At 42.7% G+C, this 563,753-nt stretch overlaps 41 protein-coding genes, 2 long non-coding RNA genes and 1 pseudogene across 93 annotated transcripts in view; 31 read left to right on the forward strand and 13 right to left on the reverse strand.

The window, feature by feature from the left end:
• Positions 1-799, reverse strand: part of LOC124057193 (potassium channel subfamily K member 15-like) — a 2,283-nt gene extending 1,484 nt beyond the window's left edge. The window contains exon 1 of the mRNA XM_046385328.1: positions 349-799. Coding sequence (XP_046241284.1) covers positions 349-724 — 376 coding nt within the window. The 5' untranslated portion in view covers positions 725-799. The remainder of the gene's footprint in view (positions 1-348) is intronic.
• A 4,738-nt stretch (positions 800-5,537) lies between these two features.
• Positions 5,538-8,903, forward strand: LOC124056808 (opioid growth factor receptor-like). Of its 2 annotated transcripts, none has more exons than XM_046384637.1 (8): positions 5,538-6,203; positions 7,055-7,120; positions 7,247-7,273; positions 7,376-7,430; positions 7,631-7,709; positions 7,793-7,859; positions 7,942-8,090; positions 8,186-8,903. In XM_046384637.1, exons 1-8 carry the CDS (start codon positions 5,724-5,726, stop codon positions 8,469-8,471), a joined length of 1,209 nt encoding a protein of 402 aa, XP_046240593.1. In that variant the 5' UTR covers positions 5,538-5,723; the 3' UTR covers positions 8,472-8,903. The 2 variants fall into 2 exon arrangements, with proteins under 2 accessions (XP_046240593.1, XP_046240592.1); XM_046384636.1 differs by having other exon boundaries at positions 5,540-6,203; positions 7,373-7,430.
• Positions 8,904-9,292: 389 nt separating this feature from the next.
• On the reverse strand, positions 9,293-28,728 carry dido1 (death inducer-obliterator 1). 6 transcript variants are annotated; one of them, XM_046384618.1, is made up of 17 exons: positions 28,572-28,728; positions 26,969-27,061; positions 25,754-25,872; positions 24,395-25,478; positions 23,721-24,144; positions 22,841-23,203; positions 20,569-20,788; positions 17,226-17,787; positions 16,953-17,112; positions 16,664-16,780; positions 16,400-16,555; positions 15,942-16,089; positions 15,320-15,836; positions 14,893-15,040; positions 14,691-14,780; positions 14,399-14,594; positions 9,293-13,408 (listed from the first exon to the last, which is right to left on the reverse strand). In XM_046384618.1, exons 3-17 carry the CDS (start codon positions 25,833-25,835, stop codon positions 9,873-9,875), a joined length of 7,803 nt encoding a protein of 2,600 aa, XP_046240574.1. In that variant the 5' UTR covers positions 25,836-25,872; positions 26,969-27,061; positions 28,572-28,728; the 3' UTR covers positions 9,293-9,872. The 6 variants fall into 6 exon arrangements, with proteins under 6 accessions (XP_046240574.1, XP_046240575.1, XP_046240572.1 ...); XM_046384619.1 differs by having other exon boundaries at positions 16,448-16,555; positions 22,841-23,206; XM_046384616.1 differs by having other exon boundaries at positions 22,841-23,206.
• Positions 28,729-29,314: 586 nt separating this feature from the next.
• On the reverse strand, positions 29,315-46,617 carry zmynd8 (zinc finger, MYND-type containing 8). 13 transcript variants are annotated; one of them, XM_046384624.1, is made up of 22 exons: positions 46,469-46,587; positions 43,875-43,989; positions 39,561-39,628; positions 39,183-39,328; positions 36,196-36,417; positions 35,898-36,011; positions 35,403-35,468; positions 35,104-35,196; positions 34,913-35,000; positions 34,548-34,603; positions 34,361-34,438; positions 34,125-34,240; positions 33,552-34,042; positions 33,330-33,464; positions 33,040-33,195; positions 32,251-32,784; positions 31,599-32,099; positions 31,154-31,350; positions 30,760-30,840; positions 30,572-30,650; positions 30,224-30,463; positions 29,315-30,058 (listed from the first exon to the last, which is right to left on the reverse strand). In XM_046384624.1, exons 3-22 carry the CDS (start codon positions 39,583-39,585, stop codon positions 29,883-29,885), a joined length of 3,594 nt encoding a protein of 1,197 aa, XP_046240580.1. In that variant the 5' UTR covers positions 39,586-39,628; positions 43,875-43,989; positions 46,469-46,587; the 3' UTR covers positions 29,315-29,882. The 13 variants fall into 13 exon arrangements, with proteins under 13 accessions (XP_046240580.1, XP_046240587.1, XP_046240588.1 ...); XM_046384631.1 differs by lacking the exon at positions 43,875-43,989 and adding an exon at positions 39,444-39,476 and having other exon boundaries at positions 46,469-46,549; XM_046384632.1 differs by lacking the exons at positions 43,875-43,989; positions 46,469-46,587 and adding exons at positions 39,444-39,476; positions 44,846-44,861.
• Positions 46,618-48,689: 2,072 nt separating this feature from the next.
• On the forward strand, positions 48,690-79,643 carry LOC124056810 (nuclear receptor coactivator 3-like). Its single transcript, XM_046384638.1, has 23 exons — positions 48,690-48,838; positions 65,299-65,365; positions 67,402-67,506; positions 67,702-67,862; positions 68,996-69,096; positions 69,299-69,473; positions 69,612-69,803; positions 70,037-70,123; positions 70,514-70,657; positions 71,486-71,633; positions 71,756-72,381; positions 72,525-73,516; positions 73,613-73,736; positions 73,855-74,088; positions 74,313-74,525; positions 74,667-74,784; positions 74,886-75,057; positions 75,630-75,992; positions 76,176-76,286; positions 76,688-76,919; positions 77,013-77,205; positions 77,376-77,586; positions 77,711-79,643. The coding sequence occupies exons 3-23, from the start codon at positions 67,421-67,423 to the stop codon at positions 77,720-77,722; spliced, it is 4,695 nt and encodes a 1,564-aa protein (XP_046240594.1). The 5' UTR covers positions 48,690-48,838; positions 65,299-65,365; positions 67,402-67,420; the 3' UTR covers positions 77,723-79,643.
• Positions 79,644-82,220: 2,577 nt separating this feature from the next.
• On the reverse strand, positions 82,221-83,491 carry id1 (inhibitor of DNA binding 1, HLH protein). Its single transcript, XM_046384639.1, has 2 exons — positions 82,995-83,491; positions 82,221-82,783 (listed from the first exon to the last, which is right to left on the reverse strand). Exons 1-2 carry the CDS (start codon positions 83,355-83,357, stop codon positions 82,748-82,750), a joined length of 399 nt encoding a protein of 132 aa, XP_046240595.1. The 5' UTR covers positions 83,358-83,491; the 3' UTR covers positions 82,221-82,747.
• Positions 83,492-83,678: 187 nt separating this feature from the next.
• On the forward strand, positions 83,679-84,954 carry LOC124056812. The gene is made up of 2 exons (XR_006843017.1): positions 83,679-83,790; positions 84,414-84,954. It is a non-coding gene; the product is annotated as an uncharacterized LOC124056812 (long non-coding RNA).
• A 25,941-nt stretch (positions 84,955-110,895) lies between these two features.
• On the forward strand, positions 110,896-154,161 carry sulf2a (sulfatase 2a). Of its 8 annotated transcripts, none has more exons than XM_046384657.1 (25): positions 111,079-111,182; positions 111,356-111,399; positions 111,774-111,878; positions 121,400-121,532; positions 128,649-128,717; positions 142,306-142,599; positions 143,404-143,643; positions 143,756-143,907; positions 144,471-144,640; positions 146,214-146,364; positions 146,634-146,809; positions 146,956-147,084; positions 147,395-147,451; positions 147,588-147,717; positions 149,388-149,595; positions 149,999-150,281; positions 150,398-150,494; positions 150,616-150,710; positions 150,790-150,849; positions 150,935-151,101; positions 151,270-151,412; positions 151,590-151,698; positions 151,790-151,823; positions 152,343-152,396; positions 152,802-154,161. In XM_046384657.1, exons 6-25 carry the CDS (start codon positions 142,404-142,406, stop codon positions 152,830-152,832), a joined length of 2,682 nt encoding a protein of 893 aa, XP_046240613.1. In that variant the 5' UTR covers positions 111,079-111,182; positions 111,356-111,399; positions 111,774-111,878; positions 121,400-121,532; positions 128,649-128,717; positions 142,306-142,403; the 3' UTR covers positions 152,833-154,161. The 8 variants fall into 8 exon arrangements, with proteins under 8 accessions (XP_046240610.1, XP_046240613.1, XP_046240611.1 ...); XM_046384655.1 differs by having other exon boundaries at positions 142,331-142,599; XM_046384654.1 differs by lacking the exons at positions 111,079-111,182; positions 121,400-121,532 and adding an exon at positions 110,896-111,003 and having other exon boundaries at positions 142,331-142,599.
• A 710-nt stretch (positions 154,162-154,871) lies between these two features.
• On the forward strand, positions 154,872-185,559 carry arhgap46a (Rho GTPase activating protein 46a). Of its 3 annotated transcripts, none has more exons than XM_046384644.1 (10): positions 154,874-155,107; positions 165,936-166,442; positions 174,681-176,103; positions 178,374-179,040; positions 179,306-179,398; positions 181,637-181,710; positions 181,963-182,162; positions 182,839-182,930; positions 183,013-183,182; positions 183,522-185,559. In XM_046384644.1, exons 1-10 carry the CDS (start codon positions 155,094-155,096, stop codon positions 183,714-183,716), a joined length of 3,435 nt encoding a protein of 1,144 aa, XP_046240600.1. In that variant the 5' UTR covers positions 154,874-155,093; the 3' UTR covers positions 183,717-185,559. The 3 variants fall into 3 exon arrangements, with proteins under 3 accessions (XP_046240602.1, XP_046240600.1, XP_046240601.1); XM_046384645.1 differs by having other exon boundaries at positions 178,374-179,016; XM_046384646.1 differs by lacking the exon at positions 165,936-166,442 and having other exon boundaries at positions 154,872-155,107.
• A 1,038-nt stretch (positions 185,560-186,597) lies between these two features.
• On the forward strand, positions 186,598-197,854 carry phf20a (PHD finger protein 20, a). Of its 4 annotated transcripts, none has more exons than XM_046384647.1 (17): positions 186,847-187,405; positions 188,802-188,908; positions 190,130-190,301; positions 190,605-190,689; positions 190,994-191,070; positions 191,180-191,777; positions 191,937-191,987; positions 192,089-192,358; positions 192,846-193,040; positions 193,202-193,297; positions 193,911-194,066; positions 194,431-194,612; positions 194,718-194,817; positions 195,239-195,434; positions 195,603-196,047; positions 196,330-196,510; positions 196,615-197,854. In XM_046384647.1, the coding sequence occupies exons 1-17, from the start codon at positions 187,229-187,231 to the stop codon at positions 196,755-196,757; spliced, it is 3,231 nt and encodes a 1,076-aa protein (XP_046240603.1). In that variant the 5' UTR covers positions 186,847-187,228; the 3' UTR covers positions 196,758-197,854. The 4 variants fall into 4 exon arrangements, with proteins under 4 accessions (XP_046240606.1, XP_046240603.1, XP_046240604.1 ...); XM_046384649.1 differs by lacking the exon at positions 186,847-187,405 and adding an exon at positions 187,597-187,845; XM_046384650.1 differs by lacking the exons at positions 186,847-187,405; positions 188,802-188,908 and adding an exon at positions 186,598-186,770.
• An 898-nt stretch (positions 197,855-198,752) lies between these two features.
• Positions 198,753-235,769, forward strand: ndrg3a (ndrg family member 3a). Of its 3 annotated transcripts, XM_046384661.1 has the most exons (17): positions 198,753-198,912; positions 211,643-211,730; positions 213,681-213,713; positions 222,253-222,358; positions 222,811-222,931; positions 223,147-223,209; positions 223,344-223,404; positions 230,259-230,345; positions 231,373-231,429; positions 231,866-231,969; positions 232,211-232,276; positions 232,366-232,417; positions 232,508-232,555; positions 232,656-232,691; positions 232,771-232,822; positions 234,040-234,078; positions 234,616-235,769. In XM_046384661.1, the coding sequence occupies exons 2-17, from the start codon at positions 211,674-211,676 to the stop codon at positions 234,786-234,788; spliced, it is 1,155 nt and encodes a 384-aa protein (XP_046240617.1). In that variant the 5' UTR covers positions 198,753-198,912; positions 211,643-211,673; the 3' UTR covers positions 234,789-235,769. The 3 variants fall into 3 exon arrangements, with proteins under 3 accessions (XP_046240617.1, XP_046240618.1, XP_046240619.1); XM_046384662.1 differs by lacking the exon at positions 234,040-234,078; XM_046384663.1 differs by lacking the exons at positions 198,753-198,912; positions 211,643-211,730; positions 213,681-213,713 and adding an exon at positions 218,289-218,606.
• Positions 235,770-237,267: 1,498 nt separating this feature from the next.
• sla2a (Src like adaptor 2a) lies at positions 237,268-240,758 on the forward strand. Its single transcript, XM_046384664.1, has 8 exons — positions 237,268-237,545; positions 238,117-238,228; positions 238,322-238,421; positions 238,505-238,591; positions 238,946-239,049; positions 239,371-239,523; positions 239,617-239,746; positions 240,194-240,758. Exons 2-8 carry the CDS (start codon positions 238,156-238,158, stop codon positions 240,315-240,317), a joined length of 771 nt encoding a protein of 256 aa, XP_046240620.1. The 5' UTR covers positions 237,268-237,545; positions 238,117-238,155; the 3' UTR covers positions 240,318-240,758.
• Positions 240,759-240,908: 150 nt separating this feature from the next.
• trpc4apa (transient receptor potential cation channel, subfamily C, member 4 associated protein a) lies at positions 240,909-251,891 on the forward strand. The gene is made up of 18 exons (XM_046384660.1): positions 240,909-241,081; positions 243,157-243,285; positions 243,415-243,531; positions 243,646-243,703; positions 243,795-243,850; positions 244,054-244,182; positions 245,437-245,638; positions 245,735-245,920; positions 246,046-246,188; positions 246,300-246,431; positions 246,531-246,589; positions 246,676-246,861; positions 247,045-247,135; positions 247,239-247,379; positions 247,516-247,627; positions 248,070-248,182; positions 248,350-248,556; positions 249,830-251,891. Exons 1-18 carry the CDS (start codon positions 240,956-240,958, stop codon positions 249,965-249,967), a joined length of 2,325 nt encoding a protein of 774 aa, XP_046240616.1. The 5' UTR covers positions 240,909-240,955; the 3' UTR covers positions 249,968-251,891.
• A 1,678-nt stretch (positions 251,892-253,569) lies between these two features.
• myh7ba (myosin, heavy chain 7B, cardiac muscle, beta a) lies at positions 253,570-269,139 on the reverse strand. 2 transcript variants are annotated; one of them, XM_046384643.1, is made up of 43 exons: positions 269,013-269,139; positions 268,554-268,715; positions 267,936-268,039; positions 267,666-267,809; positions 267,323-267,479; positions 267,209-267,236; positions 266,819-266,915; positions 266,251-266,274; positions 266,068-266,160; positions 265,891-265,954; positions 265,713-265,811; positions 265,534-265,637; positions 265,304-265,442; positions 265,097-265,215; positions 264,608-264,757; positions 264,209-264,379; positions 263,951-264,130; positions 263,719-263,851; positions 263,559-263,635; positions 263,130-263,217; positions 262,930-263,047; positions 262,715-262,838; positions 262,454-262,590; positions 259,490-259,745; positions 259,160-259,402; positions 258,819-258,995; positions 258,586-258,731; positions 258,414-258,504; positions 257,942-258,331; positions 257,717-257,843; positions 257,512-257,630; positions 257,186-257,382; positions 256,921-257,104; positions 256,560-256,725; positions 256,324-256,448; positions 256,099-256,214; positions 255,795-255,987; positions 255,464-255,667; positions 255,035-255,160; positions 254,638-254,808; positions 254,429-254,533; positions 254,235-254,330; positions 253,921-254,076 (listed from the first exon to the last, which is right to left on the reverse strand). In XM_046384643.1, the coding sequence occupies exons 2-43, from the start codon at positions 268,648-268,650 to the stop codon at positions 253,921-253,923; spliced, it is 5,835 nt and encodes a 1,944-aa protein (XP_046240599.1). In that variant the 5' UTR covers positions 268,651-268,715; positions 269,013-269,139. The 2 variants fall into 2 exon arrangements, with proteins under 2 accessions (XP_046240596.1, XP_046240599.1); XM_046384640.1 differs by lacking the exons at positions 266,819-266,915; positions 267,666-267,809; positions 267,936-268,039; positions 268,554-268,715; positions 269,013-269,139 and adding an exon at positions 253,570-253,691 and having other exon boundaries at positions 253,942-254,076; positions 267,323-267,411.
• A 16,126-nt stretch (positions 269,140-285,265) lies between these two features.
• Positions 285,266-289,088, reverse strand: snai1a (snail family zinc finger 1a). Its single transcript, XM_046384666.1, has 3 exons — positions 288,477-289,088; positions 287,459-287,977; positions 285,266-286,763 (listed from the first exon to the last, which is right to left on the reverse strand). The coding sequence occupies exons 1-3, from the start codon at positions 288,550-288,552 to the stop codon at positions 286,579-286,581; spliced, it is 780 nt and encodes a 259-aa protein (XP_046240622.1). The 5' UTR covers positions 288,553-289,088; the 3' UTR covers positions 285,266-286,578.
• A 1,338-nt stretch (positions 289,089-290,426) lies between these two features.
• On the forward strand, positions 290,427-293,002 carry tp53inp2 (tumor protein p53 inducible nuclear protein 2). Its single transcript, XM_046384667.1, has 4 exons — positions 290,427-290,612; positions 291,414-291,621; positions 292,122-292,224; positions 292,404-293,002. The coding sequence occupies exons 2-4, from the start codon at positions 291,513-291,515 to the stop codon at positions 292,648-292,650; spliced, it is 459 nt and encodes a 152-aa protein (XP_046240623.1). The 5' UTR covers positions 290,427-290,612; positions 291,414-291,512; the 3' UTR covers positions 292,651-293,002.
• A 108-nt stretch (positions 293,003-293,110) lies between these two features.
• On the forward strand, positions 293,111-296,931 carry LOC124056822 (annotated as a pseudogene).
• Positions 296,932-297,941: 1,010 nt separating this feature from the next.
• cyldb (cylindromatosis (turban tumor syndrome), b) lies at positions 297,942-304,503 on the forward strand. Its single transcript, XM_046384668.1, has 14 exons — positions 297,942-298,097; positions 298,506-299,006; positions 299,330-299,459; positions 299,774-299,994; positions 300,086-300,254; positions 301,447-301,579; positions 302,004-302,108; positions 302,391-302,470; positions 302,604-302,670; positions 302,752-302,884; positions 302,965-303,073; positions 303,188-303,306; positions 303,394-303,598; positions 303,900-304,503. Exons 2-14 carry the CDS (start codon positions 298,572-298,574, stop codon positions 304,103-304,105), a joined length of 2,112 nt encoding a protein of 703 aa, XP_046240624.1. The 5' UTR covers positions 297,942-298,097; positions 298,506-298,571; the 3' UTR covers positions 304,106-304,503.
• Positions 304,504-306,230: 1,727 nt separating this feature from the next.
• On the forward strand, positions 306,231-316,026 carry top1a (DNA topoisomerase Ia). Of its 2 annotated transcripts, none has more exons than XM_046384671.1 (21): positions 306,231-306,393; positions 306,867-306,891; positions 308,909-309,005; positions 309,159-309,273; positions 309,880-309,932; positions 310,038-310,130; positions 310,233-310,302; positions 310,464-310,555; positions 310,721-310,836; positions 310,933-311,054; positions 311,166-311,288; positions 311,970-312,157; positions 312,257-312,401; positions 312,685-312,828; positions 313,025-313,210; positions 313,290-313,358; positions 313,468-313,582; positions 313,710-313,837; positions 314,186-314,280; positions 314,369-314,518; positions 314,663-316,026. In XM_046384671.1, the coding sequence occupies exons 1-21, from the start codon at positions 306,361-306,363 to the stop codon at positions 314,763-314,765; spliced, it is 2,262 nt and encodes a 753-aa protein (XP_046240627.1). In that variant the 5' UTR covers positions 306,231-306,360; the 3' UTR covers positions 314,766-316,026. The 2 variants fall into 2 exon arrangements, with proteins under 2 accessions (XP_046240627.1, XP_046240628.1); XM_046384672.1 differs by having other exon boundaries at positions 306,277-306,299.
• An 841-nt stretch (positions 316,027-316,867) lies between these two features.
• On the reverse strand, positions 316,868-330,174 carry zhx3a (zinc fingers and homeoboxes 3a). 2 transcript variants are annotated; one of them, XM_046384670.1, is made up of 3 exons: positions 329,813-330,174; positions 318,923-321,827; positions 316,868-318,392 (listed from the first exon to the last, which is right to left on the reverse strand). In XM_046384670.1, exons 2-3 carry the CDS (start codon positions 321,628-321,630, stop codon positions 318,359-318,361), a joined length of 2,742 nt encoding a protein of 913 aa, XP_046240626.1. In that variant the 5' UTR covers positions 321,631-321,827; positions 329,813-330,174; the 3' UTR covers positions 316,868-318,358. The 2 variants fall into 2 exon arrangements, with proteins under 2 accessions (XP_046240626.1, XP_046240625.1); XM_046384669.1 differs by having other exon boundaries at positions 329,207-330,174.
• Positions 330,175-332,432: 2,258 nt separating this feature from the next.
• Positions 332,433-336,740, forward strand: fam83d (family with sequence similarity 83 member D). Its single transcript, XM_046384673.1, has 4 exons — positions 332,433-333,239; positions 334,766-334,933; positions 335,106-335,230; positions 335,388-336,740. The coding sequence occupies exons 1-4, from the start codon at positions 332,769-332,771 to the stop codon at positions 336,280-336,282; spliced, it is 1,659 nt and encodes a 552-aa protein (XP_046240629.1). The 5' UTR covers positions 332,433-332,768; the 3' UTR covers positions 336,283-336,740.
• An 18,645-nt stretch (positions 336,741-355,385) lies between these two features.
• Positions 355,386-357,305, reverse strand: mafbb (v-maf avian musculoaponeurotic fibrosarcoma oncogene homolog Bb). Its single transcript, XM_046384674.1, has one exon. The coding sequence runs from the start codon at positions 357,055-357,057 to the stop codon at positions 356,071-356,073; it is 987 nt and encodes a 328-aa protein (XP_046240630.1). The 5' UTR covers positions 357,058-357,305; the 3' UTR covers positions 355,386-356,070.
• A 2,226-nt stretch (positions 357,306-359,531) lies between these two features.
• si:dkeyp-97e7.9 (DEP domain-containing mTOR-interacting protein) lies at positions 359,532-362,388 on the forward strand. Its single transcript, XM_046384681.1, has 9 exons — positions 359,532-359,660; positions 359,787-359,965; positions 360,110-360,233; positions 360,471-360,649; positions 360,851-361,063; positions 361,204-361,341; positions 361,478-361,548; positions 361,808-361,912; positions 362,022-362,388. The coding sequence occupies exons 1-9, from the start codon at positions 359,578-359,580 to the stop codon at positions 362,145-362,147; spliced, it is 1,218 nt and encodes a 405-aa protein (XP_046240637.1). The 5' UTR covers positions 359,532-359,577; the 3' UTR covers positions 362,148-362,388.
• LOC124056834 lies at positions 360,622-362,555 on the reverse strand. 2 transcript variants are annotated; one of them, XR_006843018.1, is made up of 6 exons: positions 362,418-362,555; positions 362,003-362,138; positions 361,792-361,901; positions 361,417-361,442; positions 361,221-361,332; positions 360,622-361,060 (listed from the first exon to the last, which is right to left on the reverse strand). It is a non-coding gene; the product is annotated as an uncharacterized LOC124056834 (long non-coding RNA). The 2 variants fall into 2 exon arrangements; XR_006843019.1 differs by lacking the exon at positions 361,792-361,901.
• On the forward strand, positions 362,486-366,792 carry adnpa (activity-dependent neuroprotector homeobox a). Its single transcript, XM_046384675.1, has 4 exons — positions 362,486-362,854; positions 363,380-363,491; positions 363,820-363,912; positions 364,035-366,792. The coding sequence occupies exons 2-4, from the start codon at positions 363,384-363,386 to the stop codon at positions 366,360-366,362; spliced, it is 2,529 nt and encodes an 842-aa protein (XP_046240631.1). The 5' UTR covers positions 362,486-362,854; positions 363,380-363,383; the 3' UTR covers positions 366,363-366,792.
• Positions 366,793-367,178: 386 nt separating this feature from the next.
• On the forward strand, positions 367,179-370,902 carry LOC124056833 (bcl-2-like protein 1). The gene is made up of 3 exons (XM_046384682.1): positions 367,179-367,599; positions 368,301-368,957; positions 369,830-370,902. The coding sequence occupies exons 2-3, from the start codon at positions 368,433-368,435 to the stop codon at positions 369,968-369,970; spliced, it is 666 nt and encodes a 221-aa protein (XP_046240638.1). The 5' UTR covers positions 367,179-367,599; positions 368,301-368,432; the 3' UTR covers positions 369,971-370,902.
• A 4,519-nt stretch (positions 370,903-375,421) lies between these two features.
• On the reverse strand, positions 375,422-379,692 carry gata1a (GATA binding protein 1a). Of its 4 annotated transcripts, none has more exons than XM_046384677.1 (6): positions 379,540-379,692; positions 377,763-377,977; positions 377,169-377,669; positions 376,544-376,689; positions 376,309-376,434; positions 375,422-376,095 (listed from the first exon to the last, which is right to left on the reverse strand). In XM_046384677.1, the coding sequence occupies exons 2-6, from the start codon at positions 377,974-377,976 to the stop codon at positions 375,808-375,810; spliced, it is 1,275 nt and encodes a 424-aa protein (XP_046240633.1). In that variant the 5' UTR covers position 377,977; positions 379,540-379,692; the 3' UTR covers positions 375,422-375,807. The 4 variants fall into 4 exon arrangements, with proteins under 4 accessions (XP_046240633.1, XP_046240634.1, XP_046240635.1 ...); XM_046384678.1 differs by having other exon boundaries at positions 377,763-378,005; positions 379,540-379,684; XM_046384679.1 differs by having other exon boundaries at positions 377,763-378,005; positions 379,536-379,665.
• Positions 379,693-386,486: 6,794 nt separating this feature from the next.
• On the reverse strand, positions 386,487-400,331 carry hcfc1a (host cell factor C1a). Of its 3 annotated transcripts, none has more exons than XM_046384686.1 (28): positions 400,149-400,330; positions 398,790-398,990; positions 397,375-397,523; positions 396,359-396,519; positions 396,037-396,245; positions 395,701-395,785; positions 395,461-395,567; positions 395,192-395,371; positions 394,844-395,086; positions 394,573-394,721; positions 394,284-394,466; positions 393,973-394,194; positions 393,471-393,575; positions 393,142-393,358; positions 392,693-392,829; positions 392,460-392,607; positions 392,103-392,323; positions 390,868-391,780; positions 390,525-390,670; positions 390,252-390,395; positions 389,932-390,139; positions 389,488-389,763; positions 389,292-389,398; positions 389,067-389,201; positions 388,781-388,966; positions 388,331-388,628; positions 388,169-388,232; positions 386,487-388,059 (listed from the first exon to the last, which is right to left on the reverse strand). In XM_046384686.1, the coding sequence occupies exons 2-28, from the start codon at positions 398,983-398,985 to the stop codon at positions 388,020-388,022; spliced, it is 5,229 nt and encodes a 1,742-aa protein (XP_046240642.1). In that variant the 5' UTR covers positions 398,986-398,990; positions 400,149-400,330; the 3' UTR covers positions 386,487-388,019. The 3 variants fall into 3 exon arrangements, with proteins under 3 accessions (XP_046240642.1, XP_046240639.1, XP_046240641.1); XM_046384683.1 differs by having other exon boundaries at positions 390,525-390,673; positions 400,149-400,329; XM_046384685.1 differs by lacking the exon at positions 393,471-393,575 and having other exon boundaries at positions 390,525-390,673; positions 400,149-400,331.
• Positions 400,332-406,292: 5,961 nt separating this feature from the next.
• Positions 406,293-408,062, forward strand: LOC124056836 (blue-sensitive opsin-like). The gene is made up of 5 exons (XM_046384687.1): positions 406,293-406,721; positions 406,813-406,981; positions 407,085-407,250; positions 407,332-407,571; positions 407,961-408,062. Exons 1-5 carry the CDS (start codon positions 406,343-406,345, stop codon positions 408,060-408,062), a joined length of 1,056 nt encoding a protein of 351 aa, XP_046240643.1. The 5' UTR covers positions 406,293-406,342.
• Positions 408,063-409,834: 1,772 nt separating this feature from the next.
• Positions 409,835-411,762, forward strand: LOC124056840 (blue-sensitive opsin-like). The gene is made up of 5 exons (XM_046384691.1): positions 409,835-410,221; positions 410,315-410,483; positions 410,581-410,746; positions 410,958-411,197; positions 411,573-411,762. Exons 1-5 carry the CDS (start codon positions 409,843-409,845, stop codon positions 411,672-411,674), a joined length of 1,056 nt encoding a protein of 351 aa, XP_046240647.1. The 5' UTR covers positions 409,835-409,842; the 3' UTR covers positions 411,675-411,762.
• A 1,469-nt stretch (positions 411,763-413,231) lies between these two features.
• Positions 413,232-415,646, forward strand: LOC124056839 (blue-sensitive opsin). The gene is made up of 5 exons (XM_046384690.1): positions 413,232-413,610; positions 414,067-414,235; positions 414,527-414,692; positions 414,852-415,091; positions 415,381-415,646. The coding sequence occupies exons 1-5, from the start codon at positions 413,232-413,234 to the stop codon at positions 415,483-415,485; spliced, it is 1,059 nt and encodes a 352-aa protein (XP_046240646.1). The 3' UTR covers positions 415,486-415,646.
• Positions 415,647-422,245: 6,599 nt separating this feature from the next.
• LOC124056838 (red-sensitive opsin-like) lies at positions 422,246-424,875 on the forward strand. The gene is made up of 6 exons (XM_046384689.1): positions 422,246-422,785; positions 423,518-423,814; positions 423,927-424,095; positions 424,171-424,336; positions 424,433-424,672; positions 424,777-424,875. The coding sequence occupies exons 1-6, from the start codon at positions 422,683-422,685 to the stop codon at positions 424,873-424,875; spliced, it is 1,074 nt and encodes a 357-aa protein (XP_046240645.1). The 5' UTR covers positions 422,246-422,682.
• A 1,614-nt stretch (positions 424,876-426,489) lies between these two features.
• Positions 426,490-431,267, forward strand: gnl3l (guanine nucleotide binding protein-like 3 (nucleolar)-like). The gene is made up of 15 exons (XM_046384688.1): positions 426,490-426,601; positions 426,695-426,738; positions 427,316-427,426; positions 427,532-427,648; positions 427,730-427,813; positions 428,508-428,643; positions 428,733-428,836; positions 428,952-429,096; positions 429,184-429,271; positions 429,350-429,527; positions 429,623-429,765; positions 429,854-429,990; positions 430,263-430,426; positions 430,531-430,705; positions 431,166-431,267. The coding sequence occupies exons 1-15, from the start codon at positions 426,589-426,591 to the stop codon at positions 431,231-431,233; spliced, it is 1,707 nt and encodes a 568-aa protein (XP_046240644.1). The 5' UTR covers positions 426,490-426,588; the 3' UTR covers positions 431,234-431,267.
• Positions 431,268-432,154: 887 nt separating this feature from the next.
• tfe3b (transcription factor binding to IGHM enhancer 3b) lies at positions 432,155-440,043 on the forward strand. The gene is made up of 9 exons (XM_046384700.1): positions 432,155-432,339; positions 434,444-434,669; positions 434,779-435,003; positions 435,552-435,647; positions 436,446-436,557; positions 436,664-436,720; positions 436,964-437,039; positions 437,227-437,374; positions 437,786-440,043. Exons 2-9 carry the CDS (start codon positions 434,478-434,480, stop codon positions 438,248-438,250), a joined length of 1,371 nt encoding a protein of 456 aa, XP_046240656.1. The 5' UTR covers positions 432,155-432,339; positions 434,444-434,477; the 3' UTR covers positions 438,251-440,043.
• Positions 439,692-442,078, reverse strand: si:dkey-245f22.3 (uncharacterized protein LOC492819 homolog). Its single transcript, XM_046384701.1, has 5 exons — positions 441,986-442,078; positions 440,962-441,146; positions 440,784-440,888; positions 440,457-440,687; positions 439,692-440,368 (listed from the first exon to the last, which is right to left on the reverse strand). Exons 2-5 carry the CDS (start codon positions 441,083-441,085, stop codon positions 440,082-440,084), a joined length of 747 nt encoding a protein of 248 aa, XP_046240657.1. The 5' UTR covers positions 441,086-441,146; positions 441,986-442,078; the 3' UTR covers positions 439,692-440,081.
• Positions 442,079-442,485: 407 nt separating this feature from the next.
• cxxc1b (CXXC finger protein 1b) lies at positions 442,486-448,262 on the forward strand. Its single transcript, XM_046384699.1, has 14 exons — positions 442,486-442,638; positions 443,859-443,974; positions 444,076-444,176; positions 444,301-444,437; positions 444,700-444,855; positions 445,013-445,159; positions 445,279-445,386; positions 445,518-445,693; positions 446,199-446,406; positions 446,561-446,671; positions 446,762-446,811; positions 446,902-446,998; positions 447,431-447,583; positions 447,842-448,262. Exons 1-14 carry the CDS (start codon positions 442,636-442,638, stop codon positions 447,986-447,988), a joined length of 1,710 nt encoding a protein of 569 aa, XP_046240655.1. The 5' UTR covers positions 442,486-442,635; the 3' UTR covers positions 447,989-448,262.
• A 1,470-nt stretch (positions 448,263-449,732) lies between these two features.
• Positions 449,733-460,949, forward strand: mbd1b (methyl-CpG binding domain protein 1b). 5 transcript variants are annotated; one of them, XM_046384693.1, is made up of 17 exons: positions 449,734-450,216; positions 450,318-450,402; positions 450,870-451,424; positions 452,427-452,567; positions 453,032-453,173; positions 453,677-453,966; positions 454,077-454,159; positions 454,310-454,353; positions 454,908-455,048; positions 455,147-455,227; positions 455,417-455,437; positions 455,547-455,639; positions 456,223-456,384; positions 456,474-456,650; positions 456,983-457,060; positions 458,078-458,185; positions 458,268-460,949. In XM_046384693.1, the coding sequence occupies exons 3-17, from the start codon at positions 451,045-451,047 to the stop codon at positions 458,739-458,741; spliced, it is 2,415 nt and encodes an 804-aa protein (XP_046240649.1). In that variant the 5' UTR covers positions 449,734-450,216; positions 450,318-450,402; positions 450,870-451,044; the 3' UTR covers positions 458,742-460,949. The 5 variants fall into 5 exon arrangements, with proteins under 5 accessions (XP_046240652.1, XP_046240649.1, XP_046240648.1 ...); XM_046384696.1 differs by having other exon boundaries at positions 449,733-450,402; positions 454,313-454,353; XM_046384692.1 differs by having other exon boundaries at positions 449,734-450,402.
• A 241-nt stretch (positions 460,950-461,190) lies between these two features.
• ccdc120b (coiled-coil domain containing 120b) lies at positions 461,191-475,240 on the forward strand. The gene is made up of 10 exons (XM_046384698.1): positions 461,191-461,656; positions 467,820-467,919; positions 468,713-468,843; positions 469,437-469,538; positions 469,633-469,753; positions 469,936-469,995; positions 470,348-470,501; positions 471,268-471,369; positions 471,687-472,724; positions 473,374-475,240. The coding sequence occupies exons 2-10, from the start codon at positions 467,871-467,873 to the stop codon at positions 473,468-473,470; spliced, it is 1,854 nt and encodes a 617-aa protein (XP_046240654.1). The 5' UTR covers positions 461,191-461,656; positions 467,820-467,870; the 3' UTR covers positions 473,471-475,240.
• Positions 475,241-477,416: 2,176 nt separating this feature from the next.
• On the forward strand, positions 477,417-484,227 carry LOC124056847 (SRSF protein kinase 2-like). The gene is made up of 15 exons (XM_046384702.1): positions 477,417-477,536; positions 478,638-478,942; positions 479,020-479,128; positions 479,242-479,329; positions 479,653-479,740; positions 479,969-480,075; positions 480,225-480,390; positions 480,550-480,575; positions 480,675-480,731; positions 481,103-481,469; positions 481,670-481,767; positions 483,013-483,120; positions 483,249-483,318; positions 483,401-483,493; positions 483,641-484,227. The coding sequence occupies exons 2-15, from the start codon at positions 478,711-478,713 to the stop codon at positions 483,823-483,825; spliced, it is 1,794 nt and encodes a 597-aa protein (XP_046240658.1). The 5' UTR covers positions 477,417-477,536; positions 478,638-478,710; the 3' UTR covers positions 483,826-484,227.
• Positions 484,228-486,346: 2,119 nt separating this feature from the next.
• On the forward strand, positions 486,347-490,800 carry comtb (catechol-O-methyltransferase b). The gene is made up of 6 exons (XM_046384710.1): positions 486,347-486,503; positions 487,663-487,834; positions 489,775-489,892; positions 489,978-490,171; positions 490,259-490,390; positions 490,465-490,800. Coding segments are annotated over exons 1-6 (798 nt in total). The 5' UTR covers positions 486,347-486,501; the 3' UTR covers positions 490,645-490,800.
• Positions 490,801-491,268: 468 nt separating this feature from the next.
• grm6b (glutamate receptor, metabotropic 6b) lies at positions 491,269-506,646 on the forward strand. 3 transcript variants are annotated; one of them, XM_046384703.1, is made up of 11 exons: positions 491,269-491,826; positions 492,868-493,460; positions 496,711-496,927; positions 499,731-499,866; positions 500,040-500,194; positions 500,560-500,700; positions 500,818-501,018; positions 501,776-501,915; positions 502,739-503,362; positions 503,441-503,752; positions 505,799-506,646. In XM_046384703.1, the coding sequence occupies exons 2-11, from the start codon at positions 492,924-492,926 to the stop codon at positions 506,036-506,038; spliced, it is 2,703 nt and encodes a 900-aa protein (XP_046240659.1). In that variant the 5' UTR covers positions 491,269-491,826; positions 492,868-492,923; the 3' UTR covers positions 506,039-506,646. The 3 variants fall into 3 exon arrangements, with proteins under 3 accessions (XP_046240659.1, XP_046240662.1, XP_046240660.1); XM_046384706.1 differs by lacking the exons at positions 491,269-491,826; positions 492,868-493,460; positions 496,711-496,927 and adding an exon at positions 498,358-498,362; XM_046384704.1 differs by lacking the exons at positions 491,269-491,826; positions 492,868-493,460; positions 496,711-496,927 and adding an exon at positions 499,268-499,367.
• A 148-nt stretch (positions 506,647-506,794) lies between these two features.
• On the reverse strand, positions 506,795-511,835 carry LOC124056850 (TRAF-interacting protein). The gene is made up of 16 exons (XM_046384709.1): positions 511,656-511,835; positions 511,323-511,446; positions 511,175-511,232; positions 510,984-511,067; positions 510,819-510,858; positions 510,600-510,727; positions 510,400-510,494; positions 509,825-509,938; positions 509,600-509,687; positions 509,418-509,507; positions 509,247-509,335; positions 508,982-509,137; positions 508,818-508,860; positions 508,634-508,738; positions 508,488-508,538; positions 506,795-508,126 (listed from the first exon to the last, which is right to left on the reverse strand). Exons 2-16 carry the CDS (start codon positions 511,418-511,420, stop codon positions 508,019-508,021), a joined length of 1,347 nt encoding a protein of 448 aa, XP_046240665.1. The 5' UTR covers positions 511,421-511,446; positions 511,656-511,835; the 3' UTR covers positions 506,795-508,018.
• Positions 511,836-512,148: 313 nt separating this feature from the next.
• mon1a (MON1 secretory trafficking family member A) lies at positions 512,149-517,699 on the forward strand. Of its 2 annotated transcripts, none has more exons than XM_046384707.1 (6): positions 512,149-512,415; positions 512,894-513,045; positions 514,311-514,694; positions 514,790-515,555; positions 515,719-515,866; positions 516,585-517,699. In XM_046384707.1, exons 2-6 carry the CDS (start codon positions 512,922-512,924, stop codon positions 516,723-516,725), a joined length of 1,563 nt encoding a protein of 520 aa, XP_046240663.1. In that variant the 5' UTR covers positions 512,149-512,415; positions 512,894-512,921; the 3' UTR covers positions 516,726-517,699. The 2 variants fall into 2 exon arrangements, with proteins under 2 accessions (XP_046240663.1, XP_046240664.1); XM_046384708.1 differs by lacking the exon at positions 512,149-512,415 and adding an exon at positions 512,449-512,583.
• A 586-nt stretch (positions 517,700-518,285) lies between these two features.
• On the forward strand, positions 518,286-534,636 carry mst1rb (macrophage stimulating 1 receptor b). Of its 3 annotated transcripts, none has more exons than XM_046384711.1 (21): positions 518,286-518,489; positions 520,845-522,152; positions 525,166-525,342; positions 525,434-525,556; positions 526,816-526,986; positions 527,102-527,262; positions 527,682-527,817; positions 527,957-528,093; positions 528,469-528,648; positions 528,781-528,880; positions 529,027-529,245; positions 529,348-529,494; positions 529,922-530,075; positions 530,262-530,351; positions 530,465-530,680; positions 530,816-530,896; positions 531,128-531,309; positions 531,445-531,554; positions 531,727-531,892; positions 532,248-532,384; positions 533,632-534,636. In XM_046384711.1, exons 2-21 carry the CDS (start codon positions 520,947-520,949, stop codon positions 533,861-533,863), a joined length of 4,125 nt encoding a protein of 1,374 aa, XP_046240667.1. In that variant the 5' UTR covers positions 518,286-518,489; positions 520,845-520,946; the 3' UTR covers positions 533,864-534,636. The 3 variants fall into 3 exon arrangements, with proteins under 3 accessions (XP_046240667.1, XP_046240669.1, XP_046240668.1); XM_046384713.1 differs by having other exon boundaries at positions 530,468-530,680; XM_046384712.1 differs by having other exon boundaries at positions 520,888-522,152.
• Positions 534,637-563,753: the final 29,117 nt, after the last annotated feature.

Raw genomic sequence — 563,753 nt, forward strand, 5'->3', positions numbered from 1 at the left:
CAGATGAGCTGCGTGCACCAATCAGTGTCACCAGCAAGTCTGGAGCTTTAACTTTAATGCAAGTCATTAAGTTGTGCTTATCGTTTACAAAGTGCTAATCGGTGGGAAAATCACTGAATGGAAATATAAAATAACACACATTAAACGTGGTTGCGATGCCTGCACTGCATCGCAGCCCTGACCACTTTCACCTGTTGCCATCCCGAGCAGCCCCCCCAGACGGGGCTGTGGGGGGGCTATGAGCCTCCAACTTAAACACACGCACGTCGACGCACATGCAGTAACGCAAAGTTGCTGTTTTTCCTATGTTTTTCAGATAAGACGCAAATGTGAGGAAATCTCACTCACCAATTGTGGTGATAACAGTGATGGCAAAATAAAAAGAACCGGCGAACTTCCACTGCCGCCCTGCGCGGTGCGGCGCCGACTGAAGGACCACTCTCTCCATCTCCCGGTAGTCGTCCTCGCTGAAGCCGTACTTTTTCTTCAGCTCGTTCAGCTTCTGCTCCAGCGCCTTTTTCTTTGAACTCTCGCTCTCCGACTCCAGTGCGTCGAAGACTGCGGCTCCTATAAGCAAATAGAAAACGATGGACAGGATGAGACAGATGGTCCTGATGTTCTGCGTCTTCATCCTCAACCTCAAGTGCTCGGAGGAGCGCAGGGAGGGAGGGTGAGGTGGATGCTGCTGCTCAGGGGGACAGACGCACTGAGGACACATTAGCATCCTTCACAAACTCCATTCATCTTGATCTGTTGAGGCCCCTTCGCCCTGCTATCGGATTACAACGTACGACCGCAGGTTGCGTGTTGAAATTGTAACCTGTTCTTTCAGCGTGTCATCAGCTGAAATGGCACCAAAGCAGAGTGTGTGTGTTTGTGTGCGTGTGTGTGTGTGTGTGTGTGTGTGTAAGTTACCTGAGCTCAGCAGCAGGCCCCTGGCAGAGTTTCCACAGGATGTTATTCTTACTTAAATGTGCTCACATAACCTCATTTAAATGGATAGCATCGCGTGTGTATGTAACCATGTTGGGGTTTTTTTTTCCCCCCACAGGTGAACTCGCTCACACCTGCACTCACCGTCCACAGGTGTCCGTTTACACCTACTCCACTCAAAATCTGCTTTGTTGCTTCTTTTTAATTCTTGATCTTCACTGTGCAGAATGGTATTCGGGCAGAGGTTGAGACCAGGAGGCTGTTTTAAAATGGATCTGCTGAAGGATGTAAAGTTTCTCTTTCTTTTATTTTTAATAGGTCAGTCCTCTGTGAGCTGTCTTCAAAGTCAGACTAAGTTAACTTGAGTGTGATTCACTTCAGGAGACAGAATAACCGATCTGAAATGCATTACTTTTATGCAAGCTGTAATACCTGAATAATTAACACTTGAATGAACACAGTACATTCGTGTAAAAGTTTTTCTTATCTTTATATGCAGGCTAATAGCTGAATAAACACTTGATGTATAAATTTGCATTAATTGTGACCCTTCAAACTCATTTGGGCAGCCGTGGCCTAGAGGTTGGAGAAGCGGCTTGTGACTGGAAGGCCACCACTTCAATTTCCTCCGGACTGGCAGGAAAAATACGGCTGTGATGGAGTGATTAATAATTTTGGAAACTACATATCAGACACAATATTATTTAAATCAGAGAGTATGTTTTACATTGTCACACACGTCATATTGACTGAATTATGCTAAAACAAAAATTGAAAATTTGAATTTAAACAGCTACATAAATAAGTATAATGAGCATTTCCTGCTCTTGTGCAATTCATATGTGCTTGTGTATGTGCATCTAAAAAGGACCTTGTTAATCTTGATATGATATTGTTGGTATCCACTACACAAGGATTGTCAGCATTTCTCAATTTATGGAGATTTTTGTAAGATTAAATGAGGCAGAAAAATGTAGCCAAAATGAGGAATTTCAGTAAGCAAAAACAAATCAATTCCGGCTGGATAGCAGAGCTTAAAGATTTACCCGCCACTTTACTCCAAATTGGATTTTTATTTCTTTTCTGTAACTTTTCAAGACATCCTCATCCTCCAAACATCTTAATTCTCAGTTATCATCACTGCCTCCCTCTTTGTGTAGTATTTATGCTGGGACTTTCTTAGACTGACTCTCCCAGCTGTTAATCACTGACCCAGTGTTTGGAAAGGTCTAGGATACACAAGTGTCAGTGTGTGTGTGTGTGTGTTGTGAGTGTGGCTGCTCTAGAGAGGAACAGCAGAAACAGCTGGCCTTTCCAGACTCTACTCTCTTGATTATTTTGCCCCGTGAAGCGTTCATGTGCAGAGTATTCACAATACGCTCAGCTAAGGTATTACTCTGAGCGATGAAGCATTAGCTGGCGGCGGCGCTGACCTTTATCGAGCACACTTAGTCACTGAGTGATCCAGTGAGCTTTCATCATTAACTAAGTCCAACACGCAGGCTGAGTGAGGGAAAGAGACATGATTTGTGTGTCAGTGCACAGCACGGGCCTGGCTTGAAGAGTCTGATTGAGGTTTTTCAGTGGCATCTGCTGGGTTTTTGCTCAGTATCTCTAATTGGGTTTGCAGCACAGCATCCAAACCATAGGCTGCCTGCTGTTGCTGCATGCTGCAAGTTATTTTAGTTTCATATTCTGCATGAAGTTTCTATCTATTTCAGAAGGGCATTCCAATTTGGGAGGCCTATTCATGCACTAAACCAGGCCATAAAGAGCCTGAGATCTGTCATTAAAAACCATATTTATTGCCTCCGCTCCATATAGAACATATGGCTATCTCCTCTCTGTGTTTTTATCTTCCAGAGACAGCACACAGGACTTTATCCCGCTTTAGTAAGCACAAATGAATCTATTGCTGAAAAGATGTTAACAGAGCAGCACGGAGACACGTCTTGATTTTCTGCACTGACAGTGAGAGCAATTATCTCCTTAAGAAAGGAGTTCCTGAGAAATAATAGCCTTGCCAGAGTCCACTCAGTGAGAGCATACTGTGCTTACATCAGTATTATTCAGCATCAGTTCCTTATGTAAATGTATCATTGTATGTAGGGAACAAACATCCCAAAGATGAAGTTTATAAAGTCACAAATAGACATGTCAGTTCAGCAGTATATTTCGCAGTCACTGCAAAGTACAAGCGAATTTTTTAATAAGATTCTTTGGTTTAACAACTCTCCAGCCATGAAGTAATGATGCTTGCATTATCTGATGTACTAATCTCATATCTCTGTGCTCTACAGGGCAGTGTATGCATCCTTTTATCTACCACAGGAAGACATTAAGAGCAGGATGTCCACTCAGTGAAGTCGAGACACTTATCTGTCCAAGTGCCAACCCCCATAGAGAATGAGGAGGGGGAAATATATGGTAAACATGATGCTATCTTTACACTGATAAGAGCTGGTGGAGATAAAGACAGACGTGGTGATCATATACTACAGAGCCATAGTGTATATTTTTCATGTGATAATGACAAATCTTTTTAAGTCCTTGTTAACTGGAAATGCTTTATGAACTTGCAGGCTAATGTCTCTTTGGTGACAAGTCATCAGTGTCACAGAGAGAAACAGGCTTGAACTTTGCAGCTAATGTCAACAGTCCTTTGAGCCTTATTAGCCAAAAGGGCAGGGACGTTGTTTTTAATTCCTCTGCAACATCACCTTCAGGGTGATGTGCCTCATTCCCTGTTGAGGTATCAGGTACAAGGATGAGGATGAGTGTTACAACAGATGAAAAAGCATTTTTTTATTATTATATGGATCGCTGTTTCCTCAAATGACAGTAAATTGCAGCCTCTGTGTTTTGAGGTTATAGCCACAGTGTCATTTTCTACACAAGATCAGACTTAATATAAAAATCTATTGATGTTTTGGCACCTGGGTAATTTCTTCCTGTGAATGTCCTTTTGAATATACTGTGCTGACTTTGATGTCCATGTTTTAAAGTACCAGATAGGTAAGTTGGATAGGAAAAAATGCAAATAATAAACCTAATAATTCACTCTAAAAGACAGAATCTTGTTATGGCAAACAGAGTTATTATTTTGATATTGTTGATGATCTTGAAGCGACGAGTTTCTCCTGACCTGGGATCTTTGTTCAGTTTAGGATGTGTTTGAATGGCCTCACAGCCAAATATTGCTTCAAATGAACAAGCTGTTATAATCTACAGATTTCTTGTAGTTTCACGCTCATGTCAGGAAGCTCATAAGCATGGCTTCATCAGAACTGGGAGTGTGTATTTCTGTGAACATTAATGTTAATTTTGAATGTTCTGCATCAATTTCTCCTCTGGGATAAATAAAGGAATTCTGATTTGATTTTCTGATTACTGATTTCTCCAAAAGATCACACACACACACACACACACAATCCGGGTTCAAACAGTGAAGCTGTTAGGAGTAAAACAGCTGTCCTCCTGATAAATCCCAAGCACCATCACAGCTGTCTAAAATATTTATTTCAGGATCTAAAAATTTAATTCTGTTTCCTTTGCCATGTCAAGTTTATAACTGCAGCTTTTTTGCTTTGCTGCTTAAATGTCTCTGATAACTTATTTATTGTTTAAAATGACTGAAACTGAAAACAGCCTCTCTACATCAACACAACACACAATTATGAAATCTCCTGGAAAGCTTGTGCTGCTCAGCGTAATTCAAAAGGCAGTACAGCCTGCAGAGATCAGTAGAGGTGGGGTGAAATGTAAGTGTAGGTCCTCAAGTCAGAGAAAATAATCTGTTCGGCTGGGTGGATGGTGGATGTTTTATTTACATGCAGATTTGGATCAGGGCCCAGTCTGTGCATCACTTCAGCAAGGCATGTCTGGGGACAAAGTAAAGCAACAAGACTAAGCAGTTCCATCATTTGTCCCAATAATAAATAACTCCTAAAAGGAGTAAGGATTCAGCAGTCAAAGGCAGTATGAAACAGAGTAGCCTGTAAAATAGGTTTTTAAATCACTGCAACCATGAGAGGCCCTTCAGCAAGCAGTGATAAATGTGGACAAAAAATATGGCTAACTGGTCCTGTTGTAGGAATGTGCAATGAGCTGCGGACAGATGAACTACAGACTGGACCCACACAGACCTGACCTCAACCCCGCTGAACACCTTTGGGATGAACTGGAACAGAGATTGTGAGCCAGGCCTTTTCGTCCAGCATCAATGTCTGACCTCACAAATACTCTGCTACATGAACGGGAAAAAACTACTACAGAAACACTCCAAAATCATGTGGAAAGCCTTCCCAGAAGAGTGGAAGCTTCCTATATATTTACAATGCAATGTCATTAAAGTCCCTGTTGGTGTAATGGTCTGCTGTCCCAATACTTTTGTGTATATAGTGCGCGTGGCGGTGATTGGATTTGAGGAGTCCTCGCGATTTCCTTGTATTTTGTTTTTGTATTTTTGATGTGTTCGAAACGATTCTGAAGAGTGATAGTCAGGCCCACATCAAATCTGAGTTTTGTGCAATCAAAAGAAATCATCATCTTATTTCGTTTAATCACTTCAAGTGGTGACTTGATCGTTAGTTTGTAGCGAGAAACAGGAAGCTGTGATACACCCTTCATTCAATCATGACGTTACTTGCTGTGTTCACGGCATGTTAAGTTTCTGTTTTCTGTCAAGACTGCAATGTCAATTTGAGAGAAAATGAAAGTGAAACAGACTTCATGTCTAACATGTGAAAACCAGGTGATACTTTTAGCAGTGTCGTCTCGGTAGACAAGCTATGTTTTTGATGGCCTGGTTCGGCTACAGCCGCCTGTATTCGGTGTTTGAATGGTTATGTCGCAGATTGTATGCCTTGTGGCGCTGTACTGCAGCAGTGGTTCGTCCTATAGTACGCTATGCATTTTTAGCGATAAAGAATCCCAGAAGATGCCAGGATGAACCTGAACCCGGCCATGAAGACGAACTCCGAGAGGGGGGCAGCGAAGGTCAGCCGCGTGCCGCAGGCAGCAAGCTGCCAGTTCGTGAGGACCGCGACCAGTCTGATAACGACAGGTACCCGGTCGAGCAAAGGTACGAAGAGGGAAATGATGATGATGATGGTGATGATGACATTGACAGCGACAGCGACGAGTATCGAGTTCAGACCACAGATGAGTTGTACTGCGGCTATGATTCAACCTGGGAGACCGAGGAGGACCAGGAGACCACAGTGAGGAGAACCAGGCAGAGAGCGTGGGGAAACCCATCCGCTGGACACGTGAGTAAAGCGGAGGCCTTAAACTATCCTCTACAGCTGGTTTCCCGTCATGAGCACATTGGAATAATGCCGTATTTTCAGATTTTATGTATGTCTTCTGGCAATCTTTCAGTAAGCCTTATTATGTGGGGAATTACTTTACTTCAATTTGAAGACGGTTGGTACATTTTCAACATTTCTTTGGCCAGAATTTACTGCAATGTTTGTTGTTAGGCCAGGTACAAATACCATTGGTGGAAGCAGTATTCACATCCTGGATATGACCCTGAAAATATTCCACTCTAAGTCCCACTTCATGGTATTATGTGTCAAGTATTAGCAGCAAAATTTACATACAGTATTAAAGTAGAAGTACTCAGTATGCAGTAAAATGTTGCATCAGTATTTTAGTATTATATCAGATGTTGTGGGATTGATGTGTGTATGTTGCACTTTACTGCGGTAGATGTTTAAGGTTAAGTTAATTTTATCTACTTTATATTCAGTTGGATAGTTTAATTTATACAGCAATGCATCCCTTTCTGTAATATTATCATGTTTATAGTATCATTGTCAGTATTTCATCAGCTCAGAAAAACAGCACTGTTGCCAGCTTTGTGGTTATAACCTTTCTGAGTAATTCAAGAAGGTTTTAAATTAATTAATTAGCTAGTAAGATAATCTTTTCAACACGTGAAGGGGCACCAAATCACCAAATATGAAGATACATGGGCACTAGTCGTGAAGGTTATGAAAAGTCTGAAGAGTAATTTTTAACTAAAGCTGACAAATATAGTGGGGTAAAGACACAATTAAAAAAAAACTACTAAATGTCCTGAGTTTAAACTAACCTGCATTCATTTTCTGTCCAGCATTACAAGTTCCGCAGATTTGAAAATGCTTCAAGAGACATGCAGAACTACAGGCATCACTACCCTGTATGTTACACACACGCAGTCACACACACATTCACACATGCACACACACAGATGTGTAGCCTACAGAATACACTGTCCCATGTTTAAGTATAAGCCAAGCACAAATTGTTCTTTTATATTTCTCAGAACAGGCCCCAGCAATGGATAATGCCAGTAAGTACCCATGATGACTTTGTATTAGGACTTATTAAATGATTTTGTTATTATTCACTAAAAAAAATAAAAGTCTAAGTGCAGTGTTCTTCTGTTCAGCAGGATGACATGCCTAACTTGAACTTCTACCTTGGACAAACACCCTCTTTACCTGATGGTAGGCCTCCAGTTAAAAGCATGCTGTTGAAATCCATTAATATAAATTAAACAAGCTCTATTCTGTGATGTGTCAAATCAGTGTAACTTAAATTTAAATTGACATTAGAAAGTAGTTGAGCCATCTAGCCGCCATCTATGCAACTATTTATCAGCTATTTACAAATGAACTGACTTCTGGTGACTTGTGTTTGTTATCAGGTGTCTACATCCACAGTTTCCACGATGAATGGGCTGAAAACTATGAAGTACTGGAGCGTGTACACACCTATATTCAGTGGTAAATTACTCTATAATCACAGACGTAATGTAAAATGTTCACACCCCGTTTCTACAATTTGTTATAAAACTTTCCTTTCAAAGGTTGTTCCCACTGCAAGAACCAGGTGTGAACTATGAGGCCACACCACTGACAAAGGAAGAAATTAAGGTAGACTACTAAAAGCTACAAAGTTAACAGTTCAAAAGAAAGTGCTTTGCATATTCTGACTGAAGTGCTACCTTTGCTTTAGTGTTTCCTGGAGAACAGCACTGCAAAGAAAAATCTGCTAAAGTCCTACGACATCATGTTGGACTTTTACGGTATTAAGTTGTGCAACAAGGAAACTGGGGAAGTCAAGAGAGCGTCAAACTGGATCGAGAGATTTCACAACCTGAACACGTAAGCTCTGAATTTTAGTAAGACAATCTGCTCATTAAAAACAGAGGCCACTAAACCTATTTATTTGCCTTTTTTAACGGTTTGTTTTCCGACAGTCACACTCATAACAACTTGCGTATCACACGCATCCTGAAGTGCCTGGGAACTCTGGGGTATGCACACTACCAAGCCCCCCTGGTCCGCTTCTTCCTGGAGGAGACTCTAGTCAACGGTGAACTCCCAAATGTCAAAGACAGTGTTCTCAACTACTTCATGTTTGCTGTCCTTGACAAGAGACAACGCAGGGATCTCATCAAGTTTGCCTATTTGAAGTATGACCGTAAATCTGAGTTTGTATGGTGCCCAAAGAAAATTCAGATGATCTGGTCTAATTCATATTGATACTATGTACTAATTGTCATTTAGTACAGGAACATGATGCAACATGTGTGACGTTGGTTGTCAGTCACACTGCAGCTTTGGAAAATGTTTTCTGAACATTTGATTCTATGTTTTGCTTTCCAAGACTTTTTATGTTATGGAGTGGGTAAGTGGGACAGATGAAGAACTGTCAGAACTAGAAGCTCAAATGACTCTTCACAATTCTAATGATGAAAAATGTTCATTCTGTTTTCTTGTTTTTATATTGTTTAATACCTAAATGCCTTAAATGATTAGTCCTCTCACTCCTGTATTTATTTTTGCAGGTTCTGAACAGATATTGTTTCATTTAAAATTTGATTAACATTTGTACATTATACTACTGACATCTTTCGGACATGTTGTGTTTATCATGCAAAGCTTTAAAAGAACAAAGTGATTTGGTTCTTCAAATATTCTTCCTTATGTTGTTTCCTTACCTTTTTGACTTTTCTGTGACTTTCTGTAGTGTCTATCAGATGTAAGGGTGTGTACATCTTTTGACATTTATAGACTGTGTTCACAATATTTAAGAACAAAGATTTGCATTGTGTTGAGATCTGTGCTTTGTTAAATGATGATATAAACTGCAATTTCAGGATGAGCCACAAAGTCAAAAGCAGCTTGTTTCGGAGGTATCACAACAGCACCATCTGCACTGCATTAAATAGCCGTGGTGCCTCCTAACTTCCCAGAATCACTCTCGTATTACTCAATCACAACGTGAAAACAAGGCAACCTATTAAGAGACTTAAATCATATTTTACACCAAAAAATGTGAAAATACAACAGAGAGAAAAATATGTCATCAAACGGGTTTAATTGGTTGAACTGAAACAAAATCAGGACATCTCACTGACGACCATTGATGCAGTGTATACTGTAGATAGTTGGAGCCTTAAAGTTCAAACCTGCTGGACATATAAACACACGTACGTGTGTAAATAGTTTTGCCTTAACATTCACAATATCCATTTCAGATATATGGCTTTTAATTTCTCTACTTAGAAAAGTATGATTAAAAACATCAGTATATACACAAATACATTCATATTTACATATTGCAAATGGTGTGTTAATCAGTTACATTATTGTTTTCTTAAAAAAAATGTTTTGAAGGGACAAAGGTACATGTAACAGGACTCAGTAGCCTACTTAATACATCTTGTACACAAGCAATGAAATGGCCTTTTTCAAATGTGATAAAACTAATTAGAAAGCTTTTAAGTGACAATAAGAATACAAATATTGTCAAACGTTATTTCTAGTAGAAACACAACTGTGGAAATTTAACTAAATACTATTAATCTACATTTACACTGATAACTTCAACTGAGATCAAATGTCTCTCAAAACTGTAATGTTGTGTCCACAGAATAGAGACTAGGATATGCTCTTGTCGTTTTCTGCAGTTTTATCACTCTCCTTGGGTGTATCATGTTTACTGTCCTTTTTCTCCTCTCTCTTTTCTCTGCTTCTGCTCCTGTCCCGACGGTCTCTGTCTTTGTCCCGGTCTCTCTCTCTCTCCCTGTCTCTGTCCCTGCCTCGGTCTTTACCACGGTCTCTGTCCCTGTCACGTTCCCTGCTTCGGGATCTATCCCGTCTTCTGTCCCTGTCCCTATCTCGCTCTCGATCTCGGTCACGGTCACGGTCTCGGTCTCGGTCTCGGTCACGGTCACGGTCACGGTCTCGGTCTCGGTTTCTCCCTCTGTCACGTTCGTAGTCCCTCCTGTCAGTATCCCTAGGTCTGTCTCTTTCCCTGTCTCTCTCCCGGTCTCTCCTCTTGTCTGTGTCTTGATCCCTGTGTCGTTCTCCCTCCGACTCCCTGTGCCTCTCGCCCTCCTTCGCTTTGCTGCGGTCTCTTTCTCGGCTACGCTCACGATCACGGTCCCTTTCTCTGCCTCTATCCCAATCTCGCTCTCTGCTCCATCTCTTGACCTGGCCCCTGTCCCATGACGGCCTGCCAGGGTGAAGGACTTCCCGTTCTCTTTCCCTCCGACGGTCCTCGGACAGCTCCCTTGGTCTCTCTTCAGAGGGCTGTGAGGGACCAGGAGGAGGTTCTCTGTGGCCTCCTTCGAAACGACTGAAGCGATCTCCACCGTGGGGCTCCGAGTCCTCTCGGGTGGAGCTGCTCCTCCTTCTGATCTCAGGAGAGTGCCGTCGCCAGTGGTCATCCCTGTGCAGGTCAGGACTGTGGGCTCCCATGCGACTTGAAAGACCTAAGGGAGCCTCTGGAGGAGTTGGCAGTAGCGGCCCACTGTGGCGAACAGGTCTAGCCTCATCAGAGTGTCTATCAAAGCGGTACCGCTCTGATCCTCCAAAATGCTGAGAAGGGTGGGGTCTAGTCTCATGAGATGGAGGACCTCTGAGCTCATCAAAAGATCCTCGATGAGGTGGTGAAGAGTGTGGTCTGGAGCTCCCATATTGGTGATGTGGACTGAAGTGTTGTCCACTCATCTCACCACTGGAAGGTGGGCCTCTTCTGTCCTCATACTGGTTAGGTGGAGGTCCCCGGTATGCTGGACCTGGTGAAAGACCCTGATTATCTTTAAAAACATGGCCAGAGTTTGGATTCTGGTCCACATTTAGCTTAAAAGAGTTAGAATTTTCTTTATTATATTGTTCTGCTGGGCCTCGAGGTTGGTCTATCACTGAGGGATGAGCCCCATGCTCACCATACTGAGATGGTGGGGGACCCCTAGGCCCTGGAAAGTGGGACGGAGGAGGGACTCTGTTATCAAAGTGAGGTGGAGGTGGCCCTGTGAAAGGTGGAGGAGGACCTCTGTTTGCAGGGAAATTGTATGGTGGTGGTGGACCAGCGAATCTTGGTGGAGGCAAACTGTTCTGTCCATCAAAAGCAGGAGGTGGGGGGAGGCCTGGAGGGGGGCCTTGTTGTCCAATGTGCTGAGGGGGAACGGAGGGATCAAACATTTGAGGAGCAGGGCCTCTTTGGGCCATGGGAGAGAATGGTGGTGGTCCTCTGGGTGGCATGATATTCTGAGGAGGAGGTCCAGGAGGAGGCTGCTGCTGCGGTGGAGGTTGGGTGCCTGTCCACTGATTTTGGTAGGGAGGGTATGCAGCTGGAGGTGGGCCATACTGCTGGCTGCTGTCACCCTGCATGGGGGGAGGACCACGTAGAGGGGGAGGAACATGAATGGGTGGGGGGTGTCCCTGCATAGGAGGGGGGCCTGACATTGGAGGAAGAGCCTGCATGGGTGGTGGCACAGACATCGGCGGAGGCCTCATAATCATGGTTTGTCCCTGCATCAGATGGGGTGGGGGGAAGTTGGACGGTGGGGGAATGTCACCTGGAGGTCTGTACTTGCTGTCAAAGCCTGACGCTGACATGTGATGCGGCATATGATGGGACTGAGTGTCACCCAATGTTGTGCTCTGAGTGAGTACTGGGATTGTTGAAGTTACTGTGGATGTGCTTGCCAGCTCATTGTAATAACTTGTGGTTGGTGTATCTTGGCTATTCTCCTCATACTCTGAGTCCTCACCAGTTTTTAAAATACTGGCAGCGTTTGGCCAAATACTGTACTTGTCCATCTCTGTTTCTGCTTTGACTGGCTCAGCTTCCTCATTTTTCACTTCTTTCTCATCCAAGTAGTTGACCTCCATGTCAGGTTCCACCTCCTCTCCCAATAATGGAATTGACACCTCGGCCTTATCCAACTCCGGGAAAGGTAGCATCTCGCTTTTCACTTCCTCCTGAGGCAGTGATGTTTCTGGGACTGGTGGGGAGTCTGGGACCTCAGCTACATTAGATGGCTGATTTTCTTGTATCACAGGCTGTGAAAGAGTAGAATCAGGCAACTCAGCAGATGTCTCATCTTTCTCCTCAGGTTCATCAGTCAGTTTTTTGCTAGTTGCAGCTTGGCGAGGATCCCTGCTCTGTCGGGGATCTCTTTTCTGGTTGATCAAGGGAGCTGCTGATGAAGACTTAACTAGTTCTTCAACTTTTTTCCCAAGCTGCAGTAGCTGAGTATTGGCCAACAAGGATTTGGCAGGTTGAGTTAGGAGTGTGTCTGGAAGAGTCGATGTCGCACCAGGAGTACCTGTGGATGACATTTGCTGTTCTCCTTGTTTCTGGAATGTTTGATCCCCAAACTGTTTAAGGCTTTCCAAGATCTTTTGTGGATCAGTTATAGATTCAGCCTTAGTTTGGATGGGTACTAAAGTTTTGACGTCATCAAAAATGGAGTCATCCTCTGGGTCGTAAGCCACATCATCACTTTCATTTGCAACCACCTCTGGCTGCTTAGTGATTTCAAGTTTACATGTTACATCAACAGGCTTCTTGGGCACATTGTAACCCCTACTTGGGTCATACTCTTCTTCTGGGTCATATGGTCGGTCATCTTCATCATCTTCAACCTGTTTCTCTTTAGAAATCTGTGCATACTGCTGTACAATGGGGTCTAGCATTGTAGCAGGCGGGACGGAGAGTTCTCCACCCTGATCAGATGGAGAGTTGGAAGCTTCAGAGTCGAGCTTTTTCTTGCCAAAAAGAGTGTTGAGGATGGTCTGAAGAGGAGTGGCAGCTGCTGCAGAGGAAGCGACAGAGCTGGATGAAGATGGGGAGTCCTTGCCAGTCGTAGTGGATGTGGCTGGTGCTTTGACAGAGGACAAGAAGGAAAGGACTGAGGAGGCGTTCACAGCGCTGCTTATGGTCTCAGAGGAATTGGATGGAGGTGACCCTGGAGGAGTCGTGCTGAAAGGGATTTCAAGACTCTGCCGTGTACTTCTTTCTGCTCTGACTGAAGGAGATGGCTTTGGAAGACCAGTGTCATCAGGATCTTTGGTTTGAGTCTTGGACCGCTTTTCCTCACTTTCCAATGGAGCACCAGCTCGCTTTCTGTCTTTCTGGCAGATCAGCAGCCCCAAGAGGAGGTTAGGACGAGCTGGTTCAAGCCCTGCAAGAAGGACAAAACCAGAATCTTAGAAAACACACATGTTCATAATGGTTATTCAGCAAATGACAAAGCTATCAATATAACTTTGTCATTAAACATACTGATAACAAAAACAAAAGTAAAGAGTGCCAGGTGCAGAGAAAGGTTTATCACCAGGATTGTGTTGGTGAGTGAAATGATTTGTGAATGTACAACCACACAAACTGAAAGTTCCTACTAAAATTTCATCACTACAAGCCTGGACATAGAAACATCAGACAAATTCAAGATGTATAATATTATTTTTCTGAGGTTACTCAATAAAAGTAAAAACCTCATGTATCCAGTATTCTCTTTTTAAGGCACAATATGCAGTATTACACCTACTGATGTTTGAGGCCTTCCGAGATGGACAACCTTTGTTTACTTTGTACTTACCACAGCAGCAATAGCCATGTGGGCACTGTTAACAGTGTTCAACGATCAATGGTTGAGTGATTTATATATAAAAATATATTTCTATATATACATATTTATATAAGTTTAGATCAAGTGCTGATTCCTGACTTGGGAAAACATGTTAAAACAACATTTTTGGTTTACTTCAGTGGTGTAGCATGTTACCATATTAACACCAGTATGCTATAAAATGACTGACACATATCGCATATGTATGAGCCAAAACAACAGGCTGAAACTGGACTCAAATGGCACCAACCTGAGATGCAAACTTGCTTTATTAGAAATGTGTGATACAAAGTCAGACACACAGCAGAGAACAAAGCAGCTCTTATATTGACAGACGGGGTCCCCTACAGTATAAACCCATGAATCAGAACAAGCCCTCATTTCAACCGGAGTCCAAAAACAAGGGTGACACTAAAAATACTCACCACATGTACAAAGACAAAAAAAACAACAACCCACAATCTAATAGCAAAAACATTAAGGTAAATACAATTACATTGCATGTCCCCACAAAGTTATTTGTGTACACCTTTAAATGCTTACCTGGCCCATCAAACGGTAACAGTTTGGAGGGTAATGGGTCCTTTGAGCCCAGCGGGATGAGATAGAGGTCCTTGATGCGGCGATTGTTATTTGCAACCACACCAAATCGTTTCCTGCTGCTAAAGTAAGAGAAGAGAGAGACATATGCCACCTCTTCTTCCTCTGTGGCTGGGTGAAAACGAATGAGACAAAGTTCCTGCAAACACAGACAGCAAAAACCAGCGTGTAAGTGAAACAAGGCCTTTAAATAAAGATGTTAAGGATGATGAGGATAATTTTTCTCCAAACATACCTTGGAGAGTGAGGTCTTCAGTTTCCCGACATAGTCCCACACAGTGTTTGGAGATATGCGTCCTCCAATATGAATGGTGTCTGGCAAATCCTGTACAACAGTGACAACACTAAGTCTGATGCTTTTGCTCAGATGTATGTCCAAACGTTTAGCTTTAAAGTTAAAAGTGAAATTGGGCCTAATAGCCAGGTAAATTACTAACCTCCTTCAGATGTTCAAAAGATCCTGATACCAGGTAAGCCTTGGTCACAAACTTAGCCACAGACTGCATGTTGATAAGTCCTTTCCAAATTTTCTCTTGACCATGGAGGAAGATTGCCGTCTCACCCTCAGGAGAAGCTTCAGATGTACTGTAAAACCAAAACCATTTTCCTTTTAGAAAATAAAGCCAAAACTTAAGGCTCAAGCCTATACACAATTTATCATGTACAGATCATTATCATGAAAACAATTACATTGCCCATCAAATGCTAAAGAAGCACCACAAACTGTTTAAAAATGTTATTTTTTGTACATACACAGCATATTCTCATGCCATTTTAGTACAAGATAAACAGCCAACAAATGATGATACAAACTAAGCAATGCATTCAAGAGTTGATCTATAAAACTGTGATGAGATTAAGCACCTTATTTTCGGTAGTTTGGACATAGCTACTGAAGGTGGAGGAGCTGGGGGCTTCGGAAGTGGTGGCTTGGGTCCGACATCCACTGGAACACTAAGAGGAGCTGGGAGTGGTTCTGCTGAGTTGTTGATGGTTTTTTCTGGGGCGGTGTAGGTGACAGTCACACCAGAGCTGTGCCTGGCCATGCGGGGGTCTCTGCGGGTGATGCTGACAGAAGACACAGTAGGGGCAATCGGTGCAGAAACCGGAGCTGGAGGTACCAACATATTAAGGTCCTCCTGATAAAACTGCGGATGTGATTCTGGTACTGCTGTCTCCATGTTAGACTGGTAGGATGAAGGGACAGGGTGTTGGTGGGCTAAAGGGTCTTGGTGCTGGTAGGTTGTGGGGACCTGTGGTTGGCTGGCAGGATGGACATCCACCGATCTGGATGAATGCAGCTCTTGTCTGGGTGGCTTAGTTTCAGGCTTCTTAGTCAGTTTGGCTTTCTTAGCTGCAGGCTCATCTTCCATCTTCTGACCTAGAGGGCAAGATTTAAAAAAAATATAATCAAGTTGTCTGCTGTATAACATATAATCCACTGGATGAATATAACCCTGACACTTCATGTCATCATTTCATTTACCTGTGCATATTTTACAGTTGAGGTCAAAAAGATGAGTCCTGTGTTCAGAGGTGGTGTCTTTCAGCATGGCACTGAAAATGTCTGGCATGCTGCTGCCACTGTTTCCCTCAACAGCAGAGAGCTGTGCTGAAGTTGACTCATCTTGGTCCTGTCGACACAGAAAAGAGGATCTGCGTCAAATTTAATGCTAACATAACAGCTAGAATTCTGAATTATTATCATGCACTACATTTTGGGCATGGTAGATTCGAGTATGTTTAATGACCAACAATGATGAAGAAAGACATAGCTTGTAAAAGAAAGAAATTGCATTGAAGAGGACAGCTGGCAAGATAACTTGCAGTATCTTCACTACAGTCTTTACTTTGCCAGATCCAACAGTTTGTGCGCCACAAACAATGTTTAAAGGTCAAAAGAAAAGCACGAAAAGTTAAGAAACAGAGCATGCCACCACTTACTGCAGCAGAGGCCATGCGAGAAGATGAAGAGGTGGTAGAGATACATACATCTCCATCAGATGTTGGTGGAGCATCATCCATATCCATGCTATGTGAGTCATGTCTGTTGCCCAGTTTGGACTGACCAGAATGGGCCCTTGAACTGGGAGACTGTACCTGCAGGACACAACAATATACGCTGTAGCAATTAAATGCAAGTCAGTTTAATTACAAACCACACGTTTGCCTATGCTTGGTGTTTAGTCAAAGAGAAGTAGTATTTACCTCGGGAGCATCTGGCTTCCTCCACTCGGATATCTCTTTGGAAAGCAGCTCTTCGGCACTTAGTCTCACCAGTCTGAAGGGGCTAACCTCACCACCCACCACCCTGTAGAACAAGCCCTGAGACAAACATACAGGAACACACAATATTTTAACATCACAGCACGAGGAACATCAAGTAAAATCAGAAAACAAAAGCTTATCAGAGGTAGACATCACTTTTTACACACAAACTCTGTAAACCAAAATGTGAATTTGACTAAAAATGTGACTTGTATGTTTGTTGACTCACTTTGTTTTTAGGATCTTTCAGGTTGAACATGAGGGACCTGTACTTGTTCTTGTATTTGCTGTCAGTGTTAAGGCAGAGGTTGAACATTTCTTTTTCAATGGCAACTGCCAGCCTTCCCACCTCACTCTCAGTCATTTTCAGATCATCACTGTCGCTCACCCTGGCGATAATAAACACAACAAATATTTGAGCTTTTTTGTTTAACCAAAAATTCACTGCAAGTATTTTAGAAACAACCCAAGTACTCTGGGCTAGGCTTTGTGAGACTCTCACCTCTTATAGAGAATATCTGTCAGAGAGCGGCGGATGTTTTGCCTCATCTGGTTGTTGGGTGGAGGCGGCAGTGCAGGCGACACAGTGTGTGCTGAAGCAGCTGCATGTGCAGTTCTGGAGGAGGAGTGGCTGGAGGGAGCAGAAGAAACTGGAGATGATGGGACTCTGGAGGAGGAGTGACTATCAGATGTAGTATCCCTCTGTTGTGGCTGCTTCTTGGGGATAGTAAAGTTGGACTTGGTGACTCTCAGTGCCCCTGTGACGTGGATCGGTCCTGGAGGGAAGGAAGGTGGGGGGTGGACGGCCGAAGGGCTTGGCTTCTTGGACTTTGCTGCAGTTTTACTCTGGGGCTTCACAGGTTTTTTTGACGCCTTTGAGCTGGTATTCCGAAGAGAATGCTTCTTGTCCTTTGGGGAGACCTTGGCTGCTTTAGTGGTCGGAGCCTTCTTGTTTGCTTTGAGTGGTGTCACAGACGCTGGGGAAGGCTTCTCAGGAGCTTTCTCTGGCTCAGGTTCCTTCTCTTTCTGCTCCTTCTCACTCTTCTTCTCTTCTTTTGGGGGTGCTGGAAACCAAGAACAAGATCAAACATTTTAAAATAGGTGGTCATTTACAGCATCAACAGATGTGTAGCACTGTAACACTGTATACAATCATGACTTTGGGTCTGTAAATTAGAGACTACAATGCTATGACTGAAGAGGCACAACACTGGTTAAGATGACAGCTGGAAACAAAAATTTATCAGAAAAAGTGAAACTGAACACTTTTAGTAAAGCCCTCCCACTCTGTCAATCCAAAAATATTATTCAAAAATTAATTCACACAATAATCTGCATATACAGGCTGAACACAGTAAACAATCTGAAATAAACACAAAAGTTGACAGCTGGGCAGTTAAAAAGCCCCTCTTTATTTGTGGCAGCGAATGGCAGATACATTGTGCTCCTAATCCAGGTCCATTTGAGAAAGGATGTTTCCCAAACATTATTTGGTGCAATTATCTTTGAGAAGAGCATAAAGTACTACACAGGAGAAAGGGAACTGATGCACTTGACTCATGAAAATTTTGTTAATTCACATTCAGCAATTGCTGGAAAGACTACAACTACCAGGGTTCCTCATTTGAATGTGAGAGAGCAGCAGGATCAACTAGTTATTCAATGGCTAAAATGTTCAGCCCACTTGTTTCACTGCCTACTAAAACAAATGCTCCATAGTACTGCATGCATGGAATATATGGATCTTAATAAAAGGAAATGACTGAGGTTAATGAAGTACATAAATTACTCATTCCATAACTGTAAATTTCAACAAACATTCATACCAGCTCAGCAACAAACATGATCACCAGCTGAGCTCTGACCTCAGAAGTACCTTGACCCAAGTCTCATTAATGGTTCTATCAGTTAAATAAATTATGCATTTACACGTCAATAAATTTCCTAAAGACTATTCCCTTAAAAATATATCATCAGCCAGTTTGCCCTAAGATTTATATGGCATATATACACATTTGTCAAATCTCTCTTCAAACTCTCATCTGCAGATGTGAGCAAATCATCTACTGTCAAATTTGCATGTTAAAGCTAGAAGCATCAACCCCATCTGAACACACAAACTGTACAACCCCTAAAAATGTCTAAACCACAATATTGTGCAGAGCAACAGTAGAGACCAAAAGCAACCAAACTCAACAATCTTCTGATAAGAGTGTCACACCAATCACGATATCACCGCAAACTAACGTGCCATAATATCCTCCTCCTGTTCATCACAGAACATTCATCATAATGATCTACTGAAAGGAGAAGCTGCATTTACTTAGGATTAACACAATTTCATCATTCTGGTGCCTCCAATGACCTCTTATAAAGAATAAACTGAAATGTCCACATTTCATTGCGACAATCATCCCCCTCTATATATTTATATATCATCAGGTGTGTGTGTGAAAAACTGTTGAATGAGATCTCCAGCTTTCATCTTCAGTCACAGCCATTCAGAACTTCACTGCTGTATCTCCAGGTGATCCGGTCTCGAGCAGAGCCGCTTCCTTCTCCGGCTGTTCACCATCTGTGGTCTCATGACTGTCGTGTCTCCAGTGTGTGCAGATTTATCAGATGTATATGCTTGTTTAAGTTGAACTGGGCAGGATATCCTACAGCAAGCCAACACTGCTCACATAATCAATCAAGGCATCCTAAAATCTGTTATATCACCTTTTATTTTCAAGCCAGTTTCTCACTCAGTAGTGAGACATCATATTCAATATGAATCAAAACTTTGATAGAAGTCAACCTGTTACGCACAAAAGTAATGGCAGGCAAAGCAAACACAAGGTTAAGCTTAACAGCTGATATAATAAACTCAATATGAGCATTAGCTTAATCAGTCCTCATTTACACGAGGGAATTCTGAGACACCTACCTGCTGGAGAAAGGGAGGGACAGGGAGGAGGCACCTTTTTTTTTTCTTTTTTTTTTTTAATGGGTCCACCAAGCTGAAGTGATAAACCCACAAGCGGAGACTTGAGCAGATTGAAATCACACATACACACACGCACACAAATTCATTCATCACATCCATGCAACTTCGTAAAGCATCATGATATTGGAGAGAGCTCTGGATTTAGATTGTTGTCCCCTCTTATCTTTACCACATTCCTTTATAAGTTTTCATCTGCCCTGTATCAAACCTGTGAGGGATTCAAAAGGGGTACTCCGGTAGTTTAGTATTGCACTTCCAAAATGTTGAGGGACTGAGGTGTTCTAACTTACAGTCCACAGCACAGACTCCCACCTCTCCCGCCTACGTTGGCCATAAAAAAATATAATTTGTTACACATTCCCTGTCAGGTCAAGTGTACACCTTTCAAACTCATGCTTTCAGTGTGTAACACACGCTCTCTGTTAAGAATTTAAAGTCCCTGGTGGCATTATCAGAGTTTGCAAAGCTCTTCCAGAGACACAGGAGAAATTATACGACAGTGTTCACAGCTCCCCGACTCAACTGTCACTTTACTAATAAAGTCATCTTGAGTGCAATTTTAGGAGTGCCCCTTTCAAAATACATATGTTCTGCATTACTGAATACTTACCCCAAAGCACTTACCTTCTCCACAGCTGCCAACATTTCATTGAGTAACAAAACCTTACATTATCAAATATCAAATCACTTTGCAGATCATTTAGAATCCGAGTTCATCTCCAGAGCACTCGTGTCCTTCACCAAACGTACGGAACATTTCTAAATTACCGTATGTTAGCATGACAGGAGACACACTTATAAGAAAAGTGACAACGTGGTTTCAACGACAACCAGAGACCTTCAAAGAGATACATACACTTTTTGTTTAACACTGTTGGTGATATGGGTGTAGTCTTTTCTGGTGTTACTGCAATGTAATTATGGTCGCTGGACCAGGACGCAGTGGCCGGTGGGGGTGGGTGTTCCACAGCGTGCTCATCTTCGTCGTCCTCATCTGGATCAGGACTGTGATCTTCCTCGCTGTCCGACTCCTCCTGGGTATTCTTTTGCGCCTTCTTCCCACCGCCGATGCTCCTCTGGGTGGACAGGAACAAACACACATTCAAGAGTTTTAGTGACAGCACTTGGCGAACACTGTTTAACATTCCAGTCAAAGTAAAGAAGTGTCTGACTTTAGTTCTGTTGCTTTTTATAGCCAGATTCCATTCTTCAAAAGCCTCAAAATATCTGCTCTTGGTTAAAATTTTTAACTCTTACAAGTGGTCTGCCTGCTGATCGTTCCTGACCTCTGTACACAGTGTAGTCGGGACAATTCAGAAAAAATGAACAGCATTTCTGCATACACAAGGCTCCTATCTGACAGTATTTGACAGTTCTCTACATGTAGCATCCAAGCCTGTGCAAACCTTGATGTATTTCTGTGAAAATGTACACACTGTATTGAATATTTTTAGCCAGGTATATTTCAATGGTCTAGTCTAGTGAGAAATAAAGCTAACATTGCCAGGCTTTCTTCAAGCAACACTTCCTCAAGTTTAAACCCTGTGACAATCATTTCGAACATGACTTGAAATGATGGAAGATCAGAAAGCACATAGGGTAAGATATACTGCCTTAGTTTACCCACTCCGTCAGCCTGTGAATGTTCAGTCTCACACACATCCATTTGAGTAATGAGACCACAGGATTTCTTTTCATCCATCAATGAATGCTCATGAAATATCCAGGGTTTGCAAATCATATTAAATCACACTTTTAATGGCAACATATGAGAAGCGGAGTATTTAACTAACGAGTAAGACCGCTGACTCCTGTGAGGAATTTCCACTGCTGAAGAAGCAAAATTAGGGTAATATTAGGCTAATAAGAGAAACGGTACATAAACATATTAAAACAGACCAAACGAGACCAGAAAGGGTAATAAAAGTAAAACCAATAATACTGCCCAGGCTGTTTTTCTACTCTGTACAGTCACTAATAAAAAAAACACTTGACATAAATATTAATGATAGCAGATATTAGAAATGGAGATACTGTGACTGCATGAAAAGGGCTAAACCATATAATGATTGTGAACAAAATGCTGTGTAGGTTAAGTATTAAGTGCCATATTCATTCATAGATATTAAATAAAAAAAGGCTTATCACCTAACAATGCACTGGGGAAATGATTCACTTATACAACCCATCCCTTCTAGAAAATAATTTTCACTCATTATGGATTGATGATTCCATTGTTCTTAACTGGTCAGCAGACAGGCCACTTGCTCATTGTGATCAGATCCATTGAATGTGGTCTGCTCCACTGGTTACAAAGCACATTATCAACATCATCTGACCTGTTAAATGAGAGTCAGTTTCATATTACGAAATGGCTTACGTTGATAATCAACTAAACTTGCGAAAGGCACTTAAACGTCTTGACATGTTGACATCAGGAAGTAGGAGCTGCCAGTTACCTTTTGTTATGCAAGTGCACTTCCAATTAGTATTATAGAGCAACAGAAAAGCCTTTTATACCATTACCAGTCAGGCCAAGATTTGACTTTCTTGGAATATTATTAGTGCAGAGACATTGCCAAGAAGAAACTCAAAATGGCAAATATGTTTTTTGAAATCTTAAATATGACTGTAACAACACTTGAATGTATTAATATAAAGTACTGACTCTTGTATACAGATGAATCTGGATTTTATGTGGTGCTTATCAATGGTGAAAATTTTTTTTTTTATCCAGGTCACACTAATGCAGCTATTTATGCATGTAAATTTAAAAAAAAAACAAAAAAACAACAACAGTCTTTCAGACAGAGTAGAAAAGCATTTGTCTGCAAATGTCAACATCAGACTTAAGGGGTCAATGGCCAACAATGCAAACAATCAGCCAAACATTCAGGAAACAATTCAAGGAAATAGGCAACAGTTTCTCAATTGTTACAAAGACACATCTCATCTCTTCAATACTGTAACACAGACCGGCACCTCGAAGGAGGGGCTTTCCACTGATATTACTAATATTGTAACTTCCGAGAACATTAAGTTACTATTATCTATATTAAGATCATCTACATGCACAGACATTTTTAAAAGGACAGGAAAAGGGCATCATTTCAAGTGGTCCAAGTTACCTTTGGTGTAGACTTGGTTTTCTGAGCCTTGGCCTTGTCCTTCTGCTTGGGCTCTTTGACGTCAGTGATGGATTTCATGGCCGCAGCGGCGTGTCTCAGGATACAGTCATTGCCACAGTACACTGAGTCTGGCTGGGCGTTATTCTCACAGCCAGGCCCGATACACTTGGGAAGAGAAGACTCCCCCTCGGTGGCGTTCTCCTCTTGCACCTCCGCTGCTGGCGTCGTCTTCACCTCCACGTTTGACGCCACCTTCTGTTCCGTGTCTGGTTGAGCTTTCTGCTCTGCCACGAGTGCTGCCTTCTTTTCTGTGAGTGGTGCTGGTTTCTGGCCTGCTTTGGGTTCAGGTGGCTGCTGTACAGCCTGCTACAAGTCAGTACACAATAAAATTAGTAGCTAATGACAAGCAATGCCATCTTGCTTAGTGTTCTTATAATATCAGCTTCCTTAATGTACACCTGATTGATAGCAACTGTGTTTTGTAGAATGGTTTTCAATTTCAATTTCTTTGCTTGTCCACATTGAGATTTCTGATCTTGAGGTAGTGTCCTCTACTTTTTATTCCTAATTGACATTTTCTAAAAGCAGGAACACCACCCATGTAGGTCCAAAAGACAGTAAGTTAGGAGTCATGAAACACAGCAATCTAATCACAGATATGGAAATTAATTGTCAGCTACATTTCACCCACACATTTGAGGCCTTTAATGGTAAAAACTGTTCATAGCACTAATTAGTTAACCAAGCCATAAGAGTAACTTTAAAACATTACATTAACAGCCCAAAGAAGTACTGGATGACAGAGCGATGACTCAGACAATGATTTAATACGTGGACTATTAAACAACAAGCCATAAAGTTTAGATAATTTGTAACCTACCGGCTGAAAGATCTTTATCTTCTTTTTCCCAGTTGGATTAGTAGCTTTCTCTATCCTGCCTTTGATACCCAGGTCCTCTGTTCCTTTCTCTTCAGTTCCACCACATGTGGTGGATAGAGGTGGTGCTCCAGGGTGAACAGCTGCCTGAGTGGGGTCAATTCCACTAACGTAAGTTTTCTCAGCAGTAGCAGCAGAAACAGCGAGAGCAGAACTAGGAGGAGCACCGTCAACTTTGGGCTTCCCAGTTTCTGTGGTTGCAGAGAGGACAGACGTGGCAGGTCTGACCACCTGGTTCTTCTTAGCGGTGCAGTTGGGGCAGATGTAGTCTTCCCCATTTCTCTCCATCAAGCGCCCACGGGCCTCAGTGATACCCACACAGTCTCCATGGAACCACTCCTCACAGCGGTCACAGCAGATCATGAACCTAGTGAGCACAAAACACTTACAGTGCCTTCCTTCTTTGAGGTAATGCTGAACAAGAACTAATACAATGAGTACAACATGAAATCAGGTAGCTGCTGGCCTGACAAGAAGGGGAAGACAAATGGTAATATGTTCATTATAATGTACTTTTTTTTTCATTTTTAAAACACTAAGTGCATTAACCAGACATTGCAGTCAAATGTGATCATGGTAATACCAATAATGGGCAAAACCAATAGACAACAATATACCTTTTGTTGTGTTTCTGACGACAGATGCAGTAAAGTGCATTGGGGTCATAACCTCCATCGTCTGACTCAACGGATGATGAAGACGAAGACATTGAAGAGTCATTCTCATCATCCTCATCCTCATCTTCATCATTCTCGTCATCATTGTCCTCTTGTGTCTGGGCCTTGCGTGTCTTTCCAGAAGCCTGGGTAGCTTTGGGCTTGGCATCCCTCTTGCCAGTAAAGGTACACTTGTTGGCAGGAGCTTTGACAGGGGTAGTGTTCTTACTAGCTGCCTTCTTTTTATTGACGTAAGTTCTTATTGGTCCACGTTTTACCAACATTGCCACAGACTTGTCTGCGCTGTCCTTGTCAGTCTCTCTGTCACTCTCCTCCATTTCCACACTGTCGATCTTATCGCCATGTTCGTTCTGCTGCTCAACAACCTCGATCTTCTCAGAGCCCGGCTCCGGCTGAGGTTGTACTGTTTTAGTGTTCTCTACATCGTCAGGATTGGGATAACTCATTTCATCTTTTTTTTCTGGTAACTGGTCCTTACTGGCAGTACTACCATCCTCATTGTCAGAGCTTCCCTCATCTTTGACTGTAACTCTACCACCTCCTCTGCTCTGTCTTCCACCTTGAGTTTTCCGTTGTGTCTGCTTCCTTGTGCCGCTTCTTGTCTTCCTCTCTGGAGACTCTGCCTTGTCCTCTACAGCCTTGGGGTCAGCGTTACCGTCAAAGCTGGCCTCTGAGGCAGTCTCTGCATCAGTCGGGGTTTGAGAAGGAGGGTCTCCACTTTCCAGACTGGCAGGGGCGCTCTTTCTTGACCCCCTTTTGGCGGTCAAGAGAAATTCCTCTAGTTTGTCAGTACGCTTAGACTGTCTGCCACTACGACGTACAGGACAGCGGTTTTCAGAGCTCTCAGTTGCTGCCTCCACTGGCATCTCTCTCTTTGCAACTGTGGACTTTCGGAAACCCCAAGTCTTCTTTACTTCACTGTTGGCCTTGGAAGGGTTATCCGTCTCCTCTAGTGTCTCTTTGACCACATTCTCGCTTTCAATTTGAAACTGTTCCTTCTGCTCGCTATCCCCTTCACCAAGGCCTGTGAACAGACAAACAGCTGTGGGCATGGAATTATGGCACGTAATCAGCGCAACATACAACACAGCCACGAAACTAGTAACTGTTTTGTGATCAAGTGTACGTATGAATCAAATGAATTTGAAAATGATTGTCCGGCTCAGACATGACCCTTACTTACCCTTTTCACCCATATTTAAAATCATTCAAAGATCACTGAATCTGATACCATCATTGTTATTACTGCAATGTCCCCCACCCCTTTATTATAAGGGAAAAGAAGCTCATCCAAGGTACCTTGAGAGCAGTTATCCATACGGTCCTGGCTCTGCTCTGGCTCAGGAGCAAGAGAGAGCTCAGGGCTCGCATCCTTCTCCATAGATGATGGAGATGATCACTACTTTGAAACTGAATGTCTACAGAAGAACACAAGAGACCAGCTATAAGTCATTCTTTTCAGGTATAATATAACAAATACTTGGGGGTATCTGTTTTTTTATATTAATGTAATAAGTCTTAAACTATTATATTATTGTTCCAAAATCCTGTAACAAATAAATACTTACATTTATTTGTATCATATAGTACTAATTCAAGAAACCACTTTTAAATAAAGCTCCATTGAGAGTGTGTAATGACATCACCTTCTCACATGATACAAAACCATCAACAAGGAGCTAATCAACTTCATTGTGGCTGCTACAAAAGCTGAGAGATGCAACACTGAGAGGAACACAAACACATGCTTGAACACATCAGAGGCCATCAGTATCAGCACTGAAGTGTATGATGTCCTGATCAGTCAAATGCTCCGTCTAAGCCTCAAGGCAACAACAAGCCTTGCCTCACTTCGCCCAGCTTCACTTTTTGAAATCACAATAGTCTGTAATATTTCTGTATATCAGGTTTGTATGTCAGTCAGGTTTGAAATAAATATTTAGATGCTTAGCTTTAATCAGTCTATTTGAATTGTGTCCCCGAAATTTTTGAATCTGTGCATTCGATTGAGGTTTTTAGGATTTAAAGCAGTACTTTCCATGAGAAAACAGCAAATCCTGAATTTAGTATTTCTGCTGCTCATGGATACTGCCTGCATCAAGTCCAGTGTTTACTTGCATCATCACATGCATACCCTCTACAACTTAATGCTGCATAATACTAAAAATCACAATATTTGCAGAACTTCACCATTTAAATCTTTCATTAAACGTACGTACATTTTTCATGCATTAATGTTTACTTTTTGAATAATTTGGAATAAAATTTGAGTGAAGCAAACGGGATGAAAATCAGAAAACTGTGATTAACCAGTCAATTTCAGGCATTCCAAAACTAAATTTACTGTAGCCCAACACCATATTGAAATTATACAGGTTGATTGTGATTGGCAAATTCTTTCTGTTATGTTTTTATGCAAATAAAATGAAGGAAACTATACTTCATTTAAGACTATTCAGGACCAAACTTGACATTTGTTAAGAGTACATAAATGAAAAAAGCCAGTGTCTGTACCTGCAGTTCAGTAGTGATGGATAACAGAGTACTTCTTTAACAAAACAAAGACTTTACAGCAGTAGTCATCGGTCTTGTACAAAGATAAAGGATCTGCCAGAGAGGGGAAAACACAAGTTAGGGTCAAAGTACTCTGCACTTCACATAAAGGCTAACAAGCAACAACTGTGAGGATTTATTTAGATAAGAAAACAACAACATTGCACGTTATGTCATCAACACAAAATAACATAAAATTGTTACTTAATGCTTTAAGTATGCCCCTCTGATGACTTTGCAATGTTATTCAACGTAACCGCAAATAGACAAAAAACAAAACAACAACTTTGAGGGGGCAACTGCTTGCTGTGAAAAACACATGAGAAAACAGTAAGAAACCATTCGGGAATAAATTAAATAATTTCATGGCCAAACACATATGGACAAAACGACGTCATAAATGAATCCACGACAATTAGATGCGCTTTTAAATGGAGGCATTGGTGAGCCTTGTTCCTGCACCGCCAACACTGGACAAAATCCGACTGAAGACTGCAAGTTAAACGGGATTTCTCCAACGGTGTGCCTGTGGTCACGACATCGTGCCACGTGAACGAGGGGGGAAACCGTTGCCATGACAGGTGGGAGAGGCCCGGGACAAAGACCAAATTTAACCCTTTTGGCGTACAATTAAGTGACACATTCAGACACGGCGATGGATTCAACTTTGACATTTAACAGTTAAGCGATTTGAGACGTTAATAGTGACACTAAGTCTGCAGTAAACGTACTGAGCTCCAGTGGTTGCTGTTCGATATTGAAAGAGGGGAAACTGCACGGGGCCTTTGTGCCGCGATACTATTCGTAAATCACAATCACAACCATGCATCGCTATCACATGTATATTGGCAAACGTGGTCCATACATAACGTTATATATATTAAAAAAGTTGGGTTTAACCGAGAAATTAAGACAACAAATACACTCTAACGTTAGCGTCACCTTCTGCACAACCGACAGCAGTAATGGCCGCAACGCCAACATTCTCCCAAACCGCTAACGTTATGCTAATCAACTACCAAACGTTACCGTTAGCTAATGTAAACCTCGGCGCTACAAATAGTGTCGAGTTATTGGGAAGAGCACACTTGGCAAATCACTGTAACGTTACTCGCGTATCTGAATGTGTCTTATTTTTCAGTTTCGTTATAGTCTCGTTTTACGACGAGAACCGAACGCTGCGCAACGTGCACTTGCAGTTAGCAAGACTGGCTAGCCCTATTAGCCACCACGAGCACGGGCAACTCAGCTTTTGACGCTAGCTGTTAGTTAAGCATTTAAGTAATCCAACACCTAACCACATAACCACCAGGAAACGTACCATAAGAGAAAATCACCGTGTAGCAATATCCACATCAAAGTTACGTTAATAAATGTGAATGGAATGATCCGAATAAAATGTAATAGAGTCGTTTGTCTGTACAGATTAGCGTTACAGCTAACGTTGGGCGCATCATATTCAATATTACCGCGAAAACCTGGAGTGAGAGAAAACTGAGCGTGCCACAAAATGTTAACACTACACTAACGTTACTAAGGTATTGAACTGTTACATTCCACCCACCTACACACTAGAAATACCGATGAAATGCCCTTGCTCTTCAATCCTCCATTTTCCATTCCCGCTGGAGCTAAGTGACTGCGGCAGATGGCTGACGCTTGACAGAATACCAATGTATTTACAGCGCCCCTATTGGCCGGGAGGAAAAGTGAACTGGCACTGGCAACAATGCTGAGATTACAGACCGACTAGGGTCAGTTATTAAGTTTATAAAAGCCTTCCAGCCTTTTTTTCGTTTAATGTCAAACTATGAGCATACTTTATACATTCCAAAATAGTAAATATAAAAATCTACAAACTGAAAACACCTTTGAACTAAATGGGAATTTGCCTGCCATTCACAGATAAAATACTGAATATTTGTTGCAATTGACTCACTTTTCTCTTTTATTTATATACTATTGTACGGTGGTTCATTGTTGACATTTGATACAAAACTGCAGGCTTCTGACCTCTCGTAAGTCTGTATTTAATGCCATAATAAATGTCTTCTTCGTAGTGCCTAGCTGAGAAAACGTAATCTTATTAAATGTATACAGCAAAACAAATCCAACACATAATCAAGTTTCTCAGAAACAACTATGAAATATAAAATGGTACCACTACTTGTGACCAACAATTTTTCACGACTGTATTCAGAGTTTGAAATTCATATATTAAATTTTCTGTTTAAACTTATGTATTTACACTACCTGTAGCTGAAACTATACTAATTGACTGCAGACTCAATTTAACAATAAAACAACTTGTTTAAAATGCTTGTATTTGTTATTTTCTTTGCAGTATACAGCAGGCAACATTAGAATAACAAATAAATTAACACAGAATACAAAATAAGTAATTTACAGACATTTCTGTCAACAGTCCTCTAACCTAATGCTGAGGTGGTCCATGAACATGGTTTACATTTTAGCAGTCTTAAACTGTTTTAATTGTTGTCCTTTACACTATGTGTATGTTTTGTGACACTCAGGCATGCTCTTAAAGTCTTTATACTGACAGCTCTCTATAGACTGTGTAAGAGTGCATGAATATGCAGTATATATATATTTTTTAAACTGCCCCCTCTAGTGGTTACTATCTGCTGTCAGTGTTGTTTCCACATTTAAAATGCTTCAAAGACCACTGTGCACTGGGGGGGGGGGGGGGGGGGGGGGGGGGGGGGCAGTATCTAAGCCCTGAAAGGCAAACAAAAATATATAAATAAAAAAGTATCTAGATTGCTCCCTTAACAGCTGAACAATTTACATGAACATATCCAAGTAGTGAAAAAAAACATCTATACATTTAAATTTTCAAGTACGGTCAGCTCCATTAGGACAAAGTGACGGCAACGTTATCAGTGCTCTTCTCCATTTCACAGTCTTTGTCTGATGGCGCAGAGACAGGTGTGTCTCTGAGAGAGTTAGGGCCACTGGTGGTTTGCCCTAAACTTTTGTTTGGGAGGTCCGCTGTCGACTCAGCTTCAGGCTCTGGCTGCGGGGCTGTGGCTACAAATAGACCAAAAGTGAAAAAATACATTACATCTCTGAAAATGTCAATATTAACATGGATAGTTGATTTTGAAGATCTGACTTACAGACAGGGTAAAGAGCTGCCATTAGCAAAAACATTATGTGAATCAACAGCAGGTTGGTACTGACACATCCTAATACCTGACTGAGTGCAGGACTTCATGTGCTCTGGCCAGTGGGCTTGCTGACAGGGGTAATCACAGTAGCTGGTGTTCCAGCAGCAATAGAAGATGGCCTCTTTCCTGCAGTTTGCACACCATTGTTTCTTCTTTGTCTCATCCACTGCTTGCTGCTTTTCCAGCTCCATCTGCTTCTTCACCTCGGACACCAACCTCTCTCTTTCCTGTTCCAGACTTTGCCTCATCTCTGCCATTGTAAGCTCTACATTGAAATACACAAAACAAGATCAAAAACGAGGAAAACTCATTACTCAGTTTTGGGGAAAGAAGACTACATGCATTGTATTTTGCTGATCGATTAAGTTCTCACCAAGATTGTGCTTCATTTCTGACAACTCTTGTTGATGCAGCCACTGTAATTTTTCTATTTCAATTCTCAGCCGTCTGATCTGAATTAGAAACCCACGGCCACGTTTGGGTAAGTAAGGGGTCACACGCAAAACCAGTGTTATGATCTGAATAGTACTCATTGTCTAAAGGGCCAGAGCAAATACTCACCTCTGCTATTGTATTTCCTGATGTACTCTTAGAAAGATCATTGTAGATTTCAGTCATTGTACCTTTGATTGCATCCATTATCTAACAAAAAAAAAGAGCAGACCATAGATGGATTGATCAGAGTGACATATGAACCGCAAACACCAAACTATTTTTTTTGCCATCTTCAACTCTCATGTAATAGTAAATATTTGGAAACCTATCAGGAATTGATCTCTTCTGTGTGGCAGTATTAGACACCAAACATTTGTACATTTCCTCTCACAAATAAAACAAATTTGTTCTCAGGGTTTGTTTTCATCTAGGTCATTTAACCTGTGACTGATCTGTCAGTACTGAGGTCTAGCGATCCTCGCACCATAAACAGCAAATGTGAACGAAACATTACACTAACTTTATTTGTGTACTTGGCAATGTCTGCAGCCACATCTGCTGAGGCAGTGGGAATATACAGGTCAGTTTCCACCGGTGAAGATGAAGCAGCTGTGCCCAAGCTTGACGCTGCCATCATGGCAACCGAAGCTGGACTACTGGATACCAGGGTGACCGCTGACGTGGATGTGGTGAGTGTGGTGTCTTTTTGTTGAACAGCTAGAATAAAAAAAACACTAATAAGACACATCACCATGGACAAGCTGATTATGAAATGTTTAGCAAGCATGTGTGTTGTTGTAAAGGGGAAACTGTAATATTCCAACTGATGATTTCTTTAGCATATACAGTATATATGTCAAACATTTTTATGATACATTTTTAATCACATTTACATGGAGGAATGTTGATATATACTGGCCTACACACTGTGTAAAGTCATACTTGAATACTGTCATGTTTTCTACCTTTAACAGCCTGTCTGGTCTGATAGCGTGTACTTTGTGAAGCCTGCTGTGCTGACGAGGAGGATACCGCTGTCAAGCCATTCCCAGCAGTCTGTGTCTGGGTCAACACTTGAGCTTGGCCTTGCCTGGGAGACGACGCCTGCATCTGTGTGGTTGCGCCAGGTTGCTGGTTCTTCTGCACGTGCCACTTCTGAGAGGAGGCCTGAAATTTGGCAGTGGGATTGTATACCACAGCTCTCTGCACCACTGGTACCGTCTCTCTGGGCAGCAGGGGCCGCTGTTTCTTCAACGCTGGTGTGGCAGCCGCTGAGGGGGAGGAGGAAGAGGGGGGTGTTGTGGTCGCACTGGACACGGTTGTAAGGCTTATGGTTGCAGGAGAAGGAGTAGTGAATGAGATCATGGTGACAGGAATGGCCATAGGGGACTGTGTGGAAACACTGGAGGGTGTGGAAGGAGCTGTACTGTTTTGAGACGGAAGTGTCGGTGGGGTCAGGGCTTTACCTGCAAGGGTAAGAACTTATGTTGTTTACCAGTTCCACTTTTGCAAAACTGCCTATTTTTCGACATGGCTTTAATGTTAAAAATGGACACTGAATTCAGTGTATGTTTGATTACTTCTCGTGGGACCAGCAGAACAAAGTACAACTCTCACCTTCAGGTTTACCAGCAGATGACTCTTTAACAGTGGTGTTGTCTTTCCTGCTCCTCTTCCTGTCCTTGCCTCCCTGTTCCTCTCCAAGGTCAATAACCAGCTCTCTCTCTGAGTCAGAATCCTCCACTGGAATAGACTGCTTTGCGTCCTCTTTCACCTGAGACTTCTCTCTGGGACCAGGTGATGCTGGAGGTGCTTTGGACTTCTCTTGGCTCTCTTTTTCTGAATCTGTGCTTGTTTTCTCTTTAGTTGGAACCTCTGATGCCGTTGCAGCGGCGTCACCTGTTGTAGACTTGGATCCCATGAGCGTATCAGCTTTACTCTCCTTATCTTGGCACGGGGAAGGTTGGTCTTTCACTTTACTTTTGGTAGGCTCCTTCAGGGCTTCATCACTGGTTGCTGCATCCTGACTGTCCCTGGTCTTTTGCTCGTCATCACTGCCATACTCACTGTCACTGGTGTCAGATTTATCAGAGTCTTCTGAGTCACTGCGTTCCTCACCTTTATAAACATCAATAGAAATCTCATCGATACCTGCAAAACAGAGGAATAGGAAGAGTAAGACAACCCTATTCAGTATGTTACAAGCTTCGGCTACAGTGGAGCAAGCACAAGCAAACTCCTGAATCAAAATTATTACCGCACCGCAACACCACATCATATTCAAAGTCACATCTCCAAAATGTGTTGTGCAAAACAACTTTTCTATTCAGGAAATGATTCTGCAGACTATCAACAACAGAAATACTTAGGAAACATTTAGTTCTGTTCTGCGTGAACTCTACTAACCCAGCTGTGCCTTGCAGCTCTCAATGGTTTTGTCCAAGTTCAGCTGGAAACGGCTTTTGATCTGTCTTTTTGGAGAGGTGAGAACCGGTGTGGCTCCTTGTTTCTGCTGAACAGTTTCACTGAGCTCCTTTAGGTCCATTTCTGCTTTACTCCGATCTGGAAGAATACAAACAAACAGAATTCAAAACAACAATATCTTCAATGTCCAAAAGTGACCGGTACTTGCTGACAAAGAAGGGACATCATTTAACACTTCCATGCACATTACATAATTGGTATTAAAAATTCACCAAGATTGAGATTCAGAATGCTTCCAGTAGGTGGTGTCTTCTCCTGCTTGGGGATGCTAGGAGCTTGAGAATGGAATGGTTTAGGGCTGTCCAAGGAACCGCCTGCTGGACCAGGTCGAGGATGGGCAGGTGATGCTGTTCAGAGATATTTACTGTTACAACATGCGTGCTCGATAGATAAAACATACTTGTTGATATACTAAAATGCACCTGGTGAAATACCTGTGCAGTCCATGGACTCTTCTCCCGCACTGTACTGGTTGTTTGATGCTTTTGTCTGGGACTTGTCAGCCGTCTCCTGTTCCCCATCCGAACCTGTATGGGCAGAGGAGTTGGTGCTCATGGGGGAGCGAGGCATGTCACTGAGGGGGAGCCGCCGGCCTGTTGTGCTCCCAGCAGCAGACAATATGGTCCTGGCCAAAGGGATCTTGGGTGATGCCGTCATATCAAAGCTCAGCTTGATCTTCTCCTGTTTCTCAGGTTTGATGGGGGTGGATGAGGGATTTGAGGGATCCAGCAGCATCTGGAAATTGTTGTCAGGAGTATAGGGTGTCCTGAAGGGAGCATAGTTAAAGACTCCAAACTTCTTCCTCATGTTCTCCACGTAGACCTCCATCTCTTGCATGGCACTGTTGAAGATGCTTTTGGTCTTCTTCACAGAGAATGGAATCTCTTTGGACATAAGGTAGCAATTGTTTAAAGGAACCCAAGCCCTGAAGGATAAAGATTCACATCATAAACAAACCCAGACATGTGCCTCATATTCTAAGGAAGTGAAGCACAAAGGGCTGATACCTGTCATGCTGACCAAAAAAGCGAGCATCCACCTGTCCATCTTTGTCCCGCAGAGCTTTAGCAGGCCAGAATGGAAATCCTTTCAGTTTGGCCCACACCAGAGGGTGCGGGTTACTCTGCAGACATACAGTAAAACACTGGAACTAAGTGGTGGTATTCCAGTGATCTATATTTGACTGAGTAAACAATCTGGTGGAATCATCATCAGAAACTTCCAAGTTACTCAACTAGCTTACACAAGGCTCACAGAACCAGTTGTCTCTCTTTTGGCAAGCAGACAGATAACACTCAGGACAAACTTCAATCTCGTTCATCTGAAATTAAAGAATCAAAGGACATATGAGTTTCTGATGTCAACAAATCAAATGCAGCTCAACTCCCAAAAAAAACAACAAAAAAAAACTTCTGAGCCAAACCACATACCTCGTGCTCACAGATTTTTACTATCACTTTAGCAGTTGCTGTGAGTTTGTGATTGCCTGAAAGAAGAACATCTGTGTTCATTTAAATACACACCAGACAGGATGATTCAGTATTGTCATTGATCACCTTTCCGTAGCATTGTATTGTTATGACTTTTTTACAAACTTTGGTTATCCAAAATATTCTGAGCAAAAAGTAATTAAAAACTAACTGAGCTACTGACAACTGACATATATCAATAGTGAAACACAGCTGATTTCCACTGAACATAAATCAGTTTTTATAATGACATATTGAATACATTCAGATGAAAAGAATGATAATGATTTAACCTGTGTTACCTAACTCATCTTAACAAAACATACCTCCATTGTATATAATACAGTTGTGCAAAATCCATTTTGCATCTGCCAAAAATGCCTCTGTGCAGCCATATGTTTTCTTTTTAATATTCTGTGGTGCAAAGAGGAAATATGGTGTGAGACCGACAAACTTTGTTAACATTTCATGTTCATGAGTCATGTTATTAGGGAAAATACAACAGCTTGTAGTTCACCTTTTCTAGTGTGCAAAGATCCATGGGGTGAAAAATGTACTCTGCGTAATCCGGATGCTGTTCAAGAGAGACGGGTTTCTGGAAGGGTTCAGTCTATAAAATTGAGAAGACAGAGAAGAAAAGTGAAGGTAGACAAACTCTCAGGCCGAACCTACTGCACAACCTTCCCCTCTACGGCACATGAACATGCTACCACCATGCTACTACTAAATGCTCTAGAAGTCGCTTTAAAACAAAAGGAGGAAAACCAGTGGAGGAAGAAATCATGACGGGGTCTTGTTAGTGGTGTAATTGATTACCCAATTAAAAGTCTTTCTCTGCGTGGAAGCTGCATGGGGGGAGCGAGATGACAAGCGGGGATGATCCTGAAAGAGAGTGAGAGGGGCAGCTGTATCCTTACCACCAGCTAGTATGTTTACCTTCATGGTTTCCAGCCATGACAGGCCCATTATAGTACAATGACTATGATTGTTAGTTCTGCTATTAGAAATCATTTGCACATGCAAATCAATAATATATCATGCTGGACTGAGATGCGGACAGGTAGAACTTCGGGGTGCAGATCTTAACATCTGACACAGCTGTTGGGAATATGATGACCAGAAAAAAGCGTGTCTTCTGGTTGCATAAGCAAGATAAAAATTAAGATAAGACAGAAAAAAATACATGCCAATATCCAAGTGAAATAAAAATGACAGAGTACCTCATCTGTAATTAGGCTGTTTGCCTCAACTCAATATAATGAGTTCGGTAGCATGAAATCCCTAAAAAGACAAAGGGACCTGAATACTTACACCTGGCTGTTTCATCTTCTGAAGGGCAAACTTTAGTAGGTAAGACAGCTGGTCTATAGTTAGCATCATCATGGCTTTGCTCTGAGTCTCTATACACTCAGCAACTGTTATTTTCTGGAAGACATCAAGAGAAATATAGTTGCACAGAATGAATATAGGCTCAATAAGTTGTAATCACTCCTGCCCAAATTCATTCAGAGATGTCCTCCGTAATTAAATTAATTCTACAGGTTTTAACCACAGCCTTTGAAATACGGTTTACAACACCCATGCACTATGCACATTCCTGGGTGAGTACCTCACACTCCGGACAGAACCAGTCGCCCTCTGGCTCGGCTGGTAGTTTGAGGCACTTGGCGTGGTACACCCTGGGGCAGAGCTCACAGCAGAGCACCTGGCCCTCGCGGTGGCACAGCCAGCAGTAGAAGTCATTCCTGCCGTCCTGCGGTACAACATCAACAGGGTCTGTGGTGAGTGCTGGCTGCTTCACATAGTAAAAGGGACCATGTCTTAGTTCTGACTGGAATGCAGGCAGAAAAAACACAAAGTTGGGGAAGGTCAAAATCAGGCCAGAGATTAGAGAAGCCAAGCAGACATGCACACCATCAACAAAAGACACACTAAAGTCCAAAACACAGCCTTCTGTGAGCCCTGATAAGCACGAGTTTTACATAGTAACAGTGCTTGATGAAATGAGAGATTTAAAAGTCAAGATAACTTTTCATTGTGATGGCAATGGCCTCAACATGGATATACATCATTTGAAGTCAGGTGCTCAGTTCTCTGTTTCAAGTCTGTATTTTAGAATACAAAAATCACTACAGTGCAAAAGGGTAAACAGTGTGAACGGTCTCAATTAAATCAGCAAAAGTTTGAATACTTACAGTGGCTACAAATGATTTACAAAGGTCAACCAAATGTGCCAAGTGTAAGACACTAGCAATCATTTACCCACTCAACTGGTGCATTTGTGAACTGTTCTAAACACAAAGGCAATAAAACTTGCACACAAAAAAAGTTAAGTAGCTACAAATAATCATATTACTTTTTCAGATTACCGAGAATTTACCAAAACAGTGGCAACTCAAACAACAGTTGTTAAAATTAGAGCATTTAATAAGAACTCCATATTGGAACAGAGTATAAAGCAATGGAAGCCCTAATGCTAAGATCTGAGCTGTTGTTAAAATTGCTGACATTAATAGTATCCAAAGAGAATGAATTTCAATTAATGAAAGTCACCAATATTTATTCATATTAAAAGCAGAACAATTAACCAGTTTGGCTGGTTAATCAAGGCCAACAGGAAGTTTTACAAACATCAGGGCAGAAGTCAAAGACTGACTTCAATTCTGATGGAGTTGATTTTTTTTTTTTTTTGCAGGGGCTGAGGGGTTATACCAGTCGCTATATCATACACTATAAAGACAAAAGTACTCAGACACACCTCTTTATGGGGCTGTTTTTGTGGCAACAGTTTGGGGAAGGCCCTTTTTTATTCCAGCATGACTGTGCCCCAGTGCACAAAGCAAAGTCCATAAAGACATGGTTAAATATGTTTTGGTGTAGAACAACTTGACTGGCCCAGACAGAGCCCTGACCTCAACCCCATCCAACACCTTTGGGATGAAGTCGAACAGAGATTGTAAGACAGGCCTGTTCATCCAACATCAGTGTCTGACCTCACAAATACTCTACTGCATGAATGGGCAAAAATTCCCACAGAAACACTCCAAATTTTGTGGAAAGCCTTCCCAGAAGAGTGGAAGCTGTTACAGGTGCAAAGTTGCCTGTGTGTTTAGAACGCAATGTCAAAGTCTCTGTTGGTGTAATGTTTGGGTGTCCCAATACTTTTGTCTATATATTGAATTTACAGCTCAGTTTATTTTTTTTCCTCCATTTGATGTTTGTCATATCACATTTGTCCTTTCATTTATTTGGGTAGCGGGCCTTAGAAATTTCAGAAATTGCATTCAACCAATCAAGTGTAGACATGCAGAGTAGCAGGGTAACTCAAGATATACTGTAATAATATTTGGCTCATGATCAACATTGACTCAAACCTATAACCGATGGCTGCAATTAAAGAGTATGTATCACAATGCAAAGAGTTTGAGGTACCTGAAAACATGGGTCATTATTGAAACATCAATCTCACAGAGGTCTGAATCACCAAACAGCAGAACAGATCAGAGCTTAACTGTCTATAAAAATGAAAGCAATACCTCCACCTCAGTGTCACTGATGCTAGTTTGGTAATAATAAGAAGCAGGACACAACATCACTCTGTCACAACTCTAGTGCAAATTCTAGAGTACTGGTCAAGACTAAGGGCAAAAGAGTCTAATTAAAGAATATAAAAGTTTGTTCTGTAAAAGTCAGCATCTGACTTTTTAAACTAATTAAAATAATTAATATTTGAATTAAAAGAAACTTCACCCCTCCCAACTTTAGCGGAGCTGCTAATTGACCAACAGTTCATGTTGTGGTTATGTACTGGGCAGCTTCCAGGTATGGATGACTGTTACTGTTTGTACTATGTGTTGACTGGAGCAGGGCGTTTCCTGCAAAAGAGTAAAGTGAACCTACCCTGAATAAATACAGGCCTTAAAATATTGACAGAATATGATGCACTGATCACGACCAACCACTTCTTCCCACAGCAAAAAACACTGTTTAATCAAAAGTATCTTGTGATCATTTTTAATTTTGTTGCTGAATATGGTAGTTATATGGATAATAATATACAATAAAATCAGAGTGGTTTAAAGTGATTCTAAAAGTATCCTCATGCCTCCAAGATATCCTTGTTTCGGACAAGACAACGTTCACTGTGGTATACAACAAACTACGTCCTTATCTGCTCAGAACACAAGCAGCATGACACAACGTAGACAAAACAAGAAATAACAGTTAAATAATTCATGGTAATTAATGTGAACTCAGTTGTAACTGATTCGATCCAATTCGCTGAAAAGGTTTGAAAGAACAATATGAATATCTAATTTAAGTTAATTAATTTTGGATTTTTTCAGTAAAGTTCCTTGTTTGAGGATGACAGCAGATGTTTCGGACCTTCAGCAAGTAAAACCATAACTATAAGGAGCCAGTTCTGTTTTGAATAACGTGGGTGAACTAACGCTTGAAGGCAATTGTATAAACTATAAATTTTAGGTTTATTCAAATCTTTCACTAAAGATGATTAAATTTCTCAGAAGCTGTTGTCTCGAGTGGATCAGTTTGGGGGTTACGACTGTTTAAATCCAAGTTTTGGATGACTGTTACCTGGTCCTTGCTGCTGCTAAGAGCACCTGGTTTCTTCTTCTTTTTCATTGGACAGGGGGAGGTTTCAGCAGATGAGTGACCATTTGATGAGTGAGAAGGACTTGGCATCTTTCGTTTTTGGGTCATCCGCTCTGCTGACCCCGTGTCTGAAATTGCACACGAAAGATCAAAGATTACACAAACCATGAAGGGTACATTGATGGCTTCCTTTAAGCAGGAAAAAGTACCAGAAATGACACACCAGAGTTTTTCTGAACTCACACAGTCAGCTGAAGGCAGTTTACACCTCACTGCCTAAAGTACAGAAATAGACATAGAAATAGAGCTTTGCAGGTTTATTTTAAAACAAACTTCAACTTCAATGCAGTATGTTCTTACCTTTGGACCGTGTTGAGATCTCCATTCCTTCTGCTGTATTCTCAGTTTTTCCCTCGACCTCTGCCACGCTGATATAGAAAACAGCATCATCAGAGGTTTGTCAGACAAACATAACCTACAGCTGAAGATTCCTCATATCTATTATTTATGCTATTATCATTAAGTTTAAAAAGTTATTTGAAATTATGCCTGAGAACAGCATCTTCTTTAGAGGTTCATAATAGCCGGAGCATCCTTGCGGCCAAGGGGTTTAACGTGTTGGGTCCTGATTTCCTGTCAGTTCTTTACTGTACTCCATCCTTCCATCCATTCACTCATGCATCCACCCATCAATTTTCTTCTGCATATCCTAAGTCAGGTCACAGTGGCAGCAGACTAAGCACGGTATTCCAGACTTATCTCTCCCTTGCAACATTTTCCAGCACCTCCTGGGGGGATACCAAGGTGCTCCCAGGCCAGATGGGATATGTAATCCCTCCTGCAAGTTCACCACAAGGTCTCCTCCCAGTTGGTCGCGCCCAGAAAACCTACAGAGGGAAGCCCCTTGGAGGCACCCTAATCAGATGCCTGAACCACCTCAACTGGTGGTTCTCCTTTCGGTGAAAAGGAGCAGAGACTCTACTCAGAGATCCCTTCAGGTGTCCAAGCTCCTCAAGCTATCTCTAAGGCTGAGTCCAGTCACAGTTACCATTTCTGAGAAAACTCATGTCAACCTGTGGGCAGTCGTGGATCAGCGGTTAGGGTGTCGGACACGTAACCGGTGGATCGCTGGTTCGATTCCCCGTACCGGTGTCCATGTCTGAGGTACCCTTGAGCAAGGTACCTAACCCCCACTGCTCCCCGGGCGCTGCACGCGGTCGCCCACTGCCCCGGGTTTGCTGTGTGTGTATGCACGTCACTTGGGTGGGTTAAATGCAGAGAACAAATTTCGTTGGAGTGAGTTCCCTCCAATGACAAAATATGTCACTTTCAACCTGTGCATCAACAGCCTCATTCTGTTGGTCACTACCAGAGCTCATGACCATAGGTGAGAGTTAAAACATCAACTGGTAAATCTGGAGCTTTGCCTTCTGGCTCCTCACCACAACGGCCTGGTGCAGCACCCGCGTTACCGCTGATGTCACACCAAACCATCTGTCCATCTTTACACAAAAATAAGCCCCAACACACCATTACCACCCGGCCTTTGACTTTATGGATATAAAATGCCATCAATTTCTCATTTTATTTGACATCTATGTGAAATCTTGTCATATTGAGTATATGAATTATCAATTTATGGCCAAAAATGTTTTGTGAGGTTACAGTGACCTTTGACCACCAAATCCTAATCAGTTCAGAAATTCCCTCAAGACAATTCTAAGATATTGCTTTCACTAGAATGCAACTAATAGTCAGATGGACAAACAACTTGAAAACATATGCCCTCCTGCCACTGCACACTATGATGTTTATAGAAAACGGTGTCCTTAGGGCATGCAGTATAATCATTATTCTAGTTTATTAGCCTAGCAAGCTAAACTGCCCTTGAAGGCCAACTGAAAGAAACAAGGACATGATTCTGGGATTCCACCATGACCGTGTGCAGTTGACAAAACATCTGTTTTCTACCTTATGCTGAAGGTTACATAATTTCAATAAATCTTCTAAACAATTAAATAAACTGCCGCATGAAAACAAACAGACCTCTGGAAACGGTCTCATGTATGGTATAGAATAATTAACAAAATTTAATTGCTACTATCATGACTGAAAATAGTCATATAGCAATTAAATCATACAACGCATCAACAGCGGAAAGACACATGCAAAAAATCACATTAAGATCTAAGGCAGAATTAGACCACAACAAAAATTAACCAATACTGAAGGCAAGGTAGCTGTACAGGGCCAGTCTAGAATTATAAATAGCAGGCACCTTTTCCATTGACCACAGCTCTATAAATAGTAAATATGAAAACACAGAACAGCAGAATCTGGAACTCCTGACATCCAACATGTGAAAAGCAGGTAATCAGACTTCCCTGCTGTTTGAAACAATCGCATAATATCCATTAATCAAGTGACCTAATAACAGAAAGCATGTCAGAATAGATTGCATAATCACAGTTCAGCAGGGGAAAAAAATTCTTTGAAATGCAAACCACGACTAGCTGTCAACCTCCTTCTATTCAAAATCTGCTCAACAGGTTTTATTTTCAGGTTTTACCAGGTTGTAAGTATCAGTTCAACATGATTCACCTTGGTGTGCAGGCGCCCTGCTGTCGATCCTATTATTGTTGCCATTTTCTGTGATACCACAGCAGATGCATCGGCCTCACCGTTCAGATGGTTTCCATTTTGCCAATTTTTACTTTACTCACTCCTGAGGAAAACACCATTTGAACGTTTTGTGAGAAAAATAAACAGGCATTCACTAAAAAAAGATATACTGCTTCCATGTCAAAAATCTGGTTCAAAATCTAACACCTCATCCCCCCTCCTCCATCTCTAAAGAAGAATGAAATGATAGAGAGGAAGACAGCACATCTGCAGAGACAGGCAGGAGTGCCGTGAAATGGCTTAATTGGCCTCCTCAACTAACCTGTCTGGACAGCCTCAGACAGTCTAACCCATCCACATCACGTCCTGTCCAGGACAGGAAATAGAGACAAAGAGAAAGACATGGACAGGCACAAGAAGGAAAATCAATGCTGCCCACCCTGACCAAAACATTTTTAAATCAAAGACCAGAGATCACACGAAACAGCCCATTGTAAACCAATGATACAACCCTTTCCACACCCACCACTGCCATAACATCCATGCTTCAATGTAGGAAATCAACAGCATACCTTTCTCCTTTCTCACACACAGATTCTTCAGCCTATTCTTTAATCTTTTTCAATTATTGAGGCCGTTGGGGGATGAGGGAAAAGATGGGTCCAGGTTTCCCAGAAGGCCTTCTCTCCCTTCTGCTCTCTCCTGCAATTGTCAATCTTTAACCTCGGCTGCAGGCTGCCGATTGGCTTGAGCACGACACGGAGGTGCCTGATTGGGTGCTCAGCTCGGTGTGCCACACAGGCTCCCTTCTCCCCGCTCTCCTCAGCCACAGTGCTGCAATGCAGAGAGGACTTCTCCTCAGTGTGGCTAAAAAACCTCTTGAAAACAAAGCCTCTCACTTCCTTTAAACCCCATGCAGACACATACTGGCAGTGTGCCTTTTATCAGACATGTACGATGCAACTCTGCAAGCTTGACAGCGAGAGGATCAGATTCCCTCCCTCGCTGTTCTCTCAGCCAGTGTATGTGTATGGCATCCATTTTGAACACACATCCACTCCCCCCTCCTCTCCTTCTCTCTCTCTCTCTCTCTCTGACCACTGTGCGTACCACACACACAGCACGTACACACGGCACCAGTCAGATCTGCTGTAAAGGACCACATGCAGTTTATTATGTGTCCCAGCATGTTGATATGCAGCACAGGCCCTAATACTGGACACAAAGACAGAACTGAAAATGTCACAGGCCTCTCACACAGCACAGAAGGCATAACCCCCTCCCTCTATCTCCCATGCTTCTTCAACATAATGTCAGTATCTGCTTGGAGAGTCGAGTGTGAGCAACAGCATGCTGGAAAAAAAAACAATGAATAAACAACATTTTTTCCATCTTTGGGTGGAATTTATTTCCAAATATGTGGATTTCATTTAATCTAATATAGAACTTCGAACCATGGAAATACACACAATTAAAAACACACTGGTATATATACAATTCTCCACCATCCTTCAAAAAAAGGAGAAACACATGCTGGATAATGTCAAGGCCAACTACAACATCTACACAAGTCCAAAAAGGTCAACTGGTGGATATTTTAAAGTCAGACTCCAAAGTGAATAGGCCGTGAATGTTGGTTTAATGCAGGTTTAAGTGCGCACACACCAATCCTCGAAACATAGTGGAATGAAGGGATTAGACGAATTACCAAGCATCATTCACAAAACACTGGGAGGGGGATTTGCTGTTTCAATCAATACAGACTGCTCCAGAATCCTGGTCAAGCAACAATTATGTGTGCCATTATGTGTAGGCCATAGTTCCTCTGGTTATATCTGAAACAGAGCCTCGGTCAGAATTCATCCACTAAAAACACAAATCACATATTCCACCTGAAATGTTCAAATTGATGTTCAAAAATAAAATAAAAAATATTGATAAACTGACAGAAATAGATGCAATCACTGACTAAACTTAACATTTTTTCATCTGATTCATGCATACAGAAAGGCAACACCAACAACATCATATGTTAACAGAATTCAGCCTAACCTGGTCGACTTCAAAAGCAGGATTTCAAGCCTGTCTGGATGAGATGAGGTTTCTATCCAGAGCCTTTTCAGAGGAAGTCCTTCCCTTCTCCTTTCCTCCTCTCTAACTCAGTGTGCTTGGAGCAGAGGGACAGAAAGGGGAAGCTCTCTAAAATGGCTGACACTCGGCAGCAGAGAACAACACAGGGAGGCAGTGCACACTATTAGGCTCAGGCAATTCCTCCAACCCTGTGATAAATAAGCCGCTACGGCATATTTAGTCAGTAGATATTTGCCATTTTAGAAAACTGTTGAGAAGCTTACAGGATTAGGCCAGTTATAAGCATGTTTTTTATTCACCAAGTAAAAGGGGCATAATGGTGAGGTGAACTGTTTTTTGGGTGAAGTGTAAAACAGATTAGGCAACAAGACAATTTACAGTCTGCCTGTCGTTGCCATGTTAATCTTGCAAACAATTAACAACAGTGCCCTGCTGCCTTACTCTCATGCCAGTTTGAGGCCTAAATTAAACTTGCTGTGCTGTCAGTTTACCATCTGTTAATTCCTCTAGGGACTCCCCTCTGCACTCCTCCCTGTCTCTCCCATTGTGCCAGGATCACTCACCAGGCCTGCCATCTTGAAAGCATAGGCCAGGAGCAGCCACAAAAACTCAATCCTCGTTTGATCTTAACAAAAGAAAGCAGGTTTTCTCAGCCAGTATACTATGAATATACAATGGCCTTACGTTTGACCTGTGCCCCCCCTACTGTACGCCTCCAGACATCCACCCTGTTAGCAGAGGCAGACTGTTGTACTGTACCATGCTATGCTCTCCTTCCAAGCTGTACTCCAATGCTGTGGGGTGACAAATACTCTTCCCCCTCCCCCAGTCTGTCAGATAAACCTGTATTATTACTTAGGCACGGATCACACACAGTGGCTGGTGCCTTATCAACAGAGTAGTATATGTGAAAGAATGAAAATAGGGCTTACCTCTGTGGATGCATGGCTAAAAACTCTGTATTATATGTCAATGCTTATTAAAACATGGAGGACAGCCCTGTCAGCCCTCACCCTGCTCAGAGCACAGCCACGGCTCTCCAAGCTGTCCGACTCACTGCTACGATATAAGACACATCCAGACTGGCCACACACGCTGGCAAAATGTAAGGCAGCTGCTGATTGGCTAGTGCATTTCCTGGCTGCTTGTCTTTTGTTTTGCACAGGCAGGCTGAAACGGACTACTTAGAGCAAGAGGAGCTAGGCCCAGATCAAAATAACCAGCCACTGCTCAAATATCAGCTCAAATGAAGGCTGCATACAGCTGTTGTTTTTCATAAACTAACTATAAAGTAGGCCATTGGTATAGCTGTGAAGGGTAGTCAGCAGATGTGTGAATAAAACACGGGCTTGTGGCAGAGGAATTTGTCTCACTAGTCTCCACCCTCAAGATAAACCAACCATCACGGAAAAGATCAAAACTATGCTATAAATAAAAGCAACAGGTAAACAAGCACTAAGCGAAATGCACTGTTTTGTTGGCCTATAAACGTTTAACAACAATGTTAAATATGGAGGCTAAATTACTGTGCTGTGTCATTTGTCTGACACTGGCCTTTGAACCGACGTGATTACAATGTTAACAATGTGAGTCCAGATAGGCCTGTTATGCTGTTGAAGAAACAATGGCTTTCACTTTCTGTGTGTCTTTCAGTCTTGGTTTCTATCATCCTACATTGGAACATGAGTCAACAAGACATTCTCGGGTCATTTTAATGACTTGAATATAACAAAATGCATGGTACCTCACAGGACATTATGAGCACAGTTCTCCCACATCTTTTAACAGCTATGTGTAAAGTATGAATTATTATCCAAATAAACAAATTCCCATTTAGCTACAAACTCCTGGACACAGTTAGATTAACCCGCATTGGGGGATACCTCCCTGTGGTCATATGTGCCGTGTCAACTAGTTAGCTAAACTGACAGCTGATTGATTAGACATAAATTTATTAAGAAATTTTACCCCATGTAAGATCCCCCTACAAAACAGGGCTTTAAAATTAGACAAAGATATGGTCACAAGGCCACTTCCTGTCTTTGCTTATCCAGGTTTGCTTACACCTCACTGCTCGGGTTAACCAATAGGCCTTAAAGTTTCAAGGGAGTCCACATTGAAATTTAATAGCTCAGTACAAATGGTGCATTTAACGTTAACGTTAACTTTATTAAGCAGGCAAAAAGGTACACTAAAGTTTCGACATTTTGAATTGGTGGGAAACAGTAATGGAAAAGAGTAAGTAAGTAAAGGTTGTGTTAGCAAAGTACCCAAGTTTGTTGTTCCCACCGGACATGAGCCCCATGCCTACAGAGGGAAATATAAAATCCTAAGCTGGTTTTACTTTGTTTGGCCGCTAAATGACACAAAACAGACTGGGAATAAAATAATAAAATAACTGCTAACGACAAGCTTATTTTACAGGACTGGTTAGCTTTTCACACGAGTCGACTTTCATATCTTTCGCCAGGTAACTTTTGCATATCTAACTTGTAGTTGACGTTAATTTGGTAGTACACATGTTGAAGTTATATACATAATATATATTCTATCACCTTTGGTCACCGTCCCAACTGTACCGTTTGGAGTCCACGCCACAAAACACGACCAGTCTGTTTCACCAGGGCCCAAATGGTAACGAGGCCTGTCGTCCACAAGATGGCGCCCTAGCTAGACTTTCACTGTCCGGACCAATCCTTGAACAGCAGTCATGTCCCGCATTGACTTCAAGTACTTGAATATAATGCACCTAAGTGTGATTTAGGGGAATATCTTTTTCATCTGTTTTAAACAAATCTTTATTCAAGTCCATACTTCAAGACGTAAATATTCCTGGTCAACTGTCTGTGCTGTATTCTGATTAACTTGTGTCATTTATTTGAACTGCCACTGAAAAAGTTATAAAGTTAAGAGGCAGAAAGTTATGCGAAGCACTACTACAACCCATTGCTTAAGACGACTGTGATCAATTACAGGAGACTAATGAAACTTCCTTTTAATAATTTGACATGGGCCTACCATAAATATTATCAATCAAATATAAATTACACCAGCAACTGATGAGACAAATCATGTGTTTTATTGAATTTTAAGCTTGCAAAAGGAAAAAAATAATATCAAGAATGTACACAGTGCCATTGATTACACATCTATTGGATTTTATAAATGGAGATGCTTTTTGTGCTTCATTGCATCCGTGTTAAGAATTTGGGGGATGGGAATGGGCTTGGGGCAAAGAAAGGCATGTTGTTAGCTGTTTGCAGGTAAACCAATCTGAATACATTAATGATTATGGGGCTATCTCCTGTCCTTTCAAACTGTTATCTCCTGTCCTTTCAAAGTACAGAGGCCGTGGAGGGGGGGGGGTAGAGTGTCTCACACACAGTGAGGGGGGAGGTCAGTTGGCTATGTTTTGTGGGGGAAGGGGAACAAACAGAGGGCCAGTGGGCCCCTTTTTGGGTCTCCATGGAATGTAATGGAGGCTCTGTTACTCAGGCAGACATACAAACACACTAAAAACACACAAGTTCAGTTTTTTGTGATTGAATCATATCATAAACCATTAAAAATAAGTAAAAATTCTGCATAGATCTGAACTGATCCTATAAATATAATCATGTTTTGCATCAATATTGACTCATTTATTATATATGTACTAGTTGTTTAGCACTTCAAGGAGTGTTCTATTTCTTGCAAAAAAAAAGCTATGTTTGATTTTTTATTTTTCTTTTTTTGAGTTGGTATCTTAACATAAAATGCTCAGACTGTGATAATGAAATCCAACGCTTTCTCAGCAGCATAAACTGTATGGGTATTTCTGTCCTGTGTACATGTACACCCTTTAATTTTTCCACCTCAAAGTTTCCATGCTGATTGCGCAGAGAATTATGGTCAGACAGGAAAGAACAAGTAGGGAGCTAATTACCTAGATTTCAACCCACCTCTTCTCCTCCTCGCTCTCTCCTCACCCCCTGTTCTGCTGCTCTTTCTCAATCTTTGGCCCTCACTCCCTCCTCAGTAGTAAAAAATCAAAACTAGTGTGCCTGAGAAATCACCATGGAGACACTTTCTTCCATCCTCTGTGGAAACTCAGGGGCCATGTTACCTCCACACTCACTCCATCTGACTGACACCATACCCAGAATCTGTGAGGCATCCGGCTGCACATGTTTACATGAACTTGAGTCACTTTATAGCTGACAGAACTGCAAGGTACTAAAATGCTAGAAAATGTGATTCTGTGGTTGAAGTGTCCTATTCAATAATATTCAGATAATAAATCATTACTGCAAATTAATATTCAGCATTTATATTTATTCGCGCTTACTAGAGGCTGCATAAGTGATCCTAGTCAATCCTGTAAAATTGTCTGGGCGTTTGTAAAGTCCCATAGAAACAATATTGGAAAAACGCCCAGCCTTTTACATCGTTCTTCACATTTAAACAATGTGTACGTTTTCCTTTGATAAATTCCAAATGCACACGTGTGCTTAATATTTATAAATATTTAAAAAATCTTGAATTCTTTACATTTTGCGAAAAACACGTTTGTAATTTTGTGTATATTGACTAACACAACAATGTATCACTCTTTGGGTACGATAAGTCATTTGCATAAAGCTGCTTTTCTGCCAGCCTATAAATACATTTTTAAATCTCTTCCCTAATAATATCGGTGACTGCTGCTCATATCACCTATGGGGTATTGGTGTACGTGTAGTTCCTTAGCGGAACGTGTCAAACAGTTTGATGGAGCTTGAAAAGTAAAGTAACTACATTACCCAGAATTCCTGTCGCTCTCCTGCAAGCTGGCTCCCTCCGCTCTGGGAGTGTTTCGCATTTAAACAAACACGGTCCTGCCGAAGATGGCGGAGAGTTTGTAAGGCGTAAAGAAACTGCTCTGTTCAATGAAAGCGTCGAAGCCGGTGAGTTTACTGCAATTGGTTTGAGGTTCGCTGGAGCACAAGTTGTTGAACTAACGCCATTGTGTGTTTAAACGCGCAAAAATTTGTCACCGAGTCAGTCGGTGTCGCTCCGCTTCCGAGCAGGCTGTGGTTTTTAAGCTGCCGTGATACAATGAACCACATTTACACTGCCTGTTTGTCATGGAATGTTTGTTGTTGTGATATTGTCTCAGAAACTATAAATTAGATGATAATGTACGTTAAACTTGGCTTGATAACGTGCCAATCTTATCGGTTACGGTGTTTGTTGGTGTTTCCCTTATCCGCTAGCTGCAAAGTTTACGAGATACAGGCTCCCTGGTTCGCTGGGGTGCATAGCCTAGCTGTTAGTACTCCACACTGTCCATGAGTAAACTCGTTTGTGTTTCAAGACGTTAATGTTAACTTTGCAACACCACTAGGCTGTGTTCGTTGTCCACAGCACTGCTGACTAGCTTTAGGCACTGTATTTTGTTTTCTTTCTTTTCTTTTTGTTGCACCAGGCTGGTTTCGGTTACGAATGGGGCTGCAGAAATTGTCACGGCCAATGTTAGTTAACACCACAACAAAATGACAAATAAGATTGTGCACTTCTCGTTTGTTTCGGTTGTTCAGCTTCCGCCGTGCAGGTAAACACTGTGCAGTGTACCTGCGATTTGCTTGTTGAATAGTTTAATCGTCTTTACTTTTACACACAATATGCAAGACAAATAGCAACAAACGAATTTGGCTGATTTTAAGTCACGGGTAATAAGAAAAACACTGACTGCCATTGGCTTTATTTACTATGTGGTTGTTAAATATATGATGTTAACCAGCTGCAGGCCACGATTAACCAACTTGTGTTTACTAGCGTCCCAACTGCTGACAACCAAACTTGAACTGACTCAGTGTGGCTGCCCTGGAGGATGTCCAGCATCTGTTATTTATTTGCATAGCTGTAGTGAGATTACGTACTGGTGATAATAATGGTTGGTAGCCTATAATGGCCCATCACATGATGATGAATGTTGGCTTTCACCCCTGATAAATCATATTTAGCTGCCTGTGTGTATGAAAGAAACAGACAGACAGACTGGCAGAGGGAGATGGATGAGTTTCAGTGCAGGGGAGGATGAACACTCCCAGGGTTCAGGTAGAGTCCAGTTTTACTCTCTCTCCCTGCTCGACAAGGTGTTTTCTCAGTTTCTGAGGTGGTAGAGTACATTCTTGGAGAGCATGGTCATGTGTAGGCAGACAATGAGGAGGTAAGTTAGTCATTCCACTTAAACGGTTGAGATCTAGGTGTGCTGTCGCTCTCTTTGCCTGAGGCCGTCCCTGCCAATACTTGCATGCTTTATGGCTCAGTGCTTATTTCCATGTGAGAGATTCTGAAATCATCTTAGTATTTTTGTCATATTGCTACATGGCCTAGCTACTAGGTTGTTGCAGAAACCTTTCCTGCATGTCGGCCACTAATTAAACAGTTATGAATGAAATATATCTGAATAATGTGAGCATTTAAATGGCGGGTAGCCGGGAATGAGCAAGTGAGGACGGTGCTGCTGACATTCTTCAGCCGTCAGATGAGCTAACTTGTCTTTATTTTGAGTCTGATGGAATGCCATTACTCAAGCCTACGTATGTGGTATTTTTGGTAGAATGACCGCTGTGGGAACCTGTCCAATGAACTGCTTCTGCTCATATTCTTGGCAAATGGAGCCCCCTGTCCCCCATTCTCTGTCCCTTTATCTACCACTTTCTTTCTCCCTCACACAGGGTGTCAGGCTGCGTTAACAATGAATCAATCTTTGGGGGGATTCTTTGACTGCAGATGGGGTGAAGAAGTGACTGGGATGCATGGCTTTCGTTCTTTGTGTGCCGGCCCCTGTGCTTTCAATAATTCATTAACTTATCACTTTTTTCTCATGGGACCAGGAAAAGTCTGTGTGTGATGGCCGATTCTGCGGTTATTTTAGCTAGCCTGATTGATAATCAAATAAACATGTATGCTGATTTTGAGTTAAATCTTACAGTGGTTACTTTAGATGTTGTATATTTTAGCATCCTGTTGACAGTACCATGAAATTATAAAATATATTTTCTGTAAGATAGATACTGGAGAGGCTATTAAATCTGTGGAGCAGGCATAGCAGATAATAAATCTGTTCAAAGACGGATTCGATTTGACTGTTCAGATTTATTTGGCGACATCTGTGGGTTATAAGTAAGTTTGGGCATTTTTGTGTATTGAATCCAGTTCTGCTTTGGAGCACTATCCCCAGCCCACTGTATATTAAACACAGTATGAGTTATTGGAAATGTATGGAAGCTCAGACGTTGTATTAAAAATCACATTTCTCAATTAACTTTTTATACATTCTGTTCTGTATTCAAAATGTTTAAAATGATTAAACTTAAACATTTTGCACCACTGTCATTTTGCTCCATGGTCTCCCTATTATTTGGGAAATATTTCTGCTACTGACTTTTAAGGTCTGGCTTCTGTCAGAGAAACAGGGGGAAAACTGAGTGGAAAGCATTTGTGTGGTACAGCCACCTTTTGATAACCGTCTCTTATCAGCCTTTGTCAAGCTGCATTTTTGCATCACTGATGTCTGAATAGATGGCATTCTTTCGGTGCTTTGTCAGCTGGTGTGATTTAAGAGAGACTGAGAGACAGTTTCGTTTCAAGTAACTGCCAATCAGTCATGTGGTATGTGTTCAAGATTAATAGTTGTGTGGGTGAGCAGTGGCTCTCAAAGGACTCTTGGTGACACGCAGAGCTGAAAGGAAAGCCCAATTGTTTCCCTTAATTGAAATATGACTCCTTGGTCTTTGTACCTTTTTGAAGCAGTACAGGTAGCGTGGAGTTAGTCAAGGACAACTCCAGGATTGTTGTCTCTGACTGACAGTTACCAAGTTTTTCAATGCTATTACAGACCTTGTCCAAGTCAAGATCGGGTATTCAGCAGTCATGCAGGAGTCTTTGAAGCTTTTCTGTGTACCATTTGGACTTGAATCTGACTTGTCATTGCAGGCTGTTTTTTACAATCAAGGTTTAAGAGCACAAAAGTTTCCTGTGTTTGGCTCAAGCTGTGTAAAACATCCTGTTCAGACCCCACCTCTCAAGGTCACTCATGCAGTGACAGCGATCCCTATTTTGTTTACTAAAGTGCACATACCACACACACACACGCACCGGTGTGTGTGCTGGTGTGGCGGTACTCAACAGGTAGGTTTGCTTTTTCTGCTTACCTCTGTCAAGCTAAATATAGAAAACTCTGCTCAACAAGACAGTCGTGTTTCCACTGCTTAAATATTTACAGCTACTTCGCCCAAAGAAGTGAGAGTGAGAATATGATATGAGAGCTGCTGAAACCAGATTTTTATTCACCGTTCAGAGGAAGCCAGACGGCTGAGTCCCAAGTCAAGCGGTGCAGTTTACACTCTGACTCTATTTGAAGTCACATCTCATTCGTCCCCTCGGTCCCCTCTTCCTCAACTCTGAGGTAATACTCAAGTGTTAGGCTAACTGCACCATATGGGAGCCATGCACACTTCTACAAGCCAAACGGGCAGCCTGAAGCAATCATTGCACCCAATTCCAGTTTATAACCAGCAAGGATTTGGAACAGTTCACTCTCTGTAGTCCTTGCTGATTGGACGAAGGCAAGAGTTTATTAGGGAAGGGGGTGCCAAGAGCTTTGTCCCCCCCTCCCCTCCTTGCCCTTCCTCTTTAACTTCAACTCCCCCTCTAACTTTCGCTCCCCCAGCTGAAGAATGCTTGTAAAATGGGTTCACCTGAACAAGCCAGTGGGAGGGTAGCTCCCTGGCCTAGTTTTGTTGCCATTGTAAAATGTTAGCAAGACCTTGTTTGTGTTTTGTTTAGGGCCCCCTTTTATAAAAAATGCTTTGAGGGAGAGACAGCAAGGGTGAAAAAAAAGTTTGGTTTGTGAGATAACTGCTACCAGATGCTCCCTCTGTCTGTTAAAGAGAAGGAGAAAGAGAGGCTGGTGAAGAAGGGAAGGGAAAAGACACATTTCTGGATGAACTACTCAACTGCTACATGGACGCTCTCCATCCCCTCCCTCATCTCCAGTTTTCTTGTCCCGTGTATACTCTGCCTTCCTCAAATGCACAACAGTTGAAAAAGGTGTGTTTGCACAAGCAAACTAGCTTGCAACCAGAATGACTCTACTCTGTCCAAAATTTTCACAAAGCTTACTTTTTTTAGCCCTCAACACGTCATCCTTTGTAATTCAACAGTGTCAAATGATGATGTTTATTTCCCTTGTTTACATTGTGTTCCTCCTTCTCCCTGTACCTCTCCAAGATGAAACAGTTTGATGTCAGATTTATGTGGCAGTGAGGTGGGGTTCGTGAGTCTGTCTGGATTGAGAAGCAGCTGTGGCAGGCCTGGCGCTACAGTTGCAAGTTGTAAGAGGATATGTGCGCGTATGTGGCCATGGAAGCAGGGACTCTAAGGTCACTGAGTGTCTCCCATTTTATGGTTCACCTGCAGTTTAAAAGAAATCGCCACAAGTTGCAGTGAGAATGCAGACATTTGCTCATAGCACTGCGCTTGACAGCGTTTTGATTTTCCACACGTTCTACTTTATTGCAGCCTCAAGTTCAAAGAGAAGTCAAGTTGTGAATGACAGACTTCCATGCCATCATTAAAGGCTGCAGACTTACTACAGCATGTCAACACTGGCAAAGGCATGTGTCGGATAATTTATTGTTATCCCCCCTTTTCAACAAGACTCATTTCTTAATTGGAAGGATTTTTCTCCCCCTTTCTGGATAAAATGGAAAATGTTCCTTTTCACCATTTTCTACTCTTTACTCCGTGGGGTGACGTCATCCCTGTGTATGTGGCTTGTCGTTAAGGCAGCACTCCATTCAAAGGGTTCCTACGCTGGAGCTTACTGTTGTCCCCAGAATAGCCGAGCCAACACTTGCCGGCCGACATTGCCACATCACATCAGGTTTCATGCAGTAGTTATATACCAAACAACAATCACAGAAGTTGGCCTTAAGTCTGACATAGTATTTTATATTGTAATAGCTCTACTGTTGGAAAGTGATCACCATTTTCCATTCATCTTGTTACTTGTGTTGCTCATAAATGCTCATCTGATCTCTACAGGAGCAAATATTACTTGTTGGTTGCAGCTTCTTTAATGTAAGAATTTGTTGTTTTTCTTCATCTTTGGATTTTGGTCCAGCTGTTGGTTGGACAAAAGAAACTGCTAGAAAATGTCCATTTTGTGACTGTTTGAGCTTCTAAGACCAGTTTAGCAAAACTCTAACCCTAGCTCTAACAACAGCAGTTGTGGCTTGGGTTGGACAGTTTGAAACATCAGATTTGATTTGCGTGTGGAGCATTGTGTGTGGGTCTGGAAGAACATTGACCCTGAACTTTCTTTCTTACGTGTCAGCGCAGTCAGCATATGTTGTGCTGTACCCGCTCCCTTACAGTGTGGGGAGCTTGATTAGCAGTACAGGCTTAATCACTCAGCAGATGGGAACAGAGTGCAGTGTCACCAAGACAAAAACAAACCCACAGTTGGATTATGGCTCAGCATGTGTGTCCAGTCAGACTGAGCAACTCTGATATGATTCCTTACAACTCCCACCCCTCAACACACACACACACACACACACCTCCCATTTGCCTTCTCTATCTGTCTTTCAGCACTTGGTCGTTTTGACCCCTGTATCCCGTCTGTCCTCATAAGTCATTTAAACACAATTTTAATAGTGTTAATCTGGAACTGAGCAGCATGTGCTGGGCAGCATGTATGGCAGGCTCTGTAAAGCATCATCAATGAAGAGAAACCAAAGAGCACAAGTATTAGGTTTATATGCTGTGTTATATGTGTTATATATAATCCATAAATCTGTGGGTTTTATTGCACTGGGATTAAAATAAAGCAGACTGAAATGATGATGAGATTTTTATATAAATGTATATAAATTGTGACATTTTGTGCTTATTTTTGACATGGTAAACAGTTCATCATCTGGGAGATAAGCAGGTATTGATAGTTTTCTAATAAAGCGCCGCGGTGAGGATTAAAAACCCGGGTTCTGTTCCCACTCTCCGTTTCCCCTCATACTTCATTTCTGGAATCTTTTTCACCTAGGCTCTGTCAACACATGAAACTGTCCAGTTGAAAGAAAGGAAAAGGCGTAGTAAGGGAGAAAATGGGAGATGGGAGGGGGTGCAGTTGTGAAACTGGCGTCAGACCATCTTTTGAGTGGAATTCTTTGCAGGGGTCAGAGTTCAGGCGCGGCAGCGTGGCTCTGTGATTGGCTGAGGAAAGGTGAAATGAAAACCACAGTAAACTTTTGACCCCGGCGCAGGAGCTCTGCAGGAACGCCCAGCCCCAGCTCTGGCGTGGTGGAACAGAGCCCGCTCTCTTCCTGTGTTTACTCCACCAATCCAACAGGGATGGTGGGGAGGGGGAAGGGAGGAAAGAGAGGGTGGAGAGAAAGACGCTCAAGAGCAAGAGGGGGGAGGAAAGGAAGAGAGAAAATCGTCAGAGCTAGGCTGCGGTCTTAAAATGAATATCTGTTTTGTTTTGTTTTGTTTTTTTTCAGTGAGTGGCACAGTTGAAACGTGTACACAAATACAGCCTCTTAAAATCAAAGTTAAAATCATGTGAATGTGAGGCCAGTTTAAAAATAAAACCAGAAGTGGTTGACATATCTTCACAGTGAATTGGCTGCATGAGATTTCTCCTCTAACTGTGTCTGCATCAGGCGCTAGTGAAGATATGTGTGCCTTATCAGACTGGGCAGCATGGCAGCCGATCGGGCCACGGCGCTCTGGCTCTCCAGATAAAAGGCTGTTTAGCCATTGATTAATGAACTCATTTCCATAATATTAGCCTTGTGTGATCACAGCCGCCCGCATTTTGTTTGGTCGCTGTGGCCTCCTCAGGACGACGTTGTGTCCTCACTCTTATCACCTCGACATAAACACAAACGCTTATAGAAGACGAAGGGGTTGTCAGGGATGCAGCGTAACTGCGGTGTTTGCGATGAGTTGGCTGTTTGAATCTGCGCCTGTGTGGGTCCTTTCCTGTTCCTTTCTGTTCTTTGTCTGTATTAATGATGGATAGTTGTAGGAGATGCATGTGTAACACACACACACACACACAGTGGAATCTGCCATCTCTTTGTTTCCACCTTCATTTATTTTCTCTGGTTTTTCTACACGTTGCAGTTTGAGAAAAAGGGGGAGATGCACACCACAGCTTGCCTGAGCTCCGTGTGTGTGTTGTGTGCGCGGGTGGGGGATGTTCTCTCTAGGAGAAAAAAAAAACGATCCTATGAAGGCAGTTTTTCTACTTGAACTACCGTTTCTCCCTCATCACGTTCATTTATGGGCAAACACATACTCCAGAAGTTTGGTGAAAAATCCTCCATGACAAATATCTGTTTTGCGTTTTTATGCTTACACTGTTTTTATGTGCCTTTGTGAATTCCTTGCATGAAAAAAATCTGTAATATAATTTGCGTCAACAGTATGTTGTTTTGCATTCGGTGTAAATGAGTCACAGATGGGCTAAGCAGCGTTTTAATTTATCAATAATTCACCCCACATTTGTTTTTGCAAAGTTTGTGTCTGACATAGATGATTAGATTTTCAAACAGTTTAAATGTGTGGAACACAGCTGACCTTTGCACATGCTCACATATTTTAGGCCTTGATTGGTCAATAAACCTTAACCTCAAAGTTTGATTCCTTTCAAAGACTGAGAGTCTGTTCAGACTTGGAATTAACATGCTAGATGATCTGATCACAACATGATGTGCCTTTCTTGACCCCTCATGATTGGATCTTGCTTCGCTACTCAATATGCAAATAAATGTACTTCACTGTGACAGACACAATTTGTTTTACACAAAGATATAACCTTTTTTTTTTTTTTTTTTAAGTCTGGAGACTTTCCCCACAGGCGACATAGAAATGCCTTACATGGCTAATGCTTACTGTACTTTTTAAAATTCAATATGTTTACCATCAATTAAATGTTGTCTTCTTTCATAAATTTAGTGTAACGGGGAAAATCTATTCCCGCTGTGTTTTCAAGGAACTGCCCAATGCTGTCAGGTAAAACACTCTTAAGACTTAAGAGTACCAAACAAGCTGGTACAATGATGCTTTGTTAAACGCATGATTTAGAATTTGCTGTAACCGGTTTGCAAAGTTAATAAGTTTCTCCTGACTCAACTACTTTTGGAATTGCTCATATTTTAGTTTGGGGATATTGCAGTAAGAAGTTCAGTGGTGAAGTCACAGTGTGTTCACAAACATCTGCTCTATACCTTGGCAGGTAAAAGAACCCAAACATGTTGTCTGCATTACAGTAAACTGAATGCTTATCAGTAATCAAGCTGAATGCTTATCAGTAATCCATGTGATCCATAATGACTGTTGTTGTGGTTTCTTGTTGTGCAGAGGACGCCAGCAGTAGGCAGTGCTTCAGTGTGCCTGAGGACACATTAGTGTACACACAGCTAAAAGAATGTGGTCATACAGTATGTGGCCCAGACCACCCCCAAATGTGGCCTGAGTGATTGGATCTCAAATGCTCACATCCTCAGTGTGAGTTGGGTGCATTCACAGCTGTACTTTGAGCTGTCCACTTGTGACCGGATCACTCAGGATGGATAATGCCATGTCCGAACAGAAGCCTGAGGCTTCTTACTGATGCTTTTCTGAAATGCTTCACAAACACCAGTAAGCCTATGTGAGGGTGTGTTTTTGTCAGCTTTCCCAACTCCACCTCCCTGTCCTCTCACATTTGCGTCACTGTCCTGCTTTTGAAAGGTGTGCTTTATTCCACTGTGAACTGCTCCCTTAATATTGAGTCTAAAATCAGCCACACTTGTTGAGGCTTTTTATTTGAAAGACTTGTCTAAGTGAGTGAATGTATTAACAGAAATTAATTTGGGTTTGTTTTTTGTTATATTTTTGTCCTTGTCGGATCACAATGCAGACACGGTTCGAATCCACCTTTGAAAGTATGCAGAGCAACACAGAGACAGAAACGTCTGGCATGACTGCCAGATGCACTAGAGACAAATGAAGGGACATAGCCTGTGTTTTCAGTCTGGTTTTTAAGCCTTGCTGGAATTTCACAGCTGCCTCGGCACCTAAATGGAGGCTTTCTCTGAACAATTTACAGCTTCACTTTTTCAAAATCTGCACTTGTGCACACATGCTTGACATATGTCTTCCTCATCCCCATCCCTGCATCTCATTGTGTGGCAGCAGTTTACATCTTGCTGTGAAACGCTCTGGCTCCAGTTTAGTCCCGTTTGCCCATATTTCATTTAAATCATGTGTAATGTTTGCAGAAAAAAAGGGCTAGTAAGCAAGATTTGCCAACAACAAGAGTGCATTTGAGACCATGAACGATGTTACCTGTTCGTTATCTTTCCTGAAAAATTAAGTGGGATTCCCCAAAATGTCAAGATGACAGATGGACACAAAACAAGGCGACATTTGGTTCAAAATTATATTAACTAAGAGCAGTAATGTTGTTTTTCATGCCATCCAGCAAGGGTACAAAATCGTTGGTTCCAGCATGCAGTCCTCATATCTTACACACTGTGTTTGTGCTATGGCAGGAATGCACCTGTGGTTTTAGACGAATTACGGCCATAGTTTACTCTCGTCAGAACTTTTTATTGTGCTTAAAAGGAACATAACGAGATGTCTTTAACTGAAGTAATGCTACCTTCACTTCACATCTCTCCATCACTTCATATGTCTATACAGTGATACACAGAAAGCTGGTGAGGTTAACCATTTAGCATAACACCTAGTGAGGCTAATTTCCAAACAGGCTGAAACAAATCTTTACTGACACTAAAGCAGGACAATAAATGCACTTGATGTCAACTTGACAATGAAGCATCAAGAAAATTATGCATTTACTCAAAAGGCAGAGCAACTTAAGTGCACTGATTATTTTAAATCTCCCAGTACACAGATAAAATGTAATGATAATTAATGAAGTATGTTGTATGTTCTTCTGCACATCCAAAAGGTCCCACTGCTCGTCCAGGATCATGCAGTGAAATAGTTTAATGCTGAACTGCACATGTCTAAAAAAATATTTATTTCAGAAGCTAAATTTTCTCTTCACTTTCTCCTCTGTCTTGTCAAATTTCTGTCTTCAGCTTGTAATTTTTTACATTTCTTTAATTGCTGCTTAAATGTCCCGTGACATTTGTTGCAGTAACATTACTGCACGCATGGAAACATTTAAAATCACTGAAAGCAGCCAGTCTTGGCCTCTCAGTGAGGATTAAGTCGATATCAGAACAGTCAGAGTGTATGTGCTTTGTAAACCCATCAATGTAGGCACATCTTACTGTCCTAATAATGCACTTGCATTTGAAATGGTACATAAATTAGTCTTTTTCTATAGGGGGAATTTAATTCTTCATCTGTATTTTAGCGTTTCCATCCAGTTTTCTTCAATCCGCTCACCTCGTTTTTCCCGTCAGTTCTCTTTTCCGCACAAACCCAAACTTACACCTCTGGTCTGTGACTGCACATGCATCAGCTTGCCCTACCCCATCTGTTTCTGTTTCTCTCCCACAGTCTGCCGGGTTGACTTTCTTCGTCATTTTTGTTTTACAAAGTCGCCCACAAAACACAACTCGCATTGCGGATTTTTGCACCCATGATTCTGTTTTCCCAACAACCGTTGACCCCATGTGTGGAGGAGGCTTGTAGTAAATGACGTATCCTACTGAAACGATTGAAACCACCGTGGTAGTGTGCTGAATGTCTTTGCACCAAACATGTGCATTGACAACCTTAATACAATATCACAAGGCAGCCTAAATTAAACGAGAGCTCACACCACCGTTTTTAGAGCATTTAGAGGATAAACGTAATAGAGGAAAAACAGGGAGTGAAATGATGATACAGTGGAGGGTCACAACAGGTAATTGCTGTAACTCGATCCCCTGTCTCCAGTGCCCAATCTCTATTGCACAGACTCCGGCTCCAAATGATATCACCAGCATAAGATGGCTGAGCTCGTGTCTGGGGTATTTCGGCACCTTGTAGTATTTTTGGCTTCTGATGAGTAATGTTTTATGCGCACATTTCTATATTCACAAGTATCAAAATCATACCAGCATTTCAATGTGTATATCTGTATAATATGTGCATGTTGGCAAGCCAATGGAGGGGGTTTAAGAGAGAGAGAGAGAGAGAGGGAGAGAGGAAGAATGAGAGCGAGAGCTGGCAGCATGTCCCAACTGTTGCATCAGACCAGTTGTAATGGTAGCTCATGCTACAGCATCAACAGAGAGCTTAAGGGCCTAATACACACTCCCAGGCAGATGCTTACATGTGTAGATAACCTATAGCTTCTCATAGGTGAAGAAAGATCAGATGTATATGGACATCAGCACAAAGCCTACGTGTAAACCCTCTGATGACAAAATTTACATCACAGAAGGCTTTAGTTATAGCTCACATTACAAGCCTGTTTAGCTTGCAGGGTCTGAGATTCCAAATTACTTTTTATTATTTTCTATCTAATCCTGTTATTTTGTCATTTTTGGTGAAATTATTTTTTTAAATGATTAATGACTGAAGTCCAAACGGGTTCAGTTTGCAAGTCTGATGGATCAACATCTGGATTTAGCAAACTGTGGCTTCAGAATTACCCAAGAATAAAGACACTGATGCTGAGATTGGTGTGAGCACCAGTTGCACTTAACCCAGTATATAGCTGGCTGTATGCTCAGCAGGTGTTGGAGAACTTCTTTGAAGACAAACAGGAAGTCATCCGTCCTTTTGTTTCCTTTTTGCTCTTGATGTCCCAAATTCAAGTAGACACCTTTTGTTGCTTTATTACCTTGTGGTGTGTGTGTGTGTGTGTGTGTGTGTGTGTGTGAGAGAGAGAGAGAGAGAGCGAGAGAGTGTCCAGTGAATCAGTGATGCTAAAAGCTTCTGCCATGGATTTGAAAAGAAAGTTTGCAGTATGTTTTCAGTGTTAGTGTTTCTTACACAATCTTAAGCCCTGAGCTGTTTTACGCTCACATCGTGGCCTAGAGGTTGGAGAAGCGGCTTGTGATCGGAGGGTCACCGGTTCGATTCCCCCACCGGACGGGCAGGAAAAATTTGGGTGTGGTGGAGTGATTAATGCGAAAAATACTCCCCCCCTCCATTAGCCGGCTGATGTGCCCTTGAGCAAGGCACTTAACCCCCCCAATATGCTCCCCGGGCGCTTGATGCTGCCCACTGCTCCTGTGTGTGTTTCACTGCATGTAATTTGCTGGGTGTTGCATGTGTGTGTTCAACTAAGGATGGGATAAATGCAGAAGACGAATTCAGTGTGTGTATGTAAAAATATATATACTGCCAATAAAAAGTTGATTCTTCTTCTTCTTCTTCTTACAATAAAGACAGTTTGGCCATGTGTGGTTTGGGTGTGTTTCTGGGGGTCTATAATTGTGTGTGTATGTGCCCCACTTTGTCTGATCTTTGTTTTGGGTAGGTTGGTGTTTATTGTTGGGCCTGCCACTCTTTGTCTCAGGGAGCTCCGATTGCAGGCTTTATTTCAGGCTGAGCAGGAATGTCCTCCTCACTATTCTGGTCTTGACTGACTCTGCTGCCATTCTGGCCTTTTGCCAACTGCCTGTGTGTGTGTGTGTGTGTGTGTTGTTTTTTTTTAAATAACAATATCTGATACAGCAAAATGCATACATAATGCAGTGTCATTCAGTGCCAAGTTTACTTATGTAATCTCAAACCCTTACATCTGTAAGGTAATATGTGTTTTTGTTTAGAGATCCACATGGATGATAGGCTCTCTTGCTTTTATCTAATATATACAGGTGAAAAAAAACACTAGAAGTCACTTATTCCCTCGTATACCTTCAGATATATTCAATTTAATGAGGAATGTCATCATTTGATAAGCAGCCTGATTGCAAAAAGATCTCTGTGTGATCCTAGCGTTCACAAACAGGACGGTCTTCAAAATCTGCTGCATGTGTCTTTTTAGTGCAACAAGTCAGCTAATTTAACCAGCTCACATTAGCTGACTTGCATGTTTGTATCTCTCCAGCTCTCACTCACAGCTGTACACTATGCAACAAAACAAATCATTTGGGATATATGATAGAATGAGTCCTGATCTTAGCAGGAATTGTATTTTTTGCATTTTCTAATGATACCCAGCACTATTTATCTCAGTGCAGTGTGTCTCCTCTCCTCTCCCTTCCCCCTCCCTGTTCCCCTTCCTCCTCCTCCCCCTCTGTATTCTACTCAGTCTGCCTTGACTCCTCCTCCTGAGGTCTATATTCGCACTTAAGTGCTTACATCTCGGGTTTGAATCACATTTCACTTCCAGACATCACTTGTGCATGTGTGCTGTGTGTTTGTACTTGTGTCAGTAAAGAAAGACAGAAAAGCAGGTATTAAGTTCAACAATAACAGTGGACATTTTATTAAACCGTGCTTGGACAGCTGACAGAAGGGGAACGCTTTTCTCTCTTTCTCTGTGTTAAATTATTCAGCTGCAGCATTAGCTCAGTAGCAGCCCAGCGTTTAGGACTGATGTGATCAGTGGTCTGTGGTGGAGGATCACACACACACACACACACACACACACACACACACACACACACACACACGTACGTGCAAACTGTGAGCAGTAGTACTGTCAGTCTTCAGGCTGCTGGGTTGAAGGTGTGTGTGAATCATCCACGTTTTACAATCAGAATCAGCTGTATTGGTCAAGCATGTGAACACATACAAGGAATTTGACTCTGCTTTTTGTTTCCATAAACAAACTCACACACTAATGGACACGCAGCAGTAGTCCACCACAAACTCACTGGTTTTGATGATATTAAACTGCAGCCGATTGTTGTTGTAACATGTGAGGAAGCTTTCCATCACTCCTCTGTACTCCTCTGTAAAACTAGTCTTTAAACTGAGACCGCATGTCTATCACTGCATTTATTCACTGGAATTATATATGTCAGTTTGTGTTAAATTCCTTCAAAGTCTTTATTACTTGGGATATAAACATCTTTGGGCAGACATGGATGTAAACTACAACTTGACTGGTGTAGGAGGCATGCAAACGCAAGGCAGAAATTCTAGTTTTCATTTGTTATAATCTGTGATTTTTTATTTAGCGTGTCCGAGAACTGTTAAAGTCACATTAAAGTATTTGTATTATGAGGAAAATGTGTTTAGAGCAGTGCGGTTATTACCCAGTTTCATGAAGGAAAGAACATCTGACAGGCTTATCTGTGACAGTAGGATGATGGTGCTAAAGGTCAGGGGTGTTGGGAGCAGTTTGTACCCAAAGAGGCCCACACAGTTTTCATGTTAAGACTCATGACAGTTCTCCCTGATATGAAAATGTGCATAGAAGTATCCTAAACAAACAAAACGTTATTATATCCCAGCTTAATATTGCAGCCGCTATTTTGAAATGGGATAGGAGTACGTGGATGTCATGACCAGCTCAAGAGAGCTTCATTTCTGTTGCTTTGATGAAAGGATATCCAATTGCTGTGATAAGAAAACACAAAACCCCAGAGGGCCTTCTTTACTGTGATTATAAATAGCATTGCAAAGCAGTGAAGGTTATGAAAGCTTTCACAGAAGGGTATTAGAACTAGGGATGTGCCTAATGACTAATTTCCCTCATGTTTAAACTTAGATTATAGTTACTGCACAGCAGTTAGTCAGGACCAGGCATTTTGTGGAGAAAGAAGAAGAAGAGGGAAGGGGAGGAAGGCCTATGAGAAATACAAGATGGTCCGGTCCGGTCAGCAGAACTGTGTGGACCAAAATCATCATCATTAAACCTTGAAGTCATGTCTCTAATTCACCCAGAGCAATGCCTGAGTAGATAAAAGATCCATCACCTGGGCAATGAATTCACAACCTTTGACACCAAAGACACACCATGATCACACGCCATGATCACATTGATCTACCCAAAGAAATGTTTAGACCTGGCAGGATTTATGACTTTGCTTCACACACAGTTATGACAGATACCCAAGGGTCTGTTTGCAGAATAGCCTGGACCATAATTACTTAAAACCTAATTAAAAATGACTGGAAATCACATCTCTAATTAATTGTTTCTCAGTCGTGGTACTGCAGACCTCTAGCCCTGCATGTTTTGGAGGTTTCACCACTCCAGCACACCTGATTCAAATGATTGAGAAGTTATCAGGCTTCTGCAGGGCTTCATGACAAGCTCATCACTCGAATAGGGTGTGTTGGAGAATGATGACACTTAAAACATGCAGGGCAGCACAATGTCTCGTTAAGTACGAGATGTTGATTTTATTTCTCAGAGGGCTCGAACTTGCAACCAAAGTCATGATCTTGTTGAGCTACCTGCCAAGTGAGAAACTGCAGCTGGCCTCACGTTATGATGATGTGACTAATCACAAGGGTTGGCTGGAAAGGTAGATTTCGAACAAGTGTCAAAAATTCAGTTATCGAGACAATAAAATCTGGAAATTTCTGTGCTTCATCTAGACGACACAGACGTCTATAATTTATTTATTTTTTTAACAAAAACTGATTGCTTCAAATGAGAGAAATTGATTCAATAATGTAACAACGCATAGTTTGCCTGGTGTAGCATATCCTCCGTCCAGCAACATCTGTCCCGACTGAACTCATATTGGAAATGACACAAAGCACAAAAGTGACACCTACTGGACCAGTTTCCTGTCCTACATACACTTAGCTCTAAAATAATAACAAAATAATGATTATTATTAGTTTAACCAAGTAGTGTTCTTGGTGTCAACTACAGAGGATACCAAAGTTTAATCAGCTGATTGATTAGCTGTGCATATTCCAAATTAGCATATCTTTAATATCTGAGAAATGTTTAAAAGTGCTATAGGCGCTGGATATTATATAAGGAGAGAAAGGCAACATACTCACTAACATCTTAAAACTCTATTTTTCAACTTTAGTGGCAACTGTTGCAGGAAAGGGCTCACTTTCATACCATACCATCTTGTTTTCTTTATTAATGCTGTATTAGGTAAGTTTTAGAGAGCCTCTGATGGCCAGCTGCAGTTATATAAGGTGTGAGGAGGAACCAGAGTGACAGGGAACCAGTCTGATAATTAGAATATGTAAATAGGGTGGATGCGTGGCCACATTTCCAGGAAAGGGAAGTGATGACGCAGTGGAACAGGCTGAGGGGAGGACGCAAACAGGATGCTATCTGCTGTGGCTTCCTGTGCAGTTTTAGAAATCAAATGTTCCCATGATTTTCTGTGAAAGCAAAACATGTAAAGAGTTCATGCTTTTTTCTTTTTTTTCCCAAAGAAAGCAGAGTAGTGCCACCATTAAGTCGTGTTGAGACAGTTCATGACCCTTTTTTTCCCCTTGTCTTTCTGTTTCTGTTCTGTAGAGATGTTGAGACATTGAAGCAGCACTAGACCCTGGATGGAGCTTGACTGGGGCTTATACTGGTCAAGGTGAGTATGTATTGTATGTAGAGAAACTCACAAACAGACACTTGCACACACAGCCCAGGTGCACAATACACAAAAGATTCAGACCATTTCATTTTTAACCATGAGATGTTGTATTTCCCACACTGACAGCTGCTGTTTGTGTACCTGGTGGTTGGTGCAACAAATCTCATCTTGCCCCTGAGCAAGTTTCACGTTGTCAGACGAAGCTGATTCAGGTCGTTGGCGTTCTGCCAGGCCTGTTGGGACTCATCTGTGGTTTTGGCGGGCTGCTGTTCACAAAGTCTCACTCTGCTCTAGAGTTGTTGTCTACTTGTTGTCTAGAAATTGCAAAATGTTAGTGTGAGTGAACTAAAGAAACATACGGTCATGAATATCAGAAAGCTCAATAGATTGTGCCATGTGACTTATAGACTCAGAAACTTTGATCAAGAGAGATGCATTTCCGTGTTGAAACCTGTTTACATTTGCTCAGTTTTTCTGCATCACTTCCTCATGATGAGAACAGAAACTGCTGCTATGCATTCCCCATTTTCAGAAAGACCCCCAGCAGCCCCCAGCTCTGCTGTTTGTTCTTTTCAGGATGTGAGGCTGACTGAGGGCTGATGTCACCTTTCTCCACTGATGTAGAGGTGAGCTTTAGGACAGAAACCAGGAAGGAAGGAGGAAAGAGAGAAGGGAGGGCAGTGAGAGTCACAGCCAGAGCAGGACAGGCGGATTTAGAGAGGGGTGGTGAAAGGTAGACAGATAAGAAGCATGCGATGCAGATTTATGGCGCTGAGTGCGTGTCTGAGACTTGGTGCTCTTATAGTAGTGGTAGTGGTGGTGGTGGGTGACTGGGCTGCATGTCCTAGCCTGCCATTGCAGAGCAGGAGTTGCATAATGGCTCCCATCCGCTCTACACTTTTCCACTCTGGAATGAGCTCACTCTGTTTTTAAGAGCGCTTGCGTGCGTACATACACACACATGTAGACTCAAAGTCCAGGATAGGGTTGTTGCAGAACAATCTGGTTGTACAGCCGCACGCTACAGTTTTGTGAGTGTGTCTCTGGGTGGGAATAGGAAAAAGCAGTGACCTTACAGGCTGGTTACAGAGGTTTCCGCCAACATGAACTCTGGGGGGAGGTCAGACACAGGGCAATGCCAGAGCAAGAAAACAAGGGCAGGGTCCCCAGCCAAGTACTTCTACACCCAAAGAGGGAGGGATAGAGAAGGGAGGAGTTGTCTTAGGATGGTATGGGGGGGAAACAGCATTTAAAATCTATTGGAAGAAAGAACGGATGTAGCCTACCATGGAGAATGCAGAGTAAAGGGAATGAGGAAGAGGAATAATTCTCACTAGTCCCTGAAATGCGCTGTGAAGCCTCAGCTGAATTGTTTGTAGGCTTCACATGCCTAAACAGTGTGCATATGTATTTATCTATTTATTTATTTATTTTGTGAACCCAAGCAGTTAGACAAAGAAGCAGGCTGGTGAATATGTGCCTTGCTGGGGCAGTAGCTGCTAGTACTCCTCTTGCCTTGCAGACTGTGCTGCGACATGCCCGTACATGTAAGTGTACTGGAAACAGTTTGTATATGCAGTGTGTGCGTGTGTTGCCACTGCTACCAGAGAATGGTCTCATTCTAGCGGGCATGCTGGCTGAACGCAGGATGACCCATTTCCCCCGAGGCTCCAGATCACTACATCATCATCAGTCGCTCCTCACAGTGGAACAGATGAGATTTCACTCCCATCAAGCATTAAGCAGGAACCAAGGCTGCTTTACTAACTGGATAGTGTACCCTCATAAATCTGTAGGAATGTACAATCTACTCTTCCTGTGGAAGTCACCTCATTAATAACCTCAGTAGCTTAGGGATTTTTCAAGGATTGCCTAAATTTGATGTAATTTCTGAATGGACCTGGCAAAAAAATCATCAGCTGAGGGCACTATTCACTCTACACATATCTTTTGATTAGATTAAACCACGCTGATCACACAGCCTGTATGTATGCATGTGTGTATACATGTATATATGATGTGTGTGCTCTCAGGTGCTGATATGCGCTGAAGATGAGTGGCGTAGGAGACAACTCGTTGGAGCCGCTGTGCTCTGACCGTAAACGTAAACTGTCCACCTGTGACACACCAGGCTTAGGGTAAGTGCTATAACTTCTGTCAAGTGCCTATCACATATCAGTCCACTTTTCCTTCCCCTGCCATCCATACATGTGTCTGCTGCTAGCAAAATATCTGAAGCATCTGAGCCCCGGCTGTATGGCCTGCATACAGACAGGGCATGGGGAAGTCAGGTTGTCATGGTAACATGTTTAATCCCTTTGGCGCCCCGGCAGGTGTGACAAGCGTCGGAGGGAACAGGAGAGCAAGTACATCGAAGAGCTGGCTGAACTCATCTCTGCCAACCTCTCCAACATCGACAGCTTTAACGTCAAGCCTGACAAATGTGCCATCCTCAAGGAGACCGTGAGACAGATCAGACAAATCAAAGAGCAAGGTATCACCACGGTGCAAATTACACACTCCTGGTCATAGACAAAACCAGACATAAGACACATAATTTATCTTTTTTCTGTATTTGTTTTGTGGAGTAAATAATTTAATCTTGTCAAGTACCCTGCTGCAGGACAGATGATGCCTGTGATGAAGTGGTGTGTTTGGTTCATGGCCAGGCTGCTTCAGGCCGACAGCCACTCACACTGTCTGTTTGTATTGCTGGGGGTAAATGAACACCAGTAATTGAGACCAATCCTTGGTGGTCATGGCTCAAGGCTGTCAGTGACAGTGTGAATCTGTTAGTGCCAAACGCAGCTCCTCTCAGGAAAACTGGTGGGAGATGCTGGTGATTCAGAGATTTATGGAGAGTTGCTTCTATCCCTCCGTCTTTTTCCGGTCATTTGGCAGATTTGACATGAATGGAGACACGAAGGAGGAGAGGGTATGCTCTTCCACCTGTTTTACTTCAGTTTAGATAAGATTTGTGAGGTTAAGTGGGTAAGGAAAAGCGGGAGAGCAATCATGTTGGAATCTACCCAGAACGTCACAGCTGGTTACTGCTGGCCCGGGTGTTAGGCAGCCATGTTGCCATAGTTACAGGATGGAAATGATGTAGGGTCTGGTTGTTTTGTTTTTTTTTTCTTTTCTCTTCTGTCTGTTGTCCATGTAACACACCTCGTCCCTCCCCTTGTTTACACATCCTGAAATCATTTTATCAGGTATCTCCTGTAGATTTATGTCAATTGCTGCTTTCTCAGCTCTGTTTTCTCATGCAGCTAGTTTGGTCAGAATTAAATCCAGCGTCATATTACTTGCCTTCTTGCTTAGTGCCACAGATAACTCTTCTATATAAAGTGGTATCTAACAAAGCCTCAGACACAAGCTGATTTTAAAAATAGAAAGGCATGCTAACCATGTGTTCATGGTTCATGCTGCCACCTGCTGGCCAAAAGAAATGGCATGTTGTATGATCAGAGACAATAATACAAACTATTAAACCATGACCAAAAACACAATGAAAATCATTTGCAATACATAAAGTATCAAATTTAACAACAATTCAAAGGCATAGATAGCCTTTATAAAATCACAGTTTTCTTCATCATTAGTGCGATGTACTTCCTCTGTCCTCAGGAAAGAGCTCTTGCAATGATGATGATGTCCAGAAGGCGGATGTGTCCTCCACTGGTCAAGGGGTCATTGACAAGGACCATCTGGGACCACTGCTCCTGCAGGTCAGCTTGGGGACAACCATTTGGGGGCAAGAGACGAACACCAATTAGCTGCTGTTTCATATGCTGAACTAGTGCTTTGCTTTTATTAAAGAGTTTTTGTTTTCATCTGAAATAGTAATCAAAAAATGTATGTTTTATGTTGTTATTTCTATTAAGTCTTCCTCCATTCAACTCTCCATTTTTGCGGCCCTGCTGTTCTCAGGCCTTGGATGGTTTTCTGTTCGTGGTTAACCGAGAGGGCAGTATTGTATTTGTGTCCGACAACGTGACGCAGTACCTACAGTACAAGCAAGAGGAGCTGATCAACACCAGTGTGTACAACATCATCCATGATGAGGACAGGGAGGAGTTTCACAAGAATCTACCCAAGTCCACTGGTGAGACATGGCTTTATATTTATATTATACATGTGTGGGTGCAAACGCATTCAAGATCACGGCATACCAAATTACTGTACGCTCAAAAGCCGTCAAATACTCACACACATGCTCATCTGTTGCCTGTATTCTTCACAGCACCAAATGGGGCGTCGTGGGGTGCAGAGGCACCCCGGCAGAAGAGCCACACCTTTAATTGTCGTATGCTGGTGAACTGTGTTCACGGTCAGAGTCATGGGGTGTCAGAGGAGAGGCCTGGGAGCCAACGCTATGAGACGATGCAGTGTTTTGCACTGACTCAACCTCGGGCCATGATGGAGGAGGGAGAAGGTAAAATTACTGTGCACAGTTATTTATTTAGTTTTTTTTAAATCAACAGTTCATCATGTGACACAATTTGACATGTACATTTGTTCATTCAGAGGATTTAATTTAACCAGCAGCTACAAAGTAATGAAAATGAATAAAATGAAAGTAGTACACACAAGTAAGCTTTTGAATGTCCAGTAATATTCTCCAGCATGGTCAAATGAGAACTTGACATTGTCCGTGTCTTTCCTCAGATTTGCAGTCATGTATGATCTGTGTGGCGCGACGCATCATTGCAGTAGAAAGGACAGAGAGGTTTAGCACTCGCCATGAACTGTCTGGTAAGTTTCCTCTCTGTTAAAATCTAATGGATGTAAACGGTGTCCCCAAGTGTATTAATTTTATATGTGGCAGGACCTTTGGAAATGTTTTTGTTTGGCTCATAAGATTACAAAGGCCTTAGTCCAAGTACCCCAGATTATAAATTGATTGTGTGTACTTGTCCTTTTTAAAATTAACATTAAAATCACAGTTCCCCAATTAAAACCCCCATTACTAGTACTGATATGAAGATGCGACCTTTCAAGCCATGCCATTGTCAATACTTAGAGGTGTACACCATAAACTGATTATATATTGTGTTAGAAATATACGCTACCTCTGTTATTGCCTGTTTACCACCAATACCTGTTATTGTTTGTGTAATCCCAACGGAGTATCTTCTGTTGCAGGTAAGCTGATTGAAATTGAACAGCAGGCCTCTCTTCACACCACAATGCGTCCAGGCTGGGAGGACCTAGTGAGGCGCTGCATGCAGATGTTCCTCCATCGAAGTGAGGGACAACCATGGTCCTACAAACGCCACTATCAAGATGGTATGTAGTTCTGCGTCTCCCTTCCACCTCTCTTGTCACCATCACTCAGTCGCTACCAAAGAATTACACTCACATGATGCATGAACGGATCACTTAGTTTGATCATAGTCTATAATAATGGACGGGAGGGCAGGTTTAAGCTCTGTCAACCAAACAGCAATCACGAAAGTATACAAGGAATGCACCAGAATGCAAGTCATCTGAATATAATGCTTGGTATGTGTGATATGGCCCTTGCTAGATAATTAAGAGGTTCAAACAATTAATGAGTAATCACCAGTACAGCTGGAAACACGACCGGCTTTGTAAGACTGAATGAATGGCACTCTTGACTTTATGAGGTGCAACAGATGCTGATCACACATGGTACCTATCATTTCCATGTTAAGCAGTGAAAGATAACTGCGGACTTATGATATAAACGGTCCTGCTTGGGATCCAGGCTAAAACATTACACTTTCTGACCTAAACTGAGCTGCATTGTTGCAATGTGTAGAAAACAGTCTGTAAAATCTCTACATTCATCTTCCAGTACTGTTGTAATGCCTGTGTAAGAGTCTGGAGTCCAGTCCCATTTTTTTACTTGTTCTCACCCATCTAACAGACAACAATCTCTGATCCTCTGATATGACCTTCTTTGCCAAACTATTACTGATGTTAATTGCTGTATTAATTCGGGCAGCTTCCCAGTAAAAGCTGCCATTCTGGTAGTTTTATTTGTTAGAAGTATGACCAGTTGCTATTTCACTAGTAATGGAGTGTGCACATGCTTTGTTGTGTTGTCAGCTACGTTTGCATAGATTTTATTCTCTTTTTTGTCTGCTCCAGCTTTTCATAATGGCCATGCGGAGACCCCACTCTACCGCTTCTCACTCTCTGATGGCACTCCAGTCACAGCCCAGACCAGGAGTGACCTCTGCAGGAATTCCAACACCAATGAGCCACACTTTTTTCTCTCCACACACTTGCTACAGAGGTGCAAACGCTGTAACAATTACAACTAGCAAGAATGATTTCTCCTATATTGGATGATTGTCTCACTGTGTTGTATTTGATTAAAGTTTTAAGTTTTTTGTTATTTACTGGATTCTCTTGTAGGGAGCAGAGTGGTTATCGTGCAAATCAGGGTGGAGGCATGAGGCCTCAAAATATGGGTGTGAACAATCCCAACCAACAGATGAACATGGGTCCAGGAGGAGGAGGCATGGGCATGAACAGGGGCTACAGTATGGCTGAACAGGCCAATATGCCACAAAGAGGAGTGCCTCCATACGCGGGGAACAACCGCATGAATCCCATGAACCAGATGAATCCTATGAATCAGATGAATCCCATGCATCAGATGAATCAAATAAATCCCATGAATCAGATGAATCCCATGCATCAGGTGAACCAAATGAGTTCCATGCATCAGATGAACAACATGGGTCAGATGAATCAGATGAATTCCATGCATCCAATGAACTCCCCCATGAACTCGATGAACCAAATGGGACCTGTGAATCAGATGGGTCAACATGGGATGCATCAACAGCAGCACCAGCATCCTCAGATGGGTCAGTTCCATGGAGGTGGAGGCGGACCTGGAGGTGGAGGGTATGGGATGGGAATGACTAGCCCACCTCAGGCCAGTTCAGGGATTAATCCCCCACCACACAACGTCATGGGTTCACCCAGAGTCCGAGGAAGCCCCAAGATGGGTGCCAGCCCCTTTTCTCCTGGAGGTATGGACTAAACTTTTCTAGAATTCTCAAGTAGATTCACCAAATTAAATTGCTAAACTTCTTACGTCACACATTTTCTGACATTTGTTATTAACAACATGGATTGATTTCATGTTTCTGGCTGTTTTTTTTTCTTTTTGTAGGTATGAACTCTCCCATGAGCTCCAGTCATCCTTGTAACCCTGGAGGAGGAGGAGGTGCAGGAGGAGGAGGAGGCACCTTCTCCAGCAGCTCCTTGAATGCCCTCCAAGCCATTAGTGAGGGTGTGGGCAATCCGATGCCCTCCCCCCTCACTTCTCCTTCCTCACACAAGCCTGACAGTTCACCGAGCATTAACTCCACCAACCAGGGACCAGGGGGACCCTGTAAACTCCCAGTCTACTCTGACTCCAAGAGCCCAGGCAGCTCACTGGTTACTGGAGGAGAGCAGCAGTCTCAGCAGCACCCACACACCCCCACCAGTGAGGGCCCTCCTGACAAGCCAGACAGCCAGGCCAGTAGAGAGGCGGGTCCAGCCGGGGGAGAATCCAACCGACGGGTCCCTGACAACAAGTGCCACAAAAAGCTTCTGCAGCTCTTGACTTCCCCGACAGATGAGTTGGTGCCACCTAATCACACACCAACCTCTGGGCCCAGCTCCACGCCTGAGGCTAAAGATGGATCAGCCAGCGTCACCAGCCCTGCATCTTCAACAGGAGTGTCCTCCTCCACGGGCGGGAATCATGGCACTGTGTCCTCCTCTGGCCCCGCCGGACATTTAACAAGTCAGTCACTTCAGGAGAAGCACAAGATCCTCCACAAGCTCCTGCAGAATGGGAACACTCCCGACGAGGTTGCTCGCATCACAGCCGAGGCCACTGGGAAGGGCACCCTGGATTCAGGAGCACCAGAGCCGGTGCCTGTAGCCACTGGAGGGGCTCGGGGATCAGAATCAAAGCAGGAGCAGCACAGTCCTAAGAAGGAGAAACCCCACGTTCTCCTTCACTACCTCCTCAATAAGGATGACTCTAAAGAAGGTGGTGATATCAAGCCAAAGCTGGAGGAGCTGGAGGGGAGAGGAGCTCAGGGTGCAGGGGTCACCAGCTCTGACCCCCACTGCATGGATGGGAAAGTCAAGTTGGAGCCATCTGATGAAGTAAGGTTTTTACCCAACGTAACAAATTTTTAGATGTGATTCAAAATGATCAGTAGAACATTGCTTCCTAATCATTATTTTGTCCCAATTTTCCAGACTGAGACCCTAGAGACCATCCTGGGCGTCCCGAGGAGCAACTCTGGCTTCTACCCTGAACCAGATTCCAGAGCAGGAAAAGAAGTGGGAAAGAAATCAGGAAATATACCTGACAGTTTACATGGTAAGTCACCCATTATCGTTGAGAGCATCACGTCCAGTCACTGTAGGTGCTCCTTTGTCTTAATATTAGCTCATAAATACTTGAAGGTCTGTAACCTAACTATGGTATTGTGTGTCAGAGGGGGAGAGAGGCCCCATGCCTCCTGCTCAGCGTGGTGCCTATCAAAGAGCCTTGTCCCTGGATGCCAAGCCCATGGGTGGTGAGGCAGCAATAGGAGGCGGGCTGGCTGGGAGAAGGAATGTCCCCTGTCCCACATTGGTCAAACAGGAGAACATGGATGCTCCGATCCGAAGTGGGCCCGTTCCCAATGGTTTTCCAGGAGGCGTGTGTACACCGCGGGGCAATCCACCAAGTAACTTGAACTGTTTTTTTTTAATTTTTTTTTTGCATGCCCATGACAGTCTGGCTGTCTATAAAGACTCAGGCACCATGGGGTAGACACCACTGGGATATTTGTTTTCTCTGTATTTGTAGTTAATCCCACCATATCAGAAAGTACAGAAGATGAGATTCCGGTGTTACTGTGTTGCTGAGGTTACTGATGAAACCCTCAATGTTCTGTCTTTTGTCTTTCAGGAGGTATGGGCAGAGGAATGGGAATGTCCCAACGCCCTCCCATGTCAGGGCCAGGGGACTGGGGGATGCCGAGATCCAGCGGCAGCCCTGTGGCCGGACCAGGACACCCTGGCATGGGCCGCGCTGGTCCAATGGCAGGACCCATGATCAACCGCTCCAACAGCGTACCTGGAAACACCAGGTCTATGCTGCAGCAGCAACTCATGGATATAGGTATTGTAGCTAGTGAGAGTTTGTTGCTTGTACTTAATAGAAATAATAAATATGGGACTGGGAATCATTTTCTGAAAATTGGCGGGTGGGTATTGCTTCCGCTCTATATTGATCATACATTACCCATTATCACCTCTGTAGGTACCAATGAAGCAAATATGGGTATGAACCGGTTTGGCGGGCATGCGCCCCCACCTCAGTCCCCCTCCTGGCCAGACTCTGCTATGGGAATGGATGGACCACAGAGGAACACAAGCAGGTAGACCTTCTGCACTGGTCCCAGCCATATCCTTCTGTTTTTTTTCCAACTTTGCAGATCCTGAAGTGACTCAACACCTCTTGTGTCATTTGTTGTGGTAGGGACCAGTTTGGGAACCCACTGGAAGAGCTGCTGGGGCCCCTGGCCAACAATGAAGGCCCAAGTGATGAACGGGCACTTCTTGACCAGCTGGATTCTCTGCTCAATACCGCTGATGTCATGGCCCTCCAGGAGATAGATCGAGCCCTTGGCATCCCTGAAATAGTAGGCCAGGTACATACACTGATTTTGTTAACAGCAAATGGGAGAACATGTCCAGTGTAGGCACCAGTGTAGCATCTCAAAGTAAAGTTATTGTTGAATAAATTGGAGAGTGCATACTTCATTCCAGTAGAAAATATCAATCTGCAGTGCAGTTCAAATTTTAATAAACACAGTTATATGATAATTGCAACGCTCCAGATATTATGATATAAAGTGGACAGGTTGTCGCTCAGTTTACGTTTTTATATGGTGTGAAAGAGCTTGAGGCAAAACAAAACTTGTTCAGAGGGTCACAGTGGTTAAAATGATTGTATAAAACGTTATCCCCTGTGCTCTCAGTATGATGTGATTTGAATGAGGGGTTTCGATGTGTTGTTCAGTGTTGTGTATGTTTTGTAGGTTCTTGTTTTGCAGGAGGTCTGTAAGCTTCATTTGCTTGTGATTCTCATGCAGTTGTTTCATGTGTCTATGCCATCACAGTAGTTAATTTTTTTAAATACCCTTCTCGAGTATTGTAGTGACAGTGCCATAACATTTGCTTTGCCCCAACTAGCATGACATGTAGTGTTTCTGTACCCCAGACCCAGGGACCAGAAGGCCACCAGCAGGGCCAGGATCAAGGCCCGGGTCAGTGCCCGCCATCAGAGCCTTTCCCAGGGCCAGACTCCTCCTTAGGCATGGACCAAAAACCCATGTATAACCAGGGCTACCCCGGGCCCCCAGGTCCACCCTCTGTGGGCATGCAGCCTGGTTATGGTGGCAACACCATTCAGGGTCAGTCTCCTGGAGGCTTCAACCCCATGATGAATCAGATGGGCCAGACAGGGGGTTTCCCTGGCATAGCGAATATGGGCAACCCCCGGGCCAACATGATGCGACCTCGCATGATGACTGCCACCAAGCCTCTCCGACTGCAGCTGCAGCAGAGACTACAAGGACAGCAGGTGATCACACAGATACACGCACACATAACAGTCAGGCTAAATGTGACCTTTCATGCTGTTATGTTTAAAGAATACAGCCAAGTCTACTTGTGTCTTAGGAGAAGCTTTTAGATGCCATGTTAATAGTAAACATAAAAAGAAAACTGGCATGATGAACAGGCTTTTCCTCGTCTCATCTGGCAGTTCATGAACCAGACCCGACAAGGCATGAAGATGGAACATCCCCCCAGAGGAAACCCTGCCATGCATCCTGGCATGCAACCTGGCATGCAGCCTGCAGGCATGGGTGGTCAGGTGTGTAGTTGGCATGTCCTCACTTCTAATGTGATGTGCATTCACGTGACACTTTCAATGGCATCAGTCAAGTCAACATTTGTAAATTTATTCTTTCTTTTTTGCAAGACGACAGACAAAACACTGACAGCAACATGAGGAAAACATGGACAATTTGTGTGTGTGTACATATGCATACTTAATAGTTGGATGAAATTAAGGAAAGTTTTAGTCCCAACAAGGAATGAGAGTAAGTTGGTTTGATCTGGGAGAGTTATGGATGAATTACTTTTTCTGTTTTATGAGGTAGTGCCCCAGTGATTATCTTGAAATCCAAGTAGTGCAGTAACTTGATGGTAATGCAGGGTTATTGTTAGGTTGAATGGGGAGTGAAATTGTGGCTTTGTTCATGTTTGCTGCAGCCTGGTTTCCTGAACGCCCAGATGATGGCTCAGCGGAACAGGGACTTCATGACCATCTCCCAGATGAAGAGGATGATGATGATGCAGCAGCAACAGCAGCAGGGACAGGGGGCAGCAGGAGGCTTCAGCCCACCTCCAAATGTCACAGCACCAGGAGGCATTGACAGCCCCATGGGCGGTCCTCCCATGAACCAGCCTGGACAGCAGGGCTTCAACTATGGTGGTAATTTTGGTGAGTTGACTGAGACAGAGCTGTGTGTCACATCCTCCTAAATCCTGAAGTTTCACATTTGTGACTGGTTTTTTATTGTTGTTGCACTTGCAGGGATGAACCAGCAGGGGGACCCATCATTCATGGCTCCAGGTAGCAGCCCACCAGGAAACATGATGCAAGGACGAATGGGAGGTCCTCCTCAGAACACCATGATGCCAGGAATGCAGGGCAATCCACAGGGAGCGCCCATGTACCCATCTGGGGACATGAAAGGCTGGCCACAGGGCGGCATGCCACACAGCAAGTATGTGGCATCCAGCTTCTCAAAGCAAATTATTTAAGAGTCCTCAGTTATTCCAGTGTAGCTCAGTCATCATCATTTTAGCATCTGACAAAGAGGCTTATCCTTGTGTGATATTTCTGTAAAAGTTTCTTGTTTTATTTTATTTTTTTATTTTTTTTGCTCTTTTCAAGCTCATACCCCCAGCAGCAGTTCCCTCAGCAGGGTAACCAGGGCCAGTTTGGACCCATGATGATGAACAACTCCATTGGTGGACCTGGGCCAGTCAGTGGGGCCAGCGTGGGTCAGATGGGCCAAATGCCAGGGCAGAGACATGGCCAGATGCAGGGCCAAATAAGCATGAACCCCATGGGAATGGGCAGAATGCCAATGGGACCTGATCAGGTGGGTATTAACTTTGACACACAGCAGTTTAGGCTGAAGTGATGTGTCAAGACACAGCTGAAAGTTAACGTGTATGTGTAAAGAACAGTCCTGACACATCTCACTGTGTTTCTCTGTCTTTCAGAAATATTGCTGAAGACTCCGTCCGTGGCTGTTGGCAGAATCTGGAGTCTTTCAGCTCTGGCAGAGCAATCAGAGCGATCAGAGCCCTGAGAAGAGCTGGACCTACACACACACACACACAAACACACACGCTCACACACAGAGTACGGGTTCTCCAGTCTGAAATGTGATGCAGGTGACCTAGCACGACACTGCTCATCCCAGAGGAAGTGCGCTAAAAGGACAAAGTTGTGCTTGGCTTAATCCCAAACTGAAGCCTCACATACTGTAACTCTGCTAAGGTGATGCACGAACACAAAATGTCTGTGTGTGTGTGTTTGTGTGCGTGTGTGTTTCCACGTTCATGTGTGTTCATGTGAATGACCTGGAGCTGTCGGGCAGTATTCAGTGTCACGGCCAGGCTGCAGAACGGGACTACGGTACAACTGGCTGTGGCAGCACTTTACCCGGATGCTTCTGTGTGGAATAAAGATTGATGCAATATTTCTTCATCATTACAGCCTTACTAGAGATTCAATGCCTTCACAACAATAGGTTTCTGAATTGTTTTTGTTTTTTTCCTTCTTCTTATCTTTTGCGCCTCATTTTTGAAGTCATTGGAAGCTATAAGCACACAGATTGCTATGTTATGCAGATTGGAGCAATAACTCTTTCTTCCTCTATGCTTTAGACTGTAACTGAGCATCATAACCCCTGTTATTAGCAAACAAATGGTACTGCAGTATTAGATGTCCCAAATGTCCTCTGTGAATATGAATTGTAAATATTTGACAAAATATATCAGACATGCTTTTTAAAGGCCCATTATTGCACAAAGTATGAGACCTGGTTGTATTTTTGTGTCCCATAGGTCAATACTGATTTGGTTGATTTGCTTTTTTTCTCTCTTTTTTTTTTTTGTTTGTTTTTTAAAATGTCTTTGCAAATATTGCTGGCATGTTAGGGTTATTCTTTTAACTTGTTTGTCATTTTCTGAATGCTGTAATTTTATAATCCCCCCCCCCTCCCCCCAAAAAAGGTAATGTTTTAGCGAGGCACTTTTACTTGTGATGAGTATCTGATGAGCTGAAGGTTTAAACTTTCGCACAGTCAGACGATTTATTGGAAGGTGACAGAACTGAGCGAACTCTGTCAGGACGGTCACTCACATGAAATGGTTTTTGCTGTGTTTCGTGTGAGGTGATCTGTATGGATTTGATCTGCAGTACAGTGAAGACAGGAAGACGCACTCCTCAGTTTACCGACAAACCTGGTCCCTGCAGTGTCCCCACCCACCACCCAGCGGCTCTGTCTGTCAAATGTATTTTTTTATTTACACCTTCTTCTTTTGACTGTTTTTCTCAACTCGCTGAATCTACCTTTTCAACATGCGCAATCCAAAGATATTTTTCCACATCTCTGTATAGTTTCTGGTGTACATTTTTTACGATGTGTTATATTAGCCTGATGGTAAATGGGTACATATCATGGCTCTGTAAAGGCATACGATGGTCGTGTACTGTAAGCATAAAGGGCACGAGGCTCAGTTGTTCTGCAATGAGAAACCATGAGAGCAGTGCAAAGAGGACTGGAAACTCACAACTCTGCAACCGAAAGTTTTTACATCGAGGAAAAAAAGAAGAAGAAGAACAGCATGTTTTGCTGTGAAAGAGAAAATACCAATAGAATGAAATCCACTTAAAGACATATCAATATCCCTTCTATTTTTTCAGGAAACATCATTTTGTGTCCAGATTTTGTTACTTCAGGAAAAGGGAACTTTGTAGAGTTTGAATGAAGGGCAAAAAGAGGCAAATGGTCATTTGGTTTGTTTTTGTTTTTCTTTCTTTGGAGGTAAGATAAGCTGTCATTTTACAGGATGTATATTGCAGATTTTTTTTTTCTGTTGATGTTGATATTGTTGTAAATACAAATTTCTATTTAAACACTCTTGACTCTGCTTCCCTGACTCTCACTATGGTATCACCACATGCCAGGCAGTATGTTGCACTGACAAAATAATCACTTTGATCCAACAAACTGATGAGGGCTGCTGCTGCCACAGGAACTAATGAAGGTTTAATCTGTTCTTAAATTTAATATGTAAGAAAAACTGTTTGGCATGGATTTTCAATATGACAATCTGCTTGGTACTGTAACACAGAAAACCTGGATGCAGTAGCTCATAAAGTCCATACAGTTTCATCTTTTTCACTTTCACTAAAAATTAATCTTATATAAAAGTACTTGAGAAGAGATGCATTCACTGCAAGTAAAAGTCCTGTATTCTTAATACTACCTCTGTAAAAATACATGTATTATAAGAAAATACATTTCAAATATTTATATTAAAATTACAAGACATTATTAGGTTGTTGTTGCTGATCTTCATCAGTAGTATTTTACTGTTGTATCTGGTCAAAGTGGAGCTGGTTTGAATAAATTCGTATATAGTTGGGTCATAAGACAAACCTGAGGGGATGTGAGATGATTAATGGAGTCTGCAAGAAGGAAAAGCAAAGTTCTGCTGCACAAATTTGTATTTTGTAACTTTTCTTTATTTTTTTCTTTGCTTTTTCTAACAAAATTTTGCATACCTAAAATTAAATGACAATTTATGATAAATGTAATGGAGTAAGAAGCACAATATGCTTATTGGAATACATTTATAAATAAATGAAGTGCAGTTTTCTTCCATATTATCGCATTTATTATTACTCATTTATTTAAGCAGAGTTAGGTCTCATTTTAACTGCTTCATGTAGCCTACTGTATTTTTTTTAGATTATCATATGTTATTAATTAGGTATGGGATAGGATTAGGATTAGGGATTAGGGTTTCTGAAATGAAATGTACAAGTACCAAATTACAGTAATGATTTTTAATTAATTTTGAATTTTAAATAATAAGCGCGTATTTGAAGTCAGCAGAAAAAAGATGTGACAGAAGTGTTAACATCATATGAACAGATTTTTTAACTAATCCACTTTTTACCGGAAGGTGGCGCTGTTTTCCACTAATATTTTCTGCTGCATCTCAACCTTTTTACCCTGCAGTTCCCTTCACGCTGCATGAGGGCGCTGTGTACGAGAGGGTGGAAAGAAGCTCTGATTTCTGTTTACATGACTGAGGGATTCAGATGATCACAATAATTAAAAATAAAACCAAATAAAAATCCAAGACACGGGCCTAATTGGATTTAATGGTAATAAAATATATCGACTTATTGCGAAAACCGCAATAGTCTGGTCCTCGTTTTCTCCACAGCTCGACCACATTACGTAAGAGGGATTTGTATTGGCCGCGCACGTTTACTAGAAACGATTAGAAATCCAGAGGGAACTTATTTTTCTGTAGGAAGGACAACGTGAAACAGTTGTAGCCTATATGTTCAGCAGTTCTGTTCCTCTACTTGTGGACACTCCTCCAACAGCTCGAGCAGTGTATGTTTCTAAAAAAAAAGAAAAAAAAAAGACGAAGAAGTGTATGTATTAATAGCAAATTTATAACATACGACTGTACTGTGGGAATCTCTCCCTCCCTCCCCTCTCTCTCTCTCTGAGTGTTGGCGTGGTTCCCGGCCCATCTGCGGCCTGGCCCGTGGATTACTGTTTGTTAATGTTTCAATCAGCTGTGTGTTGAGGAATGTGGAGCTATTTAACCTGAACTTCCCCAGGTGTGCCGAGGCGCCGCTCAGTCTGGGCCCCGCCGCCCTCCCCTGCCCTTGGCACAAAGCTATCACACAAACACAATCACACACTGGCCACGCCGGGGCTGCAGCTGTGCGCATCGCACCGCAGGGAAATGGGAAAAACATTGCACCAGGGAGACAGAATAAATCTTATAACGAATCGCCTCGCCAAAGCCAGTTTAACCCCTGCAGTGCCGGCAGAGACGAACACCGCTGATTTACACCAAAACACGCTGAAACACCATTTTTAAATGGATCCTTTTTAATGTAGAGAAACAAACTTATTAAAAAAAAAAAGTTTTCTCCACCTTACGTCACTTTATTTGTGTCAAAACCATGTTGACTCTTAAATACTCTTTTTAAAAAAATGTATCCTGCTCCAGATGATTCATTTTTGAACTTTTATTTCCAACTCTGCCCACCATTTGTCAAGATCTACAGACCTGACGATTTTAAGTGAGACTTCCTCTTGTAATGTGATACCGTAATGACCCGTAGAGAGGCAAATTACCAGTTTAACTGTCTATGAGCTATTATGTTGACCACCAGCTTTGGTTTTATGTTACATGAGTGACTTAACAGCTTCTTCTAGGTGTAGCAATTTATAGTGACAACCACTTTACACTCCCCTGTGCTCCAGTCAGCAACAAGTTGCTCACATGAAGGCTGAGCTGCTTCGCTAGTAATCACAAAGTGGAAGGCCATAACTGCCCGTATTAACCACCCAAGTGTCATTTTTTACAACTATGACTCTAGTTTTGTGTATACTAAGACTCAGAGGACACAGCACCACAGCATCATTGTTTCCCTCACACACATAAACACAAGGACAGAGAAGAGTTCGTGTTCAAAAATAATTGTCTTGTTTTAATAAAAACACCAATAAGGTACATTGTAAGAAAACAATATCTTCACATAATGTGGCATTGTAATATACAATACAGTTTGTCGCTCAGGAATCTGAGAAATGTACTTTTTTTTCTTTTACAAAATGTTGAATTCTCTATATGGTTTACACATGATACAAAGAGCGTAACAGAAACATTAGCTTTCTTTAGAAACTCTACAAGCAACAAGCGACGCTAGTTGCACTGAACTTGTCTTGGTCCCCCTGGCTAACCCAGTCTGTATCTGGACACCACCGGTCGTCTTCTCTCAGGGCCCTCTGATGAATCGAGAGCCCTGAGTGATAAGAGATCCTCACCGGCGGAAGATGTCCACACAACGTTGTTTTTCTAGCATTTGGGAGTTTGAAACGTCCCTACACAGTTCAAGGTTTTTATTGATGTTGTCGTCACATCACGTAGCCTTGTTCGTTCTTCGCGGTGCTCGCTGTGGGGTGGATGTTGGATGCTCCACGGGGCTCTTTAACGGCACATAATCCTGTCATCTGAGCATCCGTTCTGTTGAGAAAGAAAAGAAAACAGGGCTGATTAGTACATCTGCGTTACACAAGCACAGCGGTGCGCAAAATGGAACTTTTACGCACGGAGGTGGTAACTTTACGCACACATAGTGACGTTCAAAAACATATGTCACGTTGGTGCATTCAACTCTGCAGGACACGCAGCTATTCTCTGATTTATTCTGCAATACTTGTGAAGAGATATTCACCTCCACTGTGATGCTGGCGAGCTCTGCGTTCAGGGTGGTCAGCGGTGTGCGGGGCACGTTGCTGTTGGACAGCTGGCGGCTCTTCTCCGGCTCGTCCAGCTCTACCTGCAGGTCCCAGATGTAGTCAATGACGTGCTGTAGGATCTCCACTTTGCTGGCCTTCTTGTTAGTTGGCAGTGTGGGCACGAGCTCCTTCAGCTTGCTGTAGCAGCTGTTCATGTCCTGGAGGAAGACGGTCATCTGCTCGTCCAGCAGCGGGATCTTGCACTTTGAGATGGTGAGGCTCTGGTCGGACAGGCAGCGCACCATGTCCTCGCCGCCGACCTTGCTCTTCAGGGCGCAGGTAGATCCGACAACCTTCATGTTGATAAGAGCTGGAGGTGTAGTTTCCAAAGAAGAAGAAGGGATAAGATTAATTCAGCAACGAGACTTCTCTCTGATCCTCTTGGAGACGCTTGCAGGGCAATGTTGACAGTTCGCAACATGCACATGGGCAAACCTCCTCGCCTTTATAGCAGAGCAGGAGCCGAGGGCGTGTCAGAGTAGTCCTGTTTGAAGACAGTAAACCAATGAGGCGGCTACCTTTGTATTGAAGGGTCGGTCCACACCAGCACTCTCAGCCAATGAGTGCGCTTGCCTGGTTATCGGGATTTACAATCTGTTTGAGGGATGGCGTTACAAATGGAAACAAATGTGTGTCTTTTATGGGTAATATGTGGGAATCCAGCTGTCGATGGCTTGGGGACTCTGCAGGTGTAGATTGCCTGGGGACAGTCAAGGGGTGGTGAATGCCTGGGTATGTGCTGTGAGAATGTGTGTGGGATGCGAAGGGATGAATAGGATGAATGGCTAATGATAATTAGGCTGCCACAGTGCCCTAGATTTGCCTCTCACAATTATTTAATGGCCCTGCAGATGTGGATGACAATAGTATGGTAAAGTTAGACAACTGATGGTGTCTACAGAGCGGCCGAACAATTGTGGGAACAGATTCACTTTTCGATCATTAGTTCAGGATGATGAAGTTAGCGTAAACAACCCGCAAGTTTATTATGGCGGAATGCGGTCCGCTACAACAGATTGTCAGTCTGTTCGGTTTATCAGATCAGTACCATTCCAGGACTGATTGTTGGTTGTTTTAGAAAATATACTGCGCAGTCTTCCCCGCGCCACTCATGCTTGGATAAAATCTCTCTTGCCTTAAAAAAAAAACAAATCAAAGCATTCTTTATGCGCGTAAACTGCACTTTCTCGCGGCACAGACTCTCTTTTGCTGCTTCTCTCTCTCTCTCTGGCCGAGCTGAAGGGCGCCCAGTGTGAGCAGCAGCTTCACGGATTCCTTCACATGTTTCTGCAGTGTGTGCTCAGCCTTGTGTGCACACTCAGATCGCATCGCTCTGTTCTGAATCTTCCCCCCAGATTGTCCAAACAAGCCCGAGCAGACTGGCAGGCGCCAGCGCGGTGACGTCACCCATTCATCCGAGCCTTGACGCCTGTCAGCCTGGCGCCGCTCGGGCGGTCTCCATGGAGACGTCAAACAAGAGAGCTCGCACTCCTCCATTCACCTGCGTGGCGCGCGGAGTCCTGAGAACAAACCGGCTCCGGAGCTTTGTCGTCCATTTTTCACCTTAAAGCAGCGGGGCCAGATTACCGCCCCGCGCACCTGCAGAGCCGCCGCTGTCAGCCAGAGACGGAGGAGGAGGAGGAAGAGGAGGAGGAAGGCTCGGCATGATGTTGTTACCGCATTTTAACACAAAATAACCGCTGCATTCCTCCACACAGCCCACTTTGGCTACTGTATGCTCCTGTGGTTACCACGACACTTCTTTTAAAAACTCGATTTCATGCATTTTTCTTTCATTTGCAGAAATTAAATCTACCCTCTTGTCACCGATGACACTTCGTTATGTCATGTGATGAAGGCTAAATCTTTTGTTTAACTAAAACTTAAAGTAAGAGGCTTGAATTTTATTGTACTTAATTTGCTGGACTCCAGCTTTCAGAAAAATTTAAAACTATTCTAACAATCCGCTCCATTTCAAGTAGTCTTAAACTTTTGCATTCTAAAGCTTACTGAAGTAAAAGTATACTTAAGTGTTATTAGCTTAATTTAAGTGCTCATTTACACAGACAGTGGCCCCTGTCAGTGTCATATTGTTGTGTATCATGTTACTGGATCATCAATACTGATCTATTGACATGTTACATTTTCATCTGTTTAATCTCTTTTTTTTTAGTGTATAACAATGCATTAAACTATGTAAGCAGTTAATTTTTCATGTGGGAACTCAGAACTTGTAAAGTCACAACTTTAGCAGTGAAATTTAGCAGAGTAAAAAGTGCAGCATTTCTGAAATGTAACGAAGTCGAAAGGGTAAAGTAGCAGAAAATAGAAATAACACATTTAAGTACCTCCAAACTGTACTTAAATGCATGACTTAGGTAAATATGCTGTGTTGCATTTGACCACTGTGTAATAAAATATGTTGTGCTTATAAATGAAAATAAAGCTTCTATTTGACAACAATTGTTTGGAAATGTATTATTGTATAGAAATGTATATTTTGTTTTTCATCAAGCCTTAAGTTAATTCGCCCACTCTTGAGGGAATTAAAAACAGCTTTTTATCTCTTCAGATTTTACTAGAAAAGCAGTTTAAAGAGCCACTGCTTATATCTGCACAGATGTTATACCAGCCCAAAGAAAGTTAAAACAAAGTTAACTACCACCGGGACTGTTTCTTCTAGCTGTTGCAGTAGCCTGTAAAAACTTTTTTAAAAACTTTCCTTTTTTTTCCTCTCCTCTCCTTTTTTTTTTTTTTTTTTTTTTGCCCTCTGTCCCAGGTCGCAGCTGACAGGGCGGAGGGAGGGCCGGGTGGGCAGAACAATGGGAGTGCGGTGCAGGGATTGTGGGAGAGAATCTAGGCTGGAGCCACAGTGTCTGGAGCGCCCCTCCACTCCCCTCATCCAGCTTTTGTTCAGCTGCAAAAGCTATCAGCACTTCCTACTGACACCAACAATAACTCCACACAGCTGGGCCCTTTTTAGCCTGTTTACTGCACATCAAGGCGAAGGGGAGAGAGAGAGAGAGAGAGAGAGGGAAGACAGAGGGAAGAGGCAGAGGAGGGGAAAGAAAAGTGAAACATATTAGCTCCTGATTTTAACTGACAGAGTGACAGTGCCCTCTCCCAGCTCCACTTCCCCCCCTCATCGCTGACACAGAATTCATTTCCCTGTGGACTCTTTACATGTGAGCCGATTATCACTTGGTATTTTATTTCGACGACAGGCTACTGTCTGTGTCAGTGCTGTTGCAGCAATCCTGAATCAATCACACAGCAGCAGAAAGACAACACTTGTCCTCTTTTTTTTCTTTTTTTTCATTTTTTTTTTTTAACAGGACATTTTGTATCTTGGCTATATTTGTTCCAGCACACAAATCGTTTCCTAGTAGCCTTTTTTTTCCAGGATAAATTGTTCCATTTGGTGGAGGGGAAACATATTAGCTAACACGCCCTCTTTATCACTACAGCAAATAGATCAAGAAAAGCACCAACGGAAGCCACAAGGAGGAAAAGGTGGTACAGGAATTCGTTCAGAGGAAATAGGACATTCCAGCAATGCTTTCACACTTTTGCTGCTGTTATTATTGCTGTGGGAACAATAAGTAGTGCGCGTACTACTTCCTGAAACACGAAAGTGACCAAAGAATAGTTTCTTAGACAGAGGATTTTACTTCAGTATGATTATTGAGATATGCTGTTGAAAAGAAACGTTCAGGAATTTGATTATGAGAGGAGCACACCGTGTGCAAGTTTTCAACAATTTTTATTCTCACACACACGCACTCACACACACACACAGGTCATCTCCTCGCAGCTGTGGGATTAGTTTCCAATTCCCAGTCTTGCTCTTCCTGTTTGCTTGATAATGATCACACCTGTGTGCAGGTGTGTGGAGAGGCTCATATGGGACTGGGAGGGGTGAGTGTGGTGTCAGATCCTAAAAATCCTTACACACAACAGTGTCACATTTTCCAAAGCTGAGTGATGATTGACTGGTGGCACTCAGGCCTCAGTCACAGGCACATGAAGAGGAAGTTTGTGTTGAACGTGAGAGCTTGTAACTCTGTGGGACATGACGACTGTGGGCGTGTGTGTTAATGTATGTTTTTGCCTGGATTCCTGGTGTGTCTCGGCATGGCCTGGCACCTCCTTGGGCAGCCCAACCTCTGTAATGACTGAGGACCAGCGGTTGGGACTCACTTCCTGTGGGAGTCCCAGTTCAGAGATGTGTCATCAGCAGTGCAGACCGGCTGGAGCCTCGGTGCCTGTTGGGTGTTTTTCCTGTGTGCAGGCAAGCAAACTGGGTGGGTGGATGCCCTTCCCTGAGAGCCAGGGCCAGGCCACAGGAACACTATCTCCATCTGATAGCTGGTGTGTGGAGAAGCCCCACAGAGATCCTTGAAGCCCCACAGGTGTCCTCTGCTCTGTGTCCTTGGCCCAGGGTGACTCGCGGGGACAGCTTGGTCTCTCTCTCTATCTCTTTCTCTCTCTTGTGTACATGTGTATGTGTGTGCATTCACCGGACCCAAAGCTCACCCCTCCTTCACGCCCCTGTGGCCATCTCCCTCCGCCTGGTTCCCACACACACTATCAAAGCCCTTTAATGGCTTCTAATTAGCTCCCCATCTGCTGGTGACAGCGCACTGGTGGCATGCTAAAGCACCCATTGAGAGCATAGGCATTGTGCTCTGGAATACTTTCCACTCCAGTGGCAATTGCCTGGAGAGAGAGCTTTAGTTGTGGGTGTGGGGGGGTGCTGAGGTGGGGCTGGATGGGGGGGTGTGTGAGAAGGAGGTGGGGGGGATGCTGGGTAGTGTTCTCCACAATCAGGGGCTTGGGGGAGGGCAGGGGTGGAGGGATACACAATGGGAGACAGTGTTACGGCTTGTTGCAAATCTAATAACGCCAGAGTCCCTTTTCCGTCCACTGGTCATTGGCCCCCACCCAACACCACCACCACCAGCAGCAGCAGCAACTATTTTGCAATCCTGTCTCACCCCTCACACCTCCCACTATTTCTTTCACTTTAGCAACAGTTTGGTGCTGGGGACTGCTGGGTGAGTCAAATCTGACTCTGCTCTGAGGCCATGGCGAAACCAGCAACACAACCTGATGAGGTGCTCCATTGTCCCGAGGAGCCCCATGGCTATTGCTCCCCTCTTGGAACGAACAATAGATGCACCTCTATAGAAACTGTAAATGTAGCCTAATGAGGCCTCTTCATTAGCAGAACCTGTCTGTATGTGAATGTGGCCTGTTTGTCAGATCCCATGAGGCCTTCTCCTTTCCAGGACTTCCAGCAGGGCCCAGGTCCACTGGTAGCAGAAGGGAGGACCAGCTGTTCCCAGCTGGTAGCCAGAAGATGCCTATGGGGGACAGACCTGATGGCTGCTGGCCAGCTGCCTCCTGCTGTAAGAGGGAGATGGAGAACAAACAAATAAATGCTTCCGTGAAACCAGTGGATCAGCTCTCAAATCGTCCTCACACTGCGTCCACCATTTGCTTGTTTGCACGGTGGACAGCAATGTGGACTGTGCGGGAGGAACTATGGATAAAAACATATAATTTAATGAATGCATTTAGCTGAATAATAATGGGAAATCAAAAACAAATGGTGAAACGGAGAATATTAGTGTGATTTTGTCAAAACAGTAAAAGCAGAGACATGAAAAGCCACATTTCTAGGATACTTAATAAATCCCATTAGACTCTTTCCAAATAAACAAGCAATAAACTTAGAAGCAGTAATACGCATTGGAAATGTTCTGGACAGGTCAAAACTTTGGTGCATATATCATACTATTGTGACAGGTGAGAACAGGTGGGATAAATTTATTTCAACAAAAAAAATCAGACATTACATCTCCTCACATTAATACAAAACAATGTGCAAAATCACGATGCTGCTTAGCCACAGTAACTCCACACCACTGGAATATACACACACGAGTCCTGAGTCAGTCAGGTAACAACCACTGCTAGTCCATGTTATGTATGTTATTTGTTGCAACAGTTTCTTGCTAACAACAACCCAAAACAAATGGAGCAGGTAAGGACAGCGATGTTGCATTGCATTATGTTTATTTAATACCCCTGTTAGCTTATTTATTTAATCTATCCCAAAAACATGACACCACATAGCAATCTAACATGTAGCTATTATCTTTTGGTGTTATGTTGGAAGCAGACATTTTGGGGTACTGTGCTCCAATCTTTAGTTGGAAGTGAAACACCGTTTGCTATGTGTTTTGTGGTGATGGGGATATCGCCTGCACCCTTAACTGTGCACGTTTGGACTTGCATGACCCAAGAGGACTTTGGAGTTGCGTTTCACCAGTAGTTTCTTGGTGATACTGACTCAAGTGACTCAAAGGACTCAGGCAATTCAAATCTGAGTATACTGAGTGAATCAAGTCTGTACATGGAACAGAATTTGGCATGACTACGCTGGAAAGCGCCCAGTTTCTCCGTTTTTAAAAGAAGGATAGACGTTTAGGTAATCACAATGGGTTTTTGTCTGGTGTGAACGAGGTATTAGAGCGTGGCTGGGAGGGAGATCTGTTTAATTAAGGGTGGGGCTGATTCCACACCCAATCATTGGATATAAAAATTTGATGGCAACAACATGACTATAATTTGTTTTTGGACCATGTGAATGATGTTTGTGGTTTGTAGATTTCCTTGTGTTTGATTTTTTTTCCTCTTGTTCTCGATGCTCTGTGTTTTGTGTTGGTTGTTCTGCTAGATTTCAGTTTTTGTAGCTATTTTTTGTGGCTAATCTCTGTTCTCCCATCAACACACATTTTAGACATATTACATGTCATTTATGTAATTGTAATTATAAAAACTGTTCTCAGTATAAGTGTCTGAGCAAAAAGCACAGAGGATTATCTTGCCCTAAAGAAGAGACGACATGTTAACTTAAACACATTTAATTACAGGAACTCATTCTGGTGTTTTTAAGAATCCATGGCAACTGAATGCGGTGCTTTGAAATGACCCCTATGTAAGGCCACGTATGTGTGTGTGTGTGTGTGTGTCAGTGTGCATATGAGACGAATGGTCCGTCATCTAACCTCTCTCTCTCTCCATCCCACACACACATACACACACACACACACACACACACAAACCAGCACATCCCCACAGCTGCACAGAGGCGTCCAGTCAGCACGGCCAGGGGACATGGGAGCCAAAGCCCAAAGATGGAGCATGGACAGTGGCAGCTGGGGAGCTGACAAAGCCCCATTCAGAGGGCCCAGGCCTGGGGACAATGGCTGGGCCAGGCTGAGCCCTCTCCTCCACTCTTCCACCCAAAGATTAATACTTCAGATGGGCTTCCCGGTGGCAGGCAGGGCTAAAAGGAGAGCCCTCCTGTTTGTCACTGGGCATTGTGCGACTCGCCTGAGAACCAACCTCTTGGATGAGCTTGACAAATGAGAGCCGCCATTGACAGTGAACAGATTGGGCCTGCTACTATTGTTTTGATTGTGGAGCGGGTATAATCAAGTTATTTGGGCCTCGGGGAGTTTTTGTTTCTCTCTCCTGATGCTCTTGACACCACAGTCCCACCTTAACAGTCTCTGCTGGTTCAGCTGTGATCTGAGCCTGGTCATGTTTCCCCTCCTGTTTGTTGTTTCTATTTATCAAAGCTGTATAGAGGCTACAACAGCAAGAGGAAGTTAATTTACTTTGGTGTGGGAATCTCACTATCTATTCATGTGCCCTACAGAAGGCAGTGCAGGTGCAACAGGTGTAGGTGTGTGTATTCTTGCCACAGTCAATAGGGCTACAGTAGAGTTATTGTTATGTTTTCAATGCAGATGTCCCCTGTACACCTGACCTGAGTAGTGTTAAAAGAATAGCTCAGCCAGAGGACTACAGTAACCAGAGACCTTGTTAGGTAAGGGCTGGGGGTAAACACGAGCAGCTCAGGTGTACCCCTCTACCCCTCCCTAACCTTTCTCTCTGTAATGTTGTCAGGTGAGTGCAGTGCAGGTGTTTAGCCCCCAGCAAGGCAGCATTTCAGGTTAAACTGCAGGAACGCTGCCCCGCCTTTGCACTGGGAAACTAGAAGTGGCCTGAGAGTACACAGTGTCACACCTGCACACCTGTGCACCCAGTAGGTGTTTTGCTACTGTGATCACATCACACGATTAGACAACAGGAAATATTCTACTACTGAAAGTCACATGCAAATAAGCAAATAAGCCTCGTAGCACTCCGCCTTTGCCTGTTTCATAAAGCAACAAAGGAGGATTGAACATTTGTCATCATGTACTGTGGGTACAGTTATGGCTGCCTGGGCCATCTGCTCTTTCTGTCCCGGTTGTATTGCTGTGCATCGACCAGCCATTCTCACAATAAAGGAATGTGCCTTTCTTGTAAACATACATTGGCCCTCCCCTGCCTGAAGTGCCATTCCTGTTCGTTGTTCCCTCCCGTCCCGGTGTTCTCCCATCAACTGTGGTCTCCAACAGCCCCCCAGGTCCTTCTATTGCCAGTCCCCTCAGCTGCCCAGGGTGGATCCTCCCCTAGTTCCCACGTAGAGTTTACAGAGACACAGCTAAGACAAGCGCCCTGTTTTTCACCCAAGGCCCACTTCCAGGAATCTGCTTGTGTGAAACTTCGATGCAGCAGAAGGTGCCCTACTTTTAAACTTCATTCTTCTCCCTGAGATTGTTTCAGGGGTTTAACAAAAGGGGAAAGAGCCTGTGTGCGGGTCAGCAGGGGTGTGTGCGTATGTGCATCTAGGTTATATCAGGGTGCATGTGTTCGTGTGCACGTCTGTGTTTATGCAACAGTGTGTATGTGTGTGTGCACGTGAGGGGAGGGCTGGGGGATTATAAAGAGGAAGTGAATGGGAAGTACACACTCAGTGACAAAATAAGAGGGAGACATTCCTTTGCTGCCCCTCCTCTCCTCCTCCTCCTTGCTCCCTCTTTCTCTCCTCTCCCTCCGCTGTTGCAGGGCCCTGGGAAAATCAAACAGGTGGTTTGGGCCTGGCAGGAAAGCTGGCTGGGCCTGGGGTGGGCAGGCCTACAGGCTGCTGGGGGCTATCAAAAGCTCTTAGGCCCAGCTTTAGGCCAGCACTCTGAATGGCCCCGGGCTTCATTATCATGTGAATTCTGGGAACTGCCCCAGGCCCCCAGTAACACCAGTGAGTTGCCCATATGGCGTTCGCTTGGCAACTGGGGAGACTCAGCACCCGCCCCCCACCTCTCCTTTCCAGTGTTACTCCTCCATTCCAGCACTCCTGATATCAAAGGATGACAAGGAGGAGAGGGAGGTAGAGGCACAGAGTCCCCCCCACCAACTCTGTGTGTTGGACCACACAGAGTAGCACTGGGCAGTCCTTAGGGACCCCGGATAACACTGCTGCCCTACAGGTCGCTACAGCTAACCCTGCTCTGGGTGGATTTAGCCATTGAAATAGCGTTAAAGACACATTCTAAAGCTGTCAATTTAGCATCAGAGCTAACACTTTGACAGATAAAGATGTCAGCAGCCTCTCCGCTTCATGTGGGTCAGCTGCCCTCCATCATACTGTTCCTCACTGAGGATTTTTGGGGGTAAATTCTTTCTTAACACCCGGTAAAACCAGATACTAGCATAATTCATGTGTGCATTTTCGTGAAATATGTGCTTTGAGAAGTTTGGTGACATAGTGACCACTTGCAGGGATGGTTGGCCTAACCATTTTTCCTGTGCTTTACCCTTTATTCACCCCTGGCATTTTGTGAAATGAGGACTCAAGTTCACACAGTTTATTCAAAAGTTGTATTCATACTATTGATTCTTGCCCCATAGCTGTCTAAAAACCATTCCATTTTTTTTGGAGTAATTTCGACTGACTGAAGCTACAATAGGTTCCTCCATGTTTAACCTGAGTCCCATGAGTGAATCCACAAACACAATGAATTGCTTTTGCCGCAAAATTTTAAATGCTGGTGTGAGCTGTGTCAGCCAAAACTCTCACAACATCCTTTCACTATCTATGATACTAATATGCTGTAACTGCTGGCGTCAAACAGCCCATGAGAATTCCAGATACATTAGCAGTGACATAAAAATCCCAATGAGATCCATCTGAAGTAAATAACCTTGTGAGTCATCTGATTTTCCTGGATGAGGACACTCGTACGGAGGAGATGTCACTTAACAACAGAATAGGAATGCTGCTCCAGCTGCTGCAGTCAGCCACCTGCATTATAGTGTAGGGGGGTGTAGGAGGAGGTGGAGGAAGTGTGTGAGCGATGTGTGTTATATGTGCCACATGATCTCATGCTGATGAAGAGACTTTGGATGGCTCTGGCATTGTTCATTGTGATTGCTGAGGTGTACGTCTGTGTGTGTGTGTGTGTGTATGTGTGCACGTGTGTGAGACTGGGGTGTGAGCACATATAGCATATGTGGATAATCTAGTCAGCTTACTTCACTGCTTGCACCTGTGATAAAGGAGGCGAGGTATGAAAGACAGAGGAGAGAAAAACATGGAGGGAGGGAGGAGTGCGTGAGTGGGAGAGAGAGCAAGAGAAAGTATTTGATAGAGAGAGAGAGGGAGGGAGAGAGAGAGAGAGAGAGAGGGAGGTGGGAGAGCTGAAAGTGTGATCTGACTTCTGAGGAACTCTACTGGTGATTCATGCTGTTACACATGAAGAGATTCACTCCCTCTGCAGCTGTGCAGGCCACATGCACAATATGATTTCGCAACATCTTCCCCGTCCTTGGAAATTCCTCTTTTTCATGCAGCCCCCTAACCGTCTTCCCTCCTGTCAGTGCGCTGGCGTTGTTAGCCTGACAGAAAGGCAGGTGCACGACTTAGTCATTCTCCTCTTCCCCGAATGGATCTGCGCTTCACTGAGGCTTTAGTCAGCCAGAAGGGTCTGACCTAAGAGCTCTGTCAGAGTCATGTGTTTATCAAACAGTAGGCTTTGCAGTGCTGCTGGCGATGGTGTTGTTAACACTCAGCTCATCCCCTTTCCCTTCGTTGTCAACAGCCAGATGGGAGCACAACATTCCCAGAAACGCAAATGACTCAGCATTTCTAAGTTTCGGTTCCTGGTCCTTTTTTTTCCCCTTGCAGTGTGTTTATTTATCTTTGCAGTATCACACTCTCTCTCTCTCTCTTTCTCTTTCTTTCTTTTGGGGATTCAATCCACTCAACGTTCCGTTGTGACCCGTGATGACGTCTGTGTCTGTGTCTGTGTGTGTGTGTGTGTGTGTGTGTGTCTCTCCAGAGCTGCAGGAGCAACACGGCCAAATTCATAGCAGTGAGAAAACTAATGCTGCCTTCACACTTTGTAGCATATGCTAACATGATTGTTCAGGCTCGATGGGACTGTGCCAATCTAAGACTTGGCATCTGCAGGGCTTGATTTTGTCAAAGTTTTGGAATCATTCCATGGTAATCAAGGATCAAGGTAGTTTATTTCTGTTTGTGCAACACAGGGTTACATAATGAGATGAAAGTGTGTAGTCGTTTTCATGCTACACTTGTAGATCATACACACAGGTATTTAAAATTGAAATAGAATAGGATAAAAATAAATACAACACATCAATATGTACATACGCACATTTTACCACCAGGAAATATTTCTGCTTTTAAAATTGCATGGGAGTGAATAATATTTTCACATTTAAAGTGTGACATATGGGTTACATCAGTTGTGTTTGAGCACCAAGTGTCCAGCAATGTAAAGACTAAATATCATATAGCTCATAAAGCTCATAAATTAATTAAAAAAAATTCACAGAGCAAAAGAGAGAAAAAGAGAGCGTAAAGTATCAGATCAGTATCTGCAAATACCTTGAGCCGAAGCATCACAGTCAGTTAACAAGAACAAGAAGAACAAGAACATCTCCTCTGGGCGTCTCCTTCCTAAAAATCATCACATCAAATAATATTAGAAGAAGAGAAACAAAGCTGCTTTTGGTTTGAGAAACATTACTGACATGTTTAACAGAGAATTTTACAGTGTGTTTACGGTCACCATGAAAACATGAAAGTTTCAGCTGTAACACTTGACTTGAAATCTGAGAAAAAGATTAGAAAAAGATTAAAGATTAACTGGGATGGTTGATTGACACCGAACTGTGTGACTGATTTCACATGATAACATGACATGATTCTTGAATGTCCCTTGGGATCAATAAAGTATCTATCTATCTATCTATCTATCTATCTATCTATCTATCTATCTATGTAACATGGCTGTGGTGAACGCGAAGCCTTACATTGTCTGTGACCACTCTTAGTGACTGACACATGACAGAAAGGCGACAAGTGACAACAGCCTTTGACATTACTGACCTCTGATTCACAGGGAAGAGAGTTAACTTTTTTTTTTTTTTTTACTAATGTTGCAGGAAAAATAGGTTGAAACCACTACTTTAATGGAATGGAAAAGTAATAAAACAAATATCTTAACAAATCCTCATTGCTCTTAAGGAGTATTGTAAAATCACAGGCTGTATTTTTTTTGGCATCACCTGGAATAGGTTTATGTTACTGACTATCAAAAGGTTGCTTTAAATGCCAGCTTAGATTTACAATATTGTTTGATTATTCTCTGATCCGACATTTTAGTTCAATCAAAATTTTACTTCTTGTAGACTTGTAGACAATTCTGCAACTTTCAAGTCTACTTCTGTCATTTGAAAAAGGATATACATTAGTAGTGACTGATTTTCACTATGGTGAAATAGATGATACACAGTCCTACACATGTGATCACCTTCCAGGTGATTGTACAAAAAATATGTTCACTTGCTGTAGACTTTAAGTAACATCTTTTGACAATCTCAAATTCTCATTTGGTTATTTGTTGTCTTTAACATCTGATAAATGAATAGAACCTGTCTGATATAGATACCTACTATCTGTTAAGGGCTCTACTCATTGTTTCATAAAGCATTTTGGGTCCTAATCCTCCTCTTGCCCACCCACCCACACACACACACACATATATATATATATACACCTCTTATCCCTCTTCGCGCCAAAAGAACCAGCAGGAGAAGCTGAAAGAAAAGAGAATGGGCCTTCGAATGGCAAGGAATGAGAGTTGAGTTGAGGAACAAGTGAGTGAGTTAGAGAATGAGAAAATGAGAGGGAGAGACAGCATGGATTCTTTTCTTTGGGGCCTTAAAGACATGTTTCCCTCAGATGTTGGCTCTTCTTCAGATGCTAATGGCTCACTCTTATTTCCAAGATGTGCCTTAGCATAACAATGCAGTGGAAGTGAAAGAGCTAAACCTCTGCTTTCTTTAAGAAGCCAAAGCTGGGCTTTTCTTGTGGACTAATGCCCCTCTCTCTCTTTGTGCTCCCAGTGAAAGGCCTGTGGAACGCAAAGGCAAGGTGATCACAGAGTTTACTGAAAATGAGACTGAAACAACACACGAGCCCAGAGCTGAAATTGCATTGGTGAAGTCATTGCAAGCCTGGAGAAATTACCAAATATAGAGCACTGAGTTGGATGGCCCCGAGCCAGAGTACTCAATCTCTGGAGTATGATGACAGCAGTCATTTCGAATATTATCAGCTTTTGCTTTCAAAGCTGTGCTGAATTATGTCTGTTGGAAGACTCCAATCCAAATGTTATGACTCTGTGTCCCGTGCTGACTCCAAGACGCCAGAGTATCATCTGAAAAGCAGTTGTGAGCCTGAAGGGTTTTTGGATGAACTGCGGTCTGACCTTGACAGAGCCCTCATAGACACTGTGGTAAGGCCCAGATAGCCTCTGATAGCAAAAGGAGAGCACATGACTTTCTGCTTTATCCTTCATCCAGGGGGAAGGAACAGAACGAGAGGTAAACGACAAGCAGGAGGACACAAAGACACTGTACAGGTCACACTGGCTGCGTTCAGGCATGATGACTTCAACTTATCCGTGTTTGTGTGAAGTCAAACTGTTCCTTCTTATTACATGTCATCCAATTTTCTGCTTTTTTGCAAAAGCGGTTCTTGAAAGTTTGGAGAGATCTCACAGGGCACAATTTTAGATGTGGTTTCAAGGCCGGCTGGTATTTTACGACTGCATGTTTATGACATCGACGCACATGAAAATATTGTGTGCTCAAAATATATGTACAGGGCAGTGATTTCACAATTTTGATGGAGCAATTAGCATTTTTTTAAAACAATTAATACGACAATGGAAATGAGTTAATGATTAAAGATCGCATAAACTTTATTAATTCCATGCAGGAAAATGTGAGTGTCACGACAGCAGTTTAAAAACACAGCACAGATAAAGAGTAGCCACTTTAAAGACTAGAAAACCCTATGCAATGTGAAATACTTGTTAATCATCAAGCACACGAAAGATTTGCGATGAAGACAAAAAAATGCTGGAACACATATATTTCTACAGCACAGTAACTGATGTGAGTTAAAAGGCATCCCAACTTAAAGTGACGCATGAACTCGAAGATATCCAAATGAGGCTTCATCTGTTGTCCCTCGGGCCTCACGACGACAATAGCCAACTAAGTACCCCCCAATTACTAGTTTTTAACCCATTAACACCTCTGACGCTCTCCCATTTTCTGTCTGTGTCCTTGCAGCTCCACCTCCCCCATCCCCTATGCAGATGAGCAGTCTTCCCAGGTGCAACACAGAGGAAGTTCGCGCTTCCTCAGCACAACAACACACTCTATTTACATGCAAAACACTGGCTTAGTCAGAAAATGTGTGAACACAGGTGTGTGAGTGGGACCGGGTGGGGATGCTGTCATCTGAGCCACTAATCTGTATGTCCTGATGTACTCTGTGTTTGCTCAGAGTACTGTGGAACGGCAGTGTTGTGTAATTACGTTCTGGGATTCTTTGGAAAACACATTTCAGTTTTCTATTGTAGGAAATTGCAGAGAAATGATGGAAGAAGCAGAAAATATGCCTCTCGCAAACACAAACCTGCATTTACTTGTGCTGAATTGAACTTTTTGTGCTCTTTCATTTGTGTGTGTATATGTGTGTGTAGGTTTGAGAGGAAGTTAGTGGTGGCACCCAATGTCATTTGAAGCGGAGCGCCTGGCGCCACAGCATCAGGGACATCACTCCCTGGTGCCAGGCTCGTTTTTATAAGCACTCACTAAATGACACACAGCTGGCTGCATGGAGACAGCTGTCACTGCCGTCACTACGCCCTAATCTGTCTCTCTCTCTGTCTTTCCCTCTCTTTTCCTCCTCTCTCACACTCTGGTGTTCAGCTGGGCTGCCCACCCACCCCCCCTTCCTTCAGGGTCCAGACTTCATGGAGCCGAAGCTGCAAAAATTCACTTCCTGGAGCTGGTTTTCACTTCCTTTTCTTTTTGTGGGACTTCCTGTGCTGCCTCTGTGATCAGGCTGGTCAGAGCTGACTCTCTGGGAGAGACTTCCTGATGCACAGACAGCTGGGGAGATAATTCTCTCTTTCTGCTTTTGTCAGGATTTTTTTCTATCTCTCTTTCTGTGTCTCCAGAGGTCTTCTTTTACGTTTGTACTGTTTTTCCATTTACTCTGCGAAGCTGCAGGTTTATTTTGATATGAAGTAAAGCGAGCCTGATCCCCCAGAGACAGATCATCTTCTGAAAAGGCAAACTTCTGAAGGGCAGTTTCACAGGAAAATGAGCTTAAATGATATCATAATGATATCTGATATTATTATGATATCATAAAGTGCAGCTCGTACCTGCTGATCTGCAGGATCGAGCCAAGCTGCCCCATCCATTAGGGCTGATGTTCACCTCGCCCTCCTGTCTGGCTGTGAGTGGTGGAATGCAGTGTGTGGGGGTTTGTGAGCCTTGGTAGCGATCAGAGACTGGCTCTAGTTGGTACCCCAAGCCCAAGAACAGGCTCCTGTGATGGTTCAGGCCAGACTAAGCACAAACAACCTGCAACAGAGAGGCCTCAGTGGGTGATCAAGCACAGGCCTCCAGGGAGAAAGAGAGAGTCGAGGAAAGAAGCTGAAGGAGGCGCATAGGAGGTGTAAAAGAGAATGTAGTTTGGTTTTAGACGCCTTTCTGTCTGGTGTATCCCATCCTGCAACACATCACTGATAACATCCAAAAATGTTATTTTATTGCTGCAGTATTTTTAGCTCTCTTGCCCATGTTGCCAAAATAGGAACAAGTGAACTTCCTGACAAAAGCATCCAACCTTTTTTCTGCAGCATATGCTCACCTTATGCTGCTTCCTCCCTGTACGTACATCTGGCCACCTGGGTCACTGGTGACAGCGGGGTGTCAGGCCCAGGCCAGAGGAGAAAGAATGGGCCACAGTGACCAGCACTAGTCTGGGGATAGAGCTTAAGATCCTGAAGTGTAAGCCAACCTAACCTGAAGAGAGCCAGTATGCCACCTCACTGTCTCAATGCACAGAGGCCAAATTGTGTGAGAGCCTCCATTGAGGGACTTGGCTCACACAAGGGCTCCTCACAGACAGAACATGTTGTGCGTGAGCGGACTCTTTTCTCTGTGCAGCCTACAAGTGGTTTTATCTATTGCTCCTCTGTTTGCACGGCTGTTCTTGTGCTTGAGGTTCTCCGAGGGGAATGACTGGCAGGGGCAATAAATAGTTGGACTGGATGACGAGCGTGTGTTGTTTCACCTGAGCACTCAAATCTGTCAAATAAGCCCAAGGCATACCTACTGAGGTGAACAACTGCTTAAGGTTTAACATGTCAACGTCTACACAGATAGCATCAAGGTGTCTAGAATCTGAATGATACAGGCAGAGCTAAAACCAGACAAGTGATACTGAACAAGTGAGGTCAGCACTTTTCTTACACAACAAAAAGAACAGCAACCTCATTCTTAATCCATCATAATCCATCATACAGCACAGATTTTGGGACTCATCCTCAGGGATGGCCGAGAGGCAGCTCCTGCCCAGGACCAGGCCTGTGCTCTGGGCATGTTCTGACGGGATCTACGACCCCAACCTCCCCCCCCCCAGCCCCCCAGCTCTGCTGTGTCCTGGCTCTGGTCCGCCTGGCTGTTCCCTAGAGTGCTGAGTGATGGGAGAACACTACGGTCTCTCCACACGTCCTCCACTTCCTGAGCTACTGCGGGGCTCGGCAGCCTTTGGGAGCTCCGCATGGCAGAAGGCTAAGTACACACACAGGAAGAGGTGACATCTGAAACAGCAAATGTTGCAACAGATTGTTTGTTGTCTCTTTAAACTGGTGAAAGTTTTGACTGTGTGCATTTGTCCCCGGGATGTTTCATCACTCTGGGCCATCTGCCAAATAACAATATCCAAAGTTCAAATTCAACATAAATTATACATTTTATTTTATTTCACGAATGTGCAGTCAAACACTTGTGACTTCCTTTTGTCAACTGCTTTGACACCACATGAGAAAATACATTGATGTCTATAACAGATATTTTTTAAAGAATGTGAAGTAATACCAGCTGGCCTAATTACTACAAATGCTCATTTTGGTGTGATGGAGTGCGGTAGGAAAACATTTTCAGCTGGGAAAGCAAACGCATCAATGAATATGCTAATGCAACAGTACATTTAACATAAGAAGAGTTACAGTTTAATTATCTACAATGCAGGACTTTTATTTTGGGCTTCAAATCATTGAAACTTGCCTGATAATTCTGAAATCTAATAATGAATTCATACATTTCTAAGGTATTAACCAGCTTATCCCAGAATGTTTTTTTCATCTAAAAGGAGATGCTTTAGGAAAGCTCAGGGATGAATGTGTAATGAGCTCGAAATAACCTAAAGCCCCTTTTTTTTCTCTCTTTTTCTCTTCTCTGTGTCCTCCCTCCCTCCCTCCTCCCCTCCCTGTCTTTTTTTCTCCTCTTTTGGGAAACATGCCTTTCCCAGCTGCACAGCCCCCACAGCGCGAGGCCAGGCCAGGAGCACAGCTGGCCAGACTTGGTGGAGCCAGTCGACAGGCGCATGGAGCGCAGCCCGCCCAGGGCCCGCTTCCTCCGCAAACATGCCCAGGTGTGGGGCCTCCGAGCTGGGCTTCTGATCTCTACCAAACAGTACTGTGTGTGTGTGTGTGTGCAGGGAGGGACGGTGGGATGAGGGATCAAGAAGGCGGGGGGGTTGAGGGGGGTCATGGTGTGGGGGGGGGGAGGGACGACACGTCCCTGCTGAAGCTGTGTCAACATAGTGTGTCAATGTGTGTGAGCATGTGCATCTGTATCTGCATGTGTTTGTGTTTCGGGAAGTGAGGGGTCACCCCTCGGGGAGACAGTGGGCAACAACAATTACCGCAGCATTGTAGCTAAATTGTGCCTGAATTGTTCGTCCCTGCCCACAACCAGCCGCTGCCAGGAGAGAAAAGCTTGCAAGTGGCTACGTAATTACTGTGCATGGGCTCATTTGAAAGATGCAACACTGCTTATTAGCATATAATGGAAAATAAATGATCACCTGCAGGATGAGTACACACTCATGCAAAGCTCAGAGGGCTGTTTGAAGAATGCAGTTCTGTACAGATTACTGATTACCTTGCACAGAATAATTGTCTACTTTCTGTTAACTCTAGGTTTCTTTACGGTCTGTTGTACTGGTTGAGCTGTGGTCTTAATGCGCTTAAACAAAAACACACCCTTGAACATATCCAGCTCAGACCACAGAGCTCTCCTGAGTAACTTTCCCATAAATCACTTCATAAATAACTGCACAAATGTACACTTAAATGATTTCAGATTGCTTCCTAACAGTGAAATTACCTGTGGCTGATTTGATATGCAACGCAACCCCCACCCACCCTTTTTTTTTTTTTACTGTGTTACAACTGATGGTGACCTCACGTTGCCCTGGTTGACATCCAGTCCAAGCATTCAACATTATAACCAGATTCCAGCACATAGATACACACACACACACACACACACATGCACAGGAACCAATACTGCATCGCACCAGATAAAATATAGTGTAACAGGAGGCGTATGAGCTGGGATCAGATCAGATAAGGTGAGGCCAGACAGCCTCAGATAAGCCCTTTGAACGACTATCTGCAGCGTCAGGGAGACGTTCTTCCCTCCAGCCGTTTCACATGATGGCTGCTGGCTAGGCGGCTGCTGCTGGCCTGTTTGTGGCTTAGTCCTGCTACTAATTAACTGGGAGAGCCCAGGGCCCTGTGACTGACTGCCTTGTCTCCTTCTTACCCCCCCCCCCCGCCCCCCCAACACACACACACACTCAGGATCGCTCATGCATGCATGCTAACAGACACTCACGCACATACACACAAGGACACACAGACTCTTATCTGTTGTGGACCCCAGGAGAATCTTAGATGGTGTAGGTGGCCCTCTTGTGGTACAAAATGCAGGCTGTTGAGGATAGTGAATCTGTGTAATCCTCAGTTGCTGGGTCTTTCTGTCGCTCTCAAAGAGTTTCCTTAAAGTTTAGTCAATGCTAAACCGTTAAGGAAAGAACAGTTAGATTCATTATTGATTAATCTGTCAGTTCTTTATAGGATAAACAATTGATTTTGTCTAGCGGTCCCTGACCAGGTACGCCTATAGTTGTACCCCACCTAGAAGTTTTAAAAGATGGGATCCTGGGAGAACCAGAGGTCCTTGAATGGATACCACAGTGTCCCCAGCAAAAAAGCAGAATAATTTATATTTGCTAAAACAAAATCAAATGGGGATCTGTGGTCTAATTTGTGTCTGTTTAGGAGTCCTTGACATGAAAAAGTTTGGGGACCACTGCCCCAGAGTTACTTCTGCGCTTTTCAGGCTGTATGGAACGAATTTGAATTAGGTCAACTATTTTGGAAAAAACATATAAACTGTAATTTCATTTTAAAAAAAAAATCCACATATCGTGTTAGTTATTACACCGAAACATTATTGCAGCTGAAACTTAGCAAGGGAGCCGAGACTGTTAGTTAAAAGTAGTCTGAGTGGATAAATGGTTGAAAGAGACAGCCATACATAATGCATGAAACAGATTGGAAGGTACAAGTAACAGATAAACAGCTGGATCTGTTAAAAGTAACAGATGACAGATGAAACTGACAGCTAAAGTGGTTAGCTTAAAGTAATGGATGAAAATATTAGTTGGACGAAACAGTTAATGGAAAATGGTGCCGTTATAACATCCTCATCTTATCTTATCTTATCTCTGTTTATATCTGAGTTTTGGGGCCCCATCAAACAAAAAAATACCCCCAAATTTCTTCTTTTGTCTGGCGTACCTGTCCAAAACCCAAAGATTTATAAAAAGGGGAAACACAGCATCCTCACACTTTGACATTTTCACTTGATAAACTTTTTAAAATCAACTGATCGCTTCAGCACCCCTAAGAAGAGGAGGGAGTCCTCTTCTTTGTCTCTGCTTCTGCTGCGTCGTGTCAAGACATACCAACTAAACAACACAGACTACAAATCTCACAGTGCTCATACGGTCAAGTCTTGTACACTTCATTGGCGAATGTGAGCTTCTGATGACAGTCCAGCTGGAGGTCTGTGCTGTGTTTAAGCTGTGCTCCCCTCCCACAGTGCAGAGGTTAAGGCCCAGTTAACCTCATATGTCCAGGAGCATTCCAAAGGCTGTCAGCTGTTTTTTCCTGCAGTGTTTGGGCCTTGATCCTGGGAAGCCTCCCTCTGAATCCTCACAACAAGGAGCAACACAATCAGGGTGTTTGAACAACCACGAAGTGCACACACACTCACAACATATGGATGCAGGAGGAGGCTGTGTGAGCGCCGCTGCTACTGGAATCTCACCATGAGCGGGCGTAGGTATGCTTAGGAGGATCAGCTGGGATTTGTGTGTATGAGTGTGTGAGTGTGTGTGAATAGGTGTATTTGTGTGTTTCAGTTACTGTGTTTGTGTCTACTGGTTGGACTGAAAAATGCTGGCTTGCTCACCTGTTCACACACAGTGGACAGAAAGGGAAGCAGCCTCTTTTCACACGGCCACAGTCACGGCTGAGTGTACACACACACACACACACAAACAGACACACATACACAGCGGCCTCCACATTTTTTCCCTGTGCTCACCTGTTTGTTCAGAGGATGTCTGCAGCCTGATCAACACAGCTCCAAGGTTTCCACGCTACCTGTTTGAACAGCTGAGTGAAGCGTTGACTTTAGCACTTTGCACAATAGCACGCGATTGGTTTGGAAACACACACAGGCCTCCTCCTCCTCCTCCTCCTCCTCCTCCTCCTCCTGTGCTCGCGTGGACTTGGATGTGTTAAACGCTGCCCGGTGATCCACCAAAAAGAATTTTTTTCCCCTTTTAAAATAACTCACTCTGGTCTGATGGAGTACAATAAGAAATCTGGTTTTAAGTGCATGTTTGTGGTCTGCATTGCTTACTATATATGGGCCGAGCCTCCCAGTCCAACATCTAATTATGTGTTGAGCACTGATGGGAAAGGATTACACACACACACACACACACTCACATCCAGCAGGAATCTGTAATTGTGTGAATGTACTCTGTGGATGTTGGAGTGGATGTGAAGTATGGGAAGCAGTGTGCTATTGAAGGAATGCCCTGGTGCCAGTGAGACTAAGGAGCAGACAAGCTGTGGTGGCGCTAAATGAGGTGAGACGTCCGCATTTATGACAGTGAGCTGCATTCCTCTGTAATCTATAGGCAGCTGTACCCTGAAGGGCATCATCTGCACTTAGGGGAACACCTACACAAGCAAGCAAACACACATTTAAAAAGAAACAAGGCAAAAAAGGTGTATACAGAAAAAAGGGTGGTAACTTTTAAAACTTGAAGCCAATTCCATTTCATACAAGCAGTGAGGGAGCCTATTACAGGCTTAACGCGGCACAGTGGGCTCGTCGGCGTCCGTCTGTCGCTGGCCGGTCTGTTTTGGGGGTCCGGGCGGAGGGGTTTTGTGGCTGCAGAGCTGCCTGAGGCCTGGCTGGACTGATTTACAGGCGGCGCGGGGACATGTGCCTGGGATACTCCCAGAGCAGCCTGGTGGGGGCCAAAACAGCCACACTGCTGCTGCCTGCACATCTGGAGTCTAGACTGAGTGGCTCTGCCGAGCGCCTCACTCCCTCCCTTCTTCCCTCTCCACATCCATCCATCCATCCCTCTGCCTCAGCTGCTGTGTTTGCCCCCCCCGCTCCCCGCTCCCTCCCTCCACCTTCATCCACTGTTTGTGTAGCTGCTGGGGCTCAATTGAAATTTAAGATCAGCTCTCACTTTTTCCTCTCTCCCACTCACTTTCCTTCACTCTTGTCTCTTTCTTTCTCTTCTCTCTCTCTTCTTGCCCAACCTCCAGCACATCTGATGAAGGACAAAATGGTCAAGAAAAAAACCCCAACAAAATTCATAAGCGTCACGGAGCGCATGTGGAAGACATCATAGAGGGGATTGTTATTCCTCTCCCTCTGAAAGCCAGACTCTAAGTGTTCACAGGGGGACTCTCCAGTGATCTTTCAAGGAATTGAGGATCAGGCTCCTGAGCCATGGAGCGGTCATATAAACATATTGGCTCTGACATACATAATAAACAGCAGTGCGATAAACACGATACCTCACATGCTGACTCACAGTCGCACTCAGTCTTGTTTTAATGGTGGCTCGTGTTAGCTGCTGTCAGGACAAATGTTCCTTGTTCTGCTGAAGACCTTGTAAAGATGAAGATTTCTTTCCAGTTCTGACACTCCTGCTTTTACCCTCCCTTCCTTTACCCCCAAACGTACATGCATACACAAACATCTTCTCTTTGCCATTTGCTTCTCCTCTCTCTAGATCACGCAGACCAAGAGGAAAAGCCTCAAATGCTGATGTTGTTTTTCCTTTTCTTTCTCATATACACATCACACGAGGGAGCACTCATTTTCACCAGCTTTGTATGGAAGCCCACAATAAACAGAGACACATGGGTTACCTCTCATTACACCAACATGATGGATGAAGCACTTAGTTTCATAAGATAAATATGTTTTGGTGGGTCATGTGTTCTCGGGAGGCAGTTGCAAACTTCTATTTTCTAGTAGAGACATGAATTGTTATGCAAATGATCTACTGTGCCCGACAGTGGCTATTTTAACTTTTAAAACTGCTCCTTCGGTAAACATCGTGCATCAGGGTTTCCCCTTGGCACACAAACACAATCACAATAGTGTCTCCCTTTTAAACAGTGGAAAGTTATAGAAACACCCTCTGTCTGTGGATTCAGAGAGGCAGGCGTCAGTATAATTTACTGCAGACAAGCAGGGACTCTTTCTTTCCATGTATCCCGATTTCCGCTGACATGAACATGAGATTTTTTTTTTTTTTTTTTACTGCCGTGTTCACCCTATCACATCTACACTGTGTCATGTGCCATGGGATAAATGGCTGTGTTCAACTCTGTGGTGTTAAACAGGTCATAAAAGGCAGCTACATGATACTCTTCCAACAAGGCCTGAACCTGTGAGGCTGCTCGCCTGACTGTCGCCTGCCTGCTTCCCCCTCACCTCAAATGGAACAAATTATCCAGCTACTTGGGCAAAACAAGGCAATATTCATTTCTGAAAGAAGTCGAGAAAGAAAGACATGAAGACAGAAAGAAAACATCTGGGTAGCAATGATTGCTGTTTGCCTTCTCTGGAAGCAATTAGAACAAACAGCCTTTCTGGTCTATCTGAATGGTCTTCTCTCACGTTTCAGTCTGGTTGGACCTCGCACATCCTCTCACCACCTGCATCAGCTCTGGTTCCCACCCTTGTCTTTCTGTCACAGGACAGATACTGAAGAGAACAAGTAGTCTTGAGTGACTGAGGTGATCCCAGCTCTTCAGATTACAGGAGCATACTGTCGGCGTTGCTCTCACCTGTTCTCAAGCCTGAGTTTCACACATGACAAAGGCAAAGGTGAAAGGTTTTCTCCTCTGTGCTGCTCTGCGAGAGCCACACGGCTCTAAAAGTCCTCCTGAGGCGCCTGCACATGCGCCATGCTGATCCTGCCTGACATGAGAACAAGAGGTGGTTTGCATTGACCTCCCAAAATATCCCCCGTTGGTCAGTAACAACAAAACCCTTAATTCAGTGGAGACTCATAAGGACATTTTTTGACCTTTCCTAACAATACAGAAACAGTCAAAATGCTGCTGACGTAACCACTTTTTTCCCCACTGACAGATATAAATAGACCCTAATGCCAAGCAATTTACTGTAAATTACACCGAGAGGCGGCCGAATGGATTTTGTCAGCTTCTGAATCATATTGTCCTGGTGACAATAATGTGTGTGCAACCGGGAGAGAGGGAGCATTTTGTTCTCGTGAGTCTGCAGAGCTTAAGACAATTTTCGTTGTTTTGCACAATAAGTCACCGGCTGGCTGGCTGGCTGGCTAGGCATGTGCGCCGTTGGAGTGCGTTGAGACCCGCAGATTGGCACAACAATGTGTGTGAATCATCAGGCTTACTGGGCCAACACCACTGTCAACACAGGTCTGCCCAGCGTCCCACTGGGAGAAGCTCAACAGCAGCAGTGGTGCACCCTGACTAGTATTAACTGTGTTTGTGCTTGGACAGTTAGGCAAACACAGGCTTAGCGTGCTATCCAGAGGATTAGAATAAATTCGGCCTGGTGATGAAGTCAGGTATGAAGAAAAGCAATCAGGCTGCTGCGGCAGGTGTGAAGTGTTGTGTATATGATCTGACTGCTGATAAAGAGGTGACAGACTTATGAAGTGAGGTGTGAGATTCCAGAGCCAAAGTAGGTTATAACTGCTTTGTTTATCATCGGTTTGGTTTGATAAAATCAACAAATACTGGTCAATCGCAGCGTCTCCAGCTCCCCCGCGACCCTGTATAGAAAATGGATGAATACTGTCATGTGACTGACATGACTCTCTCGTGACATCTCTTACACTAATTTTTTTTTATGAATATCACAGACAAACATTCAAAGTGTTTTGTCAGGAAAGCCACACAGGATGTAAATGCATCATAACTCACCAGGAGACGTGTTTGTTGTTACTAAGGAACTGGATACAGGACTGAAAAGCCCCTCTTACTCACAAGGTGGGACTGTTTCTCCGCCTCGAGATCAACCGCCACACAACAGGGATGGTACGTGATTGTTAGTGCTGTGTTATGTCGTTGTTGTTAAGAAACTGCTGCTCTTTAATGATGCAGACGACAGGGAAAACGGGAGCCTGGTCTCATTACCAGGGTGTCAGTGAATCAGAGCTCCCTCTGGAGACACACTGGGTTTTAATGAACCTCCAATGCAGCGACATCCACATCAAAATCAAACGAGCTAAGCAACTGCAAGACTTTCACCCAGGAGACCAGAGTTTGCATCCCATGCGAAACCAAACCCACGTTACCAGTCTGTACCTAAACCTAATCATGTAGTTTTTGCGCCTGAACTTAATCAAAGTGTTGTCGCCCACTGAAATTCAGTGTGTCATTATCTTGTCTTTAGTATTTGTGACCACGGTGTTGCATCATTGATGCTTTGACCACATATTATTCTGTACCTTCATATTCCAGCACTTCTCTGAAGCTGCATCACACTTTGCTAACTGAAAACTGAAAAATCCAATTCAAGTTACAGTGACTGTGGTATTACATTAAAAAACAAACTGATGTGTGTGTGTTATCAGCCAAACCAGTCTGTCACAGCGACTGTGTAAAGTGTTTTACTGTGCATCAGCTCCACTTGTAAACTGCTCCAGTGCGTTAACCTGGGTAGTAACAAACTGCCTTAAAAGGGTTTTTTACGGCCATGTTATGACGTCCTGAAGAGTTTGCTGTCTGCAGGTGGCACTTAGCCTTTCACTCAACTCCTTCCATCTGTGTCTATCTCTTACTCTTTCTCTTCAGTTCAGTCAATTCAACGCCTGAACTGAAATCTACGTATCATCACGCAGCTGTTGATGTAATCACTGAGTGCACCTTGCTTGTGTCAGAGAACCAAACCATTGCAGGAGATACTTGTCAAGCCCACAGTAATGCCTGTAATAACAGCTCTATTGGTAATGACAACAGCAATTCTCAGAGACATATTTAAACAGATTATGGGCTCCTCTCGCTGGGTGTAGGCTGTTGTTTCATCTGCAAATAATGGCTCTACCATCCATCACCTCGAGAAAATAACAAACGCAAAGAGCGAAGCCATCATTTGGACTTCAAGGTTACAGTAGTTTTCGAGACTAAAAATAGGAATATTACGGTTGAGCTCGTAGTTTGGATGAGATGCCGTTCGTGTGTATGAGGCCTCTCCTCCAGGCGCTCAGTGCCTTTGGGAAATAATGAAAAATAAACACAGAGACTTGATGTTGACTCAGAGTGAAGTGATCCACAGGTTATTACTTCACTCCCCCCCCCCCCCGTCTTGCTCTCCTCTGCCTCTTGGATGAGTGTGTGTAATCTAAGCAGATTGCCTCCTCTTCTCACACACACACACCCTCTGACCTCCAGGGAAATAGATGTCAGATGCTGCCGTCATGTCTCATTTACACCTATTGCTTTGCAGTTGTAATGGATAGACGGAGGGTGTTTATGATACTGTAATCCTCTTGAGCTGAGATTTCTCACACGGGGCTGAAGCTAGTTCATGGATCTATCTGATCCATGCGTGTCAAACTGAGGCAGCAATTCAGAGTCCAGTGATGCGGCATGCATTCACTGTGGTTATAGACTGGCTACTTGAACATATAACAATATAACCATACATTTTCACCTCTCAAGCTGAAAAAAAAATCAACATCCCCATCTGGAAGAGAGATAATAGAGTTTTCCAATTTGTCTCAATGGTTCTCAGTCTTGTTACTTGTGTCGATATATGACGCGCCAATGGCTAGACCAGACTCCATCAGAGTTATACCTCAGGCTTTGATTTTGAATCAGGTGTTTAGCTAGTTAATTTATATTGCTTCATGTAACTGAGATGCAGCTAAGTAAATCTTTTAAATGTTCAGAAAGGGTGTGCACACAGGATGATTAAGGCATTTTTAAAGCTCCTTTACAAGAAATACATTATTCTTACCTAATACCCAAAGATGATTTCAGGTTTTTATTTCAACAAAAGAAGAAAAAAAATGTACAGATATGACATTTAAAGGCTTACAGGGGAAGAGGAGATTCTCAGTTGTGAGAGATTAGCCTACAGGCCTCAAATCTATAAATTCTCCCACCTGGTCAACTAAGCAGAACAGGGTTTCATATTATTCAAAAATGGCCTCCTATTTGCATGACGGGTGAACGGACACATTTCACTCCTCTCCACCTGAAACTGAAAACCAGTCACCTCTGCAGGCCTGCTTGGACTTGCATTACTTGTGAAAACATCAGAAAGCTAGTGGCGCCCTCTTGTGTGGCCGATAGGAAAATAAAAATAATAGAAAGAATGTCCATGTTTATTTTAGCATTCAGTGCATACGAGATATAGGCCTACTTTATAGTCCAATTTAAAACACAGATATTTTAAATGACCCTTTCGAAATTAGGGGAATCACAGCAGGATCACAACTGGAAAGATAAAACTAAAGACGCTCTAATTGTGGCTGCCGTCCATTCGGGTAACTTCACAGGCCTCGTATTTTGCAGTTGGTCATATGTCCTGATATTGTGTACGCTGGTAGACTGAAACTTATAAATGTGACGGTGTCATCAATATACTTCCACCATTTGTTTCCTTCCTTATGTAAATCTAAATGTATGGAAGAAAACCCCTACGCTGCCCGCGCTGTAAAAGCTGCACCTGTGACCGGATAACAGTTAAGATATCAATGCGCTGACTCAACCGTTAGCCCTCTGCTCGAACTAGCCTGGTTGTATTCTTTTTCTTTTTTTAAATCGAAAAATAGTACCTAAGCCTTCAAACTTACATGAATTAAAAATCTCCTCAGTAAAGTGAAACACTTAATTACTGTCGTTGCATTGCACATGAGAGAAGACTTCGTGAACAGTCGGTAGAGGGCGCTGCGAAACAACTGTAGGCCGCACAGGAGGCGAGAGCGACAGGACACACAGCGGGTTGGATGTGGCACAGGTGTGTGACTTTATCTTAATTAAATTAGATTTGCCATTCGCCAGGTGTGTTAAAGTTTAGAAATCTCCACAGTGCCAAAACTAACTAATTAAATAAAATAAAATGAAATGTAAAAGGGGTCAAAGTTTATCATTGGTCAGCTTGCTGACGAACCTTGTCAAACTTTGCCTTCAACACCTGTACGTGTATAGAATAGACCGTAATTGTACTCAATGATTATTCAGTATTTATGCAGTTTAAAAAGTCAAATGACGAGTAAATGCACCATAGGCAGAGTGTGTGATCTAAACCTTGCCTAGGCCGTTTGTTATAGCCAACAAACAAATACTAAATCCGAGTTGTTTGTTTGCAGTTGTTTCACGCAAGCAAGCAACGCTTTCATCATACTGGAAGTCTGTAAGTCTGTGAATTTGATATTAATAGACTGTGAGTGATGTTTGGCGATTCAATATACTGAATGAATTATAGATGATATGTCCTGGAAAATATTATCTAATCTCTGAACAAAACATTAGAGACCTCAAAGAGCTGTTTTAGCCTGAGCTCCTTCCAGTCTGCCTCAAGACATCCAGGCCAAGGAGAAAGAGACAGACTGGCTTCTGCCATTAAATACTCTCCTGTTTCTCTGATCCTTTCTCTCTCTCATGCAGACACATGCACACCCTCAGGTCTGTGGTACGGCCATGTGTATATGGGACATCTGTGTCTCAGTGTGGCTGTCACAGTAAGGTCATTTCACTCACTGAATCATACCGTTATTCTTTTTATAGATGTCCTGTGACAGACGCTGCAGTGAAGCAGCTCTGTCTGATGCAGATCTCAGCCACAGCCAGAGAGCAGCTGAGTCTGTGCTGCAGAGGTCATCCGTGTACAAGGTAGGGAAGTGCTCATTATTGATTACAGGAGGAATTCAGATTCTTTATCGATGTAACTATAGCAACACTACGGTGTAAAATGTTGCTTTACTTCTCCTGTGTCCGTTTTTTTGCTTGAGAAACAGTAGAGGTGTATTAGCAATAATCGGCTGAATTATGACACTTTGAGAGTGTTTAAAATCCCAGCAATAGTTTAATGTTATTGCAGATCCAGGCTCCTTTGTATGCTGTTTCTCTGAGGCAATGCTTTGCTTTATATGCAACATCTTTATCTGCAAATCAACAGTCAGATAAATTGGTTTTTAAAAAAATGGAGTAGAAGTATAAAGTTGTGCAAAACTAAAAACAGTTAAAGTACCAGTACCTCAAAGGTGTACTTACATGACATACTGTCAGCATGTGCCAGATCCACACTACATGCAAATTCTATACATGTAGGTCCTAAATACTAATCATGTGATGTTTCCATCAGTAGTTAATGTTATCACATGTGCTTTTCCTGCTTCGATAAGGCACTTTTGCTACAAAAAAGAGCTATTAAAAATGATTATTATCACAAGTTAAATTATGATGTTGTCAAAGATGCAGACACAAGAAATGTTGATATCACCTGCGAATATCTTGTTTTCAAGATGGGTATGAACTCACAGTCTGAATGTTATTTTCCTCACTGGGGGAATTCCAAAAAGCTTAAAACAGTAAAATATGATTAATCCTTCGCAGTCAACTTATCATAAGCACACCGCCTGTTGTTGCACGTAGTACAAATTATAATCAGATTACTATAATCTAATTATATGTAACACATGGCTTGTCAGCCTTTTCATGAGTTTATAAATTCACCTCTGCAGCAGATTTCCCTCACACACTGTTTTTAAACACAAGGTTGATTCTCCTCTGTTTGTGTGCCTTCGTCTCCCCCCACCAGTTCCTCCTATCCATCCATCTGTGCTCTTCATTTGCTGACTTTGTCTCTCCTCTGAGTGTGTTCCAGCCACATTGTGGTTTCAAGTGTTTCTGCTTCTAATGAGCCAATTGTTCTTGTTTTGTTCCCTTCGGGGAGCGTTGTGCAGCTAACAACATTCTGCTCACAACCATTTTAAAACATATTCACTGCAACGTATTCACCGGTAGGGATTGGGGGGCCAACAAAACAATAATGCCTCGGAGCATGTACAAAATGAAAAATGTGTTAATGACTCTCGCACTAGCGAAGTGACAGCGCATTCTTTTCCTGTCAATTAGACCTCGGTTATTCAAAAGCAATTTGCAACTCCCTGCAGAGCAAAAATGTATGCCATCTCTCAGGCCTTATAGTCTGCGACTGTGTGAGTGATGTGTTCATTCACTTCCACTGTGTGCGTCCTAGTTTGAGACGTAGAAATAATATTAAGGTTAGAGACCTGCCAAAGTACTCTGTTCACTCACTGTTCTTCCTTTGAAAACAGAGAAAGGATTAGATCTATTTTGAGCTGTGTGTGTCTCTCTGTGTTTCTTTCTGTGTGCACAAGTGCGTCCACGACCGTGTACTACTAGGAGTATTGATACAGCTGGCATTCAAGACCCTGATTAATTGCCATGGCATTTGGTTGTGCTCGGTAAATGCCATATCCCATGCTGAGTGCTTGGTTAATGGATGTCTGCCCATTGCAGGCCCAGCATCGGGCCTCCTCTCCTCTCCTCTCCTCTCCTCTCCCTCTCCTCTTCTTCTCCTCTCCTCTCCTCTCCTCTCCTCTCCTCTCCTCTCCTCTCCTCTCCTCTCCTTCTCCTCTCCTCCTCTCCTCTCCTCTCCTCTCCTCTCCTCTCCTTCCCCTCTCCTCTCCCTATCCTCTCCTTCTCCTCTCCTCTCCTTCTCCTCTCCTCTCCCTCTTCTCTCCTCTCCTCTCCTCTTCTCTCCTCTCCTCTCCTCTCCTCTCCTCTCCTCTCCTCTCCTCTCCCTCTTCTCTCCTCTCCCTCTCCTCTTCTTCTCCTCCCCTCTCCTCTCCTCTCCTCTCCCTATCCTCTCCTTCCCCTCTCCTTCTCCTCTCCTCTCCTCACCTCTTCTCTCCTCTCCTTCTCCTCTGCCTCATGAAAGGTTAGCTGTGCTTCATCAGCAGGAATAGACACACGAGTGGAATGATCTCACGCAGCTCAGATGTCTTGACAGTTTAGCTCAGAGTGGGTTTGCCATATAAAGGCTCAGCCTCCTCTCTGTTCCTGACAGCACCAGTTCAAAGGTAGCTTAAGGTTTTGTCCTCTCCCATCTTCTCTTTAATCTGCAGTAAATGTGATATGTGAAATATGATAAGAGCTGAGAAAGAGCGCTACCTTCAAGTGTGTGTACCCCCAAGACCCAATTTCAGTTTGTCTCTATATCTCTAAAAAGAAAAAAAAAGATGAAGAATTAGCTTTGGTCCTCAAGTGAATTAGTTTGCTCTATCTTAATGAGGTTTGCCATGTCAGAGGGAACAGTTCAGAGCCTGCATGCTAAACAGACTGAAATTGGAACAGAGTATTAGCTCCGTAACTGCAAAAATACCTTCTCTCCGCAGCTCTAATTTCAACACATACACGCAATTACCCTTATACACAATTTTATCTTGTCACTTCCAAATGGGAATAGAAGACCAAGCAGAGGAGAAATAATCTTGTTTTTTTTTCTTTCTTTTTGGAAAACTAATTCCAAAATCTAATTAACTCCAGAAAAACATGTCACCACTCTGGCTGGAAACATCGGACGTAGTTATGCAAATGGGCCCAAGCATTGTAGAATGTGGTTTGACAGAATCTCATTCAGGATGGTGCGAGGCCAGATAGAAAGATTACTCAGCCATATCTGAGTGGTGGCAAACAGGAAGCGATGAGCTCGGTAATTTATTGTGTTGGTATTTCTCCTGTTTGACTTCAGACAGCTCATTAAGGAGCGAGGTGTCACCCAGCCGGACAGAAAGACAGACAGGAGCGTTTCTCTAATGGGTCCTCCTCTGCTCTGCCTGCATCAGCTCTTTTCTGCCTTTTGCGTCGCTGGCTTAATCTCCGACTTTTTTTAATATGAGGTGCCAAATAAGATTTTACACAATTCATCATTTTGCTCCTCACAGGGGAGACGGAGATGCTATTTCATCCTCCCACTTGTCTTTAGTCTGCTTACAGGGCTGTTTCAGGGCAGCCGCTGAGAGATGGCCAGAGGGCTGAGATAAGGAGAGAGGCTCTGGCTCCTATTTTTTTGCAACATGCAAAAGATGATGTAGTCTGCTGTGCTGTGACAGTGTCTCTGTATAGGTGTCAGTACAGTGTGGATGGCTGAAAATCAATTAGCGTTTGCGTCACACACAGTGAGGACTTTACACTGACCATGGCCATCTCAGTTATCTGACCCAAATCTAGTCCTAATCTCAAACCACCAACCCAAAGTCTTAAACTGAACTAGCCTTCACGAGGACGTGCACACAAGCACAGCATCCTCAGTTTTGTCAGTTTTTCCAGTTTTCTTTCTGGACATTTAGTTGTCACATGTACAAAAATAAACATATTATCACATCACACATTATTAGAATCCCCCCTCTCTGCAGCAGTGACCTTTTGTTGTGATGTCAGTCCCCAAGCTGGACTCTTCAGGAGTTTTCCTCACACCCTGACAGCTCCTGGTTGCATGCCAGCGAGCTTTTGTTTGCAGCCACAGAAGGCCGTACAAAAACGAAGCAAGGTCCATCCTGGTACAAACAAGTAATTAATTATTGAGGATGCCAAACATGACTGCTTGCTAATCTACATAGCCGTTTAAAGCCCCTTGATTTATAATTCAGGCTCTTCTCTCGCTCCGATGAGTGCTGAGATTGGAAGGCTGCACTTGAGGGCACTTGAAACTTCACTGGGGAAAGGTGTGTCTTTTCAATGCGGCTCCTGTGTGACCGTGTGCACGCATACTTGTGTGCCAGACGCATAAGTGCGCACCTGCTTGTGATGATAAAATAAGCAAGAAAAGGGAGCGAGTTCACACAAATGTTCATTGAATGATGTTGTAAAATTCTCCCTTGTTTCAGAGTAATTCAGCTCCTCCGTGTAGCCGCCTTCACAACGTTTTAAAGTGATTACTAATGTGTTTGTGCTGAAAACACTGGGGTGCCTTGTTAGACAAACCCACAAGCTCTTCTGTTTAATATGTGTGGCAGATATTACACTGAGTGCTGTACATTAGAAATTCAAATAACATGGTGTCAAATGGGTTTTAGTTAATTAGCTGGAGATGGCTCTGGCCCATAGCGGCTTGTGTTTCTTGGGACCGCAGACCTCAACGGGGGGGCGGTCTTTGATCTGCGGATCCCACGGTCTGGTAACTGTTCCCCAACCTCTGCAGTGCCTGCTGCGCGTGGACAGATGGGTATGAAGTGAGTGTGTGCGCATGTATGTGTGCGTGTGTGCACCTTTGTAGATTTGACTGATCCATTCTGGTCTGTTATTGGTTTTTTTATTTTTTTTACTGTGAATTAATGAGGGAACATAGTTGGTTTTATTTCTTTCAGAAGAGGTTAAGCTCGTCTTAAAATGTCCCATTCCGCTAATGATTTGATTCAGCTGAATTTCAAAGTTGATTCCTCCAAAAGCATAATAGTGACTTATAAAGGCTATTTGAGCTGTAAACATGTAAAATGTAAACATTACAAGAAAACTCAAAGGCTGACTTTTATATGCAAGGACAAACTCTGGCCTCAGAAGACAACGGCAGCTCAGTAAATGCGGGAACATGAGGGAACAGGAACAGAAACACATCAAAGGTAGCAGACAGCTTTATTATTTCACTGACAACAATGAGATATTAATCAGATATGATCTAACTTTTCAAATCACTGCAGTTGTGTTTCCCACCTCAAAGTGGTGCATCAGGGGTTATTTTAAGACTCTGATGCACAGTGGTGTCTCAATAATCCTCCCCCTGCTGGCTGATCATCAAACAACATGGGCACCACAGTTTTGTAGTAATTACTAAGTGCTAATACAGTTTTTGGCTTACACAAAAAAAAAATCAGCGTACTGTGAGTGATACAAGCCATGCGGGATGTCAAGGATGCTGCAGCTTGGGAATCAAATTATAGAAAAAGAAAACTTTTCAGCCGGAATTTTTCCAAAGTTATTTTGACTTGTCAGACACAGACATAAGTAATAATTTCTAATTGTGTTCCTCTCGAGCCATCGTTCACGTAACTCGTAATACCTGTGCTTGTCCTGATATGACAATGAAGTGTGTGCTGTGAGACGGGGCTTTGTAGAGGTTTTCACTTTGCTCCAGCTGTCGGCGGCTCTTTCAGTTCTGTTATAGATTGAACTGTGTGGGATAAGAGTATCCAGCATCATCACACTTTTAGTGTGCGTGTTGGAATTTTTAGGTGCGCTTCAGTTTTTGCAGTCAGGTCTTTCATTTTTCCTGTGAGTACACGACATACTTAAAGTACCTACAGTATAAGATGTGGAATAACTAGGACACCATATTGGCCTTTCTTCTGTCTAAGTATCTGTGTTTGTTTGTGTTTGTCCTAGTCACTTCTACAGTTACTGTTTAAGAACGAGGAAAACTTCCACACATGGCAAACTGTCTCAGGAAGGTGCCGGAGGGAAAGTCTGCATTACAATTAAGGAGGACAAAGGCTTTCTCACTGTGGCTGTGTTGGAGATTTCATATTTTATTGCAAAGCTTTTAGTCAGAGACTTTCTTCAATCTGAAAAATGTCTATGACCAAAAGCTTAGCAATTAAATTTGAAATTTGCAATGGAGAAAACTTTGCCTCTCTTATTTTTAATTGTACCATTCAGATTTGTGGGACACTCATGAATGAATTATGACATCACCTCAGGATATGGAACCAACTGGTGGAAAACGATGGTTGCTCATAACTGACTTATTAACTATTTATATTTTCAATGGGAGCCCGTGATGTGACATTGACAGGAGGGATGAAATAAATAAGAGGAAAATACATTAGCCATGACAGGATGATGTGTGTGGCGTTCGTCATTGCCGGGATGTAATGATGTCGTTGTGTTCAGCTATTTCATGTCTGCCATTCTGACGACCCTCTGCACCACGGGAACTTGAAGAAACACGATTCAGAAGCAATGAGCACAGCTGCAGAACGTGACTCATCCGACTATTTGCACTTGTAATTAGCCAAGAAAGCTGTCCTCTGGACATGTGTTTAATCCTCTGGTGTTTGTGTGTGTGTTCCTCGTGTTGAGGCTTATTATTTTAATGCACATTTTTATAGTATGTTGGAGTCCATGAGAGCTGAGCAGGAGGATGGGGTTGTTATAATGGCTGTCAGCATCACATGCTCAGAGGTCAGAGGGCCCTTTCGCTTTTCTGCCTGCAGTGGCCATCTTGCTATTTTCAGGAGCATTGTTTCTCGGGGCCAGGACTTCTTTCATCCTCAGGTCTGTCAGTCCTGTTTCCTGGAGTCCCCACTTTGTCAGCACCTGGGCAGCTCTTCCGTATGTTCCTCTCTGTTCTTCTCTCTGTCACAGTTTCTCTTCGTAGTGTAGCCATGGTGATGTAGAGCTGCCTCAATGCATAGGATGCACTCGCACTTATACAAAGACACACACACACACACACACACACACACACATTCCAGCCAAGTAATCATAGAAAGGATGGAGGGCAGTGTGTGTGTGACGTGTGTGTGTGTGTGGTGGTAGTGGTGGTGGTGGAGGGAGGTCAGCCTTGAACCAGCTACTACAAAACCAAGAGAATAATAGGAGTAGTGCTGTCGGAGATAGAGAGAGAGCTGGCGTGGAGGGAAAGACAATGAGGGGGTCTGCCTCATTTGCACTGGAGTCCTCCCCTCTCTACACACCCGGCTGACAGAGGATATTTTTATCAGCCTAGCACACACCGTGCAGAAGAGGAACAAATTCATTTGTAAAAGCACACTCCCAGCCATGAACAAGATCTCAGCAAGATACAACAGAGCTGTTTTTCAGAATAGAAATAATTCAGTCTTATTGATGCACGTGCCTCGGCACTATCACGCAGAGGTGGTGCACAAGGCCCCGCCCACTTTGTGTCTAATGAAGCAGAAAACAAAAAACCAAAAAATGTGCTCCCTGAGGTCTCGGGGAGTCCAGATTTTTCTCTCTGTAGACATTCATGTATTATATTCTTTTCCCATACCCTCCTTTCTCGTTGTTTGTCTTTCCATGTGTGTGTGGGTGTTTTCTGCCTGACTTTTAGTGGAAATTTCCCACAAGGCAGTGGGGCTTATACCTGTAGCTTACATATGGAGAGTTGTTCATATACACTGGTTTCAGGGAGGATACATCTGTTGATCTGAAACCCAATTAGAGGTCAGTGGGATGACACAGCTTGAGTGTGCATGAGAGCATGTGAAAGAGAGGAGAGAGAGAGAGAGAGAGAGAGGGGCAGCATGAATAAACCATGTCCTAAAGTGGTGTCACTGGGCTGCTGTGTTGGCATGTCGGCACTGCTCAGGAAAAACGTGGCTGTCTCTGGGGCATTGTCTGTAATCCAGCATGTTAGAGCAGCTAGATGGCTTCTTTATGTAAGCTGTCCCAGAGTCTCAGACATCATCTGAAATGCACACAGTGGAGAAATAAATCATTTTCCAACAGTGTGTTTTGTTTAAAGATGATTATGAATAGTGTTAGAACAGGCTAATCCATTCTTACAAAGGGCTCGTGGATCCAATGCGCTTGAATGACAATGTGTTTTGTTTTTTTTTTATCAGGATTAGTATGAATGCACCTGATGTTAAAGCAGGAAATATAATTTTCTTTATCCTCAAATGCCATGCGAATCCTCCACCCTGAATAGTTTGTTTTGCATCTGCAAGAGACTGTCAAGGCCAGAAAAATACTGTTTGATTTTCACAAAGCAGCATGGTTTCATCTCTTTGCAGTGACACAAATACCGTAGTGTGCCAAGCTGACAGATAGATGATCCATTGCAGACGTTGTAATTGAAAACACTCTGAGGGGGTGGACAATTAATCTCTCTTTCTCTCCCTACTTCAAATTTCCATGGAGAAATACCTTGAAATTCAGATAATAGATAAGAGTGTTATTGATTAGATGGGGTGGGAGGAGAGGTGAGACGGTGCAGAGGTTCTCCATCACTAATCTCTCTGGCTGTGACTGCATCTAAATAACCTGCAGACAGGGATAAACAGGCGCATCCATCATGGGACGGCTGGCGAGGACAGTGATGGATGCCTCAGCCCTCCGCCACCCTCCGCCGCACCTCTCCCTCCTGGTCAGGCATAGGAAGTGACATCGGCACTCAGGAGAAATACCTGGCTTATAATAACTGGGCAGGAAAATGCCTACTTTAACTCTGCTAGATGGAGGGATTCAGGGCAGGCTTTGTGTGTGCGTGTGCGTGTGTGTGTGAGTTTGTAGCATTGTCCCCTGTCCTCCGTCCCCTTGTCACTTTGAGTTTGTAGGATTATCCATCTTGATAGATCCTGTTTGTTTTGTCAAAGAGGAAATTGGTTTTGTGGATTAGTGTGAGAGTGCGTGTGTGTGTTTGTGTGTGAGCACAGCCATATACGTACACACACACATATATATATATGCCTTTTGTGTGCTTGGGCATAAATTGATTTGGGTGTACATTTCTTCTCTATCTGCATGCCCATGCGGTGTGAGCCAAATCCCCTGCGTTGCCTGGACCAAGTGAGCAGGCGGCCCACAGCCCCAGCCCGCCTCAGAGGTGCCAGTCTGATAGATATGGTGTGTGTGCCAGGCTGTGGCTTCCCTCCCCAACCCTGCAGCATTAAGATTGATCCTCCGTTCCCTCCCATTCCTTTCTCTGTCCCTCCTCTGTGTGCCTCTGCCTTTATGAGTCTGTGAATAGGTGAAGCTCACAAGCTTCAACAGATGGCCGGAGCTGCCCTGGTTCACTGTGTGAGACAGTGAACAACACACACACACACACACAGTCTTGTTTCCATCACTTTTGGGGATGTTAGATAGACTTACATTCATTTCCTGCAGGTTTAACTACCACCTAACCATAACAGTAAACATTGCCTAATCCTAACTTCAGCCTAACCTTAAAGTACCCTAATATTTAATGATTTATGTTGTTTAGACTTGCATTTGTGTCCCCACAACCACACGAATACATGTCCACACACACACACACACACACACACACACACACACACACACACACACACACACACACCCAGTGACTCTAGAGAGATAGGGAGGAAGAGGCAGAGTTTAATGTGACAAAGAGAAAGAGAAGAATCAGGAAGGAAAACAGCAGAAGAAAGACTAAAACTAAGGGAAACAGAGAGAGACAGTGAGGAATAACACGCTGGGAGGAAGATGGAAAAAGAGAAGGAGTGATAGCAAGGATATGCTAAAAGAAAGAGAGAAAAAGAGGAGAAGGACAGAAACACTGCTGAAAACAGGGAGTGAGAACAAAATTGAATTGTAGATTGAGGGAGCCTCTCTCCTCCCTCTTTCCCTCCCTCTTTTATTTATCTCATGTGAAACCACGCCTCCCTCCTTTCACTTGTCAGTGCATCTATAACAGTGAGCTGTCTGCACCGGACTGCGTGGGGGGTGAGACGAGCTCCTCACTCCTCCTGCGCAGGGGATCGGGAATCCGAACGCACCGGACGGGACTGGATGGTACTGGGCTGCCCAGAACAGGTGTGTGGGTTTGTGTCTGTTCCTGTGTGATTATTTGTGATAGATGACAGACAGCAGCATGTGTATCCCTCTGTGTGCGATCGCTTGTTCCTCCACAGGACTTGCTTCCAGAGTAGCGTATCAAGGAGGTGCAGTGCTGGAGCTTTGCCCTAGTTTACACTTGAATGCTCTAATACGTTCTATTTGCCTCTGAGATGTATGCATGGAGTCGCTAACGTTGCTGGTCATCGGGGTAAGAGCGATAAGACGTCTCCCTCATTGGAAGCACTGGACTCTTCACAGAGTATGCGGCTTTGAGTCAGAGCAGCAGCATGGAGAGGAGCTGCTGTTTATCTGATGGAACAAGTTGGTAGTTTTTTTGGGGCTGGACGCCATCAACATATGCTGTGTCGCCATTAGCTTTTTTTTCTTCTTTTTTCACAGTGTCTGTCTTTTAAGTGACTGTGTTGTGTTTTTACACAATAGTATCCTCTGCTAGGAGTATCATTACATTATGGTTGTGTTCTGAATCTGTGGGAATCCACTTTGTTCAGCGAAACAAATCAGTGCAGCTTTCACAGCTCTTTGGTCTGTCTTGGTGTTGAAACCAATTTGTGATTAGTTCTCTTTGTCTTCCTGTTTCACTGTCTGCCGTGTGTTGAAATATGAAACATTCATTGTCTCAGCACTGCTTTGTATTTACTCAGCCGAATATAATCCTGACTGTTGCAGAATAGTGTGCAGGGGTTTAAAGATTCAGAGCAAAACAACTACTACAATAGTGAAAATATTACTCCTTTTAAAGGCAGGACTCGTCTGTTTTTCTTTCTTTCTTTTTATTTCTGATAGTTCACCTTGTGGGGACCATTTTAGAAATCGAGGAGGTATCTGCCAAGCGGCGTTCAAGAGTCGCCATTTCAACAGTTGCAGCTGCTGCCACTCCTATAGAAGCCTGCGTGGCTTTACTCTACGAGGCTGGTGCTAGTGAATGTACTCACTATCAGTGTTTTGTCAATATCTTTATGGGTCAAAAGGCTGTGTCATCACCAAGTGGTGGCAGTTAAGAGCTAAGGAGTGAAGAGAGAGAGAGAGAGTGTGTGTGTGTGTGTGTGTGTGAGAGAGAGAGTGTGTTGGGGGGGGGGGGGGGGACTGACCCAAAGGCTGAAATATTTATGACAGAGACAGCTGAACGCCCCGTGTTGTTTGTAGCGATATGGGTTCAAGGATGAACGAATGCAAGGATGGAGGGATGGATGGAAAGTAAGGAAGCTTCAGAGATCTGTTCTTTAAGCTTACATTATTTATCACAACGCACTCTGCCATGGAAGTGCTAACCCCCACATCAACTGGCCTCTTTTCTCACTGAGATGCCAGTGGACTGAAGTAAGATGCTCCTGCTTAGTCTACCTGTCAACTCGTCCCCGGGCATGTTAGGATGTTAGGACTGCAGCCACGTGCTGCACACACACACACACACACACACACACACACACACACATGCATCCACGCACACACACTCAGATGTACCCTACACTTTGTTCAGATTTATATTTACACACACTAAAGCTGTAATGGTTACACTCGCTAATTTACTAGGATGTGCCCACAAAATCAGTCACTTATTTGCTCTGCATTAACCCAAACTAGAGCCTGCTCTCTCTCCCTCTCTCTCTCTCTCTCTCTCTCTCTCTCTCTCTCTCTCTCTCTCTCTCTCTCACACACACACACTCACACACACACACTCATCACACCCTTAGCCATTTTATTCTGCTCACATATTTCTCCAATTCCTATTTTCCTCCCTCTGTTGTTCACACACTCTTTCTGAGACGCATGAAAACCACACACACAAAGACACGCACCCGATCAGTGGGAGTGACGACCTTGAGACCTGTTGATGCTGTTTGGAGTGGCCGTGCTGTGAATACTTAAGGGGCCGTGCGGGACTCCGGGCGAAAATGGGGTGCTTGACATGCCGTTTGTAAAAATGACTGGAAAATGTGCAGGAGAGCTGGCGATGCAGTTGAAGGGAGAGACCGGCATGAATATGTATTGTATGCTAATGATGCACGCCGAGGCTTTTGACTCAAGCTGTTGATGAAAGCAGAGGACATGTTCTGCTGTCGCCATTTAGGAGGCAGTGCAATCGACAAACCCATTGTCGACGCTGCTGCATCCCTGGTCAGGGGGCAGGATGGTGACAGGTGTTAGATATCAGTGACAGCAGCCAAGGTGACTCTACTCGACGGGCCTGCAGGCGGCTGGGGCACCACTGGTGTCTGCTCCGTTTACCGCCGCCTTGACCTTTCGTGGTTAGACACAGCGAGGTTATATCAGAGGGTCCTGAAGCAAATGTCTCCAATTAGCTTCGTTCAGCCCTCTCAGAGCTACAGCTTCTTCCACCTGCTCCCCTTGCTGTCCTTCTACATGTTTACTGTCTATAGTAACAAGGGCTGGTCCATCCGTTTTAAGTGTATTTTTAATTTGTCCATAAAAAAGAAGCTGAATTTTAAATAAAAAGTTTCTTTACTTGGCTGCAGGAGAAAAGTAGTTGTGATGGTGAAAAAGAGAAGATGCGTAAAAGCCAATGGAAACACAATTTTTCAATACATCTTGGAAGTCGTACCTGTTATCATACTTCTGTCTGTCTGTCTACTGTAGACGAGGCATTCATATCATCCTGCCATAACATGTTGTGTGACAGAATGATAATTAATAATAATTATGTAATTTTTTTGATAAATATTTATATCGGTTGAAATATATTAGCCAGTATTTAGTTAATGAGCACACACTAACAGACCTTGAATTCTGCAGAATCTCAGCTTAAAACTTGGAAACTTAACTCATGTTTCATGACTCCTTCACTCACGCACAGGACTGTAGAATACATTAAAAGTAGCCTGACAGTAAGTAGCACTCCTGCGTTCCCTCTCTTCATCTGCATGCATGAGATGCTGTTAACTGGTCCTGCGACGAGATGGCATCAAGAGATCAGTGCGTGAATCTCGGCGCTGCTGCTGCTCCCCTCCGTCTAATGACAGCGAGGGACTCCTTGACGACGACGCTCAGCAGTGAACAGAGAGCAAATAAGGAGAACAAGGATGTTTTTACGTATGTTCCCCTGCTGATGTGTCTGCGTTTCCTCTGTGTTTGTGCCGGCGCTTTATCGGCTCACTCTGTACAGCGCGTGTACGTGTGATTCCCAACGTTCACGTGTGGACGGTCATTTGACTGCTGTGTGCGAGTGCAATCAGATTTCAATCTCGTCCCTCTATGTGGCTGAGCTGCTGTGGTGCAGGTTCCCCGCGGGGAAATGTAATTATACCCTGCTGGCCACAGAGTACAGGCTTCACTGCCCTATCTGTCTCAGGAGAGATGGCAGCCAGAGGCCCTTTCTCACTTGCAGTATCAAACAGCATGTCACTAAAGCCCTGCTGTATCTTAGAAATTTGCAGTATCGTTCCAATCTCCTCCTCTAATCAGCTCTTAGATCCCCGGGGTTATCGGTGGCCTTTTTGCTACAGTTTTGTTACAGTTGTGAATAATTTATGACAGAATTAAATGTGGTTGCTAAGAGCAGTGATTTTATTGATTCATCTGCTGTATATTCCTCTCATCTTGTCCGTGTATCTTTGTTTTATGACCGTGTCCCCTCCGCAGTTCGCTATTGGCTGTGTTCTCACAGAGGTGTGTACCGGGATGGCGTCCATTAGGGCAAAACAAACAGACACGCCCCACTCTCCTGGATTTAGGCAAACGATCAATGAGAGCACTCACATAACAGCAGTCTAAGTGGTCCATTGATGTTACGATTAAATGAACACAGGATGCAGTGGTGATGGCAGAACACGCCAACCCAAAGAAAATAAAATACATAATTTTCTATGGTGGAATTCTGTTCATATTTTAAATGAGACCCAAAACCTTATGCCCCATTCAGGCTCTTAAAGCAAAGAAGGGATTATATCCAAAATGAAAGGAAAAAAAGAGAAGAAATAAAAAAAAGAAGAGCTGTGATAAATTTAAGACATCACTAAATAATGTAAGACAAGGGTGAAACAGGGACGAGAAATTTGCCAGCAATGAGGACAGCCACTTGACATGGAAGTTGGAAACTGCACCCTGCAAATCTTAGTGCGTCACCCATTTCATCGTGGCGTACTTTGTCATGGTAACTTACCAGAAGGGCAGCCATGTCAGAGCGCTTCATTTGTCTGATTTGCTACACTTCGACCCTACCTTTATCTCCGTTCCTGCGTTTAGCCCGGTGCCACAACTTCAGCTCCCCCTGCCCTCCTCCGCACCCTCATGCCTGTCCCTCAGGGTGTGGGAGTCATTGTTGTGCCTAATAAGGTTTATGGAATTACAGATCTCTGAAATTGGATTTTCTCACTTCACCAAAGCAGTGGGATTGCGGGTTTAAGGCCCGGTGCATCGGGGCACAGCTGACCTGTGACTGAACTGTTTTTCTCTCACTGCACCCTCAAGGTGGGCAGATCAGGGCAGTGATGTGCCGACGGCTCTGGACAAAGACAGAAAGACAGGCAGATTCCTTGTATCTGTCTCTGTACCTGGCAATTAAATTGATTCTGAGTCAGACAGCTTTTTGGCGCCTTCATCTGGATTTCTGTTTCTCTCATGTCGACCACTCTCACAAACTCCTCCTCTGTCTGTCCTCACAACTTTTGAGTGTGTTTGATCTAATTCTAATCTAACGAATCTTTTGATCTTCCTCGTCTGACACCCAAACACTTCCCAGATTTTTACGTCCAAAGTATCTCAATTCGTTCTAATCCTTAAAATATGGCCTCAGGTGAAGCAATTGATTCTCGTTGATGTGCAGAGATTTCGACTGTCTGCCCCATGCTTATGTTTAATGAACTGTGGGATTCCTTTGGTAACGTTGAACCCCACCCACCCCCACCTCCCCGAAAGAAGCTACCTCGTCACAAATCCAGATCAGTTCCACCGCTCATTGTTCAGATGTGACTGAGCATTAACTACATCTGGACTGGAGGAGTAGCAGAGACAAAGCAACAGAGACAGGCAGCATAGTGAATGCATTGAGATGTTGGCAGGAAGGTGGTATTCATTAGAAGTGGTCCACAGTGGCGGCTTAGTGAACTCTTAATTGGGGAAGAGACAGGGCTGGGGATGAGGGATCAATCGGGGCAGAGCCGGGGTTCCAGCCCACTGAAATCAATCAGCCTCCTGCCCAACAGGGAGAATACAGCCAATGGGAAAAAAAACACCCACAGCTTTAGGCTCCTGCTCTTTTACCCACTCAGTCAAACTTCGTCAGGATCAACAGATAGGCTGCTCATTCCAGCTTATCTCAATCAGAAAAGGATGGAGTCGCTTGATTGCCTTTATTTGTTGATGTGGGCATTTGATATCATTACTGGAAGGCTCTGAAATGCCATTACAGTTTTGGTGTAACTCTGCCAAGAACAGGATATTATTCCAACTAATAAAACATGATTCATTAACACAGGAGCGTTTATGGAAAAGAATATTAAATGAACCCCTGGAGTATTTTTACTCCTTTGCTAAAAATAGTCACTTTCGCCTCTTCTTCATCTTCCTCCTCGCCTGGGTAATAGCCATCTTTCTGCCCTGTCACTTTTTGATGTATCATCCTCTTATTCACATCAAGGACAAGGCCAGGTGTCGCATTTTCTCTCAGTTGCCACGCTTGTCACACTGCCTTGTCACCCACAGCCTGTTCCAATCCCCTCCCTGTCTTCCTCCCCCTCTCTGCTTATTTATATTAAAACTGTCACTCCTTTATTTTAGCAAGAGAAAGGGAAAGTAAATCATTTTCTTTTTTGCCATTTGCAGCCCACAGTGTCTGCTGAATGCTGCAAGTTTATGTGGATGTCATATCTGGCCAAATAAAATCCTGTCAAAACGAATGATGTCCCTGCTGTTTCGCATTGTTGTCGCACAACTAAAATTCTGCCTCTTTGTTGTGTCCTTGGCTTCAGACATCTACAGTGTGTCACTTATGTGTTAAGCTATCTAGGAATATGCTTCACAGTGCAAAGCAAGCCTTGACAGAGGCTTTAGGCTGCTTTTATTGCCGCAGATGGACACAGAGGCAGATTGACAGGCACAGGTGTGCAGCCTCACCTCTCTTTGATGCCCACGAGTGGCTGGCGGTGCAGTCTTGGCTCAAGAGCAGCTGGGGTCAGATACGTGCCTTAGCAGTGAGACACATGTGGGCTTATAAGGTTCTCCAGTTTATTCTTAGCCTTGCTTCACATAATGGGTGCATGTGTATATATGTGTGTGTGTGTGTGTGTATGTGTGCGCATCACCACGCTGTTGGGTACAAAGCACCAAAGACTACCTATGAAACATTAGATGCTACATGAGCTGAGAGCGAAGCCAAGATTACACTGAGTGGTTATAGAGATGTCAAAGCTGGTTTGGCTCGGCTCAGATGTTTACATGCTGGACACTGACACCTGTCCAATCAGGACATGGATCAGACAGCTTCACTCCTGTCCACATGTCTTCACAGGCAGACACAGAACAAGGACTTGCAGCTTAAAAAGGTAACAACCAGAGGATGTTGGAGACATGGAGAGGATGTTAGATGGCAGTTTGATGGAAAGAGCTGGATGAAAACAGTTTTTTTTCTGTACCTCAGCTTCCTCTGATACGTACTTTAAAGCAGTGTGGTTTGCTCGTCTGCCTGGATGAGAGGGAGCATTGCTTACAGAATCGCTGCTCAAAGCGTCTTGGAGGGTTAGAGATAATTACGTTAAAAATTAGACAGAATTTACACTCTTATATCTGGCACAGGTCTGATTAAACCACCGCCTGCGCCATCGCCTGCTGCCACATGCATCACAGCATCAATCTAATATGCATTTTATCTTGTGCGAATATCATGTAACAGATGTGTCGCCATCTTTGGGGTATCTGTGAGGGAAGAGTAGTGACTGCGAGTGGTATCTGAAGTATGTAGATTTATTTAAGATTTATGGATATCAAATTAAACACAATAAAGAAAAAAATAAATCCAGACTGACACAAAAACGAGAGCTTGGTCGTGTTTGGGCTTCTGGGTGTAAGTTGCATACGTTCCAAGTATTCATCCACTCCGGACTTTGTGTTTGCTTACAGAACTTGGCAATCAGAGGCTGATTTCTTTGGGAGCAGAGAACATCCGAGACGGCTTGTTTACAAAAGAAGGTAAGGCTGCTCACCTCCAACACTCTGTTAAAGTGAAATTTCCTTCTGCTGACTTGTGTGTGTGGGTGCAGTCTTTTTTGTCAACACACAGCTGTGGGTCAGTTTCTTCGCTTCTGCCTGTTTCATCATCATCTGTCTCTCCACCTATATGTGTATCACTTCTCCACTCGAGCAGACAGGTCCTGATTATTGTTTCTGTTACCATGGAGTCTGCAGACCTCAGAGGAAACGAACAACACGGCGGGCCAGAGTTAACGTCAACGCTTTATTTGCTTCGGGGGATAGATTTGTCGCCTCGAGAGGCAACTGGCGAAGCATGCTGTTTGAGTCAGTCTCGAAATCACATCACCTCATTTGATCTCCCTGCCAGTGATTAGCATTTCATTCTGCACGAATGAGAGGATGCTTATTGTTGGCCACACTCGGATGGAATCGATGATCAAAGAGGGTTGTGGGCGTTGCACTTGTGTTATGGCCACAGCAGATGCCGACAGCCCGAATGGAAATTACAAAGAGAAAAGAAAGTGAAAAGTGAGATGATGTGAGGCTGAGGGAAATAGTCATGAGCATTTATCAGTGAGCTACAAAACAAGGATTTATCAAATAGACAGCTGAAAAATCACATTCATCCCCCCCTTCCTTGGGCTGTAAACTAGTTTCATGTCTTAGCTAAACAAGCCGTGATGGCCTTGGATGTGTTTAACACTGTAAATCAGTTTTTCTTCACACACTGTTTCAAAGAGGCAATAAATCTGCATGACCTGGACACATCGCCACTGCAGCATTAACACTCTCCTCTTGGCTATTTACCAGTAACATGCTTGGGCTGCTGCTGTGATCAGAGTCATTCTGTGCGAACAGTTGGATGGCAGCAGAGGAAACAGCTCTTAGCACATGTGGGCACATTATGTACACAGCTGTGCACAGCTGACTCATTATCACTTGCAAAAACACCAGTACGTGACTGTAACTTCTTTTTGATTAACAAAATGACTCGCTACAGACAGCTCTTATTATAGCCGTGATACTTTAGTGTTTTGTTTGTGAAAAAAAAAATGGCAGGTTATGCAACTTTTCTTCAAGGAGCATTTGAGGAAGATGAACTTTGATTTTTCTTCTTGTCTCGGTGAAACTATGAACAGCAGACAGGTGAATGATGTGCCTTTGGTAAGCTATTCTGTTTGAGGGCTGATCTCCACTTCAAAACCTCAGCATGAGGACAGCATTCACCTCTCTCTTTCTTCTTCCTCTTCTTGCTGGCAGAGGGGGCCTTCGGCGGTGCAGGATAAAAACCAAAAGTCTTCAGGAGAAATTCTTCAAAGGCGCAGTTCATCTGCCAAGAGAAGGCCTCATCAATTCAGTTTTCTTCTCTTAAACCACTGTCCCTTCCACAGAGCTCTGGTTGTTTATGAACAGAGCTATGTGGTATTTCTCCTCCGTTCTTTGCAGCTGGTTGCGTAAGGTGCTTTTGATATCTTGTGAGTGACGAAGGGATATTTTTCCTTTAACACTTTGGGGGATTAGGCTGTTGTTGGTGGCAGTTTCTCCTCAGACTGAAGCCTCCCATCCTCCCTGGGGTATGTGATGCACATTGTGGGACTCTGGGAGCAATTTCCTGACCCTCATTTTCCGCATAAGCAAGACGGGAACTGCCAGCTTGCTTTCAGGCCCCATCCTGCCTTCTGCCCACTGATTAAAAGTCAAATATTAAAGTGCTCTGTTGTGAGCTCGGCCTAATTGATTCTTTCCGCCGGGTGCACACAGAATGGGCTGACAGCAGGCGATACCAGGCTTTGTCAACATCGGGCATGCTGCCTGATGCCCAGGACGGCACCCCAGTGAAGGCCCCAGTGAGTGTGCCAACCTGCAGCACCACACACAGACAGGCCGCTCGGCACACTGGCAAAGCTTTATAGTAGCAACACAGAAGAAGCTCATTCTTTTGCTGTGTGTCAGCTCCCATGGCTGGCTCCCTATTTGTAAGGAAGTGGCTGGCTGTGAAGAAAGTGTGTGTGAGTGTGTGTGTGTGCATCTCTACACTTGGAGGAAAAAAAAAATCTCTTTTGCCAATTGCATAACCACTCAGCTAACTTAAGCTATCTGGGGCGATGGTGCTGAAAGGAGGCTTCATCTGAATTCCACAAAAGGCTCTCTTCTTCTCCTCCGACACCCAGCTCTCCTGCTGTTAAGATAATTGCTCTAATAGCTTTTAATCACAGCCATGTTTAACAAGAAGCTTACCAAACACAGGATGACACCAAGTATGTCATCACTGCCCACCCTGTAAAAGCACAGGACATCTGGTGGAGATATGAGGCTTCGGGTTGAAGCTTGTAGAGTTTTACCCTCCCTTAACTACGATGTAGGGATAATTAATTGAATCTCTACAGCAGTAAAACAGGGTCCCTTTCTCCTCTGTATCCCTGTCCTCCTTCTGTCTGCTTACCCTATGAATTTACTGGCCATTTTATGTGTCTTGAATGGGCTATACTCCCCATTTATTTTTAATGCTTTTCTACTGCACATGTCGGAGAGTGCAACAGTGATCTTGGCACCACACAACTGTCATTAAGCTCAGACATTCATCCATGACACTTTTCTCATGAATCTGATTGACCTTTTCGCCTGCTGTGATCCATAGTAAAAGGTTATAGATGCCTATTTAACCCCCCCCATTGAAAAACTGGGTGTATCTCTTGTCCTGACTGAAGCTTTAGGTTCCATCTGAGCTGATGGGAAGGGGCGATAGGGGGGAGGTCAAAGAGCTGGCCGATGGTGCGGTAATTACTCTATTAGTGAAACGGGGCCAGACTCTGCACTCTGACACAGCACTAATTACGACACAAGGGTGATGAACTTGATTAAGGGCGATGCTAATTTGTGTTCAATAACAGAGACAGGAAGAAAACTGAGAAAGAAGAAAGGGGCGAACAGGAGAACATTTTGAGGAGGACATAATCGCAACATTTGCCTTTTACACCCATGCAAATCCACCACATTTGCTATTTGAATTTTGCAATTCACTTTTCAGTGTGACAGATCGCCAGCACAGTCACGGAGTGGTCACCCTGCTGCTTCAATAGCAAAGGCCACTGAAAAGTAATCACAGTGTCCTCCCCCCTGAGTACTGAACAGGGTTTCATTTCTACCTCCATCCCGTTATTTTGCTGTAGGTCCCAGGGGGGTCCAGAGGCTGAGTGGGGGTCATATTCAACAGCCACATGGGGGGGCAGACAGCTGGCTGCCTCTCTGACAGGAGCCTAATGGAGAGCTAATAGGAGCGAGTCGAGTAGAGACCACTGCTGTGACCTTGACATGAGCCCGTGGAGGCAGGTAGAGAGGAGGAGGAGCTGGAGGAGGAAGAGGGATGGAAAGGTGAAATACGGTTATAGGGGCTGACAGGCAGGTAGTTTAAATATCTCCTTCTTTTCATCCTCTATCTGTTTGTTTGGTTTTTTTTTTTTTTTGCTTTGCTTGCCTCTGTTGTCCAGTGACCCTACAGAGAACCTCAGCATAAAGGAAAGATGTTTTCCTTTCGCTCTTCTTTGCGAGTAGGTGAGTCACTAAGTGTGTATGTGCGTGGGTGTTGGCATGTGTCAGAATAAATGTTTAAATACTCTTTTGGTTTTTCTTCAAAGATTTACTTTCCAGACTTTTTTTTTTTATCTCCTCACTGAGAATAATGCTTCAAGTATATTTCCTGTGTAAGTGATGATAAAGTATTCTGTTTTGGGGAATAATTACTGAGATTACAGCAATTACATGCAGACTAAAACTGAACCGATTTGTTTTACTATTTCATAAGTAAATTTCAAGATTCAGTTATGCTTTTGTAAAGTTTACTGCCGGTTGTATTTTAAACATGATGACTTTGACGGCCGACTGAGTCCCACAACAGTCGCATTTTGTTTCTGCTGTTGTAAACAGACTCCACTACCGCTGCCACGTGAACCTTTTTGAGCATGTTTGTGTACTTTTTTACTCACTTATTCTAGTCACAACTAATTTTTACAACAAAAACATTCTTCTTGACGTCTTCAGTGTTTCTACATCCATATACAAGTATACATGTGACAGCATGTGTGGGACCATGTCCTGGGAGCATGAGGGCGTTTGTCTCGCATCTCAGCCAGTGGTACAGATCAGAGGGAGGTCAGGCCTGCAGGGACAGCCAATGAGCATCATCCACAGTAAAGGGAGAGCCACTACCAACTGATCAATCTGAGCTCTCATTAAAAGGCTGCCAAGCCCTTTGCAACCCAATACAATATCAATACCGTAGCACCACAGAGGGACCTCCAGAGCTGTTAGGCAAGCCGTTGGCAGCTTAACTGTCATTACCGGATGGGCGACATGCCAGAGACCCCCTTCGTGGGCCACTTAGGTTCCTCCTGTGGTCCCATACGCAGGTCAGCCCAGACAGATGGGCCGTTTGGGCAGCTGTCCCAGGGACGAGGAAGAGAGAGATGGATACCGACCTGTAGAGGAGGAGACAGTCTGTGGTCTCTCACAGTATGGAGGGATGATGTGGGCTGTGTGTGTCGACTGTGTGCAGTTACACATTGCTGCGGTTTCACCTCAGGCTTGTTTTTTTTGCCACAGGTTATTTTCTGTGTCTGTTTCCATAACTGAGGATTGCAAGGACCATCACACATGTTTTATGTTTTAACTGAACAAAAGACAAAGAGAGAAAAAAAACACTATGAACTCTGTTAGTGTTGCTGCAGATTCAAGAAGTCTGCCCTGGGTTTTGGCATACATCCTGAAATTCCCGCTGGGAGGCCCACAAGCACTGAATAGCACTCCATGGTGATTTCTGAGTGGAGCAAATGGAGGGGGAATATAAGTGGCCATACATAGAAAGTCTCTGTAAGTAAGATCATTGTGCTGAGGTCTCCCCTCTTTGCTCCAGTCTTAACCCCCTGTGTGGTTTCGATAGGGGAGGGAGGGATCAGTCTGTGCGTCTCTAAACCCCCAGTAATCCGCCGACAAAAGGGCCAGGAGAAAGCCTGATACGGAAGGTGGGGGGTTAGGACAGAGAATGGGAGGAGTGAAGAAGTAAAGAGATGGCTGTCGCCTCTTCAACCCCCCAGGGGTATGCTTAACACCAGAGAGGATGTCCTCACGGCCGCTACAGACCCCAGGGTAAAACATCCCTCTGCTGTGAGGGGCCTTTCTGTGTGATCAAGTGTTTATCAGTTGAGTAAAAGAATCCTGAGTCTATGACAGTGATCACTTCTGCAGCGGCTGAACTCTAACTTCCAGCCAGTGTATTGATTTATCTGGGATGTCTGTAATTTATTCAGCGGGCGGGTGGCAGTTGTTTACTGACAGTTGAAACCGATATTGTCTGTAATTATCATTAAGTCAGGGCCATTAGAAGCAGACCCCACTGCAGGTGCTAATTTGCTGATGGCAGAGAAATGGCACGTAATTAAAACACAACAAATGACAGCTTAAAACCTAGGAGTCCTGTAGAACATGATCTAATTTTAGCAACACATTTGCAGGATATAAACTGGAGGCAGACAGCATTGTTTAGAGGAATAATTCCATTATTGCAAGCAGATAAACACCACAGTGTTCATCCCAATAATGTTCCTCTCATCAAGCTTTTCTAATATTATGCACTTGTTGGCAGATCGTATTTTGAATGATTTCTCGTTGATGCTGCAGTTTCACAATGTCATGCAGAAGTCACTTGGCTGCGCTGAGGTCTCAGTGAGGTAGTTAGGTCGGTGGAACAATTGGCCCCGGCTGATTTGTCTGTAATCCATTTAGCTGAGATGTGACACACTGTAGGGGGGCTTTGCCTCTGGTCAATAAGTGCCAATAAGAAACAGCCATCACTCAGCGGGCTGCCCTGTCCACCAGCTTGCTCACTTGTTTCAGTTGTCAACCCCTGCCTCAAAGGAGCTGGCAATTGTGCCGCTCTTTCGGACTCACCACAAATGTCTTTCCCATACCGACCTCAATAGGACAGGAAAGGCAAGGACACTGGCGGACTGCAAAGCAGGCGCATTTCTGTCCGACATCTGAATAAACCCATCTGAAGGGAAAACAGCTACGTATTTACAAAACACCATTGACAGTTGCTCATTCTCTCAAACTCTTGGAGGAGGGGGCTACTGAGGGGTTGAACCCAAGTCAGGCACAATCAGGGCTCTGTTTGTGTTTTCTCTAACACCTCCGTTTTCTCTTTGGGCTTCCTTGGAGAGGAGGAGGGGTAAATGCCGTGACCCTACCGAGGACCCTTACTGAAGCCCACAAAAACCTGCAGACCACCACGCTAGCGCTACATGCCACATGGTTGCTGCTGGAGACAGAGAGCAACAGTGAAGTGGACGTGTGTGGATGAAAGAGAAAACCAACATCTTGAGAGACGGAGACTGAATCCAGCCACCAAAACTTCCTCACCGCAGCAGATTCTGACGTTGGTATTTGTGGTGTGGTTGGAATCCAAGTTCATTATGAGGAATATCTTCAGTGAGTTAGTTTGCGAAACCTGGATGAGACAGAAAGGTGGGCAGCAGCTGTACGATGTCCCTCTAGAGCTGCGGGGGCCAAACAATTTCAGAACAATACCACAAAACGATGCTGTTAATTTCCTACCAATTCAGAGATAATTAACCAAACTGTGCTTCTCTCCTTCTATGTCCCCCTGTTGGAGACAGAGAAGTTTGAAGTCTGATACACAGAGTGAGTGTGTGTGTGTGTCTGTGTGTTTGCATTTGTGTACATTTATAACAACAGAGCAGATACAGGGAGTCTGTCAGAACTCTTTGTTCTCCGGAGAGAACACATCATGACTGGGCCTTTTGTCTGAACTGACACCATCATACGGTCTCTTTCTTTTCCTACCCTCCTTCTCGCTCTCGCTCTCTTTTCCTAACCCCCTTATTTTTTCCACCAAACTATTTACCCAGCATCCCATCGCTCTCTGTCACGATGAAACCATTTAAAAGATAATTATCCCTGTGGATTACGGTGTTGCAGAAACTGAGATGGGTTTTTTTTGTCCTCTGGGGGTGGACTAAGCTCGAACTTGTGTGTCTACCAGAAGATGACTTCCGAGGACTGTGTGTGTTTGTGCTTATAATGTAGCCGTTTGTTTGTTTATTGCCCTACTGCCATGTGACTTTCACTTACATACTTCTTTATGAATGTTATTTGCACCCTAACAGATCATTACATGGCCAAAAGTATGTGGACACCTAGAAATCCCACAAGATTTTTGTACCTGGCTGCTCTCACCAGCAGTGAAGTCAGTCACTGAGGCTCAGCAATAAGGCCTGGTTTGCAGTTGGTAGTCCAGTTCATCCCAGATGTGTTGTGGTGAGGCTGAGGTCAGGGCTCTGTGCAGGTCAGTGAGGTTCTTCCAAAAATAAAGCTTGAAAACCATTTCTTTATGGACTTTATGGCTAAAATATTGTTGTATGCTGTAGCATCAAGATTTAACTGGCTTAGAATGAACCAAATCATTATAAAGTCCCATCCTGTGAGTGTCCATTTACATTTTGTCTTATAATGTGGATAAACTAAATCTAAGTGGGTGTACCGGGGACATTTATTCTTTGACTGCTGGGTAAAAAAATAAAAAATATGCACACGTGAAGTGTGTGTGTGAGAGAGAGAGACATTTGAAAGCTTCCAGCCAGAACACATCACAGCTTCACCTTTTCTCTCAGGGCAGTAGACTCACTGCAGGATTAATGATGTGTTAAGCACTAAAATTACACTCATTCATATTTCACTGCCAGCACATTCCACATAGTATTAAAGGTTAAGGAAGAATATGATGTATAAACAAGAAAAGAAATACGCACTAATGTAGAGGCAAACAGTTTAATGGTAACTGCAAAAAGAAATATTTCACACTCGAGTCTCCTCATCGCAGCAGAAATCTCATTTTCTCACTTTTAAAGTCTAACCACCGCTCTTTGTGTCTGCGTATTCAAACAGAAAATTGCTGTGTAGGTTCCGACTGTATCTTTTAAATGTCTGCGGAGTGCCGAGCTTATCGGAACCTGAGGGAAATCTAAATTAAATCTTCCCGGTGAATGGGATCAGCCTCCGCATTATCTCTTGTCATTCTCAACTATTAAAGTTAGTTATTAGGAAGTAAAGGCACATTTGTCAAAAGAATGTGCAGGGACTGTTCTAAACCAAAGAACTGTCGGAGGGTTATTGAATATGATTTCACAGTTATCATTCACGGACTGGAGAGTTTGGGAGTACTGCGCTGACCTGTTAAAGGAGTCGTTATTTTAGATGTCATCAGACCAGCATTAATAATTGATTGGCCCTTAGTTTAGAGGTCATCGGTAGACCAGATTGTGTGGGACGCAGCTGTGGCACCAGGATGCTGAAAGCACCTGTCACAAGAAGACCGTCCTCTCCAGAGAAATGACTGCATTGGTCGCCAGTTGAAACCACTTAAAACTACCTGCGTTTCTATTTGTTTCTATTTCTCACAGCGCAGAGAAAAGTGAGGGAGTAGGTGCTGAGATAGATGGTGAGCACACAAAGCATTTGAAATCAGAAGGTAATGTTTGGTTTTTATAAAATGGCACCAGTTCACATTGGTAACCTTCACGCATGACTCCCTAAGCTCAACGAAGCATTTTGCTTGCCTAAACTAAACTACTTTTGTGTTAACAATTTATCAAATGACAATATGAAAAGATTGTGACAGTGTGAAAGGGGTCGCTTGTAACAAAGAACCTACGGAGAATTATTACCAGAATCTGCAGCTCCTTCTAGCCTTATTAAGCGTCATAGCCAGTTTCAGCTCTTTGTTTTGCTTTTATGTAGTGTTGTTTTCAGTTGAAGCAGGAAGCTGTTTTCAGCAAAAAACAAAACAAAACAAAAAAAAAGCTCCAAAATCACACTGTACACTACCTGCTCAGCAGAGCGACAGAGTTAGCAACTAGCTTATGAACATAATGGAGCATTTATCAGCTAAAAGAGAACAGAAAACAGAGCTAAAAGAGAGTGGACATTGCATTTACCTTCACCAGGTGGACACAAACTCAACTCCAAATGAACAATCACGTTGCTGGATGTGTAAATAAACACCTTTTTGTCATATGAGCTTTAAGGATGACGATATGTCGGTGCTGCTTTCACAACATAGTTCAGTCCTGCTGTGGCAAAAAACAAAATTAGTTATTGTATTTTGAACCATACCTCAGAACAGAAAATGCTTATTTGGTTCATTATAAAATACACTGCTAAAGAACATGTTTCGACATTTAGGTACAATTGATGAGATTGATTGAAAACTGTTGTGTTTTTCCACACTCTGATGGTGGAGTAAAGCTTTACAAGCAGAGAATGATAGATGATGGATGATAATAAAGCATGGCTTCTTATTATCATGAAAAAAGCATTCCATACTGTATTGAGAATTGCCCACCCCTTCTTTTGCAGACACATACTCACACACATGCACACACAGACGCGCACACACACACAAACGTCTCTGAAAGTTACTCTCACATAGATGCATGCCATTGCAGAATTTGCATCTGAATGCCAACTTTTGTTGGTAAATTCAAGGGTCCTTGGAGATTTTGCACATTCTGTTCAGAGCTGTGCAGGCCAATGGGAACAAAGTCACACATTAGCAAAGCCCTGCCAGCCTCAATTATGACCAAAGGGATTGGCTTGATAGTGTTACAGCAGGCCACATTCAGAACTGGATGTGTCTATTTAAACTTTCCTGGCCAGCTCCTTTATATTTTCCGGCACTAGAATACAGCGGATGGCAAATTCCTGCATCAAGAACAACGCAGAAGAGATTTGGAGCCTTCCTGCTACTGCATTCTGTTTCATTCTCTTCTGATTTATATGGGAGCCGTGGTCGGCGAATCTGGTTTTCATGTTTGGGAAAAAATCCATCTGCAGTGGAAGTGCTCAGGCTTTGTTCTCTCCACACTCTGTGCCTAGAGGTTCTTTCTCACACTTTCTCCATCTTTTTCTCTCCAGCTCTCTCTGTCTCTCTGAACATTGGTGATACAGAATCAGGGAGTCTGACTTCCACCTTGTGGGTCTTCACCTCCGTATTTTTTACGTGTTATTGAGACAGCTGATTAAATTGTGCAGTGTGTACGCCATCCACCTTCAATATGTAATAAATGTCTGTTTGTTTTTTTCTTGGTTTTCTCATATTCTGTCTGTGTTTCTGGCAGTCTCCGGGGGGCCGCAGAGTGGATGAATCAGACTTTATGCCTGTTTCAAAGCCCAGGGTGTTTTATTTATAGGGAAAAAAGTACATTAACGCCTCTGCAAAGTCTTTGGAAAATTTATCAAGCCCTCTCTCAGCTTCCTCATTGCCTCATTTGAACTGTTATGCTTGAAGTACAAATGTGTGTTGTTTGGTGTTGTTTGTAACATATCAGTCTGTTGATCCGGTGTGTCTTTTCATCCCTCCACTCTTGCCACCGTCTTACCATCATGTCCATGCTGTGACATGACCATCTCTGTTGTCACGGCATTTATAATTCAGTCTTCTCAATAAAAGATGGACGGCATTAAGTTTTTATCTGGTGATGCAGTGCTGCTGTCTCTTAGAGCCTCTTTACAAGCGAATGACTGAAGAGCAAAACTTTCCGTCTCTGTTCTGACTTCCAGGCATCACTTGGCATTAGTATAACCCTGGATGATCCTTGTTCCTCAAACATGCTTTTAGAAGCTTATTCTCTATGATCTCATATTCTGCTAGCTTACTCCCCCAACCTTTAATGAGTTTTGCTGAGAGTTATATTTGCTCATGTTGTCTTGTGCTTCTGTCTAAATGGCAAAAATTCCTCTTTCATTCAGGGCTGTCTGGCTGAATCAGCATTGCTGTTTTGCAGCTCACTTAGTGCAAAGAGCTGATGTGGGCAGAGCTCTGTCAGGAAACAAGCTCTAAATAATCCCAGTTTTACCGAAACAACATGGCTTGCCTTGCAGTATGAATGCATACAAACCCTCACATTGGTCATGTTGCTGGAGACTGAGAATAGCTTGGCTAAGTACTGCTGTTTTTCCTAACGGTTGTCCGTCTCTGTTTTTCCACTCATCCTCAAGGTATAATGGCTTCTGTGTGTTTGGACGTTTTGGTTTCCTCCGCTTTTTGCTTTGCGGTTTCATGTAGCATCTGCCACCCGGAGAGATAAACAATACGGGTAGATGAAAGACAGAGGCAGAGCAAACTGGAAAGAAAGGACTGTATCTGTCAGTTAGAGCTGATAAAAGCCTCAAAATCCAATTAGTCCTCAGTATCAGGGGGAAGGGGGAGGCCTCATGGGAGTAATGTCAGAAAATATCCACCAGCAGAGTATGTCAATAACACAACATTTACATACTTGCCTATTGATAGATCAGCTAGTTAAATGGAGCCGGATGTTTTCTTGTACATCAGGACTATATTTGGTACGGCTTTTGCCCACATCAGCTTTTTGAACAGATAAACAACCATCAAAGGAAAGTACTGGATCTACTAACACCACAAGCCACTCTAAACAAGGAATCAATGGCAGAGAATCATCTTAGTTTGAGGACACTGAATCTTTTCTTTATTTCCCATAGTCCATTTCAGTGACGGGGTATCCACCGCCAGTTGAATATCTGTCTTTCTTTTTTCACCAGGTTTTGTTTTTGTTTTCCGGTTGATTTCGTCATTGCTTGCGTCTTGTTTTCATCCAGTTCCAGAAATGAAGGAGGGATGTGGGGAAAGAAGCAAGGACACTTTCAAACAGCACAGCGCCCTGGGTCAGATCTCATGTGTTGCCCCAGAGGAACAACCACATGCCCTGGGAGTAGGAAACCAAAGCAAACACAGCTGCTGTTGCACAGATTTATTTGTGTGTGTGTGTGTGTGTGTATGTGTGAGTGTGTATGTGCATATTCACATGCACAAGGTGTGTATTTGCATGTGTTAGATGTGTGTGCATTCTGTGCAAAGCAAGACCATGGAGGAGGACGGAGGATGTGTGTGGGTGCTTGGGAAGACTTTAATGAGCACAATCTGGACAACGGTGGAGAGCAGAGAGGATTTGTGTTAGACAGAGGAGCTCTCCTACATTCAGCTCACACTTACTTCATCGGCTGTGACTCTCTGCGTGCAGATAACGATTCCACAAGAGCGAAGTTCCTCTCTGTAATCATCTCTGTTCCCCTAAATGTTTAATGCATTTTTTGCATTTGAGGGCTTCGTCCTGTCATTAATAAGAGAGTCAGATGCTCCCAGCCACGCCTGCATGCGTGCATGTGTGAATCCCCAGGTTGAACTGTATTCCAGTCAGCTTGTTGTTAAGGAGCCGTCGTCCCAGCTGAGAGATCTTGCCTTTATGTTGTTGTTGTTGTTGTTATTGTCTTCGTCAGACACAGATTGCTCTGGCCACACGTTCCTTGTGGACTCAATCAACCATCTCACTGTGATAGTGGAGCTTCTCAGTGGGCACACCGGTGTCTTTATTGTTACTGTCACTGGCTGTGTTGCTGCTCTGATTATGTGTCATGATAAAATAGGCGCACAGGTCCAGCTCTTCTCTGTAGCCTTCTGTTTTTCACTGAATGATAAATTTATTACAAATAACAGTGAAATATGTGTGGAATAAAATGGTTTTATTTTTATTAATACATTTTTTAAAAATCTAATATTTAATGGTTATTGTTATTAGGACAGCTTCTTGCTTTTTCTGGTTGGAATGAATATGTGTTAAAACAGCAGATGCCTAAATAAGCAACAGTTTTCCTGTTTCTGTTGCTGTGTTTGCTATAAATTTGCTTGGAGTATCATAGTAAATGTAGACGGCACTGGAGTCCAGATAACCGAGCAGAACTGCAACATGCTTGCAAGGTAGTGTAACCAACAGTTGCTATGGTAAACTCGGTGGGGATATACTGTTAATGAGGAAGTGTTATGAGAGAACTAATAGGATTGCCGTGTAATTTTGCTGAACTGCATGTGGAGATTAATAAAGGAGAAACTCTCGGTAACACACACTTGACTCTGAAGCAGGATTTGTAATTTTCTGTGTATCTAGGAGCAGTTTGTTTTTGTGATATTGCAGCATTGATATTTCTTGCTTTCATTTTCACAGGTACTTTTGCAATTTTCCGTTCCACACTGTGTGCTGACTTGGTATAATCTGAGTTATTATAATATGAAATCAGTGTTTTCTAATCTTTAGAAGTGGACTGGTTCTCTCTTCACTTTGACACTCTGCTCATTGACCCACGTCTTCATCCCCTTTTTTTCAGTTCCTCTCCTTCACCTCTGCCCACCCCACTTCCCCACATCCCTCATATCTACCCTAACCCTCTCGGGGGGGGGGGGGTGAGTCCAGAGCTGGCCCGGGGCCCAGGCCCATTAGCCCCAGCCTGGCAGCTATGTGCTCATCACCAAAGATCATTACACCCAGCCAATGACACCACTCTAATGCATCATTAATGATTGATTAACGAGCTGAGATCAGCCCAAACGGGTGCATTTGTACGGAAGAGCACCCTGTAATGGCTTTGCAAGGCTTGCATCTGCTATTTTTCACCACGTTTTGTGTGTGTGTGTGTTTGCATGTGTGTGTTTTATTCTTGTCAGTGTCACTCAGTGTCCTGTCTCTCAGGTGGAGTGAAGGAACTGCAGACTCCTGTGTGTGGAACAACGAAGGACTGAGGAGGTGACTGCAGGGTAGCATAATGGCAGGGCAGGGGCTCTCCGCCCCTCTCCCTCTCCTGCTCCTTCTTGTCCTGGTGGGAACCTTCCATGCGGCCCTGGGCTCTGGATACCTATCCGGATATCGCCTCAGGTCTCGACTTCAGAGGGACCGCCACATCCGCAATGTCCGGCCCAACATCATCCTCATCCTCACTGATGATCAGGACATCGAACTTGGTAATATGTTTTCCTCCATTAGACCTTTCCTGTGTGTTTGTGCATCTCTCTCTCTCTCTCTCTCTCTCTCTCTCTCTCTCTCTCTCTCTCTGCTGGCTTTGTGTGGCTTCGCTTCCATCTCCCATGAGTATGGGTATTCTTATTATGTGTATCCAACAGCATCAGTAAAGAAAAGTCAGCCTAATGCTGCCTCTTGGCACCATAACAACTGGCGCACTCAAAGTCATGTGCTCCCCTTGGCAACTCCTCCATTGCTGGCATGAAATGAGGGCGGCCTATGGCTTCCATTGTGTGGGTGCCAAACCCTGGCCATCTCCCTTCCCGCTTAAGTCCTTTAGCGGCATATTGGACTGGAGTGGCTGCATAATGGCCTCTGTGACATCCTTTGTCCTCCTGTGATCGCTAGTGAGAAGACTCCCATTGAAAAGCAGGAATTTATGGTCAAGCATCTGTTTTCCCAAACAATCACCATCAGCTTGAAAAGCTTTTAGTACACAGAAATCTAAACGGGTTACACTTTACCAAAAAGATTTGTACCCTCATTTACTTTCGCCTACTTCTTTTATCTCGCACCACGTCCGTGATGGTTTTTGCTCTTTCCCCCTCATGCCCTACATTTATATTTTGCACTCTTTACCCTCTCTGTTTTCCACAGCCTCTCACTTTTTTTTCTTCACCATCTGTTTTATGTCCTCCTGTGTCTCTTTCATTTCAACTCTTGGCCTTTGAATCTCTTCTCACTCTCCTATCCCTTCATACAATCCCCTTCCCCCTTCTCTCTCTCTCTTGCACTGTTGCTCTCAGGCTCAATGCAGGCCATGAACAAAACGCGGCACATTATGGAGAAGGGCGGCACGCATTTCTCCAACGCTTTCTCAACGACGCCCATGTGCTGCCCGTCCCGCTCCTCCATCCTGACGGGGAAGTATGTGCACAACCACCACACCTACACTAACAACGAGAACTGCTCCTCACCCTCATGGCAAGCCCACCATGAGCCTCACACTTTCGCCGTGCACCTCAACAACTCTGGCTACAGGACAGGTGTGCACCTTAAGTCCCATGACTTGTGACTGTTAAAGTGGATTCTAAAAGATACTTTCACAGATGCATTGAGCTTAAATATTAACATACTGCTGGCACGTTTCTCACTCAGCCTTCTTTGGAAAATATCTGAATGAGTACAACGGCTCCTATGTGCCCCCTGGCTGGAGGGAATGGGTAGCCCTGGTGAAGAACTCACGCTTCTACAACTACACCCTCTGCAGGAATGGAGTACGAGAGAAACACAGCAGTGACTACCCAAAGGTATTTATACAGATACCGCACCTACCTTCACACATTGACAGCCTGTATCAAAGCAAAAAGTCAAACAAGGTATTTAAATTGCTTTAAGTTGGCATTATTGCTACATTTTAAGCATTTCAAATATTTTTACATATTCTTTATTTTTATTAATGACCTGTTTTCTTCTCTGCAAAGAGCTTTTCAGCAATATTTTCCATGTCTTAACCTCTTCACCCCATTTAAAACAAATTTTCAAAGGGATGAAATATGTATGGCTGAGTTTCGGGTAAACGTGTCATGAAATGGACAAGAAGTATTTCATCTGTTGGAATGGAAATTAGGGGTCTGAATTTTTCCCCTGGTTGCTTTTTTCTAGCTCAGAAGCAATTTAAGGGGATTTAAATAACAGAAATTGGGTTTCAAAGGGTTAAACAGTAGATGTGGGTCATCATTTAGATACAGTGGTGCTTGGAAGCTTTTTGGACTCACACCGGGTCAGTAATGGACGCTGATCCACTGAAGGCTTTGACATCAGCTCTGTCACTCACAGAGTGCCTGATGGACGATGTCTGTTCTCTCCTCAGGACTACTTGACAGACATCATTACCAACGACAGCATCAGCTACTTCCGTATGTCTAAGAAGATGTACCCTCACCGTCCTGTCATGATGGTCTTGAGCCACGTCGCTCCGCATGGACCAGAGGACTCGGCCCCACAGTACAGCTCTGCCTTTCCCAACGCATCACAGCACATGTAAGACAACGAGTGAGCTTCAGAATACCAAAACCAGCTGTATGATCAACTAAACTGTGAACCGAGTAGTTCGAACTGCGCTGGTTTTGTCCCTTTTTGATATACGTCATGCTGACTTGATTTATGTAAGACACAGCGGGTGAAGGGCAATTTTTTTTTTTTTACCATTTTCACATTCACAGCTATTTGCTTGCATATGAGTCATCCACACATTCACGCCCCCTTTCATTCGACCCAGAATGACACAAAATTCCATAATCTCAGCTCGATCTTATCTTGCTCTGCCTGCAGTATGCTCTTGGCAGCTGAGCCCCCTCCACACACAGCCAGTGTTTTGCTCCAGTTTATTTGGCTGATGTGTTGTTCACATTAGTGTTACCACCATAATGAGCCCTGCTAATTTGTACCATTTTGTCAGTCTTAATCAAAGAGAGGCATGAATGATGTATGTTTAATGCATAGGTAATGATTTAGCCATGTGCATGTGTGTATGTGTGCGCTCACACACACATACACACACGCAGCATTTCAGTCTTTGTCTTCTTGACCCTCTTTGCTCCTGACTGGCTGTCTAGTGCTGCTGGCTAACAGCAGAACTGCTATTGGCCTCCAGAGACTGATCCAAGGCCAGTAATGAGACTGCAGTTTCTGCCCCCTCCCCTCCAACCCCCTCACACTCCTTCTCCTGCTTCATCTAATCCCTCTAGCATCATTAACCTGTGCCACGCAGGCTTTATACACAGAATATTCTGAAATTCTGCCCCACTGTCTTTGTACAAACTTTTAATTGCTCTTTCTCCATAAATGTGCTTTCCCTCGGGTGATGTTTTCTGAGAGCACTTCTCTGGCTATTTTTCTCACTCCATCTCCCTCCACCCTTATCAACCACATGAAGAAAGAGAGGCAGTAAAAAGTCCTGCATTTCTCTGGTGATAAATGTTCTTCTCACCTTGGTGCCTTGCAGACACATCTTCACACTACATTAGAGTTGCCACTATGGACCAGGCTGTGAGACATTAGCATTTCTTAAAAGTCGAATCGATTCACTCTAAACGTTAAATATATTTTCTTCTAGGATCTCATTAGCTTTTTAACAGTGTTTATTCTCAAATAATTAAAGTTCCATATGGCTCGGAGTTAATTATTGATCAATCCGTACCCACTAGGCTCAGGCCTATCGATTGCAGTGCTTTACATTTCTCATGGTTTATGTAACCTCCAGTTTAGCATTGCATAAACAGTTTTCTGGCTACTTTGGAAAGAGAAGGATAAGCAATATCAGCAGATACAGGCAGAGAATATTGCTGTGAATGCACAATCTAACACGTCGTGGTACATTTTCTATAATCTAATTTACAGCTTCAGAGTATGAAAACCACATGTAAAGAGATGGAAAAAACAACTAAATGTAAATCCATAGTCAGTTACGTCAATGTCATGGTAAGAGTTCTGTGCTTTGTTAATTTTCTCCTTTTGTGACGTAAAACAAGCAGCAAAAATGAAATGTTAAGTTCACCGTGTTGAGTTTTGTTGTGATTTAAATTGATGTTTTTCTCTCCCCTGCCTCTTTCAGAACCCCGAGCTACAACTACGCCCCAAACCCAGACAAGCACTGGATCCTGCGCTACACGGGACCCATGAAGCCCGTCCACATGCAGTTCACCAACATGCTGCAGCGCAGGAGGATGCAGACCCTTCTGTCTGTGGATGACAGCATGGAGAAGGTAGGAGGAACTGCAGGTGGATAGACATATGCTTAAACAGAGAAACTTAAACACAGACACAGACAGACAGACACACATTTCATCTTACTGTCTCAAGTCCTGAGAGATCTGTGCTTGTTCTGACTGGGACTGTATAATGTATTCACTGACACACTTGGTAAATTGTTCTATCCTTTTTCCTTGAAACTGGCACAGGAGACTTGAGCTATCAAGCATGAAGTGTAACTTTCTTACACTGAGTGTTCACTTAAATCTATCCTTGTCTGCAGGTGTACAACATGTTGGTGGAGACAGGGGAACTGGACAATACCTACCTCATTTACACCTCAGACCACGGCTACCATATCGGCCAGTTTGGTCTGGTCAAGGGCAAATCAATGCCTTATGAGTTTGATATCCGTGTTCCCTTCTACGTACGAGGACCTAATGTGGAGCAAGGTGCCATGTGAGTGACACAGACTTTTATTTTTCATTTATTCATTCAATATTCTGATACCTAGAGCTTGTGTTCCATTATTATTATTATTGTTATGATGTGAGATTAATGGAATTGTGACCAAAGTCCACCTCATTCTTGTTTGCTCCCTGCAGTAATCCTCACATAGTGTTAAACATTGACTTGGCACCAACTCTGCTGGACATGGCTGGTGTTGATATCCCTGCAGAAATGGATGGCAAGTCCATCCTGAAGTTGTTGGACACGGACAGGCCGGTCAATAGGTGAACACACATCAGTTGTTTTTCTCAGTGCCTTGGCATTCAACAGGCATTTTAAGAATGACATTTAAAATGATTCAGACTATGTCGCTGTGTGTCAGGAAGTAATTTACCTGGAGTTTGTAAAGTTTTACTTGGGCTCTGTTCCTGGTGTTTTCTTGGACATAATGAAGTCTATAGTCTAAATATAAATGCGTACTCCGTCCCTTTCAGGGCTTTACAAGGATGGCATTTGGAAATGGAGTGCATGTTTGTTCATTGCAAATATCACAGAGTTGTCTGACAGGATTATTTCCTTTTCATCATTCTCCAGGTTCCAGTTGAACAGGAAGGGTAAAACATGGAGAGACTCTTTCCTGGTGGAGAGAGGGTATGTTTTATTGATTGACCTTTTGCAGGACATGTTCTCATTCCAGGCATTGTCTTATGATGAAATCAGACCGCTTGTCTTTGGCTGGTTGCAAAAAAAATAAATAAAAAACTCATGTGTTTTCCTGTTCTTTCAGGAAGCCTCCACACAAGAGAGCTGATGGGAAGGAAATGGCCCAGGAGGAGAACTTCCTGCCAAAATACCAGCGGGTGAAGGACCTGTGCCAGAAAGCAGAGTACCAGACCTCCTGCCAACAGCCAGGACAGGTATCTGACCTGCAGGAGCTCAGAAGGAGAGGCTATTAAAACTTTAGGACAACAACATGCAGTGTGGCTCATGCAGGGTGATAATTTGGTTGAAGGCTGACAATTTGCTGTGTATAATATGCATTGATTGTATTCTAAGGGTCCTGACTTTCTTTTTTTAATCCTTCAAGGTGCACTGAGTACGGTGCTTGTGTGTGTTTGTGTAAAGAGCCCTCTGATTTGTTTTTAAAAAATCCAAATGGGAAGATTTTAATACTGCTGCTCTGGAATATTTCTTGCCTTTAACCCTCAGGAGTCGACAGACGCGCCCCGGCGCGTCCTTATCACAAGACCACTTTAAGACCACGTAGCTGCAAGACGCAGCCTCGCTGAATCCGAAAGTGGGCACTTCAAACTATATACCAGTTTTTAAATTTTGTTAATATGTCAAGTAAAACCCGAGTTATGATAAAAAATATACGCACTGTTTTTTCATGACCATTGCCATCACGTTTGGTGCGCGTTTGGTGCGCGTTTGGGGCGCGCATTTTATTCAAGAAGACGCAGTAAACACCAGCGCATTGAGCGCACTTCATTCAGCGCATTTCAGCGCATTTTCCCCAGTCGGATTTTAGAGTTTTGTGTGATTTTAGGTCCAGTGTGTCAATACAGTATGTCAAAATGAAAAAAACAACAGTAAATCACACTTGTGAGGTTGTGCTGATCAAAAATGATTCAAAAATGGCAAGATAAAAAAAATTCTAAGTTGAAATATAAAATTAGAATCAAAAATAGTCAACAACTGACAATTATACATGACTTCAGAGGGTTAAGGACTCTAGAGAACACCATTAGAGGTCTGTGTATAGGGCAGTGGCGGGCCGTGCATTTGGTACCTGGGCCTTCAGTGGGGACATACCTGACTTAGTCCACCTCTTAATACAACCACTATCATGTCGCAATTATAAAAAAAACTATCCAAAACTATCCAAAACTATCCAAAAACGCAATATGACAAGCTGTGGCATTAGAGAGAGAGAAATCTCACGTGTTAAGGATAATTATCATTATTAATACAACAAGAAACACAGTTAAGACAACTCCAAAACTGTACACTACAACCACAGCTGTGCCCTGTACATCATCTGGAGCATTTGGCTGTGACATTTGTTCTGACCAACCAATCAGAGGACGGAAGAATGCAGCTAGCTGGCCCTGGTAAGTGTCACAGCGAGGATTCTGAAATCTGATTGGTTAAAGAAACAGTCAATGGCTAATACAGTCTAAATTGCACTACTGATTCTGAAGGCCCTGGGCAGATTAGACTGACATGGCAACACATCGAGGATGAAATCTGATTGGACAAAAATCGAACATCCACGTACACGTACTGGAAGCGGTGCAGCCGAGAGACATGCTATGAAATGAAGAGAATAAACTGTTGGGAATAAATTAATACAATTTCATGGAACAAATATTAGAATTTAGGTTGTAAATGTAGTTCAGTGCTTCTGATAGCCAGCAGAGAAGGTCTTGCTGGCCCTGACGGCCCTCTACTGGTGTAGGGTAAAGTGAGCATAACTCGATACTAACGAATACTTTAAATCAGTGGGTTGTTATGCATCAAAATGATGCTTTTTTATGCTATTACGCAAGCCAACGCTGTAACATTTCCTTCTGCCCTGTTTCAGAAGTGGCAGTGTGTGGAGGACCCGACTGGTAAGCTGAGGCTGTATAAGTGCAAGGGCATGGCTAGTCTCTATGCCCCACGTATGCAGGCCCTAATGGCCAGAGACGCCTCTCAGCCGTCTCCTACGTCCAACTTCAACAGCTGCAACTGCGACAATGTGGGCTTCAGAACATCAGTAGTGAAGAGAAAGAAGCTTCTCACCAAGAAGAGTAAGTTCCCCCTGTCACTCACATGTACTGCTGTTATGGTAGTTATTAATAGACATGATTTTGTTCAGAAAGACACTTGTGTTTTACTTTGAAACATCCTTGCAGTATCCTACAAAGCCTTACCAAACAGGGCCGTTTATCTGAAGCTGAAATTCCAAGCTTTTTCAAGTATTTATGTGGAGAGGAGAGTGTGTGTCTGTGCTGCCATCAAGTGGTGGACTAGAGTAGACAACAGGGCCTTTAATCAGAGGGCCTTGAAAGAAAGAAATACAAAAGATCATTTGTTGGATATGACACCAGTTTCATGGAACTTTGATTCATGTGCTCAGTATATATTTATTTTGTCACGTGCTGGTCTTCATGTGCTGGTATTAAACACATCCCCGTTTTTCATCATATTCAGGTTCCTCTGTCTCGTCTTATTCGGAGATGAAATCCAGTAAGACTGTCTCTAGGAAGCGCTCTGCCCGCTCTGCATCGTTTGAGCTGGGTGGAGACCTGTATGCCGTAGACTTAGAGGAGGGCTACCGGCCTCTGGGCTCCAGGAACAGCAGCTGGGCCACAGACAGAAGGAGAGGAGAGGGGAATGAGGATGACAATGAAGAGTTCAGTGGCATGGGGGTCACAGCCAAACCCACCACGAGCAGTAAACTCACACCACCTGCTGCTCTTAAAGTCACCTACAGGTGCTGATGTGTACATCCGTAAATACGTAAATCATTTATACTGCGCGTGCACGATTTTCATTATGGTTCTCTTATGTTTTTGTTTTGTTTTGTTTTGTTTTTTTTTTACTCTGCAGGTGCTCTATCCTTATGAATGACACAGTAAAATGTGATGGAGGCCTTTACAAGTCTCTTCAAGCATGGAAAGACCACAAAATGCACATTGAGCATGAGGTACTGCTGCTGTCGTTTCCCTGTTAATTGTAGCCCGTTTAAACCCAATTCGCAGGTTGTTCGTCACTTGTGGTGTGCAGTGAGCTTTGTGTGACTGTGTGTTCATTCCCTCTGTGTTTAGATTGAAACCTTGCAGACCAAAATCAAGAACCTCCGTGAGGTCAAAGGTCACCTGAAAAAGGTGCGGCCGGAGGAATGTCAGTGTGACACTCCCAGGTGAGAATGTGTCAGAGCCACACAGTCACCTGCGTGTAGATCTAATTACATATGTGACAGGTCTTTCGTGTCTTTACAGTTACCTCCTCAAGAATAAAGAGACCATCAAGCTCAGTGTGGGGCGCATGCACTCACTCAGGTACAAGCTGACGTTGTTTGATAGCGAATACTTTTTAATTTCCTGCTGTAGCCTCACTGTGTCACGTGTGTTTCGCCGTCCTCAGAATGCCATCAAAGCAAAAGAGTCAGTGGCTGCAGAAGGAGCAGAAGCGCAGAAAGAAACTCCGTAAATTCCTCAAGAGACTCCAAAACAACGACACCTGCAGCATGCCTGGCCTCACCTGCTTCACTCATGACAACCACCACTGGCAGACAGCCCCCTTCTGGACAAGTGAGGAAATAACATGCGGGTGTTTAAAGACAACTGAATAATATTGTTGTTATGTATTTTCCAAAACAGGTATGGTGTAAATTATTTTTTGGAACACTGTTGTAATATCCCTTGTTTTCCACTCTCACCCCTCGCTTCTCACCCGCTCTGGGATCCTCCCTCTCTCAGTGGGTCCTTTCTGTGCATGCACCAGTGCCAACAATAACACATACTGGTGCCTGAGGACCATCAATGACACGCACAACTTCCTGTTTTGTGAATTTGCTACTGGTTTCCTGGAGTATTTTGACCTCAACACTGACCCATACCAGGTATTTGTGAGAGACACAGTGTACCGTATGGCGGATATGGCAGACATAAATAACTTGATCATAAGTAGTGACATGATTCATAGTACATTCCTGTGAGCACAGGACAGTACAGATTTTCCATTGTTTGTAGAGAGTTTCCAAAGCCCTTGCTGACATTTTGTCCTTATATTCGTGCAGCTGATAAATGCTGTCAGCACTCTCGACCGCAGTGCTCTGAATTCAATGCATCAACAACTCATGGACTTACGGGGCTGCAAGGGACATAAGCAATGCAACCCGGAGAAGGGTGAGTAAAGAGCCTCCAAGGCAAACATGATTGATTATTGTGTCTCCAGTAATTTCTGACTGAGACTAATGTTACCTGCACTTCCTTTCAGGAGGAAAAGAGCGAAACTACTTCAGCGAATACAGGTATGTTGTTCTTCCTCTTACAGCGCGCAGTTGATTGCTTTTGCAAACACTGCAGATGGAATTCATGTGACAGTTTGAACTCTGGGAGGTTACAGCCCCCCCCGAGTGGGTCTTTAGCTTGTGTTCCTTCTCCACACGAGTCATCTGGGGAGTCGAGAAAAAATAAAATACGGTCATGTGCTGAAATTGAACTTCTTCAAACTGTCATGGTTCCTTAATGTTCTGAACAAAGCCTTTTTGGCATGCAGAAGCACAACTCAAAGAAGAACAAAATAAAATAAATACAAGCCTGCTTTTCAGCTTCTGCTGTTCACTGTTTGTAATGAAAACCTAATTGCTTGTCTCTGCTGTGCGCGTGGGGGTGTATGTGTGTGTGTGTGTCTGCCTCTCTGTGTGTGCGCATGCATGTATGTGTGTGTACCTGTGTGTGTGTGCGTGCTTTGTGTTTATATACCTGTGCGTCTGTCTCCATGCACGTGCATTTGCCCTGCGCGTGTATACGTGCTGTGCATGCTTCAGGCCAGTTCATCGTCGAAAGAGGCCAAAAGTGAAGAAGCCTTCCTCCAAATCGCTGTGAGTTTGTCATGACCCATCTGTTCCTTTGTAGTCAGCCAAGCCCTACCCTTATCTCCATCCAGATCTCTTTTTTTCCCCGCAGCTTGGTCAGATGACCCGGCAGCATGCTTCCCTCTATCCTATTTACTGTAATTCTGTACTCCTAAACTTACAGTAACTCTCATATACCTGCATTGCAAGGCTGGTCCATCTTCTTTTTCATTCACTCACTCAAGTCAGATTCAGTAAAGCAATGCAGATGTGACATTGTCTCATTATGTTGTGTTCTCGGTCCTGTTATTGTCATTTCTTACTTTTCCTCGCAGTGTTTGGTAGGAACAGACCGCAACTGGAGCCATGGTTTCCAGTGAATGACACTCAAGTGGCACAGTTAACTCACTGTGTTTGTTTCCCCCTGCACAGAGGGCAGATTTGGGAAGGCTGGGTTGGTTAACCGCCTGCGTCCCACAACCCACCACATCGGCCTCCTCCAGTGAAGGAAGGAGAATGAGGAGCGCAGGCAAACACGAGGACCCTGACCACACTTCGATGGACCATAACCTGAGATACCACTTTACTCTGATCTGGGTTTAAATTCTTGAGAGTGACGTTCTTTTGTAACTCTCACCCAGACGGAGGAAGATGCTGAGACCGAGAGGAAGCTTAAAGACTCTCCGATTGTCAGTTCTACCTTCGCACACATTTCATTCTTATTTAAATGCTCTGTTACCTTCAGCTGTCAGGACATCAACAGGATGCTGTGAATCAGGTGGGACCCGTTTGGTGCCCACAAGCCATTCAGTCTAACAGTACTGCTTGTACATAATATATATCAGCTTTAATCAGCTCTCTGTCATGTCATATGGGACTGGGTTACGCGTCACCATTGCTGCTACACAACGATGTCATGGCCTTGTGGCGTCTCCGTGGCACATGCTGATTAGCATTAACAGCGAGACATAGTTTCTTTCTCTCTGCACCAACGTGTCTGCACATGGAAGTGGTTTGGACTTTTTAGAAACGGATGGCACAAACTCTTCGCCGTAATCTTTTGTATTATAGTTGATCTTAATGCCGATGAATGTCCTTTATGAAGCATCATCTTCCTCAAAGCTGTGAGGTGTGAGTTGACTAGAGATTACCTGCCCCTGATTCAGCCTCATCCAGTGTCAGCCACACCTTGAAACAGGCCTACACTAACCACTATCCCACAGTCCGAAACTCCTTGACCACGGGCAGAATGCATCATTAGTGAATGCCATTTTACTCCTTCGTATTGTCAGTACCACACTGTAGAAGTCTCCGAATAGTTTGTTCAGCTTGCTATACATGGTGCTACAGGATAACGACACAGAAGTAAAACCTTGCTGTACAGTACAGTATGTATTTGAATGTATGTTGTGCAATTAATATAAATGTTTACAATATTTTTTATAATACTGAAGAGGCAGACCTCATTGTATGATATGAGTTGACAAAATGAGCTTGTAGAGGGAGAAATGTAGCTTCAGAAATTTCCTTGTCCGCAGTTTGTAAGTTTGTCCTCTTATTTACATCAGAAAAGCACTTAAAGGGTTCACTGTGAACATACACGCCATGTACATTTAATGGGTATTTAGTTTACTCTGTGCCAGAGGAACAACACAGCATTGTATTACTTATTGATGTGAAATTACGCTACCTGCCTTTGTTAGCTTCTTTGATATTTTTTTTTTTTTTTAGCAAATATTTCCATAGAACTGAGTGCTGATAGTAATTGTGAATAAAGTGTTGTTTGACCATACAAGTGCCCTGACTTTTATTCTAAAATTGCATTGCGGTTTGTGTTGCTGTCCAGCAGGTGTCTCTGTCTGCTTGCCCACAGGCTAACTAACAGGGGTTGGCTTACACGAAACCCTCAGCTCTCTACAATTACAGTAGTGGAAATACAGCCAGTTGTGCTTATAAAAAGATAGCCGCGGGCCCTAGCTCTCTGATTGGTTGAGTCAAGTCAGAATACGATGAGCCTATCACATTCCTGATATGATATTCAAATATGAAGCCAGAGTTCTGTCGCTTTTCTAGGATGTGGTTTATGCGTAGGGCTAAAATGTGGTCTCAGTGAAGTCAGCTAACTATTTGAATAGCACATATTTCATAAGTACTTACAATAGGGTTTTTGCCCGTTGTAACCGCTGTAATAAATAAACAAACCGTGAAAACAAACTGTCAAAAACAAGTCCGTTAAGTTATTTTAATTCACAAAAAGATGGAACATTTAATGGGGCGGGGGGGGGATTAATCTTGTTCTGACTACAAGGCCAAGTTGAGGAACATAATGTCTCCCCAAAGCGTGATTTGATGAGTCCTGGTCAGAGACGTTTTATCACTCTTACTTTGCTAAGCCAATTGAGCCAAATGTTTTCCTTTTTGGTTTGTGGGTTTGGACTAAAGAATACTTTCATGGTTTGGTCTGTACTGTTTCCAGTCAGCCAGTGGAGAAGACGGAGGCGGTGGGTGGTGGAGAGGGATGGACGGTGAGGGTGCAGGCTGGGTGACCCCCCAACCTATGACTCACGTGCGGGGGCGGAGACTCCATATCGGATTCACCACCGGAGGACCGTCCCGTGTTCACTCCTCGGACCGCTCTGCACGCAAAGAAAGTTAACCTTCACCTCGATAACCGCTTGAATATCGTTTTCCTCTTGTTCACGTCTCGTTTACAATGTGAAGAAAATGGCCGGGACAAGGTAAGCTAATTCTCTGATTTAATTTCAAAGCGGGTACAAAGTTAGCCGGAGAAAGTTTAAAGCTTGTTCGCCTCGCTATCAGCCCGCCGCCGAGAGCCTTCTGAGGGCGGCCAGCAGACAGTGAACTGCCCCACGCCGCTGAACGGGTGGTTGTTTTAAGCACCTACCGGCGTTGTAGGTAGCTTTAAAAGCCTTAACTGTTAGCCAAAGTTTGGGAAAACCAAGTGCATAATTGAGGGGCTTCTGTAATATGAACAAGGGGGGTTTAAAGGATTGTTGTGAAATTGTATTTTGCTATTGGTGTTGCTGTTTTGTTTACTGAACATAAACCTTGGCTGTTGTAAACAGTTGAAGAGTGATTTGTAACTTTCGAGCACGCAGATTGAAAAGCTGTGAGAGAAGTTTGAAGTTTAGAGGGTTTTTTTTCCTTGCCTTTAAAGTAACAACAGCTGTGTGGGAGAAGTGAACCCACTTTCTCAGTTTATATATCACTACGAGACCCATCTTTCTCTTAAAGTGGTCCGCAAATCGTCTGGACTAACTTAAATCTCTGCTGTGGTTAGAAGTCCTAAACAGAAGCCATTTGTTGCTTGTATTTGTGCTGGTTGGAGGTAGCTGAGGCTCTGAGCTTTAGCTACAGGTTTGAGCTCCACATGCAGATTTTTGCTGTTGTTGTTGTTGTATTTTTCTTTCCCCCAGCATCTGCTTTGACTGCAGCTGTGCGTTAAAACTTTGTTTAGCTTTCATTGGTTTCTTGAGACAGATGGTTTGCTTTAGCCCTCGAAGTCCTATTTAAAGCTACAGAGATGTAAAGGATAAGCTACTTGGGTTCCTTTCAGTGTTTTCCCTCAGCTGTTTTTGGCATGCTTTTCAGTGCTATGAATGGTTTTTAATGGCTAAAGCTGAAGTTACATGAATAATTGATGTCTTATTATTCCTATATTCCTCCTCTTACTTCCTCTTGAATGCTATGCTATTGATGTGGTTTGACAGCCAAACTGCCCATTCAGGTGTCATTTATGTTGCCTGCAGCGGTAAATTTGGCACATCACACAAACCAAGACTTCCTGTGTGCAGCACTGAGTTTCACCATCTTCCTGCCAGCTGGTGCTCAGCTGATGACTGTGTGGTGTTGGTTTCTGCAGACATGTTAACCTCTCTATCTGTCCAGCAGTACATCTTTATCTGTCCAGCAGTACGCCACAGACAGAGACCCACCTTGTCTGACAATGGGACAAGACCACATCCATTTGGTGTTGCTCTCACGTGTTAGAACTCCTCTTCTGTTCGTCTGGTCTTGTCGGTGTGAGGGGCAGATATGACGATTATAGCGCGTCGCCTCATTTACTTTCAACAGCAGAGAGACATAACAGAACAAACCATGACTTTCCCATAACAAGATCAATCAAAGTCTGGTCTTTTGACGAGGACAAGACAGGATGTCCATCCTACAGAGGATATGACAATGGACATGTTTGTTTTCCTGTTGAGGGGAAGAGATTTGGAAACATGCCCCATTGACAACAGCAGCTTGTATGGATTGTGACATTTTAATAATTGAATGACTGCGGATGACCTTTTTTTTTTTTTTGGATGATTTTTTTTTTGGGACATAAAGTTTTTAATCATATTTTCAGCTTTCATCTCGGTGTTTTCTGCTTTCTGTACTATAATCCTGGTCACATCCCTGTGGATCAGTGCTCGTAATGCCCACCATGCACTTTTCATCTCACATTGATTCTCTATGGAAAGCCACTACGATGCTGCATTGAGGTCCAGGTTCGGCCGAACGCATTTATCTGTGCAACAGCTGTTTTAGCGAATCTTCCCTCTGTAGGGATTAAAGGCTGGTTTAGCTTCCTGGCCCGCGCTAGATTGAACCTCGTGCTAATAGTGCTGATCATCATTCACTAGCGTTACAGGAGATAATAACCTGTGGGATGGTCATGCATATGATCATATAGTGATCTGTCACAGTGAACTAAAACTAGAACAACAGTTGTCTTCCTCAATCACAACCTAAAAATCTGTTGTTATTAGGAAATATTAATCTGTTCCTACATTGTTGATCCCCAAAGATGGCCTCTTGAATAATAATCTGCTCCACTCCTCCCCTTGGGCCCATACAGACCAAGCATTAACATCATCTCCAGGCTGCTTTGCACTTCTAAGCCTGGTAGGCCTGCCGTCTGCACCTTCACTTCCTCCAGAGGACAATCTGGGTGTTTCTCTCCTATGCGTCTCTTCGGCCAGCCACTGACCCCCTCACTCACCCTGTAACTCTGCTCTGGGATTAGACTCTGGCCTCGTTTGTCATGTCAGCAGGGGAGGACTTGGGGTGGGGGTGGTGTGGCCCAGCTCAAAATGAAGTTATTAACTTTTCCTGGTGGTAGGCGGGCAGGTCGGACACTGAAAGAAAGTAATAACATGTCTTCATTTATGTCACGTATTACCCCAAATCATCTGATAAAGTTTGGATAGTGAACATGTACAGCTGTTAAGCACAATTACATCCTAATAGGTTCATTCATTTCTCTTGTTTGGACAAGTGACCCCATTGTTGCCACTCTGACAGCTGGTGTACTGGACAGAAAGGCCGGCCTGTATGTGGTAAACAAGCTGATCCCGTCCTCAGCCTCCCCTGCACATGTTCAGTCTCGTCCAGAGTCTTGTCTGACCTGAAAAATCCCCATGTGCTCATCAACTATGGAAAGGGGTGGATTTTAAGGAAGGACAGGGACTTCTGTTTGGGCAGGGTCACCCCTATAAAAGAGAATTTATTGACCCAGTTGCTGAGTAGTGTCTCAGACAGACAGTGACTGTCTAGCAGAGCAGTAAGGGAGCCGGAAGTTCCCAGCATTTCTGCTGTGAAAGCTGGAGCATTCGTGGGAGACCAGAATATAGCGGGACAAGACAATACTCTCTATACAGAAATGACAGAGGGCTGCTTCTCTGTGGTTAGTTTGTAGGCGGATTACAGCGACTGTGTCTGAAGTAACATTCAAGATTGCCAACGCAAAAATGTTCTGCTGGAACCGGTGGCGAGGTAGGTACCATTATCTCCCATCTCATGAAGAATCAGTTTGATGCAGTGGGGGTTGAAGGCAGCTACGGGGCATTAACTCACTGAGGCCATGTAAAATCGCTAGTTGGAAAGCGGCATGGGAAAACGCAGGCCTCCCTGAAGGTGGCTGAACGACCTTGTGAGATCCAGTCTAATCCAGTGCCAACAGAGAAGGGAAACTGTCTCTAGTTCTGGATTAGGGCAGCTGTTGAAGGAGGTCACCCCAGACCTCGTATACATGTCCCAAGCTCCTCCCACACCGCGGCTCCGATTGGCCGGGTACCCCTGTGTGGCGACAACACAGAGAGTTCTCGTTGAATGAAGCCTGCCTGGTGATCTGACAATAGTCTGCATTGTTCTGCACTATCACAGGCTTCAGAATAGGGTGAATTTCACAGCCTTTGTAATGCATATGACTGTGAGTCATCACAGGGCATTCTTGTCAGCTAGGTAACCATTTTTTTCTATTCTCAGGGGCTCCACAGACAACAAGAAACAAGTTGTTGACTGCACCAAAAGAGAGAATTTAACAGTGGCTAACAGTGGCACACATTCGTATAAGCTTAGCATATAGCACACAGTCCAAACCGGACCGTCTGGTTCTTGTGGTTTTAGGCGTGTGCAGTCACTCGGGTGACTCAGAACTGCCAATCATGCTGTTCTCGGGCAACGCTAGACAAAATGAAAGAGTTCGTCGGAAGTGTGTTTACTCATTTTCGTTGGGTGATGACATGTCGTCGTCGTGGGAGGAGAATATCGATGATAAATTTTGCAGGAATTGCCTCAGGAGTGTAAATTTTTTCGATGATTTCTTTTTTCAACCTTTCAAGGCTTGTGCAGTATCAAGGTATTACTTTCTGCCGGGATATTTAGAAATTTGGAAGACGCTGGTCTTTCTATTAAACTCATATGGAGATGTTGTATTGACACGAATGCATTAACTTCACTTAGTGTTTTGGGATCACAGTTTAACTCTCTGACCATTTAATGTCCCACAACAAATCAGTTTCATGATTCAGGGCAAAGAGTGTAGTGGAGCTGGCACTGAAAAGAAAATGCTCAGAGTATGATAAGTAACAGTGACGTAAAGTTTTGAGAAACCAGCAGTCACATTATAAAATACCTGTCAGCAGCAGACACCAGCGTTGTAGTCTGTGACACATGCTACAAGGTTGTCTATCACCAACAGCTCAGCTTTTACTTTGCTCTCTTTTTGAAGGTATTAAAAATAGATACCATGCAGGCCTAAGCCTTAAAACTGCAGTAAAAGACAAACCCTTTTCACATCATATCTGGCACACCATGAACTCTACGGTGGCCTTACTTTTTCAGATCAGTACCGTCATAACAGAACGGTCACACCTCGGACTAACTAGCTCGTTTAGTGTCTTATCCGTCATCAGCTGACAGAGTGAGCTCAGGAGTCTCCCCCTCTGATCATCCTCCCATCGCAGCCCTGTTCTCTCTGCCAGGCATGTGAATGCCCGGCTGTTTGCTTTACCTCTTTTCCCCTTCCTTGGCAGCCTGCCGACCTGGTGCCTGGGTCGGCTCACACAAGGCTGCCTCTATCGTGCCTGACGTGTCTTGCCCGTGAAAGACGACCCCTGAACTTGTTTGCCAATGTCAGCATACAGCGAGTGAAGGAATGGACACTGACAGCTGCTGCTGAGGGTTGGGAGGAAAAGAGGAAAGGAGAGGAGGGGTGAAGGAGAGAGAAAAGGCATAAATCTGTCTGAGACCATGTCCCCATTAATGTGGTTAAATCTAAAAATGCTGTCCATGCTAGATGTTTTCTGTCCACAGTAAATTGTTGAGATCAAAGCGAAATGGTCCTTTTCTGTCAGTATTTTAGTCATGTGAATAGGCATATGTCAGGTCCATTTCACCTGCCTAAAATACCACTGGAAGCTTGTATTTATCTCATTCAGCAGTTGGTCAAAAGCTCACTTTTTGGTGGAGGAAAACCACAGGATTGGTGTTAACGATACAAAGAGTAAGCAAGACAAACCATGTATTTTTAAGTTGGAAGGACACTTCCAACAGGTCATTCATTCAAGGAGTAGTTAATTTATCCTCCCAGGTTTTTGTCCCTTGATTTTTCACAGTTTTCATCATCATGACTCCTCAGAAGCTGTGCAGATGATGGATAACCTTTGGCTGCACACATGAAGGCAATAAACTGCAGAGTATTTAACTTTAGCAGAGAGTCAATAGAATTAGAAACCCATAGAAATTCTGCAAGGGGCAAAAGAGTAAACAAGTTGGACAGCGTGCAGCCCTGTGGGTCTGGTTTACAAGTCACATCACCGTTAAAGTCAGTGAACTAGATAAATATTCTAACCCCTGGCATCAACTTTATGAGGCTCTCGGTGTGGATGAATGCCAGGTTGCCCCTGAGAAGTCCATAACCCCATAACAGACTCAGCAGTCTTCATGCCAGTTTGTTTGTTGTTAAATAAAATGCAGGACAGAAAGACACACACATGAGTGTGTCCCCACACAAGAGAGGGATCAATTGTGCCTACAGTGTTGCTGACCTTTAGCCATGGTGACACTGCAGGAACGGGAGGTGTTAAACAAAAGGCCTACAGAACGTGTGTGTGTGTGTGTGTGTGTGTGTGTGTATTTGTGAGACAGGTGCAGGGCTTTTTTTCCTGTCATCTGAAACACTTGCATTCTCCCTCTGATTGTTCTGGACACATGGGCGGAGCGTGAGAGTCTACTTGCTCATCCTGCGCAGAGACGACCCACATAGACCTCGTCCCAGCCCTGTTTGTATCAGAAACAGAAGACTTCCCTGAAACAAAAGTGCCTTTTCAAAGGCTGAATTACGCTTTGGATAAGGACATGACTGGACTCTGGTTCATGTCTCTTTGTGTCCGTCAACAAACACCACAGGCACTTGAGACATGTAGGAGGAAAGGCCGACCTATCATTCCATGCCGGATCCTGTAGATTTTTTTAGAACATGGATGTCATCAAGGAGTGACGTGCTTGGTTCACACAAATGCATATTATGTATTTTTCTAAATGGGCCTCTCCATTTGTTTCAGCACAGTTATGTCGTGCACTGCTGCTGATGGATGCTAGAGCTGCGGCCCGCTTCGCCGCAGTAAACAGGCCCGTAGCCACAGCGCCCACCATGCCAGGTTTACTGCTATTCTCTTCGTTAGTCACAGCTACTGGAACCGCTGCCAAGCACTCAGTAGTCGGTCTGTGTCCCTGCTCTTGTTTTACAATATTTAGATAAGCAGGTTGCCTAGCAGTCACGCTGAATAGACTTTGTACATGGTTTTTACATAATCAAACAGAAGTCAGCTTTTGGCGTATCACTTTTTGAATTATATTGAGGCACAGGCCCCTGCTCGCTCTGAGAGCAAATTACCAGTGGTTTCTCATTGTGGCTACATTTTCAATAGTTTTCGTACCTGTGCAGCTGCGTGAGTCTAAATTCCTACTTCTCCTCTGAGAGGTGACTTGTTTCATCTGAGGGGAAGGAATGTTTTATGTCTCTAAATAGGAAATGGCAGGGCTGTAAATACACCGGCCAGGGTGGACCTTGGCACTTGTCGCTGTGCACAGCGAACAAAGTGCTAAGGTTTCCTCGATGAATGGCAGGCCCTGTGTGAGAACTCGGTCCACGTTTGGTCCACAAGGGACAGTCACAAGCAACAGCTCAGAATAGTCTGTTGTTGGAAAAGGTTAGAGGTTACCTTATAAGAGTCCTAACTGGTAAATGGGAACTTAGCTGGCTGGCTGGTTTCATCCATTATCTCACCTTATGTTTATGGGCAAATGAACGCAGTTTATAACCCCCATTTGGCTCCTTTTCTGAAGCGTCCTATCTGTCAATCAGAAATGCCACAATGGCACTGAAGCATGAAGCTGCAGTTCAGCCATTACTTAGATTATCTGATGAAACATGGCTGCCACAGTTTAGTCAAAACTCTGCTACACAGAGAAAACAATCATTTTTCTCCCTCTGTCTTGTTTATCTTTTGGATGAAATCAACAGCCGCGTTGGTATTTCAGTTTGTTTGAAATCCAAAGCTGGACAATGACACAAGGCTGCTTGTTGCCCTATTTCTAGTGAATGTATTGTCCAGCCCTCTATGTTTACCGCTGCTGGGAAGAGTGCCATTTACTCTTTGGCATTGGCTTCGAACAATGAGGCAGATTCCATGAGCTATATTCTGTTGTTTCCCTCGCTCTGGGAAACCGCTCTCGCTTCCAGTTATTTTGGGAGCTGACTGTAAATTGTAGATGATACATGAAGTACTTCTCCTCTAGAAGGAGACCTGGGCACACGGGGAGGTGACAAGAGGTGTGCTCGTCTTCAGTCTCAGTGGCAGGCTCTGTTTGCAGGGATGTATTTTTTTCTTTTTTTACAATTTGACAAGCTTTATTTTTAGTTGCCGTGGAATAACCATAGGCTGCTGAAGCGTCTCCTTGACCCAAATGGGAAACAAAGATCCTGTGTGCTCTGGGAGAGCAGAGAGTGTTTTACTTCGCAGGAGTAAAAAGGACATTATATTTCATACTTGAGTTTTCAAATCTTTCAATCTTTTTTTTTTTGTTTTTTGGTCACAATTGTCTGATGTCACCCGGTGACTGATAAACCCTACATCAGTTTAAGTAATTTAGGTTAGATGAAACTTAAAAGCAAGCTGTATTATATGGTGGAATCTGGAAATCCAACTTCTCTTCAACTCTAAGTGTTCACATGTTTACTGAAGGCTGTCAAGAGCAGGTTTAGGACCACTCAAATCCTGTAATGTGTGTCTCTGGCACATGGCACTCTTGCATGTCAGCTTCAATTAGATTGAGATTTCACAGAGGTATATCAGGTGCTGTGTCCTTCACTCACATGATTGTGTGTGTGCTAAGTTAATTTTAGTTCAATATAAAACATTTCTGCTGGAGCTAAACTTCACTGAGCTGGTGCAGCCTGCATTCCTCACCATTTATGAACATTTGCAGCATGAGGTAGACTGCAAGCATTTTGCTTTTATGTCTGCTTCTCATGTCTGGGAATCGCCTAAAGCTCAGTTTGCTGAGGTTCATTTACACGGTATTAAAGCCAGTAAGCTCACTCATAAAGTTTCGTTTTTCCACTTCAATCACTGGAATTATTGTAGTTATTTTCAAGAATAAAGTTGTTATGGCGGAAATAAAACAGTTTTCATTTAAAATGCAGAGAAATAAAAAGTGCATTGACCTCAGTCGTGCACAGAAGTCCATTTGTATCAGACAAATCCATGTAACGGACACCTCTCCTGTTGTTTGTAATGTTCCAGGAATTTCAGAACCTGAACACCGGTCCATCTTCCTGCTTATCTGGTTGTGTCAACAGAGCCCAGCAGGCTGGCTCTCAGCTCTCACTGCTGTTTATTTACCCAGAGGGAACAGTCCTTGTGCAACCGCTACACCCCGTGCTGCTAAACTCGTCAGCCGTGGCCTCCAAAGTTGACCCTCAATTCCTGGTTTCCTGTTGGGGTGATCAGGACTCCATCCGGCATGTTTAATTCTGTGCTGGGTCCCCCCGGTGTCATCACTGCTGTGGAATTTTGTGTGAATCTCGAAAAACGTAGAGAGAGGGGGAAACACAGCCACGTCTTTATTTCACTGCGTGTTTGTAAGGGGTTGGTTTATTTTGATTCAGATACAAACTCTGCCTTTACAAAGAATGATGACAAACAAAGGGATGAAAAACAAGGAATGCAGCATGGAGAGATCACTTTCTCAGTGTGGGAAGACCTCTTTCAGAGGCCGAGGGCAGTAAAAGGATGAAGCCTCTGGTATGTGTCGGGCGGTGTTGACTGTTTGGCCTCTGCTTTGAATGCCCCATTATTTGCTAGGCTGCCTGCCTGTTAAGTCTTGCAGGTCTAATCGGTCTGAAAGTCATCTTCTAATAGCCGGGCCTCACTGTGGGACCTCTGTCTTTGTCAGAAGGCAGACTGTAGACACTGCTCTGCTATACTGAATCCAGCTTCTGCCACACAAACAAATACTTTCACACAAACATTTTTTAAACTTATTCTTCCTCTTTTATCTTCTTGTCATCCCAGTCTGGTTAAATATACAGTATAAAAACATCCTACAGTCCTCTAAGGTCAGGGCTGCTTGCCTGTTGTGAGGGATTGGACAGATGGCTTCCCAGCACAGAGCGCTGGGACACATGGGTAGACAGCCTGCAGAAGGCTCCTAAATCCTTCCCTTTCTATGTTAACTCTCTGTTAAATCGACCTATGGAGAGCCTGTGACAGGCACTGGCAAACACATAACAGAGAGATGTGTTGATACTTGATGAACAGGTATGTCAAAGTTACTGAAGGCTTTGCAGTTAAAATGGAGAACAGCTTTTGACCCTACTGAGTTGTCTACATAGTGACATTGTAAACCTGGCAGAAGTGACTGCCACCACACTCCTCTGTGTCAGTTCCTGAGGCCAAAAGCGCACACGGGGTTGATTTGGCAAACACCCGAGGAATGAATGGGGGTATTTGGTGGACATTGTAGGCCCTCTTGTCCAAGCTAAGCTTTGTACCCCCTCTGATCATCACAGGTATCTTGGACAGCAGGCTCGTACCACAAACAACCGCGATGGGAAGAAGAAAAGCCTTTCTGTCTTGAGAAAGCTGGGAAAAGATTCAACCCTATGGCAGATTGTTGTGACACTAATTCCTCTACACTGAAGCTTTTCTCGGGGATACTAGGCTAGAGCAGAGCGGGATACTGTAGATGAGAAATGACCCGGCCCTGCCAGGGCACTCAAGATGCCATTACAAGAGAGTAGAAAGGAGCATTGTGAGTCCTTCCTCTGGCTCTGATCTGGACACCTACCATGTCTGAGACTTGGGAAAGGACTCCTGATTGCTGTTTGCAGTGTTCCTTTGCCCACATGGATTTGCTGGCACAGTTAAGGCCTGCATTAGGGAACTAGATCAAAGGAGACATAATGGAGGCTGATACAGGGTAGCATGACCTGAATATATAGCATCAACAAACAGCTGTCCTCGCTTATTTGTCAAATTAATTGACCCTGATTTTCTTTAGAAAGCTACCTATAATACGTGAGTGATATTCAGTTCCGTTATACCTCACGCTTTGTTTGACACAGATAGCTGTGTCCTATAATTTTTCTGAAATTTAGTTCATGGTCTAATTGTGTGTAATTGGTTGTCCCTCTTATCTGTGCCCTTTGTGTGTGTACTTTCTTGCAAACTGGGTTGTCTTTCTTACTGTCCCTCTCTGCCTTTTTTTTCCACCCCTCCCCTCTCCACTGGCTCTTTTTTTTTTGTTTTCGGTGTGTATTGTGCTGAGCTGACTGGCTCACTCTGCGATTGTAGTTAAGCTCAGTGGTTTTTTGCGTTAGTAGCGCTCAAAGCGTATGGCTCTCTTTGGACCACGCTGACTCCATGCCTGGTGTCTCACCGAGTGTGTCCACCTGTCTCCTTATTCAGGAAACACACATGCACGCTGTTTCTCCTGCTGCTTCATTGCCCACCAAAGAGATGACATCATTGCTAACTCGCACACACATATACAGATGGAGACATGTAGGGGACGCAAACATTAACACTCTCCATATGGACAAGTGGGCATTTTTGAACCTCTCAGTCTGTCAAACAGTGTGAGTTGTTTACTGCTCGTCGAGTTGATTAGTACCCAGGCATGACCACGGCCTCTAGTGTATCATCATATCCTGCTGCCATTTTCCCTGTAAATAGCACTTAAATATTTATTTTGTTTCTTCTCATTCAGCTCTGACTGGGTGGAGATCGTGGAGCCACGCTCCCGTGAGCATATGTATGTGAACTTGACCACTGGCGAGTGCGGCTGGGATCCCCCTCCAGGCGTTCCTGTCCGTCAGGCAGACGGAAACCAGTGGTGGGAGCTGTTTGACCACCAGAGTGGCCGCTTCTACTACTACAACTCTACTGGGCGCCGCACAGTCTGGCATCGACCCCAGGGAGCCGATATCGTCCCGCTCTCCCAGCTCCAGGCCATGAGGCGATGCACTGAGGCCAAACGGGCAGGAGGGGGCATAGAGCGGCAGCACCATGGGACCACGGGGAGTATCAGCAGCGCAGGGAGCCAAGGGCGCTGCACTCCTCTGCCCGAGCACGACGGAGACAGCCCCGTTCCCAGAGCTCTGGAGACCAGTGAAGAGGCTGCAAACCCCGAGCTGGACCCAGCAGTGGACAGCAGATTGCAGGGAGACGGAAGCAGCACAGAGCACAGTGTAGATGGCAGTAAAGACCCCCAGAGGTAAGTCTGAGCATACCTTCAGTAGCCTTTATAGTAAGTCTGGAAAAGGATTTGTTCTTAATCATTAGTGGATCATATTACCAGGAGAAAAGTGGGGAAATGTGATAGCCATCGCAGCATGTGGCATAGTGAGTCATAATGACTTTCAAATGCCTCTGCTATGAGAACTTGCAGGATTATTTTGACTTTTGACCACTCAGACCAAACTCAAGCTGCTATTTTGTTTTCATTCTCACTTATGTGAACATTCCATATGTCCCATGTTTCCATACCATCGCCTGTGAACCGTGCTCAGCCATTTCAGCAAATCGCTACCAAATGGCAGAACGGTCAGTTACATTGCAGAGCGTGATATTTCCCCTCCCCTCCCCTCCATGCGAGGGTTTCTTGTGCCGAACGGAACCTGCACAGTAAGTCATTCAGAGACCCCATCATGTGCTCGGCGTTGTGGTCTCATGCGAACCACTATCCCTTTCCTCCAAGTCAGATTCCAGACATGCCACTTCAGTTTCCCCTGGCACGGGGCCACTGAGGCCGTCTTCGTGTCCTTCTGCGTGTTCCCCACCAACACCCTGCACCACTGTGCTCCAGTGCTCATTTCATTTTCCTAAAACAAATCTGGGCCCCAGGCCATCAAAGACTGTACTGCCTCTTATGGATGAGAGCTTCAATGTGTATGCATGAGAGGCATGTGAGAGAGTGTTGTCTGTGGTTAATAACAAGCAGAACCATGACATTCCAGCTGCCTATAAACAAGACGAACCCTGATGTTTTTCAGAGGCTCTGCTGTGGCGACTTTGGCTCTCCGGTTCCTCCTGACTCTTCTTGTTCCTCACCTTTTCCATTAGGAGGTCTCTCCTCTGACCCTCTGATCCTCTGGGATTACGTAAAAGTGGAGGGGGAACTAATTGGCTGTTGAATGACACCACTGGAGGCCTCTTTGCTTTGACTCTGGTGTGTGTGGGGAGTGTCAGAACTCACCGCAGGATCCCAGTTTGCCCCAGTGGTCCAACCTTTCCCAGAATCTTTTTGGTCTCTGCTTAAAACAATGGCCAGCTGTGCTACTCAGAGAGGCTAAGGAGTCTTTAGCCCACAGAGGCTTGATACCCTACTTAGCCACATGGCTCTTCACATGCTCACCAGCCTCCATCCCTTTGCAGGTCATTAGAAAGCGCCACAAAATGCACAGAGATGGTGGAATGTGACAGCTCAAAATGGATGAAAACAAAGCCGGAGACATGCTTGTCTTCTGTTAGCGGCCTGCCTTATTGATAGTGACATGGATCAGTGGTCCCAGTGGTTTAAGATTAGCTTATTGTTCTTTCTGGAGTATTAGGGGCTTTTATGTCAGTAGTCCTGTTCCTTTTTTGGATCATTCTGCTTTCGGTCATAACTTATTTAGTTCCACACAGTGTTTAAACTTCCTCAATGTTTGGTTTGAACCTCTCAGCTATTTTAAGTATGTCTTTTTTTTCTTCTCTTTTTCTTCCCTTTTTCACTGTGAAATTACAGCAAAGATGAAATGTTATTAAAATATTCTTTAAAAAAACGATGCTGTTCTTTTGTGGAGAAGGGACAGTCCCAGTTCTTCCAACACCAGTTTCCTTTTGTTATGGCCCATTAATAAAAATGTTCATAATAGATACTAAAGTTTCCAGAGTTCCCACCCCACAGCCTGTGTGTTATTCTAAGCACTGGTTGGTTGAATGTGGCTTCCTTTCTCTGTCTGTCTCTCCCTGTCTTTGTGAAACTCATACATGTCCATGTATTTGTTCATGCTTATAGAAAGAGTAAGCACATGAAGGCACTTCTGTGACGACTTGAGTGCCAAATCTGTTACTCATTGGCCAAGCTTTATCACATGTCCTGGGAATTTTAGGGTTCTTTGAGTCTGTGGAGCTCATCAGGGAAGTACTGTGTTCCCCGGGGGTAAACATGTCAGTCACATGTGGTTATGGTCACAGGAAACTTCAGCGAAGTGATCTCTTTCAGTGACGGAAGACCCAGATTTGTTACATATCAACAAGTTTATACCACCTGTGTTGAATTTCACCCACATTTCAATGCGTGAGTGTGTCTGTGTTGCTGTTGTCTCAGCCAGATAACATCTGTGTGGGATTTCACCGTCAAATTTTGTGCCTGTCTGCATTGTGTGTGCAGACACTGAGATTTGGAGTTACAGCTGAGGTTGAGTGGACACTGAGGACACAGGACAGCATGGTATAAAACAACCCAGAAGTGACCCAAGATGGTTCACATCAGGGTCACAGCACTCTTTTGTCTTATGGGCTGGTCTGGGGGATTTAACGGACCACTAAAAGGAACAAAGGCTCTCACTTAAACCCAATTGCCCCCCCAGTCGACTGAGAGCTTTCTCTAAGCAGGAAGTCTAGGTACGCTGAATGGAGAAGATCACCACATGGCTTGTATGTGCCCTCTCATTTAGCCTTGTAATGATATAGTGGTGCACCAGCATTCAATCCAAGGCAGTCACGTTGACACTTAAAACCCGCCTTTCCTGATTGTTCTTTGGATTTGGATTCCTTTAAAAAGATTCAGCTCCGACAGAGTTGGGTGTATCAATACATAAGTGAACCCTCAAGTCTGTCTGGATTGTTTCAATGTTTATTTGTATGTGCTGATACTGGTGGTTAATCAGCAAAACAAACAACAACAAAATAGCTTTATGTGAGTGTGCAGCAAGTTTAGTTCAAGGAGTGTTTGGTTTGATTTTAGTGTAATGTATTTTAGGGAAACTAAAGCACAGATATTGTGTGTCCTTCAAGGTGACACAATCAACTGAAAGTAATTTCTGTTTCAGTTTCTCTTTTGTGGGGAATTCTTTTAAAAAATACCATGTGCATAGAAAGCAAAAGTACGTTAAAACAAAAAACCAAACTTCCCTTCATGTGTCTGTGATTGGCTGTGATTCACGTAGTAGAAATCACCGGTGGATTTATTTAGGAAACGAGTAGGCGTCTTATGGGTTAGATAAAGTTTCTAATGAGTCACACACTGTCTGCATATTAACTACAAGATCACAACCTCGTCATTCTTTTCATCTCCTGCCACTCTTGAGGATGCAGCCACAGCATTTTTACACACACTGGAAAGACATGTTTTTATCTCTACACTCCTGGTGTGGTAAGCTCATTTTTCAGCTCCTTCCAGATGGTGTTTTAAGTCTGCCTATAATAATAAAGTAGGTTTTCTTTGTATTTCCTTCTTTTTTTTTCCCCCTTTCGAAAACATTGCGCTGTGAACTTGTTATGTGCCAACGTGCTTTGGTGTGGTTCACTGTGAGAGTATCCTTGTTTTGTTTTTATCTCTGCGCTGTTTCTCCACACTTTCCACATTTCGCTCTGTCTCTCTCATAAATGTAAAGTTTACAGTGCTCTCTCGAAAACTAGATTACAGAGCTACAGTGTGATGTGTCTCACTGAAGCAGTGCATCCAAACCTCTTGCATTTTGTTTTTGATATAATCAAAGCACTCTTTACACAGTTGACTTCTCCCTGTCGTGCTGTTGGTTGGTGAAATATCAGCAGTTTTCATGAAGAACCAATAACACAACATGTGAACTGGCCTCAGGCGTGACGCTCTGACTGCCTCAGCTGACTTGCAGCATTCAGAGATGGTATTTTTCAAGGTGCTAACAGGGTCCCACTCGGATGTGTTTCTAATTATTTATCACCATATTGTTGATTCTCTGCGTTTTTGATCTTTGAGCCTCGAGACTGACTAGGTGTTTTGTGTTTGTGTAAAGTGGATCCAGTTACAGATGAGTGCCATAACAGCATGTGCCCTCACAAAAAGAGTCGCAGATACACTTTCAAAATCCAGAGGCGGGTCTCTCTGGAATCCAGTTGGGTTTGGCCTCTTCCTGTCTCTTCAAAATGTTCTAGTGGCTGTCCTCGGGGCCCAGCCCAGGACTCCTCAAAGGGTCGGGTTGAGGGAGCCACAGACATGCACAACTGGTAGACATCCTGGCGTGGAGAGAAGGGAGGTGCGTCACTTCAGCTGTTGCAGGACAGCTGGCTCCCTGAAGGTGTCTGACAGGAACCAAAGGGGCTGAAATGTTATTTTGTGCTTAGGGTTGATATTTTTATGACAGATTGCTTCAAAAGGGAGAAGACAAATCAGCTTTGAACACTGGCGAGGTGGATATGATGTTGTCCTAAGCGAATCCGCATTGTCTTGTCAGTTTCCTTCCTCAGCGCTGATCGCTGTGGTCTTATTGGCTTGTACACTGAGGTGTTTGTGCGACAGAAGCTTGGCCTGTGTGACCTCATTTCCTCTTCCTGTCCAGCCTCCATTAATAATAAGCCCTGTTTTTCAGACCCCACTACTCCCAGGAGATATATTTAAGAACTTCCAAATCCATATCCTTGTCCGCCAAAATGACTCAGCTGATGGCTTTTCCAACAACGGTTATTCCAGACAGGAAAGAAATGAGAGACAGAACATCTGCTGACAGCAGAATCCCCATAGTATATTTAGCTGGTTATCGAGACTGCCTGACCACAGCTATATTCACAGCAGCGACAGAGGTATCTGGGACTGTGTTTGTAGGTGTGTGACATCAGAGCTGCTGAGATTAATTGAAATTCGTTGACCAGTAATTTGATTTGTTGCCCCAGAGGCCAATCAGGTTAACCTGTTGGTTTTGAAAAGGGCCTCTAACTTCATTTCAGCTTACATTTCTCAGTCTCCCTAAATGTCTCACATGCTAGCTCCACGCTCTGAATGAAGGGGTTTGTGAGCGGGTCTGTGTGTGCACATGTGCGGTTATGTGTCTAATCATATGTGCTTAAGAAATGGCTGAAATGGAGATTATCTCTCTGCAAACAGCAAGAGATTTAGCAAAAATTTTTACACTCCCAGTGGTAATTATCATGTCTTTTTTAACTTCTGTGATAAATTGCTCTGCTTAATCCCTGCCTTCAGCTAACATTCAGCAAACACCTGACAGACGGGCTACTAGCAGGCAACACACCCTTTCTAAACAACTTTCATTATGTGTGGAATAAAGTCCAGGCCTGTTCAGTGTGTTACGTAACAGTCTGACTGAGTTTGGGGGGTGATGATGGCTCTTTCAGGTTCAGCCTCTCCTCTATCCTCCCGCCCCCTCCAACATCACCCTGCCCCGTTCCCCTTGCTCTCCATTGCTGTAGTTAAGAGAGGCGTCTCCGTGGCGATGGCACAGCCATGCATTGTGTGAGGCTCCCCACACTGCCACAGAGGCCCCTGTTTGAGCCCTGAGGAATCACAGCCTTCCCGCTCATTCCTTTGCTGCACTCTCCCACGACTAATCCCCACCTCTTCTCATTTACACATGCTCACACCCTCCTCTCTTGTCTCTCTAACTCTGTTCTCCTACACCTCCCTTTGCCCCCCACCTCCAACTAGTCCTCTTCCCACTGTAGACCTGTTTGTATTTTCTCACCATTGTACTGTCTTTGTCTCTTTTTTGGTTCAGGGTTTGTAATCATGCTGTATTTGGTTGCCCTGGGGTTCGTGTTGCTCTAGCTGTGTAATGGGATTAGAGGCTTTGGATAGATATCGAAGCCTTACTGTTGGATTTGGCCACCGGCCCCCATGTGCTCGTGATAATAATCACCCCGAACTCCCTGCCGACATCCAACATAAGGTGCCGGAGCTAGAGGGGGTGAACATGCTAGACCTTTGCTGAGCCTGACTGTGACAATGGTAGGCGGTCAACAGAGATGACGCCTGACGAAATCATTCTCTCCCAACATTGTGTGTGTATCAGGGCGGTGTTTCTCTCGGGCCAATGAATGTGTTCAGTTTCAGTCCCCGATAAATAGGCTATTCAATGTTGCTGGTGAATATGTATAATATAGTGTTTGTATGGACACTAAGAATAGTATAGAAGAATTTCTGCTCTCTGTGTTAAGATAAAGCCTATACAGGCCCATTTGGGTCTAAGGATATAGAATTTATTTCCCCTTATGTTTGCAAAGCTGTGTATAAACTCCTTATTATTAAGATTTAACTCATACTTCCGCCCAGGGTGCAGTGTGAACATTGTACTAGGCATTTCCTGTTTGTGTTGTATATGGGGAAGGCCTTACTCCAACCCCCGAGAGGACCTCCTCAGACAGGAAGTACTGGTCACTTCTATCTCGGGGTCAGTCCTCATAAAATACGTCATCCACCCACAAAGAATATAGAAGATAGATTCATGGGTTTTTACAGCCGACCACCACATGAACTCCCAGAGATTTGTTTTATGTGTGTTTGATTTGTTTGTGAATAATGGATGGGGAATTTGATCACTGTGGTTGTATGTGTGAGGTCCGCTGTACTCTTTTGCCTTCCAGTCAGAAGAAAAGCCTTGATGTTACATGTGCGAGCCGTTCCTGCCTTTGCAAACTGGTGCTAAGCGGTCAGCAGCTGAGCTGGGAACGACTTTGTAGCATTTGTATCACCTCCTCCAGCTTGACAGGACCAGAGTGAGAAAACATACACTGTTTCAAAGAGTACAAACAGTGGCTTCTCATGTTTTACAGCTGTCACCTATGAACCTCACCTCCCCACCCTGTATAACCACACACACTCACACTTGCTTGTCACTAAATAGCGAGTAGTTCGAGGTGAATCCCATCCATCAGAGCTTCTTGTCTTCACACGTGTCCGTGTGTGTTTGTGTGTTATTTAGGCTATAAACTTTCTTGATTGGTCTCACTAAGGTGGAGGCTTTGGAACCTTGCCAACATCAGTGGTTGTTGCAGGCTGTCCTGGAGCTGTGCCAGGTGGTTTATACCCAGCTGTCCATAGACCCTGTTGTCTGCTTGATGGCAAATCTGTGGGGCCGTTTGAAGATGAGAGCCTGTTTACATTCAAACCGCTGAGGTAGTGTGACTCACGCTACAAACAGGGAGGGGGGCAGGGTCCTGAGAAAATGCCTAGCTGTAGCTAGTAGGACTAAAGGAAGTTTGCCGTTGGCTTGAGGACCTCAGGGGAATTGTTTCAGCATTGTTCCAGAGAGATGTGGGGAGGAGAGGGGGGGTCACTCCGCCTCTTTCTCTCCTCCCTTTGCATCCTCTTACTGCTGTTACAGCCCAACTCTCAACTGAGTGCTCTTGGAAAAAAGGAATCCTTTGAACACTTGCTCTGGCTCTGCACTGATCTGTGTTTATGTTTGGATTTACGAGGACAGAAGGTGATCAGCTTTGATCTAATTAATTACCACACTGAATGTGGTGGGAGGGAAGGTAAGTCTGCTTCGTCAGCCTTCAAACTTATTTACCTGTTTGACCGTTGATTAAGGGAGAATGTCTACTGAGCTTGTGTATTCTGTACTGCGTCACACGTGTCTTACTCAGGCCTGCCGCCAACTGTGTCAGTGTGTGCATGTGCAATAACGCCTACTTTAGACACACTCATTGGTTCAAAAGGGCAAGTTTCTGATCAGTTGAGGAATGAAAAGTCCTGCTTACTGGGGAAGATTATGAGGCGACAGCAGCAGACCAGAGCAGCGTGACCAGATTGATAGCAGATTGTTTTACGTTGCTGGGATTAACAGTGGGCTGTTGGGTTTGAAGTTAGCCCAGCCGTTCAACCAAAAGGAGAAGAATTAACCTTTGCACTAAGGGAAAGATCTTCTCAGCTGTGAACTACTGCAATCTTGACTTCTCTCAGATCAACCTCTTTTCATGTGGCCTGCTGGTTTACTGGCCACATGTTCATTTAGTAATTCAGAGGCAAACTTGTATACCATGTGATAGTCATGTGTAGAGGAAACCAACATTAGCTGCTTTTCAGATCTACAACTTCCATTAATTATTATTTAAAACATTACCCTCTCCAGACCTCTGAGTCCCACATGTTAGGAGCAGCTGTGCATGGGTTTCAGTGAGATGTGTTGTGTTAAGTCACTCAGTATTTTTAAGCACATCACACACTAGAGTTATTGTCTCATTGGTTTGACAAGGCTATTTTGACTGCCAAAATGACTAAAAATGGAGTAAAATCCTTGGAGTTCACCAAAATGTTAAGAGAAGAATTTGTCGATTGCTGCTGATTTTCCCAACCATCTGTTCTTTGGAAGATGAAATATAGCGTATGGTTTCCTGCCTGTGTATGACTGCATATAACAGCAGTAGAGTTATTGTACTCTCATCTCTCATCTCATCTCATCTAATGTGTTTGGACTTTATATATACTTTATTGCTTTGATCAATGACAGATCTCATTCTGCTTTCTCTCTGTCAGGGATGCTTCTCAAAGATGGCAGCCTGCTCCTGGATCCAAGGCAGCCATGTTGGTGAAGGTGAACAGCATGAGCCGTAGCCAGCCCAGCCCAGCCTTGCAGCAGCACCTCCAGCACAGTGCACACAAAGCCAGCACCTTCACCCTGCACCCCACTAGCAACAAAGCCCAAGGAGGACATTTAAGTTCTACCCAGGCGTATAAAACTGCCCCTTCTGGTAAAATGGCGACTGACACACGTCAAGCCCATCACTTGAGAAAAGCCAGCAATGGCAGCTTCTGTTTGGTGACACCAGACAGTAGCCACCCCAGTCCTCTCCTTCACAGGTCACAGACCAGCACACCACGCCCCATTTCTCCCCAGTATGGTTGTACTGCCCCAATCTATGACGAGCCAGTTTCAGACTGTCCCATATATGATGAGCCCCCGATAGACATGGAGGTAGAGGGGGCGCACTTGTGCAATGGACAACAGCTGTCTCGCCTGACACCTACCCATAGCCTTCAAAAGCCCAGACATCTCCAGCACCCTGGCCCGTCTCATCCAGGGTCCAGACACAGGAGGAATCCTTCTTCCTCTGACTACAGCCCAGCTGGTCTGGAGTGCATCAAGCACATGGTCAATGTGGACCCCAAACAGGGGCAACTGTCCAGCTCTCCTGTACCGACACGTACCCCCTCCCCTACCTCCAGACAGGATCCTGTCTTGACCCAGCCTCAGACACATCTGCAGCCCCAGGTCCACTCTTTACCACAGACTCGGGGTCAGTTGAGGGACAGGGAGCCAGGGACCCCAGGCCCAAGTACACTGGACAAGAAGCAAAGCTGGCGGGTCCTTGAGGCCACTGTCCAGCGTGCCATGGAGGCACGACATAGCAGGCAGAGCAGCCAGGCCTCACAGGACTTCCCCTCGTCAACACCCCAGGCCACAGCAAACTATCAAGACTCTGGTTACTCCACTGGGCCCTCGCCAAGCCTGAAAAGAAAGAGCAGGAGGAGGGTGGGAGCCGGTGGCGCTGCAGGAGGCAGGCCAGGGTCGGTAGGCAGCAGTGGGGAGCTGTCTGCCCTCAATGAGAGGCTGATGGCTGAGATGAGGGAGGTGGTGAGCCGTTCAAACACTATGAGGGAGGTGAGAGCTGGGCTGGACCCGGAGATGGGGGAGAGGGTAGTCATAGCTCGGACGCGCTCCCCTGCAGACTCACTCAGGTGGTATGGAGGAGGGGGGCAAGCAGGCAGGTGCGCATCACGAGAGGACCTCACCCCCCGGTCATTGAGTAGGGCAGGCAACCAGGGCAACCCTGCACTCACCTCTCTGGAGATACCAGGGAGGCAGAAAAGGACCTATGAGAAGGTGGACACCTTGGAGATGAGTGTGAACAGCCAGGCCAGCCTATCTTCACCAGAAACACCAGGACCGCCCTCCCAGGTAACCCCACTCCCTGTTATGTTTGTGTGTTGCTCTGTATGTGTGTGTGCGTGTGTGTGTGAGACAAATAGTGAGAATAATAACAAAATAAAGATGGTTAGTCCAATATTACCGTACGCTACTTTCCTGTCTGATTAAGAGCTCAACTCTGTCTGTGTTATTGTGTGGTCTGTTTACCTCAGCAGGTTTGCTTGGATTCAGCTTTGTTTGGTCTGGAAATGCACTGATTAGTGATGTCTCTCCAGATGTCACTGCCAGATAGAGAAGAATTTTGTCTCACTGTGTCAGATGAGACCGAGTCATAACTGAATAAAGCATCTGTTTATTATGGGAATTTTTAGCTGCTGCTTTTGTATTTTCTCTTGTGTCTGGTCTTCTGAAGGCTGTAAGAATGGATAGATTGTTAGACTGAGCAGAAATATTCCTCTTGACTATTGGGGCTGATCAGGTTTTTAAAACCCCTAGACAATACAACAGATTTGGTTTTGTTTTGACGTTGTAGAGCACTAAAATATAAAGAGAGATATGTTGAGGAACCATGGTGATGGCTTATCTTGACGTCAAGAGTCCTTTCAAAAATTGCACATGATCGAAGTTCAAAGAGCGATTTGAATTCTGAAAACGGTTATATAAGTAGCAGCATGTGGAGCGCGTTCCAAGATCTGCTACTTCTGCTCTCCAAATCCCCTCTTGCAACAGAATCACACCCCATACCTCCATACATTATAGTGTTGTTTTCAGAAGTGGTCCCACAGCACCTCTGCAACTAATAATGAATGTCTGATTCAACAAGGAGCTCTGCGATGAAAACAGTAAGACGAATCTGTCTCTTTGAAAAGAACACAGAGCATTTTGTGAGTGATTCCTCTTACATTCCTGTCTTTAGTGCTGAAATGTCCCCAGGACATTAAGCAGTGGGCAGGCTGGACAGCGCTGACTATAATGGCCACAATCCCAGCATTCCCTGTCATCATCTTACCACCGTCCATCTGCCCTGCACTGCAGGTACTGTGTACTTGTGTGCCAACTCTGTGCTTGGATATCTGGGCCCATGCCAGGCCTGAGAGATTCAGGACATGGCTTCCCTCGGTCAGGAAGGAGAGCCGCTGTGGCCCATATGGCCGAATCTTGGCAGGGAGATGAGGAGGAGGAGGGGGCAGGCGGGTACCAAGGGTTATTGGTACCACTGTAGCTTTACTTTAGCATGTTAGAAAACAGCCAAAGAGCACTAAGCAGGCCCCCAAAGTCTGTCCTGGAATGTTCTACAGACCTGCTGTTACATCACTCACACACACTCCCATATTATGGCTTGTGTGAGCAGATCTGCATTTTCCATATTTGAACATTTTCTTCTTGCACAAAGACCCTTGAACTAGAACAAATGAGGCACTGAGACTCCACCATTCCCACAAAGACCAGGAAAAATATATGTTTTTATGCATTGAGGGCATTCTCCTCTGTCTCCTCTGTTGTCCATCGTGTGACCAAATTATCACGTTTGTGCAAGCTATCGGTAAAACAGTGTAATTTACTGAAAGTAGAACCTCTATAGCATATGCTTCAATCCCTAGTTAACCATGTTTGGTTGCATTTGATTTTTTTCAAGTTGACCTCTGTCAACCATTTAAAACAAAAAAAACCTACAGACTTTCTGCCAAAGCCAAACCTCAGATCTGCTCCATTTGAGTGAGAAACCAAAATCTGAAGTCCAGCTTGTCTGGCACTCATCAACTCCGTATTGCATCAGGGCCTCATTGAAAATACATGTCAGTATGTTTTATGTTCCATTAGTAAATTTGAGCTTTGATTCTGGCTCAGGTTTTGTGTTGTTCCTGGCTGCTTGAGCATATCTGGGTTACTGGCTTTTTCTATTAAGGGAGATGAGGTGCTCCTTTATAGTCATAAACTCCACCGCAGGGATCACAAGGGAGGTTTTGTGTAGCGCGTTATAGCTTTGATTTTGCAATGTAAGTGAGCCTGGTCTAGAGGTAAGAACTGTTATGACACTGTCTGGTGACCTGCTCCTGAGACCCGAGTTCATGAGGATTTCGGGAGATTCCTTTCCTGGGGCCACTGCAGAGCAGAGCGCGCGTGGTGGGCGAAAGGTAGCCCAGCTGCTAGTGTGACACAGTGAGGACTCTGCAGCTGCACACGCACACAGCTTGTGACTCTGCTGCACTCTTGCCTCACCCCCTCTGTCTCATCGTCCTCTGACCTCCATCCTCCTCCACCTCTTCTCTATCTCACGTCCACCTTTTGTCCTCCTGCAGGTGGGCACCCTAGAGCTGCAGGCTCAGTTGGAGAACAGGAAGAAAGGCATGGTGGATGGGCGGACAGCTTCACTGGGCCCTCACCACCCTCCCAACCATGACAACAGAGAGGGAGGTGATAGTGCAGTAGAACGAGCACGAGGATCCTCCTATCAGCTCTCCTATGCCACGCTGCGGCAGCCGCCACCTCCTGCCATGGGCATGGAGGACTGGGCCAGCAAGCACCTCAACATGCACACACAAGGCCTGTTCCGCCGTCGCGTCTCCATTGCAAACATGCTGTCGTGGAACCGCGGATCCATCAAAAAGCCCATGCTTGTCACCAGCAACCGTGCAGTCAGGAAGGAGGCCTGTGAGATGTTCAAGCTGGTGCAGGCCTACATGGGAGACAGACCTTCACGTCTGGACCGTCGTCACTGTGCCCTGCTCATCGTCACCAAGTGCTGGGACATGCCGGGGCTGCGGGACGAGCTGTATGTGCAGCTGGTGAGGCAGACCACGGGCAATTCCAGCCCCAGAAGCTTGGCGGCAGGCTGGGAGTTGATGGCTGTCAGCTTGGCATTCTTTGCTCCTTCACCCAAATTCCGCTGCTACCTGGAGGGCTACATCCAGAGACACACGGAGCCCACCAGCGACAAGAAATGTGAGTCTCAGACTGAGCAACAGGGTGGGTCACCTTTCTTTCTTTTGTAGCTCCCTGTATTGTCTGATCGTCCGAGTTGTTCATGCACGCCACAGGGGTGTCTTTAAAAATTAAATTAACATTTTTTTCTTCTGTTTTCTATTTTCGTGTGCAGTGTTAATTGAATTGAGTCAGTATGATCATGATAGAAACCAGAGTGTTGTTTTCGAGCCCAATAACCCGTTTGTCCGCCTTGTGTTTACCTAACTTAGCAACATAAAATTGACCTTTGATATTTTCTGTTTCATAGTGACTCAGTTCATATTAGAACAACAAGAACTCAAGCTGAAGAAGAATTCAAAGTCCAGAAAGAAGCGGAAACAGAATACAGATGAAGAAGAAGGTAAGTCCACGATTCATTTACTTCCTCTTCAGTCTAAAATGTAGCGTTAAGAACATTGGATCTTCAGTAATTCCCATTTGTACAAGATTATCTGTTTGACAGAGCACAAAATACAGTAAGTAGGAAAGAGATTCCCAAAGATGTTTTTCTACCTTCTTCAACAGCTGAGTCTGAGCAATGCAAGCCATTACAAATCAAACATATTGCTCCCTGTAGAGCGACCACTCTGGTTGGGATGGAAAATTCAGTGCTGTGCAGTTTGACAGATGTGTACATGCTGATGTACTTGGACACACAATGAATGGGTTTCACAGAGAGTTGAGCTGGAAAAAATAAGTAGGATGAGAATTTCAGAGGGTTCTGTACGCACACAATGGACCGTGCTGTGAATCGTATTAGCGGTCTCTCTTGCCACTTGCATGTCAGACTGCCATTGAAGGAGATACCTACTCATCGGCACGTGCCCTCATTAGAGCAAGCCGCAGTGCCGACTCTCATGATGATGTCACCAGAGAGGAACCCAAGCATCTTGCTGCAGACACCACAGCAGTGGCCTCACACATTGTAGTTCAGTGACTCAGACTCATGCTTCATGCTGGAAACACTCCAGCTGACCAAGAGGTCAAAGAGAAAACCTGCTGATCTATTCTGACTAACTGTAAAGGCCTTTTTAGAGGAAAAAAAAAGCACAAAAACAGTATAATGAGAGCTGCTGTTTGTTTGATGGATGGAGGAGCTGGAACAAGTACATTGCGTCTGACCAGAGCAATGAGCAGCTGTGAGCAGCACGAGTAGGAGTCACATCTGGGAACTAGAGGTCTCTTGTCGGGCCAGGCTTGGCTTGGTCTCGGCTTGGAACTGTTCTTTTTGGGCTCAGGGCCTGGGGATGCGTTGGTTTTAGCCAGCACTTGTATTAACGATGGTTTGTCTCACAGACAATCACCAAGACGAGACTTAAGTTGTCTCCCCAACATCCTCTCATAACTCTGTGCTGTTGTAGTCGAGTTTGGTTTCAAGCCACAAGTAGACAGGTGTCAGACCGTTCTCAGCCTCGTACAGTACATTCAAGCCCCTAATGAGCTTGTGTTTCTCTTGGGCTTTGGTTGCCTGGTGTAGTTGTTGTTTTCATGTCATCAAACCTGATGTAAATATAGACCACCAGTAGTGTTTGAACCCCTTCTCACTGGTGCACAGGGGCTCTGCACTCTTGCTTTTCCCTGAGTAGATGTACAGCCCCTGTGTTGGGAGCCTTGGGAAAAATAGCCCGTTTTGCAAAGATCAAGAGCAAATTATTGGTATGATCTCTCTAATTAGGCATAATTATAGTGAAACTCGGTCAGATTAGCATCACTAGTGAGCATGTATGGGAGTCAACAGTTCGCCATAAATCTGGGGGCTTGGAGTGTAGGCATCATGCTGCAAAGTGTTTGTTGCTTTTAAAAATCCCATCAGGTGGTTTATCCACCTGGCTAAGGTTCAGATAGCAGATATAGTGGAGATTCTGGGAATGTGAATAGACCCCGCGAGAGTTCAGTATTTGCTGTGAACCCTTGTTACCACAGCAGTGAAAGAGGGGGATGATTTATTTTCATGAGTGCACACCATGATCCAACAATCAAGGTCTTCTGTTGGTTTTTTGGTTTGAGAAGTAGAGGTGCACAGAGTCTCAAACTTTATAGGCACAGATCAGCTTCTTCTGTAGCTTGTGTCTCTTCCAGTATGTCCCAACTCAGAAAACAACATTGTTCCCTTAATGTAGTTCAGTGCCAAAATAGATCAGGACCTTACAATAGCTACTTAGGACATACAGCAGACAGCCAGACCCTGTGTTTCTCGTTTTTCTTCGGAGCCCTTTTTTGTCTGCGTATGCTGATGAATCACCTGAGCATCAGATGAGTAGGACGGATCCTGTCTCTAAAGCATTTGTTCAACAGCAGTAAATCTTCTCTCAGCCTGACAGTTTTGCTGGGCCTGCTCTAATCCCCATATGCCAGAATCACACCATCAACATGTCTCTCCTGTTACCTCCGCCTGCTTCTCATATACTCTTTGACATCTGTGGGAATAAAAGCAAAGTTTGGCCTGTTTGTGGGAAAGAATTTAAATGTGTGTTCAGTAATGCCTGGTGCTTAAGGGTTTTGCTTTTAGGTTCTTTGAGGTCAGAACAAGGGTGTGCATGTTGTCTTTTTTTTTCCCCTGTTTGTCAGTGCTGAATTTGCCTTTTCTCTCAACTTACAGGTCTGCCTATCAGCACATATGCAAAGTTCTGCCATCGGAAACTGCAGAAGGTGGCGATCACCGGAGGCAAAAAGGTAAGATAGACGAACATGTATATGTTATCAGATATATGTTACTTTCACACAAAAGTAGGATGAAACAGGTGTCAGAGTTGTGATTCGTCACAGCAAGACACATGATTACAGCATGCTGACACAGTCACAAGTAGAGACGTAAACACAGACCTAGTCATAGCAGCACAGCTGTACACACATTTGTAATTGGTATCATAGTCCCTGGCATACTAAGGTAGTAAATCTGCCTTCCCTCGCCTCTCACCCCTTCAGGGTCTACGTAAGCCCACCTTGGAGGAGATCGACCACAGTAGGCGGGCCATCATCACTCCCTCCCTGTTTGGCAGCTCTTTGGAGGAGGTGATGGAGAGACAGAGCGAGCTCTTCCCTGACAGGAAACTTCCCTGGGTGCAGGTTCAGCTTTCCCAGTACGTTCTGGCTCTGGGCGGAGCTCAGACAGAGGGCATCTTCAGGTAAGATAGACCAGGCTCAGTAGATTTCATGCCCTGACTTGAGCAGTGTGAGAGAGGTGGAGGCTAGGAAATTAGAAGGGGATCCTATCCACTGAATGTGTTTGTGTGTGCTTTATTGTATGTATAGTGTGTATAAACAAATGTGTGTGGTCTCATGTATCCCCATGTTTCATAGTAGGCTCACCCTGTGTACAGTACACACAACAGAACAAACACAGCCATGCTTTGCTCCTGAGACCAGCACTGTTTAATTTGATACTTCATAATATGTGTTTACCTTACTGCTTCAGCTTACAAGCACGTGGGAGCTTCACAACTGTGTGTTTATGTAGGGTTTTCTCCAGCAAATTTAATTCTGTAACATCTTGACTTGCTTAGATAAGTGTACCCTTTCTTCAAATGTATTGTACTATACACGGATCTCGCTGTGGAGCTTCGCTACTGCAAGGGGACTTTTCTGAACAGTGTGGTGCTTGGTTATGTTATGTTTATTCTTTTTTTTTCCCAAAGTACTGCAAACAAAAAACACAGTACTTTCAGCCACCAGGCCACATTTGAAACCAGTTGGGTGTGCATGAGTAATGGGTTGCCACAGGGCATGGAGCCTGTAATGACAGAGGTAGAGGTCCCTCTTGTGGCAGTTGAGTGTAACTGAAGAGTTGTGTTTTATTTTCAGAGTGCCAGGAGACATAGATGAGGTGAACGCACTGAAGCTCCAAGTAGACCAATGGAGGATCCCAGAGAATCTCTCTGACCCCAATGTGCCAGGTGAGGAAGGACCTGTTTGGTCAAAAGCCACTGGTTTGTTGACTGTGAAGATGAATAGTAAGAGTATGTTTGACTTCCTCAGCCTCTCTGATGAAGCTGTGGTATCGGGAGCTGGAGGAACCTCTCATCCCAATGGATTTCTACAAGCAGTGTGTCAGTAACTGTGACGATCCAGTGGCAGCCATCGCTGTGGTTCAGTCTCTGCCTGAGCTCAACAGGCTGGTGCTCTGCTACTTCATCCACTTCCTGCAGGTAACCAACATGTTGACAAAGATTTAGAAACCCTTCAAACACAGCCATTTACCCCAACCAGGCTCCTTATTTCGCTAACACCATTATGACAATATCTGCACAAGTAATACTTTCAAAATTGTATTACGGCAACAAAAATAGTAAAAATAAGCCTCACAATTGTTAAAAAATAAATATAAACTGAAAGCGACAAACTGTACCTTTGTGATCAAAACCATTTAAATTTGAATATTGATATATTTGAGCAATTGGTTAACCAGGAACTAATACATTACCTGCTACAGGTTGAAGGTTAGCCTGTTCACTCTCTCCTTACATCATGATTATCTCGGTATCTAGGTATTCGCTCAGCCATCCAACGTGGCCATAACCAAGATGGATGTGAACAACCTGGCCATGGTGATGGCCCCAAACTGCCTTCGATGCCAATCCGATGATCCGCGAATCATCTTTGAGAACACTCGCAAGGAGATGTCCTTCCTGAGAATGCTCATTGTTCACCTGGACACCAGTTTCATCGAAGGGGTGGTGTAGACACTGTAAACCACAGAGCCCACCTCGGGCTCCCTGTCAGCCCTCCAGCATCTCCCGTTACACATTTACAGTAATGCATAAACACTGTTTCTGTTCAGACCACACTGGAAACTCTTGGTGAGATATTGCACCTCTTGCAACACAAGGAATGTGAAAACAGCTTGGACTTTGTTCTCACTTGCTTTCTTACTGAAGTTGTATTCACACACGTACGTACCCAGACGAGCATGTGTGAACGCAAATGCCTGAATCAGGTGAGCCAGATATGACCCTGACTTTACCCTGCCAGCTCCCTAGTACAAAGTCTGTGTAATGTCCAGTTGAGGGTGAAGACGGGAATGTTGATGATGTTGATGCTGTTGCACGGAGCGTAGCTGCTTGCCTGTATATTGCTTTCCATTCTTTCCTTGATAACACAGATGTCCAAATGCAATGTAGTACTGATATCAATACAAAATCGGTCAACATTAGGGATGAGTCTTCCTCCTGTACACTCTACCCAGGTGTTACCTTTGGCTTAAACCAAACCGAGTACTTCCATTAAGTGAGAACATGTCTGACATGGACAGTCACTTGTTGTGTGCTACATGTGCTAAAGAGGAACCTGATGTCGTCTGGATTTCATGTGTGAAAATGACAATACACACCACTTTAAGTTTCACTGTGTTTTTTTTTTTATTTTATTTTGATACTAAAATCAACCGTGACCGCTTTAAAGTGGCACACTTCAATAACTGTATTTTCTAACCGACACATGTGAAAAACAGATTTACTCTTTCATTTCTAACTGACAGAATAGTGCTACACTTTGATTGGACAACTGAACTGTGTAAAGTGAGAGTCTTACAGTATTTACTTCAGAGGGATTCACTTGCACGTCAAAAGTTGTTTTTTTTTCTCTCTTTACTCTGGTTTCGTTCAAGTGTGTGCGAGTGTGATTGTTAGAGTGTGAACAAAAAGACACAGCCTTCTTTTATGATGTACAGAAAAAGTGAAAATATGAAAAGTTTAGAAAAAATACTGTAATGGTGTCTTATTAATAAGCTTGCCTGTGCTGTTTTGAGTAGCTGTACTGATAACCGGTCTGCTCGTATTTTATTTCACACGACGCAAGAAGCGGCGCCACCACAAAAATTTAGAGTACAGAACCGTAATTTCGAAGCACATATTGAAAGCAGTTCTTTTTTTAATGTATGGTGGCAATTTTCTAAGAAAATAAACTTGGAAGTGCTTCATTTTCACGACTCTGAACACTCAAGTGAAGCCATACAAGAGTGTCGTAATTGCAGTTTATGTCATAGTGATGTGTGAGGTTGGGTATTCAGCTGAAAATTCGCTTCCTCTGTTATCTACAAATCTTACAATTGTGCTGGTTGTTTGTGGTCTGTATGTTGTTTTTTTTTTTTTTGGCTCAGGTTTTATGATAAAACGGGTGTTAGTTGTGATAACTGTACATGGCCTCCCTCACAGACTGAAAATTTGTTCAAACTACCACAATTCCCTGTACTGAGAATGGACTATTGTTCAACTGTCAAGCACTATGAGAATGTCGATTAAGCTTTTTGTGCCCCCTCCGAGGCTTTGCTGATGTACATAAATTCTGCTTGTAAATAATAATAACTCTCCTTAAGTGTATCCTAATGATCCAGGTTAAGGGTGAAGTCAAATGTTGCTGTAAAGAGCAATAAAAAGTGTTTTTGTAATTAACTGTTAATTACTCTGCTGTAACCGCTTGCCTTTTGAACATAGGACTGATTCAAACCACTTTCCATGTGTGTATATGTGTGTTTGCATACTTATAAAATGGAATGGCTGTCCATAAATAAAAGTTTGTTCAATTGTTGATCAGATGCTTTCTGCTTATTTTTTGGGGCACGTTTTCCTTTTTTTGTTTGTTTGTTTGTTTTTTTTGGTTTTTTTGTTCAAGGACTGTGCAGAGGAAACAGGAAGTGACAGGAGAAAGACAGATTACAACACGCAACAGAAGACCCCCAGCAGGAAGTCGTGACACATCGGGAACATTTACTTTGTCTCTTGTAAAGAATAGTTTTTAGAATATCAGTACATTCAGTTAGATGTCAAAATAATTATTCAAACTGAGAAAGATTGATGTAGCAAAGTGAGCTCAACAGAGTGTAGGGCACAGCTGAATTTGTTTAAAATACTTAAATGTATTCTTATAGATTCCTATATTCCCTCACAACCTTGTTTATGTCTAAGTTTATTTGTTATTAGGTGAAATTTAATTATATTTAAATAAATTTTGTATTGCAACCTCAAATTTGGGTTTCATCAGTGGTTAAACTGATGTATTATTATTATATGCTAATGTTTTAAAATGTAATTTACAGACCTACATTAAAATAAAAATCAATCAATCATCAAATAATTCATCAGATCAGCGGTACTGATAAATCTTACACACATGTAATCTCTTAAGTAGCATAGATAGAGATAATGGAGGGACAACGAGGGTTTTTGGTATGGGTTACAACAAACAAAACAAAGCAGCCATACTGAGGCCAGCAACTACACTGAGCTTGGCTTGGCCCCATTCCTGTAAACAAACAGCAGTTGTGTTGGATGAACGGTGGTTGGAGCCCAGTGTAGGTGGGTGTGAACAATGGCAGGATCCAAATGTATTCATACATAAGAGCAGCAATGTTGGCCCCTCTTTAATTGGTGAAAATATTACTCCGTGTTATTCCGTGTATTAAAAGTTCGATTTGTTTTTCAGGTCCCTTTAAAATTGTAAGCTCACAAATGTGTGTGTACGTGTGTATGATATATGTATTAATAGAAGTGCAGTTTCAAGACAAGAGCTGAGCTTTTTTTCATTATATAAATTTATGTCAACGGCATCCTTGAAATCAAGGGGCCGTTGCAAGCGCATGCGCAGTGTAGCGCCACACTGCCCGCGCCGGTGGTGAATGCAACTGGGAGAAATTCAACTGCGTGATCTAGAACGGACGAAGGCGGCAGCGGTACCTGTGTTTCTTAAGAATTACACTGCATATTTTATAGTCAGTCGGATAAAGAGTGACTGGACAACAGGTAAGAAACCAAAGTCGTATCTGCTCTTCGCCGCAATGTTCATAATCCTTGATAACATCGTGAATGAGAACCGTTTGTTTGATGCATCAACAGCATAGATGGCGTGGTGCTGCATGTCGGCTTTTTGAGTTCAAAACAAACGTGACGGAGTAGGTAATAAGATGTAACGGTTGTACATTTTGCTGTTCTGTTTGCGTAAGTACTGGCGTGTCTCTTGTTCGCTGTGTGCTTTTTCCACTGGGTGCTTTTAAATGTCTCCGTGGATTGTCAGTTATGGAAGTTTAATGCTTTACATTTCCACGCCGTTCGCTCTGAGCAGGAAAAGTACAAAAACTAGGCCTAACGCGAGGCCCCGAGAAGCTCGGTGACTGATAGATGCGCAGCCAATCATACGCAAGAATCCCGCCCCCGGAGACTCTTTCAACCAGTCATAATTTCCCACAGCGCTGACGTAATCGATGGTCTTTCGCGCTACGCCCACTGGTTATAAAACACCGGACAATAAAAGTGGCAATAGAAGTAGAAGTGGTCAACAAAATGATAACCTTGAAGATTGTTTTTGTTGTGTTTTCATTGCTGAATGTCTGCTTGAAAAATTAAAAAGCCGTGGAGTGCGGTTTTATCCGAACATTACGGTAAAATATCAACCTACGATGAAATTAATCGTTGCAAAAATACGCTCCCTGTACTATCACCTTTACATTGACATTCAATTTGTTTACGGATTCAAGACTGTGGCATCAACAGCTCTCGGTTTGCGCCCCGTGTCGCTGTCGCCTGTCTGGCTCTCTGTCTGCAGGTCATAAAAACACCCTGTTTCTTTTAAAATCTTGTAATTTACTGAATAGAAATTCCTCCGTTTCTTAAAATCGTGCTGGGCGTTCGCGTGCAACAGACGGATAATCTGACGGGCATTTGCCATTGTCTCCTATTGTGTCTATACGTGAGATCGGCTGACCAGAAAACACGTGGGCCGAGTAGTGTGAAGATATCCGGTTTGTAGGTTGCATTGAAAGCCAGTAACTCAAGACTGCATCCGCGATGATGAACCGAGTCAGCTATAACCCGGGCGAAAGTAAGATATTTCGGAATATAAAATAATTCGTTTAGCTTTTAATAAAGGGCACAGATATCTCAATCAGTCCTTTGTATTTTTTATACCCGACCAAGAGGTGCAGTTATCGGGAGGGATTTGAAATTTTCCAGGTGAAACAAAAAAAATGATCCATCACCATCATCGAGCCTTTCGTTATAGCTAATGGGCTGGAGAGCAGCAGTATACTGCGGGCATATATTTGATGAGACTGCGTAGCAAAGGGAGCAATTTAAGAAAATGATCCTGTTTAAATCGGTTCGATATTAGCTTGGTGCATGGTTGCATAACTGCCTCCCGTCTATACTAGTAATACGGTAGGAAATGAAATTTATGAACATATCATCTTAGTCATTCTCATACTTTTTCTCACTGTGCCTTTTTTGATAAAATACTAAAACTAAATATTGCTCATTTTGATTAAGGTCCTCATGAATACGAACCTGTGTGAGGTTGTTAAACATCGCTATTGTCTCAACTAGTAAACATCTGATATTGGTTACACATTTCACCACCATTTGAGAGGCATGGCTCACCGTAATAAGTCAGTTTTCCTTTGGTTTACGTTTTGCTGTGCTTAAACACAATATGTGTAATCTGTGGCTCGTGTGTGTTTATGCTAGAAATATGTTTTTCCAAGCCTGGAGTGCATTATTGTTCTGCTGGAAAGGAGTCTGAATGGTGTGCTTGCCTTCTAATGCCAAAATTGCTACTCGGTTTCAAAGTTGTGATTTGCCATGGCCTTATGGTAAAAATAATTGTTAGTGGTGACCTGAGAGAGACAAGGCTGACTGCAAGATTGTTTTCAAAGTCCTTGATTGTTACGTTCTCGGCTAGACACAATGTGTGTTTGTCAGTAGTGTATATAAGGTCATGAGGGTGTAGATTTGATGTGTGTGTTTACTGGTTAATGTGTGTGTGTGTGTGTGTGTGTACAGGAAGGGAGCCTTGATGTGGGCAGTATGAGTAAGACGCCCCCTACCAGAAGAGGGATAACATTTGAGGTGGGAGCGCAGCTTGAGGCCAGAGACAGCCTCAAAAACTGGTGAGTCATGGCCTCATTCATTCCTCTCCATCCCTGTAACTGTCCACTCTCTCGTAAATAATCATTTTCTCCTTTCCGGGCCTGAGCTTGCTGCGCTGTTTGTCTATCAAACATTAAAAGATTAACAAAAGATCGAAGAAAGCCACTAAGACGTTTTATCGCATCATTGCTCGTTTGCCAGTCCCCATGCACTCAAAAATATGTTTTTCTTGTTCCTGCAGTTGGAGGTTCGAGTTTCACTGTGATGATGATGTGCAGAGTTTGATACTACAGGGCTGTTTTCATATTTAGTGCTGAAAGTGTATATTTACTCTTTGTTTACTGAGGAGGGCCTATGAACAGGATTTGTGGCATTATAAGTAGTTGGGTAGTCAGTTCTGGTCTAGTTCATAAGTTGTGCTTGTACAAACTTGAAACTGCACTAGTAGCATACTGAAAATGGACTTTATTGGGAAGCAGGAAATACCTTTCGCCCAACAAGAGAACTTCAGAAATGAACAAAATTTGTATATTGATAGATTCTGCAAATTTTTTATGATAGGAGTTGATGCCTTTTGGGGATTTTTATGTAGAAATTGTACATTATTATTTTTGTTTAAAAAAAAAACATATTGAACACATTATTGTTCCCAGTTGTTTACAGTTGTTTACTGTTTATATATATGTGTTAGTGTCTGGAGGGGATCTGAAACCACACGTGACATTGGTGTTACAATCACTGAAGCGTGAGCAGCCTTTTTGAATAGACCTGTTTACATTGTTACTGCTTTACTCTTATTTCTCATTGGAAAAGTAATACGATTCCTGTACTAATTGCTCTACACCATCTGTTGTTAATTGTGTTACTCATTACATTACTTCACTCAGAGTAGGCTTGATGTTTGTCCTCCTATTCAACTCCCAGCTAAAGGACAAACCAGCTCACCTCCTAAAATCTTGGTAACAGCGTGTTACTGGAGGTCGAAACCTTAATGTAGTGCTAAATTTGTAGTCAATAAAAGTAATCACAATATAACAATGCGTTAATGCCCAACTCTGCCCGCAGCACTGCATACTTTTAAGTTAAGCAATGTCACATGATTCATTGTGTTTATCTACATTTGACATTTCAAGATTGGTTAATTTTTTCAGATTTGCCACCTTCATTGTTACATTACAGATACAGGAAGTGAAACCTCTCCCTCTCCAGTCATGCATTGCTGGATTTCTTTTCTCATGTAGGTATGCTGCCAACATAGAGAGGATTGACTACGAAGGTGAAAAAGTACTTATCCATTACCGCCAGTGGAGCCACCGTTACGACGAGTGGTTTGACTGGACCAGCCCCTACCTGAGACCAGTGGAAAGAGTCCAGCTGAGGCGGCAGGGCCTGCAAGACGACTCTCCTGTACCTGTAAGTTAAGGACATTGTTCATGCTCGCTCATCCTCCCTTTCTGGGTTATCTTGTGTTCTACTATCATTTATTCCATAGTGTATTTCTACACATAGAGGTTCTTTATGTGTCACTATTATCTTTCTACCTCAAACATGATACTAGGCTTTTGTTTTCATGTGATACATGGGTATCTGCTACATTTACTTGCGAGTGATTTGCTAGCACTGTGTCACTTTACTAAAGATGTCCCAACAATGATGGTTTTGATAGCATTCAGCTCCACCTGTCTGAAATCAAATGTCTTTGTCCTGCACCTCCAGGGCTTTCATGTGAATGACAAGGTCCTTGCCAGCTGGTCTGACTGCCGTTTCTACCCCGCTAAGGTCATTTCGGTCAATAAAGATGGTGGGTATCAATAACTTCAGGCGTTAAAACGTTTTGTATTTGCATATGTTTTGAGAAGAACTGTGTTAAATTGTTTAAATGATTGTATCTGTGGTATTTCAAGTTAATGATGATCATGATAATGGAAAATGTGTTATTGCGTGGCATACAGTAGCAAAACTCTAAATACTGGGATATCTCACAACAGACCTAAAAGAGCAACTAAATGGGAGCTGCTTCAAAACTTGTCTGTAATCAGCTGCTGTACTTGCAGCCAGCGTTTGTATAAAACATGGTTTTCATCGGTTCTTTCTTATCCCTTTAGCATCTTACACTGTGAAGTTCTATGATGGTGTTATCCAGAAAGTGAAGGGAATACACGTGAAGCCTTTTGTTAAAGAGGTACATGTCATTTATTCATCAGTCTCACTATTTATGTTTCATTTAATAATGTCTCGTACGTCATTTTCTGTTCATGTCCCTAAACTTCCTCTTTGTCCTGCATATACAGAGAGGTGGTCCTGGTGGAGGGAAGTCTCGGTCCACTGAAAGGAACATGGTTAGGAGGGCCCCAAACCGTAGAGACAGGAGGTCTCAGGAGAACGGAGGTCCAAAAAACAAGCGAGCCAGACGCAGCACCTCTGACCAGGAGGAGGACAGCAACAGTGAGGACGAAGAGCGTGAAGAGACAATGGTTATTGAGAAAAACAAGAAAACAAACGGTGAAGTGGATGCTGTACCCAGTATCAAACAGGAAGAGGAAGTATCAGAGCAAGCAGACCAGAGCAAGCCCAGAGATGAAGAAAAGGGAACAAGCCTCACAAATGGGGTGAAGGTGGAAGAAGATGCTGAGCATAACAAGGAAAGATGCCACATAAATGGAGAGGTAAAAAAGGAAGAGGTGCAGTTAGAAGAGAGTGGAACAAAGCCATATACAGAATCACCTAAGCCATATGCAGAGTTGCCTGCTCAGACGTCAGCACAGATGGAGCAGGTGTCTGTCACTATGACAACCACAGAATCCAATGGAGATGTGGAGCAGAAGCCAAACGTCCAATCAGAAAGCTCTCAGCCTGCAGCTGATGTGCCACCTCCACAGCCTGTGAAACGTAAGTGTTAATGGAGTGAATTTGCAGAAATGTCAGCAGATCTGTAGGATTGTGAAAATGAGTTGGTGAGCACTGTAAGTGATACATAGCATCTGTGTATATTTATATTATACTTTGGAGAAGAAATGAATGAATGTTTCTTTTCTCTATTTTCAATAGCGGTAAGGAAGCAGGGCTTCCACAACCCCAACAGATTCAGCAGAGAACCACGTGAGTACATCTCAAATGCATTCAATGAATAAATACACAAGTGCATTTCTTTGATGTCGTTTCTCTGCAAACAACGTCACTCATGCCGTTCTTTGTTTTAGTGTACCGAGTTATCAAAAACCAGCCTCCCCCCGTCCTGTCCATCAACCTCGACCACAACCCATTTAAGTGCAGTGCTCCCGGCTGCACAAAGTCATTCCGTAAGGCCAAACTGCTGCACTACCACATGAAATATTATCACGGAGAGGAACAGCCTCTGGAGGGGGAGCGCAGCCCCACCAGGAATGTCCAGACCAGGGCCTCGGAGAAACAGATTACTGCCACCAGTTTGGATGGCCCAAAGAGAAGACGAACCATTTCTGCCTCTATGCGTGAGTTCCTCTGAAGTTTTCATTTGATTTTCTTCTTTTAGTTTTAGACTATTGCCTTCTCATTTTTTTTTTGTAAAAGGCAACTGCCAAGACTCAAAACATGGCTTACCCAGTCCATTGCAGCTCACATTTAGGCCTTTGCTGTTGCTTAAAAACACGAAGCAACACCTGAAGAAAAATTTGGTCTTATGTTGAACTGGAGCATCTAGAGATTGATTCCATACCCAATAAATTATGATATACTAAAGTAAGGCATAATACGAGATTAATAAAGCTGCTATTTCTATGGTCATTAAACCAAATACATGTTATACCACAGCACAATCAGACATGGTGAATCATCGGACATTAGTCACCTGAATACTTTACTGGTCGCTGGGGGGAATAGGGTTAAAACAAAGCTGCATTTTAAGTATTGCACTCCCAGGCTTACTTGAATATCAGGGCTTTGGGCTCACATTTGCCCCTTTCTTCCGATTGTTCCCAGATTCTGGAGGAGCTGCTGCAGCTCCTCGTGGTGAGGTGAAGACTGCAGGTAGGCGCACATCAGCCCCACCTGTAGTCAACACCCAAGGCCATCAGCAGAGGGCACTGCTGAGGGAGAAAAGCAAGGAGAACCAGCTGGACAGGAATGGATGCCAGCAGCAGGACAAGGACTCAGACAAGAGTTGCTTTGACATTGGTCTGTATCATGCAGTAACGTGTTGCTGCCTGTTGTGTTACACCGTAGTTTTACCTGTTCACTGTTAGTTCCCCCTTGTACCGTACAATTAAGCTTATAGTTACGTGCTGTGTTAGCTGTGCACAGGCGATGCTTAACTATTTGCAATTGATGGTCCCCAGGGTCGCTAAAAGACAAATTGAAGGAGAAACCAAAGCAGAAGGACTTCCTCCGCATTAAACTAAAGAAAAAGAAGAAGAAAAAGAAGGCCAAGTCTGGTAAGAAGGGTTCCCTGGCGTTGGGCTTCCTGACATATCTGCTGCTTTGCATGTGCATTCACTGTGACATTGTGGAAATGGCTAGCCTGCAGAGCATTAAGTACTCCATTCACTCCTCTTGGTGTGGCAGCTGAGCCTTTGTGTGTGGGAGAAGTGTCACATCTGTTGCAGGCCTCTGTCCCTCCATTATGCCAGTCAAAAAGTTCCAACTGTTTTGGTTTTGGTTTTTTTTGGTTTTTCTTTTTGTTTGTTTTTTTTTTAATACATCATCATCATGCCAGATTTTATTGGGCACTGATATTGACTAATCCAACCACAAATCCTGCACTGTGTTCTGTTACTAGTTGGCATTCACATGTATGTACAGTATGTTTGGCATGCACACAGATGTATAGGTTGCCTTCCACGTTTGTTATTTCATACGATTAAAAGAACTGAAACACAGGCCAATATGGATTTTATCAAATTGATTTTTCCCTGACTGTTCTTTAGTCTATTATTTATCCATGTGTGTTGTGCCACAGCTTGTCACCTCCTGGTGGGCCTATGTTTAGCATTTTCAAAGTTGACATTTTGTTCTACGTCTGCTTCCCCCCCTTCCCTGTATTAACAGACTACACAGGTAGTGAGGAGAATATTGACATCTCAGTATTGGGTCTTCAGTCCAAATTGAATTTGCCACTCAAAACCCCCCCCTCACACAATCACAAGCCTGAGGCCTACCCCTGCAGGCCTGGATACAGCTACTCAGAACAGATACATGTGGATGGTGGGTATCTTTGTGACAGTGTGTGTGTATTAGTTAGAGTGTGTGTGACTGTACATGGCTTCCTCTCCCCTCCATTCTGCTCTTTCCTCTGGATTCAATTCATCATTCTGTTTTTAGTTTGATCTGCATCACACCTGGTATCCGTGTCCAAATGTTGTTGCTCATAACACATCCTGACCTGCAGAATTAAATTTGCTGGTTTTTTTAATGAATGGTTGATTGAATCCTGAGCTGTTCTTTGCTGCTATGCTTGCTTTATTTTGTAATCAACATGTATTCATTAATTCATTATTTTATGAGAATTTAAATCCTGGTAATTGTTTAATTCCCGTGAAAAGTCAATAGCGTTGTTTGTCTGTCATAGATGAGGATAGCATCAGTGACTGGTCCACCGACAGCTGCGGGTGGAGCGACGATGACTTTGGGGTGGATTTGGACTTGGCTACGCCTCCGCTGAGCGTGGACTCGGGTGCTGTGGACACAAATGACCAAGAGATCGTGCGATGTATCTGTGAGGTGGAGGAAGAGAATGACTTCATGATTCAGGTGAGCTGGTTGGGTTTTGCCACCACCAGAGGTCATCTCTTTTTAAGGCATTGAAAAGTTTTTTTTGGCCTCCACTAATATAAAGTATACTTGTCCTTTCCTCAGTGTGAAGATTGTTTGTGCTGGCAACATGGCACCTGCATGGGTCTGCTGGAAGACAATGTCCCAGACAGATACACCTGCTACATTTGCAGAGACCCACCAGGTGAAGGAAAAACTAACCTCAAAACATTCAGCTTTTCTACCAGATAAGCTTAACAAGAGAGCTTTGCTGGAAAAGCTGAATGATTCCTTTTTTGTTTGACAAAGTATTATCTGCCATCTAGTGGACAAAAAGGCAAAGAACATTGTACAATTAACAGTGGACAGTGATGATTTTTATGAAAAAACCTTTTTAAGTAGCTATTATATAGTGCATAGTGCATATTATCTTTTTTTTTTTTACCAATTTTATTTTACAGCAATAATATTTTCTTTAAAAAGGATGATTTACCAGTTTCCTCCTGAAAGAGAATGTTGGTCACAGGACACAGTAAACTGGGTCCTGGTATAAGGCTGTACAATGCAGTACAAGAATTTTTAACCATGATGATTTAAAAAATGTGCAATTCATTGATGACTCCTAGGTCAGAGGCAGAGTCTGCGTTACTGGTATGATCGTGAGTGGTTGAGCAATGGCCACATGTATGGCCTGTCCTTCCTGGAAGAGAACTACTCTCACCAAAATGCTAAGAAGATTACCACCACCCACCAGCTGCTGGGAGATGTACACCACCTGGTAGAGATCCTGAACGGACTGCAGCTCAAGATGAGCGTCCTACAGTGAGTACAAAGGAACTGCTGGAAGAGACAAGGGTGTTTTCTCCTTAATTTTGAACTAAAGTCAAATTTTAAATGTGCATCATGACAGAAATAGTTGTTGTCTAGCTTGATTTCAATTACACCCACACAGCTGTGTTTTAATTTCATTTTCTGTCTCTTATTGAGCAGGAGCAACACCCACCCCGACTTGCAGCTGTGGCGGCAGCCCTGGAAGCATTTGGAGAGGTCACGAACCATCTCTGACTCATGTCGTGGCAGCGATGCAGCTCCATCTCCCGTGACTCCTGATGAGGACATGAGCCGAGGTGAGATTTTAATGTCCAACGCGCTGGAGAAGCTGAGCCGGGCTGCCACAGCTGCTGCCACCCCCTCTTCGTCCTGCTCTTCCTCCCCCTTCCCATCCTTCCAGGACTCATACATTACCAGTGAACATTGCTACCAGAAACCACGGGCATATTACCCGGCGGTGGAGCAAAGGCTGGTGGTGGAGACTCGGCAGGGTTCAGAGCTGGAGGACAGCATGAGAAGCACAGAGGAACTGTTGGAACGGGAGCAGCGCTACGGAAGCCTGTTGGAGACCGACAAGCCCAAATCAACAGGCACCACTAACAAGGTAAGGCAAGATACTGCAACGATTCTCCTGCAACGAACAGGCAGCCTATTTTTATTCAGTTTTTACTCTAATGTTCCTTATGAGTTGCTCAAATGATTCAGAGATTTAGCTCAGTCATTGGTTGAGCACCATTCATAATGTTAACTGTGCCTTTTGGATGTTTGTCTCGTCTGTGCATCAGTTTGACACAAAGCGTTTATAGAATCAGGTCTAACCTCGGCTGTAATAAAAAGAAAAACAAAACAAAACCTGTGTTTGATGATTTGATCTGAATGTCTCTAGGCTTCGATGGGTGGCTCTTGGTTCCAGGCTGAGACGAAGGAAGAGGAGGGAAGAGATCCTGAACAGGCTGCAGACAACAGCAGACAGCATCAGCAGAGGCAGATCAATCTGTTGGATCACATAGATGCAGTGCAGGATGAGGTCTCGCACAGGATGGACTTCATCGAGAGGGAACTGGATGGTAAGACCTGTGGTGGCCGTGACCCAAGTTACTGACTCAGTCTCCAGTCCTTCACCTGTAACCATGTGTTGACCTCTGGTTCTTCTTCTGCTTGTCATCCTCAGTGCTGGAGAGCTGGCTGGACTACACCGGGGAGTTGGAGCCTCCTGAACCCCTGGCCCGTCTGCCTCAGCTCAAACACCGCATGAAACGCCTGCTGACACAGCTGGACAAGGTGCAGCAGATCGCCCTGTACAGCTCCACGTGAGGGCGCCAGAGAACAGCAGTGGCCTCAGTCCCCACACAGCATGCAGGAAAAGTGCGGCACAGGAAGCTCACTAACAATATTACTGCAAGTGCAAGACTTGGTTCGTTCGGCACTTTCTCTCTGATCTGAAATCTGCTGCTGTTTTCCTTTTTCAAAAGGTTCTGTGTGGAGGAATCCTATGCTACAGCCAGTCAGTGTCTCACATGAATATTTTAATGGACATTTATGGAAAGTCAGCATCTTAAATCAGGATCTATCACATAAAGTAACCTCGTACGTGCAGGGGAAAATCCTTCGGACCAGATTAAACTGCTATGGTTCCCATGCAACTCTAAACCTTATGAATGCCTTTTGTCTGAGCTACTGCGTAAGGTTGCCCTGTCTCTCTCAGTACACAGTGCTTTAAATGCAGAAGCTTTATATCCAAAATTGCAGTTGAGTTCCTGAACTTACACATTGTTTTTTTTTTTGGAACATGTTTTCAAATGGTCACCATTTTCTGAGTTTTTCTCAAAGTTCAGTTTTGGTTATGTGTCCTGACATACTGCATTAAAACTCTATGTACAAGCGTTCTCGTCAAATCAGTTTTTGACGTACTCAAGGGTTTGTTTTATTCTACACTGTGAAGTTATTTTTGTCTGGAATCAAAGGCATCATATTTTCACTTTTAGACACGACAGCAAGTGTGATTTATGTTTCGTCTAATGCTTCTTCCCTGTCAGTCCTCTCATTCATTATACTAGTTCTATTCTTCATGTGTTTGTCAACTGCTGTATCCCTTACTTCAGTTTACTTTTTTGTGTTGTTGCTGTAGCACTCTTTTCTTAACTTAGCATTTTGTGCTTTGTCAGTGACAAATACTACTTAGTCGACATGTAAATTTATTTTTTTTTCTTTGTTCTGTTTCATCTGTTTATTTGCAGTATTTTGGTTTGTAAATATGTTATTCAAAAATATGCTCTTCTGTATTGAACATTCTCCAAATTCAGATATTGTATGCTACTGTTCTGTACGTGTCTGGCTTAGAAGCAGGGAAATGTCAAAAACAATGCAAACAGATTTGCTGGTACATAAATAAACTCATTGTTATTAATCACCATGGACACAATCTTGACTGTTTTCTCACTGTGTCTCTGACATGTTTTTTATGTGTTTAAAAAGACTCATCCTCATCCTATTTATCCAGCTGCTGGTAAAACTACTAGTGAACTCAAAGGTTGTGCCTTTCACAGTTCTTATCGTTTAGTTTGTAACATGTTTTTTTTTCTGCTCTTACATAAACAGTTTTAAGTTAGGGGCTTGACATGAACTAAATGCTTTCCCCACTGAGGGGCTATCGAGCAAGGCATTCAATGTTCAGTTTTACAGTGGAGTTACTCACGACCTGATCGCTGCACTGTGCAGCTGCAGGCTGGAGGAGAGTTGCTTTTCTATGGGGAAAAATATGATTGCGTGCGTACTTTGATGTAATTTTTTTTTATTGCACAGCCGATGGTTACATAACCAGATTGAAAATAGAAACTTGATGGGAATTCTAATCGTTTAATCTCCACAATTTGAGCCAGAATCATGTGGTGACAGAGCAGGGCAACCTGTATCATACTGCACACGAATAACACTTGTGTAGTGGGAAGATGCTCATCTCTCGATTACACTATTATCAAAGATAGGCAGTGTCAAAACGACAGAAATGCCTTTTATGATATGAGAAAACTAAACAAATGCAATTATCTCACCTCGCTCACATAAAAAGTGGTCCTTTACTCCTATCTTACTCTCCATCTATTTTTTCACCCCAAGACTAAAGCAGCGCTGGGTCATACGGTGATCAGCATGACTTGTCCGCACGAACCTTTTTTGTTCGTTTGTTTCCCCGAGCCTTTGGAGCAGAGTCTTGTCTTCATTATTTTGGCAGAGTGAGACCTCCTACGCCTCCTCCTATCTGTGGTGTGCACCGCCTCCTCCCATTGGCTCCTCCGCGGTGTCTGCGACGCAGCGTGTAGTTCCGCCCAGAGTCACATCGAAATACTAGTTGAGACAGAGGAAGCGGCAGGAAGGAGCTGCGTGCTGTATAAATACACGTTAGCGTTGATATTCAACATCCCAACTGAGAGGAATTGACTGGAACCTACTGGACGCTGATTTTACCGACTAGGTAAGTCTTCTGTCCGGCGTTTTTCCCGGTAGCATTTCCCATACACCGTTTACAGATGTTCCCGACGCCACAGGAGATTATCTCAGCCCACCGAATTTCCCAACCTGCCCACGTTACCGTCAGTACATCGCCTCGTTTGTTTGAGGAATGGTAGCAGCCGTGAGGAAAAACATCATTGTTGTACTAATTAAAACACAGAGGGAAACCGACGGTGGTACTTCGTTGAGCTCAAAACGAACAAAAAACCAACTGCAGCTCAATTGAAATGAGTTCATCGCTGCTCTGTGTCAACAGTAATGCGACATAACGGCTGTTTCCACTCACCGTATCTTCTTCATTTTGTCGGTGGGTTTGCGTGTCGGTAGTAGTTTGTTTTCTGTGACGTTATGCACCTGCTGAATATTAGCTGAAATTGTAGCTGTTTCTGATAAAACGAGGCCTGTAACGACGCCTTACATCGTAAAATTGCCGAGCTAAAACAAGTAAAAAAAACAAATGTTAGCCATATAGCCTTCAGTTTGATGAATTTCAAGCAGTGATAGCATACGAATTTCGCATCTTAAAACCCTGTAAGAATGTAAATTAACCTTTACATGCCAGTGATACCAGGTTTAGGTTATGAACTCATTGTTGCATATATAAAAATACAAGTTGTTCTTTTTTTATTAGATTGGTATTAACACAATTTGAGTTCGTATTTAGTTTTGTCTATAGTTTGAACAGGAACCCTTTCACGCTAGCTGAAAAGCCCCGGTGCTGTGTTTGAATGTGTGGCTCACCTTCCCCCATTCTGTCACTGTAGATAATACTCTTTTATTTTTTCTGGACATTTTTCCAAAGACTGTCGGAGTCTAGACTTGGCAGATCCGTCATAATTAATCAAATCAAGTCACACTGATGTAGTTGCAGGTGTTACGCCACTATTCAGACACCACGTGATGGATGACAATGTCACTGATGGCCCAGCGAAGGTCATCCAGGTGGGAAATGTGAGAGAGTGGGCATCAGGTGTTTCCCCACTCTAAAAATACTCATTGTCATCTCTTTAAGAGGACACTGTGTACTCCACTTTCCTGGTAAAATACCAGAAACAATGGGGACATGAAAGTAATTATATATATAGGAGATTACATGAAGTATAAGGTCATTTTAATCTTTGTATTAAGTGCTGCAGGTAAATTTTGCGATGTTTTAGTGGCGTGGTGGTGGGGCAAATTAAGATGTTCTGCTACCCACAGCGCCCTCAACCGTGTCACATGGTCATTCAGGCTTGAATGGTGCTTATACAACAAACAACAACCAGGCGTTTGTTGTCACTCACAACACTGTTCGTAAAGACTGTTGTTGAGACTGGAAAGGCCAAAAGATAACCACAGAAAGCTTCTTTCTGTAATCTCATCATCAAATGAGTTGTTTGGTTTGAAAGCAGGAGAAAGAGTAGATATTGAGGGCAGTTTGAGGTTTATTGCCATATCGTTGGAGTCATTTGCCCCTGGTTGATTATTACAAAGAAAACCTACTGCCTAACTAATGGGAGTGTCAAGAGTTGTTTATTAAGCCATGCATTGTACTCAGGATCTCCAGGAAATGTGTCCACCTGCTCTTTCTAGGCTCTGATTATTAGCCTCCCTGTGTGGAAATTTTGTATCATTTATGCACTTTATTGCAACACTTTGTTTTAAAGCTGTCAGTTATTTTCTTTTTCTCTTTACTGTGGCGGGACTCTACCGTCCACAGGTGCTCAGAGAAATTAAAACCAATCGAGCTGAGCATTCGGAGTGAAAACATGGACGGCAGTACTGTAATTGTACAGCGCTAATACTGCAAGTGAACGACATAAAGTCATTTCAGTATGTCAGCATCAAGAAATTACACTATTAAGGTTCCTTTCTACATGGATTACAACTTGCGCATAATTTATTACAGGGATTACGGAGTACATAAAAAGTGAGAAATGCTCTTGTGTAGTAGAGGATTTCTTGCAGGGATAAATGTCAGGGAATCCAGTGTGTGCACTGGAGAGTTGGAGACAGTAATTAAGCCTCTGTGCTGACAGCCAGTCTGCCTTGTGTTCACTCTCACCTCAGCATTGCTGTGTCTGTTGGTTTGCCAGCCCTGCAGGGCAAAACATAACCTGTGCCAGACATGGACATTTACGGGGACTTCTTGGCACAGTTGGAATTACAATCCCTCAGTTGTCAACAGCACTCCCTTGTAATGTTTTGCCATTGCCTTTCAGTCATCTGTACCCAAGCGAAGTGTCTCTGGAAACCTCATATTCACCAGGATGATGCTCACGCCATACTGAGTGTCTGTTTCTCAGTATGAACTTCCTGGAGTTCTGCTGCTGCTGTGTTTTTGTAACCGAACTGCATCTGTAACTTGAGCTGTACCAGGCCTAGAGTTACAACACAAGCTCTGCACAGCAGCTTCAAGCTTTCAGACCAAAAGTAGCTGATACAGACACACTCCTATTCCAGGTTAACTTTGTGAATATCCCTCAACCACAGATATTTTAGCAGCTCATTCAGACAGCTGTCCCATTCATCCCCACTCCATTACTTTCTGCAGTTGTGGACTTGAGGATAAATAAACTCATAGCAAACAAAATGAATGACAAAACACCAGAGACAGTTGCAAACAGGGTAGTGTGAGGCTGCGTCAGTGTCCACACTGTTTTTCCCTGCTGGAAAGAAGCCTCTGTCTGTCCTCAGTTCATATCAGCATCAGCAGTTTCAGCAGGTGGTGTTGAGGAGAGACAGACCACAGGTGGTAAGCTTGTTGATTCTAAGTGTTGGATAAAAGCCAAGCTGGACTTTTGGATGACCCACACTGTCCTTCAGTGTCGCCGTTCGACTAGGACAGTATATTTCAGTAATTTCCCCTCGTACACCGGCTCGTGTATTTACTGCACACATTGCGTCAGCCCTCAGCTGCCTCTTTTCTTTTAGTTCCTCTGAGGGTTATCATTTGATTTTGTCTTTTTTATTCCTTTAAGTAAGGGAAGCCGTTCCCACTCGAAAGAATCTCTTTGTGTTCTCGTTGCGTTTACGAATATGTGCGTGCGACAGAGATGGGAAGCAGTGAAAGAGGATGCTCCACTGATATGAATTCCAGTTTGTCGTAATTGGGCACACGTAGACCACACACTAGGCTGTCTTAACCTCAAACATGTAAGCTGCGCACATGAATCATCTCATACTCGGCTTTCTTTAATGGTCGAGGGAACACCTAGGAAAGTTAAATGCTTGGCAGATGGAGTGCCCTGGTGGTTTCAAGATTCTCCCCCCAGGCTGTGTTCCTGCTAGAAGCACTTCAGCTCAGGCAGAGGTGATATGTAAAGAAAATGTGATTTTCAGAGATTGGGTCCCTGGTCAGTATGTGTGTGTGTGTGTGTGTGGGTATCTTCACATGTTCCATGTATATGTGCTGTCTATCTGAGGAAGAGAAATAAATGTCTTTGCCTTTTTATGACAAATTTGATGCCATATTGCTGCATTGAACATTAAGGGCAAACAGCATCGTGAGAGCTGGAGCTGCTCTGAGTGGTTAAGCTTTCCACGTTGCTGTGGTCGTCGTGATGAGAAGAGAATGACTATGGAAATGATGGTGAAAAAGGTCACTCAATTTCAGCGGCGCCACCAGCTGAGCTGAAGATCCAGGGGGTGGTGGTTGTTGCCAAGGACACCGCCAGCCTGCATGGCGAGCACGCAGGGGATGGCTCCAGAGGAGCCACCTCTGTGTTTCCGTGGGGGGGATTGAGTTGTCAGTAATCAGTCATTGTGACAGCCAAGCTGACCACACAGATAACTCTATTAGCAGAGACAATGTTCCTGTGAGGAAACAGGGCTCTTAGCACTGATTCATACACAAAAACAGGCTGAGAGTCAGATTCAAAGGCCTGGTAAAGACTTCTGATATACTCAAAGATAGAAGTCTTTACTATCTCTGGGTACAAGGGTTCTCATGTCTCTGTGCAGCCTGTGTTAATGTTTTATGGAGGTGGGTTCTAATGTTTCCACCCAGCTCATTGAAGTGATTCTGTTGGTGTGTGAGAGATAAAATGTGTGTGGGTTTGAGCTAATGGCTGGGATACGCAGATGGTCTCGCTGTTGCCTCCACAGCTGCCCTTTGGCCGGTCTGACCGTGGGCTACAGATCCTGCTGAGCCTCCAGCAGGACTCTGCTTTTCTGGAAACTTTGACTGCTCACATCGGCCAGATGTGACCCAGGACAGAGACACACACACACACACATGTACATATAGCATCCCTCTCGCACTTTGTCTTTCTCTGTGCTGTCTGCTCAAGTAAGCATGGCAGAGGAAATCCCCACAGACTGAGCAGCAGCTACCCTAGCGTATCGGAGTAGGAGCAGGTACTCTGTTAGCAGCACTGAGTGCAAGACCGACAGGCCGAGCCATTTGCTCTTATTTATAGCCAGATATCAGGAGGAGATCAGCCAGGAGGGACTCATTGAGATGGGCTCACACCTCTCTGACCTATCACAGCAGATTTATCAAGACTCATTTGCCCCTTGCCCCCCTCCCTTACCTCATTCTCCCTCCGTGCTTTCCTTTGTGTGAGACTTGTCTATGCTAGTATGTATTGATTTATTGATGATGTGTATCATGTAGCTACAGCTATCCGTCCTGCCATTCTCTTATTACTCTATTAATCATAGTTTGAAAGGATCATCTGTGGCTGTGTCTGGCAGGGTGGTGTGTGGAGTCAAGTGAAGAGCATTATTTGTGTGTGTGTGATGGGCATAGAATGAATATATTATATATTGCTGCTGTTCACACCTCTTAGGACCTTTAATGAAGGCCCAGTAGTGCTGTTGTTGGGCTAAATGATGTGACAGTGTCTCATGAGATTACAGTTTCTCATGATGTAGGTTTTCCCTCATTTACCTCAAAGGCAATAAAATTTCCCATTTTGCCTTATTTCTGATATCTTTATCCCAATTAATTAGATGAACATTTGAGGGTCTGTCACACCTACAGACCTTTTTACACTTTGGGTAATTAGACCTCTGTTCTTGCTAAAGTTGGGTGAAGTGCTTTACCATATACTTTAAAAAAACGATTAAGGTGTATTGGTTTAAGTTATTCCACCCCAACAGGAAAATATGACACTCACAGTTGGTACTTTTGTCATCCTAAATAAATCAAGAAGTCAACACCCAACTGGCATGGTCCATAAAGGTCCAGATTGTCCTGAGAACAGGTCTTATCAGGCAAAATAAGTGAAAACATCTGACCTGCTGTTTAATTCTACGGTATTCAGACCATTGTTGTGTTTAAAAATTTCAGTGTGAGCAAATTTGGGGCATAAAGAGAACATGGATGTCATTACTTTGCAAATGTTGGTGTCCAGTCTTAGTTTATAGTCTAGTGCAAGAGAGGGAAGGGTTGGTGGGGGTCAAGAAGACACAAGCTTATCTAAGAGTCAAAATACTTCTTTATTTATGAGATGGCTGGGTGACTGTGGGGCTCTGTGGTACAATGGCTGAAACTCAATGCTAACATGCTCTGTACTAGGCTAAGTTAGTATGTGAGATATATTTTTAGCATGTCCAAATGTTAGTGCGAAACTAATATTATAGGACAAGCAAACTATTTCTGGAGAAACATTGTGCAAAAACTGGACAATAAGCCAGCATAAAATCTCCCACAGTGCAATGCAGAAGTGACAACAACATAACAACAGACAGTGGTGGATCGTGACTAAGGCAGCTCTGGCATGACATCAGTGATATTTCCAGTGTGTGTTCCAAGTGTAAGTATTAGGCTTCACTTTGCGCCTGGTAATATATGTTTTAAATTAGTTTATCAGTGCCAGGGGTTACCATGGTTACATGTCTTCAGCTGGCAAAGAAGCTCTCAGGAAGTGATGTGCTACAAGCTGATCAGTATTTCCAAAAAAATAGCAAAAACATAATGCTGTTTATTCTCACAAAGGTATGTTGAAGGTAGTACACATATTGAGTATGCAGTGCATACTATGTGTAGTTTCAGATGCAGTGAACGTACTGAGCAGAAAAGAACATGGGAGGGCTGACTCACATCCCAGCCGCCCCCATACATGCACACACAGGCACACACACCCTCAAGACCTTGCATATCATACACATACAAAATTCATAACTGCTACGCACACATCCTTGTCTGACGGGCCTAATGGAGTTTCCAGTTTGCTGGTCTGAGACATCACGTTAGCAGTGGAAAAATATTGCTGTTGGTCTCTGGGTCTGTATTAATGCAGTAAATTTAGCATGCTGCTGGAAGTTATGACAGATAATTTTGTGAACCATTGTTCTGTATTTAGGACGCCAGTGAGCTGTCTGACTGGCTGTGTGTTTGGCTGTGTGCATTTTCACATGAGAAATGAAGCATGCTGATCATGCCAGTGGAGATGTGGGTATAAATCAATACAGCCAGATGCTGCTCTTCAATCTCATAAGACCATTAGCAGATAAAGTGGCCCTTCAAGGAATAATGTAATTTTTTAAAAGCCCCTCAAGAGAGTAATGAGAGGACTTTGCTTGTGTGTTACGCTATGTGACTGTATATAGATGTTATGTACCCGTTTACGTGGATGTCTGTTTGTAAGAGCAACAGAGATTGTCCCCAGTATTGCATTAGTGTAGAGAGCAGGATTTGGGTATGTGTAAAGGGGACAGAGCGGCGGGGGAGAGACTCTTTTTGGCAGGAAAAATGTGAATGCAGTGGCTACTTCGTGCCTTTGCTGATGAACAAGGCTTTTCCCCCTCAGACACAACCACTAAGAAAAATTAAAGTGGTGGGTGATCAGTTTAGGATTTGCTCAATGAAGAGATGCATTAGATGCATGTTTTGAAGTGACAAAGACATGCACACTATGAGTTAATATAATGGCCCAGAATACAAGGTCATACGATATGCATGTGTCCGTGTGTCTGTGTGTTATAGCCTCACGGCAGCACTTGCATTATTATCCCTCTGTGTGTAATATCCCATGTCCCATTCAAGTACAACCTCTACAACATCTTTATCACTTGCATTTTGAGTTATGGCTGGCCGTGGGCTCAGGATATTAAATGTGGTAGTGACTGAGTGAGTCTGCCTTCACATTCAGAGGGGATGATTCAATTATAGTAATGCTGTATTTAGCATTTATTAGACCATTTTTAATTTTGGAAAGATCGCACAAGGAGGTCAGTATTTGAGGAGGAAGATTTGTTTCTCTTGTTAAATGTCTTAAAATAGATTTTCTGACAGATTGAGTTGCTTATTTTACATTTCCTTTTGTCTTTGCAGTCAGTGAGACCTTATTTTGGCAAGGGAAGCACAATCTATGTTGAGCTGATAAACAAACGACCATATAATGTAATCTTTTTAGTGGTTTTAAACTCAGAGATGGGTTTTGGTCCACATTTTGAGGTGGGATATTCAGTAAGACGAGATCGTTTCCATGCAGTCATGATAGAAAGAGACATCAGAGAGAGATGTCTCATCCAAGTTTTTGTTGCATTGTCAAAAGAAGAAAAGAGAGATCTGTCAGCGTATATCGGGCGAATCATATAAGCTGCAAGGAGGATGATGGGCCCTCAGGAGAGCAAGCTGTCATTTAATTAAGTAGAAGTGAAGCATGGGGAGCTGTGTACGAGTGTGTGTGCATGTGAGTTTGTGCTGGACTCTATGCTTGTTCATCTGCGTGTAATGACTGACAGTATCTGCAGTGGATGTTCTCTGCTATAGGCCAGCCTTTTGATGGCGACAGCTAAAACAGCAAACAAATGGATTTCCTTCTTCTAATTCTCGTACCAAACAATCCAGGTTAAAGCAGTAATCTGGAACTGAGCCTTGTCACAGTCCATTAGCTTTACTCCGGCGGGATTGCTACCCCCGCAGAGACTGGGAACTGTAAACACAGGCTTGGCCTGGTTATGAAAAGTTGGAAAGAAATTTCTAGTAACGTTCCCCTGGATGTAAAAGTCTCCCTGTCTAAAAAGGCGTCACCACACCAGTAAATGCAGGACAAGTTGTTTCCACTTGTTGATAGTCCTGTCAGCAAAACACTCTAGCACATGAAGATGGGCAGAAATAGAAGTTGGATTGTTGGTGGGGGTGGGGGGGTTGTAGCTCTGGAATTTGTGCTGTCCCGTCTTCTATTGTGATATGAAGCCTGGTGAAGTGCTGACTGCACACCGATGCTTCAGCTGAGGAGATGTGCTGTGTGCCTTAGTGAAAGGAACTGTCATTAGAATAATTTGGTTTCTGGAGCACGCAGACAGGCAGATGACATTATGCTCTGGAAATGAGTCGATAATGTGAGTAGCTGCGTCCCAAACCCGGATCTTTTGATGGACGCAGCCCATTAAGGGTGTGTCCTTTTGATGTTTGCTGTCCCTATTTTTATGTGTCAGAAAGTGGTTGCTGCTGATTTCTCAAAATGGTTTCCATTGGCAACTGCTGATTTTGGTCCTAGATGGATAGCTTAGCACACACATAGAATATAGTTTTTTAGTTGTTGGGAGTTATTGCTTGTACCTCCTAGATCTTCATATTAGCATGGAAGATAGTAGTTGTGGAATGTAACTCCAGTTCAGTGAGTATGTGCATAACCAGATGTTATTGCAACCACACTAAATGTATTATTAATTTAGTTAGCCCAGCTACACTCTGTCTGACCTACCACCACCATATGCAGAGGGGGTGTGTTTGTACTGTATGCACACCCGGAGAACTAAAACATTCATCTAAAATTATGCAATTTTTGGACCGCTTTCAAGCAAGAAATCCTTTTGCATAGCACAGAAAACATTCATCAAGGGATCATCTGTGATTAAAGTGCGTATAATAAATAATCCATAATGTTTTTGAATTAAGGAATTTGTAATCTGTATGATGGGGTGAAATGCACAAATACACATATTCCTGTGAGCCCTCTCCATACTCTAACTGAGAAATTGTGTGGAATTGGTTTTCATTGCACTAGAACTGGCATGTCTGTATTTTTCTACATCGAAGTCAAGCACAAGCTAATTTTTTCACACTTTGTACAGTTTTTTTAGAATATTTGTGCGGCAGATTGAGTTTGATGGTAGACACAAGCTTCTACCACAACCTCACCAGCTTTGCTATAAACATCTCCTTAACTGCAATGTGTTGATTTCTGCTTTATATCACATGTGACATTACGCCTCATGGTTGAGTCAGGGTCTCCATAGAGGTGGGTTAATATGAGGTCACCATCCTGACATTCAGTGTGGTCAACCTGAAGCCAAAGAGGTCAGAGCCGAGGCACGGCCATGATGTGAATAATGATGACATGGAGTAAATCTGAAGTCGTGGTTGCCATGGCGATAAAGAGAAAAGAAGCCTAATTGAAACAGCTAAAGGGAGGGTTGGGGGTGGGAAGGTGGGGATCAGCATCACAGCTTGGCTCTCAGTCGTCCATCATGCAGTCTTGACAGTCCAAGGTGAGATGGAGATGGATAGACAAAGACAAGGAGAGAGAGAGAGAGAGAGTGCATTGAGTGGAGGAGGAAGAGGAGGCAGAGGAAGATGATGTGGGAGAGGTGAACCGTGGGTGGAGGAGCATCGATCTCTCAGTGCCGTCTGCTGACATGGCAGCTTACAGGACTCCTTTCTGTTGGCGGAGACACCTTATATCTACAGTAGGTGTTTTGGCACACACTTTTGCATCCGCATGTGTGTTTTTTCTGGCACCTGCAGCTCAGCTTTAAAGTAGAAGCATGTCCGCTCTCTTTTCACAGCCACAGAGAAAGGATGATGTGTGTGAGGTAGGAGGTATCGTGCCTGCCAACAACAGAGGAGAGAGGGAGCGATACTAAATAAGTTATCTGTTTATTAAATAGACAGACTTCAACGTATTTTTACTATGAAGTATTTGTGTCTGAATTGAAATTGACTTGCCAGTCTCCCACAGGCAACGCTGACACAAGGCTAGAGTTAAACCTGACCTTTGCTGCGTTTAAAGGGCCTCCTGTGGTTTTCCTCTGACACAATTTGTTTCTGCTGTCATTTGTTCACCCAGTATAGCCTCCCCCCCATGTCCGTCACTGTGTGGCATGATATTTAGCGCTGAGATGAGGCCCTGCTGGCAGCTACACACCATGCAGGGAAATGGACCCGAAGAACAGATGAGGGAAATCGTGTGTGAGAGCCAGCATGTCATTTCTGCAAGCGGAAGCGCTGAGTAAAACCGGTTCTGATGTCAGGGAGACCATTTGTGAGAGCGATCCGGCACAACAGACGCTCCTGCTGTCGAGGCCAGAGGGACTCGTTCTACATCATCAGTTCTCTCAGTCCTTGCCCCATTCTCATCCACATTAATGGTACAGTCTGAATGTGGGACAAACCCTGCAAGCTGCACAGATTGCAAATGGAATTTCCCTCCTGTCATCAGAGACTACGACTGATTTTCAATTCCAATTACACTAAGCTTTGCTGTCATATCTATGCAGTCTGCATGGCCCATTTGAGTCTGTGGGATTGTCAGGGGTAAGCGCTGTACATGAAAGCAGGTTTTTAAGTTTTGCTTGATCCCTTCCTTTCATTTCTACAACCATATATTTCCCTTGTCTTCTCGCCTCACATCTGTCCCTTGAGGCTTGCCTGGCTTAGAATAAACATCGGCTACCAGCTTTGTCTCTATGGCAACAGCTGCACATGCTGAATGGTAGAGCATTCACGAAGTAGGTAGATGGGATGGGATGTTGGTGGATGTTGCTAAATGGGATCTGGCCTTCTTTCAGGTGATTTGATGCAAGATAAAGGGGGTCTAAGATCTGCTAGAGATCTGCCCCCCTGGGATGCATCTTTCTTTCAGGTGGAAACCATAAGAAGCACAGGTTGATGGTGGGGGACTGTTGGCTATCAAGTTGCCTGGATAACCCAGTATAAGGGGTCAGTGGGGTTGGGCTGCAAAAGCCACCCAGTCAGTCTGTCAGTTGGTTTAAGCTCACCTTGACCCCATCTCCCTTAACACCTTGATTACCCGGCTAGCCTGCTACGATTAAAGCTGCTTTTGCCTCCCTCCCACTTTCTGTGACAGCCTGAGGAAGTGTTGGATTGATCCGGCCAATACGCTCAAGCATGCAGAATATTTGTTTTTCTTTTTTCCTTGTTCACTTGTCTAAATATTATTTAGTTCCACCGTTGAGCCGGATTTGTCAGCAGGGATTTTACCAGGCATGTTTTCACTCCTCATGCTGATGGCTGAGTATTTCCAACACTTGATGTTTCTGCATTTTTTTTCCTGACTGTTTTATGTAATTTAAGGGATTGCACACAGTTGTACCCATCTGTTTTCCTGGTTGTTTCCAAGCAGGGTGCAGTCTGTTGCCAGAGACTAATGACCTCTGACCTGATTCATGCGTCAGCAGGCGGCTGTCTGTTCAGACCTTTGTCAGCCAGTCAGTGGATGAAACGGCTGGTAACACAGACATGGTGTGACGTCATCATTGCTGGTACCTCCCGCTGTCAGTTACTAACCAACCCTCAAGGTCGTTCAAGGGGGGTTGAGTCTTACTCAGGAAGGGATTGTAGCTGTAGTCCTCTCGTTGGGCTAGTCATCTGCCCAACTGAGTTTGCCCTCACTTCTTTGTTAGCATTATGTGCAATGTGGTCTTTCTGTATTGAGGCTGTTTGTGGTGCGACACAGTCAGGTTTGGCTTTGTCTTGCAGTTTTAAGCATTGACCTAGAAGAGGCAGAGGCTCCATCTGCTGTTATGTGCAACATGAGCCCCTCTCCTGGGCACGGCCAGGTAATTCAATACCACTTCCTGTCCTCACCTTGTGCAAACAGGCAAGACCTAAAAGGTACCATATCAGGGAAAGTGGGGGAGGGTGGACATTTTGTACACTCATTATATGCGGGGACAAACGGCTGGTTTCAAGGGGAAAACAAATGAGGTGGGCTTTAGAGCTTCTTGTTAAACCTGACCTGATCCATCTTTGCGTGTGTGCATGTTTGCACACCATCTGTGTGGACTGGAAGTGTGACCTTTCCTTGAGAATTGATGGAGGAAGAACACCCTCTGTTCCCTTTCAAGCTGGCTCTTGTATCATCATACATATCTCAAGATGCCAATGCGAAACCAAGAAAAGACAAAGAGAGATACTCTCTGGGCTGGACTTGTGACTTAGCTACCTGCTTCAGCCTCCTCCAGCCCCAACCAGTTGGTATCATGTAGGTTGTCAGTAAATTGATCAACTGGTCAGTGTTCATTTATCAAGCACAAATGACAAATATTCCTTCATTCCTGTTTCTTAAACTTGAGATTGTTTTGTATATTCTCTGTTTTATATCATCATGAACAGAAGAACTTTGGCTAATAGCACTTGGATGCATTCGTGCCTCCCACTGCAGCAAAAGCAGGTTTCCTTTTTCTAACCATACTGGGGGAAGCTACTAATAAAATGAATAAAGATAATCTACATATTAACTGATTAAGCTGTAACGAAAAAAGCTTATCAGTGGCAGTAAATATGAGTGCTTTGGGAGTGAAAGAAGAATTTTATTATTTTTATTATTTTTTCTTTTATCATTTATTTATTTTTATTTTTCATTTATTTATCATTTTTGAAAAGACAGACATAGTATAGAATGACATCTGCCTCATTTGTTCCAGTATGTTTTGCAGTGCTCTCACAATGTACAATTTTGCTAGCCTAAGTGCTTATGCTTATTATTAACAAAGTTTTCTCTTTTTCTTCACAGACAGAGGGGTTTATAGCGACGAGAAAGGAAGATGGATGAGCTGCAGGATGTACAACTGACTGAGATCAAGCCACTGCTGACCAACAAGGTGAGTTGTAGGGAGGGCAAGATGATGACAAGCCTCTAAGGCAACAGGCACGTAACTGTGCACCTGAACCAGTAAGCAGAATCACATATGCAAACTAAACTGAAATGTGATGCACACTTAAAGCGAATGAGGACCCCACATGGCCCTACCAGGCAAACACATACGCAAATACACGAAGCATGCACACTCTGCAGTCCTATTCATCAAAGTGAATTATTCATATCTACTCGACTGTTGAGAGGGAATGTAGACGGAATGAGACAAGAGAAGAGAAGCAGGGTGTATAACGTAAGGCCCTCCGAGTCAGGAAAAAAAACATAGTCAAGAAAGTACGAAGAGAGATCAAAGGAGAAGCGTGAAGAAGAAACTAATCTCTTTATTTCTAAAAGCTTGAAAGAGTCTAGTAAGTGAGGGACAGCAAAAACAGAAGGAAGTGTGGAGGAGAATAAGTCCAGTGGCAGATCAAAGCTCTTGCTATCCTCTTCTGGCCTCCCCCTCCTCATTTTCCCGCTCTGCTCCATCTCAGCGGCTGATGAGGTGATTAGACGGAGGGTGTATCTGTGGATACACGGTAGTGATTTGTTATCCCCCCAGGAAACTGTCATAAGACAGTCAGGGGGGCACAGTGCCTCAGAGAAGAGGTGAGTAGTGAAGGATCAGGGCTGGAGGGGATCAGTGGTGGGTCTGAAGAATTAGCAGGAGCAAATTTCTCTTTGTCGCCCTGCATGGTGGATGGCTGGTGTAAGGTGACATGGTGTGGAATATTCATAAAAAATCATCTGTAGGAGGGATACTGGCCCTGACCTCTTACTCCACCTAGTGGCCAGCTCAGTAAACAAACCAAGAGTCTGGAAAACAGACGGAGATAATGACATGATACCAGTGATGAAAGAGGACTCTCATTTTCTCTCTGCTGCAGTGTAGAAGTTATGAAAACAAGTTCTGATTTCCATGCATATATTACATTTATGAACAATTACATTGATGGCGCAGCCAGGTATGAGCACGAGCAGTGCTGTCTGCAGCAGTCAAGTAAACCATAACAGTAAAGAACAAGAACAGATTCAGTGGCCTTCAACAAAAGCTTTGAATGTATGATGAGAGATTCAAACTAGAACAAACGTAAGAGAAAAATAAAAGGAGAACGTTTTATAGCCACCATCTGCCTCTACACCCATATGCACCCTACTATTCTGGCCTACTACTGAAGAGTCTTCTGTGTTGTTGCTGCCCACTCTCGCTTCACTGCCCATCTATTCTGTGGCTTACTGCTGTCTAAATAAAGACAAAGCTCCAGCTGAGATACAAAATAGCAGAGCCATCACTTGGGTTTTAAAAGATGTAGTTAAGATATTGAAAACTAAACTAATTTTGCATTTTATATTGCCTGTACCTAAGTGTTAATGGTGCTACACAAGAAAACACAATTTGTTTCCTGGAAATATGTGGGCCTGTCGTCAGAACTACCTGTGAAAACTGGCACAAATACATATCACAGGGTCCCAGTCAGTTGGACCAATAGATCCATAAACAACTACATCAAGTCTCAGTCTGTCACAGCCAATCATATTAAAATTTCAGATTTCAGCACGTACCCAGAGACATTGCACCAGTTTAAATCTGTGTTGTGTTTAGTTTTCTGCAGTAAGGGCACAGTTCTTTACCCAAATCCCAGTGCTTAAATGTTCTAAAGTCAGACTGTTCAGAAATGGTTGTTGGTTTTGGCAGTAATTCTGACAGCATGGGTTACAAACCAAATGTTTTTAACTAGATTTGCTCCAAGTCTTCACGCATGGATACTTGTAGCATAATGTATGGTGATCTATATACAATGGATGAACCTCCGTCAGAGGGTTACACAAGTACAATAGGTATTATTATTGGCTTTACATGTAGAAATGTGACTTCTGTGAGCTCATTGTACATTTCTCCTCTGTAATTTTCTTGCAGAATGCACGGAACTTTCAAGATTTTGACTGCCAGGTGAGTGTTGTTCTCTTCTATATATAACACTGTTGTGCCATGATTAGAGGAGATCCTGTTATGCCAGTGGATGGGGGTTGGGGCAGTGAGACATGGCCCCATTCTCACACCCCCACCGCTGAAGCCATTTGTTTGCTTGCCCTACATCTGAACAAGGGCTTTGAATCTATGGATTTTTTCTTACTGCACTGAAAAAATCAACGTATCCCTGCAGTAAATGTACGGTACAGACTACCATGGGACAGTTAATAAACACTGCTGCTTCCCCAAATCAATAAAAGTTTCTCATGTTATTTCTCAACTCATGGAAAAGGGAAGTAAGGTCTCGAAGACAAACAAGACTAAGAATACTATTGTGTTGTTCATGTTGGCTCTAGTGTGATCATAAAGAAGCACTGTAATCCAGCCATGAAGTGTCTTCTTGCGGACTTTTTATTATTGTTGTTATAGTTGCTGTTAGCCTTTCATCAGTTGGCCAGTCAGAGGCTGTGTTCCCAAATTTGCATGTGAGTGATGGCAGTAATGCTCTTGAACCTGTGATGGGCATCTGCTGTTATGGTCACAGTCCTAAACTGAATGTTGTTCCTCACAGGCAACATTGAGTTTAGCGTCACACGTGTTCTCACTCTCTTTGTCTCCCTCAACTATCAAGCAGAATATGGTCAGTTCAAAGTAAACTTGTCAAACTGGGTATAGTATTGCCTATCAAGATTTTGTTTTCCCAGGGATGTAGGTGATCTTTACAGAGCGTACCTTCTTAGTAAATCAAAGGAAAAGGTATCTCTAGACAATTCGTTGTTTGCCACTGTAACGTTGTGTTTGTGTGATTGCTGCTGTGGTGCAGAATCTGTGCTTGAATTTTAACAGTAATCATTTCAACCATAGTCAGTTCTTTTTATGTGATAATGTAAGAATAATTATCATTTAAGCAGAGAAGGTAAGCACAGGTCCTTGAGCGGGAAATGTTCCAGAGCCCTTTCTTTGATGGCATCTTTGCGTTGCCTCTGTGCTCAGCAGTTTGTGCTTCTTTCTTGCAAGAAGTCCCTTGTATGCGCTGTGACCTCCCAGAGGCAAGAAAACTGCCATATTCCATAAGCATCACGTTCGCAGAGGGTTAAATCTCTCTTACCTCTCACACTTTCTGCAGTCACGCTGTTTCCAGTGTCCCACCAGAGCTAAATATAGCTGCTGCAGGCAGGGGAGGAGGGTAAAGCATGTTAGCTGATGCAGGCATGTTACATGCTACCCAGCATCTGTTCCCCTCTCCACTGTCACGGGTACATTAACATTCATAAAATGCTGCGCTCAGTCATTTTCAGTGTGAATTCTTTGCGCTCATTCTCTTGTGATTCAGGTCAGGTCCTGTAGTTGTACTTTAAAGAAGGAATTGTGCCAGGATTTGCCTCAGTGGTATTGAGGTAGACTTAAGTGTATTTGACCTTATTTCCAAGGCAGCCATTTTGACCTCGCACAGTCACATTCAAGAGACTCAAGGAATTATAAAGTTAAATCTTCAAACTAATAAGTCTTTGAATGCTCTGTGGAGGTTTTCCATACATATTAATGATGTCACTTCAGCACAACAGTGAGAACTTAAGGGATACAATAATCTGCCTTTCAGTTTCACTGTACTGTACAGTGACAATAAAGACTTTGTGTTCATTTTAATGAAAGACATTTTTAACATTTTGAGCGGGAAGAGCATTATGACAGGTTAGAATGTCTGCTGTGAAAAACCAGCAAACTGGTGAATAACTAATGCAAGAATTTAAAGAGCTACAAGCAGATGTAACTTTCATTTCGAATTTATACTTTTCATTTTTCTCTTTTACAGTCCATAAGGGCAGAAATTCGTGGAAAAGGAGCATTTGATAGCTTACATCCATTTAGCAAACACCCAGAGCATCAGGGCTGAGCTGTGGTGGCCCCAAAACTCAAAGAAAAGAAATTAATTTTGACTTTTAAAAAGCTCCAAACAGCAAGCATGTTTGACTTTTTTTGCTTTAAAAATGAAAATGATAATTTATTGATTATTGTAAAAGTTGACTACTTTAAAAAAAAAAATTATGGGAGCTCTAGAGGCCACATGCTTTAGGCATTAGCAGCAGACTTCTTGTGAACACTGTCTGGGCGTGTGGCAGAGGGGGGTGGGGGGTCCTCACTGCTGCACCAGCACTCTGAGCAGCCGATGTGACATTCCTGCATCTGGAGGACAAATCCAGATGCTCTCCTCTCCTCCTGCTACTAAAGCTCCTACCACCGGCGGTCCACAGGCACTGCAGCAGTCATGTCAGAGCTCTGTGCACCTGCATGAGGAGGTGGCGTTGATGGTGAGGGAGGGGTCAAAGAGGAGAACCTAGAGGGTGTGGTGCTGCAGGTCTGCGCCACTGAGAAGAAGGGAAGTGTGAGTCATCATTCTCGACCCATGAGACACTGCTGTGTGCAGACTTAAGAACACTGAGTTACCTTATGGAAATGGCTGACTGTAGATTTTAAAAATAGAACATTAGTTTTTGCTTGCTATCCACAGAACCATGTTTTGTGAGCTTCATCTGCCGATGATGAATATAATTATTGTTATTTGATTAGTATTTTGAAAGCTTCTTCCACATAGTCAGCATCACATCACAGGTTTCACATTTCATGATTATGTCCAGTTTTGATATCATCTCCACACTCAACCTTGTACCACTGCAGCACAGACACTGAAAGACAATTTGCTGCCAAGTCATGTCTTTGGCTTTTTAAGTCCTCATTAAGCACAGCAGAGGGCGCCATACGCCTTTTCATTGTGTGGCTGATAAGCTGTGCTTTGTGTGATGTGTTTCAAGTCTGCTGTGCTTTTCTTGATGTTGGTTGTCTGTTCTCAGTGTCCTAAAGGTAGACTTAAGGTAGACATAACCGAAACATAGTGTGCTGCACGGTTGATGCTCAGTCACCGTTTGTGTAAGTAAACAAAGTTGATTGCTTTGTGTGGATTACACTTTAATACAACATATTTTCCTGAGCTTGTGCATTTGTAGCACGTTTTGACCCGTGGAAATCAGTCCCTGGATCCTGCCAGTGTTGAGACAGAGCTCTACACTGAAATGAGATTTGTAGTCCAGTGCATGACTATGTGCCTGAATGACTCCTCAGACTGCAAAGTCCTGCTGAGGCATGCAGTGACTCAGTGTGTGACACAAAGAGGCACCTGTTCTGTAGAGTAAAGAGTGCACATGTGTGCATCACACTCATCATTTCCATGAGCTGGTGTGACCATCAATGTGGTATAAATTACACCACAGTGTACATACAATTAATCATATCATGACTGTTACTTGACCTTTTTTGCAAACCCTATACTGTGGAAAAAATCTCTAATGTAAATAAAATGTCAGGTATCCATCTGTCTTGTGGCATCATATTTTTATGATGTGCATTACTGTATTTCTCCACACTTTATGGGCTGTTCACATACAGCTCATAAATGTACACACATGACATGTGAGTCTGTAGCACCCTCTGTGGGTTAGGACAGGGAAAATTTAGAGGAGAAACAGCAGTTTACAACCAAACATGCTGCTGCATTGACCAACCAATGAAGCGCCTCTTACCCTTTGTAATCCCGCCCACCCTGTGCTGTTTGCACATGTGCCATTGGCGGCCTGTCTCAGACAAAGACGTGACGCCCTACCCTGCTTGGAGTTGTGCACATGACGGAGGAGAGCAGGAAAGAAGAGATCAATAAACTATTTGGATCAAATAACTCAGAGACGGGTTTAGAGGAAACAGAGCCTGTATGGTCGTGAATGTCTGATAAAATAATAGCTCATTGTGAATATGTTTTCTGGTAAGCCTGCAACATAATGAGGGGGATCAGTTGGTTGTCAATACTAAAACGAATACCTGAGCTTTACAAGAAGGTTTTACATGGTAAAGTAGTGTTGGAGTATGAGCCAGCATTTACTGTAAAACTATGGTTGGTGTATGTCAAACTGCTGCATTTTACGCTAGTCCTGCAGAGTGACTCACTCTCGGAACTGGGGGTCATTAACAGGGTCTGTTTTTGGATATGATGAGATAAGTCTTGTTTTAGTTGCTGAGGTCATTCATGTTCCTCTTACTCAGCAATTTGATGCTGAAGTGAATCTGGAGACAGTTGTGGCCAAATCTAAGTCACAAACAGCCATTTTGCTGATGCAGAACACAGCTCAGGGTTCTCTGTCAAAGTCAGCCTCCTTTCCTCTCCTCTCCTCTTCTTTCCTCTTGATCAGTATCACAGAGTGACGTCAGCAGCCTGCCCATTTTCCAGGACTGCCTCTGTATCCATTGCACCCCATCACCCCTCTTTCATGCATACACCCGTCTCTCCCTCCCACCCCCCCCCCCTTTTCTCTTTTCTCCTCTAAGCCCCACCCACTCCCTCTACCCACCTGACCCTCTGCAGTCCAATTAGATGCACCGATGTCTGGATGTATGGATGCGCTGTGACTACTAAGCACAAACTGCAGTCTCACTCTCCTCCCCCTCTGTGTCTTTTCCTGCTCTCTTTCCCACCTCTTGTCTCTGTCTCTCCTGTTCTCTCTGCGTCTCTACCCGTCTTACCTCACCCCCCCCCACTTCTGCTTTCATTCAGATTATTTACCCATCTCCTCCTCGCTTCCTTCTGTTGTGCCTTTCTCCTCCCTCTCTTTCTCGCCACTGCTGCTCTTACCGCCTCACCCTAACATCCCTCCCTTCCCACCAACGCTCCCTCCTCCTCTCCTTCTTCTTCCTTCTCCTTCTGGAGATCTTCAAAGCTGACCAGCACACACACCCGCACATAGCATAACACACTCTCCTCTCCTGCGTGGGAAAAACATGTCAGCTATTTTGGACCTGGACCAGATTGCATGCTCTGGGAATGGAGTGGTGAGTGACAAATGCGTCTTGCCTGTCTTGACACACCTGGCTGATTCCTTGCAGCAGAGTGTTCTGGTTTGCATTAAGAGAGGGAGGTTGTTTTCCCCAAAGACAGGGTGACAGCAGCTGGCTCTAGGAAGGGAAAAGCTGGTGGGGGTCTTTACTGGTTCGCCTGTCACCACCTTCAGCAGACGGCTGAGACTTTGGGCTTTTTCTCTCTGGACAGCTGCTAGTGTGTGGTGAACATTTGTTTAACGTGTGTGTGTGTGTGTGCGTGCCCACAGGTCACAAAGTTCCCATGTGTGCGCAGCCTAAATGTGCATTTTACTGTAATGATATGAAAGATACATGTGTGTAGTGCTCAAGTGTCTCTCGAGTCTGCAAATGCCACAGCCAGAGGCTGTGTGTACGTGCCTTTCAGTATGTGCAAGTCCATTAGTAGGGTGGCTGGTACTCGTGTGTTTCAGTGTGATTGTTGCTGTACATCTCAAATTTTCTGTTTATCCGTAACTGCAGGGATGCGTCTTTTGCCTAGTAAACGGTGAAGAGCTGTGGAGGGTGCGTAGTGCCAAGCATTGTGTTACTTATTGTGTTATCACTGTAAACGGACAGCGAGGTCACTCACCCCCACACACTGTTGCAACAATACATCAAGGCCAGTATGGCAGCTCCTTACCTCCTCTGCAGAGACCTTGAGTTTGTAGTTTCAACCCACTTCTTTGATGACACACACAGGTGGGGAGGGCTGTGTTTCTGTCAAAAGAGACCAGGATGGCGTATGCCTGGGATGATCCCACTGGAGATCATGCCTGGCAGACATGGATGTGTGTATGTGTCTGTCTGTATATGTTCTTGTGAATACACTCCAAGCAATTTGCAGGCTACTGGCTGGTTTCTGCCCTGTAATGCTGCTCTCAGAGGTGATTGATGCCATTCCTGGGAGGGTGGGGGTAAAACAGGCAAGTGGGGGGAGGAGGGATTGCGGGAAGAGGAACAGCATGACATACTGCTCTGCTTTTTTCACCTCACCCCACCTCCCTCACTGTTGGTAGTTCTGGGACTAAAATCCAAATGCTCCCATTCCCCCCGGACAACTTCCTGAACCCCTCTGCTCAAAGCACAAACTCCTACTCAGTATTCCTGTCTCACCTACAACCCCTCAAACATCCACACACACACTCTTTGTCCAACTACAAGCCACAGTGAATGTATTAAAGAGGAGAAAAGGCCGCCTTTGCAGTGCTTTCCCTCTTTCCCCCCCCCCTTCAGCTGTCCAGGCTAGCAGCCCCACCCCATGACTGTTTTCTCAAGATGCTGTTGTGTGTACACATATACTCATACATATGTGAAAGGAAATGGTGGTGGGCAGAGCTCTCAGATCAATACAGCTTTTTTGACAATGCCAAGAGCTAAATTGATAGATAAAAGGTCCTCTTCGTCACTCCCTTTCCACAGTCCTTTTCTCCATGATTCCCCACCCTTGTTTGTGCCAGGACATGGCTGGAAAGCCATGAACAATTTTAAGCACTGCGCCCCTTCTGTTTTCTGTTAGTCATACAGGACTCCCCCTGTCTTCTCTCTCTTTTTTCCTGTCTCTGTCACTCTGTCTCTGCTTGCTTTCATGCTCTATTTCCTCTCATCCACTTCGAGACTCTCTATCGCTTGTTCTATCTATCTCATCTTTTTTCTCCCCATGCTCCCCATCACTGTTTTCATTTTGTATCACTGGCAGGTTGTACACGCCCGCTTTATCTGGTGCATGGACAGTACATGCACATGACGGATGGCAGGCATTTGAGCTAGTATGTTTCCCTTTCTGAGAGCAAATGTCCTTGATTCCGTCCTTGTCTAAAAAATTCTGCAGCAACACAGCCACAGAGTTACCTCTCCGCTTATAACAGGTTGCAGAATCACTCCATTATCTGTGAAAAGCGTCTGATGAGTGCCAGGCTTCCTGTCAGCAGGAGAGTTACTTCAGGGTTTTTTTTCCATCTCAGGAAGAGAAGCTATATTCACTATCAGTAGATGGTAGCACACAGCCAGCTCTGCGTTGTTTTCGTGTGCATAGTAGTCATGTTTTGTGCGACAAGCTAATCTCTGTACCAACACCCACACAAATGAAGATACCTCATTCCATTGCTGACAGGATGAGTAGTTTTCCTTCTTGTGATGCTGTGGCCCTTTCAGCCTGCAGATGGAAATTACTGCAGCCTTGTCCTTGAGAATTAACCTTCATTTCCTCTGAAGAGATAGTGACACATATCCATCACCTAAATGCCTGCAGTGGGAACAGAACAGGGGAAACAGCAGCATGTGCAGTCAGAGTCCCACTCCCTCTGTGTGTCTGTCAGCCATAACTTGTCTCTGCCGTCCGCTTCGGCTCGCTCTCTTTATTATTGATGACCAGCAGACCTTGAGACCAGGCGAGCGCTGGGCCCCACCCTCTGCTTCTGTTCTGTGCAGTACACACACAGACACGTTGCTGTATTGTTGCACATCTTTGTATAAAGCACCAAGTCATGCTGACCTTGGGAAGTGTGATGTTTGTGTGTGTGTGAGATGCAAACTGGAAACTGGCTTTGTCACTTCCTGCATTTTTTATCACTTCCCATTATGTCACTTCCTGCACTCTTTCTAAATCTCATGAATAGTCAGGGTAGTCTGTGTTCGTCCTTGCTGTGTCATCTTCTAACCAGTTTCCCCCATTTATATTAATTACATAACAGTGTCTGTCAGTCACAGTAGTATCCAACTGAAATTACCCCTCTAAGCCATCTAACATGTAGTATTGTGTTTTTTTTGTGTGTGTGAAGTACTGAATGTGGGGGTGATGATGTGGGGCTTCCTTATGCTAGATGGAGGAAAATATTCAAAGGAAAACTATGAAGCTGGTGTGAGCTGATCTTTTTGCAAAGATGTCCATTTTTGCAAAGTCATACTTGTGAAAGCATGTGTGAGAGCTTCAGACCCTGGGATGAAAAGACTGTTTCTCAGACAGCCCATTCAGTGCTTTGTTTGTCCATGGGTGCAAGAGATGTGTCGTGGAGAAGAGGTTGCATGCTTTCTGGGACAGAAACCCCAAATGTTTTGTTGGTCACTGGCTGTTTATTTCAGTGTTTGCCGGTATGTGTCTCCTGTATCTGAATTTTGTGATTAGAATCTAGACTGCATTTTCTCCCCACTCCACTTTTTCTTACATGTGTCTACTTTGTTGGTAAGTAGGGCATCTGTTGCTTAAAGTTGTCTGTTGTGCGAATCCTGTGGAAAACCTCTTGCTTTTTTACTTGGCTGAGATGATTTTCATGTCTAGAGAAACAGAATTAGTATTAATATTTTTACTCATGATAATGCTTTCTATCCTTGTGATGATGTATGCGAGAACCGGAGAATGCATGTCTGTTTATACTACTTTTCTAGTTTGACAAACCAAAAGAAATAAATTGCATTGGACACAGTCATCGTTATGAAGGACAATGTCACCCAGGTGCATCATGTATTGACACTTTTACATGGATTTTGGATGTTGCTGGAATTCTGAGGCAAAAACTTACATGAGGCTTTGGCTACAAAGACAGAACTGCAAACATTTTCTCTTTACATACACAAGATATTGTTCCATCAGTCTTGAGTGCTCTTCTTTTCTCCATGGCTGTAGGAGCATGACATTGAGACTCCCCACGGTGTTCTCCATGTGACGATGAGAGGCGTTCCCAAGGGCAACAGACCCGTCATCCTCACCTATCACGACATCGGCCTCAACCGTGAGTCCGCTGAAATGAAAATAGACCTGTATAATAGAAGTGGACATAGCCACCGTGATGTCACGCATTAGTTTGCGGACCACCGTTTTGAAGCCTCGCATTATAGGCCTTTTAACCATCGTTGTCTTGTTATCTTGAAGCCATAAGTGACTATACATGGATGAGTCATTGGCAAATGGCCATCGTGCTGTATTGAAGAAGACAAGTGATTGAGACCACCTGCTGTCCATCAGAAACAATGCAGGTTTAAGGCACTGGCTTCATTTATCGCAACAGGAGGCTATGTCCACTTCTTTCGTACAGTCTGTGAAACACACTTACCAGTGAACGAGGTCCTGGATGTAATGAAACTGGTTCATTCTGGCCTCTGCACCTTACAGTCACACTCAGCTCAGAGTTTGAAATCCTGAACTCTCACATGATTAGTGTGTCCTCTCATTGCACCTCTCCAGACAAGTCGTGCTTCAACACCCTGTTCAACTATGAGGACATGCAGGAGATCACGCAGCACTTTGCAGTGGTCCACGTGGACGCGCCCGGCCAGCAGGAGGGTGCACCCCCATTCCCAAGCGGGTGGGTGTCAGACCGGCTTTACATCCAGTGATAAATGAGAATACATTTATTTTCTGTGCCACAATCAATTCATTTAGTTAGAATGTAAAGTGAGCTGGTGGTTCATTTCCTAATGGAGGCTCATTCATTGTCCAGCCTGTTGGTGTTTGGATATTTAAATTTATGATAAACTCAGTCAATTCAAACATTTAAACATGCGTTTCCTCTGTGTCCAGTTATCGCTACCCAACCATGGACGAGTTGGCTGAAATGCTGCCCTCTGTGTTGACTCAGCTCAAGTGAGTGACCTCCCCACCCTCTCCTGTTGTTAGCTGATCAATGATAATGTTCATAAATTGAATCATCTTCATCATCAATCATCTTCACCACCAAATCATCTTCAGTCCCTCAGTAACCAGCGGTTTCTCTGCAGGGTCAACAGCGTGATCGGCATCGGCGTGGGAGCAGGAGCGTATATCCTCACCCGCTTTGCAGTGAGTCTCCATCAGCACCACAGCATGTACACTTTCAACCTCTTTATTTTTCTAATGCTGCTGCCCCCCACCCCTCAAAAGCTTTTTTTTCTTTTTTTGTCCTCTGTCTCGCCTGCAATAATTGAAGCTTTTCAGTCCAAATTCGAGTTGTTATGTTACTGAAAATTAAAGCCTCCGATCAAGCCCACACAGGGCCTCAGGTTTCTCCACAGTCTGCTGCATATGCTGCCTTCTCCCAGATGATGAATCACCTTGGCAATTCTCTCCTTTCAGTTGCTTTTGTCTTGTTTCCACACTCAACGCACTGTAGCTAAAATAAGCATGATCTCTGCACAGTGGAGCAGAAAGAGCCAGAAGTGACAGAGAAGAGCGAGGGAGCACTGGGGGATGAATAATGAAAGAAGAGGATGGTGGTCATGGTGAAATGGGAAGGTGTTGGGATTAGGAGAGAATCTTTAGGTTATTTGCATAACCCCGGTTCTCTGATTAATATGAGTGAGATGTCTCACTATGGGATGCACGCCTCGCTGCAGACCTCAGAAGCATCAATCTCATTACGCCAATCCTGATTGGCTGGTGAAACGTGTCCGTCCGCCCCAGGTAGTACCATCTACCTTAAATAGTTCATGCGGACGGCAACACGTTATTCAAGATAAGCACCTCTTCTCACTCGCCCAAGCAAGAAGGGTTGTCTGGTGAGACATCTCACTCATATTAATCAGAGAACCGGGGTTATGCAAATAACCTAAAGTTCTCTTTCATAATATTTCGCTCGATGTCTCACTATGGGATATGGTTGCTCCCGTATTGCCAGACAAGCTTATCAAGTGTCCACCAACCCACAGGGAAAATACTCTGTTCCAATCAGGACAACAAAACCGCTCGTGCCACGCACGGAGCAGAGACGTCCAACATATAGAAACGGACAAAAGTGAGAGGCGAGGACCAACTCGCCGCAGCACAGATGTCCTGAACAGAAACTCCCCTGAATAAGGCCCAGGATGCGGCCATGCCACGAGTCGAGTGCGCTCGCAGGCCCACAGGTGACTGCAAACCCTGACTCGTATAAGCCAAAGCAATCGCCTCCACCACCCAGTGGGACAGACGCTGCTTTGTGACAGGTTTCCCCTTATGAGGGTTAGCCCAGGAGACGAACAGCTGTTCGCTCCTCCTGACACCCCTCGTCCTCTCCATGTATGTGCGCACTGCACGGACTGGACATAACGCATGCGACCGCTGCTCACCTGGTGGGGTAGCAAAAGCCACAAGGTCAATAGGAGAGCATGAGCCCACCACCTTAGGCACAAAAGCCGGGTTGGGCTTCAAAATCATCCTCACATCCCCAGGAAAGAGCTGGGTGCAAGAGGGATGCACCGAAAGCGCATGTATGTCACTAACCCGTTTAGCCGAAGCCAGAGCCAGCAATAACACTGTCTTGAGAGACACGTGTTTCAAGTCTGCCCCCTCCAGTGGCTCAAAGGGGGGGCCCTTAAGCCCCTCCAAAACCACAGCCAGATCCCATGGTGGTACCAGCGGTCTGGACACGGGGAGAAGCCTGCGCGCTCCCTTCATAAAACGGCAAACCAGCGGATGCTGGCTCGCTGTTTTCTTCCCAAACCCCACATGACAAGCGGCGATAGCCGCCAAGTACACTTTAACTGTGGAGAATGCTTTCCGTTTGTCAATCAGGTCCTGCAAGAATGACAAAATCACTCCTACCGGACACTGAAAAGGAATGTGGCCGTTTTTATGACACCACCCCTCAAACACTCTCCACTTACAGTCATACAGAGACCTAGTGGAGGAGGCTCGAGCACTTTGTATGGTGGAAATCACCCGCTGTGGAAGACCCACAGCTGACAGATTTAGCCACTCAGGGGCCAAGCCCACAGTGCCAGGCGTTCCGGGTGCGGGTGGAAAACAGTCCCTCCCCCCTGCGATAGCAGGTCCCTGCGCAGCGGGAGCTGCCAGGGCTGAGCGCACATCAACTGATATATCTCCGCTAGCCAGTGCATCGCAGGCCAATGCGGAGCTATCAAAATCAGCGCGTGGCCGTGCTCTCTCACTCTGGACAGAGTGGGTGGTATCAGGGCCAGGGGGGGGAATGCGTACAGACGCTCGTGCGGCCAGACGTGCGCTAGTGCGTCTACCCCGAGAGGAGCATCCGCGCTGCGCAGAGAGTAAAACAGCGCGCACTGCGCGTTGTCTCTCGACGCGAACAGATCCACCACGGCCCGACCGAAACGAGCCCATATCTGTTCCACAATATCCGGGTGTAGAGTCCACTCCCCGTATACTGGCGCGCCCCTGGACAACAGGTCCGCTCCCGTGTTCAGGACTCCCGGGACGTGCGTCGCTCTCAGCGAGAGGAGACGACCGCAGCTCCACAGGATCAGTCTGCGTGCCAGCATGTGTAACTGACGGGAGCGTAATCCCCCCTGACGGTTGATATACGCCACCGTCGTCGTATTGTCCGTTCTCACCAGGACATGATGACCCATAAGAGACGGAAGAAAATGTTTCAGGGAGAGGAACACCGCTGAAAGTTCCAGAAAATTTATGTGAGAGCGACGGAGGCTCACACTCCAGCGGCCCCTCACAGACCGACCCTCGTGAATGCCGCCCCAACCCGTCAGGCTGGCGTCCGTAGTGACCACCTTCCTGGACAGGACGGAACCCATAGGCACGCCGCGGGTCAGAAAGGACGGAGCTCGCCAGTGGCGCAGCGTCCTGGCGCACTCCGGTGTGATCAGCACTCTCCGTGCGCCATGACGCACGGGATCTAGCCCGCATGAGGCCACCCAAAGCTGGAATTCCCTCATGTGGAGCCGACCCAGATGGACTACGTGAATGGCAGACGCCATCAGCCCGAGTAACCGAAGACATAATCTGAACTGAACAGATTTGCCTGGATGAAAGAGCGCTAGACATGCCCTGAAAACTTTCACTCGGTCCGCCGAGAGGCGCGCTGTGAAAGTCACCGAGTCCAGAGATAAACCCAGAAAGATTATGCTCTGTGTCGGAGACAACATGCTCTTTTCCGAGTTTATAACAAAACCCAGATCGGACAGGTGTCGTATGAGAATACGCGTGTGCGTCCTGGCCTCCTGCTCCGACTGAGCTAGCAGCAGCCAGTCGTCCAGGTATGTGGCCAAGCGGATGCCCTGCCGTCTCAGCGGGGCTATCGCCGCTTCCGTGCACCGCACAAACACCCTGGGACTCAAAGACAGACCGAAAGGGAGCACGCGGTACTCGTAACAGATCCCCTGGAAAGCAAACCTCAGATACTTTCTGTGGGGAGGATAAATCGGGATGTGGAAATACGCGTCTTTCAGATCGACAGAAGTGAACCAATCGCTCTGACGCACAAGACGCAACAGGGATGCGTGCGTTAGCATCCTGAACTTGTATTTCCTGAGATGTCTGTTCAGAGCACGTAGATCCAGGATAGGGCGAATACCGCTCCCCCCCCGTTTGGGGACCAGAAAATACCTGGAGTAAAAACCGCTCTGACACTGTGCGGGAGGTACGACACAAATTGCTCCTTTGTTCAACAGTGAGACGATTTCCTCCTGTAAAACGCGAGCTGACTCTCCCTGAGCCTGGGAGTGTATTATACCGGCGAAGCGCGGGGGAACAGCGGCAAACTGCAGCCTGTATCCCCTCGAGATCGTCTTTAACACCCAGGATGGGGCTGCGAACGCGGCCCATCTCTCCCATTTGGAGGAGAGAGTGGATGCATATCGCAGCTTCTCCAGCATAAGAGGCTCCAGCCGCGGTGCGGTGGTGCCCTCTGCTGGAGGAACAGTGACATGGCTCCCGGGTGTCGCTGAACATTTCTGCCCGGGAGGACAGCGCAGCGGCGGGGCCGACACTTCCCCCGCCCCGGGGAAAACCGTGGCTTCTCGCCGAGGCGGGACAGCGGGTGCCACCACCGCGCTGTTCATTTTGGGTTCGACATTTTGTTTTGTTTTTATTAGCTGCGCCCTCGGCACTCGGCCTGGATGCGGCAGCGGGACACATTTTATTTTCTCTGGGAAAAGATGTGTGATTGTGCGTGCTTGTGGACATGAGGGAACTGAACTTTCTGCCGTCAAATGTCCGTGTCTCCCGGATAACTCTGGCACGGTCCGTGGCAGCCGGGAGATGGGGGCGTGGTGGGCCCGGAGCACGCTGAAAAGCCGAACTGGCGGAGCTAGTGAACGAGGAACAGCTAGCTGCATCACCGGTGGAGAGAGAGGTGTATCAGGCCGCTCTCTTCTTTTTCCTGACCTGGTCGTGGGCAGCTCGCGCGGGCTGAGCCGGCGGAGCTGTGACCGGGGTTGCGGATTTCCTGGGCCAGCTGGTCCGACCGGGCGGGAGGGTCGGGGCGAGCTGAGGTTTCGGCTGCTTAGGGATTTTAAACTGCGAAACCTGGGAAGCAGCCTGCGCTAGACTTTTACGCTGCGCAGGTGGCGAGGGAGCTGGGGGTTTACGTGGGAGACAAAGCCGGAGAGCTTCATCCTCTTTCTTTTTGGCTTCACACCGCCGTTGCATGGAGTGCAACGCGGAACCAAAAATCCCCTCCGGGACAACGGGCATATCCAGGATGTCATCCTTCTCCCGGTCTGACAGGTTGGTGAGGTTAAGCCACCGTGCACGTTCCTGCAGAACCATAGTCCCCAGCGCCTTTCCCGTGGCCCGGACCGCGCAGCGTTGGACGCGGAGACACAAGTCAGTGATGACCGGGATCTCCTCCCACGCAGCTGGGTCCTGAGTTTGCCCAAAATCCTCGCATAACTCAGCCTGATAAGCCGTGAGCAGGGAGAGGACATTGAGCGCTCTGGTTGAAACCGCTACCGCCTTGTACGCCTTTTCAGTCAGGGCTGACTGAAAACGGTCGGACTTGGACGGCAGGCTGGGACTCCTGGAGGACAACGCCGACAGCTGAGGGTGAAGGTGCGCTGCGACGAGTGGCTCCATCGGAGGCATGCGGAGCAGACCCAGGCTCTCCATCGCCTCACAGTCGAGGGACGAGGCCCCGGGGATCGGGCTCCTACTGCTGTAAGGGCGGTCTCTCCATGAGCACGCGACCTCATCCAGCAGTTCTGGGAAGACGGGGACAAGTTGCTTTGTCGCGCTCTTGGCCAAGGGCAATTTCTTCCCTTCGTAGCGGGATCTGGAGGTCTCAGCTACGACAGCAGGCCAGGGGATGGACAGCCGGGCAGCAGCGCGTTTGCACACGTCGAGCATGTCCGAGCTGGGGAGGGGAGAAGCTGGTGTGCTGCTCTCATCTCTATCCCGAGAGGCGACGGAAGTCGCGGGCTTTGCAGCCCGAACCGGAGTCATGAAGATGTCGTCCTCGTCTTCATCCTCTGATATGAGGGGCACTGAGTCGCCATCTTCATCGTCCCCATAGTCCAACAACAGGACGTCTTCCTCCTGCGGGGGGTCCGCTAGGTCGAGCTGGGAGCCCCAGCTGACGCTAGCCTCAGAAGCCGCCGCCGCGACCTCCCTCTCCTTTCCGCCCTCGACGGCGGCGCCGTCGGAAGGGAGATAGGGGTCATGTCCAGACAAGCTAGCCTGGCGGGCTAGCCGTCTGCGGAGACTCTTAGTCGTGAACACCGCACAGTGTTGACACGAGCCGGGGACGTCGATAGCCAGCCGGGCATGTTCCAGCCCTAGGCAGCTCGAGCAGACCTGGTGTGGGTCCCTGCTCGATATCTTATTCCCACAGCGACAGGGACGGGCCTCAGAGTCTCCGTGTCCTCTGGTGTGAGGGGTTCTAGCCTCCATTCCTCACGAGCTGGTGTGCAGGCAGGGAGTAGAGGTGGGTAGCTGGTGTGCTACTCTGAAGAAAAAACCGAGGGAATAGCTGGTGTGCTAGCGCTCGGAAACTTGAACAGCCGTGGTGGGGCGTCCAGGACAGTGCTAACCAGACCGTGGTGGGGCGAGAAAAGCACAGAAGAGCGATCTGGTGTGACCGCCGAAGCAAATAAAATGTCCAAAGCTAGGTAGCGCCCGGCGACAGAGGCTAAATAAGATCCGTCTGTGGACAGTTAAGCTAGCTAGCCCAGGACACGAGATATGCTCCGAGTGAGAAGAGGTGTTTGAATAACGTGTTGCCGTCCGCATGAACTATTTAAGGTAGATGGTACTACCTGGGGCGGACGGACACGTTTCACCAGCCAATCAGGATTGGCGTAATGAGATTGATGCTTCTGAGGTCTGCAGCGAGGCGTGCATCCCATAGTGAGACATCGAGCGAAATATTATGAAAGAGAACTGGCCTTGTTTAGAATTAATGAAGAAAATTGATTCTGAAATGCATTTGCTTTAAGCGTCTGGCAACAGAACGTGTTTATCCTTGATAGATTTATAGCAGCTGTTGCTGCACTGCATTTGCATCGTGTTGGAAGTAGTAGCTGCAGTATTCCTTCAGTATTGGGTGAGATAGATCTTAGATTTCCCCAGACATCCTCTTTCTGTCTTCAGGCAATTCCCCACCGCACCTCTTAATTTAGAAGCTCATGATTCCATCTTCATTGTTTCATGTCTTCATTGAAACAAACAGACATGCTTCACTTTTGATCACGTTAGAGAACACTTCAGTGCTCTGATCCTGCACTGTTGAGGAAACACACAAATTCTTAGGCAAAAAAACTGCAGACTTCATTCATTCATTCAGTGTGATGATGCAGGACACAATTTTTTTGGTTTACTGCATCGGTGGATCCACGACTTGTACAAGAGTGAAAACTGAGAAGTGTAAGCACACTACAGCACGCAGTGCAAGATAACACCCGTTTAGGACGACATTGGTCGTAAAGTCACACTTTTAAGTTGGCACTGACGTGTGTCCTTTCACTTTCCAGCTGAACAACCCCACCCTGGTGGAGGGGCTGGTTCTGATCAACGTCGACCCATGTGCTGAAGGCTGGATCGATTGGGCAGCTTCAAAGGTCAGTATTACAGCTGCCTCGTGAGTTTAGAAAGTCCTGTGCACTTTCTGCCACGCAGAGCATTTACTTCAATAATTTACCAGTCATTTCAGTTCAGTTTCTAGCGTTTTTGTTAGGTTGTTATTAATGAATGCATTTTCAGCCGCTCTCCTTTAAGCTGTCTGCCCCAATTACTATTTTAACATCATGGTTTTATATCACTTGTTCCTGGCATTTTATTCTAGTCAATTCTAAAAGATGCATGATTACTACTTACTATTATTACTAGTCATGATATACTTGTTTCACCGTGACTCAAATAAGGTAAACATGAGATTTATTTTCTGGCTTGAAGTGTTGTACTTAATGGCACCAGCAGGGGCTTTCATTCTGTTTTAATTTGATAATACCTGCAGGCAGAAAGCTCACTTCAGATTTTACTGGACTAACAGAACAGCACATGTTCATTCAGTTTGGATTTGTTTCATTTTGAGTGGAATAATCAGCTTGAAATTCTCCAGGATGGTTCACAGAGCATACTGCTGTAATTTCATACTGTGACTTGTGTGTACTGAACACTTCGAGATGACTTGTGTGTACTGAACAAGATTGTTTGGGGAGAATAGTCTTAACTGTGCTCGTGTTGCACACGGTCACTGAAACGGGGAAATTTATTCAGCATTTGTCCCATATAGAGTTAAATCACCACACTTCATCTGTTGCTATCATTTGGTTCAACCTAACAAAATGGATTAAAGATTATAAGATAGTAGCAGTAGTGATGGAGACAGGGATCAAGAACGATGGGTATGATTGAATCAAAGCCTGGTACGCGTCCTGACTACTACTGTAGCTCACCAGGATGCCACATCCTTCACAATTTCAACTTTAAACATGGCTTCTCCGTGTATTTGCTTCTTTTATAAATGTTAAAATCAAACTTTAAATCTGTCATACATTCACTGCATGTAGCTATGCAGCCACAGCCACAAGGTTTGTAAGTAAATTCCCAGTCTTAAGTGGATCTGTCTCCACCTCTCATGTGCAGCTGTCTGGATGGACCAGTAATTTGGTGGATATCGTCATGGCTCACCACTTCAGCACTGTGAGTTTCCCATGTAGTACACCACTCAATCACTCACCCTGTGATTTTTTTTTATTTTATTTTATTTGGGTTTTTGACCTTTTCTGTTGACAATATCAAGCAATAACTGAAGCTCAGGAGGCTTTTCTCTATTTCCCTTGATACCTTGACCTGATGTAGCAGACATTTACTAATTCTATTTCTGCTTTTTTGTACACATAGACTGGTAGATTGTGACATGTAGATGACAGACTCAGTTTAACTGTAAAATCTCAAATCTCACAGCTTGTCTGGGTAACTAATACAAATTTAAACAGCCCCCCTGCACATTCAGTACATGCTGCTTACATGTACTTCATCCCGAGTCTACTTCTTATTTCATTTGAACTATTTTTGGCCCAATAAAAGCTTCCCTATTATGGTTATTTATTTTTTATTACTCTTCTCTGTTTACCAGGATGAGCTGACAGAGAACCAGGAGCTGATCCAGACCTACCGCCTCCACATTGCCCAAGACATCAACCAGGACAACCTGGCCCTCTTTTGTGGCTCCTACCAATAGTATGATGCCGTACATTTGTATACACTCATATGGGCATTTTATTTTCCTCAATTGCTGTGTTCTTGATCACATCTACTTACTGCTACGGCTGAAGTAAAAACCAGTATCAGATCTAAATACATAGGAAGACACAGCAAAACAGAACAAAATGGTATTAAATCAGGTAATTAGGATGTCACAAAGTCAGCTTATATTTCATCCAGCTCCACTAACCCATCACGATTTGTCTCTCTGCACCAGCCGTCGGGATCTGGAGATCGAGAGGCCAATTGTAGGTCTGAATGAGCACACGGTCAACACACTAACGTAGGTTTTGACTCTAAGAAGACTCAAATAAACATCTGTCTGAGTGCACGTTTTTGAAAGTATTTACGGGTCTTTTCTTTACCCTCCAGGTGCCCCGCATTGCTGGTGGTTGGCGACACATCACCAGCTGTGGAGGCTGTGGTGAGTTACACTCCATCATCTCAGCAACCTAAGAAGCTTTGTGAAGCGTATTCAGTTGAGCTCAGTGTTAACCTTTCATTGATGTTTCAGGTGGAGTGCAATTCCAGGTTAAATCCAACCAAGACCACACTGCTAAAGGTGAAGCTTTTTGTAATACATATGTTGTATGCATGAATAAGATATCTGGTCTTTTCACTGTGCAAAGAATTGATTAATGAGACTGATGATTTTCACTCAGATGGCTGATTGTGGAGGCTTGCCCCAAGTTGTGCAGGTGGGTCTTTGTGTCATCTAACAGTTTAATTTTTATTGTCTAAATTATCTTCTGACTTTCATCATTTATGTGTTCACAGCCAGGGAAACTTGCAGAGGCGTTCAAGTACTTTGTTCAGGGAATGGGCTACAGTAAGTAAAAATGCTCTCATGTCTTTTGCTGCTTGTGCTGAGTGAGTAAAAACATCAATGTTTAAAAACAATTCTGGTTCAAACTAGCAGAATTTACTACGATTGTCCAAGACTTGTTTTCTTTTTGGGCTGACGTGTTTGTGGTAAAGGTGGTAAAGGTGTTCTTTGCTGAATTTCCTGTTGACGTGAGCGCAGTGAAAAGTTGGGGACTGTTTTCGCTGCAGTCTGCTATGAGCTTGTTGCTTAACACCCCTGCTGGCTGATGGGGTTTGGACTGCAGCCAGCAGTAAGTGAAAAGATGCTGTTTTTGTTGTCAGCCTGGTCACTGAGAGACAGCCTGAGCGGCTCGGTGGAGGCTAATGCCATTTCCTCTGTGCTCTTTGCAGTGTGTGGCTCCCACAACCCTCAGTAGGTGAGGTGTTAGTGCTTCTAGCATGACTGAAATGACAGTGTTACTCAAGATACGCTGAACAGGACTTCTTTGGAGTGAACTTGAAAAGATACCTTCTGTTTTTCTCTGTTTTTGTTTATTCCCGTGGTGTGCTTTTGTTTTCTATCCAGCACTTTAGTGATGCTGTTTCTTTCTTGAGATGCTCCAAGTGCACATTTAAACAGGTTTTCACAGTCACTCATTGAACAGAAAAACAATTTCAGTCAAACCACACTGACCTGCAGTGCACCAACCAGACTTTGCTCTGGCCCTACAGATGATGCTTCTCTGAGTGTTTTTCTGTATTGCTAATTCTCTTTTGCTCCTGTTCCCAAACTCCTCACCGTGGGAGGCTCCCTCAGGTTTTAGCTTGTGTGTTGGTGCCTCAGTGTTGCTTTAAAGGCCACCAAGTCTCCCTGTTGTGTAAATGCCACTGCAGGATTAGAACAGATTAAAAAGAGTGATTTCACACAGTGAAAGTGTGGAAAAGAAATCTCAACACCTCAGCGTGTTTCAGAAAGCTGCTTTTCCCTCATTAACACATTGCCACAGTGTGAAATTCACTCAGGAAACTGCCAAAAAAGTACAGGAAATAAAGACTTTAGTTTGCATAAATGCTGTTATTTCTTACCTGTTGACAGCAAACAGCTAAGTGTCCTCTACGACCACCAAGCTACGATGGGCCCTCAGGTCGAATCAGAAATGTGATGGGATGAAGCAACATGAGAGCGACTTTTTCAAACTTTCTCTCTCTCTTTGTTTCCTTCTTTTTAATCATTGCTTCCAGTTCCCTATGTTCTTCTCAGTCACCTGAGCAACGAATCAGGTACCGGGTTCTTGAGCAGCTGCCAGACTGGGAGGCTTTGAACCCAATGGCCTCTTTACACTCCACAGTGGATAAATGTCAGTGTATGCAGAAATTCTCCTCTGAGCTCTGTTTCATATTGGCATTCAGCAGCTCGGTGTGGTGCATCCAGCCACTATTACACTCAGCAAGATTATTCTGCATACTTTGACACACACTCATTTCCCTGTTGGAGTTTGTTCTGTTCGCATGGATTCTGTCCTCATCATCTTGTTTTTGTTGCATGACCTGCTGGTGTTGCTTCCAGCCAGTTCTGTTGGATCATAATTGCTTTATTCTGCTGCTTTCGTGTGTTTTGTTTTCAACAGTGGACGCTCTTGCAATACTTTTCTTTTTTCTGTTACACATTTCTTTTATTAGATTAGTCACCATATTTGAGAATTGTTTGCATGGTAAGCACTTTTGTTGTTGTTACATCTGGGCATCTAAATGTTTCCACACTGCACTGAGTCTCTGCGTGCCATGAGTGGAATATTAATGCTCGTCTCTCTTTTTCAGTGCCGTCAGCAGGAATGACTCGTCTGGCTCGCTCGCGCACCACCTCGTCTTCCAGCATCACCTCCATGGACAGCAGTCGCAGCCGCAACAACCTCAACAGCCTGCTGGAGGGCAGCGCCACCGGGGCCCTGGACAGCCAGGCTGGACCACAGACCATGGAGGTCTCCTGCTAAACCCCAACTCACCCCCTGCAGTCTCTCATAGTAACTTATGTGCCCCCTCCCATCTCTCTTTCTCTTTCTCTCTCTCTCTCTCTCCCTCTCTCTCTCTCTCTTCCTGCCCCTTAGTAACTCCATGCCAGGAGGCTCTGTAATGAACTATGTGATTAGAAAAAGAGGATGTAATGAATATATTAACAGATGCATATTATACTGAATACACTGTCAAAGTCACATTCCTACCACAGACCATAACTGCATTTGAATGCATTGTATATTCAAACAGTCAAACCATACAATTGATTTGACTGTCCCACCTCACCCTCTTGTATTTATTTTTTTTTCCACATTGTCTTTGTTTTAAATGTCTTCACACAAACTGTAAAAAAAATCGTTCCTGTCGTCATTATAACTTGTACATTTTTGTCATTGTACGGTACATTACTTTTACTATTTTAACTCTTCTCTTCTGGTGTGAACCCCCAACGTGTGGGCTGCACTGATTGTGAGTCACTGTGTCTCTGTGTTTTATTCTCAAACTCGCTGCAGTGCGACACCGAGTTAGTCACAAAGTGTACAGAGGGATCACTCTACCTACCATAGCTGCAGAAATAAAGGTGAAGTGATGTGGATGATGCATGGAGGTGCCGTTGCAGACTGCAGCACAACGTCACTAATACTAAATGAAAGCTGTGGAGGGAGCCGCTTTTGAACTTTGTGGGGAAAATGTTGAGTGTTAAAGAAAGCACGTCAATTCTGTTGCTTCTTTCATTCATTCGAGATTTTTTTTTTAACTGAACTCATCTCCTTTTCTTCATGATTTATGTTGATGTTTTTATTCACTTGACTAGATTACTCAGTGGTGTTTTAACAACCTTTAATAAGTGTGTTCTGATGTGAAAAGTATGAGTCCCCACACTGAGGGGCCCGGTGGTGCTTCTCACCATCTGCTGATTGAACTCATTTATATTACAACTGAATAAAGCTACAACATGACAGATTGTCCGGTGTTTGAATATGAACACATCGCCAATAACTCTACATACTGAGAACACATGAAAAAGAGAAAGTCAAATACTCAGTATCTCAGGCCACTGAGTGCTTGTGCTTTTTCTCTTCTGTTAGTGGAAAAGTGAGGTGACTGTGGTGAGTTAGTTTCCAACCACACTTGTTCTTATTTCCTCACTGAGTGATAACTTCTGTTATGACAGATGATGCAGTCTATATTTAGTACACCAAAAAAAAAAAGATCAAATGAGGTAAAGAGATAATAGACTTAAAAAAAAAAAGTACAAGATGCATTGATAATAACGTGCTGAATATTAATCTGATGTTCTTCCTGCTGACTGAGGCTTCTCTTATCATGCTGGTTCTCCATTGTGGAAGAAAACTCAACTGAACAGAAATCAAGTTCTGGAGAAAACAGCACCTGTGCAATATAATGCAATGACGTGCAACAATCCTATGCAGATGACTGACTCATTACTGTAGCAAATGAGTTTGTGGTGCTCCACTGGATTGCAAGGTTGTGCCCTAAAATATAAACAGTTTTAAGATGAAAATCCTCCAATCTGAACAAAATATTCTCCCATGAAACCCTTTATATGCAGTCAGGCAACATATCTACGTGAACCAATTAAAGAAAAAGCATTTAAGAAAGATATCCTTTTTAAGTAGTGAATCATATTTTCATTTCTGGCTAACATGCAGTTCTGAGTGATATCAACACAGATCAGACTGGTAAAGACTCTTATTGTTTCCATCCGCAGTTGAGTTGCTCTTTTGCTTCTAGAGAAGTTCACAGTATATCTGATGAAAGCCTGGAACAAAGAGAGATCCAAAACATTTTTAGTTTCATGCGAGCACGGGCCTCTCTCTCAGCAGCAAATCATTCAGCATAAGGCTGCACAGTTGGAAATGAATGATTAATGATTGTTAATTTCATTTGCCCTTTTCACACACAAATGATTTAGATGCACAAAATGCTCTTATGGCCAGTCATGTTGCTCCACTGCCACTCTGTTTCATTGACTCTGCAGTGTCAGCATGACAGATGAACTCATAACTGCTGCTAAAACAGGGCAGGAGTAGGCCGGCAGAGGAACCTTTGTCATGCTTCTGCAGAGGTTTGACTCGTATCTGACATTATCGTCCGTGGCATCACTTTAACACGACCGCCAGTAACTGAATTTAATAAGAACATTGCAGTCGATCTTTTCCATACACCAGACATCACGAATAAAAAGTAGTCTTAGCCAGCGTAAGCTTAAATTGGACAAACTGTCTGTGTGAAATTATGTCACTGCTTCAGCCCACCACAGGACACCACAAGGTACATGTGCATGTAAATGCTGCTTACGTATACATACAGTTCATTCCATAAACAAGTGGCGCGCTGCTAACTGCACTCGTGAAAACATTCTGCATCAGAGAGACCAACAGAAGCCTTTCTGAGTCAGGATGTCAAGGTCTTGAGCGTCACAGGATGCTGCAGCAGCGTGACATACATGCAGGACGCCTCGTCTCTTAGGTCAGCCCCCTCTATAAACAGCTGCGAAAACACAGCAGTCTTCATGGGAACAGAGTAGACGAGGGAACACAGTCATTCTGAACGATCAGCAGGCCTGAGTGGGAAGCAGAGGTCTGACAAGTACAACCGGCATTTTTCATCTCAAAGATTTGGAGTTTACCAGTCGGCCTGAGAAGGAACTGACTCACTATCGTACAGAATATAATTTCAAGGGAATATTTTTAATACAGAACTTGAAGGAGGTGAGTATGTCAGCCACTCTGATGTTTTCTCTCTCTCTTTCTTTCTTTCTTTATTGTGCAATGAGCTGACATTTACCTCCAGAATATTTGTAACCTTACAGCCTGACCACTTGGATTACATGAAATATGATTCATTTTCACTTAGTATCATCGTGCAATTGAATCCATCATTGGTTAAAGTGTTTGGGTTTTTTTTAAATTAATATTAAAGTATTTTACTGCTGTCAAGAACAATAGTATGCATCATAAGAATAAAATCTTATCAGTCATTATTTTAATCTGTCACTCAAGTGCAAAGAAGAGTTAATTCCTCGCAAACATGTTGCATGGAAATTTAACACAGGATATCAGTGCCTCTTGTTGCGGTGAAGCGGCTTCCTGCGTCATCTAGACTTTATTGCCAGGTTGCACAGTAGTGTGCCTCTAAGCTGTTTCACTGGGGGCAGTCATGATGTGATGACTGGCGAGATAATCAAATCATGAATGTGAATGAACGTTATTAAAGGCCATTTAAGACGCACAACTTTTTAATTATGATCTCCCCTCTCACTCTTTTTTTTCTGTTTTTCAGCCACAAGAACTTTTTCAAATCAACAAGAAGCCAAAGAACATGGGGAACTGCCCCATCAGATTTCAATCCAACCTGACAATCCTAGAAAATGCAGCTGAACCTGTAACACCACGTAGGTTATATCCCAGGGTCATCAATGCACCAAATATAAATGAGAAAAATGTAACATGGTTTATTATATTCACCTCCCTCTTCGTCTCTGCAGCCCACCAGGACAGTATGGTCATATCCCTCTATAACTACCCGTCCTTTGGGCACACAGGATTGGCCATGTGCATTGGGGAACTACTCACCATCCTATCAGAGTATGTCATGCATCTCCTAATGTTTCACCTTGTTTTCACTCAGACAGATACAATTAGTCATGAGTGCTTATTTTCTCCAACAGCGATGGCGATTTTATGACGGTGAGATCCACAGTCACAGGTTGTGAGAGCTATATTCCCACCAGCTACACCGCCAAGGTGACAAACAGGTAAGTCACAAGAAGATGTCTGTCTCATCACTGAGTGTGTGTGTGTGTGTGTGAAAGAGAGAGAGAGAGAGAGAGAAGGCAGAGGACTTGTACAGAAGTTAAATGAAAGGTGGGGAGTTCCCTGTCGGGTAGGAGGAGTCTCTGTGTAGGTGACCTTTAGCTCAGTGGAGACAAAGGTTAGGAACAACAATTCACTTCTCTCCAGTGACCCGACATCAACCTCTGCAGTTTCACTCCTCCTCCAGTGGGGAGTACGCTCTCATACAGTTCCAGTGAATTTTCCAAACTTCTGCGGCCCAAAATGTCAACACTGTCTTGTGTCATTGTCTCTTACTTTGTCTTCTCTCCATTCAGGTGGCTGTTCATGGGCATCAGCAGGTACAAAGCAATAGAGCTGCTCATGCAACCTTATAACCAGCATGGAACCTTCTTGATCCGAGAGTCAGAGACAATCAGAGGTTAGAGGGATGCTTTTCCTCTTGTTTTTCTTTGTAAATTGCATTATAAAATCCAATCCCAGCACTGTAGCATCAGTAAATAAGTAAAATGAGCAAAAATATTATTATTCATGGTTTCTAATGCAGTTTCCACCGTTTTAAGAGAGTATATTCTAATGAGTCCGATCACAGGGGTGTCTTGCCTTGCATCAAAAACAACCTGAAATATGGTTTAGGAAGGATGAAGAATATGAATCAGTGCTGGAACAAATGACTTGAAAACTGAAGACCGCAGATCTGTGTAGTTAAGCCGCTGAAACTGTGTGTTATTTTGATGTACAGATTGTTACTCGCTGTCTATCCTGAAGAGGACCAACCCTTCATGCCTGGACAGTGTAAAGCACTACCGCATCTCTTGCCTCCCAAATGGCTGGTTCTACATATCTCCAAGACTCACCTTCCCCTCCCTGCATCACCTGGTGGAACACTACTCAGGTGTGTACTGCCGATTGTAATGCTGTTCTCTTGCCCAAACATCGAAGAGTCAACTTTAACAGAGCGATACTTCATTGTCGCGTCCTTTCCCAGAGTCTGCAGATGGATTGTGCTGTCGGCTGACACGGCCTTGCTTCATCCAGGGTCTCGACAACGCTACAGAAGCCAGACCTACACCCACAACTGTCAGGAGGCCTACCATCAACTGGAAGGACATAAGCAGGTGTGGCAGACTCTCTCCAGCCTTGCTTCTACTAATGACTGCCACAAGATGTCACTCTATTGTTTGTTGTAAAGTAGAGCATGAGCCCCTGGTGGCATCCTGTTAGGAAAGCAACTTATAAATTCTGTTTTTGTGAAGCCCTATTATTTTCAGTTATTGGTGACACAAAATATGTTGATTCAACTCTGAGGAAACTGAGTCAGAAGAGGGTACCAACGCATATGCCAGCATAAGACTGTGGTTGCACTGGGTATCTTCTTGATTTGAATGGGCAGCCTACAGCTGATTATGATTATCTGACAGAGGGAAACTCATGTTCACGCCTACACACTAGTTATAACAGCATTAGACACTGAATCCATGTTTGAGACATGTGGCAAAAGTAAGATTACAGAATTTTTTTTTGGTCTAGTCTTTGAAATTGCTCTTTGAAATTGTGTCCTGCAGATCAGTGATCTTCAGGAGGAAGAGAACAGAGTTGGACCAATCTCTGGTGAGTGAGGGGCTGAGGGAGGCCATCACCTCCTACCTCCAAATGACAGAGGGCAGCGACCACACCTGGGACACTTGAGGACAGACAGTGGACCATTGTGAAAGGATGAAGTCAGACACATAGAGTGCATTCAGAGGACTGTCCTGCCTCATCTGCAGTTTGGGCGGGCCAGTGGAAGAGGTCGTCTGCACGGTCAAGCCACAGCCCTGGGGTCGCAGGAAGACTGAGACACTACAAGGTTTAGAGTTGTGACATACTGTATGTCAGTGGGAGGACTGGTTTTTTGTTTGTGTATGTCCAGGCTCAGAGAGGAGGTGATAATTAAATGTAAGGCATACATTTGTTTTTCAAATTGAAATTGAATGTTTCTCTTAATTTATAAACTCATATGTATGTGCTGTCTGGATGCAATATGTGAATTAAAGTGTTCTATGATTGCTGAAATGCTTATTTTATTGGAATCCAATAAAACATATTTACTATGTGAAAAATGAACACATAGCCATCTAAAACACAAAAGAGTCGGGTCTGTGTTTTCTTGCTATAATAATGTTTGGTTATCATAATATACAATATACTGTTAAATGTTAAATGTTCCGTATTTATCAACGAAGCGAGTGTGCGTCTCTGCCAGCAGATGCCGCTTAATTACCTCCAATAATTCATCAAAGCCTTTCACTTCCTGCCCCAACAGTTCAGTTCAGGAAGAAGAAATAATGGCGACGCTTCTGGGGTCCGAGTCCCCTTGTATTGGAGGAAAGCGAAGAAATTGCAACAGCAATATCATCACAAAGTTCACAGCCAGTAAAATTACTGGCAGGGGGTTCAGTCGAGGGACACAGGTAAGAGAAATGATGCGCGTTTCGACAGTAGAAATACCCAAATCCTGGTCGACAGAGACCACGGACTTGCGCTTGGAATTCAGCCTGAGAATGAAGACGTTGTCCTGGAGACTTGCGTGGAGATGTTGTCGCTAATATCGGTTTCGGCTTTACAGCTAGCTGTAACATTACGGAGTGTTTATAAAACGCAGACTTTCAGCTTTTAGTCAGTTGAGTTCGGGGTAATAATGTAGTATCGGGACGCTAAAAAGGAAAATAACGCTAGTACTCCCCAAAAGTAGGCAAGCTACGCTTCAAGTGGGTCTTTTGTTGTTAGCTCCACATTAGCTTAGCAGTGTAGGCCATGTTAATTACGACGTGAAACGCGTTTAACTGAAGGTTTGACGGGCTGTTGTTCTTTTTGTCAGGCCTCGGGGCATCATTGTCTTTAGAGAACACGTTTAATTTTGGCTGCGTTTAAATCACGCAATCAACTGAAGTAACATTTGGCTAATGTTAGCAAACGGGGTAATATAAGCTAGCTAACGTAAGCCAACTGAAGAGCTCAGGTGATTACGTAACGACATCCTAACCACAATAACCATCGTTTCCATAAATGGATACGCAACAACAGCTGTTTTGAACTAGTCAACTTTAGCTAGTTTTTTTCCACGCAAGCAGACTTTTACACGATACACCAATTTAACTTCGGACACGCATTTGTTCGGTTAGTTCACACGTAACGTTAGTTTACGTCAACTGTTTTGACGGATCTTCAGCAGATGAACGTCACACCTGACATTTTGAGCCACTGCATATCTATTTCACTTTGTTCCTTACGCTCTTGTGGTTGAAGGGCTGATTAAATCTATTTTTTACCGAGAGACTTTGAATTTTCAAGGCACTGTGTCCCCGTGGTAACTTTGAAATGTGGAAGCTAATAAGTTTTCAAGGTCTGGTTAGAGTGTTAAGGCATCTGCCATGTTCTGAACACTATCGTTAAGTCAGTTCTTCTTGGTGTCTTGGAAGGGAGTTGGTCATCATTAGTATGCCAAAGCTGCTTTTAAGTGCTCTGAAACATTCCTTAGGAAAGCTACTGCCTCTGTCCTCTTTGTGACACAGTTTGGTGCTCTGAGGGGTAACCATTCTTGACACATTTCTCTGCGTTAGTTCAATATTTATGTGTATATTGAACTGCAGTGATTGTCAGTGTTTTTAAATATTTAAATGGATGTGGATAGATGTTTTTGGTTTGTTTTGGGATCTCATTTCCTGATTCCTTGACTATATGGTATCAGCAAGTGATTATTCAATAGCTTGAATTAGAACAGTTATCATTAGACCTGTGTGAGCCCCTTGTTTTGTGTATACTGATTTCCAGGGCTTTTAAAGACACTTAAAAGTTTGATCATTTGTATAAAAGAAATAAAGTCCTCATTTCCAGATTTCCCTTGCAGAAATATGCAATTATTAGGTATGCAAGTGAAGAGACCTTTGCTTTTTTAGATAGTATTTCTAGAGAGACATGCACAAGGTGCTGAATAATCTGTAAAGTCACACCGCTGTCATAATCTATTATTCTGAAGGGTTTCATTTCTAACTTCAAGATTCTTCTGCACCTTATGACCTTGCTTCACAGTGCATTTGCACCAACTGACTATGAGCCAAGCCCCTCTTGTGCTACAGTTTTAGATTAGGCTGAAGTTGCTTTCAGTTTTTGTTCTCTTTTTGGCAGTAGTCGGCTTGCCTGAGGTGTGTCTCCTCTCTTCTCTTTATTAAGAGAAGGTTCACAACCTTCCTGTTATCTGGGGCCTTTTGTGTGTGTGTAGAAATGCACACATTTCCTGTGAAGGAAGACTATTTGAGGCTGGGATTTTTATATGCAGTATATGTCAAATATTTGTATTTGACTGACCAACATGCATGCATCTTAGAAAGTAACCATCAAAATTAAGTTTAAACATGACTGCAGCTTGACATCCACTAGTACAAGAAAACCACATCATTTTAAACTTCTTTGAAACACTGATGCAAATAACAGTACATTTTCACTGCATACTGCACTGCTTAAGGTTGTCCCTGTGTACGTTCTGTAGCTCCCAGGAGGCCTGCTCCAAGAGAGAGATAAACGGGCCAAGTGGCATGGCATCCCTACTCTGCTGCAGAAGCTCTACGAGAGCAGCCATCCAAACAGTGACCTCTGCCACGCCCATAGCTTTCTTAAGGTAACCACACAACACTAGCCCACCCAAAAGTTATGCTGTGGAATTACTGGTTTTAGCCACTTGTTCCTGCTTGTTTCCCTTTGGAGCCTAGTTGATACAAATTACCTGTTGATGATGGGTTTTTGGCAGGTATTATCATCCCAACTCTCCATGGAGGCCATGTCTTTTGTCACGGAGGACAGGAAGACCGCTCAGGAATCCACCTTCCCCAACACATACACCTTTGACCTCTTTGGTGGAGTCGATGTAAGTTTAACATTCCTACTGATTGATGCATGTTACCTCTGGGGACTGAGGCATGTATAACTCACCCTGCATTGGCTCACAGTACTGATTGTTCATTTTCCTGTTTCCCTGAAGCTGCTTGTGGAGATATTGATGAGACCCACATTAACTATGCAGAAGAAAAAACCCAAAAGTAAGTAGTAGTAGTGACATCACATCTGTGTACCTGTGTGTCATGATGTGTTCTGGCAATTAGAGTAATGTATGTGTTTCTGTTCCAACAGTGAATGATGACTTGGTCAAGGACTGCCTTAGTGTTCTCTACAACTGTTGTATATGTGTAAGTATCCCATAACATTTTGTACATACAAGAGAAATGTCAGGTGAAAAGCTGAAGTACACATTTCAGTTAAGCTCATGTAACTAGAAGTATTATCCTTGTAGTTGGTTTATGCTGTTATATTGTCCCAAAAGAGCTCATGTTTACAGACAGGATTAGGCTCCACTTAATTCATATGCAAATGTTCCATTTTCAAAACACAGACAGAGAAAGTCACAAAGAGCCTGGCAGCGAGGGACGACTTCGTTCTCTTTCTCTTCACTCTGATGACAAACAAGAAGACCTTCCTGCAGACTGCAACCCTTATTGAAGATATTCTTGGGGTCAAAAAGGTCAGGGTTGTCCTGGGATTAAATACTCAGCATGAGCATGTAAAAGCTGTTTATGGCCCTGTTAACGCCAGAGTTTAAAGGCTATGAAATCACTTTGTCATATATGCAGTTACACAATTGGCAAGCTAGTTATCTTCTGTTCTAGTTTTATGTGCCCCGCTTTCTTATCAGTCCAAGTAGCGTTTCCAAGTGGTGGTGGTGGTGGTGTTGTTGCTGTTGGCACTAATGTGCAGAGGCAAACTGGATCACTTTCTGTTGTCTTCAGAAAAGCAATTATCAACAGCACTGGACAAAATTGTGAGCACATTCACTCCAGTTGTAGCTTGCATGTGTCATTAAAACTGACAGTGACTTAATTATCATTAACTAATTCAGTTATCTATACACGATAGCTTCATGTATATTAATTTATATACATTATATTAATTTAATGTATGTAAATTTGGTTGCTTTGCGTTTTCTCCTCGATATATGTCTGGTCCTGTTGATGGTGAAGACAGTCAGAGGCAGTTTGATGAAAGCATATCCTCTTCTTCCTCAGCTTTTGCTGTGCAAACCACCTCCACACCTGATTTCACAGTGGAAAAGAATGTCACTAAGAATGTTGAGGGTGCATGATTCACAACACTCCCTGATTATTATTATTTACAGCCCGCCTGTGTGATCTGTAATGGTTTTACAACAGTTAGAATTTTAAATTAATTTTAGATAATTAGTTAAATGGAAGATTGCTAATCATTTTGCTAAAACCGGGATATGCAGAGGTCAACATTTCTTGTTTTCCAAAACTCTCGTTGCTGTAATGGAGAATTTGGTGCATAAGAACACACACGTCCTCCTCTGTGACTGTTTTAAGTTCCCTGTTCCAGCATTGCTGTGGCTTTGCTTTCCATGTGTGGATTAGTCCCAGAGAAGCTAATGTATGCGTAGGCATACCTTGCATGGATTATGTAACAGGCCTAAGGAAGACATCCTGAGAAACTGCGTTTGCTTCAAGTAAACCCGTCTTGAGCATTTGTCCGTACTGTTTACTTCTTGCCAGTTTCATAAATTAGAAGTCAAAATTAAATTATGTTTTTATTCAGTCATTTTTTAGCTTCTCTCCATAACCTGACCTATTGAATTATGAAAGAAACTGGTGGAGTTAAGCAGCTGTCAAACTCAGTCAGGGCCACAATGTGTTGAGTGCATAAATGTCAAGTGAGATTTCTGCTTGCTGTCAGTTTGGTAACAGGTCACGTTTGAATTTTTTAGGAGATGATCCATTTAGAGGGCATCCCCAACCTGTCGGGCTTGGTCCAAAGCTTTGATCAGCAACAGCTGGCCAACTTCTGTCGCATCCTGTCTGTCACCATCTCAGAGCCTGATGTAGGAAACGATGACAAGCACACTCTGTTGGCCAAAAATGCTCAGCAGAAGCGTAATGCCAGCCCCTCACGGGCAGAGGTCAACCAAGGTAGGTTGCCTTCGTAGTACAGAGTCAGACTGGCTAAACATTGTGCCATTGTGAAAGAAAGGATCAGCAAATTAACTATTGCTGTTTGTCTTATAGTAACCCTGCTGAACATCCCTGGCTTCATTGAGAGGCTCTGTAAGCTGGCTACTAGGAAGGTTTCTGAGGCCACGGGAGCTAACTTCCTGCAGGAGCTGGAGGATTGGTACACCTGGCTGGACAACGCTCTGGTGCTTGACGCCCTCATGCAGATGGCAACAGAGGAGGCTGAGCAAAGCAGTACAGGTGAGACAACGCTCATTTCCCAATTTCCCCCCGGGATCAATAAAGTATTTCTGATTCTGATTTCTTGCGTCAATCCTATGGACTTTGATTGAGAGAGATTTTTTTTTCTCCTTCCTCACCTTCAGAGTCTTCAGATGAAAGTTCTCTGGCCACTAGCCCTCTTAGACATCGACTGCCCCAGTCTATGAAGATCGTCCATGAGATCATGTATAAAGTAGAAGTGCTCTATGTTCTGTGTGTCCTTCTTATGGGCCGACAGAGGAACCAGGTACTTAACAGCATTTCCTCACACATTTCCTCCCTCCTTGAAGTTTAAGAATTTAAGAGTGTTGGGTTTGGTTATGTATTTCAGTCATCCCTGTACTGTGTCCCTGCACAGGTCCACAAGATGTTAGCTGAGTTCCGTCTCATCCCAGGCCTTAACAACCTGTTTGACAAGCTGATCTGGAGGAAATACACTGCTTCAAATCATGTGGTGCATGGCCAGAATGAGAACTGCGACTGTAGTCCAGTAGGAACTTTTAACTCCTTTGAAACAAGCTCTGGGTAATTGAATGACACTTTATAAAGAGAAAGACAACTATTAACACGTGTTTTTCTCATTGTGCAGGAAATATCCTTTAAAATCCAGTTCTTGCGGCTACTTCAGAGTTTCAGTGATCACCATGAGTAAGTGACCCTTCATTCGAATTCCGTTGAACCTGCCTTCTCCTTTTTAAGTTTTGTTTGTTTAAAATCTTGTGCCTGCCTTTCAGAAACAAATACCTCCTGCTGAATAGCCAGGAACTGAATGAACTGAGTGCCATATCTATGAAGGCCAACATCCCTGAGGTGGAAGCTCTGGTCAACACGGACAGAAGCCTAGTGTGTGATGGGAAGAAGGGTCTCCTCACACGCATCCTCACAGTCATGAAGAGGGAGCCTCCAGACTCCTCCTTCAGGTCAGCATCGCGTAGGGCAAAGATCAAGATGCAGGAGATAAAGATGGTGTCAGCCTTCTTGAAATAGTCAAACATCTCTGTTTGAAAGCACCAGGCTCTCTTCTCTATTCTTTTAAAAAGCGTTCTCAAGATTTGTCTCTCTAGTTCTGCTTTTATAGCTTTGCTGAACCTTTCTGTGTGCAGATTCTGGCAAGCGAGGGCAGTGGAAAGTTTTCTCAGAGGTGCCACCTCCTATGCAGACCAAATGTTCCTCCTGAAGAGGGGACTACTAGAGGTAAAACTACAACCAGAGATTGTTTTTCTCCTCATGCATGGAGGCAGTCAGTATTGCTTCTTGAACGAATGGCTGCTCAGTTTCTGCTTTTGTCCCTCGACAGCACATCCTTTTCTGCATCATAGACAGTGGCTGTACGTCTCGAGATGTCCTACAGAGCTACTTTGATCTGCTTGGGGAGCTTATGAAGTTCAACATCGATGCCTTCAAAAGATTCAACAAATATGTCAACACTCCAGAGAAGGTAGAATTGCACACACTTTAAGTGTTTAGAAAAAGTGTATATGCAGGCCTAACAAAATAAACTTTAGTGACCATTTCTCAGCCTCTGTGTTGGATGAACACGTGTGTCTCATGTTATGCTTTGATTTCTCTTGCAGTTTCAGACCTTCCTGACGCAGATCAACAGTTCACTGGTGGACTCTAACATGCTTGTGCGCTGCATTGTCCTTTCATTGGACCGCTTTGAGAGTCAGACTGAAGATGTCAAAGGTAATGGATTTCCCTTGGGATCAATAAAGTATCCATCTATCTATCTGTAAACTGGGATGAGAATTTAACTCATGGAGGCTAGTTCATTCAATGGAGAAGTTAGTGAAATCATGTCTTGACCTGGACAACTAGTCAAAAAAACTGACAAATGTAAACGTCCTGGATAATTTGGACACAACTACTTACATTAGGGATGTCGTTTTCTGTTAATCTTTGCTTTGGGTATCCCAATACCCATTAAGTTGTAACTAACCAGTTGATTTTAAAGAAAAGAAGTGCTGAATTACTTGAGATAAAAGAAGCGTTTTCGTTTTAGTCTGGCACTTTAACACACTTCTTTTTTTTTTTAAGATTGTTTCACAGGAAGTGTGTGTGTCACACTACTAAACCCAAACAATACAAAATGACAAAGCAATAATTTGTCGTGTATTTTTTCCCCCAGTGGTGGAGGTACTTTCTGAATGCTGCCTGCTGTCCTACATGGCCAGAGTTGAGAACAGGCTGTCCTTCCTCTTCCGACTGATCAACATCATCAACGTACAGACACTCACACAGGTCTTGTTTCATTTTCACTTTATCACGTAGCGTCATCAGACTTACAAATAAACTGAAGTGTACTTTAATGTGAACTTGTAATGGCCGTCACAGTTGGCATTTTAATTGATATTTATTTGTTAGGGGTTTGTGCGCATTGTGATGCATTTGTCCCATTTTTCCTGTAGGAGAACGTGAGCTGTTTAAACACCAGTTTGGTTATCTTGATGCTGGCCAGAAGAAAGGCTAAACTGCCCTTTTACCTCAACGCCTTGCGGGAGAAGGAGTATGCAGAGAAGTACCCGGGCTGCTTGCTCAACAACTTCCACAACTTACTGCGCTTCTGGCAGCGTCACTACCTCAACAAGGACAAAGACAGCACCTGCTTGGAGAATGTGAGTAGCTCTTTTTCCTGTACACAGTTAAAGCATCAGTAAATCCTTTCATTTCACCAAAGTCTACACAAGCTGCAGCAAGAGTCTCTTCCCAGTGTGTGCTGTTTACCTTCTGTCATTTTTTTCTGTCATGTGTTCAAACGATTCTGACAAAGAATCACATGTATGCATGCTGTGCTGACTGTAAAGGCAAACTTTGCAGCTTTTCAACCAGCTTTGTGTCATTACAGTGTGGGTAGGATATGCATATCAAGAGAGTATATTAGTCTGTTCAAGAGTGAGACAGAGCCGCCCTTCTGTCTCTCTCAGATCAAGTCTCAAACTGTAACGAAGCTGCATGCTCGAGCAGCTGGAGCGTGCATTGGTCCAGTGCAGTTCACTGCATCCTAGTTGTTCTAGTGCACCACAGCCCCTTTTCTCTGTATTCCCTGGTCACATAGCACCAATTTCAAGAATAATTGCATCCTTCTATTACTTAGACAACCCACTTTCCAATGGTGAAATACTCCTTTAAGGACTTTGAGTTCTGCTGACACTATGAAGCAGCAATGTCATGAGGCTGGAATGCAAGCCTGTAGAGCTGGTTTAGACTTCAGTATTGGTTAAAATAGGAAAAAAACATTCCAGACAAATGATTTTAAAAATGTAGCTGAGTTTTGTTTAGAAGATACTTGCCTGTTTGGTCTGTACAGCTGTACACTCTTTCCACTGCTGGAAATATTTCCTAGAACCCAGGAAAAAGCCCTCATTTTCCACCGTAGGAAACATTGTGGTACTTTGGCCATGGTGCATCGCTGAACGAAAAATCCCATCACCACTAGTGAATGTTGCTGCCTGGTCAACACAAGCACGACATCTATCTTCTATAACCTCAGTTCTTAAAGCAGTAGCAGGTGCTTTAAGGACAGTTGAAGACCGTACAAAAATCCAAACTTGGTCAGTCATTCATTACGTTATTGTTTACACTGCTGTAGAAGTTGGCACATCTAAGCACAAGGTTGATCACTTTTTTTGTTTTTGAATTTTTTGTTTTACTGTTTTATTTAATGCTGAAATTATCACCGTTATATATGTGAGTTAGTATTGATCCAGCAGACATTCAGAAATACAGCTAATCCACGCTGATTTCTCTGTTGAGCATCCAAACGCTGTCCCTCACTCGAGAAGGCTAACTTGACAACTAATTGCAGCTAGTAACTATTAGCCACGCTGTGTTGTTGGCTACATAATTACGATGTCATGTTCTAAATCCTCTCTTTTCCTAACTCCCCAGAGCTCCTGTATCCCCTTCAGCTACTGGAAGGAGACAGTATCAGTGCTGCTGGGCTCAGACAGGACTTCTCTGTGTGCCATAGCGAGCTACATTGATGAGCCCTTCATGGATCTGGACAGAGACCTGCTGGAAGATTGACCTTCAGTGTGTACACTCAAAGTGCTGGCGATGAGACGGGGCAGAGGGTCACAGGGAGCATGGACACCGAAAGCTGGTGAGGACTCCATTGAGCTGAGCCATCCAGGCACTTTGTGACTGTGATCTGGATGTAAAGACTCACCTGTTTGCTGTCTGTACCTACGCATGGAGGCCATCGTCACAGATGTGAGCGGACATCCTTTGCGTGGTCGTCTCTTTTTGGTTTTTGTTTTTTTTGTCACTAAGTTACCATTCTCTTCTTCAAAGGAAGAGGGGGGGAAACCTGATTGCCCGCATCGTTTAACAGACAATTAAGAGACGTTGTGAAATGACACCTGCATTGGTTGTTTGCTTTAGGTGAAATTCAAATAGAGCCTTTTATATAACCTATACAAAATTCTATGAAAAAAAAATATGTATGACTCAACAAATTATATGTAAGAAGAAAAGTTTCTTTTCACGTGGACTTGGTTGGTCACTCAGTCACCCATATGTGCGGGTCAGTGGTGTGTCACAGGGCTGCGATGAGTCACTGGCCTCACTGATCCCTTACGGTACAAACAGAGGTTGCATTAGACTTTAACGTTGTCCATCATTTTGACAGATTGGATCTTAATGTTCTCTTTCTTTGATGATAATGAAACAACCTGTTAAATGGAGTTTAATTTTCAAAAACAGCTCGATCGCAGTAACATTTTGAGCGATCACTTTTCATCTCAACGCCACATGAAGCAGATTTTTTTTTGTCTTGTTTCAAACTTGGGCGCAGAGACAGTGGAGGGAACTCAGTCATCACAGCCATCATGGTCAAGTATGGATGAAGCAGTTTTAGTTTTACAGAATCAGACCGTTAGAATTAAAAGATGAACAAACCATTCGCAATAAATTAAACTCGGTTAACTTGCCGTAGCCTGCCCTGAGCTCAAGACTTTTCTGCTCTTGCTTGGCAAGACTCTGAATGTGGATTTCCCAAGCACTCGCCTCACCAGGAGGAAATCCCACAGCAAACACTCCTTCTGCAACTAGTGCCCTCCTGCTGTCTGCACCTGGATAGAGAAGTACGCTGAGTATGGTGTTGATGTCGGTGGTGATTTGCCCACATGGTCCAACGTGAAGCTTTTTTTTTTTTTTTTTTTTTTTTTTTTTTTTATGGCTTTAGTTACCTCTGCAAAATGTGCTCTGTGCACCAAGTGGAACGTATCGTGATGCTAAGTGACTGCGACACATAGCTGGACAAGGAGGGGGGGGTGTCCCTACTACAGGTGGTCTGCATGTGGTTATTGACAGTTACAGTAGGTGACCGTCATTGTTCTAATCTGTCAAAATGACGGATGGCCTTGTTCATCATTGTTTTAAAAAAAAAAAAAAATTTAAAAAGTCGGTCAGTGATGGAAAACATTCAGTTAACATGACCCCTGACTACAGCCTCTCTGTGGGCTCCATGACCACTCCACTGCCTGACCTGCTGGGGGAACTGGTGATTTTTGGAGTTTTTGCAGGGGTCTTCTCAGTGAACATTTAACCTGTCTGTGGGTCTGTTTTATTAGGTGGCTATTGTTGATTGGTGCTTTCTGGCTCTACTCAGCACATTTAGGTAGCTCGTGGGCCGGCTGGGGTCTTTCACAAATCAAATGGGGCTCCTCTTACCTAAAACCATCCATTGTTGGCTTCAGAAGCTTCACCCCAGGACTTGTTTCTTTACCAGGTTATTTTTGTTGATTTACTTTTGTCTTTGTTGAAAACAATGGCTTTTAGCTCTGGGTAAACTGTAGAATAAAACATTGCACAGATGAAATTGTTTTATTGTTTATTATATTTTAACACTTTTGTTGATTAAAAACGTCTTCATTTTGTAACAGAATCTGTATCCATGTTTTGAGAGATGCTTTGGGAAAAGAATAAACTATGCAGGCGCTAGTGTTAAGAAACCACTTTCATTGTTCTAGGCTACACAAAGTTGTGTGAATTAGTCTTTTGCCCAGCATCATCAGCATTGGACTGAAGGGTTATGACTTTTTCCTCTGGTTTCTAGGATTTCTAAAAAAAAAAACCTTTGACTACAAGATGAGAATGACAATCTTTCTGTGTGATGGCTCTTTTTGCATGGCACAACTTGATCTTTAGTTTGGATAAAGATGAAGCAGCGGGTGCGGCCTGATTGTGCAGCTGTTTCTGTGGACATGGAAGATGCAGAGCTGAACAGGTATTTGGTGTCTCCAATTAAAAGGGATGAGCTACCTCATATTTTACCTGCGCACCGTACAGATCAAATCACTTCTAATGACAAGTGTACAGTTTTACTCCCAGCATGTCCTGAGTCATAATACATGTTCATGTGAATGTATAAGGGCATTTCCACAGTTGGCACCTGATGCCATGAGTCACTAGTGCTATGCCGCTTTGAGATGCAAACACAATTGTCCACAAACACTTGGAAAGCCTTTTATTTATTTTAAAGCTAACTAAGCAGAGATGTTTCGTTTATTTCCTCGCTTCGGTTCAGCATGTCTTAAATCTCTCGGTGGGTGTGCTAATTCAAGTTCATCTTCTGTGCTTTGCAGTGAAGTTCATGCAGCGACACTTTACAAGTGCTTCTTCCTTAAAAATTCTCATTCTCGCTGCTGGATGCCCGAGATAATTGCGTTTTCTTGATGACATAATGTGATTTTTGACACAGGTTTACATCTGCAGTGGTGTCACATTCTTAGTACTGATAGTACGTTGTGATTGATCCTCCTATCGCTCCAGTCATATATCATGGAAGTAAATGAGGTTGTTGGTATAAAAACATGAATGTTGTGAGCCTAAAACTATCCAAACAATTTCTGAACCCTGATTTCTATACTTTTGTGAGCTGAATTTCAGAGAGTGATCATTCTGTGTGATGCACAAGAGAATTGGTTCTCAGCAGTTCTGCTATATGTGGTGTGATGCTCCTAGTAGGCCTTAGATTTCATTAGTCTGTGTAGAAAATGGTGAGATGTTATCCCTTTGGCCAAGAACATGCTGCATAGTGTTAAATATAACACTATTTGGTTTTTATTTTATATCCCTGATATTTGGACTTCACTGGAGATTTATGTAATGTTGGGCATGTTTTACATCCACTTCTAAATTCATGTTCAAAACTTCTAGACCACGTGGTGCTTTTTCTAAAATCAAATATGATTGTGTCTCACCTCACCAGAATCGACAGCATCTGTAAAGTTTGTTAAAGAGACCATTTTACCAGATGCTGACAGTGGATTATATTCATGCTGTAAGGTTTAAGACAGTTTGTTTTAAATGACAGCCCATGTTCACGTTTGCGTTGACACTAAATAATGCATAAAATATCACATGGTTTTGTTTAAAAATTAACTTTAGTCGTACTATCTAACACCATCTTTCAGAGATTCACGTTTCAGTTTCACGTGCTCCTGTAACTACTTCTGTAACTAACTTTCACCCTCATGTTCCTGCTCTAATGCTGGTATTGAACTTAATTTTCCTTATTTAACAGCTGTTTGTCAAATTAATAATATAATAAATTCTTCTTTAGACCTTCCTTGTGGCATTTCTATATTTATCACACATTCACACTGGAAAAAGAGAGAGTCATATTCAAAGGTTTAAAGGTCTTTATTTGGATGCACCCTTACAGTCGAGCACAGCTGTTGCAGCTGGCCGGCTGTGGTATGTTTAGTGGCCACAGCGTTCAGCCCTCACCGCATCACTCAGCAAGCTGAAATACACAAGACAGGGATGTTTATTAGCAACCACATACACAGTGTCATAGAGTTACTCATGACCACGCGAGAGATCACATGAGAGGGCTATGTGAGGTCATCCTCAACAGAGGATTACATCCAGTCTCTTCTAAGATTAGTTCTTGTTATGAAGCCTGCTGGCTAATATTGAGAAATACTTCCAAAGGTCATTCAATTCAGCAGCATACTGTAATATGAAATATGTTACGTGTTTAGTATACTAACCTTGCTGCCTTGGTCCCGGGTGCGAGCTCGGAGCTTGTTGACCTGCGTTTCAGCCATGTCAGCCCTCTCCTCTGCATCATTGAGCTCATGCTGGAGCTTCCTGTACTTTGACAGGTTGGAGTTCACCTGCTCCTCCTGAAAAGAGTGAACAGAGAAAACAACTTAGTGTACAGTGACAGAATGAGCACTCATCAGTTATTTTTCAACCGAAACTGCTTTATCTATGGTTAATGTTGGTTGAGATGATCACTTATTGAAGTATAATAGCACCAAACCCCTGATAGCGGACTCACCGCTTCTTCACTCTGTCTCTTGTAGCTCTTGACTTTGACCTGCAGCTTGTCGATGAGGTCCTGCAGCCGGGCCAGGTTCTTTTTGTCTTCCTCAGCCTGCACAACAAGCACAGGGAGCTCTTACCCTACTTTCAAGTTGTAAAATGGAAATAAAAAAAAAACAGGCTATATGTGCAAACAGACTGGTGTTTTACCTGGTAGGAGAGCTCTTTGATTCTCCTTTCATACTTGCGTATTCCCTTCTGATACTCCTGGCTCTTCTTTTGTTCAGATTCCAGTTCATTTTCTAGTTCTTTGACCTACCAGTAAAAATCAGAAAATGACCAGTCCACTCATTACCCATTTCAAGGATTATCGGGGGGGGCAGTGACTACATAAGGATTTCATTTGTCTTGTCTCTCACCCTGGCCTCCAGCTTCTGGACCTGCTTCTTGCCACCCTTGAGGGCAATCTGCTCAGCCTCGTCCAGACGCATCTGCAGATCCTTTATGGTCTGCTCCATGTTCTTCTTCATCCTCTCCAGATGTGCGCTGGTGTCCTGCTCCTTCTTCAGCTCCTCTGCCATCATGGCGGCCTACAAATTCAGAAGGTCAGTGTTAAATTGACATTAAGTAATCTCTAACTGAACTGGAACCAACAGCAGCAACATCACCAGGACTCTGGCAGAGCTGACATTGAAATGCATGTAAGACGTTAGACGTCGGTCGCATCAGAGATCTGATTACAGACAACACAGTGAAGTGAAATGTCATATATCATGAGGTTTATATTTTATTTATTTAGTTTATCTAAGATCTTACATCAGTGATTGCCTTTTTGGCCTTCTCCTCTGCATTGCGACACTCCTGCAAAGCATCATCCACCTCATTTGACAGCATGGACAGGTCACTCTCCAGCTTCTTCTTCTGGTTGATCAGTCCAGTGTTCTGGAGCAAAAGAGTAAAGAATCCTCTATGGATTAAAATGTGTGTGTTATCTTGTTTATAATATGGTTTCTATCGTTCCTAAAACTGGTAACCACAAGGTGGAATTCAATGGAACCAAACATACACCCAATAACCAGAGGAGCTAGATTATCAAATGGCCTAGAAAGACTTTTCAGAATACAGTATTTTCAACAAACAACCACAAAGACGAGCTGGTTTTGAAAACAACATGCCCTGTCACACCTGTCTACTGACAACAAGTGACCACACATATTTAGGGTGGTTTTAAATACACCTTCCTACCTGAGAGTGCAATAGGTTGACTCTCTCGGTGGCCTCGACCAGCTCATGCTCAGCTAGCTTGCGTGCACGGTCATTCTGCTCCAGCAGCTCCCTGAGCTCCTCCACCTCAGCAGCCAGCAGGTTGTTGCGGCGCTCTATCACCGCCATCTGCTCCTTCAGCTCCTCATTCTGATGAATAGTCTCATCGAGCTCCAGCTGAATGTCCTGGGGTTACAGATCATGTACAAGCAAAACAATTTTATTTAACATGCTGACAACTGAATTTGTTCCATGTACTAATGAATCTGATGCATTGGGTTAAGTTCATCGACTGGCTGCTAGACGGACACACCTTGAGCTGAACCTGCAGGTTTCTCAGGAGTTTCTGTGACTCTGAGGCCTGCCTGTTGGCATGGTTCAGCTGCACCTCTATCTCATTCAGGTCACCCTCCATCTTCTTCCTCAGGCGCACTGCCTCGTTGCGAGACTTGGTCTCGGCATCCAAGGTAGCCTGCATGGATTCCAGCGTTCTCTGGTGGTTGCGGCTTGAAGGAGAAAGGGCGAAGAAGCAATTTATATGGAGTAGTTGATGAGAATCACTTCTCTGAATATCTTCTCTAAATTAAGACACAAGTCAGTCAGTCAGTGAATCTTACCGAAGACTGTCAATTTCCTCATCCTTCTCTGCCAGCTTCCTGTCAACATCAGCCTTGATCTGATTAAGCTCCAGCTGGATGCGGAGAGTTTTGCTTTCTTCATGCTCCAGAGTGCCCTGAGACAGGTGGACATTTAATGCTTGAAATTATCCCATAGATCACCTCTGTCAAAAATATCCAAAACCACAAGAAGGAGGAAGTGAGAGAACTCATCAAACTGCTTACTTCAGCTTCCTCCAAGGCAGCTTGAATCTCGCTTTTCTCTACGTCCAGACCCTTCTTGATTTTCTCAAGCTCATGGATGGTTTTTCCACCCTGACTGATTTGATCCGACAGGTCAACGATCTCCTCTGGTGGAGCAGCAGAAAAAATGTTTATAATATCAGTGTAAAGTCAGTGTAAAACTAATACTCCGTTTTAATGCAACCTTCCACCTGAATATTTATGAAGTGTACAGGTACCTTGGAGGTTCTTGTTCTCCCTCTTCATGGTCTCCAGATGATCCAGGCTCTCCTCATAGGAATTCTTCAGTTTGAAGAGCTCAGTGCTCAGGCCACGAGACTCTTTTTGAGAGGTCTCCAGCTCTGACTGGCACTCTTCATACTTCTGTTTCCACTCAGCCAGCACCTGGATGAAAACATTGTTTTTATTTTTTTTAATTTTTGCACTGGAGCATAAGTCATGAATTTACAGAACCCGATCATACCAAGCCATCAGGTGAAGACAGATAGACAAAAAAATTCTCAATCATCCAATCCTCAGACTGGTTTCCTTTGAAGACTGCGCAAGCAATCCTTTGCAACTGCTGCCGTCAGCAAATACCTTGTCAAAGTTGCGTTGCTTCTTGTCCAGGACAGCTGCTGCAGCATTGGCGCGTTCCAGATCAATGACCAGGTCCTCGATCTCCGTCTGCAGCCGATGTTTAGTCTTCTCCAGGGAGGAACACTTGGCATTGGAAGTCTCCACACTTTCTTCAGCCTCCTGCAGACGTGTCACCAGCTTCTTTCTAATGAGAAACGAAAACATTTGGCACTCGTGCATTCAAACAATCATTGTGATTCTAAAGTCAAAGATGCATTTCACTCACTTGGCTTCCTCCAGCTCCTCGGTCCTCTGGATGGCATCAGTTTCATACTTTGTCCTCCACTGAGCCACTTCGGCATTGGCCTTGGACAGAGCTCTCTGCAGTTCAGCCTTGGCCTCCTGCTCCTCTTCATACTGCTCTCTCAGGAGATCACAGTCATGTCGAGATGACTGCAGTGCATGGGCCAAAGCATTCTTAGCCTATAAGAGACCAATCATGATGACATAGAGTTGATGACAATTAGCAAAACTGGATGATGAATTTCTGCAGATGTAGCTACCAGTTTTGTAACTACCAGCTACTGACTGATGCAGTGATAAGGAGCTGACCTTATTCTCTTCCTCCAGCTGTTTCTTGAGCTCCTCGACATTCTGGCTGAAGGAGTTCTTGGCACGCTGGAGCTGGGAGACCATGGCTTCCCGCTCCTCAAGCTTCCTGCTTAGCTCACCTACATGAGGAGGAGAAACAGATATCTATGTTGCTAACTGGTCTGTGAAATCTGTGAGTTTTCACGATATAATGCAAGTTCCTTACCGCTCTCCGCCTGAGCACGGGCCTTTTGGGTGTTGGTTTCACTGAGCTGCCTCTGGAGCTCGTCAGCCCTGGCTTTAGCCTCATTCATTTGGTCTTCATACAGACGGCACGTCTTCTCTGAAGAAGCCTGCAGACAGGAGATGAAAATTTTAGCTTTTTGATGTTTTGACATAGTTTTGTCTTTTACTATTTTAAATTATGTTTAGCATCTTTTTTTCCATCTACCTTGCTCTTGGAGAGCTGTTCCACAGTAGAGGCCAAATCATCAGCCTCCATCTTGGCCTCATTTTTCTCCTTCTCCAGCTTCTGCTTGACTCTCTGCAGGCTGTCGATCTGCTCGCTCAGCTCCGCGACACTATCAGCATGCTTCTTCCGCAAGGCTGCCGTTGTGGCCTCGTGGTGCAACATGGCTTCCTCCAGGTCTCGCCGCAGCTTCAGAAAATCTGCCTCTCTTTTCTTGTTCATCTCAATCTGGGCTGAGGTGGCACCACCAGCCTCTTCCAGGCGCTCACTCAGCTCTTCCAGCTCACGAGCCACATCACCACGCTGCTTCTCCACTTTGGCCCTGGAAGCCCGGTCAGCTTCCAGTTCCTCCTCCAGCTCCTCTGTACGAGCCTGGAGAAAAGCAGTGGTCAGTTATGTTGCCAAAGGAATCTTTCATATCTGCTCTATTAGTGGTTAAGAGACTAGTTTCCACCTGCAGTTCCTTTATCTTCTTCTGGAGCTGATTGACCAAGGCTTGTTCATCTTCAACCCGTGAGCTCATCTCATTCATTTCAAAGTCTTTCCTGGTAGAAAATATTTGGCAGTTAATCATTACTTAATGATATGAAGATATGGTTTTCCCGTGAATATATGACAACTCTTACTTTTTCAGCTTCTCTTCAAGTTGCTGCTTGTCATTCTCCAAGTCCATAACAGACTCCAAGGAGAGTTTCAGATCTCCTTCCAGCTTGCGTTTGACCCGTTCCAGGTCCATACGCAACTTCTTCTCTTGTTCCAGCGAGCCCTCCAGCTGTTTACACAGTAGGAAGGTTGAAAAATGTTCCACGTTATGTATATGATATTTTTTTTGTTTGCTTTTTTTAGGCGATAAACTCACATCATCTACTTGTTGTTCCAGCTTTGCCTTGGCTTTGGTCAGTGTGTTGACTTTGTCTTCCTCTGCCTGCAGGTCATCCAGAGTCTGCTGGTGAGCCTCCTGGAGAGCCTTCTTCTCTTTGGTCAACTTCAGTATAGTTTCATCCAGAGCTGCCATTTCCTCAATCAGGTTCTTCACCTGCAAGCCAGAGGAAGAAATATATCTGGAACTTTTAAAATGAGAAATCCAGAAGACATTTATTTTTATTTTCCTCCCTGTATACACAGTCCATTGAATGTGCTGTGGCTCTGTATGTGGCCTCTTAGTGCCCTCTGGAGGCAGCTCTTTTCTGTTTTCCTAACCTTGTTCTCAGTGGCGTGTTTCTCTTTTTCCACTTTAGCCAGAGTGATCTCCAGATCATCAATGTCTTTCTTCAGCTCAGCGCACTCGTCCTCCAGCTTGCGCTTCTTGGCGAGCACATTAGAGCTCATCTCCTCCTCATCCTCCAGCCTCTCCATGATTTCTTTTACTTTGGCCTCCAGCTGGATCTTAGTTTTGATGAGCAGGTCACAGCGGTCCTCTGCATCTGCTAGATTGTCCTGCTCCTGTGGGAAACAGGAGAAACAGAGTATGTGCTGAGTGTATTCTCACACTACTACAGTATCTGTGCCACAGTGATGAGTGCCACTTACTGCCTGCAGTTGTAGAGAGAGGTCATTCTTCTCTTGGATCAGGCTGACCTGCCTCTCCTCCAGCTCTTTGCGCTTGACCTCAGATTTCTCTAGAGCCTCCTTCAGCTTTGCCAGCTCCTCCTTCAGAGAGGCAAGCTCCTTCTCAGTGGTGGCGCTCCTCAGTAGAGGCTTGATTTTGAAGAAGAGTTTCATCCAGGGCCAGTGCTTGACAGCGTTAAAAGCCCGGATGTTCCACTGGATGATCATCAGAGCCTCCCTGAAAACAGCACAAAATGAAAGAAAGAAATGGCAGAGGATTTTTTTAGAACTAAAAAATTTTCTTGTCGTCCCAATCAGATATGTTTATCCCCAAAGATGCATTTCTGCGGTTGCCAAGGGGTGTGTTTAAAGAATTATGATTTGATTGATGAATGTATATCTACACCCTGAGTCAGCTGAAGCACCTGAATGCTGCAGTTTGAGTTACTATTTTAGTAGAAATTTTTGCATTTTATTTTTACCCGAAAACATAAGTAAGTGATGACATAACAAGTGAGGATGATGATGATGATGGTGTGATTTTTGCTGGAGTCTGTGCCAAACAAGAATGTTCCCTCACATTTGGAGTCGAGGTGTTGTGTGTCAGGATAGGATGGCGTCACTGATGCAGAAATATACTGAACCCCGATGCAGAGTCTAAGGAGCAGGCAGGCAGGCAGAGGTCCGAGCAAAAAGTCTTTATTTTTAGATAACAAAACCCAACTAAAAAAAACCACACACTTACTGTGTCCTAGGATCTGTGAATTACTGTGGTTAAACTCCTGGCAAAAACAAGGCATGGCATGGCATGGCATGGCAAGGCAAGGCAAAACTAACAAAAGTTCCTGGCTTGACATGGGTGAAAAACACAGACGCACTGACAAAGGCTGGGAAGACAAGGACTAAATAGACATCACAAGGAGACACAGGTGACACACATCAGGAGGGAGAAAGCAATCAGGAAAACCAAAGCAAAGCTACATGAAAACAGGGCACACAGGGGAAGAGACCCTTTCAAAATAAAACAGGACATGACAAAAACCTTTAACATAATACATGGAAGCACAAGACACACATGGAACATGACACATGGACTCAAACATAAAACATGGAAACACAAGAAACGTGACCTGAACTTAAAACATGAAAAAACACATGGGAGACAAACATGGAACATGGCACATGGACAGAAATCAAAAGACAAAGCATAACAAAAACCCAGGCATGACATTGTGATGTACGGGTCTTCATGATGACGTGATAATTGAAATATTGATATCATGTTAATAAATCTCATGATAATATTGTGGAAATAATCCAGCACATATTGTAGGCCTTCTGGATCTTTTGTTTATCAGTTCATCTGGTTGCCTTTTCACTGTTCATTGTGTAATTGTTCTTTTTGTGCACTTTTGTATAGTCACGGCTGCAGACTCTCTGTCCACCTCCCTACATTCATATTTTGAGTGTAATTCATTTGCCAAAAAGTAGACAGGCCATACTACGATTTCAACAATATTTCGATTAATTGTTCAGCACTAGGTAGAAGTAGTGGAAAAATAGTTGACAATGGCTAAAAGAATTAAATACATGTCTCAGATAGTTTACTGAGAGTGTTGGATAAAGGGTGGGGTAAAAGGTAATTGATAAACATCTGAATTATTCAAATAACTAAACTAAACCTCCAGAGGGCAACTATTTTCCATCACTAGCTGTGCAAACTTGACGAAAGCCACTTAAACATCGACAGTTCAATTGCATGAAAAATCTTTCATTAAGTTGATAAAGAGTTAAAATACAAATGAACACATCTGGGACATCAGTGGTTTAAGTACTTGAGCTCCTCTGACATGGCTGTTGGGGTGCATCACACACAAAAGCTTATGGTGCTTTGAAGGCAGTAGAAGTGAAGTTCAGATCAAGTGAAGACAAGAAGGTCAAAAAGATTTATCTGGGAGTTCCCCGTCTCTTTATTTAGTTACTTCTCCTTGGTGCTTAATTTTTGGCACTAACCCTGCAACTATGCACTCCCTTGTATCTAATCATACACCGAGGGATGCAACATGAAATCAAACACCTGCTTTTGATGTTTCATGACTGCGACCAAACAGGGTTACAAGATTGATTTAGTCTCAGTATAATGGCGTCTCACAGCCCTAAATATGGACCCAGCGCAGATTGGTCAAGGACTTCCTGTCAGTGTTTAGAGGGTGAGTTTGAGCACACGCCGGGGTGGGAGGTGAACGAGTGGGAGTGGGTGGGGGGAGCTGATGGCATTTTTGACATGACTCCATGCTGGGTGCCTCTCAAAGGTGAGCGTCTGTGTTTATTTAGAAACTAAAGCCCTCTGTCCAACGGACCGACTTAAATCCTCTGTCACCCGCCACATATCCCACCAATGCACTCACTTAGAAGTACAGGCGCCGCGGACAAAAGGGGCCAGGGGCCATCAGGCACGGAGGGGGTCGGCGGTTGTATTTTTAGGGAGGGCCCGAGCAGCTGCCACTTGACACATGTCGCCACCTGGCTCTGAGGACACCGTCAGCATTGTTTAATTTAGAGAGAGCGGAGGGAGAGAATGGACGCAGACCTGCGAGAAGGGTGTGTGCGAGGGAGGGATGGAGCCCTTATTAACGGTAGGGCCACACACATGCTTGGTAACCATACAAGGGCAAGCACACGCCTCACGCACGCCGATAACACTGCCCTTGCATGCCACACATACTAGAGCGAGGGAGTGAACACTAAGGTATAGTGTATCACAAGCTGAAAGGCTCACGGCTGATCATGTTGCTATTGAACCTGTTTAGAGAAGCAGCTGGGGAAGGTCTTTTTGTACTCATGTCTTCACCTTCCTGTGAAGTACTAAGTTCAAAGACTTTCATGTGCCTATGAACATATTCTGTAGTCATTCGGTTCATAAAAAAGTGATTTTGTCTTTTTTACCTCCTTTCCATCATCTTCTGCAGCTCCGTCCTCATGATTTTGCCACGAGCGGCTGCCTGCAGCAACGTCAGGACTTTGGCTAAGCGTTCGTCCCTCAGCTCCTCGAGGTGACCCAGCAGGCCTGCCTTGAAGAACACCTACATGACAAGTAAAACGAAACAATCACTTCACACCTTACCAAAAACCAATCATCATTTAAGATTCCGGGAAGATTTTTTAACATTTGTTATCACATGACACCAAGCTTCAGACCAAGCTTACCTTTGTGTGTCCAAATCTATACTGGTTGTGGTCGATATCCAGCGAGGCCAAGAGCTTCTCTGCAGCTTTTCTGCTGTCCACAAACTTATCATCTGGAATAGCATGGGGGTTCAGGATTCGGTAGCTGCAAAAATTAATAAAACAAATGAACTGAATCACTTTGATTCAAAGTCAGTGCCACAATATCCAAAGAGTGGTCGGAACGTGATCTGTACCGCTGTTTGAATTCAGCGTAGAGGATGCGGTTGGGAAATCCCTTTCTGCAGATCCTTATGCCTTCTAGCACACCATTACAGCGCAGCTGGTGCAGCACCAAGAATGGATCCATGATCCCTACACAGAATAGATTTCAAACATGAGTTTGTTCCCATTTGTTTAGCAACCAGTGAGATGTGATGTTTGTGCGGTGTGTTACCTGGAGTCTTGGTCTCGTTAGGGATGATGCAGCGAACAAAGTGAGGCTGGGTGCTGCGGAGGTTGGTCATCAGCTTATTCAGATTTTCCTGCAGGGAAGAAGAAACACCGCAAATCAAATTAAATGAGTACAATTTTTCCTATCAAAACATAAGTCTGTGCAAAAATAAATAAATAAAGAAACAACAAACTCTTCATGGACTTTGTGTTCCTCACACATGAAATCCTTGATGTAAAGGGGGAGAGGAGCCAGCACAGACTTAAAGTGATGTTCATGTGATCATTGCCCTAAACATCACTGCAAGTCTTAACTGCCTCCATCCCAGCTCTCCAGTGATGCCTTCAATTTCTCACAAAACACTGGAATAACCTCTGTCTACATTCACCTCCATCAGCAAAGGGCAGTTCTACCCTGAGGTGTGAATCTCACCTTATGAAGCTGAGACACAGTCTGGAAAGAGGCTGCCTTCTTCCTCTTTTCCTTGAAGCCAGTCTTGGGGTCAGATGCTGTGAGGGAATGAAATGGGGTGATTAACTGGACCTCCTCGAGGTGTCCCCTTTATGCTGTGCTGTAGTTGTTTTCACTGTACCTGAGTCTGAGCTGACATAATTCTCATAGAGAGAAGCGAGCAGCTTGTTGGAGGACTTCTGGAAACACGCCACCACTGTCTCGTTCAGCGGGTCTTTGTTTTTGTCCAGCCAGCCTATAATATTATATGGTACCTATAACAAAAAACAGCAGATACATAGAAGTTATTTAATTCTGCATGTAATAATTAATACAGTAAGACCGTCTCAGGGATTTAGTCAGAACGCACTTACCACCCCAGCATAGTGCACCAGCTCAAAATGGGCCTCGTACTTGCGCTTCTTGTCTGGCCGTGGCTTTTGGAAATTAGGTGACTTGCCGATGTGATTATCATACAGTTTGGCTTTAAAACTGTTGTCTGTGGCCTTTGGGAACATGCACTCCTCCTCAAGGATGGACATGATGCCCATCGGCTGGAGAAAGAGCAGAGCCTTAGTCCAATGTGGCTCATTTATGATGACACTTTATCCATCATGGAGAGTTTGCTTTACCTTTTCAATGAGATCAATGCAAGCTTGAAGGTCCAGCCCAAAGTCAATGAAGGTCCATTCGATGCCCTCCTTCTTGTACTCCTCCTGCTCCAGGATGAACATGTGGTGGTTGAAAAACTGTTGCAGTTTCTCATTTGTGAAGTTGATGCACAGCTGCTCAAAGCTGTTGAGCTGCAATGAAAGAGGAACAGGTGTTCAGAGGAGGCATTAGAAGTGAACAGCACGGAGAACACGTTACGGAGATTCATCAAGCAGTACAGATAATTCATCGCAATCAGAAAAGTTGAGACACAAACAGAGCATCTGTTTATATTAAACCATAATATGAGCATAGAACCAGAAAACCAGCTTGATGGTACTAGTTTTTCCAAAAAAATACTGCGGTATGGATCAACTTACTTCAAAGATCTCAAACCCTGCGATGTCCAGGACTCCTATGAAGTACTGGCGAGGCAGTGAGGTGTACAGCGTCCGATTGATCCGCCCCACGAGCCATTTAAACATGCGGTCATATGTGGCTTTGGCCAGAGCACCAACCGCATATGTAACCTACCACACCCAAGGACAAATACACCCACACACACACACACACACAGGAGAAATACAGCTGTCATTCACATGGAGACCCTCTGTTGCTTAGATACCATTTTCTAGTGTGTGTGTGTGTGTGTGTGAGAGAGTGTATGGCTCGACTGAGGATTAAGACGTTTTCCATCATCAGCATACTAGACGTCCAGCAGAACGGAGCTGAACCTACTGATTTTCCTCTTTTGTTCTGCAGTTCTGATATATTCACAGATCTGTTCAGCTGTACCTCATTTTCCACCTCGTATTACAGAAAAATGATCTTGTTCATGTTGTTAAAATAACGAAGCAAAAACACCTCACCTGCTCGACATTCTGTCCCTTCACCACATACTCGTTCCCCACCTTCACCCTCGGGTGGAGGAGGCCCTTGATGAGGTCGGCTGAACTGACTCCCATCAGGTACGAGGCCTTGTCTGCACCTGGAGACCAAACAGCAGGAAGATCACAAACGTGCTTTTAAATCAGAGGCTTGTGTTGGTGCCAAATGTTTCATTTACTGGCTCTCACTTTCAGTGCCATCAGCCTCCGCTTGCTCCTCACGCTGCTTTTGCTTGAATTTCATGTTGCCAAAGTGCATAATGGCTCCGACTATTTTATAGCAGCCGTACTTCTCATCAGGAAGGAAGCCGAGGATGTCCATGGCACGCTGTAAGGAAATCAAGAAAAGTCATCACAGAAAAGTCACAAATCTTCTCAGTGGGCTTTGTTAAAATGCAGCTGAATAAAAAAGCTCTTACATCAGTGGCCATCAGCTCCTGTCCGTCATCCAAGTTCTCCACGGTGGTCACGCCCTGGGAGCAGAAGTGGTAGTCGTACGGGTTGGAGGACACCAGCAGCATGTCTGAAACAAAGAGTTTGCAGGGTCACGTCACAGTCCTGCGTTAAGAAAATACCCAAAGTAGCCAAAGTGACTAACCTAACAGTTCTGGTTTCTTCTGCGACATGATCTGGTAGTAGATGTGGTAGCTCCTCTCACCGGGCTGCTGAAATATCACCCTGGATTTTTCCAGAAGATCTGAAGGACAGAAAGAAAAGTAAGACACGAAACAATAAGAGAAAAACAAGAAGAAAGCAACGTTTGACTCTTAACTCACATATGTCGATATCAGCCGAGGCCAGTTTGCCCGTAGGTCCAAAGTGGATCCTGATGAACTTGCCCTGTGGAGAAAGGCACACATTATCTATGAAACACTCCAGGAATCGACCAACAAATATCATCAATATCAAACTTGTGTGAATGTATATACAATAAACCATCTACAAGTACTCACAAAACGGGATGAGTTGTCATTCCTTAGCGTTTTGGCATTACCAAACGCCTCCATGGCAGGGTTCGCTTCAATAATCTGATCCTCCAGAGTCCCCTGGGAGAGAAAAGTAAAATGTTAGGCTACCAGGCCACATTAGCTTTTATTTTATTTATTTATTTTATTTTTTTTGCAGCTTAAACTCACCCCTGTTTTAGTGGCAGGACCTTGCTGCAAAAGAAAAAAAATGAAAAAGCATGTGAGTGTCATATTGTTTAAAACACGATTGAGTAATGCTTCCACAACCAAAGGGGAACATCATAACCAACTGGAAAATTAGATACTGATTGTTAAAGCTGTGGTTAAAACCAATGGCCACTTTGTTTTATATGATGAAGTGTGGCAGACGCAGGGGAGAAAAAGGTAGGAAAAATGAACATAAAACACCACAGAAAAGTCAAAAGCAAAACCCAAAGCAAAGGGAAACATAATGGAAAATCTGGAGCAAAAAGAAGGCATGGAAAGGAGAAAAGAAAAAATAGTTTTAAAAAAATCAATAAGAAAGCAGAGTAACGTGGCTGGAAAGGGCGACACAACACATGAGGGTGAGGACATGAATGCTGTCAGGTCTCACATTCACCATTTTGACAGTGAGGAAAATGAATGGAGAAAAGGGAATACACTGAAGGATTCCTGGGACCAAAAAAAAAATGAAGAAAATAATAATAAAAAAAAAGCTGGGAAACAAAAATACGAGTTGCCACATCAGCCTTACTCCTTTTTTGGCAGGTGCGTCTCCAAGAGCTGCCACAATGGCAAAATACTGAATGACACGTTTCGTGTTGACAGTTTTGCCAGCACCGGATTCTCCGCTATAGGAGTGTGAAAAAATAACAAAGTGTACATACAACAGATAAAAACTGGTAGAGGTAGTGTAAATCAAAGTCATTACACTGCATGTTACAAAACTGAAAGAAAAAGAGAAAAAAAAATTATTTGAGTAAAAGCCAAAAAAAAAATCTGGAACAAAAAAATGTGAAATCTTTAAGGCTGCCGTGTTGATGGTCTAAAGCTGCTCGTACACTTACAAGCTGTCTGCTTCTGCTCTAACATGTGACTTCACACAAGACAAGAAATACATGAATACGAGGCGGTTGATACTTACGTGATGAGCATGGACTGGTTTTCACGATCTGAGGGAGAGAAAATGACAAAGCATATGAAGAGTGTGTGTGTTTACATTTGGTATCAGTGGATATTGGTGTATGGGAACACTCACTGCGCAGCATGTCATTATATGCATTGTCTGCGATGGAGTAGATGTGCGGCGGCGCCTCAGAGCGGCGTTTGCCTTTGTAGGCGGCGACCACAGGGGCTGTGTAGACGGGCAGCCATTTGTATGGATTCACCGTGACACAGAAGAGCCCCGAGTAGGTCTGAGGAAACAAGGACGCGACACAAAATGAACCCATTGTATGATATGTCACCTTGAAGCCAAAACGACCAGTTCTGCTACTCACAGGTTGACTTACAGCCGAACTCTGGTACTAATCATGGCCTCTTAAGGGAACATAGAAACATGGGAGAGGCTCAGCACTATCAGTCCATAATGGAGCACTCACATAGATCATCCAGGCAGAGTAGCGTCTGCGCAGGTTGTACAGCACAGAGGCCTCGTTGAGGTGTGTCAGCATGGCCATGTCTTCAATCATGTCATACTTAGGAGGATTCATCTGCTGGATGTCACCCTCCTTCACTGTCAGAGTCTGAAGTGATGGACGCAGGCACACATGAGGAAGGCAACACTGACCGACTGTGTGTTGAGGAGGAGCTGCCTCATAGTTACGCTTTTCATTCATTTCCATTCATATAAAGGGATTGTGATCGCTTACCTTCCCATCTTTGGTTTCAACAATGACTTTGTCACCGCTGAGCTCCTTGATCTCAATCTCAACGTACGCCTCTTTTTCATCAGGGATCCAGGCGCGCTTCTTACCTAACAGTACAGCAGAGTGTGTGCACTGAGTGGGAGGATGTGGGAAAACTCTCCGTAAAACAAATTTTGGCAGAGAAAAAAAAAAGGTTTAACGAAATGCACAAAATCAAGTATTGCGCAACTTAGTGTGGTGAAAATACTCAACAGGTGAGTTACTGTAGAAGTCAAAACTTTCAATAAACAAGATTACGATTAAACAGCGACAAGCTGTAACATTTCAAACTTTCAAAAATACTCAGGTGATTTTTTTTCTTCTTAATTTGAGAACGAATTACCGTAAAGTAGGTAATATTTTTCATACCTATTTGCCGTGTTTCAACACTTCACTCTACAACAAATAAAACCGCAATGACTTGAGGGGAAGCTCACACCCTCGGCTCAGTTTTTAGCCTCGTTTAACAGGCAGATACGAATTAAATATTAAACCAGCACTATATTAATTTTCGATATGAATACATTAAATGTGTTTTGCCCTATAAGGTTCCGTATTTTGAACTGTCCTTATTAGGCCTACCGTCAAAAGCGACGGTGTGCGTCGCCAGCAGCTCCAGCTCAGATTTGCGTAAAAACGGTGCAGCCTCCCCGAACTCCTTCATGTCAAAGCGCGACATGGTGGCAACTCCTCGCCGGCGACCCCGAAACCGGACGCACCAGTGACAGACGAGATGGGGAATTCCTTTGGTAACAAAACAAAGCTTTACGTTAGAGTAAGTAGTTTTTCATATGCTACAGTCGTTCCTGTTATTTCAGCCTTCCACCTTTGATGAAGCCAGAAAACTGCTTGTGCGGTAAGAGGAGCGGATCCACTATCACCAAATGAGAAAACAAACTTAAAGGCACGTACACTGTGTTAAGTGTCACGTGCCAGCGAAGGTAAACAGCATTACTACACTTTTGTGAGTATACTTGTTACTCTACAGCACGCTGCAAAGGGCAATCACTCCGCGCGTAAAATGCGTAATAAACGACCTACCAAACAAGTTGTGTCCACTGACCCGAGGACGACCACAACGAAATAACAGCCTGGTGAGATGTGCCCTCCTTTATACTCTGTTTGTCAAGGTCACGGTCAGTGGACATTTGTCACTCATTAGCATATGCCACCTCCTCTGACGCCTATTGGTGCTGAGCGCCTGTCTCAATTGACACAAAAGGAAAGCTACGTTTTTGTCATTGCGCTAAACCCAAGCCGGCTATTTTTGTATCCCAGTTATTTTATGCACTGTACACACCACTGCGAGGGAGTGGGAGAGAGTTGCATTAGGAGCATCCCTGTATGGGGGTGGAATTTTTTTCACTCTGTGGATTTTGAAGGGCAGTGCATCATTGCGTCCGCCAGGACGGTGATTTTGTGCCGCATCTAGAAACAAAACGTGGAAATTTAAGAGAATGTTCTCATGTAAACCACTGAATTATATGCATAGAAAATGAAAAGATACTTGAAGTTACAGCCAACAGTCTAACATAGGACATATCAATAATTTGGTTATTGTTTGGTTATTGTCACTTGTGTTTGTCAACCTCCTGTCAAACACAAGTGAACTCTTCCCACTTTAGGCGGCTGTGCTGCTCATGTTTCCCTTAAGTAATAGCCCTGTAGCTTTTTGTGTTGTAAAGTGCCAACAGAGATGTTTGCTATTGTGTGTGGCCACAGAGGATGCAACCTTAGAAGAGATTATTTCAGGAGCGGCATGGCATTAAACATGTTACTATAAATACACAACATCATATTAATAGAGAGAAACATGGCGCGTGGCTCCTACCACACAATAAAGTTCCTCTTATGAATTTAAAAGCAACAAGCGTGAGCAGCGTTTTATCCAAGATGTGTGACGAAAGATTCCACACTTAATTTTAGTTTTACAGGTTGTTTCCACAAAGCTGCAGCCAGAAATATCCACAGCTTTTAGTGCTTTGGGCCTCAGATGAGAAACATGCAGTATCCTGGTTGTAATGATCCCGTGGTAGCTCGTTGCGTGATACTGTCAGCCGTAGCTGCTATGATTTTGTGTATCCAGTAATTCGGGGATAAGTACTGCGCCTCTCACACTCTGGCTCCACCAGATCTGACCTTCAGAGCAAAGGGAGAGGTTGGTGCCTGGTATGAGAGCAGGGTGACAGTGCAGCACGGGGGTGGGGAAGGGGACCACAGTTTCTCAGAATAGACAAAGCCAGAGTCCAGCATTCCTGATAGGGAGATTGACTGTTAATGGTTGGCTGCATTCAATTCTGCAAAAGTCACGAAGATAAGGTGAAGACGGCCGTCTGCTGCCAACCATGACTCAGTAACTTTTACAATCCCTGAGAGGCGAGAGGCCTACTTGTCATATGACTGAAAGGTTTTGCTCTAATTCTCTCAACACACACATAAACACAGAGAGAAAAAAAATGGATGTCTTGACTTGAGGGGTGGCCATCTTTGTTGATGCCGCTATCTGTTGCTGTGGCAGACTGAGAGGTGTTGCCGTGATGGCTCAAACGTTCTTGGGCATCAGTTAGATAGAGCAGGCCTGAGCTATTCTGGGATAAGGGGCTCTTCAGAGAGGCAGAGGCTGGTTTGTGTACTATGTCACTTGCTGCACCATTTGAAAAGTTGGCATGCTGATAACACATGAGGAGGAGATGAATCCCAAAGTCCCCAGAGCTGCTGGCTTTAAATAAGCCCCACATACTCCAGCACGTAAACACACACACAAACACAGAGTGAAGTGCATGCAGCATTAGCGTCGTCCCCCAGCACATCTCTCTGCTCTGCTACACTGCAGCCCAAGGCAACAGCTGACTTCTCAGAGCAGCAGCTCTCCTTACGTCCCCAGTGTTTCTCAAAATCATTTGGGCCCGAATGTGGCCAGGCCCATTAATGCTCATGTTTTGATTATTAGACATTTGTGCAGCTTTGAATTACCTCCCCGTATGAAATGACCAAACTGCGATCCTGCCGTAGGCCTCAGCCCCCGAAATGTTGGAGCCGAGTCCTCGGTTCGTTCTAGGGGATTGGCCAGCCAACAGGATGGTGATGTGCAAGTGAGGAGGCGACATTTTGGGCATCAAGACTTGATCTGGGGGTCGGTCACAGTTGTTTTAGATCATCATGCACTGAATGCCAGCAGGCTTAGGCAGCGAGATGGAGAGAGATTGGGAATTATGACTGCAGTCATTCTCACCGGCGTTTAATCACACACAACGCAGTCACGTCTCTCTCCTTGTTCGGCCTCTGCACAGGTGGGACCAGTCATCAGAAACAATGCTGTCAGAAGGCACACGCAAAATATTACTTCACTAAAATGAATGGCTTTTCAAATACTACTTTTATGGGGGGTTTTTTTTTTTGAAAAAGTGAAGTAAACAAGACGATGCAATAATCAAAAAGTATTCGCTGATTGTTTCAAGTTGCTTGCTCTAAATTTAAAGCCACATGAGACGAATTTCTTTAAAAATAGGTTGTAAAGTTAATTATTATCACTATTTATGTCTCATTATTTTCTTGAGACTCATGCAAGCTCTTCAAGAGGTCAATTGTGTATATTTCAGTAAACAAAACACAAAAATGTTTTTGTAACTATACAAAGTACTTTGTGCATACGTTTCTGTTACCATCATTTTCTTTTCTCCTTTTCCGTATGTGCAAATATACTTGTGCTCGCTTGTTTGCTTCAGAGAACAAATTTTAATTTTGCTCTAAAGCTGTAACCTAAAAATGGGTGGTGAAGCAGAGTTTCATTTTGGATCAAAGCATTCATGGAGGGTGGATATTTCTGTAATCGCCTCGCGCCTGCCCACAATACCTTGCAGCAACTGTGTGGGCTCAGGTCTTAGCCATCGGTTCATCAGAGTGGAGACGGGCTGACGCGTGGCACAAACACCCTCTAAAGCCTCAATTACTCGTACACACCCGCTCCAACTCCCTGACATCCACCCATACACAGGCAACAATAACACACAGCCGAGTTAATCAGACTTTTAGTGAGCCATTCGGGGGGCTTGATACCTCAGCTATTAGCCTCTGGCTCCAGACAATACATCGTCTCTCATTGCGCTAAGTTGTGGTCTGGGTCAGTGGGCCCGGACTGCGTGGCCAGCCCTGCCCTCAGTATGCATGGCAGCCCTCAGCTGTCTTTCTATTTCAGGAGCATGGAGGCATACCTCGGCCCAGCTGGGGCATCAGAGACAATGGACATGCTGCCTTATCCAAACACAGGCCCGCAGACAATCTGACGCACTCCAGGATCCCAGTGAGAGCCCCGCTGCAGCCCCTCCTGCCCAATAAAGCAGAATGAAAGGGTTAACAAGGCTACACAGACACTTAGATGCATCATTCAGGAGCCGCAAGACTTCAAACACACTACAATGAGCAATCCATAGTAAGGGGAGATAAATCTGTGGCGTCATGTGTAATAACAGGCGTGGAGTGGAGTGGAGTGAAAAGTAAACAGCAACAGAGCAGTTTTCTGCTGTGAAGTGTTGGCTGTATACCTTTTGTAGGTCAACTGATCTAAATCATTCAAAAATTAGTGCCTTAACGCACTCATGAAAACCATTCCACTTTTGTCTGTTTTGCTAGCTGTTTCCCTCATTTGAAGATCTGATCAATTTATCATCGGATCATTTCTGTTGTTTTAACTCTGAATTTGTCCTAAGCGTCACGGCCTTACAGACCAGTTCAGTTATCGTAAAGATACCTCCTCCAAGTTTTTAATATCTCGTGTTTAGGTTCCAATGAAATCACTATTTCTAAAGAGCGGGACGTGACTTCAGTCGCTCTCCTTGACTTTAAATAGACTTGGAAGGGAAACCTGTCTAGCTGCTCGGAGAGAACTTCAGTTCATGACCTCAAGCATCTCACTGTCAGGGTGGACATAGCTTCGCTTAAACGCGCTCGGTCAGTCCCGTTTTAAAGACGCCCAGGGATGCAGGTGGCGGTGCTCGGCCTCTGACCATAATTGCCGTTTAGACAGAGCTGCTGTCACAATGAGAGGCATTTCTGCGAGCCACGTGGCGGCTCTTTCACAGTTTACACAGGCTCCAAGGCCCCATATATTTCCTTTATACACACATGCTCATGAATTCACGGATACGCCAAAGTGCACGCATACACACAAACACCACCGTCACCTCTGCCACCGAAGACAACGACACCTGTCGCCTGGGCAACTGCTCAAACACACACACAGAAAAAGAGAGAGAGAGAAGTGGCTGACCGGCAGCACATGTGTTGCACCGTCGAACTGTGTGTTCACTTAGTTCGCTTTGTTGCCAGGCAGAATTTGAGAAAGCTGACAGATCAGAATAAAGATAGACGAATAGATAAAGAACAAATGAGGGCTTAACAAATGGCTGCTAAATTTGTATTTATTAAAGCATTGTCAGAAGTGAATCGTGGATAAAAACATTTCGGTTTTCGGATGTAAAGAATCAACTTTGCAGCGCACAGTTGATGTCAGTGATCTTAACCTTTACAACAGCAGACCTGATGGCTTATTATGAGGTCAGAGACTCTTACTCTTAGCTTTATTGGCCTCTCCCTTTCTAATGAATCATGAAGTGTGAATTTGGGAATGGTAATAAGTCGCAGCCCTGCAGGTCATGTCTAGAAGGTGGATGAACAGTTTGATGGCGCTTCCTGTTTAGTGTCAGTTGCTTTGGCACAGTCATCAAAAAGAACACAAAACACTGAACAAAATTCACCTTTCATTGTCTCACAATAGACCATGTATCCCTGTGTGTGTCTCTTTATTATATTTGTCATTTCTGCACTTTTACTTGAGTTTTTTAGGTGTGTTTATGTACTTCTGTTTGCGCCCTCACAAGTGTTTTGAACTGAAACAAACGCCTTGCCAGTCTTATAAAGAATTCAGATGTATGAGTCCAGTTGTCTTCAGCTGATCCGGCGATGCAGCGATTCCACTTCTCACTGCTTTTCTGTTGAGCTCAGTTGAACTCTTGCACGCTGCACATTAAATAACATGCTCCCTGTGCAAATCCTCGCATGTTAAATATCAAAGTCAGCTGCTCGAAGCTGTCAGGCATAAAGTTTTACGTTTTCCGAAATCTGACAGTCAGAGACAAGAACTGATAACACTGAGTACATGAGTAGCACATTTTGGTGCCGCTTATTATGTGTTGATTTTGGCAGGCAGACAACAGGCCTGTGATACAGAGGGAAGACGTGAAGAAGGACAAAGACAACATAGGATACATAATGACATTTGAAGGCATCACAGCAGACGCACAGAGAAGAAGCTTTTAGTTTTTGCATGTTGCATATAAAATGATTATGATAAGTCTTTTCTACAGTAGTACCTTAAAGATATTTACACTGACTTGTCATATTAGAGACAATCTTAATGTGAGTATTTGTTTTTGGTACCAGGAATTTTAAATTATTTCAAATATTTAAGAAGAAGATACATTTATGTAAAAAGGTAAGCTTCTTTCAACTTATCACCTAAGTTATCATTTTTATGTAATTCCTTAGAATTAATATTTTAAATTCTAATATTGGGTAATTGTCATGTTTTGCTGGTATGATGTCATGATGTCACTTGGAGTCATGCAGTCTTACATGACAGACCACAATAGAAGTAGTAATCTTTATGGACTTTATGTTGTCATTCTTGATGTTGTTGTGCTTTGCTGTTGTGATTGTGAGAAGCAGGAACTTCTCATGAACCAAATCAGAATTGTAGTCCATATTGTGATATGCATGAGAATATGTGGGGGCTTATAAGACATAAAAATGTTTGGGGATCCTGACAGCTGACATACTGTATATCAAGGCATCGTGGGTTCAAATCCCTGGAGCAGTCGCCCTATTTCATGGATTTCTCTTTTTTACCTTCAACCACTGGGAAAGGATTTTAATTTAAAGCCAGAGTTTCTTTCTTCTGAATAAGAGCTCGGCTTTAATAATTGGCGGCTGCAGTTTCCTGTCTCAACACCACTTGCAATTCACTGTGTGAGTTTTTCACGTGCGTTATGGACGGTTCATTTTCCCTCCAGGTGACTGCAACTTTCAACTCAAGCGATGTGTTGCACGTGTCCAGTTTTTTTCAGTATCTTTGCCAGCAGAGGGCGTCAGCCTCAGTCCCATCTAAAGCTGTCTCTCCAGGCCTCAGAGAGGTCCTGCCAACATTTAACAGCTCTTTAGAGGTATGTGAGGCCCCAGGATGTTGAGCGGTGAGAAGCTGGAGCAGGAGCAGGTGAAGAGAGTCCTGAGGGAAAGCCCTGCGCTCCTGCTTCACTCTCCGAGATGTAACAGAAGGATCAGCTTGGCATTCAGAGAAGTGCGACTTCCCGGCAGCAGGCCAGGCGCTTGGACAGCTGGCACTGTGTGTGTGTGTGTGTGTGTGTGTGTGTGTGTGTGTGTGTGTGTGTCTCAGTCCTCCTCTTCTCTTGCACTGCACTTACAGCAGTGTGTTAGCAGTCTGTTGTCATCTGTTAATTGGCAGGACTATGATGGTGTGAACACCAGAGTTTGGAGTCTCGGGAGAAGTTCTCTAACCTGGGGCTGATGTCCGGACAGAGATGACAGAAGAATTACATCTGAAGGTTTTTTAAAATGTATTTATTTATTTATTTATTTTCCTGGAAAGAGAGACAGGAAGACAGACAGTATTTCTTCTCTGGGAGTGTGTCACTTCTCCTTTTGTCAGCTATAGGTCAGTGAAATCAGGATTCAGACTTTGAAGCAAATTTTCCTCTTTGGGGAAAAAGATTGTGATCTTGACCGATGCTGCCCTCTACTGCTACACAGCATTAGTCACACGGCGCCACTGAATGTGGACACAACATTATTGCCTTTATGATGACAGCAATTATTTATTTATTCAATTCGTAGTCATCACACTATAATTTCCTGAAGTAGAAAGAGCTACATGAACTTTGGCAATTAAAAAGGTTACATATGGAAAAGGGGGCTGCATTATTAACTTTCATTTGCTTTTAAAGAGGATTCACCATAATTTATACACAAAATGAAAGTTTGTAGTCCTCCTTCATGCTACATACATATAATATACACACAGGTAATTCAATTCAGAGCAGTCGAGGAGGACGGCATCAATGTTTACATCCCGCACAGTCACTATCATAAGCCCCTCATCCATAAGTAGGTGCACCCTCTGAGCATTGACACAGTGTAGTTTGTGAGGAAGAAAATAGTCAACACATGAAAATGCTCACAACAAAGACATTATTGTTGAGTTATTTACATTTTTTTTTTTTTTTGCTGCTTTGAGCACCACAATTGAAATGCCACTGAGCTCCATTACATTTAAGAGAAGGCCAAAATCTCAAAAAGTCTGCAGCTCACATCAAAACAATCTAGATGGAAACCTAGCAATACAAGTAAAAGAAAAAATGTTTATTTTTGATTTTGGGGAGAACTGTCCCTTTAAATGACTAAAATTAGACAATCAGAAAACAAATCACGGTGACATGAGTAAAGCCAGTGAATCAGGAATTAAAAGAGAGAGAAACTTCCATTAGTAGACCAAAAGATGACCGCAGTGCAACTATTTGTTGTTCTTTTTATAAACTGTCCAATGAAATGAAAAAGGAATAAATTAAAGAAATGTATATTTTATTATAAATATGGTTCAGACAGTGTTCAGTAGAGTGCATTGCATGTTTAAGATCTGGGAGATGTTATCATGGTTTAACCTTTGGTACTTTTTTATCATAGACACTACACACACACACACACACACACACACACACACACGCACACACGCACGCACGCACGCACACACACACACACGCATGCACATACACACGAGCTCTCCATGATGATATTTTGTGTCATTAGAGTAATTGTTCTGTCTGTTGGTGCAGTGTTGCACTTCCACCAGCAGAGGGAGCTCTGTTCCTGTGCGTTACCAGTAACATCACTGTTTTTAATATGTTCACATGTGGTCAGCTCTGTTGGAGAGGAAGCACAAAAGGGACCTTGTGAGCGAACTGCACCTTGCAAGCAGCTGGTTTTATAGTCGCAGAAACAGAAACAAGACACGAGTTACATTAAACACAATAAAACTTACCATATGCTAGCATATTATAAGCTAGCTTTGGGGGCGTGTGAAGCCTGATAAACTTGTGTTCACTGATGGAGTAAAACTTGTTTCACCTAACAGTCATTAACAAGGTGTTTCTCCATGTTTCTCAATGACAGGAAGGGGATATCTCATAGGAAGTGGAAGTAGCAGTGTCCCTCTCTCTCTCTCTCTCTCTCTCTCTCTCTCTCTCACACACACACACACACACACACACACACACACAGTCACACACATGCACCCCCCATGGTCGTCCAGTTGCCTCCCCATCCTGTGGCTGTGAGCGGTGTGAGCCAGGAACACCTCCTCTCTGCAGGGCTATGGCTGCCTGCTAGTGTTTTGGTAATCGTCATCCTCCCTGACCTGCTGGCCCGATCCTGGCGCCAGGAGTCTCCTCGCCTCCCCTCCACCTCCTCGAGCCAACTACCCCCGACCCCACGGATAATTCAGACCAGCTGTTGCAAGGTGCCTTGCTTACTCCCACCCACTATACTCACACTTGCCTCTTCTATAGTTTTGAGTAGGGGAAAAAACGGGCCCGGCTGCGGACTTTTTTTTGGCGGCCTCTCAGTCTTTGCATGGGGTCTCACTGGTGCATAAAATAAATCCAACTCAATCACTGGCCTGGTTCCTGCTCTGCAACAAATCAGCACTGTGTCTGGATTTGGTGTCGCAATGTGGAAACACACATTCTGTGGGTATCGTGCTGTGGCAGGGAGTCAAACGCTGATATTTGCTTTTTCTGGTCCTTGCTGAGTGTCACTGACCAGAATTTCTCTCATTCCTCTGAGCGTTCAGTCTTAATGAAGTGGAATGTGTGTCACTGTGAAATGGGAGTCCAGGACAGACTTGAGTTTTGTTGCAGAGCCATCTCTTCATTGGAGTCACATGAAGAGCATGTGCGTCCTCCATGATCAAGTGATACTGAGAGAGGGATTCAGAGTTACTGCCAAAGAATGTTTGAGGAGAAGGACGGAAAAGAAAAAGGCCTTGATTTGCGACAGATCATTTTCCTCCTGTGTTGAATTTGTGTAGCAGGAAAGGAAGCGTTTTTAGAACATATGTGCGCGTCTTCCTTTGTATACTTGGGAGTTTTTTTTGGCATTTGGGGGCTCTGTGTAAAATAAGGTGCCTCTCTGTCTATGGTCTAACCACAGTGGGACTTTGGACTGAGATGGAGGGGAACCCCAAGCTTTTGATCCCCACTCCACAACGCCAGCACTGCTGAGTAATGGCCCACAAGTGAACTGCATGCATATATATGTGTGTGTGTGTGTGTGTGTAACAGAGGTTTGGATTGTTTTTTTCACGGTGGTGGTGGTGGTGGTAGTGGTGCGGTTGCCTCGTAGAACAGCAGTGGATGGTTGTCAAAGACAGAGGCCTGATAGAGGGGGATGGGGGACTGGTACAAAGAGCTGTTCTGGTGGAACTATGGAGGAAAATAGTTCATGCTGCACTGGGATTTCCTGCCTTTGCCCTGCCTGCCCCCCCCCCCCCCCCCCATCTACCCGCTCTATTCTCGACGCCCTTGGACAGCATGGAAACTGCTCGGACAATATTTCAGCCGGTGAAGCTGGGTGAAGCAATTGATTTAATGAAAAGGACTGTAGGGATCATGAGGCGAGAGATTCGGTGTTGATCCAGACTTTTGCAGGCAGATTTCCATAATTTCATTTCCTCCCTTAATCTGTCCACCTACAGGCTGTAGTGCAGATGAATAGTTTGGACCTATGCACAAAGACTCGTTTATGTCTCGCACAGTGACATGCAACATATTCGGATGGTGTTATCTGATCTCTTATCTTACACAGGTGGAATACACATTACTTTGCGCTGTCACTGGTGCTGTGAATGGAAGCACAAGACAGTCACACCGCTGCTCCGTTTGTGTTAAAAAAAGAGGACAGGTGTGTCACCATTTGGTTGCCCTCAGACGTATCGCGTGGGTGTCAAGGAGGAGGTGGATGAGGATGAGGGGGTCTGGATTTAATGATTAAACCAGTCGCCTGCTCTTCCAGGGCTTTGATCTTAGGTGTCAGCGGCGGAGCTAGGGGGCATGTGTCACTCATTAGCAGTGTGGTGAGAGTGTGTTGGCTCACAGGTTTTCCTAGTGTGGAGCAGAGCGGAGGGGATGCTGTGAAAATGGCTGCTCATGGGGTGTTCCTACTAATAAACCCTGAGGGTGGCGTCAGAACTTGGGGGTGGGGAGCGAAAGAAAAAGAAACTTGGAGGAAAGTAGTGCAGTTCGCTCTGATAACGGCCTATGTGATGAGAATCTCTTTCACTGCCCTTTGTGGTGCACACACTTATGCTAAACTGATAGCACAGGAAGTCGAATAGACTATTTCATTGAAAAGCACCGCTGCCAGCACTCACTGTCTTAGGGGAGGAGGGAAATGGAAACCAGATGTCTGAGATCCACCGTGAATATGTCAAAGCTCTCAGACTATGTCAGTTCCTCCATGTCCCATTGGTGGACTGAAACATTTCTGCACTGTCATCAGTAATGTCTATAATACTCCCTCCCAGTGGACATCTCGTACAGTCTTGGCTGCGGCCATGACTTGGAGACTCCAGGAAAGAAGCTCTCACTGTTCCAGAAGAAGATTTTTTTCCTCTGTTCCTTAGGTTTCAGACCTCACCACATTCCTCAAATTTCAGGGTAACTTCCCATATCCCAAGGCGCAGTCGGGTGGCAAATCTCTCAGCACTCCTTTGTGGATAGATTGCTTTCTCTTGCTTGAGAAAATAACAAGCTATAGAGTAATGACTTAACAAGCAACAGGATAATGGCTTCAACATGTGCAGGGCTGTGTGCATGTGTCTGTGTGCGTGCACAGATTTGGGATTGCGGGAGCGCTTCCTTGTGCGTGTGTGTGTTTGTGTGTCTATTGTTTGGGAACCAACTGTGCAGAATCAACTGGTTCTCTGTTTGGTTGGAATTGTTTGAAAGCTGGGCCGCTGATGAATACATCGCTCTCCTCCAGGTCCGGAGCCTCTGAGCTTCTATGGGGTAATCAGCCGCCGTCCAGTGAGTTACAATGACAGGGACGGCCTGTGAGGTGTCGGTAGAGTCGGGTGTTTTCCATCATAACCAGCTGCTGCATTGGCCTCCCACACCGAAGAGCTCTTCTCAGAGTGTTCACCTCCATCTGTGTTTTGATGTTAGAGGCAGTGTGACGATGTGTGTGGTGATTAATGACAATATGACAACTGTCATATGTGCTCTGTATGAGTGTATGAACATGAAGCAGGTTGTTTGTGTTTACTATCTGTGTTTGGATGGCTTGCATCTGTTCTTGGTGCTCAATGCCTCGAGTCTTAACTTCTTTTGATCCAGCGGAGCAATCGACACCTCAGCCCTCAACAGTGACGAAATAAACTCCTACTCCTCCTCTATACACGCATCTCTCATGTCGACGTGGCTTCAAAACTCTGTGAACTTGTGAGGCTGTTCATGGGAAATGACATGCAACAGAGACTATCATGACTCAATTAGCAATCTTTTACCTGGAAGTGAAATTCATTCACTATGCGACACATTTAGTCGTGGCATGATCCAGCTTGCCCGAGTGCTTCTCCCTTTCACACACACAGCTTTAAATGTTTCAGCAAAAAAAACCCTTGTAAAGTAAAGAACAAGTGGGAAGACAATCTGTTTCCCAACACACTGCCTGATGCTGTTTACACGCTGTTCCACCACAACATGTCCTGACAGGTGGGCACAGAGCTACATTACCGCTTTCATAATTCTCTGTCAAGGCCTCCGGCTACAGCTCAACGTCCTTTTGCACCTTGTCTGGGAAAATATGCTCAGGTGCATTCCAGTGTGGCAAACAGGTGACAATTCCTCCACTGTCAGGTGCAGAGGAGTCTTAGGTAAGCCTGGACTGTACATGGATGATTTTCTCAGTTTTTAGCCATGCTAGTGGGTGTATTGTGGCAGTTTTGGTCTGTTGTTCAGTCTGTCCACCACTGTGGTCCAGAGTGAAACACCTGGAGAAAGTCATGAATCACAATGACTTTGGTGACTTTGTTGGTAGTGCATCCATGAGCTGTTTTTTAGTGAAATGTCTTTGCAGATATTACATGGGTTGGATCAAATTTGGTATGGACAGTCTGGTCTGCCTCAGGATGAATTGTAATTACTTTGGTGGTTCCTTAACTTCTCAAGATTAAAAAAGATTAAAGTGACATATTTTGTCATTGGAGGGAACTCACTCCAACGAAATTTGTTCTCTGCATTTAACCCACCCAAGTGACGTGCACACACACACAGCAAACCCGGGGCAGTGGGCGACCGCGTGCAGCGCCCGGGGAGCAGTGGGGGTTAGGTACCTTGCTCAAGGGTACCTCAGCCATGGACACCGGGGCGGGGAATCGAACCAGCGATCCACCGGTTACGGGTCCGACACCCTAACCGCTGATCCACGACTGCCAACTACTGTCATCATCAATAGAAATGAATTCCCGTTAGCTTCAGCTGTACTTTGTGTTCAGGCAAAATTAGCAAATGTTAGGAAGCTAAATGTTGAACTAAGATAGTGAACATGGTCAACCTTTTACCTGCTAAACATCGGCACCTTAGCTCTGGCATTGTGAGCATGTTGCTGAAGTTTTTAGCCCTTAGCTCACAGCACCATGCTTGCCTACTAAGTTGGCCTGCAGCCTCACAGAGCTTCTAGCAAGGCTGTAGACTCTTGTCTTGTTTGGTTAAGAGGAGTCACACAAGAATTATGATCATATTTTTTGTTCTGTGAAGGTCAGAAAAAATGTGTTTTGTTTGCCTTTTTTTTTTGTTTGTATTCAGCAGACGTGCTGCCCTTCAGCTTGCTGAGATGCCACACAAGAATTTAGGAGTAATGATAGTTAAGAAAGCTGGGTCAGGATGAGAATCTCTTGTTTCCTGTCCCAGGGTAGAAGTCAGGTTTATTTTCTCCCTCCCTCTCCTCTCCGATCCCACTAGCCCCAGTGTGAGGCAATGCCCAGAAGAACACACAGAGGAAAAGCAGAGAGCTCAGGCGCCATCCATCCTTCCATCTCCCCCCCCACACTATGCTTCTCACTGGCATTGAGTCTGCTGCAACACATGTCTCTGATCAAGTCCAGCCTGCGTCATCAGTTAGTAAACTCCAGGCTCCAGGAAAACCAACAGAGAGTACATTCATAGCCGGCGACCCTGTGACTGAGTGTGTGATTCATTACTCTTTAATATGCACCCCCTACCCCCATCCCCTAACCCACCCAACCACTTCTCCAATCCAGCCTCGGGGCAACTCCACAGCCTGATCAAATCCATCATTAAGCATACTTGTGGTGTTACCGCTGTTGGCCTTCTTATTTACCAGATGCAGTGTTTGTGTCTCTGGCCTGTTTGCAGCTCAGCAGAGAGGTATTAGTTCTGCATTCTGACATTTACATCAGTACTGAGCTTCACTGTGTAAAAAGTACAACAGCACTGCAGAAGATCTCCCAGGGATGAAAATGCCCACCAGACCTCAACAGGGGACTCTCCAAAACACTAGAGAGTAATTAAGTGCTCTCAAGCAAGGTGACAGACATTGAGAGGTGTTAATCTTGGTGGAGGAGGCCAAGGAGGTGATATGTGAGGTGAGAGGTGCTTGGGAAGTACAGCTGAGGATTCAAGGATTCAAGCATTCAAGGAGCTTTATTGTCATTTCACACATGTAGAATATGAGGTGGAACGAAATTAGTTTCCCTGGTCCCGGTGTAAGCCCAATAACCTAAATACTAACGCTATACATATAAAAACAACACTATATAAATATTAAAAACAACCAGAATAAAAGATATAACCAGTGAGCAGGGACCAGATGGCAACAATATTTACAGCAGTATTGCAGAATTGAGCAAATGAGGAATAGTGCAAATGAGACAAGTAGGGGAGGAGGGGACGGTGGCTTCACTGCTATGAAAACAGTCTTTCCCTTCTTGAGCATAAAGCAGTCATACTGTTTTGCTAATATTTTACAGACTGGCATTCCCAGGTAATACCACACAGCACACATTATTTGGATTGCCCCCAGCTGATAACCAACTTACTCACACAAGTGACTGTAACATATCAGTAAAATGATAAAATTACAGTGTGATAGTCACACATTTGAAAGGTGGTGCTTGCAAACTCAGTTTCTATGTTATGGCTCATCATGAGTAGGCCATTGATACGCACCAGACTGAACCACAGTCTGGAGTTTAAGTGGGTGTCCAAAGGATTTTCCTGGGAGAGTTCTCTCCAGGTCTTGTGTGTCATGAGTGCAGGATGAGCCCTGTTTATGAGATGCTGACAGCTCCTTCCTGTCTCCCAGGACATGAGCCCTAACTGCTGCTGCACCCAAGGCCACTCCATAGTTCCTGGCCACCCAACTCCACCCCAAAAACTTGGCTAAAACGGCAGTCTTGGGTGGGACAGCTGATGGTAGGGGGGGATGGGACACAGCGCTTGTAGTGGCAACATGCAGCAGCAGCAGCAGCAGAAACAGCACTTGAGCTCTGCAGCTTCTTGACCAAGGCAGCTTTTTTGGGTAAAGTAGGCCAATGTAAACTCCCACTTCCTGTCGGCCTTGTCTCTGAGGGGGAGAGATGATCCTTCTGTGAAGAGGGAAAGGACTGCTGCTCTGTAGGGACCGTTTCCACTCACTACACACACACACACACAAACACACACACGCACACACACATAAATAGAAATACAGCCGAAGAGGCAGGCGAGTGAGCGAGAGAGAGAGCGAGGAATACACAAACACAGTGGGGTTCAGGAATGTTAAACACATGCTTTATGGCATAAATAGCAGCCACTTTTGGTAAATTACAGTGAGTGCTCTGGCACTGTAAAGCACACAGCAGGAAAACGCTCTCAGATTTCAGATCCAGGCCCTCCACTCTCCCCAAGGAACAAGAAGGGGAGCATGTTCTGTTTTCATTTCTCTATAAAAAGGCAGAAAGTACACTAACATGTGATGCAAAAAAGTTATATATATATATATATATATATATATATATATATATATATATATATATATATATATATATATAAAGTCATTGTAGCCAACAAAAATGAAATAATGTAAGAAAATATGCAAATGAAGATCATCAAAAGAAAGTCAAACTCTGAGCAAACTTGAGAATAGAGGTTAAATGAGGCACTTGTTTCGGTTGCATTTTCTAGCACAGTTAACACCCTCACCTCAGGACATACCAGCTGACATCATCAAAACACTGCAGAGCTAACCTCCAACAGCTGAGATTTTAATAGCCCTTTTATCCAAGAGCATCCTGGCTAAGAGACATGAGAACATAATGGCCAAAGGAACCGCAATCAAGGACTCTTGCATTAGTTCCATATTGGACCTGGTTGGTGTTCGGCCACAGATGTTTGAGAATCTGTATAAGCACTTTTGTTTGAAGTAGTGACTGCGAGAGGTGAGTCACTGCTACATGCTGCAATGGTCGTCCTGGCTGGTAGCTGTGAGCACATTTCCCTGACTCAGAAGGAAATAAGGAATTGTGCCGTGGAACAGCTTACCTCACTCTGTGCTGGCCTGCCTGGGCCTCAGCCCACGCACACCAGCTAACTGAGTGATTGACTAGTGGCCTGACTTACTGACTGAGAGCAGAGGAGCCATGGGAACCTACAGCTCCAGTCTGGGCAGACTCTGACTCACTGTCTAGCTGGAGGAAGAGGAGAATGTTATACTCTCCCCGAGGAGGAAAAAAACACACACGCACTGCCGTCATGGATTCAGCTTACTGGAATTCCACCTTAAGATCGTTTCAAGAGATGCAGTGTATGCATGTATGAACTCATGTAAGATCTTGAGATTGATTGAAAACAGATTTTCACTCGGGCTCACTTTTAGCAGTACATGCAAACACACCGTCACATATCCAGGAGTGTTTGCACAGTGACAGTGAGAAGTAGATGGCAGGTGGAAAGTGGAAGCAGGTGCAATCACTTGTTCCTGTCCATCACACAGTGAGCTCACCTGCACATCAGCCAATTCGGTTTCACTCTACACACCCAACAAGAAAAATCTCCCAGTTAATGATCTATCAGACCCTTTTATAACCAACGAATCAACTGCATCCATTTTCACATTTTACCAAAGAGATAAAACTGTACAGCTGTGCATTTTTGTGTTAATGACAGATCAGATTTTACTAAACATAAATTACTTTATTGAATGAAAATTTATCAGTTACAACATACAAGAAATGGATGTGAACACAAAAGCATGATACAAAATTGTAATAACACATTATCTGCACATTGCACTATAAAACACTGCCATAAAATGTGTAGGAGAGTTAAAAATTCATCTTTGAACTGTCCATTTACAGGGTTCTGATCACATATTGGACAACTATGTCTCCATAGCGTAAACCTTAAAAATCTTTGGTCCCAGCCTTCTTGCATTTTTCCAACTGTTTGGTACGAACTTCTGCTAATACTGCAATCAAAGTTTATTTTAAATCCAGAAATACTAACTGAGGTAAAAGAAGCGTTTTTGGTTTCAAAAGTAATGCATTTTCAAGGCACGAATTCATTTGCCCGACAAAATATGGCTTTGGTTGTTGTTATTATTAACACTGCAGTAACTTTGAGTGCATGGCTTGCATTGTCACCCACCTTGCGGTGCCACAAAGTGAATCTTCTTTAGAAAATGACAGACTGGAGGTCTTTTCCTATCTCTGAAAACCATCAGATTAAAGAGAAGGTTTGGATGTAGTCAAAACAGAGGCTTAAAATGATCCCCACTGGTGAAAAAAGACTAACTGATGCCATTCTTTTGTGATGACATGCTTCCTCTTTTTTCTTTAGTAAACCAAGGGCAGTGGAAGTCACCTGCTATCAACCAGTGAAGGTCATGGTTGTAGCACCTGTTAGCACCTCGTCTATCTACACCACAGTACCAGGGACAGCTGTGTGTGCATTTGCTTTTGTGTGTGTGTGTGAGAGAGAGAGTGTGTGTGTGTTCTGAGGCACGCTGAGAGATTTATTCCACCCACGCACCCCTACCTCTCAGCAGCTGTGTCTAGGCCATGATCCTGAACTGGCCGGCACCAGGACAGAGACAGGAAAGAACACCTCTTACCCCAATGAGTTCACTACATATTTGGTCTTTGGAATGGGCACAATAGCAACAAAGGGGCTGATATCAAGTCAGTGTCTGAATTGCTCTGTTCAGATTTGGTCCAGCCTCAAGACCTCAATCTAGATTGGAAGAAAAAAAATATGCTCCTCAGATGTTTTTTTGTTTTTTTTTTCACAGAGCAGAGAAGCTAAATGGCTTGTAAAGTCGGATCCAATAATGAGGCTCGATTCCTTTCAAGTCTCTTAAAAATAGGCCGTTTCATATTCTTTGTGGCCTTACAGGTAGTCAACAGGCTAGCTGGGCTCGTGTAGACCACTAGCCCTCTGCTGCCCTGAGCTCGGAGTGGGTCCCCTCTGTCCGTCTCTGTGGTGTCTCACACCGCGGTGGAGCAGCACCCCGAGGAGCTATGTTTCTGCAGCAAAGACATGCGGCTGAAGGTGCGAGAGCAGATGCTGCACTGGTACTTCTTCACCTCGGCGTGGGTCTGCAGGTGAGCCCGCAGGTTGGAGCGGTCAGCAAAGGCCCGGTTGCAGTGGGGGCAGGAGAACGGGCGCTCACCTGAATCAGAGAGAGGGAGGAAACACACGTCATATAACTTAACTGGCCCTCCTTTTATATGTGGCTTTAATGGCAGTCCTTTTAATGGCAACAGTCAGGCGTCTCTGAGTTCACAAGAGCCTTCAATTAACACCTCACACACACACAAACACTCACACTCTGAGGATAATGAAGAAGCACACGGTATGCTGGTGGGGTCAGAGCCTGACTGAGTTAGCATGATTCAATCAGCGGCAAATGAGATTAGCACGCTAACAAGTTGCAGCGGGCACTAAGTGCTCAGTGATAGCAGAGAGCCTTCAGGCATTCCTTTAAAACTTTTGTCACTCTTGTGTCCCCAATCCGCTTGTCTTCCCCAGCAGCCGTGATAAGATAATTAGCCGACGAGTCATTGTTGGTGGGACATTAAACACAATGAGTGATCAATGAGCTCAGGGTCCACAGAGGGCTTCCCTGTGTGATAATGTCTGCTGATCAACCGTTTGAGCTCATCAAATTGATTGTCATGGATATCCTGCTCCTTCACTTTACAACCCAAATGATCAAGGAGTGACCTGCTAACTCACAATGACAGCAACTCAAATGTAGATTTTAGGCTTTGTGGCAACATGTACGCCGATCTCTTCACACATGACCCAAAAAATCAACTGGAAGGCTGTTTAATGTTGTGGAATATCTTCAGGTGTGGGTCTTACCTGTGTGCGTGCGGATGTGGCCGCGCAGCAGCCACGGCCTGGAGAAAGCCTTTCCACAGGTGGTGCACACACAGGGCAGGGTGTGTGAGCGGATGTGCATCTTCAGAGCCCCGAGGCTGGTGTACTCTTTTGGGCAGTGTTTGCAGAGGAAGGCTGGCCTCGCTGCTGTGACGGGGGCCTCCCTCTCCTCCTCCTCCTCAGGGGGGCTGATATGAGGCATAACACCGGTGCATTTCATCCGCTGGCGAGGGGCATAAGTGTGGACGGGCTCTGGGCTGGGGGGGTCTGAGGTGCGTCCTTCATCCTCCTCTCCACAACTGCTAGCGCTGCTGCTGAGGCTGGATGGGGAGCTGAGGTCCAGGGGTCCCGGGGTGGCAGGGGGCTCTGTTTGGGAGGTGGGCAGGTAGAGGGTGGGCAGGACACTCAGGTCCCACACTAGACCTGTTGTGAGGCAGGTGGCAGTGGAGGTGTTGTCCCCTGATGGGAGCTCGGCGAGAGGATACCTCTCCAGTGAAGTGTCTGAGAGGAAGGAGAGGATGGTTCAAACATGCATAAGCACAAAAGAAGTCACATGACAACTGACTGAATTACAGAGCAGACAACAATTTACAATTTGAAAAACGTTTTGCAAACTTTCACCAAGTGCACCTATATTTTCTGTACGTATTTTGGTGACACGTTCTCGTTTTTTCTCAGCAGTTAATGAGCATAAAGCTGGAGCCACGGGAAGGTTTCATGGGCCGTTTCCTCCCACGTATTCACAAGAGCTTGTAACATGAATGGAGCTCTGTCTGGTCGCAGAAAGGGGGGAAAAGTGCATCTAACGGACCCCGACTTGAACGGGGAGTAGCCGGGTTTGTAGTCAGATAAGACACTAAAAGTACGAAGTAGTTTATTCCCCAAACTAAAAAAAAAGTCGCAACCACACTTAAGAAAACAGGTGGTTTTCAATAGTTTGCGCACTTACGAAAAGATCTTTTCACAATTCAAACAAGGAATAAAAATCTTCTCAACTCACCATTCTGACATTCCAGTTCACTGTAATTTGGCTTCTGTTTAGCGAAGTACTTTTTGACCAAGAAAGATCGAGGCATTGTCCTTGTGAATGTGCGTAAAAGTATCCTGTGGTCACGACGCACAGTTTCTACAAGCGCGAGGAGGGAGGAAAAAAAAAAGTAAATCAAGTCGTTTTCCTCAGGATCCACAGGAAACCGAAAAATATCCTCCTAGAGTCCACAAGTTGGAGTGGACTTGAGCAGAAAAGTGTGTGTGTGTGCAGCTTTCCTGAAATGACTAAATGCTGGCCTCTGTTCTGAAATACTCCGACACAGGCGGTAAGGGGTGTGCTCGCCCCGAGGGCCCTCCCCACCTCCCATATCACCGCTCAAGTGCGCAGGATGAAGCCATCACACTCACACACTTTACAACAACAAAAACACGAGTCTCGCAGCGTTTACACACAGAAATCCACTGGTGTTGATCCGGAGACAAGAAAAGGTGAATGGACAGTAGCGAATTCTTCTAATTGCTGCCTGTAAATAAATAAATTATGAGCACCTACTTCGGCGCGGTGTGGTTCAGTTACGCAGATCTGTACGCTACCTGCCTGTAAATGGGATGAAGAACAGTTTACCGGTCAAGGTGCTTACTCTAATACAGTTTTCATACACCACAGCTCCTTATGGATGCAAGGCCTGCAGGACACGTCGCCACTCTGCCAGTGTAGATGAACAGTCACGTCCACATTCATGCCTCAGATTAATTTAAAGTCTCCTTTATTTCATCTAATGTGCACAAATTTGGATAAGTCTGACCAATGGTTATGGACCTGTTCTCATACAATCAGTCACCATCAATCACTTCTCCCATTTTGTGAATTAGGAAGAGTTTGGGTTACTGAGCAGGATATTTTTTGATAGATTCCCACTTTCACTGCACTGAAGTTAAGACGACTGAAGGAAGGAATTGAGATTGGAAATATTGCTTTTAGACTGACTCCTGTTGTAAGATGGCTACGGCCTCAATTTGGTGACGTCACGGCTTCGGCAGACCCGCAAAACATTATTTAGATAGGCACAACCGGAGATCCTCAGTGGAGAGACTGCGCCATCTTCTGGAAGAAAGTGGATAGTGACACAATCCCCAGTGAACACTGGGGGGCGCCGTTGCAAGCCTGTTTTTTTTTTCCTGTATCTCGTTCAGTTAGAAAAAAGAAGAAGCTGTTTTCCTCACCACCACATCTTTATTAAAACATATGGACAGTTGAACGGCAGTAAACAGTGAGCAAGACATTTTAAAAACAGTAAGCACTTAACCGTTGGGAATTTGACTGCTAGATGAACAGGACTGAGATGAAATAGTAAACATTAACACCGGATAAACTGATGTGAGGGTGAGGATTTTTCTAAAGACATAGAAAATCCCTCCAATTTGATTTAGATTTGTCCACAAATCTAAAAATGTCTGTGTGTAAGCAACACAAAAAGTTTTGCTTTGATGATGTGTTTTCTGTTATGATTTGCTGTCAGATTTCAGACAATTGTCGTTACTGAATTTGAATTGAATTGTAACTCTGACAGAGCTTGAGTGCTAATTACAGTTCACATGCTTTGTCCCCTCGCACTCAAGAAGGTCTACTCAGTGTATTACTACAGTAAATGGAGATAAAGAAACTGAGTACATGTCTCCAGAATAATAGGCTAAAATTTAAACAGCACACACACACACACACACACACACACAAAGCGTATGTAGTCAAACAGCTCGATATTAAGGAATAATTTGATATAGACAGCATTCCTGTCGCTATAATTAATGATGCTTTTTACACAGTTAATGAACGTGAACGTACCGTATAGGTTTAAAATTTGTTATCTTGACAGCAGCCTTTGGTCTGCGTTAGTCTCAAATCAAACCACGGGCTCAGTCTGCGGCCGCTGATTGGTCGGTTCCTCGCGGTGGGCGGGGAAATGGGCGTGTCTTCTGCTGTCTGTGATCAGTTGGAGATTTGAAATACAGAACAACAACAGTCCGTTTTTTCCTGACATTTCCAGGCTTTCCAAGGCTCATCAACAATTTATGGTGCCAGTGAAAATTTACAAATTGACACTTGACGCTATGGTCTGCGACTGAAAGCTGGAAGCGCTAACAGCAGGTAAGGACACTGCAGAGCTACAGCTAATGTACAGAAAATTTACGACTGTGTGCGTTAGACAATAAAGAGGCAACAATTACAGTATCATCGATGTTGACATTAGCGACACATTTTATTTGATTGCAATCCCCAAACTGGATTTGATTGTGCTGGCTGTCACTGGTTGTCTCGGGTTAGTTTGGTTGAAGCAGTGTTAAAAGGATATGTTAACGTTACTGCAAATAAGGACTCTGCGTGACCCAGATACGCGACCACAACAGCCTGTAGCGACACATTTAAACTGAATTCAGTCAGTGAGACAAGTCTGATTCAACAAGGAGCTGATTTCTGTGGCCGCAGTGGTGTTTTTAATTCAAATGTTCCTCCCAGTATTTCTGTCAAATGTACCGCACTGCACTGAAAACACAACAGGGAAGAACAGTATGGTGCGAAAGTAGCTCAGTGCCAGTTATTGATTATGTGCAATGGCTTAACATAGAAACGTCTCAGTCCATTGAAAGGTGCAGATCAGGCTTTGCACTGACAAGATGTTTGATAAAAGGAGCCCCTCCCCCCATTTATCCAGCCACAGATGGACCCTAACAATGCAAGTCTTGGGCAGTGGGCCCAAACCACTGTATTACAAGAAATTTCATTGGATATCTTAGTCAGCTGACCTACATTGTTTGAATTTTGAAATATGATAATGAAGGAAGGGTCTCTTGGCATCACCCACTCCCAAACAGTCAAAGAGGGATTAGAGTTAGCGTTACAGGGAGAAGTGAACATGCTGTGAGACAATATTCTGCTTGTCTTTGACAGATAAAAACTCTTGTAACACCTGAGCTTGCTGCTGAACAAAGACAAGAGGGAAGACAGAGACAACAGCAAAGACAAAGAGAGGACAAAGAGAAAGCAGCAATGTTCAAAACGATCGCCCGTCTGATTTTTGGGGCAGAGGAGCAGAGCTCTGAAGATGTCAAGTCTGGAGAAGTGGTGGAAGAAGAGTGGCTTGTCGTAAATCATCAAGGTCAGTCACGGAGCATGTTATTTTCATGTGTACAATCTCGTTAACATAGCTCTATATGTGTGCAGTGGTACAAATTTAAAGGCATTTTTGTAGATTATTCTGATGTTTTAATCCTTACAACAACACACTGCTGTCCACGTTAAATAGTGGAGCTTCTTCTTCACAAAGAGGGGCCCTGGCAGTGTGTTGAACTTATTCATAAACTCATAACTATTCATAATCTGGCAAATTACACAAAAGTTTATGTAATCGCATTGATGCGCACTGAACTGCAGAGTGATGTGACTGCAACATCACGGCAGACTCATGATGGACGACCTGCCTGTAAGTTGAGGCAATGAAACAGTGAAAACATACGTCTCTAAAATCCATTCTTAACGTTATGCATATCTCATATGTAAGTTCGTTAGATTTTTTTTCAATAATTTACCTGTTATTCATTTATCTGGAGAGGGGCACAATTACTTACTGTGTGACAAAGCTCCTTTCTGTGTCCACAGAGGCACGTTCGGCAGAAAACCAGGTTGCGGAGCTGACCGACACCCAACCATCCGACTCGGCTCTTCGCGGAGACGCAGTTGCAAGCACGGAAACTGACATCAGGTGATGGAATAGGATAAATCCCTTTTGTCCACGTTTACAATTTCAACATTGAGAAACCGCTACCTTTACAATCTTTGCAATTAATGCACGAGCTGATTCCAATTCTGTTTCACTTCGCTAATGATACTGATGACTCTCAAAGCTTTTAGATTCACACGCTTGCTTGTGTTTCCCTCCAGTGTTTTAGATCCAGAGCCCACAGTTCAAAGCAGCAGCGCCTCCAGTCAAGCCATCACAGGCTCCGTTTCTCAGCCAAAAGCCTTGCTAGAAGTCACGCAGTTAACCTGCATCCAGAAGACTAAGACCTGGGCAGATCGACACCACGTGACTCGTAACAGCATTCAGCGCCAGAACCGTGTTCGCCAAGGAGTCCAGCATCACTTCTTCCATCTCCAACAGCCAGGACATCGCAACCTCTGCCACTGAAGCTCCAGTTAAACAAAGCACCTACTATAATAACACACATCTTAGTACTGTGTAGATTTAACCTATTCCAACACTTGACAACACTTCCCAGGTAGTAGGCAACTACATTACTTGTACTTGTACTGTATATGAATTTTGAATGAAGATGTTCATCTCATGAAATGGGACGCATCATGTTTTCTTGTGTGTGCATGTGAGTTAATACATGTGGATGAGAAATGTGCAGCCTATGCAAAATGTGTCCTCTAACATTTTGGAGAACGTGATGTGATTTGTGTATCAACATGCATTTACCTTCATCTTCTTGGATTAAAACCTTTTTTTATATGGCAATAAAAACAACGACTTTTCAGTGTTTGCTTTATTGATTCATCGAATTATTATGTCCAAATGACATTGAATGGCCCACAGTTTGGCCAACACAAAAGCTGAGATCTCATTGGTTGGGAGGTAATTGCACCTGCTGTCAGTGATTATGTGTTAAGATGAGGGAAAGGTGAACTTTATGGACAATAAAAGAAGGTCTGTTGTGTTCTGTTAACCTTGTCCTGCATGAATACACGGAGGATGGATATTACTCTGGAAACAAAACTTAATCAGCAGTCAACATTCAATTATGAAAGTTTTTCTGGTGCATCTCAGTTCATGGATGGCTCATCTTCAGGTGTCTTCTCCTGTGGCTTGAATAAAACACCTGGTGAGAGATACAGTTAATGATTTACAGTCCCAGCTCCCAGTACACAGGATCCTGCTGTGTTTTTCTGCAACTGATTTACTCTTTCCATGATGCCAACGTGCAACATTGGGAGTAAATCACCAGATTACAGGGCAAAGGAAGAAAGACTGGTGTGGATCTCTGAGTCTTGAGGACCTGGGGTGAAAACCATTTAATGACTATCAAATCCAAAACATTTTCCTCTATGGTAAATGTTTAGCCTTTGTCTCTGTGCTGCTGCCGCAGATATCAGCCACTTCCCAAAGGAGATTCCTCTGAAACAGCTGGCCTCCGGTAGCCCAGATTTGTTAGACGGAAGCCTGTCTGAGCTCAAAGAGTCAGATGAAGACCTCTCCAGTCAGGACACACTCATGCCTGTCTATGCTGCGTCGGTCATCTTCGCTCTTGGAGTGACCATTGCCCTGATTCTGCATAATTACCTGGGGGAAAATGTGGTATGTCATGCCATATGCGTAAGTATTGACCTCAAGCACATTATTTATCCTCATTAGGGTTATTTCTTAGGTGTCTGTGAAAGGTGTGTTAGTGTCAGATCACGAGGACTGCACTGCACTCGGCCAGAGAGTCCTTCATGATCGTGGATCCAGTGTGGATGCAGCCATCGTTGCCGCCCTGTGCTTGGGTGTTGTGCATCCACATGTGTCAGGTGTTGGTGGGTATGTGACTGACCCGTTGTTGTTGAAATATACATAGATGTGTCTGATCACAAATTCACCCTTTGCTCACTCTCTTTCTGTAGAGGTGGGGTGATGCTGGTTCATGACATTCACAAGAATGAAACCAGGGTGATAAATTTCCAGGGAGCTGCGCCCAAAGCACTTAAAGAAAACATGCTACAAAATGCTTCAGAACTAAAGGTAATAAAGGTTTGAAGGGGAATACAATTCATTATTTTTATCATAATCTGACAGTTTGTCATTTAGGCAGGTCTGTACGTGGGAGTGCCAGGTATGCTCAGAGGGTTACGCCGTGCTCACAGCCTGTATGGGAGGTAAAATACTTTAAGTAAAGTGCAATTTATCTGCCGTTTTGTCTTTTCCCTCTACCTTTAAGTCAAACATGTTTTACCATGAAATCTCTGTAGTCTATCATGGGAGGATGTGATCACTCGAGTTGCTGCTGTTGCCAAAAAAGGATTCAATGTGTCTTTCAGTCTTGGTGAGTCAAACTTAATCACTTTCTCAAAATACTGGTGTTGTCTGAGGGTGATTTGCCAGGATGTGACTCATTCATGTATTTCTACAGCTGAGGCTATATCAAAGGTCAAAAGAGAGCAGCTATCGCAACGTTTCAGGGACTTGTTCCTCCCAGGTGGCCGAGCTCTGCAACCTGGTGCATTTCTGAGGATGCCCGGGCTGGCTGGAGTCCTTGAGGCCGATCTGTCAAGCTTCTATGATGGGGACTTCTCACAAGAAATAGAGTATGAGGTGAATGACATCCACACATTAAGTGGACCTGGTGTGTTCTTGAGCAAAATTAAAATTTGCTTTTGATCTGTGTTGAGCAACTGAAAATGTCATTCAAATGTCAGTGAATGTCAATGTCAGCAACGGTGTGTTCATACAAAGGTGCGAGCTAACGGAGGAGTCCTGAGCAGAGACGACATCAGTAACTACAGTGCACAAGTGCAACAGCCAGTGGAAGGCTTGTTTGGTGGTAAAAAAACTAAATTAACACACTGAATAAATGGATTGTGTTCCTGATACATTCATTTACATTGCTTTACTTCTTGTCTTAGAATTTATTATCCAAGTTCCTCCTCCCCCATCTGTTGGTGCAGCGTTGATATCAGCGATCAAAGTCTTGGAGGCCTTCCATACAAACACTGATAATCAAACACACAGATGGATTGTTGAGGTGTTGGAAAGCTTAATGCGTTTTTTTGTTTTGCTTTGTTTTGTTTTTTTGTATCGTGGACTGGCTGCACTTCTACATAAAAATGACTTGTTTCTCCCCGTTAAGGCTCTGAAAAGAGCTTTAGCTATGGCCAGTGGATTGGGTGACCCAAAACATAACTCTTCTTTGACTGAGCTGCTCTCTGACATGCTGAGGTAAACTAAACTGAAGAATCACAGTGATTTGGCCTGCAACTACACATTGTTGTCCATACTGACTAAATGATAAATTGTTTTGTCTATGAAAAGTCAGAAAGTAGCAAGAATTGCCTTTAAAATCAGAGCACAAAGGGAAGACTTCAAATGTCTGGTTTTATCCAACCAACTGTCTAAAATCCAGCAATTTTCGGCTGACTGTTACATATGAGAAAGAAAAGCAACCTCAGAACATTTGGCATGTTTATATATTAAAAGTAGTTTCTTGTCATTTCAGTCCATAATACTTTTAATATGTCATCATTTCTGTGCCAACCCTACTGCACTGCGCCAAATTAACCCATCAGGACGTCAAGCATTTCCTGTTCACTTTCTCTCTGCTCTGGCTAAAGCAAGAGTCAAGCTGAAGTGATTCGCCAGAGGACCAGTGACTTAACTGATAACTCCTCGCAGACGCACCTGACAGCCGGAGAAGCAGTAGTCATGGGACCGGATGACCTGATGGTGTCTGTATCAAGGTGAAGGTGTTACCGTCTACAATCTGGCACAAATGATTGCACCAGGAGGATATGTGTGGTATGTGCTGCTGGGCACACTGACATTCGTTTATCTTTATCTATTGTCTTTGTTTTTATATGATCTTGCAGTTCCTTGTGCGGGCCATTTGGGAGCAGAATCATAACGACGTCAGGCGTTATTCTCAACAGCCTCATCCTTGACTTCTCCTGGCCAGACGAAACCCGTGGACAGCTCTCAGTCAACCAGGTGGCAATCTCATGCAATAAGATCATAAAGTGACAGAGTATTGTTTTACATATGGCTCACTATTTGCTATTTTATGGTATAGAGAAACAGAGGTCAGAGGGGAAAGGCGCCAGTATAATTTCTAATGCCCACAATAGTGGTGCCAGCATGGCATAAATGTGGGATCCGCGCAGCACTAAGCAGTTCAGGTGGACTGAAGAGTTTGGCTCAGGTTTGACTGCGTTACATCATACAAGTTTGCATTATGTTTCAGTGGAAGGTGTTAGGAATCCTTAAAGCAAGGACATTTACAATTCAGACTTTTTGTGTGCTTTAGGTGTTGATCGATGTGCTTTCCCTTCATAAAGAGAAAACGACAGCCTCTCCCTGAAGAGACTCCCTCCCCACCTCCAGTCAAATAGACTTCTTGTTGGCTGTAAGTATGAAACAACAGGATAGTCAGTATCTGACCTATTGCCTTTACTGCTATTATCTTAGTCATTTTTTTGTCATATTGGTAATTTCTCACTCATAGCTGAGTTTCCAGGAGGGAGTGTGCAGTTTCTGCATGAAAAGGACCACAATGTTCAAAGAGTGAAGACAAACTCTTCTGTCCAGGAGATCGTGAGAAACAAAGACACCATTGGAGCCATAAAACACACTCAATTACCTGATAGTTAACCTTATTTTTATTGATCACACAAACTTTGTATATCATGAATAAATTCTATGGGCATATTATAAAGTTAATGGTTGGTTTTCTAAAGCGTTTGATCCTCTTAAGTTATTGTGATTATCAACCAGCAGAGGGGAGTCCTAAGGCAAAATTGTCTAATCTAATCTGATCTGATACTTGTTAGTTGTGTTTAAAACAAAACAAACAAACAAAAAGAAAGATAAAGTTTTATGCTGGCCGAGAACACGTGGACACTCTGAATTTGCACACTGAAGAAAATGAGGGTTGTTATGTAAAAGCTGATGTTCAGTCAAGATACTGTCATCGTTCATACCAGCCGAATCACAAGGTAGGACATGTCACATGTGCAAAGTCTGCACGCAGGCCAACATGTCACTCAAAACGCTGCACTCTTGGTTACTTGAAGCAGTTTGCTCAATAGAAAACATGTTGACACTGTATCTGGAGAGTGGCGTTTTGGGTGTCATAGTGATGCCCACCTCCCCTTGTGGGTTTTTGAGAGGACAAAGAAGTCTGTCAAAGCAGAAAATGGAAATTTGACTTAATTGAGCCGTAGCCTGAGACATTAAGACATTTTTTTTTTCTTTAATAATGTCAGATAGTGAAGTTTATGTCAGAAAAGCTCAGGCAACAATGAGACCACACTCAAATATCAAGAGATGGATCAAACTCTGTGCTGTCTACATCGATATACAATGCAGACGGATGCACAAGATTCAAAATTCACACAGTATTTCTCATGAGAGCTGTAGCTTAAAACCACATGCACTTCCTTTTATATAAATCCATGAAACTACAGTAAGAATATTTGGAATACTGAGCTGTGTTGAAGATTCATCTAAAATTTATTTAATCTTTATCTTAATGTTGAAACACACACACACACACACACTTGGGCCACATGCTGCACGTTAATTTCCAGTTTTGAGTTAATTTGCTGGTTTCCTGCATATAAGCCGTATCGGCGCCTGTACTGATTGCATTTACGGACAGTTTCAATGTTTGAGAGAGCAGTTTCAGCCTGGGCGGAAAAGATGAGCGCTGCCAAGTGGGCGTTGACGGTCACATGCAGGTCGGTATTTAAACGCCTGCAGGTTAGCTCACCTCGTCCGAGACAAGTGAAGAGGAAGAGGAGGTTTAACGCTGCGAGTGATTAATTCATGTGGCGATAATGGAGTAAAACCGTCGCAGCGCGATCGTCGTCCACAGATTAAAAACAGTAAGTAAATCAGGTCGGGGTTTGCATGTTTTCCAAGGCTAAACCGACTCTTGTAATGAATGTTGGAAATTAGAAATGTGTTGGAGTGAGTGGAGCAGCTCGGTTTGTTTATTTAACGAGGTGGAGTGTTTTTTCTTTTACATTACATATTCAAGCTAGCTCCTGTATGGACTTTTGTAAAAGTTTTTCCACCATATTTTTTTTATTTAGGTGTTGCTGTCTTCATATGTTTATAGATTTTAGCGAGATTTTATGTGTTGGTGTTTGTACTGTCCGTGACACTGAGTGTTGTTTGACATTCAGTTTGTGTAATTTATTTTTTTGCCCCCCTTTAATCAATAAACGTTGACCTTAGCTAGCAGCTGCTGTAGGCTACTGTTGTGATATCACGTACCCCTGCTTCTACAGGTTGGCTGCTTAAATAAGGACAATACCTGCTCAGATACTGCTTTAACACACCGTGTGGGGGGTTCAATGGAGTCCAAAACTGTAGTAAAGGAGAAGTTTTTCATCGTGATACGCGGCAAGTCGAGGAAAGGCTTCTGCCGCGGGTGTATCGGCCGTGTGGAGGCGGAGACGCAGCGCGGGGAGCTGATGGGGCTGCTGTACTGCGGGGGCAGCAACGCAGGGACCCCCAAGAGCGGAGGCATCGTGAGGCGGGAGGACACGTACCCTCTGACCCGCCATCAGGCCCAGCTGCTGCTCTTCGTCTCCTCCCCAAGCAAACGTCTGGAGCTGCTGTGCAACCCCCAGCTGTTCTCAGCCATCTGTGAGCTGTCTCAGGATGACCTGGTGGTGGTGAAGCACAAGAAGGGACACCTGCCCGGCCTGGTGAAGAACCTCATGCAGATCGGGAGGAAGGAGAACAAAGATGACCTGCATATGCTTGGCTTCGAAGTGGAATTTATGGTGGGTGAAGTTCCCTGTCTGGTCTTTTTTCTTTTCTTTTTAATGTGTTGAATGTAAATGAGGATGTCTGGGATAAAGAATGAGGTTTATCTGAAGTTAAGCATTGCAGATACAAACTTAATTTTACCACAAGGAACAGACATGTGCACGACTGTTATCATCTCCAGTGATCACTTTGTCTATAGTCCAAGTTATCAGTCAAATGACTGACAGAGAGATATGTAACTCTGTGACATTAGTGCAAACTGCACACACGCACTTGTGTTATCTGCGTTCTGTACATCTGAGTGTTGCATGTCTGTTTTTCTTTGTCTCCGTTGTAGGACAATGATCACAATTTGTCATCCAAGAAACCTGCTGCTCTGCCCCTGTTCAGTGCCACAGACATCGTCCAGGTGGTACCGTCTTATGCCGCTCCCCTCGGACTGCAGTGGAAAGACGGCCAATATGGGAGTAAGTAAAAAGGTTCAAGTCACAGGTTGATTGTCGCTGAGTTTATCAAACTAAATCCCTTTAAAAAGAAAAAAAATAGATACAAAAAAGTGGCTGCCCGTCCCCCTCCAGTCAGCCAATGAAATCCCACCATTAATAGTTTTTAGAAAACAGCTGTGACTGCAGCCCTGGTACACAACTGGAAAAACTGGTCATGTATGTTTCTCTGGAATGCAGAACATTAAATGGCCTGGTGTTTTTGCACATTGTGCAATCTGGTGAGGAAGCATGTGACAAGAGTCAAAAAACTGACATACACCCGCTTTGCTCCACAGGTCTAAACCGAAAAGCGGTGACGCGCATAAACTCCATGCCAAATATAGGATCTTCGGCACGGACTGTCCCCCAGAGCCACAGATCAAGTACATGTCATGTGCCTTTGGATGTGGGATCCATTGTGGAGGTGGTGTCCAACTCAGGGGTTACGGTGTACGGAGTGGTTCGGTGGTTGGGCGTCCTTGCCGGAAAGACTGACGAATGGGCTGGGATTGAATTGGTGAGTGACGCAAATTATGTTAAGTTACATCTCCTATCTACATCATGCATCAAAGACTCTTCATATATGACTTGGTTTTCATTGTTTTCAGGACTATGAGGTGAACGGCTGCTCTGATGGCAAGTATGGAAGCCAGAGGTATTTCACCTGCAAAGGGAACAGGGCGTTGTTTGTTCCCATGACAAAGTGCAGCCCTGATAGCAGGTTTGGCGGCTCTTCCACTGGAAGGGACACCCCCAAGCCCACCGAACTGCCTCCAGGTTAGACACACTTCCTACATGTGAACACAAGCAGTTCACATTTACACATTTGATGTTATTACTGTCTATTTTATTTCTTGATGCTCTATGTGAAATGTTTGTGTGTGAAAAATGTGTTAAATTTTACTCCTATAAAAGTGGCATTTTGCTTACAGGGATCAGTCACCCCAAAATCTAAAACAAATTTCTTTCCTTATCACCACACAAGAAGGAAGCATGCATCTACTCATGGATGAGAGGCTAGCTAACGTTACAGCTCATTTGAGGAGGACTGCATTAATGTTGACATCTCATCCTCTCCATGAGGAGATGCGGGTTTCCTTCTGTGCCGTGATGCAGCGTAATTCACAAAAAAAATGTTTCCTACATGGAGCTGCTCGTAAGACCTGTCGATTAGCTCGAGTAACCTGATCATGATTTCTGGGATGAGACGTTGTTGAGTTTTTCAATTTTATTTATTTATTGTTGCTTTGAGCACCCAAGTGCTGTTCAGTTCCATTATATTCAAGACAAGGCAGACATCTCTACAACTGATGTCTCCAAAACTTGACCATTTGTACAGAAACAATCTATGTAGGTATGGGGGAAAATGTTTATATTTTTATTTTTGTGCTGTGATTGACTGGTGAGGGTGAACCTCGCCCATAGCCAGCTGGGATAGGCTGTATAGAAAATGGACGGATGGATTTTTGTGGTGAATTTACCCTTTAACATAACATCTGTCCTTTGTGCTGTACAGGAAGTGTTGTGAGTTATCACATAAATATGGAGGTTTTTCATTCCTTTCAGTGCCTGTCATTTTGTGCATCACACAACAGAATGAGTTTTCTGCTTGGCATCCTGTCGAAGTGTCACAGCAGGTTGTACACGTGTGGAATCAGTTCTGATTGGTCAGGTTTTATCTCACACCCTTCTACCTGGCAGGAGTTGGTGAGGAGGAGGGATGTGAGCGACATCCCTTATCAGTGGAACTGATCTGACAATCCCGTGAACTTAATCACAGGATTAATGCAGCTGTCTTCACTGTCCTTGAAGGCCTGTGTGATTATCAAGTTGGACTTTGTTAATGCCCAGCGTGAAGCTGCGGCAGAAGAGTGCATTTCTCCAAGCTAAAGCTTTGGGTGAAATGATGAGATCTGTGTTAAAATGCCATTTAAATAGGAACATGTGTATGTTTGCTTGCTGTTTTCAGTTCCTCCGTATGAGGACTCGGAGGAGGATGCGCCACCTGTCCCCGAATCAGAGGCCTTGTCTTTGTTAGTAGGAAAGATGAAAGGGATTCAGGGTCACATCAACTCTTGTTACCTCGATGCCACACTCTTCAGGTAAAACCAGTTCACCCATTTTACACCAATCAGCCACAATATTAAAACCACTGACAGGCGAAGTGAATAACATTAATCATCTGTAATACATGCAATGTGACACACACGTCCACCTAAACATAACCCCCTCCCCAACTGGACAGTGTACCCCATCACACCTCAGGAGTGTCTCGAGGACCACAGCAAAAGGGCCTGCCCCGGTGTATTAATATCAAAGATGTGGAATATTTTTAGGTTTGCAACTGAATCATGGAAAAAAAAAAAACATAAAGTAGTATGAAAGGTATGAATCAGTAGTGGAATTATGTAAGTAGGGGAACATACACATGCTGTAAATGCCTCTGGCTTCTGACTAAATGAACATGATGAACTGCATTCATCTTTGTGATGAGTTAATAAAACAATGTGGTTTTTCTCCCTTCAGTTTGTTCAGCTCCTCCGTCACCCTGGATGATATCTGCCAGAAGCCTGCTGAGACGGAGCAACCAATAACCTGCTCTCTTAGAAAAATCGTCAGCCGTTTACGCAGGTATAAACAGTCATCACAACGGTTTGTTTTTAAACATTTCATCTTATCGTTATCGTCTAGCTCACAAAGCAAGAACATTAGATCATTTTACAACATCTCAAATGGTAAACAGGTACTGTCTGTCTTGATGATATTCACTGGCAAACATAAAATTCAGTATGCGTAAAAACTTACTGACACGAGAGTATTGGAGAGATTGTTTTGGTGTGTGAGGTTTTGTATTTGCTTACTGATAGCTGATGTGTGTGTGTGTGTGTGTGTGTGTGTGTGTGTGTATTGCAGACAAGGGTTTGTGCCTGCTGAGAGTGTGATGAATTTCCGTAAACAGCTTGGCTGCGACACGTTCCGTACTGAGGAAAAAGGTACACACCCACGTTTCTGACATGTACTGTTAAAACCACATCTTAATAGAAGGGCTTTAGTCGTTGCAACGTGACAGGCTGAAATCTACTTTTGCAGTTCTAAATGGTTTTTAATTGCTTTGTTTCACTGCAGACCCAGAGGAGTTCATCACACTCCTTTTTCAGAAGGTGCTTTGCGTGGATCCACTGCTCAAGCTCAGGTAAGCTCCTGAGTCACGTACTATTAAATATACTGTCCTATTAGACTGACGTGGAGTTACTTAAATTCTGCTTCTTTTTAGGTCAAGAGAGGAAACATCTCAAGGTGCCTACACCTTCCAGATCTTTCTGGAAAAAGAACAGATGGGACAGATTCCCACTGTCCAACAGCTGCTGGACACATCCTGTCTGTCAGGTGACCTCAAGTTCGAAGAGGTGAGCACGTGCACTTCCTTTTTAAAAGGAGTTTTTGTCCGAACGGCCCTCTAACCCCAGTGTTGCCTATTTGTCCTCAGATGCCGTCCTGTCTAATGGTTCAGATGCCAAGGTTTGGAAACAAGTATAAGATGTTTTCTCATATCATTCCTTCCACTGAGCTGGACATCACAGATCTCCTATACAACTGTGAGGAACAGACTTAATTTGCACTCATATAGGATGTGAATGGAATACCTCTTTTAATACAGTTTTAAAAGGCTTGAAGATGCTTACAGACCATCTTCTCCCTCCCCCCAACAGCTCCAAGGGAATGCTTTGTCTGCGGGCATTTGGCACAACATGAGTGTCTACAGTGTCTAACAGACCGCAAACTACAGCCGGGGAGGATCAAACAGTACTGCAGCACATGCAACACACAGGTAAGGCAGATGGCCCTTTCCAAATGTCGGTCATTGCTCTGTCCTAACTTGTCGTGTAAGACTCTCCAATTGATATTTTTCTTGCAGGTGCACACCCATCCTTCGCGGCAGGATCACTCCCCCAAAACTCTAGCAGTACCAGAAAATGTAGCCTCTGGTACTCCTTTGCCCAGACGCACGATGCAGCTGTTTGCTGTGCTCTGCATTCAAACCAGCCACTATGTGTGCTTTGTCAAATATGGGCCTAATCCTCAGTCCTGGCTCTTCTTCGACAGCATGGCAGACAGATGCGGTAAGATAGATTTCAGCTTGTGTTTTTATTTGTTTGTTTTTATTTAAATTAGCACGAACTCCTCCATTGTTGGTGTTACAGAATTACCAATCGCGTAATTTTTTTTCCTGATGTTCGTGCAAACGCTGACTTCTTCTTCTTCTTTTTCTTTTTGTTATTCTATGACGCGGTTATCATGACGGCTGCATTTTCTGATAATGCAGCCTTGACAGTATTAGATAAAGCCACCCTCTGACGTCTGTGACAGGTCTTTATCTCGTCTTGAGCTGATGTCTAATCTTAAGGCCACTCTTCCTTACAGGTGACGATCAGAACGGCTACAACATTCCCGAGATCCGAGCTTGTCCGGAGCTGGGTGACTTCCTGTCCCAGCCGGAGGAGGAGCTAGCTCGGGCTAACCCCTCTCAAACTCCTGAACTAGTGCACAGACTGCTGTGTGACTCCTACATGTGTTTGTACCAGATGCCGCCTGAGACACTTTCAAAGCCAAATCATCAGGAGTCGTAAATGCATGCGAGGACGAGGACACAATGTTTTCATAATAGTGCCTTATTAACCTTGTGTTGCTGCTTAACCAGCAAGATTTTGTGCTTGTTATATCCAAACAGCAGGAACGGAAATGGGTGCTTTTAACCTCATTGGGGGTGAACAATATTGTAGTTCAGAAATTTGACTTTGGATGATCTCAGTCAGAGCTGACGTTGATACGTAAGGAGAGAATGAGCAGTAAAAAATCAGTGCTCTGAACTCCTCTTCATTGCCTCTTTTCTCTTGAATGTCTTTATATTGTTACACTGTAGTTATTTATGCCAACATTTTTAGAGGAAATTGTAACGTTCCAATGTTTTTCATGACTTTAATTTACCATGTAATGGACAATAAACACAGAAGGACAAACTTGGTGATATGTTGTGTGTGTTATTGAATAATAGTAACCCTGGATTGTCAGCTGTGACCTAAACAATAACTGAGGCCTCCCAGATCATATAAACCCAGTGATTGAAAAGTACTGATATGGTTGGATTGCACTTACTGTTAAACTGCTGCAGTGTGTGCAGCTTTTACTTGTGTAAATAACAGAACCTGCAGTATAATAAAAGTTAAAAGTCAATTTTATTGTACTAAGAATCAAGCAAACAAAAATCTGATTTGTCTTTGTGTTTGAAATAATACAGAAGATTCTTGTGGAAAAACTGCATTTTGATCTGCTCAACTACCTATAAAACTATTTTAAGGCAAAAGTGATAACTAAATCCTCTAGTCCATAAAAAAGTGCTTTGTAAGGTTTTTAAGTCCTTTAGAAGCCCGGTAAGTAATATTGGACTGCAGTGCCCTCTGGTGGGCAAAAATGTGATTGCCTTGAACACCATTCACTCAAATATATCAGCAGTCTCATTCATTCCTCACGGAGTAACACGTTTTCATTATTAGCTGTACGCATACATTAATGTAGGTCCATCGACTCACTACAATTCTCATAGGGAAAGATGCTGTTGAAAAACACAGAAATACTATTTTCATATATTCTACAATACTCTTTAAAGAACAATTGGCAGCATAATGTTGAATATTAATGTACCAGCTACCATGTCATTGTAATAGCCTGAAATTAATGTCAAATTAATTTTAAAATGCTGATATTTTTTAGATGCTGTCTTATGTTTCATTTTACAGTCTGTCAAGCAGCTTGAGAAGTCCGATAAAAACACTAAATTTTTTTTTCAACTAGGGTAGCATTACCAGTTAGCAGACCAGCTGACTGAAACCTACTTTTCAGCGGGCATATATTTCAGGTAGTAATTACATTATCCTAAGCCATATGTTTGACTTTCTGCTCACTCACCAGCTATGGCTCAACTGCTTTGCCTTTGAGTTGATATATGATAGGCCTGTGGTGGGCCTGGCTCCTGTATGTTACGTGCCACACATTCTGGCCCACGCCATTTTTGAAATCTCTAAAAGGACAACATCATCCCAAGACCTTTAAGTCATTCTAAGCTTACTCTATTAACATGTATGTCAGTTTTTATTTCATCTATGCCATTAGACACTAAAAGGCAGAAGGAGCATATATCTACATGTAAGACTGGTCTCTATAGACATGAGTATTGTACATTTTTTACATATGATCATCACTGTCAAATATAAATCTAAGCACACTGTATATACTGCATGGAGACATGTACTCTACATGCATATGCTACACATATCCACCCATTTCATGCACTATTTAGACCTATAAATTAAATGAAAATTCATTCAAAATCTGTTTTCCAGCACTTTTTACAGTCTACCCCCATGTGTTATTCCAGTCTTGTTTTCAATTCACAGAGACAGTTTGACTATGTTGTTCCTGTTAATTGTTGCTTTTTATACATATTCATGTCCCCATCTATACTTTGAGCTTGTTTGCAAACTGCGTGCATTATAGTTTCATGTTTACATTATTTAACTATACTTTCATGTCCTTGATTTCAGCTGATCTTCTTACTGGAAAAGCTCAGATTTCTGGTGTAGCTTGTGATCCTCACTCAGGACAGTGTGTGACCAACGTGGGCCTTTTCAACACGTTTTGGGAAGAGGAGGGGCTACACTACTCTATACCGTTTAAATTTAGGCGCATGCGCTTTAATGCACAACTGGGACTTATATCTCTTACACAATCGTGTCTTTTCTTCATTCTGCCTGCATCAACTCGCCGGTGTGTGGAAATCTTTCACGTTTCCCATTTTTTTATTTTTCAGTCAAACAAAGCTTAGGAAATGAGTGGGGACCATTCCCACAGCGAGGATCAGGTAACGTTAAATATACTTTGTAATGTCACCACTGGTAGTTACCGGGTACGATTTCTCGCCAGCGTTTTAATTGCTTGATCTGACAAGATAACTTAGCTAGCTAACGTTAGCCGAGTGTGTTTGTAAGCCAACTCATTTTTGTTGTTAACAGCGTCTTGACACGTTTCATCGAACTTTGATATGCTATGTTACGGAAAGGCGCTGTCAGGTTGGCTCTCATGTTTGTGTGGCTAGGCATGAAGTACAAGACAAAGTCTGATAAAGATGCATTTTATTTGGCGTTAGCAGTTAGCTGTAGCCACTATTAGCCGTAGCGACTTCAGCTAAGCCATATTACAAGCCAGCGTAGCAAGGTAGCTTAGCTAGCCGGGTAGCTAACAAACTGTCGCTTTACCATCCAGCAAGTTCAAAGTTAGTTAGCCGGCTAGTTAGCCACTACGAAATTAAACATTTATCTGTTTTTGATTTCTCAGGTTGACGGTGGCTCTCGTTTCAATGGTAAGTCTATGACATGACGCTAACAAGTTAAAGATAATTTCCCTCATATTCTAGCATATCTTCACTGATCGAATGTAGCGTTAGGTTAGTTCTCAGTAGAGGACAGAAATGGCGTCCAGAGACTAAGTCCTCTGTCTCACTCACAAGCGCCTATTGTTCAAAAGGGAGGTCTATTTAAAGCTATTCTGTAAAGTATTTTCTCGATTAGAGTCACTATTGGCACACACGTGGAGGTGTTTTATCAGTTTGCCGTTTCAGATTTTTTTGTTGATTAGCTTTTAATGCCAAATTTCCCACCTGAAAGTGAGGGTTTGGTGGTTGAGGACTTAGTCTCTGCGCCATTTTCTTTTTCTGTGTAGCGGCCTGACTGTACTGCAAGCTGAACCCAGGCTGTGAAGTGCTGATGGCTGTGTAGAGGAGAAATGCGAATGCATAGGGCTTCATTAAAGATCCCGTGTGGTGACCCAGAAGAAGCTTATAATTTGTAATACACTGTCTGAAGCGCTTCTTTCACAGCTAAAGTTATTTATATTATCATGGCTACAGGGACTTTCAACAGTCAACACATCAAGTCATTAACTTCAATTCATCATCACATTGCAGCTTAAAGGAGGTATTGGATTAGAAATCTTGATAATTAAGCTACACCTAGCATACAACATACAGTATCATTATACCATGAAACTGCATTTTGTTTTAGCACGTCTGTGAAGAAAGGCTAACTTTGTCCTAGGATGTACATTCAAGCACTCAAATTTGTTTTTGTGAGGTACTATACTCGCCTCACACAGAGGATTATTGATCTGAGTTTGACCTTCCTGTGCAGCTGCATCACTAAAACTAACCTGAACAATTATACCAGTCCACTTATTTGTTTTTGTTTTTTTTTTTCATTCATGAGTGATGGGGCATTAAGGGACTTGGAATCATGTCCTTCTAGTTCCCAGAGAGTGTTATTCATCCTCTTAAGTACGGATCTGATATCTGTAAGATTGACTGTTGACTAGCACTTTGTTTTAAATGTATACTTTTTGGACTCTTAAGCATAGTTTGTTTGCTGGTCAGTCACATAAATCTGAACATGTGTTCCATCTCTGAGCTGTGAACTGTACAGTAAACCAAAACCTGTCAGGTGTGCCATTTATGTTGTGTTTAGTAATGTGGTGGAGCACAAGAGGGCACATTCCCTAAAATGTGTCACACAGTGATTCAACTTAGATATGAGAAGGCAGCTTGAATCAAAGCTGTCGTCTTCAAATAATGAGTAAACAAAGACGACTCATTTTTACAGTGAGAAATAACACAGTCAAAGCAAAGCTCAAAGTCTGTTTTGGGTTTCACAAACCACTCCCCGTTTTTACATTCATTTCACTTTTTTGAATATGTGAGTGAGTGTCTTTCTCCTACTCTGGTGCACCAGGGGGATATGGGCAACTTTTTAAGGTTCTGTTAGGAGTCAGTTCACCTCTGCTTATGACCATGTCCAAAGTATGTAGACTTGATTTGGTGTTTGTTGATGTCTGACTTTGAGTGTCAGCTCTTTAATTTCGATAACTGCCTTTTTCAAAGAGCGTATGAAAGCCCACACATGTTTCAACTTGTCTGTTTTTTTTTCCCATATTGTATCATAAACAATAAGGCTCATATGGGCAGTAGGAGGTGCTGTGTGACTGTAGATTTTCAGTCTCCCTGCTGGCTGCATGACATTTAGATTGTGGTGCCTGTTCAGAACTCGTTTGTAGCAATTTGACTCATGTTTTTTTTTTTTTTTTTTTTTACTTTTAAAACTATCTAGGCGTGCTTGAGTGCTACTCAGGTGGTTAATATTGTTTTTCATAGAACGTCTACGTTAGTAACAAGTCGAGAGAGTGCAATTTGTTCATCTTTGCCACTTCTGTAGAGAATCATAATCTGGCTATTAAATCTGCAATCCCAACCCTTTATTCAGTCAGTTGTTGGATTGTTTCATTCAATACATCATTCACTTCTGAGAAGATGACATGTTTTCTTCTTATAGACTCTCACAAGCATAAAGACAAGTATAAGGAGAAAGAACACAAACATAAGGACCACAAAAAAGATAAGGAACGTGAGAAGTCAAAGCATGGCAGCAGGTATGGTCTATGTTTCCAGACTGTTTATAGACACATACACACTTCTGGTTGTGTTTGCAAGACCTGTCACTCAGTTACTGCAGTAGTAAATGCATTGAATAGTTGAAGCTGAAACCACCTGAAATGAATGATTTGTGCTTCACCAAACTCCAGTGATTTCAAGGACTCCTCTGACAAAAAACACAGAGACAAGGAGAAGATGAAGCACAAAGATGGCAGCACAGACAAATACAAGGACAAGCACAAGGAGAAAAGGAAGGAGGAGAAGGTGAATTACAATGAATATGTCATGGAAGAATACACATGTGGTGTGATAAGTATTGTGATTTTTATTTTTTAAGGATTTGTAATGAATTGTTCTGGACTGTTAAGCTCTGTCAAATTGTGTACGGTCATCAATCGTGTTTATAGCTCTTAGCACTCTTGGCTGTGTAAACCACCTGCAAGATGGATAATGTTCTATTTGCATCTTCTGCTGCTGTTATCGATTTGACAAATTTGTCATTCTGTATGACATTCAAAAAAACCCAGACACAAAAAAGATCACTACATTTGTGAACTGGTGTCTGTTACACACTGGTCTGCAAAAAGGTGAGATGTTGATGGTAGATGTGTAATATCATAGACTTTGTTTCATGTGATATGAGTGACCAGGAAATCCATGGTGGCTTAATGGTGAGATGTATTTTATGCAGAAAGTACATTTACGAAAACTTGGCTAGCCTTTAAAAAATTGCATTTTATGATTTGCTATCACAATTACAATATTTGATAATGACCGGACTGCCATTTTGCATTTATTATGTGGTCCAGTTTATCATTTGCTGTTACTCTTACAATGTTTTACCTTCTTAACATTGTGTGAACCTTTCAGATGAAGTCCCTTGATGGTAAAATCAAAAAGGAAAAAGAGAATGGCTTTGCTAGGTATGTGTGGACCCCACATTTTACTTAAGTCCTATATTTAGGATACAAGCAGATGCATTTTTAGATGTAGCCATTTCTGATTTTTAAATGTCTTTTCTTTTGCAGCCCTCCGCATGTGAAGTCTGAGCCTGAGGATAATGTATACCACTCTCCCAGATTTGAGAAGTCTCTTAAAAGGGAACGGGATGATGATGATGAGTGAGTGTCTCACGTGGTTAGACTTCTTCCTTGTGTCTTCTCATAGGGTTAGTGTGTATTTAGGTGTGCCTTACATAATTTGTAACACAATGTGTTTTTCAGCTCTGAATACAAGCCCAAAAAAATAAAGACTGAAAATGACAAGAAGGCCAAGAAAAGGAAACCAGATGAGGTAAGCAAAAGCCAATAAGCAGAATACAAACTAGGCATTTAGAATTTCTTCAACACTGAAGAAACAGGGAGGCTTGAGTCTTTTGTGTTATTATTTTTTTATTTCTTTCCCCCTGATGATCTGAAATGAAAGAGCTCAAATTGTTTCACTTCCCTTTTTAGGACATTAAGTCCAAAAAGACAAAAAACAAAAAAGGAGAAGATGCTGATGGAAAAAAGAAAGCAAAGAAAGAGCCAGAGGAGAAGTGGAAATGGTGAGTTCTTCTTGCCAGCTAGCTGTATGATATCTGCATGCTTATCAGTGTGGTGATGGTTCAAGTGTGGTTGTATTGCATGTTATTTTTGGATCAGGTAATATTTTCTTTCTTTGGTGTATTTAGACTTATTGGATGGCTTTTTTTTGTTTTGTTAAATCCAAGGTGGGAAGAGGAGAGATACACAGACGGTGTCAAGTGGAAGTTTCTGGAACACAAAGGGCCAGTGTTTGCACCACCTTACGAGCCTCTTCCTAGCAATGTCAGATTTTACTATGATGGTAAGATTGTACAGGAATACTCAGTTTTTACCCTGTCAGAGGTATAGAATGCTGACAGTAGGCAAACACACCTTTATTTTTTCTTTCATATTTTAGGTAAGGCCATGAAGCTCAGTCCAGAAGCAGAAGAGGTTGCCACATTCTTTGCCAAAATGTTGGACCATGAGTACACCACAAAAGATATCTTTCGCAAAAACTTCTTTAAAGATTGGAGGAAGGTATGGGGAGGGAGTTGCTTGAGGATAAAATCCAAAATTCCCAAATTCTTTACTCTGGTTACCAGATTGTTCAGAGATTGTTTTTACACGTAAAATGTTTTTCTGGTGCAGGAAATGACTGCAGAAGAAAAGGCGAAGATCACAGACCTGAAGAAGTGCAACTTCACAGAGATGAGCGAATACTTCAAGGCACAGTCTGAAGCCAGGAAAGCCAAGACAAAAGAGGAGAAACAGGTCAGCTTCTACAAGCAGATTGTGTTGGAACTAATTCTGATTGAGACTGCATCATCAAAACTTGGGATATAAGCCAATTCTTTAAATCCGTTTTTGGATATGACTTTCGATTTTTAAGGCCATGATTCGAATTTCAATTTAAACGTGTTTTTTTTTTTTTTTTTTTTAATTCACCAGTGACTGCTGTGCTGTTGTTCAACTATTAAATCTGGTCATTAGTTTTGTGCTGATTTTTAAAATTATCTCACACCAATAGTGCTTGACTTGATGGCAGGCACTGACTCACGTACGTTCAAAAAATATATAAAATAGAATACATATGGTTTGGGTGTTCAACAACTGATGCGTCCCTTTCAGGATTCAACAACTAAAGGACAGAAATTTCTTTTCAGAGTATAATCTATCACTCATAAACAAATTTAAAGGATCTCTGAAAAACCAAATAAATCCAACATCTTCAGCGCTGTTCGGATTGAGAACCAGTCAGCTCGTCTTCATGCATGCGGGAGAAGTGTTTGGTGCAGCTGCAGGCTCTAAATAAGTTGGCTGTATTGTATCTGATTTGTGGGGGTTTGGAGACAAATATTCTGTGAGAATGATCGCTCATGCTTTGGCTTACATTATATCAATATTTCAATGTTATAGAGCAAGGTTTTTTTTTTCCTTCCCTACCCTTTGTAGAAAATAAAGGAGGAGAATGAGCGCGTCTTGCAGGAATATGGCTTCTGCATCATGGACAACCACAGGGAACGTATTGCTAATTTCCGCATTGAGCCCCCGGGCCTGTTCCGTGGCCGTGGAGACCACCCGAAGATGGGCATGCTCAAACGTCGTATCCGGCCTCAAGACATCATCGTCAACTGCAGCAAGTGAGTAAAAGGGTTTGTTTTTATTTTGTGTGTGTTGGTTAGTTTAATGTTTGTAGAGGTTTGATAGGTAGGTATTAAGTGCCAATGTGCTCATCACAGGGACTCCAAACACCCAGAGCCTCCACCAGGCACCAAGTGGAAAGAGGTTCGTCATGACAACAAGGTGACTTGGCTGGTGTCGTGGACGGAAAACATTCAAGGCTCCATCAAGTACATCATGCTGAACCCCAGTTCTAGGATCAAGGTAGGCTGGTGGGATGAGTTCTACACTACAAGGTGATTTTTGACCCGGGTTAAATTGGGTCTTTAACCAGTCCCTCTTTGTGGGCTAAATTACTGCATATAGTTGGCATCGCCTGTACACATTGTTTCATTGTACCTGTCAAGACCGTCTTAATTAGTGTTAAAATGCAGGGAACATGTCGTACTGTGCCACAGACAGCACGGGTGACGCACAAATACAGCCTTATCTAATTCATTAGTTACTCTTATCTGATTCATCCACGCTGTTGTTTGTTTGCTTGCAGGGCGAGAAGGACTGGCAGAAATATGAAACTGCTCGTAGACTGAAGAAGTGTGTGGACCGTATCAGAGCCCAGTATCGTGAAGACTGGAAGTCTAAGGAGATGAGGATCAGGCAGAGGGCAGTGGCACTCTACTTTATTGACAAGGTGAGGCACATGATTACTATTGACATTGTCCTGAGTGTCTGTAGCTTGAAAGAGTTTAATGCAGTGTAATTGCTCTTTAAAAAACAATGACTGCAACTTGCAAGTGGGGTTCAGGGTGTGTTGAAACAGTAGCTCCAGTGAGGATAATGTCTTTATAAGCTGGCTTTAATTCAGCTGTCCTGATGTGCTGCTCTAGCTGGCTCTGAGAGCGGGTAATGAGAAGGAGGAAGGAGAGACTGCAGACACCGTGGGCTGCTGCTCGCTGAGAGTTGAACATATCAAACTCTATCCAGAGAACGACGGTCAAGAGTATGTAGTGGAATTTGACTTCCTGGGTAAAGACTCCATCCGCTACTACAACAAAGTTCCTGTGGAGAAAAGGGTAAGGACCACATATCCAAAAATTCTCTGCCTTTTTGTGCCAGCACTGCCTCTGTTTTTACATGTTCTGCCTTTTGTAGGTATTTAAGAATCTTCAGTTGTTTATGGAGAACAAGGAGCCTGATGATGACCTGTTTGATCGCCTGAATGTAAGCAAAACATAACCCATTAAATGAAGTTATAAAATCCTTAATTATGCACTTACATTATAGCCTATTTAGGAAAATGGTTCTTAAAATATACCCCCCTCGCCCCCAGACTTCTGTTCTGAACAAGCACCTTCAGGAGCTGATGGACGGTCTGACGGCTAAAGTTTTCCGTACCTACAACGCCTCAATCACCCTGCAGCAACAGCTGAAGGAGCTCACCACTGGTATGTCTCCACTGATCTAAATTCACATTTTCTCTGAAATATGGCATAAATCTGAATTACTTGTTTAATAATAAGCTTTCATTTTCACTCAACATACCCAAAACTTACACTCACTGCTCCCCTCTAGCGGAAGAGAACATTCCAGCCAAGATCTTGTCCTACAATAGGGCCAACAGGGCCGTGGCCATCCTGTGTAACCATCAGAGGGCTCCGCCGAAGACATTTGAGAAGTCGATGCAGAACCTGCAGACTAAGGTTAGCATGTGCTTGAGTACCACTATCCATAATCACATTTTTTTGCTGAACCCGAAATGGTGATTAATTAACCATATCTCACATTTCATTTGTCAGTGTAATTGATGTGCCAAAGCATATCAAAAATAATTTCTCGATTTCATTATGCAAAGTAAAGCAAATGTAGAAACTGAGGTGCGTTTAGTCAAATTAACATTAAATAATACCTAGCCTCTTCCAGATTTTATGTCCTGCTTTGTCAGCTTTTAATCCTTGAACTGTAATGACATCAGAAAGGTCTTGTAGACAATGCACAGGATCCTTTTGAATTTTAAGGACTTAATCTGATACTTTTCACTGTCATTTTAGATTGATGCTAAAAGGGACCAGCTTTCTGATGCCAAGAGAGAACTGAAGAGCGCCAAGGCTGATGCCAAAGTACGGAAAGATGAAAAATCCAAAAAGTAAGGATCCAAAGGTTTTGTAGAGATGAACAGTTGTCTCCATGTTGAGCACATTTATAATGTTGGGTACGGTTCCTCTCCCCTGTAGGACTGTGGAGACCAAGAAGAAGGCGGTTCAGAGGATAGAGGAGCAACTGATGAAGCTGGAGGTGCAGGCGACTGATCGTGAAGAGAACAAGCAGATTGCCCTCGGCACCTCCAAACTCAACTATCTGGACCCTCGCATCTCTGTGGCTTGGTAACGTGATCTTATTGATAAAATATATATATATGTTTTCTTCAAAGGATATCTTGTGTTGTGTAAGCCGTCCCTCCCCTGTTCTTCAATAATGAACTTTTCATATCATTATTTCCTCCATTTTTGTATTTTACATCCTCCTAGGTGTAAGAAGTGGGGCATTCCCGTTGAGAAGATCTACAACAAAACCCAACGCGAGAAGTTCGCCTGGGCCATCGACATGGCAGATGAAGACTATGAATTCTAAATCCCAGTTTGTGGTTTTAACTGATACAACCATTGTATTTTTTTTCGGATACTTGTTTTTAGCTTAACCGAATTTTGCTTGATGGCCAGACCCGACCAGGAATTTCAGACAGTTTGAGCAAGAAAAAATGGAAGCAACATAAGACAAGATGATGAGGCCATAATGAACTTGCAGCAGGTTGTTGTGGGTAGTCTCAACATCTGATCTGAGATCAGGCAACAAGGCTGAACTATACCCACAACTGATCAAGGCATGGTCCCAGTAATTGGAAGACCTTTGAACCTTTGGGTTTTTTTTTTCCCCTCTCATGTTGGGGATAAAACCTGACAATGCCTGAACTTTGAACTCTGTGGTGGTCCTATAGCTACTGTATTCAGCAAAAACAAAAAATGCTTTGTATCATTTTATTTTTTTCTGTTCTCTTGCTCTGTATTTTAACCCTGCCATGTATTATTAATGAATTCTATATTTTGATAGATAAAGTTAAATCAAAAGAATTCCTTAACTACACCCACGCGCCTTTTGAGGAAATGGAAACGTGAGTACGACTTTTGAGGTGTGCGTGATTGTGTGCGCGTGTGTGTGTGTATATGAGGGACTCGGTCATGGAAGCCATCTGTTAGGGTGAATATTTTAAACTGGACTATGTTGAATTGTTGAGCATGAAAGTCTGGGCAGGCAAGGGGGGGGATACTGCAACCATGTCAATATTTACTTAAGCAAACAGAATGTGAATATTTTGTTTAACAGCCTCCATCAGGGACTTCTTTTTCAGTGTAAATGTGAACCAATCATCTTTATCCTTTTGAGTTGCTAGCATCCTCAGAATCTCTCTGCATAGCCCTGACTACATCTGATTTTAACTTAATTTAACAAATGTTCCAAGACAAAAAGAAAACCTCCCATATCTGTTACTTGAACATAATGCTATGATAATGTATTTAAGTCGGTAAATGGAAAGTGTTTTTATCCCAGAAGGGAATATGAGGGGTATCAACTTTTGCCAAAAAAAAAAAAAATCAGAAATCTGTTACAATTTAGGCAGTTTTTAATTGTGTAAAGATTGAGGATAAAGTAATGTAACATTTAATGTGAATTATCAGTTCATTTTATTCCACTCTTATGATAGGAACATTGATGTAAGTAGCTGTAAAGTCAACATCCTATTCCTGTTTTATCTTCTGTCATAGCCTTTGATCATGTTTCCTTTGAGTTTCATGCTCATTGTAGGTTGAATAATGAATAAAATCCTACAAGTAAATACATTGTGTACCTGTGGTTTTGTTTCGCGTTTTGATTGGGTATATTATTGTGGTTTCTTGAACATCTGAAGACAAGTGTTTTCCTCAGTTCGGAAAAATAACGAGACCCTTCTGCCTGTTGGTTTTGGACTCGTAGCCGTGGTGGAGATCCTTGCCAGACTCGCAGCGTCCTCATATTTGCTTCACCAAACACATTTGATCTCCTCTAATCTCGAGACATGCTTAAAACTTTCCCTGAAAATTCCCAGCCTGTGGCGCATGATATACAAGGATTAACAAGATGTACAGACAACAGTATGACTAAATCCAATCCTTAACAGCTCTGAAAGAATGCTTTACATTCTCGGGTGAAAGCGAACCGTAGCGTGGCTGGACTCGGCACAGCCCTGTACATTCCTGTTAAGTTACTGCTCCTCGTCTTCTGCTTTCCTCAGTAGGGATTCCATTTCTCTGGCAACATCTGGCAGGCCTGTGCCCCTTTTTCTTTGCCCACAGCACACATTCTTCATTGCATAGAGAAGCTCTGGTCACCATCTGCAAACAAACCTGAGACTAAATCCTCACAATACACCTTGCAGAAAAAAAATAAATAGGTTATTCTGCAAAGATTGTCTGCCATGGAAACAGATCCAAAAGAAGAAAAAAAAAAAACCATATCCCCCGTGATTTATCTCTCAGCACACACTGTATTGTCACTTGCTTACCACCAGGTGAGGCTGTATGCATTTCTCCAATCCCGGCGTTACTTTCACATTCGTCAGACTGATCAGTTTGACTGTTATGTGTGGTTTAATTCATTCACTCCTGGTGCATGGTGTTGAGCAAATAATGAGACGGCACTGCTTGGTGAGTATTCAGTTTATTCTGTAAAGATTCAGAAGTGTAGAAAGGATGATACAACAGTGCTTTATGATCAGATTATTTCATAAAAGTTTTTTTAAGTGATCATAACACCGTAAGTCCAGATTCCATTTATCTCAAACCAAAATAAATTTGTAACATTCGACACAAGTGCATACACTGCTGGTAGGAGATCAACCTCCAATTTCACTTTGGATGGTATAGCACCGTTCTTAGCTATTAGCAGCTTGACAAAGATGCAGCTTAATAGGATTCATGTAGTGACTGTATGTTTATATAAACACAAGAAAATTCAGAGGAGAGCAAAGATCTCCTCATTTGGCTCTCTAGCTAGCACAATATCTCACTCTGTCAGTGTCTAGGGATCAAATCGATGATTTTGCTTTAAACAACATTTTGCCAGTAACAATATTTGATACAATTACAGCTTAAAGTTAAACATCTCCAAGTGTACAGAAAGCAGCACAAGATTTTTTCACAGATATAGACGAATAGTGACCATCAATGCACTGGCATGTCTTTTTTTTTTTTCCTCTCTTTTTTTTCAGGACAGCACAGTAGCTGGAAAGCAAGGTGATGGACTGACAGGTCATATAAACACATGGACAGAGCTGAGTAAGGCAACGGTAGCGTGACAGGCTTCTCTCTGTTCAGTTTGCAGGGCAGTGTAGTGTATTGATCTTGACAGAGCTGTCAATACCTTTACTGTGGGGCAGTGTGATTTTTTTTTTTTTAGCATTGCTGTCTTCATTAGTGCATTGTATATAGTCTCTTGCGTGTAGCTGAACTGCAAAGTGATCACCAACATTTATACAGATCTAAATAAACCATGTTTGATTGCATCTGGACTTACAGTGACTATAGAAGAGTATATAGAATTGAAAAAACGTAACGGAAAAAGTAAAATTCAAGGCAGTGCTGAAGTACTGGTTGCTAAAAAAGTAAAAAATATCACAAAGCCAACAATAACATTTCCTTGACACATCTTTTGTTTGTCCAGTCAGTACAAACCCTCTTTTATAGTGCAGTTTCAATCATATATATATATTTCTCCCTCTGACCCAATAACAATATCTCACGGCCATATCCTATCTTCGCTCATTCAAGTCAGTTTTCCAGTCAGTGTGCGTCTTTTCTCTTTCTTTTCTTTGATCCCTCGTACTGACCTCATTGTGCACCCTCCCCACACAACCACAAAGAAGCATGAAAGGCTTAAACATCACAGGACTCAAAGGTGAGAAGTTCTTTCTTTTGACGATGGCAGGAAGTGATGGCAGATGGAAGAGGAGGATGCGGAGGAGGAGGAGGAGGAAGAGGAGGGGTGGGGGGTATTCACAGTTACAGTCAGAGTCCAACGGTCCAGCTACAATCACATCTGCTGTCATTATGAACACTCATTTCAGACCACGGCCAGGGGAGCGAGCCCGCCTTTAAACATGATGTTCCTCTGGCATGATTGGGCCTGCTTCATCACACCTCCAGCAGCTCCATCCTCAGACGATCCCTGTCAGTAACACACACAAACAAGTACAAACTGTAAGGAGGTGATTGGAAAGAAAGGTCGTATTGTATTACTGTTGTACCAGTGAGGTTTTGGGAGGGAGCTTTGTAAAAAGATGCCTGTGTACGGGTTAACTTCTAGCCTCTTGGAAATCCATCTCACCGTAGACAATTGTCATGATTTATTCACATATATTAGCATGCACTCTCAATCTATAATTCAACGGCCCAGACTCCTACTTATCTAAAAATAGCTTCTTAAACACAGACCTTTGATTGCCTGAATAAGCTACTCAGCATGAGTACCAGTACGCACTTCTCCTGCCTCCTTTTTACTGTACATCACGCAGCAACAACAACAAACAACAAGCTGTCAAGCTTTCATCACTCCACCTGGCTTACATTGTTTTTATTTCCCTGATTGATAAATATTACTAGGCTTGTAAAATATCAGAAGGCACTCAGACTGAGAAGTGTATCTCGCTTCAGGAGCTTTTATCACAATTTGTAATTCAAGAATTATGACTGAAGTACCTGGCCTGATTGGCATCAGTCTGTTGTTCAATGAGTGACTTGCTGGCCTCTGGCTGCTGGTGTTCCACTGCTCTCTCGGACCAGGAATCCTGCAGGACTCCCGGCTGCGCTGACTCCTCAGCTCGACCTTGCTCGCTGTTCCCCTCCGACCCCACCAGACCCAGCAGCGGTGAGTATGAATCCTGCCACACAACCCGCTGCCCTGAGTTCAGTCCTGCCTCTCCTTTAAGGTGCTTGCTCATGTCTTGCTCAACAAGTTTCTTTTTGGCCGGTGGAGAGTCCTTCAGTGACTCGGTTTCATTGCCTCCATGGCCCCTTATTTCCTCTGAATCTGTGGGCAGTCGTTGGTAGGTCTCGAGCCACTTAAGCTGCCCGTTCTTGTGACTGTATCGGCTGTCGCTGAACCAGCGCACCACCTCTGACTTGGGAAGGCCTGTCTGGACACTTAAGTCCTCATACTGCTGACTGCTAGGCCAGCGGGTGTTGGAGAAAACCTGTCGGAGGATATGCAGCTGCTGGGGGGTCTTGTTGCTCCAGGGTGGAGGGAAAGATGGCTGAGATGCAGAGACCTCGGCTATCTCAGGGGTATGTTCTTGATGTGCACCCTCAGATGTCTCTGGTTCATTCATCTTCAGCCTCTTGAAGCTGATCTTGATGGGGTCAACTTTCGTCTCTGGGCAGCTTCTGTCCCTGGCAAATGGCTCCTCCTTGATGAGTTGCTGCAAGATTGACATGCCTTTTATGGGAAAGTCCTTGTTGCCTTTACCCTCATCTAAAATGGATGAGCTGCCTTTTGTAATGACAGTAGTGCTGGTGCTTTCAGTTGGGGATTTGCTGGCATGGTTCAGGTTAGGGACACTGTCATTACAGGTAGTACTGGGATATTCATTGCTAACACTGCTGTTGTTGGTCTTGTGAATGTAGTTGTTGCGTTCATCGTCAGACTTCGTGGTGTGGGCCTGCTCTTGTGGACTGATGATGTTGCTGTTATGACTGTTACAGGTGATTTTGGATTTGCTGGTGTTATCGACGATCACTGGACTCTTTGTACTGTTTAAACCTTCCAATCCAAGTGGTAAACTGTTGCTTTTGACATTTGGTTTCCCATTGGTGTCAGCAACACAGTGCTCATCATTATTGCTAATGTTGGCAGAGCAAGTGGCAATGCTGTTGATGCTGTTGGTCGGGCTGCTATTATGAACCAGTTTCCTGGTGACAGTCTCACCACCATTACTACTGCTGGAATAGCTGCTGATGCTGCTGCTACTACTGCAACTACTGCTGCTACTGCTGCTTCGACTGCTGCTGGTGCTACTGACACAACTACTGCTTCCAGCCATGTCCAGGCCAAGGCCATTGCTCTTGTCTGGCTCCATAGGGGGTTGAGAATTCTTCGTCAGTACCTTTGTTGTTCTGACTGCGGGCGAAAACTCCGGAGGGACAATTGGAGTAGAATATGAGACCCTAGTCACATGGGGGTTGGTTGACATGCTTGCCTGAGTGGCTATGATTCCGAGAGGCCTGGTTTTCATATTACCATAGGGAACTTTGGCCATCTGAAAGTTTGGTCCTTTTGACCCTGGATGGGCAGTGACGGTGTGGTGAGTTACAATGTGATTGACGTGCCGTTGTGTAGCAGGTTTCTTTTGAGGTGCTCCACCCTGGAACACAGTGTTGAACATCTTCCTCCTGGCCTCTTCGATCTCTTCAGGAGACCAGCTTATGCCTTGCTTGAGCCTTTGGGCAGTAAACCACAGTTTGATCTGCTCTTCAGGGAACTCTGAGACCACCGTTAGGTAGCAGAGCTCGGCTTTGGTCGGATAGGGGAACTTGCCAAAGGATGTCTTGAGAAAGCTGCTGGTGTCCATGGCTGCATCGTAGGTGGGGATGCTGCTGAGAGGGATCATCACCTTTGGAAGGTCTTTATTGGAATCAGAGGAGGGGGGAGAGTAAAGGGAGGGAGTGTGCTGGTGAAAGACTTGGTTGGACACTGTCGTCGTAATCACATGAGTGACAGTGGTCCTCGGCATAGCTGGGGCGGCACAAACACTGAGAGCCCCGTTTTGGAGTTCAGGCACATTTGTCAGCATGCTGGGGTCTGCATCCTTTCCAGTGTCTATCTTCCGTACCTCCACGGTGTGAGAAACCACAATCTTTTTGTGCTCCCCCTTGGCTTTCATCATTTTTGCAATTGGTGTTTTGGTGAGGGAGATCCCAGATTCTCTGTAGTCTTCTCCGCTGTCCGTGAAGAGGCTTTGCTCCACTGTTGTTACTCCATCCCTCTTGTTGACAGTTAGGGAGGCAGTGACCAAGCCCTCCATTATCTTAGGGTGGGCGTTAGCATTATGCAGAGCCAGAGCCTCAAAGCGGACAACTGACACCCCACAGTCCAGGCAATAGAAAGTGGGCTGAGCCCTGAAGTCTAAGTGGCAGTTGTGCATGTGATCCAAAAAGTAGTTAAGATCTCTGGACTCAAAACGGCACTTTGGACAGCTGTATGTACCTCCTTTCTGCATCTCAATGCCAGTTTCGGATTTGGAGGAGCTTTGAGAGAAATGGCCAGACTCTTCTCCAGAGATACTGAGTATGCTATCTTCTGGGATTGTTGGTAGGAGTTCTGGTAGCGAGCCCAGTATGATTTCCTCACGCACATGTTTGGATTTGGATGGTATCATGCAGGGTACAGTGGATTTCCTCTTGCTGGCCATTGTGCAGCTTTGTGTAGATGGGACAGTGAGTGATTGCTAGTCCGGTATGATGAAAACAGAGGGCGGGTGGAGAGTGGAAAGGGTTGAATGGAGTTTAGTGTCATGGACCAGCCACTATGATGTCACAGTGTTGCTTCATGCCCTCTTCCACTGTAGGATTCCTGTTACATGGACAATTTTAACAGCCCCCAAGGAACCTGGGAGAAAAGAGTATGAAAAGGACAAAGTGAGTCTTTTGGTCATCTTCATTTAATTACAGAAAAAGAAATGGCGTTATGGCATGTGAACGTGGTCAAAATGACAGCTAAAAACATGTATGGATAAAAGATGATGGGAAAATTCAAAACATATGAAATATTTAGGCATGACGCATTACAGTATGGATGTAGAGAAAGCTAAAAGGCCCAAGGAGGGTGATACTTGTAGGTGGAAATACAGTGTGAACTGGAGGACGTATTTATCTGCAAGTAAAACACCAAAGTAAGAGTCAAGGGCTTTCCTTCTAAAAAAACAAAACAAAAAACAAAAAAAAAACCTTTTGCATTGTGCTCATAATAAAAAATGAAGGATATATTAAATTACTGTACTCAAAGTAAATTACTACACTGAGGTGAAATGGATCTCCATCGTGAGATAAATCATTTTAAAAAATGGAACCAAAGTTCATGAAAATTTTTTTATTTGGGTAATACTGTAAATACCAAAAAATACTGAACATTAAATACTCCAATAAAAGAAAGAAAAATGATTTTAAAACTATTTTAGGGCACTGCACGTACATTCCCCTTGAATCAATCCCACCTGTTTATTTACTTGGATTTACAGACTTCTGTCTAGCTGTCACTTTTTATGAATTTAGAAAAAAAGAGCATAGAAATCAGCAGAGCCAGAAATGACAGTCTAATCTCTGCGGTATTTGTTGTTTTTCTTCACTGTTGCCATAGGCTTGGCTCTTCTAATTATTGATGTCATATATCCACAGAATTATTTATAGTAAAGCTTCAAAATATATCAAAACACAATGAAAATGCTAGTGCCAAACAAGCTGAAGTTATTATCATGTAAATATGATGTGCTGCGTTTGAACCAGTGTTAGGATCTTGCTTAGCAGATGCAAAAAGCTTCGTGCCAGGAAAGAGTTATATCAGTAAATAAATACTGTCCCCAAACTACCTGGGGAATTTTGCATCTTTTGAGTGGGATGCTATTCAACACTCCAAACTGATAGTGTCAGTATCTAATGCCTAACCCTACCAGCTGTTCACATTGTCTGCAGCAACCACAAATATGCAAAAATATGCACGCAGTTTTGACTTTGTCTGCAAGAAATATTTGGTTATCTTGTATTTCATGTATAGGTATTGTTATTTTAAATTATGTGATTTTCACAGGGAGAATGGGAATATTTTTAATTAATCATGTTTAAGATCTGTTACATGCACCGGGTCATGCTGTCCTCTTTGGTTTTATATTGTAAAGCAGATGTGAAGGTTAAACTACTTTGCTGGTGACAATGAGAATTTTACTGTCTTGGATGTAAAATATTTGTTTTACATTGGACATTACAGTGTCAAAAGGAGAAATCAGGAGACTGTGCATGTGTGTGTGTGTGTGTGTGTGTGTGTCCCAGCATTCAGTCTACAACAGTACTGTTACGGACCTGAAACCTTTTGATAAGGTCTGAGAGGTTAGTACAAACACATCTGAAGCCATTTACCAGCTGGAGGCTCAAACCAACTCATCCTACATGTGTTCAACAAGAAACATGGCATTGCATGCATGCATGCAAACACAAAACACATATCAGTGACTACACTAAGCCATTAGCAAACCACATCCACAAGTTTTCCCTTCCTATAACACTCCAGCCATGAGGATGGATACGGATTGTCTTTGCAGTCTTCAACATTTCTCATCTTTCTTCTCCACATCATGAAAGTACAAAACGTGAAAAAAGACAGAAAAAAAAAAGAAATCACAGTGGAGACGTAGCTCTGCACCCTCTGCCCGCTGCATGAACTTTTGACACACACACACACACACAGATACACAGAGACACGCACACGCAGCCTCAGTAAAACATTCTCATCTTCCTTTCTGAGACTGAAGAAGTGCTGATGTGTGACATGCTGCTGAAAGCTAGTCTCATCCTATCATAATCTATCCATATCACTCAGCCTTTACCTTCTCCTGCAAGCTTATCACTCTGCGAATAACATCAGCTGCACACTCTCAACCACCATACCACCCAAAACCTGGTTTCTGTTCAGACCCAGCATAGCTCAACATCTTGTACTTTATTTTGTTACAAAGAAAACAATTTCACATACTTTCAACAGATTATTTTTATAATCACACTGCAGTTGTACACAGCGAGAAGCACTTTCACAGACTTCACATTTTACTGCATCCACGTGCATGTTCAACACGGCCCGCTGGATGCTAAATAAAAGATGAACCTGTTCCCGAATTAAAACCCTCAAATGACTGCCCAATAGTGCACACTGATCCCAGACTGACTGTGACGTCCGTCTCTTTTTCATTTCTACTGACGGCTGCTGCTTTGTGACAGGAAAAAAAAAAAAAAAAGCTAAAACAAAACAAAACAAATAAACAACAAAAAAACTAGGTCACCAGCATCTTATGCAGTAATCCCGGTTCACTGCATCCAGACGCGGACATGTGCTGTATGTTTTGCCGCCAGAGAGGTCATGATAGCCTCTGACGGCACACTCGATTAACCCCCGGTGAGGACACGCCGTTCATTGAGTTTGCTCCACTGAACAAGGGATTTACAACTGAGCTTTCACGCCAAAGAGGGATGTAGACATCCACATCTGAAACATCTGTGTGAGAGATGTCACTATGCTATAGAAAGTCAGCAGTGCTGAAGTGATTCGTTGTACTTGTTCCACAGACAGAACCCTGTATGCCAGGATGCTTCAGAAAATAAAGTGGTGGAGAAGGTAACCTGGTCACGGTGGTGGGTTGTGACTGGTGTTGCAGACCCCAGAAGGGAATGCCGGTCTGTGACAAGACAAACTCTGGTTTAGTACAGACGCTGCTCTCTCCAGAAAAACACCACTTCCTGCATGAGAAAACCCAAGACAAGCCAAAAGTTGAGAAAGGTTACATAAAGAATCAGGTCACCTATCAAAAGAATGGGCCGCTTTATCTGGAGAGTGAGACGTGCGATCAGACACAAGACAAGGGCTTCCCAGACAGGGAACCATTGAATAGTTCCCTCTGAAAAGGCAGGCCTTGTGTTTCAGTAGCGAGGTAGATGACGCTCAGACGATCGCTGTCCCCGGTGTGTCGTATGTCCTCGCGCTGGCTCTGGCTCTGTGGCACAGGGGGAGGAAACCCTTTTCATCTCAGCGGACCGAGGGAGTCGTATCTGAAGTGAGGGAAAGTGGCAGAGCTCTCAGACGTGCTTTCTGAACACCCACGCTCGGCACAGGGGCCCTTGTTCGCCGCAAAATAAAACCACGCTGAACCATTCAACTTTTCAAAAACAAGCGTTTCAAAACAAATGGGATTAGGCTAGGTTTAAATTCTGATGGGGTTCATACGTTCCGCCTGATTTAACAGCAGCTTTAAGATTTACAGGAGGGCCTCCCTTATGTGCTCTTACACCGTCATCTCCATAACAGTGTTATATTTACATCTCATTAATATTTAATTATATTCTCCATACTTTTACACAGCAAACAGCTGAGTGTGCTGCTCCCACTTCAGCGAGCCAATTGAAAGAAAGCAGCATGTATTCCCTTTCATCACCTCGTAAACTGCTGCAGTAATTACAATATTACAACACGAAAAACATGCCCAATCTACAGCGAGCTGCTACCAGCGGAAAGCCAGGCGAGGCTGCTAAGTGGCTGCTAAACATTAAAATTTAATTCAAAACAGTCCACTGATTCAGACACTCCCAGATTGTTGGGTCACCTACAGTTGACATTAACAAACAGAGATTGGTGTTTTTGTTGTGCCGGCTGTCACATGAATGAGAATGTGAAGGCTGGAGGAGGAAGAAGGACAAAGGAAGACAAAACTCAGACATTTGGGAGTGATGTGCGAGGATGACTGATGATGATGACAGGCTCTGCTGTTTCAATATTCCTCCCCGCTGACACCTCGTAGGCACACATCTCTGCACTCCCTCCTCACGCGCTCCCTCCTCACCTCAGCAACATTTAGCACCTGCAACGTTCTGTCTTTCTCTTTGAACTGAGTAACTGACAAGGAGTCTCTTGACGTGACAGTCGCAGAACAAGCTACAAAACAAAACAAAACAAAACAAACAAACAAAAATATATAACGAATTCGCTCACCTACGACATTATTTGTTTTGCGTGTAATTTGCTTTGACAGTGAAGTGTGGCTGTCTCGAGAGTCTGCCTCAAAAATCTGCAAAAAATTAAAAATAAATAAATAAATAAAATAAAAAACACCCCGCGTCCTTTGGGGGTTGGGGCAGAGAGGGGGAACTCCTGACAGATACATTTGAATGATCAAAAAATCTGTTTAGCAAGAACATTTTCTGCCAAATGTCCATTAAATAGATTAACGTCATGTGAGTGGATCAGCTGGACACCCAAATATAAACCAGAGACAGAGAGCAATTACTGTCTTGCACAGAGAAGAGATTGGGAACAATGGCGCCTCATTTATAAGGGAAACGTGATCCAGCGCTGGGAGCTTTTAGAAAGCTGACTGTCGAATTGCGATTGTTCTGTTTCCTGCGTGTTTGGGTGTCTCCTGTGTCCATCATGCTGCCACTGTGGACTAATGTGGGGTTTGTGCTGACAGTAAGGGTGGACAGGCTTCACTTAAGGGGACGTCTTTGTGCATAAATGGCACTGTACGCTTGCCAGCATGAATAAGTGTCGGGCACCACTGTTACGTGTGCTGAAAAACAATTCAGAGTCATCGGGGTCCTTAGCACATTGCTAATAAGAGTCCACGCAGTCCTCACCGCCTTGTCCAGCTGAAGACATGCCGTGGCTCCAGCGTGGAGTCTCTGTCTCTGCTGCGGCCGCTTCTTTTTTCTACATGGGTGTGTTTGTGTGTGTCCTGGTGTCTGAATCAGTGTGTAAGATGTAGATCTTGTCGTCCTGCTCCTCACACACAAATACACACGCACACTCACACTCACAAGCCCCCTTACCTCCATGACTGCAGCCGCGTCCACTGGGAGACCGGTCGGTGGTGCCACTCATGTGTTAACATCGCCATGGCAACCCCTCTCTTCCCCTTGCCCACCACGCTACACACACACACACACACACATACAGCGGAGTCACTCGCCCACACCCACCAACCTCAAGACTCTCACACACACACACAGAAAAAGATACACACACTGGATTCCCTGGACTGCATCCGGTGCAGGACAAACTTAATGCACATACCCTGCCGGCCATCTTTGAAGAGTCCATTCTTGGTTCAAGTCTCTTTCAGATAACTTTAGGTGAGGTCTACAACAACAACAACAACTTTGCCTTTTCTCTCTTAATCAGGTTGCAGCCACACAAAAGTCCAGCAGCTCTTGTTTTATGACGGAGGTTGGTCAAAGAAATATCGCAGCTGTACACGCTGCGAATTACCTCCTGTCAGTGTTATTGTCTTCCCAAATCAGTGCAGAGGCTTGGAGACTGTTGCAGTACGCTACATACCGACTACACTCTCCCTGTCTGAGCATCTTTGTTGCGTGGTCCTGTTTTGCGTTAGGGTGAGCGCTCACTGTTGAAATCTTGAAATCTTACATTGTTCTCCAAACCCTTCTATCTGTGGCCCAGATGAATGACAGACAAATAAACCATGGTACGCAGAGAAAAAATTCTGAGTCATGCATCCTTTTACATCACTTTTGATGAATAACTTCTTCAGTTCTGTAGCCAAGACTACAGGCATTCATTTGGCAACTTAAGAAGAAAAGGAAGAAAGATGGCGGCGTACCGCACATTGTACTGTCCATCCTAAAATGGCTGACATCACAGCCTCCTCTAACTGCCAAAGCCTGGCAAATGCCAGCTCCTGCTGACCAAACCTTTCTTGTATGGGACAGAGAAAGTGGCAGGGGCTTTTTCCCCACTAGCCCCAAGGTCCCCCCCCCCCGGCCCCAGCGCACAAGCGTTTCTTTTGGTTGAAACTGTGCAAACATGCTATTTCAGTGAGGCTTTTGAGCGGTCTGGGCTTCATTGGTCCGATGACAAAAGCAATACCAAAAAGGATGAAAGACCCAAATAAAAGTGAACCTATACAGAACACCGTCCGTCCTTTCTGGTGGGAAAATGGGACTCTGGATTGTGGTTCGGAGAGTGTTTTTGTGAGGATCATGAGGCATGCCGCTATCATGAATGCTTGTTTGTATAAAAATGGCTGGAAAATAGATCTGGTTGGCATTAGATAGTTGATTCTCTTCTCTGAACTCAAGGAATGTTATACACTCCATGTCAGCTAAATCTGCAAATCATGACCATATGACCTTTCTCGGTATTCTTTGGCAGGGGATTCATTTTGAGCTGCGGGAGGCAGGCAAAGCATAACATCTACAGTTAGTGTTGTTAGAAAGCAGTACACCAAATCCTGAAAAGTACAGTTTTCCAGGTATATGAGGGGTGGCACGGGCAGAGACCCTGCTTTGCGGAGGGGAGTGGGCAGTCTTGGCCCACTACATTGTGTCTGTGTATACAAACACTCCGCTGTGGCCATAACGAAAACTGTGAGCTGTGCCTAATTGCAGGGAGTGAGGGATGAAAGGCAATATGCCTGGCCTCATTAGAGCAGTTCCGAGAAGGGAGATGGAAGACCGTTCCCAGGGATCCACAAAGGGAATTGACATTCCCCTAGTGTAAGCGTCCTGCTGGAGCGAAAACCTCCACACATACACTCAACTCACTGGGCCAAGCTGAACCCAGTCTGCCAGATCCACACAGCGAGAGCTCGTTTACCTTTGTTTAGCCGGTCATCACACATGCCTGAAAATTAACTATTGGAGTGCAGAAATGTCCACTCCAGTCTCCACACAACACCAAAACACCTAATCTCTCAGGAAAACCTCATGGCTTAAGTGTTGCGCAGTCATTTCCATGACCTACATTATATGTAACAAGCTTACATGGTTAAATAATTAAAAGACATTCCAAAAATTTCCAGTGATTCATGCCTATCGAGCTGGCAGCCTGAATATTATGGGGTTTTCTCTGGTGTTATGTACCCACACATGATCCTCAAAGGGAACATTAGTCAGCACAGAGGTAGCTCTCCTAAAGGCACAGGGAGACACATGGCATTCACAGTCAATATTTATGTACAGATAGAACATGTGGTTGTACAGGTACTGATATTTTTTAATACAACGCCTCACTGATAATCCACAGTTTGCAAAATAACTACGTGCTCCTGAAAATGAGCAGCTCTCCTTTCCCTCACTGTACTGTATATATTACAACATGTGTGTGTGTATGTGTGTGTGTGTGTGTGTGTGTGAGCAGGGCAGCGGCACATGTTGGCAGAAGGAAGAGGAGGAAATGAAAGAAAAAGAGTCCTATGCACAGACATACAGGCCTACCTTTCTGCTCAGGCAGCAGGAAGAAATGTGTAAAGGCTAATCGATCAATAGATGAAAATTGATACTTGGCGTGCAGTTCGATCTATGGACTCGAAGGCTTCTTATATCAGTCGATAAGCCTGCCATAGCACTGTGCTCAGAAGTCTTTCACAACTAAAAAGCACTCACGCTCACGGCACAGTGGGGAAATACAGCGCGTTGTGCAATAAAATAAGCATACGCCACATTGTATAGTGCGAGAAGGAGCGCAAAATCATCCAGACGGAGGATCCGTTGTTGTAACTGTAACAAACTGACGAGTTAACCCGTTTCACTCCATTCACAAGGCTGTGGGGCAACATACCGCCTCGGAGACTACTTGCCAAAGGCGATCTGGCACTCTATATAACCTTATGAATATTCCCCAAAATCCTCCACCCCCCTCCTCCACCTACTGTCGCCATTTTATACATTGGCGACTTCATATAAACTGCCTTGACTACAGCACCAGATGAAAATTCAATATTCAATAGCGAGGCATAATTTCAGTAAACAACTTTGGAGATCGTACCTCGCCAATAATGAGAGGTATTAGCGATTTTTTTGGAAGAGTAGATGTGTCCTTACCTCAACAGTCGGTGGGAAAAAATGGAATCCGACATTAATACATAAATGAATAATATTGTATTAGCTCCGATCGTTGCGTTTTGAGAAGAAGAGGAGGCGAGCAGGGGGTGGGAGCTCTCCTCAAGTGAACCCGGTGAACTGGCGTGAACCCGTCAGTGACCACGGTAAGGTACATAACATTACATTACCCTTCCACCCCTGTGCCACACTGTATGGAGACGGCAAAACAACTATGGTCGGCGGTGCAGGACGAGGCAGCTCCAAAAAAATTATAGCGAGTGTATTTCCTATGAACACGTGATTCGGAGCGTCATCCAAAATCCAAAAGCCCTTTCATCTAAAATTTTGGAGAGGGGCGGAGATGAGATGGGGATGTGTGTGTTTGTGTATATGTGTGTGCGTGTGTGTGTGTGTGGAAAGAGGGTGAGGTGGGTGGTGGTGGTAGTGGTGGTGGTGGGGGACGTATACTGAGCCACATTTGGGTATGTCGTTATAGGGGTAAGGCAGTGCTCTAACAGATTGGTTATACATGTCTACGATGGCGCCTCCGCGGTGCAGGCTGAACAGATGAACTGTATTGTGTAAATTTGGGATTTGACAGGAGTTCAGTGATCTGCCGGTTCTGTCAGTTTCACCACCCAACAGCTTTTTTTTTTTTTTTTAATTAGGTCACATGTTGTTTTTTTTTTCTTTTTCAATAGAAGGCGGTCGTCTTCAGAAAAAAATCTCTTGATGGGCTACTATGAATATTAATCGTTGTGGGAATTGTCATTTAAAGCACAGGCCTATTAGCCTGTCGGCTTAAAATAGACTTTTACGCACACGCGTAACAGTGGTACACCAATTTACACAGACGCACAGTAAATGTAGCCTAATTGTTCATGTCCATTTTTAAAGCTGAACATATGAAGGTATTTTGCCTTGTATCAAATCATCAGTATTAGTTATGTCAGGTGGAGAACAGGGGCTATACGGCTGTGACCTTCATGACCTTGTTGGCCCGTCTGTGCGTAAAAGAGCGCTGAGCAAAACGCAGAGGCCCAAAACGTACAGATGGCGAGTTTAGAATAAGGGTCTGATAGTAAAAAGTAAAACAACTTTCATAATATATTTCGGATCTTAATCAACAAGTCATATCAACAAGAGAAATGTGACATATTTAAAAGTGACATATTTTGTCATTGGAGGGAACTCACTCCAACGAAATTTGTTCTCTGCATTTAACCCACCCAAGTGACGTGCACACACACACAGCAAACCCGGGGCAGTGGGCGACCGCGTGCAGCGCCCGGGGAGCAGTGGGGGTTGGGTACCTTGCTCAAGGGTACCTCAGCCATGGACACCGGGACAGGGAATCGAACCAGCGATCCACCGGTTACGGGTCCGACACCCTAACCGCTGATCCACGACTGTAATACTGTTATAGATAATAGTGCAGAAATAACATTGTACAATGGGGTAAAACCATTAGTGTTGTGGATGCACTGCATTTGGAAATATTACATCATAACATGTTTACTGTGTACACTTGTCCATATGTACAGTAAGTGTAACAGGTAGGGGATTGTATGGTCTGAAATCAGTACATCACTTTCAGTGTCTGGTGCTAAGTATGAACATAAGGGGCTACTGCAGGCCTCCAGTATTAAGGAAACATGAATTTGCTTTTCCCTCCCACTTTGTCCTCACTGAGTTCAGACGTTGCTTGTATCTGTGGCTGTATACAGTCAGGAAAAACAAAGATGATCTATCAGGAAGATGAATCACTCAATAGCAAAACAAAAACGCAGCCGGCGGTTCCGGTCTTCAGGAGCGAGACGTGCAGCTCCACACCATCTGGTGTAGTAACTTGACTAGAGGACATCAGCCTCAGATATGGTTGGACGTACATTCTATACATATACTGATACTATGGCAATCAAGTGATTGGCAGCATACCAACAGTCATGACTCGATAAAATATATATATATATATTTTTTTACTTGTTAGCATCTTGGTGTCTATACAGTATGGTTGTCGGACTGCTTGAAGGTCAAGTTGAGGGAAGGAGTCTGTCTGATTGGCCCTGGTGCTGTTGCCACTAACTTCTTTAATACAGACCTGCATTTTAGGCCCATGCACAGGACATTATCTGTGCTGAATAGAGTTTGGAGCCTACCAAGTCTCTCTGTGATTGTCCTAAATAGATAGATAGATACTTTATTGATCCCGAGGGAAATTCAAGTAAATAAAAACCATGTTTGCTTATAGTATTAAGTTTACAGTTTATTTTCTTCTATAGAGGTGGCAGATTCAGGCTTGGGGTTATGTAGCCTGTTACAGCATAAGAAAACACACAATGTTGAGTGGCCACTAGTCACCAGTGGTGTCAACAAATCCGCTTGATCTTCAGCCTATAAATAGGCGTGTACCCAGCTAATAAAAACTAAATCATGTACGAGGAAACCTGACAGTGAGACAAATAGGCTCATATCACGGGAACAGTAGCCAGTGTGGACTTTATTTCACATAATCCATTATTTTAACATATCAGGATAACTTTGTGTGTATTATTGCACTTGTGAATCTTTGTTTTGGTGAGATTAGGAGATACTGGTCACAAGGAGTCCCACCGTCCATGAAGACAGAAAAAAGCGTCAGAGTGAGAGCTCTCTGCGCCGCCACGCTCTCTGCGGTGTAATCGGATCAGGGCAGAGCAGAGGGACGTCCAGCAGGCTTGTTTGGCTCCAAATGAGCCAATGAGACCGGCTGTACATTAGACTGACAGTCCGATTCAGCGAGCCCGGAGACGCCATCCTGGTTTGACGACCGCCCGACAGCCAATGCGGATCTACGAGTGACAGGAACGGAGGGAAAAAACAAAATACGAACTTGCCTTCCTGTAGGTCAAAAGTTACCTGCTACCTGCGGAACGGTAGAGTCGGTTGAGGAAAAGATGGTTGTGGGATCACAACAATGGCCCTCTCGCAGCTCCTGGATGATTCACCTCTGAGGCCGGGCCCAAAACACACCGAGGCCGACGACCTGTACAACGAGAGACACCGGCTGGCTCTGGAGGAGCTGCTGTCCGGGGGCCTCGACAACTTTCTGGACTTTCTCATGAAAGAGAGGATCCCCAGCTTTCTGTCGGACGACGAGATCCAGCGCATCAGGAGCGCCGCCGTGCCCCCGCGGTGTGCGTCCCTTCATGGGGAGGACCATGCCGTGGAGCAGTCGCTCAGCAGCTCTCTGGACTGCTCCTCAGTCACCTATTTCCCCGAGGTGTCGGATGTGGAGCCGCCGCTTCTGGAGATGGGCTGGCCCGCCTTCACCGCCGGCTCGTACCGGGGAGTCACACGGGCCGTGGCGCACTTCCAGCCCAGCTACGGGGAGTGCATATACAGCTGCAAAGAGGCTGCGAGACGCATGATTAAAAGTGCCAAAGAGGTATGCGCGAAGAAAGTATTTAAAACACAGCTGCACACTGGGTTACTTTATAATTCTTTATGATTTGGCCACTGATTCTTACTTCCTTTAAAGACTCAGACAGTCTTGCAGGCAGTGGTAGGATAACAGTATTTATTTCTAATTTGGACATTCCTGAGGGGACACGCTGTATAATGCCTGTTATTATTATAGCTTTTGCGTTTTCTGCTGTAATTCCTATAATATTTTCTCCCTAAAGACTGCATCGTTACCATGACAGCAAGTGTTCTTGTGGTATCATCTTAAAACTGGATTATTATTTTTTTTTGTTGTTGTTGTTGTCAAAATCAAATTCACATTTTAGATTTCATCAAATAAACACACACTACACGCCACAATATAAGTGTGTGTGTGTGTGTGTGTGGTTACTTATTAACAGTTTTGGAGGGAAAATCTTCTTTGTACCATCCTTAAAATACACGCCAGACTGTCCCTGTGGAATTTCTTTGATCACCCTGAAATTTAGAAGTTCAGGCTTTGGAAATCTTGATCAGAAAGAATGTGGTGATCGAACTAATGAAAGAAAGAAAAGCAGCACATGAATATTCAGAATATTCATGGTGATGCTCCTGATGGGAGCTGTCAGCGCAGCTTCTGGTTTTGAAAGGAGAAATTTCGGCGCGAAGGGAGTGTGCGGCTTCAGCAGCACCTCGGGCCTTTGCAGGGCCTGCGTGCCAGATGTGTCTTGACTTGCTTTGCTCCCCTCCATGAAAGTTTGCATTCCCTCTCTCATTAGAGCGCTTTAAACTGCAAGGATTTTCTCTCTGGTTTACAGCTAAAATGTGCCGACAACCTTGAGAAAAATGTTCTCTAATCCGAGTTTGTCCTTTTGTGATGTTGACCCGCTTCCTGCACACAGTCTTTATTGTGCAACAATGCCCGCACTGTAACAGATCTCCATGTATCTGTACCGTCACTGGTCAGCTCACAGGGACGGCCTGGTCTTGTATTTCTTTGAAATCTTCACACATTTCCCTGAAAATTAGCGCTCACAAACTATCATCCAAATGAGCTGGGGAACTCCTGACAAGGCTGCATGTGCATAACAGCAGTTTGAAGCAATAAATCTGAGATGCGTAAACATCCGTGTCTAATCCTTGACACACAGCCTTTACCACAGCATGTGAAATTCCTTTCTTCCTCACCAAGAAAAAGGAGAAACCTCGGTGCGGTCCTGAGCTCTGCAAAATGGAGGCCGGCCCTACAGAGCACCTACTTGTCTCCTGTATAAATGTAACTTGTTTGCTGACCAAGCGTTACTACTGATTGCCATGGTAACAGGCCACAGTCAATAGAAAGCTCATCAGCGTGCACATTACTGGGTGTGTGTGTGTGTGTGTGTGTGACAGAGATTCCCAGCTCTGTTTGAATAAGGCCCTGCATTTGATGATAATAATAAAAACACAGTCATGTGCCGCATCTGGGAGAGCGCGGCTGTGGCCCTAAAATGAATTCTATTATATTACCTCTGTAATTTTCCACTGCAGGTGATTGCCATAGTTACAGACTCCCTGACAGACCTGGATATCTTTAAGGATCTTCAGGAGGCATGCACCCTCCGCAGAGTCCCTGTCTACATCCTGCTGGACCAATCATCTGCTCCTGCTTTCCTCAAGATGTGCAGAAATGTCGGCGTTCGCCTGGATGACCTTCGGGTATGTGACTGTTCAGTAGAACTGGGTGCGGCTCTGTCTGCACAATAGGAACATCAGATGGCATCAGATAAAAATATACCCTTTTAAGATCTGATTATGACTGGGTGGGTCTGCACTTATCTCTCATGCCTGTTCACTCTCTCACTCTCTCTCTCTCTCTCTTAATCCGTAGCAAATGAGAGTGCGAATCATAACTGGTACAACTTATTACATGAGATCCGGAGCGAGGATTACAGGGAAAGTTCATGAGAGGTTCATGCTGATTGATGGAAACAGAGTGGCTACAGGTTCTTACAGGTAACAACCTGCTAACTATTTTACCTAAAGTCAGATGCTATAGTTGGGTATTATGCAGGATGTTAATACCTAAACCCCCTAGATTTATTAGATTGTTAAGTAATACATTTTCTGGCTGGGATTTTAGTCATCCGTGTTAAATCCCATTCTTGTGCAGGTTCAACTGGACTGACGGCAAATTAAACAGCAGCAACCTGATCGAGCTGTCCGGTCAGATAACAGAGAAATTCGATGAAGAATTCCGCATCCTCTACGCTCAGTCTCTACCTGTAAACACTCGAGGACCTCCGAGTGCCCGAAACAGTGGCATCTACGAGCCTCCCCTCCTCAAACACTCGGTCAACTCCTCTGCTCACCTTGCCAGAGAGAAGCTGGCAGAGCCAGTGTGTCTGACCAGCACCCCCACCCGGAAGGCCCGATCATTAGCTGTCCATCCACCGTGTGAACCCTTGAGTCCAGACTGCCGTGAAACTGACCCAGTCTCCGACTCCTCCACCATAGATGAAGACTGGACGGAGCAGCAGCACATGCAGGAGGAGATCCTGGCAGGTAGCACTGGTTGCTGTCTTCCTGCAGACCAGCTATCAGAGAAAGGGTTTGTGACCCCAAGCGCCGTCTCCTGCCACGTCTCCACTCAGACCAGCCAGTCAGTGATGGACAGTGAAACCCAGACTGACCCTCAGCTCACACAGTGTCCCGACCTCGTCACACCAACAATCACGTGTTCCAACATGGCATCCTCTCACTCCTTTGTGACTCCCGGGCCGATCTCTCCCACCCAGGCAGCTTCAGACAGCACCTTAAAGGACTGCTTCAACAATCTGAGCAAGGAGCGCCAGTACCACTACTCCGCCATCCGCTCCAAGCTGGAGCACATGGTGAACGCCCTGTCCCAGAGGCGAGAGCTAGTGGACATCACCAACATGACTCAGGGGCCTGGCGCTCACAGCAGGCAGAGGGTACACAAGGACTGTGGGCAGGAACCAAACCCCAGACTGCTTGTTGAAAGTGTGGGCATGGGCACATGGCCAAGAGCCAGATGTGTACACTAGTTTAGCTTCAGGGATTTTGGTGAAAGGGGGTAGAGCTGTGGCAAGGTTTCTTGTGGATCCTCTGTTTCAAATAAATAGTTTTGGGTTACGCAGTAGAATTCCAGCTTCCTTCTGTTTGTCTTCTTTTCTGCAGTGCCTTCTTTTGTCCTGCTTTTCATGACGTGCCCTGTCCATGTTTTTTTTTTTTGGTGTAATGGTAACGCAGATTTGTGAATGATATTAACAGAAATTGTTTTAACCAAAGACACGGTGCAATAATCATTTTTTGACCATGTCAGTTTAATGAATATCATTTGCTGAGGTGGTTAAGACTGGATAATATCTGCTGTAGCATGAGTGGAACTGCATTGAACTGCTGTTTGGGTTATTTAGTACATTTGGTTACTGTAACTGTAATCGGAGATCAGCACGCTCTCACTGTCCTTTGCTAATAAACAAAATGTATTTTGTTAGATGAATGCTTAGTTTTTGTCTATTTTTTTTAACACTTCCTACTCATCCACACTTTGTGTTGACTTGTAGCTCTGTTGTGCTTGAAATTGCCATGAAATCCTTGTGAAGATTATCTTGGAAAACATTTGCTCAGAAGTTCCAGGACACACGAGGAAGCAAACCAAACCCAAGCGAGTTCACAAAGAGAATGAGAGGAAGTGTAATATTAGTTGAGAGACAGCATCTGTGATACTGGCACCTCTGCTTATTATGTAGTCAATTGCTGTCCAGGGTGGATTTGGGGAAGAAACCATCAGATTAGATGCAGAGATTAGGATAAGATCTAAACAAACACTTCTTTAGACACAGAGAATGAATTTTACAACTGCTGATTCCTTGCTGTTACACTATAACAATAAAATAAGTATTGGGACACACCTATTTATTATATTCAGGTGTGGAATGGAGCTGTTTTTCAGGGGTTGGACTTGGTCCCTGACTTCCAGTGAAGGGAAATCTTAATGATTCAGCATACCAAGACATTTTGGACAATGCTTGGCTTCCAACTTTGTGGCAGCAATTTGGAGGAGGCCCTTTTCTATTCCAGCATGACTGTATCCCAGTGCACAAAGCAAAGCTCCATAAAGACATGGTTGGATGAGTTTGGTGTGGAAGAACTGGACTGGCCCACACAGAGTCCTGACCTCAACCCCATCAAACACCTTTGGGATGAACTGGAATGGAGATTTTGAGCCAGACCTTTTGGTCCAACATCAGTGTCTGACCTCCCAAATGCTCTACTGCATGAATGAGCAAAAATCCCCACCGAAACACGCCAAAATCTTGTGGAAAGCCTTTCCAGAAGAGTGGATGCTGTTATAGCTGCAAAGGAGGGACCAACGCCATACTAATGTCAATGAATTTAGAATGCAATGTCATTAAAGACCATGTTGGTGTAATGATCAGGTGTCCCCATACTTTTGTCTATATTGTATATGTTAGGTTTCATCAACATCATTCCTACAGGAAAGCTCGCAAAACAGCCAGTTAATTTTTGTGCAGCAGTGAAGCAGGGGGGCTAGAATTTGTGCAAGGCTTCATCTTAGCAACAGTCGACTTCCAGCTATTCCTCGTACTTTTAAATGGACGCTACACTACAGAGCCTGGCACAAACACCTCACAGTCTTTATCTCGCGTTTAAGCACAAAGTCTGTAAATGATCAAAACACGTCAGTGTCTTGTTTCAGGTGAAAGTGTGCTCAGTGTGTCTGCAGTTATTAATGTATTACTCATTCTGAGATTTGTTTGGCTAATGTTTAACTTTATTGAGGAGATGAGGTGTAACTTCCTGATATCAAGATGTATTGATAGCTTTAGTCACAAAGGAAGGAGGCCTGTTTCAGCACGTGATCAAAGGATTGTGTTCACACATGAACTACTTCAAGCTGTAGATCACTGATTAGGTTAAATACATTAATTTCTTGTAGTCCAATAGTTTTAAATGTAGGAGTTAAACTTTTTTTTATGTTTTAAAGCCAGCTTTCTTTTATACAACACATTTAAACAAAATAATTCATTGTTACGGTCCATATTTCAAGATACTTGACGTACTAGTTGATGACAGCATATTTCCACAAACATCATAAAAAATGTATTTTCAGTTTTGATACTCAGGCCTACTTTAATGTTCTTCATATTTGCGCTTATTGTAAGCGTATGTCACAAAATCAACTCATTTTTATGAAGGATTCTTGGTAATTTATTCCAGTGGTGGGATGTAATTCAGTACTTTTACTCAACTACTGTAGTGAAGTACAATTTTGAGGTATTTGTAGTTGAGTACATTAATTTTTGCTACTTTATCCTTAATATTATCATTATATCATCTTTTTTTCTGTTTTTACTCCACTACATTTACATCTTTGAATGTCTCCTTTAGGAAGACCAGCAGTCTGGATTATAGACATATTCGGTTTGTAATGAAATAAAACTACAGCAAAGAGCTTAGAAACAAAGACAACTGATTGTCACAATGATTGACAAATGAAAAATTTAGTTGATGAAAATAAATGGAATAGTTACTGTATTCCATTTATTTTCATCAACTAAATTTTTCATTTCTAACATGGCATGTATTATTTCACATTAATCACCCTTAGCTCTACCTGGACCAGCTAAATAGTTAAATAGTGCTGAATGAATCAAATGATATATAAAATATGATGACACTGAAGCCATCCTGCCTTAATACTGTGCATTTAACTACTTTTACTAAACCAATATACTGCGTATGTCTTCTACCACTGTTTTATTCATTAAATAATCAAGCTGCTTCCTCCTATTAAAAGGCCAATTTCATTAAATGATTGGTTAAGCGCAGTTGATCCCACACTGTGTGGAAAAAAAGTTGATCTCACCTTTGGCTTTACAGAGCAACGTAATGAGCCCACATTGAATCAAAATACTGCAAGAATTTAAAAATAAACATCGTTGTCACAAAGGTTTTTCATTTAAAGTATGCCACAGTATTACATCCACCCTTCACACAGTCCACAATACAAGCTTTTACACAGCAACAGGGTAATAACAGCAGGGCCCTTCAGCGGCTCCTCCTGCAGTGTGCCAATCCCCCACCCGGCAAACACATCAAGAGGCTCTGCGTTCATCTTGTAAAATGCTGCAGCTGAAGGAAATTGATCTACAAGTAAATACAATGGTGGTAATATTGAGAAAATGGTATTTGATTTTAATTGGCTGCTGCAAAGCAACCGCTGGCTGTAATCAAGGAAGCAGTGGGGGATCCACAACACAACAGTCTGCACCTATTATGCTCGGCTCACTGGAAAACAGAGAAGCTCCGCGTATTCCACTTCACACGTGACAATTAAAAAACTATAGACATGATTTACTTTTTATTTGATGTTTTAATCTCTGAGGAAAGTGTCAGTTTTTTTTGCTAACTTGCCGCAGGGATGCTGCCTGTGATGAGCAGCAGCTGTAACACTAGCAGGACTCAGCCACCAGAGAGAGCCCTGTCCTCAGCTAAATGTGCTTCCTGTTTTATTTTGCTCAGTGTGCCTTGCTTCAAGTGTTGGAATATACCTGTGATGTATTGTTGAGAATAAAACAGCACCCTCTCAGTGTTTTTCAAGGGAAAGACTTTGCTGAATTATCACGATTTGACCAAAATTTTAGATTTATATGTTATAGATTCATTCTGATGGTCCTGTCCCACTGTAAAATGTTTTCAGGTTTCAGGAGGACAGATTTATAAAACTTACAATCAATTTTGATCTTAAATATGACTTTAAGCAGTAAGCCCAATATTAGTAGTTATTTTTAAAACCTCTCTTTGAAGTGGAAACGATCTTGTCTTTAAGCAAAGTGCAGACTTGACTTGTTGTTGTTCCTTTCAGTTATGTAGGAGTACTGCATTTTGGGATTCTGGTGAACCTTGACTGAGGTTCAAGTGAAATCTGACAGGACTTGTAAATTAAAGGCGGGAAGAATTAGCAGTTGTTGTTTTTGGATGCATATCACTTAAATGTTTTCATTATCAGTTCTTAAGCAGGACCATTTATTTTTCTTTCTGCCTCACCTCGTCTGCTGCGGCAGTGACACTCTCACAAACAACACGCTTGGCTTTGTTTGCTCACTATTCAGTCCACCGAATGATACATGTTGCCTGGCTTCAATCTCCAACACCATCGCTGTGACCTCATCTTTAAAAAAGTCAGATTTTCTCTCTGGTATTCCTGACTAAACCCTTGTTTGTGCTGGCTTTACATAAGGCAGGAAATCACAAGGCAGGTGCTGATTTATTATTATTTACAGATCACATGTATGTTAGTTACTAAAGTGATTCTTGGAACCAACTTGAGGAAGGTTTTTTAAGGTCAGCATCTTTTATGAATTGAACGTAAGAACTTTTTAAAAAACATTTTTATAAATGAGGCCGCTGGTCACTTTGTAATTGTGGCAGAAGAGCACCTCCTGCTGCATGCAGAGTGAAGTTCCTGTGGATGTCAACATTTCTGACAGAAGGTGTAACATGATATCCTACAGATATCATGTCAAGGCCTAATCCGGTTAGTCACTATGTGCATAACGAAACCTCACACCCATCCATGTGTGAAATAGCATTTTTATCCAAGGGACAACAATAATGGCCTTTTGTTTTAGGAAGTCAAAGAACACGAATGTCAAAGAAATGGAAATGTGAGTTTCTATGCAAAAACTGTAATATATTCATACATTTGTATACATTATTATGTTTGTTTCTTTTGAAATTTTAAAATTTTTTTTTGTTTGTCTGAAATGTATGTTTGAAGGCCAGGGGTTGTGGGTGATATGACTGCAGTATTTTACACTAACAGCCCCTCAGAGTCCCACAGGACAGAATACATCAGGATGATGCAGACAGACAGCACTCACTCGTCATACAATTGATTATTGGATTTGTATCCATCACCGAGTACATTTATGTAAGCTTCCTCTGTGCCTGGGTGTGAATGCACAGGCCGGACTTCTCTCTGTGACACAATGTAATTTGTTATGGCGCATTATCCTATAAACTGAGCAAACAGTGGGTTTTGTGTGAAATGTTCAGACTTTTGGCTCTGGATCCTGGAAATAACAAACATCAAGTTTGGCTCCTGACACCGACTGACAGAGTCAAACGGCTCTCCTGGTGCTGGACATAAACCTTTTAATTACTGCAAACATGGCTGATGAGTTTGAAGCTTGATTACTTGGCCTTCATTAGTCAGATTGTGAGCTATAGTGACTCCCAGAGGTGCAATTTGGCATCTCTAAACACTGCCAGCCTCTATGCTTAGCAATTTACCCAAACATTTACCCTACAGTACACCCAAACAGGTGCATGCAGCCACACACACACACACACACGCACACACACACACACACACACACACACACACACACACACACACACACACACACACACAGGTTCCTGTACACTTTGTATCATCAGCTAGAACAAGCAGGGCCAGATGTAGAAATTTCGGTCAGTTCTTTAATTCGGGGGAAATAACCTGACTACAAGAAAACTCTGATAAAATGTGCTTAGTGCTGTTGAACTATCATAATGACTTAGTGTTTACTGTGCCATCTTGGCCTTGTTTTCCATCAGGGCGGCCGGGGGTTGTCACTACACCGAGGAGGGAGCGTTCTTGCCTCAGGCCACAACACACTGATAATGAATGTTCAGCTCATTGGAAAAATAAAGTGTCTGAATTGTGTGGTCAGGATCTGGCCGTTGTTTGGGTGTGTGAGTCAGACGCAGTGACATGCGCAGATGTTCAGTTTGCGCAACAGTCAGTCACTTCCTGCGCTGTAATGCTGATGCCAGGCCGCAGTTTGGCTAATGCAGGTGGAAGGTATTGTTGATAAGCTCTTTGTGCTAAACTGCATGTGGAGCTTCAACACGCTGTCCGGCAGCAGCCTTGCCGCTATTTTTAGACGGGTACAGCTGCTCCTTTGCACCCAGCAGTCATTCACCGGAGATTTATGGAACGAGCCCTTGAGAAACAGCTGTAGTGTCTTGCCACTTGCTGGCCCAAGCAGAGCAAGCTGAGGGCAATTAAGAATTATATTTATTCAGCTCACTTACTTTGTTGTTTTTCTTTATTTTGTTTAGGGCTAATTGTAGTTATCAACGGGTGGGTTGCCTCATGCAGCTGAATGTTGAAGCCACAAATCTGGAGCGTCCGGTGCTGCAGCGATGAGTCAGGCCCTGGTCACAACGACACTTTGGTCCAGTGCAAGTTCAACACTTGTGGTGTACTGCCACGCACACACACACACACACAGCACCATGTGTCCCGGCATGTTAGCTCAGCATACTGTCCTATAACTTGAAAAATAACAACATATTTTGTTCCTGATGACTCTTTACTCAGAAAAGACTCCCAGGACTTTATGTTTTGTGCAAAAACAAACAAACAAACAAACAAAAAACCCAGATTCCTTTTTGTTCATTTTCTGCCTTATTGTTCCCTTGATACTGTATCTGCAGTTTCGACAGTTCAGTCCACCGCAGCCTCCGTCTGACCAGGACTGTCACATGATTGTAGTCATGTAAATTAGCAGGAAACTGCTGTGGAGCTACAGTAGACAGAGAAATTGGCCTGCTGGTATGGCTGCCTTTATATGTGTGTGTGTGTGTGTGTGTGTTGGGGATGGGCACTAAACATGCAGCCCCCTTAACCACACTATAGCAGCACAGCTTAGGTTTAGCTTATCGCTGTCAGTTTGTTGTCTCCATTATTCAAAAGGACACCTTATCAGCCGAGGCGACTCGAATTAGCCTTCTCCACTGTGTGCTGCACACAGTGATGTTTTGCACTGATCCACGTTAACTCTGGTGTCTATTTCAGCAGCTCTCTATCCATTTATTGATGCATGTCTTCCATTGATCCCAGCATTGATTTGCCATGCAATCCATTACCCATCTGTCTGTTTCAGCAGGCTTTTAAATGATTCGTCAGATTGAGCTATTAACGGGAGTAGTAGTGAAGTTCAAAGGTTGGTGATACGTTCAGGAAGAGAGGGGGGACTCTGTGTGTGTCTGTGTGTTTTGGGGGTACAGGTGTTGTTGTATGCTACACAGGGATATTCACACAATTGTACTAAGCCGGAATATCATCTAAAATTAAATCTGAACTCACAATATGCGGGGCTAGTTATTCAACCTCAACAGTATCAAAAACTTTCAATAACCACTTTGTTCAAGTGAATTTAATTCTACTTAGGTTTACTGTCTTTCTGTTCTCTATAGTTATATTGTCTTATGTTCTGTATACTTAAAAAAATAAAGCCCATAGACTAATAAACCAGTTAATCAGAAACAAAACTGGCCTCAAACATCTACTCAGATTCATAATAGTGATAGTGATTTTATTTTGTCAGTGTTTGTGTTTATACAAAATTTCTGATAAAGTGGCTTCTTTTTTTTATATAACATAAAGGATTTCATAGAAAATTGTACATTACATTTGTCAAAGTTAAGTCTGAGAAGGTTAATTTCCTCTCTTGTCTGTCCGTTAAATGTGAAGCCACAGCCGGGAGAAGGTTAGCTTGGCTTAGCGTGAAGATGCTAAAGCTAAACAGCCAGCTTGACTCTTTATCAAAACACACATACCAACACCTCTAAAGCTCACTAATTAATATGTTATATCTTGTTTGTTTGACCCAAAGGTAAACTGAAATATGCCAGTAACAATGTTTAGTTTCTTTAAACTCTTAAACAGATTTCCTAAAACCTTCTCAGAATTGGATAAACTTAAAATTGCTTTACTGAAAAGTTGACATTTTGGAGTTTTGTGATATTAAGCAATAACACACCACTCACACAGCACTCCCTTAAAGTCCTGTGAATGTATTTTAAAAGGAATTTTTTTGGAGAGTATTTTTTGATGTTTCGTTCTTTTTTGAATTATAGTCTGGGCTTAATCTTTAATCTTCCTGTAAAACCACACTTTGAGGAAACAAAGGAAATGCCACCAGCCAAACATAGATGTGGGGGTTTCCTGATTGAGATGCAAGATGGATTCATATATATTCATGAATTCAGTCAGAAAAGTCAAACGGAGGCAGTATGATAATCTTGCAGTAATTGCATTTTTCCCTCCAACTGTTTTTGGCAGAGCTGAGAGCCACATCCTGAGACATGTGACGGGGGATGCAGTCTTGAGTGTCACAGTGGTGAACGGTGGATACACTCTGACCCTGTACCTAAGGCCAGTCAATCCACAACGGGGTCAAGTGGTGGTTATGCCAAATCCATTGGATTCATGGGTAATGGGATGACTATCATTAGTCCTTGGATGGTCAATTATATGTTTAATTAAGCAAGACAGACATCAGATAATTGAACTATTGACTGGTCTCTCCGAGTCTCATCTGTCTTCTGATTCAGGACCGCGTAGCTGAAGTCAGATTTGTTTGCAGGCACAAGATCCTGATGAGAGTCCTGTCATTTCGTCCACAGATTCATTTGATGTCCTGACCTCTGACTGAAGAACTTTTCTGACTGCGCCCTCTTTCTCTTCCAGGCCTCGGGAACCCATTATAATTTCACACAAAAAAGAAAAAAAAAAAGAGAAACATCCAAAAGGACCATATTTCAAACTATCAAGCATTTTTTTCATACTTGTCAGTCTGCTGGATACATGTCAGCAGCCGTCTGAAAAGTGCTGACACTGCTGCCCTCCTGTCCGGCAGCCCGCTCCCTCTGTGTGAACTTGGATTTAGCTCAAGGGTATAGCCACCCTGCTAATGTGATGTAGCTCCAAGAAAGAAACAAATTGGCCTGACGTCTCATACACTGCCTTGTCTTGATTGTGTGATGGCTTCTACTGCTAATGTGCTACGATGGGTAGACCTGCACAGGGAGGGAGATGGGTGTGTGTGTGCGTGTGTGTGTGTGTGTGAGAGAGAGAGAGAGAGAGAGAGAGGGGAGAGAGGGAGGATGGGGGAAGGGCCTCAGTCTGCAAGATCAGCACAAGTGGAATTGCATTGATTCAGTTAACTGCAGAGTTGGAGCGTGATGTGGAATTGTGTTTATCAAGGGTGGAGTTTACACCACAGACTCCATTTTGATCTTATTTTCCACCTTGCATTCATAATCAGTCCCTGCTCTCTTACTTTCAGCTGTAACATATCAGATCACCATCATACATACAGCTTAGCCCCACCTGGAGTTTCATATGTTCAGCAAAACAGACAGATATGTGCTTCTTACTGATTTAATGTCTTGGTTTAAATGGCTGCATAATGTATTTTCCAAGTGTCTTTCGTACCGACGGCGTAACTAGAAATGCTCGCACAGCTCAGATGTGACGATACTGGCGGACGCACACTGTAAACATCATCATAATCCGTATTAATCTACAAGATCAGAAGTAAACAACTGACATCGTGTTCTGTAAATCACCAGGAAAAGTGCCGGATATTCCAAGTAAACACCGACTTGTGGTTTATATTCAAACTGGAGCCACTGGCCCAGAAACGGCATCTGCTGAATCTTAACAAACTGCTAAATAAATCTCAAACATTGTATTAATTATGGGGAATAAAAACACAGAACTGCAGCTTTGTAATTGGCTGTTTCTTATGGATGAGGAGTGTTTGGTGGTTGAAAATACACAGACAATATAAAATGTGATGCATTTATTATACTGAAAGTAGTAGTAAATTATATAATCTTAAACTAAATGATATGCCCATATTATAAAATTGTTTCACATCTGATAAGATTAGAAAATATGTTTTAAAAGAAAACCATATGGGTGGTGTTTTACGTGTTTACTTGCAGTCTGTCCATGTTTTTGGCATTCAGGAAGGATACACGTATTGTAAATGAATAAGGCTCTTTGTTAAACATACATTTAAAAATGGGCACGTCGCAGATGTATTATTTTCTTTTCTCCTTTTCCTCTCTTCCCCTCTCTTTCCTCTCCTCATTTCTCCGTCTAGCTGTAGGGAATTTGTCTCTAAGGGTTTATCATGACTGCCTCATATTTCCCCCTGCTAGTTTGTCATTCTGCTGATCCAGACGCTTTTTCATATTTCAGTATTCTTATCATCCAGTGGCAGTAAGATGATCCATTTCACTTATTTCTTAGAAGTGTGACTGTAGCTTAAGTCAATATCTACTGAATGAATTCAGTGAATGGAGGGTTAGCTGAGGAAGGGCAGCTAGTTAGTGGCTGCAGTGGTGGTGGCGGTGGTGCTACTGGTGGTGCAGGACCCTTTTTTATCCAGAGTCAGCAAGGGTAAAATGTCAAGCATTTCTTAGGGAAGCAGCTCTGTAGGATTTCATTCGAAGCTTTAATCTTAATTGAGAGCATCGCACATTGATATTCCATAGGCCTCTTTGCCCTTCGCCTCTCAGCTACTTTCATTTAGAGGACAGCCGTGCTGCACTAGAGCATGGGGAATGCTTTGTCAGACAGCCAAGAGGCCAAAGGCAAGGTCAACCTCTCTTTGTGACGGTGGCTCACTATGAAGTGAAGGCATCACCTTTTTGATGATGTCAATACTTTCATGAAACATTTCTAAATCTTCAGAAAATGAAACTGACTGAAATTCTGACCTCATATTGGCATGAAATATTATAGAGGACTCATATTTTAGTTTATTAGGTGTAAAGTTCCTGATTTGTGGATCTAAAGAAGCCACCTTTTTTTTTCCCAAAGGCTAAACAGGATCATTATTTCACGCAGTGTGGACTAAAGGAAGATATTTGCATATTTAGCAATGAGAGTCCACAGCAGCTGCAGAGATCATTCAATCATGCCTAAGATCATCTGATAAAAATCGTTTGACTCTAAATACGATCTGTGCCAAGCCTGTATTTAGGAAAGCTCCCAGTTTAGTCTTCTGTATTGCACAATGGGTACAGTAGCATCCCCTAATCCTCAAAGAAAGGGGAAGGGCTAACTGGCCTGGCAGATGCAGCGATAAGGCCCATGTCGTCAGGTAAGGTGAGGAGAGGAGGAAGGTGTGGGACGGCAACGCTCTTCCCACTCCTGTGGGAAGACTCGTCATGCCACCTTTCCACAAGTGATGAAAACAGATGGAAATAAAAGACTCCGTCTCTCTGTCTCACACACACACACACACACACACACACACACACACACAAACCGTTTACAGACGAGTGCACAGCCCCTATCCCTGGGACTGAGGACCGAGCTCGCCTCCATTTCTCATACTCCTGCCTCAGCCTACTGCTGACACAGATGTAGTGTGAAGAGATAGCAGCACAGATAGGTGTGCACATGCATGTCAAAGAGGCCCCGAGGGGGTAAGCAGGTCTGGAAACACAAAGGGTGAAGGTCTAACATATGATCCATCTGCCACACTTTTCTCGTAAATCTCAGATATTTTATGTGACTCTTTAAACTGATTTGGGAAGCACTGTTCAAGATAACAAGTTTAAGTCTCCACAGCAAACACAAGTGTTTCTTCTGCTGATGAAACACTGAATCAGGATTAAGGGATTAGCCCTTCAAAGATTTGTTTTACTAGCACATACTATGAATAACAGGTTCCTATGGAGGGACTGCAGCTTCTGACAGATTTATCAGGTGATCAGGGCTTGATAAAGCTTCAGAGAAACTGCTCCTATTTCAAAGTATTCTTCTCCAGTTGTGTGGGAAAACCCAGCACTCCTGCTTTCCACTCCTTCCACCAATCAACCGCGGCAGCCTTCACTAAACACCTCAGCTGGCACTGATGAATCAACACAGCTAGCCTCTGGATCTATTCAGACAACAAAGCAACTGAACTCCTCAGAAGGACATTGTGAAAGAACCTCTGAGAAGAGGGTTCACTTTATCATCTGATCAATAAAATCTATCCAAACCAGGCAGTGATACTTTACTCTTTCCAACATGTAACCTACTTTATAACACATCAGAAGAGGTGAGAACATCGTCCAGAATATGTATTTTATTCCCATTTTAAATCGTTAAAAGGTTACTGTTGGGAAATATTTGCTTCACTGAAGATTACAAAATCATCATCTTAAAATATTAGCGATTGTATCATATTGATGCTGGTAGTTTTATTTTGGGAAACTTTGCAAAGAAGGGCGGTTTCAATTTTTTGTGTGGAAAGAGGATGCTCGGGGTCCACACATGAGTCAAGGCTGTTCCTCTCCTCGGGATTTAAATATAGCCACACTCGCCATTACTGCTGTCACTCACAGACTTATAGTGACCTTTTGACCGTGCCTGTACAAAAGAGACTTGAGGCTGACATACTCACTCCAAATGTTTTACACCAGAGGAGAGAAAGAGAGACAGAGACAACATTTTAAGATTGCTTTTTGTCTGGGCTTTGATGTTATCAGTCCGCCGGTTTGATAGATTTAGTTTTCTCTCATTTGGCTAAGGTTTCGTCTGTGTTCCACAAGGCAGAGTGACTGCACGGGAGGGAGGCAGATGAGGGGTTCCCATAACAATCGGAGAGCTGAATGTTTCTCAACACCTGATGTGCAGGCTGAGGTCAGAGTTTGTTGGGTTACAGCTCGGAGGCCACCTACTTGTGTCGTTGTTGTTGTCGTTCAGCTTGGACATGTTTAGTGCTGCAGGCTATTGTTCAGCCACGTGTGGGCGGTGTGTTCCTTTAATCATTTCACTTTCTCTTCTCTTCTCTTAGGTCTTGTAAACGCTAAAGCCTTGCCATGTCAGTTAACAGTCGACTTTATCTCATGATAAATAATTGAATGCAGGTAAATTTTGCACATACATTTATGCGAATCCTCCTGACTTTTCCTCTAGTGCCAGAAATCTTAACATCTTAAAATGCCTTAACATCTGTGTGACAGACTGTCATGAAATTTCACATCACATTCAGGATCAACTTTAAGATTTCTGGTGACATGTCGGCAACATCATTATGTTGAATTTTAATCTGTCTCTAAACTAAGATGGTAGACTTGCTTATTATTTAATTGTCCCTGTGAGCATGTTAGCATGCTGATGTTTTTTTAGCTCAAAGCACTCCTTTATCTTACTGGTGCTTAGGACAACTTTACAGAGCTTCCAGCATGGCTCCAAACTTTTGGTGATAAGACGAAAATTACCTCTAACTCTGCAGATCTCCTCAGCTCTACAAAACCTCTTAGCAACTTTCCACGCCTGTTTTTAACCAAATAGAAAAGGTCGACTTATTGTCCACTACCTGCTCAACACCAAACACGCTGGAGAACATGGCATGGAGCCATTAGAACAGCCATTAGAAGAAGAAGAAGAAGAAGAAGAAGACTGATTTCACTCGTCACTGTGAGGTTTACGGTAAGCTTCAGGAAGTCACTGGTGCAAAAAAAAAAGAAAAAGTCCCCAAGGAAAAAAAAAACACAACTTCATACTTTGGTTTTTGTACCATTTAAACAAACAAGACACAATGTGTTCATCAGTGAGCTTTGGACGTCCTGTTAGGTGGATGTTACCTTTGAACAGAGACAGACTAGCTTTTTCTTCTGTGTCCAGTCTATATACCAAGCTAAGCTATTTGGCTGTAGCTCCCCAAAAAGTCAAACTAACCCTTTAAAAAGAAATTGCAGCGATAACATTTACAATTTGTTTTTGCTCTGCCTAAGTCGCCATGCAATCAGCTAATGCAAATGTGATTCCATTAATTATTTAACCTAAAATACAAATTATTAAACTGATTTATAATTTTTTAGTATTTTGTGCTTCTGCCAAGTCGTCATTTGCAAACAACCATGAGAATTTTATTTCTGTTCACAGCAATCAAAACAAGCAGATTTATGTGTCTGCTGGTTTTAAACAACATTTGTCTCACAAGTGAACTCTATCTTAAATTTAGTGGGAAATCTTATTACACCCGCCATAAACTTTGTTGTTTTCTTGTAACCTTTCATTTATTTTTTTTTGAGAAGTCAGAGTTTCTTTTTTTTCTGCTGTTAAATCCCAGAACAAAGTACTTCCTGTATCTTGACCACAAAAAGAGCAAACAAGTACATGGGTTCACTGTAGTATAAAGGCCTGCATCCCCTTAAATAGATCAGTTAAAAGCTCAGTGTTGGCCAATCACAAGGTTCTCTCCCTGACAGTCCAACCACAGCACACAGTTAGTTGTTCCTCAGTTGCTGTAGCGGAGGTTTAACATCGAGCATGATGACAAAGATGGCCAAAGAACCAAAGAATGGGCGTGTGAACTCTGCTCTGCCAAGCTCTTCAGCTGTGCAGAAGCCAAAGGTGGGTATGTCTGCGCTAAAATCAGCTGAGAGGGAAGAATACTATGGATTTAAGTTCGGCACACTGTGTCTGAGAGACGCGACAGAAGAGTTATGACACAAGGGAGATGTTAACATGACACATTAGTGGGAAAGTGACACACCCAATTCCAAAGAGGCCCGTTAGATTTACCAGAACGTACGACACTGCTGCCATATTCTCATGTCAGCGACACCCACAGAAACGTATGAAGAAGGGTGTTGAATAGTACATGTGCAGTGACAACTGCAGTTTGAATTTCAAACCCGACCCCATCTGTTCATATCTCATCTCGGATCTCGCTCTCTCACACTTCTCGACGAATACATAAAGTTCACTTAACATTAGCTTTTCAAATCACCAAAAAAAACATGCTTTCTTCTCTTTCATTTCCTAACAGCAGTGAAAAATGTCTGTTTTCTCATCTGCAGTGCCACCAGTTTCACCAGCACTTTTCCTGGATGTGAGTTTGTTATATTCCAGAGACATAATATGGTCCCAGAGGGCTGGACTTGCTATCCAGGTTGTGTTAAACTCACCAGGGTGCACACGTTGTTGTCTGAGCAGGAGCTGAGCCTAAATCAGCCAGGCTTTGCCGACAGCAACCGAGAGACACAATTATCTACCCTATTGATAGGTAGGTTGTATACATGGGGCCAGGGGGGCTGGGGAAAGGGAAGGGGCTGTCAGGGGGTGGGGGCTGAGTTAACCTTTGTGGCTTGTGTTTCTACTGTGCACTAATGGACGCCTGTCATCGTTACGGACAGAAACAGGAGGGCGCCTGCCAGCTGCATGACCCCCATAAAACAGAGCAGGAAATCCTAGCAGAGAATGAAAGGGACACAGAGATCTCTCCTTTTCTTTTTTTTCTAAAATTCTCTTTCATGATCCTTCCTTCACCCTCTGGATTCTTATTTAGGCTGCAGAACTGCAGTGTCACTCATGAAACAGGAGAATATGCTGTGCATCCACTGCAGGCATGAGGAGTTGTGGCTGTGGGTACTGGAATGCATATTAAATGATTAGTCACTTTCACATCAGTTGTGCAGTTCATTTACCCCTGTTGTTTATGCTAGTAAAACCCTTCTGTTTTTCACCTCCGTTAACAGGCTCTGGCTGTTTTATAATGTTTCCGTCACGCTGGGAGGAACCTGTATAATCATTACATACAGTAGTTCACCCTTTGCTCTGTAAGATAAAGTCCAGGGTCTGTAATGTGACAGGACTTTGTCACACTTTCCTCAGTGGTGTCCACTTAAACGTGACGAGCGCTTTATCGCAGGGCCTTTCTATCAGATCCCCAGGAGTTCATGCACAAACACGCTGAACACGACGTCCCCAGAAAGTCAGATTCCTTATTACAGCCAATAAGATAGCAAGACAGGTTTTATTGTAGTACTGAGGCTACACATTAATCCAATCTGTTGGAGACTGCAGTGCTCATCATGTGATAACTTTAGTCATTACCAGTGGTACAATCATAATTACACTGGAACCATGCAGGATGTGGCAACAGGAAAAACGTCTTCATAATGCAAGTAGCAGTTAAGGCAATAAAAAAAAGCAGAAAGACATTTTTCTGATAAAAAGAACTATTAAAAATTTAGTAGGCAGCAGGTAGTGTAAAATTAAAATGTATTTTAAAGAATATGTGTCCCTCTGTGATAAGAAAGTGCACATACACATGAATGTTTCCATGTATGCGTGTGTGTATGTGTGCTATGTCCATGGAGACGTCTGTGTGCGTGTGTGATTGCTGCATGATTCACAGTGTCACAACCGTGCGCAGAAACGACTGGACATCCTGACCGGAAACCACAGCCGTCGAAGCTGCGTTTTCCTGCGACATACAACCTAACACTCTCACAAAGAGTCACTTGACTGGACCCTCATATAGGAAGTGAAAGAGGAAGCCCCTCGTCCATCCTGTCCTCCATTCCAATCTCTGCACTGCGATTCACGTGAAGCCGCACTTATAGATGAGTGTGAGCCTTTACTGTTGCAAAACAACCGCAAAAGAACTGGCTGGGGCTGGAAATGGCTTGCTATTGGGCATCAAATGTCTGGTCAGTTGACACTTAGCCACATAAGATAAATGTCAATCATTACAGCGAATGCAGAATTAACTGATTGATCACCAGGGCTTGTTTCAAACAAAAAAGAATATTTACTCAGCCGATCAACTGATTCCTATTTGTCGGGCCATTTTGTATCTAATCTCTGGCAGTTTTTGTGACAGTCAGTCAGGAGTTCTTCAACAAGATACTCAGTGTTTAGACAGTCAAGCTGGACCGAATCAACACTGTCCAGAAAAGATGGGTATGATATCACAGATGGAAGTGGTGAGTGATGTTCGACCGTGGGGTCTGTTGGCCTCGGCCTTCCCTCATGGCTCGAGGCCCCTGGCTGTGTTCATTGGTGACAGTGTACGTAGCCTGGCAGCCCGCATTCCTCTGCCTCTCTCCACACAATGGTGAGTATCTGCAGCATTCCTCTGTCTGTGTCTGCTGTCTGAGATGCAGCCAGGCCTTGGCCAAACCCCAGCACTCAGGTTGGCATCATGTTTAACTGATTCCGACGGACACGCATTGGGTGTTTTCACTGAACACCGGGCATCTACAGGCGTTGCTCATTGTGCACAAGCGAGTCATAGTTAAAACTAGAGTGAGCGTGCTGTCAGATTAGTCGCTCACAATGCCAAAAAAAAGGCCTCTGCAGAGGAGATTTTGAAATAAATTTAGGAGATGATGATGCTGCCCCTTTAAGGTGCTTCATCATCTCACTCTGACTTCTTTTTTCCATGCAGTCATTCTTTTCTCTCAACGTGCTTTTTTTTAAATTTTTTTTTAAAAATGTAAGCATGTATATTCTAAAACATTTTCACTGCTCTTCATCCTACTCCAGCTATTTTGCTTTCTCTCTTGCTCTGATGCCACAGCCGTGCAGACACCTTTCCCTCCTGCTGACTCAGTAGCCAGCCTCAGGCGCCGTGGGCTTGGGGTGTTGGTGGTGTGTGTGTGTGGGTGTGTGTGTGTGTGTTTGTGTGTGTGTGTGTGAGGAGGAGGGGGGGGGCCCGCGGCTCCCACATCAGGCCCACCAGCCTATCACATGCTAGGGAAAAGAGCTGGCTAATCGTTTCTACAGTGGCACCCTGCACACTGTCACACAGTACCACAAACCGCTCTTCTCACCCAACACTTCTACTCTATTATTCCGCTGTTGCTTAGAAATCCACATGTGATGCATGTACGCAAGTGCACAAAAACCCACGACACAGAACAAAGAAATGCAATGTTTGAAAAACCACACGTCTACCGTACGTCAGTTTGTGCAATGTGAAATATATGCAAGTATGAAAATAAAAGCACATCCCGCACGCAATTTATTCCAGTTTTTCATGCTGAAAACGTACACTTAGATCACATTCTGGAAATTTTTAGTTCATGCTGAGCTCTCTGCATTTTAGTATTTTAGCCGATTATGTCATTTACAAATTATACCAATCAATGAACACAATGTGTAACTAAACAGATTTAACAACAAAAGTCTTTTGCTGTCCCAATGAGCATTTTATGTATAATAAATATATTTAAACACTTTTAAAACAGAAGAATACTCATTTTAAAATGAAACAGTGCCCGTGAACAAAGTCGTACTGTGCCACATAGAGAAGGCACCGTAACATGAAAATATAGAGGAGCATTATTCATTGCCATAACCATTTGGCTATTTTCTGCTACATCCTTGAGGTTCACAAACACACTCATTTACATCCTGTACTCCTTCAGGGATTGGGCCTGTTCCCAGAAGGAAAGTGCTTTTGCACCTGTGGTGTGATTTCAGAGCTGCTTTCCCTCAATGGAGGGGTGAGGTCAATACTGTCAGGGGTCACACATGAAAAGAGAACCTGGTTTTTAGGCTAAAGGGTGGCGCCGTTAGCAGAGCCACCTGCTCAGCTGAACTCCCACAGAGGGTGAACAGTCAGAACAAACCTCCTCCGACAGAGTGAAAAACCCTGTGAGGTTCTGAGCACACACACACACACACACACACACACACAGGCCGTCAGAGAGGTTATAAGCTCAATTTACAGTGTGACCACTTATCTCACTTTATCACAGTGGCCTTGGAACTATTACAGTCCTCCAAATATTACTGTAGTGCTGAACTGAGAATGATCTGTGTACAGGAAATTTGCTTGAGGATTTCAAAACGTAACCGGGCAGGGAAGGAAAAAAAAAAAACAGATCAAGTGAGAAAATTCCTCAGAAGCCGGGCAGAGGAACGCTGAGCAGTGTGCCGTGGTTGTTGTTTCTCTCTTCCTGTTAATGAATGCAGAGGCGATCTGTTTGTCTGAGGAAGAGAGCAGAGGGGAAGCCTGATTTCCACTCCATTTTATCTGTGCCCCACAGCCCCTGCCAGTCAGCCCTCCTGTGCTTTCACATGCCGGGGTCCCACAGGAAGCAGCACTCCATGAAGGGCAAAGGTCGGGGAGGAAAGAAAGCCACTCGTCCTTTCATTCACCACCAAATCAACAAATACACAGCGCCGTGACTGTTACTGCACTCCTTCCTTTGGCTTTCGGGTAAAATACTTGTAACACAAGAATGAAGTGACAGTCAGAATATGACTTTATGAGTACTTTAAATTTTTATTGTGCCGTAGTATAATTTTAGGGTAGAACTTTCTAGTGCACATATGCTTGGTAGTCAATTTAATTTTGTATTTTATATACTAAACACTGACTGAAAGACTTTAGTGCCACAATTTTATTCTGTGCACACAGATGTGCATGACATATTATCTTATATGGATTCAGGAGTTTAAACTATCTTTTTATATGTGTGAGTATGATTATTAAAAATAAATAACAATGCCATGATGAAAAAGACAACGGTGCGCGTGAGGTAAATGTTTCATCGTTTTGTTTTTTTTTTTGTCAAATAGTAATTCCATCAGTAGATGAGACACAACTTTAAAAAGTCACAACAGGTTTATTGATCCACAGTAAATGAAAAACATAGTAGATGAGAAACAATTTGCATAATTATATATTATCTTAAAAAGAAAAGCAAATAATGAACACGTCTGTCCAGCAGAATCAGCTTCATAAAAATAACCGAAATGTCATCTCGAGCATTCATTCCTTTCAGTATTCCAGTTTTCTATTTTAAGGAAGCGTGAAACACAAAATATAATTTGAGCTACAAAAACTAAGCAAAGCAAAAATCACCAAAATGAGGACTGAGCAGTAACTGAACGGGCAGAATTAAAATTGTATATTCATAAAAAGGGAATATTCTCTGATTTCAAGTATCTTTCAGTCTTTCAGACAAAATACAGATATGTCTGTATAAAATAAAAACATCTCATACATGTCCTGCATGCATGCTCCATTGGAAATTTTCCATTCACAACCTGCCTAGTTGTATCTACTACATTTATTTGAGTGATATCTTTAAGTCCAACACTAATTAGCATAGAACTTGGGGAATCCGTGGGACTGTTTGCAAAGGAGCAAGTTGAGCTGTCAACACAATGCGTCCCTATGGAGAAGAATCAGTTCTGCAGGAAATTAACAAACTCACATTAAATACTCGGGTGAGGAAGGACTGTCACTGGTCGAGCCAGTTTCGTGGTAACAGTTTGCACCGGACAGTTTCTCGCATTTGAGTTTGTATGCATCCCTCTCCCGGATCAGCCTGTTCAGTTCGTGTTTCAGCTGCTCGACCTGTGACACCAGGCTGGTCTTTTCGTGCTCCAAAATATGTTTCTGCTGGACGCGCTTGAAGCGACAGGACTGTGCATAACCTCTGTTTTTCAGGGTCCGGCGCTTCTGCTTCAGGCGCATCACCTCGTCCTTGCTGAGGCCTCTGAGGAGCCGGTTGAGCTCCCTGACGGACATGGACACCAGCTGTTCGTCTGAGAAGTGAGCTTCGGCGTTGGATCGCCTGTCGTGGCGGCTGTGCGGTTGTTGGAGGAGCTGGTGCTCACTGAGGATCTGCTGGGTCTCCGGCGACTGGGGGGACGCGCACCCCATGTCATCTTTCAGATAAGGGTCTTGGCAGTGACTGCTGGGGATGCCTTGCATGTCGGGGTGACCCGGCAGTCCCGGATAGTGCTGGACAGGCTCGTTCAGGTGGCCGTACCCTTCATAATCAGCTTGGAAGGGTGGCGGATGGTGACCGTGGGGCGCAGATGGATGTCCCTGTTGCCCCGTGGCGCCGATTAGGGCCTCCATTGCGTCCTCGGGTGTCAGACCAAAACTTTCGGGGTACATCTGCTGAGGGTAACCCCCGTTGTTGGGTATCCAGAAGTGGTTTCCCCCGGGGTTATTTCTCTGCTCGTTCGGATTGAGGTTTGGCGATGAGGGTACTGAGTTGCAAGGTGTGCTGCCAGGGGTGGAGGAAACGGAGTCTGGTCTCTGGAGCTGGCTGCAGGGCCCGATGAAGGACCTGTCTATCCCCTGCACTGCCTCCTTCTTGACGCCGAACTTCATCAAGTCGAAGTCGCTGACGAAGTCCATGGTGTTTTTCTGCAGTCCCAAATGTGAGTGCGCCTCAGCGGTCATATTAAACAACAAGCTGGTCGCTTCAAAAAGCTCCAAATATACACGCTATTTCATGCAGTCAGTGAAGGCACCCTTAGTTTAAAAAAAAAACAGTAATATGTCCAAAGTTTGATTTCAGCACAAACGGGAAAAAAACCGTGAAAGCTTTTCAGCTTATCAAACTCTGCACCGCGCAGGCTGTTTGGCTTCAACAGTCACACACTGAAAGTCCACTGATGCCAGCAGACTGGACGCACCTCTGCCTGCTCAGGAGACGCGCACTTTCTTCATAAAGCTGCATTGACATGAAGTCACGCCCTCCAGACTACACCTCCGCGCTCCTCTCCAATGAAAACACGCCGAAGAGCACAATTTGCATAAAAGCTACGAGCCTGCGCTTATGAGCTGTTCGTGATGATCATTTGACCAAAACCTATAAAAGCACAGCGGTACATTATCCTCTGTACTGTGTTTATTCTCTCATTCGACTTATCCGCTATTTATCCCACAGGCTCTTCAGATTTATTACAGTGTGTTTACGACCAAGCCAGAGCTACACATTTGGATACTTTTAATAAGTAAAATCATTATACATATGAGATCATTCTTATTTACCTTCTTCAAATCTATACTAATACAGCTCAACAACGATATGAAATTTTCTTTCAGCCTTAATTTGGCTCATATTTGTGTCTGAATTTGTGCTGATTGTTGTCGCCATGGCTGCCTAATTTCACTTAAACAATAAAAAGGAAGCTCGGAGACAAATCATTAGACATGGTTGCGTTCTTTAGGAAGTACACGGGAGAACACTGCCATCTTGTGTCCATTAGTCTACACTGCAACAAGCGCCAATATGAATATCCACATTGTTTTAATGAGGCCAGTAAACCGCTCCTTCTGTCTTCTTTTAATTGTTTGTTTTATATGGTTCTGATTTGTTTTATTTTTGGGAATAGTGCAATGCTAAGAATTCTGGGATATTCTCACAGTCTGTGGGATTGTGCGCATATGCAACATGTGGGTGTGCAAGCACAAAACATCTGTGGATGGGCCCTGGGATTTTTCTACAGTAGGCAGACCCAAAGCCCTGACAGCCAGAGAAGCGGTTGAAGGTTTTAAGAGAGCATCTCATCAGAAATCTTGAGCTGCCTGGCAACAGCTCGGCAATGAAAACTTCTGGTCTGTTTCAGGATCTGTTGGCTAATTCAGGAATGTCACCCCTAGTGGCATCCAGAGGTGACAGCAAAGGGTTAAACGAAGTTCCTGCACTGAGGTGACCCTCTCAGACAGTGCTTACTCCAAAGACAGTGTACGCTTCGCTGACAAGATAGAGGAACGAAGCCAAAACCAATAGAAAATTCTGCATGAGAGTGCCGAAGCATTGTTTCAGTCAGTATTAGTTGCTGGGAATAAAGGAAAAGAGGAGACAGTGTGACTGAGGCAGGATGGCTCAGGGACACATATTAGGATCTATGCCAGCAGAGAAGGGTCACAGTATTGGGTATAACTTATGCTAATGACAGGATGCCGACAGCCTGAGTGCACAACACAAGCCAACATCATATTTCACTAGAAGAATATCCATCCAACAAAACAGTCATGCCCCAAAGTATTCATTTTTATACACCAGTATAATCAATACAAATCAAATCATAACCTCAGCAGCTCTTGGAAACAAGGCTTCACTTCATTTGCACCCGAGAAATGAGACCGTTATGCACTTAAGGACGATCAATTTGGCATCAGTCTGTCTGCAGAAATGCTTGCGGCCTCCACCAGTCACGTAGCATGCGGCTCAGGTTAGTTAGCTAGTTGGTGTTTAGGTCGACCAATTCTATTTAAGTAGGCGGGATTTATATGTTGTCAGACAGGCTTTAAGCACGGAAGCTGTCACATGCCAACCACCATTTTACACGACCTGTGTTGCCATCAAGGCATCTCTCTCCGGTTTTCTGTTGCCAGACAACCACTAAAATGTGACTTCATTCAAGTGCAACCATGATTAACAATCTGACGCAAACAGTGTGACTTCTAGGAAACTGTAAAATCCACAGACAACTCAAATAACGCAGAGTTTCATTTATTTTGCGCTGCAGAATTTGAAAATTTTGAAGATGACCGCAAAGTGCTTCTGAGGTACGACTATTAGTGTGGTATTCTACGATCAAATAAACAAACCCTTCTCGAGAGCAACCAGAAAACGCATCACAACATTCACTGTCTGGCCATTGTTGTCTGATTACCACCATGAAGGCAATTAGTAAAGGTTTATCATGTGGATATAAACAGTCATTCATTTATTCCTCTCAAAATGCTGAAAAATGTGACTATGGGACAACAGCGGGAAAGCCAAACATGCCCTGAGGTACCTATCCTGACAGATATGCACCATGTCTTTGTCCCTCTCTCTTTCTGTATACACAACATCTTTCCCACATGGCAATGGGGTTCTGTGTCTTTCAGTGGCTGTTTTGTAAATACAAAAGGCCATAACTAAGAGTTAGCTTCACTTAACTTTCTATTCCACAGATAACAAACATGGAGCGAACAAGTAGCATTAGGAGAAAAGCCATGGCCAGACAGCATAAAGGAGAAGTCATGATTGCTGGAGAACAACTCAGGTATGAGGGGAGGGTGGGGGAAGTCTGACAGTTGAGGCTTAAGATTCAACTTCTACGGTTAAACATATGAATGCTTTGAAGCTTGAAGTTCAAGCTAACTGTGGCTAATTTGAACTTAACATCAAGGTTGAGGCTTCACGACGGAAAGCTGATCAAGGACCGACGCTACCACTTGCGCACGTATCCCAACTGCTTTGTAGCACAGGAACTCGTAGACTGGCTCGTGAGCCATAAGGAAGCCCCAGATCGAGCAACCGCGGTCTGCCTCCTGCAGCACCTCATGGATCATGATATCATTCACCATGGTAAGAAGAAAGCACTCAGACAGGTTTCAGCTACGTGATACTGAAAGACTTTCTGTGTAAGGGAAAAATAATGTTATTGGAGGTTTTATTTAGAGAATTGCTGACTTCAAAACCTATTTGAACCTGTATGTTGCCTTTTCTTAGTCTGTGATAAGAGGACAGTATTCAAGGATGCCAAACTGCTGTACCGTTTCCGTAAGGACGATGGCACATTTCCCTTCAATACTGAGGTGAAGATCTTCATGCGAGGCCAACGACTGTATGAACAGTAAGAACTGCTTGGATTATCTTGTTTGAGTGGCAGCGGCTGACCTTGAAGTGCAATGTCAATCACAGTCATGATCAAACACAAACACACACACCACTATTATTACGAGGCCGGGGTTACAATTTCACTGTGAGATAATAATAATTTAGTGCATTGAAATGTTGTTTCAAGGATTTCTAAAGAAAAACTTCCACGCTATGAAGCATCTCATTTTCATTTTCATGTCTGTGTCTTCAGTCTCATAGGGGAAAAGAACTCCATCCTGCAGCTACGAGAGGAACATGGCGTTGCATATCAGCGCTCTTTTCCTGGCTGCAAGTTAATTGACTGGCTCATCCAGAACGGAGAGGCGGAGAGCCGACGTCGGGGACTGGAGCTGTGTCGTGCATTGCAGGAGCATGGCATCATTCAGCACGGTGAGGGATGTCCTCGTTTGCCCTCGGATGTATGGCACCAGGAATGAGCTGCCTGTCAGTGGCTGCTGCAGGGAGGCCAGCTGGGAATTTTGCATTCTAAAGCAAATAGACTCAACAACTCTTTACGCACCATCACATTAACTCTAAAATGTGTTCCCCTGTTGTTTTGTTCTCTCTCTCTTTCCCAATACCCACCACTAGTGGCAAAGAAGCACGACTTCTTTGACAGTGGACTGCTCTACCAGTTCTGCATTAATTTTCGCCGCCGTCGCCGCCTATCTGAACTCTTAAATGAAAGTGAACAGGATGACAGCGAAGATGCACCAGTGTCGACACAAGAGGACAATCATACTGACAGTCCATTTGTTCTGCGAAAAAGTCAGCTTCAGGAAGACAACAGTGCTTTCCATTCTGGTAAAAAAAAAAAAAAAAAAAAAAAGATAAATAATAACAATAATAATAACAATGATTCTCTGCCCTTTTTGCTCTTCCTACACTTTGTGAGCGTGAATGCTAAATACTCAATACTAATTTTACTGTTCATTAAATTATAGTGGGGTCCAGCACAGACCTGAAACAGGTTACCAGCGGGCGTAGAGGCAGCTTGAATTCCCTTCAGCTTCACTCATCTGGATTTTCACCTCTTGTCCAGCTGCCTTCTACTTCAGTGGTGAGATGCAATCCTAAATCAGGTAAGTGTGTAATTAATATTCATGTGACCAACATTTAGATATGTCTTAGAAGACAAAGACATTAGGGGTACTTACTCTTGCCTGTGTTTCATTGTTCCAACCTGCAAAATGGTGAAATCTTTTAATAATTTTACAGTACTCAGAAGAAATTTTACATGTGAAGAGTTACTGGCACCTGGTGCACCCTTCATCAAGAAAGTATTGACGGTGAGTTACTGCAATGACATAATTGTGGCTATTTAAGAGCTAACATGTATATCATTCAGTATAACTTGAACAACAGCCCTCCAAAGTCTCTGATAGCCTACTTAGGCCCATTCATATTAGAAAACTGACTCAACACATTCTTAAAGAGGTTATTTTGCCAAGTGAATCACTGAAGTTGTATCCCACCTACTCGAGTATATGAAAGTAACATTAAATTTCTATGGAACATGTGATTTATCTCACTGTCCGGCCGACACAGGTGATAGGAGATGCCCTGGGCTGGGGTTTTGTTGTCAGAGGCATGGCTCCCTGTTATGTGCAAGCTGTTGACCCTGGAAGCCCAGCAGCAGCGGCTGGAGTTAAGGTTAGATATGCTATATGTTACAAAGATGGCACTGAATGAGAAAATTCTAACAGTGCATATTTGACTGAGACAAAAGTAAGACGTACGTACATCACACCATTGCTTTCAGGTGCGGCAGTTCTTGTGCCAGGTGAATGGGCGCTGTGTTCTCTACCTGGACTACAGGACAGTCTCCAGACTGGTGATGACAGGAACTCGCACTGTTGTACTGGAAGTTATGGAACCACTAGAATGACAACAGCAATTACTATGTGTGTGTGTAATAATTGCATCTGCTGTAACTGAAATATATTAAATATATATAATTTTTTAATAGAATCTTTTTTCACAATTATTCACCATGGGCATTTGTTAATTTGTGGAAAAGCCATGAAAATCGAAATGTAGGCTGCAACAAAAGTAGGTAAACTACAAATTTTCATATACCTGAATTCATGAACAAATGTAATTTTTTTAATGACTGAAAATAAAACATTGAATTCATACGGCCATAATTAATACTAACTTTTGGCCATGTAGCCATTGCTCAGCTCCAGGCTACGACTTCCGTCGTTTTTTCGTCGCCATTTTGGATTGAGAGTTGGTTCCCTTGGAAAAGATAACCTTAGCTAGCACGCTGGCCTGACAAGCGGTGCAATTACAAAAACTGCTCAGAGGACACTGGGCGGTCCTGGCAGTCATCGTTTTTGGAGTATAATGTTTTGATGAGATGCGCACCACTCTGGCCTGCCTTTTGTTACTCCAGCTAGTCAGCATCTGCAGCAAAGCAGATGTGACAGCTAACTAGCTAGGTAGCTAGCTGTGGAGCATCAGCAGCACCGGCTTTGAGGGGAGCGAACATCACCATCAGTCTGCGCACCCCGAACAGCCAGTCAACCTCTTTGTTAGTCGTTTCTGTGACGAGACAACCAGTATAAAGCTACTCCCCACACGTATCATTAGGTGAGTAGTACGCACCAGATGATAGTGAAAATGGAGAAATAAATAACGCTAACCGGCCATGAAACGCTAGCTGTAGTGCTATATAGAGGAGGTGACCAAGCCTGCAAGAGCGGGCAACACAGCTAATATCGGCTAACGCTAGCCCACAAAGCTAAAAACATGTACTGTGAATCCGATTCCCGATTCGAGCGACACAGTAGAGCAATAAAGGTCACATATCTGTCCTCGGTCTCAGTAAGGTTAATCCAGGTCAAATCATCAGTAGTAAAATATCGCTTCAGTGTAGCCCGCTGTAACCGTAGCATTTTTGGGCCCCATAGAAACTGAAGTTTTCAACATAGATGACATTTAATGTCATCATCTATAATACTGTTGTTGAAAGTGAGTTAATGAATGGAGACACGTGTTGAAAGGGCGTGTCGCTTGTTTAGGCAGTCCTGCTTGCTGTTGTGGATTTGACTTGAAATTGCGTCTTGAATTTAATTTGGTTTAAACTAAAAATATGTTTATTTTCTGATTGTCAAGAGAGATGTATCAGCTCCCAGTGAATAATCTCACAAGAATTAGGAGAGCTAGGAAACAAGTGAAAAAAGCACTTGAAGACATTGGACTGGAGTACTGCAAGGAGGCAGCAGAGGTGAGTGCATTTTAATTGCATGTGGATAGAAACTAAATTAAACTGAGAAATTATAGATGATTTTCATTCATGTTTCAAAACAGGTGTCAGTGTACTCCTTTATTCTTAATCTCTGTGAGAAATGTGATTATTTGTTTCGAGAAAAAAAAATTATCTCAACTGCAAGATGACTCTGGCTTAGTAGAATTTGTCCAAAGTCAGTGTGGTTAATAATTACAAAGTAATATATGATGGCAGACATTGTATAATAAACCCATACTTCTTGTATACTATAACATATAATAATATTATTACATATATGCCTTCTTCTACTAAATGTATTCCACAGGAGTTTAAAGACTTTTGCCCTAATGAGCAGTTTGTAAAGGGCACTCTTTGCCTTGATATCTGCGCATGGGATCCATCATTCTCTAAAACACAGGTAAACCTGACTTCTGTGTCCAAGGCCATCTCAAATGCTTCTGCACAAAATCGTCTTATTTGTCTTAATGCCATTGTTTTTGTTTTTGTTTTTTTTTTGTTTGTTTCCCTGGTGTCTATCAGGAATACCGATCGAAGCCATTTTGCTGCACAGAGTGCTCATTTTCTTCCAAATACTACTCAGGCTACAAGAATCACTTCCGCAATGTACATAGGAAAATCTTCGAGAGTAAAATTCTGCTCAACTGTCCATACTGCACATTTACTGCAAGCAAGAGAACTTTGGAGACACATGTTAAAATATTCCACATGCCCACTTCAGTACGGCAGAACTATGGGAGCTCACAGGGAATTGCACTGGGAAAGAAGGACAGAACATATCTTGACAGGGCCCGACAGGGAGTCGGTGTGGAGAAAGCAATGTATTTTTGCAAGAAATGTACGTTCCGGGACACACTCTACAATGTTGTGAGAAGGCACATCTACAGGGAACATTTTCAACATATTGTCTCACCATATCTTGGTATGGTTTCTGAATCTTCTGTCAAAAATGGTGCTAATTCTGTCAATGGCAACAACATCCTCTGTAAACGCTGCCAGTTTTCCACTCGTAGTTATGAGGCTCTAGTACAGCATGTTATAGAGTACCACGAGCGCATCGGTGCTCAAGTCACTACCATGATTGGACATGCTAATGTTATTGTGTCCAGACCCCAGTCCTTAGTGGAGGTGTCACAGAAGGCCCCTCTGATCATTAACAGGGGCCACACACATAGAGCTGACCCCATAGCCCAACCGGTAATTGGCTATTTAAAACCAGCAGTTCATGTTGTTAAAAATCAGTTGTCTGTAGCAGCCAGTCAGGGGCGTGCCACAGTTCCTGGCAACAGTTCTGTGGCTGAAAATAATTCTACCGGTGTAAACACAGCACAGACACAGAAATGGAAGATATGTACAGTTTGCAATGAGCTTTTTCCTGAAAATCTCTATAATGCTCATTTTGAAAAGGCACACAAGGCAAAGAAAGTCTGGGCACTGGCAAAGTACATCATGAAAATCCACAACTTTACTAGCAAGTGTTTGCTTTGCAACCGCTATCTGCCCAGCGATACACTGCTTAACCACATGCTAATCCACGGGCTCACCTGTCCACAGTGCCACTCTGCTTTCCACAATGTTGAGAAAATCATGGATCATGTAGCTCATGCTCATCCAGATGACTTTGTTGGGCCTCCTGGTGCATCACCTTTAACTTTTGACCTCACCATTAAACAAGATAAGTCAAGTAATGTACAGCTTGTTGTTCTCACTTTTAACATGAAGGAATCTATCAATGGTCAAGATCAGCCCGCACCTGCTCATAATAGTGTTCCACCTCAGGTCAAAGTCACCGCTCCCAGAATGATTGAGAGGAAGAGTGAACCACTTGCTGGTAGAAGTTTACCCTCAGTGACTAACAAGAGTGAGGTTGGAAAGACTCTGTGTCCACTGTGTTTCACAATCCTCAAAGGTCCCATCTCTGATGCTTTGGCCATGCATTTGAGGGAGCGACACCAAGTGCTCCAGACAATGCATCCTGTTGAAAAAAAGATGACATACAAATGCATTCATTGCTTGGGGGTTTATACAAGTAACATGGTGGCCTCCACAATCACACTGCATCTTGTGCAGTGCAGGGCTGTTGGTAGGACCCAAGCAAACCAAGGCTTCAAGTCTGCTTTGACACTCAACTCATCTGGGGCCGGATTCCTCAAGAGGCAGCCACCACCACAGGCCATGTCAAATGCCAAGAAGTTAAAACTGAGCAAGGAGTCAAAGATTTCCTCCACAGCCATTGGAAATCAGTCACAATCTGATGACCTTGCTCTGGATCCTAGAAGCTATGAGCACAAGACATATGAAGCCAGGAAAAATTTCCTGACGGCCTACTTCAACCGACGACCATACCTTTCCCTTCAGGAAGAGGAGAAGCTGTCTGGAAGTCTGTGGCTGTGGAAATCTGACATTGCTAGTCACTTTGCAACCAAGCGAAGGATGTGCGAGAGACATTGTGAAACCACGCAGGTGTCTGTGCTGCTAGGCTTCGACATGCAAGCTATCAAGAGAGTTAAGCATGACCTGATATTTGAGGAGAGCAAGGTTGATGGCAACCCAGTGGGGAGATCTGGAGGCCTCAAGTCTGGTACTCCAAGCACAGAACAAAACAGGCCTTGTGAGACACTGAACTGTACCTTAAATCTCAGCAGGTGCACGGAGACCATTTCCATTGACTCAGACAGTGAACCAGAAACAGAGAATAGACCTACTGAGAATGGAAACCAACATGAGAATGTTAAATCACAGGAGCCAGTAAACCTGACAGAAGAGTCAGAACCTGTTAACACGGACGATTCCTGCAGAGAATCTTCTTTGCAAGATGGGAAAGAAAATGCTTGGATGACTTCCTGTTAGTGTCCCTGCTGAGCAGTGTGCCTTCATGGAGTAACAGTTAAGTCATAAAGTAGCGTGTACAATTAAGATGAAGACAAAACAGGTCATCAGTTACAAATCAAATGTTTGGTCAGATGGCATGGGTCATTTATTCAGCTCCAGATGTCACTAATGTTGGGGATAAAAGGAAAATAAGTTATCATCATAGTGCAGAAGTATGTGACACTGTATATATTTTAGTCATTGTTCTCTGTTAGGTTATTCATACCTGTGTTATTCACCTTTAACTGTCACAAAATTTCTGAGATGAGATTATGCCAACCTTCTTATTTCCATAGTTTTGTTTTCTCTACTGTGACAAACTATCATATTGCCATTTCACATTTAGAAAGTGTAGGATATGCTAATTGCTTATGTACACGTTTTAATAAATATGTTTGTTTAATTAAAACATTTTAAGTTCTTTCCTACACCAATCGGTGTCTGTGACAATTATCTACCGGTGACAGGTCAAATGAAAACATCCATTTTAAACACGCATGGAACATAATGGAGCTATAAATGTTAAATAGAGCAGTAAAATAGGTTCTGAAGATTATTTAATGTTGAAATCAAGCATTGATTTTTATGTAATCAGTGCGTAATTTTGACGGAAGAGAAGTAAGTCTGGCTTTGTAGTTGGATGACTTTTTACAGGAAGCAGTAAATGTTATGTGTTGTATGTTATGGCTAGACTAGAGGTCATACATAATTGATCTTGATCCAGTGTCAATTTAGACTAAAACGTTATCAAAATAAGCCCTCTTCATTTACAAATTGTTCAAAGACAGTAAAACAAAATGCTAACTTTTTACACGTTTTGGAATTGGCTCACGTTAATTTCAAACTCACGTGCGTCACATGTTAGTTAAGAAGCCATACTTCTAAAAAACGATAAAGAAAACAATGAAAGTAGGTTTGAAGCCCGGCCACCAAGACTTGTGGTTGTGAACTTAAACCATAACAAGCGAACGAGCTTTCCAATGATTTAGCTTTCGTTTCACAGGCCCCTGAATTTCCGGTATCTCTCCGACGCTGATTGGTGCAGCGACTTGAGGAGGCGGGACTTCTGCCTGATACAGTAGCAGAGTTGGCCAACCGCCAGCGTGCATCACTGTTCAGGCCACAGAGTGCAGCTGCAAAAATGTCCATATTGTGTCTGCATTCACAACTTACTCCATAGCTGCACTCTCAAAGGGAAAACAACCGTTCAGCAGCCGTAAGTATAATGTTCATAATGAGTATCTCAAATCGATCCCGTGGTGGTAGTTTCTAGTTATTTTTGTTGCGTTTCCTGTGGATTGTTGAAACAGCTAGGTTTAGTTAGCACCTGAAGCTAAAACTGGTAGTATCTACGTTGAAGAGCTGTCAGCGGTAGCAGCTTGGCATCTTAATGCATATATTTGGCTTGATATGTATCGTTGAGTTAATGTGACTGGATTTCATAATATTGAGCTTGAACGGCTGATATTTAGCTAATGTTTTATAGCTCACGGTTATTTTCAAATGTTTCCTACAGTTTTAGTTTTTTTGAGACATCTCTCTTACCGTTCCAGTTTCTGTTTATTTCCGTACAACAGGGTATAATAATTTTTAAAACCATAAATAGATTGCTGAAACATCTAGAGAGCATTTTACATATAACACTGTGTATTAATTCAAGACAGATACTTCAAATCAATCCGCAATTAAACTTTATTACCCAGCAATGATGCTGTCAGTGGCAGTAATGATGCAGACTGGATGCTTGCTGTGATGGATTACACAACTCAAACTAGTTTTAAGAGTCTCCCGATGGATTTTAATACTGTCCAGAAGTGAATGGAAATCAGTGGATGCTAAAATTCAGTAGCATGGTTTGCAAAACATGTTTAAATCCAGAGATTAATATCACTTTTTCTCATCCCTTTATGCCTCCAGGATGGTATTGCTGGCTGCAGCATAAGGTGAAGAAGTTCTGATGTGACATCTGGCGGACTGAGAGAAATGGAAGGAAAAACCGCAGGGTCTGATTAGACTGGCTGTGTGGTGGAGGTCCAAAGTGTGGAAATAATGTCTTACAGTAACAGAGAGCTGGTGGAGTTCTTTATAAGCTACAAACTCTCCCAGAGGAACTTCCCAACCTCTCTTCTGAGGCCAGAAGGTGCTGATGGAAGGATTGAGGAAGACAAGGTCGACTCAGCCACCAGAAACGGCTTGCCAGTCAACAGCAGAACCAGGGGTGGCCAGCTGGGGACATCTTCGTCCCCAGGCGCTAACATAGAGGCTGTTAAGGCAGCTCTCCAGGACTCAGCAAATGAGTTTGAACTGCTCTTCACGCAAGCGTTTAGTGACCTCTCCTCGCAGCTTGACATCACCCCTGACACTGCCTACCACAGCTTTAAGAGCGTGATGGATGAGGTGTTCAAGGATGGAGTCAATTGGGGACGCATAGTGGGCCTGTTTGCTTTTGGTGGTGTGCTGTGTGTGGAATGCGTTGAGAAGGATATGAGCGAGCTGGTTTCCCGCATCACGGACTGGATGACCATGTACCTGGATGAGCACATCAGTCCGTGGATCCAGAGCCAAGGAGGATGGGTGAGTTGGCAGGAGATGAACTCCACGTGCAGCTTCATATACGGTGCTGGGATGAGAGGTGTGCCAGTCTAATGCTGATCAGTACCTGAATAATCAACGCTGACCCTGCTTAACAGACTGGGTGATAGCCATAATTTTACTCACTGATATGTCAATGTTATTCTAAAATTCTGTGGTTGGATCAGTGCATCCCTAACTACGCAACACAGTTTGAAAGAAAAAGTATCCAATACTCACTTCATGAGAGGTCACAGTGGTTAGAAATTATTCCAAAGCAACTCAGAGTAATAAGAAAACGTGTCAAAATGTCCCCAAAATCTCCTTAAACTTTTCCTGTAGCTTTGTGCACTTTTCGGCTGTTGATCTGTGTACTCATTCTTCATGGGATTACTTCTTGCAACTTATGAAACGTACTGAAATTTTAATACACTACATGAGAGGATTCCAAAGGGATTAACTTTTTTTGCTAGCTTTATAGTTTTGCCTCACTACAAAAAAGGTATTTTTAATTGCTGTTGTTTTGTTTATGTTTGTTGTATTTGTTTGTAATTATATATTAGTCACAATCCCTTAGAGTATAAACAAAATGTGTATTATAAAAAATGGGCAAAAAAGATGTTAGAACTATATCATGAATAATATGCACATATTGGTACATACAGTATATACAAGCTTATACTGTACACAGATACCTGGATTCTGTATATAAATACATATTTGACGTGAGTAAAGATATATTTGAAAGTTAGCACTCACAACTTTTGTACTGCACTGAAGACAAAATGCAGACATGTAAGTGATTATCTGATATTTGACTGTTTTGTAGGAAACAAAACAAAACACTGACTAATAACCCCTTCCTCTCCCTCCAGGACTGCTTTGCTGAGGTTTTCGGGCGAGACGCCGCTGCAGAAGCTAGGAGATCTCGGGAGTCTCTGAATAGATGGCTGCTAGTTGGAGTGGCGCTGCTAATGGGAGTTGTGGTCGGCGTTCTCCTTGCTAAGAGACCGTGAAGGTGCTGCATCTCGTTCACTGCGGCCACACCCTGTGTAATGCCAACAGAAATAAAACTAAATGGTTGATGTTTACAAAAAGCCCAGTCTGCTTGTGCACTGACAGAATGTGGATTGGCTAAAGCAGTTTAGTGGGAGCATCCATAATATGTAGCTTGGTGAGCTGCTATACCTCTCACCCTGCTTTGTTTTGTGTCTTTTTTTTTTTTTTAACCACCCAGCAGAGATTTTCAGTTGTTAAGAGGTGTCACTCTTCAAGCTGGAAGTGCTTTAAATGAACCTGATAAGCTAAGGGACTGATGGAGCTACTTTGATGAGACTGCTTGGTTTTTTTTTTCTTTGTGAGTTAATCAAGGACCAAATTTTACTACTTACAAAGTGAAAGCTGACAGAGAATAAGAGTAGGGATGCATGATATATCGGATCGGCAAATTATCAGCCCAAAGATGGGAAATTTTACTTTATTGATTATGGCCAATAATACAAAGCCAAATTGCTTTCATGGAGTTATCAAGTGCAGGCATCTACACATCCAATACAGTGGGTGGCAGTAGGCACCTTTAAAGTTGGTTTACAATCCACAAGTAACGATGAAGAAGAAGTTGTCGCTGGCGTGCGTAACAAATCTTGACAGAGCTATTGAATATTAAACCACACATTACATCTTACTTTTTCTCAGGTGTACATAATCTACAGGTTATGAGTTTATTTTTCAATTACAAAAATGTGAAATTATCGGATATCTTATTGGTATCAGCAAAAAGAAGGAGGTAATTATTGGTTTTTGGTATTGGCTGAAGATAAAAAAAATCCATATCATGTATCCCTAAGTGTAAGTTATTTTCCTTTTTTTACTGTGTAATGCTCAGCTCTTTTTGTTGGCTGTACTGGAGTTTTAGGCATGCTTCAAAAAAATAAATATATTTATGTTTTTCTTGTGTCTTTATTTTGTTGGTTCAATAGATGAAAAACATAAATACATCTGCAATGTATTGTCAAGCTGAGTCCAACAAACTAATTGGGCAGCATATTTCCCCTATGGCCTAGGGCATGGCCATATTTTCCTACAATTTCTTATTACGTAAAGAAAAGTACTAGTTTGCAGACATCTGCATAGCTGCTCACATTTTAGATTTGTTTGGCAAATTCATAGTTGTGAAATGAAACCAAATGACAGTCCAGTTTGATTAGGATGCTTGAAACAAGTACATCATCATGAGCTCAGATTGTCTCTTTTTCTCAGGCGAAGTAGATGCAGATTTACATCTAATAAAAGATTTTAACAGGAGCACATGCATCCTTTGGGATTCACCGCACTCCTTCATTCATATTCAGCACTGATTCAAGATGTTTGTTGTCATATGCACAGTAAAAACACATCAGTTTGGACTATAGAATGAAATTGGTACTTTGCAAAAGAAAATAAAATAAAAAAGAACTCAATAAATAGAAAGAGAAATAAAATTAGAGAAATAAGTTAAAAGCTTAAAACCTTGCTTTAATAAAGTTCTCTTGCCTTGTGCCACAGATACAGCGAGTGGGAGTGATGGAGAGTTGAAAGTACTGTTCAGGAATCTGATGGCCTGAGGGTAGAAACTGTTGGTGTGTCGTGAACAGTAATGAAGAATAATATCTGCACATGGCTTCAAACCACAAATTTATCATACTAGACAAAGTTTCAATATGATTATGATCTAATTCTGGTCAAAAAGTTAAAACACGGTTGGTATACAGTATAAACCAATTAGCTGATATGCTATATAGACAAAAGTACTGGGGCGCCTGAACGTTACACCAACTTGAGTGACATCACATTCTAAGCACACAGACAGCTTTGCAGCTACAACAGCTTCCACTCTTCTGTGAAGGCTTTCCACAACATGTTGGAATGTTTCTGTGGGAATTTGTGCCCATTCATGCAGTTGAGCATTTGTGAGGTCAGACACTGATGTTGGACCAAAAGGCCTGGATCTCCGTTGCTGAAGCATTAAGATTTCCCTTCACTGGAAATAAGGGGCCGAGCCAAACCCCTGAAAAACAGCTCTATAATGTATATACAGCAAAGAATATAACAGTTGTATCAAAAAAGCTCTTAATTATATCTAAAATATCCACAAAATATTCAGATGGAATGTATTAAAAATGTATTTAACCAGATGAACTTTGCTCTTTTACATTTTTACATTACAATTATTCTTCTTCCTTTCATTATTATTATTATTATTAATAATAATAATAATAATAATAATAATAATAATATTTTGGCATAATATAATTATGTTATTGCTGAGACTACACTCAAAGATATACCCAAGACACATCCAAATTTACATCATCTCAGTTTACAAGAAGTCTTTTATTTCATCCTCTTGATTTAGTGAACTTGCTGTCGAAAGTGCAAAGCCTTCCTCAAGTCATCCTCAACTCAGCTCAGCTGTAAAATGTACATGACAATATGAACTACACACATACACATAGATGCAAGTGTTATCTCTGAACTGCAGTGTTCAGGGTTTTACATCCTGTGGCAGTTTGGGGTGTGGGGGAAACTGAAGCTGCAGTGTTTGGTTCTTAGCATTTGGGGGCGCTTGTGCACCACCTGTTTCAAACGGCGTATGTTGCCTTAGACATTATACTGTGGTAGTTGCATTTAGAAGTTATTTTTCACTGTAGACATAACTGTGTCGTTAACATGCATTCTCTTAGTCAGAAATGCATCTGTTTTCTCCTTCAGGAAGGCTATTGTTTGAAATTGCACAGAATCTGAGCCCAAATTTGCCTCCCAGTGATAAAAGAACTCATCGTGAAATCATCTGCTCCTCAGTTTAGTGTAGTTTCTTTCTATGGCAACTAATGAGATTATACAGCTCTGCAGGATGAAACGGACTGAATGGGACAAGAGACAAACACTGAAGGAGCAAGAGCGAGAAGGCCACTATAACGGAAGGCCTTATGAGCAGGCCTGTGGTTGCTAATCTATCCCCGGCATTCGTTGCCATTTCCCCAGTGCAGAGCTGGCGGCTGCAGAAGATAAACAGCAGATAGAGACAGTTAAGGAAAGGAATATAAATTATGGATGTGCTTGCCAGATCATCTTAATTTTTTTTTAAGCTTGATTGTTGCTCTCTTTCATTTTACTAATTGTGAACATTCTTGACGGGCGAGTCAAGTTTATGAAGTTTTATCTGCTTTAGAGTGACTCAGTGTGAGCTTTGGGTGGATGTGATACATGGATTGAGAAAAGAAAAAAACCCTTGTCTCGTACTGCTACTTCACAGAACACCAATTCATTGCATTCCCAATATCAAAGTCTTGTGACAATCAGGTGTGTGAGGCATAGCAATAGATGACTGCTAACAAAATTAAGCTGCACTAAGAAGAATCAAATACAACTCAGCTGGGATGCTGTCTAAAGTGTGAATGGAAACTGAATGCAGTCACTTGCAACCAAACTGTGTGTCGAGACAAAGACTCTACAAAGTGTTCCTGAGCCCACGCATTCATATCCATATACAGTCATGTGTTTCACAAAGTGGTGAACCTCGGCCTGTCATTGCTCTTGAACGAAGGAGCATTTCATTATATTGTCACGTGTTACCTGTTTACCTGCAGTGTTTTTTGAGATTTCGACAAGCTTTCCCAGTCTTTTGTTCCCCCTGTTCCAAATTGTTCAAAACATGTTGCTGGTATCAAATACAGAATAAGCAATTTTTTTTTTTTACAAAAATCGATGAAGTTGAGGTGAGGTCTTTGTGCTGTTTTCAATTGAACATCGGCAGGATTAGTAAATTATCACATTTTGTTCTATTTGTTTAGGAGTTGAGTCAGAATTGATTGGTAACCTGGACAAAACGTTTTTAATCAACATTTCTGCCTCAGAGTTGGTTCAACCCCAAAACACTCAGGGGAGTGACAGCGAGTTATGCAGTGTCATGAGTGGGTGGTGTGCCCAGATGTTCGCAGGGTTGAGATCACAAAGCTGAAACCAAATGCATAAATGAAAGTCTTTCTCCCTGAAGTCTGCAGTGGACCGTGTCCAAATGTGCTATGAAAACACACACAACACTTTGTGATCATTTATAGACTTGTCTCAAGTGAAGCGTTGTGTATGTGGCCTCAGATTGTGAAACCTGACTGGATTCATTCAACCCAAACATGACATACTGATGATACAGATAAATGGTGTTCATCTACCTATATGACAGAGCCTTCAGATGGCACCAACCATATATTTGTGTTGTTTGTCATAACTCTTTCTGGTGTCACGTCTAAAAGCGTTCGCGGTGCCCCTCATTGACTAACTGACAGGGAGTGTGAGAGTGGCGGTGCCAGCAGCAGGTGGATGGTTTGGGGTCTGTGGCCTCAGTGATAACATATCAGTCATCTCCCAGTCCTGAGTGAGCAACCCCAGCCCTTCTGCTCAGCATCGAGAAACTGCACTGCACATACGTACCACTGCACCACCGATGAGGAAATGGCAACATATTTAATATGTCTTTCTTTTGCGCTCATGGGTTTTCGGTTGTCCTTTGCAATAAATCTTATCTCATCAGTTAGTAAGATACAGTCACTGTATGAAGCAGGTATCTTCGGTTCATTCAGTGGGTTTATCTGAAAATAAACAATCACAGTAGTTCAGCATGTCTGGAAATTAAAAGTCTGCTCCACACAATGCTGACATCTATGTAGAAACTGTGTGACAAAGTAAAACATATTCTGAAAAGGTCACTCTGACGTGAATGTGAACTTTAACGTGATACGGAAAATAAACTCCAAAAATACTTTCGCGTTTGATTCTCTGAAGTATATTTTGCTGCTTATTCTTGAGTGAGGTTTTGAATGGAGGACTTTTGTTTGAGTATTCTGGCTCGTTGTTAAAAACAGTACAAAATCTGAATGCTTCTTCCACCGCTGCTCATTATCTGTGGCGATCACAACAATGACATAAACCTCAAGACGTTCAGCGTTCTGACTCAGTAATTTTTCCTTTATCTGTTAACTGTCATGTTACATATCATAACTCATCATTATTAAACAAGTTTTCTGTAACCTTTGCGTTCAAGCATGAGATTGGAAATTTCGTGTATGAAAAAAAAACCCCTTTATAAGCACACAATCATGAATTATAACAAACATGACCTTTTGTGTTTGTGTGTGATGGAACATTAAGCCCAGTTGTTCATCATGCGGTAGTGCTGGTCTAAATATAAAACCCTGGTGCAAGTGTTGCACTTTAGTTAAATGTTTATCGCTTCTGCAGAATGGAAGATTTGCATACATGTACAATTACACTGTCAAAGTGGAGCGCTCGGCTGTACAAAGGGACCAGTATACCTGAGCGGGGGAGTACAATAACGCCACTCATGAGGCTTCACTGTGGTTACTTCACTGAACTGAATGGATAAACTGTGTATTCAAATGACATCAAAAACAGAAACCTTCATGACTCTGTCAGAATCAGTCACACGTTTTATTATTTAATCAGTAGAGTTTCAATATGGTAACATCAATTTTACACATAAAAAAAAGACAAATCCATGTAACACAAAGCACAAAAGTAGAATTTCACATTATGAATAATAGAACATGTGGCTATCAAATCAGATTTGTGTCTGTATTTACAGCTAAAACAATTCCCTCATCTGACTGCAAACAAATCACTAGATCAAGACGACAGCTGCAGAACTGATGCCTCCTTCTAAAATACAGTGGAAAGAAACAGAAACCCTCGATCACATGACATTCAGCGCAGGAACACATATGTACAAATACACACAAATAACTGGCGAGCAAGCAAGCTGCATCCTAACTAGATTTCAGGTGCCTGTTTCGTCACTTCACACCAGTGTGGGCACCATGCCAGTGTTGAGGTGGTGTGTGTAGGGTAAGGAGGACGAGGGATGCAGGGGTGATGGTGTTGAGATGAGGTGTGGTGTGTGGCTGTAGGTGAGCAGAGTCCCGGGGCTGAGTGAAAAGTGCCCGCCGTTGCCGTCCAGCGAGGATGGCTGAGTCACCTCCGAGTACGACTCAAACATGGCGGCCTTCTTGCTCTTCTTGTTCTTGCTGGACACCTTTCTGTTACGTGTTTGAATGCCGTCCTTCTTCATGGTGAGGGGCCGGTTGACCTGGGAAAAGGAAAAAGTCAGCCCTCTTAGGATTTTGGCTTACAGAGCAGGTTTCAGATACAATGTCATGTGTAGTGGTGTGTGAGACACTGCTGGTGTCTAGTCTTGGTGAGCATGATGAAGCTGATGAAGCTTCTTGGATGAGAGGCGAAACGTCTTCAAAGACATAAAACCAAGTCCAGTTGAGAATATCCACAGACATGACTGACTCACGTTGTGCAGTTTAAAGTAGAGTCCACACGCGTTGCACACGGGCTCTCCATTGGCGTTGCGTCTCCACAGTGTGGTTGTGCTCGTGTTGCAGTTGGCACACAGTGTGCCTGCCCGCTTGCTGACGATCTTAAGCACAGAAAAGAATGTTTCTTGGTGAGGCAATAACTTATTATCTGTTGAACACCTCACAAAGAAAATACTGTGCTGTGTTACTGTGTGTCTCGGTGGGACGTACCAGTCTCTTCTTGGGTCGGATTAGTGGTCTGTTTTGGCCGTTCATCTTGTGGTACAGTCCACAGGCGTTGCACAGGTAGTGTCCTGTACCATCCCGACGCCACAGAGGGGTAGCTGTAGCTCCGCAGTTAACGCACTCTCTGGCCTCTGTTTAAAATAAAAAGAAAGCAGTTGTTACTGTACGTGCAGTATTTTGTTATTAATGCAAAATGTTAGCTGTAGATTAAAGAGACAATATGAACGGGGGATTAGATGATATCCAGAGCTTTCAGTCACGCTAAGTGATTTTCCCCAATGGAAAGATTTGCCCCAGCTGTCATGATGTTCAAATGGCAGATGTTCAAAGTTTTCTGAGCACATCTTCACTCAAAGGCTGATGCTGAAAATTCATTCTTGACTCGGAAATTTATTTATTTATTCTTTTTTTCTAATTATACCATCTGTCTTTCTATGGCCAGTGGAAAGGCGTAATATGATCAAAAGTTACACAACAGCCACTAAATGGTGAATTTGTTTCCTCAGCTGCTGTTTGTTGTTTGAGTCTTACTGATCATCTGGTTATTTAATCAAATTACTCACCTAACATAAAAAATCAGAGTAATTAACACACTTTAGTGTGTTCTCACCTGGGGTGGATATCCGCATCTTATTGTGGAGTTTGGGTGAGTATGAGGGGCTGATCCAGGATCCAGGACTGGAGTAGAGGGCAGAGTTGTACTCCTGGCCTGACATGTATGAGCTGTAGGGGCTCAGCATGTGCGGGTGGGAGTGGGATGGCGGAGTGTACACACTACCAGCAGCAGGGGTCAGATTCAGGAAACTGCTGCTGGCTCCTGGCCCTCCCAGCGGGCTCAGGCGCTCAGCCTTCAGGGCCTCCTGAAGCCGGGGGCTCTCCCTGCCCTCTCTGTTCGGGGAGGAGTATCCGTCTCGGGATGAAGCGAAGGGGGAAGTGATGCCGGGTGTGTAGAGGGAGGTCGGGGTGTGTGAGTGCAGCGGGGTCTTGGTGAGGGGGCTGCCGCTCCAGGTGGAGACCGAGGGGTTGTAGGGCGAGCTCAGAGAGTGGTTGCCCGGTCCGTCCAGCAGCTGGAGGTTGCTGATGAGACTCGGCGAGCTGAACACCTGACGGACTTTAGAAGGTGGGACAGAATAAAATCAGATCGTGATTTGCGGAGTGGACGTGAAGATGGATTTGATGGGCGACAGTGTGTGGGAGCACTGACCAGAGCTGTGTCTGTAGGTGGATGGCGCTCTGCTGTGGCTTGGGTTTGAGAAGAAGGAGGGCAGGCTGGCGAGGTCCGTGACCTGACCGGGGAAGAAGGCCTCTGCCTCTTCTCCTGGAGGCAGCAGGCTGGGCTCAGAGGAGAAGCTGGCCAGAGGATCTGAGCTGAGCAGGGCCGTAGACACCCAGTGGGACTGCTCTGACGAATCCTCCATGCTGACAGAAGAAACCTCAACTTACAGCACTGTCATAATAAGGATGTGAGAAATCTACTTTTGAGATTTGAGTCAGGTTAGGGTACCGTCTCAGGATCATTTTTCAAAAGCTGAAATCTGGTATTTTTTCCTGGCATTTAGATGCATTCCACAATTAACAGTTTCTGATTTAGTGCAACTCTGATTGAAACAGATACCCCACAGTCTTCACTTGATAACAACCAATATAACTTGAGGTTATCAGGGACAAGATCGCTCGACAGCATGCGTCTTCACACTTCCTTTTCTAGGAAAAGGAAGTTTGACAGTGGCTGAAAGTCAAAACTAAAAATAAATGTGTCTATTATTGTAATGATGCAAGCATGCAATGACCAAACGGTTACTAGGTGGCCTTTGTACAATAGGTGTGCCAGTTAGAAGAATGCAAAAGATGAGTCCTCAGGGACGACCTGCAGGGCAAACACTCACACCGAGAGGAAAAAAAATAAATGACTGAGCTGTGTTGGTAGGCAGATTTATATATGAAAGTGATAGCAGAAACTTATGTCACATTTTCACACCAGTCTGTTTTATTTGTATCTGTATGTTCGCACCAGTAATTACTCAGTGGTGGTGTTTTGTTTTTTGTTTTTTGTTTTTTAATTTTCTTCTATTTTATATAGATTTGTAGAATAACTCAGCCATGCTAAACTTTAATGATGAAAAGGCAATTTGCTACCATTCAAGAAAAACGAATCAGAAATTACTGCTTTAAAAAAATGATTTAAAAAACACTTGAAAGAGAAAGGAGAACTGCAGTATCTTTAGAGGAAAGAAAAGAGGCTGATAGTGTCTGATAAAGTCTGAGAAAATCTGATAGACGGTGTTATTATAATGCTAAATATATCCTGCTCCACCGATACAACATGAGCCTATCTCATCTGATTAATAGAAATCTGTTACACTTAAAGTGTGAAAACACAACAGTGTGAGACAGCCTGTGGTGGAGAACCGACTGGAAGATCAAATGACATTTTACTGAGAAATTAACAGGCGCCAATAATCACATTTCAATTAATTTAATCATAAACAGCTTTTCACATACAAGCTGCACACAAAAACATGAAACTGGAGATTTCATTAGTGTCCTATTCAAGAGTTTAATATTTTTTTTATTATATTAATACATATACATACAAATAACATGAGCCAAGATGAGATATCTAATTGGATGTCGCCTTAAAAGCGTGATGGTCATGATGGTGATTGATCTGACACACACACAGACCCATGGGAAAATATTTAAGAAGACAAATCAGATAAAAATACATTTAAAAAATGTAGAAAATAATTAAAAATCAATGTAAAACATTTAAGTTTTAGAGAAACTGTCAATTTCCTTCAGAAAGAAATTCCTTTGGCCCACAGCAAAACTCTTCACCTCTCCATGTCACGGTCAGCCAAGCAATAAATGGCCCAAGATGATATTAAACCTTACCAGTGAAAGTTTGAAATGCACAAATACACTTTTAATATTCTTAATAAACTGCCAGAAGGCAGAAGATGGGGGAGGGGCTCACCTACCTGAGTGGATGTCACAAAAGAGCGAGGTGAACAGCAGGACTCGGGGTTGAAGTTATGTAGCCAGGTGGAAGGTGACAGTTTGGTGGTCTACCTCAGCATAGGCTGATGGCTACAAGAACTACTTCTCCAACCACCAGCGAAGTTCAGGGCTAAGAGACAGTCCATGGGAGGGGTTGGGGACAACTTTTAGACACGCCTCTTAGGTTCAGAGAGAAAAAACTTGTACTGGGCAAAAGACGTGATATGTTTACAACTCTAAATGTAAAGTTATGTGAAACTGTGTAGTTCATCAACAAATGGTAGAAATAAGGTTTGTCTTATCAAAGTCTCTGCATCTGAAGTGAGTGGGAAAGGTGAGGGTGACAGCTTTAAATCTTGGTTCCTCTTCCTTTATGGCTGCATATGCTGGTAGTGTAGTATTGATAACATGTTTGTATCTCTGATGACTTCCACAGAGAAGGAACCACATTAGAAAAGCATATCAGCACCAAACCATTATCAAACAATTAGGTAGAGCTGGTAGATAGAAAAAAAAACAGATATTAACATAATATTAAAGATGTAATGCAGCTGTCACAGGCAGGGCACTGAGCCTGCAGCATGGGTACTTTTGTCTGTTGATGAAATGTGCATACAAACCCTGATAAGACCGAGCCCACATGGAAAAGAGTCGACAGACATTTGAACAAAGCAAATATAAAATGCAAAGACTCAATTTCTTTGTGGTCCAGCAAAGCTTAGAGTGGAACACAGTAATGCAAATTGGGAAAGGAGCTGCAATCATAGGGGAGAGATATGGTCTGGACACAGCCTGGCCGTGCACAAGCCTCACACTGTCCCAGTCATTTGATAGTCAAAACAGCTTCCCAACTTTCCTCTCTCTTTGTTCATTTACAGTTTTCAGGGAAATCAGGGGAGAAAACACAGGTGGGAATAATTGAGGCTTTTTTAAATTTGCAACACTGCGCCTTTTTCTGCTTCTTACAGAGATCGAAGCAGTTGAGTTATAATTATATCGTCATGAAGTTGTGAGGAGCAGATAAACTGCATCAGTTAGGCCTGATGCAAATCAGCACGGAGGTCATGGTCAGTGTGGCACGGCAAAAATTGTGAACAAGTTACCTGTTTCCTTTTTAAGTTTTTGCTCCTTCTACGATTGCTTTGTATAAAGTTCTCATCCATCCCAATAAATAATAAAATGTATACAGTAACAGTGGCACCACCAAGGGGTGGCCAGGAGGGCCACAACCACCCTCATATAATTGATGGCTCTCCCATTGGCCCTCCCTCACGAGTCACATACACACAACAGGAAGCTCATTGGAAGATCAGTGAAAAGCCTAACATGTATATACAGATACACAACACATTAAAACAGGTTGTGGAACTCAGGATGTTAACTGTATTTAGTCAACACGCACGATAAACCAACATGTATCAGTACGGAGAGTTTTTATCTAACAAATTAAATGCAATCAGGATTTTACAAAAAAGACTAACTGTAATCAGCTCAGATCACATTTGGAAAAAAGTGTAAATAGATTAGATTACATTGTGAAGGATTAGTTATTAGGATTGGTTACATTTTTATTATTTTTTGATTATGTCTTTAAAATATGGAAACAGTTTCAGTTTCAGGTTTTTGGTTGTTCCACCCCAAAGATTTTCACTGGCCCCATGTGGTATGAAAAACTGTTCTGTGGGCGCCACAGTACAGTGAAGGTCAGCCAGGCCTCAAGTTCGAAACAACTCGACGACGGTTTTGACCAGAGGGAAGTAATTTGTAGGAAAGGTCGCTGATTCAGAAACTTGCATTTAGCACAGCGCATTTTCAGTGGAAATCGGGTGAAAAAGTAGTGTGCTGGGACAAAGATCTGCGACTACATAAAATCCCTTAACTTATAGAGGCTCATATGATCATATACAGTATAATCAAATAGTCTTCTATAAATGGGTCAGGTTAATCATGCCTGTATTCATTGCAACATTCATATAAAAATAAGACAATTAGTCACTTCTGCAGACGTGTCAGTTGGAAAACTACTAGTTAATCATTTTTCCAACCAAAACAGGAAAAAAACCCCTCTTATCTGTAAAAGCTTCATCCTGGATTCGTGACAACCCTATTTCTAAAATTGTGGCTGCAGCCCTGTTTTATCTTCCCTTTATTCCCTGATTATTAACTCTGGTTAATATTTTTCTGTCTTTCTCCTCTTCATGCCTCAATTAGATTGTAAAGGCACAAGGAACATTTTAGATACCGGAAATGACAAGACAAAGATGGGAGATTACACCTTGTGCCGCTGTGACAATACTAATTATTTAATATTTGTTTTAATTATTTACTTATTATTAATTTTTCATGCTGGTTTATGTATACGAAGCCTGATCCTCGGCCAGCACACACTGGGCAGGCTCCATCCTGCTCAGACCCTGAACGGGATGTGGAAAGACAGAAAATTCACGGAAAGCTGGACGGTGATGCTAATTCAATGTGTGTGAGTCTCCTATCAGGGACTGGAAGGGAATGAGCTGACCTGCTGTTGTGAATGAGAGTGATATTATGAAGTGGGGTCTCGGCGGTGGCAGTGTGGGCAGGGATGTGGCTGCTGCCGCTGTGTGAGCGGGCTGCTCCGCTCTGATAAGAGGTTATCAAGATGAAAGGAGGACAGACCTACAGGACATTGCAGCATGTCTGTGGTTGTGCCATCTGAGCCATAAGCCTACAGACACACAGAGAGAGAGAGAGACATTCAACATGCCTGCTTTGTTGACAGTATCTCGACAGAAGCAGTTGGAGCTGACACTGAAACGTCTTGTTGGACAGTTGGGAGGCTGTGCAAGCCCGTTGGAGCCGTGTGACGGGTGGTGTTGTGTGTCACCAGTGGACTTTGGGGACAGCTTTCTAATTCCCAAGAAACAGCCTTCTGTGTAGGCGGTGGTCTTATCTCTGCCACGCAGGGCTGCAGCAACATACCCAGGAGAGCGCTTGCTCTCTCTCTCTCTCACACACACACAGACGCACACACACACACACACACACACACACACACACACACACACACAGTCCTCCTCTCAATCATTATTTAGTTTTACCCCTTGTTGTCCTCAGTCACTCACGTTTTTAGTCAACAAAGAAGAACTGGTATCCATGAGGCCTTCGTGGCACACGTGATGCACTGTGCATCAGGCAGGGTATGAATGTGCGTCTTTTGAAATGGCTAATAAAGGTGTCGCTCCAGTGCCACTCGCTGAGATATGATACCTTTTTATATTGCTGATTTTGAGTAATCTCTGTACTCTGCTGCACCTCTCACGGTCTCAGCAGGACACAGATATGCAAAAGCAAACCGGCATCACCTCAATAACACACTACTGTGATTACTACTGCTTTCTTGACTTTTGTATTGATTTGTTTTTGGTGCGGCTAATTGTTTATTAACTGTTTATTTCGTGTTGAACATTTTAGAGATCTTTTTTTCTCTTATATAATGCAACATATTTTTTTATGTCCTCTGTTTGTCCATCTCACTCCACTTTTATGACATTATTTTAACATTTTCATTCAGTTTTTCTTTTTATTTCCCCTTAAGTATCCTGAAGGTTATTAAAATCATCTTCTTCCACCTGATATGTCAGTAGCATATACTGTATATGTATATTAACTTGCTCCAGCTCTTCATTGAAGCTATATGATGTTAACACTGAGTGAAAAATTCAGACCCAAGGCTCCTTTATGTGTCAGCATCATCAGATCACATGGAAATATTCTCAGTATGTCGATTTAACACGAGTCAATTTAAAAACATCCATCTTGTCATGTTTGGCATCTGTGAAAACTCCCCACAGGAACTTAAAATAGTTCTGTGTGTTTTAACAAGGACTACTTTGTAGTGACTTAATGCTTCCAATTAATATTTTTTATTTAATAAAATTTATTTAATTATTAAATCTTCAAAATTGTCATACACATTTTACCGTTTTGTTGGCTTTTATTTTTGTGGTGTTATAGTCTGATATATTCTGATATATATGCTATAGTCTTAGTCTGATTCAGAGGAAAAAAGATGACAAACAAAACACAATGCAAAAGCTGAACAAACATGAGAATTTAAACTTTTAAATTTCCCTGTTAACAAAATCTTTTTCGTGAATCACTGGATTTAGCCTGTTGTAGTAGATAACACCCCCTGATGGCACCGAAAAGAAAAGGAAAGCCTGGAATAAAGGTGAATCACCTGAGACCTATACTGCCCTCTAGTGGTATGATAAATAAAGAAAGTACCCAGTACAATTTAGAGCAGATCGACGTGGTGAATGATTTTACGATCAGTTTGGAATAGAAAAAAATGTTCTGTCCTTTAAATAAATGCACACCATTTCAACATGACGACATTTCTGAAAGCAACAGTGGAACAAAAACCTCAGGTAGTAAACGTAATGAAACAAATTTTATCCAGCATTCGTTTACCTCTGCATTTCTAACATCCCTGGCTGTGGCCCTCATTTAAACTCTTTGACGTCGAAACGAAAAATTACGAGGAGCCCTTAAAGGCATCAGCGGCTGAAGGTCCTGCTGAAACAACACACGTGAACGCGAAGGACGGAAAAAGTCCGCTCACACTGAAAACAAACCTCACAGGGAGCTCCGGGTGACGCAACAGCTTCTTTTAACTCTTATCTCACTGATTTATTTAAAAATATATTTGCTGCTACTTATTTCATTTTAATCTTCCATTTTTGGTACAAATTAACAGATAGTGACAAACGTGTAAAAGCTAGCGGACCTATTTAACGGAGCGTAGAGATGGTGTTGTACCTTTACCTGAGTGCGTGTATGTGTGTGCTCCTACGAATGGTGGGAAAATGAGTGAATCACCGCTTCACCAACGTGTACTTGGACGCGGACCCTCAAAGGCAACACAAACAGAACACTGAGACACAGTACTTAAACCCCTCAGACCTGGACCCAGCAGAGACGGGTCTGGTCTCACGTCCAGTTTCTCCTCTGACCTTGGGCGGATGGAGGAAGGAGTTTCTGATCCTCCTGACTTTGTCTTCATTGTACTTGAAACAGGACTGGGGACTGCCATCCTGTTATAAAGTATTAAAGGATTGTAAAATAGAGAACTACAAATATTGATTAACTTTAATTTTATTTTATTTACTTTTTGGAAGGTGATGTGCGTAGTTTTACTGTTTCATGTGTTTTTGTCAATATGTACCACTCAAACGACCAAGTACAAGTAATCACACACAGCTGATCGACAGAAAGTTAACCCGCAGGTACTCACATAAATCAATAATTTCAGTCACTTTGCAAAGAAAACAAAGATTTGTATCATCGTCTGCTTCCAGCTTCTTCATTATGAGGATGTGATTACTTTCTCTGTTTCGTGTGAGTGTGAACTGGATGTTTTTGGAGTCTGGAAGAAAACAGGAAATCTGAACATATTACTTTGGGACTCAGGACTTGGGAAACTTTTTCTGACAATTTAAATATTGGAGATTAAACATTTAATTGAGAAAACTGTTGGCAGATTAATCAGTAATGAAAGTAACTGTTGTAGCTCTGGTCACTCAGTGTATCCATACACAACTAACTAAATTAAAGATTTCACCAGCTGAAGGTTTTATATTATGCTTGGCTTGAGCTCACTGCTTTTCACCAAATATTTGTACACAAAATATTGTTTACATCTTAATTACAGAAACTTGTGATTTTTTTAACCTGTTTTATTCCACACATTGTTCTCTCTTTTCTCTCTCTTTGCAGGTGAATACTTTCAGGGAAACGTCAAAGAAGATCAAGACGTGGAAGAGCTGATCCCTGGTCCTGAGACGGCCTCTTTGCTCGACTAACAACAGCAGATTCACCCTTTTATCTTTTAAATCTCTGCAGTCAAGAGAAGGAAGACACCAAACATCTCTATGTTTAACATGTTTATTTTTTTTTTGTTTTGATGATAAAAGATACATTACTCCCTACAGTACAAAAAACACACATTGGAAAATACAGGACATTTCCAGATAACCTGCAAACAGCCGAGAGAAACTCGCAAGACCCGAGCGCTGCTCTCAGCACTCGTCCCAGAGCGGGAGGGAAAGTTCAGAGAGACCTCGGCACTGCTGATGATGACCTATCTAACGAGGGTGCAAAAATAGTGACCCAGCAAAGGTACTGTGGAAGGAAAGGACACAATTGTATACCACATGGAGAGAGGAACAAACTCATTAAATGTTTTTTCTTTTTTTTTTTTGAGAACCTTCAGCTTATGGTCTAACTTAAGGCATCACTACTAAAATACACTGCTTTTGCATGCATGTCTAGTTTTGTTCAACAGACACACCGACACGCACAAAAATTATGAATGCATATGAAGAGAAAGTTCGTTTCTAGAAAGAAATCGGGAGAAACCACAAACGGATACCAAGGTGCCGGCCGGAGAAAAGGCGGCGAGCGAAAACCTTGGCTCTGGTCTTCCTGGCTGTTACCATCACAACTGAATCCGCCCTTACAAAGTAGATATACACTCACGTCCAGTCAGAAACCTGCCCCCTGTACAAGTTGTACTGTAATGAACCTAGCAGTGATTCAGACTCCTACAGTGAATCAGCTTGACAGAAGCAAATTAGAACAATCAGGGAGGCTATATATATTTATATATATATATATTTGTTTTATAAGTAAAGACACAAAAGGCAATCAAGAGATGACCAACATGTAAAAACTGTTTGTTACAGGTAATTATATAAAAGGCCAAGATGTTTTGTTTTTTTTCATCTTTTTTTTTTGTTTGTTTTATTCTTGCACTATGAACGAACTAATTTACAGGTGAGTACACTCCGGCTATGTAAGCTTTCTTCCCAAGACATCCCCATTCAAAGACATACGGGTTTACACGTCACAGTTAGCTTGCACACCATCTGTAGTCTGAAGTACAGAGCCGTGGAAGGAAAAAATTAAAATTTATTAAATGGATTCACATACATCAATAGGATAGGGAAAATGTGTCTACTAATATAATTTGTCATTCTAAAAAAAAACAAAACAAAACAAAAAAAAAACTTAAAGAAGAGGTGAGACACCACATTCATGAGCATAAAATGTGTAGGACAACTGATTGGGATATTAATGGGGAAAGGTATGAAAAGATTTGATGTTATTCATTTTCTCATACCCCGTGAAACTCCATGTTTGGCAAACAAAGCAACACAAGCATTGAGTAGTAAACAAAGTAAAAACTCTCCTCTCCCTGGGTCCATTTCAAAGTTCCCTTCAGTCCTATAACCTCTGCGATTCTACGTGGAACAAATACAAAAGTCTGTCTCTCTTTCATTACCATCTGTTAACAACAAGAACATACAACCAACTGAATGAAGACTTTTAAAAATATAGTGGCAACCTCAACACAGCCACCCATCTTTCCACAAACACAAACTATGGGGATGAACAACAGTTAAAAAAAGTGATGTTTTTAAAAATGCACACAACATACACATACACATAGGAGAAAAAAAAAAGCTTAAAAAATACAAAAATAAACTACACAAAAGATCTTCTGCGTCATTGCTTGCTAATTTTTTGGGAAGATTTTGCAATTTTTTTTCGTGTGTGCTGCAAGTCTCAGTCCTAGCAAAGTCTGTCGTTCATTCTCTACAAATCTCTTCCTTTGTCACTCTTTTTTGTCCACTTTGAAGTGTCGGCAACCAGTCCTCATCTTGGGGTAAAAAGCGCACAGTGATGACATTTACCAGGAAACTGGAGTCCAGTACGATGACTATACACTTGGTTCTCGATGAAGCAAATTTGTTTTGAGCAAAAAGAAAAAATGAAAGGAAAAAAAAAAAAAGATGTCCTCTTTCTTCGAGGACAAGTGCTTTATTTGTTACCATACCGATTTTTCCTCTCATCTAAACTCCACAGCCTTTTTTTTTTCCAACACTGTACATCATTTTATGTAGTCTCTCTCTACATCCCCGCCCTCAGGATTCACAAAACAGACGAGGGAAAACAAAAACAAAAACAAAAAAAAAGGAAAAAAGTTAGCATTGCGCTCAGGCTGGCTCCCAGTTTGTGAAAATGCAAATGCTTCTCTATACTGCTCAACTACTGAAACAAGCCAAAAATAGATGTTAACGATGGAAGGGGATGTGACTGAAAAAGATAATGTGCTTCTAAGTTTGTGTTGCTCTAAAAATAGTACGACCAACAGAACGAGGAGGGTTTTTTTTTTTGTTTTTTTTATCTACAGAAAACATCTCTCAGATTGACTTTCATCTTGGCTTCATATGGTTGTTCTGCCTCCGCTGCTGTCTTGATCTGAGACTTGAGGGTGGAGGATGAGATTAGGATGAGGATGAGGAGGTGGAGGAGGGGTGAAGGTCAGTCTTCCAGATAAAAGGACAGTGAGTGGGGGAAAAAAAAAAAAAAAAAAAAAAAAAAAAGACAAAAGACTGGGAGGGGTCTCTGGGCAACCTCACTGGTCCGTCCTTGCTTTCTTTGGACCAGTAGGCTTACTGCAAGAGCACACATAAGACCAGAATGAGCATTGTTTGTTTTATTCATCAGTGCCATCTTAATGTCTATTCCTGTGTGCACAGCAGCAAACATGACGACTGTACTCACGTATCAGGAGAGGTGCCTGGTCTTTTGGGGGCCGGTTTCGCAGAGGCAGCATCTTTGCCGGATTCTGCAAAGCAGACAAATGGTTATGGTACACGTCTAACCCTCAGTGCAGTGCTCTCGTTCTGATATCTGAGCATGAGTTTGTGAATCTGTGTGACTCACCTTGGAGCCATCGAACTTGGGTGGCAGGACCGTAGCCCTTCTCATTGCGGGCGGCGATGCGGAAGATGATGGCTGGCTTGGTGGTGTAGTCGATGTGGGCGTTGGAGAGGCTGGACGACTGCACCAAGCAAGAGGGGTTGGGTCCACAGTACACACGCATGAAGGCTAGCTGTGCTGGGGTGGAGGCCTTGGCTTCAGCTGTCTGGTTGCTCTGAATGGCCAGGTACACGGAGTACTCGATGATCTTCCCTGACGTCACCGAGGGTGGCTCCCAGGTCAGGTGGGCGCCGTCTGAGCTCTGCAGAGAGACGGCGAACAAATGCGACTCAGTGCCTGAAAGCATGGCTCATGAGAACGGCTGCTGTTATCGTCGCGCTTTACACGCCGACATGTCAAATCCATAACTGAGCAAGACGAAAACAAGGGAAAGGGCTTTACTGGGGCATTTACCTTGCTGATTTTGATGGCACAAGGTGCCCCTGGGAAGCCTGGTAAGCATGTCTTGAAAGCAGATATCTCTGAGAAAGCTCCACGACCACAAGCGTTGATTCCAGCAACACGGAACTTGTAAGCCGTTCCAGGCTGCAGCTCCATTTTTTTCATCTGGCTGTAGTCTGGCATGATGCCAGAGTCATCCTTCCACACACACACACAAAAAAACAGACATTAGAGATGTACTGGGTATATAAAAGTATAGTAATCAAAACATGGAAAAAAAACCTCATGAGACACTCACATCTCCTTGAGAATCATCTCCTGGCACATAGAAATGGGTGACAACCATATTTGTCACTTTAACAATTCCAACATCAAACCACTGGTTCTCTTTCTTTACAACAGGCTTCACTGGGGTTGGCTGAGGGCCTTGCTTCTGTAAGACATACAAATAACACACAGTCACATCTTTTGTCTCTGAGTTTGCTGAACAAGCCAGATGTTTAGCAATTACACAAGGACTCGCCTCTCCCTCGATGCCATTGGCGACTTCTGCTAGAGCGGCTGCTGCTTGCAGCTTGGCTGGACTTGCCACCGACACAGAGGGCGCAAATGTGCTTGACGGAGCGAGTGCTGTGGAATGCAAGGAATAATCCAAAAAGGTCAGTCTGCAGTACAAAAAGACATCCACAGTACTTATCATAATAACCGAGAAGTCTTACTTTCAGCAGTGGTACGTGGTAGCAGTGATGCCACTGCACTGGTGACAGCCGCAGCCATCTCATTGTGTCCATTGCTGTCAACAGAGGGGTCGTTGAGACTGTCAGCAGGGGCAAGGCCCTCGGTGGGTAGGCTTGTGTCCACGGTGGCCTGCTGTGCAGCAGCCTGAGCCTCCTGCAGCTGCTGCTGCTGCTGGACCAGGGCAGCGAGCTCCTGCTGGGTCAGCATGATGGGGATGTTGGTGGGTTGCTGGCTCTCTCCTGTGGAATCACCCTCATCTGAAATGACAAAGTATTTAAGAATTTATACAAACCACAACCAGGAGAGCATCAGCTTTTCTTTGAGACAAGGGTTAGGGTTAGCACCAGGGGACTCAAGGAAAAAAGACTGGAGTCCCGGTGACACCAAGTGAGTAATCAGACATACAAGACTATATTTGGACTCACTCATTACGGCTTGTTGAGCTGCCTGAAGAACAGCCTGGATCGCGAGGGCCTGAGCCTCTTCAGTGGCTGCGGCCTGAGCGGCAGCCTCGGCAGCTGCGGTCACGGCCAGCTCTTCGTCCGACAGTCCTGTCACCATGAGTGTGGCTCCCTGGCCCTCTGACATCAGCTCTGAGGGGAGATTCAAGGCTGTTGCTGCAGCTGCTTCTCCCTGAAGGAACAAATTGCAGGTTTACATGCACACACTGAATACACGTTTGATTGAGTGGGCTTGAAAAATGTCATGCCAACAGTGGCTTTGCGTGACATTACGCTGTATTTACCTCGGCTTGCGTCTCCATAGCGGCGGCACTCTCCTCTGCGGGTGCAGCTTCTGCTGCTGCTGTCGCCGCGGTCTCATCAGTTTGCATGGGTTCCTCTGTGGAGCTGGCAGCAGTACTCACACCCTCCGTGATCGATGAGATTGACTGGAGAGATACAAGGATAAAATGTGTAGATTGATCGTTCAATGCAATGACATCTTTCTCACATAATGCCACCAGCATAAGAAATACACCCTTAAGAAAAGGAGGTTTGCTAATTAGTGAATTTCTTACAGGTACAGAGGGTGCTGGGGCCGGTGTGGACTGAGTCACAGTAGTGATGGCCCTGCCCTGGGTGGTGGTAACAATGCCAGTTGCTGCTGTGGTAGAAGCCACCTCTGTGCTGCTGGTATCTTCTGCTCCCTCCTCTGTCTGTTGAGCTGCTAATAAACATAATTTAAGTTTGAATTCGTACCAGTTAATGTCATGTGGCATCTACTAAAAAAAAAAACAAACAAAAAAAAAAACACTTCCGGATGTGATCTGATTTTTGCTTTTTCTGTTACTGAAACCTTTATGACATAATGAGGAAATGTATTTCCCTGGGCTGACACAGTTACAGCATATGTGGGTGTACCTGTGCCTTCGCCTGTCTCCATGCTACAGGTGGCAGTGGTGGCTGTGTTGGTGGTCCCAGTCTCGTGTGTTTCGCAAGGCGGGTTGGAGCAATCCCTCTGGACTAGGCCTGCTGCTGTGCTGGTCTGGTCGCCTCCCATGCTGGAGGTGGCCGTGGATGGGGTGTTGGTTGTTCCTGTCTCGTGTGTTTCGCAGGGTGGGTTGGAGCAGACCCTCTGCACGGTGCCTGTTTGGCCTGTGCTCATGTTAGACGACGCCTGCGTGGCTGTGTTGGTGGTGCCTGTGACGTGGGTCTCACAGGGTGGGTTGGTACACAACTGCTGGACTCCGCCCATGTTAGCTGATGATGTGGTAGCTGTGTTAGTTGTCCCAGTTTCATGGGTCTCGCATGGTGGGTTGGAACACACACGCACTGCAGACATGTTTGACGATGCAGTTGTGGCTGTGTTGGTGGTGCCCGTTTCGTGGGTCTCACAGGGCGGGTTAGAGCACACCTGTCCTGCTCCAATTGTAGCAGAAGAGGTGGTGGCTGTGTTGGTGGTTCCGGTCTCGTGGGTTTCGCAGGGCGGGTTAGAACAAACCTGACCTGCCCCGATGGTGGCAGAAGAGGTGGTGGCTGTGTTGGTGGTTCCGGTCTCGTGGGTTTCGCAGGGCGGGTTAGAACAAACCTGACCTGCCCCGATGGTGGCAGAAGAGGTGGTGGCTGTGTTGGTGGTTCCCGTCTCGTGGGTCTCGCAGGGCGGGTTAGAGCAGACCAGGGTGACAGTCCCAGAGCCCTCTCCAGCTGCTCCGGCCTCAGTGGAGCTGGGCTGTTCGGAGGTTGGTGAAGCCAGGATGGACACTGGTAGATCCTGCACTGGTTGAGCTTCTACACCACTGGGGGTTGTGATTAGAGTCACTTGGGTGGGCTGGTTCTGTGCAAAAGAGAGTAAAGCAAATTCAGTCATCTTTAAGTACTACAACATGTCTTTTCATACTGTCTTGAAGCCTGTCATATTCAGAAACAAACTGTTTTTTTCCCCCCTCTTTCCCAAGTTCTTATCCCATTGATTGTCTAGCAGCAGCTCTGTCAATGTTGTGTAGTGGCAGAAATGGGCATCAACCCCTTATCCTCTTAGACTTTAAAGTAGTAAAAAAGAAGTATATGTGTATGATGCATATTGCTGTCATGATTTTGTGTCCTAATGGCTATAATGTTAAATACAAGCCAAAGGACAACCATGTGCAGGGTCTTACCTGCACTGTGATGGTAGAAGAGGGCAGTGTTGAGGTGGAAGTGAGGCTGGTCTGAGCAGTTGACACAGTTATGGCAGATGGGCTGATGACCTGGCTGGACAGGGTAGCGATGGTTCCCAGTGTGGTGATTGGGGTAACCAGAGAGGCGTTGGAACTGTCAACCGTGGCCCCCGCCAGGCTGGTGGAGACTGTACCGGTGACGGTCCCAAGAGTAGTGACACCTGGAGGGTGAAGATGCGGTGAAAAGTTGAAAATCAAAAGTTTCAGAATACCTTGTACAAAAATCTGCGATAACGTCTTAATTTCATCCGATAACAATTCATTGAAAACAAATCAGAAAAAAATTGTTATCCTTACCAGTAGTCCCCTTGACAACCAGAGTTGTGACAGTGGGTTTAACTGCAGACACGGTCACTGGCGTAACAAGTCGTACACCACCCACTGTGCTCATGGGCACAGTGCGTAAAATAGTGCCAGGCTGCCCAGGAGCACCCTTCAAAACCACCTAAAGACACGCCATTCAGGATTAGTCTCACTCGACGCAACATAAAGATGATTTCTATAAATTCTTCTACAAAAAGTCCGTTTACCTGTGTCAGTCCCTGTTGGCCAGCTGCAGTGGCAAGTTTGGGCACTGCTGTGATGATTTTTCCAGGGGTTCCTGTGGTCATCACCTTTGTGGTAAGGATTGTGATAGGCGTTTTCATGCCTGCGCTGCTTGTCACACCTACAGAGATAAAAGTGTGTATGCCTGAAATCAGTTTTCATCCAACTATGTCAACAGGACATTCTACTCTTTTATCAAACACCTGGTTAATTTACATATGCAAATAATTCTTAATATCTGTTCATATTATGTTCATATTATCGGGAAATACAACCAGATGACTCATGGAGAGAATCATTCTAATCTAGATGTTCATTTGGTTCAGATTTTGTTTAAATGCAGAGACTGTGTGAGCATTACTTAGTTTGTGGTACTAATCTGAGTCATAAAAATGTTATGTAGTTGTAACCGTGCACTTGTGTGAGTTTAGACCTGTAGCTCCAGGTTGAGTCATGATGGCCGACATAGGGATGGTTTTAATGATGGTGGTGCCCTGCTTAGTGGTGGTAGGAGAGACGCCGCTGATGTTGAGGATAGTGGGCTTGTTTCCGGTGCCTCCTGCCTGGGAAGTTGTGATGATGGTTGTGGGCTTGCCATCTGCAGAGGTCACCAACTTCAGGATGGTCCCAGCTGGCAGGGGGCCCTTTGTCTGGGGAGAGAGACACATGTCATGCAAACCATTTGGAGAAAGTCATCTGGTGCCTGTCTCAGGAGTTTAAGCTACCTCCTGTTTTTGTCCTGCACTCATGCAGATAGCTGACCTGTATGATCTGTGTGAGAGGGTTAGTGGAAGCCTGGCCTGTGACAGCTGATGTCTGCACTGGCTTGGTTTGTACCACAGACATCATCTTGCCAAGGTTGGAGATCTGCCGACATAGGAGAGAGACTCAAGTTCATGAGTCACCAGAAAACACCGGACAGCACAGGGAAGGTGGACCACCACGCTGGTGGGTCTATGAATATTTCTAGCCATAAATGACCAACAGTCATGCAGACCACTAACATCATGCTCCCTGTTTTCTTAGCAGAGTTCTCCAACAGTCACTGTAGGCCAACCTTTACTCCCTCCCCCACTCGTTCAAGCCCAGTGCATGTTGTCACTGTCTTGTGATCACACATAGAAAACAAAATACACACCAAACGTTTAAAAACAATTTACAGAACCCGTGATTTACAGCATGCATGTGAAAGCACCAAAGGATGCTCTCAGAATGTCAATATTACATTGTGCTGCAGAGTTTTCACAAAGTCCTGTTTTCTTACCAGAGTGCCACTGCTGCCCATGGTGAGGGGGCTCTTCACCAGGGTAATGGTCTTGGTGACTCCTCCCACCACAGTGGTTACCACCTGGGCCTGTTGGGCCACGGTGACGGCACCAGACTTGTGCACAGTGATGATGGGTCTGGTGGTGGTGGGTGAGGATGCAGTGGCTGTGCCCACTTGAGCTGCAGCAGTTTTCAGCATTCGGGTGGCTGGGTTACTGACCTACAAGCATAGCGTTATTTTAAAAACTGTCATCTGACAGACAAAATGCACACAATGTTAAGGGTGAAAACATTTAGCGGGAACTGTACCATGACAGGAGAAGCCACTTTCACTGTGGTTGTGCCAGGAGAAACTGCTACCGTTTTGAGAATGGTGGCACCTGCAGGAACATTGAGGACAGTTCCTGCCGAGGAGGGCGGGATCTTCTGTGTTGCTGCAGCTGCTGCTGCTAAAGCTGCCATGCCACTCATCTGAGGGCTACTGCCAATTGGCTGAAAACAACAAAAGCAAAAAACTGTTGAACAAATTTGATAATCTCACAATAATATATATACTTCATGCTTAATCTATCTTAATCTTAATCAAAATTGCTCTTACCGATCCTTGGGTGGTCTGTGCAGGCACCACCATTCTGACACCTGGAGGAAGAGATGTCACAGTGACAGGGGATTTCCCAGGCTGGCTGGGACGGACTGTAACAACAGATGCGCCTGTGGCAGACTGTTGAGCTGCAACCTTCAAAACAGCTGCAAAATAATTGAACCTATGATTAGACTTTATGTACTGTGGTTTTGCATTTGTTGCACTTCCAGGTGGAGTGACAACAACAGATATGCAAAAGAGGAGTCACTGGTCACTCGTGTAATACCGGTCTGTGGTAGGCTCTGAGCAGAGGGTGCTGCAGCAGCGGGCGCGGGGCTCTTTGGAGAGTTCACAGGCTGCGAGGGGGCTGCACTCACAGCTGGTGAAGCTGCAGCTGGAGTTGCGGGGATGTCATATTTCTGCAGCTGCAATAAGTAGGTGTCAGCAGTTGAGACGGCACCCCAGCTCACCTCCAAGGAGTTTGTGTTGGCACGGACTAACTGCACCCTGGCAGGGGCGTGTGGTCGCTCTGGGGAGAGAGAGGACAAGAAATTTACCAACAATGACATTATTTAAAAACCTGAGCCACTTAAGTCACTTCAAATGAGGAAACCTCATGTTACAGCAAACCTACCTGTTTCCAGGTACCAGAGGTCTTTACAACAAACTTGGTTGTTCCAAGCTTTACGATAGCCATCACGACCACTCCAAACGTAGAGTCTGGAATTAATGGCCACAGCGCAGTGGCCAGCACGGGCCCGTGGGATGTTGTCTTCAAGAGTATCCATCAACACTGTTTCCCAGCACATGGTATCTACAGAAAAACGTATGGAACAATAATTATCATGAAGGCCATTTCACTCAAATCGAAGTCTAGTTTAATAAAAACAGAGTTTCACAAACCAAGATTTAGGCAGGCAAGCGTGTTTGTGCACTTCCACTCCTTCTCGTGTGTGGCCACTTTGACATCGTCCATTACCAAAGGAACCCATCCTCCAAAAACATACATCCTGCACAGGGAGAAATTAAAGTCACATTGAGATGCGGTTTCCAAGCACAACATCTTCCAGTGGGTCTTCCCACTGGAAGATGATTAAAATCAATATTCAACAAGTTATTGCTTAGGTACAGTAGTTTTCTCACTTGTTTGTGATGGTGGTGGCAGAGTGAAGACTTCTGGGGAGCGGTGCTGTCCCACTTACTGATGGTTTGTTCCATGTCAGAGTATCTGGGGACAAAGACCAGCAGCATGATGTTAGACAATATATGCAATCAAATTAAATAACCACAAAAAAAGGCAAACACACACATCACTATCAAACATTATCTTTTTAATCCTCTCTCCAAGTGTGTGAGTCATAAATTGATGATATTTGCTTTGGCCCTGTTTAAATACCAGCACTGTCTCTGAGTGCCATCAGGTGGACAGTTTTAACTTTTCTGCTGTAAAATTTCCATTCACACTAGAAAGAAACCTACCAATGTCAAGTGTCCACAAATCTCCAAGACGACAACCGCTCATCCCTCCATAGATTATCAGGCGAGATTTCCTGCTCATCTTCTCTGTGTATACCACAGCAGTGTGGCTCTCGCGGGGAGGAGGCAGAACTCCATATGTGATTGGAATATCCCATCCAACCACGCTGGAACCCGCACGAAGCTCAAGTGTGTACAGATCATTCAGGTATCTGAGAATGAAAAACACAGACATCCTGAGTCGTGCTCATGTTGCTGATTGAAGTAGAATCTCAAGCAGTCGTGAAGGGCCCTACTGGCTCCTGCTGGGAAAAAACATCTGTACCTGGGAATGTTATTTTTTGGGTCCTCGCTGTCATTGGCGAGTCCGCCAAACAGGTAGCATTTGTTGCCAACCAGGGAAAAACTGTGGCCAAGACGAGGACATGGTGGGGGGCCATTCTTTGGGTTTTTTGCTTTCAGCTTTTTCCATTCCCATCTGCTGGCCTGTAACAGAAACCATGGTCAAAATAACATTACAGATTTTTGGGGTGGACACAGCGGGGTCAAGTCCTAATAATCAACATCATGCTATTCTGACAATCTGATAAAGATTTTTGTAATTGTAAAATTTTAATTTATTAATTTTCCCCAGTCACTCAAAAGCCACCTACTCTGGGACACACCCATATGATAACCAGAAACAAAACTATATTTAAAATTTTAACTTCCTTTATTGTGTATCAAGTTAAGCTTTGGAAGGGAGGAGAATACAGAGATGTTTCTGGAACCTGAAAGGACTAGTTAATAAAATTCGGTTAAACTAAGCATAACCGCGGAGCAGAGGATACTCATATGCTGATCAGCATCACATTCAGTCTCTAACTCAATTGCCTTTTTACACTCCCCGCTCCTTCTCAAAATGTGACTTCTCTTTAAAGGCAGCACATGAGCTGGAAGTTTGTTGGAACTTGATAAACCATCTGAATTCGGAAAGAGCAGTTTAGCAAATCAATTCTGAATCCTTCAGAGAGAATCACGACATACCCAAGAATCGATTTCTCTTTAACAGTTCTCTCTTTAACAGTTATACAAGTCATACATTGTGGGATGAGATGGACTGAAACCTTCATACGACATTAAACATTTAATTTCATTATCTGAAGTGCACAGTCAGAGTGAACAGACTCAGTACCACCTCAACAAACATCCCACCGCATGCCTGACATTCTTATTAAAATGCTTCGACACGCATCAATAATCAGAGAGCCTCAATCTCCCAAAAAGTATGAAGAAATAAATGTTTTTCCATCAATCATTTTAACTTTGAAAGTTTTCATTGTCTTAATGTAGACGGATTACCTGTAGTTCATAGAGATCATTGCTGTACTTTCCATACTCCACCATTCCACCAAACACCAGCAACCTTGTGCCATCACAGACAAAACCGTATGCAGCACAACCGGGGGGAATATCACCACGTACTGCTGGGATGAACCACTGGTTTGTTGCTAGAAATGTAAACACAACAATGGCAGGGAAGTTATCAGTTGAGGCTTACAGACAATCATTAAAATTATGAGGGTAGTTGGTAACGGATTACACGACATCAGGATTTCTCAACAAGATTACAATCAACATAGATTATATTCAAAACATTTCGAGGATTAAAATAGGATTACTTACATTTCTGAATGTAGCTTTAAAAATAAGGTAACTTTAAAATATTACTTTTTCCCCCCAAGAACATTAATATGCCCACTAGGTTCAACTATATGCCAAAATACGTTACTTTTCCCAGGTTGCCGGTTTTGTGACCTCATTAATATTTGATTTTAATGATAGTAGAGTTTTTAATTCCCTTTCATTTGCATTGAAAATGAAAGATGGACTTTTTGAATAAGTGCTCCTTTTACATAAAAAGGCAAAAGTCCCCATGGGGCATTTGATTAAACACAAAACAAATCAAAAACAATCTACGTTTTTTTTTAAAGGTATAAAATACACAGCACACCTTTAGTTTGTGCCAGTACTGTTTGTAAGGGTAATTTGATGCTGAATATGCACTGTATTTGCATTGAAGATGATTTTTAAAGAGAAAAAAATAATATCTAACTCAAAATATTTGTGACTACATCCAAAGGTGCAATCACTTCAATGTTTAATTTTGAAATAGACTTAAAGTATCAGATTAATATATTTTGTAATCCAGTGGATTACTTCAGCAATTACAAAAATCGCCATGCAATTTGCATTTCGTAAGTGTCTGCATTTCAAAACAATGTGACTCAACCCTGGTTATGACCCAAATAAGGCTGCGAAATTCCTGACTAGTAGGGCCTCTAACCAACAATCTTATTAACACTAAAACGGAGATCAAAATCTGCATTTAAAGATGGAGAAACATACATTATATTAGCTGAGTTTGTCGGTCTTCGTGCGCAGGAAACTGGGGCAGTGCATATGTTTAAACCAAACAGCATCATCCATTTTCTTTTAGCCCGCCTTTTTTAACGTGTAGTAAAAACCTGTCTCCGGTAGAGGGAGCAACGGCTCTGCTCGGCCTGCTGAGGCCTATACTCTACTTAGTTTTGCACGTCACGAATCGATCTTTAGAAATAAAATATAACTCTTTCGAAATGGAAACGCGAAGTGAAAACGCGCTTTACGTTATTTCACACTTACAAATTTAAAAACTAAAACATAATAGATAATGTAAAAAAAAGAACAAGGGAAACAAACAATCCGCAAAGTTATACATGCAAAGTTAATCTTACCGGTGTTGTATACATGTAATTCATCCACAATTCCTTCGTTTCCACCACCAAAGACAACCATAAGCTCCTTTATCGCCACAGCTCTGTGTCCATGTCTGGGCCGGGGAACGGGACCGGACCATCCAAGGACCCGTTTCCACCGCGGCTGCAGAACCGACGCCGTGGTCCCAGTCACCGCGGAGCCAGGGGCAGACATGACTTCTGTCAGTGGGAATAATAAAAGACCATTTGTTTTAACCGCATATATTCAATAACCGTGATATTTCACATAAACTACAGTAGGAACTCATCGGAAACATCTGACCGGGCACGGTAGCTAGTTTGTGTGGCCATAATAGCTGAAAAGCTTAACAGTTAGCAGTTAGCTTTGGCTAATAAACACATTCAAACCCGAAAAACAAATGTAAAAAACTTTCAAGCAACTACTGCTTCAGATAGCTTGATGCAGATTTGAAATTGCAGTTGTAGTAAGAGATATTTGAAATCTATCCAATACATACGATGTATACTAACTAGCTTAGTTGTTTCTAACCATTGAATTCAATCCATGGAAGCAGCCATCTTGCAACCAAACAAACACCCGCTAACGCTACTGCCAGTCTGAAAAATGGCGGAAGCGACTGAGAAAGAAAAATAGATGATAGCTAGCTAACTACACCGGCAATAAAATACACTACACAAAATTCTAAGTCCAATAGCGTGTTAACAAAGCAAAACAATACATAGTTGAAACCCACATTTAATTCTTATTTTAAACTGTTATCAAGAGTCGGCTATTTTCATGCTTCTCTGGGAGTCGCCATATTGTAGCTAGCTAGCTTAGCATTCTCTGCAACCCTCTTAACGCAATTATCGACATTAGAAAAATAGTTCAAGCTTACAGTTGCAACAGTTTGGAAATTGCGTGTCTTAACTCCCGTCGAATGATTTACCGAATTATGCTGGGAATGTAAGCGTAATCGTAGTATTCAAATCGTTACTAACCTTATCAATACTACTCTAGCACTAGCGGCTAGTAGCTCAACCTAATTTACCAAAGCTAACAGCTATCGCTGTACGGCTGGCATCTGTCAAAGCGTCGCCAAATTTTACAATTAAATGCAACGTAATTTCGTTTTATTTTGACGTGCATGCTTTACCTGATACAAATGTAGTTGCAACACCGGTCTCAAAACGCAGCTAAACGGAATTAAACTGCATAAACGGAGTATTATTATGTTTCATGCCGTCTCTGGAAGCAGCCATCTTTTCGACAATCGGCCTAGTTCTACAGCTCCCACAAGAAAAATGGCCGGACGGTATGCCACAACAAAACATAACAAACCGAAAAAGGCGCAGATATTTCAAATTTTAACTTACTTATTTCGATGCAGTAATTGCAAAAACACGGGTATGTGGTCTGATCTTGCGGCAATAATCCAAATTCATTCGATTTGTGAAGAAGTATTTCCTCTCATGCCTGCCTGGAAGCTGCCATCTTCTTGACAACCAGAGGCGGAGGAAAATGGAAGAGAGTTGGCGTCACCCAAAGTAAACATGGCGACAGCGACCTGCTCGCTAACCATTTTAGACATATATGCATATACAGTTTTTGCTATTTGCCATTCTGAATACGCGAATGATGCCCTATATAGTGAGGTGCTTCAAAGAACCATTGAAATCTATAAAAAATAAACATAAAGGAGTAACTGCAAGGAGTTTCGGCAAATTACAACAACTTGTGTTACAGCACTGGGCTTATTGTCCCTTACTAAAGATGGCGACATCCGTGCGGGAAGAACTTTTATTTTACCAGTGTAGGTAGTGCTGATGTTATTCCACCATAAACCTACTTAAATATGTCCATTCACGTACAATAATAGTGTACAAGCACTAATTTACAGATTTAGCGTTCACACATACTAAAGTGGCCACGCCCACATCAGTGCGCCCTCCACTGACACAAGTGCTGCATGACTACAGTAACATCAGCAATGAAGACCCCCAGTGTTCCCCTTTTTCCAAAACGGTGTACGTTCTGCAACACATTTCGTTGTTGACTCATACTGAATGGTCTTAAAGCTGCTGAAATTCCAAAAGATTATTATTAAACTTCTCTATCTAATTTGACTTGCAGAAATAAATCAATGTGTGTGGGTCCAAGCCAAAGTCTGGTTGTAGGCCTACAGGTGAATTCAGTTGTAGCTCTGTGTGAAATAGCAATCGGTATAATTCCATTTAATATGCCCTCTTAGCTACAGATGTGCGCACCAAAGGCACAGTCTAATTTAGTAAATAGGAATTTATTGTGCAGTATGTGGGTTTAGATTTGACAAATTAGCAAGATCAGCTTCACCACTACATGTTGCTGGAAGGCTCTCAAGTTGGGTGACTTTTTTATTCTAGACTTGAGGTAAAGTGTATCACTTATAGCCTTCTGTTATTCTGTTTAATATTTTATCATTGAAACAATATCAAGATAAGATAAGACAAGAACGATAACTTTATTAATCCCTGCAGGGAAATTAGGTTGTTGTCATCATAGCATCTTGATACATTCACACGTCAGACAACAGTACAATAGACAAACTACTCGTTAATAAAACAAGGCACTTATCAGCAGAATATATATACGCACATATATACATAATATGTATTAACACTTGAGCAAAAGCAAAATATGTCACTTCAGATGATCTTACATCCATTTTGTATTCTTCTCCTCCTCCTCCTCCTCCTCCTCCTTCTTCTTCTTCTTATTATTATCATGTTTGGTGGAATGATTTTTGTTGGTATTTGTCTTTATTCTTTTATTCACTTGAATTTTTATCTTTATCTTATTAAATGATTTCAATTATTTTTTTATACATGCATATCATTGTCGTTGCTTTTAGAGGCCTACATTTATTTTGTTGCAGTATTGTTTTGTTTTGTTTGTTGATGTCTGTTTAATCATCCACAAAATTTATTAAATATTGTTATGTGTAGCTCATGTATACTACACCATTGGATGCCTCAGAAGTGCATATGACAAAGATCTGTCAGCTTCAGGGTGTGAATTTAAAAAGAAGTGTATGTGTGTGTGTGTGTGTGTGTGTGTGTGTGTGTGTGTGTAACAAGTCCCTTTTTGCAATGCTCTACTTGTCCATTAGATGACAGACTTGCATTGTTCTGTTTTATTTTAAATGACAGCTGCAGCTTACAGTGAGTGAGTTATGCACAAATACAACAGTTTAAATGAATGGTGGGTTTGGTTCATTATTTACATATCTCATTTTCAAACATAATTAGAACTCTGGAGCTGTCTCTTATTGTGTCTGATTAAACATCTGCTCAGGTTGAAGATGGGCTGAACTCTGCTGGGACTTACACAAGATCAGCAAGCTCTTTGTGCTGATAAAAATAATAACTGTGTGATTTGTCCCATCACAGTAGGTGCAATAAAGCCAGCAGGAGAGTCAATGACATGGCAGTCAAGCACACGTTAAGCCCTGAGAAAAGATCTAATCACCTGTCAGTTGAAATCACTTGTGTGTGTGTACATCATGGGTGTGTTAGGTAGGGGGCTTCATGTTTTCGTCCCAGTCCTGTTAATGGATATCTCAGGAAGTGCTTGGACTCAACGATGAACTGATTAGATTTTGGTGGTCAAAGGACAGAATTCACTGTGACCTCACAGAACACCTTTTAATTCATGACCTAACAATTCATGTTAATTAGGATAAAATTTCACAGAAAAGCTTGAGAGGATAAAATGATGATGTGATGAAATCATAATGAAGAAACCGTTTTCTGGCCATTATTAAACACCATAATTCAGGAACAGAAGGGGAGATTGAGACCTTATTTCACATTTGGTCAGATACTGAATTCTTCACACTAATCTTGAGTCTCTACCTTCACACTGTGCTGAGTGAATCCATATTCTTTGCTGCATTCAAGATGTGTGCGAAGCATCCATTTATAGCCTCTTCATGTTCAGAATCAGCTTTATTGACTACACAAATGAACACATACAAAGAATTTGATTCTGTTTTGTTGTTGTTATTGTTGCTCTCAGTGAATTTAGACACTAATAAACATGTAGCAGCAGTTCACCACAAACTCAGTGTTTTTGATGATATTGAGCTTCAGGTGATTGTCGTTGCACCGTGTGACAAAGCTGTCTGTCAGTCCTCTGTAAAAATAGTCTGTGAATGAAGACAGCACATTTCTCACTGGAAAGGATTCGCTGAAATCATACACATCAACATAGTGATAGTGATGATTTCTATTTTGCCAAAAGCTAAATTTATTAGCTTATATTTAATTCGTTCAAAGACTTTGCTACATACATATTATACGAGTCTGGACAGACATGGATGTAAACTACAACTTCTCTGGTGTAGGAGGCACCATAAGGCCGTTAAGATCACAGTGACAAAGCATGTTGTAATTGATTATGAACTGACTGAAACCTGAAGAGGTCACCAGGAATTAGGGCATCACTTCCATTTCATTAATTTTATCTTGTAAAGAATGCGTGTGTTATATCATACCAACAGAATGTAATGGAAGCAGGTCTTTAATGTTTATATACAACATATCATATAGTTCTATACTTCACTCTTTGCTAACATGCAGTGTGCTGTTCATAATTCTTCCTGTGCCAAGCTTCAACATGAGCACAGATACAGTGGCTCCACTCAGAGCCCAATTAAATCACACTCCTTCACAATGAGTAGCACAACATAAAGCTGCAGCCTGTAGCTTTACAGTGACATCAGACAAGTGATCTATTAAACCCAACTTCCTGTACCTGATATGTCCTTCATCAGTCAGTAATAAAAGATATTTCAAACAGGCGTATAAAATAAGCAAAAAGTTGGTGGATACATGGCAGAGTACATGAGAAGCATGCTGGCGTGAAGGGGGATTTGTTCTGATGTTGTGGAAACGGATTGCATTAGGAACATAACTGAGTTAGTAATTGGATAAATGGATAAAAAAATTCCAAGAACCACAACTTTAGTTGAATCCATTATGAAGAGAAACAGCACGTATATCAGAACTTCTGTGAAAGAACAGCACACATTTACATTTCAGTGAAGGGAGTAGTCTTTGTAGTTAAATGTCTCTCTAAATTATTGTCACTCTTATCTTTAATATCATCATTTCTATTGACTGGCTATGTTGTCATGATTTTCATTCCACTCATCTTATTTAAGCATCAGTTTGGTCCTCAAAAGCAAGAAATCTGTGATGGTTTGTTGAAATTCACAATACACCAACTCATCTGTCTCATCCCAAGGCTACTGAACTGATCTGAATCAAGGACATGTGTGTGTGTGTGTGTTCACCAAGCACAGCAGACGTAATAAGGTCAGTAAACACCCTGATCGTCCATACTGATCTGAGTAGGCTGTAACGATTTGCACACGATAAGAGACTTAGGAAGCTGCTAAGGAACTGAACTTTGAAAGCCTAAAGAGATCATGAGGTAAAGCCTCACAAATGACGTGAGGATTGTGGCAGCAACAGCAGGAGGTTTTCTGAGAAGGTGTACGTGTGTTTTTACCCTTCATGTGCATGACAATATATCAGCATGTTAATGTTTTTTAAAGAATCTTTGGAGTCCGGAAGCTTTTTTTGTCATCATACAATCAAATGATAAAAGGGATTGAGTGTCACAAATGAAAGCACACAAGGTTAGCCAAGGTTGTACAAGCAGAACCTTTAAATTAAACTTAAACCTTGTGAATATGCCTGTCTTATAAACTTATGGAAGTTGTTGTCACCCTTCTTGTGGTGACTGCTGTCATTGTAGAGGCAGCACATGCAGTTTGCTGTGGTTCTGGCATAATGACTATCCATCCATCCATCCATTTTCTATACTGCTTATCCGTCAGGGTCGCGGGGGATCTGGAGCCTATCCCAGCTGACTACAGGCGAGAGGCGGGGTACACCCTGGACTGGTCGCCAGTCAATCGTAGGGCTGACACACAAAGACAGACAACCACACACTCTCACACTCACACCTAGGGGCAATGTAGAGTAGCCAATTTACCTTTATTGTTGGAGGAAGCCGGAGTACCCAGAGAAAACCCACGCAGGCACAGGGAGAACATGCAAACTCCACATAGAAGGGCCCAGACCGGGATTCGAACCTGGTACCCTCTTGCTATGAGGCGACAGTGCACAGTATAACACATAAACTAAATTGCACAGTGTTTATGATGAAAAACAAACTCAAATCCTAATGCTGTTTTACTGTTCTAAATGCCAGTAAGTCTAATTGTTTGTGTCCTCAGGCTGTTTGAGGTGGCGTCATAGGCAAAGCTGCAACAACCTGAAAGCTTTAAACAAATATACACACATATTTGGTATCTTGCTGGTTGACTGATTATGTCTTCAATCATGAATATCAGCAATGAGACATGTAAACACTCTCTTCTCAAGTTTTCTGTCAGATCCAATAGGATTTATTTGTTGTTAAAACAAAATGACATTGTTTTTTGTCCAACTCATGAAACTTATTTATATTATATCATTATATCATATATCATTATAACATTTCTTCATACTGGTATAAGATCTTAATTTTAATATGCAGAATGGTTTGGATTGGCCAGTTTATTTAGCATTTGTAGTCTCTGCACATTTATCATTTATTTTCAGGTTAACTTTTCAATGTTATAGTTAACTGGGGGTAAATTAAGCTATTCCCTTGTATGGCTGTCGCATTACCTGTCTGAAATTTGCACAGATGGGCCTTCAGTGAGATCATGTTCAACACATAAGATACTGTATGGTTGTCTCCAATAGAAACTGTGGACTGCCTCACAGCAGAGTCACAGTCCCACAGAGAGCAGATATTCAAAATTTTCCTCAGTTCTGCCTTTGAGCTGAAGTTCAGAGTTTACCTCAAAGCAGCACTGGGTAATCCTACCTTGATGCTGACAGAGTCACGAAAGAAGAGATCATCCCCTCTAATGCTTAGTGCAAGCAGGTTACCCAATGACAGACTGAATGTGATCAGCCTCTTATTAGCTCTGACGACTGGATTACTTGAATCCAAAATAATGTTCTCTCCTCCAGATTGGATCCAACTGAACCAACGTGGGCACTGAGAGGCTTAACCCAACTCAGATGTTTAGTTTTTGATGCATACACATTTATGTCAGTATATTTAGCATTTGCCTGTGTGCATGTCTACATGTGCTGTGTATCATTGTTTTTTTACCTTAAACCTGACAAGATAGTAGACTGCAAACTACAGATAGTATCATGAAATCTTGTATTGGCTTCTGGCCTGTGTTTTATTCCACTGTGCAGTACATTTGTACATCTGCATTGCGTTGTTTTGCTTGTTATTCTAATCTCCTCAGTTACGAAGCTAGGCGTTCCTCTCGCTGAGCAAATCAGTCAATTAATTAAATAATCATTCAATCATTCAATTAATTAAATATTTAGTCCGACATCCTATATATACACTCCCAGTTCTCGAAAATTGATTGCATAGAGAAGTGCACCTGCACTCTGAACTGACCATCACATGAGCAGCAAATTTTGATTTTTCCTACATACAGGGCAAAATGAAGCACGGCCGTAATATGGAGCTTCCGGAGGATTTCTGGATCCCCATCCCTCTGGATACCGACAACATAACATCTCTCAGCCCCTTCCTGGTCCCCCAGGACCATCTATCAAACTCAGGCACCTTCTATGCAATGGCTGTATACATGTTTTTTATATTTACTGTGGGTACTGCCATCAATGTCCTTACAATTGCATGCACCATCCAGTACAAGAAGCTCCGGTCCCACCTCAACTACATCCTGGTGAACTTGGCCGTGGCAAACCTTCTCGTGTCCTGTGTGGGTTCCTTCACTGCCATGTGCAATTTTTCAACCAGATATTTTGTCTTTGGACCTCTGGCATGCAAGATTGAAGGTTTCATGGTTACACTTGGCGGTAAGACAAACTTTTGGACACAGATATAAGACTGTGATACTTGAGTTTTGATAAGTTAATAAAAAATGTATCTTTCTTTATATCATTCCAGGCATGGTTAGCCTGTGGTCTCTAGCTGTGGTAGCTTTTGAAAGATGGCTGGTCATCTGCAAGCCACTTGGTACCTTTATTTTCAAGCCTGACCACGCTTTAGCTTGCTGTGCATTCACCTGGGTGATTGCATTGATTGCCTCAGGTCCTCCACTTGTAGGATGGAGCAGGTAAGCAAAGAAAACAAACCCCAAAACAACCTACACTCTGCATATCATCTCAAAACTGAGGAGCTGGGATGTACACTTAATGCTCTTGTGATCATATCTCCAGGTACATCCCAGAAGGCCTGCAGTGCTCCTGTGGTCCAGATTGGTACACCACAAACAACAAATACAACAATGAATCTTATGTTATGTTCCTTTTCTGCTTCTGCTTTGCTGTTCCCCTTACAGTCATTATCTTCTGCTATGCTCAGCTCCTCATTACGTTGAAAATGGTGAGGCAAATTTAAAAGACAAAAGTAATGTTACTCAGAAAGCCCAGAGGAACCTTAAGACACAAACTGATCTCTCAACAGGCAGCAAAGGCCCAGGCTGAGTCTGCCTCCACCCAGAAAGCAGAGAGGGAGGTGACCAGGATGGTGGTCGTCATGGTGCTGGGCTTCCTGGTGTGCTGGTTGCCTTACACCACTTTTGCTCTTTGGGTTGTGAATAACCGTGGGCAACCATTCGACCTGAGATTTGCTTCAGTACCATCCGTCTTTTCTAAGTCCTCTGCCGTCTACAACCCAGTTATTTATGTTCTCCTCAACAAACAGGTTGGTCTGTAATATGCCCTGTGAAATCGAAAACACATTACACTTCTGGACACGCACGGTGTAAATGAGACACAGAAAGAGAGATTAATATGCTTCATGTTTTGAAGAAGGTACAGTTTCTGTTTGTTCCTGATGTCGGACTAACAAAAAAAAAAACAGCATGTAGACTCACAGAAAACCTGCTCTATAGAAACACACGTAAATTCAGTAATGATCAGCAAATTCTCGTAAATATATAGAGAGACATTGGTATAAATTGCTCATGCAAAATTATTAATGAAAGACAGCATGTCTGATTAGAAACAAAACAACCTAACTTAACCTAACCTAACCATAAACAATTACAATTTGTGTGAAGATTTTCGTATTTCGTATTTCTTGGATTTCAGTTCCGTTCTTGCATGATGAAGATGCTGGGGATGGGTGGAGGTGAGGATGAAGAGTCGTCGACCCAGTCAGTGACCGAAGTCTCCAAAGTCGGGCCTGCTTAGACTGCACATTAAGACTTGTCTGCCACCAATGATTTGTGAATTGTAAATAACATGAAATGTATGTGTGTTTTGTCATATGAAAAATGCACAAAGCTGCAACTCAGTCATAAAGAAATAATGAATAATCTGCAAAGTGAAAAATAAAAAAAACAAACAAACATGTAAATAGTGTGTGTATGATGTTGATACTGGAAAGCATCTATTTCAGCGGGGTGGACTCTGTACAGTTTCCTTATAAAGATATTGTGTTGTTAGGTGTATGTTCACTGCAACATGTAAGAGTCTGTTACACCAGCTGTACTGTCAATGTGCTTTCCTGAGAAGTTCAAAAAATGCTGTGTGTTAACAGTTCAGTTTTGTCCCTGTTCATGACTGTAAACACCCACAAAATCTGTGTTATTTCTGCTGTTTTTTAAAAATACTGGTGTATCAGAAGCATATACACATGAAGATGTTTTGTGTAGATATTGAGTGTAATTGAGCATGATTAACACATTCTTGCACAGTAAATATTTAAAAATTAAGTTAATAATGTACCGATAAAAGTGTTCAACAGTACCAGATTAATATTGCTGTTTTATGATACTGCTTTTACTATCCCTATTTTATTTGTTAATTTAAAATTCATACCCCAGTGGCTGGACTCTGCAATATCTTTCACTGTCCTGTGAAGACACGCGGATGTGTATATCTGTGCAGTCGGTCGTTGTGATGGATTATTCTGTAGTGACCACTTTCTGCAACCATTGTGGTTTCTCAATGTCTTTTGCATCCTGTAAGCTCAGGGAAGGTGGCAAAATGCCAACAAGATAACACAAAGCTTGAGTTAAACCAGCAGAGTGGATTACAAAGGTCCACAGCACATGGGATTACCAGATTTAATATTAATGGAAACCGAATTAGCAGGCAAAGACCTGTTGTGCTCTTCTGTAAGAAAGAAGGATTAACCTGTTTAACTAGATGATTTGTACATGTACATGCATGCTTGTGTGTCTGTTCCTTTATTCAGATACCTGCAGGTAATGTTTCTAAAAAAAGGATTGAATCTTGAAATTCTTAAATTCAACAGGATGAGGGTCTTAATGTCAGAAAGAGCCTGTGAATATTCTCATTCATCCAGGTCATGGTTATCTCAAGGAAATTCAATCGAACGCAACTGGACTTAGTTATTTGTCTTGAAGACGTTTCACCTCTCATAATAACTAAGTCCAGTTGCGTTCGATTGAATTTCCTTGAGATAATGTCAAAATGAGTGTAATTTCAGCATCCATAGTGCTAATTCAGATCGTTGTCCACCTTAAACAACAATCTCTTACAAAAAGATTGTTGTCTTATGCAGTAATTTGATAAGGTTGAGCACATGATTTCCCAACACAAGCACAACTGTGTCTATTTTCCAATAGGAAGACTTAATATTAGATTGCGTGTGACAACTGGTTGTGTTCTATGAACATGCGGTGTACATCATCCTTATCCTTTTTGGCGTCACATCCAGGAGCGAAGCCACTAAATGACTTAAGAGCAATCAATCTAACTCCAATCAATCAGTCAATTATGGAATCAAGTCTGTAATGGGGATGAGTGGCATCCTGGGGAACTCTATAAAACTAACTGCTCTACAAAAGCTTTCAGAGAGCTGTTAGAGATGTTAGGTACGCAGAATTAACAGTTTTCACATTTTCCTGATAAACATAATTCGTATTGTTATCATATGATATATGTGATATAGGAAAAGAGGAGAACACTCAGAGTATAACCATTGTGATCAAAAAGTGACATAATGAGGGGAAATCGTGAAATGGAGCTGCCAGAGGACTTCTGGATACCCATCTCTCTGGACACCAATAACATCACGTCACTCAGTCCCTTCCTGGTTCCTCAGGACCACTTGGGCAACTCCAGCATTTTCTATGCCATGGCAGCATTTATGTTCTTTTTATTCGTTGTTGGCACTGCCATTAACGCCCTCACGGTTGCATGCACCATCCAGTACAAGAAGCTTCGTTCCCACCTCAACTACATCCTGGTGAACTTGGCTGTGGCAAACCTTCTCGTGTCCTGTGTGGGCTCCTCTACTGCCTGCTGCTCCTTTGCATTCAGATATTTTGTCTTTGGACCTCTGGCATGCAAGATTGAAGGCTTTGTGGCCACACTTGGTGGTAAGACAAACTTTTGGACACACGTATAAGATTGTGATGACAGTTGATTTTTAATGAACTAATCAAAAAAACATCTTTTTTATATCATTCCAGGCATGGTTAGCCTGTGGTCTCTAGCTGTGGTAGCTTTTGAGAGATGGCTGGTCATCTGCAAGCCACTTGGTAACTTTATTTTCAAGCCCGACCACGCTTTAGCTTGCTGTGCATTCACCTGGGTGATTGCATTGATTGCCTCAATTCCTCCACTCGTAGGATGGAGCAGGTAAGCAAAAAACCAAACCCCAAAACAACCTACACTCTGCATATCATCTCAAAACTGAGGAGCTGGGACGTACACTTAATGCTCTTGTGATCTCCAGGTACATCCCAGAAGGCCTGCAGTGCTCCTGTGGTCCAGACTGGTACACCACAGACAACAAATACAACAATGAATCTTATGTTATGTTCCTTTTTGGCTTCTGCTTTGCTGTTCCCCTCATCACCATTATCTTCTGCTACACCCAGCTCCTCGTTACCTTGAAAATGGTGAGGCAAAAAAAAAAATCACCAAAAACACACCAGACAACATGTAGCTTAAATTCAGTGTGATTTGCTGAAAAGGGGGTTTGAAAAGACAGAACTTTTACATTTGACAGTATAAAAGTCTTTTCAAGGTTGGCTAACGTTTAAGCAACATTTACTGATTTTCAGAGTCAATGTGTGTCAGTGTACTGACTCTTGATCTCCTCCTCAACAGGCAGCAAAGGCCCAGGCTGAGTCTGCCTCCACCCAGAAAGCAGAGAGGGAGGTGACCAGGATGGTGGTCGTCATGGTGCTGGGCTTCCTGGTGTGCTGGTTGCCTTACGCCTCTTTTGCTCTTTGGGTTGTGAATAACCGTGGGCAACCATTCGACCTGAGAATGGCGACCATACCCTCCTGCTTCTCGAAGGCCTCCACAGTGTACAACCCTGTTATCTACATTCTCCTCAACAAACAGGTTGGTCTGTTCACTCTGATTCAGAAAGCTACAAGGCAGGACACGGCTCTGTAAAATGTTGTGATGCACAGCTAATTTGAAAAGGCGTGCACCATTTAATTTTTTTGAAATTGAAAATGAAATGAAACGAAAATGTGCCAACATGGTCTCCGTGCACCACATATGGTTTCTTTAAGTTCTATCAAAGTTCTATTTGACTTTTATAATCTTAAAGTTTCCTCCTTTTACATTTATTAGACCATACAGTCATTTGGAAAAAAGACGACTTGATGTGTAAATGCCATATTTTTTGCTGCTCTGTTGCTGAGATGTTTGATCGCTCAGCTTGATAGCAAGCAGCTTCAACAAACTATTTTTTTCCACCCTCCCTTTCAGTTCCGCTCATGCATGATGAAGATGCTGGGGATGGGCGACGGTGAGGAGGAGTCCTCAACCACACAGTCGGTGACTGAAGTATCCAAAGTCGGCCCTGCTTAGACTGAACATGAACCCTGGTGACCTCCCTGTCAGCAATGACAGTGAATTGTAAATACCAATAAATTTAAGTGTGTTTCTCATGTGAAGAAAATATATTTACATTGTTGCAACCAAAGTCTGAAATCATAAATAATCTGCAAAGTGAAAAATAAAAAAAAACATAAACACGTATAAGGTGTCTGTATGTCACTGATGCTGGGTATTGTGTAACATGCTGTTGAAGCTAGGTCAAATAGATACAGAAAGAAAGATACACAAAGTAAAAACACAGGACAATATTTACACCCTTTATTTAAAGAAATTATTTATCAAAACACATGATACATCCACACAATATTTACAGAATTTCTCATTTTTTTAAATAGTAACCAGTAAAAAAAAATGACTGTATTGCACTAGGATGGGAGATTATTGCACAGTGATTTACTGAGATTCTGGTTGTTGTGAGGTGCATGGAGTGTGCCGGGAGCAGTGCTGGTTGTACAGTTTCACAGCAGCAGGGAGGAAGGACATCCTGTAAAGCTCCTTCACACACTCGGGGTGAAGCAGCCTGCAACTGAAGGAGATGCCCAGTGCCTCATGCAGTGTCATGCAGGGGGTGGGAGTCGTTCTCCATCAGAGGGAAAATCTTGCCTATCATCCTTCTTTCCCACCATCTGCACTGGGTCATTATTTCTTTGAGATATAATGAAACAAGGAGATAATAAATTTATTCTTGTTAGTGTAAATGGCTACAACAGACCTCAAAAGCGGTCTACTGTAAGGATAACTGTAGCCGAGCGCGATTAAAATCAAGTTTGAAAACACTGACAACCCATTTTCACAGTTAATTAAATAAACAGATTTTTGGAAACATTTTTATTAACTGAAACTTTAAATCCATCATGAGTGATTCTTCAGGTCTCACAATATTTGGTTTCTGGTTTAGCTGTCCCCAATAGTTTCACCCTTCTAACACCTTTAAGGTGGTTCTTGTGTTGTATTAACCTGACTCTCAAGTTTACTAACCTCAAAAAGAAAGCAAAGCTTCCTTTGAAAATATCGGAAATGTGTCAAAAAGCCATAATTTAAACGCTATAATTTTATTTTATGGCTTTTGGCCTAAAGTAAACTAGCACAACCTGGACAACTGAGGGCCATATATATGTGACTGACCTCCTGAACATCACTGGTGATCAGATTATGTGGATAACACACTCAGGGCTCTTATACTGGGGTGAAATGAGATGAACCTTGTCAGCTCTTATACTGAGATACTTATCTCTTTGTTAGCTCATACGTGGAAGTCCACAACTACAAGCATGTGTGGTCTGTGGTCCCAGCTTTACCATGAATCCCTTCCTTGAGCCAATTAAGCTGAGCCTGAGTGATATCTGGAGTCCCTATAAATGCCGGCTTTAACGCCCCAATAGAAAGAGACAAACCTCTGTTCTAAGACAGTTAAAACCGTCAAGTGCGTCAGTATTTTTTAGAGTTAAATTAAGTTATTTCTAGTCTTTGTGCAATAATACTGTTTTAGCTTCTCAGTGAACAAATTTCTATTTGACACAGACGAAAATGAGGGGGATTCGTCAAACAAAGATCCCAGAAGACTTCTGGATTCCCATCCCGCTGGACACCGACAATATCACATCCCTCAGCCCGTACCTGGTTCCCCAGGATCACTTAGGGAGCCCAGGGATATTTTATTCCATGTCAGCATTTATGTTCTTCCTGTTTGTGGCGGGTACAGCCATTAATACCCTCACTATTGTATGCACAGTTCAGTACAAGAAACTCCGGTCTCATCTGAACTACATCTTAGTGAACTTGGCTGTGGCCAACCTCCTCGTCTCCACTATGGGCTCCTTCACTTGCTTCTACTGCTTCGCCTTCAGATACATGATTCTCGGTCCACTGGGGTGCAAGATTGAAGGATTTACAGCAACTGTTGGTGGTAAGGAGTTCAACAAATGACATTAAGTAAATGATTTTTTGCCAATGGTTATTATTTATAAAGTACAGTTAAATTTAAACTACAGACCGGTGTCTTCTCATGACCAAACAATCTGTTATGGATAATTGTGTGGTTTAGCCATCAGTGTCATTGTAGTAAAATGATAAATTTCTGTTTTCCTTCCTTTCTTTCATATATTTGGTGTTGGGTCTGCTAAATTGCTGACCTTTTAGCTGCTTATGAAACTGTGTGAAAACTTAAATCATTGGCCAAAAGACAAGACACTATTCCTGCATCTAAACTTTAAACTAAACCTGACAGACATCCCTCCTGAGGTCCTCTAATGTGCTTTCAATTTCCTATTAACGTCAAACACTTTTCAACAGTTTAAATTCAAGTAGAGTCCTTTCAATTGTTTACAACAATTAAGTTTTTTATTCTTTTGTCTTGTTCCAGGTATGGTAAGCCTGTGGTCTCTTGCAGTGATAGCATTTGAGAGATGGCTTGTTGTCTGCAAGCCAATCGGTAACTTCGCCTTCAAACCTAATCATGCGATAGCTTGTTGTGCAATGACTTGGGTCTTTGCTTTGATGGCTGCAGTTCCTCCTCTGGTTGGATGGAGCAGGTCAGGAGGTTACACATAGAGCAAATACACAGCAGTTTTATTAGTTTTTTTAAAAATAATTAGTATAGTAATGTAATTATTTTTAGCAAAATTACATTGAAATGAATCCTTCTGCAACTGACTGTTTTATACTATAATATATTCTTTAATAATAGAAAGAAACTTTCTCACTATAATAAGAGTTCTTGTAAGAATAATGAGTCATTTATCCCCTGCAACTGATTCACAGACACATACTGCACCAGCACCTACAGTACATATACAGTACTGGCTCCTCATCTGTCTCTACAGGTATATCCCAGAGGGTATGCAGTGCTCCTGCGGACCGGACTGGTACACAACTAACAACGAGTTTAACAACGAGTCCTATGTAATGTTCCTGTTCTGCTTCTGCTTCGCTGTCCCTTTCTCTACCATCGTGTTCTGCTACTCACAGCTGCTTTTCATGCTGAAATCGGTAGGCAATATATCTCAACTTTTCTGCTGGGTTTGGGTTGATTGTATGATTGCAGATAGGGATAATATTTCACCTGTTGTCTCAGATCTAAGTGTGGGAGGGCATGTCTGAATGTGTTTTCGTCAGACCAACCACTTGTACACACTTCTCCACGAACAGGCAGCAAAGGCCCAGGCTGAGTCTGCCTCCACCCAGAAAGCAGAGAGGGAGGTGACCAGGATGGTGGTCGTCATGGTGCTGGGCTTCCTGGTGTGCTACCTGCCTTATGCCTCCTTTGCTCTTTGGGTTGTCAACAATCGAGGGCAAGCTTTTGACCTGAGACTGGCGACCATACCCTCCTGTGTGTCTAAAGCCTCCACAGTGTACAACCCTGTTATCTACATCCTCCTTAATAAACAGGTTGGTCTGTTCACTCTGATTTGAAAAATCACAAGGCAGAACACAGACAATCTCAAAGTCATCACACACAACAAGGCCAGTGGCGCCCCTTAGTGGTGACTTGTAATACATACAAGAATCTTACTCAATTCCCCAGGGAAATCCTGATGTGCATTTCGAAAACAATGACATCTAATTCTTTATGATTTGTATTATATGGACAAATAAATCCGTTGATGTCATAACTAAGTCAACAGATACATTGCTACGGAAAATGTTCCTCAGTAACAAATGTGTTTCTCCCTTTCAGTTCCGCTCATGCATCAAGAACATGCTTGGGATGAGAGGAGGCGATGATGAGGAGTCGTCAACAAGTCAGTCAGTCACTGAAGTCTCTAAAGTCGGACCCTCTTAGATTGTGAAGTTAATTTTGATGATTTGCATGTTGTAAATAGCACTACTTGGATTTGACAAGTGGGATTACAGATTACAGTTATATTCAAAGCAAAATGTAAAGAAGGAGAAATAAATACATCATTTGTGTCTCTACTAGTCTATTCATTTTAGCTGTACATTAGTGAGGTATACATTATTCAAATCTTGCTTTTATTATAAGAAATGAAGATATCTGACTGAGGTCAATGAAAATCTAATTACCCATTATTAACCTTTGCAAGCAAACTATTGGAAGCTGAATGAGTCTGAAAAGTTGTACTGTTGATACACAGTTGACCCACAGCTTATATTAAGCACTTGAAGAAAATGCAATATATAGAAGATATTGCTATTAGAGTTATGTAAATGTCAAAACTTTATTCACACTAAATAGTTATACTGACATTGAGACATTTGAAAAGATGGTTACTGCTATACCACTCTCATATGGTTGCTATGAAGGTGAATTTGAGGAAGTTAATAATAATTTTTGTGATTTGAATATATGAAAACTACTGCACTGGCAAAAGGTGTTTATGTTTTTCTGGGGTCATATAGAATAATTTTTTCTACAGATGATGCTGTAATGATGACAACATAAGCAAGGCAATATATCAGATCCCATAAAGTTGTTGCCTAATGTCAGATAAGTACGAGTTCATTTGCCCATCTAATGATAAAGTGGTTTCTCCTTAGTAACAGTAGGCCATTGTCCCTCCATAGGGAAGGCATAAGAAGAGAAAGAAAATTATTAAATCAGTGTTTTTCTACATATTTTTTATTTTGTGTCCACTGCAAGATGCCCATTGGTTTGGCTCAGTTCAGTCATGTCATTTATCCAGTATAGCTTGAGCTTCTCCTGTATTCATAAATTGCAACCTCCAACTCCCCTCCTGTCTCCACTGTGTAGCCGGGATTTAATCCATCGTTTATCCAGTTCTTGTCCGATCGGAAGATAATCCTTGCGTATTTCTCCATTTAGCAGACAGGACTTAAACGAAGCGGGTCGTTGGGTCTTGGATCTTTGTCACTTTTTTAGGATATTGACTTTGGTCTGATAGTTCCATAACTTCAAGATGACCACGTGTGGACATTCTTTCTCCTGCTTAATGCCAGTCATTCTTACCTGTTGCCCACAGTGTTGCAGGTGTGTGGTTCACTGTTACTCAATGAGCAGAGACTTAAAGGAGGGTTGGAAACAAACACACACACACACACACACACACACACACACACTCACACACACACATCTTTGCATTCAATGCAAGCAAGAATAATTTTTACTTTTGGTCCAGTTAGATAAACAATATGGAGTGCTATAGAAATAAAATGCACCTTTATGAGCAAGTTTATAATAGTTACATGCACTTGTTGATTTCAAGCGCTTTAACACAATAAGCTAAAGAGGGTTAGCCAAATAGGATTAGCCAGCCTTTGTGGAGGAACTCCCACAAGTCCCTGTGCTGTCAAAGATCAAAAGTTCATGTGAATCATCTCCACGATTAAGTGGAAAATGCACCATGTTTACACTTACCTCTTCTTGTGAAAGTTAGCCATTTAACATGTCAGAAAATAATTTTCCTAGAAACACCTTATTCAGCACTATAACCGACCATTACCTCAACAACATATGCACACAAATCTGAGAATAGGATTATTACCTGCTGTGAAGTGAACACAAGACCATATGAGTGTCAAAGGTGGACTCTGTTCACTCCACACCAGTGTAATCATTCACAGTCAGTAACTGCCACTGTACATGTAGACCACCTGCTGTTCACACAGCAACTGTATAAAACTGCTGGTCCCCTGGTCACGGAGATTCCCGTCGGTAGCCGGGAGCAAATCCAAGTTCTGCTAGTAGTGAACTTTTTACCAAACATGAATAGTTCAGAACTAGCGGAATTCCAGACCTGTCCTCGAAACATCGCAGCATCACATGGAAGTAGGAATTAAGACGGGTAAAAGTCATTAACCAGTATCAACTCTACCTCTTGAATGAAATGTAAGTTTAAATTTAGATACTAAAAGCTAAACACTTGCCTCTAAAGCAAGAGATAAATTTACATTTTTAAAAATGGTTGTTTCCTTTTTGTCAATAAGCAAAATTACTTAATGAGCAGTGAAAACAGTGTAAGACTGAAAAAAACAAAACTATTAACTATTAATATGAATAGAGACATAATGCTAAACAATGGAAAATAGAATAAAGAAAGAGAGGTTTACGGATAGTTTCAGCCAGCATCCGTCCTCTTCTTGGTGTGCCGTCCTTGTCATTACATGGAGATCTTAACAAATCTGCAAGCCAGCTACCTGTAACTAACAGCCTTTGTTCACCCCAGCATTCTCCTCAAATGATGTGTCATTCCGGAGAGATTAAAGTGTTACAGGGTAAGCACGCCAGAAGTAATTACTCCCTGTTAATCTGAGTTGTCCGTATAATCTGGCTTTGGTTTTCGGGACACTAGCGTAGTGCTACTTCACAACTTAGCTGTTCAGAGTGGGGTGGCTCCTCGACCACTGGAACTGCTGCCTGCAGCTTTCTAAAAACCACTCATTCAAACTGCTTCACACTTGACCCTTGCAGCGTAGTGAAATCAAAACATTAACTTTAAAAATCAAATTAGCATCAAATCACCTCTGGAGATGGTGTTGCATTGAAGGTACCGCCAAGTCTTTCTCCTGAGTGACATGAAGGGGAGGAAGGTAAACAAGTGCCAGACCAAGCCAGGGAGTTGTGCCATAGCCAACCCATGCCAGATGGAGTTCTAGGACGCTTGATTGGCAGAGGCCACTGCAGATCCTGGTTGGTCCTTTTGGTTTGTGGATGAAATCCCAAGGACAGGCTGACAGATGCTCCCAAAGCATTGCAGAAAGATGTCCAGACTTGAGCGATGAACTGAGGGTCACTATCTGAATTTATATATTCTATAGGAATCCCATGCAGATGGAAAATATGTCGAGAGTTCAGTTAAAACCAGGATGGCAGGCTAAGAGAGGGATGCACATCCAGGGACAGAATCTGGGACAAATAAGCAGTTAGGAGGACCATTATCTGGATCCAGGTTTTGCTGCTGAGCTTGTCTAACCAAGGACTCTGTCCCAGGAAATGGCCACCACCACACAACCAGAATGGGCTCAGGAGCAGACTTTTCTGAGAGGAGAACTGAAGGGATAGAATATCAGGCTTGACATTCCTGGACCCAGAACAATAGATTAGGGAGAAGTTGACCATATTCACCAGTCCTGTAAAAACATTTCATTGCATGGAACATTAACATGTATTCTACAATCTGTGTTGCATTACATTAATGCTCATTCCTGCTCTTCCTGTTTTGTTTTGTTTTTTTTCAATATTGTGAATACTACAGGATCATATTTTTGCACTAATTGTACAGCTCTCTTATTCAAAAAATTCCAGTCACGTCACTGTATACACTTTTTAACATTTTTGTGATATTGTATTGTATAATTCTATAGTTATGTTGTGTATTTGCACTTTATGCCAAGACAAATTCCTTGCATGTGCAAACACATGCGACAATAAGATTCTGATTTCGGCTGACTGAATGGAGGTGAAATTCTTATGGTCAGTCCAGGCTAAAAAGGGAACCTCTGTCCCCTCCAGCCAGTGCCTCCACTCCTTTTACAGCCAATAATTCACGATTACTCAACTATAGTCCTGAACCCTAAGAACCTCTTGAGCTGTTTGCAAGTTGTGGGTTGTCCCCAATCAAGCCACAGCTTGGACTTTTCAAGGTCAATCTTAGCCAGCCTTGCTGAATGATTAAACTAAGAAAGCTAACTGAGGTGGAGTGCCTGATTTGGCAAATAGAATATCCTCCAGTAATCTCTGGAGCACTTGGTGGCCATGCACCTCCAGATTACTCCAGAAAATCAAGATGTTGTCAAGGTACACAAACACAAAATGGTTCAGGAAATCATGAAGGAAATCAGAAGGAGTTGGTCAGGCCAAAATGACCCAAAGGATTGTCAGAGGATGTTGACAGCTGACTACAGACGAGAGGCGGGGTTCACCATGGACTGGTTGATATTCGACACACAACCACACATGCACACATTCACACAGAGGGGCAATGTAAAGTAAACTATAGTTTACCTAATGTGCATGTTTTTTGGGCTGTGGTAGGAAGCCAGAACACTCGGAGTAAACCCACACAGGCACAGGGAGAACATGCAACATGCACTCCACACAGAAGCGTGGACCACTGCACCGCTGTGCCTCCCTTGACTGTGACCCTCAATCAATGCAGGTCTAAGTGTCCCTCCCCCTAGTGGTGAGGAGTAGGGACAAATTAATGGGCGCTGAAATGACATTGAACTGTATTGTCTGCTCATGTTTTCCAATAATATAATAATAATAATGATAATAGTAGACTACAATACCAGAGAGTTAGACAATACTAACTCAAACATAACATAAGCATGTCACGTGATCTGCTAACCTATTCAGAACATTTCAACAACAAATGTTACTGTGCCCATGACAAAAAATTCCAGACGAGTATTTACACTGACCTCTGCGGTAAATTTTTACGAACTGACCACATGTGGTCTAGCCACACACCATCTTTTGACCTTGTCTTGTTTATAAAAAGGACATTAAGCAATTAAGACTGAATCCTTTTGAATCCAATTTTCAATTAAGAACCATTGTTAGGTCCATTTACCTTTTGTGCCAAAGCCAATTAGATTAATGTTAACTGGTTGGCATTTACGTAAAATAAATAGAGATCAAGTTTATATAAGAATAACAAGATAAAATAACAGCCTTTCTAATCATAGTGGACAGTAGCACATGTTGGCAGTTATGACAGCATTCAGAAGACTGACTGCTCCTGTTAAACAGAATACTCAGAACTGTTAACAGGGATACTTAGAACTGAAGAGCTTTCTAAAGACACACCTGTCACACTGTAACATATTGCCAAAAACTTGTGCCAAGCCTATATGTCTGAACTTCACCACTAAAAACACTAACTTCCTGAAAATGGGAATGTAGTGGCCAAATATCCCTCACGAAATCTCACATTAATGCCACAGCCCTGATCCCTAACTCTAAATCTAATTTATCACCTTGGCCAAGGAGGCTATGTTTTTTATCCGGTTTATTTGTTTGTTAGTTGGCAGATTAAGGAAAAACTACTGGGCTGATTTTCATGAAACTTGATAGAGGGGTGTGACATGGGTCAATGAACATCTCCTCGAAGCAGATCTGCAACAGCTGTGACACAGCATTGAATAAGAGATATAAAATGTTATCTTCTCATTGTTTCATGGTGGTTACGTTCTAATAAAAAGGCAGTTGAACGTTGGATGGGGTAAGTAGCTAGGTGAAATAAGGTGAAGCGTCTCCCCATTAAGTGTACTGTACGTACTGTGTGCACAGCAGCTTAGCTTAATTAATTATTTAAATCTCTTAATATGCCAGCAGGATCGGTGAGAATCTAGTGTGAATTAATGTTGTGTGCTCTTCTACAGCTCAAAAAAGGTTACATGCAGTCTTGCAATAGTTTGGAGTAAAGCAGCTGTCCTGATTGGTCTCAAAAAATTTTTTTCAAAAGCCAAAAAATTCTGTTTCCTCTGAAAAGTTTTCTCTTTCCTACAATTTTACTTTAAATGTAAAATTGTAAATTAAATGTAAATTAAATGCTCCATTTTATTTGTTCCAGTGACATTACTGTGCACATGGAAATGTTTACAACTATTGGAAGCAGCCTCTGTAATCATAAAAGTCAGTTGTTAAAGAAAGTACATACGTCACTGCGGTGCACAATAGAGGATTCCTCTGGAAAGCTTGTGCTACTCAATCTAATCCAAAAGGCACTACAGGGACCAGAGGTTAATCTCAAAACCAGTAATTCAGTATCGCACGTCCTGCCATGAGTGTGTGACCCAGGCTGGTTTAGTCCAACTGAGCTGCATCTTAAGTCTTAAGAAAGAAAATAAAAGTAAATATCTCTTTTTAGATTATTTTTATAATACAATGCTTTTTTCATATTAACACCACACTGCCTGAATTTTGGATTTATTATTATTATTATTATCATTATTATTGTTGTTGTTGTTAATTTATGTATTTTTATTTATTATTATATCCTGTAATTTCCCAGTTATGGGACTAATAAAGGATTATCTTATCTTATCTTATTATTTATTTAATGCCTCAAAGTTAAAGCCACTCATTAACTCAATGATGCAAGACAAAAAAAACCTGTGCATGCACTTTTTATTGTCCCATCGTTCCTAAAGTGTTTTTCTTTGAGTCATTCCTAATTAATCAGTGTGTGTCAGTATCAGTTTCGCCTTAGACTCTGCCCTTTCAATTTGCACAGTGACGTAAGCCGTAGGATCAAAGTGGTGTTGATAAATCCTATTTTCTCAAGTGGACACGTCTTTCCGGAGGGATTAAAGGTGTCTTACATCCCCCCACACGTTAACAACTGTGACTGTTGCTATTACAGATCTGCGGATCAACACTTGCCCAATTAAGATGAATTAAAACTTGGCTGTCCTCTTAATAGTCACCAGGGCCCATGCATACATTTATGAGAAACACAACATCCTACACAACATAAAATGGAGTTGATATGCACAGTTCTAATGTACTGGATTTAATGTCCCAGATTACCTGATGTCATTTAATGAATGGCAGTTTCTGAAGTATTCAGATGTAGATTTTTTTTCCATCCAAAAGTATAAGAAACTAACTGACTAAATAAATTTGACCTAATGTTTAGGCTTGTGGTGGTTTGTTGCTATTGTAGGACTGCAGCAAGAAGGCCATTGATGGCTCAGTTTCCATTATTACAGTTTACATTAGTTATGTGTTAATTAAACACCTTGTAGCTAATCCCCATTTTGACAAAGTGGACAGATATCCGCTGTCGAACAGGATTATTCAGGCATTTTGCATCTTAACCTAATAAGTTTACGGTTTTAATTACAGTTCACCAGTTTGCTTGTGCTTGCCTTGCCAAGAGTATCTCGGTCCAGCAGGACACCATGGCAGTAATTTGACCTAATCCTATCTGATGTTGCTTAAGCAAAAGTATAAGAGCAAAAGTTAGATGTGTTAGACGAGTCACACAAGGAGACTATAAGCAAGAAAAGAGCGAGAACAGCCGACTGAAGGGGACCTTCTTGTGGGATCAAAATGGCAGAAGAATGGGGAAAACAGGCATTTGCTGCCAGGCGGAACCATGACGATACAACGAGGGAATCTGCTTTCACTTACACAAACACCAATCATACAAGAGGTACAGTATTATCATTTTCTTATTTTTAATAACCTAAAGGGCATGCTAGTGATTGTAATTAAAAGTAAGTAGACCTTGACACTTCTCATGAAAGTGTTACTGTGCAGCATCAGGTGTCTATCCAATTTTATTGGTTAGAGAGCTGTACTGCGCTCGGTATAATTAATGTCTCATCACCTGGGGCAGACCAAGAGCTTTATCTCACATAAACAAACAGACTTCTGCTTTGGAGGGCTTCCAATGTCTTAAACGAGACTAACTGAACTTCTGAATATTTCTTATTGTTCCATTATATTTTTTACAATCCTTTAAATGACCAGTTAACATGTCTCCTCTCCATTGTGCTCAACGCAGCTTCAACTAGAATCTCATTTAAATGACAGACAGACAGATAGATAGATAGATAGATAGATAGATAGATAGATAGATAGATAGATAGATAGATAGATACTTTATTGATCCCGAGGGAAATTCACTATGTGTTCAAATGTAAGGCAGTTTTGTTATTCATTCACATTTGAAAATGAATACATGTATATTGTAAAAATGACATTTGTACAGTTTACATATGATACCTATACATACAATATATTTATCATTAATTATATGAATATGTGCAGCCTCAAAGATGTATTGTTTCCAAAACCTTAACAAAGAACACATGGTGGACTTGTGAGAACACTTGAGATTCTAAATTGTCAAACCTATATGAAATTGTTTTGTTTTCCTTAGATCCATTTGAGGGTCCCAATTACCACATTGCTCCTCGATGGGTTTACAACGTTGCAACAGTCTGGATGTTTTTTGTGGTCGTGGCATCAGTCTTCACCAATGGCCTCGTCTTGGTGGCCACAGCAAAATTCAAGAAACTCCGTCACCCTCTGAACTGGATCTTGGTCAATCTTGCTATTGCTGATCTCGGAGAGACAGTTTTTGCCAGCACCATCAGTGTATGCAACCAGATGTTTGGTTACTTCATTCTTGGACACCCAATGTGCATCTTTGAGGGCTATGTTGTCTCAGTTTGTGGTAAGTAGTCACAGTATTTTCTTTATGATGGGGAAATGGAAGAGCAGATTATTGGTGTTACATGGTTATTAGGCTGTGAGTCAAGTACTGAGTGTTCTGCTTCCCAACACAGGCATCACTGGTCTCTGGTCCCTGACTATCATCTCCTGGGAGAGATGGATAGTTGTGTGCAAACCTTTTGGAAATGTCAAATTTGATGCCAAATGGGCCACAGCTGGAATAGTGTTCTCCTGGGCCTGGTCAGCAGTGTGGTGTGCTCCCCCCATCTTTGGATGGAGCAGGTAACCTGATGTTTATCTTAAGAACGCTTGGTTTTTATTTTGTGGAAATGTAGGCTGAACATCTTCTTGTGTCAGGTACTGGCCTCATGGACTGAAGACTTCCTGTGGACCTGATGTATTCAGTGGAAGTGATGACCCTGGAGTCCAGTCTTACATGGTTGTTCTTATGATTACATGTTGCATCATTCCTCTGGCTATCATCATCTTGTGCTACTTTGCAGTCTGGATGGCTATCCGTGCTGTAAGTTGTCTTACTCGCAGTTTTATACTTCATACTGTATAAAGTATAGGTCACATCCTGGTGAAGTCTCACACTATGTTGATTTGTCAATCACAGGTTGCGTTGCAGCAGAAGGAATCAGAGTCAACCCAGAAAGCTGAGAGAGAAGTATCCAGGATGGTTGTTGTCATGATCTTTGCATATTGTTTCTGTTGGGGACCTTACACCTTTTTTGCCTGCTTTTCTGCGGCTAACCCTGGATACGCCTTCCATCCTCTGGCTGCTGCCATGCCTGCATACTTTGCCAAGAGCGCCACAATCTACAACCCTATTATCTATGTCTTCATGAACCGACAGGTGGGCACAACAGTAACCTCGATACATTAATCAAATTTCTCTGTCTTAATCTAAAGTGTTTGGTTTACATCTTTTTAAATATATTTATTTTTTCTCCCTGTCAGTTCCGCGTATGCATCTTGAAGCTCTTTGGCAAAGAAGCAGATGATGGCTCTGAAGTATCAACATCAAAGACAGAGGTCTCCTCTGTGTCTTCCGAATAAACCTCCATGAAAAACAGTTTTGATTTGTACACTAAATATTTATATTCATTTATTTATTTTAGTAATAGTTGTTTGGCAAATGTGAAAACAATAAAAAAAAATTACATACTGTAAAAAAGAATAAGAAATGACGTGATCATAGCACTTGTCTTTTTTTCAAGCAAATAAACAAACAAGCAAAAAAAAACAACAAATCAAACACAAGGGTATTTTTACTATGGTGATCCTTATATAAAACAATATTCAATATTTTCCCTCATGTTAAGAAGAAACACTACTGACAAGAAATTTTCATTCACTGGTCACTAAAATGTTTAGTACACTGAGATTTTGAGCTATTTTCCATCATCTTTCAGATTAATGGAAAGAAAATGTCCAGAATGCACATTCGAGTTTTTATTTAAACATTCTTATTTACGAGTCACATATTACCTCACTTGCACATTTTAACATAAAAATTTGTAAAATTTATACAAACTCTTACAAAAAAAATTGTAAGTAATGTACCAACTGGGGAAGTTTCATTTGAAAAATATGAGTTTTACAATACAAAGATAATCTTCAGCATCACTTAAAAAGTTTGGTTCATATACCAACCAAACTTTTGCTTTTTACTGAAGCTGTATTCTGAAGGTTGTTCATATATCTTTCATAAGCTGATTTATCACATTGTATTCTTAAAGTCATGAAGAAATGGAATTCTTATGGCTTTTGACAGTAACAGAGATATCTGAAAAGCCCTCCTTAAAAACCTTGTTAACAAACTGAAGTAATTCTGAATGTGGAATTCCGAATTTGGCTTTTTGAATGTCTAGATTTCTCTTCTGGAAAGTTTAAATTCAATTAGATAACGACTTATTTTACAATTACCAGAAATACTGTAACACATAAAAATAGGCAACTGAGTCAACTGAGAAGGTTCCATGGTCATTTCTATAAGTTAATTTTTCTCTCTCCTAATATATAAAACATTTTAATTAACTTGTAAAAATGGGATCACGCCAGCTGTTTTCATTTCTTAGTTTCTATTCAGCCTGAACCATACTATGTTAAGTTGTTTTCCACAGATTTGCTTCTGGATGGAAGCAGCGTATGTAGAGCAACACACTGTGAGTAGGTCAACATTACTGACTGATTGCAATATTAGACACAACGCAACAATATCTGTTACAAATACAGGAGGGTCCCAAACACAAGACACGGAGCAGGGTACTGTTGATAAAAAAGGGGCTTTACTGTAACATGAAATCTGAATCAGGAACTGATGGCAGGAAATATGTCAGATGGGAAGAGTGACGGCAGTGGAGGACGAGGCTGGTGAGTAGGGATGAAGATGTTAGATGTAGATGCTACAGATGGCTGATAGCAGACAGGCAGGCAAGTACAAGTGACTTCAGTACTTGAACTGCATGTATTGTATTTGCATACTGGAGGAATGTGTCATGTGTTTTAAACATGATTCCTGGATACACACATGACTCCTGTATTCCTTTTTTTTACTGAACAAGAACTATTTGAAATCCAGACAAATAGCAATCAAGTTTCTCGCTGTTCTTGTGCTAAATTAACCGATACTGTATTTGATGTTGCGCCCAAAATTGAAACGCTCTTTTATTTTGACATTTAGCCGGATGTTTTGAGTGACGACATTGTTTGCGCATGTCCACTCTCCTGCCATACACGTGAAGTTAGAGGCAAGACGTGGTTTCAGTAATGTCGAAAGCTAGTATGTATTTTACTGGTAACGATTGATTTATTCTCTCACTAAATAACTGTGGGCGGTTGAAATGGACATATTGTCATTTTCTGTATTTTACAGAGCAAAAACGAGCCAAACGTCTCGGCTTCCTCGGAAAGCACAAGGTAAGGGCTAACTTTTCCCTGCTAATGGTAAGGTGGCTAACTCTTCGTGCCGGAGTTACCGCTGAGGGCAGTCAGCTCTTCGGTTGGGTGCAGTAGCTCTGACATTTTGCTCGACTGCTTAGTATCTACAGTGATGGGTGAGATATTGTCCCTTCATCGTCATTATTATACCTTAGTGCAAACTGAACATTCAGCAGCTTTACTGTCACTGTGCACATCGCTATAAACAAATCAAACAACTGTGCAGATACTGTCAAATATGGACTGTATGGCAGTGCCATCTCATATGCCAAAGTGCGCACACACTCACTCTTGTAGGCTGGCAGGGAAACTCTTGTGAGAGATTCTTAAGTTTACATGTGGATAGAACATTTTAATGTATGTCTTTATTTTTGAGAGATTTACAAAATTTCAAAAAGGTTAAATGTGTAAGATTTTAATTTCCTCCACAAAGCCTAACACACGTAATGGCAAATTGTAAATTTTACGTTCTTATATTGTATTGCGATGCCTTAAATGGTCAAAAGGAAGACATATCATTATACAATAAATATTTGGCATGTTTTTCTGTCTTCAGGCTACAGATGGACGGAAGGGTGATGGTTCAGGGCGGGTAAAGAACTCAGAGCAGTCATCTGTGCAGCATGTCAAAGCCCACAAAAATCCAGAGGAAATCAGAAAGCAAAGGGTAAACATTTGAAAGTCTTGCCTACAATCGTATTTGACTTTGTGTTTCTGAGATTTTTTTTGAGGCTAACCAATCTTTCAATTCATATCTTTCATATCTAATCAGCTTCAGCACCTCCAGGAACAGCAGAAAATCTCCAGAGAACGAGAGCTGATGAAGAGGAGGAATTTGCAGAGCTTTCAGAATGACATCTTACAGCGGCAAAGACAGTTTGAGCAGAGGGTAAATATCAGCCTATTTGGAGGAAATAGACTCCAATTCGATTAAGTACAAAGTAATTTCTGTTTTCTTCTGTGTTCACAGGAGATGGAGATGCAGAGTTTGGAGAAGCATGTTAATTTTGAAAATGAGAATTCAAGAAAAGCATATTACAGAGAATTTAAAAAGGTATGCAAATGTTCCATACATGTCACAAACTGGTACATATCTTTTTGTCTCTCAGTCTTTTTCAGAGCAGTCCAAAGACAATGACGTTTCAAGACTAGTTAGTTAATCACACGCTACCATAGTAGTACATACCATTGGCTGTATATAAAGATGAATCAGAATCGTCTTTATTGCCATGTAAGTGAAGAGGTTTCACATTACTAGGAATTTGTCTTGGTGATTGGTGTATACATAGAACGTAAGAACGAGTAACATATAATAATAGAATAAAATAAAATAGAATAAGGTAAAACAAAATAAAATAAGTGAAATAAATATGGTTCTGGAGGTAGTACAGAGTGGAAGTAGTGCAAGTAGGTGAGGTAAACAGTGCAAATAAACCCCCTGGTGGCTGGCTCCAGTACAGTTCGTTACCCTCTCCTGCTCCATGTTAGTAGATGGGACATGGGCCAAAGTACAAATTCAAAGTACACATCAAATATTTTTTTCCATTTTGGACACTTTTTATGACACTGCTGTATGTCCGGGTGTTCATTTTTCTGACATGTTTGGGTTTAATTTGTTATTTATTTATTACATCTAATCACATCACGCTGTTACTTTAGTTATCACTGAAATGTAATTCACCAGGGTGGACTTTTGAACATGGACACTGTGTGTTTTAAAAGATTTTTTTAATTATTTTCTTTTATAGGTAGTGGAGGCCGCAGATGTGATTTTGCAGGTTTTGGATGCACGTGACCCTCTTGGCTGCAGATGTCCTCAGGTGGAGCAGGCAGTCATTCAGAGTGGAACAAACAAGAAGATAGTTTTAGTCCTTAATAAAATTGGTAAGTTTGCTAAATAAAGAGACATTTTGGGAATTTTCTACATTTATTTTCAATACCAGTTTTTTCTTATTGTTTGACTTTGATTACAGATTTGGTATCAAAGGAAATTGTGGAAAAGTGGATAAAGTATCTTCGTAATGAGTTTCCTACAGTAGCTTTCAAAGCATCTACGCAGCAACAGACCAAGAACTTGGTAGGCAGATAAATTACTATTATCTAAAACTGTAAATTGAAATTCAGTTATTTAAAGCTGTAAACTATCTTCATTTCACACAAGCGCTAAGGTTTTTTCCTTTTACCATCGACAGAAACGCAGTAACGTACCAGTGACACAAGCCACCACAGAGCTTCTAAGCAGCAGTGCTTGTGTTGGTGCAGATTGCTTGATGAAACTACTTGGCAACTATTGCCGCAACCTGGACATAAAGACAGCCATCACTGTAGGTGTTGTAGGTGAGCATCACATCCAGTTATACACCGGGTCCGTTCTGTGTTCTGTGTTATCGCAGCGTTTTCCGACATGAAACTGTTTTTTGATAGGTTTTCCTAATGTGGGAAAGAGTAGTTTGATCAACAGTTTGAAACGGGCACGAGCATGCAGTGTTGGAGCCACTCCAGGTGTCACCAAGTAAGTACATGGTAAGTTGTTGATCCTGTACTGCTGTAAAACCCTGCTTGCTTGGCTAATCTTGCTGGTGGATTACAGATGCCTTCAAGAGGTGCATTTGGACAAACACATTAAGCTCCTGGATTGCCCCGGCATTGTCATGGCAACTTCAACAACCGATGCAGCAATGATTCTTCGAAACTGTGTGAAAATCGAACAGCTTGTAGATCCCCTTCCTCCTGTCGAGGCCATCCTTCGACGCTGCAACAAGGCGCAGGTGCTTGATGTCATCATTACAACCTTTGATTTGTTTCTCCATTGTATTATATTGCCATTACATTTATCTTTTTCCTTTTTTTTCTGGATGTACAGATCATGGAGCACTACAGAGTTCCAGACTTTCAAACAGCTCTGGAGTTCTTGTCATTACTTGCTCGACGTCAAGGCAAACTAAGAAAAGGGGGACTACCTGACACTGACAAAGCAGCTAAGAGTGTCTTGATGGACTGGACAGGGTGGGTAAAAATATTTTTTGAGTTTGACAAATGACCGTCCATCATTGTTCTTAGCACTGTGTTAATTTCTGCATGTTGTGTCGTGTAGAGGAAGGATCAGTTACTTCACACACCCTCCAGAGACACACACTCTTCCCACACACGTCAGCGCTGAGATTGTTACAGAGATGGGCAAAGCTTTTGACTGGGATGAGCTGGAAAAAGGAAACCAGGAAGTTCTTGCAGGTAAAAATAAAGTAATTTCACCCAAATTACATTTTTTTCAGCAGATAGTATATTTCGAAAGACCTCTGTAAACAGTTTTCATTCAACTACTTTCTTCAGCAACCTGACAACATAACATTGACACTCTCGGCATGTCCAAACAGAAATTGATATAACTGAAAAGTGATGGGGGTACTACATTTACATTGAGGGTATTTTCTCACTTCCATACCAAAAATACCCAAAAGAAGTAGTAGTTGCTTCAGAGAGATTTTTTTAAAACTGTATTTCAGAGTCATCATGTCCTGATATTCAAATGGGATTCTGCATGGAAACCACTGGAATGACGCAAGGTGGTCGAAGTGAACCACCTTCTGACCTGGAAATGGGGGGGTCCTTGGAAGAGCCAGAATTTAAGGAAGAAACTGAATCTATGGAGGAAGAACAGGACACAGAGGTGTGACATGTCTGCACATCTAAAGTATTTGCTTAATTATAGCTTGATGTGCACTTAAAATTTGTAAAATGTGGTTAATTTAATTGTCTTGTCTTACTCTGTAGTTTGGACCAATGACAGTGGAGATAAAAGCTCAGAAGTCAAAAACTGACTTACCTGCAGATGATGCTACATCCAGGGCTCCAGGGTTGATGGATATCTTGAATGTAGATCCACTACAGCAGGGCCAGGCACTTATGGCTGCCAGCAAGAAGAGGAAAAAACAGCAGAAAAGAGCTGGTTTGTCTCAGTCCAATACTGATATCATTTTGTCTGTAGTGTGGTGTGTTCGTGCTGATTTCTTTGAAGATAAAGTAAACACAAACTCATATTAGGTTGGTTTTGATGTAAATAGGCCAACAGGCCTCATTTTACAATTTTTTTCACGCTCAGTTTTCATGGAAATCAAAGTGCTGAAGTCAAACAAAAAAAACCAACCAAGGCTTAAAGATGGTTATCGGTTTATAGTTGGGATATTATACCCTTGTATTAATGTGACATGTGGCTTTATGGAAAGGAAACATCCCTCGTGTCTAAAGTTTCTGTTGTTGTGTTTATTTTGTCCAACCCACTGATGATGGTGAAAACGTGCATGTGCAACAGAGGCAGGCCTCTTTTGAGAGTAATGCCTGACATGTAATGTATTTAATCATGCACATATAACTGATGCATTTTTCTTTTTTGTCTTCTCCCTCTGCAGACAAAATTGCCACCAAACTCTCAGACACCTTGACATCTGCAATGGACTTCTCGTTTTCAGATAGCTAATTAAAATGAATTTAAATAAAAGATGAAAAGAATACCTTATTTGTGTTTTGTCCTGTTTGGATGTGGCTTCAGTATTCTGATTGACGTTAAACTGTTTCTAACTGCAGATTTTAAGCTTCTTTGAGTTTCTCTTCAAATAATTCAGGTCTTTCCCAGCTAGACTGCAAACTTTTTCAGCCACTTTTCCACACATCTATTGGAAACGTTTTGCTTTTTTTGGGTTTTTGGCATAGTTTACCCCTGCAGGGCCACTGACGCTTCATATCACAGTCTGTATTACTCTAATGACTCATTAGAGTAAGGAAATGCTAGCAGATTTGCAAACACTTTAACCGGAGAGTAAATAGAAACTTAATGACTTTCTGTGCATTCCAGCAACTCTTGTTTGCATTGAAACTGTTGTGGAAAATTATTTGCTGCTGGTGAAGAATGAAACAGAGACTTCTGTCGGCCGACAAGGTTTTAATTTGCAAATTTGCAAAGAAAAGGTCAATCAACACACGAGCGGTCAGAATGATTGAAAGACCCCGAACATGGGGAGACCTAAACATTTATACCTGAGGAACATCCCTAAGGTATGTTTCACACCTTTCTGTGTGCCGCAGGAGTTGATTCCTCTACTCAGAGCGTTTTTACACTTTCCGTCTGCTACGGGGTATTGGCATCGACTCCCTGGGGTGTGACTCGCAGCTGGGGTGTCCTGCAGCGTACAGGCTGGAGGTTTAAGAAGTCTAGTCATGATAATTTAACACAAAAAGGACCTGGTCTCTTTGTGTGAAAGCAGGATGTGGGGCGTCTCATGTAGCTGATCACAGGGAACTTGAAATTATCATTACAAAACACTATTGTTTTATTAAGTTTTACTTGTGTTAAACCGGCACTATGACTGCCGTTGTGAAAGTGTTGGAACGTGACAGCTGGCAACAAGTTCCGGGTGACATGCGGTAGATGACCTCAGGTCGTCGGCCCGAGATAAACAACGCTGTTTACCACGGAGGTTAGCGACTGTTCAGAGAGCCCGTATTCACCGACTTTAAAATGGCCAAGAAAACGGAGGTCATCGGATATTTATGGCTGTGATTACGTGAAACACATCTGTCGCCACAGTATGTTTTTATCTTTACTAAAAAATGACGTTAAAATTCTTTAGCCAGCGTTAGCTTTTCGGCAACTGCTGGGATGCTAGCTACCTGGCTAGCTACGCTGCAACTTCCGTTTATTTTTAATACGATGTCATGATAGACCATTGCTTTCAGCAAAAAAAAAAAAAAAAATAGCTAACCTCCTGCCAGATGGCGGCTGGTATTTAACTAAACTGAAGAGTCACTATAATGCGCCTGTAGTGTAAATTTTATCGTTAGCTGGGCGTGTTGATGCGGGCCCATTAGCATCACTGAGCTGTCAGCTCCGCTAACTCATGGCGCTTGATCGGAAGTCGCCACAAATAGATATTCTGAAAAGTACGATAGCTAACCGTTTGATATCCGTGTTCAAATGACTCATAAAACTCTCCCCAGCATTAATGCGACATGCCTTTTATGGTAGGCTGTCAACGTTGTTCTGTAAGCGGCAAGGAGCTCCTTTAAGTGACATAACACACACTGTCAACTTACACACAGCGTATGACCCATAGGATAAAGCAACACTGACACAACTTGTAACGACGTGTTTTAGCTTGTTTGGCAAAAGTACTCAGTGGACGCAGTGCGTTAATTCATTTTACTTTCAGAAAGTGTAACCAGCAAAACGAGAAGTCATGCCATGAAAGTGTGATATCTGACAGACGCTAAAAGACATGTAAAGCTGTGTCAGAGCTAGCATGATTAAGGGTGGAGATGTAAGTCTGCGCGCCGATAGGGATGCAAGATTCAAGGGTTTGAATGTGGAGGCAGACTTGAAGTGCAATTTTGGTTTCTGTGTAAGGTAATAGCATTGGGTTAAAGCTTGAAGAGGGCCTTATGAGTCCACACTATATCTCAGCAAAGTAACAGAAAGAGATTGTCATAAATTCCCTGACGTCAAAGTGACCTCCTCATATTTGTCCAAAACCCAAAGACTCTTTGTTTACTATCAAAAAAGACGAAGAAAAACATTATCAAAATAGGTGGCTATTAATTTTCTTTCAGCTGATCAGTTAACTAATAGTTGCAGCTCTAATGACCAAAGTATTCATTAGAATGCAGTGTTATCAGCTGAAGGCAGTTCAATAAATTTACAATGGGAAAAGTGAGTACTGATATTGGCCCTGATTTGATCAGTTTTATTGATGAAGACAGTGGGACTTAGTTCAGTCAGCACCTAGTGAAGCTTCAACAGAAACTGGTGAGGGTTTTTACAAACTGATCAATGCTGTTAAGCAAGATTCCTCATATGTGCCAGTTGGCATAAAACAAATGAAATAGTTGTCTCTGGCATGTTTTCATATAACAATGGGAGACAGTACGGTGGGAGGGACTGTTTAGCTGGAAGTGGTTCTGTGTTAATAGCGATGTACATGTTACCAGTTACTTCAGTAAAGGCTGGACTTCTGACGAGACGTTTAAGACAGTTCAGGAGCAGTGTGTTTGAAAGATATGTGGCTTGTGAAAAATGGATCCAATATTTGCTTTGGTGTCTAGTGGGCAAAAGAATTGGTCATAATCTGTGCTCATCTGTATGGGATCTCCATTGTTGTATTTTGTGCCTCATAATGCACCACACATTTTCAGCAGGAGGCAGCACTGTACTGCAGCAGGCTGGTCTAATACTGCACTTTTTTGCTGCAAAACACCGGTCAAAGTTGAGTGGATGGCGGTTTATGTTGCTCCAAAACCTGTCTGTACCTTTCAGTATTAATGGTGCCAGCGTTGATGTGCAAGTTACTCATGCTGTGCGAACTAACACTCTCCCCATATCATTACAGATGGTAACCTTTGAACTTTGCGTTGGTAACAGTCTGGATGATCCTTTTTAGTGTTGGCATTTAGCCTTGACACTTACAGGCACAGATTTCTCAGGATTCTCTTAATCTTTTAATGATATTATGGATTGTAGATGGTGAAGTCACTAAATCATTGCTTTGTGTTATTTTGGAATCACAATCCACCCCAGACCCCAAACTAAATACAATAGTGGATGATTTCGGAGACTGAATTATGTAATAACACAAGATATTATATACTTTAAAATACTGTACTCTGTTGTCCTCCTTGTTCTGTGTTTGTTCTCCAGCTCCATCTCTAGATCTGGATATCCCTCTTCAGCCATGTCGTCACGTGTGTTGCTGCGACAACAGCTGATGCGAGAACAGGCCCAGGAGCAGGAGAGACGTGAGGCCCAGCAACAGGCCTCTGCTTCTCAGCTCCGGGCCACTGACTCCACTCCAGCCATCTCTGTCACACTGCCCCCAAATGCTGCCCGTCCCCCTCCAGCACAGGTGCCCGTGGAGGTGCTAAAGGTAAGAGCATCCTGTTTGCATGCTCGTTCCTTTTGTTGTTTATGTAGTGAAGTCTCGGTATGTCAGAACATTAGTCCTTAACCGCTCTTTAAATCTTTGAATTAAACAGGTGCAGACTCACTTGGAAAACCCCACTAAGTACCACATCCAGCAGGCGCAGAGGCAACAGGTGAAGCAGTACCTCTCCACCACTCTGGGCAACATGGCGGTAACTCAGACCCTGGGTGTTTCCCCTGCGCCACAGTCCACTTCTGCCCCTGAAATTGCTCCTACCGCCTGCAGTGCCCCTAACAGTCCTATGGCTTTACTTAACATAGGATCCAACAAGGAAGAGGTATGATAAATTCCTGCTTTGATATTAGTTGTTTCACTTCTTGCGTGTGGGTTTGACTTGCTTGTACAGCATATTACGCAACCTTGTCAATAGTTGCCTTTCATCAGACTCGCAGTTAAACTCGCAAGTTAAACGTTTAACCCTCTGCTCACCTCTAGCGCAATTACTTTTTGTTTGCTCTGCAGTGATGTGCCTGTAGGTCCCACTATGTTGATGCATGCCTTTTGTAATCGTATCCTCCTTGGCCTGCTGTCACAATAAGATGTTAAATACTGCACCTACAGTTTAACCATGCAAGCGCTTCTCTTGCACACACCTTTCGATTTGAAGCCAGGCCTCTTTTGAACTGTTACATTGGTTTAAATGTTTAGTGTTGGCATTCAGTCTTCCCAGACTTTATTTAGGACTGTGTTAGATTACAAAGCACACTTTGCTGTATACAGTAGGCTACATACACGATGATGATGATGACGACTTCCACACAGTTAACCCTGAAAGCCTTAATGACTTAGTACCACTGTGTGTTTTCTCTCATCTGCTCTATCTAGATTGACGATGTGATCGACGACATCATTAGTCTTGAATCCAGTTTTAATGACGACATCATTACATTGATTGACTCAGGTCTTCAGTTGCCGAGCACGGTATGAAGCAAGAATATATTTATTTCAATAAGTTTTACGTGTTGTTTGGATGTACAGTGGCAGGATAACACAGTAGATTGCAGGCAGGTTTTATCCACAAACACTGAAACGCCCAAATTGTTTTCCCTGTGAATGGACGGCCTCTTTTATGTGTGGAATTCTGAGGTTGTAAGAGTAAATATACACTTTTGGCACTCAGTTACTATTCGTCACAAAAGTGCTGCCTGGGCGGGGCACAGCTATCAGAGCATACAAGACCGAGTGAAGTAAGACAAGTTAAATTGTGCTCATAAAAAAGTACATTGTAACTACCGGATTAACAACTAATTTGTTAGATAGAAAGTTTGCCAAAATTTGGCTGCATAGTTTAACATGAGAATTATGGTGATGCTGCTGGAGGAAAAGAAGAAGAAGCACAGTGAGGTAAATGAATTTTCTGATTTTTGAAATGGCACATGCTCTTGTTGTTCACCTTTTAAAATCCAGTAATTTAATATGACTGGTTGGATTTTGTGCTTCAGCCTGAAATGGCATCTGTTAAATAGAATGTTTAGTTTAAAAATTCTAATTATAATACCCATGTTTTCTGTGTAGCACGGGTCCACTATGCAACATGTAGCAGCATTTGTGTTATTCCACAGAAACGAGTGTTGATGTTGTTTTGAACTGGAGGAACAGGTTGCTCTTAATGTTAACAGGAATGGGGAAGACATCCTTAACACACATTTCCTTCTAAGTTTATGGCAGTCACTGACCATTTATGAAATTACATGATGAAATGATATTTTATCCATGTAGCTCCCAGGAAATCTCTTGGATGTATACCATAGCCCTGGAATGGCAGCACCTACTCTGACTGTCAGCAACTCCTGCCCTGCTGATCTTCCAAAAATTAAAAGGGAAATTACTGGTACGGTAACATTTTTAAACACGTGTCTTGACTTTTTCAATGTTCAGGAGAGCTTTTATTGAAGTTTCATAGTGTTTGTATGAAACACTATGAATTTGACTTTCAGATTCAGATGCCAAAGCACTAATGAAGGAAAGGCAGAAGAAAGACAACCATAACCTCAGTAAGTTGAACTTCATTTCAACCCTTTTGAGCACTTGTGACACGCAGTGCGGATTCAGAAATCTCAACATTTCAGCTCTGTGGATATGATCTTTTGCTTTTTGTTTGAACTGGTAAAACATCCCACCGGAGGACTTTCACACGTGTATCAAATAATGCATTCTCAAGGCACAGCTGAGTGTTGAGTGTTGTAAACATGTGCTTTGCTTTTGCTCTCTGCCTTGTCGTTCTCACTTGACTACAGTTGAGAGGAGGCGGAGATTCAACATCAACGACCGTATAAAGGAGCTGGGGACTCTGATACCCAAGTCAAATGATCCGTAAGTCTGATGCTTCTGAGTGTTCATTTTCCCTTGCTGAATCTCTTTATGAATATGAAATTACGGTATTTGAATTTTAGAACTGAGTACCCACAATTGTAAAAATGGAATCTTGTTTTCTGTTTCTGTTGTTTCCTCTCTTCATCCCCTCTGCGATACATATTTGCCAATTTCACGATGGTGACAGTGAGATGCGTTGGAACAAAGGCACCATTCTGAAAGCTTCTGTAGACTACATCAGGAAGTTACAGAAGGAGCAGCACCGAGCAAAGGATGTCGAAATGCGTCAGAAAAAGTTGGAGCAGGCAAACCACAGTTTAATGTTACGCATCCAGGTCAGTATAAAGCAAAAGTCTGGTGACTAGTGGTGCATTGCTTAGTTATTAGAGCCAAAGGTAGCAGGCAACTAAGACAGCCTTCATGCAGTCTTTACATGTTTTTAACCTAAAATATTTAATGTTTTTAGGGTATTTTTACTTAGGCTGGAAACATCAAACGGCAGATTGCCTGTAATGGAGGAATGTAAGATGGGTAGCTTATACAAAATAATTTGTTCATACTTAAGAGTAGAAAAAAAGGACAAACAGGGCTAAAGTGTACTTTTGATGTATTTTTTAAAAGTAGTGTTTAGAGTGTAAAGACACTACTTTTCTTATGCAAAATGCAGTGGTTAGGGTAAAAATAATAATGTTGTAAGTTGTCCATGATGTGGTATCTGAATGTGCACACGCTGCGGTTCTTTTCAGGAGCTAGAAATGCAGGCACGGCTCCACGGTCTTTCCACACCCAGCAGCATCTCACCTGGTCTTAGCTCCGATCCCTCCCTGCTCCAGCGGCAGCCGGTCCTGCACAGTGGCCAGTCGCTGGCTCCCAGTGCAGAAGGAGCCTCCTCCCAAAACCTCCTCAGCCTGGGTGCATCAGCCATTGGAGAGTCTCTTCCAGCCTCCTTCCTGTCCCCACCCTCCTCGGACTCCCCTGCAGGAGTCACCATTAGCAGCCCCCTGGACCTGGGCAGCCTGAGCTTTGCCGAGCTTGAAGACACCTCCGCCTCAGCACTCTACCCCGACGTGGGCTTAGGAGACATTCTAATGGATGATGGGTGCACCCTGTCTCCAGACAGGGTGGGTGAACCGCTGTTTTCTCCTTTGTCACCCGGTGCCTCTAAAACCAGCAGTCGCAGGAGCAGCCTTGAAATGGACGAGGACTTGTGATGAGCTCTGTGTGGCGGTCAAAGACTGTGTGTAGGGACAAGATTGTCAGGAAGTGCAGTCTATCCTTAAATAATATGAGTCTATTTACAGTATAGGACTGAAGAATTGAACTTAGCAAAAAATAGCTTACGTGAAGATCAAAACTAACATAAATGTACTTTGGATTTGTTTGCAATACATTATTATTGTTCCTGTTTGGAGCTGGTCACATGATTATGTCCGGGTTTATAAATGCAATCTTATTAAAATGGAATATTGTATAATAGGGGCATGGAGTTAGCATTAAGAAATAATACGTTCTTAAGCAGTTTTTAAGATTTTCTTCAGAGGTTTAAGAGGGATATAAAGTTTGCTTGAATTTATTATATGCTCATTTAAAGGGACGAAAGCTGTGAGGTTTGTTTTTCACAACAACATTGGCATAACAAACTGATTAAGAGATGCCAACACACAGTATATTGTTGTTTTTTTTCTTTTTGGTTCGGTTTTTTTTTTTTTTTTTTTTTAACTGACTGGAATCAGGGTTTGTTAATAGCAGTTGCATGCTCATCCATGTTGGATTGTTTCACCAGCAGCTACAGAAGGGATCTCTGTAAAGTGAAATGGCACATTGTGAAATACTTATTGCATATTGTATATAAGAATATTTTATTTTGAGCAATTTTATTGCACCTTATTTACTGGCAGTCTATGCATTTTATGAGAGCTTTTGTCTGTTTTTTTTTTTTATTATTATTACACACAGTGGACAGCTAATGCCCAAGTTGCATGTATTTGTAATAAACCTTAAAAGCAGTGGAAAATCACTTGCTGCTGCAGCTAGTTAGCCAAAGCAGGACTTCTTCCAGAGTAGCTACAAATTACAAATCAATGTTTTATTTTTGAACAGATATACTCAGTCAGTGGAAATACAGACAGTATGAGAAATGCAGAACAATTTCATCCTTTTAGTACTGTAGTTCATTACATATATTTTTTTGATACCTGAATAATAGTTTGATAAGTAGTTTCAGCTGACTAATATTTGTGTTGTCAGTGATTGTTTGTGTCCATTAATCTTGGTGGTCACTGAGTGATTATTACCGGTTAGCATAATCTACCAAGATTGTGGATTTTTGGATCAAAAGAGATACATTTAATAATGAATTATTGCTTATTGTAGTATGAATTCAGAGGGCTTTGCCTTCCTTTTAAACCAACCACTAGCCTCACCTCCGTAATAACAAGATATGACTGTTTTTTTGTGTGAAACTTGCAATGCAATTGTTATTCAGTACAAATAGCCGCAAACTTTACAAATGCATTTAATGAGTCGGATGCTTAATGCAATCTTATGTACAGTTAATGAATGTGTGTTTGAAGAAGTACCTGCACATGTGTAGTTGTTTTATTCTTTTTAACACTGACACACTGTATTTTTTTTTCCTCCAACACAAGCTCCAACAGTGCTGTGGTAACATGAAACCAGAATTAGTGAAAACAGCCAAAAGCATCTCCACGTGTCTGTGGTTACAGTGTTTTTGAAGGTGTGCTCTCCTGTACATTCAGAACTTAACCTACTTTGTTTTTAAAGCAGCTCAACCCCTTAGCTCAGTGCTTCTGATTGCATTGCTCATACTCCCATAAGACTGATTACCTTCAGTCAGCTTTTTCCACTCATGCACAATATTGTAACCGTGTCTTACCCTCACTTATATTTGCGTGCGAACATGGACTGTTAAACTGGTAGCATTTGTCTTGTCCCTACAAGTTGGCTTTCAGAAGAATTTATCAAATAAAAGATTCCCATTGGTTCCTGTCTGTGTGTGTTGTTATTTGCTGGAGGCCATTGTTAGTGATAAAGCATCTGAGAGATTTCCATAGCGAGGTCCAGGCACTCTGTAGCCTGTAGGCAGATGTCACAGATGGGACAGTCACACAGGAAGCAGCGAACACCCAGACACCCGCAGAGGTCACAGTGGTGGGTGATGTCCAGCAGCGGCTGTAGGGTGCTGGTCTCACAGCCGCACAGGGATGAACACAGTGACCAAATGCATGCATTACACCCTCTCATTGTGGCCAGTAAGCAGTCCAGAGGGTGACAGAAGAGACAGGCCAAAAGGACTGCAGCACAAAGGTCTGGTCAGGTGAGAGAAGAAAGCTTCACTTCATGGAAAAGACATTCAAGAGAGAAGAAAGGACTACACAAGTAGTTCTGTGTCCTCACCATCACCATCTGGCTCAGAGTTGACCGCTGTGGTTTTGAGGTTTTTTTGATGCCTGCTGATTGTTGTGACTGACTGACTCGCTTCACAGACTGTGCAGGCCTCAGTAGAAGATGGCAGCAGGGCACACAGAGGCTTTGGCTGCTTTTTCTCCACAGAGGACGGACTACAGATGGATTCTGCTCCAGTCAGTCCACCTCTAGGGTTATTGTGCAAGTTGGTTTCAACAGACGCTTGTGTAGCGGAAATAAAAATGAACAAACAACAAATCTCCATGAAAACTGCTTTTGCAGGAAATGACTATTATATTTATTAATAGATTAAGTTACCTCTTGTTTCAGTTGGGAATACATTCACAGATGTCTCAGCTGAAGATAATACAGTGTCCTCATTGGGGGTCTGCTCCAAACAAATGGTGTTTTCAGCAGAAGATTCTGTAAGACAAGAAAAGAAAGTTTAGCTAAATGACTGCAATTCATCTTTGCTGCTAATTCTCTGAAAACATACCAGTCTGACCCGCAACGGGGTTGGCAGGTGTAATGGGGGCATTAAGAGCAGTGGTTAGTGAGTCAACTGTGTTTCCATCCTCGATCTTCTCATTCACATCTGTAGAGCTCAGTTTGGCAGCCATTGTGGCATCCACTTAACGTTACTCATCCACTTTATCTCACATGCTTCAGGCTCCTGAAAAACTGAAGAACAAACCACCAGAATTGTGAGGGAGGTCAAGAGAAATTAAAGTGGTTAACTGATCCTGTTAATCTGAGAGAAAATTAGGAAAGTAAATTTCACTGACAAAATATAACCCCTGTAATTTGAGTTAACCAGAAGAGCATTTGTAGTGCTTTAATTTCACATTCTTTCTCTAGACTGAAATAATTTACATTGTAGGTTAAATTAAACCTCATCATTCTCAGTACATACCACAGACCCTAAGCTGGATCTGGAGCTAAAGTTCTGTGGCTGTTAGTGATGAGTGGACGACTTGGAAATTGCAGAGAAGTTAATCAATTATTAATCACCATTTTGGAAACATTTATAATGGAGATGAAAGGCAGCGGGCAGATATCCTGACAGCTTTATGAGAATGTGAGATCTTGATTTTGCTATTCATTAATAATTGATTCATTCAAATAATACTTACCTTGTGGTTTTGCAGATAGAACAAAGGAAACCACATTTACATCTGAAGAATTTTATACATATTTGTTACAGTTTAACTATTTATTTATTTATTTATTATTAGGACTATACAGTAAACAGTTACAGGTTGTATTGGTGATAAATCCTAGGAAATACAAAGGATGTAAGTAGTATATAATATAATAATCTATCAAGATGAATGAGTCAAATCAAATAATTTTTTTTCACTCAACAAGCTTTAATTCATTGAATCTGATGAATGAACTCAGTAACCTCAGCCATTAAATCTTAAATGCATTTTATGTTATTCATAATGTACAGGAACCTTCAAAGCTTGCTGTATATTTCTCCTTATCGCTCTCTTTTTTAAGAAGAATTTTGTACTCACCACTTTCGAAGTAGCTGATCCAGCATGTAGCCTTAATTACAGACACATCCTTGAGGAACGTGCTTAGCAGTGGAGGTGTATCTCACATGCTCTTTCATACTCTCTCTCTCTCTCTCTCTCTCTCTCTATGTGTGTGTTTGTGTGTGTTAAAACAGGAAGAGGAACAAGAACAGTAGAACAGTTGCACGGATGTTGCTTACTTAAATTTGTGTTTTTTGTCTTAGGCAGGCCCAATTTCATATATTCAAGTCTTAGCATAGTTTAAAATAAAGCAAGATCATTGTTTATTCTGTACATTTCAATTATATTCTACTTATTGCATTGCTCTGTGTCCTTTTGATCCCAATGTCGCAGTGATTTGGATTGAGTACAATGTATTTTCCTCCAAGAAACAAACGCGATTTGTCACAAATTCAACAGGTGGCGATATTGCATCATTTGATGTTAATTCTTCACCAGCGAAGAAGAAAACCGACCAATGAGCAATGATATATGTACGACTATTCCCGAGTTTAGACGATTGCTATGTTCGTATTGTAAACCTCAACAGAACGCTAGCCGTCGAGCTAACAGGCTTAGTGTTTCGCTTTTAATTTGTTCCCTTTCTACTCTGTTTACAGAACGAACAAAGACTGCACAGATCTCACATAATGGCAAGTATTTCAAAATAGCGGCTTTATGTGTGTGAAACTGACGATTTGGCAAAGTTGGCAAATTCAGTTTGACCTACTAACGTTCATAGCTTGGCTACAGTAACTTGCTCTGACGTTACATCCGACATGAGCATGTTGTGATACAAATTAAGTTAGTTAGCGTGTTATGTCGTTTAACTGTAAGTTTTTTCAATGCAGACTGATATAGCGTTGAATTATAATTTGTTCTGACAACTCTGTGTGCATGTGGTAGAGCAAATAAAGCTAATTGGCTGGCAAACGTGAAGTTTGAATATTAATTCACATAATGCTAACTAACACGTACAGTTAGTTAGCCACGTTAGGTTTGTGTGTAAACAAAACAGCTGTTAGTATTATTCAGATTTTTCTTTCACCGTGAGTGCCGGTAAACTGACCGGCTAATTATTTTTTGTTCTACTGTTCTCTCGCTTCTCTTTTGCCTTTTCCTCTTTTCTTTTCTCTTTCTGGTCATCATAAGCCAAAAGCTAATGTTGATATAGCTAACAGCGCTTCATGTAGGAGTTAATACTACGATTAACAGGAGTAGTTTCAGTGTATTTGAGAATAGTATAACGTTACTCATTAAGCCCTGTAGAACTTGTATTGTGGAGAAATTCAGTGTAGTAACCAAGGTAGGAACAGTGCCGAGTTTGGTCGCGGTCTTTTTCTTTTTTTCTTTTTGCTAAGGAATGTATCTAAGTGAGTGATGACCCGGAAGTATTCGCAGCCACACATAAAAGATGTTAAAAGTCTCTAAATGCAAAGCAAAGTTGCTTCAGTGTTTGCTTTCTAATCTCCTTTAGCATAGGATCCACTGGACAGTCTGGGCCAAAGCTGTGCCCCACAACCAATTCATTGTTGTTTACAATATTGCAATTGTAATTAGGCTTTATGCTCAAAGAAGTCCATGTCTCATCAACAAATAGTGCTGGAATCCATTCACATTACACTCTATTTTTAAATCGTATGTATTTATTCAATTGTAACCTGACGTGGACAAAATGCAGGTGGCAACAACTGAATATGGAAAAAATGGATCAAACGCGTAAGATGAAGGTTCAAACTGATTCATTCAAGTTTTAGAATCTTAAAGTTATTTCAGCTGCGCCACAGTTAGCCTCACTCACCAAAATGACTGTCCTCTGATTGGAGTCTTTTGTATCTAAAGTGTGGGATTTGATGCATGTTGTACTTTTCAGGACAGCGAAATGTCTGACATTGAGCATGTACCAGGGCCTGAGACCAGCAGTGTGGAGGGGGAGAACGCACCACTGTACTGTATCTGCCGGAAACCAGACATCAACTGCTTCATGATGTAAGCTCACAACAGTGTGGTGTCAGTTACGCTTTGACCGCAAAAGCATGCAACATCAGTGCTAATCCATTATTTTCTTAATTTGTTTCTCCCACTGACAGTGGCTGTGATAACTGTAATGAGTGGTTCCATGGCCACTGCATTAATATCACAGAGAAGTCAGCGAAGGCCATCCGAGAATGGTACTGCATGAGATGCAGAGGTGATGAGAAAAAAAATCTTCTTTTATTACTGCATTTAAGGCTGTCATGCTAAGAATGAAATATGTCTCAAATCATCAGAACAAATACCGTAAGGTGTTGTTTCATTATTTTCCCTGTCCCCAGATAAAAACCCCTTACTGGAGATAAAGTATAGATCAAAGAAAAACCGAGAGAAGGATTCTGAGCCTGACAGAGCTGAAAAACAGTACAGCACCCCGAGTACTCCAGACTATAAGAGTGAACGGCGACGTGGATCTAAGGTAAGTTGTATTTCAGATCTGAATATTTGATTTTCCTGCAATATCTGAATGGCATCAAAAATTTACTTCCTGTTTAAATTACTGGGGAATGATTAATGCATTCGAATAAAAAAAAAAAGTCACAAATTCTCACATTATAAACCCTTATTTTTTTTCACAGCATGGCCCACCAATTTTCAAGCAATAGGTGAATCTGTAGGATGTAAAATAATGCACAGTTCTTAGGATACAATGACTCTTTTTCTTGGTTTATTTTCCTCAGGTGAAGCGATCTGTCCGAATGTGTGGCGAATGTGAACCCTGCAGGAGGACAGAGGACTGTGCTCAGTGTGACTTCTGCAAGGACATGAAGAAGTTTGGAGGCCCCAACAAAATCAGACAGAAGTGTAGGTTTAGGCAGTGTGAGGTTCGAGCCAGGGTAGGTCACGTTATCTGTTTTCTTTTCAAATAATATTAAGAGTAATTAATAATAATAATAATAATAATAACAAGAAAAATATGAAAAATGTCTGCCCCGTGCTGTCCCTTGTGGCTAGTTTTGAAATGTTCAACCTGGTGCATGTTGTTTTGCACAGAAAATGCTGCGTGTGAAGGATGAAGAACTCTCTTTGCAAGAAAGGAGGGACAATTCCTACCACCGACGGAGACGGTACTCTGACGACTACGACAGTGAGGCAGAGCTCTACCAGCAGTACAAGGCAGCAGGACTTGAAACCAACATGGTAACAGAACATTTCACACTATATTGCTGCATATAAACCTGCTTCTTTCAGACATAGCAGCTAAAATATCTGATCAGGAACCCTATGCTGAGTCATTTCTTCATTCTCCTCTCACCCAGGCATGGGCTAGTGATGATGATGATGAACCACTTTTCAGTCCTGTCATGCGTAAGAAAGCTGTGAAGGTGAAGCACGTCAAGAGACGAGAAAAGAAGTTTGACAAGAAAGTAAGTCGTTTCCTCGTGGAAATAAACGTCATTATTTGAGTTTGCTGCCAACTGTTAACGTGTTAAGTTGTACAAATTCGTGTGGTAACGTTTTTTTTCTTACTACCCTTTGTATTTTTTTAACAATCCAGAAGGAGTCACGGCGCCACAAACAGAAACAGAAGCACAAAGACAGAACCAGATACAGCGAGAAGGGTGACCGAGATAACACAGGGCTGCGTCAGTGTCTGGGCCCAGGCTGTGTGGAATCAGCAAGAGCCAACTCCAAATACTGCTCTGAGGACTGTGGCATGAAGTTAGCTGCCAAGTAAGTCGTCTGACTTTTCTCAAGTTTTAATTCTTTGCTGCTCACTGGAGTTTGTTGGGGACCTTAACATGTCTGAGAATGTAGAGCATGGTCAAATAATGTCCTCTCTTTGTATTGAAATGATTGTACCATTGCTCCACCTAGTGCTAGAAGAATTAAGTGCTGGTGAAATGCTGCAGTGTTTTGATTACTTACATATTGTCTAATTTATTAATAATACAGTAGCTTTTGTTGGGAACTTGAACACAAACCACTTTCTAAACTCCCACTTTGACTTTTCACAATAATGTAAAACTATTTATTCTTCTGCTTCTGCCTCGTTGCTTTTCTTACCAGTATCCTTGGTGTACTAGTATTAAATTACAAATTACAAATATTAATGGTGTTTCTCAGGCTTTTCCTTTAAGTCAACCAAGGGGCGATCAACAGGAAATCCCGATTGTTTTTGCTGGTTGAGTTTTTTTAGCATTTAAATTTAATAATCTGTGTGTATTTTGATCCACAGCCGGATCTATGAAATCCTCCCTCAGCGTATCCAACAGTGGCAGCAGAGTCCCTGCATTGCTGAGGAACACGGTAAGAAACAGCTGGAGCGCATCCGTCGGGAACAGCAGAACGCCCGGCTGCGCCTCACAGAGATGGAACGACGCTTCCACGAACTGGAAGGCATCATCGCCAAGGCCAAGCAGCAGGCGGTTCAGCAGGACGAGGAGGTGAGGAGCCTGCATTCAGGTTACACAGCATGGTCTGTTGTGACTGCTTTTCTCATTAGTTGTTAAAGTTGGGGCCATTTTTAGGTTATTTGAAGCTTCTGAATATGAGCAGACGTTAACACTTTCTGTTAAAATGATTTGATTCTCTTTGCAGGTGAATGAAGGTGATAGCGAAGACACAGACCTGCAGATTTTCTGTGTGTCTTGCAGTCATCCCATTAATCCAAAAGTGGCACTGAGACATATGGAGAGATGTTATGCAAAGGTGAATATACTTTACATTTCTGCTTCTAAGCATCAGATATGAACACAAACAAAAGCATATGTGCTAAATTATCTTTCTTTGTATTGACAGTATGAGAGTCAGACTTCCTTTGGTTCCATGTACCCTACAAGAATAGAAGGGTAAGAAAAACAAATGCTGTAAAGTGTATGCAAAATTTCCCAAGTTCAGTTACTTAAAGTCAGGTTCATTCAATTTATTTTTTTCTACAGAGCAACCAGACTCTTCTGTGATGTGTACAATCCCCAAAGCAAAACGTATTGTAAGAGGCTTCAAGTTTTGTGTCCAGAACATTCCAGAGATCCTAAGGTTAGTGGAAACCGCTTGGTCATTCATAAGGTTTGATTTGCACAGTTCACTGCGTATTCATGTGGAGATGTTTTATTATGCATGTGTGCTGACTCCAGTGATGTCTCAGAAATGCTAAAGTGAAGTTTTTGGAATTTGGCAAAAATTTTCATTTGGAGTCAAAGATGAACTGATTAGAGTTTGGTTGTCAGAGTTCACTGTGACCATACAAATAGTGTTTTTGGCCATAACCTAAGAGTTCATAGACTAATTGTCAAAGTGACAAAGTGATGACATTTTATATTGAAATGGTCAACGGTCAGCTTCATTACATCGTGTTTTCACAAAAACAGTTTGTTGACCATTATTTGACTCCATAACTCAGGAAGAGAAGGGAAGAGTGTGAAAATATTTTGTTAATTCTAGTTTGGTTTTCCTCTGTTTGGTGACAAGGTCCCAGTGGATGAGGTGTGTGGATGTCCTCTGGTGAAGAACGTGTTTGAGCTGACAGGAGAATACTGCAGAGTCTCCAAAAGGAAGTGCAACAAGCATTACAACTGGGAAAAGCTTAGGAGAGCAGAAGTGGACTTGGAGCGAGTCCGAGTGGTAAGTCAAACTTCATGACTGTGGCTTTGGTTTTAAAGAATAGAACATGTGATATTTATTGGAAGTTCTGCAGATTTTCAGTTGAAAATGTCAATGAAAGTCCCACGTTTAATGAAAGTTTTATCCGTCTGGTCAGAATCTACTCCAAATTGGATTTGTTCAAAGTAAATGCCTCTGGGCTCTTGACGCACAATGAGCGAAGTGGTAATTGTCTAACCTGTTTTGTTTTTCTTTTTTCCTCTTTTTCTTTACCCACAGTGGTACAAACTGGATGAGCTCTTTGAACAGGAGCGTAATGTTAGGACTGCCATGACCAATAGAGCTGGTCTGCTTGCTCTGATGTTGCACCAAACCATTCAGCATGACCCCTTGACGACCGATCTCCGTAGCAACAAGGATAGGTAGTTGACCTGGTCTGCATCTGCTCTCGGATGTGTGGATCACTGTACATAACATGAGATTTGAGTGTAAAGGATTTATACTTACAGAACGATATGTACCATTTGGATGGATGGAACCTGATTTTGTTATTAGATAATTATTTTAAAATCTTTGTATAATTAAGATTAACATGGAAATGGACATATATTTTTCCTGACTGGTAGATGAACTACTGCTTATAGAAAACTGCTGTTTGATTGTGATATGGTTGCCCTGAATAAATCTTAGATTTGCTGTAGTGTGTGTGAGTCTTGGATGTCTTTTTTTTTCCCCTTTCTGCATCACCACACTATTGAATGAAAACTCAGAACTTTATGAAAAAACCATTGCAATGGTCTTCAGATTGCACTGACTCAGCTTGAGATTGATTTGATTCTGGGAGGAGACTACAAATGGCAAAAAAAAATTATTACTTAAGTCAAAATGGCCATCATAATGGCACCAAGAGGTTTTTTTTCTGGATACGATACACATGCCTGCCAGTTTTTGTGCATCTGGGCGAAACACAACACGAGGACCAAGGAGTTACCTCAGGGGGCGAACGCCATGAGGAGCATTTTGCCACACTCAGTCCTGATGATCTGCAGGGCTCTCCTCAACCATGTGAAGTTTGGGACAGATCTGACACTCAAGTTACAACAACCTCCTGTTCATGAGAAGTACTCTGGGTCTTCTTAAAGGTTCAGTTTTTTCAGTTTGGCAGCTTATAGGACTTCGTTGTTCAGGAGTCTTTACCCTGTTGGTAGTCCAGTGCAAACTTCTCTGCTTAAGGGACTGGTGTTGTGTCGTTCGCGAACGACTCGTTCAAAAGAACGAATCTTTTAAGTGAAAGTACTGAACTGGATCACTTCCTCAAGTGATTCGTTCGTTTATCAATTCAGTTGAGCTGTCAGCAGAGCAGCTGCTGCAGCATGCAGCAGTGCCGGGCGAGCAGCCGGCGCGCCGCTGCAGGGAGCCGCCTAGCCGACGGCTGAATCACTCCGTGAACGAATCACTCAGTGAACTACACTCTCTTGAATCATTTTCCTCTGAGGGATACACTTTCATGGCGACCGTTGTTGTAACAGAGTTAGAGGTGTGTTGTGTTCAAGTGTACCTCGGAGAATACTAACTTTATTTTATTTTTTTTTTAACTCTGCTAAATTGCCACCACAACAGCTCAGGTACAGTAAGACACAGCATGTAACAAGTAGTGTATAAAACCCACAGCTTGAGAAAATAAGTGATTCTCATTGCGACAATTCGCGGGGGGGCGGTGCATGTTCAGTGTGAATCCTTCATTGACAACGGAGGTATGAAGTGTGGAGCACATGAGCATAGACATATGCAGATGAGTATATGAGCAGAAGAAAGTTATATTGCTCCACACATAGACATAATAAAGTGACAAAATCTTCTAATAAAGTAATAAGTAATAAAGTCTTTATTATGTCTATGGCTCCACACGTTTATACGTCCGTTGTGAGTCTCTCGGGAAGCTCAGCACTGCCTCTAGAGCCCCGGAGCACTTCCATTGTATGACTGGATATACGGCGTTTTCTTTTTGCATTTGTTTTGCTGTTTATGCAGCGCATTTCTGTATTTGCAGCGCCCTTCTGTATATGCAGCGCGTTTGTACTTGTCGGCCACCGTACCAGTCCACATTAAAAGCAGCTTATTGACGAGTCCAGAGGGGATGGTGCCGTGACCAAAGCGTTCTGATTAGCTCATCAGCCCAGAAAAGTCTCCAGCGAGCCACACTAGCATTCTCACCAAAGGCCCCCTCTTTTGTCATAAATCAAAAAGTGTATAGCAGCTCAAACAGATGCTCTTGTGTGTTACACTGTGGCCTTTCGAGCACTTTAGATGTCTGTTAATTTAAGATTTTTCTTGGACTTTGCCCGTCAAAGACTTGACTTGGACTTACTAAAATGATTTGTGAACATCTACTGTGTGTATTAAGTAAATCAAATATGATAACGCACATTTCCCACTTGAACTTATAGCACTTGTGTAAAGGTTGAAAGTCCTCAGTACTTCCATGAATTACATGGATTTGAGTCTTTGGTGTCTCGGCTTCTTTTGTCCTACCGGTGCTTCCGTCGGTGCTAGATACATGGTTGCTAGCTACACCAGCCCTACCCCGATGTTGAGTGAAGTGCTGCACTTTGTGTTCCGAGTACCTTCCATTTTGGGAAAATATTACAATACAGGTGTGTGTGTTTTGTTTTGCATCTAAAAGCAAACATTTGCAGACCGGTAGCGATACACAACTCTCAATTCAAGAGGAAATATAATCAGTGTGTTGACATAGGAACCATGGTGGAGGAACGCTATAGCTAACGGTGACTGGCGTTACTCCCGTCTTCAGTTGTTGCTCCAGCTAACCTAATGTCCCGGTAAGTAGCGTTCACATCACACAGCTGGTATTTATGGTATGACGCTAAGTAACGCGTTACGAAATTATCAACACCATACTGAAGTGCACTTTCCGGCAGTTGAGTTTAGCTTCTGTCGCTAACATTGTTTTTGTCAGCTAACATTTGCTAGCTACAGCCCAGTGGTAGCTAATCAATGCTAACTAGTGATGTTCGGGAACGTCGGCGTTAGGTACGAGTTATGTTTATGGAACGTAGCCAGCCTATGTTGACTCGACTGCGATTCACACGCTGTAAATACTTTGTAGTACTAACTAGTTCGCTCGTTAAGTCGTTGCCATCCAGTATAGTACGATGTTGCTTCTCGTTGTCATAAGGTAACACTAAGTTGCCTAACGGTATTGGGCCACTGTAACAGGTATTGGACCTTCAGTATGTTTCTCTGAGTTTCTTAACCCCATCCCATTTTTTGTGTGTGTTTTTTACAGGTTACTGACATGTTATGAAAACCTGAGCAGCAGTTAACCATCCTGACGGTTCATCTGTCTGCCAAGGCAAAGACCAAAGTGGCTTTGTCCACGGACAATGTGAAAATATACGACAGTAGAGGATATCTTATTTGTAAAACACTTTGGACCATTTGTGGCCTGAACTGGTGCATCAATGAGCAAAGAACTTCTAGGGAGCCCGGCCCCTGGCAGTGAGCCTGTGGAAGACGATGTGGAACAAAACGGAGAGAAAATGATCAACGAAGCGGAAACCATCTCTGAGGCAGCACCAGCTCAGGACTTGGTAGCCTTTGACAGACTCTGTACAACGGAACAGAACAGCTCAGACCAGCTACAGGAAGACCTTGGAGATGAAAAAGACGATGCAAAGTGTTCTAGTGGCGATCCCCCTGTTGACTGGTTTGAGCCCCTTGAGGAGGATGAGGATGCCGATAGTGTTGGAAGGAATGATCCAGAGGAAGAAAGCCTGGCAGGAGAAAGTGAAAGGAGTGAGAGCATGGTGGGCAGCGAGAAGGCCTTCAAAAAGATTTATGAGTACGTTGAACAATGTTTTACCCCAGTGTGTGCCAATATACTGTCACCCAAGATGCTGATTGTCTGCAGAGCTTGCATATCTTGTTCTGTAATCTGTAAATGAGCAGTGTAGTTATAATTTCAATTCTTTTGTGTTTTGCTACTAGAGATGTCCCACATCCTGTTTTCTCATAGAGACCAGGTCCTTTTGTGTTTTAAATTACCATGTCTAGACCTCTTAAACTGCCCGCCTGTATGCAAAATCCTGCAGGACACCCCAGGTACGAGTCACACCCCAGGAAGTCGGTGCCAGTACCGTTAGCAGATGCAAAGTGTAAAAACGCTCTGAGTAGAGGCACCGATTGCTGCGGCACACAGAAGGGTGTGAAACATACCATAGCTTGTTTCTCAGGTATAAATGTTCAGGTCTCCCCATGTTCAGGGTCTTTCAATCATTCTGACGGTTCGTATGTTGATTGACCTTTTCTTCGCGAAGAAAATAAAAATCTTGTCGGCTGGCACAAGTCTCTATTTCATTTTTCACCAGCAGCAGAGAATTTTCTACAACAGCAGCATTGTCTTCTTTTGGATAGGTTTGCAGACACAAGAGCCACAGCATTTTGTTTATCATCATAGAGCTTGTAGTTATGCATGTGCAACCGCTTTGCATTTAAGGTATTTACAGTTACAGTTTAAAGGTATTTGGTAGGAAGTAAGCCGTACTCATATGCAAGTATATGTGTCTTAAAGGTTAAACAGTGATTCAGATCAGCTGTCAGTGAAAAAATCACAGGGCCTTTTTATGCTTTTCTATTCCTTTCTCCTGCTTTTGAATGAATCTTCTGATCTCCTTGGCTCTTTCATCTCTATGTGCTTCTCGGCATCTTCGCCTAAATCCGTTGAAAGAATATATAACACTACATAGATTAGTTTTAGTATATTGTACTTTTCTCTCAACACAGGAGGTCTGCTTGTTCCATGTGCTATAATTATTTCTAAAGAGGATAATTTCCTTCTCTTCAGGCTTCATATTCCCCGTCGGAAACGAACACATCCTGACGAAGGATGGCTTGACTGGCCAATAATTGGAGATGGTTGGAAACGCAAAGAAGTTGTTCGGCGCTCAGGCTCTAGCATTGGACAGAAGGACGTGTATTACCTGAGGTAAAAAGTGTCAACTAGAAATGTAAAAAATCCCAATGGAATGTTGTTTTCAATTCATATCAGTCTAAATGTATAACTTTGATTGTAGTCAACAGCTTTGATTGTAATGTTGAGGTTTTACTACTTTTTAGCTACTTCCTGCCACTCCTTTTACTCTTAAGTTCTTTATAAGTTTTTGTGCCGTATTCTCCTGTATATGATTGTCTGAATCTGAATATCATTGACGCTCAGATACAGCAGTCTTTTTGGTCATTTTGTCGACTAAACAATTGATTAAATAAAATTAATCAGCGGATAAATCATTAATAAAATAATTAGTTTCTACCTTAATTGAAATGAAATGGCAAAAATAAGTAATAATAATTTTCCAACTACCATTAAGAAGCAGAAGCATCTAGCCTTGCATGGTTGTCCTCCAGCTCTTTGCAGCTGTAATTTTATATATTTTTGTTTGCATTTTGCAGTCCACGAGGTGATCGAGTGCGAAGTCGAGTAGAACTGGTTTCAGTCCTGGAGGGAGTTCTTGACTTGACATCCTTTGACTACAAGACAGGAAAATTCTATGATGGCGAAGCACCACCCATAAGGGTTCGAAACAGAGTGAAGGTATTGGCCTCTTTGTGTTTTTCTAAAACATGTAACACCAGAGACGCACAGGAGGGGGATGCACCAGAAAGTGCTGCCCAGTTCTTTTTGGTGTACCTGTTAATTACTGGGGCTTTCCAGAAAGAGCACACTGTGCTGCTGAGCTCTGCGACTGGCTTGTAATCTGTAGTGATGGCTCTATCGTTTTTCTCCGCGTTCTGCTAATGAATCTGAATATATGCACAGATCCGTATCGTGATGATTATAGATCTGTCTGAGATAACTTTCAACCTTTCAAGTCAGATCTAACCATCTAAAATGCCCGTCCCTGTTTATTATAAAGATCAGCTCTGTGTGTGATTGGAAGCAGGATTGGTTGGCGTACAGGATGTGCCTCTGGTGTGTACAGTCAGGGAGGTGTTTGTGCACATATTGTCACGGCACTTCAGGCTCCTGCATGTCCTTGGCTTAAGACCTGTGTGTGTTGAATTGGGTTTCTTCACTTTCTATTTCTGATCCATTAGAGAAAGATCCGCGAGCGTTCTTCCTCAGAGTCCAGCTGGATGGAGAGGGGGGAGGGGGCTGACACTCCAGACTCCCACCACAGGCTCACCCCCATTCAGGGGACCAAAAATTTCCACCACAACCAGACAAGCTCCTCCTCACATAGTACAATGGGAAGTTCAAACCAAGGCTCTCGCAGTGCAGAGCTACCGGTGGAAGATAAAATTAAGCTTCCTCTTCCCTCGTCGTCATCCAGACCTCTCCCACTCCCCTCCATAAATGGAGAAATTGGGTCAGAGGACAGCACTCTGTGAGTCCATTATTACTGAAATTCATAATTCAAATCTTTGACCTTATTAATAAAACAGTTGATGTAATTAACAAGACAAATGCACTGAACATTAGCATATTTCTCTGCAGGGTCTGTGCCAAATGCGGTATTTCCTTCACAGGAACGTGGTACGACAAACAGAGGAAGAGGCCCTGCTGCCCCACATGCTGGGGTATGTAACTTTATGAGTGTACAGGGCCTTAATTCTAAGACAAATATAGTGTTAGGCAATGGAGACAGTCATACAAATAACCAAGGTGAGGTAAAACTGTTGACAATGAAGCTTTACTTATCCTGCAGTGTTTGTGTGTTATAATTCCAGCAGCCTCGAAGACGAAAGAGCATCCAATGATTCGCTTCAGAAAGGTAAAGCACTGCCTGATGACAAGCTGTGTGAATCAACATTTCAGCTACTTTAACTAGCCTAAAGTTTAGATTGTGGTCCATTAAACACTGATCAGTAAGACTGTATTGAAATCATAGATTCAGAATTCAAGTGCTTGTTCAAGGTGGGACGTTGGGCTCTCAGTATTACAAAATTTAAATAAAGAGAGTCAAGACCTGCTTTAATTGGAAAGTGTCATAGATAACCTTTGTTTTGAATTGGCGCTATGTAAATAAACTGAATTGAACTGAATTGAAAGTCGAATTCCCACATTATGTGATTTTGTTTATTAAAAAGTTATGTTGTTGCATGTAGCTGAACATTTAACCACTTACAGCAGTCAGAAACCTTTTCCAACTGGCACAATAAAAGGTGAAAATTCATATTTTTAGCACTGAGAAGATTTTCTACATGTTTTTCTGGAATTAAGATACTGATATAAAGTGTTGAAATTTGTTTTTAAAAACAGCATATTCATGAATAAACCAACCTGATCCTCTTTTTTTTTTCCACTTTTTTTCCATGTCGCCTTTAGTGGATTCCTTGTGGACAGTGTGTGGGATGCCACAACACAGTGAATTGTGGGCAGTGTGCCAACTGCAAGCATGGACTGCAGAGCCCAGAGTCACGGAAACGCATATGCCGGAAACGCAAATGCATATGTCCTATTCGCAAAGTAAGCTGGCAGGTGCACAGCAGTTATTATGTATTTTGATGCTTATTATTAATTATGTTTTGCATTTGTCCTTTTTTCTCCCATATATGTTTCATCAGGGTCCTGGAGGTGGAGGCTTCCTGCAGCAGAGGCCTTATAATGACATTCCTGAAACATTTGATGACAGCATGAGTTTCCAGGTAATAAAAGCTTGTACTTTTCACAACAATGTACACGTTTACTCTGCCATCTCGGGGGGCTGGGGGGGGGTTAGAGCTCACCATATGCTGTGCTCATAAGGGTGGTTAATCAGTGGGTTCTTGCTGAAATCCACATGTATGATCATTTGATTTCCTGCAAGTTCTAACAACAAATATTTTATTCTACAGGGTGAAGTTACAGACTCACAGGTAACTTTTTGTAATGAAAGATCAAAATTGATGTATATTTAAAATGCTTGGTGTTGTTGCTGTAACTTTTTTCCCTCCCACTCTCACTGATGACGTTTTATTCACACAGCACCCAAGTCTCAAAAGCAGCGACACAGAGAACTTCTCGGTTAACGTGGACGTCGACGATGAGGATGACCTGTCAACTGACGACGATGATGATGTGAGTTTGACGATTGCTTAGAGTGATAGAGAATCAGCCAAAAAGTTCTACTTTTAGAGAACCAAAGCTGTGGTCGGTGTGAATTCATGTCAGACAGGAAAACAAAAATCAAAATGTTCACAGAAGTGGTCAGTCCAAATCTGCAGTACTTTTCTGGCGGTATGCTCAGTTTGGTTATAGTTTAGTCAGAATGTGGCTGATTATACAGTTTCAGCTGGAACAATATTAGCCATTCACAGTCATTTCAGTACCCACTAGTGCTATAATATTGCACTTTAAATGTACGTTCACAGCAATACAAGGCAAGCTTGCTAGGCTATCCAGTGTATGTAATGCTGATTTCCGAACAGGCTAACCATTGAAATGAGTCAGTATTGCAGTTTTAAAATAGTCACTTAACAGTGACAACACGGTGCAACTTCATGAAATACACAGAGATAATTGGGTTATTTTGACTTTGTCAGTGACGTCTGCACTTCTCCCCTTTAAGCAGAATGTTCTGTTCTCTTCCTGTATAGTTGACAAAATTACATAAGGTCATTTATATTTGTGCTAACTACTTTTATGATTCTTGTTTTTTCAGTGGCACAAGAAGCGAAAGCGGCGGTCCTGTGGCGAATGTAAAGCCTGTCTTTGCAGGAAAGACTGTGGCACATGTGATTTCTGTATAGACAAACCCAAATTTGGGGGCAGCAACAAGAAGAGGCAGAAGTGTCGACTGCGCCAGTGTCAGAGACAAGCAATGGTAAGACCCTACCGATTTGAAATTACTTTCTCTTTCAGTACTAATGTAAAAGCGTTGATTTTAAATATCTCTGTGCTTACATTTGGCAGAGACATTTGCTGCCTTTCCAGATGGGACAAGGTGACTATGGGCCAGATGGCACAGTGCTGCCGGGCAGACCTAGACCCCACTACACATACAGTCGAAAGTCAAATTTCAAGAAAAACAAAGGAGCATCTGGCTTAGACTTCACTGACAATGAAGATGATGACATTAACTTTAAAGCAGTGAGTTAATTGAAAAAATTATTTCTTTTTGCCTGTTTTTTTTTTTATCTTTCTTTTTTTACGATAGCTGTGTTCTCCTGCAGATAATGTCTCAACACATTAGCATGAGAGAGTTGAGGAAGAGTTGGTGGTTTCTTTATACTTTTCTTGTGTTTGACTGTTAATATGAGCTGGAGCTCTGAGCCTGTCGATGTTAGCAAACAATCCTATGAACTAAACCACCTTTCTATTCCTATGTGAGAAACCACCAATCATCTATGCAGGTTAGAAAATAGATTATTATCATTATCTCACCAGGCAGAATGTCAACTTACCGTAATTTTGTCTTCCAGCAGTTTGGTCATTTGGATTTTGGGCAGCGGAATGGATTGTCTGACCGAGACGCTCACATCGGCAACAACTCTGAACCGGTAAATTTATCTTCTTTCCTCTTATAGTCTCTGTAATAATAATATAAAATATTTTTTTTCTCTATCAGGTCAAATAACCAAAACATGTTTACACTATCCTTCACAAACGCCTCTGGCACCTTGTCCACTTCCTTACTTCTGTGTTTCATCATGCTGTTCTGTGGCCTGTGGCTCAGTGTGATAAATCCAGGCCCAGTTCCAGCTCTGCTTGACCAGGTTTTTTACCAGTCTCTGTTAATACAGCAATTGTGCTTGTGTCAGTGTCTGTTTCCCTGTCTCCAGTTGGAGTGGTGCTCATTCTGTACTCTGATCCTCTGTGGGTTTGTCCATGTGACAGTACAAGTCAGTTTTGGGAGGCATTTTTGCCTTTATGGCACAGTTGAACAGGGTAGATTTCGACAGGAAACACAAAGAGAGAAAGAGAGAGGAAGGGTGTGACATGCAACGACCGAGACCGAAATTAAATGGGGATGTTTCAGTTATATGGTACACATCTTAAGCACTTGGCAGCAGCCCCCCCCCCCCCCCCCCCCCAAAAAAAAAGTGGTTTGCTCTCTGTCTTCATCGCCTCTCTCTTCTTGGCTGTCCTTCAGTTTGTTCTTGTGGTCACTTGTTTTGACAGTCACTTTATTAGACAAAAATGCCTGATGCTTTGTGGCCCATCTTCAGTGCTGCAGCTTTCAGTCAGCTTTGACTTTGTAAACTACGAGTAGGAAAAACTGCGGCTTTTCTTATTTGACACCCTAACGATCGATAGACACCACCGTAGACTGAGTGCACCATTCCTCATGTCAAAGGCAAAGCCCAAACCGCCTCTCAACTCTGTGGTCATTTTGAAGGTTGTTTCTTGTGCTGGCGTTATGCCATACTGAGAGGTATCTGTAAAAGGCAGACAAAAAGACAAAATGTTAAAAGCACCTTTGTTATAATACGATACACAGTTCCTGTTAAAGAGTTTTCACTGTCAGTGGTTATAGTTAAATAGTTGAGCTGATGAGTTCACCCTCATTAATCCAGGACCAGCTCAGCAGATGGGATGCAGAGAAGTCACACTCAGGCAGAGATGGTCAAAGGCATGCTGATGCTGATGAAGATGAAGACGAAGATGAAGAGGACTTTCCCATGGCAAGTGTCCTGCTGTGGCTTTTCATATTAGTTGTTTTAGTCTGTTCTTGCATATTTATTTTCACTCTCTCTGTGTCTGCAGATCACACAGATCTTCAGTTTGGCCGATAGCCCATCCGCGACCAGTGGAGACATGGAAAACCAGCTAATGAAGTTGCTACACTCTTTGCGCTCGTCTGTACTGCCAATCCTATGGTATGCCATAATGGTGGAGGGTCCTCAGCTGCAGCTCATCCAGTGTAGTAAACAGTCCAACATGACAGACACCATGGTGCTGATCGACCCAGGCTTCTGCTATCAGGTCACCGTCCAAAAGCAGCCTCTGCTCCCCACCCACCCGCTGTACGACAAGTACCCGGGACGCCTGTCCTCGGTGACTGAAGTGGTCAGTCTGCTTTTGGGCCTGGAGAAGTATGTTGTGTGCCAGGGACTACCGCCCAAACAGCATTTATTGAATAAAAACCCACTCATATTGGAGCGGGCATCGACGTGTGATTTCTTGGTTAAGAGAAAAGTGAGCATCTGTCCTAACTGCAGAGAGCTGCAGGAAGTTTGAGCTCAGCAGAGACAGAAGAAGATACAAGTTTGTGCCATTTTCTTCTTTTTGCTTCTGTTTCTCTTCTGGTGAAAATACATATGACATTTTTCAGATTTACCTCTGGACTGTGATAGTAGGATTTGACTTTTTGAAGAATCACCAAAGGCATTCCAGGAGCTGTTAAATTACAATCCAGGTGTGTTTCTTCACAGATGTCTTCTGTTCTCTTGGTTTAGGGCTTTTTCTTCATGACTGTTATGTCAAATTTTGGCGAGTGCAATGAGTATGGCTGAAATCCGTCTGCGTTCAGTTTCAGCAATCGATAAACTTCAACCTCACACACACACACAATTGAGAGGACATTTGACCCCAAATTTTCTCTCTCAGCACAAAAAAACAAAGTCAGATTCTCAGCTCTTAAGCCTCTTATGTTTTAACCAGCAATATTTGACGTGTCATCGTCGTCATCACACTTTAGTGTACGAATTTAATGGAGTTGACCAGCTTTTGGTAAAATTAACATTTTTTTTTTGTTTACCCAGTTCATTTATAAACAGTTTTGTTTTGTTTGTTTTTTTTGTTTGTTTTTTTTGAATACTGACACTAAATGTTTAAACATCAATATTAGTAATTAACTAGAGTCCGATTTCTTTATACAGATCAATGTTTATTTAAAAAAAAAATGTGAAAAAGGAGGAAAATAAATCTGCACAAACTGACCAAAGTAAGAGTTCCCATCCTTTTAAAGTCGACCTTAAAATGAACACACTTGATTTCATAAGTCCCACAGTGTTGACCAGAGATCACCTGACTTACCTGAAAACACAAACTGAGAAGGACACGAGATCATCTTCGTGACACCGAATGGAGCCTAAAAGTCAGTCATGATGATCCACGTGGATCCATGGCTGAGCCTGGAGCCGGCGTACAGACAACAGCTGCTGTTCTAACAGTTGCAGCTTTATGTCAGAGAGTCCAAGCGAACGCTACTAAAAAATAATAATAATAATAATTTCAGGACATCTGAGGTAAAGATTGCCAGGAGACATGAGAGACTCACACACTCAACACTCAAGCAATTATTTAGTTTGTGTCGTGTGTTTGTAATGATTTAGCTAAATTTGATAAAGTCTTTTTCTTCAGAATCTCGACGAACTCTGACCAGATGTTTCAAAACTTGACGTGAAAACGAGTGGGATACCTTTTAAAAGCACTGCAGTTAACTTCAGACACGCGTTACAACTAACAAACATGCAAAATAAATAAATAAATAAAATGAATTCTTACTAAATGCTCCTCCCCTTGACAGTGATATTTGTAGCAGAAATGAAAGCCCTCTCCATCAGTGTCTTCGTCAATGTGAACGATTATGCATTCTTTAAATATATGAAATTCATTTTGTTTCCTCACGTAATTGTGCAGATTTTAAAATGTTTGGGATCCAATTATTATTCTTTAAAAAAAATAAAAAAGAAGAAATGATTGTAATCTAGTTTAAATTAAAACATTTAAAAAAGACTGAAGCAAAACTTTTTCCATATATTCGGACTGTGTTTTCTGAAGGCAGCGTTGCAAAATAAACTTTGACTTGGATTTGACCCGCTTTTTATAACATTAATCAAATACAGTTCTGCCTGATGGTCACCTGAAACACATTCCCAGAAGACTGTAGTGTGAACTGTCAAAGAAGTGAAAGCTCAAGATTTTATATTTATTGACAGTCGGCCATAGTTCAGACTTCTTCATAAGTGTATCTGGCTATTGCGTCCCCCATCCACCCCCTGTTGGGTGTGGTAAACTAGTTGTTGTTGTTTATTGTGATGCATTGTTTCAGTGTAAACCACAGTTAGTGCCTTTAATTGAAACCAGGCTTATATTTTATATTGCTTAAGAGCCTTTGAGTGGTCGTCCACCAAGTTGTTTGAATCGTCTTGACGCCCTCAAAAACTACTTTGGATGATTCACAGTAGCTTGTTATGTAGGAGTAAACATTTAGGCTGGTGTCCCTCTAATCAAAAGGCTCCTTTTCAACATAAAATTAATGATGGAATTAATCACTCAAACTTGTTGCTTTGTGATGTATTTTGCTTTCAGCCGTACAAAATCTGAACAATGCTGAGCCAATATTAGGTTGTGCATTCAGGGATAAGAGAGCTGCTGTTTTCAGTGTTTATTTAAGTTTTCCTCAGAATTTCTCCATCGTTTAATAAACACGCCTATATCCAATTCATTTTCTTAATATATGTGGACAACGCACTTTAATCAACATTTGGGTTACAATAAATTTGATGTGTTTTTTTGTGGCACTGTTATATCTTGGCTTTCTTTTCGAACACGAGTATGGGTTTTTTTTGCCGGATAACACTGAAATAAACTATTTTATTTAAAAAAAAACTGTCCTCGCAGATTAAACGGATAAGACGGACGAGCGACGCACGCATGGGCTCGAGCTCGCGCGGGTTACTGTTACCGCGCGTCACTGTGCGCGCGCCTCTGCAACAACTGGAAAACAACGTTTGTGTCACGGGACCGACTGGCGCACATTGAAGGCATGTAACATCTGGGAGGGGCGTCGCTGCTCTGACAGCGAGTCTGCCGGCTGTGTGTGAAATAGAGAGGGGGGTCTTCATCCGGCGCAGAAGGGGAAGCTTTCTTCTCTCTGAAAGCAGGTCTGCCGAGATGCGCAGGGCTCCGACTCAGCGGAGGACGCGAGGCTGCTGGTGAATTACAATTGGGATACAAAGCCACTATGAACGAGGGGCTTTTTCCACTCCGTGTACTGACGATTTAATTAGTTTAAGCTTTCTTCTTCTTCTTTTTGTGGGGAGGATTTTTTTTCTTGTCCCGTGCTGTCACGCAGGAATGATTTTTCTCGCTTTGGTTTTGCTTCAGAGGACCATGGAGACCTCCGGAGACATCGGTCATGCTCTCTGGTAAGCAGCACCAAGATGTCCTTCTCGTCCTGACTGGGCGTATTAATAGATAATCGAAAACAGAACCTATATGCTCTGTAAAAAATACTACTACTGCTAATAATAATCAAAATAATAAAATACCTTGGCCTACATTGAAGACTATAAGACAATATTTGCTGTTGTATTCATTATTTCAACCTGCATGTGAAAACCGGGTTTGTCACCGTGTCAGGCACTGACACACCTGCGATATGTTTTTGCTCCCATTAATTAGTCCGGGGTGTTTAATGATCAGCCGGTGCTGTCGTCTGCAGCGACTATGCAGATGCAGGATGGCTGTTGTTGCAGTCTGTGGGAACACATGCTTTATGCGCTCCACGCTGAGCTAAAATAACACGCCTGTAAATTAAATGCACGGACCGTAGGACATGAAACCCAACGTCTCTTTCATCTGTAAACAGGGGAACACGGTTTGCGTTCATCAAAAGGCAGGAAATGCCAGGATTGCAACTGCATCAGCGTGAATTCAGCTTTAAAGGAGTAAATAAAAAAAGAAGAAAGGAAAAGAAAAATCTGTGTCATGCTTCTCGGGAATACACAACTTGTCCCCCCATTACTGCATTGTTATGGAGCAAAATAGGCACGCTGTTACTGCTGTCTGCTGGGCCGTATTGATTTCACTGTTATCATATATAAATACTGCCTGCGCTCACGCAGCAGTGTTAAGCCCCATTATTAACAGATTCCTGAGCAAGGATGTCTGTCTGGATGTGGAAAAAAAAAATCACCCAAATGCGTTGTGTGGGTCAGTCAGTGCCTTCAGGGTGATTCACTGCTAGTCCACCTTTTGGTGTGTCTGGGAAACACCTCTCTGTTTTCAGGAGAGGATTTTCCACTTTTGTGGAAAGTGCTGATTGTTCCTATTTTTGGGTTCTTGTGTTTGCAGGGGCTTTGAATTCTTGGGCCATTGGCAAAGAAAGAGGTTTGGTTGAGTTGTTTTATTGCAGGGGAAGCTAGGAGGCCATTCCTGCCCTGTTTCATCTTGTTCAGGGGGGATTTTGACACATGTGGGTGTTTGTTTTCTCCCCTCTCTGTTTGCTAGAATCTTGAAATTGGTTGCATCCCACTCTACTTTTCTATAAAGCGCTCCCTGTGATTTTCATGCTATTTTTAGTGTTACAGTTCAATCAAACACCGTGGAATTGGTCCTTGACCCAGATTGGTTCAAACACAATGGTATTCTTTTGCCACGCTGTTGCATCAGGGTGACACCGCTCTTTTATGATGCCCTCAAGACAGGGAGTGACATGGTTTTAGGCTCAGTAGTATTTGACAGACAAACATGCTGGTTTAGTGGGGTGTGTAAAGAGTCGCACACTTACCCTGCTGATCTGAATCCAGGGCCGTTCATCACACCTTTTACCTGTACATTTGTAAAATGAAAATGTGCTTTTTGCTTCATCGAAAGTTGTGTTTGTGAACACATTGAGTAAAATCCCTGACCTTTTCAAGTGTTGAAGATGTACTAGTGCCACTGATAATAATAGGGACTTCACCCACATTTCTGCGTTTAAAAACACAAAAGCACAAAGGAGTCAGACAAGGTTGTTATTCGTTTGTTGAAATGAGTTGTATGTAAGTGTATGGCTGTGGCTTCACACCGTAAGCTGCCTTTCTTAACCAAACAAGGTGGATTACAGCCACAGCGGAACATTAAAATGACTTTGGAATACATACTGTAGAGAAATCCCTCCAGGTGTTACCGAGCAAAGGGAAAATGCATAGGAATAATCCCCTCTGATGTTAGAGCCACATTCCTTTCTTTATTACTCCCCCCACCTCAGCTTAGCAGAATCCAGGTGGATAGCAATCACCAAGATTGCTTTGTTTCGCCCGCTGTAGTTACATCAAATGTGCAAAGGTGAGCGTCAAGGCCAGGGAGGAGAAATTGAGAGCCACGTGATTGGTCAGTCTGAGCTGAGCTGCTCTGCTGTGTGCCGATAAGCGTGTTATAAATCCGTATTTCATGGATATAGAGAGACATCATATTAATGTGGGGGGTGGGAGGTAGGGTCAGCTGACCTCGCATAAGCCCTCCACAGTTCTTTGGTTGGGGTTGGTCAGGTGGAGGTAGTTCAGTAAATCCTCGGCACTGAATCAGCCCCATGCCTGGCCCTGACTGATCTCTTTTTCATGCAGATACCAGAATTGCTTTTCTCCCATTTTTCCCCTTCAGGTTAAAAATGTTAGGATGTTGGCATTTCTGTTGCTCATCCACATCATTACAGCTTACACCCGTGGAGTTTGCATATTGAGTGGCAGGGAGAGCTTGCAGATAAAGAAGGGTAATGTCACCCTTCTCTTACAAATGAACAAAACAAGGTTTAGAGGTGAGCCGCATTAGAAAAAGAAAAAACAAAACATGCAAAAACCAAAACACCAGCCATGTTGTCACGGCATGAAGGCATCGTAAGAGCTGACCTTACAACATGGGCAAAAATTTCAAAGCTGCACATTCTGCAGTACTGCCAGGCGAGTTCTGACTCCTCAGAAACTGTTTCCAGACCTTTGCACATCTCAGGCAGGAGGCGTATAGTTGTGGCCCTGCTCTGGTTACCATGTGTAAGGTCACAACAGCAGCAGCTGTGTCAACACCAACAGACAACATGCGGGCTGCCCGCCTCACCTGTCTGTGGAGGGCTGGAGATGATTTTTCAGCTGCTCTTTTACATCTCAGCTGCTCCTTATTGTCTCCTGAAAGGGACTAATCAACATTTTGCACATCCATAACCTGCTGCAACAGCTAGGAGGTTGCTGCTGAATAATCTACTGTTACATATTAAGACATGCTGTAGTAAGTCATGAATATATCTGTTACATAAATGCTGCTGACAACAGTAGCCTGTTCCTGGGACTCTTGGGCCAGATAAAAGCTGAAAGCAGAGAGAGAGTGAATCTGTTTAGGAGCCGGAAGGCATCGTCTTTATCAAGTGATCAGAAGACTGGATATAAAACTGTTGCCTGTAGTAATTTAGCTTTGCCGTGAACGTTTCGATATCATACGTAGGACTTCTAAGCCTCAGAGAGAGCAGTGCGGTTCCTGTGTGGACACAGTAGGGTTGGATCTACCTTACAGGCATCAGTGTTTAGCCCGTTGGACTTGAATATTAAACTCCTCTCTGATTTGCATTCGTGTGATGCGCGCTGCACAGGGGCGGCTCGAACTCATCGCACAGCTCATGTTTTAAACAACATGGCTCCCACAGTGTTATCTATTCCGCCATCCATCCAGTTTATCTGATTCTTCATTGTCCCGCCATTTCTCCCGCAGACTTCTCTCTGGAATGCGATGCAGTCTCGTGTTGTTGTACCTGCGCCTCTGCACACATCTGTGTACCAGATGTTTAAGCAGTTAGAGTTTGCCTTGAACCAGCGAGACCGCTGATCCTCTCAGGTGTGTTATTTGTTAGACTCAGTAGTGGTTAGAGGGTGACCTGTTGCAGTTGATTGCTTCATCTTTGTCTTACTTGAGTTAATGCTGGGAAGCCTTTTTTTTGAGTGGTGCTAAGTACTCACTACTGTTGTAGTGATCCATTGTCAGAAATTGTGCCTGATATTATGATGCCGTTGTATGGCATTTGCTTTTTTTTCCCCGTTCTGTCAATTCACTTTCTGTGGTTGGTACCTTTTATCTTTCGTTCTTTTGCTGCTAGCTTGCCATGGATTCACCTTCTGTTTTTTATCTTTTTTGTTTCAAACAAAAGGTAACAGCTGTTCTTGGAAATCTGCCCACTTAAAGACTTACCAGTATGTTACAAGAAGCCATTGTGAAATGTGTGTCTCATGAACTGCAAATACTGATATAATACCCTAAAGTAAGACTTAAATGTAACCTGGTGTGCAGCCTTTGCTGAACAACAAGCAATTACGGGATAATGACAAATGCGAAAACACAGTGTGAAGTGCATCACACACTGGTGTCATGTTATTCCGCACACGTCAGTTGACGCACTCACTGGATACATGCGTGAAGACATTGTCGAGCTACAGTAGACAGGGTGTGCTGGATGTGATATAATTGCTGTGCTTTATGTGGTGTGTCCAGCGTCACTGGGGTGAGCAGCTCTACGTAGAAGTACATTAAGTCAGCAAACTGACATAGTAACATCAGTTTGACTCCAATATTTACCTCCTAATGTTTACTAGCTACTGGTCATTCAAGATCACTTGTGGCAAAACCCTTGAGTGTGTTGAAGAGTGTAATTTTTCCGTTCTTAAAAAGTTGCTTTGTTAACACTTCACGTATCTGTTTAACACAGTAACATTAATTAAGTTAGGCCACAGTGCTGCAGTCTAAAGGATTGTTAATTCTACAAAGAGATAAAGCACGCATTTTAGGAGGTGAGAAGGATAGCACCCAGTTTCCAGGCAAATGTTTTGGTTACTGCACAAAGCCGTTCTTTAAAGGCAAGGCGGCCTTTTGGCTCCTGTATTCAGCTGCCCAGCGACCATCCAGATGAATGAGTACCAAATGTCTCAGCCTGTCTTCTCTCGTCTGCTCGTCTCAGTGGGTTTTCTGCTCGCATGACACTGCCTCGGACATTCCAGGTGAAAGTACTTCTCATTATATTAGATTAACTTAAAATCTGATTATCACAGACTCGGTTTTGCGTAACAAGGTTCATGTGATGGGCTTTTGTCTGAGCAGTCGGCGGTCGTAACTCTGCCTCTTGTTTGTGTGAAAGGCTCCTACTTGTCTGTCAATGGGAGGTCGAGCATGCTATGGGTTTTCACACGTACGGGAGCAAACGGCAGCGACTGGTTCAGTTCCAGCGCAGGGGCAAACTCGGCACAAGTATTTCAAGTATGTCCTCACACAAAGTGAGCCCCGTTCTTTATGGTGTTTGAGTGAGGAAAACAAAAGCCTATGTCTTAACTGACCCAAAAAAGGAGAAATCTGTCCAGTTGTGTGCAGAGCTTTGGGAAAGCTGCTCAGTAACCGATAGATAAATCTTTCCTTTTGAAAGATGTGATGCTGGCAGAAGCCATCTTTGGATGGGTAATTCTGATTCAGCCCATGAGGCCTGCCATCCAGATTTGTGGGCTGAATGGAGTCATTTTATGATTTACTCGACTGGCAAGATGCTTGTTTATGGCAGCGATTTGCGAGCAGCGTTGAATGAGAGGCTTTTGGCAGAAAACGCTATCGCTATTTTTGGATGTCAAGTCTCTATTGGGTATTAGGAAGGACGCTTTGTTTGTAATGAACCTCCATTATGTGGGGAGAAGTGCACATGAGACTTTGCGCACTTGCTACAGAGGAGTGAAGGCAGCATCTCAAATTTTAAGCAACAGTTTTATGTTTTCCTTCTCAATAAAGCTACCCCACATCTGATATGTAGAAGCTATAAAATATAGTGAACGTAATTCCATACAAAGTGAATTTCTGTAAACCTTCACATTTATGGCTGCGGCGAACAGGAATCTCCACTGAACTTTGCTTTTACTCCTCGTCTGTGTTATTTATTCCATCACTTTGCTCCCGTCGCTATCCCTTTGGCTCTTGATCTCTCTTTTGTGCCGGCGTATTGACCCAGTGAGACATGAAACACACAGGGATTAGGTTTCTCTCTCTCGTTTTCTCTCCATTCATTATTAACATTGCATTTCCTGCCTCATTCTTCCTTCTCTCTCCAATGTAGCTGGTTTGCTAATTGTGTCTGGGAGCTAATTATAGAGATTATTACTCATTTTCAGGACGCCTTAAGGTACAAGTCAAGTTAGGATCAGACTTATTACTAATGAACCTTTGATATTTTCAGTAGGGCACCCTGGTATTTTTGCCATACTCCATTTGTCCTATCATGTATTGGGACATACTGAATCTTTTTTTAAAAGAAATTTGGTAACATACTGTCCGATCTTTATTTGCGGTGCTTTAAGTAAAGCTGTGGCTATCCTAATAACCTAAACAAAGCCCCCCCCACCCCTGATGGTACCTGATGTAATCTGATCTGGGAGGCACTCATGCTAATCTACTGCTGGCTTGCCAGAAATGTAACCACTGACTCTACACCTTGAGCAAACACACTAAAATGTAAATCTAATCGAAATGTAACCCTTAATGTATTTTGTCGCTGCACATCAGCCGCAGTTAATTCTCAGTTTCTTTTTCAAACAGGTGAGGGCGTGGTTGGGAGTGTGAGTTGTAAAGTCCCCAGAATTACAGCACATGGAGGTCAAAGGACATCTGATCACGTCCATGGGTCTGGGGGCTCCGGGTGAGTAATAATCTCACAGTGTAAAGACAGACGCTTACGTGTCTGGACAAGCCTGAAGTGGCCTGGCAAATCTATCAGCTTGTATTTTTTCTAACAGTTCAACAGAAGGAAAACAAAAGTGTTTTTCTCAAGGGAAGAGTCAGCTGAAAAAACAGCTGTATGTGTGAAGGCCTTTTTTTCCACGTACTGTCTCTGCAGCTGTCAGATAATCTCATCAGAGCGCCGAGTAGCTGTGAGCAGATATCATATTGTCAGTAACAGTCTCTGAAAAGAAACGACTGTGAAACAGTGGAAACCAAAAGACAGCACTTTTCAAATTAAATAATTATTACTCAACCCCAAGTCAAATGGTTTCGCACTGATGACAAATGCAGTGATTAATTTATAAAAAATTCTTGGTAATTTCTGAAAAAAAAAAAAGACTTTTCAGTGAATTTTTCTCACACAGGAGGACGTTGTGGATGTGTTATGGACTAGTTTTTAGCTGTGGATGAATACCCATTTTGGGCTCCAGCAAGTATTTAGGCAACAGGTTGTCATATGTGGGGCTCACTCAAAATAAACTACAGTTTTCATCTATAAGGTGTTTTTAATAGCTTTTGGACAACAAATGAGCTCTATGGCAAAAAGGAATAAGAGACACACGAACAACACAACAAACAGTATGATCAATTCATTGTGTGTTTGAGTCTGTTTGTAGGATGTATGGACAATAAAAAAAAATCGAGTATAGCCAGCCTTGAACTCTACTCCAGTCTTTCTGAAGATGTGTTGCATGTGCTGTGATGCGTAGATGTTCAAGGCTGCCAGGACAGCAAGCTGCAGGCTGAGCGGATTGCAGCTCTGCAAGAGAGGAAGCAGGCCCTGGAGGCTCTCCTCAACACCAGAGTGGGAGAGCTCAAACAAGTCTGTTTGCAGGAAGCAGTGAGTAGCTCTCACTTCACATCTACAACATGTGTGACTCAGGGCACAACATCCTCACCCCATACTCACCTCAAGTGTTTAGATGATTGAGCTGCAAACTAAAGCATATTTTTAAACTTCTGTAAATTTGAATCTCTGAACGTTTTGAGAATCAGTCATACTTCTGTCTCATTTAAAGTGGGCTGCATACTAAAATTTGCTTGATTGCTTCAGAGAATTTGTTCACACGTTATAATGAAGCTTACAGCTGCCTCAGATTCTCATTAACAGCTGTTTGAAACGTGGTTACAGCTCAATGTATAGTGACTCACTGTGTGCATCTTTTATTGTGGGATTCACAAGTTGTTTATTCTATTTTCAGTGTAGCAAAATTTTTGAAACACAGCTCATCTGCACAGTTTTTCTGTTTCTGCTCTAGAGGTAAATTATGGAAGAAACGTTATTTCTTGCATGCCTATTTCAGTGCATTCAGCAAAAAGGTGGTTTTATTGAGACTTAATGTAATCTCTTAAGTGGTATCATTTTATATAATACTCACAGGCCAGTGAGAAGATGGATTTTAGCTACTGGGGGCTAATGAATGTCCTCTGCAGGAGCTGACTGGGAAGTTGCCACGTGCTTTCCCCCTGGAGACTGGAGAGAAACCCCCACTGGTGCAGCGCAGAGCTGGCCTGTTGCCCAACGCTAAGGCAGAGGTAAGTCAACACCTTGAATACCAATTGTGTTTACACAGTAGCTGCACCTCTATGTGTATCTTGTTGTCTAACTCCTGGCTCTCCCTGGTTGCAGGATGAGGCGGCCCAGAGAAAGCAGATGAAAGCCATCTTCACTGGTGCTCTCTACAGACACTCAGAATCGGACCGAAACGTCCCTAATAGCAAGAGGACAGTTCATCGGGGGTGTCACACGGGTATAATTGCAAAGCACCTGAAACCCATATATTCATTTAAGAAACATCTGGATTAAGTGAATAAAAGAGAAGCTACACCATCATTCACACTTAATTCTTTTGAAAATCACATTTTGCACTTGTGTTTAGCTAATATATCTAATGCCATACTGCAACATCTGTGACCTGTGGATGTCTTTCAGAGGACACAGTCATGTCAGAGAGCACAAGCTCCATGTCAGACTCGACATCCCATGACAATGGTGAGTCAACCGAATACAAACCGTCTTTTAACATTAACTCTGTCTCTGGTGGATGTACTTCATATCCATATTCATAATGAGCTTAACTGACACAGCAGTAGGCAGACAGCAGAATTAGCTTAGTGTATTTGCATCACACTCAAAATACATCGCTCACACTTAGTGGGTGGGAGGCTCATTTGCACTTCTGTTGTTAAGACGCCAAGTACGAATATGCTGTCACATTTCAGTTGTTAACCCGCAACAGCATGCTTGGCTTATTGTGCTTTTAATGAAAGTGATGAGTGTTTTTGTTTTCTGTGAATGGACTTCATCAAAAGAATAATTTCTTTGTTTTTTCTTCTCCCTAAAGAGTCCTCCCCCAGTGTGGCTGCTGACCAGCGCTCTCTGTCTCAGCCCCGGCTCACTTTGGGCAGCCCTGACCACAGGATCAGCAGGAAGCTGTCTCCAGTCGAGATTTACTACGAGATGAGGACGCGTCGCAACTCGGTCACAAGCTCCGTCAGGTACCTCTTATGCTGCAAACTGTGCAGTCTGCTCGATGGTTTATATACAATAAGTGTCTGTGTGCGCATGTGCCAGGGTTATTATAGTTAACTAAGACTTTAAACTAGTTGTGAAAAAGCATTTTAGTTGAAATGAAACAGACTAAAAAACTACATGAAGCAGCGTTGTGTGCTTACAAAATTTCCTAAAATAATGTAGGGGCGGCACAGTGGTGCAGTGGTTGGCACTGTCGCCTCACCAGGTTCGAATCCCGGTCTGGGCCCTTCTGTGTGGAGTTTGCATGTTCTCCCTGTGCCTGTGTGGGTTTTCTCCGGGTACTCCGGCTCCAGCTCCCCCGCGACCCTGACGGATAAGCGGTATAGAAAATGGATGGATGGATGAATATTTAGTCTTTGCCAAGTTGTCTGCACATGCAACACAAGCACGTCGAGGCTTCTGTCCACATCTTTATTCTGAGACTGTGATGAAAACACGACACCCTGATGGTGGTGTGCTTGTATTGTAACGCCTGCTCTGAACTTTTTAAACCTTGCTTTCCGTAATAATAAAAAATTAATATAATATTTAGACAAAAAAAAAACTAAACTAAAACTAAACATGAAATGCAAACCCACTCCCCCAAACAAAAATCAAAATAAATAAAATAGAAAATACAAAAATACAAAACTATAATGAATAACTGCTGTGTGTGCATACAGTCTCGATTGTTTTTGGCTGATGAATGTGTACATTTAAATCCATGTGTTCTTGTGTTGCTTCTCACAGCCCAACTCACTCTTTACCAAGAAGTGCATCTAACGTTGAAGGCAGAAGTGTTCCAGCTACTCCTCTCTTGGCACGAACCGCTCCTATCAGCGTACACGTCAGGTAATCTGTGATGTGCTGCTGCTGTTGTCCGATGCTGCACAGCCACAGCTCCCTCCCGCTGTGATGACTGTGTGGTTGGAAATGGCTTAATGACTCAGCTGAGTGCAGACGCAGAGTCGGGGTTGTAACAACGATTAGTGTCATACTTAGCTACCAGCAAGGGCTTGAGCTCATCCTCTGGTCCCGTCTTAAGTGATTTTGTGTGAAATGGAGTTACACGGTTTTGATTAAAATTGCTTTCGCTCATTTTTCTTTGTCCACAGTTGCTCTGAGTGCTCTCCTAACGTAAGCTGTTGTTGTGTTTATCTCTGCCTCAGGTCGGATGCATCAGGTGGTAATGGGTTGAAGCAGTGGTCTGGCAGCCTGGATGTGCCCTATATGATTCCGCTGGCCCAGGAGGGCTCTTCCTCCGACCGGCGAAGCTGCCCTTACAGCTCCCGCGCCAGGCGAAGCAACAGCTCTGAAGCCCTGCTGGACAGATCGAGCCTCCCTGACGATCCTGCTCCGAGAAATGGGATGCCGCCCAGAGGAGGCCCTTACAAGAGCTCAGAGACACTGACTGATGGCAAGCTGCGGCACATTCATCTGGGCAGCCCTGAGAGACATGTTGAAGGCTCTGTGGAACAGGCCAAATTACGTCTGTCTATGGGTGGCAGAGGGGCTGGTGGTGGCTACAATGAGCTATTGATGGACTATATCTGGGGGAAACAGCAGAGGATGCAAGTGCAGCACCACCTGTACCAGTCCACTGGCAGGATCTGGCAGGATATGTCCTCTCCTCGGTCCTCCACTGCGGCTGTGCCTCCCCACGCCAACGGCTTTTCCCATTCCCAGGTGCACCTCCCCAGTGCGGCACCTCCTTACAGCCCCATGGTCCTCCGAGGGTCCCAAGCCGAGCTGCGCAGGGTCAAAGTCACCAGAACCAAATCTTGTGGACCATTTATTCCTTTGCAGCAACATCCCCAGGATGCCATCCTGCTGTCAGCCTACGAGTCTCCCCTTCCTACCTCTGGCACCACCACATCCTCCATCCCCAATCTGCACCCCTACCAGACAGAGCTATCTGGCCCCTCCTTCAACCGCAGACCGCCACAGTTCTCTCTCCCGACCCCAGAAGACTCAACGCGAAGCTTGCATAAAGCCCTGGCTCTGGAGGGACTGAGGGACTGGTACCTGAGGAATGCCCTCGGCTATCCTCCTGCGGCCTCAAAGGGCCACGAGGCAGGGATCTCTCGCCTCTCACACCCCTATCCACTGGTGCACCAAGCCCAGTCTGTTCAAGGTGAACCAGCCAACCTCCACAGGTCTCAGATACCCCAGTCAGCCAGCTTCCATGGTCACCCACTGCATGGAAGGTCAGTATTTTTGTCTTTTATATCTGTATGTCCGTTGGTGGAAATCATCATCACTGTTGTGAGCAACAATTCATACATGGACATCATAATTACTTGCAAAGGAAATAAGCCTTAAGGAATGGAACTTTTCAGTATTGTTCATTATTTTGTGTTTAACAATCAGTTTGCAGTCAAAGCAGAACAAATGAAATTTATCTGATCTCAAGGGGTTTTTGTATGTTTTAGGGTCTATGTAAGAATACATTTTATTGATCTACAAGGAGAAGCTGGCCACAAGTCCTCCAGCAGGGGATGGTGTCATTACTCTCACACTATTCCCCAACCAATCCATCACCCTGCGACTGGCTGGTTTATTTTTGTTTGTGTTTGTATAGAGGTCAGCATTATGTGCTACTGCCTGCCTCGTGCCAACACCCAGGCACTTGGATGTCTCCCGATCAAAAAAGTTTTCTCACTTATTTGCTTCAGTGAATTAAGTAATGTGGTCTGTGAGAAGCGTGATTTTTCAAGGACATCCCTCTCCAGGCTCCATTATTATATATATTCTTCTTCTTATATTCTGACCACGATCCATACTTTTCATTTCATGAGGCACTTCCTGCCTCTTGTTTGTGAAGCGCTGTATTGATTCGTCTTGCCTCCCCAACAGGTCGATGGAGTTCTCTCTCTATCAGGAGACTCCTCATCCACAGATGCAAGAAGTGACCCCAAAGGAACCCAGTGCAGACCCAGGAACCCTAGTCTGAAGCAGCAGAGAAACACACGTATAGACTCACAACATTATATGAGCAAAAACACTGTAGCCTCACACACACACGCACACACACATTCACTCAGACTCACACAGTCACACAGACAAGTTGATACAATGTGACCTCAGCAGCAAAACAAAACATGGCAACCTCAGCAGAAAGAGAATAAATGACAAACCATAGCTGTACAGTGTGAAGAAGCCTTGGCAAGCTCCCCGTGTTCTACCTGATCCCACCAGTATATGAACTTCAAACCTCAGTGTTCTCATGTGGATGTGCACTGGAGCTGACTTAACTAATAGTAATACGGTCATGCTGTACTTCATATATTGATATTTCTTGTCCGACACGAGCAGTGAAATCCTTCCTAATAAACCTGAAAAGTCTCCGGAGATATACTTTTTTACAGAATATATACAACTCTAAATCACTATTTTGTATCGTCTGAGATATAAAGATACAGTTATATTAAAGAGGTAATTTATTGCTCATTAATCGTGTGATATACAAAGATGTTATATGAGCTCACATCATTTGAAAAGTATTCATACATGCCGGTGAATGTGTGTTTGTAAATTATATAAAAAGGTAAAAAAAAAAAAAAAAACATGCCTCAGTCTTTGTCTGCTCTTCACAGCCATTTGTATTTTTCATGTTTGATAAACGAAATGGGCCATGAACTGTACCGGTGTAGCGGACGAGAGTGCCTAAAAGTTTTAATATCAGAACTAAATCTTGGTGAGAAAACTTTAAAGTGCTTTCTGATAATGTGAAAAATGCTGGCATTAAGCCCTTGTGAGCTTCATCTAATTGAAAACTGAAAGCAGTTCACGATGTCATAAAATTAGGGTATTTGGATTGATGTCATACAGATTGTGATTTTTCGGTTCGTTTTCTAGACTCAGCTCGGTGCTGGCCGATAAATGTAGCTTTCTCTGTGCTGACCTTGACAGAATAATTAGACGAGTTTTAAGAAAAACCCCCGAGGGCTGTCGTGAGACCTGCTGTATGGCTGTAGCACATGACTGTATGACAGTAATTTACTCATATCAAATCAGTTCTTTCTGCAGTCGCTTGTGGATGATTTGAGTGTCATATGGAGCACTTTATGAACATCTTAAGCCTTAATTCCCTATTAAATTGTCTCCAAGTGAGATGACAGGCAGTAGGAAGCTTAGGACAGGGTTTTTAACTGGGAAAAATTAAGCAAAGTGAGTTTTGTCAACATCTACTGAGGGTCAGTGTTAGTCTGTATATAGTGTGGATTGTACTGATGAGTTTCAAGCTGATATTTTCTTCCCGTACTAACAATGTAATTTTTAAACTAACGACATATGTATTTAATCAGAATAAACCTCCCGCACACTCATTCCGCCCCCTGGTGAGCACTATTGAATTGGTTGCAAAAAATAAAGTGAGGTTGGTGGTGTGAACAGAATAGGGCTGCTGCAGTTTTGAATGATGGTGTGAGCAGGTCTCATACCAGTAAATTTGCAAATGAGAATTCATGCTGGCTGATTTTTGTATTTGTAATGATTTAAACTCATTTCGTGTGCTTTTTTTTTTTTTTTAAGAACTTTACATTAGTTTTAAATCAGAGTAGTTATGTGTCATAATACAGTATATTTGTAACCAGAGTTTTAATAGCTGCAACGTAAACTTCAGACAAGTCAGAATAATAAATGAAATTCTCAAGGAGGCTGAAAGTATTTGTCTCAGTGTAAGCAGAATTTAATGTATTTTTATCCCCCCCCCCCATTTAATGTTGGCCATCTTGGAACTCATTTGAATGTAATTCTCTTTGTTTGTCATAAGTGATGTTGTTTTCCTCTCTGTTGCAAACTGTAGCACACTGAATGTTACCTGGTTTCCTCTGCTGTCCGACGTATTCACATCCAGCTTCATGCAGCTTCTTCCACCTGGTTAAAACCTGAAATCAAAGACCAAACTGCTGTGCACTGGGGATCGTAAATGTATTTTTCATATAACGTACTCTGTAAGTTGAAAGTAAATGATATAAATTTAGCTCTGAAGCAAATTTATTCAAACTATATTATATTTATGAACCTATAACCTTTTGTAGCTATCGACTGTAGCTCTTTCTCATCAGTGCGGGGATCGGTAATGTGTGTTCAGACCTTTTCATTCAGCAGTGTGACGTGTTAATATCTGATTATTCTTAGTTGTTTATTTTTTTTTTTAAAGATATTTAAGTGCAGCTGGTTTCTCTCTCCCTCCTCTCTTTATAACCAGGCCTATGAAACAAGACTCGTAGGCCCGATTCTATACTGTATGTATGAGATTGTGCATTCATTCTACTAAATAAAGTGTCATGTTGAAATCCACGCAGTATGTGTCTGTCATGTTTGTTTATTGTGAGACATGAGTTTTTACTGAATTAAAAAAAAAAAAAGTAATTTTACTCACTATACTGAAATCTTAATATTAAAGGAGAGGTTCACTAGTTTTCGAGTTTGTCTTAAATCGGTGGTTAGGTGTCCATTAGGACAGTCAAAGTCCAAAGTTTTGCTTGCTGAAAATATTCCTCCTGTTTGTAGTGGTCTTTGAGACAAACCCTCACAGTAACAAATAGAAGACACTCCACAGTCCTCATCATCCCATCTGCCTGTTGCTTTAAGATAAAATGGTGAACTTGTCCTTTACTCTTCACACTCATACATATGTTTTCAGTCACTCTGGCTACTACATTACTTCTTATCTACTCATCAAAAATAATTTTAAGTCATGATAATGATCATTGTCGTTTATCTGTTTGTGTGTTTGGCATTGGGCACAGTTTGAATTTGCACCTCACTGATATTTTATATTTGCACTCTTCTCCACTTTGTGCTGCAGCTTCTGCACGCGAATTTCCTTCAGGATAAATTAAGTTTTAATCTATAAATCAGAATTAATGCTGTTAACGATGGCTCTGGTCCAATTTAAGTGTATGAGTTAGTGGGCATACGCAGTTGCTAAGTTGAGCTCTCTGATATTATATTAACCACAGCTGTGGTTTTCCTGCTATGTTCAGTCAGAGTGTTATTTTAGTCATGTTTGCTATTTGAGAGTGAAAAAAAATACACTATATTGACAAAAGAATTGGGACGTCTTTATTATTGAATTCAGGTGTGGTATGGGGCTGTTTTTGTTTTGTGGCAGCAGTTTGATGAAGGCCCTTCTCTATTCCAGCATGACTGTGCCCCAGTGCACAAAGCAAGGACCACAAAGACATGGTGGATGAGTTCAGTGTGGAAGAACTTGTCACGGAGTCCTGACCTCAACCCTGTCGAACACCTTTGGGATGAACTGGAATAGAGATTGCAAGCCAGGCCTTTTGGCTCAACATCAGTGCCTGACCTCACAAGTGCTCCACTGCATGAATGAGCAAAAATTTCCACAGAAACACTAAAAAAAAATAAAAGCCTTTCCAGAAGAGTGGAAGCTTCCACTGCCACAACAGGGGGACCAACTCCTTAGAATGCAATGTCACCAATGTTGTCATTGGTGTAATGGTAAGGTGTCCCAATACTTTTGTCCATATATATCTAGCCTTCCTGGGACTTGTCACCAAACTTTATGCAGCCCACTCATAAAAATGCAAAGGTTGAAGTTTTGTTTGATTTTGTTGTCCCGTAACAACAGGACAACAAAATCCCATAAGATGTTTTTACAGTCAATTTTCCTGTGATTATTTATCTATTTTTTTAAAATGTGTAATCTATAGTGTAACATCAAATTTCTTCACAGGAGTTAATTTTGACTACTGGTGTTATATATTTATTTATTTTTCATCTCTGTAAGGAACGTCACAGATGGAATTATAAACAAATAGATGAGAGAAAGACCTCCCCGCTGGAAATAGCACTGGTAGCTACATAGTGATAAATGTCAGAAACACAGGACAGCAGCACTTTGCTATTCCTGGACCTTAGTGGTTTACACAGACCAGAGTGAGGAGCAGAGCAGGCGGGCTGAGGGACTCTGCAGTTGTCCTCGTGACAGGCTCTTTTTACCTCTCGCCTTACGAACATTAAACCTGGATATATCACACTCAGGGGTAAGTAGGCTCCTCCTCTGATATTGTTGAGAATTTAGCACAAGCTCACAGAGTTTTTGTAGCCTGCCACAAACCATCATCGTTAAGACCAGCAATGTGTACAACACTTGTTTAGTCCAGCACAAGAACAAACTAGACTTCCTGCAAACCCTTCAAAATAAAATTATGCTAGACCATGCTGGCAAAAAGCAACAGAAGTCAATGAATAAATGGGAAGTGTATGCAGTATGTAAAATAGTAAAAATGAGTTATTTGATATGAATACATTCTAGTTTCAGATTAAAGCTTGAACTATATTGCAGTTGTGTGAAGTCTAATTTACCTACTTTCATGCTGTCTGGTAAAATAAACTAGTTTTGTTTTTGAAATATAAGTCTTCTATTTGTGTCTATTCTAAAATGAGAAAAAACTGTGAAGTGGCAAAATGTGCATGTCTGACGCATTTTAAGTTTATCTGCTGTATGCTGTATTAATATGTGACAGGATATGACAGACTCTCTCAGGTTTTATCAGCCAAACCAGGATTGGTGTACTGCTGGTCTTTTTTTGACTTTTATTTTGAAGTGCTGGTAATTTGGCATTTTCCTGATTCTTATCTAATGTCACTGACTTGATCTTTTGTACACATCAGTAAATCTTGACAGCGCCATGACACAGTGTGTAACCACACAGAAAAAAGCCCACCTTAGCTTTTACTGAGCAGAGTGTGACCTGTGTGAAAGACTGTATCATTCTGAACACTACTGTCTTAACAAACTGATTGCTCGAGCCAGATAAACCTCGAAAGAAGGTGAATTAATCTGAACTGCCAGGCGTTCATGTTTACAACTGTTGCGTCCACACTGTAGTCATCCATGCGAAATCAGGAAGAGTTCAGTTGCAGCTGGGCCAGTGTCAGGAGCTATTTACGTTGACATGCCATTCATCCAGCTAAAAATAAAACATACACATTCACTGGCCCCTTTCGAAATGTCATAGCAAACAACCTCCTGCAATCAGTGACTTAAAGTACAGACAGGCTGTCAGAGACAAACAGCTAGTGAACTCTTCCTCCGGAGATGTGAGCATGGTTGAAAGTATGCACATGCATTTTTCTCGTAGCGAACTCCCTGAGTGCTGCTGTCATCCGGGCCCATCTTCAGCTGTGCTCCAACCTGTCAGGCTCCAGTCAAACATGTCATCTGCATACGCTGCTGCTATATCAGCCATGCTTTCCACCAGCCCTTTGAATGCACCCCTCAAACCCAGCCCCCGCGTGTCCCCAGACGCAAGAGAGAGGTCTAAACCTTCCCCCCTGCCCAGCAAAGCTGCCCACTGCCCTCCGGCTGCACAGATCCATCGTCATTTCCCTGAGCCTCTGGGATCTTATGAAGAGCAACAGGAGAACCCTGAAGACTATGGCATCGGTAGGCAGCACCCCGACACCAAACCCCAACACACTGGTTGAGATCTTTTTGTCTGATGGAGAGACATTGTGTTGCAGGTGGTTACTATTGCGTAGAGATCGGAGAGGTTTTCATTGATCGTTACCAAGTGGTTAAAAAGTTGGGATGGGGTCACTTCTCTACTGTATGGCTCTGCTGGGATATGGTGTAAGTATGAGTTTGACCTTTTGACTTTTCATATGTCACAGAATATAATAGACTGATCCTATGGCATGTCATAAACAGAAGAGAAGCTAAGTGCCATAACTGTTTGTGTGCAGGACGAGTCGTTTTGTGGCTCTGAAGGTGGTGAAGAGTGCTCAGACATTCACAGAGACGGCACTGGATGAGATCAAACTTCTGAAATGTGTCAGTATGGCCACATTGCTTTTGTTTAACATGCATCATTTTAAAGTACTCTGACAGTAAACAGGCCTCCATAAACTCCATATTCTGTTGTGTGTGAGAGAGACACACATACAGAATATGGACTATGGTGGACTATTTTGTGGACTGCTTTGAATTAAAAAATCCATATGTGACGACATAATGCTGTGATAATATTGTGTTTGGAGCTTGGTAATATTAACACTCTGGAACGGATGTTAGGAAGTCACTTTGTATTTATCTTTATCGTTTTTACACACTTAAATTTAATTGTAATTGTAATATATGCACTATATGACCATCAGGTTAGGGACAGTGACCCCAAAGACCCAAAACGTGAGAGTATTGTGCACCTCATTGATGACTTCAGGATCAGCGGAGTAAATGGAGAGCGTATCCTTTACAGAGATATGTAATGCAATCAGCTGCAAGCAGCTTATGCCTCTGAGGGGGTGCTTGCCGTGGCTGAAGGCTTTACGTTGTTGGGTTGTCCATCCGTCTGCCTGTTTGTGCCATTCTCATGAACGTGACATGTCTGTGTCATGAGCACAGTTATGCGCATCAGAAAAAAACAAAACAATAGACAGCTGATGGAACTGTGCCACCTTAATTGCTAACCAGATGTGTGCATGATTCTGGAGGTGCTGGGCCATCAGCTGCTGAGGTGGATCGTCAAATCCAACTACACTGGCCTCCCACTGCCCTGCGTTAAAAGCATCCTCAGACAGGTGCTGTGCAACCCTTTATTCCTCTGAAATCATCCTCCTGGTCTATCACCACTGACTGAGCTCTCTCTTGGAACAGATTATCTTCAACATTTGCTCCTCACTGACATGGACTGCAGTACCAGTGACAGTATTTTCGTTCCTTATCACAGGTTCTGCAGGGTTTAGATTACTTGCACACTAAATGCAAGATTATCCACACAGACATTAAGCCAGAAAACATCCTCCTGAGAGTGGACGAGGTTTACATTCGGAAGCTGGCGGCCAACACGAAGCTGTGGCAGCTGCCGGCATCCTCCACTTTCGCGAGCTCGTCAGGTTAGTGACGCTGCATGCAGTTTTAAAGGAACCTGCGTGTACAAGGCTGATGGAGGTCTCCATGACTAAATGCAAGAAAAATGTTAGCTGCTGTTGCTTTGATCACTTATTTTCTCAGTGTGTCCCTCATTCTGTGTTGGTTTCTTCACTTCCTGCTAGTGAACAGAAGCTCCAGAGAAAAACAGGTATGAAACCTGAAATTTACTGTGCATTATTATTACATAACAACTATATGTTATCCTAACTGCATTGTGACCTGTGTGTTTCTGCTGTGATGTCCTAAGAGTTTGTCCAGCCTGCTGGGGAAGCTGACAGGAGTTTTCCACACTCTTGGGGAGTGGGTAAGAGAGATATTGTGTTTTACTTTTTGCACTGTATATACACGGAGATCTTGTATTTGCATGCATTTTAAGAGTATGGGGGACATAGTATGTCCACAATATTCATTCTGCTGTACTTTTGTTGTAATCGGATGGCAGATGATATGCATAAAAAAGGTTTCAGCCTGTAACACTGCATCGGTTAAGCTGGCACAAGAAGTTGACAAAATGTTGTAGATGATGTAAAGGCTTTTAATATGTGAAGTTTATGCTGAATGTTTTTTGAAGTCAATTTAAATTTCTTCACTTTGTGGCTTTAACTGAAATGGTTTTCTTTACTTTCACCGAGCACTTTTCAGATTAATTGTTTTACTCGATACTCACCTCTGTAGTCCAGCAAAGTCTCCAAGAGCCCCATTATGCGACTGAGGAAGAAAGACAGGAGTCCACGAGGGCAGGAGATTGCATCCGACCGCAGTCAAAAGGACAAACTTAAGGTGTCGCTCTCTGATGCCACTGCTCCCTCTGGCATCTGCAGCTCCACCTGTAACTCTGAGATCACAGGTCCTAACCTCACATTACGAAGACACACCCTGCTGTTTGAAGACGGACTGGATTCTGCTCCACACGACCACAGAGACTCCATCTGCTTGTGGTCAGGCCTCAGCACAGATGCTCCTGCCTGTGGCTCTAGATCAGTTTTAATGCATCAGACTGCCAACAAAGAGCCAGCTCCGCCTTCCCCATCCTCTCCCCGCAGTCAGTTTGTGTTTTCTTCTATCGATAAGCAAATTGTTCTTCTTCCTGTGGAAATTAAATGCGCAGTTTTGACAAAAATATGTACCTTGCTACTTAGTTATGTGTTTAAGTGAACTAATGTCAGCATATAGTAATATTATCATCTGTGTACTCAAAGTTGATCCCATTCTGATCTTCTTAGCTGTCACATTTTTTTTTAGGTATTAGTGACTCAGATGTACTTCTGGACCTACTAAAGCCCCAGAATGCTGATAAAATCCTCATCAAGATTGCTGACTTGGGCAACGCTTGCTGGGTGGTGAGTTATTGTTTAAACCTGTAAATCTTTAAAATTACCACCAAATAGCCTCATCTTTAAGCTAGAAAGCTGTCAGTAAGTATGGACATACTCCATCGCTCGACGTCTTTTAATTTGAATTCATTTGTATTAAATTACAAATATCATTTGAGGGAATAACTGAATCCTGAGTTGTAATTGTTCATATTTATCACGCTATGAAATTTTGCAGGTTTGCTTGGAGTTCAGTGTGTTTATGATTGACGACAAAAAGACCAAACCTATAAGAATTTAGCAACCAATTACAGAAAAACTACTTTGCAAAACAAAAGTACTAAATCATTAACTGCAATTATTTTCAGATTCAAAAGTGAGTAATATCAAAAGTAAGAACTCCAGGATTAAAGTTGTCAGAATCAAACTGTGAGGTGTTTCATAAATGACCACTTGTTATAAGTAAAAAACATTCCACCCATAATTTTTATAGACCTGACTTTAGTATGAACATTGTATGAAAACCATATTTATCGCGCCATCCAGTGAAAAACACAGCTGCCATATGTTTCCAGTGAGACAAGTCTGTGTGGACTGATTTGAAATGTAGCTTGAGAGAGGTGTACATTATATTGTTGTGCGTTTCAGTGCTACCCGGTGGGGATGGTTATGCTTCTCATTTGATTTGGCAGATTCAAAGATAGATGCTGTTTTCTCTGTTTTTGATTTTTTTTTTTTTTAGCCATGCTATGGGCTCTAGGAAAGGCAACATCCACCACTGAAACGCTGCCTAACAACCTTTGGATGGATTGCCATTAAATGTTTTACAGCATTCAGGGAGTTCAGTGTTTTTTAGTGGAATTTCCATTAGATGGACTCGTATGAAATTTGGTACAGGATGAGTTTTAAAAACTTTCAAAAAAAGACTTTCATCATCATCAGGTCAAAATTTAAATTTGCCCAATATGTTGGTTTATGACCAAATACATGCAAAGCTAATGACATTTCAGTCAGCCTCATGTCAACATGATAAACTACGCTGGTGAACATGGTTAACATTACACCTGCTTAACATCAGCTTATATTAGCGTTCTCTTTATAAGACTGATTAACTCAAAGCACTGCTGTGTGTGAGTTCAGCTTCACAGAGCTGCTAGCACGGCTTTGCACTGAGATGAAAAAGCACGAAGACATTTTTTTGTGGATCTTTGTCAAGTCTCAGACGCAGGTCATTTTGTAAAGGAGCACTAAAATCTCATCTCTCTTTATCAGCACAAGCACTTCACTGAGGACATCCAGACGTGTCAGTACCGCTCCGTGGAGGTTCTGATCGGTGCTGACTACTGCACACCAGCCGACATCTGGAGCACCGCCTGCATGGTGAGTGGAGCACTGACCCACGATGTGTGTTTTTGTAACAATGTTCTTCATCTCCCCTTGATGAAAGTGTTCTATTCCATCATTGCCATTAGTAGGAGCATATTTTTGTCCCTCTATGTGTGCTGTAGGCTTTCGAGCTGGCCACAGGGGATTATCTGTTCGACCCCCAGTCAGGGGCCACGTTCTCCCGCGAGGAAGGTTTGTTTAGTTCGCTACATCCCTTTTGTCCTTGATTAAACTAAATGTGCTTATAGTACAGCATCTGCCCATGTTCTCTCAGATCACATTGCTCACATCATTGAGCTGCTGGGACCTCTTCCGTCCCAGTTTGCCCTCTCAGGAAGAAATTCTAAGCGATACTTCAACTGTAAAGGTAAGAAATTATACAGTATATTATTACAAGCACAATAAGACTTTGGAACTACTTCCTTGCTCATCATGCAGACAAATTACCTGTGCTGCTTTTGATAATTATAACTATACAAAAGAAGTAAATCGGCCTACTTATTACCCTTTGCAGGACAACTACGACACATCTCAAAGCTGAAGCCGTGGAGCTTGCTTGAGATCCTGCTGGATAAGTACGAGTGGCCACAGGAGGAAGCCGCCCAGTTCAGCTCGTTCCTCCTGACCATGCTGGAGCTGCTGCCAGAGAAAAGAGCCACGGCTGCCCAGTGTCTGAAACACCCCTGGATCACCTCCTAAGCATACCAGTTCCGTCTTGTTCAGAGGCCAGTGGACTGCTGTCTGCTTTGGACCAGGCTTGGACACATCACATGTGACATGGGACTTGGACAGCTGTAGGTTATACAGTAGTTGTCTGGTGCTGGCATCATGAACACAGAGTGAGATCCTTTTCACAGATGGGCTGCTTGTTCTTTTACTATTTTAATGGAAGTCACATAAAATTCAGTCACAGCAATGATAAACAAGAAGTTTTGTCTTACTGTAAAACTACCTTGTGACATGATGACAAAGTTCTTGAATTTAAATAAACTGACATATGACGGATTTAATTTTTGTTTCTAAGAAAGCTGTAGTAGCTAAGGACTTGGCTTGAGATCTGCACTCGCTGCTGGGTTGCATGGAAGCAGGCTGAGCAGTGCACTGGGCTGTGCGTGCTGCTTTGTTTGAAGCAGTGGAAAAGTGGTTTTAGAGTGCAGTTGTCGTGTTGTATATGTAGACATGTCTCCACATCAATTGCATCTATAGGTTCCTCTGTCCACACCTGTGTGTGTGTGTGTGTGTAATGAAGTATTAATCAGAGGCAAAAGATGAATTTCTACCCATTGGGAATAATAACATTTTTTTTCTTTTTCTCCTAAAAAAGCAAATTGAGTCCTAACCATTCAGAAATGCTTATGTAAATAATGAAAGAGTAGTCATAAACCAGTGTGAGATAGTTTTATTCATTTACTAATAGCCTTAGCTTTGGTTGCAAATGATGGAGGGCCATCATCAGCACAAACATTCCTCTCAACAAAGTTCCTCATGCCAAAGATGGCATGAGTGGGTGAAGGGCTGTTCATGAACATGCATGTTGTAATCCACCACGGCTTCTTTGCAGAATTCATTTTCCTGATATCATAATGGCCTCAGGAAATCTCTTCAGGCTTTGGTCTCCACAAAACAGCAGAAAATTTGCTGTATATCTACTGTTAAGTTATCCTGAATCTGAGGAGCACTTCAGTCAAACACCATAAGAAATCTGGTCTGGTTTTTGGAGGTGGTAAACTCCAAAGGTAGGGATATAAAGGACAAAACCTGCTGTGCAGGACCAGGGTGAAGAGCAGCAAGATGTCTCTTTGTCACACACGTGGTGAGTAGTAAAGGCACAGCAGCAAAGCATGTGTTGTTCTCTTTTAACAATTTCATTATAGACGGGGGCAATGTCTGTAAGCATTTTCTGTTTTGATTGTCTTGTCTGTTTGGGTTGCTGTATCTGATGATGATATGCTTGTTTTCTGTCCCGAGAGTGGTTTCATCTAACCTAACTGTTCTGCTGAAGCAGAAGGAGTGGCCAGGTTAAACCTGGGATGATTTCTCTGCTCAGCTTCTCTGCAGATGAATTATTTAATAGTTTAATAATAAAGGCTACACCATGTTCCCCCACGTGTGTGCACTCATGTCATGATACAAAGGGCTGCGCTTGCGTCACTGTGTCAAGGTAAGCTAGCCTGTGCAGTAGAAGTTTTCTACTGTCTCTGTTAGAGATTTTGGGGAAGTTAATTGTTTTATTAAACAGAGCCCTCTCTATTGCTTCTGGAGATCCGTGTGTTATGTTCAGTCTTTCTCACGTCATTTACATCCAGGGGAAAGTTGTCTGCACTAACAGACCTAAATGCCTGCTTACTTGACGACCTACCCAGCCATTTGATCAGCAAATCCATTTCTTAATTTCTTCACTTATTGACAGCTCATGGGTTGATTGAGTTCAGGTAAGTCAGGGGACACTGACTGCAATTCCTATTGATCCCCTTTAGATGAACTGTGACTGGGCCTCCCTCTGAGCAGTGTAGGCTTTATGGAGTGTGAATATGGGTGGTAGTAAACATTATTCTCTTGATGCTTGGATCCGTGGTCGAAATGTGTGAACCTTGTTCTCATATCTGTTGCTGCTGCCTCCAGAACTACAGGCAGCTTCAGCTTTTTACCATTAAACTTCCTTTTCTGTGAAGGCCAGCTTGGTTTTGCCTGCATCTGCTTTGTTACCGACTGCTTCTAAGCTGATTCTGGAGCTTGTGATTTTCTGGAGTCCTCAGTCCTCATAGAGGACTGAACCTGCTTCGATACCATCTTGTGAATCTTTTACTTCGTTTTCAGCTGGGACAGCTACCGACTTGGCTGCGATGAAGTGCAGTGTAGCTTTGTTTTGAAATCCTTAAAATCCCCATACTAAGTCATCATCGTTTTTACTATGCTGTCCTCAATGAAAGTTGCCATGTTGGTGTACTTTCAGTTGTACAGCTAGCCTGCTTAACAGGATCATTTGGGAATACACACAAATAAGTAAATAGTGAATAATATCTCTATCAGTAGAGAAAAGATTACTGATACAAATTAGTGAGAACAGGCACATCAAGGTGTCATCTCACTTCCTCTTCAGTGCAGCTGTTTGCAATCACCACTAGGTGGTACTAAAGAACACAAAGAAACACAATCCAATATTTCCAATACTGCGTGTGTGTGTGTGAGAGAGAGATATTTGTCATGGATTCCTTGCATGCTCAGATTCAGCAGCTCTTTGAGAGGGGGATGAAAGGAAGAGGAGGGAGGAGTTAGTCTCGTGTAGGTGCAGGCTTATGTCAGTTAGAAAACACGTATTTTCCCGTGGCAGCGAGACAAGGTGGGACGAGTACAGAGAGCTCTGCCTGCCGACACATGTGAGTCTTATTTTCTATTAGATTTTAATGGCAGAATCTTGATTTAATGGCAGAAGCATGATTTAATGCTGGTGATTTTTTCTTCTCAGTAAAGCCATTTTCAAACAACAAATGTTATAGTGTAAAGTGTTATAGCTTCAAAAATAAATAAGTTTGGGATATTTGGAACATTTGGATGGCCTTTGCATTTCCGTTCTCCTTCCTGTTCTTTCACATTTAAGTTTTTGACAGTTTGATAAGCATAAAGATCAATAGTCAGATAATATGTGCAGCATGCAACTGGTGCAATCATCTCTTATTTGTACAATGCACAATAAAATATGTGTCTGTTTATCAAGCCATGCCAAACATTCTGCATTTCTTCTTCTGAATCTCTTGGTTGTAAGTGCGTTAGGATGAAGCGAAAGTAAAGGTTAAAGTACCAGTGCGCTGCCTTTTGTGACATGGCTCTTAACCCCCAGCCAGTTGCCATGCAACTCAAACTCCAAATCAAAAGGAATTACCTCAACCAGCACTAGGCTTTCACAGTTGCATTAAGAGTGCAGGGTAATTGCCAGCATTGCCCTCTGCGGCTTTCCCACAGGATTTAGGATTTAGATTCTGGTTGTGCTTTTCTCCTCCTTTGTGCTCCGTTCTTCTGTATCTCAATCTTTGTGCGTGTGTGTAAACTGGAATCTGCAAATGTATAATCAAAATCTGTGCACACATAATCTTATCTGTAAATGTTTAAACAAACAAATAACAAATACCAAAAAGAAAAACAACCCCTCCAAATCTGTAATCAGATTTGCAAGCGTATTGAAATTTGTAAATGTGTAGACAAAGCTGCAAATGCTTCCTAAGACCTGTCAATGTGTAAACTCATATCCCACAGCGATATCATCATATCGAGGGCTGTGTGGGTGCACAGCTTGGATCTGGCAGCAGCAGCTGATAATGAAAATCAGAGCAGTGACAGTATTGTCCACTGCATAGTAAACACCCATCTCATTAGCTCTACACAAAGGTAGTGTGTGTGTGTGTATGTGTGTGTGTGGGTGTGGGGGTACGAGAGCTTTCATTTATCTTATGCAGATGTGTTGTTATTGCACTGTGCGTCACAGCCTCTTCCCGTATAAGCACGCTGAACTGATATTCAGGCTCTGTGTCTTGGTTGCAGGATGTGGCTGACTCTTGTCTACTGTTGCACCGGTGGAGCCGCTCTGCTGTACGGGCTGTACAGATGGGTGATACCCGCTGCTGTGCAGTATCACGGAGGATTGGCCCTCATTTGGCACGATGTCATTGTGGAACAGATGCTGGACGTACTGACTCAGTCCACACGTCCTCAGGTGTGCCTTCAATATGCAGTTTTCGCCTTGTGTAAGAGCAGCCCTGACACACTAACGACTAAAGAAGTGTGATGCAGTCTGTAAGTACATGATGATGATATTTAGGCTGGTAGAAAATCGGGCCAGAGATTGACAGGCGGGTCGGAGCAGCGTGTGCTGTTATGCGGACGCTGTACCTGTGCGTCGTGGTGAAGAGAGAGTTAAGCTCTCGATTCACCGGTCAATCTACGTTCAAACCCTCACTTATGGTGATGTGGGTAGTGACCGACAGAACAAGCCGAAATGAGTTTCCTACGCAAGGTGGCCGGGCTCAGCCTTAAAGATACGGCGAGCAGATCGGACATCCGGGAGCGGCTCAAAGTGATGTTGAAACTTCTATTCAGATCTGTGTCTTCATCCATGTTCAGTAAGCTTTTAGTAAAACAAGTCAGGTGCAGGTGTGGAAACAATAAACCTGTTAAGTTTTAATTTAAGGCAGACTGGACCTGCTAAGCAGAATACACACAAACTGACACAAGGAAACGATCCTTTAATGAATTACTACAGAACTGAGTAACAGAAATCATGCTTAACTGTGAAGAAGAAGAAGAATCAGCTTTATTGACAATATATATATTTTTACATACACACACTGAATTCGTCTTCTGCATTTGACCCATCCTGAAGCTGTGGACCCAGCTTCAGACAAAACAGGGTCAAACCACAACAGAACAGACAAAACCTTTTACAGGTGTAATTAATACCATATCATTATATCATTCCTAATAGATACATTATATTTTGGCATCCCACTGCCCGGTTCATCCCGGCTCACTGGGACACTTTGATACAACACGCCATAGTTGTTAGTTACACCTGATGCTTTTCCTGCTGAGACAAGCCAAAAGCCTTTAACATACTTGTGGGTGAAAAATATCCTGTTCTCATTAACACTGACTGTCAGGTTCTGTATCGAAATATATTGGGACATTAGGAAAGCCAGAAGAGTGGAAACTGAAGGACTTCATGCACAGCTTAAAGAGCTTACAAGAAGCAACTGGGCAGGAGGGTGGCAGGTCACTGTGATGATCAACTGATGGGAACAGGAAACGTGCTGAGGGTAGGAAAATAAAGATACATATTGAATTCCTTGGTCAACACATGTTTAGGATTAAACACAAGCCTCTTGAAATTTAAATGTCACTCCAGATCACATCTATCAAGCTGGTCTTTTTTTTTGACATAATGCCTGGACAATAAGTAAAACACCTTTTCTCATCAGGCTTCCTATGATTCGTTGATGATTGCTTTTAATTTATTATAATCTAAAACATTTATACTTTATTTCATATTAAAAACGGAGAGTGTTCAGCTTTATTTTCACAGTGTGCAGGCCACACATTTCAATTCACTGATGTCTCTGTGGGATTATCTATGAAACATGTCCACTGTAGTACCTTTTGCCTCGAGTGCAATGTTTGATCACACTGAGCGCTTATACACAAACCTCAGGTGCTGGACACAAACATCAGTGCAAACGGAGAGGCAGCCACACATTAGGATCAAAGCTGGGGACATTTTAACATCACCTGGTTACATCACGAAGGAGGTGAACGTGATGGAAGAGAAACAGGACGTCTTTGTTAAAAGTTTTTATGTTTTCAGACCGAGGGAAACCAGTACAAATTTAATCAGCCTGCAGTTTGTGGTGAAAGTTGTTGAGCGACATTTTGCTGCTGCTCTACTGTGTGTGAGTGGAGAGTTCATCATCCTGTTGAAATTAATAGAATTTGTACAACAAAGATAGACACCAATAAATCTGGCTGGGATCTGGCACTCAAGTGTGGAGTCACATCAAGTTCTTTCATCTATGTTTAATAATCTACCATAAAAGCATTAATAAATGAATCATTAAAAATGGCTCGGCCTGTTGTAAAATGGTCCTGTTTATTCCTCCTCAGCGTCTCCTGAGTGCAGTACAGAAGAACGCCACTAGAGGGGACCCTCGCAGCGTGGTCAAAGCCATCGATCAGTTCTGCAGACACAGCGAGTGGGCCATGAACGTGGGGGATGAGAAGGGTACTAATTTGTCATCATATAAATCATGCTGTCATGGGTAAAATCATTTCCTTACTTGACTTTTACTACTACTTCTTTGTCACAGGCTGCATTCTTGACTCCGTGGTGTCTGAGGTAAACCCAGCCACTGTGTTGGAGCTGGGAACCTACTGTGGCTACTCCACAGTGCGGATCGCCAGACTGCTCCCTCCTAACGCCAAGCTCATCACTCTTGAATTTAACCCGGACTTTACTCCGATTGCTCGTCAAGTCATTGCTTGGGCAGGATTAGAGGAAAAGGTAAAGCCAGACGTTTCCACGCAAACTGAAAAGCAATGAGTGACCCAGTGTGTGCAGGTCAGAACACAGTATGTTTCTTCTTTCTAGGTTCAGTTAGTTGAAGGAGCATCTGGTGACTGGATCCCCAAAATGAAGGAGCAGTTTGGAGTGGAAACATTTGACTTGGTTTTCCTGGATCACTGGAAGGATCGGTACCTTCCTGACACAAAGCTGATGGAGGCAAGTTTGCTGTGCTTATTTCCAACTGCTCAAACTCTTGATTTGCCATGACACCCTTTTTGCTGTTTATGCAGGAGTGTGGTCTCCTCCGGAAAGGCAGCGTCCTGCTGGCAGACAATGTCATCTGCCCTGGGACTCCTGACTACTTGGAATATGTTCGCAACAGCCCGCACTACAAAAGCCAGTACTTCAAGTCTCACCTGGAGTACACCAAAGCAGAGGATGGCTTGGAGAAGTCTGTCTTCTTAGGGTAGAAGGGAAGAAGTGTCATATTTTACATGGACACTAGCAAACTTCAGACCCCTGTTGTCTTGGGTTCACTTGGCAGATCAGTTAAATCTGTTTTTTCTAATACATTATAGAATGTGTTAACTTCAATTAAAAGTGATACATCATGTGAAGGTCAAACAAATAATTTGTGTTGTGTGCTTTTTGTGACACCACGTGATGGAAGCCTCAATACTTGATGCACCGTTTGAGACATCAGTATTTGTACAGTAGGTGGCAGCAGTGATGCTACCTTCGAGCATCTAATTGACAGATGAAGAGCTGCAAACTGATCCGGGGGCTGCTTTTCCCAGAGCATCAACTCAAATCAATAATAAATCTAATCTAGCTGCATTCTGTGGTGCACAAACCCATTTTGTGCTCTGATATTCTCCACTATTGCACCTGCATTGACAGGTATGTGAAGAGGGAGTGTGTGTGTGTGTGTGTGTGTGTGTGTGTGTGAGAGAGAGAGAGAGAGAGAGAGAGATATGAATCAAATTGCTGCGCATCTAATCTCTCAAAGTGACAGAGTTCCATCATACTGGAGGGGGGAGGGAGGGAGGGAGGGTTCTGCATTTGGTCCAGCTGTACGAATAAAAAAAAAGAAATGGGCTCGTCCACCTAGTGCTTTCTTCACAGACGCCTGTATGATAATCCCAATCTGTGGCCATTAGTGCACTGAGAGAACAAGCAAGGAGAGGGTTCAGCAGGGGGGAGAGAGAGAGAGAGAGAGAGTGAGGGAATGAGGGGGGGAGTGCCTGGACAGAGATGCACGCAGAGGAAAAAGAATGAGGGAGGGAGAGAGAGAGAGCTTTTAAGGGATTTGGTAGTGATTTGTAGAATCTCACTGCTGTAATGTTGCGCTTTTCCTCCACTTTTCCCTGATTCTGCCATGATACCATACTCCGAAGCCTCAAAAGTCAATGTTTTCATTTTGCCTTGATAAACCACAACTGCTTCTTTTTTAGACCATTGTTCTCAGTGTGTTGTGGCTATTTTTGAGAGTGCACAGCGGCCGTCTGAGATGATAGAGGATTTACTTTTGGTGAGGAGAGGAGAGCCCTTGCCTCTACATACGTAATCGCATTTCGGACCACGGATGGAGGCCTGTTTGGAAGAGCTCATGTGATGAATAAATTAAAGCCCGGTCAATGAGGAATGGGCAGGTAAGAAGTGCCTTTGCATGGAGACATCTATCTATTAGCAGGGCGCTTTTAATTGTATTTTCATAAGGGGAATTGTTTGCAACAGTTGTGTGATTCATGGACCTTAGATTTCTGCAGATTCTCTACCTGTTCAACTTTACATAAAAACCAACTTGACGAGGGCTGCACAGAAAAATAGAAAGATTTAGCATAAATATAGATTTAATTATGCATATAAGTATGTATTACAATTTGAAAGTAAGTAAAGTTTCTAAGCAAGTTATTATTTAGGCTCTAATTCATATTAGACATTTGGATTTAATGCTAACATTTAAAAAAAATAATGACAATAATTATTTTCTATTTAAGAAATTCTGCCTGGAAACATTCAATATACTTACACTTAAATATGTTTAATGTGGATCTTGTCAGTGATCGTCCTGCAGATAAAATTAACCTGCTCCAACTTTTGGAGCATGAAATTCTGAGATGCTTCAGTTGATGTTTTCTGTTTTGCAAAATTTATAGTGTTTTCCATCACTGGCTCTCAGCTCTCCATCATAAAAGCTTCCAATATTCACTCTGTGTCACGCTGCATGCAGACTAAGATCTTCTCAGCCACACATCTCATGTAGTGTGCACATATATAGCTTACCTTTTGTCTTTTTTTTTTGTTTGGATCTAATGCATTTATAGAAAAAAGGTTTTTTTAAAAAAAGACAGAAATGTTTTTAAACATTTCTTCTAGTGGGCTCTCTGTGCGTATACATTATGAATGAATTTTGTTACTTAATAAGGGTATCATTTTACCATTTAGCTCTTCAACAACACACATCCGCTGGCGGGTTTACAATTACAATGCCATATTGAGCATACATGCAAAGCTCAAAAAAACGGAAAAAAAGCTACAGAAACGTTGAAATTCTAACCACTCAGACCTGCATGTGTTATTTAAATATTATACAGTGCCATAGTTTCTCTGGGACAGTCCTAACAAAAATACAGAATATATTACAGCGAGATAATACTGAAACCTTACAGAACCTTTCTGCCTGCCCTCAGGTGTCAAAGGTAGAGGGAGTGGCCCGGTGCTGTCAGTACCTCTACTGGTCATCATCATGACTACAGAGCCCCACTCGTCCTATCAGTGCTGCTGGCTTGGTTCACCTTCTAGATACCAAACATGGCTTCAGCTGATCTGGGTACTGCTGGCGGGTATCATCCCCGGCTCATGGGCCCAGCAGGGCACCCAGCCCCAGTCCATCAAGATCGAGGGCGACATCACCTTGGGTGGGCTGTTCCCTGTGCACTCTCGGGGACCTGCCGGGGTGCCCTGCGGAGAGGTCAAGAGAGAAAAGGGGATCCACCGATTGGAGGCCATGCTGTATGCCTTGGACCAGATCAACAGTGACCCGGACCTACTGCCTAACATCACTCTGGGGGCCCGGATCCTGGACACCTGCTCCAGAGACACCTACGCCCTGGAGCAGTCGCTCACCTTTGTCCAGGCCCTCATTCAGAAGGACACCTCAGATGTGCGATGCTCAAACGGAGAGCCTCCTATCATTCCCAAACCAGAGAGGGTGGTCGGGGTGATTGGAGCCTCTGGCAGCTCAGTGTCCATCATGGTGGCCAACGTACTCAGATTGTTCGCGGTGAGCTTTCTTTCACTTCCTGTCTTAATTAAACACAGAAAACTTTTCAATCAGGAGGCTGATCAGGTGAATCTAGGTGAATTCCATTCCAGTCCAAAACTGATATCTTTTCCTGAAGGGTCCCAAGATGATAAAAGGGATAGGAAATTTTTCAAAAGTTGTACCAAATTATGCTTTTTATTTTTACTCTTATATTTTTATTTCTTCAATTTACTTCGGGACATGGAGCGTCCTGTTGGTTGAGTGATTAAGACGTGGACCACTTTATGGTAACATTACCAGTTAGATTACGGGCAGGAACCAGGACTGTCATATCCACTCTCTCTCTCTCTCTCTCTCTGTTTCCTGTCTCTCTACTGTATCATACAATCAATATAAAAGCAGCTAGTGAGTCAGTGTCCCTAATATCTTGTATTTCTTAGTTAAGAACATCTTTTAGTGATATCTGTGACCAGATGTGCTCAGAAAGAGGACTCCCCATGTGTCTGCACACATAGCTGAACTTTAACCCTCTACTTCACTGAAGATACTTCATGTTCATGTTTGTACTTTCAAATTAACTCACTGCTGATGTAGACATACTGATGCACACAAAGGTTAAGTTCGCTTGATATCCATTTTTTTAGATGATGAATTGCAGATGAATGAAGTCATCCAAAACCATGAAAAATTTGAATTAGTTATAACAATGCTATATACACTTCACTGGATTTTAAATCCATTGTCATGCAGGCTAATCCATGCTGTGTGTTCACTGTACAGTTTTTTTTAACACATGATTGACCTTTGATAATTTATTACACTGCTTATAATGATGATGGAACACTGAGTCTGTGTAAATCCCACATGACAACATGCCATGTTGTCATCGACTTACCTACAGTCTGCCAGAAATGTAGAAATGCCTAAAAATGAACACTAGCCAGGGTCAAATTGGCCAAATTGGTTTTATTTAAAAAATAAAATTTCTACTTGCCTGGAGGCTACTCGTGGTAGCATTCTTTATAGTGAGGATGTTGAGTTGAGAGCCAAGGAGGGGCAGTTTGCATACAGGGCAGATGTTAACTACAGAATTATAGATCCCAACCTCCACTAAGCCCCTCTCAGCAGCTCAGGACCCTGCGCTGAAAATAGAGCATCAGGGCAGCGGGATGACATTGGTTCTAGGATAACAGCAACTTGTTGCCTGGACGGTGTGGAGCAGATTTAGCTAAATGGTGTGTTTACTCCTTCTGTCCATATGTGCTACCCTACAGACTGTGGATGCTTCTAGACTGATGTTCACTGTGCATTGAACATCTGCTATCAGCTAGAGCTGGAGATCTTTCAGCATCTACCACACTTTCTCTTATCATACTGGCTGTATTCTTCAAGAAGTGAAAACTGTAGGTGTGGGTCATTTTATATTATCATTAGTCAGTCTGTACTGCAATTTATGAACTGCGTATTATATCAGTTTTGTTTTTCACTCAACCATTAAGTTGGTTAAATAACAGGGAATGCAGTAGATCCATCAGTAGATTCACTCAAACCTTTAAGAAATTAGCATTTAGTGTTAAAATGTTTAGTTGATTAATCAATTAGTTACATTGTGGGGTTGTTAACTGATCATTTTGAGCATTTGCTCTCTTTTACATATCTGTCAATGGAATATCTTTGGGTTTTGAACCACTGCTGAGTTAAAAGCATCAAAAGCAATGGACATTTTTCACTTTAATACACCACAGCATTCTACAAAAAAATTAAAAACTAAACAATCAAAAATAAGCTATATATTTACATAAAAATAGTTATCTGTTGCTGGCCTATCTTAAATGAGATGGTTCAGTGCCATCCAGTATGTCAGTGCACTCTCCATAATCTACTGTGTATTTAAAATTAACTCTCTTAGCTCTGTTGGAAAATGGCAATAAATAAAACCAATAAAAAGAAACATTAAACCTTTAAATTCAGTTTTCTTTCAGGGCAGATTTTATACTTTGAATGATTATGTCATAATTCCCTCACACCCCTCCCATTGAAGAATATAAAAATAAATGCCTCATAAAACACACATTTCGGTTTAATCAGATCATTAAATCAGGACTAAACCATAACCATGTTTCCTCTGCTTGGATCCTGGAATATCTTGCATGGCTTCAGTCATTTAGTGATAACGAGAAGATTTCAGCAGTGCCGGACTGTAAGCGGATACTCATGTTATTGATGCGGCTCATTGATTTTACAAACTGGATTGCTGCAGATGCTTCAATGGGATTCATTTGGAGAGGATTATGTGTCATCTTGTTCATTATAAATTTGCATGCAAACAACTGAATCACCTTGCTGACACTGATACGGGCTCCTGTGGACACTGATGTTGTATGTTTCTCAAAAGACTTTTCAAACTCAGTTGCAGAAGAATTGTTTTCTGGATAAAGTTGACCCCTGGGTGAGGATGTGGTCTGTAACAAGGAGACTGACCATTAAATTTGAGCTCGACAGTGTTGACACACAGCATCAAACTGAAGCTACATGTGGCCATCAGAATTAAATATATTGTATGGCTTACAGCTGAGAAATGCTAGCCTTTTTCTAGTCTCTTGATCTCTGTCTCTCCCTCTGTGCTTAACGTAATTTGACTAAAACCCCTATAATCCTTCCAGATAATCTGTGAAATGGTTCTCTCACTCCTCTCTCCTTCTCCCTTCACTACCCCTTGTGTCTACCTTTCTCTCCTCGTCAACTCCGGAGGGCCCAATGCTAAGCCACGCTGTGAGACCAGCATTAGCAGGGTCAGGGTAGAGACTGTCGACGTAAACTGTGTCATTAAAGAAGTAGCACACCAGTAAATTAATCTTCTCATCCATTTTTTCCCAAACAAATGCTTTTACAGCTGTGTTTCCTACCATCTGTATTTCACTGTGATGTTATATCCTCGGCGCAGACCAGGTCTGGGCAGATCGCACGTTGTGTTCTGAGAATTACCGAGAACACAGGCTGTTCAAGAGATGAACGCTTTCTATGATAGTCCAGTTTTGGGATTTTAATGCACTAGAACACGTCATTATTAATGTGGAAGACATCCATTTAAACCCTGTTAAGATTTTGTCTGTGAGTAAGTGGTGCATCATCCCCTGACACGGTTCACTGCCTCCTCTAGTCATTCTTTTTACCTTTGGTATCTCATGTTAGTCTAATAATCAGTGCTGTTCATGTTTTCCACTTGACCTGACCCTTTTGTAACTGTTGACCCATCCTTGCATCTCAGATCCCACAGATCAGCTATGCCTCGACTGCTCCAGAGCTGAGCGACAACAGCCGCTATGAATTTTTCTCCCGTGTGGTGCCTCCTGACTCCTACCAGGCCCAGGCCATGGTGGACATAGTTAAGGCCATGGGCTGGAACTATGTCTCTACACTGGCCTCCGAGGGCAACTATGGAGAGAGCGGTGTCGACGCCTTCCTCCAGATATCCAGAGAAGCAGGTTGTGTGTCTAGCTGTGTCAATGTGACTTCACTGCTGGGACAAAAAGGGATTACTTTTCATCAAGCTGTTGTTCTCACTCATTAGACTAAAATAGGAAACAAAAATCCTTTAAAGTACAAGAAGTAAAAGGTCAAACAGACATCACAATGTGGCTTTAAAAGCTCATATTAGGGTTAAGATTTCATATTATCAAAAATCCTATACCCACACGGGGTGCTAATAATTGCCAGTGCTGGACAGTGTTGCTTCTAGCCCTGCAGCATTGTTGGTTCACCACTATGGTCCAGACTTAAATGACTAAACAACTATTGGACAGACATTTTGTACAGACATCTTAATGACATAAGTGAGCCCCTGACTTTTCTCCTAGTGCATCAATATGGCTGATGTGTGGTTTTGTGTGAAATGCCTCGATAACAATGAATTTCATTTTGTTCAATATTTTGGTTCATGACAAATTCCTGCAAATAGAAATTACCGCCAGCTCCAGCTGTACTTTGATTTTTAGTGTTAATTAGCACTATATCTTAGGATGCTAACATGCTAAACTATAATGGTAAACATGGTACTGCTTCACAGTGTTAGCAATGCCATGCTAGCATGTTGAGCACAAGTCCTAAAGCTGTCGGCATGGCTGTAGACTCTTAGTTTTGAATTATTAATTTTTACTCAATATAATAATTTATTATACTTGGTTCACAGAATTATTAATTCATTTAGACAACTTTTCTAGTTACATTACTGGAATAGGTCTGGTACTCTTCATCTAGACCAATGGTTGTGCCCCGTCTTCAGAAGCCCAAAAAAAAGTTCACACTCCCACACTACAATTTTTTATCAGTCATGAACAATCATGACAGACGAAACTATTAAGAAAGCATCTAAGCTGAATTGTAAAATTGTAAAATAAAATTCAGTGTGATAGCGTCAGCAAAACTATTTGGTTGTTTTCCCTACATAAATCATATTCATTCATTCCATATAGGCTATTCGCCCCGCCCTACAGTGGCTCTATGTCCCCCCAGTTTGAGAACCACTTATGTCTAACAAGACTAAGAGTCTACTGCCACACTGGTGGCTCAGCAAAAATCTACATAATAGGGCTCGAAGGTGTGACGTAACGGAGTGGGAAAATCGCAATGCATTGTGGGCTTTGCGGGCAACTGAAAAGTGTGTTTACGCTGGCTGCAGTGGTGTCGCTACTCTTGTGTTCTGTTGTTTTGTTTTAAGAAGTTAAAACATGGTGTGCCCTTAACTGCCACAGTCGTTCATATGATTGCTTCGGTAAAAAACAAACAAACAAAAAAAAACGATTGGGTGAGATTTCTCTCATTTCCAACATGGAAGCAAAGCCAAGGACCTCGGATCTGTGAGCTAACAAGGAGACGCCGAATGGCCTGGATAGCAGCCGTGAGACGACCCGACACATGTTGGTGTGTTCACGGCATTTCAGACTGGTGTTGGTGGTGTTAATCTTCCTCTGCTTATTTCTATTTATCCTTAACGTGTCAATGATATGTCAGGCACAGGGAAATCTCCTCACGTTACCTGCTGATATGGCGACAAACACCAGGCCTACACGTTATAAAGAAAGTTAATAAAACTATGCCTGATGGTGAGAATAAATATTGTAGTTCACTAACAATATATGAAAATATATTCCAGCAACTTTAATTTAGCCATAAGACGTCCCCCGCGAGACCAGCCATTTACTCAATAGCAATAACGTCTGAACACTTCTTGTTTTAAAGTCTTTTCAGTTTATTACAAACATTCTTGTGCAGTGCAGTGACACTGTTAAGGTTCCAGTAACAGTGCAAATAAGGTGCCAACAGATTGTGTGCAAACAGATATATAACACTGCAAATGGGGTAACAAATGACAATACAATGCGCAAACCCAGATAAATATCACTGCACGTGTTCATATGGATCGATTCCACCAATTTTATTAATTTTTTCCAGGTACCGAGCCTTTAGAACAGGCTCCAGCTTGTCGGTACGGTTCGTTTTTTCTCTCTTGCAGCACGGCACCTAACGCGAAGTGATGTAAACAACTAACTTTAGCCCGAAAAAATGGCGACCGCGGCCCACAGTGCGTTGCGACATGGTTAACACGTTAAGCATTAAACCTGCTTAGAATCAACAGTCATTGCGTGCGTGTTAGCCTGCGGACGGTTAGCTTTTAGCATTTAGCTCACGCGCCTCTGTTATGGGGTTTGAAAGGGAACGTGAGCTAAAATACAATGGTTAACATGGTAAACATTATACCTGCTTAGAATCAACAGCCATTGCGTGCGTGTTAGCCTGCGGACTGTTAGCTTTTAGCATTTAGCTCACGCGCTTCTGCTATGGGGCTCGAAAGGGCACGTTAGCTAAATGCTAAAAGCTAACCGTCCGCAGGCTAACACGCACGCAATGACTGTTGATTCTAAGCAGGTATAATGTTTACCACGTTAACCACTGTATTTTCGTGTGGTAATATCTACTAAGTACTGACAATCACAATATTAAAATAGGACAAACTGCCATTTTGACCTCATGATAGTGCAAGATCAAAAGTATCACCAATTGTCCTTAAGGTGAACATGAATATTTAATTGAATTAATTTGAATTGAATGAATATGTAATTTCACTATATGGGCTTTCTGTGTTCTGGAATGTAGTTTTGTATTGTATTGTGGTTTTAACAGATTTTAATTATGATATTGATTATTTGAAGTAATTATTTTACTGTGCGGTGAGAGGAGAAATCAGGCATGCACAACAATACCAACATATTTCCATTGTCTCTGACTTAGGGGGGCTGTGTATTGCACAATCCATAAAGATTCCTCGAGAGCCCAGACCAGGGGAGTTTGATAAGATCATCAAGAGACTGATGGAGACTTCTAATGCTCGTGGGGTCATCATCTTTGCCAATGAGGATGACATCAAGTGAGTCAAGCTTGGCTTCATGTCAAAAAAGGAAATCAGCCAGATGATAAAAGTTCACAAGAATATGGTTTTATATTAAATTTTTCAAGTCTCTTGTATGATAATCACAGTTAGCCACCAGCAGAAGGAGAAAGTAGGAAATGTGTGCTGAAGTATAATCTGTCCTCTTTCAGACGAGTTTTGCAGGCTGCCAAAAAGGCCAACCTGACAGGGCACTTCCTGTTTGTTGGCTCGGACAGTTGGGGAGCGAAGAACTCCCCCATTCAAGACCAGGAGGATGTGGCTGAGGGTGCTGTCACCATCCTTCCCAAAAGAGCCTCTATTGATGGTAGGCGCATTTATTAAATCAAAAATGTTACATTTAACCAACTGGATGCAATAGGAATATCTACAACAGCATGTGACATACGACTTTGATAGATGAGTCTCATATCAATGGAGCAAATACAGGAAATTAATGATGTCTGATAAGTCTGCTAGCGATATTTCCATCCTGTCACCAAAAATTGGGTAATCTGAATCATAGCCACATTTCATTGTTCAAAAATTAGATTTATTTATTTATTAAAGTTTTTGCTGATTTTAACAGTGCGCAATGTTTGATATGATAATATCAGTCTGACTGCTGTGGCTTTGCAGCATGCGTGACATTTTCATGAAATAGAATGAAGTCTGGTTTGTGAAATGATTCAGGGTTCGACCAGTACTTCACTTCAAGATCTCTAGAAAACAACAGAAGAAACATCTGGTTCGCAGAATTCTGGGAGGATGACTTTAAGTGCAAACTAACCCGCCCGGGCATAAAGTATGAACTTGGTAGACGAAAATGTACGGGTAAGTAGGCAGTTTAATGTCGGGAGGTTCTTGAAACTGAAATTGTAATTTATCAGTGTTCCTGAGCAGTTTTTTCTCTTCCTCATTGCCACTTTTACCGTTTTTGTTATCTGTCAGGTGAAGAAAGAATCAGTCGAGACTCTCAGTACGAACAAGAAGGGAAGGTACAGTTTGTTATTGATGCTGTGTACGCCATGGCGCACGCCTTACACAGCATGCACATGGACCTGTGTCCCGGCTCCATGGGCGTCTGCGAGAAGATGGACCCTGTGGAAGGACGGATGCTCCTACAATATATTCGCTCTGTCAACTTCAATGGTCAGTTATTGATTTTCATGCTGTGTTTTACTGCTTTATTATGCAATGTGTGATCATTTAGATTAAAAAAAAGCTTAATTCCTTTGATCAAACTGGAAGTGAAACCATAAGTGATTGGAGATTTAAGCTTGCAAACCTAATGCAGCTCTCCATCACTGTAGAAATGTTGATAAAGAAGCAAATTTAAAAAAGAAAACGGGAGAAGGGAGGTCAGCTTGAAGTCAGAAGCCTTGAGATGTTTCTGCTAATGTACCTAGCTACAGAGCACAGCACATTTCTTCAAAGCGTATCCCCTCCCTAGGGCTGCCTCCTGCGCTCTTCCTTATACACAACGCTCCCGCTTTTCATCCTCGTCTTTCATAAAAAAGACACAGTTTGGAGAAAGAAAAAAGGTGTTCTATGAAAGCATCCTATTTACTGCTCTCCTCATGCTGGATGACCTTGGATTGTATGGAAGATTTTCTGAATGAGCGCCTGCAGGGACCTGAGAGGAACATTCAATCACGTTAGAGCAACAGAGCAGAGTGCACTGAAAAACTGTACGCGTGGAGGAGAGCGTTCACTAAAGAGCATCTTGCACTCAGCTTTCACATGATTGCACAAGACAGAAGAAAGCAAACACAAGCTATATTCAATGGCATGTGGGTGTTTTTTCTGCCACTAAAGATGCGGGTACATGCTCCACCTTAGAGACCTTGAACTCTTTCTCACGTCTTTGCTTATTTTGACTCCATTCAACTTTGTCTCTGTGCAACAGGCAGCGCGGGAACTGGAGTGATGTTCAATGAAAATGGAGACGCTCCTGGTCGTTATGACATCTTCCAGTACCAACTGTCTAATGTCAGCAACCCTGGCTACAAGGTTATTGGCCAATGGACGAACCACCTCCGACTCAATGTAAATATTTGTTTATCGTTCCATTTAAGGTAGAACTTGAACTTCTTCATTTTGTCGAACTGTTGAACTATGTATGGTATTTGTCAGGTTATTTCTTCTCTTAGGTTGTGGATCATTCATAACTGGGCAAGGCTCTGCACAACTAGAACCTGCTACTTTTATGCTCACACTGTATAGGTCAATTATGCCATGACTTGAGGCTCAGACTAACTGTTAGCATGAAGCATCCTATTGATTTTGTCCACTTAAGATTATTCAAACAAGACACCTGTGTCTTCAACAAAAGTGACATAAAGAGAGAAAGGTGGCACTGTGCTGTGCAGTTCTACTATGAAGGGAAAGTGGACATGCAAACTGCTGGAAGATGTTGTTATCTCTGTTCTGTAACAAACTTCAGTTTTATATCACAGCAATGTGAAGACCACAGTTTCAGTCACAACCTGTATGATGTTACTTCAATAATATTAAAACAGCCCACTGCAGTTTACAGCAGATCTTTTGACAGCAGCCATGTGGAAATTTGGACCATAGCAAAACAGCAGACCAAAATTTCTGATGTGCCAGAAATCCAGCTGATTGTCCAACATCCAGTTCACTGACCATTCTGGAATTAATCAGGCATTGTATGAGATGACAGATGATCTGTCAGAATTTGCCCTGAAATTAGTTGGGGGCTTAATCTAAACAGTGTCTGTCCAGCTAGATAGCTTTTTAATAACCTTTTTTGATAACCTTCAAAGTGCGTACTATCTGTCAGATATAGTAAGATTATGTAAGTTAATATAGTAAGATAAGATAATGTGTGTTTTTACACCCAATCCAGTCGGAGGAGATGCAGTGGTCGGGTGGGGACCATAAGATCCCTGAGTCAGTGTGCAGCTTCCCCTGCGAACCTGGAGAGAGGAAAAAGATGGTGAAGGGCGTTCCCTGCTGCTGGCACTGTGAGCTCTGCGATGGCTACCAGTACCTGTTAGATGAGTTCTCCTGCGACATGTGCCCCTTCGACATGAGACCCTTAAAGAACCGCACAGGCTGCCGACCCACGCCCATCATCAAGCTGGAGTGGAGCTCTCCCTGGGCCATCATCCCTGTCTTCCTGGCCATCCTGGGTATTCTGGCCACTACTGGCGTCATCGTCACCTTCATCCGCTTCAATGACACGCCCATCGTTCGGGCCTCAGGCAGAGAGCTCAGCTACGTGTTGCTGACAGGCATTTTCCTCATCTACCTCATCACCTTCCTCATGATAGCTGAGCCAAGTATTGCTGTGTGCGCCTTCCGCAGGCTGTTGCTGGGGCTCGGCATGTGCATCAGTTACTCTGCCATGCTAACAAAGACCAACCGGATCTACCGGATCTTCGAGCAGGGCAAAAAGTCGGTCACGCCCCCAAAATTCATCAGTCCCACCTCTCAGCTGATTATCACCTTTATACTCATCTCAGTGCAGGTATGCGTGCAGATGCTTCTGTCACACACATCACCTAGGCCTTTTGTAGCACTCTGATTGAGGTTTCTTTCTCTGCAGTTACTCGGGGTGTTCATCTGGTTTGGTGTGATGCCCCCCCATACCATCATCGACTACGAGGAGCAGAAGCCCCCGAACCCAGAGTTCGCCCGTGGGGTCCTCAAGTGTGACATGTCCGACCTGTCCCTCATCTTATGTCTGAGCTACAGTCTCGTACTGATGATCACCTGCACTGTGTACGCCATCAAGAGCAGAGGAGTTCCTGAGACCTTCAACGAGGCCAAACCCATCGGCTTCACCATGTACACGACCTGCATCATCTGGCTGGCCTTTGTCCCCATTTTCTTTGGCACAGCACAGTCTACAGAGAAGGTAAGGAAATTGAACCGCATTACTGGTCACCTTTCTGGGATTTGGAAGTATTTATACTTTACTCAAGTAATTTAATGTTATGTTGCTTAATACTTCTGCCCCACTACATTTTGGAGGAAAATTGCTCGACCACCTTGTAAAATATATACAATTAAAATGCTGGTTACATGTCAACATATTAGAAATAATCACACAATAATAAACACCCTCACAGGGGGTCACTGTGTCATCTCAGTACTTTTATTTTTGATATTCTGCATCTTTATACTTTTGCACTTTGTGCAAATTTTTTAGTATGATGTTATTATTACTTTTACTTAAAATAGATATGTAAGTTATTTTCCCAATTTCTCAACCTGTCTATAAAATATCAGCTAATAGTTGAAAAAACCTAAGATGATATTGTGAACATATTTGTTTTGCCTGACCAACAATTGAAAATATAAAAATATTCTTACTGCTGTCATGTAAGACACAGAAGAACAGCAAATACTCATGTTTGAAAAGTTTGAATCAGGAAACTGTTTTTGAAAAGAAGAAAAAATGATTCTTTTCCCACTTTACATTTTGATTCCGCAGTAGTTTCATGATTTCTCATTTTTTGTTATCACCTTTGTTAAAACAATTTTCCTTTCTGTATAATCTACAAATTGATAAATTGATTTGATTGATTTCCCGTAGATCTTATATTAATGTATTATCTATAATGTCTTATATTAATTCGGGCATTTTTTAGTAAAATGGTGAATCAAAATTATGCAATGCCGAATAACACGCAGTAATTGTAAAAGAGTAAATGTGTCCCTCACATGTTCAAAGTGAAATCTGAGTTTGTTGCCTGTCATAACATATTTACTTCCTGCTGTACTCACAGGACATCCTGCCTCCACTGTACTGAGACTTTAATTTAGCTCGTGGGCTATTTCTGCCATCACAAAGTACGAGACTGCTGGGGGAATATTTGAAAAACAGAGCTATGCTTTGACTAATAGAGAGATGTATTATGAACCAGTCAGGCTGAAACAATTAAAGCCCGAGGTGCTTTCAAAGTCTTTTCACCTCCTCCGAATGGAAATGAAGTGAATTAAGAAAAGGAGGGAGGGAGGGAAAGAAAGGAGGTCAGATGAGCATAGGGACAGCAGGGACCCTTGTAGACCAATTCAGCCATCCCATTCAATTAATCATCACTGAGAAAAAGACCTTAATATAGACGCTAACTTTTGTCTGGCTCATTGAAATAATTGGTGTTATCTTCTCATCATGTGTCAGACCACGTGTAGGAGGAGGTGATTTACTCAGTTGATGTCTGTATTTACTATGCATTACCAATACCATGCACGCTTCCCCCTGTTCCTGAGCCAATCTCGCTGCCGCGCCTCGGGCCAACCGCATGAATACAATCCACTTTGCGCTCACAGATCACCTCGTTTTCTTTTGGAAATGGAGAGGTCATTGAGAGGAACCGATAAAAAGCATGACACAGACGATAATAGAAACTGTACTGTATGGACATCAGTCTGTGACATACAGGATGTGCTGCTGCAGAGGATAGTATATAATTTATGACTTATTTATGGCACAAATGTATCTTATTTATGGCACATGTGGCTTCATTTATTTATGACCTGTACAGTTTGCTTGAATAATGAGTACATAATTTATTGGAGGCAGATCTCAGGAGAAGTCACTTCTCATTATTACTGTTGGATTTGCAATAAGAGAAGGAAACAGTGAGGAGTCGACGTGGTCAAAGCCCATAAATAGAGTCTTCCTGCCTGACTGCATACACCAGGTCATAAATCATTCATTGGGGGGAAAAACACTGCTACTCTGCTTTGAAATGAAAATTGTAAAGACTATGTGACAATCTATAGGATGACATAAAGAGTATTTTCTGGAATCTGTGCAAGATTATATAATTAATTATTAACTGGACACTGACGGATACTCATAATGATTGGAAATAAGCAGAAACGAATCGACAATTTTCTCAGTAATTGTGTGCATGTATGGAGGACTTTCTGACCAGCCGTGTCTCTGTTGCAGATGTTCATCCAGACCACCACCCTGACAGTGTCCATGAGCCTGAGCGCCACGGTGTCCCTGGGCATGCTCTACATACCCAAGGTTTACGTCATCATCTTCCACCCGGAGCAGAATGTCCAGAAGAGAAAGCGCAGCTTCAAAGCCGTGGTGCAGGCAGCCACCGTGTCCACGCACCTGTCCCAGAAGTCCAACGACAAACAGAACGGAGAGTCCAAGATCGAGCCGGACAGATCACAGTGAAACAAATGAAGCTGCTTTCATCACCTAATGTCACAAGGCTACCCTGAGGTGGCTGGTGATAAACGAGGAAAAAAAATCTGCATTTATTTTAGTTTTGGCTGGTTTGTTTTTTTTCCCCTCCCCTTTAACTATGGATTGAAACACCAGCAAAGATCCTCCTGGATGTTGTTTCTTTTCACACTTATTTAGACAACAGATCTACTAAACCTGGAATGAAGCACAGAAGGAAAAAGAAATGCTCACCCTTAAAATGGACAGCTGAGAACTGCAAGGATGTTGAGCCATCCTGAATGGACTGCAGCATTTGAGAATTTTTCTTTTTTTGTGACAACATCCACATATACACATCAAATTGACAAAGAGGTATTACTAGTTTTTATCTTTCCCTGGGAAATGCTCTTTAGGCACAAAAAAAAAAAAAAAAAAAAAAAAAAAAAAAAATAGGTAAAGCTTACGTGGCAACCTTTGCCCTACTGGACATGTATGTGGAAATCCCAAGGGGTCAATGAAGCGTTTTTGGTTACGGACTCCAAAAGCACTGCATGGTTTGTGTTTATATGTACAAGAATGTTTTGAAATATTGTTTGTATGGGGTGTTGTGACTTTTTCTTCTGATTGCACTTAAAGGAACTAGCTTTTAAAAATGTACCACCATGTCCTGTTACTGTTTCTGATAAAAAAAAAAAAAAAAAATCCCCTGGGAAGGCATAATCAATCGATTTACACTCACAGCAGAATCATTCATTGTGGAATCACTATTGCAACACTATTTTATTCAAATTAGCGTGATGTATTCAGGCATTATGGTACAGGCTGGTTTTAGTGTGGAAAATGTGAATTTTGTTCGTGCAGAGAGGAAACCAGTGACTGTGAGAAGGATATTTATATTCCACCTGGCACTTTTACTCCACAGTGGAAAACAATGTTTGGCATTTCCCCGTATTGTTTGTCAAAATATCAAACCATCTCCTCAAAGGCCATTCTGTAAGGTAACATGCCAAAATCACGGCCAAGCTACTGTTACACTCATGCATGGGAACTTTCATGTCATTAGTTGTATTTGATGGATTTTGTGGCATGATAAAAGGTCCTCTATCACTGCAGGCTCTTCTGCTAAGTCAACATGAGTTTATTTCTAAAACTAATATTATTTGCCAGTATATGATTTGCAGAGATCTTTCTGTTACTTGATTACAAGATACAACTCAGGTTTTACTGAAGGTTTTTTTTTTTTTTTTTTTGAAGATTTCCTTCTGTACTGGCACAGCCTTTTCAATACAAATGTATTTAGCAGCCTGTTGGCAGTGCATTTCTCTGGTTTGAGGGTGCTGTGAGATTCATGTCCTCGCGTGACAAAACACTGTTTGTACTGCCCTCTGCAGGAGAGCACATCTCAGTGAAATGTTTGTGAAAAAGAGCAAAATCAAGAGGGAATTGTTTTCAGACCCCACACAAACCTTAATAAAAAAAAAATACTGTTTATTATTCAATCTGATTTACATCTGACAGGACCATTAACACTAAAAATACTTAGTGAAACAAGTGTACTAAGTGTTTTTGGGGAGACGGTTTTTAAATAAGTGTGAAAAATATCTACTTATTTTTCAGAGCTTAGAGAATAGAAGCTGCAGTGATTCTCAGTGACATAATACAGAGCACTGACATTTGAATGTTCCAAAAAATATGCTATTTGTCCCTCACACACATACAGACGCCCACATTACAACAAATTCAATTCATCACACACAAAAAAAAAAAAAAGTCCAGCGGGTTGGCTGATGCCACTAAAAGCTCAGCATATGTTGACAAGTGGGAGGTCACTTACTGCTTTTAAATAAAGTTCAATCACAAGTCCTGTTTGGCGATGAGTGGCAGAACCGCTACCAGGCTGGTTCCCTGTGCCAGAGCAGCGCAAACATGCTACTTCACATGCAACATCCAGACCTTTGACTCTCCATCCAGGGAAACAGAGGGCAGCGTTTACTCAAGGAAGCTGTCCAAAGTCAGGCAAGTGGGAATCTTCGGTGGAGGCCTGGCTACTTTTTTCCTTTTGGCTCTCATCAGTGGGCGAATCTCAGCTAAAGGAGACTGGAGTGGAGTGCACAGTTAAGGAACGATGTAGTTGTTATTGATGCGTTTTCTGCCTTTATCGTTTTTTTGATACAAATATTTGCCGTTGAATTTTTCACTTTTCCACACTTACAATACAACACCTAAAAATGTCCAAAGCAAATATTATCCCAATGAACTTTTACTTAAAGCCGCATTCATTTTTTGCCAGCTGGGATCAGTGGAACGCAGCTTGGGCATATTATCGCTGCATAAGGTTGAGGCAAATGAAAAATCTTCTTATCCAGCAGACAGAGGAATGAAAAAACATAATTTTGTGCAGTTTTAGATTTTGTTGAACATTGACACAAACATTCGTCATGACAGAATGAAAGGATACAGGCTGGATGAATTTAGTACGTCCTCCTAAACCATCATAACCAGTTCTCACCTGAAACAAGAAACATTTTCACCAGACCACTCAAAGGACAAATGACATATTAAAATATCAGACCTGAGGACAGGACATGATTGTGTTGCACATACGGCTCCAGGCTTCCTCTGAGGGTCCAACATGCTGCCAAAAGTCTTCTTTCTGAAGAGGAGGGAGTTCCTCAAAAAAGGATCTATGGCTCCATCCTCATCTCGAGCCTGACGTAACACAAAATCTTGATGGACATGTACACCTAATTTGACAACGGACCTTGTTGAGTGACATTTACAAACTTACCTTGCTTGGACAAGAACTTTTCTCGTGTTTGGACGAAGACGACCTGAAAATTAAAACATTTAATATAACATTTAAAGGCATTTCTATTTAATTCAAAAACTCCATTGAGAGACAATATTTGAGATAAACATATATATTCCCACAATGAGCCACATTAAACTTACGCCGGAGGGTCAAGTCGCATCTTTTTGGATGGGACCTTCGACGGTCTCTTGGCCACATCATCTGGCGTAGTGATGTCATAAGTCATGTTGAGGTCGATGTCGTCACTGCCTGCAGGCTGGTGTAGGCGAGGGTGCTTGAGCTCCACTGGGGCTGGGCTGAATGACGAGCAGAGAAATCTCATGAGTAAATCGTGTATAGCTTATGTTTTCCTGAAATGAAAGTAAGTGTTTGTGGAGATTCTGGCCCAGTGGCTGGGTGAGACACCTTTCAAAGACAAGCCGACTGAGGGCTTCATTTGTCCGTGTCGGGGTGCTCAGAGTTTTCTGAAGAAACTCCACTTTCTTCTTCAGGCTCTGTGGACACACATGTATGCAAGAATCACGAATTTCTCTAGATATTTGAAGTAAAAGGATTATTTCAATGGATTTGCCTTACAGAGATCTCTTTATCAGCATTGGCCAAATCATTCTGCAGAGACTTCATGTCCTCTTTGGTCTGAGTTAGCTCCACTGAGGCTTTGTGTAACTAAAATGACATACAAAAAAACCATTGACTTAGAAATCCCACATCCAAGAATCGATTCCTCTGGGTGCAGTGACTTACTAACGTACAGTTACCTTATTATTTGAGGCGAGCAGTTCTCTCTTCAGTTTCTCACACATGTCATTCGAGGACTTCAGGGTTCCTTTTAGATTGTCATATTCTCTAAAAAATTAGGGAGGAGATACATGCACAGTGAATGACAACAACAGGAAAGTTGCATTAAATAAGACTGATGCTCTAAACAGTGTGGTGTGAAAATGATCTGCCACTTAGTCATTAATAGCTCCCGGGCTCCTTACTTTTTAAGCGAGATGCAGTAGATGGAGAGCTGCTCTACTGCCGCCTGGCTGATCCCCATATCTGTGATCATGGACTCCACCTCTGCTCTCTGACCCTGCAGCAACACATCCAGGCTGCAGCCAAAGCAACAAGATTAGTGTGCAGCATGAGTATGACTTTCCTTTGCAATGAAGAAAGACACAGTGCCATGCAGGCCTTTGCTGATGTTTTGATGAAATCATCCCTATTGTATTACATGACTAATTATTAATAATTCTGATTGTTGCATTACTATTGAAGTGACATAACCTTACATTTTTCATTCATTAAACTTGTTTGGCTGGTTGACAATAAATGCCTCTTTACCCTGTGTGCATATCCAAATTACTAATGATTTTTTTCCAGCTAGCCAATCACTCACTCCAAATTTAACTGACAAAAATGTATCTTCTAAGACTTAGTCAAAACACCAACATGCTCTCAATACAAAACACAGGACCATCAAAAACATTTTCACACCTGCTGAATAATCAATACTGTGATTAGTAGTGTATTTAGAAGCCTAAATATAACGGTACTTTATGACTGCAAATACCTCTCAAATGTTTTCATTTTGGTCCTGAGTCTCCGGGCCTCCTCCTTGGCAGCTTGAACTTCATTATGTTGTGTCTCCAGGTATCCCATCTGTTTCTGTGAAAATAAAATAAATAAATAAACAACACAAGAAATCACAGAGACAACATAAGAGAGTCAGTATAGAAAATGGGTTGAAACAATAGAGAACAGACTGCTTACTCTGAGGGCAGAACAGAGCATCTCCTTTTCCATAATCTCTTTCCGCATACTGTCCAGGTCTCTCCTCTGCTTGTCCACGGTGTCCTTCAAACCATCCACCACCTTCTGCTTGTCCCGCCAGTCTCGCTCTACAACAGATCAGACACATGATGAACTAGTGCTGCCTGCTTGTAACAATCAAAGGCTTCCACAATACCAAGACATAATGAAGTTTCTTACCTTTAGAGCTTAAAAGCACCTTCATTCGATCAACCTCATTCTAAGGAAGGGAGAAATAATTTCAAATTCAAATTTTAAGACTGATTCACATTTTGTCAAACAGCATCTCTGTTAAAAACTCACAACCAATACAGATAGATTGTTTAGATGCACTAAGTTTGGTACCTGCAAGCTTTCCGGGTCTGCTGCGCCCTCCTCCTCTCCACCGATGTCAAAGTACAGCTTGCTGATGATGTGTCTGGTGCTGACCTGCACAAAGAGCACAGAAATGTTGAAGTTGAGTTTAAGTTTTTCTTCTTTTTGGCAAGTATGCTTAATCTGGGCTAACGGCAACTTGGTTTTGTAAGTTACTGTACCTGTTTTCTACACTGTGGACAGGTTTTTGTGGGAGCCGTCTGAAACCACTGGAGAAGACTGAGAAGATAAGGGAAGGGAGACAATTAGCAGCTGTAAACGTCAAAAATGTGTGCGTTGTCGAAAATACGTTTCTCTCCATCAGGTTACCATTCATGGTGGAAAGTGTGTCCGCAGTGGATGGCAGCAACATCTCTGGAGTGATCGAAGAAATCGGAGCAAATTGTGCAATACGCTCGGATAGGCATCTTTAGTTGCTGTCACAAGGATCACCCTGTTACGGACAGTAGAGAAAACGTATGGCTTGACATAAGTGTACTTCTCTCTCTAAGCATTTACTGTTTACAAGCCACATACAATTGCTTGGCTAACGATGTAGCTTCGTGGCCCTCTCAACGTTAGCATTGACGCCAGCTGCGCTAACGCTAGTTAGCGATGCTTAACGTTATCTGTCTTATCAACATTCACCATGACATTACTCACCAAGCAAAGTCGTTACGTTACAATGCAGTTCTTCGTAATAAAATCATGTATTCCTAACCTCGTGTAGAATGTGACATTTTGACCGAGTTAAACTGACAGAATCGCTCATTAGCTAACACAAACACAGCGATCGCTTCATTTCCCCGCTGTACGTTCAAACGTAAGTCCCGCCCCTTACGCTGCATTGAAGTACTGCTCGTCTACACACAATTTTCTTCTCTCCAAAACCATATTTACATTTTACTGGCACATATACACTCTCCGTGAAGAGAATTTCCACTTTACCGATATTCATATATATATTTTACACCAAAAATTATTCATTGAGTAAGTATCAGTTCTTACTAAAAATAATAGCTCTCTATTCGAGTATCATAATAGTTAGCAAGCGTAACATTGAATGCCCGAAGTCCTATGAATGCACCATCAAGATTAAATAGGGAACTAAGCTAAATAAGAGCACAAAACTACATAATGACATCTGCAACGTGGAGCTACAGGGGTGATTCACAAGTATTTTAAATTGAGGCTCCAGTTTATTTTTATTCTATTCGAACCCGATCGGTCTGCTCACAACACCTGAGCCATTCTCCGGAAGAGAACTTCAAATCCCACAATTCCTATTTCCGCAACCCAGCGGGATATGTTGACTGGCAAGAAGTACTTTCGTCTCGTCCCTGCTTGTTAGCTAGTTGCGGTAAATGTGACGATCGAGTTGTTGAGCACAATGACTAAATGCAGACAGCTCCGGAAATGAAAGGTAATAATGTGTAATGAATTTAAACTGTCATGAGAGCTCTTTGCCAGAATGACGCCAGACTCAGCTAGCCTAGCGTAGATACTGGTGGTTAACGTCATCTACTGAAGTTAGCTATCGAAGTAGCTCTTGAAGTTCTGCATCTGCATATCTCGTACGTTTCTCTGACGGATGGGTGTGGAGCAAGAGAACATGACTTAAGTTACACAAAGAAGGAGAATGTAAAATGAGAAATGCTATACTCTAATGAGAGTTTATTTTGTCTTCCAGTTTAGTGTCACGACAGTCATTGCTTGTAGCAACAAGAGTGAGGCTGAAGTTTCTCAGAAAACAAAATGGGTTAAAAGTCAGACCGTAAAACTCGCGCTGATTGCCATGTTGTAATGACAGGACACCATAACCAAGTCGATCCTAAGTCATAGTCTCAGTCAGGAAAGTGCTGACCTTTGGCTCCATTGCTTCCTGTATGTCTGCCTGCCAGGTGTGTGTACCTGCGATAAGTAGCAGTGATGGATGGAGAAGCCCACAGGACGACTGCGTCATGGGAGAATGGTACCCTGGCTCCTGTGGACCGCCTTCGCTCGGAGAGGGCAGACAGCCCTACGCCAGGTCTGGTGGAGGGAACTGAACCAGGTGAGGCAGGAGTATATTCAGCATGATGGATTGTCAGTAGGCAGACAAACTAGTGAAACTTAAGTTTAATATAAATCTTGATAATCTGAACCTTTGCTTGGATATATTGTAATTGTTTTGAATATGATCACCCACTTCACACTCTGAGATAATGCCTTGAGTCAAAGCAACAAGTAAATCCTGATAATTAGCCCTCATTAAAGGCATTTCTACAATCCATCTGGACATCTGATAAGTGGACGAATCAACTGAATGAATGAATAAATGTAGTTTTAGTCTGATGCCATACTGTTTTTCTTCCCCTATTGAATTATACTACAAAACATGAAACATGTTTACAGTACACAGGTGTAACGTTTACAGTCCACCAGTGTCTCTTATTCAAAAAACACTTTCAGGTGCATGTCATATTGTTGGTGGTTTGAGGGGAATGTTTTATGATAAACCTGGAAATAATTGAAGAAACAACTGAATTCATCATTAGTTTGTAGCTCTGTGTGAATAGGCTGCAATAAAAGAATCTATGAATTAATATGAACTTGTCATACTAACCATATATAGAGAAAATTTTACCATGTTCTCTACCAAGAACTGTTATAATACAGACATCTCCTGTCGTAAATCTTGCAGCAGCACAAGCCTGCTACCTCTACTTGAACAAATCAAACTGATAGGAGAAATGATCAAGCATTTCCTGGATTTGCTGTACTGAGTCATGAGATAAACACATCAGTTGTGCAGTGTTGTTTAGCTGATTCATTATCAGACTTGTTCTATTCTTGACCCATGTTCTCTTTCTCCAAATTAGATCATTTGTTACCAGAATTTAATTTCTCTCACTGTGGCTTATTCTGGACTGCCAGCCGACTTTTTTGGCCAGCATCAGCCCCTTTTGATGAAACTTAAGGAAGCTTAAGGAAGTGGGTGTGTGCTGCTCTGTGGAGATGAAGCTAAGGGGAGGAAAGGAAGTTAACCAGACATACATTTACTAAACCGACCAGTTAGTCTTGATTGTTGTCATATTCCTTTTAATTTTTATCTCTTTGACAAGGCATAAAAATGGGGATTTCTGCCTTACTGCAACCATTTTAAAACTTTCTTTTTTACTTTTTCAAGAGAAAAGACTAAGTGAGTACTAAGTGGCTGGCTTGGCCAATCTACTGTATGTCTGGTTGATTGACCCAACTCCATGAAAGAGCAGTACACATCTACTTCCTTGAACTTTTCTATTTCTTCTTCCCTATTTTCCCTTACATTACTTTCAGGTGCCGGTCAGAAGAGTGCCATGTTTGTCCATGCACAGTCTTTCGAGGATCTGACTGCTGAGGCTGACGAAGAGGTTGGAAGGAAGGCTGAATTGGCCCAAACAGAAGAGAGTGCAGAAGAACTGAAGGTCCTCGTGGCAGAGCAAACCATAGAGGAGCAGCACAACAGTGAAATTTCATCAGAGAGTAGGACTAAGGAGGAAGACGTATCTAGTGAGACATGGAGGAGCCACAGAAAGCATGTGTTTGTGTTGAGTGAGGCTGGAAAGCCGATCTACAGTCGTTATGGCACAGAGGAGGCTCTGTCCAGCACCATGGGAGTGATGATGGCGCTTGTATCCTTCGTTGAGGCTGATAAGAACATCATTCGCTCCATCCATGCAGGTCAGACCATCACTGAATGAATATGGACGAGTCAAAAGTGCATTCTGTGAATTATGTTGCATACATGTCAACTGTGTAAACATTTTGTTTGTCAGATGGCTGTAAAGTGGTTTTCCTCGCCAAGAGCCCTCTGGTCCTGGTGGGCGTGTCTCGAACTTGCCAGTCAGATAAGGAACTGCTGCGGGAGCTGCAGTACATCTACTACCAGATCGTCAGTCTGCTTACTCTCACCCAGCTCAACCACATCTTCCAGCATAAGCAGAACTACGACCTGCGTCGCCTGCTGGCCGGCTCCGAATATCTCACTGACAACCTGCTGCATCTGCTCGACCGAGACCCCGGTCTACTGCTTAGCGCTGTCACATGTCTTCCTCTGGCCAGCTCCGCCAGGGACGTGGTCTCGTCGAGCCTGCAGTTTGCCAAATCCAAAAACCTGGTGTTCTCCATCCTGCTGGCGGGGAACCGCCTGGTGACTCTGGTGAGAAAAAGGGACCAGTTCCTGCACCACATAGACTTGCACCTGGTCTTCAACCTCGTCGGCTCCTCCTCATCCTTTCGAGAAGGTGAAGGCTGGACGCCGATCTGTCTGCCGAAGTTCAACACTGCTGGATTTTTCCATGCTCACATTTCTTACCTGGAGCCTGCGTCCGAGCTCTGCCTCATCCTGGTCTCGACTGACCGAGAGGACTTTTTTAACATGTCTGAATGCAAAAAACGGTTCCTGGAGAGGCTGAGCAAGCGCAGTGCCTACCAGGCCCTTAAGGAGGCACTTAAATGCCCCAGCTATTCTGTGGAGCAGGTCGGCATCCCAGAACTTAGGCACTTCCTGTACAAATCAAAGAGCTCAGGGCTGTACACCAGGTGGGCAGAAGATTTGCTGAAACATTTCCACAGTTAAACTTGTGTTCAATTTATGTCATGTCATTTTTTTCTTTAATTCTTGGCATGACTGAATGCAGAACCTCCTTTGTGCAAATCTTCACGTGTTGCGCTTGATAAGATGCTTTTATTTCTTGTCCTCCAGTCCAGAGTTTCCTCTCGTGTACCAATCTGACAAAGAGCAGGAAAGGCTGATGGGACTGTACCAGGACCTTCACAGCCACTTACATCATCCAACAAGACCTCTGCGCTCCTTCTACCGCTGTAGTGAAACTGAAAACCTGCTGGCATGGGTAAGTATGACATGAACTCAGACCTCTAAAACACTCTTCAGTTTCAGAGTTGTAGTTTCGTATGACATGAAATTAAGAAACACGTTGCCCACGCATGTGTACCAAAACATCTCAGCACTGTTTATAGTCATCACTGAATTTTAATTGTTGTTGAATTAAAAAGAGAGGTTATTATCAAATCAAACAGTAACTACTTCTCATCCAAACTGCATGCAGAGGTCATGTCCTCAAGATCATATAAATAGTACAGATTTTACAGATATTTATTACTGTAAATGCAGATAATGTATTCCAGGGTCTGACTTGACAAAATGATAAGATTGTACTTTAGTGAATAAGGGTTTTTATTCCAAAACGTCACACATTAAATGTTTCAATCGCCCAATAATCTAAAATACTTTAAGCTACAGTAATACTGCAGTGCTGTAGAGCATAAGACATTAAACTACGGTACAATTAAACCTAGGATAATCTTGTTAAAATCAGGAAAAATGCTAAAAAACACATGCTGTGATCCGCACTCTTAATATTAAATATTGAGATTTGTGCTAATCAGGCATGCATTTTGCATGTAAAGGTATTTAGGATTTCAGGTTGGCTCTTTGCAGTTTTACGTATCAAAACTCTGTTGTTAAAACTGAGCCAAATCATTTGTAAAATACTGTAATACTTAAACTGTCCTGTCACACCTCGTCTTGTTCTCCCCTCTGCTCTGCAGGTGACGAGTGGCTTCGAGCTCTACCTCTGCTTCAGTCCACTGGGGACCAAGGCCCTGGCTGTCTCTGCTGTCACCAAACTGCTGAAGTGGATCAGGAAGGAGGAGGATCGCCTCTTCATCCTGAGTCCTCTCACATACTGAACCCTCGCTGCCGGCTGGCCTGATGAAACAAAAGTGTCACCCAGAATGCAGACGGGTCTGGTGCTAACAACAGCTGATGAATTAGTCGGTTAAGTTTTAAAAGTAATTGCCAAAACCATGCTTTTTCTTGCTTCTGGGTCCCTCATCTCTGATTCACAGCTTTGTGATAAAGTAGACCGCGTAAGGAGGGACAACTAAAATTGTGTTTTATCTGGCTAGATTTTTATAACTTTAGATTTGGATTAACAGACGGACGCAACAACAACAACAACAGCATCACAACAACAACATAAACGGTAGTGTTTGTATGCTGTTGAAGTTGTTCCATAAATGATTGTTTTACTGTAACATATCTGTTATGCCTTTCAGAATATGAAAAAATGCCATTTTTACATGCTATCAGCACAGTTCTTAAAAATCAAGAATAAAATTTGAATCTTAAAAACTGGAATTTTTTGAGTACCTGCATTTGAATGTAATGTAATATTGTCAAAATATGGGTGAACCACATTCCTTTCTCTTTACATGATGACCAACAACTGTAAGAGCCATTTTCATTTTACCTTTATGCACTTTCAGTATGTAAAAGGCAATCCAAGAGTGTGTAACCTGTTGACTGCTGTCATTTGATTGTGTTAACATGCATTGTTAATGTCATTGTAAAGGAATCTAAATGTAAGTTTAACCACTAATCTTCCAATGTTTATCAGGCTTTTCTTATTAGATTTCGTTAGCCATAATATGCATAATAAACATAGCTATTTGTGTGGCATTTCAGCAGTGTTTCATAGGATCCTGCTTTGCTTAAGGAATCCATCGTTGCCACATCTGCCTCCTCTAATCATGCCTTAACTAAGAGTCACTGTGCAAAGCCAATAGGTTGCAACAGTGCAGATTGATGGCTGCTGCACCTTTCCACAGTTATATGGAAATAAATAAATAAATATCTAGAAATAAAAGAGACTCCTTATCAAGTTCTTGTGTCTTGCTTGTTCTTGTGTGGTGTGTGCTCAGATCTGTCAATTAACATAATGGTATCAATATCACCTGCTTCAACAACTCAACTTTTAGTTCTAGTGCAATAACACAATTATTATTCACTTCACTTTATTGCTATTATATATTTGCTGTTGTCTCACACATGCCGTAAATTGTATTCTGGGATTGAGGTTTTTTTTTTTTTTTCAGAGTACCATCATATTTCAGGAGGCCAACATAAGACGGCCTGTCTGTTGCCTAAACAATAAGGAAACTACGCTTGGAGCACGATGAAAGGAGCACAGGTAGCTCTGGTGCTGAGTTGTAGTGAGGAATAGTCACCTGCATGGATAAATTTACAGACACAAATAAACAAACAAACAAAAAAAATACATAAAGACAAATCCAGAAAAAGAAATGCGCATCCACGTGCAGCCTCCATCAATTTATGGCACCGTGTGCGTCACCCAAAGGTGTGCTAACCAAGACGGTGTGGGTTAATTGGGGCAGTCGCTTGTTTCCGTCAGGCTGAAGCGGGGAGGAGGAGGAGGAGGAGGAGCCAGCCGGAGCGCTGCTGTGGTGAAGAAGTACCGACGAGTATCCGAAGCCAACGCGGTTTACATGCCCCGGTGCTTTCACCCTCTCAGCTCGGAGCAGAAATTCATCTAAGTGTGTCATCTTAAATCTCCCTGAGGAAAACAAGTCAAACATCGCGCTGTTCTAAAGGCAGACAAGGACCAAACCTGCCACTGGTTGCTTCCCCCGAAGAGAAACTAACCTGCACAGGTAAGATTTTCATAATATTCACAGCACAGAACACAGAGGAAAATCAGCCATCTGACACTGACAAATACCTCATCTGGCTCTTGTTCAGGTATTACCGTGCAGTAGACAGATAAACAACTGCTCCTCAGTAATAAACATAACGTGACATTATAACAGGAAATCAGCACTTTAAGTTATTTCTGCAAGTTATTTCTTCTTCATATGTGATAAGTGAAAAAAGTGCTGAACACAAAGCGATGTGAGGGGGAAACTGGGGAATCGTTTCATTTACGTGTCCATTTAGAATGAGGGAGTCATGTTTTGAAAGCACCTACGTTTATAAATAACTGGATTTATTCTCTGTCACTATGTGTCACAGACCACAGTGTCCCACTGTAAGTACTCATAAAGCTCACAGAGCAAGATGTTTGCCTGCCATGTTAAAGAACAGGACCCTGAAATTCAAAACAACCAAACAAAAAAGTTTAGAAAGGATTTATGTTTTCACGCTGGTGGCTTCTGGTGGGTCTGCTCTGGTTTGGGATGCATTTCCTGCCACCGAATCAATAAATGCATCCTTAGGGTACAATACATTTGACCATTGATTATTTGCACAGCAGATTGCCTCTTCAGATCCCTGTGGATATCTCTGCAGAGATTCATTAAAGAAAGGTGCTTTTTCCTACTCTAATTAACTGACACCAGAGTGCCTGTGAGCAAGGCAGCGATCCCATTAAGCTGTTGCACACTGTAGTCAGTGCCGTGTGCATACATCTCTCTGTAGTCTCACATTTCTTTGTTGTATGTAAATAATAACCTTATCTTGTATATTTGGAAAATGAGATGCTGAGATTTAAAAAATGTGACATAAAATCAGAATCATGCATAATTTTGAAATCTGGTTTGAAATCGTTTTAACAACAGATCCAAAGAAGCTGGTTTTCTCAGCATGACTGCATCTTTAACGCATCTGAGAGGGAATGCACTGATGTAAATAGCACTTTAGTACAATGAATGGAAACTCAATTTCAACCATTTGCTTTATTAACCACGAACATGAAGAAGGTCAATCAGTGCCATTACTATGTATACCCATGTCCTCTAACCTTAACCTCGGTTTCATGTTAAAATGTAACGCGACGTTAGTGGGATTCTATGAATTATTGATGTAAAGACACCAAACTCTTGACTTTAGCCTTTTATATATGACTGTCTATAGCAAGAATAAGTGCTGTTTTCTCGACAGAGGTGTAGTCAAAAAGAAGTTTCTCTGCTGCTAGATACTATGATGAAAGCTCATGAAAATTTCTGGCGTTGCCAAATGAGCTGTTTCTTCTTCACCTGAGACTTAAAAAGGCACATGTTGTCCAATGACCATCAGTCCGTGCACATCTTTCCCCCTGTGCAGCACGTAGTGGTTGTGACAGGAATGCAAACTAGAGAGGCCAGGGCTCTTGAATACAGCCTTACTGTGATGTGTCTGGTTAATGATCCACCCAACAACGTCTGTTCAGGATGAAGACAAGGCTCGGAATTTGAAACATGGTTCCATTTGGTTTATTGTTATTTAGGGACTGATGAGGATGAGCCACAGAAAAAGGCTCAGTTTTATTCAAACCGTTTTTTACAGAAAAGTTGAACTGAGGCCGTTAACGTAGTTTGTACTGTCAGTTCTCTCGCATACGAACACGTGACCCATAAGGGGGGAAAAAGATGGGTTGTTGGATTAACCTGAATAGACATGACCGGACAGGCATGAACAATTTGATTGGGAAGTGATAATAAAAATTGTCTTGGCTGCTCTGTCTCTCAGGTTTTGTGGTGAGTCAGAGGAAGCTTTCATCTTTATGGCCACATGTAGTTTTATTATCATTCGGTTCAACCAAGATGATCTTCGTCACCTCAGATGTAATAGCATTTAGTGCAGAACATAATTAACGACAGTGATATTGATTTTAACTTTCCTCAGTTATAAATAATGCATATGTCTAAGTATTTGCATAAACCAATACTTTTTCTATTTAGTTTAGCAGGTGTGTCGATTCTAAAGAAAGTTATAGTAGGTGAGATAAATGTTCTAGTTTTGAATTAATTTTAATTTAATTTAATTAAAAGTCATTAGTCATCAGTGTTAAAAGTCAGTCATTTGACAGAAATTTAGACAAAAATTCAGCATCTTGAAAAACAGGTATTCCTTTTGGAAGACCATGAGATGATGCTGAAAGTCCCGACAGAGCTAGTAAGTAGACCTTGAGTGCAAGGGAAAGCTTAGCTTAGCTTAGAAAAGAGGCAAATAAGCAACTTCTTCAAAATGATCTCAATAAGGACAATTTTCAGATGAAGTAGTGACTTACTATGTCATTTGTCTTTGTTCAGGTATCTGCTGCTGGTTTTAAGGATGCTTTTGTCCCGACAACAGATCTGGAGGTAACCCCACGTTGACTGTGCTGTTGCCCCCTCATACGCCCCGGAGTTGAGATGGTAAACTGGATCACGCAGTGGGGGACATGTGTCTGGCTCCAGACTCTGCTGGCCTTTGTTCTGGGCAACTGCTCCTCACTCGCCCCCAGCTCCGTCAACTTCTCTGTGGTTTACACCATGCCCTTCTTCCAGGCCAGGGGTCCCATCCAGAACATAGTCAACAACTCGTTTTACCAGGAGGTTTATGTTGCCTCTCAAAATGTGATCGAAGCTGTTAGCACAAGCTTGGAGAAGGTTTGGGAGCTCCGCACTGGGCCAGTGGGAAGCCCAGAGTGTCAGATATGTGATTTGTGTGACGTTGACAAGGACCCCAACTTCCTGGAGGACACAAACAATCAGGTCTTGCTGCTGGATACTCTCTTTATGTATTTATACTCTTGTGGAAGTTCTCAGTATGGTGTTTGCTATTTCCACCAACTTAACTCAAATGGAGAGCCGCCTTCTCTTTCCAAGTGTTTGTTCAGAAAGGATTCGAACTCTGCTGCCTACTGTCCCGACTGTGTGGCTAGCCCTCTTGGCACCAAAGTCACCATGGTTGAAGAGGGTCATACAGTCTACTTCTTTGTTGCTGCTACTGTTAATGACAGTGTCACCCAGCGTTATGGAAGAAAGTCTATATCAGTGCGTCGACCACTGGCCACAGAAGATGGTTTCTACAGTGATGTGCGTGGCCTCACCGTCCTTCCTGGCTTGCGGAGGACATACCATATTGAATATGTCTACAGCTTTTTCACTCAGGAGTTTGTCTACTTCCTCTCGGTTCAAAGAGAGAGCCCGGATCAGGATTCATCTCCGTTTCAGACTCGCTTGGGCCGTCTCCCGCGAAATGAGTGGGAGATGAAGAGGTATCGTGAGGTGATCCTGGAGTGTCGGTTTGAACCAAAACGTCGACGGAGGAACGTAGCTAGTGAACCTTACAAGGATGTGGTGTACAATGTGGTCCAGGCAGCCCATTTTGGCAAGGCAGGCAGGGAGCTGGCAGAGGAGTTAGGTGCTGAGGAGGAGGATGACATTCTCTATGGGGTTTTTGCCGTTACGGATGACAACGGGGTCACGGAGCACGACTCTGCCCTGTGCGCCTTCCCCATGGACAACGTGAACAAAGCCATTGCAGATGGGGTGGATGACTGCTGCGAGTCTGGACCAGAGCAGCTCTCCAGAGGGCTCTGCCATTTCCAGCCTTGTGAGAGCTGTCCGCACGAGGTGAGCCCATCAGTTCAGCCACACACAGCGATTCCAATTGCTCAATGTGAAAAAAGATGATAAGAAGATAAATTGTGTGTGACTGATTCACGTGTGACTAATTCACGTTGAACTGGTAAGAGAGAGTCTCCTGGTTAAGATAGATGATGTGTTTTCAGCAATACATCACACACTTTCAGATTGAGAAATCAGTATAAATAGAAAACATCTAAGGCATTTCTCCAGCGACAAGTCTCCACCTGTTTATATTACTTTGCTAACTACAGGTGCAAGTTTACATGTACTGGGGAAGTTTGCATCCAAATAAATAAGTACTTAAAGAAGTCCCTTGAACTTAATGATTTTGGTCAAAAATGATATAGCCTGTTATAACCTAGTCAGGTGTTTTCTTATGATCATTATGGAGAAATATCAGTTTGTGCAATCATGTAAACCCCTAATCAAAACAGCATTTTACTCACAGTACCAGCAGGAGCAGGATTACAGTGCACACAGAGCCAAACATGACTAATGAAATGAAACACAGAGAATTAGCTCCAGCTGCGTTATTGTGTAACTCAATGTTTTCCAAGACAAATCTGTCTGCCGCATATTGGGTAAGATGAAAGTGAAAGTACTGTCATCATAAATGTGATCTAAACGTGCCCTTGAGAGCTTTTTCATACGTTAAAACGGTAAAGCAGGATTTTCCTGCTCAGAGTTAGATGAGGAGATGAAAAGGTAAGACAGGGTAAACAAACTTTGGGAAGGAAAGCGAAGAAGCATATTTCATCAGAAGTCAAACCACTGCTTTTGCTAAATCTTTTGTTAGTTCACCAGAGCATACTATGATAAGGTGAGGAAATAGATGGACATACAGTAGGTGCAAGTCATCCAGTTGAAACAGCATGATTATATCCATAATTAATATATGGCCTTTTTATTAAATTTCCTCTTTAACCTAGAATGATCTTGTTTTTTTGTGCCGATCTTCATCATCTGTCAGATCTTTTAGATGACATGCCCAAGAAAGGAAACTTTTGTGAAGTCTCATTATTCCTCTGTTAACATCCCAGCTGACAGAAGAACTGGAACCGCCTGCATCAGCATTCAGTGAACACTTGCTGTTAAATCCAAGAGAACAGGGATACAAAATGGAAAAAAGTCAAGCCACTTACTTGTCAGTATTCACAAACATTCAGTACAATGAAAATAGGACGAAGGTCACGTGGGGGTGAGGGTAATTGATGTTGTGACTTGTTTTCTGCATCGGTTGAGTGAATTTTTCAGGTCAAACAGGATAATAATAAAAGAAAAACTTAAAATTTTCCTCATGTCAGTCAGATAATGTCCCTGTATAACTGTCACGGTGTGTGTGCATTCAGTATCCTTTTAAAGTCATATTGAGAATTTGGTTGTATATTATTAAACGTCTTATGATAGCAGTAGTTTCTTGTTTTAACTCGTTTGGGAAAACTGGCTTTAATTTTCAGATCCCATGCATATTTCCCATAATATTGGTTTTTATATGTTATGTTATCAGGGGTGAGTCCTGTGGAGTGTTTGGATTTGTGGTAAGACTTCCTATTCCCTATTTAGTAAAAGTAAATTCGTGCCAGTTTGAGAATTACGTAAAATTCCCAGAACTGAGTTATTTTTTGTATTGCAGTTGCAGCTATGATTTCATAGTTTGGATGGTGAGTCTTTTAACTTGTGGAAAGAAAACAGATGTTGTGACTCAGCAACAATACTGAGGTGAAAGCTGGAAATTTCAGCTGTTAGAGCCACAGCTGATGAGAATTTGGAAGTGGCTGAACAGATCTGTAGAATTTGAATGTCTTCTTTTGGATGTTCTTTCTTCAGAGAAAGAGCACTGAACTTTTCTCCTAAGGCTCCTTCTGCTTTGTTGCTTTCAGCCAGAGGGATATTCCAGCTATCTGAAAGCATGGATGTACCATTTCTCAGCATATCAAAACCTTTGATGCCAACAATGTCATCTGTGCCTCACAGATGCTATGCGTTTCTGCTCTGTAGCTATCATCAAATTATTTAGACACTGGTCTTCGTCTAAATGTTAGTCTTAGTCTAATTTAGTCTAAATGTCTCTTTAGAGGTGTCAGTCCTTAGAAGTATCTCAACCCTCTAAGCTACTGTATGCCAATTTCTTCTCCAGGTTGATGAAGTGCAGTCTGTGTAAACCCTCTGAATAATTATGTTTTTATCATTTTGAGGACAGTGGAATTTGAGTTTTAGGGCTCAGGAAACTGAATCAAAACCTCAGTTGAATGCTTCTCCACAGGCTTGAGGTGAATGATGTAAGTCAATAACAATGCTGTTTGCGTACTTGTCCTTAAACTCCAGGCTCTCTTCATGAGACAGCCAAGTGGACACATTTCTTTCAGTGTTTTTTTGATTTAATTCCCAGTTTCCTGATTCTATTTTTATATGCCAAGAAAACATTTTATAAAATGTAATTTCTTTGTATATCTTGACCTCAGAGATATCAGTCAGTGTTTACAGTGATCCATCCTGCTCCATGTCTATAGCTACAAGGCGATCCTTCTGTCAGCAGTGCAACACATAATAATTTATCATGGCCTCTTAAATTATGAAATGATTACATTATCATGACAGATTCAGCTTGCACCTCTGATCTTCCAGGGGCTTTGTCATGATTAGCCTGGTGACCAGTGCAGCTCATTTCACATCCTTACAAGCAAACAGCTGAGTCTGTCTTACTACATCTGTAAACTTTTAAAAGATGAAATATTATTGTCTGGGTGTGCGGAGCACATGAATATAAATTAGCTGTCAAGCTGATTTAAACCACCTTATAAATCACATTGGATGTTGGGAAACTTTGTAGTAGTGGCACAGAATAGATGCACTTATTAGAAAATGCGATACTGTAATATTTCTGCTTGCTAACTATTGGTAAATGCTATTTTAAATAATGCTGAATGTATATTCTGCCTCATGTTCTTCCTAATGGTCTCATTTTCATGTCCTCTGTTGCCTGCGGCCTTGGTACTAGAGCATGGAGAACAACGCCACATGCAGAGATCATCCTACTATGGTGTCAAAGCCCTACTACAGAGTGGACCTCTTCAACAGACAAATGACACACGTCCTGCTCACATCTTTGCTGGTCACAACCATAGAGAACAAGACCGTAGCCCATATTGGTACCTCTACTGGACGTCTGCTGCAGGTTTACAGCATTTATAAAATTTATTTTGTCTTCACTTGACCATTGGATATGATCCACTATGAATAATCATAAGTTTTGTTTGTGTTGGCAGCTTGTCTTGACCAGATCCAGCCCTGTTATCTTTGCCAATTACTCTTTGGTAGAAAACCAGAGGGTATCATCAATTGCTGCTGTTTACTCTTCAGAGTATCTTCTCTTTGTGGTTGGAGACAAGGTACAGTGGTAGTGCATGGCTTAATGGGTATTACTGTCAGCTGATGGCTGGAGGCTCTTGGGGTCAGCTCTCCTCCCACGTTTCAAAGACATGCAGGTCAGATTACATTATAATTACAAATAAGTAGGGAGTGTGACTGATCGTCTGTCCATGGTTCTTTAATGCTTAAGAGACCCGTCCAGATTATTTTCCTGCCTTTTGCCAAGTGCATTCTGGGATGTGGTGTGTTCCCTATGAACCAGAGAATAAATAATTGACAAAAGAAAATCTATAAAGTTGATATGGCTTGCAGTTTGGGGCAGGGTGGATATTAGAGGCTGACACTGGATCAGTAACCACAAGGGTTTTGAGCTGTATGAGACGTTTGGACTATCAGCATGTGTTGCTGAGATTGGGACACAACAGCAATATGAAGCACCTCTGAAAACTCCATGGCTCAGCAATTTTATCAACATTTCAGGTGTCTGGTTAAGCTAGGCTAAAGTCAATGCCAGAAAATGATATTTTTCCTTAAAAAGCGTACCACAAAACAGTGGTTAATCAAAACAAAGAGTCATGTCTTAAAGAGATAAGACATGGTTTAATTAAAAATTGTTTCTAACCCGTAAGAACCCACAATACAGTCCAGTCCAGTATATACAGTACAGTGTAGTATTTTAAATACAGTATAGGACAGTCAACACACCCCGATTTGGAGAAACAGCAGGACTACCTGTGTTAGAAGCAAAGCATTGTACCACTGCGGAAGGTAGACCAGTGATAGACCAGCAACGCCTGTGTCCTGCCAGGTCTAATTATTGTTTTTCTCAAAGGAGAGCATAGATGGATGTAATCCTGTTGGAAAGGACTGTTTGGCGGTTACGAGTTGTAAACATTCTAAATGTAGTGTTAACCTAAGATGATGTTGATTTTTTTTAGGTGTGCCCTTTTTTTAGGTGGCTAAAATAAATTGCTCCCGCTGTCAACTATGCCATCTACTGTTGGTCATTCACTGAGTATGGATAACTGATACATTTATTAGACGCATTTCAGCACCAGTAGCTCTGAACATGACTTGCTAAGCACCACAGTGCTTAATGAGGCCAAGTATCAGTTTACATGTCTCTCTTGGCATGGAATGAATAAATTATTAAGGAGTATAATAAGGTCATTTCATTCAGTGGATATGGTAATAGACACATTGAAAATGAAATATCACAGGGCATCTTTCTCCTAAAAATGAATATGTGACCTTAAAAAATGTTATCTCCCTGTCCCAGATGATCCAGGTGCCCCAGAGAGGACCTGGCTGTCAGCACTTTTTGACCTGTGCCATGTGTCTGACAGCCCCTAAGTTCATGGGATGTGGCTGGTGCTCTGGTGTGTGCTCCTGGGAGAGCGAGTGTCACAGTCCCTGGAGGAACGAGTCCTGCCCACCAGGGATCACTGGGGTGAGGTTTGTTCTGTACATTGGGATAAAGGTACATTGGGTACATTGGGAACATTTTTGTGCAAAAAAACATTTCATTTCAAGGTGGTACTATATATTCTGCTTTATTGACGCAGTTCTTTCCACGGACTGCTCCCCCTGATGGTCAAACAGAGCTCACAGTGTGTGGATGGGAGTTCCAGTCTCCCTTAAGACCTGCCATCACCTCCAGAACCCACCAGGTCCGCCTGGGACAGACTGCTTGCACTGTTCTTGCAGCCAAAAGCAACAACACACAGTGAGTAACCATGCAGGTCTTGTTCTGTTTCCAGTTACAATCTGTTCATACTACAGGTACAGGTACTACAGTTTGCTTTTATTTTATTCTCAGAGAGCAAAAAAATCCTGGACTTTAAATAAAAGTTAGCAATTTCTTTCCCAGAAGACTTTCCCAGAACATAAAAGCATGCTGAAGCAAATGAGAATGTCATTATAGATTTGGTTAAATCTTGTGAAATTACATTGTAAGTGTGACTAAAAAGCGTTAATGATTTAAGATCTTAAAAGCTAACCCATTAAAACTCTGATAATCTTTGTCTCCCGACACTCTTTAAATTCCAACAATTTTAACTTTGAGATTCAGTTGTCACTAGTGTGGCAGTAACTGCATGTACTGCTAACATACTGACATAAGCATTTTGTTGTGCTGCTCTTCAGCCTGGTGTGTAAGATTCGCTCCGGGGCCACAGAGCTGTCCAAACCAGTCAACATTACAGTGGAGGTGCATGAGGGCAAGGTGGAGGGACGCTACTCTATTGACGGGAAGGCGGAAATGCCAGGATTCACTTTTGTGGTAATCTTTGTTATTATCACCAACAATTCACATCCTCATGACAACATACAAGCTATAAATATTTTTATAAGCTGTTTAATCTGTGGAGCCACTTTTCAAACAGGTTTGTTTGCCCTAATACTCTAACCAACTGTCCTAGATTCCCAACATCACAGATATCCAGCCTAACTACGGGCCTCGTGTTGGGGGCACGCTCATCACAGTGACTGGACCTTACTTAGATGCTGGGAAGACCAGGAAAGTCACTCTCAATGATGTGCCTTGTCCTATAAAGAGGTCTGGAAATACATCTCCTCTTTTCTGTTTTGATCAAGATCACCCCAGTTTTGTTTTTTTTTTGTTTGTTTTTTATTTTTTTGGACAAACTGTTTGTCTTGCAGCTCTGTGTAGTTGTCCTACTTTTTAGAGGTTAAGAAGATGAGCTGCTGCCTAGAACATTTTTATTGCCATGACGTATTAAGCAAGCATGTTCCAACTTGTAGGTAGAATAATTCAAGTTTGAATTCCTTTAAAGGTTTTGGCATGCATAAACTGACTCATAACTGGACTGTTTTGTACTGTTATTATATGGAACTTGAAAAATATATTTTAAAGCAAGAAGCTTTCTGATCTATTAAGGCTTGTAATTTACATGCCTCTGTCTCTCTGCAGAGTCACAAAGCCTAAAGGAAATGTGTCCTCCATCATCTGTCTGTCCCAGCACATCTCAGAGGTGAGGGACGTCCCTCTGAGTGTTTTCATTGACAAGTCTCCTGTCCTCACCACAAAGGTGTTTTACTACAAAGAAAATCCGAAGATTACAGCCGTCCTGCCAAGCTGTAGCTTTGACAGGTAAGCCAGTGAGGCCTCCAGCACAAACAGACCCGGAAATCAACCCACTGAATCAAGACAAAACAAACACAAGTTGAAAAATAGATTTTCTCATGTAAATGTAACAGTTTCTCACATTTGTCTTAATTGCAGGGGGTCAAAAATTGTGATTGAAGGGGAGAACCTGGATTCTGTTTACCGCACCATCATACGCTTTAAACCCAATGAGAGTCACCTGAAACCTGTGACAAGGGTACAGTGTGAATCATAATGTACAGTAGATACATTTAAAAGTATTGTTCTTTTAATGCATCTACAGTTTTAGAATTACCAGAATTAACATATACGTTTTACTGTGTTGGCTTAGAATTAAATTATGATCACACTGTTTTGTTTCAGGAGTGCATAGGCAAGTCCTTGGCCACAAGGATGGAGTGTATCACTCCTGTATTTCCCAGGGATGAGACTGAGGAAGGAGAGCTTTCTTTTGACATGGACGGAGCGTTGGGGCTTTGGGGAAAAGAGTTCTCCTACCATCCCTATGGCGAGCCCATACCTTTTGAAACAGAGGGACATGTACTGAGTTTGTACCCTGGGTTTGACGAAGTGTCGTTGCATGTATGAATTAATGTTGTTTTTTTAAATTTATCACAGAGTCAGAGTTTAAATAAGTCATTTTGTCTCATGTGGATTTGACCTTCTCTCTTTGACCTTACACAGCATCAAAAGCTAAATCTGGTGAGCTCCTGCATGACCATCATTATGACGGTGGCGGGTGTCAACTGTGATGCTAAAGTCCTGGACAATGAAATCACCTGCAGGATCCCCAAAAACATGACCATCCCCAGTGAGGGACTGCCAGTGAAGGTTAGTCAGGCTGGAGGTTTAGATGATGATTAGCTGACTAACTTATCCTGATCCAGCACGCAACATGAGGCCCCCAGGTCACGCATGTGCCTGTCACCAATCATTCTTGTACACTGTACAAGTACACTGTAAAGCAGTAACAGCACTGGCAAATAATGCAAACCCCCACAGAAAAAAACAGTATATATGTCTAGTAAAGATTTAACATAATAGATTACATATTTTTCAGAAAATGTCGATGCTACAGTGGTAGATTTGAACCTTTTATGTAGTTATCCATATTCTTTTCTCACACAGGTCAGAGCTTTAATGCCATCCACATGTGACAGAAAACACAGCTATTGTAACTAGCATTTGGGGCAGCTCACAAGAAAAAGATTGATAATGCAATAATAATGTTTTTTTCTGTGTATGATGGACTCTGTAGATTTCCATCAATGGACAGATTCACAACGCTGGCACGGTGGTGAGGGTCAGCAACCACTACATGGTGGGCATTGTGATGGGGATACTGGCGGCTCTGGTGGCAGGGGCGGTGCTGGCCTTCGCTGTCATGAAACACCTAAGGAAGAAGAAGAAAGGTGGGCTCCTCTCTGTTTATGTGGACCTTGGTCAGACCTGCTTATGCAGCTACTTCCGGCTGTGGGTGGGAATCTGGAATGAATTACACAAGTCTTTCAACTAGAACATCCTTGGTGTACTGTAGGATGTACAAATGTTGTTCTCCTCGAGTTGATGATTAACAGGTGTTGTGTAATTTTTTTCAGCCTCCATGGTAGAGACCCGTTTGGCCCACAGTGCTAACCGCTCTGGTACAAATAATGTGGAGCTGTCACCTGTTGGGGACTACAGGAGAGGTGACTGTTGAAGCACTCAATATATTGCAGTGATACTGTCTAGTTTATTTGCTTATGACACACATACCTTTGTAACTCTTGTTAACACACCCTTATTTCTGTACTTGTACCAGTAGCATCCCTGAATCCTCCTACCGCACTGGCAGGGCCCATGGTGTTTCCCAGCCTGTCCTATGCTGCAGGCAGCATAGATCCTACCCTCACTCCTCTCATGCCTCCAGAGAAGATCTCCATCTCCAACTTTAGGCCAGAGCTGCTGGAGGAGGTGAAGGATGTTCTCATTCCTGCTGAGATGCTTCTTGTGCAGCACCACCGGATCATAGGGAAGGGTAAGCGACTCCACTGCCTCTCTCTGAAACAAAACTCTGTTATGGAGCCTTGTGTAATCTGCGTTGTATTTTGAAGGAACAACAGCAGAACTGAGTCACTCTTCTTGTTTTTTTTTTTGTTTTTTTTTCCTGCAGGTCATTTTGGCACTGTGTATCATGGCTACTTCACCGACCACAACAACAGAGAAATCCACTGTGCTGTCAAGTCTTTGAATAGTGCGTAATCTGCTTCTTGAGTGTTGATATATAGCATAAACATTTATATTCATAGGAAAGCACCAGAAAGTCTTCAGTTATCCTGGTGTGGAACAAAGTCTCATAGCATGTGTTCAAAAAAATAAATAAATAAAAAGAGAGAAAAAAACAACTTTTCAGCATTGTGATTTCAGTGTTTTTTGTCCTTTAGATTTAAGTCCATAACATTTACATACACGTGTGTGTCATCAGGAATTACAGATGTCGAGGAGGTGGAGCAGTTTCTGAAGGAGGGTATTATAATGAAGGGTTTCCACCACAGTAATGTGCTGTCTCTGCTGGGAATCCTGCTGCCACAGGAAGGGCTCCCGCTAGTGGTGCTTCCGTATATGAAACACGGCGACTTGCGGCACTTCATACGCTGCGAGAAGAGGGTATGACTGCTATATTAAAGCATTAGAAATTAACCTTCTGATTTATGTACAACCACCTGTTTAATAACAATACCAAACTATGTAACATTTACCCCTGTTTTAGCTCACTGTTTTTGTCTTTGCGGGATTTTTTAGAACCCCACTGTGAAGGATTTGATTGGCTTCGGGCTCCAGGTTGCCAAGGGGATGGAGTATTTGGCTCAGAAGAAATTTGTCCACAGAGATCTGGCAGCACGTAACTGCATGTGAGTCAAGGAGATGTGCAGAGAAATCAGCAATTTATTCACTGATATTCAGCCCGAATTTCTTTAGTTTGGGAAATGTTTGATAGTACAAGTTTGGTTTAGGATGTTTCATCACAGTACTTAGTTACAATGCTTTGCAACAGAATTATTATCTTACTTTTTCTGTCTTTAGGCTGGACGAGTCGTATACAGTCAAGGTGGCAGACTTTGGCATGGCTAGAGATGTTTTCGATAAGGAGTATTACAGTGTCCAGGATCACAGGAAGGCTAAGCTGCCTGTCAAGTGGATGGCAATCGAGAGTCTGCAGACTCAGAAATTCACCTCCAAGTCTGATGTGGTGAGCAAATGAAGATCTACTTTATTTTAAACAAGATCTCTGGAGGAGCTGTCAACATTTTAGTGTCGTCAGTGTTTGTATGGATGGAAATCAATGTTTAATGAATGATTTTCATTTCAGGTATTAGATTACATTGTGAAAAATAGAATTATATATTATTATTACTTGTGTTTCCATTTAGCTGCATCAATTCTTATAATAATAATTTGCTATCATCTGCTGTTTTCTACATCAGTGACGCATAAGTCATGAAATAGTTAACAGGATAGGAAGGCAGCATCGCTCCATAATTTTCATTTGAGCAAAGCAAAATACTGATCGGTACTGTTTCTAACTTTTGTCTCTTCTTATGCAGTGGTCATTTGGTGTGCTGATGTGGGAGATGCTGACCAGAGGAGCAAGCCCCTACCCAGAGGTGGACCCTTATGACATAACACATTATTTACTGAAAGGCAGGAGGCTTCCCCAGCCTCAGTACTGCCCTGACCCTTTGTAAGTAGTAGGAGTGACACCATTATGTTGTTCACTTTGCCGAATTAGTCTAAATAGTAATTTTAGTTTTGTTGCTGTTTCTCTGCATACATCCATTGTAAAACTTGTAAAAAATAGAATGAAAGACTGCTGTTGTATGAAAAATAATACTACAAAAGCACTAACGCAGATTTACAGCTACAAGATAGAAGATGAAAAGACCTGGGACCAAGTCCAAGTAGCAATAACAGGATGTTTGAATGGTCACTCAGTAGTGTCAAAACTGTAAATTGTCCACTACTAGGCATTCCAACACAGTTAAGCAATGCAGTTTGGGAGTTAATGTGTATATCTACATGGCACTTTGAAGAACACTGCTTCTTTCACTCACACACATGCAAAACCACATAGATACACACACCAGGCTTCACAAAAAATAAGCTGAAATGTTTTTGCTGTTTTAATGATAAATCCCTAGACTCTAAGCTTTTTGGTCACCAGCTTATGGACTGAAGGAGAATAAATCAGCCATTCACATCCTTTGTACACTGAGGCCTTGTCGTGCATCCCATGTTAGTTAAGGCCTCATGGAAAAGTGTCACCCAGGGACCCATGTAGAACACCAACACTGGATATTAAAGGAATGACTAGACCTTTGGGACATGCCCCTTATTGCCTTTTTGATAAAAGTTAGCTGAGAACATTGATACTCCTCTCATATCTGTCCGTTCAATATGAAACCAGAGTCAACAGAGAGTATGTTTTCATGACGGACCATTTCTTGGCCAACTTCCTGGTTGCTTGGCAGCTGGTTCCCGCCATTTGCCATTTGGCACATAATCCCCCATTAAATGGCAAATTGTCAGTTTTACACAGTTTTTGATGGATAAAACACACAAAATATAACACGTTAGTTAGTGAGCTTTGGAGGTCTTGACAGGTGAATTTTGCCACCTTTGGCCGGAGCCAAGACAACCGTGCTATCCTGTTTCTGTTATTTGCTAAGCTAAGGTAACTCCTGGCACCAGCTACATATAAACCATACAGACATGGTAATAATCTTCTCAAGTAGTGGCAATCTTCTCAACTAACTCCTCAGAAGAGGTCTCATCCAACATATTGCGTATACACTTGTGTTGGTGGAAGGTGGATGTCTGGGGTCTTTAATATCCCGTATGCTTCTGGTAGAACAAAAATTCTTTGTTAATTGAGTAAGGTGGCCATTGCCTTGTTGACCACACACAGACTCTGCTCCATGTTTTTTCCAGGTATAGCATCATGCTGCAGTGCTGGGACCCTGATTCAGAGTTGAGGCCCAGTTTTGCTACATTGGTGTCGGCTGTTACCACCATCCTGTCCAGCCTGGAGGGAGAACACTACATCAGTCTTAATGTCACTTACGTCAACCTGGACCAGCCACGGCCCTACCCCGCCCTCACAGAGTCAGCCGACGAATGCGACTCCACAGATGTTGAAGACTCAGGCTCAGTCTCTTCCTGACCCACTCCTCTTCCTGTCATAACTTTAAATGTATTATATTGGTGCTAGCAGCAAGAGCACAAAGAAACCCCTCTGCTGAGTCACAACAGTGTCTCTTACCACAAAGCATCTGAAGCAGATACACTGCCTACTGTTTGTGTGCATGAATGTGGTACTAAGATGCTTTCAGCTGACATAGCACACCCTTGGGTAGCCACATTGGAAGCCCGTCACCTTTGTGAGAATAGCTGAGTAGCATGTGAGCTTCCAAAATTGATTATCTTAAAAAGTGTTGTATAGACGTAGTTTTCTGTGTTATTTTTCACCGCTAACAGATGTCTATAGATGCAGTAGATATCTGGGATTTTTCTGCCCAGCTGGTGTTAATGTAGACAGTGTACATAAAAACTTTTTCCATGTGTTGATCACAACTCACAAACAGCATAGCTAAGTAAAATCCATGTAACTCAAGCGGTACATTAGCTTTCTTTTACTCCCTGCAACATAAAACTGTTGCAGCAGCAGTAGAGCCCATGCATAAATATGTTTCGGTGTTGCATTCTCACATTTGCTTTTAATTTCTTTTCAGTGTAGTAATTGTTCTGTGTATTTTGGATCATACTTCTGTAAGGCACAATGTTGACCACAAAGCCCTCAAAGCAATCTGACATCACTCTGTTGCTTGTATTTCTGACACAATGTCTTTGAGATAGTGTAATAAATTAAAATATTTATTTGTTTACAGATTTGTTCTCAGGTTGTTGACTGCAAGTAAATCTGTGAATTTAAGCAAACTCTGCCATTTGAGGTTGATTTATGTCACACTTTGCTGCTATGTAAATTGTCTGAACTTTTGTTGTCTTTTCTTGCAGTTCTCCACTAGGGGTCAGCATTCTGTTAGAAATTCACTCACACTGATCTTCTCCTGATGTTGTCCCCAGCAACATGGACACAGCCTGCAATCTTTACATGTACATCATTTTTGCAGTAGCATAGCAACATGGATGACCCAGGCCTTTCCCCATATCTCTGAAAACCAACCAATAAGCCCTTTAGATGCCATATACGATATTAAAAGCAGACCAGAACAACACAACAGATCAAACAGGCATCTTCCTCTTTTCATTCCCTTTCATTTGTTCTGCCTTCAGACATTTGGCAGGAGCAAGTGATTGAAATTAAATGAGTTGAAGAAACAACAAACATAGACAAACAATATGTCAATCTCTCAAAGAAAACAAACAAATGTCTCACCAGCATACAGTAGCAATACCCTGTGCTGTGAACAGACGTCACACACAACAAGCACACTTCCCCTACAACAAAACCAGTCAAACCAGAGGGAAATACACAGTTTTCTTTAGACTGCCAGCTTTCATTGTTAAATTGTGTGTGTATGTGAAGCCACATTTTGCACAGCAGATCCCACAGGATCCACAGTAGAGAAGATTCAAGATAGCCATGATACCCCCCCACCCCAGGCTTTAAAAAGTGCTGGACCTGTGAAGAGTGCTGATGCCAGCTGTGTGACCATCTCGAGCTTCGTAGTTTTTCTCTTGAACTGGGTCTCATAATGCCGACAGTATGTGCCATTTATGTGTGTATACCGTGTTATATGGCAGCCTGATCAGAGGGAACATCAATAACCAGTGCTCGAGTGCTGTGTCAAGTTTGGAGAGAGGGAAAGCAATCTGTGAGACTGGCCATCTGAACAAGACTTTGAGAAAGCAGTAGGCTAATTATTTCCGTTGCTGTGTGATGATGGCAGGCCCTCACAAATAAGTGCTGGAGCTGAATTGGGAGTTCTTGGATCCTGTTCCACTTGGAGCTAAAAGAAATTCTTTGAAAAAGCACTGTGTAACGGGTGAAGACTCTTACCATACATTACACTGTGCAGCAGAAAACATCTAAAATGACAAGAAATAGAGGTCTGTTCGACACATTCAGCCTTTGCATTCAAACAGGGCTTGTTTTACACGAGTGGTACTACCCTCATGAAATACCCATAATATCAGTTTTCACGACATGAATAGAATAGACAAAGGAATTCATCACATCTATAGAAAATTTGGGAGAAAGAGCTATCAGCTATCAAATTCATCTTTAAGACTGTATATTTTGTGCTTTGTCTCTTTTGGCAAATAAATCACAATCAAAATACACAGGGAGGTGGAGAGAGTGAAATCAGCTACCCAGAAATCATTCATCATCACAAACTGCACAGTCTTCGGACCGTAATGTTTTTGTAGTGGCTGTTAGAAGTGGACATGAAGAGGAAAATATTTTTGTACCGTGTTCAACCATAATTGGTGCATCCAGCTCTCCCAGCTCTGAGCTTTTATTGCTGTTTTTCAGTTTATTACTTACTGTGTGTGGAGAAGATTTCCTCTACACACCATAAATTACACTAAAAGAGGCTAATGTACATCTCAGTAAACAGAAATGACTGTTTCTCTCAGTCGCAGCAAATTTATATAGTTCAGGACATTATTTTCATATTTATTTATTGCATATAACCAAACTAGTCTTTTGTGTAGAATTAATGGTTGTATGTTTTCTTCAAACCTTTTGTTTGTGTGTACTCAAGCAAATCTGTCCTTGACTATGAAGATATTCTGTATCATCATGCTGTCCCATCAGCACTTCAGCAGTTAAACCTACAACATAACTACAGATATCACTATCAATGATATCAATGTTGGAATGTTGAGATACGATGCACCTTTAAAATGGAATGAATTACAAACGTGGTTAGCACTGTTGCCTCACAGCAAGAGGGTTCTAGGTTTGAATCAAGATCTGGGTCCTTCTGTGAGGAGTTTGCATGTTCTCCCTGTGACTGCGTGAGTTTTCTCTGGGTACTTTGGCTTCCTCCCACAATCTCAAAAACATGCACATTAGGTTAATTGGCTACTCTACATTGCACCTAGGTGTGAGTGTGTGGTTGTCTGTCTTTGTGTGCCCTGCAATTGACTGGCGACCAGTCCAGGTTGCACCTGTAGTGCTCTTGCCCGTAGTCAGCTGGGAAAGGCTCCAGCTCCCCTGCAACCCTGATGGATAAGTGGTATAGAAATTGGATGGATGGATGAAAACTTCCCTCTAGGGTCTTACATCCCCCACATGTTACAATTTTGCACACTGAACCCAGAGTGTAGAGAGCATACACAGGATGGGTGATGCTGAGAGAAAGTTTTGTTTCAATACCAGAGCATGGTAAGTGGGGATGGTGGAGTGTTTCTATTTTATATGGCAGCAGATGTACAATCGGACAGGCTCAGACAGGTGAGGTCCTGATAAACACAAACAAGAGTTAGTATAGGTTATAGGGGTGTGAAATTAATTAGCTTATAAGCTAGAAGTAAAATTTCAAAATCATTTCTAAAGCAGACAGGATAGTGCAGATATCCAAAGTATGTTCAGTTTATTTTATTTATATAGCGCCAATCCACAACAAAAATTAACTCATGACACTTTTCAATTAGAGCAGGTCTAAACCATACTCTTTAATTACATTTTCTAATACAAAGAACCCAACATTCCCCCATGAACAAGCACTTGGCGACGGCAGCGAGGAAAAACTGCCTTTTAGAAGGCAGAAACCTCGGAGCAGACCCTGGCTCTAGATGGGCGGCCATAGGAGTAATCGCAGTACACCATTAAAAAGGACCATTGCTCCAAGCAAAAGAAAGCTAAACATCAATTAATTTCTTTGCATAAAGAAGAAAAAGATATGGTCTAACTTTTGCAATATTTTTCATAGGAAAAAATGCCATCCTAACATGATAAATATACTTTCTTAGGTTTAAATCATTGCAATGTCATTGTTTTGGTTTGTAAAAGTGAAATTCTATAGCAGAGAATAAGCTAATGAAAATACAAGAATTCTTATTTTCAGATTATACACTATTGAAAACATAATTCTGAATATTATTTCTGCCAATGGAATCTCCCTAAATCCTGTGCACTTGAAAGCAGTTTAAACTGTTGGGTTCATCACGTGTCGTACAGTTGAGTGTTGTCTGCATAACTGTGCATTGCAACCACTTACAAAAACTCCGTTAAATAGGTCTACACTAACATAACACAGCTTTCAAAAAGACAGAAGTGGTTTAAGAGACAGGATTTATTTGTTAACTGTTAACTTGAATGGAAGTCACGAGTAAAACAATAAACTCTTTTTTTTCTGTACCTGAAACCTCTTGGCCATCAGAAACACCTCTCGACTGTTAGTGTTCACCTGTTTGTTATGAATCTGTGCAACGACAGCACAGCGTGAATGACTTGCCTACAACCTGACAATGCATGACCTGTCCATCAGCACCCTGTGAGCAGTCATACCCAACTCTTCTCAATGGAGCACTGCAAGCTGCAGCAGATCAGATGAATGCAAACTGTTGCAAGACCAATGTCAGTTCTTCGTCAGGAGAGAAAACTTCACCCCCTTGGGAATTCTAGCCTGTGTGTGTAACACAAGCCATTAATAATTTACATGTTCTTTTTCTTTGTTTTTTTTTTTTTTTGTTTTTTTTACAGAGAGAAGAAAGATCAAATTTTTTTCTCCCCAGTCTATGTTGACAACTAAAAGGGGATGTGCTCTGTCAAGCTTGGTCCAGTACCTCAGCTTGAAATATAGTGATGTTAAAAGCTATTGATTTTACAGCATCATGCCCCAGGAGGTAGGGTATGAGGTCAAGACATACTGCTGATGTTTTTTTGTTTTTTGTTTTTTTATCTGGGGGGACTTCTCATAGATTTGAAGAGAGTGAAGGGAGTAACTAGTGTGAAAAATGTGAAAGGCCTTTCTATCTCCAAATAACTCCAAACAAACTTTGTCAACCACTGCCTAAAAGAGGCATAGAAAAAAGTCCACCAGCAAATTCAGTCTGTTAAAGTAAATCATCTATTCCTTGTGACCACACATTTATTTTACAAGAGCCTGTAAGTGTACATCATACTTTGGGAAAAATATGCCAAGCACCATCAGCAGTTTTCACATCTATTCTTTCTTAATACAAATCAAAATAATTAAAGTAAGATTGAATTGCTTCTTATTTCTCAACACTTGTGGGACTTACAGCTATGTCCTGATCGAAAATGGAGAAGGGATTAATGATTTCCTGTCCCCATTAATCTTTATCAAGCCCTGGCAGGCTTCTCAGTTGTCCCTAGGTAGTTGTAAATTGTAAACAGTAGAGCAAAAAGGGAGTCCTTCGGGTCCATTCACACCTCTGTGCTAGGGTGCAGAGTGTATTAAATCACTGAAGTGTGAATTGTGCACTAAAATGGTCAGGGGGTCCACCTAGAAAACAGAAATAGCAAATGACAAATGCATACTGGCTAGATTACTTTGACCATTTTATTTGCAGAACTGAAAGTAGTTCCTTTTGAGTCATATAGCGTGTTTATCATGCAAAGCAGTGTGACAATGCAGTATGATTTGGTAAAGAGGAGAAACAATAATCTGAAATAAAACAATGACTATGAGGACTTTCAGCTTTGAATTAAAATTTCAGGAACTTAAGACAATCAAAGTTAGTCAGCTGTTTGTTTGTTCAGTGAGTCTGCCACTTTGGTTCAGACTGAGGTATTCCTTTCTCTTTTTTTTAATGACACTATATGCACAAAAGTATTGGGACATTTACTATTCAATATTTACTATTGAATTCAGGGATGGTTTTTCACTGGTTGAGCTTGGCCCCTTATTTCCAGTGATGTGACAGTTTGGGGAAGGCCCTTTTCTATTCCAGCATGGCTGTGCCCCAGTGCACAAAGCAAAGTCCATAATGAGATGATTAGAAGCAGAAGAACTTGACTGGCCCTCACAGAGCCCTGACCTCAACCTCATTCAACACCTTTGGGATGAACTGGAACAGAGATTGCGAGCCAGACCTTTTTGTCCAACATCAGTGTCTGACCTCACAAATGCTCTACTGCATGAATGAGCAAAAATTCCCATAGAAACACCCCCAAATGTTGTGGAAAGCCTTTCAGGTAGAGTGGAAGCTGTTGCAGAAAGGGGACCAATTCTACTCTCAACTCTATCCCAATACTTTTGTGTATTTGGTGTACCATTGAATTGAATTGATTTCTAAGAAATTTGGTACAGATGTCCAAGGATTCTAGAGGATAGTGACTTTGGTGTTCCCTTGTTTTCCAAGTGCCACCATGAGGTAGACATTTGTGATTTTGACTACTGTATGTTTTTAAGTATCTCAATAATTTTTTGATGCACTGCCATTAACTTTAGTGCAGACATTCATATTCCCCTCAGGATGAACCTAATTACTTTGATGTTGATGATGTTGAAAAATAAAAAGGGGCATTTATTTAGCTTTGACATAATTCCTCGTCATAGAGGAATCTTTTTTCTAGAGGGATACCCTCACCAGAAATGAGTTACAACAGCTGCTGTAACTTACTTGGTTGCAACTACATAAGAATCAGATTAAACAACATGGAGGAAAACTTCAGCTGTACATAAAAGCTGACAGCTATTTACCTTGTCGCCTTTCGTTCAAGCTAATTTAAAATTGATGAAATGTGTTTGAAATACTAAGTTGATGGATGCTCTGTGGTAAAATGAGTTTGCTATAACTCATTAAAGATAAAACTAGTGATCCTAGGATTCATAAGTGAAAAAGATAAGATCAATACATCACTGTAAATATTACCCTTGACATTTAATGCAGGGTATTGATGTGTGGTTTGACTTGCAGTCCTGGCATTCTTTCTGGTGCGGAACAACTTAGTGTTGATTTTTTTTCAGAGCCAGTCTGCTCACCAAATTCTCCAAAGTTGCCTGACTCCTACAGAGGTGTCTGCACTGGACTTATAGTGTAATGGATTTTAGTTATGTGGACGTAGTTTCTAAGCTGTGTTATATTGCATCTAAAAATGGTTTCTATTGCAAGTATATGTCACAAGGTGAAAAAAAAAAAGCTTGTGCCTACTCACCACCCAAAACACTGTGCCTACAGAAATGCACTGAAAATATTAAAAGCAAAGCAAGTCAGAGTCCACATGAGATTTAGTGAAATTAGTTGAATAATTCATTGCCCCAACAAAACATTTATTGAATGCGATCTTGATTAGAGTCTCGTTTGCTCCATTAGGGGCTTTATGCAATATTCAAAAAAGCATTACAGCTGTCCTTCAAAGAAGAAATTACCTTGAGGAATACTGAAAATGAGGACCTTTATGATTTGCACGTCTCTTCACAGATACAAAAACTCATCATGCCCATATCTTCACCTTTTAGGGCCCATTTGGGAAGAAGTGAGATCATCATGTTTGAATGAATTGAAAATCTTTGTGGTAGGTCTCTAGCACCTTTTTGAATCCAGGCTTATTAATAATTCAGGCTTTTCTAAAGGCAAAAGTAGCTTCTACTGAGCACAGCCAAGGTAAACCTCATGAACAAAAGTAGAGATAAATATTAGCATACGTATGTCTTTGTCCTAGATCAGAATAAGTAGTCTTTCAGAAGGTAGCATTGATTGTTGTGGCACAGGGGCACAGTGGATAATCTTGCCAGACCAAGGCTCATCTGAGCAGTGCCAGCCGCTGTGTGTACAGTATATGAAGCTGAAGGAGTGAACAGGAGGGAATTCTAAAAAAAAAACAAAACAAAAAAAAAACATCTACAGTAAATCTTCCCTGAGCAAATAAATATTGAGAAAAGTTTTCGCATAATACATCACAGCCTTTGCAACATACTGAATTAATGATACCTTGCCCAAAGCAGAGGACGCTTAGAGAGTTCTGCTATCAATAATACTTGGACCACCTCGACTTTGGTTTAGGGCACATTCATCTTTTCATCTCATTTCTCTATTACATTACATTTATTTAGCTGATGCTTTTATCCATTGTGACTTAAAATAAACCTTCAACCATGTGGATACAACCCATGTTGTGTATGTATGTCTACATGCACATCTTATCCTAGAGGCAGCAAAAGGGGGGATCTGGCTTGTTATTATTAAGAAACAGAATGACAAATTAAGCTCTGATTATCAGTGATAAACAGCTTATCATTCCAGGCAAAGGGCTCAGTACAAAAAAAACAAGCCCACATACATTGTTTCCTATAAAGTGATTTATTTGTGGCAGCCTGCCACAATGCCAACACTGACTGCTGCATACTGATTTTCTATTTTTTTAACATTTAAAATGGATGAAATCTTATTTCATTGAAGCACACTGCTTCACCAAATCCCTCCTTGACCCCAAACTCTCTCTTTCACACAGACACACACACACACACACTGTCACAAACAGTATGGCGTCACTGACGCAGAAAGAGGAGAACCCCAATGCAAAGACTCAGGGAGTGAGGCAGAAGTCCAAACAATTGTTTAGCTCTCACTAACTGTGGCAAAGGAACAAAAAACTGTGGCAAGAATCATATCATGGCATGGCATATCATGGCATGGCAAGGCAAGGCAAGGCATGACAATATAACTCCCAGCATGGAAACAAAAGACAACAGAACGCACGGACACCAGTGACAGGGAAGACAAGGACTAAATAGACGAGATAACAAGACTCAGGTGAAACACATAAGGGGAGGAGAAAGCAATCAAGATAAACAAAGCAAAGTTACATGAAACAGACACACAGGGGAAGTGACGCTTTCAAAATAAAACAGGACATGGCAAAAATCTTGAACATACATGGAAAGACTAGACACACATGAAACATGACACATGGACTCAAAAAACCAAAAGGCAGAAACCCAGGGCGTGACACACACACATAGTGCTTCATGCACAAACATGGGAGTTGTTTTAAGAGTATGAGATTTTTCTCAAAAAATGAATATTATTATTATTATTGTTTTTACTTAATGGCCCCAATGCTCCTTTGTAAACCAGCAAGAATAACTGCTGTCGGTTGAGCAGTCATTCAAGACAGTGAAGCCAAAACTCATTCATGATACTAATTAACTCTTATGAATTTGCTTTGCCACCAGAAGTGAATGTGTTATTTGCCCTTTCACTCACATTGAAATATTAATTTCACGCATATGTGACACTGAGCTGGTCAAATTCTTAACAAAATCTTAAAATAAATAAATGAACTTCTACTTCTGCCAGTGCCTCATTACATTCATCTCCAGAGTGAAAAAAAAGTTCAATTTTTCCCCACATTAAATGAAAATACCAAGCTGGTAGCAGTGGCGCCATATAAGAGCTGAGTACCTGAGTAGTTTTTTTTTTTTTAATCTAAACAGCTAAGAGGTGCTTTGTTTGGCCATCAATATAGGAATGAGTCACCAGGAATAGCCTCCAGTGCAACAATAGTCTGGTACGAGAAGCCAAATGCAGAGCTCAATTATGGCAGGCTTTGTGTGAATCCTATTCCTTGAGTCTTGCATTGTATTTATTCAGTACATAGCAAAATTAATGATAAGCCCATCTTTTTGGACATCCGTGTCACTAATTTGTGCCTAGGGGTGTACAGGGTGATAACACTGGGACACAATGGAAGGCGAGAGAGCACATGTTTGGCTCATTTGTGTGATTGTCACACTTGGTAATGGGAGTTCTCAGCTATTGTTCCTCTTTACTTACTTTGATAGAATTTTCTTTTCACTCCTTTATCTCCTGCATCCTTTATCATATAGGAAACTGATGATGTGATAGAGAACCCAATTTTCTCCAGTAATCATATTATCATAGCAGTTAATCAGTGGCAGCAGAGTGCATGTCTAAAGCCAGGAGGATAGTTTAGGTTTATTGCATAGGACTTATCTTCATAGTAATGGCTTATTTAAACTGATACAATGGAGCCCAGAAGTAGGGGGATGTTTCTATTTTGGGACAAAATTATCTGAAAAAAGTAGAGTATAATAGTGTATCTTGAGCATTGAAAAGGTATATTTACTCAGCGAATTTAAATGCAAAATTCTCCAGAGTATAGTATAAGTAGTTGAAAGTAGCTGTAGCTCTTCCAGCTACAGCAGAAGTACAAAAATATCCTTTCTTTATGTATATAATACCTTTTATGAGAATAATATAACACAGTTCTTCACAGACAGATACAATAAGCATAATTACAAACTTGGGAAGAACAATAACAACATAAAATAGAAGTAGGCTAAAATAGAAGCAAATATAAAATTACACAAAGTCTAAACAAGTGGGACTTGAGCTGCTTTTTGAAACTGTTTTCAGTGTGTACCATCCAAAGGAAGAGTTCCAGAGACACAAACAGAGAAACTCAATACTGACAAATTATCCAAGTTATATGGCAAACTCGATCACAAACAGATCCTTACAGAGCAACATTGGCAGGAAACTTTGTTTTTGGTCTGAGGGAAATATCTGCCTCTTTAGCTGCTAATTATGTTCACTAGGTAGTCGCCAACCGTGTTTGTGCCAGGCAGGTGCTTGGTGTAAAGTGGGTTTAGAGCTTTTCGCTAAAAACAGCTGCCTGCTGCAAATGGAAACCAAATTAAGAGGGGTGAGATGAACCAAAACAGTATCACGACTCCCATCAGCTCTTCTTTGTATTCACCTGTTGTGCTTCAAAGCCTTTTCACAAAGTGTTCTGTGAAACAGAATCCTGCCCCTCCCATCTGCTATGCCTTCACCTCATTTCTTTTACCTGATTTTCCCTGCCCTCTTCCTCAAATTAAAGGGCCCATTCCCTCATTAGTTCCTCAGTTCCAGGTCCATTCACTCTCCAGAAATTTGGATTCCCCTGCCTGTCCCTCGTCAGTTTGGTTGATCATTTGTTTGATCATCTGGTTTTGATCATTGCCTGTCTCGAACTAAGTAAAATCACAAAACCAAAACCATAGCTTAGAACACAAAGTGAATCTCTCTAGAGCTACTGGGAACTGGTATAGTACTGGATATAAGGAAGCTATAAGAAAAAAGCAGATGTTAAGTCAGATTTTGTACAACTCAAGGCTGTATAGATGTTAACATTATTACAAATGTGCTGGTTTGTGTTCAGTGACACCCTGCAACATCACTGTGTGCAGGGTGTTTCTTTTGTCGTGCTGTTGAAAGAAGTTTTGAGTATCATTTTTCTTACACTAGTATTGCATTGAAATTTAAAATTCTGGCAATGTATCAGTCTCAGTTTGAGGGCTGTGTGCTGCAAACATTAAACATCTCTAGAAATTTGTGTAATGTCTAAGTCAGCATTTTACCACATTTTCATAACCTTGTTTTTTTATTATTTTTCCATTTAATCAGAAGAACCTTGTGTGAGAGAGGTCCGCATGTACAAACAGCCAGCACCAGCTGTATTTCTCATGCATGAAAACTAAAGCTGTCCTCTCCCCAAATCTCACACGTGAAAAAATTTGATAACGAGGAACTATTTGCTATTCATGCTGCCATATACTGTATGTAGGTCTACTGGTATTCAATATTTTAGACATCACATCTCAACAAGTTCCCATTTATCATCAGGTACAGTATGTGTCTTTTTTTCTGCTGAGCTGACTAGTTGACAAGCACAGGATACGAGCCTCGTAAAGAAACCATCAATCATGCAAATCCTCTCCGGGGATCAGCCCGTCTCTTAGCACACTCTGCTCACTCACCATAATCAATAACCCACCAATGAGCACCACATCCAGAGACAGCAATCTGACTGCTTTTTTTATAGTGTTTTATGGCAGCATCATGCTGACATTCTCTCTCGCATCAGCATCTATTTTTAATCATGTTATCTGGCCTCACTGCTGCTCGTCAAGTGCCTCAGCCTCCTGTCAGAGTTTGGGCTTGCAGAGAAGGATAAGAGCTCTTACTGCTGCTATGTGGAAATAGATGTGCTAGTACAACTGCCCACCTCTCCTGGACCATCTGTGGAGTGGCAGTGCTTTGCGACTATTACATAAGGCATTCACAACAGGCCCTCTTTTTACCACGTTATGCTAACAAGTCCTTCAAACAATTTGAATTTCTGTCTCAAATTGTATTTGACAGCCTTTTGCATTGTGATATCATGGGACCGCATTTAAATTATGTGCCCTTTTAAAGGACATTTTTTTGCGCATCATATCTGTACATTTTAAGCTTTTCACATTTAATGGCACTCACATTTTTGGATGTGCGGGAAAGAACAAAGTCAAGTGAACTTTGTTGTCACAGTCATGGTAATGATAATGGTTTACATTGTGAAGTCTTCACAGGTTGTTTTACATTACGTAGTCTACGTGTTCTAAGTTGAAAACGTCATTTGTCTTATTTGTTACATAAGAGATTACATTCAGAAATACCTAGGAGCCTAAAAAAACACAGGAGCTCTCTGTTTACCAAGGAGCAAACTTAAAAAACCTTTTGTCAAGCAGCACTTATCAAAAGAGTCGAGTAACCTACCACAAATGATGGCCATTGCCCACTACTCAGTTGGTAGTACAAACTGTGCTACCCAGCTAGATAGCTCGGCTTGGCCCAATTTGATATTGTCTCTCGCCTTTCAGTCTGGACAGCTGGGTTCACTTCCTGGCATGAATGAGCTTTTCATGATTTCACAGTTTTCAATGTCTGTGAATCAGAAGTTGTTGTAACCTAACTTAAGTTTATGTTAAGTGGAATGCTGCAACACTTCTTTGCTGTGAAGCTTCACTGCAACAGTTTGTGTGAACTGTTCCTTTAAATGTGATAATGACAGCTCAAGTTTACCTTGGGGAGTGTCTATGTGGTTCAGAGCATGAGGATATGAACACATATGAACACAAATCTTCACTTAAAGACAGATGAAGTTTGATTTTCCATCGGGTAGTTACGAAAATCACATCAGAAATATTAACAGTGCAATAACAGCAGTGTGTTTCAAAGAAAGTTTGAGAGGAGACTCTGATGAGCCTTGGTAACTGGTTGTCTCATTTATAAAAAAGAAAAAGAAGAAAGAACAGAATATCGAGTTTTAACCAACCGGTTTGATGGGTGTGGAGGCTTGTGTGGTTATAAGGCAGCAGCCTGGGGTTGTTTTCAGGCAGTTTAATGGAGGTTAATACAGTGAATGGCTCTGTGGAACAGCTCTGCGCCCTACTGCAGCACTTCTCTTTAATTCAAATAAATAATTTTTATTTTAAGCATTAAGTTATTACTGCAGCATGTCTGCAGCAGCCTATGTGACCCCACAAAAGGATTTTTTGAGTTAAATAATTCATATAGAAGCTATTTTCTGTTTGTTTTAAAAGACAATCCAAAATGAATTTGATACCACCACAGTAGTAGCCTTTTATTCAGGTTGCCCATTTTATGTTATGCTTTTTTTCGGTTGGTGGGTGGTAGTGTGTGTAGCTGTGATCTGGACAGGGAAGTTTGGTGGTACAAGTGACGTTATGAAAACAGATGTGACAATGTAATGGTAGTGGACTGGCGGGATCTCTAGTGACGTCCATTACAAGTGCATGTGTGACCAAGATGACAAGGATGGTTTTCAAAACAACACCTTCTATCCAATCCTTGACTTTGTGATTGGGCAGTTACAGAAATGCTCCTGCAAGCCCAACTGCAACACAATGACAGACATTCGAGAACCTCATTCCAACAGTAACAGCTTTTAGAAGAGACATCTCTTGTTTCTCTTGCAGAGATGCATGAATCAAACCCCACTCAGTAAAGTTAGACATGTCATTCAAGTATTTTCTGTCTTATTTTTTCACTTTTGATTGATGCTAGCTGTTTCACTCTTTCTGTTGAGCTAGGACAAAGACATTAAACCAACTCTATGCCACTTATCCATCAGGGTTGTAAAAGAGCTTATCCCAGCTGACAACTATAGTCAGTCAATCGCAAGGTCAACCCACTAAGACGGATAATCACACACACTCACACCTAGAGGAAAGGTCGAGCAGCCAATCAACTTAATGTACATGTTTTTTGGGATTGTGGGAGGAAGCCAGAGTACCCAGTGAAAACCCACGCAGCCACAGGGAGAACATGCAAACTGTACAGACTGGGATGTGAACCGGGAACCCTCTTGCTGTGAGGCAACAGTGCTAACCAACACACCACTGTGCTGTCCCTCAGTAAGACCAAATGTTTCAAAACACTGGATTATTCCTTTGAGTATCTGTAATGTTACGTTTATCATATGTTATACACTTTAAAGCTAATGCAGTAGAAGTTCTTCGTTGAGTCTCACATGAGCATCATCAGTTATCACTGAGGTGATCACTAATTATTTCATTGCTAAGCAGAACAAAGTGAGTCATTACAAGCAGTCATTAAGTTGAATGTCAATTAGTTGTGTGTGTGTGTGTGTATGTGTGTGTGTATGTTCGTACATCCATAAAGGTTTACACTTGAAGAGATCTCGTCAGCCCACAATGTCTGTTCCCAACTGTTAAAAATGGCAATGGATCTATAATGATATGAGGAGCCATCCGGTGAGTCATTATGTCTGCTAATTACACTGCATAGTTGTATATCAGCCAAAGAATATGAGACCATTTTATGTAACCAGTTACACTCCAGGATGCAAACACTGTTCGCTCATGATGGTCCCATCTTTCACAGGATAATGCTCTCATACAAACTGTGGAAAGTGGTTTCCTGGAACACCGCAGTGATGGCTCTGGAGGGCTTTCTTCTTGATGAAAGGTCCAGTATCCACTATGCACAGTTCACGATGTGGTGTCACAGCTGCTCCAGGCAGACTGGAGCACTTAGGAAGATAAATTATATCTCTATTGCTTATTTGTTACTAATTATTTAGAAATTATTTCATCCAGGGCAAGGTTAAAATGACCATACGTTAAAATGAGTCAAAGTTAAGATTTATCAAGTCCAAGAGTACAGCAATTTAACTCTATATTATGGTGTAGAAAAATGAGACCACAACAGTGTAAATTTATTGACTTGGACTGAATAGTAATTTCATATCTGGAGTTATATGCCCATGAAGCAAAAATATAATTTGACACATTAGAAGATGACTGTGGGGAATTTAGAGGAAAGCTAAGAAAGTGAAATACGCACATAATCAGTAGCACCATATAAATCAACAGATACCGAGACACATTCAGGCTTGTTTTAAATGATTTAGCCTGGCGCTGGTTCACTCTGACAGTTTTCCAACGAGTCCACTGGGACAGAAGGCAGTCACAAAACAGAGGGTGTAATTAAAAAGAATGTCTTTCAAGCATAGGTGCCAGCCAATGCAGCAGGAGCAAGAGACAGCAGTGGGAGTCATGGAATCAGCTGATGGATGGAGGCAGACGACTCAATGGAGACGATGACCTGTCAAAGGGTGCGTCTCTATTTCCTCCGTGTCTTTGGCTGTATGGAGACGTCAAACTGGACAACTGCAACCAGCCAAGTGGCCAAACACCGACCAAATCTTCTTAAAATGAATTCTGTTCTTTGACAATGAAGCTGCACTGACCTTTGAACTTTGAAAAGCCAGCTGCATCCTCAGAGCTTAAAGAAAGGGTCATATATCCAATTCCTTCTGCTCCTTGGAAACAACGGTGTCTGCCCACATCTGTGGAAAAAAATAAAATAAAGTAAAATAAAAGGCATCTGCGATCCATCTATACACAAGATTAGATATACGAGGCTTCCATCCCTTAAAAAATTAGCACTCATCTCCAAAACTAATGAAAACCTGAAGCTCTTCAATCTCTGCAGTGGCAATTTGCATAATAATTACAACATAGCAAGGAGAGTGGGGGAGGACAGCAAAACAAACCCCTGCCAGCAGAATAAGTATAATTCAGCGTACAGTAAAAATAGCTGTGGCTTCTTCCTAATAGATGCAGACCTCCAATTTTTTGTCCCCCTACTCATTAATATAGCTTTCAACAAGTGTCTGATGGGATGTCCATGTCCCTTCAGAGTTTACTCCAAAGATTTAGTGCTGTATTTGAAATGAATGACCAAAATCAATGCAGCAGAGGCCGACGTATATTGATTTTTCTTCGGTAGTATGGGCCAAGCTCCAAAAATACTCACTCTTTCAAACTCCATGTCTCCAGTTTATAGCACATGCTTTCAGTCATAAAGTTATAGCATTCAAATCTAAGCTGAGATGACCATGCTGACAATAATGTCAGGGATGTGCTTTCTCAGACTTTGGAAAACTCACACAGGGGGATTTATATAAGGCTTCACAAAAATTTAAGTGTGAGCAGTACTGGTCATAATGAATAAACAGATTTTGATTTAAAAAGATCAATAGTCGAGTCCCCCTTTATGTCACCAGATCTGAGAGTTTTAGTCACACTTGAATTCGCTCTTTTGGGCCTCCATGCACTCTTCCCATCTATAAATATAATGCAATAGTACAACACAACAAGCTCATATCTGTTCTTTGATGGTTTTTAAAGGGCGTTCTGGGTAAAAATCATAAACAGGAGATAATCTCGAAGAGACAGGGCGAGGGAAAGTGGATTGTCCAAAAACATAAATCACAATAGAAAATCCAAAAGGAGGGTCAGCCTACAAATATAACATACATTCTATGTTTTCAGTTTTCAGTGTATCTTCCTTGAGTTGATCCACGATTATTGACACAAACCAAACCTTTTATACAGTATGTAGTCAACTGGTATTAACTTCAAGCTACTGATGACACCAGATGGTTTCACATTCACTGGTGATGAACATCACCTATTTAACTGCACAGCAGGACAGACAGACACTCCAGCTGCATTTTCCTTTGGGTGCTCTGTTGGCAGCGAAGCCTCTGTCGTCTCTGTCGGATTTCATGTTCCAGCTCCACTGACACCTTGCTTCACACAGTCTCACCTCTCATCTCCCACTGAAAACCCTCCTGTCAATCATCACGACGTTGAGTAACTGGGCGCATCATACCTCCTAATGTAGGTTTGAGCCTGCTTTGTCCTTTGTCTCAAATTTTGTTGATAGCTATGTAGTAGGTTTACCAGTGGTTATTCGCATGGTAATTGTGGGGGACTCTAAATGCATCTAAATCTGCATCTACTTTTTACTTTCTTAACAACAAATTGGACCATGAGGCTTTTGAGGATTTGATATTTTATTTTAGTAGTGGAAGGACAAGGACATCTGCTTCCTAGCATCATTTTTCTGTATATTATAGTAAATAATGTAGTTAACAATACAGGAAAGTCAAAGTTAGTCTCCAGCTTTAATAGATCAATTGGGTAAGGTTTATATAAACATTATTTACATCCACACTAATATTTTTTGTTATTGATTTCTGTTAACAACGATAGGTCATTGATAACTTGCATGTGAAAGGGGGCGTTAATAGTGACAAATCCACAGAGAATTATAACCTTACTCGCAGTCAGCTGTAATAGATAATAGATAAAGCTAATCTGGTATCACAAGACCAGTTCCCAAATGTGAATTGAGGATAACCAGTTAAGGTGACAGTAGAATATTCACAGTTCAAGACACAGATGAAATGTAAGCTTGTGGGCTCCCACTGAATTGCACGATAAGTTTAGGAAAGCTAAAGTTAATACAGAGAACAATATGAATTGTGGTCTAATGCCATCAACTCCATACTGCAACAAGCTAGTTTCCATCCATGGTAACCACGGATGCGTTTGTTCCGAAAGTCACCAGTTAACACAGTCACTCGTAACACTGGCAATGCAATAGTGGCCTTGTGAAAGTCTGATCAAACTTACAACTGTCTTAAACTGCTGTATAAGACAGTAAACAATGATTTTACTGTGTCTAGACAAGGCAACAAACATCTACAGTTGGCAGTCCGGCCTATCCCTCTTGTTAATTTGAAGATGCCTCAAGCAATTTGCAAATCTGGCTGTTGATATATTACTTACAGAGCACTGGGAGTTTATGTTCATTTGCCTGCTTGCTTCTCTCTGCAAGAAAAAAAAAAAAAGAAAAAAGAAAAGAAAAAGATAAACAAGTAATAGTAATGCAGCGCATTTTCTACCTCCAGCTTGCAACAGCCTTCCACAAGGAAAACTAGATTTTACAAGTTTGTTTGCCCCCCCGCCCCCAACTTGATTCATTGTCCCTTCTCCGAGCTGTCACAGAAGTGTCTCAGCCTCACACTTCAAATTGCTTGGTTGGAGGGAGAGCCATGTAATATAGCTTCACTTTCACAGAGGCTTATCAGCCCTGGGGTGTAGCAGAAGTGCATATGAATTCTTCTGTAACACACAAACATATAATTCATGAGTTACTGCTTTCCAGAAACAGATACTGAAGTGGAAGAAAGAAACTGCATGTGTGGTTTGTGCTACTGATGAGAGCCATAAAGTTTAATGACTGATTGATTGTTTGGCATTGTCTTAACATTATAAAATGAGGTTTGTTGCACATGAGGTTATCTCAGTACATTTCAAACGATTCAAGCTTGTGATTGTACTGCAGTTGTTGGCTACTGGTTCTTCTTGCAGAGAGGAGAAATTCTTTTTCACTGCGGCCTGAGGATTCTGCTTCCGGCAAGCCGAAAATCAAAGGCCTGGGAAACATACATTTTTCAAAGGAGGAAAAACTGTTCAGAGAAGGATTGCCTTCAAAAGGTAACACACTGTAGATGTTGGATATGAACTTTAGCTTGTTTTTCCACTGTATTCTTCCTCTGCATCTTTCCGTGGGATTTCTTTATTAACAATCTGATACTGTAAGCATTCAGGCTGCGTTGGTTAATATTTTTACTGTAAGAATGAGTCAAATGACTCAGCCGAAGTTCATTTTTCAGTCCATTTGTTGGGGTTGTTTAATTTCATCACGTGTTTGGTTTTGTTCACTACTCATTTTGAGCTAATTAATATATTGTACACTACCTGTTCAACACCAAAATGACTGACCAAGTTAGCAACTACAGCAAACTAGCACTGTGAGGTAGAGAGCCTGTCAAGGTGCTAATGCAAAAGCCAGTAGACCAGAAGAAAAACATTCAGAGTTTAATTCATGCCACCCATGTTCAGTCTTGAATGCATAGCTGATTTCTCTCTAGCTATACTAACAGAAAAAAACACTTTATTGGTCTTTCAGTACTAAATCAGGGGCTACAATGGAAAGCTGACTTAACTAAATTATGCCTGTTGGTAAAAATGATTCGATTTTGCAAACATATTATGTTAAATTTCACTCTGTCTCTTGAGGCCTGGCAGTCTATATACATAGGAAAAACTTAATTTAAAAATTAATTAAAAAATATGTTTTCAGCACCTGTCTGGTGCTGATGTGTCATTCTGAATAACATTTCAGCTTTGTTTGACAGTATGTGGTTACAGCTCATCTTGCTTGCCGCAGCACAATGTTGAAGGGTGCCCTATATTTTCAGTAATGATTACTGTAAATGTGGATGCTTAGTGCAGACTAATGCTAGAAAATCTGGCTCATTAACCACAAGTGAAAATGAGACATTTCCTGACGCTGCGAGCCTGGCAAAAAGCAAATGAGTTCCACCATGAAATTACATTTATATGAGTGGCTGATAGATTCAATCAAAAAGCTCTGCAGAAAAGCCACGGGAATCAGTGCTGGGGCTTGTCATTTCAAAATTGCAGGGTGCATTGGCTGATCAGATCATAGGAGGGGATGAGCTCCTTGTCTGTCGTCATTCCAGGATGGATCTGTGGAGGGAATTGGATGTCCAAATAGCTTGGGACATCCGAACATGTTAGTACCCAGAGGGCTTTGCTCCCTGGAAAGACTACAAATGTGAAATGTCATGTTCTTCATAACCTCTTCATGGATTTCAGGCATTATTGACTTCTAACTGTCATTGCTCATTTTTGATCTTCTGCCCATTTAGAAGGACATACTGTAATGGGGATGTTAAAATTAATTTTACTCCTTACTTATTATTAATTAGTGCTCAATTTTAACCACGCCAGTGGGCTGGTTGCTGAACATAGTAAACACTGTATCTGTGTCGGTATCTCTTCAGCACGCCATGTGCAGCCTCAGAGCTGGCAGGCCTTGTACTTGGCTGATACAGAACAGTGATATGCACACACTTGGAGGGGGAAAAGGCAAAATCTTTGTTTTGAAAGTGGTCAACTTTTGTAATGTTTTTTGTTTGAGTGTCTTTCTTTTATCTTTTTATTTTTAAATATATTTTCTGCTATTTGATTATGCTGTCATGCCATTGTCTTATTCTTGTAAACAATGGCAACATCAAAAATTCAGCAACTTTATCTGTCGAAAGAGTTCATCGTTGTTGGGGTTTGCACAACAGCTGCAGTTGTTTTTTTTTTTTTCTCTCTTTTCTGACATGCAAGCCAAGACTTCAAATTCCATTTCCAGACTCCATCTGTTAGTTTCAGTGCAGTTTGGCATCTGTCTGAATAGTTATTTTCATCTGAAGGAGTTGCAGACATTTTTATAAATTGATTATGTACAATATTTTCTTAATAAAACCATCGTGTTGTCTCTGATGCTCACTTCTTGGGTGAGTCATATGTGCCAAACAGAAGCCTTCGTTAGTGTGACAGTGCAGTGTAAATGCTCCCTTGTACTGTAACTTGTAGCTGCTCAGCTGATCATTTTCTCTTTGGAGGCTTAGTGTTTGTTCATCGCCGTCAGCATGAAAAGAAAGCAAGGAGCCCATATAAACAGCTGGTAGTGGGACTAATAAATGAATTACATAAAAACCCATAATGAGTGGCTGGCATAATATTGATAAAGAAAATAGCAGAGAAATTTCTCACTGAACAATCAAATCACATTAACATTTAAGAAATTCATTCTGTTTATCCGGCGATCCTTTTTTCCTACTAATGATTCTTCTTTCATAGAACAGGAAGTGCCATAATGCATCCAGCAAATATTTCAGCACCAGCAGGCTCAGCACCAGCTCAGAGTTTCTTTTATCCAGTGCTGTGCGTAATGGTAATAAATAAAACAGAAGAACAGAGGTCTTCTCTGTCTCATTTGTATATTCCGACTCAGCCTGCACACTGTGCTGTCACAAAATGTTGTTGTTCTCCATGTGAGCCAATTAAAACACTGCCTTTATTCCAGCCAATAAACTCAAACCTTCCACCAGCTGCTGTGTTTACTCAAATAGCAGACTGTCCATCATATTACATTTGCTGTTTGATTAGATATAATTCTCTCATACTGTCAACTGTATCTGAAATAGCGACTTTAAAGATGATGATGTTGAGTTAAACTCGGTATACTCAGTGGAAAGAGCATAATAGAATAGATAGCACTGAGAACAGAATAATACAGGAAATGTGCCTAATAAATGGCAGATAAATGAATCTTGTATCCTGTAAATATGGCCACAGAGAGCAAATACATTGCAGATTTATGTTCTTTTAAACTCAAGAGAAAAGAATCTTGTCAATTATATTATCTCCTCACTGTTCTGCTTTCAATTAAAGTTGGCTTGCTCACTAATGTTGTGTTTCCACCACACAAACATGCTGTATGCTGTATGCATGTTTGTGTGGTTGTTTTGTGTACGTATAAGGACACTGGCTTTTTTAACTAAGAAGCTGAGAATGTGTGGCTCATTTCTACTCTCTGAAAATAGATCTGTGCTAAATACATTTGGCTGACTTACCAGCATATATCCAATGTGCTTCCAGCCAGATCATGTCAAACTAAACAGTGAGAACAAAGCAGAAATCCACTTGCGCTATACATAGTGGCATGGTCAGGGCACTGTATCTCAGTAGCCCCACTACATGATTGTATTAGGTGGCAGTTTCATAGAGAGTAATTCGACATGTTGTCACTGTCATAAAACCTATTTATTCATGTCTTCAGGCCGAGGCTTAGACCATAAATCATTTCACTGCCTTAGATTGGAAGCTTCTGATTAGTGAGATACAACTTGGAGTTGTGAAATGCATTCAAGTGTGACAGCCTATAGATGTCAGAACAAAATCCATTTCCATTTAATTCCACTTTTAGGTAGGTATGTCATTTTCATTTCATTTCATATTTTATCATATAATTTATTGCCTTACTTGATTTACGGACTTGTATTCACATATATACTAATTATATTTAACAGTACCGGTTACTCATTTGCTAAGTACCGTCACATACCAAAAGGCGTCAACTTAATAGAGACAATCAAACAGACTCTCCCTGCCTCCTTCTTTCAAACTCCCAACTCCAATTTATAACACAAGCTCCAAGCCTAAGCCCTGTGAAAAAAATTATTTAAGTAATTAATTGCTTTTTAAGACTTCTGCCAGCTCAGTCCTTACTACTACCTAAGAAGACATTAAACAGCTGTTTTCAGTTTTCAGTATTGGGTGTTTGGTACACCATCTAACAAGTAGATTTGAAATTATATGATTCGGTGTGATGGGACTTTTGAAGAACTTATCCAGAGGCACATTTTTTGACTTGATATTTGTATTTCATGCAAAATTGCGTATTGACAAGGTCAAATTAAAATTTTATTTATTTAGCCCAAATTCACAAATGACAGTTTCTTTTCTTCAAAAGAAAGAAAAAAAATCTTCCTTGTGGCAATAATGTGATAATGGAGCAAAGATGAACTTTCTCAGTGATGGAGCGCCCACAGACCAAATCCTGTTTGCTGCACAAAGGACCAAAGTTTGTGGTAATTAGATTTTGGATGGGTGGTCTTCCTTCAGGCAAACAGAATATAGGTTGTCAACATTTGTCTCAGTCTCTTCCTGTGGTGAGGGCCACTGCCTTCGCTCAGTTGTTACTGCGACTCGTGTACCACAATGTATCCATAAAGCCCATACAATGTGATGGGCCTCTAATGAAGCCCATTTCTATTCAATTCAATTTTATTTATATAGCACCTTATACAATCAAAATTGTCTCTAGGTGCTTTACAGAAACCCAGAGCCTGAAAAGCTCCCTATACAGTACATGTCCCAGTAGTAATGAAGCTGGAGTTTGATAAAGGTGGTTTGAGCAGAGCACTGACAGACCCGAAACCTAGTGAGACCTAGTCCACTGATTTGTATGGAACAAATGTCCCCAAAAAAGAAATCATAGTGGTACAGGCTGTGACAAATGGTAACCGCAAACAGAGTTCCTCTCTTATTCACAAACCCATTCAAGAGCGAAGCAAGATGTTCAAATGTCGGGATAACAGCTTTCAGATCACCTCTTAAGTGTGCAGTTACCAAATAAAGCTAACAGCTGTGATCGCAGAGGAACATCTGCTGGATTAAAGTCATCCAATTACCCCCATCAAGATTGCCACAGGCATGTATACATGTATGAGGAAAATACTCATGTGTAGCTACAGTGTTGAGGAAACTTTGTTACCTCATGCGTTAGAGTTGGTGCTATTAATTTATTCTTTTGTTTGCTAAGCTCTGGAGAAGCTCCAGTGAATTAAAGCAGGTTGGTGAGAATTGCATCTCTCTGAGTTAGGTGTTAAAAGAGACAGAGATGTGACCATTTAACAGAACAACTTCCATGGGTGTTGCTGTTGAAATGTTCAAGATCTCGGTGAGTGGCTGTACAGTAAATGTCCTTGATTATGTAAATCTATCACACGGCCCCAGCCTCCATGGTACAGCACGGTTTGTTTGTCTCCTAAGATGCCCTCATTGTGGTGTGCTTGTTACCAAGGTAACTGCTATATTCACAATGAGAATGTGTAGGATGCCAGAAGCAAAGCCAGAATTTGGTTCAATATAGATAACCTAGGTTTTACTTGTGCATTGCAACAGATATGTTAAAAAATAAAAAAAAATAAAAAAAATGGACATGTACTACAAACAGCTCCGGTTATAGTAAGAATATGTTGCCAAGTCAGTTGAACTGTGAGGGAATTTTCTCTCAAATAGATCAAAAAAGGCTCGTCTGATTGTTTCTGTGAAAGGAAGACATTTTGTAAATAATGGATTAGGATCAGTATGAGATGTACCATGTAAGCTATTGGACAGTCTGAACCCCAGGCAAAATTGCACCTCTTCTGAAATGTTGATGTTACGTAACTCCACTGGGTCATGAAGTGCAATTTTCCCAACAAATGTAGAATGAATCGGAATATGACTTGGAAACCAAAGCAGTCCAATTTGTTTTTTTCTTGTAACAGTTTCTTTGGTGTGCTTTTGCTTGTAAGTGATGACTGAGAAGGACAACAACTGAATCAGTGATTAAGGAACTGGCCTTATTCGAGGACACCCTAGAAGGCATAGTATGATGCAGATATAAATCATTTACTTATCATTTCAGACATTGAGTTAAAAAATGACATTTTAATCTACTTACTCTTTTTTTTTTACAGTAATTATAATTCTGTAGCCATGGTTAAAGGATTACTTTGACATTTTGGGAAATATGCTTATTCGCCATCTTCCCTGAAGTCAGATGAGACGATCAGCATCACTGTTGTTTTCTTAAATACAAAGCTATAGCCAGGAGATGATTAGCTTATCTCAGCACTCTGTGTGACTCTACACAGTGGAGGACAGCTAGTCTGGCTTCATCTATACCAGTCTTTCTAAAGCTCAAAAAAGCAAAATGAAACATGTCTTGTAATTGCTAGCTACCTAACTTTCCCTCAAATACAGTGACAAAAAATGTTGATTTTGAAATGAAAAGCCGATGTGAAAGACAACCACACACCAATAAATGCTCCAAAGTGTGTGGTGAGGAAATATGACCCTGAATACATTAAATTCAGTGGCAGGCAGTGGTTCTGAGCTGGAATTCACAGTGGGCTTAAAATGGTGAAACCCCGTCAAAGCCAAGTTTGTTTATTCTCCTTTTTTGTCATGATGTGTTTTTTTTCATTTATTTGGCAAGGTGGTCCTTCAAATCTTTTTTTAACAATCATAAATCTCATTTACAGTCACAGTAGTCATAGACCCAGACCTGACGACCAAATGAATAACAAGGTACTTACCCAAAGAGGACGAGAGATTCACTAAATAATTCAGCTCAATCAGGCCAGTTTAAACATTAATGGGTGAGTGGGAGTTCCTCTCGGTACCTCCCTGGGGACATACAGTAGTTGAAGAGACACTCTAATTGCTAACTCTTGTCCAGTAGAAGTCTTTAATTAAAGTGAGTGGATCCACTCTTGAGAGAGCCAGAGTTTTCTTGGAGCTCAGCTTGTCGACCTTTGGAGTGTGGCAGAGGGTGACAAGAAAAGTGGTCCCCCCGTTGGCCTACGCACTCTCTCAGCCCTGTTAAAATTACATGGAGGGATACTGCCTTTGACTTCATGAAGCCATACTAACTGAGTCAGTAGTAGATCAATTTACACCAAATATTATGTGACATGTGCTACAGTTTGTGAATGGCAGATCCTAAGGCTATGTTTTCCATAATGTTTGCATTTATTCCCTAAATGACATCTTATCAAGGCTACTATTTTTCAATGGTAAAGAGAGCAACATATTTTAGTTTTGGACAAATAAATGTACTTGATTGAAGAACTCCTATGGTTAAAAAAGTACTTATACTTATTGGAAATATGATGTAGTCTCTCTTACATTCACAGTTCCCTGCTTTGTAATATGTAATTCTACTACGTCGTGCAGGCCTTATTGTAGAGGTGGTTAATACCGCAAAATGTGGTTCCAGTTAGATACCACATAATACCATGGCAGGACCAGAATTACCAATATATATACAAATATATTCTCTGTTATTAAGAGTGGCCAATGTCCTATCATGTAGGCATGTGTCATTATTTATGAGCAAATGCAATCTCCATTTTACCAATGGCAGTGGACCCACAAGCAATGATGCTTAACAAAAATGTTCAGTACAACTCACAGAGGAGCTTGAATTCAATATTCATATATATTCATAATATTCAATATTCCTGGTATCTGAGTGTGGGAGACAAAGCTTGAAGTCACACAGGTCCAGCTACAGCTGAAACAACTCAATGTCTGTCCTCAATAGCTACAGAGTGACAAGCAGCATAGTGACTACCCAAACCAGGTTACATCTTTAAAAAAAAAAAAACAAAAAAAAAACATTAACAGCACAAATCACAACTCATAAATTAGACAGCATTCGAGCAAGAGAAATGAAAAGACAATTTTTTTGCTGTTAAAAAAAAAATCCCATCTGGTAACGAATTAATGCATCATACACTGTCATCCTCACAGCTGAGATGGTATCAGTGTTTGTAGGATGTGAGCGCTGCAGAGGCAGACAATTATCAGACATTATTACTGCAACAACAATCACAAAAATGACCTAGTTTGCTAGTAAGTGAAAGCTGTGTTGGAGGTGCAGAAAATAAAATGTAAAAGGTCCACAGAACTTTCATAGCAGGAAAGTATTACTGTGAAGAGAAGGCGGGTAATTCCTGTTCAATCAAACTGGTCGTGGTTTGATTTTATGCAGACTGTTCTGAAATAAGTTTAATGTTTTTATGTGTCTTTCACATATTATATTATATTATCATAGTCCTGTTACCAAATCATCTAGATTTCAGATAGCTAGGACCGGATGGTGAAAAATAATTAGATTTTGCTTAAATAAATGAAATGCATGTGCTTTAGAAGCATCAATAAATTCACCCCCTACAATCTGGATACATTCTATATTTTTGTCATATAATCCCTAAGAGCTGATCATTTCATTTCAGGTAACCGATTAACAAAAGTATTCCAAAGTCATGTAGTCTAGCTGTAGCATTAGCTAACTATAGTATTATCATCTACTGCATGTCATCAGCTGGACTTCACAGAAACAGGACGAGCACATTTAGCATAGAAACCTGAGTGGCGGTTTATGTAACTGTGTGGACTAACCTGAGTAATCATGCCGTGCAGTCATTAAACTGACAGAAGTGCGATGGAGAGCCCTCACACCAGCCCTTCCCCCTCCTGAAAAACCATTAGCACCAAAATCACCACCTCCACTCCACAGGTCTGCCTACCATCAGATCCTCTACCCACCCACCTGCCCACCCACCCCACACCTCCTTGCACTATTGACCCTGCTGATGTCAGCTGTTTCCATGGTAGCATACAATAAATTTAATGCAACCTGACTCTATTGTTTAGGAATCTATTGATCCTCTTCATCTTCATCCTCATGATCACTACCATCATCATCATCCTCTTCTCTTATGTGGGCTTAACAAGACACTCATGTCCCCTTGGTTTTTGAGTGGCCGCTTTATTATAGAGCCTCTCATGAACTGCGAAAATCATCACCGCATACTAATGCTTAGGAGAAGCTTTAAGGCCCTTGTAGATTATGGCTTCTTCATTGGTACAGCAGAGGTCAAGGAGAAGGGCTGTGAAGTCCCTTGTTGGGCCACAGCGAGTAAGAAGAACTGGAGGAGTCACCCAAAATAAGTGATCATTCCCAAATTAAATGTCCAGTGACTGTTAAAGAGATTAATGGTCTTTTGTGTATTAAGATGTTTGTAATAGTGAACATATCATTGAGAAATGTTTTTTAAAAAACACGTAGTTTGCTGTGATAAACCCCTTAGCAAATTCAACTTTTACTTTCTGAGTTCTCTTGAGTTATAAAGGCAAAGTAAACTGCTTTGTTTTGCCTTTTAATTTGTGGTCAATATAGTCTACTGTTAGATCACATAATCCCTCAAAGACCACACATTGCTGTTTTTATGCTTCTCTTTGTACAGATTAAACAAAACATAATAGAATATGTTAATTAAAACACTTATAAAGTCATCTTCTCATTATCACAGTTAGTAAAAGTGAAAAAAATAAATAAGTAGTATTTCTGAAAGAATTAGAACAATAATAACCTTATTTAGATTTACTTTCCCAAAGGCATGACAGACAAGTGCTGATCATCTGACTGATACCAAGTAGTATAAGTACCTTCTCATCCAACAAGACCTCAAATGCATCAATAATCAAGTTTAAAATGAAATTAAAAAAATGAGCTGACATTATCAGAACAAACTGTAACAAAACAATAGCACTGACATCATGTAAAAGACTTGTATTTATTGTGTTGCAGAGACATTTAGAGAGGTTAGCATGCTGATGAGCTGGCTGACACCTGCTCGGTCTTGTAATACCACTCTGTACCTCAAGAGGCAGCAGTTGGTGGATACTCAGGTGATATGCTGCCCTTGATAGTTTTGGAGTAACCTTCAGATTCTGGGCATATTTCATAACATGCCCATTTAAAGCATTTTCATAGAATAGCCATTTACTACACACATAATTTAAATAGAAACAAAACAGAAAACTGTATTCATGTTGACCACCTCCAGCTTTGTAGATCGTTTTGCCTTATCAAACAATTTTGTATCTGTGTCAAGAGGATTAAGCTGCAGATTACTCTATTGTTATTTCAGTTCACACAGAGAACAATTGGTTCTGAGTGAGGCATGGTTATCAGTTTTAAACATAAATCAGAAATAAACAGAGGGACTGGCCACCGAGTGATGAATCATGCCATTTTGGAATCTTGGATTAAGGACACAGTTGAAAATGTCGCCAAAATATTTCAATAGAGGGAGGGTATACAGAGTTCCTGTTTTCAGCAAATGTGCCATCAGTGTGGCCAAAAATACACTAATCTATTAATGAAATACTAAATGGAAAGCATCCAAAACAGCGACTCAAGTGATGTATTTATGCAGCCATGTAATTTTTTCATCCACCGTCTATTGTCTTTTTTTAGGCAGGATGTTATTAGCATACTCTGCTGTGCATGTGTGCAGGCGAGTTCTACGCAGGAGACTTGTTATGTTCATTTATTAATAATTTCATCATTCTGCTGTGTTTTTCCACTGCTGCCTATAACTATGGCAACCAGCTGCAAAGTCTTGAGGAGAGTCGGGTTCTATTAAAAGGAAGGACGAAGTGAAAAAAAAAAATGTTTTCTTACAACGGATACCCACTTGTGACTTCTGGCTAGATGAAGGCAGTCTATCTTCCCAGTCAATGGAGAGCCTCTCATCTCCTTGGGAAAAAAAATAACAACAACAACAACAACAACAAAAAAAAACTAAACTTACAGACAATCTGCCCACAAGCAGACGTCAACCACATCTCACCACCTACCAGCTGCTTGTAATGCAGACACTGTGTGGGGTGCAGCAGGCAGCAGGCGAGCTCGGGAGGTTTAATTCACATCGCAGCTCTGCTTCCACTCGCTCTTACAATATATCATCTCCCTGTGATGTCAGTGTTTCTTCCCTCTTAGTTCATGTGAGCATCCCACATCAGCAACTGACCCGTCACCCGTTGTTATAGGATTTCATCCGTCTTTTCCAGTGGCGTCTCAGGGCTGGAATGTGAGCTGAGCTTTGAATCCAGAACCTGCAGGTGTCATTCCTCTGCACATCTTTTATTTCATCCTTCACTTTAATCAGTGTGCATTTCACTTGGATGGTTCCCTCAAGGGGCACACGCCCGGGGCCTGAAGGGCTAGGGTCCAGGGACTCTTAAGTGGTAGCCTGGGATCAAATCAGTGACCTTCTGATTAACGGATGGCTCCCTTTAAACTCCCTAAATGACCACAAACGACTACAAAGAGAGAGACACACGCACACACACGTGTGAAAACGAGATGCACAGTGATTATAATAATTGCGACTCCTTCACTCCTGATGTCTTGCTACTTTGTAAAAGGGGCTTTTCACATTGTCAGGTAATCCGTCCATGCTTTGAGGGGTCTGGTAGCATTCAGTTGGTGATGCACATCAGAGCTCTCACAAGTAGCAGGGGGTCCACTTGAAGAGATAAGCTCCGGGTGAAGCGTCTGTGGGCATTTGTGCCCCTCATTTCATATCACACAAACATCCTTGGAGGATGAACACAGGGAGGCTCGCCACAGGATCAAAATTCATACCTGGAGATAGCACTTCCTGTGGTTTCCATTTGTGTGTTTGTTCATTTTGGTAGGTCGCTAACATTTCACTGGCAGGGTTGAAAGTGACAGCACTGAAATCAACAACGGATTTGGAATTTAATGTTTAATAATTTACGTCCAACAGGAAAAGTGGCCATGCATGCAAGAGACCTAAAAACACGCTGTACTGAAATGATACATTATATTCAAAGGTCAATGTAGAGCAGGTGGAGTGTACAGAGATG

The sequence above is a fragment of the Scatophagus argus genome, chromosome 3 (genome assembly GCF_020382885.2).
Source record: "Scatophagus argus isolate fScaArg1 chromosome 3, fScaArg1.pri, whole genome shotgun sequence".
Taxonomy (NCBI): Eukaryota; Metazoa; Chordata; class Actinopteri; family Scatophagidae; genus Scatophagus; species Scatophagus argus.

Bases quoted from the DNA above. Each gene is read 5' to 3' on its own strand.
- fam83d (XM_046384673.1), top strand. From the start codon at position 332,769: ATGGCCCTCTCGCAGCTCCTGGATGATTCACCTCTGAGGCCGGGCCCA. The intron at 333,240-334,765 runs GTATGCGCGAAG...TTTCCACTGCAG, and splicing joins TGATTAAAAGTGCCAAAGAG to GTGATTGCCATAGTTACAGA. The intron at 335,231-335,387 runs GTAACAACCTGC...ATTCTTGTGCAG, and splicing joins GTGGCTACAGGTTCTTACAG to GTTCAACTGGACTGACGGCA.
- cyldb (XM_046384668.1), top strand. From the start codon at position 298,572: ATGGAGTCCAAAACTGTAGTAAAGGAGAAGTTTTTCATCGTGATACGC. The intron at 302,109-302,390 runs GTATAAACAGTC...TGTGTATTGCAG, and splicing joins ATCGTCAGCCGTTTACGCAG to ACAAGGGTTTGTGCCTGCTG. The intron at 302,885-302,964 runs GTGAGCACGTGC...ATTTGTCCTCAG, and splicing joins GTGACCTCAAGTTCGAAGAG to ATGCCGTCCTGTCTAATGGT.
- si:dkey-245f22.3 (XM_046384701.1), bottom strand. From the start codon at position 441,085: ATGGCTGCCAAACTGAGCTCTACAGATGTGAATGAGAAGATCGAGGAT. The intron at 440,688-440,783 runs GTAACTTAATCT...CCGCTACACAAG, and splicing joins ATTCCCAACTGAAACAAGAG to CGTCTGTTGAAACCAACTTG. The intron at 440,369-440,456 runs GTGAGGACACAG...TCACCTGACCAG, and splicing joins CTCTGAGCCAGATGGTGATG to ACCTTTGTGCTGCAGTCCTT.
- zmynd8 (XM_046384622.1), bottom strand. The intron at 35,469-35,897 runs GTAAGTATTCAG...ACTCTCTTTCAG, and splicing joins AGAAGATGAAACAGCCAGGT to GATCATCCCCGCTTGTCATC. The intron at 35,001-35,103 runs GTGAACTACAAG...TTTGCACCACAG, and splicing joins ATCTTTGCACACTAGAAAAG to AATATTAAAAAGAAAACATA.
- cxxc1b (XM_046384699.1), top strand. The intron at 444,856-445,012 runs GTAGGTCACGTT...TGTTTTGCACAG, and splicing joins AGTGTGAGGTTCGAGCCAGG to AAAATGCTGCGTGTGAAGGA. The intron at 445,387-445,517 runs GTAAGTCGTTTC...TTAACAATCCAG, and splicing joins AAAAGAAGTTTGACAAGAAA to AAGGAGTCACGGCGCCACAA.
- LOC124056808 (XM_046384636.1), top strand. From the start codon at position 5,724: ATGTTTTTGATGGCCTGGTTCGGCTACAGCCGCCTGTATTCGGTGTTT. The intron at 7,710-7,792 runs GTAAATTACTCT...TTCCTTTCAAAG, and splicing joins GTACACACCTATATTCAGTG to GTTGTTCCCACTGCAAGAAC. The intron at 7,860-7,941 runs GTAGACTACTAA...CCTTTGCTTTAG, and splicing joins TGACAAAGGAAGAAATTAAG to TGTTTCCTGGAGAACAGCAC.
- LOC124056810 (XM_046384638.1), top strand. From the start codon at position 67,421: ATGAGTGGCGTAGGAGACAACTCGTTGGAGCCGCTGTGCTCTGACCGT. The intron at 72,382-72,524 runs GTATGGACTAAA...TTCTTTTTGTAG, and splicing joins CAGCCCCTTTTCTCCTGGAG to GTATGAACTCTCCCATGAGC. The intron at 73,737-73,854 runs GTAAGTCACCCA...ATTGTGTGTCAG, and splicing joins TATACCTGACAGTTTACATG to AGGGGGAGAGAGGCCCCATG.
- id1 (XM_046384639.1), bottom strand. From the start codon at position 83,357: ATGAAGGTTGTCGGATCTACCTGCGCCCTGAAGAGCAAGGTCGGCGGC. The intron at 82,784-82,994 runs GTGAATATCTCT...CTTTCTCAACAG, and splicing joins TCGCCAGCATCACAGTGGAG to AACGGATGCTCAGATGACAG.
- si:dkeyp-97e7.9 (XM_046384681.1), top strand. From the start codon at position 359,578: ATGGAGCGAACAAGTAGCATTAGGAGAAAAGCCATGGCCAGACAGCAT. The intron at 359,966-360,109 runs GTAAGAAGAAAG...GCCTTTTCTTAG, and splicing joins TCATGATATCATTCACCATG to TCTGTGATAAGAGGACAGTA. The intron at 361,913-362,021 runs GTTAGATATGCT...CATTGCTTTCAG, and splicing joins CAGCAGCGGCTGGAGTTAAG to GTGCGGCAGTTCTTGTGCCA.
- mbd1b (XM_046384692.1), top strand. From the start codon at position 451,045: ATGAGCAAAGAACTTCTAGGGAGCCCGGCCCCTGGCAGTGAGCCTGTG. The intron at 452,568-453,031 runs GTAAAAAGTGTC...TGCATTTTGCAG, and splicing joins AAGGACGTGTATTACCTGAG to TCCACGAGGTGATCGAGTGC. The intron at 455,438-455,546 runs GTAACTTTTTGT...TTATTCACACAG, and splicing joins GTGAAGTTACAGACTCACAG to CACCCAAGTCTCAAAAGCAG.
- tp53inp2 (XM_046384667.1), top strand. From the start codon at position 291,513: ATGTTCAAAACGATCGCCCGTCTGATTTTTGGGGCAGAGGAGCAGAGC. The intron at 291,622-292,121 runs GTCAGTCACGGA...CTGTGTCCACAG, and splicing joins GCTTGTCGTAAATCATCAAG to AGGCACGTTCGGCAGAAAAC. The intron at 292,225-292,403 runs GTGATGGAATAG...GTTTCCCTCCAG, and splicing joins AGCACGGAAACTGACATCAG to TGTTTTAGATCCAGAGCCCA.
- ndrg3a (XM_046384661.1), top strand. From the start codon at position 211,674: ATGGATGAGCTGCAGGATGTACAACTGACTGAGATCAAGCCACTGCTG. The intron at 223,210-223,343 runs GTGAGTGACCTC...GTTTCTCTGCAG, and splicing joins TCTGTGTTGACTCAGCTCAA to GGTCAACAGCGTGATCGGCA. The intron at 231,430-231,865 runs GTGAGTTTCCCA...TCTGTTTACCAG, and splicing joins TGGCTCACCACTTCAGCACT to GATGAGCTGACAGAGAACCA.
- mst1rb (XM_046384711.1), top strand. From the start codon at position 520,947: ATGGTAAACTGGATCACGCAGTGGGGGACATGTGTCTGGCTCCAGACT. The intron at 525,557-526,815 runs GTACAGTGGTAG...TCCCTGTCCCAG, and splicing joins TCTTTGTGGTTGGAGACAAG to ATGATCCAGGTGCCCCAGAG. The intron at 530,076-530,261 runs GTGGGCTCCTCT...AATTTTTTTCAG, and splicing joins CCTAAGGAAGAAGAAGAAAG to CCTCCATGGTAGAGACCCGT.
- LOC124056839 (XM_046384690.1), top strand. From the start codon at position 413,232: ATGAGGGGGATTCGTCAAACAAAGATCCCAGAAGACTTCTGGATTCCC. The intron at 413,611-414,066 runs GTAAGGAGTTCA...GTCTTGTTCCAG, and splicing joins ATTTACAGCAACTGTTGGTG to GTATGGTAAGCCTGTGGTCT. The intron at 415,092-415,380 runs GTTGGTCTGTTC...TCTCCCTTTCAG, and splicing joins ACATCCTCCTTAATAAACAG to TTCCGCTCATGCATCAAGAA.
- tfe3b (XM_046384700.1), top strand. From the start codon at position 434,478: ATGTCGTCACGTGTGTTGCTGCGACAACAGCTGATGCGAGAACAGGCC. The intron at 434,670-434,778 runs GTAAGAGCATCC...TGAATTAAACAG, and splicing joins TGCCCGTGGAGGTGCTAAAG to GTGCAGACTCACTTGGAAAA. The intron at 435,004-435,551 runs GTATGATAAATT...TGCTCTATCTAG, and splicing joins TAGGATCCAACAAGGAAGAG to ATTGACGATGTGATCGACGA.
- mafbb (XM_046384674.1), bottom strand. From the start codon at position 357,057: ATGACCGCTGAGGCGCACTCACATTTGGGACTGCAGAAAAACACCATG.
- zhx3a (XM_046384670.1), bottom strand. From the start codon at position 321,630: ATGGCCAGCAAGAGGAAATCCACTGTACCCTGCATGATACCATCCAAA. The intron at 318,393-318,922 runs GTACTTCAGTCA...TGTTACTGACAG, and splicing joins ACTGATGCCAATCAGGCCAG to GGATCGTCTGAGGATGGAGC.
- gata1a (XM_046384677.1), bottom strand. From the start codon at position 377,976: ATGGAGGATTCGTCAGAGCAGTCCCACTGGGTGTCTACGGCCCTGCTC. The intron at 377,670-377,762 runs GTCAGTGCTCCC...CACCTTCTAAAG, and splicing joins CACCTACAGACACAGCTCTG to TCCGTCAGGTGTTCAGCTCG. The intron at 376,096-376,308 runs GTGAGTCAGTCA...TCCTTTTCCCAG, and splicing joins TCTACTTTAAACTGCACAAC to GTCAACCGGCCCCTCACCAT.
- top1a (XM_046384671.1), top strand. From the start codon at position 306,361: ATGAGTGGGGACCATTCCCACAGCGAGGATCAG. The intron at 313,211-313,289 runs GTAAGGACCACA...TGCCTTTTGTAG, and splicing joins AAGTTCCTGTGGAGAAAAGG to GTATTTAAGAATCTTCAGTT. The intron at 313,359-313,467 runs GTAAGCAAAACA...CCTCGCCCCCAG, and splicing joins ACCTGTTTGATCGCCTGAAT to ACTTCTGTTCTGAACAAGCA.
- LOC124056847 (XM_046384702.1), top strand. From the start codon at position 478,711: ATGTCATCTGCATACGCTGCTGCTATATCAGCCATGCTTTCCACCAGC. The intron at 480,076-480,224 runs GTGCTGTGCAAC...TCCTTATCACAG, and splicing joins TTAAAAGCATCCTCAGACAG to GTTCTGCAGGGTTTAGATTA. The intron at 483,319-483,400 runs GTTTGTTTAGTT...ATGTTCTCTCAG, and splicing joins CACGTTCTCCCGCGAGGAAG to ATCACATTGCTCACATCATT.
- sulf2a (XM_046384654.1), top strand. From the start codon at position 142,404: ATGGCAGGGCAGGGGCTCTCCGCCCCTCTCCCTCTCCTGCTCCTTCTT. The intron at 150,850-150,934 runs GTACAAGCTGAC...CGCCGTCCTCAG, and splicing joins GGGCGCATGCACTCACTCAG to AATGCCATCAAAGCAAAAGA. The intron at 152,397-152,801 runs GTGAGTTTGTCA...CCCCCTGCACAG, and splicing joins AAGCCTTCCTCCAAATCGCT to AGGGCAGATTTGGGAAGGCT.
- adnpa (XM_046384675.1), top strand. From the start codon at position 363,384: ATGTATCAGCTCCCAGTGAATAATCTCACAAGAATTAGGAGAGCTAGG. The intron at 363,492-363,819 runs GTGAGTGCATTT...TGTATTCCACAG, and splicing joins ACTGCAAGGAGGCAGCAGAG to GAGTTTAAAGACTTTTGCCC. The intron at 363,913-364,034 runs GTAAACCTGACT...GGTGTCTATCAG, and splicing joins CATCATTCTCTAAAACACAG to GAATACCGATCGAAGCCATT.
- hcfc1a (XM_046384683.1), bottom strand. From the start codon at position 398,985: ATGTCTGCCCCTGGCTCCGCGGTGACTGGGACCACGGCGTCGGTTCTG. The intron at 394,195-394,283 runs GTACAGTTCCCG...CTATGCTTGTAG, and splicing joins AAGTGGCTTCTCCTGTCATG to GTCAGTAACCCAGCCACCCG. The intron at 389,764-389,931 runs GTGAGTCCAAAT...TTGTCATTTCAG, and splicing joins AGCTCAACAAGCCGTAATGA to ATGAGGGTGATTCCACAGGA.
- LOC124056833 (XM_046384682.1), top strand. From the start codon at position 368,433: ATGTCTTACAGTAACAGAGAGCTGGTGGAGTTCTTTATAAGCTACAAA. The intron at 368,958-369,829 runs GTGAGTTGGCAG...CTCTCCCTCCAG, and splicing joins TCCAGAGCCAAGGAGGATGG to GACTGCTTTGCTGAGGTTTT.
- myh7ba (XM_046384643.1), bottom strand. From the start codon at position 268,650: ATGTCGCGCTTTGACATGAAGGAGTTCGGGGAGGCTGCACCGTTTTTA. The intron at 267,237-267,322 runs GTGAGTGTTCCC...TCTCTCCCTCAG, and splicing joins ATATAATGACATGCTGCGCA to ATCGTGAAAACCAGTCCATG. The intron at 264,380-264,607 runs GTAAGTTGATCC...CTTTCATTGCAG, and splicing joins CAGGGTTTGAGATCTTTGAA to CTCAACAGCTTTGAGCAGCT.
- LOC124056850 (XM_046384709.1), bottom strand. From the start codon at position 511,420: ATGCCTATCCGAGCGTATTGCACAATTTGCTCCGATTTCTTCGATCAC. The intron at 509,336-509,417 runs GTAAGGCAAATC...GTGTGTCCACAG, and splicing joins ATGCTGATAAAGAGATCTCT to AGCCTGAAGAAGAAAGTGGA. The intron at 508,127-508,487 runs GTATCCTTTCAT...ACTCCACTCCAG, and splicing joins GTACTAAATTCATCCAGCCT to TCTCCTTTAGCTGAGATTCG.
- LOC124056836 (XM_046384687.1), top strand. From the start codon at position 406,343: ATGAAGCACGGCCGTAATATGGAGCTTCCGGAGGATTTCTGGATCCCC. The intron at 406,982-407,084 runs GTAAGCAAAGAA...TCATATCTCCAG, and splicing joins CCACTTGTAGGATGGAGCAG to GTACATCCCAGAAGGCCTGC. The intron at 407,251-407,331 runs GTGAGGCAAATT...ATCTCTCAACAG, and splicing joins TCCTCATTACGTTGAAAATG to GCAGCAAAGGCCCAGGCTGA.
- grm6b (XM_046384703.1), top strand. From the start codon at position 492,924: ATGACTACAGAGCCCCACTCGTCCTATCAGTGCTGCTGGCTTGGTTCA. The intron at 493,461-496,710 runs GTGAGCTTTCTT...CTTGCATCTCAG, and splicing joins ACGTACTCAGATTGTTCGCG to ATCCCACAGATCAGCTATGC. The intron at 503,363-503,440 runs GTATGCGTGCAG...CTTTCTCTGCAG, and splicing joins TTATACTCATCTCAGTGCAG to TTACTCGGGGTGTTCATCTG.
- ccdc120b (XM_046384698.1), top strand. From the start codon at position 467,871: ATGGAGGTCAAAGGACATCTGATCACGTCCATGGGTCTGGGGGCTCCG. The intron at 467,920-468,712 runs GTGAGTAATAAT...TGTGATGCGTAG, and splicing joins CATGGGTCTGGGGGCTCCGG to ATGTTCAAGGCTGCCAGGAC. The intron at 472,725-473,373 runs GTCAGTATTTTT...CCTCCCCAACAG, and splicing joins GGTCACCCACTGCATGGAAG to GTCGATGGAGTTCTCTCTCT.
- comtb (XM_046384710.1), top strand. The intron at 489,893-489,977 runs GTACTAATTTGT...TCTTTGTCACAG, and splicing joins GAACGTGGGGGATGAGAAGG to GCTGCATTCTTGACTCCGTG. The intron at 490,391-490,464 runs GCAAGTTTGCTG...CTGTTTATGCAG, and splicing joins CTGACACAAAGCTGATGGAG to GAGTGTGGTCTCCTCCGGAA.
- LOC124056840 (XM_046384691.1), top strand. From the start codon at position 409,843: ATGAGGGGAAATCGTGAAATGGAGCTGCCAGAGGACTTCTGGATACCC. The intron at 410,484-410,580 runs GTAAGCAAAAAA...TGTGATCTCCAG, and splicing joins CCACTCGTAGGATGGAGCAG to GTACATCCCAGAAGGCCTGC. The intron at 410,747-410,957 runs GTGAGGCAAAAA...CCTCCTCAACAG, and splicing joins TCCTCGTTACCTTGAAAATG to GCAGCAAAGGCCCAGGCTGA.
- LOC124056838 (XM_046384689.1), top strand. From the start codon at position 422,683: ATGGCAGAAGAATGGGGAAAACAGGCATTTGCTGCCAGGCGGAACCAT. The intron at 422,786-423,517 runs GTACAGTATTAT...TGTTTTCCTTAG, and splicing joins AAACACCAATCATACAAGAG to ATCCATTTGAGGGTCCCAAT. The intron at 424,096-424,170 runs GTAACCTGATGT...TTCTTGTGTCAG, and splicing joins CCCATCTTTGGATGGAGCAG to GTACTGGCCTCATGGACTGA.
- mon1a (XM_046384707.1), top strand. From the start codon at position 512,922: ATGGATGGAGAAGCCCACAGGACGACTGCGTCATGGGAGAATGGTACC. The intron at 514,695-514,789 runs GTCAGACCATCA...TTTGTTTGTCAG, and splicing joins CATTCGCTCCATCCATGCAG to ATGGCTGTAAAGTGGTTTTC. The intron at 515,556-515,718 runs GTGGGCAGAAGA...CTTGTCCTCCAG, and splicing joins AGCTCAGGGCTGTACACCAG to TCCAGAGTTTCCTCTCGTGT.
- arhgap46a (XM_046384644.1), top strand. The intron at 181,711-181,962 runs GTAAGATAGACG...TCACCCCTTCAG, and splicing joins CGATCACCGGAGGCAAAAAG to GGTCTACGTAAGCCCACCTT. The intron at 182,163-182,838 runs GTAAGATAGACC...TTTTATTTTCAG, and splicing joins CAGACAGAGGGCATCTTCAG to AGTGCCAGGAGACATAGATG.
- phf20a (XM_046384647.1), top strand. From the start codon at position 187,229: ATGGTCTTTCGCGCTACGCCCACTGGTTATAAAACACCGGACAATAAA. The intron at 190,302-190,604 runs GTAAGTTAAGGA...CTGCACCTCCAG, and splicing joins AAGACGACTCTCCTGTACCT to GGCTTTCATGTGAATGACAA. The intron at 195,435-195,602 runs GTGAGTACAAAG...CTTATTGAGCAG, and splicing joins CTCAAGATGAGCGTCCTACA to GAGCAACACCCACCCCGACT.
- dido1 (XM_046384616.1), bottom strand. From the start codon at position 25,835: ATGGAGAAGGATGCGAGCCCTGAGCTCTCTCTTGCTCCTGAGCCAGAG. The intron at 25,479-25,753 runs GTACCTTGGATG...GTCTGTTCACAG, and splicing joins TATGGATAACTGCTCTCAAG to GCCTTGGTGAAGGGGATAGC. The intron at 17,788-20,568 runs GTATGTATCTCT...CTTGGTTTCCAG, and splicing joins AACAGTGTTAAACAAAAAGT to CACCCCCAAAAGAAGAGAAG.
- trpc4apa (XM_046384660.1), top strand. From the start codon at position 240,956: ATGGCGACGCTTCTGGGGTCCGAGTCCCCTTGTATTGGAGGAAAGCGA. The intron at 245,639-245,734 runs GTAGGTTGCCTT...TTTGTCTTATAG, and splicing joins ACGGGCAGAGGTCAACCAAG to TAACCCTGCTGAACATCCCT. The intron at 247,628-248,069 runs GTAATGGATTTC...TTTTTCCCCCAG, and splicing joins TCAGACTGAAGATGTCAAAG to TGGTGGAGGTACTTTCTGAA.
- gnl3l (XM_046384688.1), top strand. The intron at 426,739-427,315 runs GTAAGGGCTAAC...TTCTGTCTTCAG, and splicing joins GCTTCCTCGGAAAGCACAAG to GCTACAGATGGACGGAAGGG. The intron at 429,272-429,349 runs GTAAGTACATGG...GGTGGATTACAG, and splicing joins GCCACTCCAGGTGTCACCAA to ATGCCTTCAAGAGGTGCATT.
- sla2a (XM_046384664.1), top strand. From the start codon at position 238,156: ATGGGGAACTGCCCCATCAGATTTCAATCCAACCTGACAATCCTAGAA. The intron at 239,050-239,370 runs GTTAGAGGGATG...TTTGATGTACAG, and splicing joins AGAGTCAGAGACAATCAGAG to ATTGTTACTCGCTGTCTATC. The intron at 239,524-239,616 runs GTGTGTACTGCC...GTCCTTTCCCAG, and splicing joins CCTGGTGGAACACTACTCAG to AGTCTGCAGATGGATTGTGC.
- snai1a (XM_046384666.1), bottom strand. From the start codon at position 288,552: ATGCCTCGATCTTTCTTGGTCAAAAAGTACTTCGCTAAACAGAAGCCA. The intron at 287,978-288,476 runs GTGAGTTGAGAA...CCTTCCTCTCAG, and splicing joins TGAACTGGAATGTCAGAATG to ACACTTCACTGGAGAGGTAT. The intron at 286,764-287,458 runs GTAAGACCCACA...TCTCTGATTCAG, and splicing joins CCACATCCGCACGCACACAG to GTGAGCGCCCGTTCTCCTGC.